Source organism: Drosophila bipectinata, chromosome 2L (genome assembly GCF_030179905.1).
Source record: "Drosophila bipectinata strain 14024-0381.07 chromosome 2L, DbipHiC1v2, whole genome shotgun sequence".
Taxonomy (NCBI): domain Eukaryota; kingdom Metazoa; phylum Arthropoda; class Insecta; order Diptera; family Drosophilidae; genus Drosophila; species Drosophila bipectinata.
This window is the reverse complement of record NC_091736.1, coordinates 706,932-1,135,899: the sequence shown is the minus strand read 5'-3', so window position 1 is coordinate 1,135,899 and position 428,968 is coordinate 706,932. Positions and strand designations below refer to the sequence as shown.

At 44.1% G+C, this 428,968-nt stretch overlaps 64 protein-coding genes and 3 long non-coding RNA genes across 130 annotated transcripts; 32 read left to right on the top strand and 35 right to left on the bottom strand.

Moving 5' to 3' along the window:
- The first annotated feature begins 9,516 nt into the window (after positions 1 to 9,516).
- Positions 9,517 to 11,329, top strand: LOC138925725 (trichohyalin-like). The gene is made up of 2 exons (XM_070276878.1): positions 9,517 to 11,124; positions 11,312 to 11,329. The coding sequence occupies exons 1-2, from the start codon at positions 9,517 to 9,519 to the stop codon at positions 11,327 to 11,329; spliced, it is 1,626 nt and encodes a 541-aa protein (XP_070132979.1).
- Positions 11,330 to 37,045: 25,716 nt separating this feature from the next.
- LOC108131143 (axoneme-associated protein mst101(3)) lies at positions 37,046 to 38,400 on the bottom strand. The gene has a single exon (XM_017249875.3). The coding sequence runs from the start codon at positions 38,312 to 38,314 to the stop codon at positions 37,283 to 37,285; it is 1,032 nt and encodes a 343-aa protein (XP_017105364.2). The 5' UTR covers positions 38,315 to 38,400; the 3' UTR covers positions 37,046 to 37,282.
- A 636-nt stretch (positions 38,401 to 39,036) lies between these two features.
- LOC108131179 (uncharacterized) lies at positions 39,037 to 39,693 on the bottom strand. The gene is made up of 2 exons (XM_017249915.3): positions 39,539 to 39,693; positions 39,037 to 39,470 (listed from the first exon to the last, which is right to left on the bottom strand). The coding sequence occupies exon 2, from the start codon at positions 39,462 to 39,464 to the stop codon at positions 39,087 to 39,089; it is 378 nt and encodes a 125-aa protein (XP_017105404.2). The 5' UTR covers positions 39,465 to 39,470; positions 39,539 to 39,693; the 3' UTR covers positions 39,037 to 39,086.
- Positions 39,694 to 40,750: 1,057 nt separating this feature from the next.
- On the bottom strand, positions 40,751 to 42,612 carry Crys (Crystallin). The gene has a single exon (XM_017249908.3). It carries the CDS (start codon positions 42,610 to 42,612, stop codon positions 41,119 to 41,121), a length of 1,494 nt encoding a protein of 497 aa, XP_017105397.2. The 3' UTR covers positions 40,751 to 41,118.
- A 5,931-nt stretch (positions 42,613 to 48,543) lies between these two features.
- Or33c (Odorant receptor 33c) lies at positions 48,544 to 49,754 on the bottom strand. Its single transcript, XM_017249801.2, has 2 exons — positions 49,021 to 49,754; positions 48,544 to 48,973 (listed from the first exon to the last, which is right to left on the bottom strand). The coding sequence occupies exons 1-2, from the start codon at positions 49,752 to 49,754 to the stop codon at positions 48,544 to 48,546; spliced, it is 1,164 nt and encodes a 387-aa protein (XP_017105290.2).
- A 325-nt stretch (positions 49,755 to 50,079) lies between these two features.
- On the bottom strand, positions 50,080 to 51,284 carry LOC108131158 (Odorant receptor 33b). The gene is made up of 2 exons (XM_017249895.2): positions 50,560 to 51,284; positions 50,080 to 50,491 (listed from the first exon to the last, which is right to left on the bottom strand). Exons 1-2 carry the CDS (start codon positions 51,282 to 51,284, stop codon positions 50,080 to 50,082), a joined length of 1,137 nt encoding a protein of 378 aa, XP_017105384.2.
- Positions 51,285 to 51,596: 312 nt separating this feature from the next.
- On the bottom strand, positions 51,597 to 52,791 carry Or33a (Odorant receptor 33a). The gene is made up of 2 exons (XM_017249800.3): positions 52,067 to 52,791; positions 51,597 to 52,008 (listed from the first exon to the last, which is right to left on the bottom strand). The coding sequence occupies exons 1-2, from the start codon at positions 52,789 to 52,791 to the stop codon at positions 51,597 to 51,599; spliced, it is 1,137 nt and encodes a 378-aa protein (XP_017105289.3).
- Positions 52,792 to 63,120: 10,329 nt separating this feature from the next.
- Positions 63,121 to 171,594, top strand: Pde1c (Phosphodiesterase 1c). Of its 13 annotated transcripts, none has more exons than XM_017249944.3 (10): positions 63,121 to 63,257; positions 77,989 to 78,020; positions 150,419 to 150,691; positions 152,395 to 153,004; positions 153,116 to 153,229; positions 153,688 to 153,750; positions 155,302 to 155,868; positions 167,485 to 167,734; positions 169,006 to 170,131; positions 170,852 to 171,594. In XM_017249944.3, exons 4-10 carry the CDS (start codon positions 152,700 to 152,702, stop codon positions 171,034 to 171,036), a joined length of 2,610 nt encoding a protein of 869 aa, XP_017105433.2. In that variant the 5' UTR covers positions 63,121 to 63,257; positions 77,989 to 78,020; positions 150,419 to 150,691; positions 152,395 to 152,699; the 3' UTR covers positions 171,037 to 171,594. The 13 variants fall into 13 exon arrangements, with proteins under 13 accessions (XP_017105433.2, XP_017105427.2, XP_017105429.2 ...); XM_017249934.3 differs by lacking the exons at positions 63,121 to 63,257; positions 77,989 to 78,020 and adding exons at positions 113,587 to 113,803; positions 130,283 to 131,041 and having other exon boundaries at positions 155,305 to 155,868; XM_017249932.3 differs by lacking the exons at positions 63,121 to 63,257; positions 77,989 to 78,020 and adding exons at positions 113,587 to 113,803; positions 130,283 to 131,041.
- On the bottom strand, positions 135,944 to 136,946 carry LOC122321796 (uncharacterized). Its single transcript, XM_043212728.2, has 2 exons — positions 136,510 to 136,946; positions 135,944 to 136,426 (listed from the first exon to the last, which is right to left on the bottom strand). The coding sequence occupies exons 1-2, from the start codon at positions 136,512 to 136,514 to the stop codon at positions 136,300 to 136,302; spliced, it is 132 nt and encodes a 43-aa protein (XP_043068663.1). The 5' UTR covers positions 136,515 to 136,946; the 3' UTR covers positions 135,944 to 136,299.
- Positions 137,613 to 140,195, bottom strand: Mal-B2 (Maltase B2). Of its 2 annotated transcripts, none has more exons than XM_017249950.3 (6): positions 140,117 to 140,195; positions 138,552 to 139,722; positions 138,345 to 138,495; positions 138,093 to 138,288; positions 137,891 to 138,031; positions 137,613 to 137,798 (listed from the first exon to the last, which is right to left on the bottom strand). In XM_017249950.3, exons 2-6 carry the CDS (start codon positions 139,689 to 139,691, stop codon positions 137,732 to 137,734), a joined length of 1,695 nt encoding a protein of 564 aa, XP_017105439.3. In that variant the 5' UTR covers positions 139,692 to 139,722; positions 140,117 to 140,195; the 3' UTR covers positions 137,613 to 137,731. The 2 variants fall into 2 exon arrangements, with proteins under 2 accessions (XP_017105439.3, XP_070133420.1); XM_070277319.1 differs by lacking the exon at positions 140,117 to 140,195 and adding an exon at positions 139,797 to 139,996.
- Positions 140,714 to 143,081, bottom strand: Mal-B1 (Maltase B1). Its single transcript, XM_017249953.3, has 3 exons — positions 141,762 to 143,081; positions 141,360 to 141,706; positions 140,714 to 141,298 (listed from the first exon to the last, which is right to left on the bottom strand). Exons 1-3 carry the CDS (start codon positions 142,953 to 142,955, stop codon positions 141,082 to 141,084), a joined length of 1,758 nt encoding a protein of 585 aa, XP_017105442.3. The 5' UTR covers positions 142,956 to 143,081; the 3' UTR covers positions 140,714 to 141,081.
- LOC108131201 (uncharacterized) lies at positions 146,033 to 146,702 on the bottom strand. Its single transcript, XM_017249957.3, has one exon. The coding sequence runs from the start codon at positions 146,591 to 146,593 to the stop codon at positions 146,372 to 146,374; it is 222 nt and encodes a 73-aa protein (XP_017105446.1). The 5' UTR covers positions 146,594 to 146,702; the 3' UTR covers positions 146,033 to 146,371.
- LOC122321795 (uncharacterized) lies at positions 146,814 to 147,083 on the bottom strand. The gene has a single exon (XM_070277352.1). It carries the CDS (start codon positions 147,005 to 147,007, stop codon positions 146,843 to 146,845), a length of 165 nt encoding a protein of 54 aa, XP_070133453.1. The 5' UTR covers positions 147,008 to 147,083; the 3' UTR covers positions 146,814 to 146,842.
- Positions 147,487 to 148,165, top strand: LOC108131198 (trypsin inhibitor ClTI-1). The gene has a single exon (XM_017249955.3). It carries the CDS (start codon positions 147,586 to 147,588, stop codon positions 147,814 to 147,816), a length of 231 nt encoding a protein of 76 aa, XP_017105444.2. The 5' UTR covers positions 147,487 to 147,585; the 3' UTR covers positions 147,817 to 148,165.
- Positions 156,653 to 158,417, top strand: esc (extra sexcombs). The gene is made up of 4 exons (XM_017249954.3): positions 156,653 to 156,859; positions 156,946 to 157,085; positions 157,150 to 157,321; positions 157,379 to 158,417. Exons 1-4 carry the CDS (start codon positions 156,806 to 156,808, stop codon positions 158,288 to 158,290), a joined length of 1,278 nt encoding a protein of 425 aa, XP_017105443.1. The 5' UTR covers positions 156,653 to 156,805; the 3' UTR covers positions 158,291 to 158,417.
- A 2,165-nt stretch (positions 171,595 to 173,759) lies between the features above and the next one.
- Positions 173,760 to 177,283, top strand: CycY (cyclin Y). 2 transcript variants are annotated; one of them, XM_017250259.3, is made up of 3 exons: positions 173,760 to 173,856; positions 174,800 to 175,864; positions 175,928 to 177,283. In XM_017250259.3, exons 2-3 carry the CDS (start codon positions 175,039 to 175,041, stop codon positions 176,308 to 176,310), a joined length of 1,209 nt encoding a protein of 402 aa, XP_017105748.1. In that variant the 5' UTR covers positions 173,760 to 173,856; positions 174,800 to 175,038; the 3' UTR covers positions 176,311 to 177,283. The 2 variants fall into 2 exon arrangements, with proteins under 2 accessions (XP_017105748.1, XP_017105749.1); XM_017250260.3 differs by having other exon boundaries at positions 173,843 to 173,952.
- A 159-nt stretch (positions 177,284 to 177,442) lies between these two features.
- crol (crooked legs) lies at positions 177,443 to 191,739 on the top strand. Of its 12 annotated transcripts, none has more exons than XM_070276916.1 (8): positions 177,443 to 177,729; positions 181,164 to 181,286; positions 182,996 to 183,043; positions 183,152 to 184,528; positions 186,533 to 186,700; positions 187,164 to 187,904; positions 188,244 to 188,456; positions 188,532 to 191,739. In XM_070276916.1, the coding sequence occupies exons 4-8, from the start codon at positions 183,370 to 183,372 to the stop codon at positions 189,155 to 189,157; spliced, it is 2,907 nt and encodes a 968-aa protein (XP_070133017.1). In that variant the 5' UTR covers positions 177,443 to 177,729; positions 181,164 to 181,286; positions 182,996 to 183,043; positions 183,152 to 183,369; the 3' UTR covers positions 189,158 to 191,739. The 12 variants fall into 12 exon arrangements, with proteins under 12 accessions (XP_070133017.1, XP_070133018.1, XP_017105493.1 ...); XM_017250002.3 differs by lacking the exon at positions 177,443 to 177,729 and adding an exon at positions 179,119 to 179,267 and having other exon boundaries at positions 183,152 to 184,444; XM_017250001.3 differs by lacking the exon at positions 177,443 to 177,729 and adding an exon at positions 179,119 to 179,267 and having other exon boundaries at positions 187,167 to 187,904.
- Positions 191,740 to 192,751: 1,012 nt separating this feature from the next.
- On the top strand, positions 192,752 to 194,551 carry LOC108131229 (uncharacterized). The gene is made up of 2 exons (XM_017250012.3): positions 192,752 to 193,005; positions 193,068 to 194,551. Exons 1-2 carry the CDS (start codon positions 192,978 to 192,980, stop codon positions 194,375 to 194,377), a joined length of 1,338 nt encoding a protein of 445 aa, XP_017105501.2. The 5' UTR covers positions 192,752 to 192,977; the 3' UTR covers positions 194,378 to 194,551.
- An 859-nt stretch (positions 194,552 to 195,410) lies between these two features.
- Positions 195,411 to 201,674, top strand: LOC108131228 (protein peste). The gene is made up of 5 exons (XM_017250010.3): positions 195,411 to 195,767; positions 196,765 to 197,442; positions 200,530 to 200,827; positions 200,883 to 201,162; positions 201,222 to 201,674. The coding sequence occupies exons 2-5, from the start codon at positions 196,804 to 196,806 to the stop codon at positions 201,562 to 201,564; spliced, it is 1,560 nt and encodes a 519-aa protein (XP_017105499.2). The 5' UTR covers positions 195,411 to 195,767; positions 196,765 to 196,803; the 3' UTR covers positions 201,565 to 201,674.
- A 667-nt stretch (positions 201,675 to 202,341) lies between these two features.
- Positions 202,342 to 209,003, top strand: pes (peste). Of its 2 annotated transcripts, none has more exons than XM_017250155.3 (5): positions 202,342 to 202,744; positions 204,821 to 205,065; positions 206,683 to 206,991; positions 207,051 to 207,829; positions 207,888 to 209,003. In XM_017250155.3, exons 2-5 carry the CDS (start codon positions 204,943 to 204,945, stop codon positions 208,345 to 208,347), a joined length of 1,671 nt encoding a protein of 556 aa, XP_017105644.2. In that variant the 5' UTR covers positions 202,342 to 202,744; positions 204,821 to 204,942; the 3' UTR covers positions 208,348 to 209,003. The 2 variants fall into 2 exon arrangements, with proteins under 2 accessions (XP_017105644.2, XP_070133031.1); XM_070276930.1 differs by having other exon boundaries at positions 202,342 to 202,753.
- Positions 209,004 to 209,244: 241 nt separating this feature from the next.
- LOC108131323 (protein FAM151B) lies at positions 209,245 to 211,349 on the bottom strand. Of its 2 annotated transcripts, none has more exons than XM_017250157.3 (4): positions 211,215 to 211,349; positions 210,299 to 210,508; positions 209,987 to 210,228; positions 209,245 to 209,932 (listed from the first exon to the last, which is right to left on the bottom strand). In XM_017250157.3, exons 1-4 carry the CDS (start codon positions 211,270 to 211,272, stop codon positions 209,369 to 209,371), a joined length of 1,074 nt encoding a protein of 357 aa, XP_017105646.2. In that variant the 5' UTR covers positions 211,273 to 211,349; the 3' UTR covers positions 209,245 to 209,368. The 2 variants fall into 2 exon arrangements, with proteins under 2 accessions (XP_017105646.2, XP_070133037.1); XM_070276936.1 differs by lacking the exon at positions 211,215 to 211,349 and adding an exon at positions 210,641 to 210,831.
- A 307-nt stretch (positions 211,350 to 211,656) lies between these two features.
- msl-2 (male-specific lethal 2) lies at positions 211,657 to 215,164 on the top strand. Its single transcript, XM_070276923.1, has 3 exons — positions 211,657 to 211,701; positions 211,821 to 213,836; positions 213,896 to 215,164. The coding sequence occupies exons 2-3, from the start codon at positions 212,099 to 212,101 to the stop codon at positions 214,321 to 214,323; spliced, it is 2,166 nt and encodes a 721-aa protein (XP_070133024.1). The 5' UTR covers positions 211,657 to 211,701; positions 211,821 to 212,098; the 3' UTR covers positions 214,324 to 215,164.
- Positions 215,165 to 215,938: 774 nt separating this feature from the next.
- LOC108131351 (uncharacterized) lies at positions 215,939 to 217,613 on the top strand. Its single transcript, XM_017250200.3, has 3 exons — positions 215,939 to 216,139; positions 216,206 to 216,474; positions 216,536 to 217,613. The coding sequence occupies exons 1-3, from the start codon at positions 216,064 to 216,066 to the stop codon at positions 217,538 to 217,540; spliced, it is 1,350 nt and encodes a 449-aa protein (XP_017105689.3). The 5' UTR covers positions 215,939 to 216,063; the 3' UTR covers positions 217,541 to 217,613.
- On the bottom strand, positions 217,572 to 220,610 carry Sec5 (secretory 5). The gene is made up of 4 exons (XM_017250199.3): positions 220,423 to 220,610; positions 219,751 to 220,365; positions 217,873 to 219,697; positions 217,572 to 217,815 (listed from the first exon to the last, which is right to left on the bottom strand). The coding sequence occupies exons 1-4, from the start codon at positions 220,529 to 220,531 to the stop codon at positions 217,677 to 217,679; spliced, it is 2,688 nt and encodes an 895-aa protein (XP_017105688.1). The 5' UTR covers positions 220,532 to 220,610; the 3' UTR covers positions 217,572 to 217,676.
- A 108-nt stretch (positions 220,611 to 220,718) lies between these two features.
- Positions 220,719 to 224,230, top strand: Cog3 (conserved oligomeric Golgi complex subunit 3). Its single transcript, XM_017250236.3, has 8 exons — positions 220,719 to 221,091; positions 221,150 to 221,662; positions 221,717 to 222,204; positions 222,259 to 222,398; positions 222,459 to 222,619; positions 222,676 to 222,805; positions 222,863 to 223,608; positions 223,668 to 224,230. Exons 1-8 carry the CDS (start codon positions 220,927 to 220,929, stop codon positions 224,034 to 224,036), a joined length of 2,712 nt encoding a protein of 903 aa, XP_017105725.2. The 5' UTR covers positions 220,719 to 220,926; the 3' UTR covers positions 224,037 to 224,230.
- Positions 224,155 to 225,369, bottom strand: LOC108131375 (AN1-type zinc finger protein 2A). The gene is made up of 3 exons (XM_017250237.3): positions 225,169 to 225,369; positions 224,555 to 225,099; positions 224,155 to 224,500 (listed from the first exon to the last, which is right to left on the bottom strand). Exons 1-3 carry the CDS (start codon positions 225,221 to 225,223, stop codon positions 224,336 to 224,338), a joined length of 765 nt encoding a protein of 254 aa, XP_017105726.1. The 5' UTR covers positions 225,224 to 225,369; the 3' UTR covers positions 224,155 to 224,335.
- Positions 225,370 to 225,849: 480 nt separating this feature from the next.
- On the bottom strand, positions 225,850 to 228,338 carry Snx1 (sorting nexin 1). Its single transcript, XM_017249821.3, has 5 exons — positions 228,059 to 228,338; positions 227,721 to 227,824; positions 226,773 to 227,658; positions 226,560 to 226,712; positions 225,850 to 226,503 (listed from the first exon to the last, which is right to left on the bottom strand). Exons 1-5 carry the CDS (start codon positions 228,236 to 228,238, stop codon positions 226,453 to 226,455), a joined length of 1,374 nt encoding a protein of 457 aa, XP_017105310.1. The 5' UTR covers positions 228,239 to 228,338; the 3' UTR covers positions 225,850 to 226,452.
- A 284-nt stretch (positions 228,339 to 228,622) lies between these two features.
- On the top strand, positions 228,623 to 232,907 carry LOC108131069 (adenylyl cyclase X E-like). 2 transcript variants are annotated; one of them, XM_070276914.1, is made up of 12 exons: positions 228,623 to 228,836; positions 228,901 to 229,041; positions 229,103 to 229,262; positions 229,329 to 230,082; positions 230,136 to 230,236; positions 230,330 to 230,657; positions 230,729 to 231,167; positions 231,244 to 231,605; positions 231,670 to 231,764; positions 231,857 to 232,008; positions 232,068 to 232,200; positions 232,262 to 232,907. In XM_070276914.1, the coding sequence occupies exons 1-12, from the start codon at positions 228,735 to 228,737 to the stop codon at positions 232,825 to 232,827; spliced, it is 3,333 nt and encodes a 1,110-aa protein (XP_070133015.1). In that variant the 5' UTR covers positions 228,623 to 228,734; the 3' UTR covers positions 232,828 to 232,907. The 2 variants fall into 2 exon arrangements, with proteins under 2 accessions (XP_070133015.1, XP_043068694.2); XM_043212759.2 differs by having other exon boundaries at positions 228,624 to 228,836; positions 230,300 to 230,657; positions 232,262 to 232,905.
- Positions 232,908 to 232,982: 75 nt separating this feature from the next.
- LOC108131068 (adenylyl cyclase X E-like) lies at positions 232,983 to 237,468 on the top strand. Of its 2 annotated transcripts, none has more exons than XM_070276913.1 (12): positions 232,983 to 233,176; positions 233,228 to 233,368; positions 233,430 to 233,589; positions 233,659 to 234,433; positions 234,497 to 234,597; positions 234,662 to 235,007; positions 235,116 to 235,557; positions 235,609 to 235,970; positions 236,035 to 236,177; positions 236,443 to 236,594; positions 236,657 to 236,789; positions 236,847 to 237,468. In XM_070276913.1, the coding sequence occupies exons 1-12, from the start codon at positions 233,069 to 233,071 to the stop codon at positions 237,392 to 237,394; spliced, it is 3,411 nt and encodes a 1,136-aa protein (XP_070133014.1). In that variant the 5' UTR covers positions 232,983 to 233,068; the 3' UTR covers positions 237,395 to 237,468. The 2 variants fall into 2 exon arrangements, with proteins under 2 accessions (XP_070133014.1, XP_017105287.3); XM_017249798.3 differs by having other exon boundaries at positions 232,984 to 233,176; positions 236,035 to 236,129.
- Positions 237,469 to 237,637: 169 nt separating this feature from the next.
- Positions 237,638 to 238,470, bottom strand: LOC108131108 (trypsin delta-like). Its single transcript, XM_017249839.3, has one exon. It carries the CDS (start codon positions 238,464 to 238,466, stop codon positions 237,660 to 237,662), a length of 807 nt encoding a protein of 268 aa, XP_017105328.2. The 5' UTR covers positions 238,467 to 238,470; the 3' UTR covers positions 237,638 to 237,659.
- Positions 238,471 to 239,060: 590 nt separating this feature from the next.
- On the bottom strand, positions 239,061 to 240,105 carry Phae1 (Phaedra 1). Its single transcript, XM_017249856.3, has one exon. It carries the CDS (start codon positions 239,933 to 239,935, stop codon positions 239,108 to 239,110), a length of 828 nt encoding a protein of 275 aa, XP_017105345.2. The 5' UTR covers positions 239,936 to 240,105; the 3' UTR covers positions 239,061 to 239,107.
- A 203-nt stretch (positions 240,106 to 240,308) lies between these two features.
- On the top strand, positions 240,309 to 242,256 carry Rab6 (RAS oncogene family member Rab6). Its single transcript, XM_017250190.3, has one exon. It carries the CDS (start codon positions 240,690 to 240,692, stop codon positions 241,314 to 241,316), a length of 627 nt encoding a protein of 208 aa, XP_017105679.1. The 5' UTR covers positions 240,309 to 240,689; the 3' UTR covers positions 241,317 to 242,256.
- Positions 242,257 to 242,607: 351 nt separating this feature from the next.
- On the bottom strand, positions 242,608 to 245,871 carry ThrRS (threonine--tRNA ligase). 3 transcript variants are annotated; one of them, XM_070276921.1, is made up of 4 exons: positions 245,720 to 245,871; positions 244,892 to 244,948; positions 244,395 to 244,828; positions 242,608 to 244,335 (listed from the first exon to the last, which is right to left on the bottom strand). In XM_070276921.1, the coding sequence occupies exons 1-4, from the start codon at positions 245,775 to 245,777 to the stop codon at positions 242,749 to 242,751; spliced, it is 2,136 nt and encodes a 711-aa protein (XP_070133022.1). In that variant the 5' UTR covers positions 245,778 to 245,871; the 3' UTR covers positions 242,608 to 242,748. The 3 variants fall into 3 exon arrangements, with proteins under 3 accessions (XP_070133022.1, XP_070133021.1, XP_070133023.1); XM_070276920.1 differs by lacking the exon at positions 245,720 to 245,871 and adding an exon at positions 245,496 to 245,671 and having other exon boundaries at positions 244,892 to 244,952; XM_070276922.1 differs by lacking the exon at positions 245,720 to 245,871 and adding an exon at positions 245,014 to 245,155 and having other exon boundaries at positions 244,892 to 244,952.
- Positions 245,872 to 247,968: 2,097 nt separating this feature from the next.
- Patsas (palmitoyltransferase Patsas) lies at positions 247,969 to 250,002 on the top strand. The gene is made up of 2 exons (XM_017249797.3): positions 247,969 to 249,538; positions 249,595 to 250,002. The coding sequence occupies exons 1-2, from the start codon at positions 248,060 to 248,062 to the stop codon at positions 249,784 to 249,786; spliced, it is 1,671 nt and encodes a 556-aa protein (XP_017105286.2). The 5' UTR covers positions 247,969 to 248,059; the 3' UTR covers positions 249,787 to 250,002.
- A 125-nt stretch (positions 250,003 to 250,127) lies between these two features.
- Ced-12 (engulfment and cell motility Ced-12) lies at positions 250,128 to 253,084 on the bottom strand. The gene is made up of 4 exons (XM_017250145.3): positions 252,862 to 253,084; positions 251,560 to 252,573; positions 250,962 to 251,507; positions 250,128 to 250,897 (listed from the first exon to the last, which is right to left on the bottom strand). Exons 1-4 carry the CDS (start codon positions 252,971 to 252,973, stop codon positions 250,398 to 250,400), a joined length of 2,172 nt encoding a protein of 723 aa, XP_017105634.1. The 5' UTR covers positions 252,974 to 253,084; the 3' UTR covers positions 250,128 to 250,397.
- Positions 253,085 to 253,339: 255 nt separating this feature from the next.
- On the bottom strand, positions 253,340 to 254,540 carry Mt2 (methyltransferase 2). Of its 2 annotated transcripts, none has more exons than XM_017250147.3 (2): positions 254,348 to 254,540; positions 253,340 to 254,296 (listed from the first exon to the last, which is right to left on the bottom strand). In XM_017250147.3, exons 1-2 carry the CDS (start codon positions 254,406 to 254,408, stop codon positions 253,347 to 253,349), a joined length of 1,011 nt encoding a protein of 336 aa, XP_017105636.2. In that variant the 5' UTR covers positions 254,409 to 254,540; the 3' UTR covers positions 253,340 to 253,346. The 2 variants fall into 2 exon arrangements, with proteins under 2 accessions (XP_017105636.2, XP_070133038.1); XM_070276937.1 differs by having other exon boundaries at positions 253,340 to 254,282; positions 254,348 to 254,477.
- Positions 254,541 to 254,676: 136 nt separating this feature from the next.
- LOC108131315 (probable ribosome production factor 1) lies at positions 254,677 to 256,025 on the top strand. Its single transcript, XM_017250146.3, has one exon. It carries the CDS (start codon positions 254,758 to 254,760, stop codon positions 255,934 to 255,936), a length of 1,179 nt encoding a protein of 392 aa, XP_017105635.2. The 5' UTR covers positions 254,677 to 254,757; the 3' UTR covers positions 255,937 to 256,025.
- On the bottom strand, positions 255,937 to 257,416 carry Pex19 (peroxin 19). The gene is made up of 5 exons (XM_017250148.3): positions 257,262 to 257,416; positions 257,056 to 257,182; positions 256,678 to 256,981; positions 256,461 to 256,624; positions 255,937 to 256,400 (listed from the first exon to the last, which is right to left on the bottom strand). The coding sequence occupies exons 1-5, from the start codon at positions 257,308 to 257,310 to the stop codon at positions 256,157 to 256,159; spliced, it is 888 nt and encodes a 295-aa protein (XP_017105637.2). The 5' UTR covers positions 257,311 to 257,416; the 3' UTR covers positions 255,937 to 256,156.
- A 482-nt stretch (positions 257,417 to 257,898) lies between these two features.
- On the bottom strand, positions 257,899 to 264,296 carry LOC138925735 (uncharacterized). The gene is made up of 2 exons (XR_011441945.1): positions 261,314 to 264,296; positions 257,899 to 261,229 (listed from the first exon to the last, which is right to left on the bottom strand). It is a non-coding gene; the product is annotated as an uncharacterized lncRNA (long non-coding RNA).
- A 414-nt stretch (positions 264,297 to 264,710) lies between these two features.
- On the top strand, positions 264,711 to 267,808 carry prd (paired). Its single transcript, XM_017249822.3, has 2 exons — positions 264,711 to 265,321; positions 265,737 to 267,808. The coding sequence occupies exons 1-2, from the start codon at positions 265,255 to 265,257 to the stop codon at positions 267,506 to 267,508; spliced, it is 1,839 nt and encodes a 612-aa protein (XP_017105311.2). The 5' UTR covers positions 264,711 to 265,254; the 3' UTR covers positions 267,509 to 267,808.
- LOC138925737 (uncharacterized) lies at positions 267,615 to 268,099 on the bottom strand. The gene is made up of 2 exons (XR_011441948.1): positions 267,950 to 268,099; positions 267,615 to 267,876 (listed from the first exon to the last, which is right to left on the bottom strand). It is a non-coding gene; the product is annotated as an uncharacterized lncRNA (long non-coding RNA).
- Positions 268,100 to 274,091: 5,992 nt separating this feature from the next.
- On the bottom strand, positions 274,092 to 275,728 carry LOC108131153 (uncharacterized). Of its 2 annotated transcripts, none has more exons than XM_017249889.3 (2): positions 275,634 to 275,728; positions 274,092 to 275,078 (listed from the first exon to the last, which is right to left on the bottom strand). In XM_017249889.3, exon 2 carries the CDS (start codon positions 275,050 to 275,052, stop codon positions 274,216 to 274,218), a length of 837 nt encoding a protein of 278 aa, XP_017105378.2. In that variant the 5' UTR covers positions 275,053 to 275,078; positions 275,634 to 275,728; the 3' UTR covers positions 274,092 to 274,215. The 2 variants fall into 2 exon arrangements, with proteins under 2 accessions (XP_017105378.2, XP_070133039.1); XM_070276938.1 differs by lacking the exon at positions 275,634 to 275,728 and adding an exon at positions 275,151 to 275,169.
- A 1,146-nt stretch (positions 275,729 to 276,874) lies between these two features.
- On the bottom strand, positions 276,875 to 278,863 carry LOC138925736 (uncharacterized). 2 transcript variants are annotated; one of them, XR_011441946.1, is made up of 4 exons: positions 278,057 to 278,863; positions 277,417 to 277,577; positions 277,250 to 277,354; positions 276,875 to 277,188 (listed from the first exon to the last, which is right to left on the bottom strand). It is a non-coding gene; the product is annotated as an uncharacterized lncRNA (long non-coding RNA). The 2 variants fall into 2 exon arrangements; XR_011441947.1 differs by having other exon boundaries at positions 278,203 to 278,861.
- Positions 277,794 to 280,697, top strand: firl (firelighter). The gene is made up of 6 exons (XM_017249872.3): positions 277,794 to 277,900; positions 278,874 to 279,003; positions 279,523 to 279,676; positions 279,731 to 279,885; positions 279,945 to 280,305; positions 280,361 to 280,697. Exons 2-6 carry the CDS (start codon positions 278,981 to 278,983, stop codon positions 280,622 to 280,624), a joined length of 957 nt encoding a protein of 318 aa, XP_017105361.2. The 5' UTR covers positions 277,794 to 277,900; positions 278,874 to 278,980; the 3' UTR covers positions 280,625 to 280,697.
- A 486-nt stretch (positions 280,698 to 281,183) lies between these two features.
- On the top strand, positions 281,184 to 282,841 carry Or67a (Odorant receptor 67a). The gene is made up of 4 exons (XM_017249796.3): positions 281,184 to 282,055; positions 282,122 to 282,323; positions 282,380 to 282,535; positions 282,591 to 282,841. Exons 1-4 carry the CDS (start codon positions 281,184 to 281,186, stop codon positions 282,642 to 282,644), a joined length of 1,284 nt encoding a protein of 427 aa, XP_017105285.2. The 3' UTR covers positions 282,645 to 282,841.
- Positions 282,842 to 282,995: 154 nt separating this feature from the next.
- On the top strand, positions 282,996 to 287,916 carry Rab3-GAP (Rab3 GTPase activating protein). The gene is made up of 8 exons (XM_017250194.3): positions 282,996 to 283,110; positions 283,175 to 283,484; positions 283,537 to 285,330; positions 285,395 to 285,611; positions 285,674 to 285,801; positions 285,857 to 286,982; positions 287,172 to 287,369; positions 287,425 to 287,916. Exons 1-8 carry the CDS (start codon positions 283,035 to 283,037, stop codon positions 287,599 to 287,601), a joined length of 4,026 nt encoding a protein of 1,341 aa, XP_017105683.2. The 5' UTR covers positions 282,996 to 283,034; the 3' UTR covers positions 287,602 to 287,916.
- Positions 287,904 to 288,541, bottom strand: LOC108131347 (WD repeat-containing protein on Y chromosome). Its single transcript, XM_017250196.3, has one exon. The coding sequence runs from the start codon at positions 288,244 to 288,246 to the stop codon at positions 287,923 to 287,925; it is 324 nt and encodes a 107-aa protein (XP_017105685.2). The 5' UTR covers positions 288,247 to 288,541; the 3' UTR covers positions 287,904 to 287,922.
- Positions 288,542 to 288,643: 102 nt separating this feature from the next.
- RpL7-like (Ribosomal protein L7-like) lies at positions 288,644 to 289,820 on the bottom strand. Its single transcript, XM_017250195.3, has 3 exons — positions 289,677 to 289,820; positions 288,963 to 289,611; positions 288,644 to 288,900 (listed from the first exon to the last, which is right to left on the bottom strand). The coding sequence occupies exons 1-3, from the start codon at positions 289,685 to 289,687 to the stop codon at positions 288,787 to 288,789; spliced, it is 774 nt and encodes a 257-aa protein (XP_017105684.2). The 5' UTR covers positions 289,688 to 289,820; the 3' UTR covers positions 288,644 to 288,786.
- Positions 289,821 to 290,574: 754 nt separating this feature from the next.
- JhI-21 (Juvenile hormone Inducible-21) lies at positions 290,575 to 294,592 on the top strand. The gene is made up of 8 exons (XM_017250126.3): positions 290,575 to 290,714; positions 291,221 to 291,492; positions 291,976 to 292,171; positions 292,378 to 292,480; positions 292,547 to 292,814; positions 293,234 to 293,558; positions 293,619 to 293,743; positions 293,804 to 294,592. Exons 2-8 carry the CDS (start codon positions 291,269 to 291,271, stop codon positions 294,075 to 294,077), a joined length of 1,515 nt encoding a protein of 504 aa, XP_017105615.2. The 5' UTR covers positions 290,575 to 290,714; positions 291,221 to 291,268; the 3' UTR covers positions 294,078 to 294,592.
- PLCXD (Phosphatidylinositol-specific phospholipase C X domain containing) lies at positions 294,484 to 297,830 on the bottom strand. 2 transcript variants are annotated; one of them, XM_017250129.3, is made up of 4 exons: positions 297,689 to 297,830; positions 295,382 to 296,364; positions 295,033 to 295,306; positions 294,484 to 294,966 (listed from the first exon to the last, which is right to left on the bottom strand). In XM_017250129.3, the coding sequence occupies exons 2-4, from the start codon at positions 296,322 to 296,324 to the stop codon at positions 294,729 to 294,731; spliced, it is 1,455 nt and encodes a 484-aa protein (XP_017105618.2). In that variant the 5' UTR covers positions 296,325 to 296,364; positions 297,689 to 297,830; the 3' UTR covers positions 294,484 to 294,728. The 2 variants fall into 2 exon arrangements, with proteins under 2 accessions (XP_017105618.2, XP_043068667.1); XM_043212732.2 differs by lacking the exon at positions 297,689 to 297,830 and having other exon boundaries at positions 295,382 to 296,387.
- Plzf (Promyelocytic leukemia zinc finger) lies at positions 297,546 to 299,766 on the top strand. 3 transcript variants are annotated; one of them, XR_011441944.1, is made up of 3 exons: positions 297,546 to 298,117; positions 298,172 to 299,410; positions 299,472 to 299,766. XR_011441944.1 is itself a non-coding variant. In XM_017250130.3 (2 exons), the coding sequence occupies exons 1-2, from the start codon at positions 297,617 to 297,619 to the stop codon at positions 299,072 to 299,074; spliced, it is 1,404 nt and encodes a 467-aa protein (XP_017105619.2). In that variant the 5' UTR covers positions 297,546 to 297,616; the 3' UTR covers positions 299,075 to 299,766. The 3 variants fall into 3 exon arrangements, 1 of the variants encoding a protein (XP_017105619.2); XR_011441943.1 differs by having other exon boundaries at positions 298,172 to 299,419; XM_017250130.3 differs by having other exon boundaries at positions 298,172 to 299,766.
- A 361-nt stretch (positions 299,767 to 300,127) lies between these two features.
- LOC108131304 (nuclear protein 1) lies at positions 300,128 to 300,882 on the top strand. Its single transcript, XM_017250131.3, has one exon. The coding sequence runs from the start codon at positions 300,270 to 300,272 to the stop codon at positions 300,474 to 300,476; it is 207 nt and encodes a 68-aa protein (XP_017105620.1). The 5' UTR covers positions 300,128 to 300,269; the 3' UTR covers positions 300,477 to 300,882.
- Positions 300,883 to 301,024: 142 nt separating this feature from the next.
- Positions 301,025 to 305,288, top strand: LOC108131107 (uncharacterized). Its single transcript, XM_017249838.3, has 4 exons — positions 301,025 to 301,217; positions 302,681 to 303,963; positions 304,182 to 304,857; positions 304,925 to 305,288. Exons 2-4 carry the CDS (start codon positions 303,308 to 303,310, stop codon positions 305,249 to 305,251), a joined length of 1,659 nt encoding a protein of 552 aa, XP_017105327.2. The 5' UTR covers positions 301,025 to 301,217; positions 302,681 to 303,307; the 3' UTR covers positions 305,252 to 305,288.
- A 323-nt stretch (positions 305,289 to 305,611) lies between these two features.
- On the top strand, positions 305,612 to 307,533 carry LOC108131095 (endoplasmic reticulum lectin 1). Its single transcript, XM_017249825.3, has 4 exons — positions 305,612 to 305,873; positions 305,930 to 306,044; positions 306,098 to 306,915; positions 306,971 to 307,533. The coding sequence occupies exons 1-4, from the start codon at positions 305,730 to 305,732 to the stop codon at positions 307,469 to 307,471; spliced, it is 1,578 nt and encodes a 525-aa protein (XP_017105314.2). The 5' UTR covers positions 305,612 to 305,729; the 3' UTR covers positions 307,472 to 307,533.
- A 239-nt stretch (positions 307,534 to 307,772) lies between these two features.
- Positions 307,773 to 310,312, top strand: Tom70 (translocase of outer membrane 70). Its single transcript, XM_017250255.3, has 3 exons — positions 307,773 to 307,933; positions 308,126 to 309,164; positions 309,225 to 310,312. Exons 2-3 carry the CDS (start codon positions 308,165 to 308,167, stop codon positions 310,013 to 310,015), a joined length of 1,791 nt encoding a protein of 596 aa, XP_017105744.2. The 5' UTR covers positions 307,773 to 307,933; positions 308,126 to 308,164; the 3' UTR covers positions 310,016 to 310,312.
- On the bottom strand, positions 310,309 to 312,137 carry LOC108131065 (putative inorganic phosphate cotransporter). Its single transcript, XM_043212741.2, has 3 exons — positions 311,986 to 312,137; positions 311,151 to 311,929; positions 310,309 to 311,098 (listed from the first exon to the last, which is right to left on the bottom strand). Exons 1-3 carry the CDS (start codon positions 312,026 to 312,028, stop codon positions 310,322 to 310,324), a joined length of 1,599 nt encoding a protein of 532 aa, XP_043068676.1. The 5' UTR covers positions 312,029 to 312,137; the 3' UTR covers positions 310,309 to 310,321.
- Positions 312,138 to 312,316: 179 nt separating this feature from the next.
- dmGlut (Dietary and metabolic glutamate transporter) lies at positions 312,317 to 318,797 on the bottom strand. The gene is made up of 5 exons (XM_017250251.3): positions 318,393 to 318,797; positions 314,312 to 314,493; positions 313,807 to 314,253; positions 313,129 to 313,752; positions 312,317 to 313,067 (listed from the first exon to the last, which is right to left on the bottom strand). The coding sequence occupies exons 1-5, from the start codon at positions 318,430 to 318,432 to the stop codon at positions 312,864 to 312,866; spliced, it is 1,497 nt and encodes a 498-aa protein (XP_017105740.2). The 5' UTR covers positions 318,433 to 318,797; the 3' UTR covers positions 312,317 to 312,863.
- Positions 318,798 to 325,153: 6,356 nt separating this feature from the next.
- Positions 325,154 to 331,827, top strand: Wdr81 (WD repeat domain 81). The gene is made up of 4 exons (XM_017250201.3): positions 325,154 to 327,024; positions 327,097 to 329,474; positions 329,530 to 331,111; positions 331,176 to 331,827. Exons 1-4 carry the CDS (start codon positions 325,379 to 325,381, stop codon positions 331,408 to 331,410), a joined length of 5,841 nt encoding a protein of 1,946 aa, XP_017105690.2. The 5' UTR covers positions 325,154 to 325,378; the 3' UTR covers positions 331,411 to 331,827.
- A 10,396-nt stretch (positions 331,828 to 342,223) lies between these two features.
- Positions 342,224 to 345,926, bottom strand: galectin. Of its 5 annotated transcripts, none has more exons than XM_017250138.2 (3): positions 345,792 to 345,926; positions 343,494 to 343,609; positions 342,224 to 343,440 (listed from the first exon to the last, which is right to left on the bottom strand). In XM_017250138.2, exons 1-3 carry the CDS (start codon positions 345,858 to 345,860, stop codon positions 342,411 to 342,413), a joined length of 1,215 nt encoding a protein of 404 aa, XP_017105627.2. In that variant the 5' UTR covers positions 345,861 to 345,926; the 3' UTR covers positions 342,224 to 342,410. The 5 variants fall into 5 exon arrangements, with proteins under 5 accessions (XP_017105627.2, XP_017105624.2, XP_017105625.2 ...); XM_017250135.3 differs by lacking the exon at positions 345,792 to 345,926 and adding an exon at positions 344,823 to 345,411; XM_017250136.3 differs by lacking the exon at positions 345,792 to 345,926 and adding an exon at positions 344,847 to 345,269.
- A 297-nt stretch (positions 345,927 to 346,223) lies between these two features.
- dbr (debra) lies at positions 346,224 to 350,683 on the bottom strand. Of its 2 annotated transcripts, none has more exons than XM_017250134.3 (4): positions 349,873 to 350,683; positions 349,580 to 349,711; positions 347,084 to 349,518; positions 346,224 to 347,023 (listed from the first exon to the last, which is right to left on the bottom strand). In XM_017250134.3, exons 1-4 carry the CDS (start codon positions 350,008 to 350,010, stop codon positions 346,726 to 346,728), a joined length of 3,003 nt encoding a protein of 1,000 aa, XP_017105623.3. In that variant the 5' UTR covers positions 350,011 to 350,683; the 3' UTR covers positions 346,224 to 346,725. The 2 variants fall into 2 exon arrangements, with proteins under 2 accessions (XP_017105623.3, XP_017105622.3); XM_017250133.3 differs by having other exon boundaries at positions 347,084 to 349,524; positions 349,873 to 350,681.
- Positions 350,684 to 357,865: 7,182 nt separating this feature from the next.
- Positions 357,866 to 393,471, top strand: Cda5 (Chitin deacetylase-like 5). 11 transcript variants are annotated; one of them, XM_043212717.2, is made up of 15 exons: positions 357,866 to 357,957; positions 358,989 to 359,090; positions 378,371 to 378,921; positions 380,582 to 380,778; positions 381,048 to 383,549; positions 384,011 to 384,587; positions 384,655 to 384,701; positions 385,008 to 385,478; positions 386,100 to 388,952; positions 390,155 to 390,241; positions 390,299 to 390,492; positions 390,965 to 391,190; positions 391,405 to 391,842; positions 391,905 to 392,103; positions 392,162 to 393,471. In XM_043212717.2, the coding sequence occupies exons 2-15, from the start codon at positions 359,021 to 359,023 to the stop codon at positions 392,327 to 392,329; spliced, it is 8,580 nt and encodes a 2,859-aa protein (XP_043068652.2). In that variant the 5' UTR covers positions 357,866 to 357,957; positions 358,989 to 359,020; the 3' UTR covers positions 392,330 to 393,471. The 11 variants fall into 11 exon arrangements, with proteins under 11 accessions (XP_043068652.2, XP_070133004.1, XP_017105545.3 ...); XM_070276903.1 differs by having other exon boundaries at positions 357,897 to 359,090; positions 384,359 to 384,587; XM_017250056.3 differs by having other exon boundaries at positions 357,897 to 359,090.
- A 255-nt stretch (positions 393,472 to 393,726) lies between these two features.
- On the top strand, positions 393,727 to 396,443 carry Ir21a (Ionotropic receptor 21a). Its single transcript, XM_043212762.1, is given in 4 exon segments — positions 393,727 to 394,062; positions 394,110 to 395,322; positions 395,384 to 395,576; positions 395,630 to 396,443. Coding segments are annotated over 4 exon segments (2,556 nt in total).
- A 178-nt stretch (positions 396,444 to 396,621) lies between these two features.
- Creld (Cysteine rich with EGF like domains) lies at positions 396,622 to 398,253 on the top strand. 2 transcript variants are annotated; one of them, XM_017250221.3, is made up of 3 exons: positions 396,622 to 397,152; positions 397,203 to 397,631; positions 398,066 to 398,253. In XM_017250221.3, the coding sequence occupies exons 1-3, from the start codon at positions 396,714 to 396,716 to the stop codon at positions 398,110 to 398,112; spliced, it is 915 nt and encodes a 304-aa protein (XP_017105710.2). In that variant the 5' UTR covers positions 396,622 to 396,713; the 3' UTR covers positions 398,113 to 398,253. The 2 variants fall into 2 exon arrangements, with proteins under 2 accessions (XP_017105710.2, XP_017105708.2); XM_017250219.3 differs by having other exon boundaries at positions 396,625 to 397,152; positions 397,705 to 398,253.
- A 40-nt stretch (positions 398,254 to 398,293) lies between these two features.
- Nhe1 (Na[+]/H[+] hydrogen exchanger 1) lies at positions 398,294 to 400,913 on the bottom strand. The gene is made up of 5 exons (XM_017250218.2): positions 400,127 to 400,913; positions 399,670 to 400,073; positions 399,548 to 399,612; positions 399,160 to 399,491; positions 398,294 to 399,103 (listed from the first exon to the last, which is right to left on the bottom strand). The coding sequence occupies exons 1-5, from the start codon at positions 400,813 to 400,815 to the stop codon at positions 398,635 to 398,637; spliced, it is 1,959 nt and encodes a 652-aa protein (XP_017105707.2). The 5' UTR covers positions 400,816 to 400,913; the 3' UTR covers positions 398,294 to 398,634.
- Positions 400,914 to 402,064: 1,151 nt separating this feature from the next.
- Positions 402,065 to 408,638, top strand: Sam-S (S-adenosylmethionine Synthetase). Of its 6 annotated transcripts, none has more exons than XM_017250177.3 (7): positions 402,065 to 402,185; positions 402,974 to 403,217; positions 404,750 to 404,827; positions 405,140 to 405,262; positions 406,258 to 406,370; positions 407,024 to 407,703; positions 407,761 to 408,638. In XM_017250177.3, exons 2-7 carry the CDS (start codon positions 403,085 to 403,087, stop codon positions 407,864 to 407,866), a joined length of 1,233 nt encoding a protein of 410 aa, XP_017105666.1. In that variant the 5' UTR covers positions 402,065 to 402,185; positions 402,974 to 403,084; the 3' UTR covers positions 407,867 to 408,638. The 6 variants fall into 6 exon arrangements, with proteins under 6 accessions (XP_017105666.1, XP_017105664.1, XP_017105661.1 ...); XM_017250175.3 differs by lacking the exon at positions 402,065 to 402,185 and adding an exon at positions 402,225 to 402,304; XM_017250172.3 differs by lacking the exon at positions 402,065 to 402,185 and adding an exon at positions 402,418 to 402,576.
- Positions 408,639 to 415,616: 6,978 nt separating this feature from the next.
- LOC108131385 (ATP-binding cassette subfamily G member 4) lies at positions 415,617 to 420,615 on the bottom strand. Of its 6 annotated transcripts, none has more exons than XM_070276927.1 (9): positions 420,482 to 420,615; positions 418,192 to 418,442; positions 417,843 to 417,966; positions 417,692 to 417,779; positions 417,531 to 417,632; positions 417,331 to 417,476; positions 416,591 to 417,273; positions 416,275 to 416,531; positions 415,617 to 416,218 (listed from the first exon to the last, which is right to left on the bottom strand). In XM_070276927.1, the coding sequence occupies exons 2-9, from the start codon at positions 418,385 to 418,387 to the stop codon at positions 415,790 to 415,792; spliced, it is 2,025 nt and encodes a 674-aa protein (XP_070133028.1). In that variant the 5' UTR covers positions 418,388 to 418,442; positions 420,482 to 420,615; the 3' UTR covers positions 415,617 to 415,789. The 6 variants fall into 6 exon arrangements, with proteins under 6 accessions (XP_070133028.1, XP_070133027.1, XP_017105742.2 ...); XM_070276926.1 differs by lacking the exon at positions 420,482 to 420,615 and adding an exon at positions 419,753 to 419,883; XM_017250253.3 differs by lacking the exon at positions 420,482 to 420,615 and adding an exon at positions 419,006 to 419,149.
- An 817-nt stretch (positions 420,616 to 421,432) lies between these two features.
- LOC108131282 (ATP-binding cassette sub-family G member 1) lies at positions 421,433 to 428,587 on the bottom strand. Its single transcript, XM_017250098.3, has 7 exons — positions 428,095 to 428,587; positions 425,105 to 425,222; positions 423,999 to 424,188; positions 422,913 to 423,749; positions 422,688 to 422,856; positions 422,526 to 422,626; positions 421,433 to 422,466 (listed from the first exon to the last, which is right to left on the bottom strand). The coding sequence occupies exons 1-7, from the start codon at positions 428,279 to 428,281 to the stop codon at positions 421,966 to 421,968; spliced, it is 2,103 nt and encodes a 700-aa protein (XP_017105587.1). The 5' UTR covers positions 428,282 to 428,587; the 3' UTR covers positions 421,433 to 421,965.
- Positions 428,588 to 428,968: the final 381 nt, after the last annotated feature.

Below are 428,968 nucleotides of genomic sequence, written 5' to 3'. Positions count from 1 at the left end.
CTGACAAGACGTATTAATTGTACAACGTGATCTAACATAAATATTCCAAAAGTGTAACCTGATTTTAGCTGACAATTTTATCATATAGAAATTTTATCAATTTAATCAAATAGAAAAATCTATTTTTAAGACTAATAGATTGATAACTAAATAAAAATTAATTGGTACATGTATCTATGTCCTATGAATAATAAAAGAATATTTATTTATTCATTTATTTGTTTGTGTAGAAATAAAATTTTTAGTCTTAGCTTTACGAGTTTAATTAAAGAAAAAGGAGCTTTACTTTCAAGGTGATACATGTAGATTAAATTTCTCACCACTTTCTAATCGAAAGAAAATTATGAAATGTGTTTTGGGTTTTCTGAAATGCTACTTTGGGCCAGCCCTCGCTGCTACCCGCTGTGGCTTAAACATTTGCTCGCGTTTTAATTTTTTTTGGGCCCAGTGTTTTTCTGCCTAATTTGTGAGCAAGTGTGTGAGTGCTCTCCCCGAAAATGAAACGCGTGTGAAAATTATGTTTATTGTGCGGCCACCCAGCCATTGTGTTAAATACAATGTTGGGTAAGGAAGGGTACCATCAAGCGGCGAGCCGCATTAATACAGCCAGCCAACAATCATTTGCTTTCCCCCGGTGGCATGGTTTTATTTCATTTTTTGCTTTCTGGGTTTTTTTTTATTTAGGTAAACTTTTGGGTGTTTTCCAACTGTGAGTCGGGAGCTGCCTAATTGTTGTAATTTGCCCAGATATTATATTTATTGTTTGCCAGATAATTATGATGATTATCTATGAAACGGAGTGTTTAAAACGTTTTCCGTTGGCCTGGGAACCAAAAACCAAAAAAAAAAACGAATTACAAAAAAAGGAGTTAAGAGTTAACCCCAACAAACGTTGGCAACTCAATTATGAGCGAAGTGGCTTCTGGCTCATCTGCCTCAGCTGCTTCTTCATTATGCACCTGACCATTCGTGCAATTTCTAGCTGATAATTTGCATTATTTTGTGCGCCCAGGTGGCTGAAGCTGAAGCTACGAACCAGCTACCAGCCACTGCCCGAGAAGCCAGCTCCATGGGTATATGGTTATATTCATGGCTGATCTCACGCGCCGAGCTCTAGCTTTAATTACACTAGACTATAGGGATTATTTTGTGGTTCTAATAATGGTTTTATATTTAAAATCCCACGGTTGATCTGCTGGTTTGAAGGTGGTATTAATAATTTATATTTAATAACATTTACTCCTATTAATATTGTAGATATGAGTATTACTATATAAGAAGATAAGAAGCCTTTTAAAAAACCTTTATTTCTTTAAGTTTTTACCCATGAAGTATCGATAAATATAACTATTGAAAGAACTTTTATTTTCTCTAAAAATCATGATATATTAATAAGTGATTCTTGATATTTTCAATAGAAACAAAATAAAATTTCCATGATAAATATATAAAAATATATATAATCTATCTTTATAGGTATCTTTTCTATGAATAACTATATTAATAAGATCTGCAATATATTAAAGAACTTTTATAAAGTCCATAATTGCACTTTCCTACCCATATTTTGCAGCCTGGTGTTTTGTTTATTGCCGACTGTGCTCACCATGTGCAGTGTCTGTGACCTTTTCGCGGCTGCACTCCAATTCAATTACAAGCCGCACTCTGACGGAGGAATAGTGCGACAGAGAGGAGCTGAAATAAGTGAAAGAGACAGGACGAGAGAGGACTGCACTTGGTGTGCAAAGATAATTATCAGCATGAGGCGCAGGTTTCGGGGATTGATATGTAAATTTTTCAGTTGCTTCATTTGTAATGCGTAAGTCATCCACCAAAAAAAAGAAGAAAATTATAAAAAGGAGGATCTGGGTGCGACATGTGGCAACGCTTGGCTGGTTGGTTAATTAAGGCAGGTCAGGAGTCGCGGGATCGTGGGAAAGGTCTCTCTCAATCATCTCGAGGACATGGGGGACCAAGTGGCGTATACGCAATGCCTGCGCGGTTGGGGCCTAATTCCCTCCAACTCCCCGCCCTTCTGTTTTCCACTGAGGGGTTGGTTAAACATTTGCTGTAATTTTACAGCTGCTGGTTGAGTTAATGCCTAGACAGCCGCCAACCGTAACCGCAAGCCAAAAAGTATCTGCAGAATGTATCTTAGGATGGGACGCTTGGCTCGCGCGCTCACTCACCGTGATTAGGGTTTTGTGGAAAAACCGATTTCAATTATTACACCTGTTGTTGTTCGGTCACCGAAACCCCTCCCAAGATTTTCAACCTCTTGGATTTATATCTTTGCTAGCGATGTTGTTTTTTATGAATTTTCATAAGTTACTTGGAGCGTGCTTCCTGCTACGCAGCTTTATACTTGAAAAAAAGTTAAATAAATTGCCTAGCATTGAAAAGAAAGTAGGTAATTCGATTTTTTACAGAAAGAACTATAAAGTTAAAAAGTATATTTATTTGAGGCTTTTATATTTTATCTAAAATATTATTTTTTCCTTAAGGACTAACATTTTTCGAAGTGCAGCATCCATCAGCGGTTTTCTGTGGAGATGGAGTGGCGATAGAGTGAGAGGTACTGCCCCCTAGATGGCCAGGCGATAGTCCATTCAGATCCAGCCAGCAGCATCCATTGATGAGGATCTGGGGCCATCGGTTCATAAATATTTCTCGCTTCTTTCTCAGGTAATCACAGGCTCTCGAGTTACTCCGGCCTGTCTCCGTCGCCATTTAAGGTGTGATCGGGATGGGTTGTTGGGACATGGAACATGAATCGGCACTGACTTCGATCTTCGACTCCGACTCCGACTTCAACTTCAACCGGTAGCCCAGGTCCCCCAGCAAAGGCCCCCGAATGGGCCTCAACCTCAACACGTTTACGCATCACTGATGCGGCGGCCGGGCCGCGATTCTTTTTCAGTTTCTTTTGTGGAAATTGATTTCAGATTTTTATTGTTTTAGAGCTCTTCATATCTCACGTCATCGCGGCGAGTGGAAGACGTCGCTTATTGATACAGCCATTGGCCAATAATAGAGTTGTTATTGCACTTTAATTGAACTTATGTCCACGGCGCCATTGCCACTTTTTTTTTGCTTTACACCGGGCAGCATGTCTGGGAAAGTAAGAGGGTTATAGTGGAATTGGGGAATCAGGGGGATAATATTTGGAATTGGATCGTAAACTTCTCACTCTATCTTTGTGAATGGGTTTTTGGGGATTTAAAGACGAAAGGATTAGATGGGTATAAAGGTTCATAAAGTAGTACATTAAAGTTGGTTTTATTTTTTGAAATCTTTATTATACTTTCCAAACTTAACCTATAACTTATCGCCTTTCTATGTTGTCTAGTGTTGGCTAGCATTAGTCAAGAATGTGTTTTATATTTTGCGTTAACTGTACCAGCTCGGGCCACAGCCTGCGTGTTTAGCACATAATTTTTCCCCCAGTTTTCCATTTACAGCAGCGGAAAACAGTATGCATTTTGCAGTATAGTACTGTGTCGGACTCGGATCCGGACCATATTGCATGTTAGTTGGCTCTATAAAGAGATAACAGTCTAAATTATTATCATACTTGTGGAGTCGCTCACTGCATCTCTTTCGCGCCCGTCGGCCATCTCTCTTGCACCCTCTGCACTTTGGCAACCTGTTGATGGGTTCTGCCTTTTTGCACTTTTTTGATTTTCTGCTCCGTTGACTTTGATATGTTGCATGAAACATTCGGCTAGCACTCCGCTTGCATCCTCCGGCAAGCTCAACTGTACAGCCCCCAGGCTCAGTTAGTGGATCCCCACAAAATCGTGGAAAAATTATAACGATCCGAAGTACTTGAGGCGACACCCTGAAAGAAAACACGTGCGACACTCGCCCCGACCTGGAAATGGTCAAAAAGTATAGTCTCTTTTTGTATTTTTCGCTATCGTAGATCTGTCAAAGGCAGCCGTCCGTAACCAGAATATTATAAAAAAAAAATACATTGAAAAAAAAAAATATTAAGAAAGGGGTTTAGTTGTAAGTTACATATATTTTAATAAAAGAAAGAATAGAAACCAAGGGTTAAAGTTTGTGGCTGTATGATACCAGCTACTTATTCTGTAACCCAGAGTACCGGGTATAGTACTCGCTGAGTAAAACAATTAAGTCTATCTAAACTATTTTCTTTTGGTGTAAAATTACGAGAAAACCCTGAATCGTTATGAGTTAGTTATTCTAGTTGGCCATTCGAGTTTTCGGTTAGGTCGTAAAATAATTGCCGACCACGAGGGCTGCGATAGAGCGCGACACATATCATTGCCCTGATGAACGGACTTGGACCTGGGATCAGAAACAGAAGAAGTGCTCTGTAATTATGATGAGGCCAATACAAGAAACGACCCTAAACGCAGCATTTGTTGTTGTCTCCTCACCGGTTCTCCGCCCCCTTTTTGTATTTTTTTGTGGAGTAATTAAGAAATCCTCTTTTCGGTTCAGTCTCTCACCCGCTTTCTGTACTTTTATTCATTTTTCAGTTTTTTTTTTTTTGTATTTTTGGGTTTTATGTCCGGGGCAGTGGCAAAAGTTTCACAGAATTTGGTTCGTTTTGTCGCTGAAGCGGCCTGTTTTGATGACTTCACTTAAGTCAAATGGTCATACATACCGGTACATGTGGGTTATTATTATTATTTCTAGTATTTCGGGAAAATAAATGAAGGTTCTACATTTTGGTTGCCATGGAGTAGGCAAGTACCTAGCCAAAGATAAAGGGATCTTGGGGAATGCTTGAGGGGCAGGTGTCTTGGAAATTTTAAGAAAAGTATAAAATATTTCTTGTTTAATTTATATGAGGATTTGTGTGATCAGTCTTATACCCGAACTACCTAGTTCTTAATATTTCAAGCTTGAACTTTAGGGTATCAGTAGTGCGAGTTTTAGATAGAGATAACCCCTTGACTGCAGACTGGTACTGGTCACCTTAACTCGACTTCTGTTGCTTTTCAGTGCCATGTTGATCCGAAATTAGGCTTTAGGCCCTTTTTTTCGAGTTGACTGTTGACTGTTCTTGCTGGGCGGTCAATTGCTTTTGACCCAACTGAACCCCAGTTTCCTCACTTTGGACATCCGTTAGGTTCTGGAAATGATTTTTCCTGTTTTTGTAAATTTTCGGTGAAAGTTCATTAGACCGTTAATTGCGATGGCCAGAGAACTCCATTTGCAGGATTGACTGATTTGGTTCCATATGGTGAAAGTTTCCAGCATTACACCAGAAAGGCACTGCAGAGAGCTTTCCCAAATGCAATTTGCCAAATGTCTTGGCCAATAATTGCAACAAAGCAACAGCGAACGAAAGCCAACGCGAAAAACAATAACGAAATCAGAAAATTGCACAATTGGCCGAAAGCAATCGCCGGTGGCTCTGTTGACTCAATTCCATGGAAAAACTATATCATCCATGGATCAGACACCCCATATGCATCGACATCCGAATAAAATAGAAATGGGAAAAAAAATAGAACAATAATATCATAAGCGGAAATTTTGTTCTTTTTTCGAAACTAGAACTTCCGTATCTCCAGTTTCTATAGGGGTGTTCATGCACCTTATATATGGTATATTTGTTAGCAACATTTTGCGCCTCGTCATTTCCTTATCGAAAGGTGAAAAGAAAAATGTCACCAGAACCAGCAGAAATACTGCGGCATAATTAATTATCCCTTTTTTCGGGGGCTACTGTTCCGATACATTCCGGACTCTTTGTCATGCAGGCGCTCATATCCACGGCTGGCATCGGGATCGCTGTGGATCGCATCAGATCGGTCTGGTTCCGATGTGCACCCCTATATTTTTGTGTTTTTTTTTCACTAAATGCCCAACCGAGTACCGACGGCCATAAACATTATCGCATGTTCTACACTTAGATCATCAGCTTCTGCGGGGGTTAGACTCCGCCACAGGTATTCTATGCCTATATAGTATGTATCGTATATATAGGCATGGGACAGGTACAACAGTAATACCAGCACAGAGCACCCAGCAACGCATCGTCACGGTTCGATGACAATGTGGAAAATACAAAACTAAAATACAAAATAAAAAAAAAAGAGAATTTCAAATAAAACGAAACACATGAGCTGCAAATAGCTCGAGTTTGGTGGGCTGTTGTCTGCTGTCTGGCCAAAATGATAGTTACGTTTTTTTTCCATCATGCTAGCTGTCTCTTGATAGCTTTTCACATATATAATATGAGTTTCTAAAAATACAAATGTCTAGCTTTAGTGGAAGTTAAACAATTGTTTTGTATTAGTTGCGTTATGAATCATGCCAGCTTTGAAATTTAAGTATTTGAGAATAATAGGGAGTAGTCTTATGGGGAATAGAGGGGTCTAAAGGATGGTATTTCTAGTTTCGAAAGAATATCTATTAGAATAAATTAATAATAGTTTAATGGAAAAAGAGGCCAACACACATAAACCAATTTATTGTAAAATACGTAGAGACTTTTCCTAGAATCTAGCCACATTCTCATATAAATTTAAGATGCACTCGAGCTGGCTCCTTTGTGCCGGCTGGGAGGAATCACATCATTAGACGGATAAATGTGTTTCGCCAACTTCCTTTATTATATTTTGCCAGAGATCATTTGCAGAACGCTCGCATTTGGGCTGATGCTGCTGCTTAGCCAAATGGAAAGCTAAAAGCCGAGCTTCCACAGCCGTCCAAGTTGCAATTGCAGTTGCATCCTCGCCCCACAGAAACAGCAGCAACACCAGCGGCAGCAGCTGCAGTTTGTTGCTGCAACTAATTGCATTTGGCTGGGATCGGTGGCAACAGCTCTGCTCTTCAGCTATAGCTTTGGATCCAGCGTCTAACGGTTGCGACCGCTTCCGTTAAGCAGAATGAAAAACGACAAATGAAGTTTTTCTTTATTTCTCTGCAAGTTCTGTTGCTGTTGTTCTGTTATTTGCAACGAAATCAAAGCATACTGCACCCCATCGCAAAACCGCCAAGGAACTAACAGTAGCGCTGCCATTTCCACTTCAATGATTCCAATAGTCATGGTATTACTAAATGGTGATGTTTTATAGACGATTTTCTAGGTGTTTTACTGTTATTTTAAAAGAAAAGTATCTTTTAGTTGAGAATAAAAATGGTTACATTATTTCAAGAATAGTATCTTTAGGTTTTATGCACATTCGGGGGAATTATTGGTAACAGTTTCCACAATTTCCTTTGAATATCCATAGGAATATAGTATTTAATATTTTATAATTCTAACTTATTTCTCTCTAATTGCTTGGAATTTAAAAATTAAGTCTATAAATTCTAACAACAACTGCTTGTATTACCCTGGGCAACATTAACGGAAGTTCGGACTTATTAAAATGTAACCATAGTAGGAAAGACCTTCCATAAAACTAATAGGGATCGATTAAGGCTCGTGCTGAGACTTCCGATGCGCCCAAAGGAAGCAACATAGTTCCGCTGGGAATGGCGCATAATGATAAGGAGTGCGTACAGAGGCGGCTAAGAAGATTGCTCTAAACGGTCTGATAATGGCCAAACAAATTACGAGCCAGTGACCGGGCAGCGGCCAGCGGAAGTCTTGACCGGCGAAAATGTCAACGACAGAAGAACACAGAGAGAGAAAATAAAGAAAGGGCTTAAGATTTAATATTTAATATCTATCAAAACCCATTAAGTGCAAACTAAGATCTTAGTCTAGACCTCGCATAGGTCCAAAGGTAGTACCCATTTAGATCCAATTGAGAAAATTTTTGCTGTGTGCAGCACTTCCCAGGAAAATCGGAAGAGACCAACGACTTCGTTTCCAGGTGACTCAGGTGGTTAATGATCATTACGATCGAAGAGAGCCGCTCTCTTACCTTCCTGCTCGAGCCGAGAAAGAGTCTGAGCCGCAGAGAGCGAGTGCAAGCGAGATGGCTGTAGTTCGTCCAGCAGGTAATTACACCTGTGCTAATACGGTTCGCTGGTTTCGCTGGGCCAGAGCGAGATGGCTGGTGGGACGCAGGTTTGGAGAGTTCGGACCGCCGCGAGGTTACAAAAACCCCGTGCCATCGCCGTTTGCTGGCAAGTCGCAAAGTGGAACGCAAAGGCGAACGAGCTCAGTAACTCCAAACTGAACGCGGTGCTAACATAAAAAAATATCAAAAAAAAGAAACAACAAATATACCAAAAGACTTACACAAAAAAACCCTAACTCACACACCTGAGGACGGCAGCACTGGCACTTACCTGTCGTGTTGGCGATCCGATCAGTGCACCACCAGCCAGCGGAGCGCACACACCAGACACCAGCACCACCACCACTAGCACCCTGGACCTCTCTCCACCGAGCGCTATCAACCCGAGTGTTAGATAAACTGATAATACGACTACAGCAAACAGCGGAAACAAACGTGGCGTTAACAGCTATATATTAAAAACAAAAAAACCCTATATATACTATAGATATTCACATAACAACCGAAACGCAAGCGAAAAATACAGTAAAGACAATAACCGACGTAAAACAAACAAGAAAGGAAAGCTAACTTCGGGCGGAGCCGAAGTTTGTATACCCTTGCAGATTAGATTGTAGATTGTATACCCTTTATTCCTATACATCTTTTAAATTAGACATACATATCTACCCTTTTTCGTCTGGCCTTTTTAGAATGGTGGGAGTGACTGTTACAGTCATAAAAATTACAACAGAGTTTACATTCTTAAATTTGCAACCCTTTACTTTTTGATAACACTAAAGACATCCATGGGAAAGACATCCATGGGATTATCCCATTTTAACCTGGTTAACAGGTAAAATTTGGTAGACCGTCATTTGGTTTATTTTCAATGAACACGTGCAAGGGGTCAGAATTTTTTAAAAGACCTTAATTTCGCAACCCTCAACGCAGGTATGAGTGCAATTTATAGAGTGGCTTCTTACTGTACAATATCAGGTAATACTTTTTTGATTGGTCGAATCGGAAGAAAAGCGCTACAAATTAAGACTCAAATTATTGAAAAACACCTAAATTGCACAACAGGTAGCACAGGTACAAAAAAAGACAAATGCATTTTTATTGCCTTTTTTAAAAAGGGTAATCTAGGGAACCTTTAAAGGGTCAAAGGATAATTCTTTTTTGTTTGGATATTACCTAGCTTGGCTATATATTTAGAAATCCTTTAATCCCTAGATCAGTCAATGAAAAAAATTTACCGAGTGATGACGTTACTCTGTCAGTCAGTATTTTTACAAGTGCAAAAATTTTAAAGAGAGCGGAAGTATTTTTTAAAAGTGCCAAATTTAAAGTGTGTTAAAGTTATTTTTACCAGTGGAAAAAAATTAAAGTATTTTTACAAGTGATACAAAATTAATAGTACGTTAATATCGTGCTTAAAAACACAAACTTTGGTAAGTATATTAACTTTTTAATTCTTTAAAATCTTATACCCGTGGACGGCATTCCATGTCGGTGATTTTATATGCATTCCATAACATTCCATAACTTTCATTTTTTTCATACAGGACTATAAAAAATGCCACGCGTATCACGGTTATCCCAGGAACAACGCCGCCAAGCTGCTTTAAACCGCAGCAGAGCCCGCTATGAACGGAATGCGTCCCAAATAAGAGTTCGGAACTCCCAACATATCGCTAATGTTCGAGACAATAACCCTAACGTACGGGAGGAAAGTCGTGTTCAGGATTCCATTGCACGCGCGCAGCGGAGAAGAAGCGAAAGGGTTCGCAACCTTGAACGGATTCGGGACGCACAAGCGCATTCAACTCGTCGGGAGGACTCTGACGAGCGCCGACAAGAGCAGTTGCGAAACACTGCTGAGCATGCGTCTCGGAGGACTAATCCAGAAATCCGTTCTGTAGAGCGTATTCAGGATGCTGCAAGGCATTCAAATCGTCGACAGGACCAGGACTATCGTGTCTCAGAGCGGACTCGGGATATGGAGGCACGCGCAACCCGTCGACAGGACTCTGAGGAGCGAAGACAAGAGCAGTTGCGAAACACTGCTGAGCATGCGTCTCGGAGGACCAACCCAGTAATCCGTTCTGCGGAGCGTATTCAGGATGCTGCAAGGCATTCAAATCGTCGACAGGACCAGGACTATCGTGTCTCAGAGCGGACTCGGGATATGGAGGCACGCGCAACCCGTCGACAGGACTCTGAGGAGCGAAGACAAGAGCAGTTGCGAAACACTGCTCAACGCTCTACTCGGAGGACTATTCCGGAGTTTCGCATTCCTGAACGCATTCGGGACATGGATGCGCACGCGATCCGTCGAGAGGACCCCGAGGAGCGACGACGAGAGCAGTTGCGAAACACTGCTGAGCACTCTACTCGGAGGACTATTCCGGAGTTTCGCATTCCTGAACGCATTCGGGACATGGATGCACACGCGATCCGTCGAGAGGACCCCGAGGAGCGACGACGAGAGCAGTTGCGAAACACTGCTGAGCACTCTACTCGGAGGACTATTCCGGAGTTTCGCATTCCTGAACGCATTCGGGACATGGATGCACACGCGATCCGTCGAGAGGACCCCGAGGAGAGGCGACGAGAGCCGGTGCAAAATACTGCTGAACATGCCTCCCGGAGGACGAATCCGACATTTCGAATTTCAGAGCGGATTCGGGACGCAGCAGCGCGAGCTGCTCATCGCGAGGACTCAGAGGAACGAGCCAGAGAACAGGAAAGGAATACTGAAGAGCATCGACAGCGACGAAGGGATTCTGTGGAAAGACAGCGAGAACGGCAGAGGGACGCCAATAACCGGAGAGCAACCAGGAGAAATCCCATAGCAAGAACACAGGAGCAACGGATAAACACATCACAACGCCGGGAAACACGACAACAGCGGAGGATTCGGGAAGAACAAATTCGGCAAATGGCAGAGGATCGATTAGTAAACTTCAGGATGGACCCCCAAAATCGACTGGATGCCTCCCAAAGGCAGTCGCAACGCAATATGGACGCAAGAGCTCAACTTTCGGAGGACGAACTGGATCAGGAACGAGAACAACAGCGAAATAGGATTCGAGCAACAGCAAGGGATCTTTATCACAGGAACATAAAGGAAGGACCAACGGAAATTTGTATTTGCTGTGGAGGAACATGGTTCCGTTCGCAGGTAAGTGGATTATACATCCTGGCTATCTCCTCTAAATTTCCCCTCCTAAACGTTGGCAACGCTTTTTATTTGTCACGAAAATTTCCCAGTCCGTCCGGCAAATATAACTTTTGCCATACTTGTCGTCGTGCCATCTCTCTTGGCAAACTCCCGTCACTCTGCCTTTCCAATGGGTTCGACTTCCCAGAAATTCCTGAGTGCTTGAATGGACTCACCTGCCTCGAAGAACGCCTTATCTCACCGAGAATTCCTTTTATGAGGATTATTTCCCTCGGCTATGAAAGGCAATGCGGAATCAGAGGGGCAGTAGTGAACGTTCCAATTTCAGTTCCTGATATTGTGACTGCGCTTCCGCGCTCTTTCGACTCTACTCATGTCATCCAAGTCCATTTAAAAAGGAGACTAGAGTATGCTCACAATTTCATGACTGAAACTATTCGACCCGCTCGGGTCCTTGAAGCTGTACGGTACTTAGTGAATACCGAGCTCTACAGAAAGCACAACATTTCACTGAACGAATCATGGCTGGCAGGACTTCAAGGAATTAATGAAATTCCTTTTATTGCGGATGAATCTGATCGCGAAGCAGTAGAGCAACTTCTTCAGCAGCAACACCTATCCCAAAATGCTGCAGAGCTCGAAGAAAATTTAAATCCCGGAGGCCATGAAACATTATTGGAAAATAATGACACTGCAATTCAGCGCATTGCATTGGCACCGGGTGAAGGCCGTCGCCCAACAAGCTTAACGCTTGACGAAGACGCAGAGGAACTTTCCTTTCCAACTATTTCTTGCGGAGAAATATTTAAAGGAAAGACAACCTATGCAAAAAAAGCCAGATCTCAAATCCGATTTTACGACCGTCGATGCGCTGTAGTTCCTAAAGTTTTATACATGTATAAATTTTACGAAATGCAGCGCATTCAAAATTCTATTTCAATTGCTTTACGCAAAAAGTCAGGTGCAGTTACCGCTGGTAATCTGCGGGATGAGTCATTTGTTGACAGACTTGTTCAACATGATGATGGCTACCACATCCTTAAAGGCTTACGGTCGGCACCAGCTCATTGGGAGGCTGAAAAAAAAAAAGTTATTGCTATGATTCGACAATTTGGTTTGCCAACGTTTTTCATAACTCTTTCCGCTGCTGAAACTAAGTGGAATGAACTTTTAGTTATCCTTTCCCTTCTATTGGACAATAGGGCTATAAGCGAGGAAGAAGCGGCAGCTCTTTCCAGCTCCGAAAAGGCTCGGTTAATCCGATCCGATCCAGTGACGTGCTCTCGATACTTCGATTACAGGTTGCGACAATTAATAAAATTGTTCAAAACCGATATTTTTGGGGAATTCAATCTTTCCCATTTTTATTGGAGAATCGAATTCCAGCACAGAGGATCTCCGCACTCTCATGGCATGTACTGGCTTGCTGGTGCTCCTAAGCTCGAAGACGCCGAAAATACCGAGCAAGTAATAAACTTTATCGATAGGTTTATTACTACAAATGGAGACGATACTGAGCTACAAGAAGTAATTCAGTATCAACGCCACAAGCATAGTGCTTCCTGCCTAAGAGAGTTACGCGGACAGGAGTTCTGCCGATTCAATATGCCATATCCTCCTATGCCCGAAACGCTTATTTTGTATCCGATAGAAGAAAACGAAGTCAATGTTGAAGAACATAAAACTTTGTTCAAAAAAATTAAGGAAGCTTTAAGGACCATTTCTAATGAAGACGCAGCTTTATATAATAATTTTGATTATTTTCTGACCCACCTTGAAACTAATTTTGAAGCCTACAAATTAGCCTTACGTTCCAGCTTGAAAAAGCCACAAATTTTTCTTCGCAGACAATTCTCCGACCGATTGCTCAATGCTTATAATAGAGATATTCTAGGCTTACACAGAGCTAATATGGATATTCAATTTATCCTAGATGCTTACGCCTGTTGTAGTTATATTATTAACTACATAAACAAATCGAACAGAGGCGTATCGCAGTTGCTCCGTGAAGCCATGGCAGAAATAAGCCATGGGAATATTTCTATTAAAAGGAAATTACAGCACCTCGGCAATAAGTTTATTAACGCTACAGAAATATCGGCCCAAGAAGCAGCTTACAATATTTTGGGTCTGCATATGTCGGAGGCAAGTGAAGGTACTATTTTTATAAACACTTGCCATCCAGACAAACGAGTTAGATTGACTCGCTCAAATGAAGAATTAGAGCGACTACCAAACAACTCGGTGGATATTTTTGAGCGTAATATTCTTGACCGATATGTGCAAAGGCATGCGCAGTTGGAAGGAATTTGTTTAGCAGATTTCGCGGCTTGGTACAGATTTGTCAAGCGAAATGCACGATCTGCCGCTAATCATAGGGAAGACTATGATGAAGAAAATGATGTGGAGGTAGATGACGAAGATGAAGTTGCTGAGCAAAGCTATCCACTGATGGATGGGTCTGGTTGCGTTAAGAAACGCAGGCATCCCCTGATTCTAAGGTGGGTTCGCTTTAGTATTAACTCTTCACCTTCCGATTATTTCCGAGAGCATTTAATGCTCTTCTATCCTTGGCGAAATGAAGAAGCTGAACTTCTTTCCAACGACATTGAAAACACATTCCGAGCAAACCACGAAACCATTAAGACAAAAAAAAGGAACTATGATGTGTTTGATGATATGGAGTTAGAAAGAGTTCTGGAAGATTTGCAAGAGGATAGGGGGGATAATGCTCCTGTTGCGGAAGAACCTGCCTCCCAATTTTTAGACGAAGAGTTTAGAGCTTTGGCAGTACCAAATATAGAGCGGAACGTAAATATTCTTCAGGATGACAACGCGATAAATAACCCTGAAGAAGACGGCGAACTTCAAATAATTAGACTCCCCCCGTTAGTTTCCAATGATGACCTTTGTTTGCTAACTCGGTCCCTCAACTACAAGCAAAGACAATATTATGCACATGTGATGCATAATGTTGTTTGTAAAAATATTTTTTACGAATATGTTGGTGGAGGGGCCGGTGTAGGAAAAAGCAGACTGATTTCTACCATCTATCAGTCTGTGACTTGGCGAGCAAACAAACTTCCTGGTGCTACGGATTCGGCAAAGGTTTTATTATGTGCTCCAACTGGAAAAGCTGCTTTTGGTATTGGAGGACTGACACTGCATTCAGTGTTTTCTCTTCCAATAAATCAAGCTTCAGGTCCCTTAAGACCTTTAAGCAATGACAGTTTAAATACAATTCATTGCAAGTTGATCGATCTCCAATTAATTATAATTGATGAAATTTCTATGGTTGGTTCGAAAATGCTTTCATTTTTGGATCAAAGGCTTCGCCAAATTTTCCGAAGCCCTGACATAAGTTTTGGTGGAAAATCAATTATTGTTTTTGGAGATCTAAAGCAGCTTTCCCCAGTTGGAGACAGTTGGATATTTTCGGAAAGGACAATTAATCCTTATAGCGTTTTAGCAGGAAATAGCCTATGGAGCAACTTTATGTATTTTGAGCTCACAGAAATAATGCGCCAAAGAGGCGATCATGCATTTGCTCAAGCCCTGAATCATTTATCTGAGGCTTGCATGACAATTGCAGATATAGAGCTCCTAAAACAAAGAGTTGTTTCACCCAGCGAAGTTCCTGATGATGCCATTCATTTATTTTCTTCTAACGAAGAAGTTAACAATTACAATTCCATAAAACTAGCGCAAATTGGGACGGAAGAGTTGGTTTCCACTGCTGTTGATACAGTGAAAACTGCGAACATATCTGCACGAAACAGAGAAAACACGTTAAGATATGCTCAAAATATGAAAACCTCTGAAACACAAGGTTTACCATATAATCTTCATCTCAAAACAACCGCTAAATATATGGTAACCGTCAATATAGACACAAGTGACGGACTTGTAAATGGAGCAACTGGTCAGCTAATGCAAATTGACCATTGCTTAGTGAATGGCTCAAATTTAGTGACGCGAATTTGGATTAAATTTTTTGAACCCACGGTTGGCGCTATCGCCAGATCAAAAGTTCGGAACAGTCCCGATCCCGAATGGACTCCAATAGTAAAAGCCTCTCGAGTTTTTCAATGTGGAAGATCGGAGCATGCCTCTGTTGACCGAAAACAATTCCCAATTGTTCCTGCTGAGGCTATTACCATCCACAAAAGCCAAGGAGCAACATATAGCAAAGTCGCCGTGCATCTTAAAAGAGGCATCAAGCGAGCTTCGCTATATGTTGGATGCAGCAGGGCTACTAGCGCATCAGGACTTTTCCTTTTAGGCGACTTTGTTCCTCCAACAAGATTTGGAGCACCGAATGTCCAAGACGAACTTAAAAAGTTAAGAGAGGAAAAGTTCTTGACTACGCATTATGAAATTGTGGTCAGCAGTAATGAAGAAATCTCCCTATATTACCATAATGTTGAGTCTCTTCGAAGCCATCGCGAAGATATTTTCAACGACCCTATTATTTGTTCTGCAAATTTTCTTTGTTTTGTCGAAACTTGGACTCTTTCCAGCGAAGACTTTTCTTTACAAGGTTTCGACATTATAAGAAGAATTGATAGCAATCGATTGAATGGTATTGGCAAAAATGGAATTATGATTTATGCCAAGCAAAATATTGCCGAAAATGTAGTTTTCTTGTTTGAGACAAATAAGTCTTTAAGCTCAAGAACTACATACCAATCAATTGCCTTCAAATATCTCGATACATCCTTTATTGTTGTTTATAGGAACCCTGCTTTTCCTATAACACAATTTCGAAATGAAGTTATGGCGGATGTAGAAAGAATACGCAGCTTAGAAAATAATACAAAATTGGTAATATTAGGAGATTTTAATATATGCAGGTCTACAACCACTGATCGACTGGAGGTATCTTTAAATGAAGTTAACCTTATTCCAATCAATAATTGTGCAACTACAAAACATTTAACGCAAATTGATTGGATATTTGCTGAAAATGAGCTTAGGAATGCTGTGGCTCTTACATACAAAACGAGCTATAGTCATCATGACGGAATTTTTCTTAAATATAGCTGCTAAAATTTGTTCTTTAATTTAGTAACTTATTTATTTATTTGAACTGTATATATTTCATTAAATTAGTCATAGTAGTATAATTAAATTAGTATTGCTTAGTTGTTAAGTTATAAAGTGCAATATAAGTTAAGTTGTTACATTTTCCTTTCGTGGATTGAGACCTTGTCGTGGTGAGGGGGCTGAGTATATGAGGATTCATAATAAATATCACGGAAACGAGCATCAATCCTTTGTTTTAAATAGTTTTTTAAAAAATATTGATTTTTTTATGATACCTATGGTAGCCGTATTCTATGACTTACGGTTCTTAAGTTCTTATATGAACCAGTGCTCAGTAAAAATTGTAAATTAGGCTTAAAGTTATTTCTGAAGAAAACACCAAAGTTATCGCGTTTCTGAACGTTCAGTCCCATCTTTCTAACTTAAGAAACAACCATCGTATTTCCGATCAATCCATTATTTTGCAGAAATAGGATAAAGTCAGCTGATCCTTATAAAATTGGGTAAGTTGGATCAGTTGGCCAAAAATAAAACCCGTAGAAAATCCCAAGTCCCTAACTTTAAAAACACCAAAGTTATGGCATTTCCGATCTTTCAGTTGTATGGCAGCTATAGGATATAGTCAGTCGATCCTTATGAAATTTGTCAAGTCGTATTTTTTTGCCAAAAATAGAATCCACAGAAAATCCCAATCCCCTAACTTTAAAAACACCAAAGTTATGGGATTTCCGATCGTTCAGTTGTATGGCAGCTATAGGATATAGTCGGCCGATCCTTACGAAATTTAGCATGTCGTATTATTTTGTCAAAAATAGCGCTCATGTAAAATTTGAACTCTCTCACTCTAAAAACACCGAAGTTATACCATTTCCGATCAATCAGTTATATGGCAGCTATAGGATATAGTCGGCCGATCCGGGCCGTTCCGACTTATATACTGCGTGCAAAGGAAAGAAGGGTGTGTGCAAAGTTTCAAGACGATAGCTTTAAAACTGAGAGACTAGTTTGCGTAGAAACAGACAGACGGACAGACAGACGGACAGACAGACGGACAGACGGACAGACGGACAGACGGACATGCTTATATCAACTCAGGAGGTGATCCTGATCAAGAATATATATACTTTATAGGGTCGGAGATGTCTCCTTTACTGCGTTGCACACTTTTGACCAAAATTATAATACCCTCTGCAAGGGTATAAAAACGAGTCAGCAGCGGCAAAGTGTCAATAAAACTCTCGAATTCATTAACACAACTCAAAACGTTCTATTAGTAAGCACTTGCAAATTTCACAAAAAAGCATACATCTATATAATATATGGAGGAAATAGCTAATGAAAGAGACGGCTATAGAAAGATAGAAAGAGAGAGAGCTAGAGAGGATACTAGACACAAATTAGCGTGGCCAACAGTCAAAAGGTCTAATAGAAGCGCGTGTATACGAGTGTACGAGCCCCATAAGTACACCTCGCCGAGGCCCAGAGCCATGATCGTAAAAACTACATCAAAAAAATGTAAAATAATACTTAAAAAAAAAAAATACCCAGACGGGGGCCTGCTGCTGTCATGTCCTTGGCCTGTAAAAGGGCAGGTAAGTTCAACATTAACAGAAACATTTTTTTTTTATTGTATATCTAGGCGTATTATATTTGGTCTGTGGTTTTTTTTTCGACTCTGTTTTTACGATTATTGGGTGCATCATCATTAATCACAGCCTGAGACTCAGCCCTAGGCTGGAAAACCTAATGGATCTCGAGTCCAAGCGAAGGAAATCTATTGAAATCGATTGTTCGTCGAGAAAAAATTGAAAACTAATTGATCTGGGCATAGTAGAGTTCATTCAGTGGGTCTGGCCCAGATGAATGGTTTTTGAAAGGCACCTCTCGATTGGATAGATTAGGAGTAGATGGTCTGGAAATTTTCCATTTGAGCTTATATTTTTGCTTGGGATGTCCAAAAATAAAGAATCCATCGATATCCATCACAGACTCCCATCACTGGCCTTCTAAGGCAGCTTCATTACTTTCTTCTCACAATCAGACCATAGCTAACCGCTAGTAATTTTCTGGCCATAATTCCAGCTGTCAAAGCTCTGGCATCAGAACCAAAGTATCCCTCGGTTTTGTGCCCAATCATTTCACATAATTTGAGCATGGAAAACATTTAGCGGCGCTTTAAACAAGTCAATAAACGATTAAAATAATGATTTTTCAAAAGCCCCAAAGGGAATTCAAGATACCACGAAGAACAAAATAGAATAGAGATCCAAAAATGAATGCCCCCCCACACAAACACAAACCCAAAAGGTAACACGGCCCACAAAAATATATTACAAAAGCACTCGCAGAGTCTCTAAAAAAAAATTGTAAAGAAAAAAGGAACGAAAATGTTTATAACCAGCCACAAAAAAAAATGATATAATAAAAGGCAACCTCAGTAAGCTCAGTGCTCAGAGTGTGGCTTATAATTGCGAGCCGAGTTCAGGCCATCGGGAGTGACATCATTTTCGGTTAACTTTTATTTTGTTTCATATTATTTCGAGAGTGTCTGCGCGACCGGGTTTCGGGTTGTTTTTTTCCCCCTTTTCGTTTTCGGGCCAGAAATATTGCCAAACAAGTTGTTCGGTTGTACCGGGGGGAGTGAGTATATTTCCGAGAGCTTTAATTGCTATGACTTTATTAGGTTATCAGAGCCACAAAGCGACATAGCCACCGAGCCCAAGCCGATCTTGATGCCTTACACCTGAGTTATGTCTCATTAGCCACACGTGTGAGAGCCGTAGCTGTAGCTATAGCTGGAGCTGGAGTTGGAGCTGGAAGAATTGCCAATGAAAGAACCCACGATCACGGCTTCTTCTCCATCTCGTTCTCTATCCATGCTCTCTCTCTATCCCGCTCCCCAACGCATACAGTTGCAATATCAATTACAGCATGCCACAGGAGCAGTAAGCAGTGAACAGTAACTGGTTTCGGTTAGGGTGTATATCGATGGGGTATATGGGTTATATTGATTTTCAATTAAAACAGATACATTTTTTTTTGTAAATTACGATAGAAGATAGTTACTAGTAGATACTTTTCATGAAGATACTTTTGGATGTATGCCCTCAGATACATCCTGAGAAAGGGCACTGGCCAAGTCGTTGAGTTCGCCCTTTCAAGTCGACAGTTGGCTGCTGTTACCTTTTCTTGGGACACCTTCTGCTCCTTGTGCTCAAAGGTTTCATGTTGCATTCAGTCGCCTTGACTGCATCCTCTCAGAAAATGACCCAGAGCTATCGCCACCACTACCAGTGCACGAACCATTGCCATAAAGTTGCAGCAGGAAACCGGCAAGAGCGGCAGCGGCAGCAACAATTTGCAAACTCATGATGCAGCCTTAAAAGGCCGCCTCATCCGCTCGGGTTCGGGCAAATAAAAAGTGCGTGATTTGTGTGATGTGCCAAGCCACCAGAGAGCCCGGCCGAGACAGGGCGACAGGAAGACAGGAGAAAGAGAGAAAGAGTCTCTCAAGTCCCTGGCAATCCATCAGGGCAGTCAGGGCCGACAGTTTGCCGGAGGTCTGTTGACCCCTAAGTGCTCTCCCAGCAACTTGCTTGCAATCTGCACCCAGTACCCGGCAGCCTGGAAAACTGGCAACCTGGCAACCTGGCAAACCTTGCAACCTGGTGGCAGCTAGGCAACAGCAGTTGCGCATGTCTAATTGCAGTCAAGTCGGTAGTGAGAGATAGTGAGAGGCTCTCAGGGTTCACGGCCCGGGTTCCGTGAGAATTTGCCACCTGTCAGGCCGCGATAATTGCCAGCGGGTCAGACACAAGCAACCACATCAACAGGTAACTTGAAGACCTCAACAGCACTTGGCCGCTGTCTTGAACACACAAATCCGACACAGATTCTACTTATATGTAGCTTCTCAGGTGGTACAAAACAGAACATTCCAAGCCGCGAAACAGTCCTTCCAAGTTTTTCAAAAACCATATGACTACCCAAGGCCCCCCCGACAGCTGACAAATGGGATTTTTGTGTGAAAAGATTCGAGTTTTGATTTGATTGCCTCATTATTTTCAAGCTAATCGCAGAACTGTTTTTGGGAAGTGAACAAAACCAGAATACTCGTAGTGTCTGGCCGGGCCGGTGACTGTGGCCAGTGCGGCTTCCGCTTAAATCTCTCCCCAACCATTTGGACTCTTTATAAAAAGAGCCAAGAGTAGTTCCCAAACAGCAGCTACAACATTTTTATTAGGCTGACTGGCCAAAGGTTTCCCATTCAAGTGGCTTGTCACTTGTTCTGTTTCTGTTCTGCTGGGCACTCTTCTAAAAAAGTTGTTGGGTTTCCTGGAACGGCCCCAGCTCGCAGACCCTGTCTCTCCGGCCCTGTCTCCGTCTTATTTTATTTTATGTTATGTTTTTTTTTGTGTATGTGTTTCCTTCTTTTTTTTTTATATTCGAGTATATATTTTTTATACGTTTGTTTGTGCTGACGGTAGCTGACCTTTTTGCGGCCGGGGCTGCGGTTGCCACAGCGATGTTGGCTGCTCTTTTCGGGAGAAGTTGTAAAATGTTGTTCAAAGCGCCGCGGAAACCGTTGGCGTTAATGATCGCCGCTGGGCATGCGACGAGGATGCGGTGCCAAGCGTTTCCTAATAGCTCAGGCCAGGGTACGAAGGAGTCTCACTTGGACCAGACCCGACCCTCCTCAACCAGCCATCGCCCGAATGCTGAATGCTGAACGTTTTGGGCTACTGGTTGCGTTTTCACGCAACAAATGGCAACATTTAAAAGTCCATTTCGCTTGCTCATCTCCTTGCCATACGGCGGGGCTCACTTCCAGCCCAAGCCCGGCTCATCTTCATCCTCGACGTCTCGCCTCGACGTTAAGCACAGGTGCACAGCGGGCAGCAGTCACAACACAGCTCCGGCTCATATATCTTGGCTCTGAATGGGTCTTCTTCTTAAGCTTCCAAGGAGTATTTGGGCGAGAGGTCTTAGCTCTTGCGGTGTGGAGCTGGCTCAATTGATGCTGACAGCAAATGAAAGGCTCTGGCTGAGAGACTGCAACTGAGACCTCGGCTTGAATAGCAAATCCCAGGTACAGTGGTGACAGGACATGACAAGATCACAGCCAAAAATGCACATGGAGAGATGGTTGCTTTTTAATTGTAGATTAAAAAGAATAATATATCTTTCAGATATATTTCAGAGATACTATCTCCAGTAACTGGATAAGCCAGTTGATCTTCATTAAATATTCATCGTCTTTATTGACAAAGAACTTTTAATTAACTCTTCTGGAAGATCGATGTACTTTATTAAACGACTTTAAGTAGCAAAGTATCTCAATTTTCTTGGCTCATAAAATGTGGTTTAATGGCGTTAGAAGTGAACTTTTTAATAAACTCGATGTGTTGGCAAGTGCTCCAATGATTTTATGAGCCTTACACGGGACACTGTTCCTGGCTTAGCCTTTCTGCCGAGGGGCTTATAGTGGTACTTCCTCGCCAGATGGGTAAACCAGTTTTTTGGCTGCCCATTCGAATCGAATCGAGCAGAGTAACCGCAAACGAAGACGAAGGCTCCGACTCCCCACAAGATCAATTCTAGCAGATTTCACTTTTTTCCCTGGCCGGGCTCAAAGTTGGGATGTCAGTTTTTTAGCCTCTTTTTTTGTAAAGTTTAGGTGCAGCCTGAACGGTTGCAACTGTTGCTTGTGTTGCCTGTGTTTCTGGTAACTGGCTGGCTGGCTGGCTGGATGGTCGTGTGTGTTGCCTGGCTTGTCGTCGTTTTGTTGTTGCCAGCCTCCTCGGATTCCTGGATCGCTGTGGCACATTGCATTTTTATCTCAATGAGTCGGGCAAACATGCTGTTGTTGGCTGGTTGCATGCCACAAATGTGCGATTGGCATGTCAAAAGAATTATGTATTGATTTTTGATTTCTCCCTAAAAGCGGAAGTTTCTTCTAAGCCATGTTTTGGAAGAAACCTGGCCCGCCCCGAACATGAAAACTTATTAAAATAAAACAAATTAAATGGCCGAGCTTAGTGCCACCAGCTCATTGAACATCTATTGGGGATCGATGCTGGAAACTAGTTTCAATTTCCAAATGGGCGCCGCTTGGCCGCAAAATGAATGACACTAAACGCTCTTGACAGCAAACATTTGTCGGCAGCCCAGGTAGTTAATTAGTTTTGCACGAAATTATGTTAGTTAATTGATTAACTATCGAATATTAAAGAGATATCCGCTCTTGGCTCTGAGCTTTGGGCTCTGAGCTCCGAGCAGGAGGTGCAGGTTCAGGCCAAGATCGATCTGGCTGGATAGCTGGTTGCCTTGCTGGCCGGCTGGCTTTGCGGCCCTGCCTTAAAAATTCGAAACATAAATTGCTGTCTTCTCTCTCGCTGGTCCGTGTCCCGAGGAGTTGCGATCTCGGAGGCTGCTGCACCCACGCAGCCGAATCGAAGACCAAAAACTGAAAACCGCACAATCCAGGCTGGCCTTCTCTCTAAATATGGACATGGGCGGCCAGAAAGTACGAGGGGCCGAACATCGTGGAGGAGTAACCACGCAGACCAGTTCGGAGTCAGTGATCTGCACTAAGCACTGAGCAGAAGCAGATCTTCAGCCCCCTCTCTCTTGGCTTAAACAGTATTGGCTAGAAAGAGTTGGCCCGAGAAATTGGTTACTAATGATAGAGAAGGAAGCCCTATTCGGAATGTAGTATACTCTCTGATTTAGGTTTTGAATTTTTTGTAGAAGAGAAAACAAGGCTTTAGATAAGGAAAGTTTCTTAATAAACATTCAAAGCTTAAAGTCAAAAACTGAGCATCTATAAGACCTACAAGACCTTCGAATATTTCTTGAAACAAAGCCTCTGAAATACAAAAAAGAGAATGTTCCCAGCCCGAAGTCTCGACTTGAACTAAAGTGACGAGATACAGTGATCAAGAGAATGGCAAGATCCGATAGATAAAAATGCCTTAAACTATGAAAGTCATCAATGCCCACAAATGTTTTACGATTAGTCCGCAGATACGACTAGAACCTAGGTGAGTGGCGAGTTCCGTTTCTAGCCAAGATTCGAAACTGGCCAAGATCTGAAAAGAATCGTGCCTGCCAACACGTAATACTGAAACAATCGTTCTTTGTTTCGGGTCATATGAATATATACTATTTATATATCCCCGGCCATAAGCTGCTCATCAGCTTTGTTGTTGAGTTGCTAATGAAGATCGGAATGGCCCAAAAGTGGGATGACTGTTTGTGTGCGTTGGTAATTAATAAAAATTTCAACAAAATCCGACACGACACACTCGGCTCACAACACGGCTGGCACGGCCAGCAAGTATACAGGAAAATGGCATTGTGGGATGGGTATGAGAATACCAAAAAATTAGAGCCAGCCAGACAATGGTCTTGGCCGGGTCAAGCTGCTTTGCCAACGCATTGAAAATTGTGCGCATTGTTCGGATGACTATACGGAGCCCAGTCGATCGCCTCTCTGACTGTCAACTACTTGAAACCAGAATGGCTAAAAACAAAAAAAAAATACAACAAAAATTATAAAATAAACCACATAACAGAAGAAAAAAAAATCACATACACGACTTTTTCGTAACAGTCACGTTTTTTATTCCATTTTATTTACTTTGCTGACAAAACAAGAAAAGTACTGGCCAAAAAACGAACAAAATACAAAAATCGAGCTGAGCTCGCGCCCAAAGTTGACGCATCGTGCCAGCAAACAAATCATAAATACAAAAAAAAACGAAGAATCCATAAAAAGTGGTAGCTATGAGAAGGCATAAAATCAGAAATCCAACAAATCTGATTTGAAAAAAATAAGAGATGGTTAGATGCTTAGGAGGAGGAGTAGTAGGAAGTGGCTGATATTTTTGGGGAGGGATTATGATGTTGGAGTCGATTTAATGACAGCTTCAGGTTAGTTGCCGGGCCATGGCTGCAATTAGTTTTCTTCATGGCGTTGTCTCGGTCTCAGTCCCTGTCCCTGGTGGCGTATACGCAATCCGCTCGTATATCATTCCCACTAGCTGTTACAGTGTATGTGTGAATGATGAGTGTTGAGTTGCAGGTAATAATTGCTACTGGTCGTCAACGGGCTTGTCGTGAGCTCAGCGCAAACATATAATTAAGATTGAGCACCGGCTCAAGATGAAGTCTCCAAAAAGGTCACTCTCTCCGCGTCCGCATCCGCGTCCCTGTCTCTTTATCCGCTCGCTCTTAAAAGGCCATATATTTTAGCCAAAAAAAAAAAACTGCATAGCTTGGCACAATTATGAAATATTTTTGCAAAACTCAAAAAAAAAAAAAAACAGCAACCTCCAAACCGGTTTGGGCAGCGTAATGAAGGATAATGATGATGATGATGACGATGCGGGGTCCAGGCTGCAAGCTCCATCTCGCAGCCGCAATCTTCAGGCCTTAAACCTGGTCTAGAAGTGGAGAAAAGATTTATGCCTGTGCGGCCGTGGCAAGGAGCCGGACGTGGCAGCGAAAAGATGAAGATGCCACTTGCCACTTGCAACAAGCGGGCAGAGCTCGCCCGCAGGCCGCTTTATTTGTCAAGATTAATTACAAAAATTTGCGTTAAATCATAATTTTTAATGTTTTATGAGCCAAGACGCCCGCCTAGAATGGCGTTTGGAAAGAAAAAAAATACGAAACACCTTTCATTGATTTACGAGTCATTGTTGGTGGAGCTGGAGCTAGAGGAGTACTAGTCAAGTTGTTGACAAGCCCATGCTGGGAATGCCTTTGGCATTTTGCCTGGGAATGACATTTACCCGAACCCGAGACTTGATAAGATTCGTTGGCCAGTTGGCTATGAATCAGCATGAAATTTTCGTGGGTTAGGTATTTAAATGTTACGAAACATAATTTAATATTAAAGAAATTTTCTTATTTCTATAAAAACTTGTCCACTAATCACGGAAATATTCGTTTTCTTTACAGTGAAATGCCTGGCACTCCATAACAACATCATCAAAGGCTGCTGCCCGATTCCCAGGAGTCCTTTCAGCGAAACCGCTGCTAACCTGAACGATGTAAGAATTACATGAAGTACTCGAAGAGGTAACCCCTCTTTCTGAAAACCTGATGCTATTTATGGTTTTAATTAAACGGGGGCAACATTGGTGCGGCTCATTAGCGGCAATTTGTTGGGCATGCTGCCATCAAATCGAATTGGTAGCTCTTTTCACAGAAGCCACACGGTCCCCAGATAACCCGGTATCCACTACTCAGTACCCAATTCCGGATAAGCCGACACCCAGGCTCGCCTTCGAGCTCCAGTTCCCGCCACAAAAAACCTGCTAATTATGCATGTGTGCTGTGACGGGTTTGTCGGCGTGTCCGCGTGTCGGTGGGGTTTCTTCCACCAGAATGGTGGCCTTACTTCGTTTTTTTTTTTTACCTTATCTATCAAAGCGTTGCGGGGCATAAAATTCAAATTGACGCTCCGGCCAGTGAAAGCGTGTGAACTGAGCTTGAAACGTGGCAGAGACCTAGGCGGAGATAAAGATATGTAGACCAACAGAACGGCTATATAAATTAAACCAAAACCGCAAATAAACATGAGGTTTACAAATAGAGCAGAGTGGGGAAAACACTTAAGATAAGGTGCAACAAATACTGAAGATTGTGGAGCGAATATGCATGTAGTTTAATTTATTTTAAAACCAAAATTTGTGTACAAATTGGTGTTTTATTTTATAATACATAATTGGATAATGACTCACACGCAAGACAAGTGAGCCACTTATTTTTGCTTATATGCATATGCAAGCTGGCAAAGGCAACCAAAAGATACAGATACAAGAAAACAACAAAAACAGCTTCGACAACAATCACTCGGCTTAAGCCATAAATCTACACATGTTTACATTGGCTAAGCCACTCGAATTGGTGGCTGGCTGGCTGGCTGGTTGGACGGCCGGTGGTGCGCTTCCATATCAGTTGACAAATTTGTCAACTTGCCTGGCAGCTTGAATGACATTTTCCAAAGCAATTGGGCCTCCTTAGCTCTAAGTCCCCCATCGGAACTCCCATGGAAAACAATGGACAAACAACGGCCAGCCACTCGAGTCAGCTGCAGTTCTTTCAATTCATGAAATGGACAATTGTTGTCTCGCAGCGCTGATTCAATTGAAAACCGTCCCGAGAACAGGTAACAATATTGGCCAATAACAGCGAGAACGGTAGCAGACGACAACTGTAATTACTCCAACGGCGATAAGACCGGAGTTGCACAAGTCTGTCTTATCAGTCAATAAATTGCAAACCGATGAGTGTATTTGGATTGGAGAATAGTTTTCTAACAGAGCTTCCAACTTTTGGCTTCAAAATTAAGGAAAAGCTTACGCCTATAACCCTATAATCCCATATTTGGTAGACGATAAATTCTAGCCATATCCTTATCTTCTATCAGATATCTAATGCCTGCCTTGCAGCTGCTACTGGCCAGAAGTCGAAGATAAATGCGACCGCGAATACTTTGACAAGCGATTAACTTTACAATTTATCGCCCAGCAATTTGAATCGTCGTAAATCTTCGCGTGGCGAGTCCTGGACCAGCTCCGGCCAAAACACAAAACTGGTGCCCCGGCTCGTGTTGCGTCATTAATTTAACCAGTTGTTGCAACAAGCTTAGCCCCATTGGGTCAGGTTCGAGGCAGGCACTGGCTCTAAGAATCGCCCTGATTAAAACATCAGGGCCTGCCGAGTAAAGTTGTTCGACTGGCCCGGCCCGGCCCGCCCCTCGCTATCCAATGAGTGGATTTTATTTATGCATGTTTAAACATATTTAATGTCATTACGCGCACCTTGCCCATCGCCCATGCCACAAACACGCATTTAATTATCTCCCAGGCTCCACATGCCCCAGTGCGCATTAATTTAATGAACGCATGCATTTCACATTTTTATCATGTCCGATTGGAGTGGGGTTTTCGCCGAGAGGACGGGGATTACTGCCGATGGAGCCGATGTGCTGTGTGTAGCCCAGTAGCTGCCCGGCCTGTTCCAATATATTTATTGCATCTTCGCCTTGCTCCGGTTGCTGTTGCTCATGTCATTGTTGTCGTTGTTGTCGTCGTCGTCGCAGATACTTTAATCGCATTTAATATTTCATTTTATTAAGCCAATCGTTAAGTCCAGTTGGTGGTGCATCTGCAACATCCACACACTCTGAATCTGCATCTCCATCTGCATCTGCATCTGGTGATGTCTGCTGATCGTCTGGTGAGCAGCGAGCAATTTGCTTAATGCTGTCATAAGGCTGTCAGTTTATCATTTGCATTGCGGCGCCTTTGGCGACATGGAGATGACACTTAATAAGCCGCTAACTTACTGGCCACCAGTTGCCACTTGCCAGCTTCTTTCCAGCTGGGTGTTTAGAATTGGTATGATATGGCTGCCCAGATGGTGGATGGGAGAGCTGGACGCAATGCCAGGCATTTCATTTGTGGCAAGTCGAGTTTTGTGGCGCAGCTGCGAGTTGGACAACCCACTGCATTCCATTGAGTCAATCGAGCCGAGTGAAGTCGAGCAATTGTCAATTGCAGCACCCCAAGAGATGTACACTGAAAATAAGGTTTTAAGGTTTAAGTCCCTCTCTTTAATTTTGAAACCAAGCCCCTGACTGCCAAGGCAGCTTTTTGTAGCTTCTGCTTCCTGTCGTTATAGGAGCTGCTTGGCATAAGCGGATAGGAAACGAGGGGTGCTCTAAAAGTTAACAGAAACTAAAGCTAATACAACTTTAACTTAAAAAATCTGAGCTTTATAGAAAATATTAAAAGATAGTCTTGAGTTTGATAATATAATTTAAATTTTGTAATAAATACCTTAGTACTTAATCATCAACCCTCTTATGGAAACCATCGATACTTATGTCAATTACCATTCTCCATTCGCCTCTTTGCAGACCAATGCCTGGGACTCGGTTACCATTTGGTCTCGTCTTGTCAATCACTGGGCCCCGTGTGGGGGTCTAGAACTGGATATGGCCAAGGATGACCGGCAAACGCTTCCTGTTTGGGTAAGTTGATACTCGGACTAGGCTTAATTAGCCGCACGATCACAACAGAATACAGACTTCGACTTCGGTTTCGCCTCCGACCCCGACCCCGTGCTGACCTCTAACTTGTCGCTGGCCACTAATTTATCAAATTGGAAAGAAAAACTGAAATAACTTTGCGCATAATTAAATCGTACCAAGATGGATGCCTAAATGCGTTTTTAAACCGTTCAGATACGCCTCTTTCTAACAGTTTCTAACCTCCGAGAGGTTGCCTTTTTCGGGTTTTGTTTGAGTTTTTCTTTTGGTTAATTGCCGCTTATTAATCGTGGCTCGGTTAATGGTCTCCCAAAGCCAAAGCCTAGAAACCAAAACCAAATTCTAATTAATGAAATATTTTTTCGGCCTTTTGCTTGCATTGTTTGAGAATTTTTGGCTCTAAAGAGAAAAAGAAAACCATAATCAATCATAAAAGCGAATGCCTGAGATCCGAAATCATTGGAGTTCTGTTTGTGTTGACAAATTTGTGAGTTGCCAGGGCAGATTGACGGGAAAATTGAGTAATCAATCACGGGCTATCAAACGAAGCCGCCAAAAAGACGAATGGCCTTCTAGGGCCTATAAACTCAGCCCCCTAGAGTTCCCCTTTGATCCAGTGGAGCGTCTTATCAAACGACGATGCACGTCTGGGCCATTATTTAAATGCTAATGCTAATTCACGAAATCACGTTAGTCGAGAATGTTGACAAAATCTCAGCCTGACACTGGCACTCTCGGCTATGATTAAAGCCGGAGAGCTGAAACAAGTCGGAGGAGATTCAGGTTTGGCTTTATTTTTAGTCGTGTACGAGTATCTCGCATGCGATTGAAATGAAATATAAAATTACATTAAATTACCGGATGTAATTGCGGTGGTCGTGCCAGTCGTCTCGGTCTTGGTCTTGGTATCTCGCTCCCTCTCTTTTGGCCTGGTCAATGAATCACGGCCAGCGAAATGCGCACACGAAATGCGTCGAAAAAACAAAAGACTCAGGCAACGAACTCGAACTCGATTTCGATTTCAAGTCGAGGGCCCCCGGGTTTCGAGTACTCATGCCCATTTTAAGGGAAGCCATCAGCAACCCACACACAAAACCCAAACAAAACAAAGCCCACACACAACTGGACTCGCAAGTGGTATCTTATCAGGGCTAACGATTTTGTCAAATGACAATTTTCTCGTCCCCATTGAATGGCTCTTTTTTCACGCCATCCCCTGACTTTTGTATGGTCCATTTAGTTGTCAATTATTTTTGATAGGCCCGGCTGGGGCAGCTGATAAGAGCTTGTTTAACCAACGAACCGGGCCAAGATGCGGCCAACCAGGAGGCGGTCGCAGGAGGAAGGAAAAATCCGATCTTCGCTGCGGATCCAGCTACTGGCTGCCGTATTGGCCGTACATTTGCATATTGAACGGCAGTTTGTCTTGAGCCTGAGCTTTTAGTTATGGCCGGGCATTAAATTTAACTATTAAGCCATTTTTGGTGGCCATGCTAGAGTTTTGTGGGGCTCTGACTTTCCAACTCCTGACAACAGTGGGACCCTGTGAGAGTTTGGCGTTTTTTCTGTTTCTTGTTTTGTCGTCTTGTGGCTGAATTTATGAGACAACAAAGACACTGCCAGATGGACAGAATGATTAACAAGAATTGGAGAGGCTTGGGAACGCGGAATTGGTTAAGGCCAAGCATAAAAGGCCAAAAACATTCACTCAAAGCCAAAGTGAAATGTTTACCATTTTATGGACATGAAGTTGATCGAGAATCGTATTTTAAAGGAAGAGCTGAATAAATCTAGTCGAACTGGGCTAGGCCGACTAGCTGGCATATTGGGTATCTAATTTCCTCATAAAATGAATTTCTTGCAACTCAATCAAGTGGCATGCAACAGCCAGGCGGCAAGGCGGCTGACCTATATATGGCTAATAAGATCTGCGGAAATATGCCCATGCCGAACACATACTGATGCCCTCGTTGCATATTCCTCATATTGATATCTCCCGGCCTGCCCCTCTGATTGTGTTCGTGCAACAATTTTCGACGAAAACAATTTACAGACTGGCATGGTTGAGGAGGGGAGACCAGACCAGGCAGCCAGGGCACAAAGATCAACACACAATTTTTGCAGTGCATATGCCACGCACGTAGTGACCAAACCAAACGAAACAGTAACAATCAGACAATCATGCACATAATCATGCCATCAATATATGGCAATTATCAATGAAATTTATAACAATCCTCGAAATGTAACGAAAACTTAACCGACCAATAAAAATTTCATTTTTCAAAAAGGAGTCTTCTCGGCCTCGTGCTGGCCAGTTCATTATTCTCATTCTACAAGAGGCAACATCATGATCATGAGCAACAACGTTGCTGTTGCCAGTCGGCAGTGGCCAGTTGCCAGTGGCCAGTGGCCTGTTGCTTTTGTTGCCAGTTGCCTCATGGAGGAGATTCGTTCGCTTCGCCTTGTGATCTGCATCATAAAAACGTGCCAGATTGATGCGTGATTGAAATGCCAATTGGTTTCCAGTTCGACTCGACTGGCTGGTAATAACAACAACAATTGTTTCACATTTTTTTCTCTTCTCATTTTCTATATAAGCTTTTTTTTGAGGATTTCTTATAGAGTGTGCGTGCAGTTACCGTTATTGGTCCAATCTGCATTGTCATCTTGGACAATTAGAACAAGCTGGAGATCTTAAAGATACATTGTTTTTTTTTTGGGGGGGAACTAGATCCCACAGAAACTGTCTTCTTCAAAGTGGGAGGAAAAAGAAGATCTACGGATGAAGAGTAAAAATCAATCCGCTAGATAAACAGTTAGAGCCCCAGCAGCCATAAGGGGGATGTCCAGTGAGATTTCCGTTGACCGCTTACCGTTGGGAGAGGTTTTGTCGCCATGACCATGACTTGTTGCATGTGCTGCATGTGTGTCGCACACTTTGACGAGGGTTACTCCGCTCTCCACATGAGGTTGGTAACGGAAACGGGAGTCGCATTACCCACTTCAAGTCTATTGTGGTATTTTTGAGGCTTTTTGGGGATTACAAGTATTTATTGGAGGTAGGACAAGATATTAAGTCGGGATTCATATGCTTTCCTCTTGAAATCTTTATAGATTTTATATAGAGTATCTGAAAGTGACAACTATAGTGTAAGACCCACTATATACCCCCATAAATATGCATTTTGAGTGGACTTCTCGATGTTGCAGCTGGCTGATGAATGAAGTTGGCTGGCGCCACCAGGCAAGCAGAACTATCAGGCCCCTCCGGTTGTCGGGATGCTGGCCATTTAGGGCAACTTGATTGACTCGGCGTGGAAATATCAATGCCATAACATCGTCACAACAGCAGTAACACCACCGACACTGGCTAGAGTCCAGGCCGGGTCTGCAACTTCCTCGCTTATCGCTGCCAACAAATTGACCATTTCAATTAATGAAACGCACTTAAACATCCCAGAGTTGTGTAGTGACCACTGGCCGCTGGCCACTCAAGTGTTGGCGCTAATGAACATGGCAAATCGTAAAATTCAACATCGTCCTCTGTTTTTTTCTTTTGTTTGCTTGTCGGTCCTTGTGTCTTTTTGGCTTGTTGCTTGGCCAGAACCCCTGAGCCCGCGTCCCGCTCACATTTGCATATTTTGTTGTCGAGATTAAGCGCGTAAATTTGTCGTTAAAAATCATGTTTGAGATCGGTTGCAGAGACACACGCGATTACTAAAGAAAAAAATACAAAAAGGCAAATCCAAGCTCTTGATTTTTAACTGTTTCGGTTCGAGTTTGTTTTCTGTATTTTGATTGCGCGCCGCTCGATTTGATTGATGGCTGTCGCCTCACGGCGCATGCTCGGCATGTCTATGCCACTGACGTACTGATTTACCGTTGCCTGATAAGCCAACTAAAAAAAAGTAAAAAAAATAGAAGAAAAAATACAAACCGTGTAGCCAAAAAAACAAAATAAAACGAGTGGCAATTACCTCAAGTGGAGCAGCATTTGGCATTTGCATAAATTGGCTTGAAACAAAAAAAAACGGAGGGAAGAAAATTCCAAACGAAACGAGAGACTTGGGCAATGAAATCGGAGCTTTCTTCGTGACTGGCGACGTTTTCCCAGAGATCCGGGCCAAAGAGCCTCGGTAATGAGAGGTCCCAGGGGTCACCAGCCATGTCCAAAGCAATTGGATGTTACAATTTGTTTGGCCAACGACATGTCAATTGAGAGGTGCTTTGCCCCCAGCAGCCGAGTCTTCAAGGCCTCAATCAATCAGTCAATTCTATTTTTAACCTACTCTGAGAAAGGGGGGCCTAAACTATCTTACAACATGCATCTTGCAACAAGTTAATTAAATTAATATTTGCTTTCCAAGTAGAGCATGGAAATGCTCTTAATCTCCGCCGCTACCTAATTAGTTTATCCACCATTATAATTTTTAATTGGCTCTGCCCCGCCACAAACAAGAGGAAAATACTATCGTGGAAGAAGTGAAGAAATGTTCAATTGTAATTTTATGCAACACGCAGCCGCAAAATGATTTTCACAGCAAATTATGCGGCCAACCGCAGTCGGTGCTGTGGGGCTGTGGAACATGCAACATGGATTTCCCACGCATGCCCCCAATGAATGGAAATGGAAATGAAGAGAGGGAACTACAAAAAAGATACTGACTCTGTATAGAGACGTCTATAGCGCAGAAACAACTTCCGCGAGTGGCTTTGCGGCAAGAAAAAAATTTGCGTTTTTGATTAAATCGTGGGATAGAGATCAAACCCATCCTATAAGAGGTTGGCCAGACAGGTGAACAGGTCGAAAAAACACCTCTTTTATGGGTGTGCGGGTTAGGGCTTTATTTTTGTGGGAGAATTCTGATTGAGAAAGAAATTATGGCTCCCAGAAGGCGGAAGTGGTGACTGATTAAGGTCTCAGATTATGTTGCCCTATATTTATCATTTCCTATTTTATCAAATAATAATTATGTATGATTTTATTTATATTTCAGGAATGTATACAATAGTAAAAAAAAGTTTCTCCATCTCGGCACAGTTAATGGCACTGGAAGAATTCACGGGGTAATTTCTATACAACCCGTGATCTCTTAGTGGCATCTATGGTGCGGGATTAAAACATCAAAAGAGTGAATAAAAAAAAACCAATGAAAAGTGTTAATATTTCTACCGTGAACTGCATTAAATCGGTTGCCCAAAGTGAAACCCCCTTGATTTTTTTTTGGTTGGATGGATGAGGGTATATTAATTATTAGAGCGGACTCATTAGCACTTCCAGCCTCGAACTCAACCCGAAAAAAAACAATCTAATTCATAATTTTCGAATATTCGAGAGAGAAAAAAACTTTCGGAAATTTGGGGAAACAAGTGAGAGGAGGAGGAGGGCCGAAGCGGACATGAAGGTAGCCTTGAAAAATCACCTTTCACACCGCCTAGAGTTCCCGGTTCTCTTTCATTTAACTTTTTTTTTTTTTTTTTGCCCACAATTAACAGTTCAATGAACCATGCCCCCTCACCGGTCTCTTCTCAGCGAGACGGTACGGTACGGTTTCCCTTCAAGTTCCAGCCCAGCGGATGGAAGAAGAAACGAACACAGAAAGTACCAATCTCCCGAAGAATAGCACAAAACCCATGGATAATAGCCCATTGGAGCTGTTGGGCATGCCACTACAAAAAAGGCGGGAGAGCGGGACAGACAGCCAGTAGCGGGGAGGGAGGGGTGTAGGGGCAGGTAAAAAAGATAATTAACTTTTTTTTCTTTTAGCACTAAGTATGCCAAAGAGGAAGCACTAACAACAGCAACAGCAACAAATTACAACACATTACAATGGCCGGGGACTCCAAGTGTGAGAGAGTTCCCTTAAGAAAGGGTCCAACTATCCGTCCTTTTTCTTGCCAACTTCCCCCCATTCTTTCCATCTCTTTCACTTCAATATAAACGCTTCAATGATTTTGTCATGCATAAATTTAGCAAGTTTGCTAAAAATTCTGCAGTCTGCCAAAGTAAGAATCAAATAAATTCCTGCCCAGAGGTCTGAGTAGTTTTTCCCTGTTTCAAGTTCCGCTCGGAAGAGTTCTCAAAGGTAAAGGGGGTCTTTTTTTTCGCCTTTAATGATGAGGCTTCCTGTTTGTCAGCCCCACACATACCATATATTTATTTATGAGACACCTTGCGCGTTGATAAGTCTCAGGTACAATTGAAATTCGTGCTTAATTAAGTCGGGTAATCTTTGATCTTTGGCGGAGAAGAATCTTAAGAGGAGTAGCTGGAGTTAGTTTAAGCCAATTATTCACTAAGGTTGGTAAAATATTATTAAATACTCAAGGTCTGGTATCCAAACTTGGAAGACTCTTAATAAGGTTTACTTAAGTAAGTAGTCATTTTTAAGATCCTTACTATTTCCAGCTAATAAAGAACTACCCCTTCAAATTCCTAAAAAAAAGAGAAATATATTTCTTTGAGGTCCGATTTGCATTCCTGGGTTTCTCTTTAGATAACCACCAGATGGCGGGGAAAACCAATTGATTGGCGGCAAATGGTTAAAATTTTTGCATAATTCAATGCGCACGCGTTCTGGTTTTAGTTTCGGCAATTTTCCTTTTTTTCCCGCTGCCACAGCTGCCACAAATACGAAAGAAAAAAAATAAAATGGTCAAGAAAAATGCTGTGAAGGATGCAGGTTGGAAGGTTGAACGGGGAAGTGGTTGGGCCTGCTCCGATTTGAAATCATTAAATGGACGACAGGCGAAATCGAAATTGCAGTGCCAAAGTTGCCGCCTGCTGTTGCTCTTGTTGCTGTTGCAAGTTGGAAGTTGCAACAGTTGTTGGTTGGTTGTCGGGTTGCCTGGTTGTCGCAGGGTTGTTTGGAAAATTTGAAAATTACCTTTAATCAGAGCGAAAATGAGATGGCTAATTCGAGTATGCCGGAATGGGATAGCTGTGGAAATGGAAAATGCCGTGGGTACTGTGGGAAATTGCCGTTCTTGTCATTTTCGGTCAGTGGGAAAACTTTTTCGTGTGGCGTGGGTGGGCTGGCGGGCAGAGCAGCTGTGCGTTGGAATGTGCCTTGGCTTTTAAGGCGATGAGAACTGGACTTGGTTCACACAAAATAAAAGGAGCTGTTGGCCATGTTATGCAAAATTAAAAAACACAACATAATAGAGGATCTAGCTAGCTGTTTTATGGTAATTTTTGGATTAAAATAAAAGTCAAAATTAATATTGAATGTAAATAAATTAATAATTATTTCTTGTTAGATAAATCTCAATTTATTTTCCAGTGTAGCCCGAAAGAGATGCAGATAAGTGGCATCTCCTTCGCTGTGTTTTGATCTATGAGCTGCGATTACGAGGCGCAGCTAAAAGCTGCACAAATAAAGCGCGGCGATCTCCACAAGTTGATCTCCAAGTGAGGCAGCTGCTGCTAGTGCTGCTGTTGTGTTTTTTTTCTCTTTCTGATGCTGCCAGCAGTTGCAAATGATGATGAGGCAGCAACAGCAGCCACAGCAACAACAACAAAGCCCAGGCCAGGAGGCCATGACAAGCGACAAGTTGTCGTTAGGCCCAAAATTAGATGCATTTTGTATGCCAGGCACAGATCTCGGGCCAGAAAGCTACGAGAGCAGTACACTTGAAATAATTTATACCTAAAAAAATTAGCACTTATTGAAGTAGTTCCCCCAACTTAATATAAAGAAAAATGTTTTACAAATTCTATAAAATAAAAAAAGTCAAAGTTCAATGTATCTTTTCATAAATATTTTCTTCTGTGTTCCATTCACCTAGGCCAGAACGAGAGGTGCCATTTTGAGAGGGAGGGGAGGGAGGAGGTTGCCTTTATGGGTTTAGGGTAAACATTTGGCGACGCATCAATGCAGCTGGCCAAGAGCTGCAAAAACAGCAAAAAAAACATAAGCTGCGACTGCAGCCCGCAGCTCGCAACTCGGAGCTCGGAGCTCGGAGCTTGTGGAGTGTGCAAATATTTTGCCAGCAATTTTCAGCTTAAATGCCTGCAAAACGAGGCGCATCGTGTGCCCAACAGCTTTTGGCGGCTCTGATGTATTTATTCATATTACTTTTTTTTCCTAAAACATACTTACTAGTTATGTTGCTAGTAGAGTTCGTAGTACGATAATTGCATCAAGAATTTCCAAGAGTACATGACTTTTTAGAGACTACTTTGAAGAGACTTATTAAAAGTTCAACTACAAAACAATTTTAAATATTTCGCTATGGTATTTAACCAAAACTAAGCCAACACCTTTAAACAAAACTAATTTTTAAACTTAATGGTTTTTAAGACAAGGCCCTATTTGGAATCTATGACATAATCTATAAATATATCTTGTAAAGATTGGTGGGAAGAACACGCTAAACAGAAATTGTTTCATTACATGATAATTAAATAATATCTTTGATCGTGCACTGGACTCTTTGGCTTTATAATCGAAATGATAAACTAAAAACTACACATGCTGTGCTCTCTATACCTCTCTTCGGATCGGGGAATTTCCTAGCTTTGTAATTACTAAGCGGCGGACACGTGATGGCAATGAATCTTGATATCGGTTCATAGAGATCAATGCAAATTAAAACCCCTGTTCTCAGACCCCTAGAGCTCCCATGTGAAGTCATTGTACAGTTGACGACCTCGAGGCGGATCTTCCCTCCAAAAAAATAACACTTTCTTGAGGTTTTCGTTTGATTGTCGAGGGATTTGTCCCTGAATTTGTGCAGCAACCCCGCTCTCGTTTTGAACTTCCGTTGCCCACCCCCGATGTAAGAAATCGTTGCGTGTTGTTTCGGTTTTATGCCAATTCCATATACAACTGATTTATTAACAATTCAAATCGAAACCTCAAGGAGAAAAAGTAACAGACCCCAGTCCGCAGTTCAGTGGATGCAAAACTGTGTGGACTGGAACTTGGCTAGAGGTAAGACGGTTATTTTGTACAGCAACCATGGTGAGTTTGGCTAGTGGGTTGGTTTCTTGGGAGGCCCTAGACATTGGCTTTAAATATTTTGGGTTTTCCACTGATTCTACTTGTCTTTATCCTTTTTGTCCTCACATTTGTTCTTCGTAGCTTCCTCTTGGCATTTCTTCTTTAATGCCTCTTCCTCGCATTTTTTCTTCAAGGCCTCTTCTTCACATTTTTTCTTTAACTCCGCTTCCTCGCATTTCTTCTTAAGTTCTGCCTCCCCACAAGCTTTCTTCTCTGCCTCTGCGCATTTCTCTTTCTTTGCCTTCTCCTCCTTCTCCTGGCACTCTTTCTTCACCTGCTCTTCTACGCACTTTCTCTTCTGTTCTGCCTCCTCGCACATTTTCATCAAAGCTTCTTCCTTTTTCTTCAATTCCGCATTTAAATTCTTCTGCTCCTCCTTCTTTTTGATTTCCGCTTCCTTCTGCTTACACCATTCTGCAAGCTCCTCCGAGGACATGCTCTCCAAAGCCTTTCCCCCCTTCGATACTTCCACCTCTTTATCTTTCTTTTCTTTCTCCTTGATCAGGGCCTCCTTTTTCTGGCACCAAGCTTCCAGTTCCTCTTCGTTCATGTCCTCCAGAGGCTTCTCTTGAGCTTTCTTGCATTTTTCCTCCTGCTCCTTGGCCTGCTTTTGGAGAATCTGTTCGCATTCTTTCTCCAAATTCTTCATAGACTGAAGATCGTCGTCGACTTCTTGATCTTCGTCCACCTCCAGGGAGGCCTGAATTCCGGCGTCGGACTTGCGTTTGTCCCTTAATACCGTAGCCTGTTTAAGCAGCTCCATAAAGCTAAATCGATGATACCCAAAGTACTGGGCGTTCTTGTACGCCTGGTCTTTTCCCGCTCCTGGTCCCAGCTTTTCGTCCGGTCCACTGAACTGCCGGAAAGACGAGGGACTCACGAATTTGGGGACATCGAATCCCTCGTGGCCTACGCATTCCGGCTTGTAGGGAGGCTCATCTGGTGGATCCTTGGGAGGTCGCGGAGTATTCGAGGGCTTGTTTGAATTCTTCTTATTGCCATAAAGACGAGAGATTAGAGCCTGAGCCAGATAAGGGCGCTTAAAGCTTCTTGTCATTTTAAGGGACATTTCTTTAAAATGAAATCAACTTATGCGATAAATAGGTTACCAAAAATTTTTTGAAAATTTAAAAGATGGTTGCTTTGGTTGCGTAGAAATTGGATAATTATTGTGTGCCTTTCACCTTCTGGAACTTCTAAATGGTTTATAACTAATGTTAAAATCAAAGCAGGCTTAGCATATTTCGATTTATATGGTTGTTATAAGGTTTTTATTATACTGGTCTTATATTATTATGATACAATGTAGTCATACTTATAATTTGTGAGCTACGTCTAACATACAGTGCGTATGAGTAATTTTTAAAGTCGCTTCGTTAGAACTCTGCTTTTGGATCATTATAAATACTATTATAATATTTGTGTTTTATTTTTAAAAGTTAATTCAATTAAATGAGTTTAGAATCTAAGCTTTTGATTAACAATTTTATAGTTTTATTTAAAATGAATATTATAAGACGATTTTAACGAAATTAAAAGTGTAATTCAAGATTAATGGTCTTACAATTGATGATTAAACCTTTATTTTAATGCTGATATAAAATTATTCCTGATTGACAATTTTTTTTAGATTTTATTTTATTATGAGAATATAGTGTATAATTTAAGAAAGATATCAAGGATGCAAGGCAAAGGTCTAAGTAAAGTTTAAAAAATTAATGGCCCAATTTCCATTTATATTTTATTTTTAAACCCAGACATATTTCCTAAACTTTTAAAAACACTTGAATCTTTTTCAATAATTTAATGACTATAACAAATTAATTATCACAGTAGACAATTTAAAACTGTGGGGGAAAGGGCATTTTCAAAAGCATCTTCCTTTCCATCTCAATGCGATTTTTGGCGTATTTGGCGGATTCCTCTTTCGCCTCGAGGGCGGCCTCCATTAGGTCGTACATCGAAAAAGCATGATAGTCAAAGGTGAACCCCTTCCGTCCCGGCTGAACACTCGAATCTGATGAGTATTTCTTATTTTGAATGCACTTCGGGTCTATGAAGGGGGCGACTTTCATGGTAGATGGATACGGGGTTCGCTGAACTTCGGATTTGGGCTTAATTGGTTTTTCTTCCGGGATGGCGATGGCCACCTTTAAAGCTGCCAGTCCACGGACTTGTTTCGTCGAGCAATTAAGTAGTCGGCACTTCGTGGTCAACATGTTGTGCTGGGGAAGGGAAACGTTTAGAAAAACGTTTACGAGAGAAGAGCAGAAAGCCAAAAGAAATCGCTTACTAGCTTAGTTTGTTCAGATTGTTTTTTGCAGCTACTTTGGATTTGGGTTTTTCCGGGTGTGCTTGTTTGTGTCTCACGGAGTTGACATTCGGAGCGTAGGCCAACTGTTTTGTAGTTTTCCAGCTCTAGTTTTTCTTCTTTCCGGCTGTCTCTCTGCCACTGTCAGCCCATTGTCGGGTAGAATGGCTCAAGGGATCCGGCAGACAACAAGCAGCTGCACTTTTGATGAACTTTTAAGTGATTTTCTGGCAAAGGACTCCGGCACAACAGCTGCAAGTGGCCCGGCACGACTTTGGGCCTGTCCTTGGTGTCACTAGCTCTAAGAACTTATATTAAATTTAGGAAAATTCTTCAAGACCGGATGTTAAGCCTTTAGATTAGGTGTAAGTTAATGAATGGTAAGTAAACCTCTTAAACTAAATTAAATAACTCTATATTTTAGCCAAATAATTTCAACAAACCCTTGTACATTTTTTACAGGCTCTGAAAGCTAAACTCTGAAAACCAGACCTCGAGTTTCCAAGGAAAATGTCTTAATCGAATCTCCTGCCCCCTCCGGACTCTGTCCAGTTTTCATTACCTTTTTGCCAAGTTGGTATTGCCTTGGCGTCTTAACTACCTTGGTCAAACTCATCCGCCTTTCCCCCACGGATCTCCACTCGCCACTCAAGTGCAACTTTATTTTTAAGTGTACGACGAGACACAAACTTTGTGGAATGGAGAAGCAAACTTTTTCAAGCGTTTCACCCCCAAGTCCTCTGGCGAGTGTTTATTATTAAAAAATTTGTTGCCATTTGCTGCCCTAAAGAAACTTGGCTCCGGGGTTTATGGCCAAGTTGCGTGCACACGTGGACATGAAGGTTGAAGTGTGGAAAAAGGTGGAAACTTATATGGTAACATAGTCGGATATGTGTCTGCAGCATCCATGACCAAAGTGTCAGAGTCCATGAAAGGCGATTAGGGTCAACTGGCTTTGGTTAGTTGACCAGAAGGAGCTACAAAGTGGAGAAGTCAGAACGAGCCAGACCACCTGTTGTCATTTAGAAAATCTTTTGGGAAATCTTGTTTAATTGGGTTGTAATTTTTGATATACTTTTGAGGCTTCTCTGAGGTCTAATATTTAGATTTTAAATAAAAAAGTGTATAATTTTCATTTGCAAAAGGTCATGCAGGCTATTCTGTAGCTCTGCAGCCTCATCTTTTTATTCAGATTTATTTTTTTTTACGTTTTTACATTGATGCAGTTGACTAACTATTAAGTAACACAAAGACAATTAAACTTAGTGCTAAAGTTAGCTAGAAGAAAGGCATTAGAGCTCGGTTGGAAGTTCTTGGCAAGTTTGCTGTATGCGTTAGTTAGTAAGTTGGTTAGTTAAAGAGTTAAGCCGACAGAAAGGCAGAAAAGCGTAGCCAAAATCCCAAAAAAAAATATTATCTAGGCTTTGTTAACACACAAGATTGAAACTAGATATTACAGGCTAAGAAAAACATATTCGTGGTCCGGTTGGCAGGTCGCTGAGGTCCTTCGTTGAGTTTCCTTTGAGTTCAGTTGAAATTACTGGGCATTCTGACTTTTATAATTACCAGGTCTGGGAGCGACGCTCCTCGCTGTCCCGTCGGTTGTCATCCCGGCGGTTGTCGTCCCGGCGGTTCTCCTCCCGGCGGTTCTCGTCCCGCCGGTTGTCCTCCCGGCTGGTGTTCTCCCGGCTGTCCAGCTGCCAGAGATCGTTGTTAAGGATGCGGCGTCCATTGGTCCAGCTGAGAGCGGCTCCTGCCCTGGCGGCGTTGCCGTTCAGGCGAGTGCTGATTAGGCCATTCAGGTTGGCGGACTCCAGCAGCAGGGGAGAGCTGATCAGTTGAGCTTGGATCGATGCACTGGAGGGCTGGCTGAGGATCAAGGGCTGGGAGCTGCGGTCAATGGCAAGGCGGGCACTGGGCAGCTGGCGCCAGGCTTCGAGGTCGCGGTCACGGGTCAGCAGAGTGGTTGTGGAGGTCCTGGTGGTTGAGGACGGCAGCCGAGAGGCCAGCAGAGTCGGTGGGTGCGAGACAACGGTGGCCTGGATGCTGGGCAGGCTTTGGGTCAGGAGCAGGGTCTGGTCAAGGAGGCGCTGGTTCTGGTTCTGGCGACGTTCCAATTGCTGCTGGCGACGATCCTCGCGCTCACGCTGCTCCCGGTCCCGCTGCTCACGCTCCCTCAACTCACGATCCCGCTGCTCCCGTTCGCGCTGTTCCCGCTCACGCTGCTCACGTTCCCTCAGCTCACGGTCACGCAGCTCACGATCACGAAGCTCCCGCTCTCGCTGCTCCCGTTCACGTTGTTCCCGCTCCCGCTGTTCACGCTCCCTCAGCTCACGGTCCTCACGGTCACGCTGCTCCTGCAGACGCTGTAGTTCCCTCAGCTGCTGCTCCTGCTGCAGACGCTGTTGCTCCTGTTGCTGCACCTGCTGCTGGAACTGCTCCATCAGCTGCTGGGCCTGGGCACGTGCCTGGTTCTCCGATTCCCGTTGACTGGCCTGCTGGGCCTCCGCCAGAGACTGAGCTTCGGCAAGGGCCTGGGCGGTGAGTCGGGTCTGGAGCTCCTCCAGGCTGTTGAATCGCGACGAGGTCGATGCGGAGGCGGAGATCCTTTGCTGTTGCTGCTCATCCAGACGCTGCTTGGAGACGATGGCATTGAAGCCGCTCACATCATCGGCCGTGTACTCCACAATGCGACGGGTGCCATCGGGTTCAATCAGCGAGTACTGACCCTTGACCAGATCGCCATCGCGCTTCTCCTCCTGCCGCTTGTCGTCGCCGGTCAGAGTGTCCCTAACATCGTAGGCGAAGCTGTACTGGGGACGGCTGTCGTAGTCCTCGCTAGAGTTGGGCGCCAGGGTGGTGGAGTCATCGTCGTTGTTGCCATCGTCCCGGTTGAGTTCGACGCGCAGTTGCTGCTGTTGCTGGAGGCTGGAGGACTTGGCCAGTTGGCTCAGGTCGATGGGACGCAGGAAGGCCGAGTTGGCCACATTGCAAGTCAGCAGGCTCAAGCAGAGCAACAGGTAGGTCTGGAGCAGAACAGGATTCAAACAGGACATGAATTAAATGGCATTGCAGTAGCAGTCCCGTCCAATCAATCAATTTGTCATTTTATTCAAGCTTTTTGCTTTTCATTCGTTATTCGAAAAGGGCCATAAATTAAAAAGGACAACAAAAGTTTCATGTAAATGAATGAATGAATGAATAAAAAAAGTTGTAGGATTTATATTTCCATGTCTGGGTTTATGGACTGTCCAGAATACAAAAAGCAAAATCTCGTGCATTTAAAGAAATGCTTTAGAAAATCAAGACAAACATTGAAAATATATTTTAGGTTAATTTTTGGAAAATAAATTCTTGAAGATCACGATTTTTAGATCTTTTTTAAGACAATTTTTTAAGTCTGTAGAAGATAATCCAAAACTTTTTGTAACAAATCCTCATTTAGAATTCTTGGTGTTAATTTCATTCCAACTTTTCTGGTACTCCCCCCTTCGGAACTCAAACCACACTTTGTTGGTTTCCATTCGGTTTATGTCACGGCTCTGGGCATTTAAATTGGCCTAATACGCCCTGGCCTTTATCGTTTTGTATTTTTGATTATCCTGATTTATGGCCCTAACTTCCACTTAGCCGGATAGACATGGCAGGCGAACAACGGGCTGAGAAATTTATGGCCGGCAGCGGTTGACGGAAAACTTACCCGTTTCATGGCTACTGACGTTAAGTATTCGACTAGTTGGTTGCTGGTAATTTGTTTAGCTGGTGCTCCTTCTGTGGATGCTGCTGCTGCTGTTACTCTTGGAGGTGGTGGTGGCGAACTGATGCCTTCTCCATTGCCCACTGGCCATTTTATAAGGGGGGCTCGTAAAAAGGGCCATCGCCAACGGAAGAACCAGACCACACCTGATATGCCCGATGGCCAGCTTTCAAATTTGTTTAGTTAGGGTTACAAATGACCTTCCCCATAGCTGAGATACATATTCGCACACTGGAGCTAACTGGCTGCACTGCAGCATTCACTTTTCCAGTTTTGAAGCAAAAAACTCTGCAATATTGTCACCCACTACCCTGAAAACAATGACGGAAGGGGAAAAATGGATTGGGACGGTGCTCTTATGAAAATGGTCAGCCAACATTGCCTACGGAAATTGGAAATTGGCCGGCACCAGAGACTGTCATTGGTTGTTTGGCCAAACAATGCGCTTTGGTCTCATGAATTTGAAATTTTGTAATCCCTCATCCGCCCGAGATCCGATTGCCAAATGCCAGTAGAGGTGGAGACCAGCAGAGAAAAAAGGAGGAAATTTGATAGCCGACCATAAAGTAAGAGAGGCGCCAGGCTGGAACGGTTGCTTTAATGGACTTCCTCTGTAACCGGGCACACTTTATCGATTAGTCCGATTCATTATCCGACAGGTTTTTCATCATGCGTGCATGTTAGTTACCAGGGCTCTGGTTCATATGAATCCTCTCATTTTCCGGAGATAGAAATTAGTAGGAAATGCATAAGCTAGGCCATAGGATGTGGGTTTTGTGGGGTTCTGAGAAGTGGAAGAGAAAGGACATAGGTAATGCATTTAATCTCAGAAAACTGCAACCAAAGCATTTTTCAGATTATGGATTTTAATAATCTGGGTATTACTGTTTCAATTAGGATCTGTTTCAAAAAATCTGCTTTATTAGGGGTAGAATATTGTATATTGAACTTCTGGAAGGCTATGTACCTAGGTATTACTTATATATATATTTATACTTCTTTAAGAAATCCAAACCAACTCATAAATTTTCCACAAAAATAACTGCCTTTCAAGTTAAGAGTCCCAACCTTGAAGCATTTCCCTGGAAAACTCGTTGATACACACATTCCTAGGTTTTATTAATGGAGCCGCAGTTAACTTGGCTGAGGATGCGACACAGGCAGTAGCGAGGTGGCTAACTTTATCAGCTGTAAAAACACAGGCGACATCAACAAAAACTCGGCTAGAACATCTGTGTCAGTGCGTAAAAACAAAAAAAAAAGGAAAAACAAAAAAAAAATTAGTAACGTAAGCCAAACAAAGAAAAGCGGCAACAATAACAGGAGCCTAACGAAAAGCAAAAGCAAAACAGGCAACTGGATGGAAAAAATTGTCATGCATGACTGAAATACAAGATTGGAGGCAGATGTTGGGGAAAAAACTGTCAAAAAAAATAAACTAGATACATTTTTCTATTTAAGCCATTAAAAGTTTTATATCTTTTTCTATATAAAGTCATAATAACAGTCTTAAAATTATTTAAATAAACTTTAAGACTATTTTCCACAGCGTAATTGTAGCAAAAAAGCCCACGGTTTCAGCCGCTCTGTTATTCATGCCGTGGAGCATAGTTTTAGGCGCCGCCAGTTCGGTTGTCCGCCCAACACGCTAACATGTTGGACACTTCTTGCAACACATCCCCTTACCGCCTCACTACCCCTCGTTCCTGATCCCTGGGCCATCATCCTATGGCTCCACTGGCTTTGTTTGTCTTTGATGTGCGTTTTCCGCTTGTTTTTCGCATTGGGGTTGGGAAAATTGAATGCCCAGCAGCCGACAGTCGGGCCTTTTGTAATTGAGTTGGCCGAGCGGGCGGCATGGGGAAATAGTTCAGCCAATTCGGACATGAATTGCAATGCAGTCGAACATGGAAAATCCCTATCCCTATGGCCAGCCAAGAACAATTTGGCCCCAAGCTAATTAATCATTTTTCACTTTTTCAGTTACAACTTGCAACAGTTTCAAATGGGAAAAAAGTGCTCAGCAATTTCTCACAATTTGCAAACTGCCAAAAGCCAATTACAGTCGACACAATTACTGTATTAGCGTTCATTATGTAATCAATTTCAATTGCCAATGAAAATGCAATTGTAATTAAGATTCGTGTTTCCAAAAATTAAGGCCAATAAAGGAAACATTTGGCGTTTTATTTAAAGTTTAAAAAATATTAAGTTTATAGGGACTAGTTCCTATTAAAAAAATATTAAATCAATTGAGTGATAAGCTAGTAGGACTTTTCCTCTAATATTTTTGAAGTTACAGGGTATTTATCCTTCGGTTTCAAAAAAAACCTACTAAATTTTAGTAACTAGTTACACATTTAATTGCAATTAAAGGCGTATTGGCCCTTGTATTATAATTACGACGTATGAATGTATGTATATGGAATTCTGTTTGCAAATAAGCAACAATTAAAATACAAAGACTTACAAAGAAAAGAGCCATTAGTATTTGTTTCCATTCTTCCCAAAACCTTACAAATACCCAGCTTCAAAAACTAGTTTCCAGAATACCTAAGGACTTGTGTATATTTTTGGCCATTAAAAATGCAATACAGCATATATTACCACTGAGGCAAGAGGCATTTTGTTGACTTTTGTGGAATATGCAGCAAACATACACCAAATTGCAACGAAAATTTTGATTGCTTTAGTTTATCTTCTAAATTCTCTCTACTCTGTGTCCCTAAGGGCTTGACTATGAAACTGTGTTTTTTGGTCAAAAGTGGAAGCAATTCAATCTGCGGCAGGACCACTGACCAGATATCAAATCTAGTTGTCTTTCCAGGAGGCTCTCGTCGATGTCACCGATCCCATTCCAGCTACCGTGGATGGCTTGTTTTGAGTGGTGGGCGGTGGTCTCTTTGGGGGGCTTTTTAGACAGACAGGAGTATATGTGCGCTCTGTAGATAGACAGGCCCGGTTGAGTGTTTCAATTTATTTTTCATATTTTTGTTTAACCGCTTTTTGTTTTACTTTCCTATTTCAGCCATCCGAAATTCCCCCGGCTCGCGCACAAAATGCCAAAAGTTAAAATAAACAGTCAACGGGGCGGGGCAGGAGGAGGGCCAGGAGCAAGGAGCCAGGACAACACACAGGAAGGCAGGAAACACTTGAAAAAGTATGCCAACAATATTTTTGCCATCTCTCACAGTTCGGTTTGGTTTGGTTTGGTTTTGTTTTGCTCCTTTCCTGGTGTGTCTGCCTTGTCTGTGTGCTGTTGTGCTATTGAAAAGGAAATGAATGGCAGGCAGAAAAAGTTAAATCACCTCCAGCAATTGGGCCGGCTGTGGCTCATGGATCCCTGGAACTCTGGATCGGTTCGCAGGCAGGCGGCCATCGGGTGGGTATCGGAGGTGTTGCTCTGGGTATTTTTCCCTTGGGGGTAGGGGTGGTGGCGTATGCGCAATATTCGCGCATCGGGCTCTAAGCTGCGGCCTGAGCCCTGGAATTTGTCGCATTTTCTTCTTCGGTGTCTTCTGTTTGATTTTATTTCATTTTATTTTTCGCTTTCATTTCATGCTGGCTCTTTTTTTCTTGTAATTTTTTGTATTGTTTTTCGATTTTCTATTTGCTGTGGGAAATTGCTTTCAATAATGACGCAAAAGTGTTGCTGGGGGGACATTTTAATGGCTGCTTGGGTGTTCGACAGATAGGAGAGCGCCATCTGCAGGCGACAAATTGAACTGATACTGAACCCCTTATCGCTTTTTGCAAGGTGCACTGTAAAAAAATATCTTAAATTATGTAAATTAAAACTATATGCAAAGAAAGGTTTATTTTTTAAGGCTTTAAAAATTAATCTCATACTTTATAATTAAAATATTTTTTGTTTAAAGTATCATCGGGAATTCAGGTTAAGAATTATATAGACCTATTTGTTCAGTGCTTCCCCATCCCCACAAACACTTTAGGCAATTTGAACGCACTCATCGTTGCGTTGGCATCAATAAATTGCCACCGGTGCGGTGTGAATCCTCGCGTTGTGTCCTTGGTCATGCCTCACCTTTGCCAATCCAGTACCCCTGGCCATGTTCAGGTGTGTCCGGCTCCTCCTTCCTGGTTACCTTTGCAGTTCGCCGTGTCCGCATTGCACTCTTCCGGAATGCAACGCCAACGGCTCGACGTCATTTGCATTTCGAACGAACAGATCTGGGCCCGGGGAGTGGAATATATTAATATATTTGTGCGTTTCCACGGCAGCATGTCCTTGATTCAAAAGAGGTTTCATTTTCCGAGAAGTGTCCATATATAATCAATATTATATCCATATACTCTTATTTAATTTTACACTTGGCTGCACTACAAAGTAGTTTTATATTAAAAAAAATAATTAAGCTCAAGGTAAAAATGTATAAAATATATTCAATCAAGAAGAAGTACATTAATTTCATTACAAAGTCCAATTATTCGTTCTACCAAAGAGTTTTTAATTAAAAATCCTCCAGGAAAAGAACAAGAACGAGCTCAACCCTCTTGAAAATAATATTACCATCAATGCTTTTAAGCTTGATTACATTTTCTCTTTTAAAATATGTTTAAGCCTCGAAAAATGTGTAGGGATCACGTACGCACATTCGAATGCCCCAGGACAGCCCTTCAAAAATTGCCCGAATCGTGTCATAAGTCAATACCAAAAGTAAATGGCAAGAGAGTTACAGAAAAGGGACCCAAAGCTATGAATTTCTAAGGACTGAATAATAAATAGAATTCAAGGACACATCTTTGAGAAAAATACACTTGAACAGCACCCTAAATGCATTTTCTTTTCTTGTTAATTGGAAAAACAATTTTTATAATTATGTGCAACATTTTTTATTTTAATTACAAACCACAGAAAGCAGCCCGATTTGGTTGAGATTTATGCAAGAGATACAATAACAAAATACAAAAAACAGAAATCCGAAATCAGAATGGAAATTGTGTATATATACCCGTATTACGTAAACAATTCATTCACTTTAATGAGCCATTGTTCGAACGAAAAGCCGGAGAACAGAATACGGAACACGGAATCCACCGAATACGAAATTGTTTATTTGCGCATCGCGACGGGGCCTATTAATGAAATTTCGTTTGCAGTGCGTTGATTGCTCCACTTTTTGGCCAATTTCACGGTGCGGGATGGAAATCAATAACAATATGCCCTCCTCCCCAGGAGGGGGTCTCAATGTTTAATTAACAGGCTGCTCTATCGGCTCTTCACCCGCACCACCACGGCGAACAGGGAGTAGGCCATCTTCAGGGTGGCATAGAATGCGTTCAGATTCAGCTCCACGAGTCCGCCCGCCTTCATCACCCGGCCCCGTCCCGTGGTGCCCAGTGTCAGTTGGGTGAAGATGAGCAGATCCCGGCGGTGACGTCGCGATCGGGCATACCAGCGGCTGGAGAAGATCGCGTAGGGCAGACTCTGCACCTCCTCGGCCACCACGCTGGCGAAGTAGCAGCTGGGAAAGAGCTGGACGCAGACCACTCCGATAAACACCAGGTTGTAGATCAGGGATATCATGTCCGGGGCATAGAAGAGCACATAGGACACCACGAGGCACAGGGTGCCGCCACAGCCACCTAGCTGGAAAATTTGCACCTCACTGATGGTCTTCTGGGTCAGGTAGTGGAATCTACAAGTATCCAGGTTAACTTATAGCTTGGATTACTTTATACTCACCTCATTAACAACTTGTGCTGCTCTATGTACTCCAAGAACCTTCTGTACTGATTCATTTCACTTTCGTTTCCTTCAAATCCCAGCCTTGACATGCGCATGGCCCACAATCGGATGTGGCCCCCCAGGAGGCACAGGGTCAATGGAGAATATGTGTCATTGCTTAGGCCCTCTAGACCATCGATCAGAACGCCTAAAATCTGGTAGCTAATGGCCAGAGCATACAAACACTGATTCCTCTGCCAGTCAAAGGGGAAATACGCCGGGATAAGCAGTTCCCCGGTTTCAGTAGCGACCACGACCAAGAAGCCAAGCATGAAAATCGCGTATATAATTCCGAAACTGATATAAAGGCATTGCGTGAAGCGTTTGGCATTGGACTTTACGTTTTCGCGATAATATTGATGCTCGTCTTCGCTTTCAATAAACTTATCCAACTGGGTGATTAAAGAATCTATTTCTTGTATCTCCGGTAGGTGAACGAAGTGCGCCACATGTTTCAAGCTGCAGGCCGAGCAGGTGATTGTCATAATCAGGTTCTTGAAGAGATCCGCGGGCGCAGGATGTAGCAGGACATGTAGGAGTAGATGAAGGGGGAAACACAAGGTAATCAGGAACTCCAGAACCACCACATAAGCACGAAGAAGTCGCGTTGGTTGCCCGAAGAAAGTGGGGGCTAGTATTCTCATGCAAATCCAAAACGGACGATAAAACCGAACACTATCAATGCCCACCATTATGAGTCTAATGGATGTCCGCCGAATGAATTTCAGCTTATATTGCTGATACCTGTGGAAATGCACTGAGAATAATTATAGCTTAATTAAGATATGGTACAATAGTTAAAAAACTATAAAGGATTCTCTTCATAATTTTATTTGTTTTAAATTTATTTTGTATACAATTTTTGGACAAGTGTAGTATCCTCAGCTAAATGACATTTAAACGGCGCCAATGCAATTTTCATTAAGCCTCCGTTAATGGCCCCCCATTAGTGGTAATGAAAATTAAGCGAATATGCAAATTCAGGCGCCAAATGCACGGCAGCCTCTGGCCCACTCATTAGCGCAGCGACATGGCCAACGTGAAGAAGGAGTAGGCCAGCCGGACGGTGGCAAAGAATGCATTCATGCCAATGCCAATCGTACCACCTGCCTTGATCTGGACTTGCGTCAAGGTAAGCTGCATGAACATCAGCAGGGTGCGGCAGTATTTACGATCCATTCCCAGCCAATTACTTGAATATATGGCGTACGTAAGGCTGTTCATCTCAATGGATATCAAAGTTCCGTAATAGCAACACGGAAATAGCTCCAGCACCATAGATATGAAATACACGGCGTAGTAGGTTATGGAGAAGAGATTTTCCGCAAAGAACAATATATAAACAAGGGTTATGGATATGTTGATGCCGCTGGCCATAAACTGGCCGAGTTGTGATATGTTCATGGTGCTGCGCAGTAAGTCGATGATTCTGTAAATAACGGAAAAATGTTATATATTAAAATATTAAAAGAAAAATCTCATAAAGCTCTTAGTTACTTCATTAATTTCCTATGATCCTCAATGCCTTCTATTAGTTTCCTGGCCACTGACACTTGGGTTGCCCTTGTCTCCTGACCAATCCGTCTTAATCTCATGGCCAACAACCGCACATGTCCTGCCACCACACAGAACGTCATTGGTGGATAAGAATCATTGGCCAAATTTTGAAGAATAGCCAGGCTAACGCCAACTACTTGGTAGGCTACACTTAGCCAGTATCTGAGCTCCGTGGCCTGGACATCGTAGGGAAACCAGCCAGGATACAACAGCTGATGGTCCCCGAATAGGACCGAGGCTATGGCTGATATGTTTGACAAATTATAGGCCCCAAGGAAGCTTTTCCAAATAAAATTCGCCTCCTGGCGAGTGTTTTTATCGAAGTACTCACACTCCTCATCACTCACGGCCCGCTGATCAAGTTCCTTTAGCAAAGCTTCGATGGCTTTAATTTCTTTCAATTTCAAACGAAAACAAATAAATTTAAAACTGCAGAAAAAACAGGACGCTGTGATGGGAAGTCCTTTGCAGATATCACCCAAGGAACGTTCGGAAAATACTCCCACAATGAGATGAATGGGATACCAGATGGTGACGAAGAAAGTGATTATAATATCCAGGACTTTCCGCATTGGAAAGTCGGTTTCCAATCCCAACAAGCGCCAGTAAAACCAATACACTCTATAAATACTTTCACTTTTAATAACTGGCGGCTTAGTCTCCATTTTTTAGACAATATAGTCATTTGTTGGGCCTGCTTCCTTTTATACTTTTCGACACCTTTCGGAAATAATTATAGTTGTCTGAGTTACGCCCATCATTTAGGAATCTACTATAGACATATAATTTGTGGTAATCAGTTCACACCTTTCCATTTTGTAATATTTGTATTTTAAAGAGCTCTTTAGAGGTTTTTGTTTAATAAAAATATTCATAATTCAGTAACACATGGGATTTAATGAGTTTATTATATTTATCATCTTTATTATTATTTTTATAGAATATAATTCAAAAGTCAAAGAAGTAAAGTCTACTCATTATTTAAGTGACACACCGAGGGTGAAAAATGAGTATGCCATTCGAACAGTTGCAAAGAATGCATTCATTCCAATCACAACCATGCCTCCTGCCTTTATTTCCACCTGGGCTACCGTAAACTGCATCAATATAATCAAGGACCTGCAGTATCCTTTGTTCATTCCCAGCCAATTGCTCGAAAATATGGCATATGGTAATTGGTCGAATTTCTTTGACATTAAAGTGCCATAATAGCAGCTCGGAAACAGTTCAATCAGCATGGCCGCAAAAAATACAACATAGTATATGATGGCGAAATGATTTTCCGCAAAGAACAAAATATTGATAAGGGTTACGGAAATGTTGATGCCACTGGAGATGAACTGACCAAGTTGGGAAAGATACAAAGTGCTGCGCATCAGTCGAATAATTCTAGTTAAAATAAAAATAAATTAATAAAATCTTATGCATTTAAAACAATTCTTCTTACTGCATTAGTTTCCTGTGATCTTCAATGTTTTGGACCAGTTCTTTGGTGGCCTCTGCTTTTGAAATATTTTTATCATGTCCGATGCGACTTAATCGCCTGGCCAGTAGCTTTACGTGTCCTGCGACCACACAAAAGGTGATCGGAGGATAAGAGTCATTGGAGAGATTGTGAAGGATCGCTAGAGTACTTCCCACTACCTGGTAACTAAAACTAATCCAAAATATCGTTGGAGTAGCTTGTACGTTATAGGGAAACCAGGCCGGTTGCAATAACTTCCGTTCATTGCTGAACAATCCAGCTGCCGTGCCCGTGATTATAGCGCTAATGGCGGCCACTAAGTAACTCCTAGACAGCATTACTGCCACTCGTGCAGTATTCTGATCAAAGAACCTTCGGTCTTCCTCACTTTCAGCTCTTTTATCCAACTCAGTTAGCAGCTTTTGTATAGCCTTGATTTCATCAAGTTTCCATCGAAAGCAAAGAAACTTAAAGCTACAGAAGAAGCACTCCGATGTGAAATGCAGACTCCTGAATAGGTCCACAATGCCCTTGTTGAAAAGTCCAAGAATGAGATGCACTGGGTACCAAAATACGATAAAAACTGAGTTTAAAACATCTACTAAGAGGCGTTGTGGATATTTTCCTTCTACGCCCAGGAGCCAAAGATAAACCCAGTAAGTCCTGTAGAGATCTTCACTTTTAACTACCGGAGGAACCGTCTTCATTTTTCAAATAGTTTTCAAGCACTAATAGTCTTAAGCCTTTTTATACTTTTTTATAATTATAGTTTATCAGCGTAGGCGTAATTGAAAGCATATTAAATATTAATTATGGCTGAACGATTAACACCTGCCAAGTGATAATTAAACTTTGACGAATGGGGGGGCCTTTGACCTTGCTTTAAAAATGTATAAAACTAATGCACTAAGAAAAAATAATGAATTTCAATATTTAGTTCTAACCTTTTTCACTGAACCACTAAGTACAGTGTATAAGTTACAGCAAGTACTTTCAAATGAATGTAGTAAAAAATAGCTTTTCTTATAAATTTATTACTTTTTATACCCTTGCAGAGGGTATTATAATTTTGTCCAAAAGTGTGCAACGCAGTGAAGGAGACATCTCCGACCCTATAAAGTATATATATTCTTGATCAGGATCACCTCCTGAGTTGATATGAGCAAGTCCGTCTGTCCGTCTGTCTGTTTCTACGCAAACTAGTCTCTCAGTTTTAAAGCTATCGTCTTGAAACTTTGCACACACCCTTCTTTCCTTTGCACGCAGTATATAAGTCGGAACGGCCGGGATCGGCCGACTATATCCTATAGCTGCCATATAACTGATTGATCGGAAATGGTATAACTTTGGTGTTTTTAGAGTTAGAGAGTTCAAATTTGACATGAGAGCTATTTTTGGCAAAATAATACGACATGCCAAATTTCATAAGGATCGGCCGACTATATCCTATAGCTGCCATATAACTCAACGATCGGAAATGACCCAACTTTCGTGTTTTTGAAGATAGAAAGCTGGAATTTAGTACAGACTCTATTTTTGGTTAGTTGATCCAACCTACCAAATTTCATTAGGATCGGCCGACTATATCCTATAGCTGCCATATAACTGAACGATCGGAAATGACCCAACTTTTGTGTTTTTGAAGATAGAAAGCTGGAACTTGGTACAGATTATATTTTGATCCATCCTACCAAATTTCATAAGGATCGGCCAACTATATCCGATGTTTGCGATATATATCCGGTTTTAGCTGCAAGGGTATATAAACTTCGGCTCCGCCCGAAGTTAGCTTTCCTTTCTTGTTTTTCATAAAAGTGTCCTGAGAAATTTAAGTGGTCTGAGAAATTTTTGTGGCCGGAGAAAATAGCATTGGGTTATCCTTTTGGAGCCTTGGAAACTAGGATAACTACGTAACTGAAGGAATGTAACTAACTGAATGTTAAGTTCATACAGACATTAATAACAAAATCTAGATAACCCATGAAGTACTTTTAATTAAATAGCAATTCACCGAATACTTTCATGAAATTAGTGTCCAACATTTAAATTTATATTCAACGTTCAAAAATCGATTATGAATAAAATATTAGTCATTCTGTTTGTAATAAAGAACGGCTACATAATGGGCAATAAAAGATTCAGTTAAAAAGTTGAACTAAAGCTGTCTGATAATCTTAGTAATTTTTTTGGCCAAACTGTTGCAAGTGCACCGACAAAGTTGCCGTAATTTGACATTAAAATCTCCTAGTTGCAGCTGCTGGAAAATGAGCTTAAGAAACCAGGGGCAAAGTTTTAGTATTCCTGGGCAAGTTTCGTCCTTTTACTCGTTTTATGGCCAGTGCTTTGCATTGCATTTGTTTTATGGCCTTCGATGATTTCTGCTTCCAAAATTTACTAACAAAATACAGAGAACTAAGCTTACAATGTTCTGTGGAGACCTTTAAGAAAAAAAAGAAAACATAAATAGATATAAAAATTTTGTACGAATTTTTTCAATAACATCTTTTTGGGATTGCTTGGTAAAATATTTTATCACGAAAATATGGACAAAAATCGAATAAATATTTTGGCTCAGGATTTTGATGCAGAATGGTGGAGAATCGATCCAAAAATCGTTTAAGGTACTCCGCTAGTGAATCGGATAAGAATTGGTGAAGATATAGCCATCACTGTGGGCCATATAGGGGAAAACCTCATTTTCAAGGGGTCCCATCAGGAAAAATGGACAAAAAATCTAAAAAATATTTTTTCTCAGGATTTTAATGCAGAATGGTGAAGAATCGATCCAGAAATCGTTTAAGGTACTCCGATTGAGAATCGGATGAGAATTGGTGAAGATATAGCCATCCCTGTGGGCCATATAGGGGAAAACCCCATTTATAAGGGGTCGCATCAGGAAAAATGGACAAAAAATCAAAAAAATATTTTGTCTCGGGATTTTGATGCAGAATTGTGGAAAATCGCTTTAGAAATCGGTTAAGGTACTCCGCTTGAGAATCGGATAAGAATTGGTGAAGATATAGCCATCCCTGTGGGCCATATAGGAGAAAACCTCATTTTCAAGGGGTCCCATCAGGAAAAATGGACAAAAAATCTAAAAAATATTTTTTCTCAGGATTTTAATGCAGAATGGTGAAGAATCGCTCTAGAAATCGTTTAAGGTACTCCGCTTGAGAATCGGATGAGAATTGGTGAAGATATAGCCATCCCTGTGGGCCATATAGGGGAAAACCTCATTTTCAAGGGGTCCCATCAGGAAAAATGGACAAAAAATCCAAAAAATATTTTTCTCAGGATTTTAATGCAGAATTGTGGAAAATCGCTTTAGAAATCGGTTAAGGTACTCCGCTTGAGAATCGGATAAGAATTGGTGAAGATATAGCTATCACTGTGGGCCATATAGGGGAAAACCTCATTTTCAAGGGGTCCCATCAGGAAAAATGGACAAAAAATCTACAAAATATTTTTTCTCAGGATTTTAATGCAGAATTGTGGAAAATCGCTTTAGAAATCGTTTAAGGTACTCCGCTTGAGAATTGGATAAGAATTGGTGAAGATATAGCCATCCCTGTGGGCCATATAGGGGACTATATCCTTTAGCTGCCAAATAACTGAACTGAAGGATTGCCAACTTTATGCGATGGTTGCGATAAATATATAATCTTATCCGGATAAGATTCGATATCAACATCGGCTCCGCTCGAAGCGGAGCTTCCTTTCCTGTCTGTTACAATTAAATTAGCTCGTAATTAGTTTATTTTCTTTTCGTATAAATGTTTCTGTTACATTCTTTGAATCCTAGTTAATATACTCTTTTTACTGCAAAGTATAATTAAGAAGCAGCTGCAACTTTTTTTGTATTGCAAACTTTTTGTGTTTTTTGTTTGTGGTCTGTCCCCACTCCTTTAGGCAAAAAAAAGTTGTGAAACTTATTTGATTTCGAATTTTTTGGAAAAGTTTCTCTCTTCTATATGATTTTCAGGCTTCGACTGCCCTCCGAGTGTGTGTTTATGTGCACTAAATTAATGAAAATCACAACTGTGCGCAAAATGTAATTTAATCTTATTTTTTTCGGTTTTCTCCAGTTGGGCTCGAGGGCAACTGGCACGTGGCCTCCGATAAAGTTGCCGCAAAGTGAGAGTGGGAGTGAGCTGAGTTGTGAGTTGCGGAAGAATTCTTGTTTTATCAGGCGAAACTGACAGTTTTCAAATTTATCAAACACCCATAGGTTAAAGGCAAAGGATGAGGACTCATCTGGCCAGGCATTTCATTTCTGATGGGCAAGGTCACAGAGTCTTGAACATGTCCTATTGTTTGTCATGTAATTTATTAGATTCTGCCGCTTTGATTATCTCTGGACAATGTTTTCTGTTTAGCATCAAACGGCTAGTTTTTATTACCTTTTCAGAGCCAATTTTGCATATAGAAAGTAAACAGCCAAGAAATTAAGTAAACAATTTAATGTTCATTTTGGAATTGGTGCAAAGATTGAATTGAAAAGTTTAAAGCTCATAAAACACATTGCTTTTATTGCTGGATAAGCACGAAGCTGTGTGGTTACGCTTCTTAGATGCAGATTTGCAAAAAATCCAGAACTACTAAATTGGAATTCAGCCGCCGGAAAAATATAGCGAATATGAAAGCCATAAAATGCAGAATTCCATGTTTCTGCTTTGGATTGGGAGTCCGAAAAATGCGAATAAAAAATAATTTTAAGGAAGCCACAGTCCGCAGTGTCAGCCACCGAAAAATGTCAAAACGTTGCCTGGTCATAAAATTGGCCAAATAATCCTTTTTAGATGTACGATTCACATAAAATGGAAAAGTTAAAATAAGGAACTGTCTAATATAGATTCTAGTTTTGAAACAAAACTATCTGATATTTATGTTTATTCAGTTTTCTTGGGCATTGTGTCAAGTATTTATTGCTTTATCGCTGAATGCTACATATATCTGTGCAACTAATTTCAAACGATTTTTCACAGCGGATATACACAGCAGAACTGCGCAGAAACATAGTGTTTGTTTCTTTCGGTTTATGGTATTATTTTTTTGTGGGCTTTATTTTTTAGACCACTAAGAGTTCCATGAAATCGAGTGTCGGAACTTGCATGATTCGCCAGCTGTGTTTGCCTTTTGTTTACTTAGTCTAGTCGGGGTCTGTGGATGGACTTGGGTTATGGAGTATATACTTTGGCATGGGTAGGTGCTAAAGGGATTTAATAAAAGAGTAAAATTATTTTGCGGAAAATTTTATTACGAAGTCATATCTTCTTTTTTAAAGAAGCTTATCTTATGGGAGTAATTTTCAAAAACCCCTTTTTCTAGTACGCTCCTGTCTCATGTGTGTGTGTGGCTTTTGTTTGCTACTTTGTTTCCTTTGTCTGTGTGTCGGTACTTGCGGTCACGGCTAATCGTCTAATTTTATCATGTGGTTTTCCCCATTTAAGTGCCGCAAAGTGTTGAACGATTTGTGTAGTTCTCCCTAACCATCACTGCCGCCCACCACCTGTTTTATTTTTTCCCCTTTTTTCTAGTGTCCATCTATGGAATTTTCGGCATGGCTTTGTGTCAGTCTTTTTTGCTTATCATTAAGCTAAGTGCTTGCACTTTTGACCTTGCCACGCCTACTCATTAACCCGCGGGGAAAGGTCATTTTCTCATTTTCATTTTTGTCATTTTCTAGAGAAATGCAAATTAATAGGACTCACATTCTAAAGGCAAAAACTTGTAGTGTAAATGGTCTATGTTTGTTGAGTTCTCAAATTGCGTATACCGAGCAGACAACATTTCGCATACACGACGGCAATCAATCAAATGATAAAATTACACAGCCCACTCCTAATCCGGCCATGTCTGGCTGATTTTGGCCCGGTTTCGGGCTCTACCATGGCTGCGAACAGTGTTTCCGGTTACAATTTTGCATAAAACGCGCTTCGTTTGCCAAACAAAAGTTTTGCCCAGTCAGCCTTTGTTTGGCAATTGGGAAACTTTGCGCCATTCCCACCCAGGATTTAATAAGTAGTCCTAGCTTAAGATTGAAATTATGGGTTTATATTACAATAAAATAGTGGCTTTTAATATTAGTTTTCTGAAAATATACAATACCATTTTTTAAGTTATAAGAAATACCTTAAGACTATCTAAAAGTTTAGTGATTTCAACCAGACCATACTTAAAATTATTCCTCTCTATTATTGATTCTACTACCTGGATTATGGCTGATTCTGTATGTCTACATCAGCTGTTCAGGCGGCAAGTGCATTTCAATTTCGCACTGTCAAATTATGATCTCTGTTGCCGTCTCTCTCGCTTTACTCCTTTGCCATCTCACTCTCTGTCTGCCTGCTTAGCCTGGTTTATGGGCCAGTTTCATTTCAGCCAGCATCGCAGTTATTACACGCCCACAAATGCTGACATTTCAATTGTTCCGGCAAGCTTAGTTCTGCTGTCAGTGCCAAATATTGTTTTGGGTCAAGTATTGCGTTTTGGACATTAGTTGCCAGAGCTCTGTGGGTTAAGGGGGGAAGGGGAAGTGGATCCCATGGATTCCCGTCTCGAACTATAACCTTAATTCCTGCGTCTTTGGCTTCGACATCCGACAACCATCAACATCCTTGCCGACGAAGTAGTCGTCATCGCATCCGTAGCTCAGCCTATAAAATATGAAGCAATTGACGTGAAATTGATTGTACTGCTCCAAGCTGTGACCCCCTTTGCTGTGCTCTTGCTCTTTCCATTATTGTGTTGCCTTCTCTTTCTCCTTTGCTTCTGCCAGCCATCTTGTGGTTTTCCGTTGGCACTTTATTAACCATAAACTGCAGGCAAAGTCTCACACCTACTGGTTAGACTTTCCCATGCCAAAGATTTCTTTATTTTAAAAATATTAAGATAGGTATATGCCAAGGCCTTGCTTATCTTTCAATTAATAATTTTTAAGATCAAGATTATGCATACATATTTTCAGAATAAAGATTTTGAAAGGTAATTTTATTGGGTACTACTTTTTTAAGTTGCGTTTAATAGCTCGTGGTCTAATAGTTTAGCTTAATTATGTAATAAAATAAAATTAATCCAAGTATTTTCTCCAAGTGTACTTGACATTCTCCCACTCTGCCCCTCCACGCTTATCGCTCATTTTACACGCCGGCAGCTATGCGAGGCGTTGCCGCAAAATTCCTTACAGTTGGCATATTTTACGTGCCAGGCCAAGGGCTCAGAGCACGCCCGAGAATGAGCAAGGATTAGGAGTCATCTGGCAGCAGGATTCACACCCAGCCTTTATTGCTCTCCCAGTTCAATCGAACCGAACTATTCGCATTGTGTGAGCGGGGGATTCTGTGGCGTGCCTTTAATTAATGTGATGACTTGCGGTCAGACAAAAGGTCCAGAGCATCATCAATACATGACATTGGGCCCTAAAAGGGCCATCATTCATCTTGATTGAGTGCACCGAAAGGATGTCCATGATTGCAGGAGGCGTAAGTTATGGAGTCTAAAAGGAAAGGAATGTTTTTTGGCAGTTTAGTTAAAGTAGAAGCTTAAAGTATTTGATTTACAGGTGATTTATTTCCTTAAGAACACGACTAAATTTTTAAACTTTCTTTAAACTTCTTTTCTGTTATCATTGATATACCCCTGGCATCTAAAATCAAAGTCCATGGACCTGGACACGGACCATATGCCACACATTCCTCACCTGTCCGTGGCGCAACAACAATGGTCATTTATTTCATGTCGCTACTTACCTTTACACACACGCTTCATTTCCATTTGTAAGCAATTTTTCAAAGCCCCACCACCCCCCCACACACACTCCAAATATATAGACACCCACCGTCCGCACAGTTTGGATGAAATCCTCGCGCGGCATTACGTTTCCCGGCGAAAAACTTCTCCACCTAGATGGAGGCCTCGCCATTCGGCCATTTGTATGCGTGCTGCAGCATCGCGGGCTGGACCAGTGGGTGGGTGGGTCGCTTGTGGTGCCTAGTGGGTGGTGGGTGGTGGTCGGCAAACCTCTTCGGGCCTTGCAATCGGCTCGCTTCGAACCCAAAACACAACAATGAAAATGCCGCAACGAACATGTTCGAAGCACATGGCGCGAGCCGCAACTGTGAAATGTTTTTGTGAAAGCCTCGTCGGAAATACAGTTGTTTGGAAGCCATTGCAGCTAACGGTACTTTGGGGCGGATATCCCGATTACAGCTTCGGGCCCTCTTCATCGAGCCACTCAAGAAGCGTGTGAAAAACAAAAACAGCATCTTGACTGTGTGCCTGCCTGTGGGTGTGTGTTGTGTGTGTGATGTTTTGTGACAAAAGATCCTAAAATCCTCGAGAAATCTGGAGCGGGCCATAAAAGCTGTGAAAAAAGTGCAAGAATAATTAATGGAAAATGTAACCAGGAAAACAAATAAATACGAATTTAAACTTGAACAGTGAAAGTGAAGAGAAATGGATTTCATTTGGATTCCAATGCCACGGCACAGTAACGCTTTAACTTTTGTCTTCTTTGTGCCTCTATGTCTGCCCTGCAGCGGTGCGGTGACTGCCGCTTGTATGGCTTCAAAAATAACCATAATTTGTCCTTGACTAACGGGCGGCTATTTTAAGCGTATTGTTGTTGGCCACCCCTGGCAAAGGTTAGCGGGACAAACGGCAACGAGAGACGCAGTGAAAGTAAAAGCCAATTGCAGTGCGATATATATTTAATTTAATTGAAGAAACAATGCCGAGACTCTGAGCATTTTCTTCTCTAGCACAGATTGACAGGCGAGGAAATAGAATAAAAAGATATCTGTGCGGGAAAGTGGGGGAAACCCCACGACGGTGCCGCAAGTGTCCTGGACATCCTGATGGATGGCCCGTGTGATTTGTGTTTACTCTTGAAACAATTTTTGTTGTTTCCCTCTCTCTAGGTGTATTTTTGAAATTGTTTTTATTTTTTATGTCACAACAGTAGAATCAAAATAGGGGATGGGGAGAAAAAAAGCTAATTTAATGCGTCGCTTGTCAACGTCAGCGTATCTGACGATCCGTTGACGGATTTGTTTTTCATTAGACAGACGGTGTGGCCCACGGAGCGTATACGCAATTTACAATGAAATTTCCAGTGGTTAATAATTCATGTGTGAATTGGATTTTGAGTCTTCGAGTGTGCCTGTGCCCGGGGGAATAATTGTCCTGTAATTTATTTATGCCAGCTTACCCAACGACTAGCGAAGGTATTCGAAGGATAAATATCGATTTAGGCCCATCGAATGGGCCTTAGATTAAATAGGTTGTCTTTGGCGATTCTAGCGTAACCCTATAAATAGATCATAAACAATTCAGTCGAACCGTCAACAGAGTAACGCAATTTCTTTGGAAATTTTTTCCTCTGAAAATCCAATTCCAAAGGAAATGATAAATTACCTGACCAGGTCGAGCAATGCATTTTGGCTAATGGTTCGCTCTCTTGACACGGAAATTTAATTTCCAGATAAAAAGGAAATCCCACGACATGTGTGTGCTCAATGTGTGCGGCTAATTGCATATCCTTACACGCACACATTGTGAAACTGAGCCGGAGTCATTACGTATACGCCATGGGTGCTTCGGCCTTAGACCTCAATACAGCCTACAACACGGGGCACGTGCTTAATAATTTGATGTCGGGCCTTTAGCCTGCACGTACCCCGACTGTAATTAATTTATGCAATAATTTTTCATTGCTGACATAACTTGACAATTTTCCCCAGCGAAATTTTGGGAAAATGTTTTAATTTTAGAATGGGCTTGTGCCTTTGGTTTAAGTCGTAAACTAAAGTTGCCATCCAGACCTTCAGGACACTTATTGCCACTAAATTTTACGTTGGACAATTGAAAGAGTTTCTCCCCAAAACCCCGTCCGAAAGTTATGATAAATGACAAAAGACAAGGCACATAAAAGACTGGACGTGGTGACCAAAAGTTTCGAGCCATCACGAGAGGGAAGTGGCCATGAATGCCGGTCATTAGGTTAACTGACCGCCAGGAAGTTTCCTAGGACTTTCTAGGATTGTAGGACCACTATTTCCCTACCCTGCCTCTTGCCTCCTGCTGCCTAATCCTCTTCACTTCGTCATTGTGCTCGGCACTTTCTTTTTTGGACACTTCACTTTCGATGATTGGCGGGCGCCACTCGAAAAGAAAGCCCCCACACAACAGAATGTGGGCGGGGGTGAGCTGCGACAGCTGCGCTTTTCGTGCGACTGGGGAAACACTCAAGTAGCGGGGCAATCCTGGTCCCACACTTGACAATTGCCATCAAGGACGAGGAAGCGCCACGTTCCTTTTGTACTTTTATGTTCAGACACGCAATGCGATTGAAGTGGATTCGCCTGAGGGAGACTAATCGAAAAGGTTATTGACTAATCCATTGGAAATTTTACTAAAGAAGCCATAGACCTAAGGACCTAAGGAATTATGTGGCTAGCATAGGTCTCTAAGACAGTAAGAATAGGAGGATAAAATTTAATATTATATGTTTTATATATACAGCTTTAATTTCAATCAGCTTTTCCCGTATGTCATTGATTTTTTCCTGCTTTGACTTTTTATGAATTCAACACTTGTTCTCTCCCAACCGTTTTCCCAAAAAAATAAAAATGCCTACAACCACCCCTTTTCGAACTCCCTTTATTGTTTTCGGCAAGTTGCGGCACTAAATGTCAAGTGCACGTGCTGTACACAAGCAGCTTTTCCTGACCACTGTCAAGCGCTTTCCCCTCCTGTCCCCAGTCCCAGTCCACCCTGTAGGGTCCCAGCGGGCCGACAACGTGACGTAAGAGTGATACAGGCATATATTAACTGTGCCAGGGTGTGTGTTGCCGGGGCGCTTATTAAATATTGCGCATTCCCAGCATGTGTCAAAAGCAAAACTTTACGAGGCAATTGTCGAAAAATGGTTTCGCGATCCGGCAGCTGCCAGTGTTCATAACTAACAATAAACTAATAGCAATCAATCACAATCAAGTTCCGATTTTACAGTCGTAACCAACTCAGAAGCAATATAAATCGCAATAAATCTCGAATGCTTTAACACAACAAACGAAAGCAAGCCACTTTTCAACAAAAAAAGCACAGTCGGAGCAGCCAAAAATAATTACAATTTGAGCGAAACTCAAGGAGAGCCAACACGGAAAGAAGCTGAGTAAGTAGAACAAAAATATTGACCTTACCCTACGCTCCATTTCTCAATATGAGTTTCAAACCCAAAACCCACTGACCATAAAAAAAAACTGGAATAGAACAAAAAGCCAAACCATCGCAAAGTCATGCATAATGCAAATGCAAGTCAAGGATAGTTTTTGGCAGTTTCCTGGCTGGCTGGGGGGTCTGGGCGGGTCTGGCGGCGGGTCCTGAGGTTGAGCCTGGCGACGGCCGGGCTTCTTCCTTGAACAATGATATTTGGCACGATTTTAATAAAATAGAGCTTCAGAAAGATTTAAAATACTAAGAAATTGTAATGCTATTTATTCTTTAATTTTACTGCTAAAATGTGTCTGAAATGAATATTAAAAACTATTTAAAATATACTTGAATATCTTTTAAATATATAAAGTCTTTTTACTTAAAAATAATATACAACTTTTCAAATAAAAAAGTACTTATATTTTCTAAAGAGTATCCCTATTTTTCTTTAACTTTCCAAAAGCATATCAAAGTGTTTTTAATTTTCAATTTACAAACTTTGCCCCTTTCCGAGATATGCAAAATAGAAAAATCCAAACAAGAACAGCAAAAGCATTTCTTTACTCAATCTACCCTAGAAAATCCCAATACATAAAGGGAATATACGTATAATATCTATCAATTGTTTGGATTTAAAATATAAAAATCAATGCTCGCTCAATAAAAAATAAACAATTAAATGGTTTTTATTATAAATAGTAAATAAAGTATTTAAACAAAACCCAAAGAGCGTGGTATTTAATAGCCAATATGCTTGGCCAGAACTTTGTTTGCTCTTTTTGTGGCTCAATTGCTGTTTTTGTTTATTTTTGCGCAATGCTCCAATTAGGAATGTGCGCATCGCTGTAACTCACGCCCTGCACTCCGCCTTCCGTGGCTCACTACCTAATTATCAACAGAAATTTATTAGCAAAGGCTGAATCATTTTTCAAATCTGGACAAACAACAAATGAATGGATGCTTGGCTGCTCCCGGGCCCTTTGACCCTGTTAATCACCTGGAACCGGAGGCTGAAACTGAACCAGAATCTGAATATGGCTACGGGAGAGATAGCCGAGTTGCCTGCGCCTTCGTTAGGGCCCGGCCCTTTGAACTTTTGCACTCTTGAACAAAAGCGCAGAAAAGTTTTCACCTTCTCGCCGGGCCCCCGCAAAAATACTTTAAAATTTCCTTCAGTTATTTTCATTATGCATGTGAGTGGAGGCCTCCGTTTGATTTATTGTACGGCCTGCTCCTGGCTCCTGGATCCTGACGGAAAAACTTTTGATTCTTCCATTGTGATTATTTTATGATAGTTTAGGCCCAGACTCTGCAGTCCTTCGCGCTAACAATAAAGCTTGAAAACTTTTCGGTACAGATACAAAAACCCGCATCTGCAAAATGAAAAGTTGAATGCTTGGGCTCTGAATGGGAATGGGAATGCGAATGGCAGTGAGTGTGCCAAGCAAATGCATTGAAATTTGTAAAGCTGTCGATACAAGAACGAATATGTGCAAATATGTGGTGGCTGGTATGCGAATATAATATATGTTCGAACTCAATACCAGCTGAATGGGAGAGTTCTTAAAATGTTTTCATACACACATCTATATTTTTTGCCCAATTTCGGTTGATAAATCGTTTCCGTTTGCTACCAAAATTTGTTCATCATTCTTCCTTCCCTCCAATGTACTGCGAGCACTTCGATTCTTAAGAATATTATTTATCTAGGGAGCAACCATACAAATTGAATATACTATTGGAGATGCTTCAGCAGATGCCCCAACTAGCTGCATGAAAATATTACGTATACGCCGCGCTGTCATCGGTACACACAAAAAATTTGCTGACGCCGCTGACGGGGATGATAATGAGAGCACGTGGTTTCCCACATTCGCAATTACACATTTAAGCCGTGTGTCATGCATATTGAGAGGCTCATTAAAATATACATATATAGATGGTGGCCCGCAGGAAGTTAGACAAACTAAAAGGATGCTCAGGATTCCATCAAGGGGGCCATCTAGTTTCCGCTTTATGAATCTATTTATATTTGAACTAATGACTTTGACTCGAGAGTTGAAAATATAACTTTCTTCCGTTTGTGTGCCTTCGCAGGTGATTAAGTTGCCGCCTTGGGGCCCGGCATCGTTATTTCTCGTCCTTCAAGGACGCCGAGGAGCCAAGCCCTCGACAACGAGATCAACAACAATGGGGCGTTGCATACATTTCAGGGCATATTTCATGAGCTGTTAATTTCGCAAGGAAAAGTCATGTGTGAATGCGGGGAAAGCGCTTTTAATTGAAAATTCACACGGCCAAAGGGGGTATGGCACGGGGGCGGGGGGTCTCGGCCGGAAAGCAGGAAGGAATGAAAGGAACGGTGCGAATGCGGCGCTTAAATATTTTGTTTTCATTCTTCCGTTTTAGTAAAGCGGCCAACAATGGAGGCGCCGCTTAAGTGGGCGTAGATTGTCCATGTAAATGCTAAAGGCAAAAGTAACAAAGAGTGACAGAGAGAGCTGCAACTGAAAAGAAAGAGAGAGTGCGAGTGCAGAGCCAGAAAAGGAGGTTAACAAGTTGAAGCTGCTTGCTGACGTCCCGACTCGCTTGGCCTGGAAATTATGTGCGAAAAATATTTTTCACAGCACTGAAAATTCTTTATCAACACATGCCAGAGTTTTACAGTTTTGTTTTTGTTTTGGGAAAATTTCAAAAAATTATAACAAATAATTCAGATTCATTAAAAACTATTTTAATGCAGGGACATGCATTAATTATTAACTTATTATGAGTCGTAGCATTTTCTAAATATATAAGGTATAACACGATTAGATAACTAAATATTTAAGTATATTAAAACTGTGAAAGAATTTAAAATAATATGAGTTATGAGTTATGTTAGAGACCCAACTACAGGCTGGATGCCCGGTGATGTCCCCTCATCAAGTGGACATAAGTAGGCTTGTCGTGCCCGTTGCCGTCGCACTCAAGGATCCAGCCAGGCAGACCGAAATTAGACGAGTTACCAGAGCTTCTCGCACATCTGCACAAGGTAAACATATCTCCTGAGTGGAAACTGTTTCCACATTCTGTTTTCCTGAGCCTTTCCTGGCTGTTGAGCCCCTTTCTGGCTCGTGAAAGGGCATATAGGCCAAATGGCCCACTTGCACGGCCTGCAACCAAAATGCGCATGATAGCCTTAAGGCTTTCGAGAAACTTTCCAGCCCCACATACCTAGAAGCCTTGTAAAAGTCCTGCTTGTGATATAACCCGTAGCTTTGTTGATACAAAAAGAAGCCCTTAATTAGGAAAATTCAATAACCAAAACCAAAATAGTTGGCCCAGTGGAAATCACTTTACTTATGCGTATTTCATGGCATTGGTTGAGCATTTATTGTTTTAATTATTTATGGAAAAACCATAAACTGAAATTGAAAAGCCATTCGAATTGAATAAATTTCCATGGGCACTTTTATTTGGTTTCAAAATACGTTAATTGAATTCTGTGGAGCCAATTCGTTGGTATTCTAATTTATTTGATATTTTGAGTGCCTTTTTAACACCTTGCTGATGGGCATTTAGTTGGCTTTCAATTTTAGATACAATTTTGGTGAAAAGTGACTTTATTATGTCCAGTTTCTAATTTCATTGGGAAGCCAATAGACCATTTTATCTCTGATTAATTTCTCCTTTTACACATCTACTTTGATATTTCCAAAAATGGGTCAATAAAATATAATTTATTTTCAAGTCTAGATTTTTAACTACTAAAGACATTTAAACTTTAATAGATTCACATTTTTTATGGTGCACTTATTTGTTAGTAAAACTCCCCAGTCCCCGGCTTCTTTTCAATAAAAAGTTTAGAAATGTAAACACATCACGTATTTTACTCGACCAGCGCTGGCTTTCCACAACCTTTTTACTATTTTCTCCACCTTCCTCCTTTGGAATCAAATGTCAGTGTGGCGCGGGGATTTTCCGGCTCAGGAAATGGATATGGTGGGGGTTGAAGGTCGGAGGTGGCTGTTGCTGTCGTCAGACACCTCAGAGCCGTGGCTGGGAGCTTTCGCTTTTGGCCTCGGGCTTGGGTCTTGGATGTGTCATTAATTGCCTGGCCGCCATTTTGGCTGTCAGGCAATCCGCTGCTGCCGGTTACTCGTAACCCGTAACCTAGTATCCCCGTAGCACCATAACCCGTAACCGTGGCCATAACCGTAGCCGTAGCCGTGTCGCCTGCAGGCCAGACTCTAGTTAAACAAATCAACGCTTTCATGGCCACTAATGCAATCAGGCCGCAATAATTTTAACGTTCAACGTACTAGCAATTTGTCATTTTCCAATCCGACCTAGAGAGTGGAATGGGCGGATAGTGGCTAGAGCTTGGGAGCAGGATGTGGTGGATGTGGGTGTGGCGGCAGTCAGCCAGCAGCTTTGGCATTTTCATTTCCATTTTTATGCGCTTGTCATCGTTGGGATGGAAAGGAATGGAATGGAATGGCCTGGCCGGGCCTGGGAGGGTATGGAATGGGGTGGGTGGGCTTAAGTGCTGCCATTTGCAGCTAGAAGCGCCTTAGTTGCCTTAGTCTCATTTGAGATACGCACACACAACCACCAAGACACACTCGTACTGGTATGGAAGCACACACGGATGCTCAGGTTTAGGTCTGTTACATACAATAAATAAGAATATGGTTGTGGCCACTGAGAGAAAAGGTTGAAGTTCATAACAAGGTGTTATTCAAACGAAGGCATTTTTTACCCCTTTAGTTTTTATTTAAATCTTTATAAGTTGTCATATTTAATTTGAAAATATTCTATAAATATGAAGCCTTTTTCCAAGTGTCCTTGTGCGGACACACGTCGAGATGCTTTCTAGTTGATGGGATTGCTTTAGTTTCTCCTTCGCTTGGCCCTGCCTTCGTTCTCAGCACTTAAATTTGCCCAGTAGGTTGTAGATTTCAGCTTACAAGTAAATTGTCAAGGCACATTTTTCTCTCTCCATCAAAAGCAAATTTAAAAAAATAGAAAAAATATAGAATACTGCCCACCAAGTCAATTGGCATACAATTATGTAGAAAACCAATGAAACACAGAAAATCAATTTAATTTCCCCACAAGCAATAAAATGGCAAAGCAAAGCCAAGTCATAGTCCTTTCCCGTCCTATCAGTCTTTTTTTTTGCGGTCAGCCAAGCGTTATATAGATAACACACTGGCACATACATAGGACACATCACAGACACCATCAAATACCGCTCTCACACACACTCACTTAACATCCATTAAACACTTCATAAAATGGTCATTTCTTGTTCCATCGGGTCCAACGCTTCTGTCTTGTCGCTGTCCTTTTTGTTTCGTTTATTTTGTCATTTTATTGCGGCATACTTTTGGGGTTTTCGGAGGGTTTCCTTTTTTGGGGTTGTATGTGAAATCCGGCTGTGGCCCAACTCTATCTTGTGCTTGTTTTTTGGTAGTTACCACTGACTAAAACGCTAAACATCAGTCAATAAATCGATTTCTATGCATTATTTATAATGAATGTGGCAAAGAGCAGGCGGCGGGGACAAAGCCACACTAAGTTAGTTAGCAGCCAAGAAAGCAACCAAAAACCCCATTGGAATTTCCACCCCGGGACCCCCAAAAACCATATAGCCCCCTCTAGCCCTGGTGGTATGGCCATGGGTCCTTGCTTGTCGATGTTCGTTAATTGTTTTGGGTGAGTGATTACTTTTATTGATTCCGATTGATACCACAAAATCACAAAAAAGGGAAACGCAATGGAAAATCTACGCAGTTGGTTTGCGGTTAATGTGGAAAAAGGAATAAATTAAGAAATCAATTTAATTTAGGCCACAAAACCGCAATAATAGCCAAACGAAAACTTTCATAATAAATCTGAATTTTATTTCCTTTTTTATTTTAATTGGTTTTTCTGCAGAATAGCTGCTAATTGAAAGATGGAATACAGTAAACACTTCTTTTGATTTTTATTAACAATAAAAATGAATAAATAATTCGTTGAAGGAAAAAAAGCAATAAACAAGATGTTAAGACTATAGTAGTGAAGTGAAGACTATACGTTACTCGTTATTCTTCTTTTGCAAAAATCTTATAGCTCTAAGAGATTGAGTTTCAGATTTAATAGTTTATATAGTTAGATGGAATCGGCTTTGATGCCGATTAAGAATATACGTATACATAAGTCTTTACTCATAAGTCTTTACTTTACTGTAAGAAGCCAAAGCCGGAACCAGTCTTAAATTTAAGTCTTAAATTTTAAGAAAATAATTTAATAAATTCATTCATCTTTAGCTAAAAACACTGCCTTAATACATTTTGGCAATTGGCTTCCAGTCACTTCTTTTAATAACTTTGCAAATTTATTCAATATTTCTCTTAACCACACACATCGCTCTGTTTATATTCACCTTTGCCAAAACATCTGCTCGGAAAATTGTATTTTGTTTTATCTGTAAACATGCGTCCAAGGAAAACACTCACAGTCACACATAGGATTGTTTTTCAACCATTTTAAATCGTTTCAACTCGGCCGAAACTCAATTAGAGTTTGTTGTGATTCCATTTGGAAGTCAGGCCGCAAAAAAAAGACAGAAATTGTTTGGCTATAACGAAAATTGTAGTCTTACTTTTCGGGTCGCTTGGATGGCCTTTGGGTGCTGGCTTTTCGATTTCAAGGCTCTTGGCTCTCGCTTTGTGAAGCACTTTGCCAGTTTTGTTTGGGTAATGGGAAAAGTTTCGCATTTCTTTTTGGATGCGGCCTGCCCTCATAAGTTTAGTTTTCGGGCGTGTGAAATTTTGGTAATTGGCTAAGCGTAGGATTGAGCTGCAATATTGCGAACCTGTTGTCGATTATTCCCGGGCCATTGAGTGAGCGTTGAATCGCTTTTTCAGTGGATCCTGGACTCGCACCGCACCATACCCACCCCTCTGCGATCTGAAAGACTAGATCCCTTCTGCGGTCGAGCGAGTCATACATTATGTATGACATGATTGGCGTATTTGTGGCGGCATCAAATGGGATTACGGCCTTGAACTTTCTCATCATGTGTGGGTGGATACATCCAGCCGCCTTCTAGGGCCTTCACTGTTCTTGTCATTGATTTATTGGCTTTCAGTCCCCGCTCCCCGGGTCTCAGTCGACCCCCCAAGTGGCAGTGTGTGTCTGAGAGAAATTTCATTTAAACTTGTTCTACTACGTATATTACTTTTATCTAACAGCTCCCACTTCGCACATTGTTTTAAGAGCCCGAGACAAGTTGTCGTCTTTTCAGGCCGCAAAACACCACCTACTTTTGCATAATTAAGCAAAAGGTAAGACAGGTGCCACAATAAAAAAAAAAGGCAAAGGAAAAAGTTTTTGCCCTGACACAGTTTTTGTTGCGCCACTAAGCGCCTTTTGGCCTTTTAATTATGCAGTTGACAGGCGGCCACCTGCCTCACAGACCCCCTCCTACTCCTACGATTCCTGTCCCATAGTCCCCCCATTAATGCCCAACAAATTGCCAGCGATTGACATAATTTATGTCAAACACAAATCGGATGCGGAGTGTGTCCTTGTCCGGACAGGATCCCGTGGGATCAATAAAAATGCCCGACAGGGATGAAATACTCCTACAATCCTCCTCCAATCACTGACAGCCAAATGGACAAGGCCAAAATCCCTTTTCCTCCACCAAGAAGGGTCCAGGGTGATAACAAATCCAAAAAAACAAAAGGATTTTCGTTGTCCCCACGCACTGTCCAATCATCTATGTAAAGTTGGCCAAAATGCATGGCCCACAATACTGGTCAAGAGATTAGGTAGCCGTGCCCTTGGGACTCGTTCGTTTAACATTGATCGATCTGCTGTGAAAAAGGGAGAATAAATATAACAAAAAATGTATATTCTGCTTGTGTCAAGTGCTGACAATCAATTTTACTTTGATTCCACCAAACCAGACGAATGGGTTTGTTCATCAATTTGGTTTGATTTAAGCGAACATAATAGAAAAGTCAATGCTTTGAATTTGATGGAGTATCCATACAAATTGCTTTGATATTTCGCCAAAATGTCACAAACCCAAAAAAAAACATTTTTATTTGATTATTTAGTAAAGGTTAGAAATAATTGGAAACCTTCCAATAAATGTCACAACAAAACACTTTCGCTTTCATGTATCTGACTTAAAATGTTATCCAGTTTCATTCGGATAAATACTTGAAAGTCTGTAAAGCGAAAAACAATGAACAAATTCAGATAAGATCGCATTTCAGAAAAACACAATCCATTGTCCTTGGCGGGCTCAGGTCCTGGTCCTGGCGGACAGTTACCGTATTTCATGCACTGTGACACAAAATGAAATGAATGAAGAAGGTTCGGCTCAGTCGGGCCGACGTCATCGTCCATCACCCATCAGCGTCCATTCCATCACAGCGCCATCAAATCCCCCCCTGGCATATCCTTGCACCCCTCCACTCCCACAGTGCTCGAGTTCGCAGTGATGTCCTCCGCCCTGTCGCTTAAAGCAATGAACTTTAAGTAATTTGCTTTTACTGCCTGACAAGTGACGAGTAAAACAAAATGTGGCGTTTACTTTCCTATTTTTTATTTCAGCGGCAGGACCTCCAACTAGTGGGCTGGAGGGGTGTGGGGGGATGTTATCAAAATCAATTTGCGGGGTCCAAAAATAAAAGCGGTAAAGCGGGGAAAAAGATTGATCAGATGGTTCAGTTCGGTTCAGTTTGTCGCCTATTTTGGTGCTCTATTTTTGAGTTAGCAACTTGTTCTTGGCCCTGTCCCTGGTCATGGTCCTACTCCTGCTGTGCCATTTTATTGTGCAATGTTCCGGAAGGCTGCTTTGTTTCAGCAAAATGCGCTATAAACAAGAGCAGCGTATAAAAGTGTTTCTACCATTTTCCCAGATACATATCTCGGCAAACGCCAACTCTCCTCCGCCAACAACATACAATGTTTGTCAGATGATTGAGTTGGCCCAGCTGCAATTTATGCTCCAGCTGGTGAGCAGATTGCCGGGACGGGGTATTTTTCTTACTTTTCGAGCTTTGTTGCTTGTAAGTGCTAGATTAGCTTGGGATCTGTTGAGAAATATACGGGTTTTCAGCAAAAATAAATGGTCAAAAGGACGCCATCCCTACAGCTAAGCCATGGCCCTGATTGCTCTGGATTTAACAAAAAATTGTGGTAGTGCCCTACTATGTTAACTGTGCAAATCATTATAAGCTAAGCTTCTTCCATGAATAAATTTAGTTTTTAGAAGCTCTGAATAAAAAGTTCATTCACGGACCTTCACGACAAATTTATTTCCAGTCCATAAGCCTTAAATAACGATTGCTTTTCCTTTGTGATGCTTTGGCCTCTTGCAGCTCTATATTTACCTGATTAAATGGCCGCAAAAAATGAAATCTTATCAAGAAATTTCCCCATCACTCTGCCAGCCCCTGGCTTTTCATTCTTCCAATTTAAGCCAACTGTCAGGTGGAAACGCGACAGAAGCAGAGACTCGCATTAGAGATTGTTTTTTGTAAGCTGCTTATTACAGCTCAAAAAATTCCCATGGCCTGCAATCTCTGGGTCTTGAAAAGTCGCAAAATTGTCAAATATTTTTAGACGACAAAATAAATGAAATAGAGTCCTGGCCCGACCCTTTGTAGTTTGTTGTTGTGGTGCCCCAGAATTCCCAATAGAATTACACCCACATGGGGTCCGAGGTGAGCTCGTAACATTGTTTCAAAAATGGCAAACGCCTTTTCTATTTGGGTCGAAAGCACTCAGAGTGGGGCAGGAAAAGTAGGATGAATCCAAACGAGGAGAGTGCCCTCTTCAGCGGCAAGGAATTCCACACGTCCACATGTGGCAGAAAGGAGTGCAAGTGTGTAAGTGTGTAAGTGTTAGCCAGGTGACAGAGTAAGCGCCTTTAGCTGCCTGAAAGGACACACACACACACGCTGCAAGATATCCTTGAGAAGCAGAGCAGTTGTTAAGTGGAAGGGGATAAAGATTTCTAGTAATATTATAAGTATGACAGAGGTGGGTCAAAATCTGCGCAAGGGATAATATTTATTTTAAAGTAATAGAAGGAATTGTATTATCAGTTAAATATTTTTAAAATTTACTAAGAATTATTCAATAATGTCGATATTTTTCCCCTATCTGGTACAGCTTTTTTCTTAAGTGCTGCTCAAGAATCTCCCCTCTTGTATCGTATTCTAGTTTCCCTCGATTTGTGTCCATCCTTGTGCCTCTTGGCATCCTTGGGCTGGCAACCTAAATTTAAAACTTTCACCCATACCATATATGAGGGCAAAAACTTTCCACTAAATTGAATTTTCTGTGGGCTCAGTATGAGACTGCTCTTCCCCAGCATCTGTAGTTAATTTCCACTTTCTGGGCAGATTGTCTGGCAAATTGAGTAATTTAAATAAAGCGCAGCACAAATACGCCTGACAGCATTTCGCTGTATTCTTCACTGCTGGGATTCCCCTAACAATGTGCTGGTAGTGTTAGGGACAAGCCGGCACATACCAACATAGATACATAGATACTCAGATACATTCCACAGGATAGCAGTTACAACTATCTGCCCGTTGCACTTGTGCTGACGTTTGGTTATTTGATACAATTTGCCATTCCGGACGTTGTTCAATTTTCGGGGCAGTCAACTGTGCAACGTGTCGTTGGCAAGCCGCAACGCCAGAGCGAGAAAGAAACAATCTAACAGATGCATATCTGTTCCTGCAACTGTGTATCTGCATTTGAAAGAGTCATTTGCGGCCGCTTCTACGGAAACCAGCAACAAAATTTGCATATTCCTTGGCTTACGATCTGGCCCCCAGTCTTCGAGAGAAACTCGAGACAACTCGAACAACGTGTACGGCAACTTGGCCAAATTGAAACAAACAAATTGTTTTAAAACGAAAATAGCTAAATAATAAAAAAGCCAGCGAGGACAAGTATATTTTCGCCGCGTTGCCTCCTTGGGGGCTCATCAAAATTTCATGCGTGGGTACGAGAGAGTGCCTGTGCCCCCGCATACAAAAATTCCCCATTTTGCATTTTTACGTTTGTTTATTGCCTTGCCGTGTCCGTTTATGCGCATAATTTATGCATAAATTTCAATTACCTTGCGCTCCAAAGTATGCCAAAGCAAATTTACGCAGCTTTTGGCTCGCAGCTCGCTTTAATTTACTTCCACTCTACACTCCCACAGCCAAAAAACATTGTCATAGTCCTGCTGGTAGCAGTCCCCCTGCATGACTAGGACCCTCTGCCAATATAGATTTGATTTATAATCTGTTGTGCAGGAAAAAACATTTTATAAAGTGGGGATCGAAAAGGTACTCAGAGGTTCGAAGCTCCCAAAAATATTAAAATAAATTATGCTACTTGATATAAGTATTCGGGTTTTATTTATAGGCAAATAGAAACTATATTTTGTCATTTATCTTATATTAAATTCATAGAGAAAACTGGAAACAATAAAATATTAAACAAGAATTAAAATCTTACTTCAGGCGGCTGAAACAAAATATTTCTTCGTGATGGGATCCCTTGAAATGGGGTTTTCCTCTATATGGGCCACTGTGATGGCCATATCTTTCCCAATTCTCATCCGATTCTCAAGTGGAGTACCTTAAACGATTTCTGGATCGATTCTCCACCATTCTGCATCAAAATCCTGAGACAAAATATTTTTTTAATTTTTTGTCCATTTTTCGTGATGGGATCCCTGGAAAATGGAGTTTTCCCCTATATGGGCCACTGGGATGGCCATATCTTTTCCAAACCTGATCCGATTCTCAAGCGGTTAAACGATTTCTGGATCGATTCTGCACCGTTCTGCATCAAAAGCCTGAGACAAAATATTTTTTTGATTTTTTGTCCATTTTTCCTGATGGTATCCCTTAAAAATGGGGTTTTCCCCTATATGGCCCACAGTGATGGCTATATCTTCACCAATTCTTATCCGATTCTGAAGCGGAGTACCTTAAACGATTTCTAGATCGATTCTCCACCATTCTGCGTCAAAATCCTAAGACAAAATATTTTTTGAATTTTTTTGTCCATTTTTCGTGATGGGATCCCTGGAAAATGGAGTTTTCCCCTATATGGGCCACTGTGATGGCCGTATCTTTTCCAAACCTGATCCGATTCTCAAGCGGAGTACCTTAAACGATTTCTGGATCGATTCTGCACCATTCTGCATTAAAATCCTGAGACAAAAATTTTTTTGAATTTGTCCATTTTTTGGGATGGGATCCCTTGAAAATGGGGTTTTCCCCTATATGGGCCACTGTGATGGCCATATCTTTCCCAATTCTCATCCGATTCTCAAGTGGAGTACCTTAAACGATTTCTGGATCGATTCTCCACCATTCTGCGTCAAAATCCTGAGACAAAATATTTTTTGAATTTTTTGTCCATTTTTCGGGATGGGATCCCTTGAAAATGGGGGTTTCCCCTATAGAGGCCACAGTGACGGCTATGTCTTCCCCAATTCTCATTGGGTTCGCAAAGGTATACAAATGAATTCAAATGCCAAACCTTTTTACATTTAAATCGCATTTTCAGAAGATCACCCAGCTTGTGCCATTTAATTTCAATTATCTGGGCTTTCAATAATAATTTTGAGTACTGTGATGCCGTTATCAGGTGATCCATTAACTTTATGCAGCCTCATAACGCTGTCAAATATACATACCCCTATATAGCAACCCGCCACGTCGAGTCATATTTAGATCACGTTGGAGCATCGCATATTTGCATGGCCCCTCTGGCTGCCACCCCGAGCCCTGGTGGTGACCCAGAAGCACCAGTCATGTCCATATTTTTGGTGGGAAAAACAAAATGAAGAAAAAATTGAATGAAATTTGAAATTCAAAGCACGTAAAATGTGCCACGCGTCGACGGTGGCACACAGATACGCGTATGTCTGTAATTTATATGGGCAAATATTTGCGTGCCCCAAAGAGCAGAAGTCCAGGGGCGGCAGCCATCATCACCCATCACCCAGGAGCAGTCACAAAGCTGCAGTTTGTCAGGACATAGGGCATATAGTACACAGGACCCGCAAGCACGTCCCACCCTTCGCCAAACCCTTGACTCATTACAACTTCATTAAAATGTTGGGTCCTGCCCATCCACCAGAGCAAAATGTTGCACACGCGGCACAATTTTGGTCCCTCGGGCAAAAAGGACATAGGGTGTAGGACCTCCTCCCTCACACACACACTCGCTCGTAAGGACTTAATCGAATTGCAGGACCAGCCGGACCAGTGTGGGTGGGTGTCCGAGGACGGCAGCTGCAGCTTAACGCAATCATTAAATTTTTATTGATGGCCAGGATTTTCGGGATGACAAAGTTAATGGAAATCGAACCGAAAAGCGACGGCAAACTGGCGTGAAAAATATGCAAAGTGACACAAAGAAAGCAAAATCCGCCACTAATTCTGAGGGATAATTAATTTTGTTTGGTTGTGCACTGAAAACAATAAACAAGGGCTTTAAATTTGTATAAAAATAGGGGCTTTTCAGAAGTTTTTAAAAGGAAAATTATAACTTTAAATATTGTCCACAGAAGTCCTTGAATATTTTTTAATAAATTCATAGTCTTAGATAATATATTTCAGTGGCAATGCCCATCTCAATTTAGCATTAATGAATTTTCACAGCCCCATAATTGGATTGTGCTAAAAGGAAAATGGCCAAGAAAACAGGATCTAAGAAAATGGGGAAGGGAGCCTGCTAAAAATAAGAATTCTCACACAAATAGATGCGAAAACGTTGTCTGGTGGAGTCAGGGTCTGACTGGAATTATGCAAACGTTGCAAAAGCCAAGACGATTAGCAAGCCGAGGCAGCTGTGGGGGGTGTTGAAAGGAAAAGGACTAAGGGGAGCAGCAGGACCCAGAGCTGCGTTAATGAGTGTCATTACCACGCCGGCCGGCAACAACTTTTGGCCCGAACCATCGCCATGGGTGGGCGATGTCGCCTCTCATTAGCCAACTCAGCTTGTTTCGGGTCAAGTTTTTGGGGGATATCTCTGTTCGAGTTGGTCAAGAACCATTGGGGACACGACTTGGCCGACAGATTCAAATACCGCATATGTATGGGCTGTCATAAATCCCGGACCAGACACAGCCCAGCGAAAGGACATCAATCCATCAGTGGGCACTCGAGTCACACTTCATCTATAAATCAACTCGCCACCCAGGATGCTAATGACTAATGGGTGACAATCAGAGTCAAGTTGTTGGAGGAAGTTGAGGTCCTTTGGCCATAAGCTTATTGAGCCGTAACATAATATTTATAAGCTGCAAATTTTATGGCAAAATATGCAAGTCAAGTGTGGGCGAGCCGTAGAGAATGTTGGCCACTCGAGATGTCGAGATGGCCGGGACCTGCCCAGTGGCCAAGGAATCGGCTTAAATGGCCAGGCAGCATCTGGTGGGGATGTGTGGTCGGGGTGCTGGTGCTGTCGTAAATACATACAAACAGATTCAATACTTGAGTGAAAGTGCCATCCTCAGAGGCTCAATCTTGGTCTCTGTTTGTATTCCGGGGTCTAAGCTTTTAGTTCTCCATAATTTGATATTCATGCGTGTCGTGTGTCATCAATGGGAATCTTGTTTATGATGCGTTTAAATCTCTACTAAATCGAGTTATTTTCTCTACTCTTTTTTGCAGGCCAAGGAGCCAAGCCGAGACACACAAAAAAGGTAAGTCCTGGCCATTTGATGTCCATTGTAATCGGTAAAAAAAAAGGACTTTCATCGGGGTCGTAAAGCCGTTGGCCTTTCAGATGGCCAGCCAGGCAAGGCAGACAAACAATTTGCATATTTATCATGCCTGACGAATATATTTCACTTTTTTCTCACAACCCGATGGAATCATTTTTCAATGTCAATCTGCATTTGGCATATGACGCTGGGAGCGGTCTATAGAAAATTATTTTTATTTTTCCCATTAAAGTTAATTGTTTTTAGTCCTTCTGGCTTTAATAAACCCATATGTCTAGCTTGTGGTTGGGCCTGTTTACCGTTGATAATTAAAAAATAAGCCACACATTAACATTGTGTGATTAATTGTACCCAGCAGTGTCAATATTTATTAAGACCTCCCACTGGCCGGACGCCAATTATGATTTATGAGCCGTGGCAGGTGATGAGGTTCGCCCACCTGGCCGCCCAAAAGCGATTTCCCGTTTCAGCAAACAATCGTCGGTAAATGGAGGCTGAAATCATAATTAACTGAGATTTTGTGCCTGATCAAACAAAAGTGCAACAATGGCTGTCAGTTGATTATTTGCACACTCACTTCCCTTTAAAAGTCCATCAGGGATGGAATGGCTTAATGAAGGGCCAGGTCCAGTCGTGATTCTTTTGTTTTCATTTAATCTCATTCATGGAACTTCCTGCCAGTTCAGCCATATCAATTGTTTAAGGATAAATCTTGGCATTTCTGATAATTCGCCAAACAAACCAATTAATGTATTAATAAATATTTTAAAATGATTTCCTAGAAATGTTTATTCGACTAATTGGGCTTAAAAGTCAATGAAAATATTTTATAAATATTTAAAAGTTATTTTTCCAGCATATTAATCAAGAGACTGCAATGTCAGCCACTTTGCTTTCCTTAAAAAAATTTATTTTTTAAGCCAAATGATTAAAGCTGACACATTAAATGAAATAATTATTTGTGCATTAACCTCCAGAGGCTGAGACTTTAACGACGCAATTCTCAGTTTAAAGCTGGCATTAAAAAAGTCAGCCCGGAAAGAAGGCGAAAGCCACTTGGCTGGGCGTGGCCATAAAATGAAACCGACACAAAATGAGGGTTAAGGATGTGCCGGAAGGGGGGACGAGATGAAGGTGTCGACTTCTGGTTTTCCGGGAGCATCCGGAAAATTCCCATCCCCCGCGTTGACTGTGTGTTAATTTTGTGCGCGGCACCAGCGGATCGCAAAAGCTAAATAAGTTATGTCATTTTGGGGCGCATTTCATTTTACTCGGTTGCCATAGAAATTTAATAAAGCAGCGTCGAAAATTATTAGCATATTTAAGGGGCGAAATGCTCAGCATAAACATGAAAGTCGGTATTAAAGTGCCAGAGCCAGGGCCAAGGATCAGGCTCCAACTCGAGCTCTAGCCCGACTGCAACCTCATGTATGAGGCAGCTGAAGGAGCAGTTAATAAAATGAGGCGACCGAGGATTGTCTTAAATTATGCACGCCCCTTCCCTGCCACTGCCGTCTTGAAACCCAGGCGATTCCTTCTGACCTGGCCAACACCATGATACCAACGCTGGTAGGTAATTCCCAGCCACTTGCATAGTGGAACGGATTAGCAATGGAAATGCGCACAAATTGAATTGATGAATGGGAAGTGCCATCACTCACTGGGGGAAGTGGCTAACTTTGTTTTAATAAACCATTTCATCTTTTTTTTGCAGCTATAAGCTGTTTTTACGTTCTAGAGTGGCGAGAGCTATTTTGGATTGCAGTGTACTTTTAATCTCCTTTAAGTAGAGCTTTATATTCTCTGCTTTTAATGTAAAAATACTTATATTGCAATGATTTTTAAATCTCACCTAGTCCTTCCCACTGCCAATTACCCTAGACAGCCAATCAATTCCAATTACCTGCCGGCAGCAATCAAACAAATATTAATTGCCACAATTGTAAACGGATTTCCCATTTAACCTTCTGCGTAAGCAATCCAATTTCCAAGGAGAGGTCAAGGGAGTGGTGCGTTATCCTCAACGAAACAGCTTACAGCAGCAGGAGCTGGCAAGGCATATTTGGTTTATACCAAATCCGATATCCATTATCCCATGCCGATTATTTATGGTTTCCAATGTATGTGAACTCTATAAATAGAAACTATGCCCGTTGCCGAAAGCAACTTCCAAACGCAAAATAGGTCTTCGGGATAGTTGCGGTCCTGGCTCAGATAACAGACAACAGATGTTAATGCCTCAGTAGGCAAAGTGCGTTTTGCTGTTGGCCTTCTGTGTTCTATTTGGCCAAGATTCCCCTCTCAGACCGCCGGCCTCAGTGCGGTCAGTATGGTCAGTATGGGCATTGGCTGTTGGCAACGCAATGTGGCCGCAAAATTGTTCGGTTTGACGGGTTTTTATGATGGGGCATGCAGGAGGAGAGCCTCGTGTGCCGCTAAGGGCATTATATCGAATTATGTTATAAATATGAAATATATTTGGACATTCCCGGCAGTACGTGTGGGCATGTTCTGGCTCAGAACATCATTCTCCGCTCCCCTCTCTCTTGTGGTCTTGGACCCATGAAAAGTGCTGTCAATGGCATTTGCCGGGGCTTTTATGGTATTTTATGTGATGTTCATGGCACGGAAAAAGGGAATCCTTGTTGCATAATTAAGGCATTATCATTGCGCTCCCTTGTCATATCCTGTCCTGTCGTGTCCTGCCCTGTCCTGCTGCCGACACTCATTTAAACGTCGGGCTCGACCATGAATATTGAAAATTTGTGAGGCTGGAGAATTTGGCCATTGAATGGGTACACGTTTTCATTTTCATAACATTTTTATAGAGTTTTAGTGAAATATTATAGAGATAAGATAAATTTATATTTTAAGAAGATTAAATAAGATTAAAATAAATATATTTTGGTCTTAAATTAGGGCCTATTTTACCTAGGCCTATCTAAAATATCTATTAACTATTAATATCTAATATCTATTATCTATTAAATATCTATTAACTATGTATGTTGGTATACATTTTTGGCTAAATAAGCTCTCAAAAATTTACCAATTTATAAAGCTAGGCTGCCTAATAAATTCAGTTAATTAAAATTATTTTTTTAATGACACAATTTGCAGTGGCAAGGTTTCAACGATAAACCTTTTAGACCTGATCGAAATTAATTCCTTGTTATCCTCTTACGCCCAATAAATCCTCTTAAAAATGTAAATTAGTTTTCGTGGAAATTTTTGCAATGAAAGTCAACCAATAGGGTGGGTTTATAGTTCCGGGAAATATTGAACAATTTGCGGTTGCGTTCAAATTGCAGAAATGACGGCAATAATAAAAGCCCATCAGCCGCAGGTACGGTGGCAAGAAAATCTATAAAACCAATCGACTTGCCAATGGGCCAACATTATCGTTGCATAATTTCCGCTAATTTGTGCGTCCAATAACGGAAAACAGCGACAAATGTGGGCCAAAACGAATGCAGTCAACTCATGACCTTGTATCGTGGGTGGTGGGGCTGTGACTGGGGCAACGTTAAGTCAATGCCACCAGCTGTGCGGGTCATTTGCTGGTTAATGTTGACCCTATCGCTCGTCTCTCGACCCTTGGACCTCGGACCTGACATAATGAGCGCACAATAAGTGACTCATAAATGTTGTATTAATTTTCTCCCACAATGGCCACCGAATGCCCGGATTGCGGAAGAATCCGACCGGGAATACAGAACACATCCGGAGCCGGGTGACTTGTTATTTGTCGTTTGTCGCATTAATCAGACCGAATAATAATGATTCCAACAATTACTGCAAATCAATATTTGGTTTGCATTGTATTACATCGAAATCCGCACAATACAAGGCTGGCCAAGGTGGGACGTGAACTTGGAAGGTGCCTGACAGGGGGTGGTTGCCTCCCAGACTCTGGTGGCGGCACTCTACCAAGCCTCGAGGTTGACAAAAGTGGACACTCGAGAAACGAGACCGAGAGCAAGAGCAAGAGTTTTTCATGGCTGCCTCGCCAACATTTTATGCCTGACCATGCCTTTAGTTTTATTGATTTATGTCCTGCCTTGTCCTACCTCGTCCTGCCCGGCTTCAAATACACATTACAAGTGCCTGTTGCGGTCCACTTTTTCCTATTTCGGGGAAACTATTTTGATGTACTAGCTGCTGGGTGAAAGGAAATGCCAAGGAAAAGTAGAAGCATCTCTGCACTTGGTTGAAAATAGGGTTTCCCATAAAAAAAAGTTTTCTTTTTCGGTTTTCATAACTCATTAAGTTCTAGTGGTTCTTTTGGAAAAAACTGGCATTAAAAAAATTATAAGAACCAATTAAAATAAATCTAGTATAAATTTATTTGAGGGTTGGTTTAATTTTGTTTATTTGCTTTGAAAAATGGAATTATCAGTAGAACAGATTAATAAAACTAGTAATTCCTTTTCTTCTAGTTATTGTCTATATTTATACCATTTTAGAATGGAACATTTTTATTTGAGCTTTTTAAACTTTTAGTTAAATTCTAAGCATCATCCTCCATGAAACCTTTTTTTTTCTATCCCTACGATTGTGCAACATTCTGTCGCCACTTGCTATGTTGCATGTTGTCTTTTGGCATTATTTTTGGACCGGCCAAGCTGGCTTGGCAATTTGTCTTGCACATTTTTCGTGTGTTTTCAGTTTCGTTGTTACGTCACAGCTTTTTTCACTCATTTTTTGGGATTGTTTTGTTTTCGGTGGCAGAGCTCTAATTGCTGCGGCTGTCGCTGTTGGGCTGCTGCTCTCGTCCCCATTGTGGCAAATTATAAAAACACGACAACAAGCAGCAGGCAGTGGCAGTAACTAAAGCCAGTAGCAACCAGGAGGAGGCAACAATTGTGTTGTCGTCCTTGGCTGACCTTGCGCTTTGCGGGACCTGCGTGAAATGCTCATTATGCGATGCTCTTGTAGCGAGAAGTTAGGAGGGGGGAGTGGTGCAGGGGCAGGGGCAGGGGCACTGGCAGCGGAAACCACCAACTTTTGTAAGCTTGCATTTTAATGGTTGCAATCAAAATTTCAATGCATTGTTATGAGAAGCTCGCTGGCAAGCCAACAAAAAAAAATGGAAATAAATTTTCCGGAAAAAAGAAAAACATGGTTCAAGGCGGGACAGAAGCTGTAATAATAACAAGCAGCTGAAAAACTTAATTCGGTGTCGGTGGGAAAAAAATGCTGCCGACATAGGCCAGTCTGAGTGCGGCTTACGCTGCGTATACTTAACCTTCTAATTGGAAAGTTTACCGAAAATTATGGCGGCCCTAAAAAAGAATTGTTGCAAGCTTCACTTTTACGGCAGCAACAATGAAAAAGTTCTGCCAAGCTGTAATTAGACCACGCCCACTGGGGAATGAAAAAAAAAAAATAATGGTCGGTACTCCATGTCCCAGACCGAGGCCCATGCCCATTCCCATTCCACATCCGCCCCGTGGGCGTGAGCGAAATGATGAGACAAATGAATGAGAATATAATAGTAAAGGCAAATAAAAGCTGAGCAACTCAAGTCAAGGACTAAGGACGAAGGACGCACGACGACACAGGACCAAGAGCAGCATCGAGAGCAGCAGTTTAATTTCATCAGAAGATGATGCTCCTTTTGTTGAAAAGAAGTGCGCGCGGCAGGATGTGTAGGGACATCAGCAAATGCCTGATGATAAAATAAAATGCCAAATGTGCTCACATTATTCAAATGTCATGATAGTCTAGTGGAATACACAAGCAGTGGAGAGCTCTGGTAAAAGCCATATTGAGGGCACACAGCTTGAGACCGAGAAGTCGCCACTCCACTTGAATCGACTTGACTTGCGGACAAAATCCAGGACTTGATATCCTCCAGGATATATAGCCCGAGTCAGCCACAATGTTTAACACAAATGGAGGGGAAGGCAGGCTACTGAAATTTCAACTATTGTTTAATTTACTGTGAAACTTGCAATTTTAAGTGTCTGAGGCAGAAATAAATTTATTCAGTATGTAATAAAAAAATGTAATAAACGGAAGAAGACTTACTGAATTTGTATTTATGTCTTAAATCTAAATGTTAAACGTATACGAAGAGCAAATAAATAAACCACAATTAGTATTCCCTGTTTAACTTGCATTACAAACTGTATCCTCAGAATCCAAAAGACAAACTTAAACTACTGCAAAGGCACTTATCTGGCCAAAGACCTCCCTAACAACTTTTTCAATTAGTGTTGTAGAGTTGTGTGGTCTCATTATGTTCCTTTAAAAAAAATCTGTAAACAAATGTATACCATAAACATACAATCACTTAGTGGTGAACAGATGTTCGAATATATTTTATACAACCACAAAATAAATGTTAAGAGCATTTTATTATCTTCAGGTTTAAAGTTGAAGAATGCGACAGAATGGTGAATGTGAAATGGGAAATCTGGTAAGGCGTATTGGGTCAAATCCTTTATGGCTAAAAGCCTCTACCCACTGATGCCAATGATGTCTGCGGCACTCAGCACGAAGCATTTGTTTTGTCTTTTACATGCGGAGTGCAGACTACGTGTGACAAGGCATAAATAACTAAACACCTGCAGAATGTTGGGGCGACAGCGACTCCTAAACTTGTTCTTGGCTTTGGCCTTTTCTTTTTTTTGGTAGATGTTCTATATATGGTTTTAGCCTGGCCCGGCTGTCTTCGGTCGTTTGTCGTGTCTGCATTGGCGTTATAAATTACCCAGGACTCGTCTGCCCTTACACCAAGCATTTGTCAATAAATCCTAGGGGTGTGAGTTACAAAAATGCCATGCGTTCAGATTTTTATACATCAAATTTTTTTTATTCCTTCCTAACCTGGGTGCCTTTGGCGCGCCATCTTGCGTTTGGTAGTGCAAGCTTTCCGAAGAGAGTTACTGAGCTTTGTGGTGGAAAGCTTGAGAAGATAAGAGACCTGAAGGCCACTTCCTTTGTCCTTTGAATCAGCTGTTGTCGGAGATAAGCCAAATCAGACAGACTAACGTTAATCAATAGGAAAACAAACTGCCAAGGCCAATAAAAGAGAGGTGTTGAAAGATAATGGTTAATCGAGAGCATAATAGATAGGGAGTTGTTTGATAAAAATCTATAAGATACAGATATATATTGTTATTCGGAAGTATTTATAAAGTAAGGGATAGGATAAAAGATAAACTTTATAAACATAAAATCATATTAAAACATAAACATAAGCACTGAATAAGGTTTCTTTTCATTAGACATTGCTTATAAGGTATATCATTTTAGATTCTTCTTGTATATATTTTTATAAATTTTTCTTTTGTAATAAATACACCTTTAAATCTTAAAACATCTACTATAATAAGTTTATAATTTATAAATACTTTCCATTTTTCTGTCCATTCACTGATAAACTATTCAAGCCTCTGGCAATCTCTTCTTTTCTGGCAATTTCCTCTCTTTTGGCCAACTGAGAGCTTTTATCGGCGGAGCTTCCGCTCTTAAAGTGCCTGTTAGTTGCCTTCAAATCGCAGCCAGCTGAAGGCAAGGACATGATTTGCTGCTCGTCAGTTGATTGGCAACACGTTTGCCGGAAGGTAATACAACCAGCGCAACAGGAAGCGCCTGGAATCGCGGCTCGTCCTTCCGCTCCTTTCTAAATACTCGATTCGTGTTCGTAGTTTCCGTCCGAGTCGAGGACTTCGTGTGTATGCATAGTGCTTGGCCACAGCCAGTGAAGTTGTTTCAGCCAGAGTGCTGCAAAAAAAAAGTGATCTGAGTGGCAATTTTAATTACTCAGGAAAATTCTAAAAAAAAACATAAGCCAACATACTAGAGTACAAATATGCCAGTGGAGCGTTGGGGAAAATGGCAAAGGAAGTGGATTGGTTGGCCAAGTCAACTTGTTGCTCGGAGTCCGGGCCAAACCTGTTGCCCCATTGGGTGGCAGGGAAATAGAAGCCACAACAAATCGCTGGCTGCCAACAAATATTTGCTCAGCAATTTGCTGGCTCTGTCCCGATGTCCTGTTGGCCCAATCAACCTTCTCGATAAATTAAAAGCTTAATGCGAGGACCCAGCAATTAGCAGCTCGAGGCCAGCCCCGGCCAGGACATCTGGCCAGGACTAACTAAATTTGCATTAAACACACTTTAAATTAACAATTATGTAACCCGAAATAAAATAAAACAAGGACAATGAAAACCAGAGAGAAAACTGTAACACCTCGCTGCCAAAGAGACCGGGACACCTGATCCTCTTTCGTCCTTCGGGCTAACTCCTGCTGTGTGCCAAACAATAACAAAAGCGGATTAACACTTAACTCGACGGCGATGATATGACCCACCAGCTAAAACAGAACCCTCTTCTCTCTCCTCCAGTCCCCTGGCCCTTCCATGTTTTCGTCCTTTTGGCCCCGCCTCTGGCGCTGCTCTGACCCGACCCTTTTGCTCAGTCAATCTAACTGGGGCCGGGAACCCTTTTCAGGTGTTTTTCGGGGGTGGCTGGTTCTTCTGGAAATAAAAACTCCAAAATTACACTAAGCAACAAGAAATAGACGCGGGGGCGACCATAAATAAAAACAAAAAACAGGAAACTAAACCAATTTGCATAGGGCTTTGATCGTATTTAGGGAAAAGCAAGCCGCATAACATTTTTGATTAATTTTCATTAGAAGTTCAAAAGTTGTTGGCCGCTCGACTGACTGGCTTTTGTTGCCCAGTGCGCTTGGCTCACTCTCCTTCGAACTTGGCCAAGTGAGCAGCGGCCAATTGTTGTCCTTAAGCCGCAAAATTTACCCAAACTTTATATTTGCTGGCCCTTTATTTTTATTTATGTCCGCATACTCGATGTTTTTTTTTCAAGCATTTCTGGATCCGACCAGGCCTCAACAATTTGCCTTTGTCCATTGCTGGTTGGATTTTCAGTGGGTGTCCCTTTTTTCACTTCTCACTGGGTCGTCTATCTGCTCTTCCTGGCCGTTTCCTTATTCATGGGCTTTCGTTTCGTTTCGTTTTCAGTTTCAGCGCGAAAATGTTTCCAACTGAGTGGATTATACCCGGCGCAAATCAAAGGCAACCGCTCCATCGCCCTACCGACCCACCAAGCCACCAGCCCACCGCTTGTATCCCTATATCCTTGCCTTGTATCCTTAAATTTTCAACATTCTCTTCGTGTTTGGCTCACTGTAGTTTCATCTGACTCTGGCTTCGAGTTTTTTGCGAGTCCTTTGTTCGATATTGTATATATATAGTCTTTTATCTCCCTCATGCCGTGACCTTGTAAGAGGGGTGCTTGGGCTTCCGCGGGGTCTGGGGCATGTGTGTCCACGGGGGGGTGGTAGAGGGTGTGGGAGCTCGAAGGTTGGATATTTGCGACCTAAATATTTCAGAATTAATTTACCAAATTAAAGCCGGTCTGCTTATCCAAGCCACTGAGCATCGCAATTTATCTGCAAACATGGCCGCACACACCCACAGACAGACACACAGGACTCACACACACACACTGATGTAGACACGCACACCTATTCATTACAAACGCCCAAAGGTATTAATTAGTATGGCCCAGCTAACAAAAAAATGAGGAAAAAAATATCCAGAGGACACACTATTAGAACTTGTTATAATGCAATAAAGCATAAAACATACGGCATGAAAAAATCCATAATCCCAGACCCAGTCCCAGATTTCCCTTATTCTTTTCGCCCCGAAATCCTGACATTGAGTCCTTTTGCCCGGCTACTGTTACCGGGAGTTTCAGGGGAGCTAGGACTACCAGGAGCGCCAGGAGTAAGGTGTTGACATGAAATAAACACGGAATGAGAAACGAACCAGCCAACAGATAATAAAACCTTGGCTTGAATATTTCCGTCAGTCCTTTTCTTTTTCCTGGTTTTTGTTTTATATTTAGAAGGTAAAAGTATGATAGGTATGAGAGTATGAGAACCGTGAATGCTAATGTAATGAAAGTAGAATAAAGCCATAAAAGCTAGACAGCGAGTCGAGTGGTTTTTTATTTGAGGATTATGATCTGTAAGCGACTGAAAGTTGGTGCTTTTGACAAAGGATTAAACTCGTTTGAAAAGGACTCTTTATCTGCCACTACCGAGTGGTTACTATTCAGTGAAGAAAACAGAACCACTGGCCACAGAAAAGCGTTAATCGCAGCTTGAATTTTATGGTTAGTTGGCCACAATTATGCTCAGAAATAAAGCTTAAAATCGGTTACTTTTGATAATTTATTACCGCATTAAGATTTTGCGCCTCAATAATTTTGTCTTTGAAATTGCTAACTTTATTTATTTGATTAAAGTTCATAGTAGTTAGACATCAAAAAAGAAGTTAACTTTATATCTATAATTCTATTTTATTTTTCACCACAAAATACTTCCCATTCCGTGGGAAATGAACCATCAACCGATGTTGCTCCAAAGCCAAAGTAGATTTTATTTTCATTGTTATTGTTTGTTTTTATTTAGAATATATATATACATTTTTTTTGGTATTTGATGTGGCAATTCCCGGCGCCTTTCCGCAGTGCGATAAGCGGGAAAATGGTAGAAAAATATAAACGGAACCAAAAACCTCTAATGTATACATTTGAATGCCATTATCACCAAAACGCTGGCTGATAGGCCGAGCGGGCAGGAACCGGCGGCAATTTAGCCACAGAAAGCCAGCCGCCACTCATTGTCTGGCGGTTATACCTCCCGAGTATCCAAGTACCCGAGTAGCCAAGTATCTATGTATCTGCGTATCTGCGTGTGCTTTGTGGGGTGTATCTGTGTGCTTTGTATGTGATTATTTCCAAGCAATTTACTTTAATTCGTCGCATTTTAGAAAGCCAGAAATGTGCCAGAGACAGACACAGAAACAGAAACACAAACCGGCAAGAGCCGGAAAAGTCATCAACTGACTGCTGAAGTACTGACTGCTCCTGGCTCCTAACCCCTCGATCCCTTTTTTTTGGATTAACCCCTCGTCTGCATCCATTTAACCTGTGTATGCCATTCGGCAGAAATGTCGGTTCAGCCCGGGTAATTCAGTTTTTATTGACTGCAATCATCGTCCTTATCGTCATTATCATCACCATCGCCATTATCATCATTGCCCCAGAGCCGTAAAGCTTTGCTTTTTCGGTGGCATTCGACATATGTTTGTATTTGGACACTAATTTTCCAGGACTTTCCTTCCACTCTCTATCCTCCAACCTCTCCCCCATGGAGCCCGCACAGTTGAAATTGCAATTTTGTTGAAAATTTTTGGGGAAAATACAAATTGAAACCAAGGGCGGTTCATTTAGATAAACTGTTGTTAAGGGACACCCACATGTACCCATAAATAGAGATTCCCGAAATTGCCAAATTCTGGTTTCAGAATAAAAATAATTCTGGCAATTTAAATTAACTTTGATAATGGCCCATATTTTATGCTTCAATTAAACGGTTTTAATTGAAATTTGGATAACGTTAGCGATAGCATTTTGTGAATGGATGGCCCAGAAAATGGGAAAGTTTTAGCCAAATTTCATTTGTCAACTCTAATTGCCACAAATCTACCAAGTCTGCTGCTAATCTCTCTCTTCCAAAAAACCATTAAAGGATGTGCAGGGTCTTTAATTGTTAAAATGACCTTTGTCCGGTGTTTAAAATGAAAATGAGTGTCAACAAGTGACTTGCAAAAGTTAAAATAAAATAAAATAAAAGAGAAAAATCGTAAAGAGCAAATTGCCAAGGGCGAAAGCAAGAGGCAAGTGTGAAAAATGTCCAATGCGAATCTGTCGAATGCCCCACGTCGCCTGGCCCCTGGGGCAGCCACACCTGTGACCGTCCGAAGTCCGGTTCCGGGCGGACCAGGAGGGTCAGCCAGTCCTGGGACCGTGGTGCCCGCGGTGCTGACAGCCCGGCTGACCGCCGCAAACACTGTAACGAGTGGTGTGGCGCCTGCAGTGCAGTTGGAGCAGATGCATCAGGACCTGCTGCCCGAGCGGCATCCGCCCACATCCTGTCCGGACTCACCCATCCGCCGGGTCTCTTCCAGCTTGAAAAATTCAGCATTGGATTTTGCATCGCGCTTCTTCAACAAATGCAAAGCAGCCACGTTTACCGTGGACGGAGCCACATATACAATAGGTGAGTAAACGAAGTGAAAGTAAGCACAGGTCCTGGCCACAAAACACAAAAAAGCTGACAGAGCAGGAAGGAAATCCTTAGCATTTTTTTATAAAAATCTCCAGACATAAGAAGCTTTGAATGAAAGTAAAAAATATAAAACATTTTCAGAGCAAGAGCTTGAGAAGAAACATTTTTGGTTTCTGAAATTTTAGTTCGTTGTTATGGTATATCGTTTAAACTTAACTAGAATTTAAAATATTAAAGTTCTTACAAAACGAGCCAAAAAGAACACCAATAAAAGGGCCAACAAGTGTCTGCTATTTTTTTTGGCATTTCTAAGCTTTGTCTTCTAACCTATGACCCCACCCCAATAAGACCCCACCTCTGGCCCCTCGCTGCACATATGACATTGTTTGCAAGGTCATCGATTGACATTGGCCAGGTGCTTCTTTTGGCCTCGTTTCGTTTTTGTTTTCGCTTTCCTTATCGATTGGCCAGGGCCATGGCAGTAAAATTGGTAAATGTGAACTCAGGAACGAGGCTTCTTCGTCTTCCACGTCGTGTTGTTTGCTAGAGGAGATTGATTGCAATTTAATAAGCTGTTTATAGTTGCTGGCTTGACAGGCTGCCTTTGAGAGTCTATACTATAGACGTGACATAAAAAACATCCATTAGCTTATTGGAACTTTCACAATTTAAATATTCAGCTTAATGAATCAAAGCTAATGGAAATTGAAAGCCAAACACTATTTTATTGAAAAAGGATTAGAATATAGAGCTTAATAATTTCCAGCAAATAGATTTCAATTTTCTGCCTGATTAAAGCCAAATATATTTAAAGGCCTGGGAGTGTAGTGGAAATTCGATGCCTATTCCAGAAACACTTGATGGCAAATATTGATTGAGCGAATGCTTCCGTAGACATTTCTTATTCAATTAAATTCGAGGCTTTACCTGGGCAGACGTGTGTTGGCATAGCAATTGTCGCCGAAATTGGAAACTCACGTGCCGAGGCGTTAAGTGTGTCTTACTGGGCCACCCTAAGCCATCCCCTCTCGTTTGGGCCAAGTGATATGCCGAAAAAGATAACTCTGATATGGCACGCAACTGTGAATCCTGCCTGCTCCCAGGAGGCTCCCAGGAGGTGTAAACAGATTTTTGCTGACTGAAGAGGATTTCTCTAGATTTTGTTGTTGTTTTGTGTGGCATGTTTGCCTTGGTATGTGGCACAGATTCTGTTTCGAAAATCTGCGTGAAATCGTCGGATATATGCAAATCATTTGATATCGAACTGAAACTTTTTGATGCCAAGTGGAATTCAAATTGCGACCAGACACAAAATGTTTTTTTAATTAATGCAGCATCTGTGGCACGTTAATGAGATGTATCTGCCGCTGACGTCGGATGTATCAGAATCTGCTTATCTATTTGTGGCACACGATCCACTTAACATTTTATAATGATGTCGTGAGAGGACTCCCCTAGGAAATAACCCGATCTCTGGGTGGTCCCGGCATCAGCTGTGTCATCTCATTAAAACTTGAGTGAAAGGACATCCTTGGCAATTTCCACATGGGCGTAATGCAATTAAAATTGCCACCACCAGGCCAAGTGGCAAAGAAAATGGAAGTAATTCCAAAGTCCAGGAACGGCCGGGAACGGACGAGTTGCAACACATGTGCGTCACTTTCCAGAGACCCTTTTATTAATATGCCTGCCTGCGGCCCCAACTTTGTGTCTGTGGCGTTTTAATCTTTAATTGTTGATTATGTATGCACAAGTGGCAGCGACAGGAAGCCCTGTGCAGTCGCACAGGAAACATGGCCCAACTTCGTCGCCCCGCCTTTGAGGCTTCGAGCCGCGTGCACTTTCCATCACTTCGACCAGTCCTCCTCCCGGAGTTCTATTTCACTCCATCCTTGGCATCGTCCTCGACAGCGTCCTGTGTGCTGTTGGCGGAAATTGCATTGTCAACGCTGCCAGTTGGGCGCTGCCGAGGCAGGTCCTGCCGCCACACCAAGCTCTGGCCAATGGACTTTCTAGGTCCTGACTGATGTCATAGATGCGCAAATTAAAAATAATGACACGTAGATGGCATCTAGAATGAAACCAGTCATTTTGGTAGCACCTGATTTAGCTTCTGATTTAATTATATGTCTAAATACGTTGATTTCGAAACTAATAGACAGTATTTAATTTTTTTTAATGAATATTAATATCTCTGAAAGGATTATTATTTGTGTTTTAATTATAAATCATTAGAATTATAAATCATAAATCATCAACTGAATTTAATTTATGGAAAGTGATGTGAAATCATTAAATAAATACTAGAATATTAAAATAAATAATCCCTTTTTTGTCGTTTTAATTTTCAAGGTTCAGTAATCATAAAATCTATTAAGGATAGAGTCTAAAATATTTTTTCTAAGAATTTCCTTTTGAAACCAAAAACTAGAAAAGCAAAGGCAATATTTGTAATATATTATCAATTAATATGATTATAAAATTTAAGCATTTAAAATCTGTTTTACTGATAAATAGTTTATTAATCTTTGATCTTAACTCTTTCATAAAAACCAATTTGAAACAAAAATATTTTCAATCAATGAAATAAGCAAACACCATCATTTGGTTGAAACTATATTTTTTTAAATAAACTTTTTTCCCATTCTTCTGGCTTGTTTACCCCATTATTGTCCATATTTTCCCAACACCTGAATACCCACAAAAAAATGCATATAATTCCCTTAAAGCCTTTAAGAGTATTCGACAATCAACGAAAACATTGGAATAATTGAAGCATGGACGCTTTGCACCTTGATTGCTGGTAGAAAAAAAGCGAAAATTCAATCCCAATCACATTGCGCCTTTTTTCGCCATTCACCATTTGCCGATCCATTCCGCAGAAGGACATTAATCAGGGCAGTAAACGACGGCAATGCCATTTGGCATGGGATCCGGCATGACCAGCGCCCATTACCATGACATAGTCGTTGATTTACTTGCCTTGCCACCAGCCACCGGCCACTTTCCACCTTTCTACCTGTTGCAATTGAGGATTTATCGATTGCCGCCGGAGGGGCAGGAAAACAAGCGAGTAGGACGATTGGGACGACTGGGAGAAAAATGAAAATCGATTTCACGCTCAAATTGATTTGGTTTTTATTGCTTTGGCCATTTAATTTATGTTGCCGCACAAAGGCTGGCTGCTACATAAAGGATAAGGGATAACAATGCAAAAGAGCCGAGTCAACGGAAGGACCCCGAGTAGAAATCTTTGTTGCGTTACGCTTTGACAATATTAGCGCTTATAAATTTAAATCGCTTGTCCCCCGGAAAGCTGAGACTACGGGCCGGGAGTAGGGATACTAAGGATACTGGGTAGAGGACACATGGTGTAGGAAAAACAAGGAAACAGTCGGCTTGTGGGCGGAAAACATTCCTTAGGCAGCGAGGTGACGGCCCTGACAAGATGTCGCTGTTCCTGGTGCTCCATCCGCCACTTGCGCTCTTTTCAGGTCCTGTTGCTCCTTCGGCTCTGGTTGTTCCTGCCAATTCTGGGCTGTGTTGTTGGTGGCAACATTGATTTTCTGCTTTGCCACCGAATGCCAACAGCAGACTATAACCTCCTGAACCTCCTAACCCTAAACCCACGCATCCCCCAGCCCCTCTCACACATTATTTTGTTGTGAATGTTGGTTTTCGTTCTTTTTTTAGCCATTCTGGGCTTTTTTTGTTTGTTGGCTGGTGGAAAGCGAACAAGTGGATTTTCCCACTAACTCAGCCACCCATCCACCGCCCTGGTGACTACAAATTCTGTTGAGGTTTGCGGGCATATTTTGGCAAAAATGTTTCAGCATCAGGCCAAACCAAAAGCATTTAGGGTATATACGGCTCTGGCCGACATATTCCCTCAGATCCTGTAGCTCCCACAGACGAATGTGAAATTTGCAGAGGACATTTTAATAATTAATCAGAGAGTGGCCATATCAAAAGTATATACTATTTGTTTAATATTTAATAGCTAAGTTTGGGAGCTTGGAAACCTTATTAAATAAATCCTTTGATTCCTAAACTTTGCTAGAATTGTACAGAATAAAGCACACACCCCTCCGGTAGCCCATCAATCCCCATTGATTAGTTTCCCTATAGAGCAAGCGACTCGACGTCAGACATCCTGTTGGCATCCTTTACTTCCTGTCCCCGTCGTGCTGGCTGCCGTTGTCACTTTCAACACTGTGCCAGCGCCTTTTGCAATTTGTTTCGAATTTGGCATTAATTTTTCACACGAAACGAGGGAAATTGAAATGTTGCCATAACGGAAGGTCGTTACGAAAAGATGGCGATGGCGATGGGCTCGATGGAAGTACCTGATGGGAGCCCAATGTTACTATGATAAGGATGGAGTAAATTTTACAGGCTCTCTACCTAGAGACATGATTTTAGAATTCAATTAAAAGTTTATTAGTCAAGGCAGAGCCAAGACCAAGTTAACTCTGTGGCTAAAACTGTGTTAATCGAATGAAACTACTTAGGCGAAAACTTTTCGGTCTTAACATTTTCTGAAGGCTTTCGGCTTCTCGTGCGATGGCTCATAAAACGCTCCCAACCAGACAGGATAAATACTTTGAAAGTATCCCAAGAATAAATAACCATTAGCATCAGCGAACTACTGTTTGTTTTCCACTCACGCTCCTTGTTTTCCACCCGTTTAGCTCTCGCTTTCCACCAATTCTCCATCATTTTCCCCATTTCACCGCTTTTTCTCATCTTTAATGGCGTTGGCATTCAATTTAATTGCCATCGTTTCCGTAGCTGATTGCTCTCAATTTCCAGCCGGCGACTAGGCCAAGTTACCTACAAGCTGCAAGCCCCAGACCACTCCCAGGCCCTTCTGTAGCTTTTGGTTTTGGCCAGGTCCGCTATGGCCAGGTGTTTGGCAAGTCATTTGGCAACTTCAATCAACGGAAATTGAAACGCAAACGTCGAGCATCCATTTCCATCCCCATTTCCAACCCCACAACAGGTGAAACGTGCGAATGATGAAAGCGAAAGCTCAGTCTCAACTCGATGGACTCCCTTTACGCCAGACTATCCTATGTAGTATACTCTACAATATTGTACAATCCCATACACAAATTCTCTATGGCCATATCTATTCCGACTGTTATTGTTTGCCCAATCTATCGCTGGCTTCATATTTATTTTATGGCCAGAATAGCGAATGAAAGCCGAACTCACCAACCGAATTGCCATTGAGGATAACGAACTTTTTGTTTATTTTTTTTTTTCTCATAGAAGAGAACGAGAAACGCAAAAATTTAATTTAAAAAACAAGCAGCTCGATTGGCGTGCCAACCGAGAGTGGCAAAAAATAGAGAAAGAAACGTGAATAAAGTAAAATTGTTTACATTTCATGGGCCATAGCCAGACGCAGGGCCAGTAGCCTCCCACCTCATTGCGGGTGACAGCATTTCACTAAAAAGACAAAAAAAAAAAACGGAAAAGCGGAAACACTATTTTAAATAACAGGGATTGTCTACGGTTCGGGGTTAAGCCCCTGAAAGGGCCGAAAAAAAGGCGTAGGCTTGTTTTAATTTGTTGGAGGTAATCAAGGGAAAAAACGGCCTGAATAAAACAAGAGCTGTACTTTATTTAAAGGAATTCGAGTTCCAAAGCATGGCATGCGTTTGATAAATGAATTCCCAGACCTCCTGCTTATGTGTCCATAAAAAAAGATACATCCTTTCAAATTTTTTCCAATTCATTTACATCTCAAATGCCCAACCATATATAACCCAACGTCAATGAGTAAATAAAAAAAAGTATACCGCGTCAGTGTGTGTATTGGGAGTTCATCTTTCCATCAGACGGACCGCAACCTAATTGAAATTGTAGTCGCATCATCAATCATAGCCATACAACGTATATAACGTATACGCAGCGTATGCGCACTCGATGCCCGACCCTATGCCTGGCATACGGAATATTCTTATCAATTTACCAAAACACTCTACACCACCTTTCCACGAGGCTCGGCTCGATATAAATTATTATGGCAATCATCGGTGACTTTTATTCAGCATCAGGACCAGCATCAGGGCCAGGAGCAGGACCTGCACACCAGCCAGCTGGAGGCAAAAACAAACCTTAAGAACAGCAAAAAAATGCGCAAAGAACTGAAAAACAATAACACAGCAGGTGATATTTTTTATGGGCAGTACTCCCAGTTTGCCAGCCTGAGTCTCAGCCTCAAAGTTGTATTCTTTCGCCTCTTTTTGGGGTATTTTTATGGCTTTCTCTTGTGGCGCCTCGAACCTGAATGAAACGTGCCAAAGAAGTGGCGGTCGTTGTTATTATTTTCCTTTCTGCTGTTCTGGTCGGGCATTCATTAAGCATCCGCTTCCTTTTTGGCCGCCTTAACCGAAGGGAGGGCCCGTGTCCTGCGTATAAATTTAATTTAAAGTACACTCTCCTGCGCAAATGCAATGCGAGCGAAATCTCACAGCTGCAGCGAAACTTTTCACAATGGAGGCGTGACCTCCACGGCACTTAGCGAAAGTGCTTATTGAATTTACCACCTGGACCTGAACCTGAACCAGGATCAGGACCAGGAACCAGGACCAGCATAACCCCAACCTTCACCCGCAACAAGCAGTTTCCTTATACATTGTAAGTACTACTAACTATATATATAAAGAGAGGGGGAGCACATTGCTTATCACGTGGTTCTGACGGGGAGCTGGCACTTTGCATAATTTGTAGCCCCGAGGCAACTTTTGACTGCTCCATCTCATCCTGAATGTCCTTATCGGAAGAGTTTAGATTATAATGCTCATAGACAGTATTCCTACAATTTATCTGAAATCCTAAGCGACAAAGAAAAAACTTTCTCCGTTGGAACTCTTTACTTTTCTGTACAAATATATAGACAGATTTCTTTTTCAATTTTTAGTTAACCAACTTGTTGGTGGCCTAAACTACAAAAACGGGGGGACCAGATCCTGGGGCCATGGGCTGGGCTGACTGGGCTGGCTGGGCGGTCTGGGTGTGTCGCCCTATGGAGAACGTCATTGCCATCGCACACGCTAGGGAATTGTGTTAAAGGCGTGCCAGCCAAGTTAGTGCGCCTGGGCTGCTTGGGCTTTAGTTTGTTTATTGCCCAGCCCACAGTTCTGTGCTACTTTTTGTTGTTCTCCTCTTCTTCGGGGCTTGATAAAAATCTACTAAACTTGCCGCCGCCGCGTAATTGAAAGGCCCATTGGATGGAGATGCAGAGCAACTTTCAGTGGTTTTTGCTTTTTGGAAAATGTTGGGAATGTCTGCCAATATGCTGATTAGAGGAGAGTTTATTTATAGTTTATTCAGGATTTGTTTAATAAATCCAGTCGGATTAAATGTGATTAATATTTAGCTATATAGTTGGTAAATTTAAGCACATATTCTAAAGCATCTTTAAAGTCTGAGGACCAGCAACAAAACAAAATTCTCAAGTTGATTTATGTGACTTTACGACCAAAGCAATTTCACGCTTCCTCGCCAACTAAAGAATTAATTAAGGAATGCAAGTAAGAAGCATAAAATCCATAAAAATCTAAACAACATGTCCAGCCAGGCACACCCTCGTTTAATATCTCTCGCCCCATCCCCATCCCCCGCCTCAAAATCAATCTTCATTTCGTTGTCACACGCTGCGTATACGTAACTTTTTTGTTATTTTCGCTGTTTTTTTTATGGAACACAAATCAAATTTATGCGCTGGTCAACGATTTTGATGGCTCTCAGTCCCCCTGCTCTGTCCCATGAAAGTGGCTACGTGGTTGGAAAACTGATTTCGCAAAAAGGCAACTGAGGCTGCAACTGGTGCTGCCGTTGCCGTTGCTGTTATTATTATTACTATTTGTACGATATTTGTATAGATGTGTTTTTGGAAAAAAAAAAGAAAAACGATACGAAAACCTATTGATTTATATACATATGACCTCTGCGATGTTTCCTATTCCCATTTCCGTTGGCTGGATCCAGGATGCACACTTACTCACACATGCAGACGAGTTGTTGTTTCGGGAAAATTGAAATTGAATTGCGAACTTTAAAAAAGTTTATGGCCAAAACGAGTATGGCGCACAGTACACTTAGCCGGGTCGAAAGGAGAGGTAAAAGAGTGGCTTAGAGGGATTTCTCGACGTTAGCCAGCTTGTCTGCTTCTTTTCGCTTTTTCGCCTCAGGACTTACGACTCGCAGGACTCTCAGTGGCTTTGGCCAAGGCTCTAGCCATCTATATATATAGTATACGTATCCTGTACGGCACATACTATACATCTAGATTTGTTGGTGTTTCCTCTGTAATCAGACATACTACACGACTAAGCAAGCAAATAAACAAACATACAAAAATTCATTTTTATTGTTCACTGCACTCAATTACTTATTTATTTATTTTTCTCTCTAACTCTGTTTCTTTTCCCCACCAACTGAACTGGTCAAATGTTCGGACTATGATTTTGATTTGATTTGTTTCCAAACTCATTTAGCTCAAAAAAGAAACGGATGATGGGTCAAGGGTTATCTTGCGGTTCAGTCTCTGCCATCCAGTTGAGCTCCTTTAATAATATGAAGGTTGTTAGGCGGACAGGCTCTGACCAATGAAGCGATTAGGGAAAAACTTGCTATCAAAAGGATTCAGTATTTGCGTTTCAATAGATGCTGGTTACAGGGTTGTCCATTCAACAGAGTAAATACGAATTACAGGATCATATCACAACCCAGCTAAAACTCTTTACTTGTGAGTCATACTACGCGTATACTTAATATTTTTAAAACGATATTTTATAACATGTTCTAGTGATAATAAGGACACCCTGTTTTGGACAGTAAACCAAAAGCTTGGACAGTAAATCATGCATGAAGAGAAACGCACTCACTCATTGGTTTTTGCCTCGTCCAGCCTACTGGGTACATATGCCGACCAAAGGCTCGCAAAGGATCCGGCAGGAAGTCGGAGGAAGGATATTTACCCTCGCCACCCCACACCCCTTCACTTCTTTATCCGCTCCGTGTCTCTGCCATTGATTTCTGGGCTCTGGCAAGTGCATGGCAATGTTGTTTGCTTTTTAAGCAGGCAGCTAACCAATGCCAGGACTTGGTCAGGACTCGCCTCAACGATTCCATGATTACATCTGGGCCTTCGATTCGGTCCTTACAGGAGCTGTCCATACACAAACATACATTCACCGACACAGCCGACGATGAATCGTTCGAATAAATAATCACAAGGATTCGCTCAACTCTCGCTTCGAGTCAATAATTTAATGCTGAATGGCAACCGTATCAATTTTCATTTGAAATTAATTCATACTATATACTCATATGCATATATATTTTGTGATTAATTTACTCCATGGCTGTTGTGCCGAAAATGCACTTAACATGACCATAAAAAAGTCAACGCATTTCATATGCACAAAATATGTGAAGAGCCAGCATGAAAATGAAAACTTTTTCCAGCCTCGTTAATATTTAATATGTATTTTATAACAAGAAACGCTGGATGAAATTTATATCCTTTAGTGTGTGCGTATGTATGAGGATGTGAGTGTGAGTGTGGATGTGTAGGTAGTGGTGGTGGGGGCACTTGAGGCAAACTAATTAGGAGTAAAAATAAAGGACTCTCGAGCTTGTTACAGTTGCTGTTGAATGTTTACTTGCTGGCGGCAGCAGTGGCTGTTGCTGGTTTTTTGCAGAGAAAACAAATTCATTTAGCCAACAAAAAATATATACAAGTGGCTAAATAAAAAGAGCAAAGGCTTTTTAGTGGTTTGAGGTTTTTAGAGATATTTAATTTCTACTTGTAGAATAAAGAGCCCCTGAAACCTTAACCGTGTATCATATACTCTCATTCTCCTTAGTTCCTTGAACATTTATTTCAGTGCACTTCCGGGTCCCCAGCTGGCAAACGTGGTCGCTTTAGAATTAACCCAATAAAGCTTAAAGTAGAATCACGTGTATATGTAAGGCATTCCCCCAGCGCTGTCAGGTGAATTGCTGCTGGCTGAAGTACCTGCCAGCTCTTTAACACACTCTTACTGCTCTTGCTCGTGCCCAGGACTTTTAAGTGCATTAATACATAAAGTTGCCAGACTGGTGACTCCTCCAGTAACCCGCCCCCATCCTCGTAAAGTCAAGTGGGACAGGCTGTGATTTAAGAGATGAGTGGAGCGGAGATTCTGCATTTCTCACGTACCATCAGCTGGGCACAAGCCGTCACATTCCAGTCGACTGTGACCCGGACTGTGGACTATGGACTGTAAGGAGTCAAAATAACACTCCGATTGCAGCTGGCAGCTTTACAGGCCAGGGTCCTTAATAAAACTTTTATATTGCATGCCAATTCAGCAAAAGCGAGCCGAAAGAAAATGAGGAAAAAATACAACATTAAAATATGGGTTTTGATCGAACAAGTGATACTCTTTTTTTAATTAAAGAGGGTATGGTACAGAGGTAATCCCCACAATTAAAGCTCTATACAATTTTAATTAAATTATTTTATAAATAGCCATTCATACCTCCTTTTATTTAATTTTCTTCCACAACCAATTTTGAGAGTGCCCTTCTCGAAGACTACACTTTTTTTGGCTTCTTTTAAAAATCTTTCAATGAAATTACTTCCAAATTCAAATTCTTTGACACACAAAAGTTATTTTACTTGAAACGAACATCGATTGAAAGTTTCTGTGTGAATGTGAAACGAAAGATATCCCTTTGAATATCAACATCCCGTGCCGGCAATTCAATTTAAGCAATTTTCATACTAGGCTTCCTGATTGAAAGTGCAGCAAAGTGGCAAAGTGTTGGCCAATTGCCTTTAAATATTCCCCTCGGCAAATATTGATTTATGTGCTGTGAGTCCTGCGGAGTCGTGTGTCCTTCCATGAAATCGAAATATGAAATTCGAAATCCTGAACGGAATCCGCTCACCTTTTGCAAACTGACGTCGCTCGATTCCCTTGGCTGGTTATCCTGCAGCGAGACTAACATTTCTGATTGCAAAGGAGGTTGAGGGGGAAACTGGCAATCGGATAAAGCCTTCCCAGGATTTTGCCAACCTCCTGTCGCCTTTCCTTTCTTATCCGAAGCTCACAAACGAGGCCATACAATTGGCCAGCAATTGTTGCGGCTAAGTCCTGTCATTCAGGCCATTGTTGTTGTTTCTGGCTGTTGGCTGTTGCACATTTCCAATCGAAGTGGTGTCCTGCCACATCCCCACCCATCCTGTGGTTGCGCCTTCGCAAAATTTCCACCGACTTGCGGTGACATTTTCAGCCATCAATCGAAATAGTCGCCTAATTGGTTTGCTTTGTGGAGTTGGCCTGGCCCCGAGTCCAAATCCTGGCCCCGAAAACATAACCTACTTACAGGCCACTCTCGCTCCGGTTTCCCAGCGTTGACCTCATCGCACGTCTGGCTGCAGTACCTGCACCCCTGCACCTGATTTATGTCCTTGGATAAGCATGCAAATGACCCGACTTTGGCGCAAATTGCGGCTTTATTTTTTTAATTATTAAACAACGTCGCGGTCTGTCAAGTTAAGGAGTGAGTCAATGAACTTGCTCATTAGCCAAGGCAATCAAAACTTTTCCTTTATTTCGGCCTTCTTTTTTTTGTTGGCCCTCTGTCGTTGGCCAAAACTTTGACGCCGTCAATTACTGTACTTTTGATAATACTCGGCCTCCAGCTAGATGGCTGCTTTAGTTGTCACTGACTTTTACTCTTTAACTGTCAGTCGTCCGGCAACTTTATTCCCCCTGGGGGCCAGAACATCTCATTAATGGAAGAGCTGGGCAAAGCCTTAAGCCGGTGGAATCCTCCCCGGTATTTGTGTCCTTGACATAATTTACAATTTCAATAACACTGCTGTGTCGGGGATGTGTTTGTCACTTAGTCTGTGGGGGCGAGTGGGAGTGTGGCGTAGGGGCATGGGGGCGTTCCAGCATCTAAGCTAGGAAAATGTCAAGCAATTTATTTAAGCATTATCCTTTTGGCACAACTCCTTTGTCGTAAGTCGCAATCATCATTGTCGTCATGATGAGGAGGGCTCCTGTTTAGGAGCCTGGGTGGCAATGGCGCATTTGTCATCATTAAGAATGGTTTGCCGAGCTAAAAATTAGTCTGCAGATGCCGGCGTTCGTCCTGGTCCAGGATACGATTTATGCGTGTGCAATTGTCCTTTTCTCCTCAAGAGTCACGCCTCGGCAATTGCTGTTGCCGCTCATTATGGCTTAAAAAATGTTGAGCACGTCGACGCTTGTTTGCATGGAAATCGTCCAACGTCCCCAGTCGTTTGTTCTCTGTCTTCCGTCTTCCGAGTGTCCGCTGCCCTCTAACCTCTGTCCTGTCCTGTGCGCCGAGTCCTCGCTCTCATTCTCGTCCTAGCCTGGACAGCACTTGAAACAGGTCGCTTGGGTCCAACCAGAAACACCACCACCCGCCACACTGCAGCCACTTGATAGTCAACGCTGACATCTCATTATGGTTGTCCGCCCGTCACCAGTGCGTATGCGTGATGTCCTCTTCCATGCCCTGCCTGCCTGGTTTCATTTCATTTTTTTTTTGGGAGTCCTCATGTGCTACCAAAATGTCTACAACGCGAATTATTTTTATGTGCCATTGAGGACCAATTTCTTCGGAGCACACATATATATTTTCACATATATTTTCTCTGGGAAAATTGAAATCTCTATATATTTTGCCGGCTTGTGACAGGGGAAAATGAAAATGAAAATGCGAAAGTGAAAGTGAAAAGGGTTTGTCCTTGAAGAGCTATATTTTTCAAGTTTCTAGCTGGCTGCTTGAGAAAATATTTTCGTATTCAAAAGACGATTATTTCCCCCCAAAAAATGTAAAAGAAAAATCAATAAAATGTGTACATTTAGAATGCACTTCTGACGCAAGTGTGGGATCACCACTTACTGGAAATGTTTTCCTAAGCCATTTGTTACCTTTTGGTATTTTATTCCTGCAATTGTTTACTTTGTTAAGCAAACTTGGCAATCAAGTTTATTGTTCAGCCAATTTCAATATTCATAACTTACTGGCCTTGGAATTTTAGAGATTAAATAAAGGGAAATGAAAATTTATTTATTTTTAAAGGTAAAAAAGATACAACAGAATATTTTTGTTTTCTTACTCTTATAAATAGTATCATATCAATAGATATCCTTTTTTTAAAAGTCTGATGACCCAAGAATGCCCGTTGTTACTGTTAAAATCTTTAAACTTAATTTATTATTACAAGTACCTAAAATAAGATACTTACACCCTCATCATCCTATGGCTTTGTACAGAATTTTCATTTGAAATTCCCGGAATTCACGGCGCCCAGTACCATATCTCTTTCGTTTGACTTCTACTGCAGGCCAAGTCAATCATGGCCCACTTGACCACAGGCACTAAATCACTTTGAATGAGCCCGAAACCCCAAGCCCGAAACCCAGGGCCCCACATCTCATTCTCTGGGCCAGGCCCGAGCTACTTATCAGATGTTTATCTTGGCAGGGAGTACTCAAGGATTGGATTGCTTGGGGAGGCGGGTAGGAAGGGCAGGCAGGGTTGGGAGGACCACGTTCAAGTATGTCAGTCCTGTACAATCTCTACTCTGCATGTTGACAGCGACATTTACATAGCGGGCGAGCCCCATCGATGTGGGCGTGGCAAAATCAATTGCATTGTTGCCTTGCCCCAAAAGGAGGAGAGGAGGCAGAGGAGGCAACGTCGGCGAAGCCATTGACAGCACATTAACCCGCAGACAGACAAAATACACAAAGACGCATGCATTATTTATTAGCATTTTCCGCTCGAAAGACAAAGCAAAAACGCCCGAACAATGGCGGCAAGGATCTCAAGGATCTGCCGAAAAAGTGCTCAATCAGCAGGTCGAATGAATCGCTGACTGACTTCGTTCGTACGCACGAATTGACACTTGAGATGGATTAGCATGACGCCTCAATGGGCCTTGTCCCGAATTCCCGAATCCCGAGTCCTGCGTCCTGCCTTCTGAATCCCTGCAACCGAGGCAGACAAAGAAAATGCGAAACGAATGGATGTGGGAAAGCCCAAGGAGGAGAGACAATAAATCAAAGCGATTGGAAATTTACAAGCCGGGTATGGGAAAAATTTTAATTCTCTTTAACGCACACATCGAGATTATTTATGGAAAAGATAAACTTAAGCCAAGGATTTATTCGCCACACACGTAATAGGTGTACAAAAATAATTTATTAAACTGAGTTATGGTTTGAGTTCCCCAGACTTTCGCATATTTTTTTTTGGGGTAATATTTTGGAGGCATTTTAACGAAATAGCACTTCTAATATAGCTAGAAATATATGCCATTTATAGTTTTCCATAACCGATAACTTTCAATTCAATTTATTTCAAGAATTTCATTTCCAACTATTTTCCACACCACACGTGTCTCCCTGCATCTAGTTTATATTTATTTCATTTAATTTCAAATATCTAAAACGTTTAATTTTGAATAGAGCACCAAAAGATGCTTTTCCACAACTATAAACAATTCGTTCCCTAGAGCCTTTGTTATCCTTGAATACCATGGAGGCGTTTACTGGAATACAAGTAACAATTACATGGAAATTCTGCAAAAATTCTTGTGTCTTGCGGTGCCAGTTGGGACTTAAAATTGGAACAGCTGCTCCAAGTCGTCTTTGACTCATTTAGTCCGGAGTTGTGGCTCTGAAAACTAACCACTTTTGTTGTCTTTTTCAAGTCCCGGTCCCCCACTGCCTCTGTCAGCTGGCATTGCCGTCACGCTATTTCCCGTTTCCGGCAGTTCCGCTTGTGCCTTCTGATATCCACAGCCATGGCAGAAACAACAATTACGCAGCATTTTCCCCATTATTCCGTAAATTATGAATTAGCTGTGAGAAGGATCCTTTCGACGCTGTCGCATCCGCATCCGTATCCGTATTTGTATCCGCAACCTCGTCCGCAGGCCCTTTCTTTCCAACTTTCCCTCGATTCCGGCCATTCAATGCCAAATCCTAAGTGGGTTTTCCGCCAGCTCCTGTATAATTCATTTAACAAGAATCCCTGTCAACGTTGATTTAAAATTAACGAAAATCTTAAGCATAAGTGTAAGATACACGGGGAGAAAAAAGATAACCATATTACAGAGCTAATATTAATTCACTCCCCATACTATATTATTTAATTTTTTTAGAAAAATTCGTATATAGGTATTTTATTTGTTTAATCCCATTTTAGTCACCAAATTTTCTCTATGTTTCTACCTGATATATTTCATGAAGTGCCTCCAGTCCTGTCTACTCTCCTGGCTCGTCCTTCATTCTGAATCCTGTGCGTTGGCGTACCACTCGGGCCTATGTTAAATGCTTTGTCGTACATCAAAATTATGTCGGCATTTATTAATGAACTGTAAATGTGATTGATGCGAGTGGCTGTGTCCTTGCTCCTGCCCCTGCTCATCACTTGTAGGTACACATCTGCATTTGTGCGCCACTCGACATTCATGTACAGGACGCTTAAAATTATATTGCATGCAATTTATTTAATTCAGCATGAAGCGAAACGAAATGAATCCGAATAGAATACAGGACGAGTGTCTGGGCTGTGCCTATTTGTCTGTCGGAGGCAGGACTCGCACATTTTTGCATTTTCCTTCATAATGCTATGAATGGAGAGGTCCTGGAAATGAGTTGGTGTCTGCAAGGAACAGGTAAAAAGTTAGGAATGATAAACTTTGCATTGAAGTTACAAAGTCACTTTTAATGAATGTCCTACAAATTATTAAGTTATTTTTAGTAAAGTACTTACTTACCAAGCCATAGCCGTAGCCTTTCATCGCAAAAGTGAAAACCATTTATCATGTGCCATGTCCTGGCAATTATTTTGCGCTTAGCCAGGCATGGCATTCGCTCCTTTGAATTAATATTTATGTAATTTTTAATTTCCATGGACACATGCCTCATTTATATTATTTTTTAGAGTCTTAAATTTAAAGAAGGTATGCTTGTTGAAAAGGATATACCACTGGGTATTGGAGTAGCCATAACTTCCTCTCCATTACTACCTCTGCTTACATTTTCAATTTCTTTTATTCTCTGCTTTTTCTTCTGGTCTTGATTTGGTATTTCTCTGGCAGTTGCAAGGAAAGGAATAAATAACAAGCCCCGCACAGCTTCTACAAAATGACAGAATCAAAATGCAGCGCAACACGAGTCACCAGTTCTGTTGCAACAACTGTTGCAATACGCCATTGAAATCAACAGTGCCACCAGCACTGCCAATACTTCAGACAATGCAGCTCATTTGGCTTAAAGACTCCGTCCTCCAAACCCTCGGAAAATCCTATTTTCCTGGCTCGCTTTCCGTTGTAATTACACGTACTCAATTAGGCAACTCATTAGAACCCGATCCGCAGAGCTTAGACAATAGGATACCCACAGCTATGTAGATGGTAAAATCCTAAACAAAGATTAAAAGCCATCCAGTGTCCTGGCCAAAAACTTTCATTAACCTGTGTGCAAGAAAAGCTCTTTAAGGGTTATGGAAGGGGAAGCGATTTGGCCGGATTTTGGGGTCTGGTGCATTAAAAATGCATTAAAAAACAACCGGGCGGAGAAAAACAGACAACAAAATAAGTAGAACAGATTGCAGCTGGAGCCACGGCAGGTCCTTGCTGCTCCCCCTTGTCTCGCAGGCACTATTTAAATTAATTAAGTTAGCAGGAGTGGAATGAGGAGAATAATAAGACATTGTATGCCAGAGATGGCAGTTTGGCTTTTATTATTCAGTTAGCTTTTAAATTCAAACACACATTTTCAGGATTCTTACTTTACCTTTACAAAGCAGAATATTTAAGAAACAACATTCAGTTAATAAATCTTTGTTACAACCTTCGTCAGCACTGATATAAGCTACTTTAAATGCAGCCCATGTATTCATTAAGCATACGCACCGTGGGCCGACAATGTGTTTATCTTGGGTCGGCGGTCGGGCTGCGGTGTAACCAGCGATAATGGCATTTTTAGCACCTGACATAATTAAACAATCAAGCACCCCGGCCCCTCGAAAGGATTAGGTGTCGGCTTCGTAATGCCAGCGCTTGACCTTCGCCAAAGGAGCGTGAAGTGAATCCAAGAAACCGGCAAGATGGAAGCGCACACATGGCGGGTGTTGTGTGCAAGGATCTGGCAAACAAGAACAGGGATACTCAAACACACACATACACATGAGCAGGAACAGGGACAGGGACACACATGTGGAGGGCACTAAAATGCGCTTATGAGTTTTTTGCGGCAGCCTCGTACAAAACCAGCAACAACAACACCAGCGCAACAACTTAAATATGCAAATATTTGCACAATGGCAATGCAAAGACGAGATAGGAAATACAACAAGGGGGTGGCAGGTGGCATGTGGCACGGGGCACGGGGCTAGGGCCAGGGCGCGGATGATGATGCCACACGGCCACAAACTCGTCGTCATGTGGCTCAGACGCTTGGCACTTGGCAGCGTCAAAAGCCCGAACCATCCAACCGTTTATGATTTACTATATATACTTACTATCCGTCCTTCCACCCAGCGACTCTATCCTTATCCACTAGCTTTTGTGTCTTAATACACGTTTAGTCCCCAAAAAAAATTGAAGCATTTTATGTACATTAGAATATCAATTTTGGCCAGCACTGGCATAATGACTGCAATTAAGACGGGTTAGATGATGAGATTTTGTTGTTCATGGCAGGATTATAATATGTTTGGGAGGTGGGCTAGGGGAAGCCTTATCCTTATCAAATTAAGTGGCCAGAGGGGCTCTCTTTTTCCTGAAAAAAGAGAGTTGACTCTTGGGGAAAGTTCTCTCTTGACGCTTTTCACTTTTCCGTCAAGTAGCTCTCTTAATCTTGGTAACAAAAGCTTTTCACCACCCGATATGCTTAACTGAAAGCTAAATGGTTGTTTTTTTGGTTGCTTGCAGCCTACTTTTAAGGCCAATAGATGGCGCTAACTAACTGATAAAAGCTTGGTCAGAATTAAAATAAGACGTTTTAAGCTTCTAAGGAAGAAAAGTATGTCCTTAAAGTTATATTAAAAATTTTCTTACCCATTTTTGGATAAATATTGTCCAGTTTTTTTTTTAAATGGTTTAATTTTTTACATAAAATAAAATATTTCAAAATATACTTTGAAAATGGATCGAAAAAAAAGTCATTTACTTTATATTATTTTAAGATTAATGCCTATTCTTAATCTTATGCCTAATTTAAATCATGATGAGTTATCTGTTTATAAGTGATCTTTATTTGCCATTAAACTAAACTATGATTTTAAGACTTAATAATCATCCAAAAAAACATCCATTTTAAGGAATGCCCTTCATTTTTCTTAGCTAAATTAATGATGTACATATATACATATGTGTATTGAATAAGCCTTTATAATTCGTTTGGCTTTTGCTAAAGTTTTCATTTTCCCATTTAAGATTATAGTTACCACACATTACTGACCAGACAGCACACCCACTGCCATTAACTGGGAATGGGCGCACCTATTTGAACGGTATTTAACCCGCCATCGACTCTATCGAGGCCTATAAAAACCGTTAACCTGCTGTCAAGTGCTGTCAAAAGATCGGTCGATGGCCAGATTTGCGATATGGCAACGCCACAGCGTCACAGCGGTCGCCGGGTGTCAGGTGACTGGGATACAGATTTTAAAACCGTACCGTTTACCGCTTACTGCTAGCCACGTACCGCCGCATACTCATTAGGCAAAACATCGAAAGTTGCAGCGATCCACAATTTGTATCGCCCGCTGATCAGTTGGGTTATTGAATTAAATTTAATTGGCGCCCGAGTAAACAGTCACTCAGTCAGTCAGTCAAGCGGTCGGCGGTCAGCTTTGGCTTCTCTGCCCCTCTGCCAAAAACACGCGCTGCATGGCCATATAAACGACGATTTCAGATCAATCCATTCCTCGCACCCCACCTCCCCCCTATTTGACCAAAAGAAAGAGAGAAAAAACAGCTCCAACTGCCGCCGAATGCCCCCCACACTTGCCGCATGGTTCTGCGCATGCGTGGCGCGCATATTTCATGGCAAGGCGATAATTAATGCAACCAAAAACTGAAATACAAAGTGTCTCTTGTTGTTGCTTGTTCGTTGTTGCCGCTGTCCAAACTTGCAAATATAATTTTTATTAAATTTGTTCGTTTATGGATACGCTACATAAAGTTGGCTGCTATGGCAGCTTAGTAACGGCCCGGAATTTTAGATATTTAGCAATAACATTTTATTTGGGTGGATTTTTGTTTTTGTAGGTAAATCAAAGAGTGAAAACCGTATAATTTAGCAGGTATAATTTAGCAGGATTATTTATTATGTTATATATAAGTTTCAGTTTCAGTTTCTAAAAACAGTTTCAACGTTGCAATTTTAATAATCATAGCCTCTTTAAGATTATTTTTCCCGTGATTTCGACTTTATAGTCGGGTAGCGCTTATAAACAATATCATTATGTCCTTTATTAAAAATGTATTTAATAAAATTTAATAAAAGTTACATTAGCTCCTCAACTAAAACAAAAAATTAATTTGATTGGAAGCAAGACTATTTTAACCACTTAGACTTATTTTAATGGTGTTTCATTTTAATCCAAAAATTTTTGAAATACCAATTCAAAAACTACAACTTTTGAAAAGTTTAGAATGAACCTCAAATATTTTGTCCCGGAAGTTAATCCTTGCAAAAGCCCTTTTTAATTTCAATTAGCAACTGAATGAGTAGATTCCCCACAAGACCGTAGGGCAGTCAACAAATCGGTCGATTGCAACCAGAAATCGCTTTCATGTCTGTCAACAGGTTTTTGACGTTTAACTCACTAGCTTGGGGGTGAGCGGTTGAAGGGGAAAATAAATATCCAGACTCGAAAATCTGCGCATGATGATTTATTGCCGGTGGCCCGCTTTTGGCATTTGACGCATTTGTGCAACATGCGTTTTGACATTTAAAGCTGATTTGTGTGAAATTTGAACGCACCAAAGAGCAAGGGGAGGGAATTTTGTGTTTATTTTTTGCACCTAGCATTTGCCGCTTGTTGAGTTCTAATTTTAATTAGAATGCGTTATTGATGTAGTTATTGATTTATTAATATCGGTGATTAAGTGCTTGGCTCCAAACTGTGGCGCCCGCAGCTTATTTGCCTTTGCACGCAAGCGCCAAGATCGGATCGGCTACGATCCGATCCAGGCCGAGAGTCTGTCCAGTTTTGGGCAAGACTCAAACCAGCTCTGGTCAACATGCACCACTGGCAACATGCATCACATGCACCACTAGCACCACTCGCACCGCATGCACCACACGAGGCTGGGGGCAGCTGCAGAAGTCTGGCGACGCTTAAGCTGAACACAAGGCTCCGATCTCGTCTCGGATCTAAGCTAAAAAAATATCGATAAAGTTGATCAAACCAGAATTAGATAAAACAATTAATCAGGAAAACATAATAAGCCTATGTCGAGGTTAATTGATAATATCCAAAAGGTGAGTTTTTGATTAAAGTCACGTGGATGCTTAGTCTCTTTTTAAATTCAATTCTTAAGGTTGAATTTTCAACTACGCATTTAAATCAAAAAGTGCCCTTAAGAAAAGTAATTAATCAAAGAAACTCAGGTAGGAAAAGTTTCCCTTTGCCTTACTTGGTTGTTGGCTTATCAGAGTCGGTTTCCTGGCCACACATAACTTTGGCCAAGTTGGCCCTGTTCCTGGCATTTGGCAATTAGCATTCGGATAATTGTTCCTAACCAAGCTCACTGTGCTTCTGTGTCTGGTGTGTTTCTGGCTAATAGCCTCCTCTGCCTAATTGTTAGTGCACTGGACATTGCAGAAACCCGAATAGCATCTGAAATTGCAATGGCATTCCAAACGCCCAACGTTGCGTATGAGCAATATTTACATTTGTACAGCTGTAAATTGCATTTCCCTCAGCTTGGAGCTCGGCACATATCCGAAATTTAATTACGTTTAGTTGTGCCGAGCAAAAGTCATAAACATTGAGTTTGGCAAGTATGTTCGTACAGCACCCATAGCCAAAATATTTAATGGATGAAATCATGAACTTAAATTCAATTTGGCCAAATGCCGTCACACACGGCAACACACATTCAAATGCAATGACTGGAAAATGAAATTTCTGGGCCAAAGATGCCAAAGAATTTTGACAGCGTCCGTTGATGTGTGTAAAGCAATTTGTCATGCACTTGATCAGTTACGGAAATGCATATGGATTACAATATTTTTGAAGATTTATGACCAAGTCGTAATAAAAAGTCATACAAATTTTAGAAAATGTCATACAATGGCGTAGAAAATGTCTAAGAAATACAACCAAGGCTGAATGAATTTGTATGCCAAATAGGTTTTCTGGTCATTATTTCCTTAAAAAGATCGAGTAATTTTTGTTTTTTTGCAATTTGTGTGATGTTAAGCAAGTGAATAAGATTAAGAAAACATACTTTTATGGAAAAAATCCTTCTAAGATACTTATTCTAATTCAAAGCTCTTTAATTCCAACAAAGACCTACATACGTCAAGACTCCCATAATCTTTCATTTGTGGCATTTCATGTTAAATCTGAATGTAACAATGCTGCTTTAATTATAAGATGTATTCACGCGATTCCCCTCCCCAACGCCCCCCTCCAGCTCTTCAGCTTACCTTTCCTTCGGGCCGTCTCATGTTTTCTTCAATTAATGCTGATAGCCTGACCGCTGATGCCAGCGGATAGGATACCACATCACATCATCTTGTCTTGCTAATGAGCAGGAGGCCCCTCCCCCAAGCAAATATAGCATTTCAAATTCAAGATAACATGGCTCTAGCCATAATTATGTACTACTCGCATTATAACTGTTTTGCTAACTGATTTTCAACTGTTTCGTTTCAGGTAAGTCGCTGCTATACCTTCTGCTACTTAAAGTCTTCCTCGGCATCCTTTGTTTATTATTGATGCCTGGTAAGTCAGCCCCAAAAAGCAAATAATATGCTAAACAAAGGCGGTCGAAAGTAAAAGGATAATGGGTAGGAGGCATCGGAAGGAAGTTGGAAACACTTGTACAACTTAAGGGAAACAAGAAATTTTCATGGGAAATATTTTTTTTTATTCCGGTGGCACCCCAAAAAAAGGGAGCCCCTTCAAAGTCTCCAGCGTGAGTGTGTGCTTCTGGGGTTCATTTTGCAGAAGTATCTGTACGATTATGTATGTATGAGTGTGCGTCTATATGTGAGTGTCCTGGCCCTTAGGGTCGTCCTGTTCAAAATGCTTTTCATTTTGTTTTGACTCCCGGGCAGCACTCCCACTGTGTGGCACTACGAACAAAAACAACACAAACCACAACACTTGGGGTGGCAACCTGTTGAAGGCTTTGCCCACCTCAGCAAACAACAACAAGAATATAAGCAAAAGAAACGTTCTCCGAGAGAAAAGCCTTTGGGAGAAGAGAGTCTTTCGTACTGAGAGGGAAAAACAATGGGAAATTCCGTTGATTATTTCTAGGTGTTAGTCCAGTCCAGTTTCCAGGTCCAGGTCCAGGTGTTAGTCTTCAAAATATCTTCAATATTTTGAAGATAGAATTTTATCTCTTGGATTTCGGTTTATGTTTTCTGAGTGGATAAAATAATATATTAAAGACCATATTAATATAATAAGAATATTGAAAGAAAAAAGGGAATAGTTTAAAGTAACAGAAATTTTTATCAAGAGATTAAACATATATTATTAAGGTATGAACTAAATGAAAACTTCTTTGGATCCAAAATTTCTTATAATTATGATAGAAAAGAAATCAACTCCAGAAAACATAAATTCTAAAACTATCAGTTCCAATCAATAAAAGAAAATCTTCCTAATAATTCAGAAAATGTTAAAATGAAACTTTTATTTAACTAACAACTTTTATCCTTTATTTTTATACTTTTATGTTCTGAATCCACACAAATATAAACAAAATCTAAAATTTAAAAATCCTGTTACCTTATATTTCAAGCTTTTATACACTTTATAATAGCTTTTGGCCATCTACAAGCTTCCTGGCCTAGTCAAGCTTTTGCGAATTTTCCTGTAAGATAATAGCGGGAAATTCATGGAAAGCTCTTGCCCCAAACTGGCTCCCATGCTCTCTCTCGTTTTTGGCAAATTTTCATGCGCAGATTTCTTCGTGGGGCCTTAAAGCTTTTCCCCAGTGTTGTTGCTGTTGCTGCTGTTGGACGGGTTAGACACAAACAAACACACACAGGCATACACGAAAGTATCTATGTGAGGGGTGAGGGTGTGTGCGTGGTGTCTCTGTTTTGGATCTCGGTGTCTCTGTGATTCTCGCTGCTGCTATCAACTTCGAAAAATCCAGTTCCAGTTTATCCCCAGCAGGCAGCATGTGCGGACGTTGTTGCTGCTTCCGCAGACTTTTCTTATCGCGTTCGATTTCGGTTTCGGATTCGCAATTGCGTATTTTCCACCTGATCACCGACCATCGTTTCAGTTTTCCGGCTTATCGCGTACGATAATAGAAAAATCGGAAAAATCCGAAATTTCCCACACGAATTTAACTTTTGTGCAGAGTGTATACAGTATATAAATTGTAATAATTAATTATTCATAAATAAATATGAAATCAGTTCGAGTGCATAACAAAAACAAGTGTCTTTACGCTCAATGGTTCCAATTTTTTTTGTTTATGAATTAGTTTTTTGTGGAACTTTTCGTTTATCATTATCAAAAGCTAACACGCCCTTGTCTATATATTTTTTTTTTGCTATTTATGCAATTGACTTTTTGTTTTATCTCGGTTTATTACACCTTCACACACCCACCCAAAAATGAGACAACAAATCAGATAATCAGATAAATATATACCCCGGTTTCTGTTTCTGTTATTTCACCTGATTTATGTTCAATGCAATCAGACAAATGCAATTATTCAAACAAACAAACACCCGAAAGGACAACAACAAATTGAATATTGCAGACGGAATTAATGTACCAAATCAAGTGTGAAAAATGGCACAAAAAAATATTGTCGCTAATTTAATTTATAATTTTTTTTTCAAGTAATGTGCTACTGAACTCGGGCGTCTGCGATTTGTGGAGGCTGAAGGCATTAAAAGCTGTCATATTTGACGTCATTATATTAGCATAAATAAATACAACAAATCCGTGGTAGTCCATTAAAAAACACTTAAAAGAAATAAATAAATTTATACAAATGATTAACGCGTATCGAACTCTACACGCGAATATGCTACTCGGCCTCGTTTATGATATCATAAAAATCTAGTAAATACAATAATCTATCACACACACGCACTCCCCCCGATCCGAGTGCCTCGGATTTATGTATTTTTTTATCGAATAATTTGTACGTCGACAGAATCGGAAACTTTACTTCCTTTCGCGGGGACCCATAAAATCTGTGGCTCAAACATTATTATGAAAGCAATAAGCCAGCATTAAAATGGCAATAAAAGCGAAGCGTTTGATAGAATTTTAAATTGGAAATTGATGATAAAGCCTCGTGTAAAGGGTAACATCATTTTCGAATATCGCAATCGGAGATCGGAGACTGCAGATTATCAAAAATGAAACGTTAATGTTGCAAAATGCGCCATCCAAGCTCCAACGCAAATTGTTTATACAAATCTCAGAAATAGTGGCCACATCATGTTTGTGGCTGCGGCCGCCGTTACTAGATATATACATCTGTGTACATATGTACTTCAATGCAAACAAAGTTGAAAAACTTTATTTTCGCCGCCACCACCCCCTCTCTGGCCGCTTTTGGCCACTTGGCCATAATATTTGATCAAAGCCAACTGCGCACCGGACGCACGCGTCGACGCTGACGTCGTCGTTCACGTCGAAGTCGGCGTCCAAAATAGTTGTCCGAAAATTCACATCGTTTGCATTCAGCCACACACACCTAACGGATGCAATATCAACAACAAACAGACACAACAACCACCAGACATCGCCAGCATACGCATGCCGCTTTGCCGATACTGAGATACAAAAGTATCTAGCACGTTTTCAGCATTTTGCCTACGTCACGCCGCCAAAACTAGACAAATAAAATAAATGAATAAGAAATATCGTATATAGATATTGTTAATTGCCCGCAGCAGTGGCACAGTGGTCGAGGAAACTATTGTACCAAGTCATCATTATAATGATATATAGAATATTCTAAGAAACTAAACATAGCCTTATTCGAATCTTTAATCATTTCAAGAAAATGACTTTTCGCTGAAAATAAAATATATGAGCATCTACCACATTCCTAGGGGCGCAATTACGGCCATTGCATTTGCAAAAATTTGCAATGAGAGAACGCTTTCTGAATAACGCTTCTGTCGTTGCTTCAGATACGACTACGTTGTTGTTCGCTGTCTCTGTTTCTAATTTGGACTATTGTTGGACATGGTCAAGATGCCGGTCCAGTCTACGAGATGCGACAGACAGACAAACGCGTCAAGCTTTGAGAGTGTCTTGAAGTGCCTCCAAGTGGACAACTGGTCGAGTGTTTGCTTTGGGCCAGCTTGCCAGTCGGCCGGCTAATTGCGCCCATGCCCAGGGGATCAATTAAAGCCACAGCCAGGTAGTGCACTCGCAATTCGTCTAGGCCTAGATCAGTCGTCTAGGCCTAATTGCGAAAAAAATAAAACACGAAAATAATCGGAATGCAATTCGAACAACGCGTGTACATTGCCCGGTTTCGGTTACCCTTTTAAGCTTCGACAGGCACTCGAGAAATGCCAAAAATGTTTGACCTACATTCAAAAATAAAAAAGATCGAACAAAATTAATATAAAAAAAATATGATTCAAAAAGTGCGGTTCGCAAAAAAAGGGCAAGACAAAAATCTCATTAAATTTCGCGCAGCTTCAGATACAAAGATACAAAACGTTACAAGACTGAGCCGAAGTTATTGAAGCGGCCCATCAATTTTCACTGCCCATCTCGAACTCGTTTCGGGCCAACACGCAACGTTGCCAAAAAAAAAGAAAGAATACATATGGCAGAAGCCAGAGGAGAAGGAGGTCCATTCGGGCCATTCAGGACAGCGAGACAGGCAATTTAATTAAAGGCATTTATGTTTTTTACTGCCAGCTGTGGTTGACTCTTCAATTTCTGTATTCTTTAATGGAAAGTGTGTGTGCAACGAGGTTGATAGCTTCTTTGATTTTAATACTTATTGAAATCTATAAAAAATAAAAAATAAACAAGGACTTTCTTATTAACTTTCCTATGTTTATTCTAGAGTGGCTAACAAAACAAAGCCATTTTTTAAATATTTATAAACAGTGTTTGATTGTTTACAAAAATATTAAAAGTATATGCAGTCCTTTTGGTTGCGTAGCAAAATACAAAAACAAACTCATAAACATTATTTTAATATTTAAAAACTAGACTCATATTAATCAATTTTATTATTAAAGGGTATTCCATTGCCCATGTCTGCTCTTGATTTCCCTTTTTTTCTGACCAAGTTCCTTGTGTCATCGTTGCAGCATCTTCACATTCCTCTCAAGATGATCACAAGTGTAGGGCTTTGGGCCAAAAACGAGTTTAAATCGTTAAGGGGGGAAATTGTAAGGGGAAGAAGACCACTCACTGTGCGCCTTTCGGGATGCTGTCTGTCTTAAATGATGTTAACGATGCCCTTTGGGTGTTAATTACGAATTACGAATACGATTTAATCTGGACAATCGAGTGTCATTAACTATGGCGCAAATGATCCGCAGATAGTGCTAATTAAACTGACAGACCTTGACCAGACCAGACCACAGACCCCACCGGAATAAACGGAAATTTTAATCATTCAAAAATTGAAAACAAAAATCGCGTATACGCATTTGGCTAAAGACGTGTAAATTGTTCAGATTCATTCAATTAGCCCGTCACAGTGTTTTCGTTTTCAAACGAACCAAACCACATCCAAATATACATAATGAAGCAAAATAAAAACAAACAAACCGATTTGTTGCTCTTGTTTATAGATAAATTTAGATGTCAGCAAGTGACCTTAGAAAATTAAAAAAAACATGCTGAAAAATGGGGAAGAGCTCACCGAAAGTTTGGTCCAAAAAATCTTCAAGGGGTTATAGCACTAAAGAAGCTTAAAATAAAGCGCTTTCGAGAAAAACTAATCAGTATATCTATATTGCAATTTTATACGTCCTGAACTTTAAACATTCATATGTTTTCCTCGCATATTTTTATACATTTTTTCCACACGAGTCAAAGATATATGCTTGAAGAAAGATACATGCAATAATATAGATTTTTTTCTAAAATTCTACAGTGATGGTAACTCTTAATGCACGGGGCTTTTCATTCTGTCGCTTTTCCTCCGCTTGCTTCGGTTTTCAGCTTTTCTTTTTGTATTTTCAGTGTTTAGTGTTTTGCTTGGCGGCGTGGAAATGCCGAGTCTTTTGTTTTCTGTTTTTCTCCCACATTGTTTGGTATTGTTTTTGGCGCTTTTGTTTTGGTTTTTTTTTACATTTTTGGTTTAGTGATAAGTGAGGCGGAAAAGCGTCTGCTATAAAAATTAAACGCCATTTTGGAGCCTTTTGATTGACTGACAGAAAGTTTGAAATTGTTGGGCAGGTGTCAGCCGAATCAGACATCGCATAAAAATCATTTATGCTGCCTGACATTGACGGTATCTTATTGTAGAGCGGTTTTTAAAAGAAAACTTTGACAAAGGGGACTCTTTTTACTTGCTTCATAAATAAAGAAAAAATGATTTGAATTTAAAATAAAATCAACTACTAACTTAAATATGCTTAGCTAATCATGAATGTCTACTCCCTGGCTCAATAAATAGGGCACTGGCATTGTCTAATTCTCACCCACTCCCCCGACTTATCGGTTAGATAAAAGCCAGTAACACAGTCGCTCCCATTGGCCAAGTTAAGTGACTTAAGTGCCGTCAAGTTTGCTTCTTTTTTTATTTAAGCTTTTACGACGGCGGCTTTACGCTTCTTTTGTTTTTTTCCCTCGACATCTATTTTTCTTTTTTTTTGTTACTGGTTGTGGGTTGGTTTGTGTGTGTTCTTATCTAATCAATAATCGCAAGAAATGTCCGAATAGCAAACGTGCAAAATCTTTGGGGACAACGACAAGGCAAGGACGTGCTTGGCCAGAGAGAACAAAAAGCCAGAAAAAAACGAACAAAATCAAAAGCCAACGAGCAGACAGCGTTTGTGTGAAAAACTTTTAAGCAAACAATTGCTGGGCGGCCTAATAAAATCAACCCACACACCGCCACACTTGCCCCCGCGTGTGTGTTGCGAAAACATCCCACTTGGTCTGAACGATAATGGAATATTGACGGAATTGATGAAGTTATTCCGTTGGCATTGCTGCCATCGTAGCATACTTCGCAGCGCGGTCTTGCACTGAAATTCGATCCGCAGAGGCGTTGGCTTAATGGTCCTGGCGACGCTGAGCACACAAGGACACGTGCCAATCGCCGCCTGCCAGCGCCTAGCCGTATGCAACGATTTTTCGATCCATCAGGACACCGCTCACCGCTGCGGCCGTTTGATGGCTTGCACTTAATGGTCTAATGAATTTATGCCCGGACAGCCTAATTATGCCAGTGAAGAGGAGTAGGTGACAGGAACCAAGCCTCGTTAAGTGTGAGAGCTCTTTAAACAAAAAGAACAAAGAAAGGAAGCTTCCATTTTCAAAACGTTGCTCGAAAGCTTTAGGAATTCAAGACAAACCTTTAACAATAACTTTGGCATAAAATTAATATTTCCTCACTCAGATAACTATCATTCATTTTGAGGACAAACATGTCGCATGAATAATCTCTGAGGAACTCTCCTCATTTGCATGCATCGCCAATTAGCCGTAAGACCACACGGCGTATGCTTAATTTATGATGAATATACATCAAAAGGCCACAAGATGACTTTGCCGACAAAACCCAAAACATTTTGGATAACTTTAGTTTGGCAATCAGTGGCAGTCAGGCAGTAAGGATAACAAGTATAAACAAAATAAAGGAATCAGAAACCACTGGCTCTGCTACACAACCGAAAATCACAACTTTAAAATGGGAAACAAATGAGAGCTGATGTTGGATACTCTGCGAACACTGAATTTGAAAAGTTTTTGCTTTCTGCTGACAATTTGGTACATTTTGTGTGGTTTGAGGCACACATTCGCATTCATGGCCTTTCCCTTTGTTGTTCGTGTTGTTTGTGTATATATATATTTGGAATGGAAGCCAAAAGAAATGGTTTCACATTTCAGCGCGCCTAGAACTATGCCCCATTGTGTGTCGGTGTGAGTTCGCCGGGTGTGCGAGTGTGCGTGAGTTGGTTGCCTGCCAGCCGCAGGAGCCGCAGAACACAACGCAGACACTTTGTACCGGAAAAACCAGAAAAAAAGGGGGCCTGCAAAATGTCCTTTTTTTCTCATTTTTTTTTCGGGTAAATATATTTAAATTTTGGTTTGGCCTGACAGTTGCGCGGGTTTCTACTGTCTCTTTGTTGTTTCTTCATTGACAATTTTCTGACATTTTTTTTTTTGGCAAAGTATTTTTCATTTTTTTCCGGCGACTTTCATTTGCGGTTTATTTGGAAAGCCACTTTAATTAGGAAAACTTCGGTTGCTTTGGTTGCTCGGGCCATCTGTTGTCCTGGGAATAACGGCAGGTGGAAATCGGCAGGAAGACGTCTTTTTATATTAGAATTGCTAATCAAGTTGTTGATTCATGAAATGTGACGCCAAACTCTCGGATAAAAGCGAGCCCTAAGAAGTTTTTAATGATGCTGCAGCCAAAAGTTATTTTCTCTCTTTTCAGTCGCGAAGAAAAAACAAAAAACAAGTGTAATTTGCTTTTAATTAATGCTGACAAAGCATTTGAAAGTGGCTGGGGCTGAGGAAGCGAAGAAGAAAGTTGGGGCCCAGCTTTTGTTGGCCCACGGCCAATTGGGCCATTTCAACTGGGCTCGGGCTCGGGGTCGGATCGAGACTCGAGCGATGCGATAAACATGCCAAAAGCGTCAAAAGCAAACTGCCCCGGAGGCCGGAAGTTGTGGGGTTCGAATAAAGGGTTTAAATCTGGGTTGAGCTACCAAATTGTTTGTGCTCGTAGTTTGTAGTTTCTGGCATTTGGAAGTTGCTTTTGCGCTGTTCCCTTGCACATTCTCGAAAGCCAAAAAGCTGTGCGAAAATGTTGCATACTTTCCAGGGCTTAGGAAAAGTTTGTTGCAAGAATTTACCAAAAAGAAGGCACCGAAGACAAATGGAATTTCTACTGGGATATACATAATTATTATTACAATAGTGTATTCTGTCTGTCTGCTAAGGAGAGATAGAAGCATTTTCGGGTTCTTTGCTTTGGAAAATCCTCTTATTTTTTGAATTTTCAGAAATGACAGCTTTAATTGCTGCTTATCTTGTGTATCCTGCTGTACTCAGGTGGCATTTCTTTAACTTTTTGTTTTCTTTGCCAACTCATTCTAGCGTTTCTCAAGTATTTCATTTATATTTCCCATATCCCTGATATTGCATCATCCGAATATACACAAATTTATGACAGCACTTGAGTATGCATTTGATGATGTCACTAATGTTTGTTCAGTCACCCAGCTCTCCCCAAAATTGTATAGCATACGACCTCATAAATCGCATTTAATTGCTTGAATACCTTAACAAATGAATAGACGTTTTTCTAACAATCTCCCCGGCAATTTCGGGTGGGAGGGGGGTGGTTCGCTAATAAACTTGATAAATGACAATGGCCAAAAGGCCAAAACCTCCGGGCGCCATTTTGAATTTCACACCATTACATGTGAGAATATTGTTGTTGCTGTTTTTGGGGCCAAAAAGATTTGAGAAATGGCGCATCATTTCGAAAAAGGAGCAGGCCTCCTCCAGAGTGGAGCAGAGCTCTCCAAAGTGATTCGCCAAATCATTCGCAGAGTGTCGGCCGAACTGGATGGGCATGTGGCAAGTGGATGGGCTTGTTTATTTGCCCAAAAAGTCACAACTTTGTGTGCTGTGTGTGTGGCAAATACAAATAAGCAAACATCAAAACGAAAATTGCACAAATACACACAAGTGCTTAGGAGGCGAAAGAAGGGGCAAGTGGCAGGAGGCTTCTAGAGGCAGAAGGCAGGTGGATGAAGGCACGAGGCCAGGGGGTAAAAGGAGTGTAGGCTTCCTGCCATATATGACTTTTTGGGGGATATGATGTAAGACAATTTTAGTGCCACTTCTAAACAGTTCAAAAACAGATCTTTTGAAGTCTCAAAAAATAATATTTATTTGACTTTCTAGGAATTTTTTAAATCTTATCCAACTTGCCAACTTGAAAGCCAATTTTCGTAATAACCGGTCAGGCATAAAATCCAACTTGATGTTCGCAAATCCACAAAAATCCATTCCAATTCCAGCTCTTACCATTTCCCGCTTGAGTGCTACAAATTTCCCATACAAGTAACTTTTGGCCAAGAATTCGAGGCACTCAACTATATAGAGAGACGGAACAAGTTTTACGGCCAAAGCAGTTAACTGACTTTGTTGGTGGGTCCTGGTCCGAGTCCTGGCCAAAGTTGGTTCCCCATTCTGGCACTAATCGAAAGCTCCCGCTTACCCCATCTTTTCGGATGGCCAAATGAAGTGTTTGCATTTAACGGCCCAGGCAACAATTGTGGCCAACAGAGGAACGGAGGCGAGGCATTATGCAAAGCTGTTGCAAAAACTTTTCACTCCAACAGAGGACGTGCAACAATGACGCCGCCGCCTTGATTTGTTTTTGTGCCCCAACTACCCCCAACCGCCCACCACCCACTCGAATTCAATGAGTTGCACAAGAACCGAACACAAAACTTCCAGACAATCAACGCTGGCTGGGTGGCAAGAGTGGCAGTGTGGCAGCGAGGCAGTACAACCACCGTCACAGCAACAGCTGCAAATGTAAACAGAATGAGGTCAGTTCTAGTGTTGCATGTTGCTCGGGCATTAGGGTAAACTGTTGATAGACGTTGGACGACGACTAATCACCAACTGCAGCGTGGCAGATACTGCAACGATAGGTTAGAGACGGAGGGTGCGGTGGACGGGGCAGGAACCATATGCAAATGAAGCCACATTAATGATTTTAAAAGCTGGCCGATGGACTGGTGTTAGATAGTATAATACGTTGCATCACACAGAGAGCTTTCTTTTTAAATTATTATAAATTTAATTTAATTTTCAAGGAAGGTTTTTAAGGTTATACTCCTTAGTGGGTAATATCTCTTAACTTCTTACAAAAAGCAGGAGAAATTTATGAAAGAATATGTAAAATTTATTGCACCTTAAACTTTTACCCCACGGACTCAGACAATCCCTCGGCAAACAGTACAACCCTTTTGTCCTTGAAGATCTCTAGGCCCCTCGGTCTGCACTGCGTATGTCATAAATAATAAATACACGGCATATTGCCACCCCAGGATAACTTTGTGCATTGCGTTCTGAGGTTCCTTTGTGGCTTTCTCGTTCCTCAGGCCCGAGGGCAGGCACTTCCCAACCTTCCATTTAATTGACAATTGTCTGCAGCCAAACAGGAATAAAACCATAAAACATTGACAAAGTCAACACAGTGTGAAAAAGTATCCAAGACACCCAAAAAAAGAAAAGGAAAACTCTCCGAAGTGAAGAGGAGAAAACAGGGCCTCCAGAAATAAGTTTTTTGTGTACCCGAGAAGAATTCTATTTGTCGCCCTGTCGAGTACATAAAGCAAAGCCAAAATGTAAGCACAATAAACGCATCTGAAAGTTGCTCCTCTTTCTCGAAGTCTTTTCCGCCTTTCAGCACTCAGTTTCCTTGGGCCGTCCCGCCTTCCGACTCACATATTTTTTGACAATTTATTTATGCGTTTAATAACGACATCATCAGCATGTAAGCGAGCACACGCATACCAGACCCACACACAGGCACACCATACACACCACATATACTGCTGAAATTTCCATACATGATGTGCGAGGGAGGTCCTTACTCACCGACTCTGGGTAGCAATAAAAATGTCGCTGATTTGACAATGTTCTTTATGTTCAAAAAGTTGCCCGAAGTGCTTTCCACACAGACAAGGTGCCCCCAACTCATTATACATTAATTTAAGAGGCGCAGAGCCCAGAGTTGAGCTTTAAAGGGTTGCTTAAGATATGTCCTGACACTCCGCATTAATTATTCAGAAAAGTTCTCTAGTAATTTAATCAGATCCTGGTAGTAGTTCGCACGAAACTTTCAGAGCAAGGCATCAATATCCCATCGCTTATTAAACTTTAATGGCTCTTGAATAACCGATTCCATGTCCAGGCTCTGGGCCAACTGTTGCATGAATTTTAGCCTGGTTGATTGGCAATCTGTGGCAATTATTTTATCCCGAACTGCCAACTCCCCTATTATCGTTTTCGCATTGTTTATACGTCAGTGGGGCCCAACGAGTAAACAAACATGGCTATAAATAAGCAGCTAATAAGGATAATTGCCTGCTTTACAAATTGTCGCAAGGCCAAGAAAGGGGGTCCTTTCTCTCCTACCCCTTGAGGAGGACGGCTTAAGCCGCAGATACAAACAAACAGGAAAACACACACTGGCCCACAAGCATCTACAAGTCAAAATAGTAATAAATTGCTAAGGAAAATTGCGTAGAGTGCCGGCAGAAAAACCGAGCCGCAAAACCGGAACATATGGACAAGGATGCGGCGGAGGTCCTTTGAATTTTATATATGTGCAAAAAGCGCGAGAAGCAGAGCTAGAGGGAAGGAGTACGAACCGAAGACAGACATCCTTATTTATGGTCGTGCGGTGCGGCAAATTAATAATGCGACTTTTCTCATTTGTTTGCCTCGTCTCTGGCACTCGTCGTCCTTCTATGTAAATGGGGACTTTGTGGCAGGAACTGCATTTAACCCACAGCTGGGAGTCCTGTGTATAAATAACGAAAAAAGCAGAAACAATTTGCAATGGAAATGCTAATGATGATGATGTGGTTTTCCCAAGCTAATCATGATGATGATGGGGCGATGGACAAAGTCAAGTCAGCCAGTCTGGCTTCCTATTTCTTTTTCGTGTCTCGGGCCTCGGGCTTCGAGCCTCATATGGCCGCGAGGTCCTCCGTTTTGACCCAGAATGCTAATGAGCCGACTCGAGGAATCCGACCCTGTCATTCGCTGCCACCAGTACCACTACGAAGTGTCGTCTTTTTCCCGGCAGTTGGCAAAATTTATTGCACACTTCCTCTTGACGTTCCACAGTTTGTTTTTGGAGGCTCCCCTCCAATTACATGCAATTCCTTCTGCTTTTTTATTGCAACCCGCATCGATCCGGCCCGGAATGTGGTGTGTGATTAACGGGTGCACGTCCCCACTTGTCCGTCCTGTCAGCCCGGTCGACATCCTTTTTTCCTCGTTCGTCCTGCGAACTATCGCTCTTTAATTCATCTTTTATTTACCCGAGACTCGAGACGTACCCGCAACGGCGTCACACTGGCGCCTCCACAATAACAACAAGGAACATTACACCAACCGGGTAACATCAACGGGTCATGTCAAGAGTCTGCTACAGCCACAACAACAACTCCAAATTACAACAATTAAAATGGGGGGGGAAACCGTAAAGATGGCTGCTCGGTGTTAGGGGGATACACTAAGTATATAGGAAGGGAAAAGGCGACAATGCAGCTGAGTTTAATATAATTACACATGGAGAAAATGAAGTCAAATATTTTTAATAGAGTTTTTAAAATTGTATCCATTATTTATAGAGAAAACACGAAACACATCACAATATACGAGTGGTGTTTATTAATTATTAAAACTTTCATAGTCTAATCAAAGAGATCTATAAATGGGAAACCTAGAATCTAAGAAATTGTTCTCAGATAGAGCAACCATTCAACCAATAAACTACGTGGCATTTATTCATATATTTAACTGATATATATTCTATAAGTCTTCTTCATCATTGAGCCATATCTATGACTGAAATTTAATACGAATATTAAATCTTTATTTTATATCTGACTTTGACTTGCGTTTCTCTACTCAACCTATGTATTCGTTTTTCCGGAAAACCACTTGTGTATGCGCTTTTAATTATATGCCTGTGTGATGAGGATGTCACTTCACTTTTATTATTCTCCTGTTGTTTGCCGAAGTTCCCGACCCTCAGACCCCAGATCGGAGACCCCTAGATCCCAAACCATCAAACATTGCCCTCGTGTGTGGTGACAAGGCTTCAACGCCCACATTAACAGCTACATTGAGCAGTGGCAAGTGACAGCTTTTAATTAAATAATTGACTTTCCTCGGAGTATCTGTCCGGGTTGATGTGTTTGAGCCTCGTCTTGCTTTCATCTGTCAGATCAATGAGACCAAGAGACGGGATAACAGCAAGGAATTGGCCGCGTTTATGATGCTGGCCAACAACAGTCTGACTGACTAACTGACTGAAGAGTTCATTGAAACTTTTCGACGGTTTTGTGACTTTTGTAAGCAGATATACTGATAAATGGCGATAGTCAGGCGAAAACCACAAAAGGCGACTATAATAAGCAGCATTATTTATGCGGGTCGGTAAACTTTTCGCCCAAAAAACCAATAACATATGTGGGCTGGGTGGCCATAGATAAATGACCGCAGAATCGTCTCCCATGGATACGACCCCCCACAACGTTCGATGCATACAAATTTTTTTAAAATTTATGTCATAAAAGGAGTTCCCTGAACTCTCTTTATACGGCCGAGGGTTATCTACCCGCTCTGACCGCAAAGATATGGACAATTTGGCGATTTATGATGCCACAAACGCAAAATGGTCCCTACCCCGTCATAATCTATATGAATATGTGTTGCTTTTGGCCGAATTGCGGCATTGATTTCATCCAAATATCTTTCGTTAATTGAGTCGTAAAGGCGGCGTTATTGATACCTCATTAGGCAGGCTGATAAACACGGCGTATGCGCAATATTCCATTTCAGAGCCCGAAATGGGCTCCACGAACTTAAAGCCTCAAAAGCAAAAGCCTGGGAGATTATATAAGCTTTGTCAGCTGCTTCTGACATTTTCCTCTCGATTTTGCGCCACTCGACGGTAATATCATCGAGTGGACAACCCAGAGGAAGACAAAAAACAATAACCCTGGCCACAAAACGCACAACAACGAAGGGCAAAGGGCATCAAGTATTATGTACCATACATATATAGAGTATGTACATAAAAGCTTAATTAAAATTTTATGATTATCATTTGGAATTCATCTGTTTACCTCTTCTGGGTTAAAGTTGAATAAGAGAAAACAATCTCCCGGTTTGGTTTTGCGATTTTTGCTTTGTTTGTTTAAGGTATGCTTTAATATACCCATGCAGAAGGTATTACAATTATGGTCGAAATATCCCATAATTATGGTCGAATATAAGGGAACCCTTATTTTCAAGGGATCCCATCACGAAAAATGAACAAAAAATCTAAAAAATGTTTTGTCTCGGGGTTTTGATGCAGAATGGTGGAGAATCGATCCAGAAATCGTTTAAGGTACTCCGCTTGAGAATCGGGTGAGAATTGAAGAAGATATCCCCATCACTGTGGGCCATATAGGGGAAAACCCCTTCAAGGGACCCCTCACGAAAAATGGACAAAAAATCTAAAAAATATTTTGTCTCGGGATTTTGATGCAGAATGGTGGAGAATCGATCCAGAAATCGTTTAAGGTACTCCGCTTGAGGATCGGATGAGAATTGAAGAAGATATCCCCATCACTGTGGGCCATATAGGGGAAAACCCCATTTTCAAGGGACCCCTCACGAAAAATGGACAAAAAATCTAAAAAATATTTTGTCTCGGGGTTTTGATGCAGAATGGTGGAGAATCGATCCAGAAATCGTTTAAGGTACTCCGCTTGAGAATCGGGTGAGAATTGGAGAAGATATCGCCATCACTGTGGGCCATATAGGGAAAAACCCCATTTTCAAGGGACCCCTCACGAAAAATGGACAAAAAATCTAAAAAATATTTTGTCTCGGGGTTTTGATGCAGAATGGTGGAGAATCGATCCAGAAATCGTTTAAGGTACTCCGCTTGAGAATCGGATGAGAATTGGAGAAGATATCGCCATCACTGTGGGCCATATAGGGGAAAACCCCATTTTCAAGGGACCCCTCACGAAAAATGGACAAAAAATCTAAAAAATATTTTGTCTCGGGATTTTGATGCAGAATGGTGGAGAATCAATCCAGAAATCGTTTAAGGTGCTCCGCTTGAGGATCGGATGAGAATTGAAGAAGATATCGCCATTACTGTGGGCCATATAGTAAAAACCCCATTTTCAAGAGACCCCTCACGAAAAATGGACAAAAAATCTAAAAAATATTTTGTCTCGGGATTTTGATGCAGGATGGTGGAGAATCGATCCAGAAATCGTTTAAGGTACTCCGCTTGAGGATCGGATGAGAATTGAAGAATATATCGCCATTACTGTGGGCCATATAGTAAAAACCCCATTTTCAAGGGACCCCTCACGAAAAATGGACAAAAAATCTAAAAAATATTTTGTCTCGGGGTTTTGATGCAGAATGGTGGAGAATCGATCCAGAAATCGTTTAAGGTACTCCGCTTGAAGATCGGATGAGAATTAGAGAAGATATCCCCATCACTGTGGGCCATATAGGGGAAAACCCCATTTTCAAAGCACCCCTCACGAAAAATGGACAAAAAATCTAAAAAATATTTTGTCTCGGGATTTTGATGCAGAATGGTGGAGAATCGATCCAGAAATCGTTTAAGGTACTCCGCTTGAGGATCGGATGAGAATTGAAGAAGATATCGCCATCACTGTGGGCCATATGGGGGAAAACCCCATTTTCAAGGGACCCCTCACGAAAAATGGACAAAAAATCTAAAAAATATTTTGTCTCGGGATTTTGATGCAGAATGGTGGAGAATCAATCCAGAAATCGTTTAAGGTGCTCCGCTTGAGGATCGGATGAGAATTGAAGAAGATATCGCCATTACTGTGGGCCATATAGTAAAAACCCCATTTTCAAGAGACCCCTCACGAAAAATGGACAAAAAATCTAAAAAATATTTTGTCTCGGGATTTTGATGCAGGATGGTGGAGAATCGATCCAGAAATCGTTTAAGGTACTCCGCTTGAGGATCGGATGAGAATTGAAGAATATATCGCCATTACTGTGGGCCATATAGTAAAAACCCCATTTTCAAGAGACCCCTCACGAAAAATGGACAAAAAATCTAAAAAATATTTTGTCTCGGGATTTTGATGCAGGATGGTGGAGAATCGATCCAGAAATCGTTTAAGGTACTCCGCTTGAGGATCGGATGAGAATTGGAGAAGATATCGCCATTACTGTGGGCCATATAGTAAAAACCCCATTTTCAAGGGACCCCTCACGAAAAATGGACAAAAAATCTAAAAAATATTTTGTCTCGGGGTTTTGATGCAGAATGGTGGAGAATCGATCCAGAAATCGTTTAAGGTACTCCGCTTGAAGATCGGATGAGAATTAGAGAAGATATCCCCATCACTGTGGGCCATATAGGGGAAAACCCCATTTTCAAGGGACCCCTCACGAAAAATGGACAAAAAATCTAAAAAATATTTTGTCTCGGGATTTTGATGCAGGATGGTGGAGAATCGATACAGAAATCGTTTAAGGTATTCCGCTTGAGGATCGGATGTGAATTGGAGAAGATATCGCCATTATTGTGGGCCATATAGTGAAAACGCCATTTTCAAGGGACCCCCACGAAAAATGGACAAAAAATCTAAAAAATATTTTGTCTCGGGATTTTGATGCAGAATGGTGGAGAATCGATCCAGAAATCGTTTAAGGTACTCCGATTGAGGATCGGATGAGAATTGGAGAAGATATCGCCAACAACTTAAAAAAAAAATGTTATAATTTTTTATAAATATCCAATCTTAACCGCAAGGGTATATGAACTTCGGCTCTCCCGAACTTAGTATTCCTTTCTGGTTTTTTTAATGAGTCTGCACAATAATGCAATGCTCGCAGACGGATACTATTTTAATGAAAGCCAGACAACATAATGGCAATATAAAACAGCCATAATTCACAACAGGCACTCTGGTATATATTATGGCCAACTCTGCATATTTCGGCGCTTTCATTAAATTAAAGAAGCTCCCAAAAGCGCTGTTTGTTTGCTTTCTAATTAGGTGGCTAAGGATGATTAAAGCTCCTTTCCCGCATTGAACAAATAATCCTTTCGCCGAGTAGCAGAGTAGAGAACCCTTCCCCAGGAGGTGGAACACGTATCGCCCAACTTTGGGACCACGTGCCAAAAAATGGCGAATCCCCGGCGAGGCATGACGCCTTAAAAGTGTCGCTATTCAGCTTTATTCGTTGAACGTGACAATCCAAAGTCAGGGATATATTTTGAAATTTGTATAAACATATATATATTTATAAATACACATTCAGATAGACCACACACGGTGGGCTATAAAAACTGAACAAAACTTCAGGCGTTGACATTGGTAATGCTATAAAACAAATCGTTTCACGAGCTATATGTTTCTATTTGTACAAACAACAATCGTAATAAAGGGGAGTACAGGGAAAGCCATTTGGCATTGACGGATTTCTGATGAATGGCCGAGCGTTATGACATATATGCAAAAATGAAAAAGAAATCCCGGGCTGGTATCCGTGCCAGTGGCGATAAAAATCGGAATCAAATGACGGCAAACAATGTCAGTCAGAATGAGCTGGAGCAGAGTGGACAGGCAATAGACAGGGAACCAAATAATTGACAGCAGAATGAACAAAAAATGCAATTAAAGCCACGTCCATATACACTAGACATATGGAATTTGCATTACAAAAATATTTTGCATATTAAAGAGGCCTTCAGAAAGCCATAAACCAGTAGAATGTCATCAAAAATATCCATCCGATTGTGATAAAAATTTATAAAAACATAAACCGATTTATTTTTATTTAAATATATATATGATTTTTTGGAAGAACTGTGACATTCAATCTCACTTTCATTTGTTTTTTAAAGTCTTTTTTGTTTGAACGCAAAAGACATCGTAAAAATCCATTTATTGAAAGTGAATTTCCATTGTGAATAAAAATGCATAGAAATATATAATAAAATATCAATTAAAATACAAATTCATCTGGCGTACTTCGACATCAAGGCAAACGAGTTTCCCACGGTTTCGTAAAATGCATTTCGAGATATAAATAAAATACCGCCGATTTATAACGAGCGTGCCGATCCAAATCGCAATTCGCTGAAAAAAAAACACAATAATGGGCGACACTTTGGACGAGACTCCGCCCACGCGCCGCGACAAACCGCAAACGTTGAAAATTGGCCACGACGAGGAAGAGCAGCCGGGTAGGGGTACCGCTTCCACTCCCAGCTCCGCCCCGGCATCTTCTCCCGCCTCCTCTATAGCCATTCCCGCGGCGAGATGTCCCCGGAATCGGTTGCGTCACGCGGAACGCGATCAGAAGCGCGATCATTCCAGCGACGGTCTGGTCTCGTCTGAGAACCGGCGGGAGGAGTTCGGAGTCGGTCTCGAGCCACAGCCGCGTCGCGAAAGTCTCAATAACTGCGAGGCCGGCAGTCCGGTGGCATTCTCCAGCAGCTTTGGCAAGACGGCAGCACGTCTATCCGGCTCCAGGTACCCGTCCGGCGCGGCTGGCACTGGCAGCGGCGGCATCGGCGTCAGCGTCCTGGGCACCGGCGGTCTGGGGGGCACCACCACCCGCAAGTGCGTCCTGACGCTGGACGGGTACTCCTATGTTATAGGTAAGTGGTAAAGGGCTTGGAACTTTTTCAGACAAAATGGTGAGATTGATATAATGCTAGGGTAAACAAGTTTTAAGGAAAAACATTAATAAGCTATACTGTTAAGACCCTAATTAAAATTAAAACAATAAGACCCCCCAAAGTCACCTTGAGAGCTAGTGGCTTTTGTTACCAGCTTTTGCCTGGTCCTGGACAGCTTATTTGAACGTCCCTGGGAACTGAAAACTCTTCCACTTTCCCCGGTCACATTTTAATTTCGAGCAACTCATTCTTGTCAGCACAACGCATAAAATAATACCTGTATATTTGTGTAACTTTGTTTCTCTATCATTTCATTTCAGGTAAGTCAATTCAAATGGCAACAAAAAAATATAAAAAGGGCGCCACATAAAGAAGCGGATTGAGGGCAATTCTCTTTAGAGCAGGTACGTTCGTGGCTCGTTGCAGCATTAAATTGAAAATGAAATTGAATTTCCAACGAGTTGGGCTATTATAAAAGTTAAGACCTCTCCCGTGCCCCCGCTGGCGACCTTTTGCTCATCACTCCTGCTCTTCGAATGCTACCCATCCGGGTAGCAACAATTCATTTAGGATTGCTGTTGGCCTGGCCAACCGGTCCTCTCTACCGGGGTTTGAGGTAAAAAATTTATGAGAAACTTTTTATGATTCTTGCATATGCCACGCAGATTTCCGGGCCAACTCCCCCCCTCCCGGCCAACAACAATGCTTAGATTCCCAGCAAATTGCGTATACGCCAGGGGTACACATATTTTACAGGAAACGATGGATGGCTACAAATGGGAAAATTTCCAAGTCTATGGCCAGGTGAATAAAGTTCGGTTTTGGTCGAATGTGAGTGGCAGCCCTTCTGGCCAAGCTTGATAGCCGCCTTCTGTTGGCCAACCACTGGTGTATGTGAGTGTGTTTAGAAGAATATTCATGATGGCTTTACTGTTTTCCCTCCATAGAGAGAAAAAGAGGTTTTGTATTTTGTTTAGATGCCCCTCCGAAGCTTCCTTCTGCTTTTAACTGAGTTTACCGAGCTACTCTACTGGTCAGTCTACTGGTTTTTGGCCAATAAGCTGCCCGGCGTAGTCCTTGTAAGCCAAATGTGAATGGGCTCCGTCCATTTGAGACTAAAATTCATGAATTGTATTTGGCAGACAAATGAATTGGCCAAATTCTGATGGAGTACTCTGGGAAATTCACAAAATTCAAAAATGGATTGTCTATGAATATTGGACCACGTATGCTTTGGATTGCTTTTCTAGATTCTAGTTCTCCTGGGAAACGGACTAAGAATGTGGTATTGTTTCGATTACAAAAGCCTTGAAATCCTTAAAGTTATTCTACTTAATTCCATTCTCATATCAAGTTTAAATGCTTTCTGCCACAAACATTTAATTTTCAAAACTTTTTCTAAGAATTTTGTTCCGCAAATCCTTTGTTAACTTTCTACTTATTTATGCCTTTTACATAAATAGCAAAAATTAAACATTTCCCTCCGAATATATACCTATTCCTTTAGCCCAAGGTCAGGATGGGCCTTCGAATGTCCGGGCCATGTCCTGGCCATGTCCTGGGGTGGGTCGTTTGCCCCGGTCACGTAGCGGCCACAAATCGTGCGGCGATTTTGAGACAAAGCCGGGCCAAGTCGAGTTTGAACCCCACAGTCCCAAAAGCCACGCCCCCCGATTGGGGCAATCTTAGCCTTTTTTTTTGTGTGTGCTTATGCCTTGTGCCTTTTTAGCCAAGTCGCTGTGCGGCCGTCTGTCCTTTTGGCTTTCAATTTATGGGCGCTGCAATATTTTTGCAAATATCCGTGGAATATCCTGCGGCGACAACACAGACAGAAATGCAATAAATAGTCAAGTGTTTGCGGGTATCACTGTGTGTGTATGTTTGGGGTGAAGTGTCCTTCAATTGACATATTACACTTGTTGTTGTCCTGGTCGCGGCTGTTTTGTCTTTCGCCCTTTTACCGGTTATGGCCCTCAATTTGTTTTGTCCGTTTTCTGGGGCGGGATGACTGGCTTGTTTGGCAGATGGATGGATGGGTGGACAGATGGGTGTGTATCCGAATCTGAGGGTTGAGGCCTTCTGAATCAAGTCCTTTTCTTGTCTGGCTGGAAGCATCGCTTGGCCGATCAAGCGTACCGCCGACAAGTTGAACGCCACATCGACAACTTCGACCCATAGGCGGCTAATTGATGTCCTGGCAGACAGCAGATGGTCCCGCTCCTTTTTCCTTTCTGGGAGGAAAATAAGCGAAAAAGGGTTAAGTGGCTCATTTAGTTTGTGGCTGAATGGGTTTTCGTTTTGGGGCATTGGCTAATTTTGTGAAATGAGTTTTAAGTAATTAAATTAAAACAAAAGCGAGGGAGGCGTAAAAAATGACTCATTAATGAATATCGATTGAAAAAAGCCAAGAAAGGGTGGGGGTCTCTTTTAAATTATAACAAATAATAGAAAAAACTCTTTGTCTTGAGGAAATATAATTTAGAAAGGATGAACAACAAATGGGGTTTTCTGCTTGAAGTCCTCTCCAAACAAGTCAAACGTCTTCCAAAGAATAAAAAAACTTTAACCATAATTTAACCCAAATTAACGCCCAAACTTTGCAGGAACTTTCAATCCTGAATTACCAGAATCCGTGGCATATTCTCAGGCCTAGCAATAAGCGACCGCATCGCTGAAATGCCTTGACCTGCCACCGTATAGAGTTCAGAGGCTTTCTCGGCAAGGATAGGACGACAGGACGACAGGGAAATTTCATCAAATTTGCATAAATTCCGCTCGAACACAAAACGCTCAAAAATTCTTCGAATGCTAAGGAATGCGACAAAGGACGAGACAGGAGCAGAAAACGGAAAGCCATCACACAGTCGCATACACACACTCGCATACAAACATTAACTTTTATGGGCATGTGGGTGGGATTCATTGAATTTTAGCATGGCCAGTGCCAGTGGCAGTGCCTTCAGCCTTAAAGGATAATATATGCATCCTTTCAGTGTCCTCTTTTTGTGGCCCTTGTGTTTTCCTTTTATGGCAATGGCCTCTCAATTGGCAATCAATTTGCCTTGGTCGCCGAGGGACAACTTTTTCTTTCAAGTGTCAGCGACAGCCATAATAATAAAAGAAAGAAAAGGCTTAAAATCAATTTTCGTTAAACCCTTCGTAGCACACGCACACATGCAGACATAAAACTGATTACCAATGGCCCGAAAGCTGGAAATTTTTTAATTAAAAACAGTTAAAAGTGGCGCCAACCGACTGTCTGCGAAATTTATGTAGCCGAGGCCGAACAAAAAGTGAAAACTGGAAACAGAAAAAAAATCCATAAAATATAGGAAAAGCCCAAAATGGCGGCGGCTGCCAGAAACAGAAGCACACGCGCCGAAAGGATGCTGAACATTTTGTGGAAAGGATGCCCGCAAGGATGCCACTTTGGGCCTCTCTGTTCTCTACAGAGAGGCCCAAGGTGCACGTCGTCCGTCGCCCATTCTGTCGCAGATTTTCGTAGAACATGCTGTTTGCCGCTACAATTTGGCTAACTAGCACAAAGGCTTAAACACACATACGCCCCGTTGTACGCCGGTGTCTGGGTGTGTGCTTGTTCGTCCTGTTTGCCAACTGCTCAACTCAAATGTCAGGGAGCAAAGGACAGAGGACACGGCGAACAAAAAACCAGCCAGACAGTGCGACGTCGTTGTACTGGCAGTCCTGGCGAGGTGTCCTTGCCATAATTTGCAACTCAATTTCCCCAGAATCTCGAGACACTTGCCAGCAAGATGATCAGAACTTGCGTTTTCGCAAATGTTTTGACTAAGTAAACTTAAACGTAATTTAAACTTTTTAAGGACTTGGTAACATTTCACAAATAAAAGTCTTTTATTAAAGTTGAGGGCTTACAATTGGCAGGTCTACTAAGTGAGAGAAACCTTCTCTTTAAAAGCTAGTTACTGTTTCCTTTAACCTAAACTAAACACAGCCCTAACATGGTCTTGAAAATACATTTCCTGTTTGCTTTTAGCCTTGAAGCTCAAACAGAACTTGGAACAAGCTCCCTGAGTGCATATCATGTATCTGTGAAAGAGACTTCCGAGAGAGAAGCTGAGACGCAGTTCCCAAGTAAATCATTGACTTGCCGAGAGATCCTTGTTGTCTTTGCCTGTTTCGCGCTCGGGTTAATTTGCAGGCACTTGGCCGTAATTTTATTGGCATATCCGGTTGCAGTTGCCATGGCTGTAAGCCTTCAGCTCTTGGAGACCCTACTACGTAGCTGGTATTTCTTCTGTTCGGAGGCATCAATGCGTTAAGCTTGTCCTCCTAAATCGCACAACTATTTGAATGCGGCTACAAATTGAATAAGAACGACGGTTGACACTTCCCCCTCTTCGTGGGCTGTCGGGCGGACATAATTTATCAAGTTTGTTAGTTTCAAGTGCAGCTGGCAGAGAAGACCTCTCCGCCGGATCAGAGACGGATTTGTAAAGCGCTGAGTAAAAACACTGGCAGGATAACACTTACATTTATTTGCTTTTTGCCATGGCAGTGTGTCAAACGCTGAGCTGGTGGAAAAGTGTTTTTACAGTCATGGCAACGCGGAAAATCTCAGTCATTTAAATGGGTATAGAAAGAGGATTATAAGAAGCTTATTTGAAGTTTTATATATTACAAAAATTAAAACAGAATAAATAGATTCGATTTAACAAGAAAAGCTATCCTTGGGGGGGTGCAAACTTTATATACCCTTGGAGCTAAAAACCGCCCTTAGTTAAGGTTCTACACAGGTAGAACTATAGTTTATCGAGCATCTGATATTTAAATATAATATTATTCCCATGGTTTTAACCATTTATATTATACCATTAATATTTATTAAGTTCCTTCGAAGATATGCCATCCGTAATGACAATTAATTATTCACAACCTTCATCACCATTTTCCTTTTAATAAATTCTCGTATAATTAACGTATTTATGCTTTAAAAAATAATTATATTAATATAAACAATACTCGCTTAATCGGAAACACTCTACCGAACACCGAATACCAGTGGCAGAAAAATCAATCTATCACTCGACAGACTCCCCGGTGGAGGAAATTAAATTTGCAAATCCCGTCGGCCACATTCAGGAGTCGTTAGTCCCCGCCAACTGTTAATGACATTTAAGCTGATGTACGTTTTATTAATTAATTAATCAATCAATCAATCAGCAAGCAGGGCCCAGCACAGAACGGGCTAAAATCAATCAAAATCGTTGCTGATTGAAGTTCACTTTGGTCCATTTGTGGCGCCACAAATTGTAGACCAGCAAAGCAACCAAAACCACATTTCCAGACTTGACGAGCTGCTTAATCAGAGTGCGTCTCCGTTCGCTGAAAGAAGGAACAATAATTATAATAATTATAATTATAAGAGCTTAATGACTCGGGCAAAGAGTTGTCGGCTCCGGACTCACCTCATTATCCTGCCGCTCCGCTCGCTCAGCACAATTCCCCCGCGGGGAGCCAGATTAAGTCGGCCGCCGCCGCCGTCTCCCAGAATGATGTCGCTAAATTATTCAAATAGTTTATATTTAATACTTCACTCTGCACCAGGGGAAATGAAAGGAAAACCTCGCCCCAAACGAAACGAAATGAAACGAAACGCAGCGGGGCATATAGACAGCAATATATACTTTTAATCCGATGGAAGCCTACCACCTCTGCCCCCTGCCTCCTGCTTTCTACCGACTACCACCTGCCCCAAATCCCATGCCCAACCTGCCGCATTGGCAATGAAATATTTAAACTTGTGTGAATCGGTTAAGCCTCGAGAACTTTTAAATTACCGGACGTTGAAATGTGAATGGGAATTTTTAAAAATGTAATTTTTCAGAGTATTAAGATTAAATATATTATGCGTTTTATAGCTATTATTTGAGGTACATAATTATTTGAATTTAAATGAAAAATAAAATTAATGTTAGTTTTTTTGAACATTTCTTAGACGAACTTTTACTCATGTAAAGAAAACCCATTAAAATATTTATGCACATTCTATGACAATTACTATATAAAGTTTACATTGTAAACTATTACACTCTTATCCAAACTAACTGCCACTTCAGTGCATATTGGGCAATCAAAACTTTCCAACAAACTATCAAGCACTCACTCACAAACTTATCGCAAACATTTAATTCAGTTATTAAACGACATTTTAAAACTTTTACATGCAATTTCATATATTCCCTCCGACATTTCCGAATTTCAGGAGAAATCTGCCTCAGCTCCATAAATCTTTTCCTTTTTTTTCGTCGGCCCGTGGGTGTTCTCTGTCCACATCCCATACATCCTATACATGAAAAATTACATTTGCCAGGCCGGGAATGAAATACAAACATCAGCCAGTGGCCGAGTTCTGGGCAAGTTGCCAGGCACAGGCGACGTTGTGGCCAGTTTTTCCGGTCAGGACCCAAAGACCGGCCCCTGTGCACCTCCCTTCTTTCCTTCATTAACACTGTTCTGGGTTCAATTCAATCTATGGTCGCAGAAACACAAAAAAAAAAGCAAACTGAACTGAAGAGTCATTAATTTTCGCCCATTTTGTATTCAATCGCGTGACATTTTGAACTGGAAATGCAATTAAAGAGGAAAGTTTGCCGCCATCAGCTGGTAATTCCTCTAATCCAATTCTGGCTAGACGAGCCTGCAGACGAGTCCTTCGCGGGCGGCCAGGAGCAATGCACTAGCGGCCAGGGATTGGCTGCAGCAGGACACCGAAAGAAAGGGATTTGAAAGCGGGAAATGGCTTGAATATGAATGTATTCAAAACTAAAACTATTTGAAAACACCCACCCATATTTGTACTTGGAGTCCACTCCACATATTTCCACAACCAATTTCTTGGCCTGGCTGAGGAACTCTGAGAGATCCACCAGCTGCTCCTCGTCACTTACATTTATAATGGTTATTATCGATTCAAAATTAGGATATTCTCTGAAACAGAAATAGGTTTCCAAGAAGGTAAGTGGATTAGGAATTCAATTCAGACACTTACCGCTTGAAAGCAAACACCCAACGTGATAGGGGCTCGATGTTAAATCGTCCCAGTCGCATAATTGCCGACTTCCTCAGTTCAATTAAATCAGTGTATACCTTATAATGGCTTTTGTTGGCCGACTTCTGGGCCTCCAAGTTGAGTTCCAGGTAGTTGGGATGAACTGGCAGCCAGGTTTTTGGCGAATCGGAAAACCCTAAAAGGAAATATTCAATTTTTTTGAAAATCTTCTAGAGAGAAAAGCAAACTCACCTGCATTTTTTTGGCTACTCCACTGAAACGGCGTTCGTTCCGGATCCCTGGAGACCTCCTGGTATAGCTCTTCTCCAACATTTTTGGCCGGTGGATCCACAGTATCCTGCCAGCTAATTTCACGGTAGTCTTCCATGCCCAGCTCCTCGCCCTGGAAAGAGGCAGGGATTAGATGGATAACCAAATCACGCCCGACCAGCAGCCCACGTTATAGGTGACAGCCACGCCGGGCAGGGTGAGGAGCAGCATGTTTATGGCGTCCACGCTGGCGGGACCAAAGCGGGAGGCCACGCGGGGATTGTCGTGGTTGCCCATGACCCAGTTGGCCGCATGCCCGCGCGGCATGTAGATCAGCCACTTCTCCACATTGTAAACATAGTCACGCGCATCCGAGTCCCCTTTGACATCCGTGATGAAATGGAAGTTGAAGGGCAGATGGGAGCCCTTCGTCCCGTTTGCGTCCTCATAGTAGTCCGCCAGCTGGGTGAGTCCGGCGTAGGCCTCCGTCATCATGATGCGAGTGGGCCCCTCCGGGTGTTTGGCACTAAAGTCATCCAACAGCTTCCGCCAGTGCTGCACCATTTGCAGCACCTCGGGAAGATCCTTGGTGTAAATGTGTCGGGTGTAGTCGTACGACAATGGATCCTGGGTCTTGGCACTGAGTGGCTCGTCCTGCAGCGACTCGTCCTCGAACAAGTGATTCACGGCGTCAATGCGGAAGCCAGCCACCCCCTTGTTGAGCCAGAAGAGCATCACGTTGTCCATTGCCTGGACCACTTTTGGGTTCCGAAAGTTCAGGTCGGGCTGCTCTTTGGTAAACTGATGTAAGTAGTACTGTTGCCGCCCCTCGTGCCACTCCCAGGCGGATCCGTAGAACACGGACTGCCAGTTGTTTGGCGGCGATCGAGTCCCGTTGTCCTCCAGGACTCCGTCGTGCCACACATAGAAGTCCTCGAAGCCCGGCTCCTTGGCAGCGGACTTTAGGAACCACTCGTGCTTATCCGAGCTGTGGTTTGGGACAAAGTCCAGCACAACCTTGATGCCCAAATTGTAGGCGGTGTCGATGAGCTCCTCAAAGTCCTGCATGGTACCATACTCCGGTTGGATAGCCTTGTAGTCCGAAATGTCGTAACCAAAGTCGACCATGGGCGACTGAAAAATGGGACTCAGCCAGGTGGCGGAAATGCCAGTATCGGCCAGATACTGCAGCTGGGAGGTAATCCCACGCAGATCGCCAATGCCATCGCCGTTGCTGTCCTTGAAGGACCTCGGGTAGATCTGATAGAAGACCGTGTGCTGCCACCAGTCGATAAAGTCCTCCGAATCACTCTTAACCAAGCCGGACATGACGCTTCCGGTTTCCCGTTGCAGCAGCAGACTAAAAAGAAGGATTCGGATGAGTGGAGCGATCGTCATTTTGGCCAAGTTTTCGGTTCGTGGCGTTCTACCCACTTTGCTGTTGGACTGGTCGGTTTTAAGGCCGATTCTAGCCGTATAATTAAAATAATTTTTGCACTAGCCTTTGTCTAATTATCGGCGGTCGCATTAAGTCTATAATTGGGTGTGCGAGATGCTTATCAGCTGGAATCCAAACAATTTGCACAATCACTAGCTGTCGCTCTAAATTAAACGAGTAAACAAATTTGTTTTCTGCCAATTTTACGGCACGATGCACTTGTCAAGCGAATATGTATATTATAAATTATTTTGTGGGTGGAAAACTGATTTGTTTTTTATTGAAAATTGTCAGCTGTGGAAGTACCTTTGCTCACCTGGGAAGATGAGAATACAAATCAAAACTAAACTTTATTTGAGGCACTTTTGGCAGCCGCCGGCGATCATCTAAAAGCTTTTGTTTATATTAATATCAGCTGTTGTGGAAGCTTTCGATCCACAAGCTAGAGGAGCTCCAAAAGCTAGAGGGTGGCACAAAATCGGATTATGATTGTTGGCTATATTAGCCTGTTTTATCCTTACATTTAAAACATTGAAAAAATAGTAAAAAAAAAAAAAGCAACTGATGCTGCTAATTTGTAATTAATAAAACAGAAATCTTAACTTCTGGTAGAACACATAATATATAAATAAACAGATTAATTAAATTATTATTCCGTTCCAAGCTTTGGGGATTTTTTTGATAGTATAATGCCTGACACATTAAATGGATAAACTTTCAGCTCCATTTTCATCCCATTTATGATTTCAAAACCTTCAAATTTTCTCTTCAGAAAGAACCCCTCTTTAAATCACATTTCATTTTGGTTTACAAAAGTTTATTAGGAAAATAAATGAAACATTATTAAATAAAAGAAATAAAAGATCAAAATAAATAAAGGAAATCACAACAAAGCAGTGGCCCGTTAGCAACCGCATTTATTTGTGTTCTCTCAGAATTTAATGAAATACAACGACCATTTATCAGCTACCCATCCCCCAGACCCAAAAAAACCCAAGACCTGATGACAATTATGAATTACGAGTTTGAATTTTAAGAGAAAGTGCGACTGAAGGCCATGGAACTCGGGTCGCGGGTCGGACCGGACAGCAAGTGCTCTCAATTCAATTAAAATGTTTGCGAGGCTTTAATGTAAAATGGAAATGTGTTTTGCTGTCAAATGAAATGGAAACTCGAATTAGATTGTCCGCCGAGATACATTTTAAATCAGAAATAGAAAAGTCCGTTCGTTCCATCCACTAGCGCAATGGAAAGTTTCTCGAATACCTAATTTTATGCTAATTATTTTCGCTTGTTCAGCTGAATGACGAGGCCCTCGAAGGGGGCCAGCGCTATTGATTCGGCCTTGAGGCGATCTCCCACCCGATGTTGGGACTCGACACCCACCACAAGGACACTCAGGCGGTTGGGTTGATCGATGAAGTCAGTGAGGTCCACCAGTTCGGTGCGATTCTTTACGTTCAGGAGGGTCAGTAAAGAGTGTTCGCCTTTCAATTCCCTAGAAAGATATTCCATTTAATTATATTCTTCTTACACTAACATTTTCTTGAAAAACTCACCTTTTAAAAGCAAATACTCTGCTATTAACCACCTCTGGAACGAAGGAACCATTCTTCAGGACTGGCAACTGTCGAAGCTTTAGAAGAGACTGATAGACCTTGTAGTGACTCTGTCTAGCCTGTTGCTGATTACGAAGATTCAAGTCCCTATAGTTGGGGTTTACAGGCAGCCAAGTGTGATTCGAAGTGGAGAACCCAGCATTCTGTTCATCACTCCACTGCATGGGAGTACGTTCTGGATCCCTGGAAATCGCCTTGTAGTTGTCCCTTCCCGCCTCGCAGGCAGGCTGATCTACAGTGTCCTCCCAGCTGATGTCCCGATAGTCCGTCATTCCCAGCTCCTCGCCCTAAAAATGGAAAGCGAATTAATAAAAGTTACCTGTTGAGAGTTTCAAGACCAACATTATAGGTAATGGCTATTCCTGGCAGCGTCATCAGCAACATATTCATGCCATCCACTGATTTCACCCCAAAGCGGGAGGCCACTCGGGGATTATCGTGATTCCCCATCACCCAGTTGGCCACATGACCGTGTGGCATGTAGATGAGCCACCTCTGGATGTAGAACACAAAGTCGGCAGCTGTGGAGTTCTCATTGACTTCCGTGATGAAATCAAAGTTGAACGGAAACTCTGGCCCCTGAACCCCATTGGCATCCTCGTAGTACTTCATTAATTGGGCCACAGTGGCATACCCCTCGGTCATCATTATCCTTCGAGGTCCTCCCTGACTGGCTGTGTAATTGTCCAAGAGCTGTCTCCAATGCTGCAGCAAAAGATAGTCCTCGGGCTGGTTTCTTGTATAGATGTGATTCAGATAGCTCTCCACGTTGGGGTCGTCGGTGGAGCCACTCAGGGGCTCATCCCTCAGCAAGGCATCCTCGTAGATGTAAATAACGGCATCGATGCGGAATCCTGCGATTCCCTTGTTGAGCCAGAATAACATCACATCGTCCATGGCCTGGATAACGGCCGGATTGCGGTAGTTCAAGTCGGGTTGTCCGAAAGTAAACTGCCGCAGATAGAACTGCTGCCTCTCATCGTTCCACTCCCAGGCAGAGCCAGAAAACACCGACAACCAATTGTTGGGTGGCACCCGGGTTCCATTCTCCAGCTGAGTGCCATTCTGCCACACATAGAAGTCCTCATAGCCCGGTTCCCTGGCCACGGACTTCAGGAACCAGGGATGTTGGTTGGAACTGTGATTCGGCACAAAGTCCAGGATCACCTTAATCCCCAGCTCATTGGCTTTGGCTATCAGGGCATCAAAGTCCTCCAAGGTGCCGTACTCCGGCTGTATATTCGTGTAGTTGGATATATCGTAGCCAAAATCCACCATGGGGGACTCGTAGATGGGGCTTAACCAGACAGCCGTAATGCCAGTGTCCTTGAAGTACTGCAGCCTTGAGGTAATTCCCGGCAGGTCACCAATGCCATCACCGTTACTGTCCTGAAAGGATCTCGGATAGATCTGATAGAAGACCTCGTGCTGCCACCAATTGTTTCTAGCATCCTGATCCTTGGTTTGATGGTTATGAGCCAGGATTTCGGCCAGGCCCACACTCAGCAGAATGACCAACACTTTCGTCACACCCATCTCCGTTGAGGTTCAAACTTGTTTTCCGTTATCATTTGCTGCTTTGCCGGGCTTTTATACCGTTGCCGGGGTTTCAGTTCCGGTTTTTGTGTTTTTTTGCTTTTATTTTTCGACGCCTCGATAGCTCCATTAATTGACCAACTGTTACAACACTTTGTAGAGCAAATTGAACGGAATTACTCCACTGGGCAGTTGGCTTTGAACTTGTTTGAATATTCAAGCCTTCTAAGCTGACCAGTTGGTCAAACAATCGAACAAACAAATCATCTTCAAGGGGAAGCCACCTTGGACGTAAAAAGGATTCCAAATAAATATTGAGCTTATTATGATAGATTCAATTTGTATGTTTAGTGACCAACAAACTAATGGGAATCGTTATAATCGGGCACTTCTTTTAATCTAGTTTCTATAATTATAAAATAATCACCTTTGATTGAAAAAAAGGGGAAAAGGCTTGCGTGGTGCCTTTTGAAACATAATTTTAAAGCCAAAAAATTAATAACATAATTTTGATAATAAAACCTTATTTCATATAATAATTTATTTTTTTATTAAAAATATTTATAACATATTTATAAACGACAAAGTTTCTTGGGATGGCAACTTTCAGATTTTCGAGTATCATCCCGAGGACTAACTCCCCATGTCTAATATTTATTATCCTGCAATTCAGCATTCTAACCGCCAACTTCCGCTGTATGACCCAAGTGGCCCAATGGAACTTGGCTCGAAGGAAACCCCCTTCCAGCCCCTGGGAGCTGGCTCTGGCAGCTTAATTAAACATTTCGCCGCAATGCAAAAAACAGCAACCGACAAGACAAAAGGGCTTTCTCAGACGCTGCGAGGCAAGCTCCTGGCTCCTGGCTCCTGATTATATTGAAAATTTCAGCGTAAATTTGTGTAGAAATCTTTACTTGAAGCTCTGGTGAAATCGGCATAATTTCCACAGACATGAAAAGGGTTTGACACAGGGCGTGGCTGGGCTGTTGTTGTTCGCATTGAGATTCCAAATTCCAGTCCTTTGCCATTTACCAAAAATCAAAGCGAAGAAAATTTGCCGTAATTTGGAGACCGCACCTCCTGGTTGGCCTCCCACTCCGTCCCCCTGGGGAAGAGAAAGTGAAAAGTTAAAGCGAAAACTCGAACTAATCCCACTCACCTGTCCTGCGCCTGTCTCGCCTGTCTGTGGGTTCCTCGCTCCGATGACGACAGGACAACAGGGTTTACCTTTCATGTCGCGGCGCTGATTGAATTGCCTTTTAAAAAAATTCCAAAGGATGGGAGCTCCCAAAAATAAAAAAAAAACGAGCCTTTTGTATCAGAGGAGCTGCAGTTGTGAAGCACTTTTCAATTTTCATCACACCGACATCCCCCTTGGCGCGAATAAATAAGTAAATACACACAGCCTACATTTTTTATTATGTAAATATTTAATCATATCACAAAAATGTTCAGTGGCAGCCTGCCTTAGTATATTAAAAATCAGTTCCTGCTAATCCGGTAGGTAGCCCCAGATATTTACGAATTTGGAACACGCGCCCAAACATATGCCACGAATTTTCCATCGCTCGTATTTTTCCTCATTTTTCCAAAGTCCCTTCGTAGGTTTCTGTTTTCTTTTTTTGACAACCCTTAAGCATCAATAAATTCGAATTGGGCGGGTTTACTTTTAGCATTTTTTTTTTACTTTTCTGGTTTGGGATGCTTTGCTATTTGATGTTGTCAATACGTTTACGCTTATCAAATACTTGTTATCACAAATCGATTACAACAACTCCGGCAGCCGTATCTGTAGGTTCGTGTTGTCATTTGTCGAGATTGCCGTTGTCATATATGTATTCTATATGTATTGGGGTTCCTCATGTAAATTTCCCAACAAATTTCGCCTGTTTTTCCGACCTTTGGCATCGCAAAGCTTTTATTGTTATGCCTGCTGGCGAGGCAATCCTCTTTCGGCAGAATATTATAATATTATCTGCTTAGAGTCCGTCAGATAAGCCGACATCCAAGTCACTGACTGATATTAATATTAACGTAAATACATAGTACAGATATTGGTGTTTACTCAAATTGGCCAATAAGCCGATTGTTTCTGAAAATAACTTTCAACGCATTTAGAGAAATTTTAGGGCAATGTCAGGCTTAGAGAAATATTATTGCAAAGTATAACATTTGTTAAGTATTCAAAGTTATGTTGGTTTTATTATTAAACCCTTAGGATAAAGCCTTTTCAAAGTCACCCCTTTCTAATGGATTTTCTTTCGGATAAGATACAGATACTAGCTTGGGACTATTTTCAAAATTCATTCTATACCTAATTGGTCGAATACTTTAATTCCTTTAATTCCTTCTTCCTTACCGATTCCTAATAATCTTAATTCTTCTATAATTTTTAAAGAAATATATGTTTGTTTATAAAGTGGAAATATGACAATGTTATCACTCATACTTCCGTAGTATTGCCTGTTTTGAAAGCCCGGTTAGGTGCCCGGAATAGTATACTCAGTATCCAATTTTTATGACACGTCTTGTTTATCTTTTGTTGTGATGAAAGTTCTAATTTGGATAACTTCGCTCATTGCCCCGCCCCTGAGATAAAACCCTTTTAGTGTCATGATTCCACTCGTCCATTATTATCTTTTTAATAACATTCTGGAAAAAGCGAATTCCGGGCAGCTGACAGCTTCCTGTCATAAAGTAAACGGTAGTCGCCTAAGCCTCATAAAATTGGCCCATTACACTTGCTCTCCGAGACTTGTGATTAGTCGGTTTTTTATTATTGTATTTTTTTTTTTTGGCTGATTTTTGTGGGTGGCTTGTGTTTGCACCCAATTCTGATGTTTGTGTCGCACGTATTGAAATTCAATTAGTCAAGCCTCCGTGTCGAGTTAATAAATCACAGCCCAAGTCATCAGGAATCGGCAGTCCCAGGGGATAGACTTCTGGGCTGGCGGACGATTAATTATGCATAAATTTGATTGATGTGCGTGAGGCGACTGTGTGAGCGACTTGGAGTGCCACTGGAAACGAGCTCCCTCAATTGATTAACCGAGGTGATGACGCACTGGAAACACAGCTTTTAATTAGCATTGAATGGCGTTTTATTTGCATACTTATATAATTCGATTCAGTTGAATGCGCTTTGCACAGATACTGATTTTGGAAATAAAATTGGGCACTTGGGGGACAGAAATGATTCACATAATTGATTTTATAATAAAATCTTGAGCTTCTCCATGATGACCTCATGGTGATGGCTTCCCCCCAAGTTTAAATAACTCTTTGCTATTATGTTTTATTAGATTCCATTTATTCAAACAATAGTTTCTAAATATTTTAAAGCACAGTGACTATTTATCATATTTGGAATATTTTTTATATTTTTAATATAATATTTTAAATAAAGAGCTTCCGTTTTAGTCCGTGTTGCATCTTCCCAATTTTCTGAGGTTTAGAGCTCTTCCCAGTTTCCGGTACTCGCGTTGAGTGCACTCGAACTCGCAGCGATTCTTGTAGGTAACTCCATTGCTGCCACAAATTTCGCCCTTCTGGGACAGGTCACAAGGGCAGTAGCTGGCCTCCGAAAAGGCCACAAATAGGCAGGCCAATACAACCAGAACCAAAGAAAGGCACTTCATTGTCGCTCCTCTGAGATTTCTTCCAATATTGAATAAGAATGCTGGGAAGTCGGGGTCTTCGTCTTATCGCCGCGAATGCTCAACTGAAACTGAGCTTCCGAATCTCTGTTTGTTTCCAAGTTTCACATTATATACCTCCAAAAGTTTGTAATAGCACAAGTGTGCGTAGGTTTTGCTAATTAACCAAACAAGCTGTTTATAATTGCTAGCTGCTCTCTGGATCGCATCTTCCACTAGCTTTTGCCAATACTATTTGGGCTGAGGGGCCTGGGTGTCGTTGGCGTGCGCCTTTCGGGCCTCCAGTAGTTTACACGGCTGACAATTGAGGGCCCGGGCCACCACGATGGCAAAAACCAAGAGCATTAAAACCAGAAACAGACCTCTCATGTCGATAGATATGCGATAACTGAACATTACTTAGCTGAATTTCCCCCGGGGGCTGAGCCACTAAATTAATTGAAATTGAACCACAATTGTGTAAATTGCCTGACAAAAGTCTGGCGTTCCATATTAATTATTGAAGAGGCTCGTAAAAAGGTGGGGAAATGTGGGGAGGCACGTTTTTTAAGAGCGGGAAATTTCCTAAACTACCTTGTGCCACCTGATCGCTGATAAGGAAGCCGAGAGAGCGTAAGAGAACAGAAAGCTCTTTAAGAGAAAGAGCTTTTTCTAGCGTCATTTAACTAAACGATAATAATGAAAATATAAATAAACCACCTTGCTCCGTTTCGGGCCATAAATTATGCAAATGATTTACACTTCAGGTACCAAAGACGGCAACTTGACAAAGCTTTAGCCACCTAATTGAGCAATTATTCCAGCTTTAGTCAGAAAAGCAAAGCAAGCCAATAAAAATCCCCCACAACTTCAAAGCCCAATGGGAAATGATAAGATAAAAAGTCAAATCGAACCCCGCCAAAGCTCTATTAGGCCCACAAAAGAGTCAAACAGCCATAGCTAGTCAGTATTGAACGTGGATTAACTTCGACGACATGAAATTGCTAAGCATTCTATTGGCCCTGTGCCTTGTTCTGGCCCTGGCCATTTCACCCAGCCGTGCCGAGGAGGAGGAAAAGGCAATCTGCCCCTGTCCCCGGAATTTCGACCCTGTGTGCGGCTCCAACCTGAAAACGTATCCCAACCGATGCGAATTCGAGTGCAAGCGTCGCCAGGAGGCACGCAAAGGACGCAGCATGGGCATCCTGAGGAGTGGCAACTGCTAAATACCAAAAATCAACCCCCCACCTGATCAACTGGAAACGGAATTACCCAAGAATTTAATATCAGTGCTCTTGTATTAATCATCAGTGTGAAATATATAGAAATAGGCTTATCATCACAAACAGACGACATTGCAATTGATAGCGTTTCAAGTTCTTATCAGAAAATACGAATCGTAAATAATGCGACACTGAGAGAAAACAATAACCTAGAAATAGATCACTGTGATTGGCGAATTTAACACATGAGGCCCCAGGGGTTGCCTGTCAAAGATTAAATCAATAAAAGATAATAAATTATAACTAATGCTGTATAACTTTAAAAAACAATAAATCTTCAGGAAACAATAAAGGTCTTTTAATGGGCTGGTGTATGATTCGTTATTGGTTTCTATATTTTTCAGGCCAGTAAGTCATTTGCTGTCAGTATTATTAGTTAAATAATTACACAACTTAATTAATTATAGTACCAATAATTGAAAAATATAATAAACCGGTTCAAAGTTCAGAACGAGTGAGTTTATGGACAAAATTTATTACCATTTGTTAGTCAAGGGTTAAGTGATTATAGCCAATTGAATTTCAAGGTAATAATCAAAACGCATTTATTATTTTAAGGTTAATAACACAAACCTTTTTTTATTTAAATATTTATTAAATTCAAAATTACTTCAAAGACTCTTTGGGGATCTTCCTTATAAACAGCCCAAGTTCGTTTAAATAAAGAACAATCGAGAATACAAATATTCAATGACATAGTATTTTTCGAGTATTATCTTTTATTTATTTCAGTTTTTGCAAAGCTATGCCAACATTTGTGTCAACAAAATCATTTGGGTCAATAGAACCTAGTAGAAAGGGGTCTATAGAGTTTGTTATTGAATTAGATTTTATAAACATATTTAATTTAGACAGTTCTTTTCCTCATCTTTGTTAGATTGTATTGATTTTTTTCTTAAAAATATTGGAGTTTATTCAGCAACGTCCTTTCTTTGCCACGCGAATGGTCTTTCTTTGACGCGTAGCCGCACAACTCAAGTCGCAGGCATTGCTGTAGGTCCTGCCATCCGTACCACAAACTGGATTATGTATGCGAGCACATGCACAAGTGGCTTCCGCTTTCAGGGCATTGACGGTTTGGTTTGCCTCAGTCAGGGCCAAAAGGGCCAAAAGCGGCAGGACAATGAGGATCAGGAAACGCATGTTCACAAAGAATGGAAAGGAGATACTCGACAAGACTAATAATTTCACAGCCAGTTTAATTCAATTTATAGAAAAATATGGAGGGGACTGCGTATACATAGCCTCTCTAAGTGAAGACAAATATTTAAGCCTGTTTTATTGTTAATTTGGTAAGAAAAGCACCTAGGCAAATATATGAGTAAATGTTCTCTTAAAAAAAATAAAATTTATGAACTCTGTTCTATTATGCGACTAAAAATTTGCTTTTTTTTAGAGTTTCAAGCATTGGTCGATTATTTGGATGTTATTATCTAAGAACAGTAACGATTTAAAGTTTATTTTAAAGTATGATCTAAAAACTGACAGCTGGAAAATAGCTATTCATTTTTGCAAAAACACTAAAACTAATAAATCACGGAAATTAGTAATTTCTTTGCTCTAACAGGGACTTCCCAGGTTCTAAGACACGTCTTGAATAAACAATTTACTAAAACAAAAATATAGTCAACTCGTGATCTTTTTGTAAATATATTAACATTTATTGTTTTCCCCACTTTGGCAATAAGGCGCGCAGCTGTTGGCCTTGGCAACTTGCACCCAACAACAGAAAATAATAAGAAACAAGCGTATTAACTTGGCCTAATAAAATCCTTTCAACGCACCAAAAGCAATTTCAATCTAATCTTGTAGTGGCAAAGGAGACGGATAAGCCAGGCCAAATCAAAGGAAAACCAGAAACAAGATGAAGCGGAAGAAAAGGATAAAGCCCCGAGAAAATTTTTATTCGCGGAAGTTGGTGAAAGGCATTGTTGATGGAAAAATACTCTTAAAATAATAAACTTTAGAAAATAAAAAAATTAAAGTACTTACCTTTTTTACTACTTTGCCTTAAAGTATGCTTTAGGCAGAAATTCTAGCAAAACCAAAACCTCTCTTGAAGCTACAATCGTTTATTTTGAGGTAAAAGTTGCCATTTCGAATCAGGAAAAGCCCTAAGAATATGTTTCGTATCCTTTCGGCCAAGAAACAAACAAAATACACAACACAAATACACTTTGGCTAAGCCCGAGAGCATTAGAAATGGGGATTTCCAGAAAGTGAAAGACAACAAAAGGATTTAGGGCTCACGTAGATGGGAATACAACCGGGGATACTATAGTTTGAATACTGATTGCCATTGCCACTCACAGGGACCTGTTGGAACTGGCACGCATATATTCATCTGAATAGATACACTAAAAAAAATCTACATTTTAAAGAGTTTTATTCGGATTTATTAAAATGAAATTAGAACCATTATATAAAGTCCTTTATAGTTTTACAATTTGTGTAAAAACTTGATTTAAATTTCTTCTGGTTCTTCTTTAAAAAGTATCTGTGAAAAACCTTAAACTAAACTATAATTTTTGCATCCCATTTTCAGTTGCCAGCACGCCGGAGAGTTTGCCCAGCAAGCGGGACGAGAGCAGCGTTGGGTCGGGCACCGCCGGCGGAAGCGGAAGCGGTAGCGGCAGTAGTGGTGCCATATCTGGCAGTGGTGCAGCGAGTGGGTCGACTGGAAACGGACCTGGTGCTGGTTCTGGTACCGCTGCGGCAGTTGGTGGAGCTACTACGCCCGGACAAGAGGCAGCCAGTCCCACGGTCACCGAGTTTGCGGGCATCGGCTCAAATGCGACAATAAATGGTCAAGTGGCAAGTAAGTACAGAGAGCAGGTTCTGGCCATGTTTGTGGTCCTTTTTTGCATATTTCATCATCTGATCCGAGCAGGGACAATGGGCGGTTAGAAAACTGGGAGGTTGGCATTATAATTTTCATTTTATGCCACCGCAACGCTTGTACTTCACTTTCATAATCCAGCATCCGGGTATCCTGCACCAGCTGCGGTGGAGATTTCGGTGGCTAAGTCAGCCCGACATGGCTCGGAAATTGCGGGAATTCAGCTAGAGTGCTTTGGGGGGCAGTGCCAGGATTAGAGATGCATTGTCTAATTACAAATGCATCTCAGCATGTTTTTCCTAATTAGTTGGGAAAATTTGTTTTTCATTGCAGGGTTGAGGAATGTAAAGAACTCTATAAATAATATGATAGTCTGTTTTAAATACTAATTTTATAAAATTCTTGGGCTACATTGGACTCTTTTTTGAGAAAATAATCTACTTAATTATAATAGCCCTCAGTTTCTTTGCCAACTCCATCTGACAGCTCCACTATCTAAAGCATTTCCGGCCAAGATTGATGGGCGTACATCGATCATGTTACCAGTCGCGAAACGCACTTTATATGGCCATAAGACCCATTTAATTGCCAACAATTTCCACTTGGCCGTTAGCCGAACCCAGGTGATATGGGGTCAGCCAGCTCAGCAATTTTACCCGCCGACTAAGAAAAACATTGTGGGGGCAAATGGAGCGTTGAGCGTCATTAAGGACGTGAAGAGTTGCCAGTAAAAGGAGCATAAAACATTTCATCCCAAAAACTCGAGACTCCGAGTCGATAAAGACTGCCGGCGTATCTAGCAGTTAAGCGAAGGAATCTCGGGTGTAACATAAATATAAGTGCAGCATAAAGCGGGTTTTATGACTGCTACCGTCACCTTTCTCCTCCTGAGGTGCTCCCAACTTGCACTGTCAAAATAAATGGAATGCAGTTAAGATTCCCCGCCCCCCCAGCCGAGCCAGCTCCGCCAAGGAGGATGCTGGGGAGTTTGCAGATAGATTGCCGCAGGACTTTCTGCGCTCTGCGTCCTGCTTCGGCACTTGACAAACACTACCAGATAAATCCTTTGCACTTTTTTCGACACACCCGGCAAGGCAGCTTAGAGCCAACTTAGGATGAGGCCACTCAGCCATCGGCCAAGAGGGGATACGAGAAGGCTAAGATGGGGCTAAGGGAGAGTGGGTGGCTTAAGGGCATGGCTTTTCCAAAAGGAACTTCTTCAAGGGTTTTTACTTCGCTGCTCGTTAAGCTTTTGCCCTTCACTTCTGGGGTTAAACTAAATAAAGAATTGTATGCTACAATGGCCTTAAATGATGGGAATAAATTATTGATTTCTTTTCGATACTTTCCAATGATTTTTTTTATAGCCAAAGAAGAGGGTACAGTGGTACTATAAACTAAATATTATATTTCAGAAAAAATATGGTACAAACAAGAAAAAATTAATATTAATATCTCGGTTATTTTACCAGTTTTCAAAACAAGTCTTGACTTATAAAGTTTAAGCCCCATATTTGTTTTTTTGATCCACTGTCCCCTTTTTTTGAACCCTTTGCAAGCTTCATTAGATCCCAGTAGTATCGTAATCAATGTGTCAATAGTGAGAGTGAAAAGTAACTAAAAAAAACAGCCCTTAACTAAATGAAATTCTTCTTTTTGTGTTCCCATCGGACCTTTTGCAGGACACGGCTCACTGACGATTATACGCCGCACAAATAGCCGTAACTTTACGCAAATCGACTCCCAGCAGACCACCCAGCAGCAGCTAGCATCTCCCTCAGCCACCGTTTCCAGCAGCAGCACCACCGCCACCACTGGGGCACCACTTCACGGCCAGACGCCGATCAGCGAACCACTTGCGGATCGATTGGGCTTCCGATCTGGTAGCAACGGATCATCAGCGTCTGCCGGCCATCAGGTGTCCTTCTCCGGATCAGGACCGGGAGCATCCGCCAGTGCCAGTGCCATCGCCTTCGCCGCCGCCAAAATGCAACCATCGTCGCCGAATGCCACCAACTATATGCCCGACAATATTGGCGCCTCGTCAGCCACTTTGTCGCAAACGGAAATGAAATCGTGTCGCGAATCGACTGACGGTACCAATAATACCCATCCATCGATCAATGTCGGTGGCGCTTGCTCCTTCATTCGGAAGGAGTCGGCCGAGCCCCAAGGCGAGTCACTCGGTCAGTCGGAGTCGCCCTCGAATCTCTCGTTCAGTGCCGGAATATGGGAAACCGAAAGTTTGCCGGCCGTCGATACGCCAGACGCCCTTAACAAAGCGGCCGGGAGGTAAGTTCAAAATTTTAATTAAAAAAATTACGACAAAAATATGCTTGAATATAAATTTAATTTTACAAATATTAAATCTTAAAACTAATAAAATTTTTATGAAATCCTTAGAATACGCAGTCTTCTCCGCCGCATGGATCACGAGACCGTGGCCTACGAGGACATGCAGCGCAATCTGCATTATGCGGCTCGAGTTCTCGAAGCGGTCTTCATTGACGAATCAAGGTAGGTGAAAGTAAAAACCCCTTTCTAATGAAACCATCTCCCAAAAACAAAACTTTCCAAGCAACTTGGGATAACGAATCGATCGTAGGACAACTTTGCTTCAGCTTGGGCTTCTTTCGGGGCTCCCAACGAATTGGTTTAGGCTTTTTAACGTATCTTGTATAGGTTTCATTTTGAAAAAAGCTGCGTAGTTTCAAAATTTTGGATTTTCACTCAAAGGCAAGCTTTCCGCCATAATTATTAATTAAAATAAAAGCGACCATTTTACATCTAAAATCATATAATTCTGCAATCGGATACCAAAAAAAAATAATCCCTTTTTACCTTAAGATTTGATTTTCATCCTTGTGGCCTTTTAATTATATATTATATCTATGTAAACATATATCTGAATATTTTTCTTTTTATATCCGTTTCTGTTACTGTTACTGTGTGTGTGTATCTGTGTTAATGAGCAGAAGCCCCACATCAGGTAAAACAAAGTTGGGGCAGATTGCGTCCTCATCCGTTGAGAGCGAAGAGTAAGTTTTCCCATCGAGTCTAACTTGCGCTTTGGTTTTGTCGTTAACTCTGTTGATTTTTAAGTCTAACATCTCTCTTCTAAATGATAAAAGTATTTAAATCCATATCCGAAGCGCGCCCACATCAATATCCAAGAAATACCAATCCACCCAACCAAACGTACTACTACTTTTCACCTATCTCACCTATTTTCTTCTTCCAACTTTCTAACTACTTCTATATCATACTTTGTAGTGCTCTCTTCAGTTCAAGTATTTCAAAAATCAAGATCTATACATTGCCTTGCTAAAAAAAATACAAATAAACTCTAGTTCATCATCATCAACTATTTTATCTACTCTTTCTGTCTTCTATTTTCTATCTTTCATCAAAATCCATCATCATCATTTTAAAGTTTGCAGAGATCGCGTAATTCTTAGCCTAGCTATCGTAAAGTAACGTATAAACTGTGTACTTATCTACTTCGGTATCTGAGAATTAACTAAGTTATGGTCAAGACCCCAGAACAGCGTCCTCTAACCAGTTCGCAGCACCGTAATTACTTAACTATTGAAGTACTGTTCCTAACTCATTTCACCTGTCTCTCTGTCTTCAAATCTTGGTGTCTCACTTGTTTGTGCTCGCCATTTCTCTCCGTGTATCTGCATATCTACTTCTACTTGGTTCGATAATTAACTCGCCAGATGAAATTCTCTGTGTATTTTTCAAAAACCTAAAATGTACTTCTACTACTTCAGCTATAACTTTTCGCTATCAGTTTTCAAAGGTTAATTTCTTGAAAATGCAAAGTAATTTCAAAATAGAGTTTGGAAAAACAGCTCTTTTTTGAATTTTTTTGATAGTTTTTTTTTTATTTTTCGAAAGCTTTGCATTTCTCAAATCCGGAATTCAGGTTTCCTTCTCAGCCACAGAGGGAAATCCGCCACAATACAAGCCCCATGCATCAGAGATTTTTATTATTTACCACACATTCAATTAAAACCCTTTAAGCCCCTCTTTCCCTCGGGTGTCCCATGAATTATTTAAGTTCTTCAACCGAAAACACACGCATTTTACACGAATCTTCGATTTACATAGCCAAGTGAGGTTGGATTGCAGTTTCCCATTTGTTTTTTTGCCAGCAACATGCGAAGTTTTTGGTTAACTTTGCTTAAAAATTAAGGATAACAATTATAAAATTTCCTGCTGATTTTGTAATTTGGGGCATCTTATATGGCTTTCTTCGCGGGAAGTGGACCTTAACCCTACCCTTACTAAACCTTAAAGCTTTACCACAATCTCTCAACTGATGTTCTATTTATATATTTTTTTCTTTCTATTGCCAAAACTATTTTCTAAAAACAAAAAAAATCATAAAACTTAATAAAAACTCTCATCCAAAAAACACAAAAACAACAATCAAAATGAATGCAATGCAACAACAACGTGTCTCGTAACTAAAAATTGTCATTTGCACTGGTTCGCTGATATTCACTGACAACTGCTGGGCGGCGAAACACTTGACCGTCGTCCTTTGGACTCGATATCCTTCTGTTGGGAAAACTGTCCAGCAGAGAGGGCTGCAATGGCAATTGCAAGAACCTGAATTGCAGTCGCCATAGCCACGGGCGGGATGATCAGCAGCAGGATAACAATAATTCCAACAGCAGCTGCAGTCTGCAGAAGCCGGAGGAAAAGTCCGGGGAAGAGGTGGCAGCTGGAGGTGGAGCGCCGCCTGAGCCGGGAGACAATCAGGAGGAGGGTGGAGGTCAAATAGAGAGTCGCACCAAGGGCGTTTCGCTGGCACCACAAACCCACGGCGGACCTACTGGCCCGCCGCCTCAGGATGCCACAACACCTACCCAAAGCTCCACCACCACCTCAACCCCCACCAGCAAATTACAGCCAGCCCTGGAGACTGTAAGGGAATCGGTAATGGAAGAGAGCTCGGCCAAAGATGCGACTTTGAAACCTGCAACCACACCATCATCCACACCCACAGCCACAGCCCCAGCGACATCCACAGCGGCGGCGGGAAGTGTTGTTGCCAGCAGTTGTAGCAGTAATCCAGCAACCGTGCACCGGCAGCGCCGCCTGAGGACTCCCACCTGGGCCAGGTCCATGTCGACGAACAAAACGTACTTGAAAAATGATTTCTTTCTAATATAACAACTGTTATTTTCCGTTTTCCGTTCGTTCGATTTGCGTTTTTGATTTGACGTTTGCGTTAACAACCAACCAACACAGCTCCAGAATTAAATACTCTACATAACTCTCTGTCTATCTCTATCTCCTATATATTTCTATCTCTATCTGTCTGCTGACCTGTGTCTGCGATTTCCACTGCTGTAATCTTCTGTCTAGCCTCTGTCCCTTTCCGAAAATTTAAACTTGCTCGCAACTTTTGTAAATATCTATGTTTTCTATAGCAAAAATAAAAAAAAATATATAATTGAAACACTTGTTTTGTTCCCCACCCGCGCTCTCTGCGTAATTGTAAATGTTCCTCGAAGTGAATTTTGTCTAAATTTTGACTGTTACATAATAAAATGCCAAAAAGAAGGAAATTTAATATGGAAGAAGTCTTTCAAAATTAAAGACATTTAATAATGATTTTTAAATTTCCTACTTGACCGGCATGAAAAAAATCGCTTATTTTGTTCTCCAATGTTATTATGTACATAAATGTTAACATTTTCTTACCACATACGAAACCATGGCATGTTCTTTGTCCTAAATTTATTTTTAATCGTTCCTCTTAATATATTATCTTGATTAAGCATGTGTTTTGACATTTCTGGATTTCAAACTTTCAAATTCTTTGCGCTTCTTTCAAATTAATCGAAATATCGATTGGTGATCGTAACCATGTGGCCACTCTGTGCCCTGGTATGACCGTCCGCCGGGTAGGTATTTATCGTGATCGAAAACGACGGTCAGACTATTGCCGCCAAAAGTGATTAAAAACATTTTAGCATTGTTTAAAGATTCTTTCGTGTGGAAACTAAAAGTTTTTTGGCATCGAGTGCTTAATTGGCAGCTCTGATACAAGCTGAAGCGTGCGCGGCATACGAAATGAGCAGTGATAAAGTGAAAAACGGCAACGATGACTCCGACGACTCATGTGGCGTAAGTAGCCAACCTAAAAACAAAACGGAAAAAAAACAAATGATAAATGGATGTGAAAAATGATAATTAATGATGCCTTTGGACAGGATGAGTCGGCCAGTTATACGACCAATAGCACCACATCGCGCAGCAAGTCGCCATCCGCCTCCAGCACACGGAGCAAACGGCGTGGACGCCGGAGCACCAAATCCTCAAAGCCAAAGAACCGGGCGGCCTACAAATACGAGTAAGTTGCGTCCAAACAAGCCGGAATCACTATTTTTCATTCGTATGTGCGTATATACTTGAAGCACACACGTAAAGGAGAACCACGGAGCCAACATTTTCGGCGTGGCCTTCAATACTTTACTGGGCAAGGAGGAGCCCCAAGTATTTGCCACTGCCGGCAGCAATCGGGTGACTGTCTACGAGTGTCCGCGCCAGGGAGGAATGCAGCTGCTTCACTGCTATGCCGATCCAGATGTGAGTTTTTTTAGACAAAGCTACCAAAGAGAAGTACGAATACTTTGCCATTTCCAGCCGGATGAAGTTTTCTACACCTGTGCTTGGTCCTACGACCTGAAATCCTCAGCGCCGCTCTTAGCTGCGGCTGGATACCGCGGTGTGATCCGTGTCATCGACGTTGAACAGAACGAAGCGGTAGGAAACTACATCGGACATGGACAAGCCATCAACGAGCTCAAATTCCATCCACACAAGCTACAGTTGCTTCTTTCGGGCAGCAAAGATCATGCTATTAGGTTGTGGAATATCCAGACCCACGTCTGCATCGCCATTTTAGGTGGAGTCGAGGGACATCGCGACGAGGTGCTATCCATAGACTTTAATATGCGCGGTGATCGAATCGTGTCCAGCGGTATGGATCATTCGTTGAAGCTGTGGTGCCTGAATACCCCCGAGTTTCAGCACAAGATCGAGCTGTCCAACACGTTTAGCCAAGAGAAATCCACTTTGCCGTTTCCCACTGTCACAAAGCATTTCCCAGACTTTTCCACGAGGGATATACACCGGAACTATGTGGACTGTGTTCAATGGTTCGGCAACTTTGTGCTGTCCAAGTCCTGTGAGAATGCCATTGTCTGCTGGAAGCCGGGACAACTGCACCAGAGCTTCGAGCAGGTGAAGCCGAGCGATTCATCCTGCACCATTATTGCAGAGTTCGAATACGATGAGTGTGAAATATGGTTCGTTAGATTTGGTTTTAATCCCTGGCAGAAGGTGATTGCTCTTGGAAACCAGCAGGGCAATGTATACGTTTGGGAGCTGGATCCCAGTGATCCGGAGGGCGCCCACATGACCACACTGCAGAACCTGCGCAGTGTCTCAACAGTACGTCAGATCGCCTTCTCACGAGATGCCAGTGTCCTTGTTTACGTGTGCGATGATGCTACGGTCTGGCGATGGAATCGCAGACAAGCAACCGCTCTCTAATGAACACATTCTAAGTAACCACGCACACCAAATCTCATGTGGCCAAAACTTACTACATTTCCCCCAAACTAGTTCCTAAGAAATACAACTAAGAACTTTTGCAGTTCAAAGTTTCCAAAAAAGAAAATCAATTTGTTGTTTTAAAAATGGAATATTCTTAAGAGCTATGTCTAAAAAGAACCTTTGGTTTAGACAGGGATTTACAATCTTTCTTTGTTTATTTTTTCGATCTTAAATCTTGCAAATGTCTGCAGTTAAAGCCATGCAAACGTCTTTATGTTGGACGACTGTCCCCAGTTGGCCATTTCTAATTGTGGAACAAAGAAGAGCTTCGCATAACAAATGGCTTCCAATTGCTACGTCATTTATATGCATTGGTGCACTGGCGACGACGAGCTCCAATCTGCTGTCGGACAGCTGAATGTGTGGAAATTGAAACTGCCAACGGGAGTTCGGGACCCAGCGGCGGTGGCGGTGGCGGAGAGCAATCCCTGACAGCAGCCATAACAGCTCCCAGCAGACTGATTAAGCGAGCAAAGTCCCACAATGATTTGCGCCATACCCTCGCGCTGAATTGTTATTGAACGCGTTGGCCTGATGAAAGTGCAGCCAAGTTGGATTGGCCATTTCTCTGTTTCTATCATGGCATTCGGTGGTATAGGTAATGGAAATTTATGAAAATGGTGCTCTGAAAATGTTCCCTTGTGATGGAAATGGCCCAAACGCTGATGGGTCTCAATTTCTAGGATGATATTCTGGAACATTTCGGGCGTAGCAGGCATAAACTTAAATTTATGAAAAAGGTTTATTTACCTTATGCAGATGATGTATTTATTTTTATGGCCTTTTTCTAATGAAAGTGTGGTCTTCAGCTTAATATTTAAGGGCATGACTTGTAACAGTAAGGGTGTTTAGCTTATCAAAAAAATAAATAATCCTAAAAAAGACTTGTTTTAAAGGGTATTTCCAATATCTGTACTATAGGTCCCTTTTTTATTCCCAACTTTTATGCTTGAATGGATTCAGCATCTTCTTTGTTTGCTGTTCATTGACCGAACTCCTTTTATCTCCGATTCCCAAACTCCTTTTTTTCTGAGCTCCTCTGAGTAATTAGCTTAAATTGGTTTGGAACGAAAGCAAACGACTTGCCATCGGCATTAAGTTGTCGAAGGGCTATTCCAAGAATTGGTGTTGGGCTTTAGCCTTGACACGCAAAGTCAGAGATAATCCCGAACCATTGTTCTAGTTTTGTTTGGCACGCCGTCTCACCGTGGCACCCATAAATTAAATTCAATATTGAAGGCACTTTGTGGGGGGCGAGTAATATGGTACTCCTCGTTCCAGCAGCTGTATTGTACTTGTATATGTCTGTCTGTCTGTCCAGATGCATCTCGGCCCCCTCCTCGTCCTCCAGCTCCACCCACGTCCTCAGCTACGCCCGTCGCCACAGTCACATCCACGACGACGACTACAGCAATAAGCGACGAATCATCCGCTTGCGGTTTGTCTAACCATCATCCTTCCAAGCCTCCAATGTGTCTGCTTTTGGTGTCCATGCACATGCACTGAAAAAAGAAAGCAATTTTAAGAGAAATTATATATTTTTTTAAATTAAATAGAAGAAATATAATCTAGATTCTAGAAAAAGAACCTAGAACCTCCTTTACTTGGAGTCATCTACTAACCTATTTAAAAATAATTTAAAATTTTTTATAAATTTATCCTAAAATAAAATCCTAAAAATATGAATTTGTATCTTTTTCAAGTGCATCTCTGTATGTGATTAGTTGTGCTGTCTTTTTGTGGTTGCTCACTTGCAAAATACGCAATTACCCGCACCCTGCACTCCAGTATCTCCCAATACCACCCAGCACCGCAATGCCCACATACCATACCATACCATAGATGATGATTTGTGCCTCCCGCCTTGTCGGTCCAAAAATTAATCAAGCCAAGCACCGGGAAGCTGGGTAGGAAGAATCAGAATAAGCCAAGAGGCTGTCACTTTAATTCGGTTTTACATGTGCCGGCGACGACAACGAAATTAGTTTAGGCCGTCAGTTGCGACGTCAAAGCCCGGAGTCACAAGTCACCCGGCACCCGGGCAACTACCGAATCAGTGAAAGACAGGGGGACACTAAAAGCCCCTCAAATCGGGCCAAGTAAATCCCAGGCTTTCATTTTAGGCTCTTAAAAGGGGGGACGTGGCCTTACGCCCACTTCCGAATTATGAAGACAAATCGTCAAAGGAGGCCGAAGCTTACCACAGGTTAAAAAAAATAAACATGAAATAGACAAGAAAATAACTTAGATACAGTGACAATGTTTGAATATATTAAGTTTATTTAAAATATATATTAAGTAAATTTTATTTAAAGGGCTACCTACCAAAATAGAAACCTAATCTTGTATACGTTTTTGTTATGTTATTTTTAAGTTAATAACTAATTTTTAAGTGTTTATTCATTGGTAATACAATTTACAATGTAATATTCTTTGGCTTACACTATCGCCCCTTAAAAATTATTCAAAAAAAATCTACAAAAGTTTTCTTATCAATACCGCCGTCACTGACGCATTTTTGGCTTTGTTTAATTATGATAAAAACCACAAAAAAAAGAGAAAAAAAAACAAATAATAATAAAAGTTCACAAAATATATAAACGACAAGGAAATCACAGTTTTTGTAAAACTTGAGGTATATATGAAAGATATAGAAATCATAGATAGATATATGCTTGTCACTGGTGTGCGTCGATGTGAGGTGTCGTAATCATCGGGGCAGATATCTATTGTTGAAAATTAACAAATTAAATGCCATTTGCGGCTTCATTCATGCCGATAAAGTTGAAAATAAAATTTAAAGTGTCTCTTTCGGGTTCGGACTCTGAACAGACGCCCGCGGCGGCAATCGCGGTTGAAAATTATGTGAAAAGTTGGCGAAAAAAACCACCTGAATAAATACGAATAATTCGAATTAATCACAATTTAACGGGATATTTTTGCAATTATGCTGCAGAATCGGCAGAAACCAAGCAAGTAATTGGAAAATGTATCATTAATAGTCATTAACACTGATTGGACAAGTGGCGGAATGTCAGGTTCCCTAGCTAAGTGATGTATGTGGAATATAATTAATGCGTTGGCAGCAGTGGCAGTACCTAGTACCTGCAGCAAAAACCAATTAAAATTGCTAACCATATTCAAATGAGTCAGAGGATAGTGGGAGGTTGTCCGCGGCCACCACCCCCATTGGCCCATTGGCCGGACGGAAATTGGGTCAACAGTCCACACCGAACCCATCCTACTGCCACCAAGTTGAAGGTTACTACTCAGAGTGCTCGACTGACTGGCTCGCTCATCAATCATCTTTTGGCGAGTACAATGGGAGTGACCCAAAAACAGGGAGCAAATAACCCCAGGACGACCAGGACACCAGCCAGCAGCTGATATTCCGATATTACCCAATGCGAAAATCAATAACAAATGATGTTAACTGCCAATTTTTGCCACATCGGCAACTTACACTCCTGAGTAATGGCTATCTATGGGGAGTACGGTAGGGGAGGGGATTACGAGGGCTCTTAGGAAATGTATCCAAAATAGTCGCATCAAATGAAACGACCTTGGGACCTTGACGCTGTTGTTGGACTATTAGGTCCTGTTTCCTGTGTTCTGTGTCCTGTCTTCCGCTTTGCTGGTAATACAATGCGAATACGCAGTTTAATCGTACAAAGTCGTGGGCGTACGTTGATAAGCGAGGGTTGATTGAAAAGTTAGAGAGTAGCATTATTATTTTTTTTGTTAAAAAGACTTTAAACAAGCGGTAACTAGGGGATGTATAAGAAGTCGTTTATAAAATTCAGTTTAATTCAAATATTTTTCAGAACTTTTCAAATGATATTTCATTATTGTTTAATAAACACTCGAATATAATGGAACTTTTCCGTTTTTGATTGAAAATTCCATCCGCCCTCGCCCAGTTGCCATTGATCCTTGCTCTTGGCTTTTGTACTATATTACGCACATGTCCTTGCGCCATACCACCACCTATAAGCCCACCCACTGAATCTATAACTACAGGGATCGGGACGGATGAGGGTAATGGGACATGTGAGCCGATTTTCTGGGCGAATTTTCAAAAAGCCAACGCCGATGCCGACTACACAGAATCATTGGAACAAAACAAAGCTGTCAATTTGCCAGCAATTTCCCGTGTTCCGTCAATGGCGGTGATGACAACCAAGAATGCCACAAACAACAAAAGCAACAACAACCTGGCCAAAGACAACAACGACAAAACGCTTGAGGCATAAGCACAGGAAATTGCACGCATAACTATTAAGTAGCATGCTTCCCGAGGAAATGGGTGAAAACACGTCAGAAGAGGGGTGGCTGAGGGGGGGAGAATATTTTGGGAAGAGCACCATTATCATTGGCCCTTTATGGGATAATAGTGGCATCATTTTTGGCCCGAACCCAGCCAGCAAATGACCCTTAAAACCAAGCCGCACTCTTAAAACATCAAAGGAGAAACTTACGAAACTTTTAAGGTTTTTTCCTGAATTTTACTGAAAAAAGTTAAAGAATTCGAAAGCTTTAATGTGCTACTTAACTGGTTATATATTTTATTATGTCCACAACTATTTAAAAACCATTTTGCAACTGTTGCAACCTGTTGCCAACTTTAAGGACTTTAAGCCAGATTATAGCTTGCGTGCTCACCAACTGCATATCATCAAGGAAGGCAGGCGGGAAGGAAAGTCCAAGGAATACTCATAGAGAAATCATGCAAATGTGCCAATAACTGATGCAATTTATTTCAGCAAACTCCGCAACACGCAATTTGCCGCACGCTTGCCACCGGCCCAAAGAAATGAAAATTGAATCAAAAGAAAATAAGGAAAAGCGCTCACGAAATTAAATGCAATTGGAATTGAAGGAAAATTTTACCCCCCAGAGAGAGAGAGTGGATATTGTGCTGGTTTTGGGCCAAGTTTTTATGGGCCAAGCTTACCGCCCGAATAGCAAACCACCTTGAACCCTTCTTACCTACTCTGGCAAGTCATTAAGCAAAAGGCAAACGCCAAGGACCCAAAAGGAAGTTACTTTCAGATACAGATACTTTTGCTAGTATCTGGACTCTAGATACTTGGAATGAATTCGTGACGTTGTCGTGTTTATCAGGCTCCAGTTATTCCTTTTACTTCGTCGGGTTATTACAGCCAAAGCTGTTCCTCTTCATGTTGGCTAGTACTCGTATTGTTTGGTGAGATGCCTTTTAGCATTTGGTCTAATTGTTTTGTAGGAAATAGTAAATATCTTGGTATATAAACGAGTCCTAGTGGACGCTATCCAGCTTAGGGAATACATTTCAAGAAAAAATAGGGATTTCAATAAAGATACATAATTGGTGAATGTACATAAGATATTTAAACTTTTCTCAAGTATTCGTTCAAGCTGAATATCCTTTTATCTTACTTAAAGCATTATTATTTTTAATTGAGAAGTTAAAATGGTATCATTTTTGGTATTCCAATGATGGTTATTTGATCTTCTTTTAAAAAAATGTAGTTTGGGAAGAAGTAGTTCCAAAGACCTTAGTTTTCTAAATGAAATAAGAAAGATTTAGGTTTTTTAGACGTCTTATACTCAAGTACAAAATATTTTATATAAAAATATGTACAATTTTCACATTTTTGATAAATTTTCAAGCTAAAGCTTATCAAGTTCTTAAAAGAACTCAATCGAGTACCAGTACCAACTAATAGCAACCATTTTTTTTTAATACCACAAATATTAAAAAAGAATGTCGCAACTTTTCGCAGTGCCTGGGAATTCCTGATACATAATAGTTCTGTGGTGGGCTTGGCATGACTTGGCGATGTCTTACCGCTGACATAATTGATATGGGCCACCTAGTACAGTAGGAAAACTTCTCCAAGTTTTCCATTTTGCCCCAACCCACCTCCCTCCGGCAACCAGCCTGGGTAATTCTTTCGTACTCCCTCCTGCTGATGGCGTGTGCGGAGCTATGTACACGCAATCCAGCTGGGCCAGGACTCTCCGGCAGGTTTGTGGGCTCCGTCCGTGGTCCTTGCTCCAAGCTCCAGGCCCGTGGTCACACGCAAACGGAGCCCGAATGGCTCCTGGCTGGCGAAATTTCGCCAACCATTTGCGCGTTCTTTTTCTCCGGGCACTCTCCGGACCAGCGGAGCCATTCAGTTTAAATTTAACTCGCGTCGGGCCAAGTACACAAAAGTCGAACAACGAGCTGCGGTAAACTAAGAAAAAAGAATTCTGCCGACAAAATAGCAAAAGAAAAAAAAATTGGAAAACAAAGTGCTGCACAAATATTGGTTGTTGTCCCGTCATTAAAAGCGCATTTTGCCAGCTAATTACGAAAGTGAAGTGTGGCTGGGGGGGAAACGAAATTCGTAACCCCTCTCCGGGTCAAAAGAGTTATTAAGGTGTGTCCCCCAAAAAAACAAAAAATACAAAAATGATGTATTAATTTCAAGTGACAAAAAGCGGGCACGACATTGCCACAAAGTCAACTTCCACTTGGATTCCATGTTGACCGCGATACCGGGCGGCACTAGTGAGGTGGACAGCGAGGTAGTATTGGGATCAGCAGGAGTAACTGAGGAGCCATCGGGCAGCCGCTTCAGCCGGCTGACCGTCATTACCATCGTGGTCGTCGTCGCCACTCGCGCCATGAGTCGTCTGAGGCGTGAAAGTAGCCGACAAAGCGTCATCACCGTCGAGCTGATACAGTTCATAATTCAGTATCGCGCCAAGGAGACGCAGGAGAAGAAGAAAAGGTGCTACCTCAACTATCAAGTGTCTCTTAAATAAATCTCAAATTGAAAATCAAAAGCCAAACAAATCAGAAACTTAAAAAATTATTTTAAAAAAACATTTTCCACTATGTTTTGTGTGTCTGAAATGGAGCATGCCATGCTATCCGAATGGTATTAAATACAAAATAAATATACAACAAAATAAAAGCATCCTAAAGTATAAACCAAAAGTAGAAGAAACAAAGCTCGGTGAATTATCCTGCTGCAAAATAATAATATAAACATACCAACCGCAACACTGTATTCTGGCACTTGGTAGGAACTGCACAGAAAATAAATTCACATGACAAATGCTGGCCACAGTTTATGGGGAGAGTGTTATGTAAGAATGATGATACTCGCACTGGAGAATGGCATGGCCAGACCCCCATTTTCAGAGTATTATTCCAGTGGGAAATGGTGGTCGGACGGAAGAATATAAAATCGTAAAAATATCACACAGCGAAAGGGTGAATATTCATAAATTGTGGCAACATATCTGTTTCCACTTGCAGCCACTCAAGTAGAATTATTTTATTTCATTCAGAGGTTGCAATTTTACAATTAAATTTAAAGGGTTATAAGGATATAAAGAGATATATAAACTCAAACCTTTTCAAAGAAATTTTCTATCTTACTCCAATCTTATCCTTCTCGTAAACCAAAAGTAGAGCAAAGTCCTGTCATTGCCCTACTTGAACCCGCCGCAAATTCTGTGGTTCAGCATTAATGATGTGGCTGGCATACATGACCCGCCAGGAGAGTGAGGAGGTGGCATCACCTCAAGTCAAGCCACTAATCCGAAAGCGTCGTCTCAAGAATCTTCACCCGGAATCTTGAGCAAACACCATAGTGCTTGTTTGTTTGTGTTAAGTTTCTCTAATTAACCATAATTCAATCTTTCGCTAATTTGCTAAAGTCAAAGGAATTTCAGACAGTAAGGATTCCTTATGATTACTTTCCTTTTCCCCGAAGCCGTGTATAAAAGGAAAATCGAAAATAATAAGAAGAATTTTCCGAGAATCATTTAACTTTCGTTTGAAATTGTAATAGTAGTGGAATATGTACTTGCTTTTTGAAAAGCTTTTGTTGTTGAGGGGGAAAAGTGGAAAAACTTTGGCATTTTCTTTTTAAGAGTATTAGTTGGTATTACTAAAAATGTAAGACCTAAAATATTGTGCAAAAAAATATACTAAAGTGTTTAATATAGTAAACCATTAGAAAAATGAATATTATTTGAAACAAAGACATTTGCTAGTCGATAACCAAATAACTACAGAACATTTCCCAATCTAGAAAGAGTATATTTCAATTGTTGCCATCAATTGCAACTAGGCTAGGCCATTCATCGTATTTGTAAGAATTGTGAGATGGGTCAAGCAAGACGTCGTTGCTGGGGAAACGCATTGATTGGGTCGCCGGGAAAAAGAAGGACACTGCGCCTAATAGACCAATTAGTGAGATTTTCACTGCGTGCGCCTGTGTGTGGGTATTGTGTAACAGGGGGTGTGTGATTGTCTGTGTATGAGCCAATTAGGAACTCTCAAAAGGAGCGACTATCAAGTTCCATTCCTGTGCTGATTGCAAGCTTTCTCGGAAAAGTTATTTTGATGCCTTCTGGCTTTCTTAGAGTTGTCTCTTCTATGTTGGCACGATATCTTGTTTTTGATGTTCTCGTTTTAGATGTTGCACCTGATAAGCACTGGATCTTGGCATGCAATTAACTAAATCCACTCCCATTAAACACAGACACACAAAACGCCAACATGCCTCACGAAGCATGCTGCACACTGCCTGCTTTTGTTAGCTTCTTGCCAAGTAGCCAACTTTTTTGAAACACATCCAATTCACATGAAAGACTCCTCCAACACAACCCCCTCTAACTCTCCTAGCTGTTAACTAGCTAATGCAAATATATATACTCGTGTCTATATCTATAGCTATGTAAATACCTGTTAACTTTAACCAAAACAACCTATTCTCCCCGCTCACTAATTAAACTTTTTCTATTCACAAAAACTAAACTTTGTTTTCCAACCTGACAAAAGAAAAACTTTCCTATTTTCCGTGCAAAATTTCTAACCCACACAAAAACTTATCGTTATATTTTTAGTTCCTTTCTATTTTACATTATTGTTTTAAATTTGGCTTTCATTTGACTTGAATTGTAACTTTAGCTTATCGAACTCGAGAGCAGATAACCAATTAAAAATTCGGTTTTATTTTGTACATTTCTATTGAGTATTGTTTTGGTAATTGATTAACCCGAAAAAAAGGAATATTTATGCAAATGAACTAACGTGATTCTTCTCTTCCACCCCCTAACCCGACCACCCACCTATCACCTACCAGGCGCCTGGCGGACGAGGACGATGAGCTGTCGGAGGTGCAGCCGGATGCTGTGCCGCCGGAGGTGCGCGAGTGGCTGGCCTCGACCTTCACCCGCCAGATGGCCACCAGCCGGCGCAAGAGCGACGAGAAGCCCAAGTTCCGTTCGGTGGCCCACGCGATCCGGGCGGGCATCTTTGTGGACCGCATGTACCGCCGGGTCTCCAGCTCGGCCCTTACGGCCTTCCCGCCCGATGTGGTCAGGTTGCTCAAGGTAAGCCTATTTTGAAACATTGATCACATTGCTAAAGATATTAAAATATTCTGCATCAAAACCCTGAGACAAAATATTTTTTAGATTTTTTGTCCATTTTTCCTGATGGGATCCCTTGAAAATGGGGTTTTCCCCTATATGGCCCACAGTGATGACCATATCTTGGCCAATCCTGATCCGATTCTCAAGCGGAGTACCTTAAAAGATTTCTAGATCGATTCTGCACCATTCTGCATCAAAACCCTGAGACAAAATATTTTTTAGATTTTTTGTCCATTTTTCCTGATGGGATCCCTTGAAAATAGGGTTTTCCCCTATACGGGCAACTGTGATGGCCATATCTTTCCCAATCCTGATCCGATTCTCAAGCGGAGTACCTTAAACGATTTCTAGATCGATTCTGCACCATTCTGCATCAAAATCCTGAGACAAAATATTTTTTAGATTTTTTGTCCATTTTTCCTGATGGGATCCCTTGAAAATGGGGTTTTCCCCTATATGGCTCACAGTGATAGCAATATCTGCGCCAATCCTGATCCGATTCTCAAGCGGAGTACCTTAAACGATTTCTAGATCGATTCTGCACCATTCTGCATCAAAATCCTGAGACAAAATATTTTTTAGATTTTTTCTCCATTTTTGCTGATGGGATCCCTTGAAAATGGGGTTTTCCCCTATATGGCCCACAGTGATGACCATATCTTGGCCAATCCTGATCCGATTCTCAAGCGGAGTACCCTAAACGATTGCTAGATCGATTCTGCACCATTCTGCATCAAAACCCTGAGACAAAATATTTTTTAGATTTTTTGTCCATTTTTCCTGATGGGATCCCTAGAAAATGGGGTTTTCCCCTATATGGCCAACAGTGATAGCGATATCTGCGCCAATCCTGATCCGATTCTCAAGCGGAGTACCTTAAACGATTTCTAGATCGATTCTGCACCATTCTGCATCAAAATCCTGAGACAAAATATTTTTTCAATTTTTTGTCCATTTTTGCTGTGGGATCCCTTGAAAATGGGGTTTTCCCCTATACGGGAAACTGTGATGGCCATATCTTTCCCAATCCTGATCCAATTCTCAAGCGGAGTACCTTAAACGATTTTTAGGGTATAAAAGGTGCAAAATTATCGTATTCATTCGTACATAATTTTAAATTTAGTTGGATTAAAAATACATTAATAAATACCATTTTTATTGGAACATTTTTTACGAGCTATACTGAAAAAACTAAAAGATCCTTTTTGATTCCAAACCATTTAATTTAGAATTTGGACGACTGGACATTCGATGTGTTCGCACTAACTGAGGCGGCCAGTGGCCAGGTGGTTAAATATGTGGCCTATGAGCTATTCAATCGCTACGGATCAATCCATAAGTTCAAGATAGCGCCCGGAACCCTAGAGGCGTTTCTCTACCGCGTAGAGGAGGGCTACTGCCGGTACAGGAATCCGTACCACAACAATCTCCATGCCGTGGACGTGATGCAGACGATCCACTATTGCCTGTGCAACACCGGCCTGATGAACTGGCTGACGGACCTCGAGATCTTTGCCTCGCTGCTGGCCGCTCTGCTCCACGACTACGAGCACACGGGCACCACCAACAACTTCCATGTGATGTCCGGCTCGGAGACGGCACTCTTGTACAACGACCGAGCTGTTTTGGAGAACCACCATGCCAGCGCCAGTTTCCGGCTCCTGCGCGAAGACGAATACAACATCCTTTCACACTTGTCGCGCGAGGAGTTCCGCGAACTGCGAGGCCTCATCATTGAGATGGTTCTGGGCACCGACATGACCAATCACTTCCAGCAGATGAAGGCCATGCGCCAGCTGCTCACGATCCAGGAGGCGTCCATAGACAAGCAGAAGGCACTCTCCCTGGTCCTCCACTGCTGCGACATCTCGCACCCGGCCAAGCAATGGGGAGTCCACCACCGCTGGACGATGCTCCTGCTGGAGGAGTTCTTCCGCCAGGGCGATCTCGAAAAGGAACTGGGCCTGCCCTTCAGCCCGCTGTGCGATCGCAACAACACCCTGGTGGCCGAGTCACAGATCTGCTTTATAGACTTTATTGTGGAGCCGAGCATGGGCGTACTGTCCGATATGCTCGAGTACATCCTGGCGCCGATAGCCCCCATGTCTAAAGGCAAGCCGGGTACCGTCATAGAACACGAGGTCGTCGGACCGGCCGGCGCCTCCTTCATCTCGTCTAGCGCCTCTAAATCAAGTGATCGGAGGGAAGATAAGTCCACCGCCGAATGCTCCACTACTGCGAGCATGGCCCGGAAGAGCCTTACCAGCAGCACCGCCAGCAAGTTCAGCATCCCGAAGCCCTGGCTCGCTTGCCTCGCCGAAAACAAAAAGATCTGGAAGGAGCAGTCCGTTAAAGGTAAAATTGATTGATTGTTTTTCAAATACATTTGTAGTCAATTGATTATAGAGTTTATTTAAAAAAATTATCGGAAACAAGCCTGAAATTCAGTTCCATTCTGGTTTAAAATTCAATTAGTGTAAAATCAGAATATATATATAAAAATACAAAGTTAAAATCCCAATTATACTCCGCACAAAGGCATCTACAATTATTCAGATTTAATTAGTTCTTAATTTTATTTAAATGAAGGTCCTTTTTTTTTTTTTGGTACTTAAAGTGTAGGACTATTTTCATTATCATATTAATTGGCTGAGGCCTTGTGCCCGCCATTCCGGTATTCTTTGTGCCAATTACACTACTAATTGAGTTTGGGCTGTCCATTCCTTTGATCTCCAGACTGAATCCATAAATTATTATTCATGAGTTTACCTTCTTACGCAGAGCTTATGGATCGGCGCAGAAAGAGCGGCCATTAGGAGAAATCAAGAGTTCAAGAATCCAAGGCCAAAAATAATAAAAAAAAACTGATTGGTCAAAAAAGAAATACAATGAATTTTGTTAAAATTTGTATTTACATTTTTGTTTAAAATAAAAATTATGTTGGTCTCAATTTTTACAATTTTTAAGAAATATTCCCCGTAAGTTTATTAAGCAAAAAAGCGTAATATATCTCTTAGACTTGAAAATTATGGAAAATTGAGCTTCAGAATTATAAATCAAATTATCGTATTGCAGATGCCGAGGCGAGGGCCCTGGCCACCGCAGCAGAGGAAGCTGCAGCCGCAGCTGCTGCGGCGGAAGAGGAGGAGAGCAAGCCGGCCGCGGCGGAAACGGAAACGGCTGCTGACGGCAATGGCGGCAATGGCGACGGCGGTCAAGGTGAGGAGGCGGCCGCAGAGCCTGCAGATGGCGCCACCTAAATTGCACACCTAAAATCCAAAAGTCGAAAAAAACAAAATCACAGAAGAAGGAGACTTCGGAACGAAAAAGGATTAGCACAGTGAAGGCCACTGAAGGAGGATTTCCGAACGGATAATATTTACTAAGCTTAGAAGCAGCATAGATTATGATTAGAAAATCGCTTCAGATGCGCTCTCTATGTGAATTGTGGTAGAATTATACTTACGTACATCATCTATTTAGGCTTAGTTGTGGATCGGCAAGCGGGTCGTCATTAATATCTATATATATATATATGTATAAATACTGTATACTTTGTTGTTGCAAGCAAAAACTAAGGCCAAGCACAAAAACAAACGAGTAATGTTCCAGTTTTCGTAGATGTATGTAAATAGCGAAGGAGTTCAACTGAAATCTGTTGTGAATTTGTTGGTTCGTTTCGAGCATTTATACTTAGACTTGAATTGTACTTGTCTCTTATTTTTATTAGTTATAGTCAAATGTGGAATTTATTATATTGTTTTCAATAAGTTCGATGTATCCAGTTTCGTTCTAATTAAACGCATATCCTTTTGTAACAGTTGCTATTTATTATTTCACTTGTGTTTTTGTCGCATTTATGGTAATAAGCATTCAAATTGCTCAAATGAAAGAGTTGTTATTTAATCGATTGGAGGACAGCCTCATCCATAGCTGTCTAGATATTAAGAGTACCTTACTAATAATTGAAACTAAAAGAAAGAAAACGAAACCAAAAATTACCTGACAACCTAGCTGTACGACTTGTATATACTCTCTGTCTCTCTAACTCTATCTCCACTAACCACTAACAGACTTTCCTTCAAACCAAGACGAAAGCCAAGGATTTCAAACAATTTTTTCGCTCTACGAAATGCACATAGCTACCTACATATACAGAAAGAATATTTAATACGTATTGTTAAGGATATAATAGTCACGGCGTTTCTACAAAACATATATTTATTTTTATACAAACGTGAGCGTGATTCGATGGATGATGGATGATGAACTATGGGGATGATAAGGAGGAGTGCTTGTTGGAACGCAGAACATTTTTGTTTATCTTTCGTTTCGGTTTTCCTTTTCTTTAACCAACTTGAAATGTTTTCAAACGTTTTTCAAAATGTCTGATAGCGGGACCATTCTTTTAAGATTTACCACTGCTCTTTACTGAACAGGAGCTTCCGAATAGGGATGGGAAGGATAGTGGAGAAAATGAAAAATGGAACACCCTCAAGATGGCGTCAAAGGGCAGTGGTAAAAGTGCTTAGCAGTAAGGTACCAAATTATCAGCTGAAATTGGGATCATAGCTTTATTAAGGTAGTCGATAAATATACGAACACGTGGTAACCGAACATATGCCGAAGTGTATAGCGGAAGGGATGTCTACTAGTAGCCACAATTAAACAAATAAAAATAGAAACCGAGATGACACTGCAAAATAATCTATAGTACTCCTAACCACAATATCTATGTGAAAGTAAATATAAGTCTATGAATATGTATGTTAATGTATATCAAACTTGAACGCTCAAAGCGATACGCATATATAATATATAATATATATGTATGGTATAAAAAAAAATACAATATATCGTAACCTCTCTCATAACTATGTACAAAGTCTTGGATAACCTAGGAGTTAGTTGCTGTAACACTGGCTTGCCACTAGCCGAAATTCAGCAAAAACCAACCAAAAAATTGTTATTTATCTTTGTTGAACAAAATGATGCAAACTACAGGCAAACTAATCGAACATATATTCATATATATGGGGTTAACGATTCAATGTTATTAGCGAAATGTAGTCTAGTAGTAACATGTACACATGCATAAAGACATATATATATAATTCCAGCCAATGCAACAACTTTCCTAGCAACTTTCCGCTCAAACTTTGGGCCCCAACTTCTGACCTTGCCCTTAGCTGATGGAACAATACGGAAAAAACACACAAAAATGCATGAATAAAGTAAATAAGTTGAAAGCAATCATTACATTTAAACATATTAACTACCCTTTAATAAAAAGAAAAAAAAATAAACATTTTGTGTAAATAAAAGTTGCACAGGATGCAAAAAAGATGTAGATTATTAGAAAAGCGCACCCTGACTTAAATTATTAAATAGCTAACACAAACCCATCCCAACCAGAACCGAAATCCTTGCATATTACTGAGATCTGTAAATATCTTTGTTTCATCTATTCACTTTTTTGACCAGTTACTTATTAAATTATCGATTAAGCATAACTTATTGTGTACTTTACTAGATTTCGCCAAACAATGGCTAACAATACTAATGAAGCGTTTTTTAATTTTCCTACTATGTTTAACTCAACATTTAATATGCATTAATTAACGGGCTGGTCAACAGAAAATAATACAAACAAATATTTGAGAATAAAGGGAATATGGCTGAGATGTATGCTTATTACGAAATACTTTCAAGTATATTATAATAACACCATATGACTTTTAATATACTAATAAAAATTATTAAACCTAATTAAAGACGTGTTTATAATTATTCTGGGTGATGGATAATCTTAAATATCTAGAGTTTGAGGGAAACTTTTGAAATTTTAAATATTTAACTATCGCGGCTGCCGATTATTAACTGTCGGCGGATAGTAATATCGATTGTTAGAGTATAATCGGTAATCGGAACCAGTCTAAAAGAACTAGCAATGGTGTGACCAGCTCTTCTATGCCACCTAGTTACATTATTGTCCACTAGGGGCGCTGCGATCTGGACTGTTATCGATGCTTTTGTACCACCTCTAGTGGTTTTCCATCACTAACTCCAAAACCGAGCAGGTAATTAAACAAAAAATTGAGAAAAACAATTAAGATGTGTGGAAAAGTGCCGATTTAATTGAGATCAATGCTGCCAAATCAAAGTCAATCACAGTGGTAAATGACGTTTGGCTCGAGGCCAAATAGTGGAAGCTGGGAAACAATCGTGGGTGTTGCTCCAGACGTAGGCAGCGCTGCCAACGTCAACGCCAGCTGCGAAGCCTGCGCTACCCATTCATTCATTTTGCCGTGATTAATTTGCCGCTGTCGGCTGTGGGACGGGGGACGCCGAAAACCGTTTGACAATATGATACCCTAATCTACAAACTGGGCCATCAGTCTCCGGTTTCTGGTTCTGATTTTCTGTGATTTTCCCCCGCAATAAACAAAGTCACAAGTTTCGCGACTCGCCTGCCCCGCCCCTCCCAAAAGTGTTGAAGAAAAAAAAAAAAGGGGAGCAGAAAGCCAAAACGACAAAGGCCCGGCCAAATTAGGCAACTTGCAGCCCACTGTCGTGCTTGGGGTTAATTAATTTTTGCACAACAATCTGGCCTGGCCCTGGCCGGCCTCAAAGCCAAAATGAATACGAATCCGCCTATAAACAGTGCAAATAAAAGGAGTTACTCGGCGGCACAGCCTAGATAGTAAAAAAATATGGAAAAGTAAAACCGAATTGAGTAGTTCCCTAGCCTTAGAATTATTCTATTTATGTCTTGTAATAAAATGTTTAGTTTAGTTTTTTACGAACGTATAAAAGTTATGCCTTTTTCAAGACAAACTTAAATGCCAATTTATTTAAAACCCTCTGTTTATAAATCATTGCAAACCCCTCAAAAATAGCTTCATACCCGATTCAACCTATCTCAAAATTAATAATAATGGGCCATGGGATGAGTAGAGATTTCCCAGATAAGATCCAAATAGAAACCGACGCTAATCGTTATCTGTATCTGTTCTTTTGCAGTTAAGCAAAACGCTCGCTCGGCAGCAGCAGCAGCAGCAGTGGCAATTGGGGAGCGTTACAGAAGCGCCAGCGCCATGCTCATAGACATAGATCCACGACGACCAAGTGCCAAAAGCGAGAACAGAGCGTGAGAAACATCCAAGCAGGATTAGGAGTCGAACCGCTAGTCAGGAAAGCGAGAGCCAAACGAAAGTTGCATTTAGTTGAAACTGAACCGGGCTTAAACTGAATCACCAAAAATGGGCAACAAGAACTCGTGCTGTGCCTATTCGAGCCCGCAGTCGGACCGCAAGTCCAAGGACATGCCGCCCGTGTTCGAGGAGCGCCACCAGCTGAGCCATCCCCCGCACACGTCACAGCATCAGCTTGACGGTCACCACGGTTCCACGGCGGCGGTGCACTTGCATCACCATCACGGCCAGCACCAGAACCAACAGAGCGGCGATAACTTCGAAAACCAGCAGAATCTGCAGCACATCTCCGAGCGTGAAGCCCTGGAGGGCGAGGAGGATCCCTCGGTTGATCCCACGGCGGCCACCATGTTCTTGGAACGGTCCAAAGTTGAGAATGGCGGCATGACACGAAAGCGTTCCCAACAGCAGATTGCCCTGCAGCAGGCTGGAAGCGGAGGCATTGGTACAGGCGGCGGTGGTGGAGGTGGGAGCACGCCCGGAGGCACAAGTTGCGGCGGCGGTGGGGGCATGAAGAAGAGCTCTTCCTGCTCAACCATCTATTTGGACGACAGCACCGTGTCTCAGCCGAATCTGAAGAACACCGTCAAGTGCGTCTCCCTGGCTATTTATTATCACATCAAGAACCGGCAGTCGGACCGACGGCTGGACATCTTCGACGAGAAGCTCCATCCGCTGACTCATGACCCAGTGCCGGATAACTATGATACGCACAATCCAGAGCACCGTCAGATCTACAAGTTTGTACGAACACTCTTCAATGCCGCTCAGCTGACGGCCGAGTGTGCGATCATCACGCTAGTCTACCTGGAGCGGCTGCTCACCTACGCAGAGCTGGACGTGGGTCCATGCAACTGGAAGCGCATGGTGTTGGGTAAGATGGATGGGGTTTCTATAGGACGATAGAAATACTTAATTCTTTTCTCTTAAAAAATAGGAGCCATTCTCCTAGCCTCTAAAGTGTGGGACGATCAAGCCGTATGGAACGTGGACTACTGCCAGATACTCAAAGACATCACCGTGGAGGACATGAACGAGCTGGAGCGCCAGTTCCTCGAGCTGCTGCAGTTCAACATAAATGTACCATCCTCGGTGTATGCCAAATACTATTTTGACCTGCGAACGCTCGCCGAAGCCAACGAGCTCAACTTCCCCACGGAGCCGCTGTCGAAGGAGCGCGCCCAGAAGCTGGAGGCCATGTCGCGGGTAATGCAGGACAAGGTGACCGCCGAGGCGCTCAAGAACGGGATCAAGAAGTGGTCCTCAATGGACAACATCAGTCAGGGCGGTCCGCGACGAAGCGTGGCCATACTATCGTGATTTATATTAGCTTACTAAAACAACCAACCAGATTTATCGGGGAAACTACTTACAGCAATGAGTCAAAGAAATCTGTATTCAGCATAGTCCGTAGTGTGTCCGATCGATCCGAACTTGTAACTTGAGAGCAGCTCTACTCTGATTCATTTCCGTTTGAACCAAACTTAGCATGAAAGATTTTAGCCAGCGCACCGAAGAGAGGAAAAGCAGATAGGAAAACACCCACGCCGAAAACCGAATCACACTTATATATACACAGAAAGCGTTTTAACTACACGTCGTCGTCTCGAATTAAGGACCACTTTTTAAATATACATGCGAGGAATGTATATTCTTGTAAGCGAAACTACCGATGCAGTCAAGGATTTGGATGATTTTAACAGAGATACTACAGAGCAGCGCGTAACCAATTGCCAAAACAAATTCAGAAATAGTAGAAAATTGTTTGTAAAAACTAAAAAACAAAACAGAAGCTTAAATATTTGCAAATATTTGCGTCTCAGCCACACAATGCTGGCGTCTAATCCAATTTAATCTCAACGATTGGCCTCGGCTGAGAAATTCTTATTTACTTAGCGTTCGCGCCCAGAACACTTCCCTGTATAATTGTTACGAATTTAATTTGTTTTTTTATTCTCCTTTCTTTTTTTTCGTAAAATTATTTCGTGTGATTCTTATAGTTTCCATTTAGATTTATTATTAATTATGAGCGATGTTCAGCTTCCCCGCTTGAGGCACAATTAGGGGCGCGGCCAGCGGCAAACTGATTTGTTTTTGTTCGGTTGATAGCCTTAGAAGTCAACAAATAATGAATTATGATAAAGAGTAAGAAAGAGCACAGCGCAATATTAACCCAAAAGATTTGTGAGTAAATTAATGTACTAGACATATAAGGATACGAATTATATGCAAAATGTATTTTATTTTGTAATTTATTTTACGATAAAGCTAAATAAAAGCAAATCAAAAGATATTTTCAATTAATTGGTTTTTAAATATCTTATTTTAACGAAACTTTAAGATATTTTTCGAAAATAAATTTGAGAACGGTAACTAGTTCAAATTTCGAACTAGTTCCCCTATGCAACTTCGATTTGGAAATTCTGCTAGTTCTATATCTGGTAACACTACAAACCTCAGCGAGTATTTGTAAGAACCATAAAATAAGTGCTCAGTGCTAAATTTCACGAAAATATGGCCAATAAAGTGCCTAAATAATAAACAAAATACATATGTGCCGTGTGTGCTCTTTAATTGGTGCCCAATATCGTAGGGTGAATGAAATCTTCAAATTACTTCGGGCCTCTGCGTAATTCGGATTCGGGAAAGGCGTCTCATGAGGACGCTACTGAAACCAGAAAAAAGGAGTGGTAGTTGGTAGCTTGTGGATAAAAAGCAACCAAACACCCAAACTTCCTGGTAAGTACAATTGGAAACACCGAACCCACACCCTAATTGGCCAGTTGGAACCGGCAACTTTTGTATTAGAAAATTTTGCCGCCTTTTTATGAGAAAAAGCAGAGCGAGTATCTACATATATCTGTATCTGCATGTTGCATTTGTATCTGTATCTTTTTGTGTTCTCGTTTTATTATATTTTCGTTTTGGTTTTTTTTTATCGCCAAAAATAAAGGGGCCGTTTAAATCCAGTGGGTAGCTTTAATATTTTAGAAAATGGGAGAATTTTATTATTTTTCTTTTTTATGATGAAATATAAAGAGAGAAAAAAGAATAAAAAGAAAACAGACAGACAGGCAGTGAATTACACTTGCTATAAGAGCACATGGCCGGTCTGAAAATCTTCTTAAATTGGCCATAGTGAATTGATTGATTTCTGACTTTTAGCTCATATTATCATAATAGAAAGAAATAAAGAATTCTAAGTAAAACTTCTAAGTACTATTACAATTAAAGAAAAATTGGTTTTTCTATGAAATTATTAATTAGATCCTCTTCTTCTCATGAGCAAGTGCAACCTGACATGGTATAAGATTAATAAGACTAATATATATGTATATTCCCGCTCTCGTGGGCAATTAGATCTCTGAAGATCTGTAGGCTGCCGGCTGGCGGTTTTGAACCTGTGATTTAGGTTCATTTTTGTTTATTTCTGGCAACTCTGACCACCAAAAAAACCGATAACATTTTCGGAGAGCAAGAATCTTATCGAATTTAGTCTTCCCCTTCTCTTTCATTATCTCACTCGCTCTCTCCTTTCCTTAAAAATGTTTAATAGGAATTTTAATTTTAAAAAGGTATTTTTAAAGGTATTTACAGGGGGAGCTTTATCTAGCGTAGTGCAAACTACAATTGTTGTGGATATTTTTACAATTATTTGTAGATAAACTTATAAACAAATGGGTTAAAGTTAAGTCTTTTGGCGCTCTAGTTAAGCTTTCAGCATTATAATCTATTTTTGCACTGATTCCAAAATAAAAATACAAATTATAAGACAGAATTGAAAATGCCTAGACTGGTTAGTGGCTAATTGGTTGTTGGCTGCGAATAAGTGTTTGTAATTCCAATCTTGGCAAAGCAAAACTCCTACACGTCTTGTTTAATGCAGGTGTGTAGTCAAGAAGCAATTTTTTCAGCCATATACCGTGGATTAGCACCTAAATTGTCACTTTATTTCTATTGTGTTTTTAAAAACCATCATCAGCTGACTTCCTGCTCGTTCTCCACTCGACCTCTCTCGGCTGGCCGAACAGTGTTGGAAAGTATCATTTTGGCTTTATCGTTGCCAGACTGCAAAAAACAGCTAGAATTCTGGCTACTTTTTTTGTATTTTGCGTCTTGCCTCCTCCGTTTTTCAGTTTGCTTTGCTCTCTCCACCGTTCACCACCGCCTCTCACCCGCGCGGCGTTTCGATTCTGATTTTATACTGCTGTTGCCCACACCGAACCTGACTCACACACACAGGCGGCGGAGACCACCACCACCATCTCGGCAATCAAGTAAATTTTCATATACTGGCGTCATAAGAACCATACTTTTAGCGCTTATAGAAACTGCAGTGCGCGATGTGCGGGGGCGAGGACCAAGTGCTGGTGCGGGGGCGGGGGCCTTTTGGCCTATTGGAAACAATTGTGTTTATTTGTGAAATTCGCATGGAAAAAGAATAAGAAAAATATCAATCAAATGACTTTGCGGTCGACTTTTCTGTCGGAGTGTTGGTGCGAGAATGAGTGTGTGTGTGTGCGTACGTGTGAGTGCTGCGCACATCCACAGCCACAGAGTTCCCATTAACGTCATCATCGTGTCATTTTGTTTGCCTGGTGGAGGCAGGGAGGCGCAGGGTTGCATTTCGTAAAAAGTTATTAACAAAAGCGTATAGCACCGCTGTAAACATAGCTCGGATCCGCGAATTCTTTTCGCCGATTCGCCGCTGCACATACACCATATGCTAGAACCAAAAGTGCCGGATTGGACTTTCCACTCTGGTCTCCTTAGACTTTTCTTATTGTACTCGCTGCCGTGTGTTTTGTTAAACAATTATGAAATGCACACTAATTGGCTGTAATGAAAATGTGCCTCTCTTTCGGTCCATCTCCACTACCCTCCTCTCGGCTCGGTGACCGCTCTCTTGCCCGAAGTTTGAGCGACAACCAAACAAAATTAAAAATAAAAGCAAACCGCCAGCAGCGGTGGCAATAATTATAACTATAACTCGGGTTTCGGATCTCGGCATATAGAATGTGAGATGTGAGCCAAAAAGCAAAACTTGCTTGTATCGACGCGTCGTACCGCCTGTACTCGCTTCGTGCCACTCCCGCTCTTTTGCTCTCTCTCTCTCCCTCTCTCTGTCTGTCGTTCGCTCATCCGCTTGCTGCTTTCATTTTTTGTCTCGCTCCGCTTTATTTTGTACTTACGCTTTGCGATTCAATTCGTTTTTATTGGTTTTCCGCTTTAGGCGGTTGGGAATGGTACGTAGCGTCGTTCGTGCAAAACGGGTAGGATGGGGAAGGGGGTGGATCGGGATGGGGCACGGCGTTGTCGTTCAATGAATAATGAGAGACAATGTAAGGCGAAAAGAGCGCGAGAGAGCGAAACGAGAACAACAAAATAAAGCAAAAAGCGTACAAAAGTCCACGAAAAGCTGTGGGCAAGGGGATGAGAAGAGGAGGAGGAGGTGGCCCGCAAGCCGCAGAGTGGGAAAGCAAGAAAGATACAACTTTTTTTTGTTCCCTGCTGGCAGCCAAAAGCAAAACGTGTAGAGAGAGAGAGCGGCAGGGGAGCCCAATGGGGAAGAGCGGAAGAGCCCCCCGTCTAGAATGTAGAAGACAAGACGAGCAGACCGACCAGGCCAGGCCAGAGAAGAGAAGAAAAGACAGGCGAACGAGCGTTGCACGCACATACAGCTCTTCTAGATATAGATACAATTAATTTGATTTGTTAGCACCGGATCGACTGGGGAATAGTTGGAAATGTAAAATTTGCAAACCGTCCCAGTTCGAACCCCAGCCCCCCTACTACTATTCTTATTATACCCATTCCAATTAGAGTTAGAATATTTCGTCTTCTTCCATTTTTGCTCTGCATTCGACGCAGACGCAGCTTTCAATTATTTGCAAGTGTGTGTGTGTGTGTGTGTGACTTTTGCATATATTGGCTGCAAATAAATTTTCGCTTGATTTGCTTTCGCCCCCTGTCCGCTGTCCGAAGCTCGTTGCCCGCTGCCCGTTCTATCCCTGTGGCAGTGTTCGTGTGGAAGTCGATGCAAAGGGAAAAGGGGAAGACTGTACCGCGGGCCGTTTGAATATTTCGCGTAAACATAAACACCGCAAACAAACTGTTGCTCACTGGATATATTGGTTATATTATTGTTGGCATGTCTCCGTTTCTGCTTGCAGGTGGCCCACAGGAACCTCTATATCTGGCTGCTAATGTATATAAATATATTTTAAAGTCCGCTCCTGGCGAGCCCCAGAATAAAAGCCCCAGCAGCAGTCGGGCCAAAACGAAGACTACATGAGGTAAGTGATTTCAATTGCTCTTACATCACTTACAGGGTGACTTTACTGACAAAGCAAAAAGGGTTATTCAACCCCATTTGAATTCAATATTTTAATGCGCCATATGGTGCATTGTTTGTCGCTTTAGGAACGACTGTATTATCGTAGTTTTAATCCTTTATAGAAATATTTAAAAGAACCTATGGGAGACTAATCCTTTAAAAGGTTAGTAGTAGGAATATTCTTTAACTAACATCTGCAGAAAAAAATACAAATAGGTGTTAGTCCTTGAAGAATTAAAAGCTTTCTTAAACTAATTTATTTTTCTCAGTGTATTCTAGTGTAACTAGCTTGTTTTATTTGGTAACCCTACTAGTGTTACAGTTAGATTTGAGGAGGGTTCTGGGGTCACCCTGTTTGTAGATTGGGCCATTTGTCTTGCTTTTTGCGCTTGGCTTCATCGGCATTTTACATGTCCAAACACGCCCACTTTTATTTTTTGTTGTATTTAGTTGTCCGGGCTAGGAAATCCAAGTTGGTCGCGTTGGGGCCACTCACACATGAACCAGTATGCGTAAAAAGATAAAAGATATGTGTGTTTGTATTCGGTATATTCCTACCTCACCACATTAAAAGTGGCGCCCTTTTCAGTGTCCTTTTCTGCCGCTCTGCTCTCATCTCTGTTTGCTGAATTATTTGCTCCAAAAAGAAAACAGGCAAGATGAGAGGAGAGAACAAAAGGGGAGCTCACACCCATCCCTGTTACTCACTTGGCCGCTTAGCCCGTAAGCTGTAACTGTAAAGCGCTTAGCAAAGGGACAAAACCAGGACCTATACAAACACTCCTCTTCTCTACTCTCCTCTCGCGCTCATGCGCGCGCCCTTCCTGGTGCTCTTTCCTTATTTGCTCCCCTTTCCCTTTCGCGCCCTTACCCTGCCCTACCCCCCTCTCTCTGATCCATCTTTAATTCGCAGCTCAGTTTTTCTTGCACGCACACACACTTATGCGATGCCTTTAATCGATTTGTACTTCTTGATATTTACATCACCTCCCACCACCCCCCGAGCCACTGCCACTCCTACTCTGCTCCACTCCACCTCTCCTTGCTGTTACTATTTGTGTGTGTGTTCTCTCTCTCTCGGCATTTGTATCAAACGCCTGCATACTCTGATTGGATATCTAAATCCTGGATCCTATCCCTCCCTCTCCTCAGCCCTGAGCCCAGCCTCAAATCCAGCTCCACTCCCTTTCTGTCCCTTTTCGTTCGTTTTCCTGCTGCCTCTTGCCATTTACAATTTATATAAAGTTATTTCATTGTGCTTCCTCTGTTTCATACTTCTTCCGCTTCTCCTGCTGATGAAGACATAGCAATGTTGGTGTGGGTGTGAGTCTGTGGAGGTGTGTGTGTGTGTGCTGGAGGAGGTGTGGATGAGGAATGGTTAAGAATGGAGCTTGCGGCTCGCTAATGGCCAATTTATATCACTTTTAATGCCCAGAAGCAAAATCAATAAAATGCTGCTGGGCAGCCCCCCCCCCCAGCCCAACGTCTTTTTACATAAATTAGTCTTGGGTGATGATTGTTCAAGTGTGTGTGTGTGTGTAAAAGCTCAACTGTACTTGCATAATTTAGTATATACACATATGCATGGTGTAAGGTTCTTCTCGCTGGCCATCTAGATTCTAGACCTTTAAATATCATCATTTATTTAATATTCTTTTCTTCTTGCAGGTAATCTACAGAACCCCTAGGAGCAGCAGTGGAAGCAGCTACTTTACGGTAAATGTCCCCCACCAGCGACCATCTATGACCAAGAATTAATCCGAGCAGCCAGTGATTAAGTGACACCTCCAACACCTTCCTCTTGCCTTTTTTTGTTTGTTGTAGCCACGTTCAGCGAAAGCAGTCGACAACAGCAACAACAGCAATATGTAGGCGCCCCAACACAACAACATCAAATACAAGCAACAACAACTACAGCAGCAACAGCCCCCAACAACAACAAACACAACAACAAAAAAAAAAAATAGAAAACACGACAAGCTTAGGATATCTAGAGACCAGGGACCGAGAAACGGCGTAACGATCCGGATCCTGAGACAAGAATGCAACACGTGAGCGCTGCCAGCTCGGTGCCATCGGTAGTAGCCCCCGTAGTGACCACTGGTGGTACGACGATCACCTTGGGCGGACCCCCACATACGCTCCCCAAATCGGAGCACAAAGACGATGGCAAGCCGCCGCACGGCTTGGAGATGTACAAGGTTAATATCGAGGACATCTCACAGCTCTTCACCTACCACGAAGTCTTTGGCAAGATACACGGCGATGTGGTGAATCACCAATTGGCGGCGGCCCACGGAGGCCAGCTACCGCCCCCGCCGCCACTCCCGCCGCAGGCCACCAGTCATGCGGCGAGTGCGGCGGCCGCAGCAGCGGCAGCATCCACAAATAATGCCGCCGTGGCGGCAGTAATGGCCTCCGCCAATGCAGCGGCGGCGGCAGCAGCAGCCGCTTCGGCAGCGGGAGCCGGCGGGGGACTACCGCCAGCTACCAGCGGCAATGGTGGCCAAGTGACTGTGACGACGACGAGCAGCTCGACGGCCGGTAGCAGCGGCGGCGCTGGGAGCACTACCAGCGGCACTACGACCACGGCGGGTGAGTTGCTAATGCCTAAAATGGAGGGCGGCATACATAACGTGGACGGCAGCGGCGGCGGGCAGTCGAACGTGGCGCTGGCGCCGGACGGTACGCCGATTGCGACGGGGACGCACGTCTGCGACATCTGCGGCAAGATGTTCCAGTTCCGTTACCAGCTGATCGTGCACCGGCGCTACCACAGCGAACGGAAGCCGTTTATGTGCCAGGTGTGCGGCCAGGGGTTCACCACGTCCCAGGATTTGACCCGCCACGGCAAGATTCACATTGGCGGTCCGATGTTCACCTGTATTGTGTGCTTTAATGTTTTCGCGAACAACACGAGCCTGGAGCGGCACATGAAGCGGCACTCGACGGACAAACCGTTCGCCTGCACCATTTGCCAAAAGACATTTGCCCGCAAAGAGCATCTGGACAATCACTTTCGGTCGCACACGGGCGAAACGCCCTTCCGTTGCCAGTACTGCGCCAAGACGTTCACGCGCAAGGAGCACATGGTCAACCATGTGCGCAAACACACGGGTGAGACGCCACATCGTTGCGATATTTGTAAGAAGTCCTTTACGCGCAAGGAACACTATGTTAACCACTACATGTGGCACACTGGTGAGTGTGATTGATTGGTGGGGGCGGACAATGCGAGCGGCGAGCGCCAAAACCTTAAAAAAAAAACAATTTATATATAAAAAAAAAACAGAAACCAAAAAAACCATAAAAGACAGATCAGAATCTCTCAAATCTCAAATCTCAAGACCAAATACCAGACCAAACTACAACAGCCATCACCACATCACACCAACCAACCAACCAAGAACCAATCAAAAGTCAACCAAAACCAACCAAACCAATCAACCAAAAAAAAAAAAATTGACAAAAAAGCACCGAAAAAAAAATTAATATTTTTAAACTTCATCGTGCGTCCTACGTCTTCTACCCCCCACTCTCTCATTCACTTCTATCTTGCTCACATCGCTTACAATTCTTCCCGCCAACTCCCCCCAGCCCCCGCCCACAGAGAGAAAAAATTTCACCAAAATTGGTCAAGAATTAGTTTCTTAAAAAAATAGAAGATTAAAAAAATTTAAGATCTAAATAGAAGATTAAAAAATATCAATGGTTGTAGATTATAAAATTCATTTGCATAAAATCACTAAATTAATGGCTTGTTTCAGAAATGTCTTATATATTTAAATTCATATTTTCTGAATGTTTCTCAACATTTTTTTTTTCTCTGTGCCAACTAACGCTTTAAGCGGAGCTCATCTCCAAAGCTCATCTGTGGAAGATGCCAAGCCCGCAATCCCGCTACAAAATAAACCAAAAAAAAAAAAAAAAATATTAAGAACACGCTCACTCGCTCATACCGCTCCATTTCCCCCCAACCATGATCTCTGCATCACACATCCTCACATCACCAAAAAATACAAATCTCATGCACCACCACTTCCAAAACATCATCCAGTGCTCTCGCTCCACTCCACCAATGTCCAATTCCAATCCTTCATTCCTGATTCGAATTATATAATGCCTGTGTAACTTTGTCTACGCTCTCTCTGCTGTAAAAAAAAAAGAAAAGAAAATTAATTAATTAATTAAAAAACAGGGTGCCCAAAGCAAAGAAAAGAAAAGAAAAGAAATGTTAAGTTCGTTGTTGCTGCTTGTCGATTGCCAACGTCTCTGTGTAACTGCGACATTACCATCCACAAACACACACACACAAAGCAATTGGAACTCACACACAACACGAAACACACGCACACACTCTGGATAACATCCTGACTTTGTCTCAAGCTCTTTGGCCAAAAAATCCCACTTCCGGAACGGATAGTTCCAAGCGACAAAATTCTATTTAGCATCCTGACGACGATCAGCATTGAGTAGAAGCAGAGTTGACAGGCACACAAAAAAAAAACATAACACCCACAACACATCTCCATACATCCAACGAACATCCACATACAATCCACACCATACACCATATAACACATACCACATCTGACACCACGCCCACGTCCATATGCCCGAGCCAGCAGCCTCCGTTCGCTTCGTTCGTTCGAAACCACAACGCAAGCCACGGCCAGTTTCACACCAAAAACAGAAAATTTAATTAAACGATGAGGAAGAACCATACCATACCATACCACACCACCCACCCAGCCACCCACCCGAGCAGCCACCCACCACAACCACCACCACCACCAAACACTGAGCGGTGCGCTGGGATGCGGGGATGGGTCGGGGGTGTGTCAAAATTTTGTTTTTTCTTTGATTTGCCATCCAATGGATTGATTCTAGGACAAGGTTTTGTGAATATATTAAGTCGCTTCAAGGTCGTTTCACCTTTGCTTTTGTAATTGAAATCTATAATCTAAAATTTGTAAAATCGATTTGATATATTTTAGAAACCGTCCTTATTTTATTGGTTATTAATTGGGTTAATCGTAAAAATCAAATCGAGGAAAAAAGAAAATGCTTGCGCTTACGATAACGATAACGAATGCGGTTTTGTCTTGTCGACCGAGATCGAGAAACGCAATTCCCTCTATACAACAACTCCTTTCTGTTCTGCTCTGCTACCCTCTCCCTAAAACAAAAAAAAAAAATATCCAGGTCAAACCCCCCACCAGTGCGATGTCTGCGGCAAGAAATACACGCGCAAGGAGCACCTAGCCAACCATATGCGCTCCCACACCAACGAGACGCCGTTCCGTTGCGAGATCTGCGGCAAGAGCTTTAGCCGCAAGGAGCACTTCACCAACCACATACTCTGGCATACAGGTAAAGAGACAAAACGAATCGTACTCCCGAATCAGAACCAGTTCCCAGCCAGCCTCCAAAATCCGATCCTGCACAGGAACTCCCAGCAACACACACATCGTACCACCAACAAGAAATATAATCCGTTTACACAATAGACACTTGGCAGTGGCATGGGGGCTCAGGCAGCGATAACGAACTCTTCTTAGGATAACCTGTCCTCCAGGAATCACTAGAAGCTAGTTACTAACTTTAGTCAGGGTTTATTTAGCTAATATAATACCAAATTCTTATAATTCTATCGATACTACATTGGAGAATAGTAACTATCACCTACAAGCGATGCAATCGAGCTCCATGACATGCCACGTGCCTACTGCCCATTCCAGCTATTATCCCCCCCACAATTACAGACCATACACACTGTGGCGATGATTACTAATCTCTAAACATTTTCTTGCTCTCGAATCATTTGCCACGCAAGCAGGCGAGACGCCGCACCGGTGCGACTTCTGCTCCAAGACGTTTACGCGCAAGGAACACTTGCTCAACCACGTGCGCCAGCACACGGGAGAGTCGCCGCACCGCTGCTCCTACTGCATGAAGACGTTCACGCGCAAGGAGCACCTGGTCAACCACATCCGGCAGCACACGGGTGAGACACCGTTCAAGTGCACCTACTGCACGAAAGCGTTTACGCGCAAAGATCACATGGTTAATCATGTACGGCAACATACAGGCGAGTCGCCGCACAAGTGCACGTACTGCACCAAGACGTTCACGCGCAAGGAGCATTTGACGAACCATGTGCGCCAGCATACGGGCGACTCCCCGCATCGCTGCTCCTACTGCAAGAAGACGTTCACGCGCAAGGAGCACTTGACGAATCATGTGCGCCTGCACACGGGCGACTCGCCGCACAAGTGCGAGTACTGCCAGAAGACGTTCACGCGGAAGGAGCACCTCAACAACCATATGCGCCAGCACTCCAGCGACAATCCGCACTGCTGCAATGTCTGCAACAAGCCATTCACGCGCAAGGAACACCTGATCAACCACATGTCCCGATGCCACACCGGCGACCGGCCCTTCACCTGCGACACCTGCGGCAAGTCGTTCCCCCTGAAGGGTAATCTGCTCTTCCACCAGCGCAGCCATACCAAGGGCCAGGAGATGGAGCGCCCCTTTGCCTGTGAGAAGTGCCCCAAGAACTTTATCTGCAAGGGTGAGTACGCTAATAAATGCATGTTGGTCGCTCTGCTGTGCGTTGCACGAGTGGAGGCACGCGTGTCGTGGCGTCAGCATAGTGTTCCCAGACCCAATCCACTTCCAATTCCAGGACCCCGCCCCCCGAACCTTTCCTATATTTCAGCTACTACTTACGGGGATCGCTCTCATGGCATAAATCATTTAATTTATTTATATTTAACATTTAATGAACTTTATAGGATAACGAGTGTACCTGAGAGCGACCCCCGAAAATTAACCCGAGAAGTTTTCGAAATTTTAAGTCCCCCACATCCGAGATCAGATCTTCATGTCGCTTCCATTGTCCGTTTCGCAGGTCACTTGGTCTCGCATATGCGCTCCCATTCGGGCGAGAAACCGCACGCGTGCACTCTGTGCAGCAAGGCGTTCGTCGAGCGCGGCAATTTGAAGCGCCACATGAAGATGAATCACCCGGATGCTATGATGCCGCCACCACCCGTGCATCCGCATCCACAAATACCGGCTGGTGTGCTGACGCAAGTCAAGCAGGAGGTGAAACCGATCATAAGTGAGTCGGCGACACATTCCCAACTCTCGAACAAATCGTCTAACTCATCAGGCACCACTCTACCTACCGTTTCAGTTCCCCACCATTCGGCGGCGACGACCACGATGCACACCATTCAGCAGATAACGGCGGGAGCCGCCACGCAGTTGACACCGGGTCTCGTGCCGCTGGTCACCTCGACGCTCATCTCGCATAACCCACAATCGCAAAAGCAACAAGCGGCCGCCGCAGCGGTTGCCCAGCAACAGGCGGCTGCTGCTGCTGCCGCCCAACAGCAGGCTGCCCAGCAACAGGCAGCAGCGGCCCATCAGCAGCACCAGCAGCAAGTGGCCGCTGCCCACCAGCAGCAACAGCAAGCGGCTGCTGTCCAGGCAGCTCACCAACAACAGCAGCAACAGCTCCAACAGCAGCATCAGTTGCTGCAGCTGTCCATTCAACAGGCGGCGCACCATCAGCAGCAGGAGCAGCATCGCCAACAGCAGCAACAACAGCAGCAGCAACAACAGCAGCAGCACCAACAGCAGCAGCAGCACCATCAGCAACAGCAAGGCCATCCACAGGCACCACCGCCGCAGCAGCAACAGCAGCCACCTCCCCAGGTTCCGATTGCATTGATAAGCGATCCAAGCGCTCTCGCACGTGCCGCCATGCAGCTGCAACACTTGCCGGCGAATGTGGAACAGCACCCGGTCGTTTACTAACAGTAGCCTCTCCTGCACGGCTACACGCCCACCACAGCCCACGTGAGCAGCACCACCAGCACCGCCCCAGCGGCCACAGCGGCCTGGTGAGATGGACCAGTGAGCAGTGAGCTTCAGAGTGCTAGTGAGCCGGGCTGAATCGATATCTCTATGTAGGACCCATAACAAGCACACCCCATTTAAGCAGATAGTGTATGTACAATAGTTTTAGCAACGCGCTGGTTACGCTGATCTGTCGCCCCAATAGAAACTGAGCATTCAGGGGGAACTATGGTGGATCGAGGTTCGAAGTTGAGGGGATGGCAAGTAACAAGTAATCTGTCAAGGATTCTCAGTAATTTTTTCTTGGAAACATTTTTATATTTTTTAATATTACTTAAATAACTAATTGGGTTTACATTTTTAAAGTATTTTTTATTTGTTTTTGAAAAACCGTCACTTTTAAACAACTTTTTGAAGATTCAAACTTTATGCAGGTCTAGTAGCTAAGGGAAAATTACCCAGAATCACTTGATTACTTCTGGGATTTGTAATCCCTTCTCGGCCACCCAAAATCAACACCCACTAGAAGTGTTTCTGCAGAGTCCGCTCTGCATTCTCCCCAGTGCAATACATTCTTCCTCACCTCCAACACTCTTCTACTAGTCTGCCGCCAGCTTTAACGTGCAATACGAATCATCTCATAGTTTTTCTCACTATATTGGTATCTCTTCTTGTGTATTCTTATTGCTTTTTGGACGCTTAGCGTACCATTTTAATCACGTGTTTTTAACATTTCTGAAATGTGTGCCAGGCGGTGCGTCTAGGTCTGTGGACGGGCTTTTAATTAGCTGTGCTAAGTGCTCAACCTACAGAGGCGTTTATCGACTCTAAATATATACCGAATCTTCGCGCTAGACATTTCAACGTAGGGGGTTATGTGGTCGTAACCAGCAGTAGCGTATCATCTTGTATTTTAATTGTGTTTCGACTAAGTTATACTTATGATTATATCCATACCGAGCGACATTCATAGAAAACATCCTCATCATCAACATAAACATATGCAACTGTGCATAGACATACGATTATATATAAACATACAATATAGTTTGTAAATAATACGCAACAAGACCCTTGGAAATCTATCGAAAATCTATCACAATTGTATTATTTTTGCATTTTCCAAGGCGGCTAATCATTGATGGATAAAATGGATTAAAAAAACCCCTATTGGCCAGATGTGGCCCCTAACCCAGTTTAGAAACATCATTCTAATGATGATTATGAGAAATGCGTATCGACATGCAGATATATATTATACGACAGCGGAAAGCTAAAAACATAACAGAAACTTACTAACAAGATAAATAAGAAGGGATTATTACAACACAAACAGAAGAAAAAAAAAACAAAATTATTATATTTAATGTTAGTTGAACTACTAAAAGATAGTAATTGCGCAAGCAAGTCGAGATGGATTAGAAGAAGGGAGCGCCTTAAGGCGGCTGAGAGTAGTTTTAGTTGGGCCCGTACCGCCCAATAATTATGATTACACTTACGATTAAAATTACGATTATGATATATGAAATACTAAACCTATAACAACAAGTTATTACCCCACTATTAAAGTTAACAAACAAACAACAACCCATACATATACATAAATATATATATATTACGACTAGGCACAACTCTAAAATTAATATAACCCTTAACTGTGCTTATGTTGAAAACAACAACCAACAAGAACAAGTTACAGCCGTAATGAAAATAATTCAAGAAAGCGAATCGATTTATGAAAACGCCCCAAGCGCCACAAGCAACAACATATCTGCTTTAAATTTTACAAAAAAAAAAAACAAAAAATGAAAACTAAAAAAAAAAAAGTACCAACATATGAAAGATGAGTCAGAGTTTTTAATTTAATAAAAAATATAAAAAAAAAACAACACGTACACAGACAGACAGACACTCACACAAACAAACACTTTATGCTTCCTTTAAATGCAACATTTTATACATTTAATTTTGAACGATTAAATGCTTAAAAACACTTTTAATTTAATTTAAAAAATGTAATTTTACACGAATAAACGAAAAATGTAAAACTGTTCGTTTGACCATTTAAAGACACGACTTGGGTTTATTTTAATTTGATTTCATTTGATTTATTAATTAATTCACGTACGTATTGGCAGCTAAGTGGAAAAGTTTTAAATACACTAAGAATGCAGGGAACAATTGAAAATTGTAATAAATAACAAAACTCTTTTAAGAACGATTCAATATTCAAGTGAAACAATTATGCTTTCGTCACTAAGAGAAGAGATAATTTTGGAAAAATAACGACACTAACACCACACACACGCGTCTATAATTATGTAGTTGTTTAATCCGTGTTAGTTTTCGGTGTTTTTGGATTTTTGGTGATGTGTATAGAGCGCAGTATGTAGAATTCAAATAGAGATATATATTGTACGATTATTAACTAATATATAACGGATATGTATGTGTAGAATGCGAAGGCAATTTTAAGTACCGATTCGAAGTAATTCAATTGTGTTGCAATATATTAAAGAAATGAAAAACCACAAGACGAAGCTCCAAATCGTTTATTTGTAAGATGCGCAGTGCATGGAGTGAGAATATGAATAATTTTCACAAAAACACCCACACCACACATTATTATCAGAAACGCAAAAAAAAAAAAACATTAATTAACATTAAAAACAGCAGGCTGGGACAGCGCTGAAAATGTATCCTAACGCAGCGTTAACAAGGATTAATTAACTGGAGAGAAGTGCAGGCAAACGCTTGGAATGCCCCCATTAACATATACATTGCAACAAACAAACAGTAACAATACTAAATAGAAACAATAATGTACTATAAAGCAGATACAATACAACACTATATATACCTACAATATATGCCTATACGACAGAAATTGGACAACAAATGAAAAGCATATAAATATATATATATATATTATATATAGTCTATATTGTACAAGTTACGAGTAAAATGTAATTAAAATTGATGACGTAGTAAGCACTAAACAAAACAAATAAATGAGCAGCAAACAACGCGCAGCATAAGCATGAAAAATGAAGTCGAAAGACATTTTTTTAAAATAATTTTCAGCTTTTATTTAATTTTAAAGATTAGATACAGATATTCGAGACACTAGATACAGAATTTAGATACTAAATATCTTATTTTTATTGCAAAATGATACTTGATTCCTTCAAGAAAAGGTTACTCATTACCTACAGATGTTCATCCTATTATTATTTTTCAATCAATAGTTTCTTTTGTTAAATATTTAAAAATTACCCTTTTTTTAAGATTCATTGAAAATTAGGTTTTTAAAAATATTGTAGCACAGATTAGATACAGATATTCGAGATACTAGATACAGAATCTAGATACTAAATATCTTATTTTTATTGCAAAATGGTACTTTTATTCTTCGAGAAAAGGTTAATCTTTACCTACAGACTCTAAAATAGTTCATCCTAACTATTATTATTTTTTAAACCACTAGTTTCTTTTGTTAAATATTTAAAAATGCCTCTTATTTTTTAGATTCATTGAAAATTAGGTTTTTAAAAATATTGTAGCACAGTTTTTAGCTGACAGTTGCTGACCGATTCGTCCTTCAAAAAACTATCGCTTAGGTTGATCCATCTCTAGATGGATTTCGGACTTAGGTAGCGCGAATTTCGCCCGTTTTGCCTGGAAAACCACCCCTTAGTGACCTTCATTCTAGGTAGCGATCATCTGACCATGGCAACAGCGTAATTTTCGTCAGTATTACAACTTCAACGTGAGAGAAATGACGTCAACAACAGATAGAGATACAGGTAAACCGTGTAAATAAACACATCTGTGAGTGGCCTTGAAAACAGACGTCCCCCTTTTGCAGCTCCCACTGTGACTTCGCTCCTGCAGCTGAACGATGATGTCCTGGCACTGATCATCCGCCAGCTAAATGTATTCCAGCAGTATGAGATCGGCAGGTTGAATCGACGGCTGGAGAGCATTGTCCAAACCATCTGGAGGACACGAGTGCGCAGTGTTGTCCTCCAGGATGAGATGTTCCGGAGGTCATCGGCTACCAATGCACGATTCTTAGCGTTCATCCTAGCATTGGCTCCTTACATGCAGCGCCTGTGCTGCAAGGATCTGGACGTAAGGAAACTGCGACTTCTGAGTAATCAAAACCTCGAGAGGATCACGCACTTGGAGTGGCTGGGCGAGAGTAATCGTCGGGGACGCGTGCGTTTCGTGGACGAGGATGTGCGGCTTCTGAGCCGAGTGTTTCCAAAACTAAGACGGCTTAAACTGAGAAACTGCCAAATTACTGGAAAATATTTGTGCGACTTGGAGGAGCTTAACGAGCTGTGCCTGGACGACTGTCAGTTCCTGGAGTCACACCACTTCAGGGATCTCTTCCGGCAGCTGCGCCTGCGCAAATTCGACATAATGGAGGACTGCGACGAGGTCAACTGCTGTGACCTGGTCGATCTACACTTGTGCCCCACATTGGAGCACATCAAGATAGCCGACTACCACCTGTGCATGGAGTCGGATATTACGCAGCAGCTCCTCCGGTTACCACGTCTCCAGAAGCTGTCGATTTACTCCAAAAATTTTGTATTTGATGTCCTGGCGCGCATAGCCCGCCCAGTCAATGCGCCGGCCAGAGCAGCTTCGTTGATTGAGGGTTTTCGCTTCAGCGGTGTACTCCACGATTATGGACGATTTTTTCAGGAACTGGCCAACCTGGCCAACCTGAAACGACTGGAGCTCCATAGTCAATCGGAGGATGAGGGCGATGGGCAGGGACTGCAGGTCCTGGGGGATCAGATCTTAAGCCAGCTGGCAAGTCAACTAACCGGGCTCACCGAGCTCCGTTTGTGTGGATACCAACTAGAGAGTCCTGCGGGTGTGCTGGAATTCGTGACCAAGTGCCGTCAGCTGAAGATCCTGGACATGACCCGCTCTCGTTGTCATGGCGAGTTGTTTGTCTGGCGTTGTCTGGGCATTCTGTCCAAGCAAAGGGGGCGGACCGAGCCTCTGGAGCTGTGGATTCGCCAGACCGACATCAAGCCAGAAATAGTTCACAGTCCGCGATGCCTGGACAACGCGAGGATGCTCAGAATCGACGCCAAACAGATCGGACCTAGTCTAGACTGCATGTCCGGGGTGTTAAAGTTCATCTTCGTTCGGTGATGCATCGTCCAGATAGTGAATGGGGTAATCCACTGCCCATTGATGAGCCCTGCGGCCTGATAACACCCGATTTTTAATTCAAGACTGAATACCCGAATACCCTTCATCAAAGACACCGCTGATATAGAAGTTCTAAACAATAATTAAGTTCAGATATTTTTAAAAATTAACCAATAGGTGCCAAAATGATTACAAATGTATGTGTTTCTTTACCTCAAAGTTGAGTCACTTTTAATGAAGAAAATTGTAAAGAAAAGGTATTTTTTACTTAATTAAAATAAATAAATAATATGTATTATAGATCAAAGGTGTTTGGTGGATTTAAGGGTCGCAATCTTCGATGATCTTGAAACACTACATTAAATTTTCCATGAACCAGCATTCCTTTTGAGCTGTCATAATAGAAACTGATTAAAGTCATAGATCGGATTAATAAAAAAAAAGCTACGTCAGTTTCACTGACGAAATGCATTTTTTTTAAGACCGCCTTGCGACGATACTTATCACCTCGAGGCATCAAGAATTGGGGCAGGAGATTAGAAATTGGGGTACTAACAGTATCACAGCCTGATAAGTCCAAGTCCGGGGAACCGAAATCGAAGTTGTGGAAAATCATAAGGGAACGGCGAAAGTTAAACATTTAATATATTAAGTGGAAAGTGTCGTATCAAATCCACTCACGATGTCGTAAAATGATAACCCCATAATATGGAGCTATTGAACTGTATGTGGAGTTCATTTAAACCGTGCGAGATTTATAACTATAAAGTAAAGACTTCAACTGCACTGACAACAAAAGATACAAAAGAAATAATTAAATTTATTGGTAAGTAAAAATTAGTGTTATTTATTCATATTAACTAAGATATTCCCAAAAAATTGTGGGAAGTTTTAAAGTAAAATTAATTACTTTTTATAAACTAGTTTTTTCAGTGCATCATTTAAGGTTTTTTGGCTCTGTTTTATTTTATTCTGACAATTATGTTTATTTTTCATGGCACTACATATAGGAGTCTTCCTATATGGAAAAGTATATTTCCCAACGGATCGGCTCAGTCGTTATCAAGTCGGCACTGGAAGCAGTTCAATTGCACCTACAAACCTAAGAGATGCACTCACGGCGTGGGTAATCTGTAATCCGTCCGCTTAGCTAGTCAGGATAGTACTTGGATCGGATCAGAAATAGTAATATCGCAAGAAGTAGTACCCTTCTGAGTATTCGCCAATCGCATTGCATTATCACAGTGGGCAGATAACCTCCACCCTGAAGCTCGGACTTGGACTCGGATCAGATCAGACCACATAAGGAAGTTGAAGTGATCAGACGGCAAGAATCTTAAACCTTTGCGATCGGAGAGCAAAAAGCCAAACAAAGATCTTGTTTTTTTAGGTAAGGACTTCAAAAATCAGAAACTTAGTTTTTGGATAGGGACTTGTAATTTGTAACTCTGAAAATCACTGTGATTTAGTAAAGTAAAGCTTGAAAGTGTAACGAACTTCACGAATGTACGACTTTCAGGGAATGACTAGGAAGCCAGACAACGATGACATTTTTGTTTCTTCTCCAAGATAGACTTCGTTTTATAGGCCAATTTAAGAATTATGGCCATCATTAAGAGAGTGTAAACTTCAATATATTCTAAGTGCTTTATAACGACTACGTTTTATAACTTTGAAGCGTGGACCTATCTTAATCTTTCTGGAGAAAATATTCTGGTCAGTAGCAGTGTAAATATCGAATCATATGGAGCAGACTTAATCTTGTGAAAGATCTTTTACATAAAAACGATTAGCAACCATTTAATAAACATATGTAATTTGCATGTGCAATTAATACGGTCTACATAGGAAGTCAACCAGTTTAAGAGGCGATTTTGTTAATTAAAGTATGCTTCTAACAGAATTTATGGTCTTGTTCTCGAGGATTGCGTAGCAAAAATTGTTCAAGAAATTATTTAAATGTGCATATCTGATAAAGAACAACACTTGTTTTAACAAGCCCTTAAATATTAATATAACTCACAAGCTCATGTTCTGTTTATTTTGCATATTATGCCAATGCAATTGCTAAAATAATTTTGTTCCAAGAGTATAAATATTCTTTGTTTAAAAAGTGACTTCATCTGGGGTGGTTTTTTATTTTAGCAAGCAAACTCAAAGAGTTTAAATATTATTTATGCCTGTACTTTTTTTATACTCTTATCTTAATATTTATGGAAATTTGTTATTGGTATTTGTAAGAGTATCTAAACATTAGCTTAGTCAGATACATTATGTATTACAATGTATTGATTGTATAAGCACTGGCATGCATATCGGGTTGGGGAAAACAAGTTAGGCCCAGTGCGGTAGAATATATCTTAGCTTAACTTGGTGCGTCCGATCAGTTACCATTTCAGATCACAAACGATATCGGTCACGCTGCCATGATCGGGAAAGAGCGCATCTTACGAACGAGTGTGGCAGGACTTATGCTTGCCACCTGCAGCCTCTTCTCGCTCATATACATGCAACGCATCGAGAAGTGGGTCCTCGAGTGGTTCATGGTCCTGCGGCCGGGATCCTTCATCTATGACCTGTGGCAGTCGCCCACCATCCAGACCGATATGGACCTCTATATCTTCAATTGGACAAATTCGGAGGATGTATCGAATACCTCAATAAAGCCGAGGTTTGAGGAACTAGGACCCTATCATTTTACGGAAAAGATGCAAAAACTCAACGTTCAGTGGCACGATGAAAATTCTACGGTATCGTATATGAGAAAGAGTCGATTCGATTTTGTTCCGGAAAAGAGTGCCGGCTTGCCAACAGATCCTGTGGTGGCCCCCAACTTAATCATAGTTGGTCTTTACCAGAAAATGCTACGCTTGAATCCCTTTTTCCGCTCCGTTATTGTAATGGCCCTAAACGTATACGGCAAGGAAACCACAATAGTCCAAACTGCCGGAGAATGGATGTTTGACGGTTTCGATACACCACTCATCAAGATGGGAAAAGCTCTACCACCCGGACTTGTTCCAGAAATGGATTTTGCCTACGATAAAGTTGGATACGCATATCCGGTAAGTTGTCATGAATGATATAGCCATCACTATGATCATCACTTCCCTATGATATATAGGGAAAAACCCCATTTTCTAGGGATCCCTCACGAAACATGGACAAAAAATCTAAAAAATATTTTGTCTCAGGATTTTGATGCAGAATGGTGGAGAATCGATCTAGAAATCGTTTAAGGTACTCCGCTTGAGAATCGGATCAGGATTGGGGAGGATATAGCCATCACAGTGCACCCTATAGGGGAAAACCCCATTTTCAAGGGAACCCACAACGAAAAATAGACAAAAAATCTAAAAAATATTTTGTCTCAGGATTTTGATGCAGAATGGTGGAGAATCGATCTAGAAATCGTTTAAGGTACTCCGCTTGAGAATCGGATCAGGATTGGGGAAGTTATAGCCATCACAGTGGCCCATATAGGGGAAAACCCCATTTTCAAGGGAACCCACAACGAAAAATAGACAAAAAATCTAAAAAATATTTTGTCTCAGGATTTTGATGCAGAATGGTGGAGAATCGATCTAGAAATCGTTTAAGGTACTCCGCTTGAGAATCGGATCAGGATTGGGGAAGTTATAGCCATCACAGTGGCCCATATAGGGGAAAACCTCATTTTCATGGGATCCCTCACGAAAAATGGACAAAAAATCTAAAAAATATTTTGTCTCAGGATTTTGATGCAGAATGGTGGAGAATCGATCCAGAAATCGTTTAAGGTACTCCGCTTGAGAATCGGATGAGAATTGGGGAAGATATAGTCATCGCAGTGCCCCATATAGGGGAAAACCTCATTTTCATGGGATCCCTCACGAAAAATGGACAAAAAATCTAAAAAATATTTTGTCTCAGGATTTTGATGCAGAATGGTGGGGAATCGATCTAGAAATCGTTTAAGGTACTCCGCTTGAGAATCGGATCAGGATTGGGGAAGATATAGCCATCACAGTGCACCCTATAGGGGAAAACCCCATTTTCAAGGGAACCCACAACGAAAAATAGACAAAAAATCTAAAAAATATTTTGTCTCAGGATTTTGATGCAGAATGGTGGAGAATCGATCTAGAAATCGTTTAAGGTACTCCGCTTGAGAATCGGATCAGGATTGGGGAAGTTATAGCCATCACAGTGGCCCATATAGGGGAAAACCTCATTTTCATGGGATCCCTCACGAAAAATGGACAAAAAATCTAAAAAATATTTTGTCTCAGGATTTTGATGCAGAATGGTGGAGAATCGATCTAGAAATCGTTTAAGGTACTCCGCTTGAGAATCGGATCAGGATTGGGGAAGTTATAGCCATTTCAAACCTCATTTTCATGGGATCCCTCACGAAAAATGGACAAAAAATCTAAAAAATATTTTGTCTCAGGATTTTGATGCAGAATGGTGGAGAATCGATCCAGAAATCGTTTAAGGTACTCCGCTTGAGAATCGGATGATAATTGGGGAAGATATAGTCATCGCAGTGGCCCATATAGGGGAAAACCTCATTTTCATGGGATCCCTCACGAAAAATGGACAAAAAATCTAAAAAATATTTTGTCTCAGGATTTTGATGCAGAATGGTGGAGAATCGATCTAGAAATCGTTTAAGGTACTCCGCTTGAGAATCGGATCAGGATTGGGGAAGATATAGCCATCACAGTGCACCCTATAGGGGAAAACCCCATTTTCAAGGGAACCCACAACGAAAAATAGACAAAAAATCTAAAAAATATTTTGTCTCAGGATTTTGATGCAGAATGGTGGAGAATCGATCTAGAAATCGTTTAAGGTACTCCGCTTGAGAATCGGATCAGGATTGGGGAAGTTATAGCCATCACAGTGGCCCATATAGGGGAAAACCTCATTTTCATGGGATCCCTCACGAAAAATGGACAAAAAATCTAAAAAATATTTTGTCTCAGGATTTTGATGCAGAATGGTGGAGAATCGATCTAGAAATCGTTTAAGGTACTCCGCTTGAGAATCGGATCAGGATTGGGGAAGTTATAGCCATCACAGTGGCCCATATAGGGGAAAACCTCATTTTCATGGGATCCCTCACAAAAAATGGACAAAAAATCTAAAAAATATTTTGTCTCAGGATTTTGATGCAGAATGGTGGAGAATCGATCTAGAAATCGTTTAAGGTACTCCGCTTGAGAATCGGATTAGGATTGGGGAAGTTATAGCCATCACAGTGGCCCATATAGGGGAAAACCTCATTTTCATGGGATCCCTCACGAAAAATGGACAAAAAATCTAAAAAATATTTTGTCTCAGGATTTTGATGCAGAATGGTGGAGAATCGATCTAGAAATCGTTTAAGGTACTCCGCTTGAGAATCGGATCAGGATTGGGGAAGTTATAGCCATCACAGTGGCCCATATAGGGGAAAACCTCATTTTCATGGGATCCCTCACGAAAAATGAACAAAAAATCTAAAAAATATTTTGTCTCAGGATTTTGATGCAGAATGGTGGAGAATCGATCTAGAAATCGTTTAAGGTACTCCGCTTGAGAATCGGATGAGAATTGGGGAAGATACAGCCATCCCAGTGGCCCATATAGGGGAAAACCTCATTTTCATGGGATCCCTCATGAAAAATGGGAGAAAAATCTAAAAAATATTTTGTCTCAGGATTTTGATGCAGAATGGTGGAGAATCGATCTAGAAATCGTTTAAGGTACTCCGCTTGAGAATCGGATTAGAATTGGGGAAGATATACCCAGCACTGTGGCCATATAGGGGACTTAATCCTACTTCTTGGTTTCGAAGATAGAAAGTTGGATTGGATTGGATTAGTTGGACGTTCTAATGAGGATAATAAGGATTACTATATGCGATATTTGATATAAATATCCAATCTTAACCGCAAGATTTTGTAAGAGGATTATCCATTAAAATTTATAGTTGCCTTTTTGTAAATCTATTTTTATGAGTCATAGTACCTGGATTATGGACACTGACTAATGTATTTTCTTTATTCTGCTCTGATAAGGCAGCAAAACTTTGTAGCACAAAGTCTAAACCTTATAATGACACTTGTTTTAAGAATTTAAGATTTCATTATCAAAATTTTTAATCATTTTATGTTTGATTTTAGCGCAATGGAAGCACGGAGATCTATGGCCACCACAATGTGTATACGGGACGAGATAACTTCGAGAAGCTGGGTCAAATAGCGAGATGGCGCTACAATAACGTCTCAGAAGCCAGTCCAAGATGCAAGCTGAAGGGCAGCACCGGAGAGTTTCACCCGACTCCCCTGGTGAAAGGCAAGCCCATCTCATACTTCCTGCCGGACTTGTGTCGCGAATTCCAGATCGATTACTTCGGCACCACAACATTCAGAGGCGTCGATGCATTTGTCTACAAGGGCAGTGCCCGAAACATGGCTAATGGTGAGACATTGTCGTCCAAAATTCCAGTTAAAATTTTAATATAATAACTTTTCAGGGACTGACAATCCTGACAACAGTTGCTACTGCCAGGATAACTGCCAGGAGGTTAGGTCCGGACTTCTGAATATATCCTCCTGCTTGTACGGAGCACCTGTCTTTGCCTCGTATCCGCACTTCTACCTAGCGGATCCTTACTACGTGGAACAGGTGGAGGGAATGAAGCCTGACAAGGATCGTCATGAAATGGTCGTAATCCTGGAGCCCAAAACAGGAATGTTGCTGGAGATGAAGGCCCGTCTGATGGCTGCGTTATTGGTGGAACCAAAAACTCAACCGTGCGTTAATTCTAAAACAAATTATAGTAACATTGTTTACAATTATTTAATTATTTCAGATTATATCGTAATGCGAGGAAAACCTTCTTTCCGCTCATCTGGGCGGACTATCGTGTCCAGATCACAGATGACCTTCTGTTCTATTTGAAGCTTATTCCCATCGCTGAGTGGGCGGGAAAAGTATGTGGAGTTCTGGGCGTGGTTCTGGGTGTTGTCATGTTGTTTTATTATCCATACCAATGGATCTGGAAAAAGCGTTATATGCAGAGGATAGAGATCAACACCCTGGATGTGACGAGAACACCAGAGTCCACAAAGTCCTCCGGAGGAGTAGAGGAGTCTTCCTTGCTAATGGGACTGACATATACGGGGGCGAAGGAGGACGTTCGGTATCCTTGTTGAGGATATTCTGAAAATACTTGAGATTATTAGTTAAGAGTCAGTTTTAAGTTAAGGTCGCAGGATTATTTCTTGCCTAGTCTACAGATTAAGAAAATAAATGGTAAACGGAACGATACTCTGTAGTTTGTTTAATCTAAGAGCTTAATTATGTTTGGGGTATTCCTATGAAAAGATCGCCTTAGTCTAAAATTCAAAAACTTTCCTGAAACACCGACTTTATAGGGGGAAAATACCCGGATTGTGGTTGTTGAGAAACACATATTATGTTGCATTGATATGCAGGCCGGTTTCGACCAATGCAATATTTATGTATGTATGTTTGTCCACTGAACCGTTTCAGAACCGATTCAAAATGCACGACGCCAAACAGATAACCGGTTTTTAAGCCAAAAGAGTCGGAGAATGGCAGAGAAATGAAGAGAGCATGCGAGAGCAGGCCTATTTTCCTTATGCTCTGTCCGCTCATTTGCGCCGCTATATGATTATACCCTGAAAATTATGGAGTACTTTAGTCAGAAGAACTAATTTTAAAATTAAAAGATTATCCTTTTCAAGGAGACTCTTTTTATAGTCATATGAGACTCATCTGATCTAAATTTTAGACATGGTTTTCAGACGAGGTCCTTTGTGTATATTTGTGGCTTCATTCCTCTGGCAACATCTGGTAACACTGTCATTCTGTAAGGTAAGAGTATTCGCTGGGCGACCTATCCCACGGAGTACGGCATTTAATCAAAAATAAATAATTGCTGTTGGCTGTGACTCTCGAGAAATACTTAATTTTAGTCGAAGAGAAGGCCCAGCGATGTACACACGTTCGTTCGTGTTCGGGGCGCGTTAGTTCAAGATCAATAGCCGACTTAACGGTGCGTCGGGCCGTCGCGACGGAGTGCGAGTGCAAACGAGACGGCAAACATCAAGAAATAGACGCGCTGCTGAAACAACAATAATAAAAACAAAAGACAATACAGCCAATGAAACGTATTTAGACATTGGCGTCGTCGCTGTTTCTCGATTTGTTCAATATTTACAGCGCTGCAATTAGAAATTCCTATCAATTGGAAAAACTTATTCGGAAAAACCCTTTTTCGCGCAGCACGCGCTTGTGGCATGGAATTTGCAACCCAAAGAAGGTGCAAAAAGTGTTAGACAAGCAAACCAGATTAATAAACAAGAAAACGTAAGAAATGTATGGAAATTGTACATAATTCCAGACGCAGGAAGAGAGAAACCAGAGCGGGCAGAGAGAGCGCCCCCCAAGAAGAGAGTTAAACGTGTCGCGTTTCTTTTATTTGAATTATTACTCTGCTTCTTTTCAAGATAATTTTTTAAACAAACACCGCTCACATAATGCTGTTCTTTTATGGAGTTTAATTACAACATTCCAGAACAGTGACGCATAGCCGTGATGTTTCCAAAGCGTAGTGCTCGTCGTATGCAAATCGCCCCCACGGAAGGAGAATACAGTATGGCCTGTCATTTTTTGGCACATTGCACTGTGTTTTGGGGTCTATTTTTAGGCCACGAGCAGAGCAAACAGACCAGCCCCATAGAACAGCATACACATTGTCAACAGGTTGCGGAAGTGACGCCGAACGAAGGTTCAAGGATATGCGAATTCTCAAAGAGGCGTAGAGAATCGCAATCCAACGAAATACTCATGATTAGTGTTTGAATTGCCGTACTCGGAAATGTTAATAATCTTTTTGGAGTAGAGCGCTAAATAATCAGAGCGCACGAGCGGGTGGAATGGGAGTGGGTGTGTGGGAGGGGAAGGGCGTGGTGCCGCCGCCGACGTTGTTGTAGATAAATCGCCAAGTGCGGTGGGGGGACTGGGAAAAACGAGTTTTTTATTTTCTTAACCTCGCTACGTGTGCATTAATAACAAAACAAATCGGCTCCAGCTACGTGAGTGTTGGTGCATTCAAAATCGTTAAATTATCACCCAATAATACCTTGTAATGGCCGTAACTAAGGCCTCGGATCCATCCAGCTAGTCATCCAGCGGTTGCTAACCAGGCCCAAGAAATGTAAACATCACTGCCACTTGCGCATTACGCGTTTATGGTTGGGACAGGGTATGGTGAAGAGGTGAACGTGTTTCTTGATCCAGTCGCCACTCCATCAGCGAATCAAAACAACCCATGGAATTATAATAATAAGTCAAGGAATGTTTTCGAGTGAATCACACACCGACTTCCCACACATTCGAGTCAGACATACATACATAGTCAGAGTGAAACATCAATAATGTACTACAAGTGAACGAAAGCCTCGTTTCAATGGAGGCAGTACGAAGTACACGGCTTTCCCTTTTTTTCCTACAAAGGTGTAGGCTCTATTTGGTCAATACTTGGTGGAAATTAGCCAAGTCGTCGGAAATAGCAACCAGTTTTTAGTGCAAGTTTGGTTTTTATTAAACTTGGTCCATCATAGTCTATAAACCTATATTTTTGGCTAATGTTTAACCATTATTGGTGTAACAGGGTCATGTGGGGCTCAGTGGCTTAGTAACGTGGTGTGACTTCACAAATATCGTCAGAACTTGTGACTAAGTGTGGCTTATCGACGTTCTATTTTTTCATAAATAAATTGGCTTTTGTTTTACAACTCGAGTATAGACAGCTATGTATAATAATTCATGCTCTGGTGGCTGCCGTTACCGGTGTAGTTACCGAAAGCAATTAATACTTATTTTTAACGGCCCTTACTGTCGGTTTTAAACTCCAAAGCCACCCCCAAAAATTAGTAATTATATTTTAAAGTACAGCACGAACTTCCTGTAATTCCACCCTGTCTGAAAGACACATGTCCTTTGCTGTTATTACCAAAAATATATGTCCCACCTGTGTGTGCGTGTGTGAAAACCAATAGAGGGTCGGGGGGAAAAGTCCAAGGACTTGCAACTTGTGCCGTAACTCTAGACACCTTTAGTAGCTACAGCAGTTGTAGGTATTCACTTCAGTGTGATAAACCTTCAGTAGTATATTCAGGCTTGGATATGCAATCTCGAGTATTTTTTATGCGGTTTGGCGAGTGGCTGGTGAAACTTTTATTACAATTAGACAGCAAGATATTTACGTATTAGGTGACTCTCTGCCCCTCCGGAACTCTCTCCGCATTCCTGGGCCTATCGCTTTAGGGATCTCACAGCAGTGATAAGGCTGCGAAGAATTCCCCTACCCGCGATAAGCCCGCATATACTAGACCAGCTCTCTTCATACATATATATATTGTTTCTCTTTTTTCCATGTAGACGCTAATAACGCAACAGTATACGAGCTCAGTGCGAAGCAAGAGATCGGGCGAAGAAGACGCCCCTTTTATATAAAACATTGATACTACCCATCACCCTACCCATCACACAAATCCACAAAGATGACATCACGAGTGCGTCACTGTGCCCGTCTGGTCATTGTTTTCCTGGGGATATGCTGCATCACCAGCGGAGTCTACCTCTTCCGCAACTGGATCGAGATGTTTACACGCATGCGCGGCAAGGTAAGCACTTCCCACCCACCACTATCAGTAACTGTAATCTCTACCATCCATATCTTATCGGGTGTAGCTGCCATTCGATTCCCAGACCCTCCATTACAGTCGAGTTTCGCAACCCGGCAAATTGGCGAAGCGCCCAAAGGTCAACTGGCTGGCTCATTTGCATTCAATTTGGTTCAATTTCGATTGAGAGCAATTGACCTGCGCCGAAGGAATCGAAAGTAGAGTCTGTCCAAGCTATCGTTAGATAAGATTTGGTAGAATTCCTCACCTTGGGAGAGGGTCTTACAAAGCTCTCGATAATGAAAACATTCTATAACCTCCTTTAAAGCACTTACACTGCATATAAGCTTTTAATTAGCATGTTAATGCTATCGTTTAGTAGATACTTTATAGCCAGAGTGCTTAGTCATGGGACTGAAGTTTTTATTATATGCATTAAATTGTTTCTACTAAACAGTAGGTTATTGAACTAAAATTTTAATCAAAACTGCCTTTATTCTTAATATTGATATTTATTGAGGTTTTTCAGCAAGGTAAACTTCTATTCATAGACAATCATCAATCATTCACTATCTTATTGATGATTTTTTTCATAAATGGTATTGGGTGATTCACGAAAAGGTAGATTATAACTCCAGATTGATTTTTTTCGGGTGCTTAATCATTTTTTGGCCACTCCACTAAGAATAGTATGTGATTTACTCACTTTATCTTGCCAAAAGGGCAACACCTGTTTTCGTGAATCAATGCTACCTAGGAATATAATCCCAACTCTGTTTCTGTTTCCATTAATTTTGCTTTTCGGAATTACCAACCTTTTCAGTTCGAGGCTGACAACGATATTGCAATGGTGGTGCTATCTTATCTGGCATAAAGCCCCGAAAAAATAACCCATTTCGCGATAGCCATGTGTTCGATTAGACAACACAATTTTAAATTCAGTGGGCGGCGAAACAATCATAAATGGCCTTAACCACACAGCCCCGACATGTAACCCGCACCTGGCTAGGTGCTGAGCCGAACACCTGCTCCACCAGACCAGACACTAAAAGTATTAGACAGACCATTTGAATGTAATGGTTTCCATCACAAGCACTAAAATAGCCGAGAACCCTTTTGCGAAATTAGTTTTATCAGCTTAGTCGTTTCCTGTGGGCCACAGTTCCAATTATAGAGATTACAGGGTTCTGGAAAGAACAAAATGGTGGCCTATTGGACTGCCAGCCAGACGATCGTTAATTCTGGCGTTTTGGCTTACAATGATTGATGACTGATAAGGCGATGTAATCAGGCGCCCTGCACCTGAGTTCCTCCGAAAGTGATAGGCGCTGGACTACACAAAGTTGCTATAAAAAAGCATTTTTAATGCATTCTTTGAAAGGATAGACTTCAAGGTTAAATATGATTCTAAAAGAAAGGGTTTACCCTACCTCTATAAATCTCTATCGACCTTTGATCCAGTCTATATTTATATATATTCGATAGCTAGACGAGTTCAGCCACCAGTTATCCTCAATTATAGCAAAACAATTATGTAAATCGCCAGTCATTGGCGAGCATCAATTGAGTCAAGTTTATCCACAATCATAATTAATTAATTGTCGCATTTTATTGCAGGAAATGGCATTGAGTCCCACGTCGCGATCTTTTGAAGGCTGGAAAGTTTCACCTTTGCCCTTGAATTTCGATGTCTATCTCTTCAACTGGACCAACCCGGAGGACTTTTACGTGGGTTCGGGCAAGAAGCCTCGATTCGAGCAACTGGGTCCCTACCGGTTCCGGGAGAGTCCCGACAAAGTGGACATCGATTGGCACAACCACAACTACTCCGTGTCCTTCCATAAGAAGTCGTGGTTCTATTTCGATGCAGAAGCCAGCAACGGCAGTCTTTCGGATGAGGTGAACACTGTAAACAGCGTGGTCCATGTAAGTACTACCAGATGAGGTGATCTTCGAGATAATTAAACATCTTTCTTCGCTTACAGTCTGCGGCCTTGCGGGCAGCTGGCACCTGGGGAGGATCCGTTGTGAACTTTTTCTCGAATGTGTACAGTCAGAAGGCTTTCGTCACCAAAACTGCCGAGGAGCTGCTCTTCAAGGGCTACCAGCACCCATTTGTTACACTGGGAAAGTTTTTCCGGCCCGAGGATGTGCCCTATCACCGCATTGGGTTTCAGTATCCGCGCAACGGCAGTGCCGGCTTCGATGGCGATATAAACATGTTCACGGGAGTCGACGATATTGCGAAAATGGGTCAAATACATACGTGGAATAATCTGACGCACACCGCCTTCGAGGGCAGCTGCGGCGACGTGCACGGCTCCATGGGCGAGTTTTTCCCCCCCAACCTTGGCACCAACGACACCGTCTACATGTACATGCCCAAAATGTGCCGGGCCATTCCGCTGGACTACACCGAGACGGTGACCGTGCACGGGGTAACGGCCTACAAGTACAGCGGCACCGAGCACGCTGTGGACAATGGCACCCTCTACCCGGAGACAAGCTGTTACTGCGTCAATGGCAAATGCTCGCCAATTGGGGTGATCAATATTGGTCCGTGCGCCTTCAACTCCTCCGTCTACATGTCCTTCCCGCACTTCTACAAAGGCGATCCCAGCTACCTTGAGGCCATCGAGGGCCTGCAGCCGGAGAGAGAGAAGCACGAGTTCTTCATGACCCTGGAACCGAACGCTGGCGTGCCCATGGATGTGGGCGGCGGCTTCCAGGCCAACTATTTTATGGAGCCCGTACCAGGAAATCCGTAGGTTTTCAATGAAGTTTTTCTTTAGAAGATTGTTAATACATTTTATTTTTTACAGAATCTTTGAAAATGTGCCGACGGTGATGATGCCCATGATGTGGTGCGAGGAACGTGTTCGGGTCTCGGAGGAGATCGCCAACGACATTGCACTGGTACCCCTAATCGTGCTCCTGGGCCAGATAGTCACTGGTATTCTGCTCGCTGGCGGCCTCATATGCACTTGCTGGTATCCCACGCGGCAAGTGACGCACTTCTGCCAGAGTGATCCAAAGGCTAAGGCCAGTGTCCTGCGACCACTGACCACATTTGGTGTCAGTTCGCCGGCATCCACCGCTCCGCCGCTATCGCAGTTGTTCCGAACCAACCAGAGCGAAACCGGCAATGAGCGGGTGGGAGTGAGACTTCTGGACTACAGACGCGATTCCGGAGTGAGGGAGGAGATGGGAGCCGTGGAAGGATCGCCCAGGGAACGATTGATCGGCATGGAGTCGTCCGATGTGATAGCCATTACCAGATAATACATGAACTGGCAGCGCGCATTTTTGGCAGTGCCGCCCACGTTCGTCTGCCTGAGACTCATTTACGTCGCCGTAGCTTAGGATTGCATATTGTGATGAAGCCATAATGCCTTAGCCACTTGCTCACATTCATTTCCACACATTGCCGCTTTTTGGAGGTTTCCCAAGCTCTGCAAGCTCTGCGCCAGCGAGAGAGATTAATAAGATTATTTATTTTAGTGCCAAAAAGAAAACGATGCAGAGACCCCAACCCCAAGCAAAAGTCATTAACTAGTTAGTAGGCTAATCTACGATTAAAGTGTAAATAGATAAAGTCATTAAGTGCTCCATTATCCTATATCACTTCTCATTTCCCAATATGGTTGAAATGAAACTGCGCACGCCCAAAGTATTTATATATATTCATACGATAATGCCTAACATTTGTGAATCGTAGAGCGATCAAGAAGAACTATTTAAAACTAAATATCCTTTGCTCACCTTTTAAAGTCTAAAGTGCAAAGATTTCGCATATCCTATGTAAATATATCAGTCATTGTAAGACCTAAGATAGTAAAGCACAGCTGTGAAACCCGGATATACTTCCACAAAAAAATTCCTTAAGATATATACTTTGAATTAAAGATTACGAATAAAAAAAAGATGCTTATTCGAAATTGTATTTTTTCTGAAAACATAAAGCCTAATGTCTAATTCCTAAACATATCCTGACATGTGTTCTAATGTTGAATTTTAATGGAGAATTGTTACGAAAATTATCAAAAGTTAAATATTGAATTAAGAAAAGAAAACCAATAACGTAATCTATGTTGGATTATAACATGAAAGTATAATTTTTTATAATAGCTAGGCTGTTTTAATAACTCTGTTTTGAAAATAATGAAAAGAACCTTATAATAAATTTCACATTTCGTATTTATTCCAACCAAAATAATGAACATGTTGCGTAATTATTTAAAACCCCTGAAAACTGGCAACAAGTTATACAAAATTGTATCAAAATCGAATCAAGAACTCCACTTTAGAATCGCTTCAGCCAGCTGGAGACCGCCCAGAAGCACAGACTGACGAATCCGAAACCAAACAGGGATTTGTAAGTACTGGCGCCGTTTCGGGTGTTTCCCAGGTCCAGTTCCGCTGACAGTTCCTCCGGCACATCAAGATACACCCGCGACACTCCAAAGCCCAGGATCAGCTTCCGCAGCTTGTCCACATCCACGTAGTCGCCGGCCGATGACCAGACAGTCAAGGTGCTCTCATTTGTTCCATTCACTGACGCTACCAGTTTGTGGAGTTGCTCCTCACTATTGGCGGCGATACCCGCTCTGACGGGGAAGGTGATGCTTTGGCCGGTGAACAAGACATTGTTTTGGGTCAGAGTGTCGAGCATGGCCTGGCAGTGATCCTCCGTGTACTCCCCCTCCACAAAGTCGGCGCCCCAGTTAGTGGTCCAGCCGATGGAGAGCACCGCCTGCTTGTAGCGATTGCAGCCGGCGAAGAACCGATCCGGGTCTACCGGAACAGTTTTGTTTTGGTCTACAGGTCCACTCAGTATATCAGCGTTTATCCAAATTGGATAGTCCATCTACAACAAGGACATAAGGAATCATTTCGTTAAAAGGGCCGAGTTCTATCATACGTTTGGAATGTTGGCGTCCAGAATATCCAGGGAGCCCTCGAAGACTTCGATGGATTTAAAGTCCAGCTTGATGCCTTTCTCATGGCCCTCGTGCTCCCGGTTGAACTCCATGATTTGATTGAGGAACTCGGCCAGTGTGAGATCGGATATGTTGGCCGGCGGATGGGCCATCACCGGCAGGTCATCGCCTTCTCCGTTCAGTTTTCCCAGAGATATGTCCGCCTCGATGAAGTCAATGTCGCCTTTTGGATAAATTAATTGAAAAATAGAATTCTAAGCTTGTGGAAGAGTGGACAATCTGGGCAATCTCACCTGAAAGGGCCTCGTCCAGCAGTTGTTGGTTGTTGACCGCATGGGCCCAGGTAATGGCCGTGAGGTTGGTGCCCCAGGCTCGGAACATGGTCTGGTCTTTGAGTATAATGTCCACGATCTGGAGATCCGGAGCTGGTGTTCCACGCTCCGCCAGTTGGTACTGATAGTTGCTGGCGTTCAAAGCAGCGCCATTGATTTTGACCACGAGCACTGCGAATGGTAGAGATATACCCACATGTGTACATATGTACAACGAATGCCATTAATATTCCATAATTGAACAATGGGACGCATAGAGGGCACTGTATGATAGATAGATAAGCCAATTGACTTCCTTCTTACCTTTTTTCAACACATTTTTCAAGCAATCTCGCTCGGGAAAACAATCACAATGTGTTTACTTTTCAATGGAAGTGTTTGTTTGAGTGTTCGAGTGAAATTAATGGATATTTTATTATTATTAATAATAATATGTAAATGGGATGCGCTGCGCTGGGAACTTGATGCACTTTCACCGAATGCTGCAATTGGACTGCACATAACAATAAAACTTTGCAGCAATCTGTCAGAGTACACCGGAAAAAAAGAATTTCATCACCACATGAATTTTTTATAGAATATGGAATTAAATTAAAAAATCTTAAAATTAATAATATTTTAAAAGCTTTACAATTAAGGTTTATTGATTTTTGGCTTATACATCGCCTGGAAACGCTATAAGTTACTTTTAATAACAATAATAACAATTTTTAATAGCGGTAAGTTATTTTTTAGTTTAAATTTTAGATTCTATTAATTTTACATATTTTTTCACGTGCCTTTAAGACGCAGACGCAGGTAAGCGAAAATGAGAAAAATAAACAACGGGAAAAATATGGCGCGCATGGAAAGAAATTCAAATTTTTAATGACTTTACCTAGTAGTACTGTTATCAATTGAATCTGCAAGGCAGAATCTGCAAAATTATATTTCATCCTAGTACCGGGTCTTTTTTTACCAATGCCTATAGCGACTTTCTGCTAAGAACTAATTCCTCGATAAGAAGCTTAAGTTCTTGATTTTAGTTATAAACTTATCTGGGGGCTAAGATTAGTTGGCAAAAACCTGATTACAAATCAATCATGATAATTATTCCACCTATTCCATCATAAAATCGAATTTTCTCCTAGAATGGTGTAGTATTTAAGTTCATTCAAGAATTTTTACAATTTTTATAATGTTTAAAGGTCTCTGTATTTTTTTTAAACAATGTTTTAGTAATGTAAAGAACAATGTAAAAATAATATTATACGATATGTTAATCGATATACGATATATTAATCGATACAAAAAAACGATATAGTTATATTTTGGTTGGAAAAAACTCACATCACTAACTCGCAGCACTGCGTGATGTTGCTTGGGTAAATTTTTTTTTTACTTTTTTTTTTAAGTTGATAATATTGAAGTGATTATTTTAACCATGAGTTGAAACCTAAACATAAACCCCTATTTTTTTTTTTTTTTTGCACGTGAAACATAGTTATAATCCAGCAATCCTGTGAAGCTGCAGAATACCAGCTTTTGTGAGAAAATTCGATTTTGGTGCGAAACGAGAAATAAAGTGAAAATATGCAAGTGTAGCTAAAGTCCGAAAGAAAGGAATTGCTGGTCAATTGTGGCAGTAGCCAGGTCGCCAGGAGCAGGCATTGGCGTTGCTGCGGAGCAGCCCCTACTGCTGGAAATCCAGTCTGGCCCGAGGAGTCTCACGTAAACAAACACCGGCGTGTGTACAGTACCACTCATCAGTGTATAGCCACGATGTCGGCCATGTCGGTCTACCTGAAGGTGACTCGTTTGTCCCTTCGGTCTGCTTCGAATCTCTCAAAGCGGCGGGTCGACGAGCTCAACTCTGGGATTGGCGAATTGCGTCGCCTGTTGTCCTGCGTGGTATGCTGCCAGTTGCTCATGGATCCGTACGCCCCCAAGGGGAAGCGATGTCAGCACAATGTCTGTCGGCTGTGCCTGCGCGGCCGAAAGAGACTGTTTCCCACGTGTCCTCAGTGCGAAGATTGCTCGGACTTCAAGACCTACGAGGAGAACAGGGCGATGGGCATTCAACTTCTTTGTTACAAGACTCTTTGCGTCCACCTGCTGCAGTCATCGTTGTTTGCTCAACTAGCCGGCTTGCGACCGGAGGCTCGGCAGGGAGATCCGTTCCTGCAGCATACACCGCGCCTCAAACTGCCTCCCAGCAGCACCCAGGACTTCATTCGCGAGGGTGCCAACTACGATGACATGAGGGACACTTTCCTCCCACAGCCAGATCTTCCGTTCCTCAAGGGCATCCCCACGTCCCTACCGGCAGAAACACCACCGACTACGGCGGCCACCACTCCGGAACTGCCTTTCGAACAGCATCTGCCGGAGGAGCATCAGCTCTCCCTCAGCGACATCGAGTTGGAGGCGGCAGCCACTGGCGAACAGTTCTCCCCGCTCCAGCTAATGCCCACGGCTCAGATCATACTGACCAGCGCTGCCGAGCATGTTTGGACAGAACAAGTGGATCTCTCGCAAGCTGTTTCGATGGGCAGTTTCCCCAGCAGCACCAGCAGCAACTTTGCCGTGTCCTATGTGATGCCCACGGGGGCATCCACTCCCTTTGAGGCGCAGGACCTGCACATAGGTCAGGTGGTTCAAATACCGCAGATGCAGACGGAGGATGTGCAGGACTTGGAGCCGGAGGCGGTGGAGTTTTCAGAGTCGGTGGAGGTGACTAGCTACAAAAGGACGTATTCTCAGATGGAGGAGGATGATAGATCGCAGCCAGAATTGGAGGATAAGAGCCAGGAGGACGTACAAACTGACCCAATTGTGGAAACTACAGAAAACCTCATAATGCCCAGTGTCCAGGAGGAGGTTCAGAAAGATCAGGAAACGGTTCGGGAGTCAAAGCAAGTCAGGGATGAAGTCAAGTCAGAAATAAAGGATAAACACAAGGAAGAGGCCAATGTCGAAGTGCCCGTCACAAGGAAGAGAGCCCGCAGCCCAGCTCCGCCGCCACCGGTCCAAGTTGCCAAGCCTGTGGAGGAGCCAGCCCCTGTTCCGCCGGTCACCCTTCCTGAAGCGAAAACTGAACGTCGCAAGGGTCGCGGAGACGGTCGCAAGGAAGAGAAGAGTGTGTGCCGCTGCGGCATATCCAAGTCGAAGAACCCTCTGATGACGTGTCGCAACAACCGCTGCCCGTGCTACAAGGCAGGGAACTCCTGCTCCAACTGCAACTGCGTGGCCTGCAAGAATCCGCACAAGGTCGACTTCATTGACAGCGACGATGGGGAGGACGAGGTGCTTGTAGCTGAACAGGAGACGAAGCAGAAGCCAGGGGAAGATCTTCGAAAGGCAGAGTCCGAGCCAGAAGCACTGGCGAAGTCCAAGGAAGAAGGTGGAGGAGCAGCGTCGGGTGGGTCTAATGAAAGCTTAACCTTTGTGCCTCTCAGCAATCTCCAGCAGTCGCAGCATCCTTTGGTGCTGGTCCAAAACAAAACGGGTGAATTTCAGGGTAAGTTCCAGCCATCCTTGCTTGTTGAAGGACTTCTAATAAAGCATATTCCTTTGCAGGATTCAACATTCTCAGAGACAACGTTCCTGTGCATCCCGCCACCCTGGGCTGGCCGTGTATTCAGCTGCAAAACAACGACGGCAACAGTTCTATTCCTCAATTCGCGTACTTGTACCCAGCTCCCCCCGAACCAGAACCGGAACCATCCCAACCCTCGCCACCACCTCCACCAGCTCCTGCTCCTGCTCCACCAGTGGCACCTGCCCCCGAGGCCAAGAGAGAGGTCGCGGAGCCGCCGGCCAAGAAATTCCGGACCACCGCCAGAACGAGACGGGGCAGAGCCAACTTTGGAGCCCTCGAAACAGTCGACGAGCTTGTCAGTGGCGGATCGATAAAGAACCCTGCCGCCGGCGACAGGCTCCTCTCGGTCACTGACAACGCCCACTCGCTGTTCGAGGAAATCATGTCTGGCTCGGACGACTTGTAAGCAAGGCGACTCCTCCATTCAAGTCCTTTCTCATCTTTATTTCTTCCAGTTTTTTTTTTTAGCGTGTGTGTTTTTTTTTTTAACAAAATTTTAATTTGTGATTTGTGGGGTACCCCTTTAGGGGTATCCTTGGCGTTTTGTTTTTTATAGTAGGGCTCGAATGCAGCCTCATATTTTTCCAAAGTAGTATCGCTTTTGATATTGTCCCTTTTTTTTATTGTATGTTTGTCCTGTAAATTATTTTATTTTGAGTTTTTAGACTCATTGTTTCAAACATTTTAATTAGCAAAATTTATTCAATTCAATTCAATTAATTCAAACAATTTTTTAGCAAAATTTATAAAAATCAATTATACACTTCCCCATGTCTTTTAGGAGCATTCTACACCCTGACGATTTCCCAGACTTTTTTTGAGCTCCTCGCAAACGAAACGCTTTGCGAAACAAAAAATTATTATATTTATTTAAACAATATTAAATCCTTATTAGGCTGCCGATTAATTAAAATTAATGGCCAGGCAATAGTCATATTTTAAAATTTAAATATTCTTTTTCGTTTAACGAACATCGAAACGTAAAATGCTAAAATGCTTTGCTAAATATGCGGTTGCTGTGAGCCTAAAAAACCTTTTTTTTTTTAGACTATAACTCTTTTTTTTTTAATAGGCTAAGAAACATTTTTTTTAATAGATTAAGAAACTTTTTTTGAGCATGAATTTTTTTTGAGCACGTGAAACTTTTTAATAAAAATATTAAAAAAAAAAGAAACCCCAAGCCATACGATAAATAATGTATATTAAAAAAATATATAAACAAACATTAAAAAATCTAAATAAAAATATATCCGAGTTTTTTTTTTAAAGGGAAGTAAGGAAAGGGGTGTTCTACTTAGCAAGAAGAGAAAGCACGGGGACATGGGGCTCAAGGGGTCTCTATTGGGGGACTTCTTTGAAACTCCTCATTTACGAAGCCATCATACGTCCAATGTGGAAGCATGGAACTCAGCTTTGGGGCACTGCCAGTAAGACCTCCAGAGTCCTCCGTATAGCCACTAGAGCCCATGACTTTCACGACAACGCTACCATCCACTAGGTACTGAATTTCCCAAGGGTGAGGGACGAGATTCAGAGAAGCAGCAGCAGATACATATATGACAGAGGCTGGAAAACCACCCGAACCAGTGGCCATCTCTTCTAGATAACAGCGACCAGACGAGAAGGCTGTGCAGGATCCACCCACAAGATCTATCAAGGATTAATCCCCAATCACTCGTATATGATACCTATCTCTAACATTAATTTATCTATAAGCGACGATCCATATAACCCCCTTTACACTAAAAAAAATACCAAAAGTTACAAGAATTCCACTCAAAGATTCGGATTTCTTCATGAGGGAACTGTTCCCTGTTGTGGCGATTAAAATGAGACCACCTTTTGAGAACTCAAGACACTCATTCACGACGAACTCACCCCGAGCTCAGACTCAATTCCGTATTTAATCGACGGCTCCGGGAGAAGAGGCGCCCTTAGATAAGGCCCGGCTCCCCGCTGGAGTGTCGGATCGTCGCCTGCTGGCGCTGGCTAGCTGGCTGCCTAGCTGGCTGGCTCATCATTATCTCTTGATTAGCGCGACAGTCGTCAGTGCGTGTTTGTTCCGCCAAGTCGAGTGGTGACCGGAGGCTGGCGCATTTCCCTGCCTTTTCAAAACAGATAAGCTCCGGTTCTAGCTAATCCCAGAATGATGAAGCCACTGATAATAATCGCGTGGCTGTTGGCCGCCAGTTGTTACTTAGTTAGCTCCCAGGAGCCAGAAGGTTAGTAGAAGGGATCGCGACCGTAATCCGAATAACAAAATACCCGCATTCTTGACCTTTGAGCAGCCGTCGAGCAGGAAGTGGAGAAATCAAACGATGAGCACAACCTAGAGGTGGGTCAGAATCGTCTAGCTGCCGAGGTGGAGGCCCTGCTGGACCACTTCAAGCAGGAGGACCCCAAGGGCCTGCCTGGCGCTGCCATTGCCGATCCGATTGAGGTCCCCGATGTGAAGAAGAATCTCGGTATGGCCACCCTGGACATGAGGCATGTGAAGGCCTATGGTTCCTCCCAGTTCCGCATAGACAAGCTGAGTGCGGACTTTAAGGACATGAAGGTGACTACCGTCTTAAGATCCTATGTATATTGAAAGCTAATGAATCCATTTTCCTGATCAGATCAACGGTGGCCTGCAACTCGATCAAATGACGGTCAAGGGAGACTACCAGCTTGGATCGTTCTTCTCCAAGGCCAACGGACCCTTCACCGTCCTCCTTAAGAATGTGTATGGCGAGGCAACGGCCCTGTTGGCAGTGGACCGCGAAGGACACCTGGCCACGGATCGGATCAAGATCGACATCACCTTTTCGTCCATGACCATGGACTTTCAGAACCTCGGCTTCCTAGGATCGGTGTTTCAGGGCGTGGTAAACTCGGCTCCAAACCTGGTGTTCGATGCCATGAAGCCGTTCATGCTGCAAGAGGCCGACAAGCAGCTCCGCAGTGAGATGGACAAGTTCATCCAGCAGTCGATGGGTGACAGAAAGCTGCCCAACTCCATTACCCCGCTGGACAGCGCCATCGCCACCGCTCGTAAGATGGTGCGGGAGAAGGGTTACGACCCGTACAAGTTGGCCGACATGAACCGCACAATGGGCGTGTTCAGTGTCCAACTGTCCAACACCTGGATTAGCGGCCTCTCCAGCTTCTATCGCGTGGGCAACGTCACGGTGGCCATGGCCAACAAAACCGTGGCCCTGAAGCTGCACCTGGGCACCCAGAAGCTGACTGGCGCTGGCCAGTGGGAGGTGGGACTGGGCCTGATGACGCGCGTCGGCCATGTCCAGTTCACAGTCCAACATCTGCGCGCCCTTGTCGGCGTCAGCCAGTCGCTGGACACAACCAAGAGGCCCCAGATCACCGACCTACAGTTCGACATGGGCAACATCCAGGTGAGATGTGACGGAGCCGGGACCCTCGACTACATAATGGAGTTCGTGGTGAACGTGCTGCCCAATCTGTTGCGCTACCAAATCATGGATGCCATCGAGAACCCCGTTAAGCAGCGCATTCAGGAGCAGTTCAACAACATCGACGTGGAGCAGGCCATCAAGACCATGGCCCAGAACTATGAGGCCGACGGCAAAAACTTCAACTTTGACTTCAAAACGCTGGGAATCTAAGGCGGTTGTTAGATTTAAGAAGAACCACTTCGGTCTTATCTCGAATAAAGGTTTATCCCTTTTCCAGTAATTGTTGGGAATCACACAAGCTATTTATAAATGGGATAGTAAGGCTACAGGCATCTCTGGAATGTGCTCAAGGATCCTTGACTCCGAAGCAAAGCAGCTGCAGTCGCATGTTGCCCTTCACCCGCTCCAGAATCTCGTCGGCCTTGCGCTTCTGCTCGGCACTCAAAGGTGGATTTATGGCCTCCAGGGCCTCCATGAAGTAGTTTCTATAAAAGAAGGGGATTTCATGAATGGAATATTAGGGAAAATCTAGATCCACCTACTTGGCTGTTTCGTTCACGTAGCCCTCGAGCGCATCCCTCAGCAGCCGGATGTCCACATGTGCCTGGATAGCTCCTGTAAAGCTGAAGCGCTGGACGCAACTCATTAGGCGGGCCAGTTCCTCGGATATCGTCTGCACAATGGATTCGAGGATGGGACGCAACAGTGCCGGGGAGATGCTGTAGATCTCGGAGTATACTCCAACCAGGTTGTCGCAGCACTCGTGGGCATACGGTCGTAGTTGGCCGATTTCCATTTCGTGATCCCATTGGAAACGGCCGAGGTACATCGATGGCTCAATCGTGCCCACTAAAGGATCGCCCTTGTGCTCCACGTATTCCTCCAGGAGATTGGTAAACAACTGATTCACCGTGTACCTGGCAGTTTCGATGGCCAACGTGGGCAGGGGGTAGCCATACCGCACAAAGATGTCTCCTATCTTCGGGAAGAAGCTCTTGTTGCAGTAGGCATAGTTGGCCAAACAGCAAAGCATGCGCTGCTCCCACGTGACTGTGGCTCCCGCTCCCCCGGCCACCGAATCCGGCTGCTGGGCATTCGGAAATCCCAGCAATTGCGATACATTGTGGGTGGGCGTTTCCTCGTCGTGTGAGTGGAAGGCCAGTTCCTCGATCACGCCACTAAAAGCGGAGAGAAATTCCTGCAGGCGCGTTGACACCTCGCGCTGTCCATCTGACTGGGGCTCCAGGAGATTTCCCTCCCGGGACTCTGGCTGCATGCACACCGACTGCACTTCGTCCAAAGTTTCAACGAGAAGGGCTTCGAGTGCCGCCGGCAGCAGAGTGGCACCCGGGTAGTCCTCCACACCCATTTCCCACGTCTCCTGGCTCCCTAGTTTCTTGCACCGATCTGTGGCCCGCTTGAAGATTATTGAAAAGCAGAAGAGACGCACTTCGTCAATGAGCTTTTGGATGATATCCAGAGCTTCCGAGGGCAGATCCAATGTTATCAGTGTGGCATAAGCTATCCGCGTGTACCGCAGGCACTGCGGAATCCAGGGCAGAAACTGATGGGTGGCCGACGCGGATCCAATGGGCCACGCCAGGCCGCTGGACTGACGGAGGGCCCGTTGGTCGGCGGCTATGAGAATCGCTAGGCGCAAGTACACACAGTACTTCTCAATCGCATTGAGAATCATCCGTTTGAAGTCCCCTGGCTTAGGATCGTGAGGTCCGCGCAACTCGCCAGTGAAATAAAGCTGACCCAGCCGCCACAGATCCGGCAGTTGGGACGCGGCAATGTCGCACAGTTCCTCGCAGAAGTTGACTCGGCTGGGGGCCTGGCTTGAATCTCGATCTCTGTTTTTCGATTTCTCCTGCCCACCCGGGTCCTTGTTGGCATGCTGCTCAAACGTCTGCCGGAAGGTGGCCTCCAGGTACTTGGCTCGCGCCTCGATGGCATCCCAAGCTGGATCAATATTTCTCAGCTTATCGCCTATGGGTGTGCCGCTTTGTTGCAGCTCCAGACTGGTCAGCGCCTTGATTAGCTTCTTTTGCTGCTCCACGCTCTGCGGCATCTTCACCACCTTCTCGTGCAGTTGCTTCCGTATGGAGAGAATCCTCTGGTCCACTTCTTCGAGAACTTTTCGGAAGATGGGAATTTCCGTTTTTCCAAAGAGATTCTTGGCGCGGGAGTAGTCGTTGACCACAATGTCGTACTCGCCTGCCTTGGCCCGTCGGTCCACCGAGTTCGGCAGGCAGAAGAGAAACTTGTGCCGGGACAAGGCAAACAAAACTGACCGCGTGGAGTCAGCTTTCTCCTTGCGAACCAGCACATCGGTGAATATCTTCTGCGACTCAGTAATGGAATCTGGAAACAAAATATTTATTAAACCAAAGTTTGAGAGTTTAACTCGAACATACTTTCTATGGACGCCTCCAGAATATTCAAAGGCTCATTCCCATGCAACTTAACGTCCTCCTGGAGCTTATCCCGGATGTTCATCAACGTGTCCAGTTGGTCGATCACAGACCCAGCATTAGACTTCAGAAAGGACAGCTGTCCCTCCTTCTGGCTCTCCACTTTTCGCTTCAAGTAGGCCAAGCCCGCCTTGAGGTCCTCGAAAGAGGTGGCCAGGTGGTTCTCCAGCAAGAACCACGATGGCGAAAAGTTCTCCTGCGACAGATCACCACAGGCGTCCGGAAAGAGATCCCGCAGATCCTCGGGTATCTTTTGTTCGTTGCCTTCAATAGACAGGCCAAGAGGGTCCTCCTGAGTGAGCCCCGACTGTGCCAGAGTGCGTCGACCCCAGGCGAAGTTCTGTGATGGGGACTCCTCGATCCATACTGCTGACTCCTTGAGGGGACCGATGGTTTCGTGATAAGCACGGAACTGCACTGTGGAAGTCCCCACTCCGCCACTCAAAGTGGTCACTATGATGTCGCCCTTTCCCTTGGCTGGGCCCGTGCGGGCGATTATTTTGTTGGGAGATTTCCACTCAGCAGACAGTAAGCAATCGGATCCGCAGATCTTCAGGCCTTAAATGTATCGAAAAATGAGTAAACATCCAAACGATTCTTGGGGACTCCGCCTACCAATTAAATCTTGAACCCGGGTGCCTAGGAACTCGCCGCGAATGATGACGCGGGTACCGGGAGGACCCTCTTTTGGGGACAGGCCCGTTACCACCGGCTGAGGGGCCATTTATTGACAATTATTGGCTAAAGACAACTCAAGAAATGGAAAACAATAAAGTTTTATTGTTTTTGTGTTGTCAAGTGTTGTCAAGTGTAAGATTTTTCTGCGCAACAGTTACCAACCATAGATGGCGCTTGTGCTCTAGTGCGACCAGACTTGTGCATTGGGTTTTATAATGTGGCCAGATTTCTTGTCTGGCCAGAAGAGAGAATTGATTCTCCTAGTAGCAGGAACCACAATAAGATTCATTTAATAACAGAAAGCGCAGCGGAAGAAGCATATCCCGATTCACAGGGACAACAAAGTGATCCTTTATCCCAGCGAGGTGGCTTAACGTGGAGCGGCATCTGATTGGCACACAATAATTGGTAACTGCAGGCCCCAGAATCCGGCACAGAAAAATGGATGACGTCGCCACCGCGCACAGCGAGAACGAGAACTTGCGGAAGATCCGAAACCGCCTGATGCAATGGGAGTCTAAGACGGATCCTCTGGCGGAGCTGAGTATCCAGCAGGAAGAGCACTTGGATGTCCTCACCAATCTCTGGCGCGGTAGTGGGTCAACTGTAAGAGAGGAACTATCTTGATAAGCTATCAATTTTTAAAGGAAACACATTATTACAGCCACCGTCTCCGACCACACTGACGCAGCCTGAAGGGTCCTTGGGCTTGGGTGGTACTTCCTCGGAAACCGTGAAGGACATTGAGTTGCCCGAGGATGGGCTGCGAAACACAAATGACTTCCTGCTGTGGTTTGCGGACGTCAGCGCGGAAATCGAACAACGTGGCGACGCCGACTACCATAGATACCTACAGCAGCTGGAGCAGCGGCGGGAGGAGTGCGGGCACATGCTGGAGCAGATCGCTGTGGCCATGGAGCGCCTGGGAGCCCTTTGCGACGAGTATGACTTTGTATCGCAAAAGACGAGCGCCCTAAACAAGGCCAGCGAGCAGCTGATTGAGGAACAGGAGAAGCTCCAGGAGCTGAGCAACGAAATTCAACGACGACTGCACTACTTTAGCCAGGTGGAGCTTCTTAACCAGCGCCTTCAGAGTCCAACTCTGTCTGTGGCTAGCGAAGCTTTTCGGGAATGTCTTAATAAGATTGACGACTGCCTGAACTACATCGAAGCCAACGTAAGCACAATAGGATTACGTGGCTGGAAAATAACTAATTTTTTGCTTTTGCAGCCCAAATTTAAAGATGCAGCCTCCTACAGTGTAAAATACAAACAATGCCTTGCCAAAGCTTCGGGCCTAGTCAGGAACTATGTGACCAGCGTGATAAACCAGGCGACAGAGGCCACACTACACCCCAAGAACAACATACGAGATGCCTCCACTGCCTTGCAGGCCCCAGATGCGGCGTTTGCATTGTATTACGGAAAGTATCAAACGGCTGCGGCGAAGGTGAAGCGGGTGGCGCATCTTATAGAGGCGCGAGTGGAGAACAGCCACGAATATGGTCAACTTATGGCGGACTTGCAACAGCATTACTTGGCGCAGCGGGCTAGCGTCATGTCCCCAGCCGTAAATCTATCCATTCAGAACGTCAAGGAACTTCACAAGGGAGACCACTGTTCTCTGACACGTAGTGCCTGTGCCTTCCTGGTACATGTTTGTCAGGATGAGCAACGCTTGTACTACCAGTTCTTTAGCACTGGTGCTCCTCATCTCACGTGAGCTGCTCCATATATGTTTTAATAGCATTATTAACACTTAAACTTTTATAGGGTTTACCTTGAAGGATTGTGTACTATACTGTACGATACAATGCGTCCATTTATAATACACATAAACCACTTGGAAACCCTGGCGGAGATCTGCTCAATTCTTCGCATAGAGATGTTGGAAGAACATGTTCAGCAGAATCGTAAGTGTATTGATTTAATTTATAAAAGAAATTAAAGTTTAAATGAATGGTTATCTATAGCTGCAGCGTTGGAGGCCTTTGCTACTATTGCCCATCAACTACTGCAGGATGTGCAGGAGCGTTTGGTGTTTCGAGCCCATTTGTATCTACAGTCAGATATACAGAACTTTAATCCTTCTGCTGGGGACTTGGCATATCCCGAGAAGCTAGAAATGATGGAGGTAAGAGGATATTCATCGAGGCACTAGCACTTAATTCATTTTGTTTATAAATATAGAGCATAGCCCTGTCATTGCAAGAGCCAGCACCACTACGTCGTTCTGACTCGCGGGCCTCCATGATATCCAGTGTGTCGAGTGTTGTGGAGACGGAAAGTGTCGACACCGCCTACAGGGTGAAGCAAATGAGTAGGTTTTCAGAGGAAATTGATTGAAATGCCTTATTTATCTAATGATTCTCCACAGATTCCCCAGCAGATCTGCATGGTATGTGGTATCCCACAGTGCGCCGCACCTTGGTTTGTCTTTCGAGGCTCTACCGCTGCGTAGATCGACCCATATTCCAGGGACTTTCCCAGGAGGCGCTCAAGCTCTGCATTCAGAGCGTTTCCCATGCAGGAGGAAAAATATCTGCCACGAAGACGCCCATTGATGGGGAACTGTTCGAGATCAAGCACTTGCTCATACTGCGGGAACAAATAGCCCCATTTAGAGTCGACTTTACGGTGAAGGAAACTTCTCTGGACTTTAGTAAAGTCAAGACGGCCGCCTTTGGATTGCTCCAAAAGCGAAAGCAGCTTTTCTCAATGGGCAGCAATAATGCCTTGTTGGAATTTTTGCTAGAGGGAACGCCGCAGATTAAGGAACACTTGCTAGATTCGCGTAAAGAAGTGGATCGCCAGCTGAAGACAGTGTGCGAAAAGTACATCAAGGACGCTGTCACCATGCTGGCAGGACCGCTGGTCACTTTTCTGGAGAAAGCCCAGGGCCTGCTAGCTCAATCCACGCAAGCCACAACGCCTCCATCATCCGAGCCCACCAAGGGCAGCTATGTTTTGAGGCAGAGTCCCTGGGCGAGTCCCCAGCAGATAAGTAGCATTATCCAGGAGACTCAGCGCCTGATCAAGGCCAAGTTATCGGTGCTCCAACGGGCTATGCAACTCTATTTAAGCAATCGTGATACGGAATTTATTATATTCCGACCTATTCGCGTAAGTTTGGAACTTTAAGTGGTTTAATATCCACATACTAAGATTGTTTCTTCTTTCAGAACAATATCATTCAATCGTTTGTTAAGCTTGAGCAACTTCTCACCACGAATGGCTATTCTACTGATGATATGATCATCACAAGCTGCCCGTCAGCCGAGCAGGTCTCAATCTTACTCTCAAGCGCCAGTATTCTCGCAGCCGAGGGAGTGGCTAGCTTTGCAGCAGCTGCCCGGAAAATTAGTACATCGTCCTCAGTAGAAGGCAGAAAACTAAGTTCACAAGTTTCCCACAAATCGGACTTGGTGGAGGAACCAAAGGTGGTGGAACCGGAGGGCCAAGTAGAAGTAGTGCCAGCCGAAGGTCCCCCGCCAAAAAAGATTGAAGAGATACCCGAAGTAGAGAACCCCCCGCAGGCCAATTCCGACTAATATGCAATGTATCCAATATAAGTTATCTATTTACCTTGTACCATATTTATGTCTAGAGTTATGCATCGGTTTCCTCGATTAGATCCAACTCTATCCTTTCCAAAAAAAGAAACCTATGTATAGTTAACATTGATTTATTTTTGCTAAACCACTTAGAATGTGACGAAGTCGAAGTAAATTACCAACAAATTTTACGATAACAGTTTGCAGGTTGGGGAATTAACATAAATTAGTTTGGCAGATTCTTAGCTGCTGGTCAAGTGATGGATATGTTTGAAAGAGCAGTATCCTATAAGGGACTAGGACAACAGGCACTTGTCCTTGGCAGTGCCCTGCTGGCTGTCGCCGCCGCCCACTGTTACTTGCTGGGAGTTGGCAGCTCCTGGCTGTCGATTAAGACCTGCTGCTTCATCCTGCTCCATAATCGATAAAGCAAGAGCTCGTGCTAGAGCCTCGTCTTCGCTCTGAAAAGTGGCTTCGATTAGTTGAAATAAATATTATTGGATTGAGCAACTCACCATATTGCCCTGAATGTTTTGTACTTGTGCGGCCTGCACAGGTCGCGGTCTGGGATTCGAGTTGCTGGAATTGTTGGTTGATTTGGTCTGCCTGCGCCTTTCCGCCGCTTGAGCAGCCATGGAACGTGTGTCCGATCCGGAGGACTTAAATATGGACTGCCAAGCTCCACTTAGAGATGTAGTAGCTGGTGCCTGCTGGCTGACAGGCTGGCAGTCGTGGTCGCTGGTGTGGCGATGTCGTAGGCAGAAGTTGAGGTGGCACTGCGAGCACTTGACCGGAACCAGTTCCTTGCGCTTGCATCCTTTAGCATGGCATCGATTGGTGTAGATTTTTTTGCTTTCCGACTTGCACTGCTGGTCGATGTGCTGGCCCACTGTAACGTCGGGCTCCACGCCCGGAGGGGTCGGAACGGGTTCACGGCAAAGTGGGCAGATGGGCACCTGCACATTCTTCCTGTGGGCTCCTGGGCAGCTGTGCCGCTCGTAATTATAGTGCGAGGCGCAAAAGACCTTATCACATGAATCACACTTAACAGGTAAAAAATCTAAGCAAGACACGAAATTAATTCAATTAGTTGGCTGGCTATTGCTTCCTGTTTTTTTTTGCGACTCACCTAATCGGTTGCATGTTGACTCGCTGCAGTGCTGTCCCAAATGGGGAAACTCCATGTTTGACTACTTTTCGAAACTGTTCAGGAGAGTCAGAATATTGAATCTTATATAGTAGCTTTAACCTTTTTTTTTGGAAAACTCCAGAAACAAAATGACGAAAATGACTAAACACTTCTTCTTTCTATTGGCTGTTTGGATTAGTGATGGACAAAAGCCCTGTGCTTAGAGATGGACAAAAGTCGTGTTTTTTTCGTGACACCCTGTGTTTTTGAACACCCGCGTGATTTGAAATTCTTAATTTCAATCAAACGTAAGTTTCAATAAATGAATTAATAAATAAATTAAACATATCTATACATCTATGTATGTATTTTTAAAATGGAATCTAAATGTAACGAAGTAAAAAAAAAGTTTAAGACCGTAAAAATTAAAAGTTTTTGTTAATTGTTTTTAATGGCCTTGTGTATTTATCTCAATGACCTTGGAAATTCCAATTGGAATCCAAAAAGCACCACCCTGCTTTGCTTTTAATCTTAAATTTAAGATGAATGGTTTCCAAATTGGATACTTCCGCTGTATATTACAAATAAATAGAATCCAGAAACAATAATTTACTGGGTTGGTATTTACATGGAGATAAGGAGACATCCGGGGTTGTTGCTTTAAGGAAAAGATCATTACTATTTACATCTATACATATTTACAAATTTATTCTTGAAAATGCACTCATTGTCATGATACAAAATGTTTAATAGAAATATATATATATATGTATTAATACATAACTATACCAACAATAAACAAGAAAACGAGTTTTCCCCATTTATAATGGCATAACTTCAATTTGGAAATGGCCAATGAGTCTTCTTTGATTTCATAAGTATAACAATAAGATCCACATTGCCTTTTGTTTTTTATAATACCGAATACGTTTGAAGAATGAGAAACTTTTAGACATTCGTCTTCTTCAACTTTTCCTAGAATGTATAAAAGTCATGATAATATGTACTGTAAACAAATAAAGAGATATAAGCTTGGTAGAATGCATCGATAAAGTTCAACTTTTTCATGCTTTGAGGAATTGAAACCAATTTCATTGAAATGCGAACAGCTGTGCCAAATGATGAGATAATTATTGCTGACTGCGAATTAAAAGCTCCAGATTTTTTTTTAGATCAAAAAGGAATTTTGGTCCCGCTGAATAAGTATTCATGGCGCGCATAGCTGTTAGATTTTCAAAACTTTTGGAAATGCATTAAGAGAAGAATGTAGTAATACAGTTTAATTTAAACGATTTCACGGGCAAACGGCGCAAATGCCTCCCAATAGCTGACGATCTAAAATACAAACAAGCTCAATTATTGGTAAAGATTTGATTGTATTTTATGCCTACCTGCTGCTGATGCGCCATTTGGTCTTCTATGTACTTGATAATATTAGCTTTAAAGTCTTTAACTCTGGTCAACTCAAAACGTTCCATTTCGCGCTTTATTTCTGCTGAAATATCGTCGAATTGCTGCTGACATCTTTGCACTTTTCCCTGCCACTAAGATAGAAAAATATAATCAATATTAGGTTAATAAATTGTATAAGATGGAGCACTCACTTCGTCGACTTCTTGCTGGGCTTGGTCTAGCTTGTCTGTCCGATTGGCGAGCTCAAACCGTCCACGGTTCTCGCGGCGCTTCGACAACTGCATTTGTGCATACTGCCAATTTTGAAAAGCCTTTACGCGCTCGTGAAAAATGCACTTTATAGCTCCGAACAGGCCCAGGTAATCCTTAATAAACTCAGCAAGGATGAAGAAGTCAGAGTTGCCTTGCTCAGAGCGTAACAGCTCTATCTTCTCCTCCACATCGGCCAGGTTAGATAAAGCCCGCGAAAGTCCTGTGTGCTCCTCGCATGTGCTCAACATAGCGGCCGATTTGGCCACCAGGCCTGTTAGTGCCGACAGTTCTCGACGCGAAGTGACCAGCGATTTCATAGCATTGTGCAGTTTTTGTAAGTGGGCGTCTAGACTCTCCACTTCAGTGATTTTATCATCAAACCAAGGGTCATTCTCGTCCATTTTGTACGTAATCTTGTTCACCGTTTCACCTACTTTGTTGAATAGTCTAATAACTCCGGCTCCACTCAGAGCCGAAGTGTTGACGGCGCGTGGCAGTTCCTGGTCGCTCTCCAGGAAATTCATAAAGTCCAAATCAACGCGAAGAATGGGATGCTGGGCGGTCCGGTGAACAAACCTTTCCAGAGCCGCTCGCCTTATTTCGACCCACTCCTGGTTCATTGGTGTGCCCGGTTCGCTTTGTTGCGGGCTAATTTTCACCTTGGTGCTGCCGATGATGTTCTTGGACGGAGCCGGCGGAATGATACGACCCTGTCGCATGTACTTTCCCACCAGAAGGTCGTGGATGCCCAAGAAGTCGCTAAAGCGCCGAAGGGTGCTGAACTCGGAGCGTTTGAATTTTGGAATGTTTGTCTTGGTCGTCACCCTAGATAAGTGGATCGTATTTTGCTATCATGCATTGCACCGAGATAAGGAAAATTGACTCACTTGTATGCTAAATAGGAGCCCATCCCATCACCTATTTTCTGCGGGTCCGACACCACAATGCTAATGAAATAGTCCCCATCATCGGTAAGGACCTCTTGCAGCGGCTGGAAGAGAGTAAGTTATTCTTCGATTTAATCTAGCAGCTAATGAACCCAGAGTATACGCATTGTTCAGTACTCTCCACTGTGAGCAACAGTGGGCGGTACTCATGACGTCGCCGATGCAAACAAAGCAAAAGCAACAGTCGTTAGTGATAATAAAGAAAACAGATGAAGCGAGCGCCGCCTCGAAATTTGAGCCAATTGATGGGTACATCCTGATGGGTGGCTCGCACTTACATGTTCCATACTGCTGGGGCTCATGGCCGACACGAAAAGATCGGTGTCGTTCCCTGCCAAAGTTATGCTACCGGGTGCAGGCACTTCCTCCTCCTCGTCGGAGGATTCCACTCCGTTGTCCCCATTGTTTATATCCACCTCAGCGAACTCGCGGGTGTGCTCGGGGCTTTCCACTTCCATGTTGAATTTCTTAAATTTTGATAGTCTTCTGCTAATTGCAATTATTGGAATTCGTTCTCTTTTTCGCCCGTCGCAGTCGTATATCGTAATCGTATCAGAATATGAAGACAATATATCGAACTATCGATGGACTCTAAATGGGGTGCTCATCGGATAAAAGCTCATCACCATCGATAGTTTTTTTTCAGACAGACCATATTGAAAAATATGTTTTTAAAAACCGTTACAACTTAAAACATGTTAGGCTTAAGCTTGGTTTATAAGCTAGCTCTTGTCCATTTTAATAATATGACTTTTAATAAAATCGTAATCCCCTCAACATAAAAACTGAATAAAAGCTTTACTGCTCGATTTTTAAAAACTGAATTTTTATGGTCAATCTACATATATGTATATATATGGCTGGAGTAGGCACATGGTTTTACGTTTCCAATTAAAACGGTTAGATTTTCGAAATCAGAAGCCAAACTGATAAGTTGTTTAAAAAATAAAAAAAATGCATACCTCAAGAAACCGTTCCACCTTAATGTTTGGGTTAGAGAAAAGGTGCAATCTTAATTATGCCAGGGAACACATGTGGGATCCGTTTTATCTCAAGGTAATATACGATTTTATAAAAATTTAACAACTTAAACTTTAACTTAACAAACTGTCATCTGCAGCAAAAAGTCCAAGAACTTGGATTAACTAAAGAGTTTAACTTGTATCAAATACGCCTGTGGAGAAGTTACTTGAACATCTTCTTTGTGGTTCATATTTTGGTCACTGCGATCCATTGCACTTTATTACTTGTGTGTTCCGAAGTTAGCAACATTATTTATAATCTTTATACATAAAAAGGCTTAAATTATTTTAATTTTCTAGGTAAAGAAAATGGTCTACGTTGATGTCTGTGTTTATTTAGGATGTGCGGTATTGCTGTTGTCTATTCTGAGTGTTAATTTCTGTGAAAAGTTTGTGGCGCGACACAATTGGGTAATTTTATTTACCTCGGTATTAGCCGCTATAATTTTGCTTTCTGCGGGTATGTTTCTTGCTTTATAATGCTTTAATTTTAATAATACATTTTAAACATTGCAACTGGCTTCAGACAAAATTCCTGCAGCCTTTCATTATAATCAGTTCCCGGAATTGGTAGTAGGCTCATACTTTGACGTATACGTTGTCCTTGTGATTTACATGTACCTGCCGATACCTTCTGATTGGCCGGCCATAGTGCTTGGAACGGTGACATCCTTCGTATACACGGTATACTATTTACTATTCATGACTCCCAGGTTAGAGAGCGTAAATGTGTTCATAGATGCCGCCCACTACGTATGCCTCAACATGGTAGGCATTTTCTACCGCATAACTACCAATATGATGGTCCAATCATCCTTCCTGGACCGCCATCAGTATGTAAAGGAGGAACTGTGGCTACGGAATGCTAGGTGGCAGGAAAAGGCTCTTGTCCAGAGCATAATGCCTCCTCAGATTTCAAAATCTCTTCAGTCGGAAATTAGAAAGAGGATCACTATGGTTCAACACGGGAACAGGGCAGCAATCACCTCCATGCAACGCTTTATGGCAGTTCAGATCCACCCAGAAGTCAGCATTCTCTATGCTGATGTCGTCAACTACACCCACCTTACCACCACCCTTGAGGTAGAGACTCTGATGAATATTCTTCACGATCTCTATGGGAGATTCGACAAGGCGGCCGTCGTGTTCCGCGTTCAGCGGATTAAGTTTTTGGGAGACTGTTATTACTGTGTTGCGGGGATTACTGAAGCAGATCCTGATCACGCGAAAAATTGTGTAGACCTTGGATTCGCCATGATCTCCCATATCCAGGAAATTCGGTGAGTTTTATAGATAATTTTTAAATCAAAATTAATTTTTGTGTATTTTTTAGAAATATATATAATGTGGATATTGATATGCGTATTGGTGTTCATTCTGGATCGATATTAGCAGGTGTGCTTGGTGAGGCTAAGCTGCAGTTTGACATTTGGGGTGAGATTTAAGAGACTTTTATTGTTTTGTTTTATTTATCCATTGGTGCCTGATTTTTGTTAGGCACTGATGTAACTATTGCCAATGTTTTAGAATCCACTGGGCTGCCTGGTTGCATTCACATCAGTAGCCACACATTAAATCACCTTGATGCGAAGGCATATGACATTGAGCCAGGTCCATCTTGGGCGGCGGAACATCCCTTATTAATGAAGAACAGAGTGGAAACCTATATACTCAGATGGAATAATACGCGTTTCAATGAATCCGAAATACTTGATGGCGGTACTAGCGTGTTCTCTTTTGTAAAGATTAGGCCACTAATGGATACAGATTCCGAAATTAAAGACGAAGCTTTAGAAGCTTTGTTTCAGGAAGAGCTTCACGAAGAATTTAAAAAAATGCCCGTATTTCGATGGGAGTAAGGTTTTTTTTTTAAAGAAACTTAATTTGTTATTTGATTAAAAATCTAAAACGCACCTTGTTGAATAGGTATATCCGTCGCCAGCCTGAACCGGAATCTAATGACCCAAATTTAACCAATCTGTGTCTGACCTACAAAGACAAGGATATGGAGAAATTGTATAAAAATCAAAGGGACTACATGTTTAAATACAGTATGTTGGTAGCCTGTGCGATTGGATGTTTGCTGTTAGTTCTTGAAGTTAATCCAGATACCAGTCAGTGCCTTGTCTGCACTGTGGTAAACACCATTTTAATTATTATGTTCGTTGCTTTGACCTTTATTGCCTGGTACAAGAAAATGTGCTGGGCCCGAAATCAAATGGATCCCAAAGATACCTCAACTTATAATAGGTTCAGTTGTTTCATATTCTACCTGCTAAACAAAATTCAAAGCTCCCTCAAGATTCGCATTGGACTTTACTTATTTGTTATATTGTCGCATGGAACCATCATTACTTTAATTTTGGTAGGTGAAAAAATTTATGGAAGAAGTATTGATACTAATCCTTAGAGTCTGGTATGGATTGTCTGTTGTTTTTCAGCTTTTATGTGATCAAGACAGTTTTAATCTGAGTGAAATAGAGCACAAGATATTCCACTATGAGGCGCCGGATGATCCATGTTTTCATCCATGGGTTTTCACCGATATGATGTCCATATTAATATGCATGGCCTTTACTTTCACCAATATTCCCTTGGCCGTAAAGTCAATCATTGCCGCTATATTGTCCTCCGGATACCTAATACTGGTCAACCTTCACCTGCAGTACGTCTTCCACCACAGCTTCTCCTCAAGTCCTTCCCTACCTGCGCAATATGCCCACACCTTGCAGATTCTTGTAACCGTATTAACTGTCTACCAGAAAGAGCGAATGACCACCTTCTCCAGCAAAGTGAACTTTAAGTATGTTTTGGACTCATCTCGAATTAACTTCAAATTAAATCGGCACAATCTTTACAATTTTTAGAGTGCGAAAGGACCTTGAGAAGAAACAAAGCGATGCAGCTTTAACAAACCAATCGATCACCATTCTTCTTCATAACATTTTGCCTGCGCATGTCAGTAAGTTATTTTTAAACAGGATTAATATTTATTTAATTAATTGCTATCTAGTTTTAAATATTAATAAACAATACCCTTTATTCCTTCTGCAGTAAACGTCTATCTAAATTCATTAGCTAAACACGAGTTGTACTATGAAAATTACCAAATGGTTTCAGTCATGTTTGCTATGTTAATGAATTTTCAAATGGACTTGAAAAACCTGCGAATACTTAACGATATTATTAGCGAATTCGATATATTGGTAAGATGGAAAATCATATTAAATATAACAATATTATTTTTAAATTATGATTATTATAGCTACTTTACTACAAGCAATACTACGTTGTTGAGAAGATTAAGGTTGTTGGATGCACATACATGGCCGCTTGCGGGCTGGACCTTAACTTTGCGGAATCGGTCAACATTAAGACCCGGATGTCGAACCTAAATGGTACGCTTGTCCGTGTAGTATGAAATTAAATTTAAAAAAAATTAAATGCTTGTAATTTTAGCGTCTTCAAGCAGAGGAAAGTTGTTGAGCCTACCCGTGGGTGATTCGGGTGATGATTCGGAGGATGACATGGACGAGGTGGTATTTGTCCTGGCCTCATTTGCGCTTGACATGATGCGGACACTGTCCAAATGCAAACAAAGTCACCACCAACTCAACGACAACATAAGCGTGTGCAGCGGATCGATCACCATTGGCTTGTCCAGTGGCGAGGTGATGGCCGGCATTGTGGGTGCCTCGCAGCCACACTACGACATCTGGGGCAACGCTGTGAACATGGCCTCGCGAATGCAGACCACCGGCCTGCCGGACAACATCCAGGTCACCGAGGAGTCGGCAAATATTCTCCAGGACTTTGGCATCCAATGCAATTTTCGTGGCTTAACCTTCGTGAAGGGGCGTGGGAATATACCGACCTACCTTGTGGGCATTGACGAAAATAATTGTTTCCAGGATGCGAAACACGATCGAAATCCAAGTCACATGCTTCGTAGTACGAATATTTCCCTCTCATCCGCATATACCAAATCGCACGACAGACTCACAAAATACGATAGCGATATGTAGCGGCCTCCACAGGGCAGTTTGAAGCTTTTTGTTTCTTTTTTTATAAAATAATTTCAATGTTATTGAATTGTGAAAATACTCTACCTAAATAGAAAAAGCTGAACCAAAGTTTGTTTTGATTTGAAGTAGTAGGCATTTGGTTTTACGTTTGTTCTTTTCAGTTCAGTCCAAACGTTTAGAAAGTTTTCAATCCAGAAACTTCTTCAAGGTTTTCAGGAACTATAAACTATTATATATAAAAATGCATTCCCAAATCAGGTCGTCAAGTGCATTGAACATTGCGTTGGATGCATCAAGGTGCACTCTAAATTATGCCAGGGAACACATGTGGGATCCTCTTTATCTCAAGGTAATATTCGATTTAAGCCCCAACTGAAAGTTCAAAATTTGTCACCTGCAGCAAAGAGTGGAAGAACTGGGATTGACTAAAGAATTTGATTCGTATCAAATCCGCCTGTGGAGAAGTTACCTGAGCATCTTCTTTGTGCTTCACATTTTGGTTACTGTAGGCCATTGTGCTTTACTACTCGTATTTGCCGAAGTTAGCAACATTATTTATAATCTTTATACATAAAAAGGCTTTAATTAATCTAATTTTCTAGGTAAAGCAAATGGTCTACCTTGATATCTGTGTTTATTCAGGATGTGCGATATTGCTGTTGTCTATTCTAAGTATTAACTTCTGTGAAAAGTTTGTGGCGCGACACAATTGGGTAATGTCATTCACATCAGTACTAGCAGCTTTAATTTTGCTTGCTGCGGGTATGTACACCTTTTTAGTGTAATTTTGTAAACTTTTAAAGGTACATAATATATGTCACCCCCCTTCAGACATAATCACCGCAATATATCACTACTATGCAAACACAGACTTGGTAGTGGCCTCCTTCTATGACGTATACATTGTCTTTGTGATCTACATGTACCTGCCGATACTTTCTGTTCGGCGCGTCCTGGTGCTGGGAACGGTAGCATCCCTTGTGTACATGGTCCACTTTGTAGTGTTCATGACTCCGGTACTCCAGCAAAAAGTGTCCAGCATTACAACGAATGGAAGTTACATAATAAATGCCACCCACTATGTGTGCCTTAATCTGATGGGCATTTTCTACCGCATAACTACCAATATGATGGTCCGGTCATCATTCCTAGACCGCCACCAATATGTAACGGAGGAACTTATGCTTCGGAATGCCAGACGGCACGAAAAGGTTCTCGTCGACAGCATATTGCCTCCATTGATCTCAAAGTCTCTTCAGTCGGAAATTCGAAACAAAATCACTCTGGTCCAACAGGGCACCAAGACGGTCACCAGCCTGCAACGCTCCATGGCAGTCCAGATCCATCCTGAGGTCAGTATTCTCTATGCCGATGTCGTCAACTACACGCAACTTACCACCACGATCAATGTGGAGACTCTGGTAATTATCCTTCATGATCTTTACGGGCGATTCGATATGGCTGCCGCCACGTTCCGAGCGGAGCGTATCAAGTTTTTAGGGGACTGTTATTATTGCGTTGCGGGAATCACCGAAGTAGATCCCGATCACGCGCAAAACTGTGTGGACCTTGGCTTCGCCATGATTTCCAATATCCAGGAAGTTCGGTAATACTCCTAGATTACTCTCTTTAAATCGTAATTTTTAAATCTATATAATGCATTTTTAAGGGGTATATATGATTTGGATATAAGTATGAGGATTGGTGTCCACTCTGGATTGATATTCTCAGGTGTGCTTGGTGAGGCTAAGCTGCAGTTTGACATTTGGGGTGAGATTTATGACTAGGCTATGATTATGTTACGTTCTCCATTGGGGCTTTGATTTTTTTTCAGGAACTGATGCCAACATCGCCAATGTTTTAGAATCCACTGGACTACCTGGATGTGTTCATATCAGTAACCGCACCTTAAGTTACATTGAGGAGGAGCCATATGAAATTGAGCCAGGTCCATCTTGGGCGGCGGAGCATCCCTTATTAGTGAAACACAAAGTGGAAACCTATATACTCAGAATGAAAAATTTGAGTAGTACCGATTTCAAAAATGGGCACAATGTTAGAATGTTCTCTTTGGTCAGGTTTAAGTCCCCAATCAATGCAACTCGGGACGAATCTTCTGAACTTGTTTTTCAGGAAGAGCTTCGCCAAGAATATAAAAAAATGCCTGTATTTCGTTGGAAGTACGTTTTTGTTTGAGCATCAACTAAACAGTTCAATTACTATTATACCAATGAAATTATTCTAATTTCAATGACAATTACTGATTATTTTTATAAACCTTTCCACAGCTTCGGCTCCCTGCGCCGGGGCTGCCAGCCATCTGATATGCCAAATCTATCCAACCTGTGTCTGACCTATAAAGACAAGGAAATGGAGAAATTGTATATAAACCAAAGGGACTACATATTCAAGTACAGTATGTTGCTGGCCTATTTGATTGGATGCCTGTTGGTCATTCTTCAATTTGATAGTAACACCTCCAGGTGCATTCTCTGCACTATAGTAAATTACTTGATTATTATTTTCTTCGGTATTCTGACCTTTATTGCCTGGTACAAGAAGATGTGCTGGACCCGAAATCAAATAAAACCCAAAAGGAACCGAGTTTACAATAGGTTCAGTTGTTTCTTATTCTACTTGATCAACAAAATTCAAGAGAACCTTGAGATTCGCGTTGGACTCTACATATTTATCACATTATCGCATGGTACCATCATTGCTTTGATTTTGGTAAGTAGAAAAATCTACTTATACTAGTCCTAACGAGGGCATTTTTTTTAGATTTTATGTGATCAAAACAGGTTTATTTTGGATGAAATAGAGCACAAAATATTTCACTATGAGGCACCAAACGATGCGTGTTTTCATCCATGGGTTATCACCAATATGATGTCCATATTTATATGCATGGTCTTCACCTTCACGCGCATTCCTTTGAAACTTAAGACTCTGGTTGCCTTTCTATTGTCCGGCGCTTACCTATTATTGGTTAACCTTCACCTCAGGATTGTCTTCCACCACAGCTTTACCTCAACTCCTTCCCTTCCTGCGGAGTATGCCCACACCATGCAGATTCTGGTCACCATATTAACTGTGTACCAGAAAGAGCGAATGACCACCTTTGCCAGCAAAGTGAACTTTAAGTAAGTCAATGACTTTACTTGAATTAACTTTTAATTAATACTGTTAAATCTGAACAATTTTCAGATGGCGGCAGGAGCTTAAAAGGAAACAAAGCGATGCTGTTTTAACTAACCAATCGATTACCATTATTCTTCATAACATTTTGCCAGCCCACGTCAGTAAGTTATTCCTAATTGGATTTAAATATATTCATAAAATAAACGTATGTAAGTTTCAATGTTTTTTTTTTTTTTAAACAAAAGTTAAGCTAGGGAATTTTTTTAAGCATATATATCCTTGTTTTCTAACAACCATTCCTGGTAGTATCCTAAAGTTATTCAAAATCCATTTCCTAGAGATAATTCACAGAAGATTTCTTTCGGATCAGACAGTTTATAAAAGTACTCTATTTTGAATAGGATTAAACTCAGAGTTAGCATTTCTTTCCCGTTTTGTGATAATTTAATACTAATTATATTTGTTTTTCTACAGTAAACGTCTATCTGACTTCATTAGCTAAACACGAGTTGTACTATGAAAATTACCAAATGGTTTCAGTCATGTTTGCTATGTTAATGAATTTTCAAATGGACTTAAGAAACTTGCGATTACTGAACGACATTATTACCGAATTTGATATTTTGGTAAGATGATACTTTATACCTGTATCGTATATCAATTGTTGTATTTATAAATATTGGAACAGCTACTTTACTACAAGGAATTCTACGTGGTTGAGAAAATCAAGGTGGTTGGATGCACATACATGGCTGCTTGCGGGCTGGACCTTAACTTTGCGGGAGCGGTCAGCATCAAGTCTCGATCTTCGAACGTCCATGGTATCCTCTATTCATCCGTATGCTTTGTAATTGAAATAAATCTCATATAAATTTTAGCGTCTCCACACCTGGCAAAGCTTTTGGCCTTGCCGCTAGCAAGGAACCATGATGGTTCCGACAGCGATGAGTTGGACGAGGTGGTATTCGTCCTAGCTTCCTTTGCGCTTGACATGATGCGCACACTGTCCAAATGCTTGGAAAGCCAAGGCCAAGAGCACGGATCGATCACCATTGGCCTGTCCAGTGGCGAGGTGATGGCCGGCATTGTGGGTGCCTCGCAGCCACACTACGACATCTGGGGCAATGCTGTGAACATGGCCTCGCGAATGCAGACCACCGGCCTGCCGGACAACATCCAGGTCACCGAGGAGTCGGCACATATTCTCCAGGACTACGGCATCAAATGCAATTTTCGTGGCTTAACCTTCGTGAAGGGGCGTGGCGAAATACCGACCTACCTTGTGGGCATTGACCCACACTACTGTTTCATTGACAAGGAGGCCAGCAGGAATCCAAGTCACGTGCTTCGAAGCACGCAAATATCTTACGGATCCGCGTACAGCAAACCGGAAGATACGATAGGGACCGATAGCGATCAACTATAGCGACCCAGGCACCACAACTTAAATATTTCTTTATGATTATTGTTCTTTGTTGACGCTTTTTGCTTAATATATCCATTGTTTTTCCTGTTAATCAACGACTTTGCATTGGTTGGGCTATAGGTTTCAATGGAGGAGTTAGGTTCAAGGTTAGTGCATAAAATCTAAACCAATCTAGCCAAATCTAAAACTTTCATATTTGCAATTTATGTTCCCTTTGGTTCATTTTATTATTTTTGTTATGTATGATGGTATACTTTTTTGGGTTTTATCGGATCACTTGGTTTTTGGATATCCAAGAGATGAATGACGAGACTTGTACATAGACAGATGGCGAGTTGGCAGAGCCACATGGTATCTTTCCCCAGGAGACTATTCCGATAAGGACGTTATTTTGCACGAGTGGGCCGCCAGAGTCCGCGGAACAAATGCTGATTCCTCCGTCAAGAGGACCCGTGCACAGGTTGGTTGAATGAACATCCCTGCCCTTGGTGCCCAAAGCTTTTGCACAGGCATCCAGTTTAATGATGGGTATGTTCTTGGCTACCTGGAGCGTCTTGGGGAAAGACGGTGTCTGGCCTTTGCTGGTGCTGCCCCAACCGTAAAGATTGGCAGATCCGGTTGGCACTTGGCCGGCAGATGGTAGTTTCACGGCAGCCACTGCTGCCGACCAAACGAAGGCGGTAGGTGTGTAGATCAATCCGATGTCATAGGGCACGGCTCCGCCAGTGTACAAGTCATTAATCACAAAGTATGAGATGGGACGCTTCTGGGTGGTGCTTGCAGTGCCCGCCACCTCGATGCTGCCGGCCACCAAGGTGCTTGCCAGGACCTGGGCTTGATTGGAAAGGCAGTGAGCGGCAGTTACCAGCCAGTGGGCATTCAGGATGCTGGCCGCGCAGTAGTGGGTGCCCTTGTACTGAATGGACACTATGTAGGGAGCACTATTCACCGCCGCCGCCGTCCCACCCACAACTCGTCCTTCAGGACTGGTTTGGGCTTGGACTTCCCCAGAGAAATGGCAGAATCCTAGGAGCAGGACTGCAATATATAAAAGAGAGCGATTTTTCCACATTTCTGGTCGGCAGCTTTTTCGAAACTACTTACAAAGGTTCTATCGAAGCCTTTTTAAATCAAATAATGATACCAATTCCACTAGCGCCGGCAGAACGCTTGATAAGAAATTTCATTTAGGGCTTATCATAAAAAACCCCTTCAACAATTTTAGATTAGGCTTCGTCTGAGATTTTTTTGCTTAAATATCATAAACAAAAGCGTGGTACTCAGACTGCGGTTTGTCAAAAAGCTTGAGAGCTCTAATAATTATATTAAATAATATATTTCCTGAAAATTAGTAAATTCTGAGAGTCTGAGAGTAGATTCTTGAACTCATACAATGTCCTTTCGCAACTGCATCAAGATGACATTCGTGATAAGATTTACCGAAGAAATACGTCATATCCCCTTATCTTGGGGGAATTTACGATTAGTGTAATACTCATAAAGTAAGAAATGAAACGGTTATCAATAAATATATCATTTAATAAGTTAAGCAATTGCTGTTCTACGAAAAACTACCAAAATTTACTACTCATTTGGATTTTAAGAAAGCTTTAAGATTTAAATTTACAACACTTTACAAAAGCCCCCTATTATTTTAAAAATAAAATACACTTTGCTGCTTTTATTGATAATAAAAAATTAAATTCGTGTTATTTATGGAGCCACTTGGTTGCTCGAAATCCACGAAATAAAGGATGATACTTGTACATAAACCGACGGAGAGTTGGCTTGTCCGCACGGAAGTTTACCCCAGGACACTATGCCGATAAGGACGTTATTCTGCACCAGAGGACCTCCAGAGTCGGATGTGCAGATGCTGACGCCTCCGGTTAGGGGACCCGTGCATAAATTAGTCGAGTGGACGTCACTACCCTTGGTGCCCAAAGCTGCCTCACAGGAAGTCAAACTGATAATGGGCAGGTTGGAGGCCACCTGAAGGGTCGCGGGATAGGAGGCGGTATTTGTTGTGCTGGTGCTTCCCCATCCATATAGAGTGGCTGTTCCAGTCGGCACCACACCTGAAGACGGCAGCGTCACGGGGGCCACAGCCGCAGTCCAAACGAAGGCGGTGGGAGTGTAGACGAGACCGATGTCGTACGGCACGGTTCCACCAGTGTACAAATCGTTGACCACAAAGTAGGTGATGCTCCGGGTCTGCGTGGTACTGGCAGTTCCCGCCACTGCAATGCTGCCGGCCACCAGGGTACTTCCCAGGACCTGAGCGCTGTTCATCAGACAGTGGGCAGCCGTTACCACCCAGTTGGCATTCAGGATGCTGCCGGCACAGTAGTGAGTTGCTTCATACTGCATGGAGACCGCATAGGGAGCACTGTTGGCAGCGGCTGCCGTTCCACCCACCACTCTTCCATTCGGCTGCGCGATACCTACTCCGGCAGTGGCCTGGCAAAGACCCAGGACCAGAAGCACGACACTGGCCAACGGGCGATGGTTCGACTTTGTTTGCTGTCCGTTCGCAATCATAGTTTTCTGAGAACTGCTTACATTGACCGTTATTTGGTGGCCGTTTAAATTAATTCGCGATACCAAATTCGCTAGAAGATAAGGACTTCCAATTAACGCCCGTGTTCTTCAGATAAGCGCTTATTATAATTTTAGATTAAGCTCGCGAGCGGAGATACCCAAAGGAACTGCTAGGGAGGGAGCACTTGCCCACAGATAGACTGTGTCAATAAACATTCTAGATATCTCAAGTTTGTTGACTTGTTTTCGCAAGCTTTGGAATTGATGATATTTGAAAGTCACTGTTTCCAGTCACCGTTTGTCTATTCACGGTTTTATTCTTCAGGAGCTGGTATTTTTTGTGCGGTATTTTCCGAAGAGCGGTCACACAGCAACTGACTCAGAAGTGAAGAAGAAGAGGAGACGATTTGCTGGCCTGCAATTTTTTCACGACGAACAAGTAATTTATACAGCCATTATAACCGCAAACCGGAATTGCCGCTGGCCGGAATCGTAAGCAACTCCGTCGGTATACCAGGATCAGGCTGATCAAAGCAAACGCAGTGCTAAAAGCTGAGGATTAAACGGAAAAATCGTAGCCCAGCCCATATCAACAGAGCGGAGAGAGGGAGAGGGACATACAGCTTTGGGTGAGAGGAACGGAAGAGCGGAGAGAGGTCAGCCAACCCGCAATTAAGAAAAAGTAGACACGTACGAGAGTTGCACGGCCAAAAGTGCGAAGCAAATCTAGAAGAAAGTAGAAGAAGAAGGCGACATGTCATCCGGCGACTTCGGTAATCCGCTGCGGAAGTTCAAGCTTGTCTTCCTGGGGGAGCAGAGCGTGGGAAAGACCTCGCTGATTACGCGTTTCATGTACGACAGCTTCGACAACACGTACCAGGCGACGATCGGCATTGACTTCCTATCGAAGACCATGTACCTGGAGGACCGCACCGTCCGCCTGCAGTTGTGGGACACGGCGGGCCAGGAGCGCTTTCGGTCGCTGATCCCCTCCTACATTCGCGACTCTACCGTCGCCGTGGTCGTGTACGACATCACCAACACGAACTCGTTTCACCAAACCTCCAAATGGATAGACGACGTACGCACGGAACGAGGTAGCGACGTAATCATCATGCTGGTGGGAAACAAGACGGATCTGTCGGACAAGCGACAAGTCTCCACGGAGGAGGGCGAGCGCAAGGCCAAGGAACTGAATGTGATGTTCATCGAGACGAGCGCCAAGGCCGGTTACAATGTGAAGCAGCTATTCCGACGAGTGGCGGCGGCTCTGCCCGGCATGGACTCGACTGAGAACAAACCCTCCGAGGACATGCAGGAGGTGGTGCTGAAGGACTCGCCCAACGAGACGAAGGACCCCGAGGGCGGATGCGCCTGCTAGAAGTAGCTAACCCGATCCAATCCAATCCAACCCAATCCCGAACCAACCTCCCTCAAAGCTGAAGCTGAAGCAGAAGCAGTTCAACCAACAAGAGCATTTCACACGCGCTGGCAACGGGTGTACACAGGTGTAGGTGTATGTGGCTGGATCAGCGGTGGATTCCAACAAACAACACTGGACGAGCAAGCCCCCAACATCTTCTATATACACACACATACACAACTTTATGTTTAAGTTTATTTATAAAGTAAAAAATGATAGCAAAAGCAAATAGACTAAACAACAATTAACGAAATCGGCTAACTAATTAATTAGCTAATCCCTAAAGTAGGCGAAGCTAACTTATTGACACGAGATCAGGGATCAAGATCAGAGAGATATTTGCGAGCTAAGCCCCCAGAATATAGTGTTGTGCATTTCCGTAACTCCCTTGAAACAAAAAAAAAAGAAAAATCCAAGCAGCTTCATGTACTTATGTCGAAGGTCCGAATCCTGCAACATTCCAATTTTTGGCCATCTCCCGTAGCAGCAAGAGCAGCAGCTAACCAAACAATCGTAGATACCACGCAGCCAGCCTGTGTTCAGTGCAATAGATTCCATTTTTAGCCTCGTTCTGTTTAGCGGCTTTTGTTTCGCCCATTTGGCCCGTTTTCGGTTTTTTTAGCACAGCGAACGACTGCAACTGGAACTTTGGATGGCATAGGACTTGGCCACGTGCATCTTATGAATAAATATACACAGATATATAATATGTATTTTTATGACAAACCTAAAACAGACGGAAAATAGACAGCAGGCAGGCATGCAGCACGAGCTGATAAACACTTAACAATATTATTAACGATTTTTGCTTCGATTAGCGAGAGAACTTTGTGCATTTTTTACGCGAAAAGCATAAGCTTACAAAATTGATACTTGAATAAAAACATAAAACTATGAATGCAATTTTTAATAAATCAAATTATGAAAATGAAAATATACACAATATTAGCAATAAATTAAAAACTAAAAAAAACCTGCATGAGTCATCCTATTTGCACCCATATCTCGCCCTATTTTTTACCAAAATGGGGTGCCCTATCTTATCGGCATTTATAAAATTTTTTAATGGAAACTTAATGGTTGGAGTACTCTTCGTCACGACCACTTCCTCATCCGATACCCCAATAAAAATCACATATTTGGGAACAGTTACGGAAGTAATTTTCCGTTTTACAGTAAAATATTTCATATCATTTCAAAAATTATCAAAGTAATCAGAAATAATGGTACCACCATCGAGCAAACAATCTTCTGTCGTTTTGGTTGTGATTTTATTTGTGAATTCCGGTTTCATAAGCGTAAATATATCGAAAGAACAAAAAATGCGGCTTGCTTTGCAATGCAAATATTAAGTATACGTTAGATAAATAGAGAAAGCATTTGCTATTTTCTAAAAGTTGTCTTCGTTGGCGATGAACTCGTCCCGGATCTTCTGCAGCTTGGTGATGAGCTCGGCTACAGATACCTCGCCGTGCACCTTGTTGTCCCGGGTGCGCACGTTAACCGTGTTCGAGGATCGCTCCTTGTCACCCACAACCAGGATGAAGTTGAACTGCGCCAGCTGAGCATTACGAATCTTCTTGTTCATGGTGTCCCCGGCATCACAATCGGCTTCGCTCATAAATCCGGCATCGTGAAGCTGATCTCGGACAGACTGGGCGTACTGGTCGTAGGCAGGGCCAACTGGGACCACCATAACCTGGCGCGGCGAAAGCCAGAAGGGCCACTTGCCAGCAAAGTTCTCCGTGAGAATTGCAATCATTCGCTCCACGGAGCCAAGGATGGCTCGGTGGATGATCACCGGCCGCTTCTTCTCACCATCGTCGGCGATGTAGTTAAGATTGAAGCGAATGGGCAACTGGAAGTCCAGCTGGATGGTAGCGCACTGGTGAGCGCGTTTTAGAGCATCCATAATAGTAATATCAATCTTGGGTCCGTAGAAGGCGCCATCTCCTGGGTTCTCCTTCCATGGCATTCCGAACTCGTTCAGAGATTCAGCCAGCGCTTTCTCAGCATCGTTCCACTGCTCCAGTTCGCCCAAATACTTTTCGGGGCGAGTGGACAGCACAAGCTGGAAGGAAAAGCCGAAAATGGTGTACACATGCTTCAGGAACTCCAGGCAACCCTTCATCTCGCTCTTGATCTGCTCGGGCGCGCAAAAGATGTGAGCATCGTCTTGCTGGAAGCGACGCACACGGGTCAATCCTGTCAAGGCACCGGAGAGTTCGTTACGATGCAGCACCCCAAAGTCAGCCATGCGGAGAGGAAGCTCACGCCACGATCGGTTGCGGTTGTCGAAGATGAGACAATGGCCCGGACAGTTCATGGGCTTGAGTGCGAACTTCTCCTTTTCTACCTCGAAAGAGAACATGTTTTCGGCATAGTGCTGCCAGTGACCAGAAGTCATCCACAGCTTGGCGTTGTAGATGTTCGGGGAGATGACTTCCTGGAAGCCACGCTTCCTATACTCCGACTTGATAAAGTTCATTAGAGTGTTGTAGATGTGTGCTCCACGCGGCTGGAAGAAGCACGAGCCGGGTGAAAGCTCGTGGAAGAAGAAAAGTTCCTGTTCCCGACCGATCTTGCGGTGATCTCGCTTGGCCGCCTCCTCCTGCAGTTTTTCCCATTCCTTGAGTTGCTTGGGATCGGGGAACGAAATACCATAGACACGTTGCAGGGTCTCAGCATCGGCCTTGCCTTCCCAGTAGGTGGAGGAGTTTTTGGTGATCTTCAGAGCCTTAACCTTGCCAGTGTGGCGGACATGAGGTCCGCGGCAGAGATCGATCAATGAACCACATTTGTAAACGGTGGTGCGATCGCTGGTCACCTTCTCGTTGAGAATGCGGACCTTGAACTCGTTATACTTGAACATCTCCAGGAGGTCAGACTTTTTCATTTCCAGACGCTCAAAGTTCTGCTTCTCCTTAACTATCTGCTTGACCAGCGACTCCATGGTACCATAGTCGTTGGTAGAAATCTAAAACCAAGGATGTTGAGTCAAAGATTAAGGTGTGAGAGTTAAAAGTGATTGCTTACGCCTTCTCCCTCCAGATGCATATCGTAGTAGAAGCCGTTTTCAATTGGCGGTCCGTAACACAGATGTCCGCCGTAGATGCGTTCCATGGCTTCTCCCATGATGTGGGCGGAGCTGTGCCAGAAGACGGCCTGCGCCTCTGGGTCGTCGAACTTGAGTAGCTGCAGGGTGCAGTTGCCTTCGAGAACACGGTCCAGATCCCACACCTCACCGTTCACCTTTGAGATGACAGTGTTGTCGGCCAGTCCTTGACTAATGCCGCGAGCCACCTCGTATGGGGTGGTCTCCCAGGAAGTGGCATCCACCTGCTTGCCATCGGGCAGCGTTACTTTAATGGCCTCGCGTGGCTTGGCCGCCAGTTCGGCCAGGTACTCTGCCTTGCACTTGTCCCAAAAGACGTTGCGCTCCTCGATGTACTTCGGCAGGGGATTCAGTTCTGTTATGGTGCGTATATGGAAGTTAGAGCTGTGTTGTTTGTGGAAGTTTTAGAAACGCTTACCCTTGCGACTGTCACCTGCACCGGCCGGTTTTTCCTTTTTCTCCTTCTTCATCTTGGCTGCCTGAAAATCGATGTGAAAAAATCAATAATATTTGAATTTCGAATGGGGGAATTTCTGCTACGTATGCAAGTCGAGTGGCAATCAGTCAAATGATTTTTCGGTATCTGGTTTCGTTGACTGTTTCTTGCTATTTGAACAATTGGATAGAAAGCAGTGGGCACTTTCGGGAGAAGACTTTTTATCTGTCCCTGTTTTGGAGCGCGTATCTCCAGGTTTTTTAGCTGATGTAATGATTGGTAAGTTTTTAGTCAGAAAAAGAGAGTTGAATGAGTGTTAGAGACGTCACAGTAGCCGGCACTGATTCATTGCTGACCAGGGGCGGCGTAAGGAGGGGATCGGAAGTGCAACTTGGTACTTCCCAAAATAGCCAGAGTCAGTGGCTCTTTATTGAACTCTACTGTGCGAGTAGAGTCTGTATCCCCTTTTATATCTGACACCCCGCCACTGTTTGAAAAGAACACACACACATGGAACAATTAAAAGCGAACATGTGCGAGGCTGGGGATACTTTTTGCAGGTAACAAATATTCTTTAGACACCAACCAAGGTAGCGTAGCACCGCTGGCTTCTGGGCCAGCTATGTTGCAGGTTCTGATTTGTTTGTTGACGGTTTGGCGCTGGAAGCTGGGCCAAATAACTCCGCGCCGCCCGGTGGCCAATGCGGTAAAAGGTTCTACAATATTTGCCGCTTGGCGACACTAGCTTCAGCATATCTCGGTTATCTATCACTTGTCTTACACTCGAAAGCCGTTTATCAAGGGTTTAACATGCCTTTTGCTTATTCAGATCCAAATTATTTAGTTCCGTCACCACGTTGTCACTCATTTTTACGAAACAAATTCACAGATGGTTGTTGTTGTTGCGAGTAATTCTTCGAGTGCCCCATCAGAACGCATCCCGGTGGTATTTTCCCCAAAAGCTCAAGACGGCCTCACTTATTTTGAGAGCTGGTATTTTATTATAAAAATACCAAAAGCCTGCTTCAGGGCGCCTTCTCCATTCTCTATTTACGACTTTCACCCGTGTATTTTAAAAATCGGGGGTTTATTAGTAACGTTATGTATTCCTTAAAAATTTTTTTGTGGAGTATTATATATTATGTGGAAATATTTCGTCTATTTTTCGTGATTCGTCCCTTGAAAATGGGGTTTTCCCCTACAGTGATATCTATATCTTTCTCAATTCTCATCCGATTCTCAAGCGGAGTACCTTAAACGATTTCAAGATCGATTCTCCACCAAACTGCATCAAAATCGTGAGACAAAACATTTTTTAGATTTTTTGTCCATTTTTCGTGATGGGTTCCCTTAAAAATGGGGTTTTCCCCTATAGGGTGCACTGTGATGGCTATATCTTCCCCAATTCGCATCCGATTCTCAAGCGAAATACCTTAATCGATTTCTAGATCGATTCTCCACCATTCTGCATCAAAATCCTGAGACAAAATATTTTTGACATTTTTTGTCCATTTTTCCTGATGGGCTCCCTTGAAAATGGGGTTTCCCCTATAGGGCGCACTGTGATGGCTATATCTTCACCAATTCTCATCCGATTCTCAAGTGGAATACCTTAATCGATTTCTAGATCGATTCTCCACCATTCTGCATCAAAATCCTGAGACAAAATATTTTTGACATTTTTTGTCCATTTTTCCTGATGGGCTCCCTTGAAAATGGGGTTTTCCCCTATAGGGCGCACTGTGATGGCTATATCTTTTCCAATTCTCATCCGATTCTCAAGCGGAATACCTTAATCGATTTCTAGATCGATTCTCCACCATTCTGCATCAAAATCCTGAGACAAAATATTTTTGACATTTTTTGTCCATTTTTCCTGATGGGCTCCCTTGAAAATGGGGTTTCCCCTATAGGGCGCACTGTGATGGCTATATCTTCACCAATTCTCATCCGATTCTCAAGTGGAATACCTTAATCGATTTCTAGATCGATTCTCCACCATTCTGCATCAAAATCCTGAGACAAAATATTTTTGACATTTTTTGTCCATTTTTCCTGATGGGCTCCCTTGAAAATGGGGTTTTCCCCTATAAGGCGCACTGTGATGGCTATATCTTTCCCAATTCTCATCCGATTCTCAAGTGGAATACCTTAATCGATTTCTAGATCGATTCTCCACCATTCTGCATCAAAACCCTGAGACAAAATATTTTTTAGATTTTTTGTCCATTTTTCGTGATGGGTTCCCTTGAAAATGGGGTTTTCCCCTATAGGGTGCACTGTGATGACTATATCTTCCCCAATTCTCATCCGATTCTCAAGTGGAATACCTTAATCGATTTCTAGATCGATTCTCCACCATTCTGCATCAAAATCCTGAGACAAAATATTTTTTAGATTTTTTGTCCATTTTTCGTGATGGGTTCCCTTGAAAATGGGGTTTTCCCCTATAGGGTGCACTGTGATGACTATATCTTCCCCAATTCTCACCCGATTCTCAAGCGGAATACCTTAAACGATTTCTAGATCGATTCTCCACCATTTATTAGACATTTTCTCCATTTTTCGATCCCTTGAAAATGGAGTTTTAATAAAGTTTATTGTACTCAAAAATCGGTGGCTTACGAGTGATTTTTCGCCCAAAAATCGAAAGATTACAGGAAAAGTTATACCCCTAACCGAAAGTTACATTTTTTATTTCATTTATGATATATTTCTAAGTATTTCATACATAAAACTTTTCGCGAAGTTTTCCTTATGTGCAACAAACATCATACAACGGTCAGCTGTTAATGGTTTGGCGCCAAATCGAATTCGAAGTTGGCCCCCTTCCGAGTCCTTTCGAACTCACTATTGATTTTCTCACTGCGCTGACATAATTTCCTTGCCTTCTGGTGCAGTCGTGTTTACCTTGCGTGCTCTCCTCGAAACCTTTTAAAAAGGCTGGATATTTCGCTTTCCAAGAGTCGAATAAAAGCCAACAAGATTGCACACCTACTGGAAAACCCCCTGCATCACGGCAACGGTGGAACGGCGGATCGGCTTGGCGTAGACTTCGAGTTCTACAACGTGGCCTCCAAGGTGCACCCGAGTCCGGGGGCAGCGCGCAGTGTATGGGCGCTGCCCCTGACAGCCTCCTCCTCATGCAACATGGTAGTCGCAGAGGAGGATGGCCACGCCCACGCGGATGAGATTCATCTAGACCATCGGCCGCACTCGCCACCTTTAACGGGCCGTGGAGCTGGTGCTGCAGGCGGAGGTGCTGACGACCACGACAACGTGCTCCTTTTCGAGGGGCTAGATGGAACCACCACCGTAAATTTGGATGACATTTTCGACATCATAAAGAATGGTGAGGTCAGCGAGGTGGAGAATCTAGTGGACAAGTTCGGCATGGAGTGCCTGTCCGCGCGGGATCGCCATGGTTACACACCCGCCCACTGGATAGCTCTCAATGGGAACGTTCAGCTGATGAGGTACCTTATTGAGCGGACAGCTCCTATCGATTTGCCCTGCCTGGGCACCCAGGGTCCGCGACCCATTCATTGGGCATGCAGAAAGGGTCATGCCTCCGTAGTCCAGGTGCTGCTCCAAGCGGGCGTGGCTGTCAATGCAGCTGACTTTAAGGGATTGACGCCACTTCACCTGGCCTGCATGTACGGCAGAACAGCCACCGCTGCCTATCTCCTGGGAATGGGAGCCCTTAACAACCTGACGGATATCAACGGAGACACGGCTCTGCACTGGGCTGCCTATAAGGGACATGCGGACTTGATGCGGCTGCTCATGTACTCGGGAGTGGAACTCCAGAAGACGGACAACTTTGGGTCCACACCCCTGCACCTGGCTTGTCTGTCCGGCAACATGACCTGTGTTCGTCTGTTGTGCGAGAAATCTCAGCTGGATCTGGAGCCGCGGGACAAGAATGGAAAGACTCCTATTATGCTGGCGCAGGCGCATCAGCACCAGGATGTGGTGCGCCTTCTTTACGGCGAGGTGAAGAAGAAGTCCCGATGGATACCCTCGGTTTCGGAGAGCTGGGGCTGGCTTTTCGGAGGTGCCGGCGATTCCAAGGGTCCCCTCTTCCTTTTTCTATTCTCGGTGCTCCTCTGGGGCTATCCGATGTACATGATTCGGGCGATTCCCATTACCTGGAACATATTGAGGCGCTCCCACTACTGCTTTATATACTGGAACGCCGTTATGTGGATCAGTTGGGCTATTGCCAACCGGCGGGATCCCGGATACATACCCCTCAGCTCAGACGCCTACTACCGGGCCATAAAGCAGATTCCGTACTTCGACAAGCTGAAAAAGAGGAACGTTATGTTGACGAGGTTGTGTCATAGTTGTCGATGTCTTCGGCCACTCCGGGCCAAGCACTGTCGCGTGTGCAATCGGTGCGTCTCGTACTTTGACCACCACTGCCCCTTCATCTACAACTGTGTGGGTCTGCGTAACCGGATGTGGTTCTTCCTGTTTGTTCTCTCGGTGGCCGTGAACTGCTCATTTACCATCTACTTTGCCTGCTACTGCGTCATGATCGAGGGCTTTACGCTGCTATACGTCCTGGGATTGATAGAGGCAGTGGTTTTCTGTGGGCTTGGATGGATCCTTACATGCACTTCGGTAAGTTTCTCCTATAATTTGTTTTATTTTTTTTGAAACTATTTATATCTATGCAGATCCTCCATGCCTGTATGAACCTTACCACGAACGAGATGTTCAATTACAAGAGATATTACTATCTGCGAGATAAGCGAGGTCGCTACCAGAATCCCTTCTCGCGAGGACCTATTCTCAATCTTCTGGAGTTCTTTGTATGCTTGCCGGATCGAGGTGATGACAACGATCTGCTGCTGGAGGATAACATTTGATTAAGGATCTAGGATCGAGCCCCTGCTCGCCGGCGAAAGGTGCCCGTGCGTGGATAATGATGTGAGGAGGCAGCCGGAGACCCACTCGGGTAGGCTGCCCGTTTTGTTTTGCTCCCAAAGCTTTCTGCTTACGCGAATGCTTCGAACTGAAGGTCAGCAAGTGCGTTTTTTATCATCTACAATTGCAATCATGATACTAATGCGGAAGAAAAATATCCTTAACATGTGAACCATAAATCAAAACCATTTCCTCCGCACTAGTGTTCAAGTATCGGGTAACCGATCTTATAGCTTTTCCAATTCATTACCCTCTAGCCTTAAATAAGAATACGCTTCTCTCGTTAGTTTTTGTACAAAATTGTTATGTATAAAATGTGTTATTTAATGATCTCTATATTATATACCTAATATAATAATAAATGGTGTAAATGTTCACTAAATGGCTAGGCGAGTGCCCGCTCCAGATTGTTCACTTTGTATGTTTCGGGAATTGCACAAGTAATACTAGCAGAAGATCAGATCGGAGAATATATGTATGTAGTGGGTACACTTTGGCATGTATCTTGGGTGATGGGAGTCTAGAGTGAATCAATGTATAAATTGTTGAATGCTTAGCTCTCAAAGCAGAAGTCATAGTTCTCGGGATCCTCGGGAATGGGTGGTGGATCCTTGCTGATGTCCACACCTTCAGTGTCCAACAAGCGCAGTTTAATTTCCATAGACAAAAGGGTATCAAAGTCTTCGTTCTTTTGTTTGCTGACCATCGGCTGACCTAGTAGGGCATTTATCCCGTCAGTCCAGTAGTTAAAGATACTCTCATCCGGCGCAACAAAGTCCAATGTAGAGTGCTCCATGTTCTCAAAAGTTATGGAAAAGGCCAGATTTACGGCAGACTTTCGTATGCGGGTCTCCTTCATGTGAGGACACTCCTTGCCCTCGAGCAGCTGCTTAATTTCGCTGATGGGCAACTTTTTGGGTAAATCCTCCAAGGTGGGTATGTTCTTCTCGTCACATTCACCATAGTGGATAACCTTGTGGTTGGGAGAAAGACGTGCATACCAAAATTTGTCCTTCGTTCGGGTTCCACGAGAATACTTGGCGAAACGGGTCCCTAAAACACAAAAATGTTAGATGTGAGCATCAGAAACACAGGGATTTTATGTGAATCGGATTACCTTCCACTAAAAACGACAAACGCTGTTGTTTAATCAAATCCAGAATATGGGGCGAAATTTTCTCTTTAAGCCTGACAATTGCTGAGGCTGTGGAGTCGCACTCCTCCTTGGATGTGCGTTCCTGCTGACGGAGTGCCGTAATCTGCTGGTACGTAAGCAAACTTATTTTATTCCGGAAGTCCTCAAGACTCTCTGGCCTGCATTTGAGGGTGCGCTGGATCTGCTCTCGCACCACGCTGAATGTAGTGGAAAAATCTTCGGCAGTGGCACGCATATCGGACCAAGTGCGATTCAGAGTGATTACGCAAATGCAGAAGAACTCCTCAAAGGGGTGGTCACGAGTGAAAAACATGGGCTGGAAGTCACCGGACTGTTCAGCAGGTGGTTCGCCGATGCGCAAGATGTCACACAGCACCTTCACCAACTCGATGGAGGTCCGACCAAACGGACACTCGTGCTCATCGGCGCGATTGTCCCGAAATATCTTCATGTATTGCGGCGTGTAATTGCGAGCAAAATAAACCATACAATCCAAAGCCAGAACGCCTAAAATATAGTCGTTTAAACTAAATGCAGTATAAAGCATTGATTTTCTTACCTGGAGGCGTTTCCATAAAGTCCTGTGCCGGATTGATGTCACATTTAAAGCCGAGCTTCTTGTAATGCTGCGAAAAGTTGACGTTGCCAGCTCCAGAGCCGCCGCCACGTCGAACATGTTCGTCGTTGGGGTTTTGGGAATTAGTCTCGTCAAAAGCGATGCGCCGCAACTCCTTGATCTTCTCGTGGGCATCCTGGTCCTGGGCATTCATTTTAGTACGCATTCGCTTCTCCAGTAAGCCAAGTGTCAGAGTCTGCAAAACGTAAAGCTGGTGGGTCATTTCGGTACCCAAACCATTCCCAGAATGGTTGAGAGCGTGACGGAACTGCTTGGCACTAATGGTGTGCGCAATCGTCCTGCGTCGCGATTCGTCAGCTTTCAAAAAGAGCGCATTCAACAGGGCAATAGCGTTCTGGCGCATCACGGGCGAATTGACCTCTTGCAGAAGACGCAGGATGTCTTGAAGTTTAATGTCCTCTGCTACCAGGACATGCTTGCTGCTACACTGGACTATGTTTTCCAGGTTGGATAGGGCGCTCTCTCCACAGCTGGTTGGATACTTCTGGAAATTGCGAACTATTTCGATGTTTCTGGCCACAAAAGAGTTTTCAGGCACCTCCCAGGATACAGTGCCGTGTTCCATTAGCTCTACAAAGCTTGACAGGCTGTACTTGAGTATCTCCTCATTGGTTTGGTTCACGTCCTCGATCATTTTGATAAGAGTGTCCAGGCCCTTTTCCTTTATAAACTCCAACGCGAAGGTGTGGTCCATGCTCAGCGGGGTGAGCTCTTTGAGAACCTGAACTTTGTCCTGGGGGCTGCCATTCAAAAGTGTTTCCATCGTGTCGCTGGCGGTCTTTGAAGGAGAATACTGCAGGCGGAGAACGGAGCCATTCTTGATCTCATTCCGGTTCTTTTCGGTTACGTACTTCTGGTTGTTGGACTCGCAGAACTGCAGGGCGTAGTTTTGGTGATCGCTAATTCCCCAGCCACTACAGATATCCTGGATTTTACCTATAACAGAAACAAAGATAAGTAGGCAATAAAAATCGACTTCCTGCCGACATGAGCGTGCTGCATTCTAATGAGTGTGTCGGCTCTACGCTGACATCACGATGAAACAAAGGGCGTTGGTTTTAAGGCCCCCATGTTTCGTTATGAAATTTAAGAATACCCTTATGAATCAGTTTTTACACCCTGTTTGGAGTAACTAGAGTCTCCATTCAATTGGTTTTTCATTGTTTATAAGAGGTATTCTTCGAAATATGTAACTATTTTGGTTTCTTGTGTTTGTTTACTTACTTGCTAAAGGATGCCTTTGATCCAAGTTTATCAACTGCGCCATGTGGTTCTCCCGCTCCACGGCTATCTTCACAATGTGTGAATCCTTCACCGTTGTCTTTTTGGGAATCATTTTGGCACCTTTTCACCGCCGAACACTAGGAATATTATTGTTTTTATTTTCTCGTAAACTAATAGAGGTGCCGAGACGTCGATGGAAACATCGATGCATCGATGAGTCGATACCGCAGCGCCATCGGTGGGACAAATTGGAAGCTGAAGATAGGCAAATTGTGAATGGTCACACCACTACCGTTCTACCTCCAGAAATTGTCTAACAAAGTTAGACTTTTCCTTAAGAAAACTATAATAAAAGCTATCTTTAATTTAAATTATAATCTTACCTTTAAACTAACAATTATAAAACAAGTAACGGCCCCTTGGAAGTATAACTTCCTTCCCCCAATGGCGCCAAAATATTTTGCATTTGAAATTAACGAAAAATTTTATTTTAAAATGGTGGTTAACAATTTTATTAATTCACCTACTACTTTAACATTAATGCTGTTCCCAAGCAGGCGATACTTCTGCCGATTCGTTGTCTCGTCCGGAAAAGTGAATTCCTCAGGAAAACTCATCAGCCTTGCAACCTCCCGCGGCGTAAAATACCGTAATTTTATTTGGTGAAGCAAATCCAATCGGACTTCCAAATCTTCCGTTTCCTCCAGCAATTTAAATATTCTATGCGATTCCTCTTCCGAAAGTGGAGTGTATGCCGACCCTGTACCTTCAGTGTAATGGGTGTAACCCTTTGTAAAGCACATTGATCTGCTTTGTGTGGGGTGAATTATATCCATGACCAGAACTCTTTTAGTTAAAACATCATTTGGGACGAGGAACTCCGACCCTACATGAGGTTCTATTATTTCTCCGATTTTCGTAGAAGCTTGCCCATCTTCATTAAACCCAGGGAAATCTTCCCAGATTTTTCCACCAGGAAATAAAAAATCTTGGTGCTTGCGAGCGATGCAGTAGTACCGGTGTCGGGTATTGGGGACGTTAAATTGGGTGGGTGTTAATATGAACTCTCTCCAATAGAACTCCGCCTTTTCCAAGGCTTCCACAAACTGATTTCTTGCCTGGGAGCACTCGAATCCCTTGACATTCTCCATGAGAATGTACTGTAGGGATTTGCACTCCGGAATAAGCCCACAAAGGTGAGTGAGTGCGTCAGACCGCCTGTCCTCAGTGTCCTTTTGCAATCCCTGACGCGTGTGTGGTTGGCACGGTGGCGACATTAAAATCATATTGGCGTTTAGTTTCGTGACTTCCTTTTCGCTGAGGCTTTGAATATTTCGCGTTTTAACGGTCTTAAGACCAAAATTGTGCGCATAGACGGCATTGGCCACCGTGTTTACATCCATGGCGCCTACAACTTCGCCCTGAAGTTGTGCATCTGCCAAATAATGCATTTTATTATTATTAAGATTGTAAGGTTTTCACTTACATTTGAACGCATAATGCATTCCACCGATACCGCTGAATAACTCCAGAACGCGAAGACCCATCTCGCATGCGTTTGTTTACATATGATTATTGTTTACCACGAGTTCGGTAAGACCATGGAGGGACTACTCAGAAATACCGGGTTATTTTCAAATTCGTCTTTGTATTATTAAGGATTTTAGAACACATTGACCCTAGAAACTGTGTTGAATTGTAATGTAAATTATACTTTAGAAATATTAATTGAAACCTTAAATGAATAGGAACTTTATTTTCGAAATTTAAATGTATTTCTTTTCCAACACTAGTCGTTGAGCAGGTGTCTGCGCGCCCGGCGACTGTCAAGTAGTAGAAGAAGAATATCAACACGTGCCGCTTAAGCAAACCATTTTCCTTCTGATCTTTATAAAAATGGTTAAAAATAAGCGAAAACAAGCAGCCCAGCCTGTGGAGGAGGATTCTGACAGCGACTCCAGCTTCGCCGAGGATGAGCCCGAGGACGTGGCAATTCCAAGCGATGATTCAGACAGCGATAATGAAGTTGAGGCAGACTCGTCCAAGAAGAAGTTGCCGAAGAAGTCTGAAGATGCTGGTGCACATGACGAAGAAGACGAGGATGAGGATGGAGACGAGGACGACGAGGAGGAGGATGACGAGGACGATGAAGATGATAAGGAGCCCCGCATACCGGTGCTTAATCCCCTTAGTTTGATGCGCAACAAGGAGCAGCGCATGGCGCTCTTCAAAAAAATGAAGAAGGAGAAGCACAAGAAAAAGATGCAGGAGCGGCGAGCCAGACGAAAGGCGGGTGTTCCGGCCAACCCTGGTCACACAATCGAAAGTCTGCGCGAGAAAGATCAAACGGAGGTGTCAAATCTCAACGACTCAGACAACGAAGAGTTGCAAAAAGAGCTGGAACTGGACGACTTTAGCTCTTATTTTGAGCGTTCCTACGAGCCCAAGGTTTTGATAACCTTTGCAGACAATCCAGTTACTAAGACGCGAAAATTTGGCTTGGAACTCTCGCGCATATTCCCCAACGCCCTGGTTAAAATCAGAAACAAGTCGTCTGTAAAGAAGATTTGCAAGAGCGCCGAACGTGAGCAGTTCACCGATGTGGTGATCATAAACGAAGATCGCAGAAAGCCTAACGGACTGCTGGTCATCCACTTGCCCAGTGGCCCGACTGCCCATTTTAAGGTTTCCAATGTAACGCTGACATCTGATATTAAGCGTGATCACAAGGAGATTACCAAGCACAGGCCAGAGGTGATACTAACAAACTTTACAACCCGCCTGGGTCTCACCGTGGGGCGAATGCTGGGCGCCTTATTCCACCATGATCCAGAGTTTCGCGGACGCAGGGCGGTTACGTTCCACAACCAGCGTGATTACATATTCTTCCGGCACCATCGCTATGAATTTTCCAAAGAAGGCAAGCGCGTAAAGCTGCGCGAACTAGGCCCCAGATTCACGCTCAAGCTGCGTTCCCTGCAAGAGGGTACCTTCGACAGTAAGACGGGAGACTACGCCTGGATCATCTCTAATAAGCGCCACTCGATGGAGTCGCGTCGACGATTCTTCTTGTAGTTCTATTTCGCTGTCGATTCTTTGTATTTAGTTATAGAAAAATAAAATAAACCAACTGATAATACAATTTTTTGGTTAAAGAGACGTAACCCTTAACGACCGCCACATTGTTTTGTCGGGGATTAAAGTAAAATAAAAATTCCTTATCCTAAATGTGCAACACTCAACAGTTAACCAATTGGCACACCACGAGACGACTGTGTTCCGCCAGCGACAACGACTACATGGTGGGGCATTGCGGATTCGGACCGGCAGCCAAGCCGCCGGCAGTGGGGTCCCCGAACGGCAGGTCGCCGCCCGTCTCAGCCAGAATTTCTGGTGGCGGCTGGCCGTAATCCTGCAGTTTGCGCATGTCGTCCAGCACAACGCGGAACTTCTCCCTCTTGGTGGCCGCTGAATCTTCGGGCTTTTCGCTCTGTAAATGCCCCTCAATCACCTTGTAGAGTTCTAATTGCTTCTGGTATCTGTAAAGATTAAATATTTAAGTCGTAATATTTAACTGCGTAAGTCGTGTTTCAATGTACCTCTCCTTGTCCTCGGCCGACAGCTTGGCGTCATTTTCTTCTAGGTACTTGGGGTACTTTTCCAGCAGTTCCTTGATGCTTGGCAACAGGATTTCAGCGGAGAGTAGGCTTTGCATCATTCCCTCCATGAAGGGAAGGAACATGTTACCATCGGCCTCACCAGTCTGTGGGAAAAACATGAATCAGGGCTACTAAGAAGCTCAAACTGGACACTTACGCCGTCTAGATTCAGCGAGCCGAACATGCTGGCTATGTCGTTTTCGGAAGCCGGTGCCGACAGGTTCTCGGAACCTTCCTGCAGACCCTTGAGTGCCTGCGAAATGCTGTCGGAGTACTTGGACACGTCCTCATCGTTGGCTGAGTTCTCGCCACTAAGAGTAAGGGCGGCCGCCTCAGCCATTTTCTTGAATCCAGCCATAATCTGGTCTGGATCTTGAGGCAGTGGAGGAATATCCCCGGTGGGTGTGTTCGGCCCACCAAACAACGTGTTCATACGATCGGCCAGTACCTTGGCCTGCTCACTGCAAAGCAAATGGGCGAGATCGGAATACAAAGTTCAATTGGTGAAAATATGGGCCCATTTACTATGACTCACACGAAAAATGCATCTGGATCTTCTGAACCGTCGGCACCATCTTCAGCAGCCGCATCTGTGGCCTTGGATTTGTCCTTGTCCCCCTTGTCACCACCGCCACCGGATTTGTCGAAATCCTGCAGAGCACCTGTAAAGGGTTGCAAGGAATTTGGGTATTATGTTGCCTTGGTAGTAATTTCATTAAAGATAGTTCTGCTTGTACTCACTGTCTAGCAGGTCGTTTAATTCATCTCCATTTTGCTTTTCCTCAGACATTGTGTAATTGCGGGGACCCTTTTCTGATTTGCACCTTATTGTGCAGTGTTGCCAGATGGCCGATTCTGATATCCGCCCTCTCAGCCCGAAAACCCACTAAAAAATCCTACAAATAATAAATAACAGGCCAGAACTTATAAAAAGATTTTTGGCGACTTTTTTTTATTTATATTTATTGGAATTTCAATGCTCATGGTCATAGAAACTAGTTAAAAAATTATTGTTTTCAGATATTCCCTACTAACGGTCACATTAGGCCATTTTGTCGACAGTGTTGTCAAATGCGATAAAATGCAGTTACTAACGGATATTTAAATTTTTAAAGAAAACTTTTAAGATTATATATATTTTTTTAATTTGTGAGTGTTTGGGAGATTTTTTTAAATGCTTTATTTAAAAATTCAAAAACATAAAATTTTTGTAACACATTATCTCTGACTACGTTTTTAAAAACGGTTTACTTCAAGACCATTTGAATTCGTTTGACTAAGTACGGTCTAAACGGTCTAAAACAACAAAGAACAGAAAAAAATAAAGTTTTAAAATCTTAGATTTAAGCTAGCAAACAGTTGTTATAAATTGTCAAAATTGTTTAATAATTAAAAAAACTTTATCCGTTTTATTGTTGATTAATATTACTATGCTACTTTATTATTACACCAAAGAATAAATATTTTATTTAAAATAGCCAAATTACATTTAGCACTCAAAATATTCCGCTAAGGCGACAAAGAGAAACAATCCAAGGACATTATCCGAAGATTATCTAAAATAATCACCCAAAATATTTACGGTTCTTCTGCGAAACACACAGAGTCCTCGGTGTTGACCGTGCACCTTGCTGTGCGTGGACGGAGATCGGCGACCAAACTGCGACCAGAACCCAAACCGCATATAGTGAGTAGGAACTGGTGAGGGGTCCGGATCGCAAATCTGCCAAGGTCGCGGCGCGACGCTGATGCGCGACCAATTCGGAAACCAAAACGTCACACCCATGCCCAGGACATATGGATTTTGCAGTAGGGAGTCCAATATTCTCAACCATTCCTCAAGGTCATCTACTCGGAGGAACCCCGCTTAGTTTTTCGATTCCTCTCATATGGTCAATTGGCTGTTGGGTTGGCTGTTTTTCAACTTTAACCGCACGGTTTACCAAAAGAGCAAGACGAATCTTCAATTTGGTACGCCCACGCAGTGAAGTATTGTGGTAAATTTGTGTGTTTTCTCTTCCATTCTCTTCTTTCTGCCCCATTTGGGGCGGAGTTTTTGAGGAGTCTTAGTGCTGCGGGTTCCGTTCCCTGAATGTGCCCAGCATGGGCGGAGCTTAGTCTGAAATAATGCATAATTTTGTGTTTTATTTGCGGCTTAGGGTGGGACAAACCATTGGAAACTTCTGCCATTGTTAAGTATGGATATTACAGTTTTTATGGGGTGTAATCCATTTTTCTGAAACAATTTCTGTTAAATTATCTTCTATTTTTTTTTTTTCTTGTTTAAACTATAAAATATTTACCTTTTATTTTATGGCCCTTTCGTGTGGGAAATTATGCATTCCTAAAGAAGGCTTTCTTCTTTCATAGAACCTAACCCATTTCCTGACAAATGTAGAACAGTTTTTGCTGAAATTGCAAGTTTCTGAGAACCTAAAGGATTCAAAAAGTCAAAACGGCCAAGTCAAGTCAACCGAGAAGTCAAAACAAAAGTCGAAAAAGTAAAAACCCTCTTGCTGGCCAAAACAATGACTTTGGTCCACACTCACACCCGATCCCAATAAACCAAGTCCCGCTCTTTTTTGACATAATTTTTAATGCCCAAACTATTTGTCATAAAGTGTTTTATTCGGGAATAATCGGTTGTCGGTGCTCGAGGCTTACCTGAACCTACAGCCCACGCACGCTACTCTTCCTTGGAAGGAACTCAGGATCTGAGCTGTCATAAAATAACCATCAGTATCCTATTTCCTCTTTGCGCACACACATTTTTTTTTTGGGAATATTGTGCATATCCCACCCATATATTGGCTGCGATTTCACGGTCGCTGATCGCGGTGTTTTATTTTTTCGATTTTCAACATCCTTACCGGGAAGGAGGCGCGATTTTATGATCCACTGATCGTCAGATAATGGACTTGGCGATTGTTTATTTATGGCAATGATTGCGGTTTTATATATGAGTCTTTCCCAAGTCATAGGCTTGGAAATATAACTACACTGGACATATCCAGGACCCATAGGTCATACTGCGAGATGGTCAATTTATAATACTGATCATAAAATATGTATATTAATTGTAATCGGCATTAATTTTATTTTACAGCAAATACAAAACTACAATTTCTTAAAGCCAGTCTGGTCAGGATCGTGTAATGTTAACCGCTGTCTTTTGATATTCGTGCCGTGATAATTGCGATTACAGAGCCCGCTGTTTTTCCAGGAAAACTCTCTGCTTTCCTTTGAAATATAAAAGCCAACATCTTTCAGCTTTCCACCAGATACGACACCCACTTCCATCCAACATTGCGCAATGGAGCGAGATCTTCATGCTCTGACACCCATCGCCCTCCATCAAAGTGCTCATGCAAATGAGCCCTTGCGTCTGTCATACATTTTCTTCGGAGGCAGGAGGGGCTGGTGGCAGGGTCGTCTGCTCCAGATGATGTGGGCGGGGGCTGGTGGTGGCTGCCCCTGGTCGCTGTTATGTTTGATTAAGCGGAAATTAAGTGTGCGTTTCGGTTGCAGCCTCCCATGCTTGATTTTTTTTTATCATGCCCCACTGCTGCACTTATTTTTTATGTTTCGAAATCAACTTCTGTTCATTTTTATTGGGAGTGTTTTTTTACTTAAATAGTAATAAAAAAAATATAGTTTAAGATCACTTTTTTTAGAGGTAATCAAAGGAAACTTCCAAGCCCATCACCGCTTTCCCTTTGGCTTCCCAGCCTAATGTATAAATAATAACAGACTCTGGAAATTAGTTTCCATTTGCAATGCATTTTCTAAAACAAATCAAGGAAAACGCAGTCTGGGCTCAGTGATTAATGAAACAATTGAATAATTTTATTTAAATTCGCATATATCCGATGCGATCCGTGGCTAATTCACAAACGCCGCCGAAGATCCCCAAACGCAGAATCCAACAAAGCAATCGAGACCCGGGAGATGTGAGAAAAACGCCACCTACTTTGTGGACTTAACCATTTACGAATCTATGTATATGTATTTCCCATAAAACTAATGATGTGCGATCCACGATCGATGCTGATCGGCTACAAAGCAGAGCAATTACAAATCGGAGAACTGGAGAACAGGTTGTTGGCTGATGGATGGAGGCGGAGTGAAATGTGTTCCGTGGAGGGACAAGGAGCTGGAGCTGGAACCCAAGCAGAAGCTGGAAGCTGTAGATGGCAGCAGCGCACCAGAGCACCGACCGAGTCGGACTGGAAAACATATTAATCTTGTTGACGTCGCGGCCTCGTCACTTTCTTCGCAGGTTGAGGGCTATGGTCTGAGGGCTCTGGGGTATGGGCCCTGGGCCCAGGTGTTTGATCTCGACCTGATGCTGTTGATCTGGTGAATCTGTTGGACAACGATGGGTTGCGCCTACCTCTGCGCCTTCTGTTTAAATGATCAATTTGTTGGCCTCTGTCTCAGATGTGTGCCGACAGCGTTTAGCAGTCGATTGGATTGTATTGGATTGGATGGGATTGTTTTGTGATGTTTTGTTTTGTTGTGGCCCGGGCTAATGAGTTTCTCGAAAGTGGGTGTATGTGGCAGGGGATCCCCTTTAGCCCTCAGGACTTGTTCCTCCTTGGCCCTGCAGCCAAAGCCCTAAGTAGTTGCTGAAAACAGTTTCCGACCAGACCAGACGACGTCTATGACTATTTTCCAGGTTATTTCTTAAGGTTATAATATTTTGAAATCTATAAATATATTATGTTTAATATTCAACCTCATTTCAAGTCAAGAAAAACTATTTTTTATCCAGAGTTTTCCACATGCAGTACCTTTCCTCAGAGCATAACGAATGTCATGTGGTCGGGGTGCCAAAACCAACGGATTGTAGGCAGAGGTCTCTGGCAGGAGGCCGGAGGAGTGTCCCAAGATCGCATCGACCCACATGAAAGATGCTAATTTGCAGACAAAGACAGTTCCGCAGAAGCCCAGCCACCTCGCGACCCACAAACAACTAATGCCTTCAATTAGCCCGTCTAAACTGCTACCAACTTGCACTGCTCTTGGCCGGGGCAAGGGTTAATCGCATTCGCCGTGGTGCTGATCGCCGCCCGAAGTACGGGAAAGGCCCTTTCAGCTTTCCGCCCCCTTTTACGGTGGGCGTGGGCTGTGTTAAGCCGCAGTATATTTCTTCATATTTTTTGTTGCAGTGCTACCTGGGATTTCTTGGCACATCCCATCCAGCGGCCATGGAAAATCGTTTACAAATGTTGATCAATAAAACGTTCGACTGTAATGCGATTATCCGCTATAATCGTGCGATCAACACTCGAGAATTTTTCCAAAATATTTGAAAAAGTCAACTGTCGATCGCCGGGATCCAGGACCGGCAGGATGGTCGGATCGACAGAATCCTGGCGGATCGGTTCCTTAAGCTGGTGCGACTTTCTCTCTAATCTCGCATTTTGCCGCTGTTTGTTTGCATGCTTTAGCGGGGATTTCATTTTACGATCACTCCGGAGTCCGTAGAATACTCGCCTTGAGTATTCCAGGTTGGGCTGGGCCGTGACCAGGGGGCAGCTCCAGACCATACTGGAAGTCGTATTTACCCAAAGTTACTGCGGATTAACCAGAAAGTCAATCGCCGCCTGCTTGTCTGGTTCGGGAGTGGAAATATTTGGGGATTAGCAAACAAGTAGGGGATTAACCGAATGCTTTAAAATTGTATTTTAATTGTTGGCTTAACTTAAAAGAAAAAGTAAACTATATTTTTGTATACATATACAATACATGTTTTTAATTTAAACCTCAGACCCCATTTACCTAAAAAATTACCAATTTTCTTCTAAATTAAGCTGAAAAGGTAAAACACCACAAGTTATGATACTTTTAGGCATGCTTGGCCATGGTATGTTAGAGGATCCTTTCTGTTTTTCCTAATTTCTAGAAATCATGCCCCTAAATAGTTCATTATCTAAGCATCCCCGTGGAGAGTTCTGGGTGCGATCAGCCTTCTGTGGGCTGTCGACATGGAAATTCGTTGCACAGCCACAGCATCTCCCACACATCCACACAACGGGGCAAAGGCAATAGAAACAGCCACCTCACGGGACTGATAAAGACATTAGTTGCAGGGAACGTGAAACAATCAAGGCCGTTCCAATGTGTGACAACAGACCACATTACGTCCGGCCAGAGCGAATCGATTGCCAAACAGCAGTGAAAAGTGCTTTTCAGCAGTGAAAAGTGGAAAAAATACAGTTGGAATGCAGATCGAGAGTATGCTCGACTAGGACATACCTACTAGGTATTACCTAGTAGCAGGATATTATAGGCTTTAAGGCAGGGAATGGGTAGATTGGTCATAGAGGCCATCTTCTTGGAAGAAATAGATTATAGATTATAGATTATTAGAAATAGAATATTATCAGTAGAACCTCAAGAACAGAATATGACTATGGTAAACAAAATCTATTTAAAGGACTCTTCGATTATATATTAATTTTTCTCAACTTATAGCACCTTTAGTTTCTATAATGCTTTACATCAGCTCCGATCCAAGTGCTTTCGCAGGTACCAAGTATCCAGGATACGCTGGCGAAAGTTGACGATCACGAGGATGATTTTCATTCATAGCACCCTGGGTGGCATCATAAAAAGTCTCTTAGCATCCTTATTCATTGCACGGATGTGTCTTCTTTTCCCGCTGGTCGATTCGTGGAAATGCGATCGAAGCTGACTCGAAGTGTTTATGGCACATCCTGCCACCTACTGTTTCCTGCATTTTAGCCAGTTCCTTTCTCTTCCCTCCAAGACAGGACATTTTCGAGCGTTGATAGCGCGAAATTAGCGTTATATGAGTTGCCTTTTCAGAGGGCATTGTTTCGCTAAATTGAGAAATCAATGAGGATCGATTTGTGTGAAAAATCCAATCCAATCGAAGAGGCGCCTTGCTCTTAAAATGGATACGCAATCTCAAAATATTTGTCAATATAGTGTCCAGTTATATCGTTTCGTAAATCAAGGTTATAGCTTCAAGGTCATCGTGCTGATGTTTGCTATCCTGCCAGGCGCAAATGGCTGGACTCCTCACTGGGCGCTCACTGGTAATCCCTAGTAGAACTTCCCCCGTTGGGTTTGCTTAACCCAAAATTCACCGAGCAGTAGAAACCCAAGACCTTTGTTGGTTTGCGGCCTCCGTTGTCCTTGATATGGATCGGGGATCTAAGCCAGAGGATGCGCATTGGTCACGTCTCTCTGGGCCAATTTCCGCGCTGGCGTTTCCACCGGAGACCATCATTAATTTAACCATCTTGGCGCTCTCTATTGTTCCCCGGGTTTTCTGGTTCTCCCGCTCAACGCTTTCTTTTCCAGCGGCTTTATTTAACTTCTTTTTTATTTTTTTTTTTGGTATTTTGGTGAGTTTCTGTTGCGTGAAATTCCATAATTAATCAACCTCATGCGGAGCCCGAAGAATAGGGCCATCACCTCGAGTACCGAAGCATAATGGTTACGACAAAGCGTGACAAGGATATGGTTATGGTTAGGATGTGTCAAGCCCTAACTATTAAATTTTTATACTTTTGCTTCTATACCACATTTTGAAAACTATTTTTTAAAATATTCAAAGAAGTTATATAGGAAAATCGTGTTTTTTAAAAGTGCTTTTGAAGGTACTATCAAGGAATATCTTTCAGGGCTTTTCAATACATTATATCATATATCTTTCAATATCTTTTTATTAAAATGAGTCGTTAAATGTTCCTCCTTATAAACTTCTAGATATATCATGTCTTAAATTTCGATCACAAATTTTTAAAAGACTTACAAACTTTGGCGATGACTTCCAATTCCAATTTAAAACTGTTGGAAATTGGACTGCCCTCGTTCGTTTATAAATTAAGAGCCATAATGAGGTATCAATAAAGGATATATTACGCTTGTAAAGTGTTAAATGCGTACTCGATTGCATTATGCCTACCACTTAGTTTATAATTTCATTTCCGGACGCAAGTGGAACCCCCAAAAGTCTTCTGGAATGTAGGATCCGTAAATTTTTTTAAGACTTACGACTTTAATTAGGTTACAATTAAAGGATAATATAATTAACATTATTACTGCCCTTAAAACCCTAAAGGTAACCCGGTTCCGGAAACTCCAGGACTGGCATTGCATGTCAAGGACCCTCTGGAGCACTCCCCCTCTTTCTTTCTGGCTGTACCCCACTTCCATTTCTCCCACTCTAGCACTCTCATTCTACAGCCGAGACGCCCCCCGGTGAAGAGCGAGACGGGTGCTGAGTATGGCGCAAGATCTGCCGACGAGCGCGAGCGAGAGGCAGTCGCTCGGAGCTCTGGGATTGGTCCGCGTGGAGGTTACCTGCCAAGTGGCCAAGGTGGCAGTGGGATATGGCCGACGTCTGGGCCGCGGCTTCACAGAAAGGCAACGATCTTGGCCCGTACTTGTTTGGTGAAGTCAGTCAGGCACAGACAGCGCAACGAGCCACACCGCATCTCGTCTTCGTCTTCGCCTCTTTGCCTTTTTCAAGATTCGTGTCTTTCGATTCCGAGATACTTAAAAATATATATCACAAATAATTAAAAAAATTCAGTTTAGCCACACCTTGCTAACGTCTATTTATGACTTTGATAAAGTGCCCGATACTTGGTTTATTTTAAAGTGACAAAAAGTGAAATTCATAACCAAAAGCACCATTGAGTCGCCGCCGGTTTCGAACCGGGTCCTCACTACCGATCTTGGAGCTCCAGAAACTATGACCGTCACCGCTTTTGCTGCAGCCATGCACAGACCCTTCTTCAATGGATATTCCACAATGCAAGGTGAGTTCCAAACCCAAAAAACTGATCCCACCAGACATTACTATAAAAACTACTTGATTTCTTAATATTCTCAAATCAATAAAATGTCCAAAGTTTTTTGAAATCATCCTTACTTTTCTGAGTCCCTGTTACCTCTTACTCTCCTTAAAGATCTTATTCAGTAAACAAAATCCTTGAAATCTTTCCCATACTATTCCCTATATCTCTGAAACACCTCAGTCTAAGGTACAAGGTCGTCGGCGACTCTCTAATGGCCATTAGCTGCTCGACGGGAGAGTCGCGCGCCTCTGACCTTCGACATCTTCCCGGGAAGTCAACAGCAGAGGTGTCGTAAATCAAGTGACACGCGCTTCCCGCTACCTAGCAAATTGGAAAAGCCTCTAAACATTCCTTTTCCCATTTTTCCATTTTCCAGACATGAACAGCGGCCAGGGACGCGTCAATCAACTGGGTGGAGTTTTCATCAACGGTCGTCCACTTCCCAACAACATCCGCCTGAAGATCGTCGAGATGGCCGCCGACGGCATCCGGCCCTGCGTCATCTCCCGCCAGCTGCGCGTCTCCCACGGATGCGTCTCCAAGATCCTGAACCGCTACCAGGAAACCGGATCCATTCGTCCAGGTGTGATTGGTGGCTCCAAGCCGAGAATCGCCACACCAGAGATCGAGAATAGAATCGAAGACTACAAGCGCACCAACCCGGGCATGTTTTCCTGGGAGATCCGTGAGAAGCTTATCCGCGAGGGTGTCTGCGATCGGAGCACAGCTCCCTCTGTCTCCGCCATTTCACGCCTGGTGCGTGGTCGTGATGCTCCTCTGGAAAATGAGCAGTCCTCCGGATCGGGATCCCCATCAGGACCTACTAAGACTTCTGCCAGCTCTTGCGGCTCGGATGCCTCCGGCGGCGGTCATCACAACAACAAACCCTCTGACGAGGACATCTCCGATTGCGAAAGTGAGCCAGGAATCGCCCTGAAGAGGAAGCAACGCCGCTGCAGGACCACCTTCTCTGCCGCCCAACTGGATGAGCTGGAGCGGGCCTTTGAGCGGACCCAGTACCCGGACATCTACACTCGCGAAGAGCTGGCCCAGCGCACCAATCTCACCGAGGCACGCATCCAGGTGTGGTTCAGCAACCGTCGGGCTCGTCTCCGTAAGCAGAACACTTCGGTCTCGGCTCCTGGCAGCCATGTTTCCACCTCCAGCGCCTTGCCGAGCGTTGTGTCCAGTGTGTCGAGCATGGCGCCACTCGCCATGATGCCTGCTCTGGACGCCGCCAGTGTCTATCAACAGCAGTACGACTTCTACGGCAGTGCCGCTACCGTCTCCGTTGCCGCTCCTCCAGCAGCTCCTATGGCCAGCAGCAGCAGCAATCTCTCGCCGGAACTGGCCACCACACCGCCGCACCACCATCAGTTCTACACTCCCAACGGAGGCAGCAGCGCCGGCTACATAATTCCCGGAGAGACGGGCAACACCACTCCCACCGGCAACATTATCGTGTCCAGCTACGAAACCCAATTGGGATCCGTCTACGGCACCGAATCGGAAGTCCACCAGTCAATGCCTCGCAACGAGAGCCCCAACGAGTCGGTGTCCTCCGGATTCGGCCAGCTGCCGCCCACACCCAACAGTCTGTCAGCCGTCGGTGGAGGCCTGTCCTCCTCTGGGGCGGGAGCTGCTGATCCCTCGCAGTCGTTGGCCAACGCCAGTGCTGGCAGTGAAGAGCTCTCGGCTGCCCTGAAAGTGGAGACCGCCGATTTGGTGGCCAATCAGTCGCAGCTCTACGGCGGCTGGAGTTCCATGCAGCCCCTCAGGCCCAATGCTCCCCTGTCGCCGGAGGATTCGCTGAACTCCACCAGCTCCACCAACCAGGCCCTGGAGATGGCCACAGCCCACCAGATGTTCCATCCCTACCAGCACACGCCGCAATATGCAACTTATCCGTCGGCTCCCAGCCATGCCCATTCGCACCCCCATCACGGACATCCGCATCCACATGCCCCGCATCCGCACGCCCATCCGCATGCTCATCCCCAGTACGCCGGTGCTCATCCCCACTATCCACCGCCCACTTCGTCAACCCACTTCATGCCCCAGAACTTCAATGCTGCCGCCTTTTCGTCGCCCTCGAAGGTCAACTACACAGCGATGCCGCCGCAGCCGTTCTACCACTCCTGGTACTGAGGAGGGATCCCCCGCCTCCACCTACTCCGCAGCAGGAGCAGGTGTCACCATATCCTAGAGAGACAAGTCGCCAAAGATGTAAATAGCAGGGGATACAACAGAGAGGGAAGAGACATGAAAATACAATTTATTCACGGGGCAGTATGGACGTTTTCCAAATGGAAAACCTCTAATACACTCGCCTCCCCAAATAGTTCCAATTCGTAGTCATAAGTCTTACTTTATGCTGTTTAGATTTAAGATGTACATCCTAAGTAGCAAGTGCCTTGAAAATAAAGATCTATGCTAATTTATACCGTATTTCAACGTCTTTTGCTTTTGACATCCTGATCCCGCCAGCCTGGCCATTCAGCAGCCTTGACACGCTTCTGTTCGCAGCAGGAATCGGAAAATCCTCGGTGCCATTAGAGCCTTTAAGTAGCTGCTGTGCTTTCCACTAACCTGGCTGGAGATTTCAACAGTCACTGCAGGGGACATTTCCGAGGACTGAGCATCCGTCTCCTCCAGGAACACTCGCTGTGCGGACCAGTTTCCGGAAAAAAAGAAGAGAAACTCTCCTACCCGAAATGGAAACTAACTTATCAGAACTAAGGTCCAACTCCAACCAAGGTGTTAATTGCCCCCTCGATTCCCTCGAACCCGAGTAATTGCTCTCGTTCGGCTTTCGGAATTCAGACTTACCTCAAATTCACACCTCATCCTTGGATCCACCTACGTGTCCGGGCCATGGCAATTAATAAAGTCATTACCCGAACAAGAGGAGGAGAAAATCCATCCTTGAAACCTCACCTCCAGACACAAGTGGCTCAGACAGGGCCAAGGATCTGGCTCTATTATTTTAATCTAGAAAAAACTGCTAATCGGCACTTGGTTTTGGCCAAAGAGAAAAGTAAATATTGACTTTTCAATCGACTTAGGATTTGGCAGGGATTTTCCAGGTAGAGTCGAAGATTTTCGCAAAGAAAATTGCACAAAATCCATTTAGATCTAGTTGAGATAATATGTTCCAGATAAAAACCGGATTCCGAAGATGGTTATCCGGCCGGTTCCAGCCAAAAGTCTAATGCCAATTTAATAGGGCCCGAATATGGCCAACTGGGTTAATAAACCAATTACAATTTTAATTCGCTACCCACTGGGCAGCGGCGAGGAAATTCTACCGTGGACTGCTACTGGAGCCAAAGAAAGCTTCGATCGGAAAACGATTAAAATCAGAAATATTACGCATTAATTTTCGGTAGCGATCAAAAATTACCCAGCTTCCAGAGCTGCTAGAGGAAAAGCTCACCGATGGATGTAACAGCCTTCACGCGATGTGAAGGCTGCTGTGCACAGTTAATGGAGTTGGAGCTGTCCCGAGATCATGGCCGGACGGATCCCTCTTCCCGGGCCGAGGAGGCCCTCCCCTAAGCCGTGATTAATGAGCTGACAAAGTGTTGAACATCAAAGGCAGGGAAAACAGTAATTTACAACGACGCGACTCGAGATGAAATTTAATTTAATTTTTTTTATTAATTGTTGTCGGTCGATCGGTCAGTCGGGGGATCTGGGGCAGATCGCAATCGAAGGGATCGGATCGGATCGGATCTACCTGCCGATCCGATGATGAACCAATAAACCCAGGCGTTGCCTGAGACATAAGCAGCGCAAAACCTCAAAATATTTACCCGACATCTAGGCGGACTAACCCAGGAGAGGGATTTGCGAGTTTGCGAATCGGGAACTGCAAGTTGCCGATGAATTCCAGGAGAGCGGCCTAAGGTTGCGAAAGGATTTGCAGTATCCCGTTCCCATTCGAGGATTAGGCCGTTTCCGAAATAATCCTTTTTGCTGCAGAATGCAGGAAGAATGCAGTAAACGGCGCACAGCCCTTCCAGGCCAGGTCAACTCGTTTTCGGGTCGTTTACGACTGGGCCATAAACTTTTATTTGCTGTCATTCTTCGTCCTCGTGCGCGGTGCTCAGTGCTCAGTGCTCATCCGGGACACGAACCCCTTTCCTCGCACAAGGAGCACAAAAGGCAGTCCTTTCGCAGGCAAGAGTTAAGCCAAGAAAGTAGGAAAGGCTTAGCTTTCAGCCAGTCAGTCAGTCACTCCGTCGAAAGGAGTCAAAGTCAGGTAGATGGGTGTTAGGTAGAGTCCCCGAGTTCCTCGAGACTCGAGCTACAGCGATAATCCTTGCTAATGAGGTGTCCTGTGCCAAGGAGTACGATTGAGTGTTCGAGTTGAGAGTTGGACGAAAGTCTGTAAGTCAAGGATAATAAGGGATTATAGGAAATTAGATGAAAAGATGACATCAAAATGATTGAATTTTTGAATCTAAATATAATTTTGAAGTATTTATAAAGATGCATTTTTAAAGTATAATTATTTACATTGATTCTAAGACAATTCTAACCCTTACACTGACGCCATTGGGATTTAAATAACTAAAAACTAATAAGCTAAATTAATTTGTAACATATTTTATCCTTTGCTAAATGAGAGCATATCCCTGTCCCTGAATCTCATTTATCAAAAACTATCCTTGCACACCATGATCTATCCAAACAGATTCCCAACCGTATTGGCAAACATTTCGGTTTGGTCTGTTTGGCCAACTACTCGTACTGTGATCCCCGTCATCGAGGATATACGTTTGTAGGCCAAACGGCAGAGCGAGGAAGGGGGCGAAAGAGATGTCAGATTTGTGTCCTCGTCTTCGTCCTTCGCCGAGTTATCCCACTCACTCGGAACAGAGCCGGTCGGAGTCGAGTCGAGTCGAGCGCATGCTGTTAGCGCACAAATTGATTTGTCAAATCGGGGCGCACAAGGACATTGCCATCATTAACGATGATTGCCCGAGGAGGACCCTGTGCGAGCGAAGGTCGTTGCGCAGTCGGTGCCAACGACTTGGACTTAGCCATCGTCCTGGGCCATTGTCAACACTTTGCGTACCACCAACTGTTTCTGTTGCTGTTTTCCTTTCCCTGGCTGGTTTTTGAAGCGAAATAGTTGGAGTTTTATTAATAAACACCTTGCCAGAACGAGGCAGACTATCTAGGTGCAGTGTATTCCCTACTCCCTCTTTGATCTTTCCAAAATATATAGTCGTAATCGATTTGGAATGCTTGGCGGGATCTCCGGCCGCTCCTTGTCAGCTTCCTGTTGGCATCTGCTCGCAGCAAGTGTCTTCTGTCCCCGTCGGCTGCTGAGCGGTTCCAACTCACTCGGAGATTCGGCCTTCCAAAGTCTTAACTTGGCCGGAACGGTTACGCTACTTTCCATCAATTAAGCGGAGCTGGAAGCCCTCTCTCTGGGTTGGGCAGGTTGGCCAAATTTAAGTTGTATTCGGAACTGGGTAGGCAAGAAATGGCAGGTTAATAAGGTGTGGAACTATGTCAAAAGGTGGCGACAATGGGTCTACTTAGAAAGCAGTTAACATCGAATAAAATTTATTAAATTTTTAGTTTTATGATATTTAAACGGTTATACAATCTCAAAGCTTAGGCTCAGTTTTGTTGCATTTACTTGTCCAAGTCGACAGGTGAAGTTCTTAAGTTTCCCCCTCAAACTTCCAAAATAAAATAGTGGCTCATACAAAGCCAACTTCATGTATAATACAAACCGTCTAAGCCAATTGAGCATTTTGGCCAAATGGTAATGCCTTCGCCTCCATTTCAGACATTATAATTAATGATAAGCCCAAGCTCAGAGGCAAAAGTGGAAAACAATAAAGAATACTGGAGTATACACTGAGAAGAAACAATGCGTTTACAGATATATTATAAACTAAATAATACAAGAAAGGTAAGCTAACTTTGGGCGGAGCCCCAATTCTCATCCGATCCTGAAGCGGAGTAACTGAGACAAAATATTTTTTAGATTTTTTGTCCATTTTTTTATGATGTCCTTAAAAATGTGGTTTTCCCCTATATCAAGGGGAAATTCTCATCCGATTCTCAAGGGGAGTACCTTAAACGATTTCTAGAGCGATTCTCCACCATTCTGCATCAAAACCCTGAGACAAAATATTTTTTCGATTTTTTGTCCATTTTTCATGATGGATCCCTTAAAAATGTGATTTCCCCTATATGGCCCAGTGGCCTTCCTCTATATGGCCCATATATCTTCCTCAATTCTCCTCCGATTCTCAAGCGGAGTACCTTAAACGATTTCTAGATCGATTTTCCACCATTCTGCATCAAAACCCTGAGACAAAATATTTTTTCGATTTTTTGTCCATTTTTCATGATGGATCCCTTAAAAATGTGGTTTTCCCCTATATGGCCCAGTGGGATGGCTATATCTTCCTCAATTCTCATCCGATTCTCAAGCGGAGTACCTTAAACGATTTCTAGATCGATTCTCCACCATTCTGCATCAAAACCCTGAGACAAAATATTTTTTCGATTTTTTGTCCATTTTTCATGATGGATCCCTTAAAAATGTGGTTTTCCCCTATATGGCCCAGTGGGATGGCTATATCTTTCTCAATTCTCATCCGATTCTCAAGCGGAGTACCTTAAACGATTTCTAGATCGATTCTCCACCATATTGCATCAAAACCCTGAGACAAAATATTTTTTCGATTTTTTGTCCATTTTTCATGGGATCCCTTAAAAATGTGATTTCCCCTATATGGCCCAGTGGGATGGCTATATCTTCCTCAATTCTCATCCGATTCTCAAGCGGAGTACCTTAAACGATTTCTAGAGCGATTCTCCACCATTCTGCATCAAAACCCTGAGACAAAATATTTTTTCGATTTTTTGTCCATTTTTCATGATGGATCCCTTAAAAATGTGGTTTTCCCCTATATGGCTCAGTGGGATGACTATATCTTCCTCAATTCTCATCCGATTCTCAAGCGGAGTACCTTAAACGATTTCTAGAGCGATTCTCCACCATTCTGCATCAAAACCCTGAGACAAAATATTTTTTCGATTTTTTGTCCATTTTTCATGATGGGATCCCTTAAAAATGTGGTTTTCCCCTATATGGCCCAGTGGGATGGCTATATCTTCCTCAATTCTCATCCGATTCTCAAGCGGAGTACCTTAAACGATTTTTCTTCAGATCGATTCTCCACCATATTGCATCACAAAATATTTGTGATTGGAGACAAAATATTTTTTCGATTTTTTGTCCATTTTTCATGTTGGTATGAAAAATGTATTTTTTCTTAAAAAATACTTAAAAATGTATTTTTCTCCTATATTGGCCAGTGGGATGGCTGTATCTTCCCCAATTCTCAACTGATTCTCAAGCGGAGTACCTTAAACGATTTCTAGATCGATTCTTCACCATTCTGCATCCTGAGACAAAATATTTTTTTGATTTTTTGTCCATTTTTCGTGATGGGATCCCTTAAAAATAGCGGTTTTCCCCTATAGGGCCCACATAGATGGCCATATCTTCTCCAATTCTAATCCGATTCTCAATTTTAATTCTAATAATAAAAAAAAACAATATTTTTTATCAGTGCATTTGGTGGTTTGGTTCGATTTCGGCATTCAATGTTAGAAAAATGCTGTTCTTATCGCCTCTGTTATTTTTTGGGGGAACTCGCATATTAATGGTTCATTACGACGCGGTGACCTGCTGGCCCGATCCGCGCTCTCGACCTGCCACGACCGGGTGCAGACCCTCCAGCTTCAGTGGCAGCTCCTTGTGGGCTCGAGGCCCCCGAGGGCTTTGTTTTGTGCCGCGATTGCCATGGCCGGACTTCCACCGCGCTGACGCCTGGCGTGACGGTTTTAATTTTATTTTATTATTATGTATGCGGTGGCGCAGGGTGCTAGACTAGCTGGTCTATGCCAGCTACTTGCCTCCTCCAGCCGCCCCAAAACTCCCCACTTCCCGCCAGTTGGGCATTTTATCATGAACTTGTTTTTATGGTGGGCTCCCTCGTAATTAGTTGAGGAACTCCAGCTGCAGCGCCACCTACCCGTGGCGGGAGTAACGAACGACATTGCCCGACATTTTCAGGACCCAAAGCTAATGAAGCAACAGCCCAGTCCCTCCCATGTCCCCTCCATCCCACTGGGCTTCACGGACGCGTGCAAATTCCATTGAAGAGAAAAAAAAAAGAGTTAAAACTACTATTTCTCCTCGGCCGCTTGACTTTATCTGCATTGGCCCAGCAATTTAAGTAGTTTGCATTTTGTTTCTTGGTTTCTTTGTATTATTTTGCAGTTCCATTGGGGAGGGCTTTGGGATTTGGGGAAGGGTCCTTCACACACACACTCTAGCCAAGGCAAGTTCGGCCAGCATGGCAGACACTAATTTTGTATGCGGAAATTGGAGTTTGACATGTGCCCATGAGGAAAGGAGTTCAGATAGTGGCAAGGACTATTAAATTCTTTACAAAATGCTTAAGTTCTTAAAGTTTAATACTTTGCATGGATTTTAGACACATTCTTAATTTTGTTATGATTTAAATTTAAGTGATCACATCACAATTAAACTATAAAAAACTGCAGAGCTTTAGAAGTAAAGTAATAATTATGCATAGTACGTTTCTACTATTACAAATATTTGATAACGATTTTGAAAATGTATCTTTAAGTCGGATTTTTGTGTAAAAGTTAAACTCTATAAATATTTTTTAATTAAATCGCATTTATTATTAAGAAATACTTTGAAACCATTATTATCCTACGATATGGACCCTTATATTACTTTGCGTAGAAAATATATACAAGAAATGATGTACTTCCAGGATAGTTCAAAAAACAGCCGATCGACATCGTCGTAGTTTAAATTTTCTTTCTTCCGTCCTGTCCACTCCGAATCCTGGCCAGAGCGTATCCGGAGGCTTGGTCCAGCGGACAAAGTAGGTCTTGTGGACGGCGGCCAGTGGGGGTTTGGTTTCGCGCCGGCGAAAGGGCCAGAGGAACCAGTGGAGCGGTCCCCGGCTGATGGGAACAACCTGGAGGGCACCTTCAGGGGCTGTCGATTGAATAGCCTCCAGCTGGAGTGTAGGATGCGGCTGCTCAACTATCACGGAAGCGGGCTGGTCCACTGGGTTGGTCCCACTTGTCAGTCTGGTGCTAGAATCGAATTCCTCAATCTCCTCCTGGTCGCGGGAAGACCAGGGTTGCAGGCAGCCAGACTTTTGTGGACTGGTCGCATCATCCTCCACTTCCTCCTGAACGGGCGAAACCCGGCTGCCGCGGTTGCACTTGAAGCATCGGGGGATCTTTGACTTCGGAGGAGGAGGCGTCGGTTCAGGGGGAGGCATCTTCACCAAAATAAAGTGATCATTGAGGAGGCAAACATCGGAGACCTTTTCGTATTTGGGTTCCTCGCCAAAAAACGCATCCAGATCGATATTCTGCTGGTAAATGCGGTAGTCCTCTCCAAAAGGGTTCAGCTGCTCCCGCTGCAGGTCGACCAGGCTTGGTTTCTGAAGTGTGGTTTCGACTACACGGGGCAGCCGCCAGGCCAGGGGCGAGGTCCCGACTCTTGGCTGGGTCATAAGGCACCGGCGCAGCGAGATAATCCTAGAGAAGATTGGTACATGGAGGCGATGGCATTGCTGTCGAGGCTGCGTCACAAACATCCTTATAATGTTTTATATATTTAGTCCTGTTCATAGAAAAGAGAAAGTATGACATTTTAGGGATTTTTTGGCAAAGAAAGCAGAGGATGACAGATTACTTGAAACCGTAGCATAGTTTTGGGCTTCGCAGAAAACTGTGATCTATTCATCTTAAAATTATTCAAACCGAGTCGGTTACTTGAACCTTTTTCAATGCCGTGTCCTTTGGTTAAACATCAGCTTAGTCGAGTTGTTATTTAAGTTCAGTTGATTTTTTTGAGGAATTTCTATTTTAGACATTTTTCTTGTCAGACAAGCACATTATCCTTCGCTTGACTTTTGACACTGCACTTGGGCAAAGGCCGAGGGCGATGGCGGGGAGCGGAAGGATCTGGCAGACAGGCGGCGAGAGTCCTTCGCCGGCTTGTTTCTCGCTGCTTTCGCTACCAATGCCAACACCAACAGCAACAACTGGCTGTATTTTATGCCCCACGAAAACAAAAGTTATATTTATTATTTTGACAGGTAAACAAATCACTAGTTCACCGCACAAACACCAGCCCATCGGGGTAACAGCAATATGCAGGCAAGGAGATACTCACATTTTGGACCCCCACCCCACTCTGGGCTATGGTTTCACCGGTTTCCGCTTCTTCCAGCCAGTTTCCGCTTCCCGTCCACAGCTATCCGAGCCGGCGTTGTTGGCCGCTTGACTCCCCAACGGCAACTGCCGAACTGAAGCCGTCTTTCAGGCGGCTAACTGCAGAACAGCCACATGCGTGGCCAATAAAATACTCTACCTTTTATTAAAGCTTTACCGCTTTTTCTGATGGCTTTACTAAACATGATAAAAGGTTAATACAGATCAGTTTAATATTTATGTTATAGGTTATTTGATATCATATCATCCCTCGCTATTTGTTCAATATTTATATACTTTACATATAATTTATAAAACTTAGAAACCTTCTAAAAAAGAAAGGGAAGCTTGTTCTCCAAATTTATTACCCCCAAGGGTACTTATTATTCGACATTTTATACAAACTTTCACTTTTGTTTTGCATGTTAATGGAAGGACGAGCAGACGGATTGATGGTTGACAATTAGCAAAACATACTGAGTGCAATGTTTATAAATATTCCAATAAAATAGCAGTTACCTTAATGGAACATCTGCTAATATGTATATATGTATTATTTAAATGAAATTCAATGTCAAGATTAGAGAGAGCTTCAATGTCAAAAGAATAGGTTTCACAATAACTTCAAATTTCCATTTAATTACCGACTAAAACTAAAATAAATCTGATCCAGAACTCACATTACAATGGTGGATATGGCGCATTAGTGACTATTTTTGACATGATCGGATTAGATATGAACTATACCCATGTAGGTATACGTTGTATGTTTCTCCCTAAGTTATTCATGTGCCTGACATGTCATATTGATTGTTAATGCACGCCACATCGATAAGTCAAATGAAGGCAGTCTAGAGACCCAGGCAGCGGAACAACATAGCCCCCAGCCAGAAGGGTGGTGGCCAGGAACTACAAAGCCCAAACGTTAAGCAACAAGCTGGCTGCCAGCTAATAGCCCCCGACTATTAACCGCACAGGGATGGCGGTGGGTGGCGGAGGACAGCCTACATAATAGGCTGAAAGTTTGTTTACTTTGATTTGGGCCCGGTTTGATGATTGTTTAAGTGGCGGTTTGGCGTTAAAGCTGCGTACGCTTCCAATTCCACCTTAATAGTTGGCTGTCGTACGTCATTTATTTTAGTCGCAATTCCAGAAAATTTGGTTTATTTATATTGATTTTTTTGTTTATTCATGGTGCATAAATTGATAAAAATTAAATAATTACAAATAAGTTATATGGAAATTACAAATAAAAAAAATCTGAGGAAAGTCTCTAATCTAAAAACCCTTAGCCAGAAGTCAGTTAGTACTTTTGATACCCTGTTTAATAACTCTCTGCAAAGTGCAGTGGTAGTTAATAAATTATTTTTTTTTTATTTCGTATATATATGGCTATTATTGCTTTTGTTGTTGTTGTTGTCGCACTCAAAATTGACACCAATTATGCGACTGGGTCGTCGAACGTTCGAAATTGAACGGCAAGTGCGGGGTGAGCCCTTCAATGACCTTCCACAGAGCTGATAAAAAATCAGATATAAACCAAAAAAACAAAGGGAATATAAAGCAAAGTAAAAGTACATTTTTGCGAATGAATAATACTGGTTATCGCCACCAAGGCCAGACCGGATGAGAGATGCATCCAGATCCCCTTTCCATTTCACTCTTTCCTTGCTTGTATGATTTCTTAAACGAAAAAAATAATAATATACATATGAACTTGAACTTGGTCGCGAACTTTTGCTTACTCATTTCACAAAGGAGAAACAGCGATGCTGCGAAACGGTAAATCATGCTTAGCCATGTTGCTTTAAGCCAAGTTTCAGCTTCCCGGTCTTTTGTTTTGGCCGGGACTCGGATGAAGGTCAGGTGTGGTTTGGGAAGACAGAGGAAACAAAACCAGAGCACACTGGAAAGAATATTTTATCTTTCAATTATGAAAATATTTATAATGTGACCTAACAATATATTAGTTATCTAACTACAACTATTTTATAAAGCAAAGACATGATCATTTCAAAAGGATCGTATTCTCATTTTTTTTACAATTTCCTCTCTTAATATTTCTCTTTTAAGCTCGGCTCTCCCCTAAAATTAACTTAGGCTTCATCGTTTTGCGAAGCCAGAAATCGGAATCATTTGGCGGCCAACTGCGAGTCTTATCGGTTGTTTCAGTCCCGACTTTGGGACTTGGATCTTCCTCATTAAAGTGCTATATCTACAAAGATTTGTGTAAATATTACAAAAAAGTTCTTAAAATAACCAAGTGAAGTAAAGAGTGAAGTTGAAAGTCGAAATTACTCTAGTAACAAACAAATATTAATAGTTTACTAACAAGTAACAAGCAAATAAAACAATTGCTTGTCCATCAAACAAAAATGGACGCACCTGCTAGCTATATAACGATACTATAATTAGGGAATTGCCAAACCAAATCTACAACTTCCAAATTATTAAGAATAATGACGCTTTAAAACGTGCCTTTTAATTAGTATATTTTAGTTATTTTAAGAAATATTTATTAGAACCATTACTTAGCTAATAATATCCAATTCCAATCCATTAGATTCGCGTTCATTATAAAGCCTATATGTAACACTAGCTAAAGTTTAGTAGCAGCCCTCGTGGCATTTTATGGTTATGGCTTTTTGGTTGTTGCAACAAACACTTGGCTTCCCCATTGCAGCAGCGGCAAGCCATGTAGCTGCCACTAGCGCCTGCCCGAGCCCCTGCCTCGGTTCCTGGTTACTTGCCACCGGGACGAAAAGAGCCAACAGCCAAGAGCCACCACAGCTGGCCAAGTTAGACATGCAAAGCCGAAAAGAGAACTGGCCAAGAGCGAAAGAGACTTTGCGTTCCGTGCACTTTTTGGCATCGCATAATGTAATCCATACAAACGTGCATGTTTGCGGACTGGTGTCTCTTTCTGTGTGCCACATTGGAGTGCACGTAATTTTTCATTTAGTGGCAAACTAAACGAAAACGAAAGTGGAAATGTTGCATTGCACTGCGTCGCCGCTCCACACTCTCCGCGCTCGCCCACGCTACTCGCTCTCGGCCAGCCGGTTGTAAAATAAAAACTACAAAAAAAAATTATGTAAAAAAAAACTGAAACGCCAAAAAATTGTGAAAAGGAAACCACAATAGCCCGGAAGAGCGCCAACCAAACTAGCCGTGACTCAAAACCATTACCTTTTCATTACAGGCTTTAAGGCCGTGTGGGTTCTGCTTGATTTGGCCAAAAGGGTTACCCCGGAACTCAAGAAACAAAACAACAAAAACACAAGCCACCAACCACATCCTTCAGCGGCCATGATAGAGCGTGAAATTATCCAGTAAGTACTTATACTGACAAATATTTAAGTGCTACAAGAGACAGTTATTAAAACTAAATTTTTGTATCCAAAACTGAAGACTTCACAATCACTTACAAGTTATAATATTATTATAATGGAATCAAGGTTTATTTCAGGAAATATTTTCTTTTTTTCCACCTAATTTCGTCCCTTCAAGGGAGCATTTACTGTACTTGAACGCTAGCAGCTCCCTCGAGTATCCGAAAAGGGGGCCAAGACCCAGTGTCAATACTCGAGCCAGTCTCAACATTCTCCATTATCTTATGTTGTACTAGGCGTATTATGGAGCTTGGCAAAGTCCGGCGATCGCCAATCGTCTGACCTTTGGGCGCTTGAACATTGCACATGCAGCGGGTGCATACAAATAGATCAATTAAGACATTTCGGGGCTGGCCAAGCCTCAAGTTTGGTCAAATGTTTGCCAACTCGTAGTTCCAGCTATCTTAAGATGTTGAAAACATTGAATTTTTTAAATACATTTTCATTCTTTCATTGCAGCACTACAACCGCTTCAAAGCGCATTTTCGATGTCCTACAGGATATACTCCAGTTTTTTGTTCTGTTCGTGCGCATTCTTTTGGAATTATTTGTTAAACTAGTGCAGGTTTTCCTGCCAAAACATCTGAAGGATGTCAGCGGGGAAGTCATATTGGTAAGTTTTTTTTTTTATTGGCTTATGAAATATTTTGTGATAAAATTCATTCAGATCACTGGAACTGGACATGGCATTGGCCGGGAACTGGCCCTGCATTACGCCTCCTTGGGCAGCACTGTGATTTGTGTGGACATTGATGAGAAGAACAATCTTCAGACAGTCCAGAAAGCCAAACGTTTGAATATCGGTGATGTGTACAGTTTCAGGTATTTTGTAATAAATACATATCAAGGAGGTCAATATTTCGATGTCTTATGTTTCATAGATGCGATGTTTCCAAGCGGGCAGAGGTAATGGCACTAGCGGATCGGGTGAAAGCCGAGATAGGACCCATTTCTGTTTTGGTCAATAATGTCGGCATCATGCCCACTCACCCCATCCTCCAACAATCGGCCGAGGAAATCCAGCGCGTTTTCGATGTGAATGTCTTCTCCCAGTTCTGGACTATACAGGCCTTCCTCTCCCACATGCAGCAGAAGAATCGAGGTCACATTATTTGCCTCTCCTCGATAGCGGGCTTGGTGGGAATCTCCAACTTGGTTCCTTATTGCGCCACCAAGTTTGCAGTGCGAGGACTGATGGAGTCACTTCATGCAGAGCTAAGAGAAGGTCCTTACAGGGATCTGGTAAAAGAAGAGTCCTTCCTAATTCTCCAGAAACTAATCAGAACTTTTACAACAGATAAAAACCACCACAATTTTCCCGTACATGACCAACACGGGCCTGTGCAAGCATCCGAAAGTCAAGTTCCCCTCCATCCTGGGTCTATTGGATCCCAAGCAGGTGGCCAGATGGATTGTGGAGGCGCACCGCTCCGATGTGATGGAGGCCACCATTCCCAGCTGTCTGTTGCATATCAACAACTGGACAAGACTACTCCCAGATCACTGTGGATTAATGCTCAAGGACTACATTGACAGCGGTGTGGAGTCGGACTTAATTTAGTTTCATTAAGTTACCTTATTTGATAGGTTTTGTTACAAACATGTTCAAGTAAAATAAAATTAAAGTGGAGTATGTAATAATAATATTAAAAGTATAGTTTTCTTCAACATGAAGTGGTTTTACGGGGCGTTATAGTTCATTTGTTCATTAAATTAAATTAAAGTTTAAACAAATATTCAATTAAAAATGCTTTGTTTATGCAGTTTGCTTCCTCAAAGGCACACATGGCTAACCGCAACAACTTTTCCTGGGAAATGCCTAGTTGCGTCGGTAGTCCTGAGGAGAAAATATCTGACTTACCATTTACAAAATATATTTAAACTTAAAAGCAATTTTTTTAAAACTTATTCACAATAAAACATATGTGTGTTAAAATATGAATATTAAAAAAATTATCTTGGAAGAAATAATTTAAAATATGAAACAGAAAACGTTTCCTTGCAGTGTAAGCCCTTGATTATTGGCCCAGGAATTTTCTGCGGTTTCTTCTTTATAATCCAGTATAAAAGCCCATCCAACGTGGCTAAAAAATCAATTGTCAAGTTGACGGAAACCCGAAATGGCTTTTGAATCTCTTAAAAAGTTGGTGATCAAGAAAGAGCATGTGGCCGAAAAACCGAAGGATTCGTTTCCTTTAATCGAAGAATTTTTTCGGTTGCCAAAGATATATTATAGGACGATTGGACTGAATCCCTACGAGTCGTCGAAGGCTGAGAAAAATGATCCAGACATTCTTTCCCGCATCCAATCCGTTGTTTTCATCCTTAATCTGGTCTTTGTTGTGGTTATGGAGGTTGTATACATTGTAATTTCGTTCCGGAACGGCGACAATTTTTTAGAATCCTGCATGGTTATGTCTTACATTGGCTTCTCCTTCGTTGGATTCTCAAAAATTATTGTTGTGATAGTTCAAAAGGAGAAGATGACTAGTTTGTTTCGGACTTTGGAATCCATCTTTCCAAAGCCCCTTTCAGCGGAGGAGGATCCCTACGATACTCGCCAATATTTGAGACGGTGCCTCCGATTCACCAAGGGATTCGGAGGTCTCTACACCTTCCTGGTGTTTATCTATAACTTCTATCCGATCACTCAATATAAAGTGCTGGAGCTGATGGGCTCCCCGAACGCCAATCCAGTGCTACCTTACTCCATCACAGCTCCGTGGGATTACCGGCATGGATGGGATTATTATCTGAACTACTTTTCAGAGGCCGTGGCCGGTTACACTGCCACCTGCGGTCACATATCCGCCGACTTGATGATCTTCTCCGTGACCACACAGGTTATTATGCATTTCAGTCGTGTTATCAAGGCTTTCCGGGAGTTCGATGTGGGAGACCCCTCAAACGATAGCGGAGAAAAGGTTAAAGGAGCGGATGAAGCGCTGCAGGAGCTTCGTTCCCTAGTCGCTTATCACCATCATATTCTAAGGTGCATTTTAAAATATTTCCATTTAATAGTATACTCTAAAACATCGGATTTTATATTAATTTTTAGAATAACCGATGATGTGAACGATGTTTTTGGAATTCCACTGTTGATCAACTTTGCAGCATCTTCGTTGCTGGTTTGTTTCGTGGGATTTCAGATGACCTTTGGTGTAAGTCCCCAGCACTTTGCCAAGTTAATGCTCATGTTGTCATCAGCTCTGGTTGAAATTTATCTAATTTGCTCCTTCAGTCAGAGGCTTATACAAGCAGTATGTAAAACTTAACAAAATTACTTCAATCACCCCACTCAATTGAACCTTTTTAGAGTGAAAATGTGTCGTCTGCTGTCTACGAAATGAATTGGACAGGTGCAGATGTTCGATTCCGAAGGATGCTTATTTATATTGCCCATCGATCACAAAAGCCTGTCTGTTTAAAAGCCACCGTATTTGTGGATATTTCTATTGAAACAATGAGTATTGTAAGTAACCTATTAAGTATTATAATACTGATAAATTACCACCAATGTTTTATAGTTTCTACGAATGTCGTATAAGTTCTTTTGCGCCATTCGAACGATGTATCAGTAGATTGTATAACCCCAAGGAGGAAAGTCAAACAAAGAACTCAACACCAGCAAAAATAAAACTTATTTTTCTGACACTATTAGATTGCACGACTTTAATTAAATGCCGTTTTAATAGAACACTGGTAGTTCAGTAGCTGTGGTGCAAATTTTGAATTTTGGCGCTTTGTCTCTATTGTGACCTTAAATAAAATCGATAGTAGTCAGTTATCGAACATTTTAGTTGTTATTAATAAAACTTAATTTATTAAAGATTTGATTCTCTAGTGAAATTTTAAATACTTCTTGACATGCAGAAGGGTGTTTTATTTTTTTGGGGTTTTATTTAACTTTTTTAAAGTGATGTTAGCTTTGTTATTGTTATATTGCACGAAAGGTGGCAACTCTGTACACAATGGCCTGCGAAGTAAAACAAAGCGGAGAAATTCGCGATTTTAGGAAAGTTCAAGAATATTTTGGCTTAGGACACGGTGAGCTATTGGTTTCCACTTCAACCATTAGGATGGATAGTTACTTTTGTTTTTCTGCGAGCAGACGACAATTGGCTAAATGCTATAAACCAGGCTGTGTCCCCCACTGGGGAGTTGATTGCTCTGGCCCAAGGGGAGAAGCTGGCCTTTCTTTCCACCTGCTGGAGCAGTCATGGGAGTGGGAACTCATATGTCCTCAGCTGGTGTGGAGAACTGGAGGACCCCAACCAAATTGTGACCAGCCTGACTTGTTTGCCCATGACCCAGAGCAAGAGCTCGGATGGAACCATCGAATGGACCTGCGTGGCAGTGGGCTTGGTCTCCGGAATGGTTTTGTTCTACACAGACACAGGCGTAAAGCTTTTCTCCCAATGGTTAGTAGATAAATGGAAGCTGAATACTTTACTAACTCGCTACATTTTGCAGTTGTCAAGAGGATCCAGTAATAGCAGTCAAGCTGCACTCGCCTCCAAGGCATTCAGAGGCAGACGCCTTGCTATACATCGTATATTCCCGTTGTCTGTGTTTCATACAAGGACAGGACATCCTGCCCACACTTACCAACTGCCGGCATAACGTCCAGAGAGGAGCCCTGGAACGCGGTTCCTATCCCACAGCGGACGTGGTCCCCTTCCAGAAGTTCCAGTTTAAGCAAGAGCGTCAGGCTCTTATCAACGATGCGGCCATTTCGAGCACTCAGCGACCTCCAACCTATGATTATATTGTGCAGCAAAGCATCGGTCACGGCTACTTCGCCAAAGTTCACGCAACGCCACCGCGAAGCTCGCAAGTCCTGGCCGCTGGAGCAGAGCCCTATTTGGGCTTCTTTCAAGCAGAAGAGGGCTATAAGACGATGAGCATACGGGAGGTAGCCAAGGATGTGATTGGAATCGCTTACAAGAACCTGTTGGGCGGAATTTTTCGTCGAGCTCCGGAACCTTTGCCTTCGCCCGAGGAATCGCCTATGCCTGTGCCGACAAAAGACGCTCCCATGAGGATACATTGTCGCTTGTACGATGGGAAACGAGACGGCCTCACTCTAGCAGTGGCTCCAGGGGGCCGCTTAGCTGTGGTTACAGATAATCTAGACCGAGTGATGTTGGTGGATACACAACAAGCTATTATTCTCCGTGTATGGAAGGGCTATCGTGATGCGCAGTGTGCTTTTGTCCCAGTCAAGGAGCGATCTGTCCGCGGAATCAAAACACACAAGCGAAAAGCTCTCTTTCTGGTCATCTATGCGCCTCGGCTGGGCGTTTTGGACATATGGGCTCTGCAAAATGGACCAAAAGTGGCCGCATTTAATGTTTCAAAGAGCGGGCAGTTGATCTACAACAATCACAGCCCTTTGGGAACTGCCGGAGGGTCAGGATCAGGAGGTGGCAGTAGTCAGGCACGAAAAGCACAAACTATAAATTATTGTTTGTTTTTGGATCCCAGCGATGGCAGCCTGAAAGAAGTTCATATACCATTCCACTACGCCCTTAGTGAGACTAGTTCGCAGACATCTCGAGACATTCACATGCTGCGCCGTCTGAGAAATCAGTTGAGGTCCCTAAGCCTCGGCGACACTGGCGAAGCAAAGCTTCTAGAGATTGCTGAGCTGGCGGGTGAACTTCAGACCCTTGAAGTGCGTCAACAGTGCTTGGAGATGCTGCTGAAGAGCAAGAAACTCCAGCCACGGGTGTTCCAGTGCATAATTGATGCTTTTATAGAAAAACCCCTTCCGAAAGAAACTCCTTCCGAGGACTTCGAGCACCAAATAGAAAACTACAAACGACTGACCGATCTATACTTGACTCTCAGTCAAGCCAATAGGCGAGAAAAGGATGAGCCACCTGTTGATCATATAGAACTGTCTGACGCAGATCTCGTCACCATCAACAAGTTGGTTTTGCTGCTCGATGACGGAAGTGAAAAGGATAAACCCACATCTACAAGGGAAGTCAGCTTTAAGTTGCAAGGGGAACATAAGTCTGAGGAGTTTGTGGACTATCTGAGTATCTTCAATATCGATAGCCCAGATGGAATCAGCTTGTTGCCGGAAAAGATCGAAAAGTTTGGAATTGTCAGCATTGACCTATTCAGTCAGTTCTTTTCGCAAGGCTTGTGTTTCGGCCAGTTCAAGCAATGGATCCACAAGGCATGTTTACCTAGCAGGGATCTTCTTACCCTGGTCATTTGGTTCTGGCTGGAAAAACCGTTCAAGTACAATAACTGGTAAGGAAATAAATTCTAAGAATATGCGTGGTTAAAACTTAATAATAATATTGTCCCTCGTCAGTGATGAAGTCGTGGAAGATATGTCGAGGATAGCTGCTATGGTGCAAACCATTTGCGAGCTTGCCGGAGACCACATTCACGACTATGCCTACAATAAGATCTCGCCCTGGTGGCAGGAGGTGCGCGAGTTGCTCTTGGAAAGCAAACAGTTTTCAGGACTGCTGGTGGCCATTGTTTGCAAAACAGTGGCTAGCAATCTTTGGCGTAGCAGAAGAGAGGTAACGTTTTGGAGGCATTATTTTTCTAGATCGCTAATTGTGATGCCTTTTTTTTACCTCAGGGCTCTTGCGATGAATCCTCCCAGACTGAGGAGGAAGAACGCTGGGAACGAATTTCTCACGACGAAGCCCAATGGGGGTTGCTTACCGGAAAACTGGAAGATGTTGCTGTCCTGGGGGCTATCTTAGGGTAAGTTAAGATACGTACAGCTTCTCAGTTGTTTATTCTGGTCCTCTAATCTTAGAAAACCTCTTACGTGTCGGAATCCTGTGGGTCCACAGATGCCATACGAACCACCCGATTGCAGCTTAAAAAGCATTGTGAGCAGTGGCAAAGGAATTGTAACTGAGCTGGCTGCCAAGTGGTTAATCAGTGCACAGCTACATCCCAGCAAGGTGCTTGAGATTACTGCTCCTGAGAATGAGTCGGACGAGGATAGTAAAATAAAAAAGAAGGACATTCCGGAAGAGGAACAGCCTAGCGAGGAAACTGAGTCAGATCCGGAGCTGGAGATGGGTAGAGAAGTTCAGGATCCAAGCAAAGATCCCTCTGAACCTATACTCGAACGCTTGGCTCTGCTGCGAGCCCACTTTCCCTTCAGTTTGGAGTCGGGCGTGTTGTTGAGTCTTATGTCCTGGCAATACATGGTACAGTGGAGCAAGCAACTTTCCTCCCTGGACCATTTGCGAGCGGCTCTGCTCTGCCTCAACCAATTTAGGAAACCAGATTGGGCATTGAAACACGGAATCTGCTGCATGCTGTGGAATGCCACGCTTAAGTTTCCGCTGCAGGCAACAGCTAAGCTGATGCAGAAAGTGGGCCGCCTTCCTGTGGACAAGATGTGCCAGCAGGATCTTGATATGTCAGCGGGAAAAGTTCCAGAGTTCCTGGAGCTCAGTCTGGATTTTCTGCAGCACTTTACCACTTCCCTGGAGCACGACAAGCGAGAACTGCAGTTTGAACAGTCATTGAGCGAGGGTGCCCTGCCCCTCCAGTTTCTGGCTCTCCAGCAACATCATGCCATGCCGCAGTTGCTTCGTCTACAGACTGAGCTGTGCAGTGTGCTCCACTTTATCGCCTTTTTCCAATTGCGCGTTTCCAAGCCCTTAACAGTACTCTTTGACGGAATGAGTAACAAGGCCCTTCTTGCGGAGATCAACAAAGAGTTGCCCTACGTTCTGCCCTCGCCAGATCTTGTCCTACAACAGCAACGATCTGACTTCCTTTGCCGTGTGGTGTCCGCCACAATGGACCTGATAAGGGAGGATTTGGAGCAATTATATATCCTCGATCACGTCTTCTATATGGCCAAGATTTGCGCTCTTGCCGACAGCTGGGAGGTGGATAAACTGCCCATCCTCAGGCGACAGGTATATTGTTTAGGTTTAAAATATTGTTACATCCCAGTAGGCATGCTTCTAATATAAAACATAGAAGGCCTTGACATTTGAAACCTACTTTTGGAAAGACAGCCTTAACTCTGAGCTCATTCTGTGCTGCTAAGCTCAACAAGCAACACATAAAATAATATATATTTTATTTATTTTGGCCTCCTCAAGGTGGTGGAACTGTACGCGTTTGGTTACGATGCCGAAGCTCAAGTCCTGCTCCATGAGATCAGCGACGATGAGGAGCTGGGCCGATTGCTTCTGGAAATAGCGGGCCGGCGACTCAATTTGTACGCCGAGAGCTCTCAGTCAACGTTCCTGAAGATTGCCTCTGTAGGCCATCAGCTACTGGCCTACCTAGACAACCTGGTAAGTGGTGTTTGCGTTAATCACACGCATTACTCATCCGCTTACTACTTTCCAGAGGGAACCGCTAACCGAGAACAGTATTCAGATAGCAGCTACCAAACCTGATGAAATCGACGTGGCTGCCCTGGACAAACTATTGTCCCATGTCTACAAATGTCTCTGTCGGCGCGAGTCCAAACAGCTGCCCATCATTGCCCAGATGTACAACGCCGTTCGCATCCTGCAGAACTGAAACTGACCTGAAGAGAGCAAGGACCAAAGGAACACTTTTTTTTGATGTTTATACAAGCAAAGCAAATGATAAATGTTTAATTTTTTTTTTGTCACAATATACTAATGTAAAACACAAAAAGCAAGATCGATGTAAGCTGCAAAGCAATAGCGAAGACACATAAGAAGCTAGAACGAAGACCAACATTAATCCTAACCGAGAACCAAGCGATATCATGACTTAAACTATGTATACTGGAGATTGACATGATTTGTTCCCTTGTATTCAATTTTAATTACGAAAATATGAAAATAAATTGAAATATATTTATGTAAATACACCCTATATTTTGAGGCCTAGTTCAGCACGTAATTTGGCGTTACGGATGGGTCTACTTTCGTTGGCTTTGCCCTTGCCCTCCACATTCTCCGGACGATGCTTTACAATCGCTTCCGGCGTAGACAATCGCTCAGGCATTCCCGTAGCATGAACCTTCAGATGTGTGTAAACGGCGATGTAACTCTGGCTGGTGTCCAGCTCGATGGTCTGGCTGTGGTCCGTGCGACCGGGCTGTGAAAAATGCTGGCCCAGAATGGGCTCTTTCAGGGACCTCGCCACCAGCTTATGTAAACTGCTCTTGTTTAGATCTTTATCCAAAGTCATCATCGTAGTTTTCTTTCCTTATCCCACGAAAGCCTTAACGTTTGAAGCCTACGATGTCTTGTATTGCACTAGGTTAGTGGCACTGTTTTCTACTAATAGGAAAACAACTTTTCTCTTTCATGGCAACAAGTAGCTTCCCGTGGCATTCCTTTTTTCCCCTTTCTCCTTCAAACCTCCTCTGGTTATGATTTATTTATTATTCCTAGCAAAAAGTTGATTCTTTGGTTTGTTCAATTTGGGAATTTGGCTGAGACACGCAAGGCCACAATGCAGGAAACTTGTTTTGTGGGTGGAGCTGATAAACATGTAGAATAATGAGGAACGTCGTTAGAGACAGTTTCATGTGGTTTCTTAATGGTCTGACTATTGCTTTTATGGGGAGCACAGCAAAAAAGGAAAGGATGTTCGAAAAAGTATTTTCATGCTATATCCAAAAATATAGATTATAATTTCTTTCTTTTTTTTTATATTTGTATTGGGCTTAGCTACAAGTTAGGGTATTTAGGTCGAACAATCACTTAAAGGTCTACTAGCTTAGGATTTCTACAGGCAGCGGGCTATTAGTTCATTGACTGCACTTCCCCTATCGCCGTATTCGCCTCCACGCTTGAATGAGACCGATACCTTTTTCTGCCAACCGTTTCGGGGGCTCGACAACTGCATAAAATAAAAATGTTAATAAAATAAAGTTTTTTTTTTAAAAAGCTTCAAAAACGTACCATAAAAGTGCACAGAAATTGATTAACCGCTGCGAAGTTGGGTCCAACAGTGCAGATTTCGTGTATGATGTCTTCCAAGCAAATAATGCCCTTCTCGCCTAGCTGCTCCTCCACCATTGTGTTGGACTGGATCGCGACCTTCTTGCCATTAACACGGGCGAAGCCCTTTTTGAAGATCAGTTCGCGAATGGTGCTCAAAGATGGATTTCCGTAAATCACATACGGTTCGATGACTCGCAAGAGCAATTGGTTCTCTTTTGTGTTCTCGAGGAAGACGGCATTGTGACGGTAGGGCATCCGCAGGGTTTTGAATATTTCTGTTGTGGTCTTATCGAAAATTTTCTTGCCCGCATGCCGCATCACGAAGAGCAGTTTTGGATTTCCTTCCTTGGCAGCTGCGGCACTTTCTGTGGTAACATTTGTGCGCAAAATTGTTTGTTTGATGCGTTTTGCCGTCTTCTCAGCTTTAAGGTAACCCATTACAAAGGACTCTGCACGTCGGAATTTGTGGTGTTTCTTGGCTGCCACACGCTTTTTGATACGTTCATTTGTTCTTTGTGTGACAACCGCCTCATCCTGGATAATCCTCCGTTTGCGGTGCTTCAGCACAGAGACTGTTTTTCCAGGTAATTTGTTGGGTACTGCATATCTATGTGAACAAACGAATAGCTTAAGGTAAAAATATCCAATAGATAGTGTCTTTTTTCTGCTTACTTGTCCGACATAGCTGAATTGTCACTTTTAAAACACAATCTTTAAAAACACGTGCAACGCAATCAAAACAATGTTAAGAAGAACTAGAGATGAGCGTTTTTTTAAATATCATACGGTTTGTTATCGATAGTTTTGTGAATCAACAGCTGCTTGCGTTTCGCGGTGACTGGCTTAATCAAAAATTAGGCGGTGAATTACCTTTTTCTTAAAACCTATTGAATTTTTAAAAACCTATTTTTTAATATAATTAAATATTTTGTATGACTTTCTTTGATCAAATATAAAGTGTGAAACCTGTATATTAAAAAGATGATAAATCACCAGAGGAATGCATTAAGAAAATAAAATATCATTCAAAGTTAGTAAATTATTCTCATTTAATTAAAAAGTAAATTGGCTTATTAATTTAATTATTTAATTTGTTAATTTCACTTAAGATTTAAATTTTAACAAATCAATATATTTTTTTCTGTACATATTAAGAATTGATTTCTCTCTCGATGGCTCTCCTAAGGCATACTAAAGGTATATTAGGCATTTTATTATTTTTGCAATAAAATAATGATTTCTAACATAGTGTTATTTTATTTATCTATTTATAAAACAAAGTGTGATTTTATCAAAACCAGAAACTTTTTTGTAGGATTGTAACTAAAAAGAATATTGAAAAGGATCAATGATCAATATTTTAACAATAATATAAATCGATAATAATTTGAATCACATTCCGTTTTATTTTATATCTGGTCATTAATATTAGTTTTGGGGTCTTGAGAAAGAAACTTAAAAAACTACAAGCAGTTTGTTGATTTTATTTAAACAAGTCACTAATAGTTTAATGGGTATCTTCTAGTCGTGACAATAAACTGAGGGTGCCTTTTTAACTCTCTCTGACTTTGGGGTGGAAATGCGTTAAATTTAGTATGAAAATGCCGGTTGCGACTCGCGATGCCAACAAATCGTACTCAACTCGAGACCGAATAAGTCGATTAGTCGTGCTGGCTCTGAGGTTGAAGTTGTTTTGTGAACGCGCTTGAGGTAAATCGTGTTTCTCAGACAAGATAACAGAAATAAACAACAACACAGCATTCCAAAAGTTACGAATAAAAAATGAAAAGTGCACAACTGCAATAGCTAGTTTTTCAGTGCCACGCGTTGCATGTGTTTACGCGAAAATGGTGACGAAATCGTGAAAATTAGCACGAGGTGTTGCTCTGTCGTCATACGTCGCCCTGCCCACACGCACCCCAGCCCCAGAACCGACGACTTCCATTTAAACCCCTAACACTTTAAAGCTTCAAGTTGTGAAGATAGTGAAACTATGCCAAAAATCATAATTAAACTTTGTGTCTGACAAAAAATGATTAGTTCGTTGCCACCGCGGCAAAGATAGAATCCCCAAACGACAGCAAAATTAAAAGCTCCAGCCACAACCTGGGATTGTTTACTAAGCGCTCAGCACGTGTGATTTCGCTCTCACTGCCAGCAAAAGTTATTTATTTTATAGTTTAGTTTTAAGTATTTACTTCCCCTTTCCCTTTCAGTGGCAATGTAAGATTCTCGGTGATTGAAATAAATCCATAACTGACAAAATGACTGATCGATATGCCAACGGAGTGACCACTAGCTTGGTGGAACCTGAAAATGGTCGCACTGCATCCGCTAATGCTAATGCCAGTAGGGAGCCCTCTCTGGGTGAGGACAAAATGGTTCTTAAACGGAAACTAACCCTCATCAATGGAGTGGCCATTATTGTTGGAACGATAATTGGATCGGGCATCTTTATAGCGCCCACCGGAGTCTTTCGCTACACAGAGTGAGTGGAATATACAAATGTAATTCCCAGCACTACAAATACATATTATCATCCTTAATTTAATTTATTCACAAAAAGGTCAATTTAACTGTTCATTAATAAATTGTCACAAACATTCCTTTCGCATCAATTAAGCCAAATTTATTACTTCCCGATTTTTGCTTAAGAAATTCTCATCAAATATTGCGTCAGCATTTGGTTTATTTAAGATTTGGGTTCAGTTACAAGAAGGCGTGTCACGTTTCCAAATATTGATAAAGAATTTATTTCCCCAATGCTGTAAATTATCATGTTATGAATACATATATACGAGTAAATATTATGATTCAAATATGCATATATATATCTGAAATAAGAACCCTAATATAACTATAAAAATTAAACTTTTTTCATACATTTCTAAGGGGAATTTTCGTTACTCACATAGCTTACAAATATTTGTCCTATTTTTTATTTATTTTTCACACATTGGTTTTATTTCAGATCCGTGGGAAGCTCCCTCTTGATATGGTCAGCATGCGGAATACTGTCCACCATTGGAGCTCTTTGCTACGCAGAACTGGGCACGAGCATCACACGATCTGGCGGAGATTATGCCTACCTACTGGTATCCTTTGGACCACTTGTTGGATTCCTGCGCCTCTGGATAGCGCTGCTTATCATCCGACCGACTACGCAGGTCAGTGCCTGAGGCCCATCAATTGAATTACGGAATGTTTATTCCCGTTGATTGATGGGCAGCGCTTTAAATTGGTTGTTGATGCAAATAAATAGAAATTTATTAAGTGACGGTTACCTTCGACCGGAATTGAACTCAATTATGTAGAAGACTGTGGCGAAAACAACTTTCTCTACTAAAATATAAATTGTATACATTGTTTTCAGACCATTGTGGCGCTAACATTTGCCCATTATGCCGTAAAACCCTTCTTCGAGGACTGCGATCCTCCGCCGAATGCAGTGAAACTCCTGGCTGCCGTGTGTCTAAGTGAGTTACGAAACTAATTCTCTCAGGAGCTTAAATATTAATTTTAATGAAAATCCTCCATTTTAGCTCTTCTCACCGCCATCAACTGTCTTTCCGTAAAGGTTTCGATGAAGGTTCAGGATGTATTCACAATCGGAAAACTGCTTGCCCTCATCATGATTATTCTGGCAGGACTCTTTTACATAGTTACGGGTCGACTGGAGAACTTTAGTAATCCGTGGGAGGGCACTTACAGTGCCCGCAACATTGGCTACGCCTTCTATTCCGGTCTGTTTGCCTTTGGCGGATGGAACTACTTGAACTTTGTGACTGAGGAGCTCCAGGACCCCTACAAGTGAGTGATAAATGGCCCGCAAAGTGGAACGAGGCCAGGATTCTTTGTCGCAGTCATCATTCCTTTTGCGTCATGCGCATACAGCAACAAGTTGGAAAACTTGTTGAGCGTCCTTGGCGCCAGGAGTGTTTGACTGGATGTGGGTGGCTGTGCAGTGGGTGTCTATGGATGGGTGGCATAGGGATGCTTTTCCCTAACGAATTAAATTTGCTCTCAAAGCGTGCAATCAATTTAAGTGCTCCCACCGCCTCCTTACCAAGTGGCTTTCTGATTAAAAGGCACGTTCACTGTTACACAGAAATAAAATACTCTCGAATCTATAACGCTATTTATAATATGAATAATATATTTGGAAAAACCTATGTATCATCAAATATTTCTTAGATATTTTTAAAACAAATTATCGTTCCGTTTTGCAGAAATCTTCCTCGTGCCATTTGGATAGCCATGCCCCTGGTCACGGGCATCTATGTGCTGGTCAACTTGGCCTATTTCACCGTGGTCAGCAAACCGGACATGCTCAGTTCGTTGGCCGTGGCGGTGACCTTTGGCAACAGTGTATTTGGACCCCTGGCCTTCATGGTGCCCATTTTCGTGGCTCTCAGCACCTTCGGCGGGGTCAATGGAGTGTTGTTCACTTCAGCGCGCTTGTTCGCCACAGGTGCCCAGGAGGGACATCTGCCCAAGTTCTTCCAGTTGTTCCACGTAAAGCAAGAAACCCCGATACCCTCGCTTATATTCACTGTAAGTTTGGACTGGCATTAGCAATGCTTTCTCGACAATTTATTCATATTATCCCTCTAGTGCCTGATGTCGTTGCTAATGCTGCTTACTGATAATGTCTACCAGTTGATAAATTACTTCAGTTCGGTGCTCTGGCTCTCGGTAGTGGCCAGTATAGCTGGGATGTTGTGGCTGAGGCATAAGAGGCAAGTGAACAAACATACATATGTGTTCCATATCATTTACTCCACTTTTATACCCTACAGACCCGATATGCCGCGACCCATCAAGGTGCACCTTGCCCTGCCCATTATTTTCATGGTGAGCTGTGTGACGTTGGTGCTTCTTCCGAACTATGAGGAACCTCGTGACCTACTCATCGGCATTGCCATCACCTTGGCAGGCATTCCCTTCTACTACGTCTTCATCGCCAGGAAGAAGAAACACAAGTGCTATGGGCGACTATCCAACTCCCTGGTTGAACTTTGCCGGGCCATCTTTAATACCACCGTTGTTGAATCTAATGAGGCGTTGAAGTAGAGTCATTAAGTTCTGAATCCCACCCGAAAAGATATTCGTTTAAATTTTAAACTGAAATATTGTTAGGCTCACAGGGAACATGTGCTGTTCCCCGTGAGATTTTTAAAAGCTTTTAGCTATACAATGTATGATATTTTCGCATTTGCGATTGGCATTCCTCACAAAAAATCGAAATTGATTAGAATTTAGTTTTAAACTATTTATTTGAGAGTAAACTCCTCAGTTAACAGGTTTTACGCGAAAAAATACTACCCAAGGCCTTTTATGTATTACTTCTCACTAATGTTTACATTATCGTTTATGGTAATGCGATATAATCCTTATTCCATTTCAAACACAAAAACCGGGAAGTACTCTATGCGCTTCCCATTTCGATGGGAACAAAGCTGATACAAAAACAAAAATGTGACATGTTTAGGGAAGCTAAAAAAAAATAGCATTATATTAAGCAACACATACATATATGGATATTTAACGTAACCGCGTAGAAAATTAAATGTAATTGCAACCTAAAAGGCGTTTCTTTCAATGATGGAAGCTCTTTGTATGGCCCTAAAGGTTTTTGGTTTAATAGTACTTCAATATATGATTTTGTTTCTATACACAAGTCTGACAAAATACGACTCTTCATAACCCTCGGATAGATTCTATTTAGGCGTAAATCTTCCTGCGATTGTATTGTATGGCAGTGTCCACCAGTGTGGTGCCTCGGATGAAGTCTGCTGCCACGATATTGGCGTTCACGCCGAGCTCGTCCCGATACAGGTGCGAGACACGCCAGTTGATGTTATCGGCCATCTTTCGCAGTCCGCCGTGCTTGTCCAGAATGACGTCCCATGTCTCAGGGGTTAGCTCTGCCATATCGGCCACCGGACGACTCGTAAACCGCCTTAAAAAAAGGTTATAAAATAGACTGCCTTTTCTGTAGCTTATCAACAAATTTAAGTAAACTCACGACACATCTAAGTCATTTATGTTCCGTAAATACTGCTCTAAACGGGGCCAAGTCTGTACGTTGCCCCAACGCTGCTCCACGGATCCGTACAGCAGTTGAGGATACTCGTCCACAATGGTTTGGCGGTCGTAGGCCAGGAATATATTCTGCTTCCTGGTCCAAATGTCACGCAAGGTCGCGCGCCAGGTTAACGAAGGATGGGCTATCAGACCCTCGAATTGTTCGCGCAAATAGCTGACCAGCAGGTGATGTACATGTAAGCCTTTTCCAAAGCCTTTAAAATATAACAAAATTTAAAGATTCAAAACAAATTATATAATTATTTAATTAACTTTTGAACCAAACTCACCCACTGGAAACTCCTTAAGTCCGAAGATGATTATCTCATTTGTCTCCAAAACAAAATCTTTGACCTGGTCAACTACTTCCTGCAGTGGTCGTTGCTTCGTTATTCCGTGATAAATGAAAAACTTTTCCTCAGAGTTCTGGTAGTAACCCACGCGAATGTCCAGGTACCTCACCCCATGCATCAGCTGTCCCCGGATGTCATCGTCCTGGCACAAGGCATACTTGGTTACCAAGCTCTCCTTGAGCAGAGGATCGAAATCGGGTCGATAAGAGCCGGAGTCATGGGTGCCCGGAATGAAAAGATCTCGCAGACGCATCTCGCCAATCAAGGATTTCTGCTCGTTCATCCAGCGGGGATAAGCTCTAAGGCAGGTCTTGGCCAGGATGCGCCCCTCTCCATCGATGTAGCTAGCCCAAAAGCCATAGCAGGAAGTGTCCATCGTGACATTTTGGGAAAGAGCGTAGTCAAAGGGCACACCCGTGGTGAACCATTGCGAAGAAAGACCTTCGCTGGGCTGGATGGCGGCCACAATCTGGATGGTTCCTCCATTGGCTGACCAGAACTTCCGGGCAGTTGTCTTCTGTCCAGGACTCGTTGTGTCCGGTTTGCCAGTGACTCCATGATCGGGAATATAATCCACAGACGCTTCGCCGAACCCGCTAGCCTCCTCGTTGTTGAACGAGGCCAAGGGAGTACCCGTGGGCACGATGAGTTTCTCGAAACTGGTGGGATCCTGCTTCGTCAACAAAACATAATCACCTCTATGCGCTGGAGCGTTTTTCCATGAAACCTCCAGGAAGCGCCGACGTGCACTGATCGTCAACCAGAGTTTCAGTTTATGGGAGTCCTCCGGATAGGGGTTAGGTTCCTCCGAAGAAGAGGAGCCCTCTATGTGGATCACCAGGAGCATCAGCAGTGCCAGTAGGAATAATTTGCCCGCCATATCTCTGATTGAATTAATGCTGATTCTTTTTAATCAGCGTCTGTGAACCAGAAGATCAGTCAACTATACTTCGTATATAGTATCTGGCAGGCGACCGCAAAAGTTCAACCGCTCGCGCCGCGAGCTCCAGACTTAATGAGCTGAGACCCCGAATGCCGGTGCCCAGGTGGATCTTTATCAGCGCATTTGCCGCCCAAGGGGTGTTGAACAATAAACAATTGGAACGCGACACGAGAGAGCTTTCCGCGTAAATTAAAGCCGAGATGTTTATATTGCTGCCCCTAACCCGCCTCCTTTGTGTTGCTGTTTCAATTAAATCTCGGTTTACCGTGGGATTCCCGGCAATTGGGCGCTACGTTAACCACTCGCATAAGGACACCAGTAAATAGCTTGGCTCCAAAGCTTATGTAAATGAGCCTACAATTGCAATTTCAATGACTGCGTAAATAGAACAATTGGTCGCGATCAGATTTGTTTCAGAACAATGGGCCATAAAACTCACAAGACTCTATCAGAACGCATTTATTCGCACTTGATTTTAATTGGCAGTTTGTACTCCTATTAATCAAAACGTACGGTTATATGTATATTTTCACTTCCCCTAGGAAGTAGACTAAACAATGGGCAGCGTTATTATTGTTATTGGATTCAACTCCGCGGCGAGTAAATAAATGAATATTTAAATGGACCACCGGTACCGACGCGATCCGTACGGCTGGTTCCAGGTCCAGATTTGTCTCTCAACTGAAGCTCAAATGCGGCAAGCAACCGAGAGCTGCTCATGGGATCGGTTCTTTTATTGGTCACCTTTCCCACTGACATGTAAATGGTGAACTTTTCGTTGCGGTCGAGATTTGTGTGTCAAGTGCTGAATAAACATTTAGTTCGGCATTGTCGCCATTAATAATAATAGGTATTTTCGTTATACATGAGCTTTCAAAATGTTTTGAGTTTATTGGGCTTTATGGAAACATTTTAAAGTTAAAAGTAAACTTAAGAGGATAAATGGATAACCATTATTGTAGAAACATTATATTATTATCTATATGATTATTTGTAGCATATTTTTTATTTCAATTACACGAAATCTGGTGTAAAATATACTTTCATTATAATTTATAAACAGAAACTAAGCTAAAGATTTTAAAAAGTAACGTTCGGAAAGGTAAAAAGAAACTTTTGCCGTATTTATTACATTACGAAAGCTGGTCACACTATTGAACAGCTGATGTAGCGTCCAAAACAATAAGTTTGTTTTTAATGTGATTTTTTGCAGTATACCGGCCAATAAAATGTTACAAACTGAAACAATGCAATCCCTACCCACTTTACATCAACCTCTGCACTCCAAGGTGTCTAATTACCTGAACAATCAGCGGAGAACCGGGCAGTTCTGCGATCTTCTCCTGGAATTGGACTCGGATGATGCACTCAGCTTGAGCGTTCACTTCTGCGTCCTGGCTGCTCAGAGTCAGTTAATAAATACCAACCAGAAGCAGCAACAGTTCTCCATCCACAATCCGCTCAAGATCACCATCCGGAATTTTAACTGCACCCAGTGCTTTCACACGATTGTGGATTTCTTCTACGAGGACATTGTGTCCGTTTCCAAGGAGCATGAGTCTCACTTCCGAGAACTGGCCCAGATACTGGCTGTAACAGAGCTGATGAATCTATACCAAATGCCCTTGAAGGAAACATCAGAGATTACTACTTCCGGAGAAGCAGAACTCAATCTGGAGGCAGAAAAGAAATCCGAAGATGTCTTTGAGAGTCAGCAAAGTTATTTTAAGGTATTATGTTTACCCAGTCCCATTTAAAAGTTAATAATATATTTTTCTTCTTAGTTAAAAAACCCAAAGGCAGTCAAGTCCAGTAGCAAGGTTAACTATTGCATTGGTTGCGATTTTAAATGCTATCAAGTGCAAAAGATGATCGAGCACATGAGCAGCTGTGAACCATCCCACCTAACTTGCTCTTTGTGTGAAGTGGGTTTCCTCGATTGGCGGGAGTACGATACACATCTTCGTCGTCACTCCAGCGATCTGCGCAAGCCATTTTTTTGTCTCCAGTGCGGAATAAGGTTCACCACCCGGGCCGCTTTGTTGGTTCATCAGCCCAAGCATTCTACAGAAACACCGCACATTTGTCCCCATTGTGGAAAGGGTTTTAAATGGAAGCAAGGACTAAGCAACCACATCTTGGTCCATAATCCCCAAAAGCAGATGCTCTGCGATGTCTGCGGCTACAGTACCACCCACATGAAGGCCCTTAAATCTCACAAGCTGCTCCACACTGGGGAGTTTTTTGCCTGCACAGTGGCAGGATGCAAACACCGGGCCAATAGAAAAGAAAACCTGAAGCTGCACATCGAGACCCATAAACAGGGTCGTGATTTCATTTGCGAGGTCTGCGGCTGCAAATTCAGCCAGAGCAAGAACCTCAAGCGTCACGCCTTAAAGCACACCGAGACCGGTCCGAATCGTTACAAATGCCAGCTGTGCGGTTTCAGCAGCCATCGGTCCGACAAGATGAAAGAGCACGTGCAGCGTATTCATACGGAGAAGGCCGTGCAGCTGGAGCTCTCAGAGACTGTAGACAGTTCCTTCCCCGATGACTTTGATCTGCCAGTTATTGAAACGGTGACGGCTCCAAAAAAGAAGCCCAAGACCCCGAAATGCAAACAGAAGAACGAAACTAATCCTGAAAAACGACTAAAAACCTTGCTGCCAAAGGGGACCGTTAAATAGGAACTAGTCAACAAAGCCCTGGAAGAACCTAATCTGTGTTCTAATTTATGATGGAGACCAAGACCAGAATATTCCATTGGCAATCATGATTTCAAAAATATGTCGATATAAGTCATTGTGTTCGACCTGATATGAAGAACAATCATGGGTTAATTGTCACAAAATAATGGTAAACAATTTTGGTATATTGGGCAAGGTTCTTGAAACAACAATGTTATGGCAGCTCTTGTCTTATCTGGGAATGCCACTGCGAATTACTGCGTCGTTTCCAGAACGAATACCTCGCAATGACTAAGTGATGCGATAGTTGGAACCTTATCACCTTGTGGGAGCTACGTAACAAATGTTTTTATAAAAACAATTAGAACAAATTAACCTAAAGCTTTTTTTTTTTTAGAAATAAACAAAAGAGCGGGAGGAAAGTGTGTACATATCTAGGTCATCCTATATATCAGGATCTAACGCACCTATGCTTAGGAGAGACGTGCCTCCCTTCACGTTGCCCACCGATAAATATCTGATGTTATATACTATTATAATATATGTATTTATTGCTGGGTTAATGCACTTTGGAGGTTTTCTCTGAGGGTCGAGATGGGTGGGCGGAATCGGATATTATATAACTTTAGCTCTGAACGTGTTGGTTATGAAAAATTCTGAAATAATTATAATAAATGGACAAGGCAAGAATATGTTTGGCGCTGTATTTTTTGTTTACCGCGCACTTTGTAAACACAACAAAAAATTTAATTGCGCAGCAAAAATTGTTAAAAGCTTGCGGTTCTCATTTCAGAGAGAGGAGCAGAGTTGTCAGGGTAATGTATAAAGTTTATCCGACTTCCTTGAGCAAGAAAACAATAACCAAAGATTCTGGATCTGTAAGATTTTTTCATAATATATCCGTTAAAATTAAGTTTGATTAATAATTCTCACTAATCAGTGGCCAATCCTAACAAATAACCTTTTACTTTGACGATCTGGCAACTCTCGCAGAGAGCAGTGTCGCTGGGGCTCTGACGGGTATATAAAGGTGCTTCCCAACCGAAAAAAACTTAATTTTTCTTTCGCCTCTCAGCGGAAAGTAGAAAAAATCGTCCATCAGCGAAAAACATAAAAAGTCTGCAACTTTGCAGGAAAATAACCAGGAAAACTATTTAATTGCAATTTGAAAACCAAAACTAAAGAAAAAAGCATCATGTCCGAGGCCCATTTCGATGAGTACGAGCACTACAACTTCGACCATGACAAGCACATCTTCTCCGGTCACAGCGGCAAGCAGAGGAGCAAGAAGGAGGCCAATGAGCACACCAACCACTTTGACCCCTCTGGTCATTCCCGCAAGATCCTAACCAAGCTTATGAACACCAACAACAACAACAAGAAGGCAGCCTGCAAGAACTGATGCAGGTCATCAGTGGAGGAGCGGCAGCGAGAAGGCAAGAAGTAACCGAACCGAGGGAGTGCGAAAAAGAAATCTTCGAATTTAAGCTACAAAAGGAATCGAGAAAAGGTTGAAATCAAAAAAAAAAGAAGAAAGAAGGAAAGAGAGCCACCTGGGAATACAATATTGCATTAGTATTTGCATTGTATTTTCATGCGGCGCAAAAGCTTGTGAACTTTATAATAATTTTATTTTCTTTATAATTTCACAAACAAAAAAAAAACTAAAATCTTACTCTTAGCTTCTAACAAAAAATTCCTAAACTAATTCAGACTTACACGTTTTAGTTGCTAAGCTTTAGTGAGTTTCAAATTATGAAGTTTGATTTAGATATTACTTATAAAATAAAGAGAAAACCAAAACTGAACACCTTGTTTTACTTTTTTACATATTTTCACCTTCATTATGCACCCAATTTGAGTGCTTTCCAACGCCGCCAGTGCCTTTCTGCTTATTTTTAGCCTTTTAGTTGAACTCATTTGCACTCAACACTCGCCTCGATCCCCGATTACTGCTATCGCCGCTGCAATTTGCTCGACAGCGTATTTTCTTTGTTTCAAGACTCTGCGATCGATGCAATTTTACAACAAAATAAAGCATTCAGGTGTGATGTAGCCTGACATTTAGAAATCAGTTGCTGTAATTTCCCGCAAAACGGAAACATTCCCGCAACCTTCCATTGAAAGTTTACAATTTACACAGGTAAATAAACTACCTACCCATACATGCGAAGTGCATCTTTCGGTTTTGGTTAGCATGTGTGGGTGGGAAAGTGGATGTATGCAAACGCATGAATGCATATTGATTACATTTTTTTAAACCCTATTTTTACATATTGTGTGGAAAATTACAAAGCTATGTTTTTTTCCACTCACATTCACCCTGAGACACAAACATACAAACAAACTTACACGCCAAACATAAATAGATCGAATAAACTTTTCGAGAAAGGTCCACTCTAGAAAAACATTCTCTCCCTATCGCTCTCTCCACCATTTGCCGGCTTTTTAAATTGCGTTGTTGATATTTGGTAAACAAAAAACAGACTCTGATCAGGTGGTTTTTCTTAATACAGAGATACTCTGCATTTACCGAATATTAATCACCTTTAAAATGACAAATATTCGATTCATGAATTTCATGTAGCGCTTATCTATTTCAAAATATATTATTGTGAATCACACCATTGAAAATACATTTTTTTTCAATGAAATTAAAACTTAAATTTCAATTTTTATAGCTACTGATCGAATTTAATCAGTAGTTGAAAAAGTACACTATTGCCACTCCAAACAAAACAACAATCATAGATATAGTGTTTACGATCGGAGCTTTTTTAGAGGCGAACAAGTGTAAACAATTTTGGGGGTAACGAAACTAGTTTGTCGCGGTGCGTTTTTTAGACAAACAAATGACGCATCAGAAATTCAGTAAAATGTAGATTCTAGAAGTTTACAGAAGTTTCTTTCCACTAAGAGTGAAAGCTTTTGAAAACAACAAATACATGTTTTTAGTTTTTAATGAAAATATGATCTGTCTGATTTAAATTAAATATTCCTTAGATTTAATATAAAGAAGCTTTCAGTTTTGTTTTAAATATAAATAATATCTGCTTTTAGGTGTATTTTAAATGACCGATATTATTAAATCACCATGGGCAAAATATTATAATATGTATGTATATTTGAGAATCCATAAACTACTTTGTTTTTACTTTATAAAATCTTTAAAATTCATAAATTCAGCTTTATATTATCATATATCATAGTGATGATTTAGCTGATGATGATGGTTAACCAAACATTTTACCTTACTTTGAGAATTGAATTTGTTAAAGTTTTAGTAATTTTGTAATACAATAAAAAAAAGGGTTTCTAAAAAAAAGATATATACTCTTTGAATTAATTAAATTTTTGGCTTCAAAGAAGCTAAACTCTTTTGAAAGAAATTTGGAGGATTTAAAATGGCCACTACTTTAAGACTATTTGATAATTAACATAACGTAATGAAAGTAAAGAGTTTCTAAATTATACTCCCCTAATTCTGGGAATTTTTCAATTTATTTTATGCTTTTATGTATTGCCTTTTTTTTAAAAAAATTATCAAAGACATCACCTGTCTCTTATCGCCCCTAAGTTGTTAAAAAAAATATATCTCAATTTTAGGAATGGGTTTCTTTTTTGGACCATAATGAAGACCACACGCCCGTGCCGATCTACGAAAACGTATATATTGCATTCGTAAATATGTAAGATGTGTCTAGGTCGTGAGGTACGCGTGGCACACGACCACGGGTGACCACGATGGCGGCCACTCCTTAGATACCTATTCCCAAATACCGATACAATTACGACTTCCGAAGTTCCTCTCAGAAGAGAACCATATTGCACACTTTCACCGCGAAAAAAAAACGAATCTGTGGTAAACAACAAAATGGGGAGTTGTATGCATAAATGAATGGAGATGGATCGGTAGTCCGGTCCAAGTACTGGCAGTATGGGTGGTGCTAATTGCCGGGGCATTCGGCGTATGATGAACCGTTAAATTGAAACTAGAGCAGTGGCCCAATAATGATGCACGCGGCCCATGGATTAGCACCTTTCCAAGAGCCTCTGCTGCTACGACGATGTTCTAGATACCCAACATTAGCACCATCTTCAGACAAGGTTTTTCTGGACCAGCACCGGGAACTCTGCGCTTAGTTGACGGTTTGACTTCGACCCGAAAGGCCGAACGGTCTTCACAATAGAAAGGATTAAAGTTATAAGAAAACGGGATTACAAAAGCGGATAATGTTGGCCTATAAGGAAATGTCAGCCAAGACGCCACGACGTCTGTCTCCCATCTGGTTTCTGGTTCTTTCACTGCTTCTGTTTGTGACCACCCTAACGGCTGTGGCCCTGATCGAAGCTGGACGAGAACAAAGCCATTCCAGCGGGGAAAGTGACCTTGTGATTCTAAGACGCATGTGGAGTCACTTCAGTGGAGGAGCTGAGAATGAAACGGAAGTGGCCACCGTGGAACGTATTGCCAGGGAGGCCAACAACACAAGTACTTCCGCTCGCGAGGGAAGGGGTTACTACGAGGAGCAACAGGCTGTGGTGGTGAATGAGGAGCGAATGGACACTCCCATGAGCCAACGACAGAACGCTTTCGGTCCGCCTCAAAGCAGGGAGGACTCATACGAACAGGATCCCTATTACGATGCAGCAGATGATTACGGTCCTGGGCAATACCCCTATCCGGAGTCCCGCCAACAGTCAGCGGAGGAGGAGCAGTTCTACGATAAGGACGATTCCTCTGCGGGAGCTGAGCAGGGAAGAGCGTCTCATGGGCGCCCGTATGACTCCTATTATGCCCCTTGGTCGCGACCCCAAAACCCAGCTCCGGTGGCCACACATCCCACTGCTGAGGGAAACAACAGGAAGCTGCAAGCTTCCCCCAACAGGTACTATCAAGGATCATTAGTATACTTCTTATCACGAAAAAACCGCCTTATAATTAATGTCGTAAATACTCAATATTTTCAAGATTATAAGTGGGTCATTTTATATAAATTTACAGATTATTTTGAAATACTAAAGCTTAAAACAAAGAATTCATTTTTAACGTTTAAATTGTTAATTTACACAATAATCCGTAATGTATGATTTTTTGTCCTAACAGATCACCATATCCGGCTTACGATGATGTTTACGACTACCCCATGGGCTTCCAGCCACGCCCACACGTTGGACCTTCAATGGCCAAGCAGGCCGAACCCGTAACTGAAAATTCAGTGTCCACAGTTCAGACTGAATCCACCCTGGTTACCGTATTGAAGAGCCTAAAACAAATATGGGATCTGTACCAGGCCTTGATGAGTGCCTGGAATGCAGTTAGTGAGCGACACCAGCAGAGCACCGAAAAGTTCCGAAAAGAACAGGCGGAGAAGCAGGCCGAGAAGGATCGACTGCGTCAACAGCAACAGAAGAAGACGAGGATCAACTCAAAGAAACCGCCACGAATGGAAGGCGACAAGAAGAACCAAAACAAAAAGCCTACCACGACGACAACCAAGTCCACAACCACTTCCACGACCACAGCTTCTCCGGAGAGCTCTGAGGAGGAGACGGAAGAGAAAGTGGAGAAGGTGACGCCATCTACAAGTATAGCGGTGCGAAAGGGGGACAAGGGCAGTGTTAGATCTGTGCGGGGGCTGCGCCAGAGACGTGACGCTGAGGCCGAGGAAAAAGCTGACACGGATGTGGGCGAAGGCCGCTACATCAAGGGTGATCCTCTCAAGGGATACTACGATTTCGTCATCACAGAGGGTTCCTACAAGTTCTGGGCTGTCTTTCAGGTATGAAAATATTAGAAAATTTATAGGAAATTAAATTAATTATTTTTCCTTGTTGAAAAATCCACAGGTGGGCACCGCTCTTCTGATTATCTACTCGACATTCGCTGCCATTTACTACTCCAAGGTAAACCCGTTGACCAGTGATTACGATTATACGGATTACTTGGGAGGAGTGCGTTCCCTGTCCGGTGGCGATGCCGATTTTGTCGATGATGGTGATGCGGTAGAACCACCAGTGTCCACAACCTCCCGCATAATGGAATGGATTCCAAAGACGACGCAGTCGATCAAGTTCATCCTAGACGCGATTGACAAAATGCCACTGGATCAAGACAAGGACAAAGAGCCGGGATGGTCTGCGGGGAAAACGGAGGCGGAAACGGCAATGAGATAAGGGACTGTTTACAATTTGTTAATAAAAAATTGAAAAATAATAGAAATAATAGAATAATTGGAGTAATTTTATTTTTGGGTAAATTTGGAAAACTTAAAAAAACTTGGAAAACTTTAAAGACTGTTAGTAACAAATCTGTTAATGGTAGAGACTGTTCGTGTTTAAAAATTTTTATATATTATATTTATGTTTAATTATATCAGCTAGAAATTATGCTAAATATCTATTTAATTATGCAAGGTTTAAATGTGTATTTTTTGACCGTTACAATTTAAAATTTAAAAGTATCCGCTTTTTTTTCATTCACAATAGCAAAGTATCTTCTTCTTTCCTTTAGTAATTCGCAGTGCGACGGCCACACCTAACATATGTTCACTATTTTTAGAAGAAAACAACACGTAGCTCATGATTTTAATTTATTTTGCTTGATTGTCATGAAAATAATCGAGTAAAGAGTTTGTAATAAAGATCAAGGAAAATGAGGAGCTTCAATGTAGGAGTACCAGAAGTTACGCTTCTGTTGGCTATAATAGCAGCAGCGGGGTCCCATGAGGCCAAGGATTTTGACGACTCGATTTTGTACAAGATTGATTTTGAAGTGCCGGAGCTGATTGGACAACCAGTGAGTAAAGAATTCAGCTTAAACTTTTGCACATACAACACTGTCTTATCATTTAGGATCTGGGAAACCAGCTGAGGACTTTTTACACTTCAGATAAGGAGAAGTATGAATGCTTGATCCCAAGCTTGGAGCGCCCGAAGGAGGAGTCGAAGTCCGACAAGCCGGAATTGTGTAAGTGCGCAAGTATTTCACATTCAAAGACGTTCTTATCCCTGGTTTTGTAGCTCCCCTTAGCCTGCTGCAGCCCATTTTCTCAGCTCTAACCTGCTCGTATCGCATTGAAGCCTACTGGTCCTACGAGATTTGCCATGGACATCATGTGCGCCAGTACCATGAGGAACGCGAGGGCAAGAACGTTAAGTTCCAAGAGTACTACTTAGGAAAGTGGGGTGAGGAGAAGACAGAACAACTAACCAAGGCTTTGGAGGCAAATGTTAAAGAAGGAATCAAGCCCAAGTACAAGACCCTAAGAATCGACAATACCCGATATCCTTACTTCGAGATGGAGTTCAGCGACGGAACAATGTGTGATATTATTGATGCTCCTCGTACAACAATGGTACGCTATGTGTGCTATCCCCACGGCAAGGACGATATCTACTCCTTCAAGGAGATTTCATCGTGCAACTACGAGGCCATTATTCTTACTTCTGCACTTTGTGCCATTCCCGGCTTCCATGCCGAGGAGTCAAAGGAACTATCCATAAAATGTTTCAACTCTGAAACAGAACCACATAAGCCACTAAGCTTATTGCGCGCTGAGTTGAGCGAGTGGGCCGAGTCCGAATCGGATCTCTTGGTCTCCAAAGAAAAGGACAGTAAACCCTCCCAGAAACTGTGGCCACAAGAACAAGTTACCGTTAAATATAGTGGCGACGTAGATAAAATAATACTGGACCTGATGAGTAACGGCGAAATTGAGGTAGACAGTGATTTGCACCAGTTCCTGTTGTCCCGTGCCGCCACTGGAGCAATTCCCACGCCTCTAAATGATTTGACGCCCATTCAGGAATTCATCTCGGGCAAGAATTGCTTAACCGGGGTAAGGTTACAGCCATCAAACCATTTAACTTTTGCTCTAATGTAATATTTTTTAGGGAAACGGTTGGTGGAAGTACGAGTTCTGCTACGGGAGACACGTTCGTCAGTTTCACAAAGAAAAAACAAGCGAAGTGGAGATGTTCTTAGGCTATTTCTCTGAAGATGATCACCGCGAGTGGGCCGCTTCAAATCCCGAAAAAGGAGCACGACGACCGGGCTTCTCCTCCTCCATCTGGCATCATTACGGAAAGGGCACCCACTGCGATCGCACTGGATTGCCCCGGGAAGTAGATGTGAAGTTAACCTGCACACCAGTCACAACGAGTGGCACGGCAGTTTCCATGTATCTGCTGGAGCCAAAAACTTGTCAGTACATCCTGGTGGTGGAGTCGCCGACTATCTGTGATCTCATGCATTACGCTGATTCCCACGGTCTGGTCAAACCCGAGAACCTAAATAAGGTCCCCGTCAGTGGTAATGAATCGCCAGCCACTCCGGCTCCGACACTGCCCACCAAAGGACGTACGGCCAGTTTGGAGGAGGAGATTCGTTCCTAGACACTCTCGTATTCCAATTGTAGTGAATTAATTCTAAAAATAAATGTAATTTTTAAAATATAGCTGATTTTTTCCTTCATATTTTATTTGTATAAATTGGTTGAGGCTTTAAAATGTTAAAAATTATGTGATAATAGAGTTAAAGTTTATTTTTGTATTTTTTTAATAACGAAAATAAGAAAGTGAAAGGAAAATATTCAGATACATTTCCCTACTAGGAGTTTATATTTGTTTGGCACTATTTTCTTGAGCCCTCCTGTAGAAAGCTCCCATTTGTCGGTACACAGTCACATTATTCCCTTCGTTGCCAGACCTTTTCGGTCGGATGTGCTGCCAGACCTTTTGAGAAAACACTATCAGCAGGCCGTCAATAGAATATTAGTTTTCGAAGTTTTAACTGAAAATAGGCCAAACAACGTTTCATATTTGCTAAATTCACAGCAGTGTTCAGAAAAAAATAGTGTAAGTTATGGCCGCCGAAAGGGATGGGCTGCTTCCCACTTGGAGGGGGTGTGAAAAATCAATGGGAATGTGGGGTTAGGTGCCCCCCGCCCGGTGTTTAGCAGCTCCAAAGGCACCGTGCGATAAGCTAGCGGAGTATTACACAATTTATGATGAACCAGCTTATAGTGACCCACTCTTCTCTCCTTGCAGTCCACACCACATAGAAGTCGAGTACACCGGCACGGCACTATGGCGATGACCCTCAACATTGGCTCTCTCAAACTGAACAAATGGCAGTTGGCGCTCATCGTTGGCACTCCCCTGGCCATTGGACTCGGAACGTACGCGGTGAAGAGGTGGACATCGGCACCGGGCGGAAAAGAAACCGACAGATCCAAAACACAAAGCGAACAAAATCGGGGGAAGGGAAAGATCGAGAAACAGGCTTTGTCGATCGATGGCACTGCGCCGGACAGTGAGTTGGAGAAGAGTAAGAAATCAGCGGAGCTGGGCGAGCCGCTGACACCTCTCAAGGAGGCAAACAACTACAAGATAGAAGGCAACAACTGCTACAGAAATGGAAAGTATGACGAGGCAATCAAATTCTATGACAAGGCCATCGAAAAATGCCCCAAGGAGCACAACACGGACATGGCCATCTTCTACCAGAACCGTGCCGCAGCCTACGAAGTTCTCAAGAAATGGTCTAACGTGAAAGAAGACTGTACGGCGGCCCTGGAATACAATCCGCGCTATGCGAAGGCCTACTATCGTCGTGCTCGCGCCCACGATGCCACGAAGAATATGCTTGAGTGCTTGGACGATGTTACCGCCACCTGCATCCTGGAGATGTTCCAAAACAATAACACCATCATGTTTGCCGATCGCGTGCTGAAGGAAACAGGTCGCGTTGCCGCCGAGAAGGGTATGCGCACCAGGGTACCCGTGGTGCCTTCGGCCTGCTTTGTTAACACATATATGCGTTCATTCATCGCGGATCCGCTGCAGAGCATCCCACTTCCGTCCAAATCGGAGTCCGATGCGCCTCTGAAGGGATTCCTTCGGGCTCGTCAATGTTTCATCAACGAGCAATTCGATGACATTATTCCTGCCTGCACTGAAGAGATCGAGTCCTCCGAGGCGGAGGCGCAATACAAGGTGGAGGCCCTGCTCATGCGTGGCACGTTCCACCTGCTGTGCGGCTCCTACACGGAGAGCAAGCAGGACTTGGATGCAATTCTCGGCAATGGTAAGGATTTGTTTATTAGCTTGTTTATGTAAATTATAAATAAATCGGTATTCCTTGCAGGTGATGCTGATCCAACACTGCGAGCTTATGCGTATATAAAGCGGGCTGCCCTGTTCATCCAACTGGACGAGCGCGAAAAGGGACTGGCCGACTTCGAAGAGGCCGAGCGACTGAAGCCAGACAACCCCGACATTTTCCATCAGCGGGCCCAAATTTTGTTGCTGCTCGAGCAGATCGAGCCAGCGCTGGTCGAGTTCAGCAAGGCGGTTCGTCTCGCGCCCAACCACGCCATCGCGCTCGTCCAGCAGTGCTACGCCGAGTACCGACTATCCCTGTTGGTCGGCGATCAGCGGCGGTTGGAGGCTGTGATGCGCTCCTTCGAACAGGCCATTGAAAAGTTCCCCGACTGTGTCGAATGCTACAGCCTAATGGCCCAAGTGCTAGCCGATCAGCAACAGTTCCCACAGGCCCAGCAATACTACGAGAAGGCCATGAAGTTGGCGCCAAACAATCCGGCATTGATTGTCCACCAGGCGATTATGATGCTGCAGTGGCGAGGAGACATTGAAAAGGCCGTTGAGCTTCTCAACAAGGCTATTGAAGTGGATCCAAAGTGCGAGTTGGCTTACGAAACCCTAGGAACGGTGGAGGTGCAGCGGGCGAACCTAAAGAAGGCAGTGGAGCTGTTTGAGAAGGCTCTGCTCTATGCAAAGAGCCAGGCGGAGCTAATACATGTCTATTCCCTTCACAATGCGGCCGTTGCGCAGATCAACGTTACCAAGAAGCTGGGTATCGATATGAGCTCCGTTTCGGCGATGGTCCACTCCGGTGCAATGCCCCAGGGCATGTAGAGTGTGGGATGAATGGGATCAGGATCGAAATTGGGAGCATTTAAATACACAGAGACAAACACTACCAGAACCACACCACACCCACGACAACCAACACCGGCTAACCTGACCCAACTATGCTAATACGACCATCATACCTGTTATTTATATATACATATATATAAAGCTTGTTTTTGTTTATGCTCCTAGGACATAGCATAGAAATCGCAATGTATTATGATACATATGTAAACTAGAATCTGTTGCCTAAGAAAACCTCTAGCTTATGTTTAAGTGTAAGATTAAACTAAGACCAAAGCCATGTTCTTATCGCTGTTGCGGTTCGGGTTGGTTAAAGTCCTGCACATCGCCGGAGATGTAGCTGGCGCCGATAATCCAGAGGGCAGCTTTCACGCTGCCCACGACGGGGTGATTTGCTTCCAGCTGTTGAAAATAGGGCATTAACAGGTCGGGAAGAGCGGCTAGCCCTCCGGATATTCCCATCACTGTGCCGGCGAAGTTCGGACTCATGTCCAAGGGCAGTAGCTTTATTCCCGCGTAATAAGCGGCCATGGCCAGAACGCTCCAAATCTGTGATCCGTTTATCTGGTCCTGCAGCATGTTCATGGAGCCGCAGACAAAGACCAGCCAGGACATGAGGCGACGAGTTTGGGTGCGACTTAGGATGCCCTGGGAGATCAGGAAGTCGCTAAGGCGACCACTGCTTAGAGAAGCTACCCAGGTACCGATATGCGGGGCGGCAACTGCAATGGTAGCTGAAAGTTCGCTCCACACGTCACTGCCATGGCGTTTTACCTCATCGAGGGCCTGCTGCAGCTCCTGGGGTAGCTCCTGATTGTTCCAGTCATGCTGCAAGGAGGCGGAGACAAGCGCCCATAACGGTCCACTCGTCAGAATACTGCGCCAAGGCGCAGCAGGATCAGCGTCGCCATTGCCGGCAGGTTCCAAGGGTCTGTCTTCTTCGTTTGGTGCTTCTCTGTTGGCTGTCACTAGCAGGTCGGCACTTGTATGGGATCTGATGTATTCCCGTTCATCGTCCTGGATAAAGGGACACGCGTCTGGCTTACTGTAGCAGACAAGAGCCTGTTTGTGGAATAATGGGATTAAACTATTGAAACTAGTGTGGTTCACTTACGAAGCCCAGAAACCAAAGAATCGCCCCGCTTCCAACTAGATAGAAAGCTATCGGCCAGTCCTGCTCGGCCAGAACCAGTCCGCTGACCAACTGCACCACGGTTATGCCAATCTCTCCACCGCTGAGGACACAAGTGGCCAGCAATCCGCGCTCCTGCTCGGGTACCCACTGAGCCAGGAGGGCGCACACCGCCGGAAAACAGGGGCCCTCGCAAAGCCCAACACAAAGACGGACACATAGCAGGATATAGGGGCCACCCCGACGCACTGCAGCCGGTGTAAGAAGAGTCAGCACCGCCGAAGTGAGGATGGCCACTCCTAGGACCCACTTTCCTCCATATTGTTCCGCCAATCGTCCTCCCGGGACATGGGTTATTATATAACCGACGTAGAAAGCCACCACGACCAGCGATTGAGTTTGCCGGGACCACATTTCCGCACAGGTAACCTTATCTGGGGAGAGCTCTGATGCAGGCTTGCTGGAGACTTTTTCCACTCCTCCCCTCGTCCTCCTGCGGACACGTTTTCTTGGTTCCTGCCCAGCTTCCAGTCGATTCTTGACATTGAACTCAGTTTGCTTGGTCCTCATAGCCAGTTCCACTCGCCAGTTAGGCAGGCTCTTTGGCGCAATAATTTGAGCACCCTGATCCATCCGGACACCACCGCATTCCAGGACAATTCGGTTGAGGGCAAAGTCCAGGCACAGTCGCATCGTATAGGCATTAATGATGGCCAGAAGGGTAAAGCAGACGAGCACCACGCGCTGCTTCACCTCGAGATCTGGGATAATAGCTTAAGAACCTGATGGTTATATCCTGATTCGATGGATAACTTACAAAGGAATATATCACTCAATTTTTGCTGAACAGCGGGTAGCATTTTGGTCACTCGGATGTCGATGAATTTTCACTAATCTCAGCAAGCTTTTTACCTTTCCTATTTAAGTTTTTATTTGACAGCTAAGGGATGCGGCATTTTAAAACTATTTCCTAACACTTAAAGATGAAAAAAATAAAATACTAATAAGTATTTAGAATCGGGACTTTATAGACCTAAAATCTATAAGGTTTTCCATCTTGCTTTGGTCACCTATACAATATAGCATTATGTAGTATGATTTTTGTTTCCTCCCCCCTATTATTACCTCCTAGAATTAATTAATAACAATTATGTTTATATATTTGTTAACTTGCTTTATACACTTTATTTGACTAACGTCATAAAAACAGTAATGTCTTAACGGGACAGTTAAAAAAACATTTCACTTTACACATTGATCAACAATCTAAAATGTACAAATTATCTCATCATGGGACTTACGATGCGGCAATACGAGCTCCATGTAGACTAAATCTTAAACGTGAAATCGCTTCATTTAAATACTAAATAATAATTAAGAGAGTACCTTGCGTGCTTGGCGATGGGGGATATTGGGGAAGAGGGGCTTAGAAGGGATTCGTTATCCTAGCTAGTAGCTATTAACATGAATACACACTGAAGGACACGGCGCACGCTCGGGGAGTGTAAGTAAATTCGCTTATATTAGTTAGTTGGCGTCTCTGCCAGACGCCCGATTGATCGACCAGATCGGGAATACTATAAAACTAGCAATCTGAACAGCAGCCATGGCGTATACCATATATACGGTCTTCCGGACTACGACGGCATTTTAACTAGGGTACAGTTGTTATGGCACTTTCGTTGGCGATCCCCCTTAAGAGCTCTGCTCCAGAGCAGACCTGTCTTTCTCGCCGTGAGGCTTGCGCTCCTGCGCCTCAAAGTCCACGGTGCGCGGCTGGATGGGGGCGTTGTTGAAGGGCTGGACCTCGCCGGAAGCCCAGATTGAGTAGATGACGGCGGTGACGAAGAGCACGCCAAAGGCCACCCAGAACACGGTGCGCCACTGCAGCAGTGAGGCCTATAGGATTTAAATTAATTGATTATATTCGAAAGAAGAGATGGTTTCTAGTAGGACTTACATCTGGTGTCATCACTCCCACCAGATACGGCGTTATCACTCCCGTAATTGCACCAATACCGTTGGTGATGGCCATCAGAGTGCCCGCGTAGTTGGGACTCATGTCCAGAGGACTCAGTTTCATGCCGGCATAGAAGGCACCCATGAGACCCATGCAGATGGTGAAGAGAACGACGACAAGGACGCGGTCGCAGCCGGCATAGGAGGCGCCCACCATGAAAATGGCCGGACCGAAGGCAGCAATACCCGTCATCACCTTGCGGGTGTTGGTCGTGTTCATGATGTTGCGACGGATCATCCAGTCAGCCACGAAGCCACTGCCCACGGACACGATCCACATCATCACGTACGGCAGGGAAGAGTACAGGCCGTTGGCCTTGATCGAGAACTGCAGGACATCGGACATGTACTTGGGCAGATCCGTAACCATGATGTAGAAGCCCCAATCGTGGCCAATCTGGGCGCAGACCAGCGCGATCATGGGCAGGTTTGTGAGGATGGCCTTCCAGGGGGTGGGGGGCAAGTCCTTGTTGCGGCTAATGGGTCCGATCTCCTTGATGAGATACTCGCGCTCGCTTGGCTTGATGAAGGGATGGGTCGTGGGCTCACTGTAGCACAGGAAGGCCTGCAAGATAAAGGGTTACGCCCGGTATCCCTAAATGCCTTGAGAAATACTTACGAAGATCACGAACCAGACGACTCCAAGGCCTCCGAAGAAGTAGAACACAAAGTGCCAGCTGTAGGCATCAATCAGCACGCCGGACAGCAGGTTACCCATGATGGTGCCCACCTGACCACCACCCAGCACCAAAGCGCCCAGTTTACCGCGCTCGTTGGCCGGCACCCAGGCGGCCAGAAGGACACTGAGGGCGGGGAAGGTGGTACCTTCACCCAGGCCCATAAGGACACGAGTCACGATCAGCCAGTCGGAGCCTCCCAGGTCGATGGCCAGGGGTGTCAGCATGGTGAACACAGCGGTGGAGAGGATGCCGATGGCCAGGGTCCATTTGCCGCCGAACTTCTCGGCCAGGATGCCGCCGGGAATATGCGTGACGATGTAACCAATGTAGAAGGAAGACAGAATCAGGCCCTGCAACTCCTCGGACCAGTCGAATTCGCCTCCTTCCTATAAGATTATTTGTTGGTAAGTCTACGGATACGGATCATTAATGAACATCTCTTACGCTCGTGCCGCTGTCCAGGTCGTCGGGCTCACAGATGGCATGGTCCTCTTCGTCGTCCGTGGAGTTCTTCTTGATGACCATCACCGTGATGGCCTGCGAGAGGCAGACGCGCATCGTGTAGGCATTCAGGATGGCCAGGAAGCCCATTATGGACAGTATCACTCGCTGCGGGAGTATGAAATCTGCAAAGGAGAAGATCGAGAGCAGGTGTGACGTAAGTGGGGGTGTCTGTCTGTGGGTCTTCAGAAGCACTAATTAACTCGTCGAGCAACATTTGTCAACAGTCAACTGCGTCAAGCGGTTTTAATAGCCGGAATGGATTTGCGTCTCACAAACTGTTTTTAAGCAATTTACTTATTTAATTTGGTTAGCGTGCGAATAAATAGTTTGACGGTTGGCGGTTGGCAGTTGGCTCTTCATGTCGGTCAATTGGGTACGAATCAATTTGCGCTGATAAACTTCAAATTGTGGTTGATTGCCCTGGCACTATATCAATTAGAGGACTCACTGAAGTGAATTCCATCTAAAAATTCCCCTTTAATAGCTCTATTTTCGAAGAAGATATATTGAGTCCTTTTTCCAAAAATGATTATAATTTGTCACCATCTTTTCTGAGAATACTTTCGATCTGGATTTCTGATGACACATGAGTATTTTTAGGGACTGATTCAGTTCCAAACCCGTTTCCATTTCAAATATTTTAAAATCATTTATAGGGCCATTGATGTAAATCAGTCGAAGAACCTATTAATATTTATTAGTTTCAAAAGAACTCATAGAAACTCGGTTACCATGGTCCATGTCCTATTCTAAACAATTTATAGGAACCCCCCTTACTTTCTAATCAAAACTTACTCTTAAGTGCAGATAATTTACAATCAACGAGTTAATTATAAATCTTTAAATGGAATGGCACCTAATATATTTAATCGAAATTTATTTCTCCTCCATTCATGATCTTTAATTATAAATTATTTTATTGTTTACGAAGTTTTTCAATGGCATCTGAAGAATTCTGATGATTAGGGCACCGCACTCGTGCCAACTTCCTGTGAAAATTTTGTGGGTTTATGGCCCGTGGTTGAGTTGGGTTCGAGCACCCTACACCGCATGATTAGTGACTATATTAGCGGCGCTATACACTTGTCGTCACATGGGAGCCCGCTATCAATCACCAGGCACCCCCGCCCTGCCCACGGCGGATCGGCTGAGGCAGCTTATATGATGGTCATATCGCCATTAAATTGTTAAGCGGAATTGCGTCAAGATAACCCAGAAGTGTGGTAGATCTGCGATAAACACTTGGATTGCAGTTCACGCAATCTCAAGTACTTGGAGCGGAAAAACGGGGTCCGCAGCCCCATAAACCTGTGCCGTGAGGTGGGCGGGTCGATTGAGTTGTCCTCGGTCCAAAGTCTGTCTGTAGGGCTCATCAATTGATCAAGGCCTCAAGTAGGGCTTATTGGGATCGAAGGCTGAATCGATCAAGTTTCCGGACACGCGCTGGATTAACATTGACCCATTTCATCCAAAAGTGTTCTAACCGAATCGGCAAGCAAACAAGTTTTGCTAATAATCCGAGGCAAATAGCTCGGGTTCTTGGGTAAATACACAATCAGATTCCAATTCATGACAATATTATTAGATCACCACCACCCGCTCCCCACCATTTGCCAGTTGTTATTGTTGACATTTAGCCACGAGTCCACCTACGTCAAGTTCAAATCCACATCCAAGCACTCGACTCCAATAGACGCCGAATTAAAAAACCCCATGTTTGTCTTTTTAATGGATCGAGAAACTCCTCAGGTTTCGCAAAAGGCCCATCGGCCTACGTCACCGGCTGCCAAGTTTATTTAACCACAAATTAACATTGAAATTAGCATAAATATTTGCCAGTTGTTGGCTGAAATTTGCAGAAAGCCAGCAGCCGAAGCTGATAAAATTAACAATATGTCAATATTTGACAAGTTATTCAACTGAGGGAGAATTTATTCGATCCGCTATGAGAGTATCAAATAAAAGTCACCTAATATGATTGCAAAGTGATAAGTTGATAAGCCCATAATCCGACCACATCAAGAGGGAGCTCTCTATATGTAAATGGGTGCTAATCATATCGTCGACCGGCCAAGTGAGGCAATATATCACTCGACCAATCACGTTTAGTGGCGTTAATATACGATCGCACTCCAGTTAAGATCCATCATTCGATAAGCCGGTTAAGATTTAATCAAAATATGGTAACACGGCCCTTATCTAGACGTAGCCGAAAGCTTCAAGAGGCAGGAAAAATGTATTTCCAAAAAAGCATAATCGCTTTTAGCGCCAATTCGTCATAATCAGATGTCAGTAAAAGAAAAAAACGTGTTAAAAACTAAGAATATTGATAATAAATTAAAAACAATTGTGACTTTGAATTTTCGTTAATTACAATTGTGGTGTTAAACAAGTTACCTCATAAAACAGGCAATAGAAAAACTAAATAGAATGGTTAGCCGTTTGATAGAAACTTAGCAACTGGGTTCCAGGCCATTAATTGTTTTACACAACAGACAATTGACGGAAGCTCTGTTTAATTATCGCTTAAATATTTTTTGTTTAGATAACACATTCTTCTGGCCACTCCTTATCTCTTCAAAAATAAACGATGATTAAATGATGTTTGTAATATCATTTTAATTTCCCCCCTTCCCATAAATTATTCATATCCGCGACAATAATGAGAAAATGAAAACAATTTCTTCTGTCTGTTCGATGACATATCTGGGTCCGATGTGGCTCTTTGTCCGGCAATCTCTGGCCAGTGTCCAGGGCCCTGCTCGGCGATAGCTCGCCACAAATAAACACCATTTCTTCTGCTTGCTTGCATTTCCGCGCTCTTGCGAAAATTATGTCAACGGTTGGGGTTCGGAGGGGTCGGGCCTCAAGTGTAATGTCTGATTGAGGAATACGAGATAGGCATACTACTTACATAGGCCTACAAGCGTGTAAAGGCCCCTTTCTATATGATAATGAGTTTTTGAGCAACTGGGGCGCCGGGCATGAAGAACCATTAGGCGATTATACGAACTAATGAACTATTTACCTCCCGTGATTTATGGCAATACTTTTTTTTAGACATTTTTTAACAAATCGCACTTCAAGATAATCTCCAAGTAAAGAAAAAACATTATAAATTAAATCATTTTGAAAGCTACAGAAATTAATATGTTTCTTAATTAGTTATTAACCAAATCGAGAGTTTTTATTCGACACTTTAGCAGGTTGCATTGAAAAACGAACTCATGCCCCGCTTATGGAGGTCCATAAATATACTTCAAGATTGTATTTTTGTTTTTTGTACTCTCTTACAAAAGAAATGCTTGTTGCCCAATCCAAAAAAAATAAAAATAAAAATAAAAAAGAAGCGGTCGGAATTCTTTATTGCATTGACCTTGCCCAAAAAAGAACAGAGCGAGATGGGGCGAGGAAACGGGCGGAGCCATAAACGGGCGGATGGCCGGGCCAGTCCATAATAACTGTTAACGCTTTTTAACGATCGTAATCGCTCGATCGGTCGATACCCTGCAGATGATACCCTATCCACGCGGCACATCTGGCCGACATGCAAATCGTATGCAAAATATTTATCAATTATGCCTCGCACATGCCGGGAATATTGAGAATGCGGTCCAAAACTAAAGAGATGAGCCGCAAGCTAAACAAACCCCCGAAAAACGCGACAAACTTAAAATGCGAGACACAAAACTCGAAAAAGCCAAACACTCGAAAAACTCGAAAAAAAGCATAACTGAATCGGAAGTGGCGAAAACGTTTTGTCATTGTTTTCATTAATGCATTATACAGCAGACACCTACGTATTTCGGATTTAGTATACTAGCTGTCGGTCAATGTCGGTCAGGTTAACCAATAGAATAAATATGGTCTAAACGTCTCAAGAATCGAGACCCCCACTGACGCCCGATCGACAAGTTCAACGATCGGCACGAGCACGGACTTCCTCGTGGGACACCACCACCTGGCGAGGATTATGATACTCTTTGGGCTTATCTCCCTTATTTTCTCGTTGATCACTTACACTTGGAGAAGCTTATGCCCCATTGTGGTTGTTGAGTCATCGTGGGATTGTTATTCTGTTGGGTTAACAAATTGGCCAGTTCTTTCGCCACGGTTACGGGTTAAAGGACAACGGCGGATCCTTTAAATCTTCGATCTATAGATCGCGCACTCTTGTTTTTTTTTTTAAGTTCGATGGATGTCGATTTGTAATTATTTTGCACTTGGAGCACGCGGAGACGAGAAGAGTTTTGGATCACTGGGGTTTCGCTGGGGCTTAACTCTGCACTCTGTTTTTACCCACTAGAACAACTGTAAAGCAAATAATGATCGCCCGATCCCGATCTCTGTTCTGTCCGATCTGTTCAGTTCAGCTGAGTTCTGTTCTGCTCCGATCCGATCCGCGCACGCCGCCTGCCAAATTACAAATGAGAAATTATTCCCGCCGACTTTAGTTTATATGAGAGCAGCCGCCGATAAGCGCCGCTCGGCTGCTCCGGCGCTGCTTTTGCTGGAGTTTTATTAGCCCGCCTGCGCCGGGACGGGACGGGCCGGACCGGGCCGTCCATCGGGTTCGGTCAGTCAACGATCGTGTATATCGACAAGGAATCGATCGTTACACTTGTCTGAATGTGCGGACCGCAATAGAGCAGCACAGCGAGAAAATCTCAAGAGAGCTTTTCAGATAGATAATTATATTGTAATTAGTTGGGTTACTTAGTGAGTCAACTTTATTTTAGATAGTAAGACTTCTAATTAGTGTTTAGAATACTCTAAAACATTGGGAACTAGTACTTCTTAGCAATCATTAATTATTTATTTTATTTCCCCCAATCTAAGCCCTAATCTAGATTGTACTAATATAAAACTAACATTATAATACACCTATATTTTCTCTAACTGCACTGATGGATGTGTGTTCGTAGCACCTCATAAAAACAGTCGCTATCTTGGCCGATCGGCCATCGAGTCCCCGCATGCGTGGAGCATTCCATTTAACAATACTCGTACAACAATACCTTCTGACCCAAGGAACTTTGTTTTATTTGCCCATTTCAGGCCCGATTTCGATTTCAGTTGGTATCACTATCCAAGTTTTAATCGATTCTGTGCTGAATACTTAACGGTTTTCCGCTCAATCGTCGCAGTCTCCTCATGCACGCGCTCACTTTATGGCTAAAACCAAAAACAACAAAAAATAGAGAAAAAAAGTCTAACTACCAGACTGACTATGTGCCAAACTATGTGGAATACAATGCACCCTGCTCCAAATTAGAACTAGCGAAACCTGAACGTGCCAAAGTTGGTCCAACCAGATGGAAACTCCATTCACCGTTGCACCCAGAGAAAAATCGGCCAATATCATGGCCTAAACGAGACGACACTTTTCGAAAATGAAAGTTAGGAAGTTGAGTTATGGACGGCGAACATGCTTTTGCCTTTATTGGCAAAGGAACTACCTGGTATCAGCAGTAATTTATGAAAGATGCAGACAAATTAAATGTTAGATTGTTCCCCAATAAAAGCCTTATCACTGCCATAAATAACGATAAGAACTGTATAATTTTCAACAACCTATTTTAATAATATATATGATATTGTTATTATATATGTTCTTGTATAGAATACATATAGCATCTAGATGAAAGTGGTTCAAGATACGATCTTATAGAAGCAATAAGATACTCAAGTAAATCCTCAAAAAACTTTGATGTGTATACATATTTTAAAAATACCTCAAATTTCAAGAACATTTACATTTTTATACGCACGCGAATATGTTTTTTATTCTGATATATATATTGTTGAAACTAAATATATACTTTAATACACTTAAGTTGGCCGGATTATATCAAAGACCTCGTTAAAGAACAAATATATTTGTTTACCCTTCCGTGGAAGATGTAGGAAAGAGTGGACTTTGAGTGACTACGGCACGTTGACACAGATATTGGCGGCACTCCGATCGCATATACCCTGCGGGGAGTTGTGTAGGGTGTTCGGAATAGTAGTTGCACATAGTTAGTCAGCGGCGTTTACCGGTTAGAGGCGGGTTTCGACTTTATGCAATGTAAATCAACTAAAAAAACAGAAGGCGAAATCGAGCGATAAAAGGGGACACGGGGCGGGGTGGTACCAGGTGGGTGGGGTGGCAGATGGGAGGCGGGAAGCTGGCGGCGCGCGACTAGGGAGTGCTTATCGATTAAGTCGGGTGAACCACCTCGAACCGCCCTGACACTTCTATTGTACGATCAGTATTCATACCAGACCACTCGAATGTCATTTCAGATTCAGTTTCGATTTCAGTTTCAGCCTTAATTTGCGCAAATTTGTGCTTTTTTTTCTGAAAATATACATTACTTGGTTGTCTGAATTAACCAGTTACAGATGCGGTTCAATGCAGCTTAGTTGCGGCTTCAATATACATTCCATAATTGCGTATATTTTTAAATACAACCCCATATTCATTTGCTTAACGAGAGCTTTTAATGGCCGGTCATTGTCACTCGGTTTTTGGGAAATACTATATCAATAGAGGGCTTCAAAGTTGCAACAGTTCCACAAGTGTCCAGACAGGGGATTTCGGCACATCCGTTTCCAAGGGGAGTATTGCAATAGAGACAACCATTATCTCTGGAAATCTAATCCATTACCAAGAGCCCTCGATGTGAAATCCCTGAAAGGTATTGTCGCCATTATCAGTCCACACGTTTCATTCTTATCGATGGCACACTTTGTCCAGGCTGGAGATCATCACGGGGAAAGTGCTTATAAGTAATGGTTAGATAATTCAGTTATTTGAAATATTCCACAAGCAAACGGACAAACAGGGAGTCGTCCATCTCTTGGTTAATGAAAAGCGACAATCTTCAATTAATGTGTGCACCCCCATCAATTATCCGCACGCACATATGCCCGCCATACCATTTCCAGACATAGGACCCCCCCCATATATGCGAAACTAACCGATCCGGATGATCTTCAAACCCGTTTTTCGCTTTGTCATCCCGATATGAGCTTACCAAGTCAGCGAACCATGCAACAAGTCTGCAATTGAAACGTTTACCCAAATAAATATGTGAAAATTCTGAATATATCAACTGAAATGTAAATATATGTTATGTCTAAATCTAGCTAAAACTGGCTCCAACGTCCATGACCAAAAAACTTTACCAGCTTGAACTGGTAAGTGGACAGCATGGGGAGTCGGACGGACGAGGGTATACGGGGCGGAGACTCAATATTTAACTCGCATACCGAAATATTCTGCGTTTTATATGAATACTATGCGGCAAATTAATTGAAGCGGCCTGAAAGTCTTTTATATTTGATGTCCATTAATGGGATGCGGCGGGCGCCAAAAATATTTATATCAAAATAAATACTCTATTAAAGGGTGAGTTTACAAGGTAAAATCGTAAGAAATTCAATAGTATTTTAACTTTTACTTTCATGAACATATTAAATTTAAGATTACACAAAATACATTCCCAAAGAAAGCAACGCTTTAATCATGATTCGTTTGACATATGAGGAATATATTATTGCTCATTTGTAACAATCATATAGAAAAGACTTTAATATTTTAATCTAACTCAAGTGCATTGCTAATTCGTCTTTTTCAAGTATTTGATTTTTGAGTCAAATAACTGCAAAGACCTTTAATTCCATGGGCGCTCAGCATATTAAAAAGAACCCAAGAGCCGTAGTGTCTCGACCAATTAATGACACAAAGTCAAGTGGCTCTGGATTCAATGACAGTTTCTAAAAAAAGGACAAAAGTCTTTAAAAGTCACTGCATCAAATCAAATAATAAAACTTTTATAATTGAAAAAGACGTAATACATTATAAACTTTTAGAGTAAGATTGTTTTTAAGAAAAAGTAGGATAGAGATTATTATCAGATGCAATCTTTACGATACGATCATATAAGCTAAAAATATTTTGAGGTATAATGACAGGCTATATCTGTCAAGATAAGATATCGCGTTTTGAGATGATCTATAAATGCCAAAGATGAATAGTCACATACGGATTCGAGGCAAGAGCTAATTGTTTTCAAAGGAAGCCGTTTGCGATGTGGCGGCGTTTTTGGGGAGAAACTATTGTTAACCGCGTACGATTTTAGACACATGACTCTAACGAGTTTTGCTCAATTTAAGCCACAATAAATCAATCAGGCAAAATCTTAACAGGTTAACAGGCGAGAATATGTTGGTCTGAGTTAAATAGTTAAATGCAGTAAGCAAACACTTAAGTAATTAAAATAGTTTCACAAATAAACCCCTCGAGAGGGGGAAATAGCCGGACCAATTGACTTTTCGAGGGTCATCGAAGATGACAGGAAAATACTCGAGCATGGCATAAAAATAATCACGAGACTCGCAGTACTTGGCTGGATTAATTGGCGTGGATTGGATTGGTTAATTTTGGTGGGATGTGGACGGCGGGTTAACTGATCCAAGGTCGACCAACTTTGGGTCACGGGGTAATGTGGGCTTTGGGTTTTTTTCTGGCGGCTTGGAGCAATATTGCCATATTCGAGGCGGCAGGTCATAAAAATAAATAAACTGCGGAACGGAATTCGTAAAGTTAGCTATCTAAAATATGCCTTTTACAATGCTACTAACCATAATATCGGTTCTAATCTTTATAGCCGGCTTGGTCTTTATAAGCGACTTTTGTACCAAGGTTCCGGCTGATATGATAAGATTGTCCCGGGGAGGACAGGCGGGAATCTCCGCTCCGACTACGAACAAACAGGGCTGTCAAATCTGAGGCATGTGATTTGCTGTTTTCTTTTTCAAAAATCCCGCCTATATTGCACATTTGCGAACATATACATATAAATATCTTGGCAAGCGAGTCCCATTGATACTGATTTATGGGAGGCGGGAGTCCGACCAACTGGGGTTCGTTTTTAGGGTGCGTCATCACCAAGGTGTTTAATAACTTAATTGGCCATAATGGCAGGCTCTCCGAACTCCAAGCGGTCGTGTGCGCCGCTTTATGGACACCATTCGATAATCAAGGCGGCGAGGGTGGCGGTGTTCAGATGTGGGGTATTTTGGGAGTAATTTGAAAAATTCCACAATTCCATTCTACTGCCAATACTGAGTTCCAGTTTAATTCACATGTAATAATTGAGTTTGCGTTTTATTTGTGTGCTCAGCTCATCGGATGTGTGAAAAGAGGTAAGAACTTTTAGCGGGTAACTAAGTAACTGCCTCCCAGCCCCTTCCATTATTAAAAAACATTTACTGTCGAGTGGCACTTTGCAAATAATAACTTCGGGAGAATTTCCTAATAACATCTGGCGAACGACAGCCTGGTGGACAAGTGAACCTGGAAACCGGAGACAAGCCTTTGACACGTGATTTTGTTATTTATACACAATGTTTAAGCCCGCTAATTTGTGCAAAACGGAAGTGAAGCCAAGTGTCTCGAGTTGCGAAAGGTTCGTCGTTTAGGACACATGAAACCAGTTTTTCACAAGACTGCTACTGTTTCTCATCTGCGAGTTGAAGCGTTTAAACTGTAATAAATTTCGGGCCTCAACAATCACAGATATGGGAAAAAATAAGAAAACGTTGCGACAATGGCATTACCTTGACCTCCCGACCGTGGCAACAAGTGCCTCTGCTCGGATGCTGTTTCTAGTTTCTTTCAAATGCCGACCGCAAACATTAAAAAAGGTAGAGAAGCAGGCGGCATATTACAAACCTGGCTACCTCGTTGATAAGATTAGGATTTCGGACGGGCTTAGATATGAAACAGGGAAAGAGGAGCGTGGGAATTTCCATGATGACAGTATACACGGAATGAGAAAAAATAAAGAACAAAAATGTAACACATTTTTTTTATTTGTCCAAAGTATTTAAAAACTTGATCGTGTTGAATAGTGATGTTTTAATGGATAAATAACTATAAATAAATAATTTTTTAAAAGAAAAAAACAACACTTTTTATCTATAAAATTTATTTAAAAAAGCTTAAGGCTTAATATTGCTGTGTTTGCTTCAAAGAAGACTGGTGTAGACTTAATGAGAATGTACATTGTACATATTTTCTTGCAGATTTGGATTGTCTGATTACCCGAATTCTCAAAATATGTACGTGCATATGTATGTATGTTTATTAAAATCGAGATTATTATCGGTCAAGTGTATCTCACATGAGTCGCATGCCATTGGTTTATGGCCTGCCGGGAAGGTGTTGACATCGGTTGAAAGTGTTTGCTCAGCAGTGGCAAATACAAATAGAACTTTTGTATGCCTTTAACTTTCTGTGGAAATGAAAATTATTAAAATTATTTTTAATAACAAACATTTAACATAAAAAAATAAATATTAAATATGGAAGTGAATTATACATACGCACTACATATTTATCGATATTTTCATTTGCTTTTGTATGTTTTAATATTTTCTTGAAGTATATAAAAAATATATCATAATTTTAACATTTTATTTTGATAGTGGTTATATGGCGCCATCTATTGCTTGTTGACATGACTATCGGTTTTAAGTCTATGTATATTACATGCTAGAGATGGCAAGTTAAACCTATAAACTACCGTTAAACTAAATAAATAGATTTTTAAGCTTATGCTGAAACATTTAAAACATGCATAAAGAATAACTATACCTGCGATTAATTTAATAAAATTAATTATACAGTAAATAATAAAAAAAAGCTATTAAGTTTTTCTTCATAGCTCTTTCGATTACAGCCAAGAAAAGGCTAATCTAGTAGCACCATCTTGTTATCGATAAGAAACAGCTGATTTGCGAAAAAACTCGCAGTGTTATTTGATAAGATAACATAAAACTCTTAAAAGTGCTTATTAATCGGGTAGATTTAAACAAAGCTCTTATGACAGAGACACATCGAGGCACGCCCAATTATAAAATGTGAACGGCACTGGGAGAGCACGATAGCGCGAAGCAGAAAACAGCTTCATCAAGTTTCCAGTGGACAACCCTTTTCTGAGGGGCAGACGAAAAATGGGCGAAAGCGAGCTGATTTGGCCAGAGATTGGAGTGGATCCGCAGCATGTGTGCGAAACTGGCGTCGAGGGACGCTACCAGCTGGTCTGTGACAAGTCCTGGCTGCAGTCGCTCGAGAAGCATCGGAAGCTGACTCATTTCACAAGCTGGCCTTTTCTCGACCGCAGGGCACACCCCACTGGCCAACTAGAGCATCCGTGGACACGCATCCTAGTGCAAACGTACCGCAAGCAGCCACAGAGCAAGGTGTACCCGTTGCCCAAGGTCAATGGGGATGGATCCTCTACAGAACTTCCCCTCTCCTACTCGCAGGCCGTGTCGTTTGTTGCAAACAATAACTTCAAGCAGCTGTGGGAGGAGGCCTACAGGAAATACAGCGGGGCCCATATAAAGCTGTGCAGAGGAACTCTATCTGCGAGCGCCACAAAGCCAACTCCTGGCCATGGACAGCTGCAGCCCCATGATGCGGTCTTAAAAGAGCTTATCCAACGCGTCTACCATTGTCCAGTGCTTCATTGTCAAGTGGACCGAGAGCGGGTTGGCGATGGGAACTCGCCAATGTCCGACGTTACGATGTCCGAGTGTCATGCCAACATCTTGCCGGCTCTAGTGGCCATCGAGACCTCCACGCACTTCAGTGTATTCTTCTATCCCCCGGCCCTCGAGTGCAGCCTCTACGACTGCATCACTTTCAGCCCAGCGTTGTTGGGAAAGGGTTACAACAAGACGCTCTTCGTTATCTACCAAATCCTGCAGTTGACAAAGCACCTGCAGGCACAGGGGCTCTTCCTTGGCGATCTCAGGCTGCAACACATCGTCCTTCGCGAGAATCTCTGGCTGCAGGTCTTACCTCGCCTGCAGTGCAACCTTTTGGAGGAGGATCCCGCTGTGGACGACATTTCACCAATGACGCCACTAGCCAGCGAGGAGTTAGGGGATCAGGTTGACCACCAGACCCACAGGCTGCCCTCCAGCAGTACCATTTTCGACTTGCGCCTCGCCTACGACCCCGCCCACTTCAATCTCCGGGAATATTCCGAAATGTGGTGCAACGGCCAGCTGTCCAACTTCGATTACCTAACCATCCTGAACAACGCATGCGGACGGAGTCTCACCAATGCGGCCCACCACCACATTATGCCCTGGGTCACCGACTTCAGTGGACGCAATGGGGCCAACTGGCGGGACTTGACCAAGAGCAAGTACCGTTTAAACAAGGGCGATGTTCATCTGGATCTTATGTACGCCCAAGCGAGTCAGCACGGCACTGGAGATGCTAATTATCCACCAATTGGCGATCAAGCGCCTCACCATGTTTCGGACTTTCTCTCCGAGATCACCTACTTTGTGTACATGGCCAGGAGAACACCACAGGCCATTTTGTGCGCCCATGTACGTCCCATCTGGGTCCCAGCGGAGTATCCCGTCTCCATACAGCGCTTGCAGGAGTGGACGCCGGATGAGTGCATTCCAGAGTTCTACTCGGATCCTATGATCTTTAAAAGTATCCACGAGGACTTGCCGGACTTGGAGCTGCCTGCCTGGGCCACCTGTCCCGAGGATTTTATCTGCAAGCACCGCGAGGCTCTCGAATCCCAATACGTCAGTGAACGACTGCATCATTGGATTGATCTCAATTTTGGGTAAGATCTTGAACCGACAAGATCCTGTGTATGTTTTAGTTACTTATTTTAACACACCCTTTCCTGTCTCAGGTACAAACTAAGCGGAAAGGCGGCAGTAAAGTCTAAGAATGTCTGTCTCACCCTGGTGGATCAGCATAGGAATCTCACCCAGCGGGGCATCGTCCAGCTATTCGCTCAGGCGCATCCCCCGCGACGATACACCACTCCCTGGTTCAATAAGACCGCCCCCCGACTAAGCCAGGTGTACGCCAGTCCCACGAAGCGTCTGGCCAAGAGCACGGAAAACCTGCACACGGACATCGCCTCCGGCTCTCCCCGCCTCTCGTTGCGACCCGCCGACGATGGATCAAGCAGTTCAGCATCGGCCTCCAACTTCTATGCGATTACCAACTTTATTGAACTTCCCGAAAACTATAGCCCGACGTTGCTTTTGCAAAATCTGGAAACTCTGGAGTCGTTCTATGCGCGGACCTTTCCACAACAGAGCGCATCGGCCAACCCCGAGGAGAAGATGATCAGCAGCGATCTCATGTTCGAGCAAAACTCGGCGGACCACTCGTTTACAAACCAGCTATTCGCCAGCGGTGCAGATATCCCTACCAAGTCGAAGAACCTACTGAGGGAGAGAAAGAGCTGCCTGCAGCATCTGCTGACCGCCAGGAGAGAGCGAGACTTGCAGGTGCTCGGGTGCCTCATGGTAGAGCTCTTCGCCATACAGCGATTACGACCCCTGCTGATGGGAAATGGCTTGACGGCTTCGTTTGAGGCTCGCCTTGCCGCCTGTCGTACTGTGGCCCAAGTGCACCGTCAAGAGTTGCCAAAACCAGTACGTCGGGTGGTGCGACTGCTGCTGCATCTGGAGGATGCCGCCAAAGACGACCAGGGCTTGCCACATCCACCGAGCCCGGCGCAGCTGGTGGAACCTATGTTTGCCAACAATTTTCTGCCGTTCCCTAGCCACTACATGGCAGTGTACGCGCTGGTGAGATCCCTGCACGCCTTCGAGGCTAACTCCGTGCTTCTGGAGCTACACACCCACTTCAGCTGCAAGGGCGGAAAGGAGTGCGCCCAGTACACGGAGATGGATCGTCAGAGAGTGCTGTTCGAGCGGAAAATCGCCGAGTGCAAGGTCATGTCCTGCTGTGCCCATGTGAAGCGACTCCTGGAGCCAGTGGCCTTTGCCTATGAGCAGTTTACACCAGTGGAACTCCTGCTGCCCCATGTCATCGACCTGCTGCGCGACGAACGCACCTCAATCCTGACCGCATGGAATCTTTTCGACCCCATTGCTCAGGCCTTAGGAGTGGCCCAAACCCAACAGCATTTGCTCCAGCCGCTGCTCAAGCTGTACGATGTGGAGGGTGTTACTTCCTCGGAAGATGCAGGCTCCAACAACAACAGTGGCGGCCACCTGCGCTTTTCCGCCAGCAGTTCGTTCAAGTCCCGGAAATCCGTGAAGCTCTACCACCATAGTTTTCTGCTCCGACTGATTGTGAGATTCGGGCTTCGCTGTTTCCTCCAGCACTTTATAGCTCCGCTCATCGAAGCCGTCGGTGGCTACAAGGAGCCCGAGCAGGGCAATGGCTATCACTATCACAGCGGTGGGAGCCGGAGAACCAGCAAAAATCTCAATCTGGCAGCTGGAGAGGAAATCCACCCGTCAGCCGAACCAGAGACCAAGCCCGACATTGAAGAGCTCTTCACGTTCGAGGAAGACCAGGATAGAGTGTCCAGTCAGGAGAGCAAGTCAGTGGACTCCTTTGACATGCGACCGAATACGAGTGCTGCCAGTGCAGAGGAAGCGAGGGAGTCGGACGGATCGCCCGACAAACAAGTTATCAACGAACTTATTTATGGGGCCAGGATCTCGCCGGACAAGCTTTCGCTTCGAGATGGCGAAACACCGCCCGCTTTTGCCGCACCGCCTATTGGACCCCGTTCACCCACCATCGAGATTCCAGTGCACCCCAGTGCCGGTGGCATCCGGCGCAGTTTCCAGCTGAGCGCCATCGACTGCGATATTGGCTCCCGCAAGAGCGTTGACAGCTTCGAGCTAATAAGCCAGGCGGTGGAGCAGTTGCCTCCACCTGCGGCGGTGGAGACCGAGGCGGAGGCCATGGACTCTCTGCAGGCCTCGGTCATCTCACGATTATCGGAGGCCAAGGCTGTACAGAACAATCGCATCAGCGAAATGAGCGCGGAGAGTCTGGTGTGGCTCTCGCATCGACTAGGACCGGTGCTCACCTCGCGATACATAACTAGGAATCTTCTGAAACTCCTTTCGCTATGCTACGTGGGCCAGGAGAACCTGCTACCCGAGGTGGATGACGGTGGTGCCAGCTCCTCCCCTGAGGCGGCGAATCTGAACTACTTCACCATTGCCAATGCCAGGGTAGTGGGCGACCGCAGTGCGGCTCGAGTACTGGAATGTCTCATGTCCATCGCGGGTAAGTGATTCCCTGATGTTCTAAGAATTGGTTCTAACTTTCTCCTCACCTACAGCTCTCTACGGTGAAAACTTTCTCCTACTACAGTATTTCCCGCATATTAGCGAATTGATTGCCCTTTGCTCCAAGCGGATCACCGGCAGTCTGGAGGGCGCCATCATTAGCTCCCTTCAACTGCTCAAGTACATGATTCCATGTCTGACCGACTCCAGTCTCATGGATAACCTTCATCACATTCTGCTCGACGCCATCCTCCTGCCCATCTTGCGCCTGCTAAGCTCCACGAATCTGCTCATGCCCAGTGGCTACCTGGGACGCTCGCTGCTGGCTCGCAAGTTCCTGGACGCTATCTATGCGCTCAGCGTGCGCCTGGGATCGGATATGACCCGCGAGCATCTGTGCCAGTCGATTATATGCCCGTTTTTCCTGATTTTCAACAAAGCCTTCGGCCTGCCGAACGACTTTGCCTGTGATCTGGCCAATCTTTCGCTGACGGGCGGAGTAAGCCAAAAGGAACGCGCCCTGGAGGAGCTTAGAGACGTGTTTGGACCGGAGCTGGCGCACACTGCCTATCTGACCTTTTTGCGTTTCTTGGACGAGGCCATCATGAAGAGGACGCTGAGTAACTTGGAATTTGTGCTGACCCTGTGCCACGAGCACGAGCAACCCAGTGGCAGTGTCCCCAAGAAAGTCCAGCTGGCCACGAGCATAAGTTCCGGCCAAGATGAGGACTCTGTGGACGCCTCTTGCCAGCTGGCTGCTAACAGTTTTGGCACCCAGATCGTGGGCAACCGATTACAAGTGGTCCGGGGCAATGTGGAGTTGCTAGATATGGTGGCGTACAAGTTGGACCAGATGCCTAGTACGCGACATCTTGAGGGGAACTGGCTGGCCTACTGGCGGCATGAGACAACACGAAGCGAAAAGGATAACCAGGCCCTGAATCTGAAGCAGATTCGGCTTCAATCCTTCGTAGGTCACACCAACTCTGTGCGAGCTATCTACGCCCTGGACAACGAAAACAGCTTCGTGTCAGCCTCCAAGGACAAAACCGTGAAGCTGTGGTCCCTTCGCAGCGAAGGAGATGGGCGCAAGTCGACACCCTGCCAGTTTACCTACACGGCACACAAGAAATCCATCAACTCCCTGGGCTTCCTTGAGTCGTTGCGCTACGTGGTGTCCTGCGATTCGGGTGTGCATTTGTGGGATCCGTTTATAGGCAGACCTCTTGGCATACTGGATGGGCCACGACACAGTGCCGTGACAGTGGTCAAGTGTCTGCCCTCACACTCGCCACTGGTGATTGCCGGCACGGCTGAATCCAGCGTCAAGATGATCGATGCTCGCAGCATGGAGTACGTGAACGAGTGGCGGGTGTGCAATGCTACACTGCCCAATGCCACGGTGCGCTGCTTGGCGGTGGCTCCTTCCGGAAACTGGCTGGCGGCCGGACTCTCCTCCGGCTGCATTGTCCAGCTGGACACGCGCACCGGCATGGTGATCAACTCCTGGCGACCCATGGAGTGTGACCTGTTGCAGTTGGCCGCGCCGAGTGATCAGTTCCTGGTGAGCTCCGCACTAGATCATTCCCTGGCCGTCTGGCACGCCCTGGATGGCATTATGCACTACCAACTAAAGTGAGTCAATGATGTTTTTATCATTTATGGTTTTTAAAGTTAAAAATATTGTTATTCTTAATAGGCCTCCCCCAGAGCCGGCCCACTTCCTGCAGAGTGTGGGCTCCTCGCTGGTCTACGCCACCACTGGCAACCGTGTGGGCGTCCATGCGGATGTGGCCCACTCGCATGGCTTCAACTCCATCACCAAGCTGCGCTCGGAGACATTCCGCGGCGTGCTCACCTCCCTGGCGGTGTTGCCCCTAAATCGAGCTTTTCTGGCCGGTAACGAAAGTGGAAACATTGCCCTGCTTTGTTAGAAGAGTTGGCTGATGATATTGTATTTTACATTGTATTCCTTAGTTAATTGAAATGGCACCAAATATTTATTTTAAACGAGCTGACGCAGGTTGGGCATTGCCGGCAACTTTTCGCCTTTTTGAAACCATGAATTTATGCCCATTAAGTTGGAAGATAACACCTTTGATTCGCACAATTTGCACAGATGTTTGGTGAAAGTTTTCGGCAATATCCTTCACACGATACAAGGAAATTATTCATATACTCGAAATAATATTAACTCAAGATAATGTAAACATTCCAGATCCAGGGTGTATGTATAGATCTATTATAGAGGGAGTACAAAAGAAACCAATTTGTATTTACAAAATAAGCTGGAAAGAGGTAAAAATATTTATATAAATACACCTAAATGCAATAAACTTTAATTAATTGTATCAGTCAGAATTATGAGAGGTGAGGTCTCTTTCCCCATGGAGCTACTTACCATTATTTGTGAATCAGAATTATTTGCCAGTTAATTTTCTCACTGTGTGGCTCTTTCTTGAATTCCTTTTGCACATCGCTCGCCTTGCCTTGAGCCGGGCCAATGAACTTGCTGGGAGCAACAGCAACGGCAGCAGCAGAAGCGACGGACGTTTCATCCGACTGGTTGGGGTCTCGATCTCCCAAGAGCAGGGCAGGCAGAAGCAGAGGGGGCAAGGGAGCGATGGAGGCATGAGTGCGAGTATATGGGAGATCGTCCGTTCGGAGGCGTTGCATTTATTTTTGGGCGATGCCAGCTAAGTGGAGATGGGGATTTTGTCGTCTCTTTATGGCAACTTTTTTGCATTGGCTGTTGTCGCTGCACTTTCCGAACTCTGGAGTCAGGGCGACGTGTGCGTAAGGCAATGATTCTGGGCGCTTGTTACAATGAGGATTTACAGAGGACAATAGTGCGTCTAACTATGGAATCTGCTCCAGCCCCCCAACACCACCCACTCTTCGGTTTCGGTTTTTGAGTCCACCTGGCCTTTTACATCACCTTGAGTTTAAGGAGCCGCTAGAGTGCGTATGCTCTGGGCTTCAGTGCTTCAAGGGATCAATGAGGTAATCGGGGGGTCTGGATCTTTTTTCAGCCCCCTTCTCCTCCACCTTGATTGAAAACAAGTTGGACCCTTCGACATTGTAGTTGGCGTGCCTTGGATCGAATATTACTCATGGTTTTTGTTAAATAAAAATGGGATTGCCCCGATTAACTTTTAATTAGACCTCACATAACATCGGTATTTTTATATTTGGAGAGTTGGGATTTAGTTTTATGGATACAGAATCCATCTTGGCATATGACCAACTTTAAATGACATACCACCAATAACTTTTATAGGGTTCATAAGGAAAAACCCTCAAGAGATCCCATCACAAAATATGGACAAAAAAACTACAAAAAAAAATGTTTTGTATCCGGATTTTGATGCAGAATGGTGGAGAATCGATCTAGAAATCGTTTAAGGTACTCCGCTTATGAATCGGATGCGAATTGGTGAAGATATAGCCATCCCACTGGGCCATTTAGGGGAAAACCACATTTTCAAGGGATCCCATCATGAAAATTTGACAAAAAATCTAAAATAATATTTTGTCTCAGGGTTTTGATGCAGAATGGTGGAGAATCGCTCTAGAAATCGTTTAAGGTACTCCGCTTGAGAATCGGATGAGAATTGGGAAAGATATAGCCATCCCACTGGGCCATATAGGGGAAAACCACATTTGCAAGGGATCCCATCATGAAAAATGGACAAAAAATCTAAAAAATATTTTGTCTCAGGATTTTGATGCAGAATGGTGGAGAATCGATCTAGAAATCGTTTAAGGTACTCCGCTTGAGAATAGGATGAGAATTGGGAAATATATAGCCATCCCACTGGGCCATATAGGGGAAAATCACATTTGCAAGGGATCCCATCATGAAAATTTGACAAAAAATGTAAAAAATATTTTGTCTCAGGGTTTTGATGCAGAATGGTGGAGAATCGATCTAGAAATCGTTTAAGGTACTCCGCTTGAGAATCGGATTGGAAGATATAGCCATCCCTGTGGACCCAATAGGGGAAAACCCCATTTTCAAGGGATCTCTTCACGAAAAATGGACAAAAAATGTAAAAAATATTTTGTCTCAAAATTTTGATGCAGAATGGTGGAGAATCGATTCAGAAATCATTTGAGGTCTTCCGTTTGAGAATCGGATGCAAATTGGGGAAGATATAGCCATCCCTGTGGACCCTATAGGGGAAAACCCCATTTTCAAGGGATCCCATCACGAAAAATGGACAAAAAATGTAAAAAATATTTTGTCTCGGGATTTTGATGCAGAATGGTGGAGAATTGATTCAGAAATCATTTGAGGTCTTCCGCTTGAGAATCGGATAAGAATTGAGGAAGATATAGCCATCCCTGTGGACCCTATAGGGGAAAACCCCATTTTCAAGGGATCCCTTCACGAAAAATGGACAAAAAATGTAAAAAATATTTTGTCTCAAGATTTTGATGCAGAATGGTGGAGAATCGATCTAGAATTCGTTTAAGGTACTCCGCTTGAGAATCGGATTGGAAGATATAGCCATCCCTGTGGACCCAATAGGGGAAAACCCCATTTTCAAGGGATCTCTTCACGAAAAATGGACAAAAAATGTAAAAAATATTTTGTCTCAAAATTTTGATGCAGAATGGTGGAGAATCGATTCAGAAATCATTTGAGGTCTTCCGTTTGAGAATCGGATGCAAATTGGGGAAGATATAGCCATCCCTGTGGACCCTATAGGGGAAAACCCCATTTTCAAGGGATCCCATCACGAAAAATGGACAAAAAATGTAAAAAATATTTTGTCTCGGGATTTTGATGCAGAATGGTGGAGAATTGATTCAGAAATCATTTGAGGTCTTCCGCTTGAGAATCGGATAAGAATTGAGGAAGATATAGCCATCCCTGTGGACCCTATAGGGGAAAACCCCATTTTCAAGGGATCCCTTCACGAAAAATGGACAAAAAATGTAAAAAATATTTTGTCTCAAGATTTTGATGCAGAATGGTGGAGAATCGATCTAGAATTCGTTTAAGGTACTCCGCTTGAGAATCGGATAAGAATTGAGGAAGATATAGCCATCCCTGTGGACCCAATAGGGGAAAACCCCATTTTCAAGGGATCCCATCACGAAAAATGGACAAAAAATCTAAAAAATATTTTGTCTCGGGATTTTGATGCAGAATGGTGGAGAATCGATTCAGAAATCATTTGAGGTCTTCCGTTTGAGAATCGGATGCAAATTGGGGAAGATATAGCCATCCCTGTGGACCCTATAGGGGAAAACCCCATTTTCAAGGGATCCCATCACGAAAAATGGACAAAAAATGTAAAAAATATTTTGTCTCGGGATTTTGATGCAGAATGGTGGAGAATCGATTCAGAAATCATTTGAGGTCTTCCGTTTGAGAATCGGATGCAAATTGGGGAAGATATAGCCATCCCTGTAAACCCTATAGGGGAAAACCCCATTTTCAAGGGATCCCATCACGAAAAATGGACAAAAAATCTAAAAAATATTTTGTCTCAAGATTTTGATGCAGAATGGTGGAGAATCGATCTAGAATTCGTTTAAGGTACTCCGCTTGAGAATCGGATAAGAATTGAGGAAGATATAGCCATCCCTGTGGACCCAATAGGGGAAAACCCCATTTTCAAGGGATCTCTTCACGAAAAATGGACAAAAAATGTAAAAAATATTTTGTCTCGGGATTTTGATGCAGAATGGTGGAGAATCGATTCAGAAATCATTTGAGGTCTTCCGTTTGAGAATCGGATGCAAATTGGGGAAGATATAGCCATCCCTGTGGACCCTATAGGGGAAAACCCCATTTTCAAGGGATCCCATCACGAAAAATGGACAAAAAATGTAAAAAATATTTTGTCTCGGGATTTTGATGCAGAATGGTGGAGAATCGATTCAGAAATCATTTGAGGTCTTCCGTTTGAGAATCGGATGCAAATTGGGGAAGATATAGCCATCCCTGTGGACCCTATAGGGGAAAACCCCATTTTCAAGGGATCCCATCACGAAAAATGGACAAAAAATGTAAAAAATATTTTGTCTCGGGATTTTGATGCAGAATGGTGGAGAATCGATCAAGAATTCGTTTAAGGTACTCCGCTTGAGAATCGGATGAGAATTGGTGAAGATATAGCCATCCCTGTGGATCCAATAGGGGAAAACCCCATTTTCAAGGGATCCCATCACGAAAAATGGACAAAAAATCTAAAAAATATTTTGTCTCGGGATTTTGATGCAGAATGGTGGAGAATCGATTCAGAAATCATTTGAGGTCTTCCGTTTGAGAATCGGATGCAAATTGGGGAAGATATAGCCATCCCTGTGGACCCAATAGGGGAAAACCCCATTTTCAAGGGATCCCTTCACGAAAAATGGACAAAAAATGTAAAAAATATTTTGTCTCAAGATTTTGATGCAGAATGGTGGAGAATCGATTCAGAAATCATTTGAGGTCTTCCGTTTGAGAATCGGATGCAAATTGGGGAAGATATAGCCATCCCTGTGGACCCTATAGGGGAAAACCCCATTTTCAAGGGATCCCATCACGAAAAATGGACAAAAAATGTAAAAAATATTTTGTCTCGGGATTTTGATGCAGAATGGTGGAGAATTGATTCAGAAATCATTTGAGGTCTTCCGTTTGAGAATCGGATGCAAATTGGGGAAGATATAGCCATCCCTGTGGACCCTATAGGGGAAAACCCCATTTTCAAGGGATCCCATCACGAAAAATGGACAAAAAATGTAAAAAATATTTTGTCTCGGGATTTTGATGCAGAATGGTGGAGAATCGATCAAGAATTCGTTTAAGGTACTCCGCTTGAGAATCGGATGAGAATTGGTGAAGATATAGCCATCCCTGTGGATCCAATAGGGGAAAACCCCATTTTCAAGGGATCCCATCACGAAAAATGGACAAAAAATCTAAAAAATATTTTGTCTCGGGATTTTGATGCAGAATGGTGGAGAATCGATTCAGAAATCATTTGAGGTCTTCCGTTTGAGAATCGGATGCAAATTGGGGAAGATATAGCCATCCCTGTGGACCCAATAGGGGAAAACCCCATTTTCAAGGGATCCCTTCACGAAAAATGGACAAAAAATGTAAAAAATATTTTGTCTCAAGATTTTGATGCAGAATGGTGGAGAATCGATTCAGAAATCATTTGAGGTCTTCCGTTTGAGAATCGGATGCAAATTGGGGAAGATATAGCCATCCCTGTGGACCCTATAGGGGAAAACCCCATTTTCAAGGGATCCCATCACGAAAAATGGACAAAAAATGTAAAAAATATTTTGTCTCGGGATTTTGATGCAGAATGGTGGAGAATTGATTCAGAAATCATTTGAGGTCTTCCGTTTGAGAATCGGATGCAAATTGGGGAAGATATAGCCATCCCTGTGGACCCTATAGGGGAAAACCCCATTTTCAAGGGATCCCATCACGAAAAATGGACAAAAAATGTAAAAAATATTTTGTCTCGGGATTTTGATGCAGAATGGTGGAGAATCGATCAAGAATTCGTTTAAGGTACTCCGCTTGAGAATCGGATGAGAATTGGTGAAGATATAGCCATCCCTGTGGATCCAATAGGAGAAAACCCCATTTTCAAGGGATCCCTTCACGAAAAATGGACAAAAAATGTAAAAAATATTTTGTCGCAAGATTTTGATGCAGAATGGTGGAGAATCGATTCAGAAATCATTTGAGGTCTTCCGTTTGAGAATCGGATGCAAATTGGGGAAGATATAGCCATCCCTGTAAACCCTATAGGGGAAAACCCCATTTTCAAGGGATCCCATCACGAAAAATGGACAAAAAATCTAAAAAATATTTTGTCTCAAGATTTTGATGCAGAATGGTGGAGAATCGATCTAGAATTCGTTTAAGGTACTCCGCTTGAGAATCGGATAAGAATTGAGGAAGATATAGCCATCCCTGTGGACCCAATAGGGGAAAACCCCATTTTCAAGGGATCTCTTCACGAAAAATGGACAAAAAATGTAAAAAATATTTTGTCTCAAAATTTTGATGCAGAATGGTGGAGAATCGATTCAGAAATCATTTGAGGTCTTCCGTTTGAGAATCGGATGCAAATTGGGGAAGATATAGCCATCCCTGTGGACCCTATAGGGGAAAACCCCATTTTCAAGGGATCCCATCACGAAAAATGGACAAAAAATGTAAAAAATATTTTGTCTCGGGATTTTGATGCAGAATGGTGGAGAATCGATCAAGAATTCGTTTAAGGTACTCCGCTTGAGAATCGGATGAGAATTGGTGAAGATATAGCCATCCCTGTGGATCCAATAGGGGAAAACCCCATTTTCAAGGGATCCCATCACGAAAAATGGACAAAAAATCTAAAAAATATTTTGTCTCGGGATTTTGATGCAGAATGGTGGAGAATCGATTCAGAAATCATTTGAGGTCTTCCGTTTGAGAATCGGATGCAAATTGGGGAAGATATAGCCATCCCTGTGGACCCAATAGGGGAAAACCCCATTTTCAAGGGATCCCTTCACGAAAAATGGACAAAAAATGTAAAAAATATTTTGTCTCAAGATTTTGATGCAGAATGGTGGAGAATCGATTCAGAAATCATTTGAGGTCTTCCGTTTGAGAATCGGATGCAAATTGGGGAAGATATAGCCATCCCTGTGGACCCTATAGGGGAAAACCCCATTTTCAAGGGATCCCATCACGAAAAATGGACAAAAAATGTAAAAAATATTTTGTCTCGGGATTTTGATGCAGAATGGTGGAGAATTGATTCAGAAATCATTTGAGGTCTTCCGTTTGAGAATCGGATGCAAATTGGGGAAGATATAGCCATCCCTGTGGACCCTATAGGGGAAAACCCCATTTTCAAGGGATCCCATCACGAAAAATGGACAAAAAATGTAAAAAATATTTTGTCTCGGGATTTTGATGCAGAATGGTGGAGAATCGATCAAGAATTCGTTTAAGGTACTCCGCTTGAGAATCGGATGAGAATTGGTGAAGATATAGCCATCCCTGTGGATCCAATAGGAGAAAACCCCATTTTCAAGGGATCCCTTCACGAAAAATGGACAAAAAATGTAAAAAATATTTTGTCGCAAGATTTTGATGCAGAATGGTGGAGAATCGATCTAGAATTCGTTTAAGGTACTCCGCTTGAGAATCGGATGAGAATTGGGGAAGATATAGCCATCCCTGTGGACCCTATAGGGGAAAACCCCATTTTCAAGGGATCCCTTCACGAAAAATGGACAAAAAATGTAAAAAATATTTTGTCGCAAGATTTTGATGCAGAATGGTGGAGAATCGATCTAGAATTCGTTTAAGGTACTCCGCTTGAGAATCGGATGAGAATTGGGGAAGATACAGCCATCCCGGTGGACCCTATAGGGGAAAACCCCATTTTCAAGGGATCTCATCAAATGAAAAATGAACAAAAAATCTAAAAAATATTTTGTCTCAAGATTTTGATGCAGAATGGTGGAGAATGTATCTAGAATTCGTTTAAGGTAATCCACTTGAGAATCGGATGAGAATTGGTGAAGATATAGCCATCCCAGTGGACCCTATAGGGGAAAACCTCATTTTCAAGGGATCCCAACACGAAAAATGGACAAAAAATGTAAAAAATATTTTGTCTCGGGATTTTGATGCATAATGGTGGAGAATTGATCTAGAATTCGTTTAAGGTACTCCGCTTGTGAGTCGGATGGGGATTGGGGAAGATATAGTCATCCCTGTGGACCCTATAGGGGACTATGTATATCCTATACCTGACATATAACCGAACTATCAGAAATGACCCTACTTTTTGTTTTTGGAGACAGAAGCTTGGGACTTTATTTTTTTTTTTTAAGTTTTTTGTTCTAATAAATTTGTTTTAGAATAAAATTTTAAAAATATATATAAATCTGTTTTATATAAAAACAGGGATTGCCCTACTATATGCAATATTTGCGCTGTATATCCGATCTAAACTACAAGGGTATATCAACTTCGGATTCGTCCGTAAGTAATAAGCTTTCCTGTTTTGTTGTAATATAAAAATAATTAGTTTAGTTTAGATTTACTTGTGTTAATTGTAAAGGATGGACCAACGGCTTTTAATCGCGGTGTATCACCTAGTATAACGAATCGCGCATTTTCAGCAAATGCAGACTTTTGTTTGTTTTGCATTGAGCCAGCTAACAATTTCTTTTCTATTGTGGCTCCAGAATTTTAAATATAAATTGTTTATTCTGTAAATTTAAAAGGTGTCTTTTTATGTAGTAAAGTAAATTGAAATGTCGATATAAAAACAAAAAAAAAAAGCGTTTATAAAGCAGATAATATATCAGATATCAGCAGATCATATATCCCCAAAAGTCTCAAGACCCAGATAATTAATTTTGAATGAAAATAAACTATTTATTAAATAAATCGTGAGGACTGTGAAGAAACCTATGAATTTACAGGCCCGAAACAAGGAATTATTTTAATGCATAAAATTAAAAAAAGAAAATAAAAGCAAAAAATAAAAATAAAATTAAAGAAAAAAGGGAAAGAATCAAAGAAGTTGGGGAAACGCCACCAGTTTGTAAGAACTCAACTATAAAATTATTAAAAATAATATAAATATAATCCAGAAGGGGAGAACTGGACAGCACGAGAGACCAAGGGTCTGTATTAACGTAAATATTAAACTTTTTTTTTAATCCAATATTAAAATAAAAACGAAAATAATAAAAATCAACTGTAAAATTATTAAAAATAATATAAATATAATCAGAAGAGAACTGGACAGGACGAGAGACCACGGGTCTGTATTAACGGAAATATTAAACTTTTTATTCAATCCAATAATAAAATAAAAACGAAAATAAAAAATTTCAACTGTAAAATTATTAAAAAGAATATAAATATAATCCAGAAGGGGAGAACTGGACATCACGAGAGACCACGGGTCTGTATTAACGGAAATATTAGACTTTTTATTCAATCCAATATTATATAAATAAAATAAAAACGAAAATAAAAAAATTCAACTGTAAAATTATTAAAAATAATATAAATATAATCAAGAAGAGAACTGGACAGGACGAGAGACCACGGGGTTTGTATTAAGTGAAATATTTAACTTTTTATTCAATCCAATAATAAAATAAAAACGAAAATAATAAAAATCAACTGTAAAATTATTAAAAATAATATAAATTTAATCCAGAAGGGGAGAACTGGACATCACGAGAGACCACGGGTCTGTATTAACGGAAATATTAAACTTTTTATTCAAACCAATATTAAAATAAAAACGAAAATAAAAAAAATCAACTGTAAAATTATTAAAAATAATATAAATATAATCCAGAAGGGGAGAACTGGACAGGACGAGAGACCACGGGTCTGTATTAACGGAAATATTAAACTTTTTATTCAATCCCATATTAAAATAAAAACGAAAATAAAAAAATTCAGCTGTAAAATTATTAAAAATAATATAAATATAATCCAGAGGAAGAGAACTGGACATCACGAGAGACCACGGGTCTGTATTAACGGAAATATTAAACATTTTATTCAATCCAATATTAAAATAAAAACGAAAATAAAAAAATTCAACTGTAAAATTATTAAAAATAATATAAAAATAATCCAGAGGGGGAGAACTGGACATCACGAGAGACCACGGGTCTGTATTAACGCAAATATTAAACTTTTTATTCAATCCAATATTAAAATAAAAACGAAAATAAAAAAATTCAGCTGTAAAATTATTAAAAATAATATAAATATAATCCAGAGGAAGAGAACTGGACATCACGAGAGACCACGGGTCTGTATTAACGGAAATATTAAACATTTTATTCAATCCAATATTAAAATAAAAACGAAAATAAAAAAATTCAGCTGTAAAATTATTAAAAATAATATAAATATAATCCAGAGGGGGAGAACTGGACATCACGAGAGACCACGGGTCTGTATTAACAGAAATATTAAATTTTTTATTCAATCCAGTATTAAAATAAAAATGAAAATAAAAAAATTCAACTCTAAAATTATTAAAAATAATATAAATATAATCCACAAAGGGAGAACTGGACAGGACGAGAGACCACGGGTCTGTATTAACGGAAATATTGAACTTTTTATTCAAACCAATATTAAAATAAAAACGAAAATAAAAATAAAGAAAAAGAAGCGGTGAGTTTATTAGAGAACCTCCTACTGGAAGCCTCTAAGGAAACTGAATAGGGATGTGGAAATGCTTGTCTTTTATAGAAAGCGGAACAGAACAGAAGTCATGGCCTACTGGATTAATTAGGTTTTAATACCAAATTAGTATTTTGTCGATAAATGCCAATGATAGGATAAACACAGCTACACTTAAATGTACAAAGGACGGTTATTATTTTTTTTTAAATTCAGTTTTAAAGCTATTCACTTGACACTCCTCTTTCCTTTGTCGAAACGGCCGGGATCTGCCAAATATATACTATTGCTGCCAAATAACTAATTTATCGGAAATACCAAAGCTTCGTTATTTTTACAAGGATCCTATAGAAGAAAACCAAAACAAAAATCTACAAAAATATTTTGTCTTAGGATTTTGATGCAGAATTTTGGAGAATCGGTCCGGAAATCGTTGAAGGACTTCCGCTTGAGAAACGGATGAGAACTGGGGAAGGTATAGCCATCACTGTGGACCCTATAGGGGAAAACCCCACTTTCAAGGTAAGGGGAGAAATAAGATAGTCCTAAAATGAAGAATATGGAGCCCGGGAAAGTTCCCATCGCATTTTATTTTAACAAGAATCGTTATGTATATTCAGTAAAATATATGATTTTGTATCAACAATAATAAAAGCAAGGCTATAAGTTTATTATTGTCGCTTAATTATAAGAAAACAGGTGTAAAAATAAAACAGTTCAGATCTTTAATGTGTTCCCTTAGTATTCCTCAGAGTAGACGGGATTGTGGTAGATGCGGACATTCTTTCCCCTAATCATGGGATTCTGCTCAACCGTCACATTCCACAGCTTGACGTCGCCTTGGATGTAGACGGTGTTGACCCGCTCCGGGCTGACTTTGTACTTGAACTCCGTGAGGTACTGGCGATTGACGTACACCTCGAAGGAGTCCTTCGTGCAGACGATCGCCAGGCTGAATGTGCGTCCCGGACGGAAATTTGTGTCGAGCTCGGAGCGCTCCTCCACGCCCCACTGGCCGTTAACCCAGGCATTACGGCACACCACCGCCTTGCCGATGGCACCGCCACCAGACCTTGAGAAGCGCGGATTCAAGTGGAATGCAATGACCGGATGCGGCCAGATGTCCTGGCCCTCCTGCAGGTTGATGTAGAACGAGTGGGGAAGCAGGCGCACACGTCCCTCGATCTTCAGACACCGTCCCTCGCACAGAGAGTTCGGGGGCAGAGCTCCGTAGTAGGGCAGGGTCAGCCCGAGGTCACTGGCACTGTGGCTGCTCTTCGGAGAGGCTTCATCTGTGGTGTGTTTGGAGGGTGCTCCGATGAGGCACCACTCCTGCGGTATGTTGACAGCCTCCTCGACGCTGGCGTCTATTTCGTCGACTCCTTCCTCCAGACGGAGCTCAATGTTCTTTGCCTCGGAGGCGGGCGTGCGCTGCGGGTAGCTGAGCACCAGCGACTGCTGCATTTCCACGTTGTCCACGTCGCCCTTGACCTCCAGGACTCGGACATCCTGGTAGGGAATGCGGTGTGCGTACTCGGTGAAGTGCTGGCCGTTCACGGAAATCATGTAGCAGGCTTCTGTGACGAGCACCTGGATGGAGAAGCGGTCGCCGCGGTGCAGGACGAACGGCAGGGCCGAAGCAACCTCCTCCCGGCCCCATACATCCTGGACCTTTGTGTTCCGGACAATGTAGTTCTGGGGCAGACGTGGATTTATGTGCAGGGCCACATCCTTCTTTTCGTTGCTGAGAGCCAAGTTGATGGAGAATCTGCAAAGCAAGTGGGCTTAGCATCCGATAGGACCCTCTATCCAATCACTTACCTCTCGCAGGTCAGGGCCAGCCTGCCGGTGACGGTGAAACTGACCCCTTCGCGCAACTGGCCCAGTTGATTGTTGTGGTACTTTGGCAGAATATCGGTATACTCGTAGAACGTGGCCTGCAATTCGAAATTGATAAGGAAGTGGAATTATGGAATATGAAAACTTTACAATCCAAGCCTGACGATTCTCCCACTCACTGCTCGAGTCGAAAAGAGATAACATTTTTCCCAAGCCCAATCAGCGCGGTTCTGAATGTAATAGTAGCTGGAAAGGCCACTATCGACCTCAAAAACGCTGTTCGGATCGAATATTTTTGTTTCGAAAAGCCAACTAGACTTTAATTCGGGGGATTCAGTCACCGCACGTACGGGTGTGCCATTTAAGTAGACTTGAAGCGCCTTCAAATGATTGAAATTCCCAATTGATTGCTAACTCGTTAGCTGGCATGCTTCCTACCCTGTATCCTTCTCTTCTGCCGTGGAGTGCTTACCTCATTCAAGCCGCCCTTTTTCGCCTGGTGGCAGCAGCAGAACAACTTCCTGCAGAACGCCCTGAGACACATGGTTGGTCCTTAGAGTGGGGGTTGGGGTGAGGAACAGTGGACTGTGCGAGTTCAAATGGAGGGCATTGCGAGATGCACATCCACGCAGCGAGTAATCTATCTTATTGTGACGGAAGAAGATGATTCAACATTGTCCTTGTTCACTGCAGTCTCATAGCTCACAACACCAGGAAGGTTACCAGTCACCCCCAAAACTACGCGAGTTTACGAGGCACAACTGTGTGTTTTTATGGTCTGGCGGATGGCTGCTGGCCGGGGGCTGTTTCCACAGGCCAATATTAAAATAAAAATATTATTTCACGACTCTAGTCTGGACAGCTGGCAACCACTGACCGTTGTTATTATTTGTTCGATTGCCTCGCGATTCGCGAATGACTCGGCCGGAGAGAACGGAATACTGAAAAGCTCCCGACTCACTGGGGCGGTTTTGGGGCTGTGCCCTCTGGGGGCGTAGGTGACATGAACTCACTTTCAGTGAGTAAGCCTCGGAAGCGGCTTGCAAAGGCCAGCTTATCGCCAGACACCTACGGCAAACACTTGTTTTCGGGCATAATCGCTGCTTTTGCAGGGGGGGCTTCCGATTGGGACGCGACTGTAGACAACAGCTGGGGAGAGCTTTTCCCCCCTGCGGGGTCCAACGATGCGAACCAGTGGAAACTCGACGAGAGAGCGATAAACGACAAGGTAAATGCGCAGTATGAGAGAACTGGGCCTAATCTCGCCTCTAATTGGAAAAACACACGGCTGGATCTGGGGACAGGGTCTACCTTTCGATTACGGCGATTACGTACATCAAACTGCTTCCCGTCGATGACTTCGATGTCCTCAAAGGCGCCCGCCAGCGGCTCCGCTTCCTGGCGCTCCGCCTCGAGGAACCTCTGGTGCACCGCCCTCGCCTGGCCGCCATAGAAGCTGCTCTCCGCATCGGCCTCATCGCCGAAATCTATCAGGTCCGCCCCGCGGATCATGGCCTGACGCAACCAGAGCTCCCGGCAATGAAACTGGAACAGCTGCAGGCGTCGTTTGTTGCGGTAGTAGGCGAGGCTCCGGGCTATGTCAAACGCGTTGTGCCACAGTGCATCCGACAGATCCAGGAGTTCGCGGACTGAATGGCACGCCAGCACAATTATCGCCGTCATATGTACTAACGCGAATCGAACGGGTTCTCGACACGATGCAGATGCGGACGACCGGCGCTCTCCTCTCCGACGATGCCACAGAGGCTTTCTCTCGACACTCTCACTCCTCTCTCGACGTGTAGCTGATGAACGAGATGTTCCGTATCGCACTTGGGGTGCTCCCGGTTCGAGTTTTGCTTTTCTGCGCGGTGGAGGAGGTCACCTATCACCTATCGCCCATCACCACTAGCCAGAAGACTAAAACCCAATATCGACATGGAATTTGTCAAGCTCTTTCGGCTCTGATAACGTTCTATGTTTACGCACACGGGTGCCCATTCGATATATCATCATGTACATGTGTATATCTGCCTCACATGGACACGAGCTGCGTGGGAGCATTGTTTTTGACCAATCCAATCAAACTGTTGGGAATTTATAAACAATTTCTAGGAAAACCATACCCTCCAGTGGTACTATTCTGATCCCCGCAGGTGTAACTACTCTATCTTCGGGCCTCGACAGCTCACCTTCATATCTGGCAGAAGTCTATATAATAAACAATGATAACCCAGGGCAGTGCGCGGATTTCCGATTGAGGGGACCTTGGATACTTACCCTCTCATCTCCAAACCGCTCGTAGTCTTCATGATCTCTGCGCTTTCTTTTTGGACAACAGCAACTCATCCTGGTGTTCAATAGCTCATCCGCTTTCTAGATAACACGGTAGCACTTTTCAGATAACTATGCAGATATGGGGTTACGCGAGCTACACTCCGGGGACTAAATATGATAACAAATATGGATATTAGAGAACGCTTTTAACATAAAGATCGGACGCTGGGAGGGGTCAGGTCTATTAATAAGTAGCCTTGCCCGGTTCGAACAACCACCGTCTGTCGCGAAACTTTTTCAACTGATGGTTGTTGGCACATTTTCGTGAACTGACTCAGACCCCGCCGTTCGGCGATATTATCGTGAATATGTTTATTGTATGACAGAAGACTTCTAATTGCCGTCGCCTTAGGCGCCCCAAAGATAAAGCAAAGCTTCTTTGTAATTGTTCCAACATTTTAAACTAGTGGTGTATTTCCTCCATATACAGGACAAGAAAATGTATGTTCAGTTTACAGACTTACGAGATACTCTTCTATCCTAAGATGGTGTGTAATATTCAAGGCATAAAACTAAATAATAAACTTCAAGTGAACATAAGAGTTAATAATGAAGAACTTCAGAAAAGGAAAACTAAATTGCGATTCCTCCGCATTTAAGGTATACATAGCTCCAAGGCTTCTCTTATAATAAACATGATTTTCTGTACATGTACATGATCCTCCGGGTCTAGGACTGCCTGACTTCTCCAACAGTTGAACTATTTTCCGTCAGCACAGCACCGACTTCAGTCCTTAAACGCGTAGATACTTAAGGCTTAGATTCGCGTGTACATTGTACACAGACTGCTCGAAATCCTTATGCTACAAATGGCTAATTGTCCAAAAATAGTTTCACATATTTCATATGGGAAATAAATCCTCAGGGCAGGTGGCTCTCAGCGCTGGCGTGTCGAGCGCGTTCCCATGGAGTGCTGCGACTTGAGGGACGGTCCCTTGTAATACTTGGACTGGGTCTTGCTCGCTCGGGTGGGCCGGTTGCTGTTGCTGCTGCTGCTCCGCTCCTCAGGACCCTTCTCGCCGTCCGCCTTCAGCGGCAGCTCGTCGTCATCGTCCCAGCGCTCGCTCTTCTTCTCCTCGTCCCCAGAATCCTCCCCAGCTCCATCCGTCTTCGATTTGCGGTTCCGGCGGTTCCGCGAGGAGGATGAGCTCACATCGGTCCGCTCTGATTTCTCACTGGAATGTACGGAAAAGGTTATAGAAGTGAAACATACTCCATTGGGGGTTTGTACTTACTCTTTAGGGACGGGCTTGGGATTCTCTGCCGCTTTCCGCTTCAGCAGCGCCAGTTCCCGCTCTGCAATCGCCTTCTTCCGCTCGTCCGCCGACTCTGCGGCACTTGGCTTGGTAGTGGAATCGGCCAGTTGCTTCACCGGCTCCTCGTGCTTGGTGCGCTTCATCTGCTGCTGCTGCTCCTGAGCCTGCTTCAGGGAGCGCTTCAGGGCACTGCGCAGGCTGTCGCGTGAGCTCTCCGGCGCCACATCCTTACCCAGCTGCGGCAGGCCAATCGCCTCAAGAAGCTTCTGGCCGAGCACAGCCTTCACCTCCGACTTGCGACTGCCAGGCCCGCCCTTGTTATTGCCTTCGGTGTCCGCGTTATCTGAGGCCACCTCCGACGCAGCCTCGAGCTGTTCCTCTGCGACATCAATATCATTATTGGTGGCTTCCGGAACGGTGCTTGACGGGGCCTGGGACGGTTCAACGGCTTGCTCCTCCTCGCTATGCACCTCCACCTCGGGGGCGTTCTTTTCCGGTTCCTGGGCGTCCGTGGGGTCCACTTGCTTTGACGTGTTCTTAGCCATCTTAGGCGCCTCTCCATTATTGGGTGTTGGGGTGTCCGACGGTTTCAAAGACTGAATCACAGTTTTGCGCCTCTTCACGATGGGCCTGGTTACTGGGGTTGGTTGGGTGGAAGCTGGAGGTGCAGCTCGACGACTTAAGGCCGTGGCCTCCGGACGCACGACAGTCGATGGAGTTGGCTCCAGATCCAAGGGTGGCTGTGGTTCCACCAACACAATGTCCTCCAGGTTCACCACGGTGTTGGAAGCACTGCGACGGCGACGCGAGCTGCGCTGCTCCTTGGCTTCCTGCTGCTGCTTCAGCATTGCGAGAAGCGCCTCGTTGAGGGCGTCGGCTGGGTTTGATTCGAATTGCGAGAGGAGCGTGGAGTTCAGGTTCAACAGTTCGTTGGTGACGTGCGCCGCATTCGAGGTTCGCGGCACAGAGGGACCTCTGGTGGGAGTCTCCCGGACACGCCCCTTGCGCTGAGGACGCTTGGCCGACTGGACGAGTTTTGTGAGATGCAAGGGAGGTGGTTCCTGCTCCGTGGGACTCGATGGCACGAGCTGAACCGAAGTCTCTGGCGGAAGCTTGTAGGGCATCGCTCTCGACAGGTCGGTCATGTTGAGTACATCCATCGGGCCATGCCCAGAGCTGCTCGAGCCAGAGAAAGAGGACGCTACGAGTGGCGGCGGCGACTGCTTTTCCTGCTGCTGGGTAACCGCTAGCATGGGAGCCAAGTAGGGCCCCAGCAGCTGCGTGAGATCTGTGTCCTGCAAGAGGTTGTTGTCCGACATGATGACCGCGAACTTTGAGTTCTTCAAACGATTCATCTGATTCTCGCAGTTCCCGGCCGAAACCGGCCACTTCAGAGCCTTCAGGATGAGCTTCAACAGGTCGGGGTCCCGGATGACGCTGCCCAGCGAAATGGCCTCTGTGAGACTCTTAACATGGCTCGACGCGTTCGAGGGACCTGCAGCTTGGTGAGCAGCCGACGTCGGCTTGCTTGGAATTGGCATGATTTTCGCTAGTTTCGGGGGCCCGCTCTGCAGAATCACATCGTCATCGTCCCTCTTCTTCTTGGGCGCGGCAAATATCATGTGCTCCGGCAGCACCTCCTCCACCGAAGGCTCACATCCGAACAGGGCCTGCTTGGGCACCAGAGTGGTGGTCACATAGGGTCTTGTTTCCTCCGCTGGCCCTCGAACCTGCGCCGACTTCAGCAGCGAGACCTGTCCGCTCTGGATGGCTTTGATGTTGTTCACGGTGTACTTAAGATTCCTACGCTTCTGCTGGAGGACGTTGCTGGGTAGCTTGTTGCCAGGCAGTCCAGGGTTGCTCACCTTCGCCAGGGCGGGAACAGGAGGTGGCTGCTGGGTTGGGGCCTCCTGGCTGGTCCCGGCCACATTGCCCGTGATGCGTCCGTGAGTCTGAATAAAGTTGATCACGCCTGCGGGCGTGGGCCTCTTCTCCGGACTTATTTTAGGCGCACTGGTGATGGATATTTCGGAGTGGAGCGGCACCAGTGAGGGCGGATTCTTCATGGATCGCTGTGCGATCGACATCGGGGTAGATTTGTATCGAACGTCAGAAAAGACGCTGTTGCGTCGTGCTGGCACCTCCTTGTCCTGCGGAGGTCCGCTATTGTCAATGTTTAACGACAAAATGTCCCGAGAGACCTCTCTGCTTTTGTCGGCAAGCTCGTTCCGTGGCGGATTTGGCGCCGCAGTCTTGGCCACCGTGATGGTGGTTTTATCCGGGATCCGGGTCAGTACAATCGGCCGAAATTCATCGGATGCCGGTGGCTTATCTTCCGTGCGTGCAATTGGCAGGGGAATCTGGGTGGGAGGTGGCGGAGCAGTGAGATGAGCGGCGGCTGCTTCGCGGGCATTCTTGGGCTTCAAAAGTGAGTATCATTAATGATGAGCGGACAAGGGAGTTGGAAGATCTTACCAGCGTGCTGAGCAGAAAGTCGCGGAATACAACCTGTGTGTGCTTGGCGATGTTTGAGAGGGAGGCAGTGGCTTCTACCTGCCGGTAGCAGGCTTTGCAGAGCACCTTCGGCAGGGGGTCGTCCTCGGCCACCTGAAAAACATTGAAGTTAGAGCCGGAAGATATAATCCCAGTTTCTGGGCAGGCGCGCCCTACGAATTTTTAACGAGCAACCAGCCACTGACCGCCAGGGCTGGAACGTCGCCTTTGGTATTTTTTTTGCATACCAAAATACCGCAGTTCTTCCCACTTACGTTCAGGTAGAGGTGCCGCGAAATCTTGTCCCTCAGGCCCTGGGTCTTGAAGATGAAGACGCTCTCCACCACGGAGTTGGTCTTGCTCTTGGTGTTGGCCGCGCATATGCGGCACAGGTGCTCGAACTCGTTCTCCATGTCGCGGTTCCAGCAGCACAGGTAGGTCCTTATGCTATCCTTATCGCCGGGCTCAGATCTGCGAGCTCAGCATCCTGCTCGACGCAGGCAGTGGGAGTGTGTTTCACGAGGGGGTCGGAAGGCGGCCTGGATCACCTTCAGTCCACAGATTCGGACTACTTTTTGCCCACACTGATTCGTAAATGATCGCGCGCCGCGCACAATGAAACGGGAGAGCGTGCGAAACAAATAATAACAAACTGAAGGAGAGAGAGAGCGCGATCCCCAATCTCACATTTGCTTTCTTCTTTGACGCTGTCCGCACTCGTTATGCTACGTTTTTGGAGGAAACCGAGAAATCGTGTTTTCCACCTGGAATTCCTGGCCGGGGGGCTGGGGACACCGACTCCGCCGTATGTGAGGCTCCGGTAGTGGCTTTTCGGGCTCTATCCCCGCCAAATCGACCCGTTTAACGTGGTTTTCAAAACGGACCGAAAGACACTTTTTTTCACTTGCGTCGCGACGAACACTCAAAATATAAATGAGCGAACAAACGCTGCTGGTTGCTGTTGCTGTTGCTGCTGCTGCTGCCATTACACACCCATACCATTGCAGCCTCTCGCACGCACACACTCTCGCATTGTACATTACTGTACTCTCTCCCTGACCTCGCCACGCCCCTCCGCCCCTCGCCCAACCCGCCTACGTTGTTTTTATGCGCTCGTTGCTGTTTCTGTTTCGATGTCGGTTCTGAGAAGGTATGCGTGCGTCGCTGTCGCCGCACTGTGGGATTTTTCAGCCCATTTGTTGGCCAAAACTAACTCTCTGAATGTCGGAAAATAATGCAATTTTTGTTCCATGACACTCATATGTGTATATATGTATCAGTCTTCAGTGTAACGATTCAGAATTTTCAATAGATGGCACCATTTTGAAAATATTGGCTGACAAAGCACCTGTTTCGTTAGCAAAACATGTACAATTTAACCAAAATAAATTTAACTTCCTAAAGAGAGACTTAAAGTTGTTATTGCAGGATCCAGCCTTGTATCCAATAAACTATGTTAAAGATGTGGATAAAAAAAACATCCGCAAAACTTAAATATGTTCCTTTTGTCACCATTTCAGCTGATATAAGCTGCCAGACTATTTTTTACAAAACTGCGTAATAACCGACCAATACCCTTGGTTGCCCTTGACCGCAACAGTAAACTCTAATTCTTTAAATACTGTTTTTCTTCGTATCCCGAAAAATTAAAAAAAGAGAGTCCAAATTGTATGTATAAAAATGGATGGTTTATGATTTTTAGTTGTTTTGAAGCTGCTGCCGGTGCCTTAAATATAATTTATTTAGACTATATGTATGAACTCAAATCTAAGCACAGAACTTAAATACTTGCTACGTTTTTGAGTTACTAAGTTTGACCACGAAAAGAGGCGAAGGTCCCATGGTGCGGCTGAGTTCTGCGCCTGTGTGTGTGTAATCATGGCAGCCAGTTTTCCTCTCTTTCCGTGACCGTGTCCGTGTGGCCCCAATGCCGGCGCCTGTGTGTGTGCGTTTTTCTTTCTGCCAGTTTAGAGCGGCGAGTGGCTATATGTAGCCGGGTACATCGGATCTGCGAATAATGTCGCCTGCCGAGCTCTATTTTTCCATTTTGTACAGGGTTTGAGGTTATGTTTGATGTAATGTGTTTGATTTTGTACGGAATCGGAAGCACAAGCTAATCCCCCTTATCGGATGATCACTATTAGCTGTCAAGTGCCAGCAATGGGTACTTGTTAGTCGACTGCCTTATCCCCGCCGCCGAAAACTAGTTTCCCCTGTGGTGGTGTGCGTGAGTGGTTGGCACAAAAGATCTCGAAAACAATCGCATACATAACTTTTTCGATTCAGGGATCAAGACACCCATTTTGAAATGCGTCTTGCCCCTTGTCTGGCCCAAAACAAATAAGTAGGCAAAAGATTTGATTTTTATTCGCCGTTCCTTAGCCCTAAGGTATGCAACAAAGAAGAGCTACTGAAACATGGCGAACATGGCCGTGGAGTTTGTCCTATTAATCGTTTCCTAGATCATAGTGCAGCTCTTTCTCTATACTAGAGGACTATGTATGTATGTATGTGCTTTCGGGCAACTTGCCACATAGCTTCATTTTCATAGAAACAAAAATAAAACGCGCCCCTTGTGTGTATGCACGGAAGTGTTGTCATTCGAGGGGTGGGGTGGGGCAGAGTCGCTGCACGAGTGTGGGTGCGTTCTTTATTCTTTTATTTTTTCCGTGAGTCGGTGGTAGCAGACATTAGTATGCGTGCTTCCTCCACTTTAGTCAATGTTTGTGCAAGTTTTGGGCGTGTGTGTGTGTTTATTGTGTTGCTTTCGAGTATGGCTTGCCTCCCCCTCCTACTCCTCCTCCTCCGGCGCTCTCTATGTGTATCACTCACGCATATGTGACTTGGCCAAAAAGCGAATGCTGAATATTTCGCAAAACGACAGCTTTCTACAGCATACAACTAGGCTGCTTGCACCGTTACAAAATTGCATCGAAACACTTGCATTTTTACATGAAGACCTTCTCCTCAGTGTTGCATAGTTTTAGGCTCCGCATCTGACCGAGTGTCTTGTTATTCACTCCAATCTGCTATAGCTGTTTTGGCCAAAATGCCTTCATATTTTGACTTTTAGCCTTCGAGTAGGAAAGCCACGTTCTCGTTGCCGCTGACAACCACTCGCGTCGGCCTGGGTGCGACGTGCTGGGTGGAACATACTTTGCATAGGCCCCCGAGACCCGACATGGGTCCGCCTCGGAGGTACGAAGGGAGGCGAGAATGCAAGTGGCCGGGCACAGGCCGCACCTCGGTGTATCAAAGTTGGTCCGTCATAATGCATCATCAATTGAATCACAAACCCCGAACAATTGCACTCCATTTGATAGGATCAGAGATCCAAAATTTGGCACATGGAGCACACTTTGCATCGAAGTCTGCCAGCTGGGTGGGGCTGGGGATGGGTGGAATGTGCCTCATTTACGACAAACAGTCATCAAAGAACACACCTCTTTCGTCGTTACAAGCTCTTTGCGATTTGGCGGGCAAATGCCAATTATAAAATCAAAAGTATGTTAATGAAATTCCATAAAGAAACCCTTTAAAAGTTATTACGACTGACCCTCTTTAATGGGAAGAAAGAAGGGCGTCCTAATATACTTAACGTTAAGTAAAGATCAATGTTCTACTGAAACTGACTTTTTAATATACCTATTAGGTTAAAATTATAATAAGAGAAATAGACACTAAAATAGATACATTTATGGTTTCTCGCCCAAAATACCATCTTGCTCTGGGAGCCTATCGACCTGGCCCACAGGCTGCTAACCAGATCTTGCCTTCGTGGATTGGGGATCGTGCACAGCCTTTCGCGCCCGTTGTCGCCGTCTTCACGAATTTGGCTCAAAAGCAGTCCAGCGCGTTGGGGGGTGGCTCTGGTCTTGGACAGCTTGGCGGGGCGGAGCACTGGCGAATATTATGTAAATAAATTTGGACACTCATGAATGAGAAAGGCGAACATTGTCTGCAGCCCAAGTGGGGGATTACATGGAATGCGCAGTAATATCCAAATTAATTGGGTCTCGCAGACCGTGTTCTGCCAATCGGGTTCCCCAGTAACCCACATACCTGAACAGTCTCCGGGTCACCGATTACGAAGTACTGCGAGGGAAAGGAGAGCAATGGACTTTATGACACCGCGACCTCACAAACTGCTCCCGGTTAAATCAAAGCAATTGGTATTACCTCACACAGAGCGCAGCCATGGAGTGCTCCACCAATTTGATTTACAATTTGTTACAGTTACAGTTACAGCTGTAGTTGGAGCTGAAGGTACAGAGATGGAGTGACCCAACCCGGCAGGCGGGACGGAATGAAAGTAAGAGTTGTGTCACTTATTTGGCCAGAATTCCAGCTTTGTGGGATGGCCAAAGCAACAGACTGCCTGGCTAATGCATTAGACTCGCCGTCTTTCAATTTTGTAATCCAATGACAGCCGAGGCAGCCCTCGCATTGTATGCATTTCGAAAGCAAGCCCAATCGGAGGCAGACAAAGCCCTGCCCGGGATGACTTTCCTATTTGGCCCCCAATTAGGCTGAACTTGGGGCCGGATCACGCACTTGAACTTGCAGCCCTGGGACTGGAGCGGGCCTGGAGCGGAAGGCTACGTGCCCTTGCCTGCGGCGCGATTTCGAGGAAGTAGCTGGCAGAACCAGAAACGAAGTCTCTTCCGCATGCCGGGCCCTGGCGGAACTGGATCCTGACTGGGTGGAGGCTCCAGTCGGTAGAACGGCAGAAACAGCTAGTTTCCAGGCTGGCGGCAGCGCTACAACGGGTAAGACGGCCTTGAAGCAATACACTTTTGCTGAAATTGAAATGGCCGAGAGGTGGAGTCGAGTACTGCTACAGTTTGTCGTTCAGATCCGGTTTATTCAACCTACGGTGCTGCTATGCAGTTGTTTCTCAACTCCGAGTGGCAAAAGTGTGACAATCTTGCCAAAGCCATAGGTAACAGGGTGGCCGTACTAAAGTACAGGAAAGATTAAGAAAAGCGGCATTACTCGATCCACGTAATGCTGTAAGATAGTGTAGAAATTGGACCAGCTGCCCGGCAACAAAAACTATAATTTCCGAGACTCCACATGCAAAACGGGTTGATAATCTGTATCGGACCATAGCCTGGGACTGGCCACTAATAAGAATTTAGAACATGTGGGAAATTAACATTTTACTTCGGCCCCTTCATGAGTGATTGGCGTCAAGCCTTTGTTTCGATCAATTATTTAGATTTTTGAAAGTGCAGAACCATTTGCTTAATTTATTTGATCACCTCTGCCTCATGTTTGCCAGTCTGGCAGAAAATTAAAAGTCGATCATGTCGAAAACAAAGCTCTCACGAAACTACCATCGCTCGGCTCATGGCTGCGGAGTAAGGCGTGGCCGGGTCCGGCTAATAGTAGTTTGGCGCTTGTTCTAGACCGTTTCCACTGGCCACTCGATCTGTATTATCCATTCGCTCTGGCTGTGGCTGCAGTGCCCCCTCCGCCGACGCCGTCACGCCAAGCTGTGGAGAACGGGAAGGTCAGCGAGTTACTTTCAGCTGCCTTTGTTCCAGCACTGCACTCGCGGAGGGGCAGAGTCTGTTGCACAAATCAGAACTTTGTATTCGGCCTGCGACTTGACAATTTTAGGCATTTTTCAAGCACTCTCTAAGAGGTATCCCATAAGTTCTGGCTTGCTTTTACTTCCGTGACTCAAGAGCTTAATATGCGGCCTGTTTCGACCGTCTGTGGTTATGCCTGTTGTCTTGTAGTTGAAGTCACAAAAAACGGATTTCATTAATTTAATTTTCATTAGAAAGGCAAGCTACATGCGTGCCCAAAGCCGAGCCATTTAACCGAAAATTACTTTCAAAATGCTCGACAAAAGCCAAAGTACATGCTTGTACGATTATGTGAAGGAATTTCATGGCATTCGAGCGGATTTTCGATTTTGATTCGATTTTGCGTATCACTGGCGGGCTAACGCGGCTGCAATAAATTGGAACACAAGTAGCTCCCCAAAGGTGAATTGTATTGACAAGGGCAAGTCAATTAACGTACTCTAGCATGTGCCAAGCACCCGATTCACTGCCATCCAGTCGGCCAACCACCTGAATGGCGATCAGGTGGTAATCCGTGGAGTTTTCGGCTGCGAAGGCAAGTCAGGTTATTCTAACAAGTGATCATCAATACCTCTCTATGCCTGTGTCTCTGCAGGACCTTGTATTGTCATCCGATTTTATGAGTCGCCACAAACAGCATCGTCATGACTGTGATTTGTCACTAAAACCAAATGTCTTTCTTGGCTCGACGCATTACGCATTGCCGCTCACAAATACGGACTTTAATTAAGCTTTTACCCGACTGTTCCACAATGATTTTTTCAATTAACGGACCCATTATTACCAATTTTTCTGAAGTGCAGCACTCCCATTTATTAATAGAGCACAATGGAGCGCTCGGAGTGGGTAGGCTTAGGGGCCTAAGCTCTTTATGGCCAGAAGTAATAGGGAAGTTTTCAAGGCCGCCCAATTTAGCGGACATTTAACGGTCCGATCTGCGCACATACCGAATCAATTTGCTGGCCAAGGTGTCGGCCTGAGCCCCACACTCGCCACCCCCTGACGGATTCCACATGACACCGTCGGGCCATCAATAGAGCCCGCCATAGTTGGAAACGGAAACGGGATTATTACGCCGATACACGTTGATAAATTCGCACCGCCTATTTACAAAGTGAGTGGCGAATTGCAAAAGCAATTGGTCCAAGTCCGAGTCCGAGTCCGGCAGAAACGACTAATTGTAGGACATTTGTAAGCGCTCGTAAAGATTTCGGCCGTCCGAGTGCTGGTTCACCTTTTGTAATTAAGACATTAGCCAGCATTATCATAATTCGTTTGTGAAATTGTCCATTAAACCTAATAACTACCTGCCAAACCGCGACAACTTGGCGGGCCAGCCCAGTGACTGGTGGATGGCCTGTTGAAATGGGCACCGATCGTTATTAATATTGCGCATACGCCGCATGGGCCACGGCGGAGTGGCACCTGAAGGCCAAGCCTCGTGTGTTCTCGATCATTAATCAGTAGAGTCAAACATCCTAATAACTGAGGGCCTGTAACCAAATCTTTCAATTAGTATGGTCTTCCAGAAAGAACACGCTGTCTCTGATCATGAAGGCCCTTCCCTGACCTCATGGCGGCTCAACTGTGAAAATTATACAACTTCCGAAACAAAGCAAAAATACGAATATGAGATATACAAGAAGCCCCCGCCCTCTGCTGCCAGCAGGCAGAATAAATCGTGTGAAACACAATCCAGCAATAAATAAATTAAATCAGAATTATATAAATGCTGGCCTGCGCAGCTCGGCCGTTCACCAATGGAGCGCCTTTTACCAACTTGGCTCTGGCTCTGGTTTTGGCTCTGACTTGGCGGCTCTGCTTGGCTGCTTTGACCCAGTTCTTGGCCAGTCCGTTGCCATGCTTCCACCGTCAGCGGTTTCACTTTCAATTCTCCGGCTCGAAATCGCCTGCATTGGCCACAAAAGCTGGCGTTAAGCTATGTGGTCTAGAGCCAATCGAATCCGCCAAGGGCACCCGAGCCTGGGCTGGAAACGATTGGCCCAAGCCTGGCCCAAGTCCAGCTCCCTTTGCTGAGATGGGCCGGGCTGGTCCCCTCGGAAGCTGAAACTGGCTAAAAAGTTTGCCCATTTAGGTGTCTGAATTGTAACAATATTTCACAACTCCCATAGAAAATGCTGGCAAATAGTTGCTCTGGATGTGGCTTCAGAGGGAGTAGGGGGCCTAGACCAGGTCCAGGTTACTACACTTAAAAAAATGTCTTACGAGATCGCGAATATAAGTAAGAGGGAAGCTTAAGGATGGATCTAATCTAAATAGGGTCTGCTAAGTTAGAACTTCAATCACTCTAGTTCGGATTAATTAGACTTTTCTTTGTGTGTGGTGCAGGTTTCTGGTGGAACTCAAGAAATCAACCAAGAAATCGCCTTGTTGAGCCCCGGTATCTGGTTTGCTATGGGTGTCTGGCCACCGTGGGCCGCCACTATTCCAGCCAGGTGCTCGAATTCAGCCAGAGAGCGCAGCAAGCGGTGCAAGATAATTAGACAAGCCACTGGGTGTTCAGAACGATCTGCGGAATGGAGCTCCGCCAGCAATGGCACAAGCCACACTCTTACTTTCAAAAGCTTAAGAGCTCGGCCAAGAGTCTCTGCGAGCCGAGTTAACAGAGCCAGGTTAACAGCAGCTTGGCTGAAGCCCAACTTGGCCAGATTGCTGGCTTGCCGAGTGCCTCGAGACACTTGCTCGGCACAGTCGCGTTGTGCAGTTGATTCGAATAGGACGTGTGGCACGCTCAAGCGCACGGTAAGACGACGACGAGGCGCCTCCGCTCCGAGGGTAACATTTCGGAGTTTTCAAAGTCGAACCCCAGCCGGATTAGACCTCCGCGAGAACGGCCCCGACCATATCCGATTTCCGATTCATTCAAAATTTGGCTCGAAATTCAAATTCAGATCAAAATTCAGCTGCGAATATTGCACTCGGCCAAGAAAACGTGCATAGAAAGCAGGCTCAACTGCATTTTGTGGTTCGTTCGTGTGTGTCGGCCGACTCGCTTTGCGTCGAAAAGAAAGTTTTCGCTAAATATACTACAAACAACAAACAAAATAAAAGAAAAGAAAACAAAACAGCCCGCAGTTTGTTTTATTTTGCTTTGCAATTTCTTCGCCCGCCGCCCAGACACAGTTTTCCGAAATGGTAGTGCCCGCGAATGCCGAGTGGGAAATCTAAATCAGCCGTTTATCTGCGAGATACTCTCGCATCTTTACCTTTCCTTGGCAACAGCCAGCGGTCATTGCAGTTCAGGCTAAAAAAACTAAAAACTGAGAAACTGAAAAACTGAAAAAAGCAAATCAAAAAACCGAAAAGTCCAAGATAAAAACAAAAGTGTTGTAATCTGTGAACGTGAACGTGTGTGTGAACTAAAAGCCACAAACGAAAGCTCAAATAATAGGGGCAAGACTGAGCTGCGACTGCAACTGCAACGGCTACGGCAACGGCATCAACTTGCAACAATACAAACACGTCCAAACAAACTGCAAGCCCACAGCCAAGAAAATTGTAACACAAGGCTCGCTCGAACCAAAAACAAAAAGAAAAAATCTAAATTGAAAGATTGCGACACAGCCTTCTTAGTTATTTAGCAATTGTATGCACCGCACCGGGCAACTGCGGAGCTTTTCTCAGCGGCAACTGTTGTTGCCACGGCGCTCTACTGGTGGCGGATCTACTGGCACTGACGGAGGCAGTGCTGCCCCCGATCCGGTGGTATTTTAAATTCTGTGAACCAACCTCAAAAAACGCAACTGCACCAACCACATCAAGAAAATTTACAGTTACAGTTACGACGACGCGCAATACCTGCAACATGGGGCACTCAACAGGTCGGCTAAGCATTCTGTGGCTGCTGGGATTATGTCTGTTGCTATTCAAAGCAGGTGAGTTTGAGTCTAAGTCGTTGTCTAAGTCATTGGGGAGAACTCTGGGAAAGGGTCAAAAAGAGCTGATTCATCTGGGAAGGCAGGAAGGGTTCTGCCTCTAAAGAGGGGGACCTCCCAGGAGGAGGAGGAAAAAGCACTCCAAATGGAAACTATGTATTTCCCGCTAGCATCCCAGCCACCTGGAAATGGCCAAGTCAACGAACTCTGCCTCGTCTAATGTCTAATTGCTTAAAAATTTATATCTTAGCCTGGTATTTGCTCACAGGCCTGCTCACAGATCAGCTGGAAAAAGCCTTAAAAGTGAAAAGTGGCTCTATTACCTCACTCTGGGCCTTTCGCTCGAAAGTAAGAGTCGGGGAGAACAGACTCCAAAGAGGCTTGGGTTTCTCTGTATCCCAAATAATGGCCATTCCGGCTGGCAGATGAGCCTCGGCTTCAAACTTATTCGGTACTTTGTTATGGAAATAGCTTGTTCCGCACAAGAATTGAGAAGCCAAACTTGTTTCTGGCTGACAAGTCGCGCTAACAAAAAATCTGATGTCAATTTTTATAATCTTGGAAGAAGTCTGGCCACAAATAACTGGCACGAGACACTGCTAGTCTTTGTGATTTGGGTATTTTTAGACATTCCTGATCGGAGGAATGGGCTGCATTAGGAGGGTATGCCTGGCTAATTATGAGGCAGTGGAGAATCCGATCACCTGCTCTATTTACGATGCGAAACAATAACATAATCGAGCAGTTGGAGCATAACAAGCGTAACAAGCATGGCCAATATAACAAATGTAACAACAAACGATGTCAGGTCAGTCGGCCCGGATTGGCTGTCCACTCGACTGCTCGAACTGCTGGGTAATGGTAATGGTAATGGAGTTATGTAAGTTATGCCAATCAGCCAGCAGCCCCAGTCCCAGCCAGCAGCTAGCTGCTAGCAGCCAAGCAGCTTATGGCACCGATATTAATTGCAGACAACAGACAACAGACTGTCGAGCTGAATGGCTCGAATATTGGTTGAATAATTTTTCGGGCAAGTGAGTGTGTCGGTGTAACCGAGCAAATTGCGGTTATAATAACTGTTAATAATCCGCAAACAGTTTGCTTAATTGTTTGTCTATATTTAAATAAGCAAGCCAGTGCCAAAAAATAGGGGGTAATCAGTTACGAACTTGATATCGGTTGGGATGGAGTAGGGCAGCCTGCCCTGGGCAGGTTGACTGGCACTACCCAGAACCCCCGGCAGTCTGTCCGGATTCCATTGAAAGTGAAAGGGAAAGCCACCCACCCCCCTTAAATAGAAAAGCCAACAAGTAACGACCCTCCGTGCGCATACTTAATATTTAGTACATGAACTTGGCCAGTTCCAAGTCTGGACTGTTGCCTAATTCGCTTTCACTTTCAGGTCTGCTTTTCAGGTGGCTGAATAATTCGCTAATAACTCGTGTGTTAATTGCTTTATCTGAAGCGATTAGCTCTATCACTCGTACTATTACCTTTCGACGCTTTAATGACAGATCGGGTCCACCGTCCACGGTAATATTTACATTTCCACTGTGAAAGCGAGAGACCTCCTAATTGATTGTTTCCCCAACGAGACGTAACATCCCAATGAAATAGTTGTCGTCACGGCTCCCCCCCTGACCAGAGCCGGAGCGTGTGAATTAAATGAACTACGGATCAAGTGGCTGGGTATGCGGAGAGGCAATTGCCCCAGAAACTTATCACCGGAGTCGTGATACGGCAAGAAAGTGAAATAAACGGACAGACACGGGCCTTGTCAGTGCCACTGATGACACAATAAAACAGAAACAAATGCGTGTACAACAAAGCATTATAAAATAAATAAAATGCAAAAGAAAGCCATCAAAAACAGACGGCTGACGGACTGCTGGAAAGGTAACAGCGACAATACTTTCCATTTCGTTGAACTATAACAAAATTTGGATGTCATTTCTCTAATTTAAAAGCTGAAGAAAGGTCGCCACCACGCCAGGCTGGGTAGACCATTGTGGTGTTTCACCGCAAAATGCATGTTTTCATGTGTTATGGCTGGAAACTTTACGGCGAAAATGTGAAAACATTAAGACTTGGCCTGTTGTTGTTGATGGAAGGGCCTCTAACAGGGGAAATGGAGGTGGGGTAACGCCCTTAGGCCGCTAAGAAAGTGCTATAATAAGCTAGGCCCTAGCCAGTATGAAGTGGTCTATAGATCAGGAATAGAAGGCTTCTGTTCTAGCCCACTTATGATGTCCCATTCTCGAGTCCCAATTTCAATAAACAATGCCTACGCCCCGATCTCCACCGTATTTGGAATCATAAGTGTCATTGCCAATTCAGCCATTACCCACAGGCCGACCACGCCTTCCTCTTCGCCCCATCTGGGCCCCAGTCTCCCCTGAGACTCCTCCGCCCTCGGGCTCCGGCGATTGCTGGTATTACCGCAGGCGGTGTCAATGCTTGCCGTGCGAAAGTGTCGGCGCACGCGGAAGATCGTCATTAAATTACCCGGCTGGGGCTGCGAGGTAATCTGAACGCTTTACACGAGCGTGTTCGAGCTTCGGCATGTTGCAACTTTGGCAGCAACCAGGTCTGCTTTGCATGCAGTTGCCACCACCGTGGTGCACTTTCGCTTTTGCAGGCAGCAGTACTCTGGCTGAGGCAAGCTCAAGTAATTTGCACACCGCCGCGGTAATCCCTCGGTTTCGAAAGGCTCCAGTTAATTTGCGTTAAACTGGGAGCTGAAATATGCTGTCAGTGGGCTCCAATAGACTGACGGACCACCAAAGAGCAAACAGCTCAGGTTCCCCCGTGTTTAACGATCGCCCTGCAAAGCGCCGAGCTAGCACTTAATGGTGCTACTCACCTTGAAATGCACATGTTACCAGATTATTGTGGCTGCAAATTATTTTCGCTGCGCAATGAGCAATCTATTAAGCCATTGCCTCAGCCCGACAACATCCATAACCGATGTGAATAGAGCCCCCTCTCATACCCGACCGCATGGTAGTGGAATTTCTCGGCCGCTGCTCCACTTAACACTCTCACACCTGCCTCAGCTCTAGCTCTAGCTCCAGCTCCAGCTAGAGCTCCAGCCAGTGCCCCTGCCCCTGCCACGGCCGGATAGCTCTCCATCTTTCACCGCAACAATGCTAAGCCGAGTGTGTGTGGATTGCGTAAAGACTTTTCATTTTATGATTATTTTATGCGTATTTCACATTTACGGCAGGTTGCATTCAGCGGAGCGGCACCTGCGTCTCAAAGTAATTGATTAGACAGGCTGTGGATCATCACCGGACATTCTATGCGGTCTTTCTGCTCCACATACTGTGCGGCAAGAGAGCTCCGATTACCCAACAAAGGCTCGGGTGCCAGTGCCAGTGTGATGTAAACTGAACTAGCCTACAACCAGCTGACATTTGCCAACGGCCATCATCTCCTAATTTGAAGGTATCTGACAATGTGCTGGGTTTTTTGCCCTCCCCCGAGTCTGAATTCATAATTGAATTCGTCGAATCAGCGACTCGGGAGGCGAAAAGGTGTCAAAGCAATGGATCGTCTGCCGCGGACAGACGCCGGTGTGTCTGACTGGTTCACCTGCTTGTTCAGCCACGATCTCAGAGTGTCTGTAAAATGCATAATGCGGCTGTGGTGACATGGATTCGGTCTCGAAAACACGTATTCGTGATTGATGTGGCTGGCTTGGGCTATATGTTTTCAAACAAACTAATATATTCCTCGGATTCCACTCGTACGCCGCATTATACCATGGATATGTTGTCATTGGAGACTGACGGATCTTGGAGGCTCGGAACGGAGCTTGTTCTTCTTGGGGTTAAAGGAGCTCAAGGTTGTGGGGCTTTTAAGCCGTTTAGAAAGGCCAGCTCGTAATAATTTCATCGTTTCGTAACTGGAAGTGGGACTCATAATTTGGGGAAAAAAAACACGATGCATGGGCCATAAATTGCTATGTTGGAAGAGTCTTATTAATGGAACTTCGGCGGCCGGAGCCAGAATGAAAGTAAGATCAGAGTCCCCTCGCCACAGCTTGCCCTCCGGCTGCTTTGTTGTCTCCTTTGTGGGCAGGTAACTGAATAAACTGGATTTGGCAGATGCCTGATACAACGACCTTGGGGCCGAGAGTGCAGCTTGCAGTCAAGGCTCAAGGTTCCAGAGGGCAGGAATGCGGCTAGCCGCAGCTGGCCTTCCTGGTCGCTCTCCTCCGCAGACGTTAATTTCTCAAACATCTTGCAGCCTCGCACCGCTCACCTTTCACTTTCACCTGGCTGCGGTGCGTCGGGTATTAGTGAGCCTGCTTAAATGAACGATGACGGCCCACAGTGACAATATGTGGCCAGTGCGGACAGCCGGACAGCCGGACGGACAGGCGGACAGCGTGAATGTGCGAGAGCTTATCGATTAGTGGTTGCGTAAGCGGCGCACTCATCTGCGTCGTTAGGAGCTTCATTAAGTGCTCCGGTGTCAAAAGTAATGGGTTGTTGGTACAGGACAGCTGGGCCGATTACGCGGCTTTCGACATCCAGAGCTGCACGCTGCCCGCTGCTCTGCTCCATTAATCATTGGCCAAGATCTAATGTTGCAAGCCGTTGCAAGTGCGTGGAGTGCATTTGAATCCGTCCAGGCCCCCTGAAAGACAAGTGCGAGCAAACAACTCGCTTTCAACAGCCTGGCGACGTGGATGCAGTTTCGCCAAGTATCGCTATTCCTGTTACTGCCACCGTTTAAGCCAATTTCTCCGACGCTTTCATGGCATCCCGATATCGGTTTCGATGTTTTCAATGTCACCCAGGCCGCCCAACAGGTTCCACCTCGGTTTAATGACATTTCTCCAAACGGGTGTGCTTCTTGGCTCCGCGAGTGCGTTATTGAATCATCCCAGTGGCGGCGGCTAGTCCAGGCTATTGACTGCAAAGCTCGAAAAAGTGGCAAAAAGCTGCGGTCCGATCGGGAAGGAGTCGTCTCGAGACTACCCGATCGAGTCATCGAACCGATATTAGGTGTTTTTATTTGCCAAGCTATTATAAATAACATGCCGGTTTAGAAGCTCGACGACTGTGGTCTTTGCATTTTATTTATTTATCAACTTGTTCATTATTTATCACAATGCTGGGCGACGGTTGAGTCTCAATTAACGGATCTTCGATGTTTGTTTCCCCAACTGGTTTCCCCGAAGGTTCGGCTTTGATTATACGCCGTACTTATGAGCCAACATACTAATTGTGGAGCTGCAACCTCTGCTACCTCAGTGGGGGCAAGCTCCAATTGTGCCGCAGAGAGCTGACATTTAGGCGGCCATTGGGTAATTTGCATGGTCACGCCGCCTCGCCGCCGTCACCCATGAGCAGCTGCACCGCTCCGGAGCAGGGTGTGGTCCGGCGTGGGAAACGGTCGTGTTTTACGATTTTATTACTAAACACTACAAAGCGCGAGCAACCAGTTCAATGTCGTCTATGACGGGCTGGGCGTGATGATTTGATGGTTTTATTTCTCAGTCGTCCTCTGCGAAATTAACAATATCTCCTTTGGCTCAAAGTCTCTAAAAAAAGGCCCAACAAGATATTCCAGACCATGCCACTGTCAAAAACATTACGATGTCAATGTGAAACTATTTGAATCCCTATCTGTCCAAGACCCAGTCGAATAAATATTCCAATTGTTCACTCAGAACGCGAAACGCCATAAATTAATTGTGACCCTGCCCGAGGGCGTCGCATAAGTCTCCGAAGACATCGCGTAGGACTCGCTAACAATGTACCTCACTTACCTCGGCAAACACAACTCTTTGGCAAAGGATTTCGCAATGCCAGAGCCCGCCTTCTTGTACTTTACGAGATGCCTTTTGCCTGATTGCATGCCAGCCATAATTCTGCCGAGTACGCAGCTCCCGCCTCCAGGTCCTGGAGGGCACCTCGCGCGAGAGCCTCGCGCCGCATAATTCATAGATGTGACACCGATAAGTGACGCGAACACGCTGCCTATACTTGATATCTTATGACACTGACATGCATAAGCCGATGTAGGCTATATATTTCAATTCAGAAGGCAGTCCGTGGCGTAGGAAATCCATTTTCGTTGGGCAAACAGAAAGAATTTGTCCGTAGCCGGCGGGCTGATTCGAGCTGGGGTTTTGAAAGACGGATGGCTTGAGCTAGCCTTGAGTTCCTATAGAAAATTCGTCTTACAAGGCAGTATTGGCAGAAGGGGAAACAGAAACAACACTAATACGCATATTTTATCTAAAGTCTTCGGTCTCCAATCAAGCAAACCGGATAGTAATCCAAGCGAACAAATGATATCCGCTTATGCCCGGGCCGATTAGTCACCGCAATATTAAAAGATTCGGCGAAATGAGCCAGCAAAACCCCAAACCAACGACGAGCCAAAATTCCCAACATAGACAGGTAGGTACACAGGGAAGTAAACGATCGCGATCCGTTAAGCGTTAAGCGCTAAGCGCTCCAAGATGCGTGATCCACTACTAAATACGAATACTTGACGTCTCGGTCACGAGAAGAGCTCCACACAGGTCTGGGCCTCCAAGTTCACAGCCCAAATGTAGCCCACTTCTGCCTGCCCGTCCTTGACTTTGGCTTTTCACACGACTCGGCGCGTATAAGGCGTCTTGCAATCAATTTGCTTTGTTACTTAGAGCCAGTGCTTAGTGCAAGTGGTATGATAGATCGTCGGGCCAAAAATCATTAGTTTCTGAGCTGCCTGCACATCGTTTTCGCTCCAACATTTTATTCGCTTTGATTGGCTGCGGTCTGGCTTGCCTTCTGCTTAATAATCGCTGCCTTCGCAGTGTTTGAGTTGCCAATTAGACATCTTGATTAAAAGCTGTTAATGAAGCTTTGTCGTATCTCGAGAGCAGCGATCGCACACGCAGACCTAACGCGGCTCCACACACGCAGCCCCGCAAAGGCTATTTATTAGGTTAATGTCTTCGGAGCGGCGTCCGGAGCTGTTCCACCAATTCGCCAGTGAGGAATGCAGGGCCCATCGGAGCACATAAATTACACCCCACTGCCCTGGATGATCCTCTTCTGTGCAGATCCCCCAGGGAAGAGCCATTCCGCTAAAAGCTTTTTCGGATATCCCCAAGAAACTGTGCAATTAAGATCACAAAAGACAGCCTCGCAGCTCCGGCGTTTTCGCTTTTCAATATTCGCCTGTTTTCCGACGCTTTCCTGACTAGCCCCGCCACTAGTTGCATTTCCCGCCGAACGTGCCCCATCGGTTCAAGTTCAACGACAGAGCGGACCAGGTTTTACAGGCCGACACTACCCGTTGTGGCCAAAGACGGGGAAATAGCTGGCCGAAAGTGGCTGGAAAATATAATCATTATTAGCAGGGGATTCCCCCCGAGCGGGGTCCCCTCGTGTTCGGACGTCTGCCAAAACAAGCATCACTTTGGTATTTGGTTTCATGTAAATGATCCGCGTCTGTTTTCGTTTTCATGTTTGCTCTCTTGGCTCTTAGGCAGCAGAGGTGATGAGGAAAAGGTGAAGGTCACCCGGAGCCGCTGGCCCGGCCATTTGGCTGACTATCTGACTTGCAACTATTCCAGGCCCGCCGCTTAAGTCATCGCGACTTTGCATCAGATGTCCATGTTTGGCAGGTTGACGGCGCTGCTTTTTGGTCTGATTACCTTTTGGTCCCAAGAAGAAGCTCGAGATCGAGCTCGAGTTGGTGCAAGACATTTAATTACGACTTGGAAGCAGTTCACACCCAGCAGAATGAGCAGAAACAGCAGCGGCTGAAGCTGCCCTGCCAAGTGCTCTCCACATTACCATATTCAGCATTTGAATTGCAGGCCCAACCTTGGCATCGATTCGCCGCACAAAGCGACTAAAGTCTCAGGCAGAGACACAAACGAAACGATACGGCCGAAAACAATCTAGAAAACCCGTAAAGAATACATGCTCGGAAATTAGAACTCTGCAATCACGATCTGCTGTGCCAACCCGCACCGCATGTTATTAGTTTGACGCGGACCTAGGGGTGCGTGCGCTGAAACATAGCGAGTTCGTTGCTTAAGTCTTTTGTTTTTCGTGGGGAAACTTCTAGCCACTGCAGCTGGCTGACTGCTGACTGGGCTTGTGAGCAAACGACATTGCGGGGACCTGGTTTTAATTGGTTCACATTATTTATAAGCCAGCAGCCGATCTAATGGATTCCGCAGACACTCCCTCGAGCTAGGGACCGGGCCTGGGAACCGGCAACAAAAACCGAGACTAAGACTGACCGACTAGAGCCAATCGGGCATCGCAGGCCGCCACACTTAATTCAACAAATTAGTTGGCCAAAATGGAATTGAAATGGCCCAAAGGCGGCGGCTTTCAGTTACACAATGCCAGGCTGCTGCGCTGCCAAGCCAGACCCCGTGGGCGTCGCTGGCTTTCAAAATTCTTGGGGAGCACAGGACCGGCCGTAAATGAAATAATTATCGAAATCCACTTTCCGCAATAGGCAGCACACGGCAACCTTTCGGTTTCGTTTAACCGCTGGGCTTGGCTCCAGTTTTTGGCGCCTTAGTGGGAACTAGCATGACTCATGGCCGATTGCAATCACTTTTGACTGCCTCATGAAATATTACTTTGTGCGCATTCTGGGCAACTAACACATTATTCTGGAGGGAGTACCATTAAGAACTGGTTCGTTCGGGGCGTAGAGATATTATCTTGGCATTGGAAAGAGCCAAGAATGGGCCCCAACACTTACATACAGTTAGTTTTGAGAAAACATAATCAGGTTTCAACGACCTTTATGAGATATGAATATGAATCTGAATGTTTATAACTCAAAAAGCAAATATTAGTTGAAAATATGAATATATCTGAAAAACGCTCTCGGGTTGAATTAATTAATTGTAAGCTGATTGTCATACAATGAAGCTTTGAATTAAACCCGGTGTGAGACTCCAATTTGTTAAAGACACAATCCAATCATAAAAGTCGAGGGCAGCCCGACAAACCCAGAGGCAAGGTAGAGATATACGACAACATAAGGCCAGTTAGATTCAGCCCCATTTGCTTTTATTGGCCTGCTATAATTGTTTTCGCCATTGTCGTTATAATTCTTTGGGTTGTCCAATAAGCGCTTTGTTCAGCTCAGCTCGGATCTCAGATCCGCCGCCGACGCAGCCCGACTTAAAAACCACAATGGCAATGGCTTCTTAGCTGCATATTCCATTTCATTGCGCAACAGCCGCCTTTTATGGACCGAGCTGGGGCGTTGAGTGACCCTGAATTGGTTTCGGCTTTGGAGCGGAATTCTGAAAGCAGCAGCCACAAAAAGTATCTCAATCATTACACTCTGCCAGTCGCAATTAAAATGTCATTTATGAGTCTAGAATGCAGAGTCGGTCTTGTGCCGGACAGGACTTGAGGTGTTAGGGAACTGGGACAGGGACTATTAAGATACTGTATCAGAAACATGCAAGTCAGTCGGATTACAGCACAAGTCAGCCCGTACTTTGCATACAGCCCGTACCGTTTCGCCAGCTTTTCGGGCACACCCAAAACCAGAAATGTGCCATGGACCCAACCGGAGCCAGCCCGCTCACTTTTCGAGCGCGGATTCTAATGCCAAGTCACGAGATTACGAGTACTGAGCTGCCTTTTGTGTTCGGTCTGGTCTGGGCCCAGTTAATGTCGTTAGCAGGCGCCCACAATTACATTTTCCACGGCGAGGCGGTGTGGGCTGTTGCTCCATATTTAATTCCGCATAAATGTCACAGTGAATGAAACAGAACCGAAAACCAAAATTGCCTGTGACCACTGCGGGCCAAAATCAATCAGTACTTGTACGAGAAACAGCGCAAGTACATGGCTTTAGTCGAGAGTGGTAGTCTTTCGTGATCCCAGGCCCAAATCCAATCCGTGAGTGACTTTGTAAGTAATTTGGCTGCCCACACGTGGATAAAATATAATTGGCGCTTTACAAAACGTTTGTAGCGATTGCTTTTCGTCTGGCGGAGCCTTGGGTTGCAGTTAGTGGCTTGGGCTGGGCTGGACTGGGTTAGACTGGGTTGGACTGGGTTGGATTGGGTCGGACTAGGTTGGACTAGACTGGGCTGGGTGGATTCGTTTGTTTTTTGATTCAGCCCCCAGCCGGAGGCATTACTAGGTGGCCTTTGCTTTACTTTTGGCATTTGGCGAGGAGGAGGGGACTGGCTTCCAAGTCCAACAATCTCTTGAGTAGAATCTTTATCGATGTGGCCTAATAATGCATTTCCCGTCCATTGACAGAACTACCAAGCTTTCACTTTAGTCTCAAGTGGGGGGTTTACATTTTCAGACAGAGTACCAGCCTTATTAAAATCAAAATCACAAAATGTTGAAAAGGTTTTGACTCCATCAAGTGGAGGCTCCCCACACATGAGGCTACAGCCGGAAAGTGAAGGCGACTTGCTAACTTGGCTCTCATGGGAAAGCCTCCAAGTCGAACAATGCGAGCGGTCTGTAGTCTTTTTGCCTCATACGCCCTAGACCTGGCCTGGCTCCCTGGCTGCCGTGCGAAAATTCAAAATTCAAATGCATCCCGCCGATTGCACACACTCTGGCAGGGCAACTGCAACATCGACTGCCGCTCTGGGGAATGTTAATTACAAACTGCGTTTTAATATCGTGCAGTAGGTGTAGCAGCGAGTGGCAAGCGGCTGGCCCCTGCCGCGTTATGATACTTTTCGCTTACGTCAGAGGCACCATCGCCACGCAGCCATCGATTTGTGTCCCGACTGCATTTATATTGTAATGCGAAAGTGCTGCAAGCTTTTGCCAAACTCCGCGTTTGAATGCTCTCCGCTGGCCAAGCCGGCGTTGCTAGGCTTACCCACGCACCCGTCCCGACCGTCAAGTGCTCCGCGGCAGCAGTCACGACCGAGTCTCCCAGTGGGTCGCAGCAGCTCACTCATGTGCCTTCGATAGCCCAATTTCCACAATTCATCTGGCAGTTCCAAAGTCGAGCCGGCGAATCGGTGTAGTGAGAGAAAATAGCGCGTATCGATCGGGCAAAGATATAGTATTCACAACTATTGGCCAACTTTTCATCTCCGTGGAGCTGTGCTTCCCAGCAGATGAGCGCCCGCGCCGCAGTTTATTATTTATTGCGACTGCGACTGCGACAATTGAACGCAATTTCTTCCCAATGCGGAAGATTTCAATTTCGAGTCCATGCCGACATGATTATTTTCTTTATTCACAAATTACGCATACGTAATCGTGCCGAGTACCTTTCCCGATGGCTTCGAAATCGATCTCACGCGAAGTGGAGGTGGAGGTGGCACATGGGATGCCTGAGAAAGTGGGTCGGTGGGGCCGGCAGGGGAAGTGGAAATGGTCGGTGAAAGACGGGCATACTCGAGATCTGGATTATGTCAGCAGCCCAGACCGCGAGGTGAACGCACCATTCATCACCGACGGTCCCGTTTAAAAAGTAAAGACGTCCAGCCCAGCCTCATCGGGAGGCATTAATCAAGCGGCGGCCTAATGGCCACTCACTCGGCCCAATGCAGGCCTCCAGTGGCCGGAATGGAAAGAGCGATCGGGTGCCAAAACTATCAAGTCAACGGCTGCATGACAGGCCATAAAAACTGCCTCCGAATGGCACTCTGCGAGTGGCATGTCAAAACCACAAAACTGCGACTGCCGACTCACAATTGGAAGTGCAGGGGCGTCGTCCTCGTGCCGTTGGCGAGAAATGCATATTGGCTAATTATTTCGGGCAATTCGCCAAATCGTGAAAAGCGGAAGCTTCAATTGGTAGCCGAACAATGAGCGGAAATCGAGGCCCAGGTTCGAAAGTTGAACGATCGAGTTAAGAAGCTCTCGGAAGGCGCCGGATGATAACACATTCGCAGACCCCAGACCTCAGACCTCAGACCCCAGACAATGCCCCCCAACCCTCCGTTGGGGAGATAATTGTGGCACTCGCTCGTGCCTCCATTCTCCGCGAGCATTGTGTGGAAAATTCGAAAGGAGTTACCGCCGAGTTGGCTAAAATAATTGATCGTAAAACATTAACGATACCCATGGCAAATTTCAATAAAACAACTCTCGCAGTTTGGACACCAATCTGTATTGTTTAAGAGATCATTTTATTACGCAGCAGTGAGCCCCATTATGCCTGCAGTTTATTGGAAAACAATGTTTACAGTTTGTGTTGTATGGCTGAGTTTAGAAACAAATAGATGGCCATAAAAATATAGTATTATATTTCCAAAAAGAACCACTTAAGCTGCAAAGTCTTAAATCTTTAATGACAGTTTGATGCTTTTCTAAGGTTACTATTCAGCTTTAAAGTTTCAATTATTGCTCTGTTAGACGTTAAAGAAATAATAGTCCGGCGAGCTGCCTTGCCACTTCCAGCTAGTGTTGCAAGTACTAAGATTTTCGGGCACACGTCTAGTGCCGCAACAAGTACGGGAATGTAAAGCAGTAGCCCCGCAAATGTGAACAGATTTCCGGCACTATCAACTTGTGTCTTGTTGCATGCTCGTTGGACTGGTCATTGTTGCAGTTGCAGCCTCGCTTGCCGCAGTTGCCGCTGAGCCTGCCCCTGCTCCGGTGCTTATCAAATTCATTTAAATGAAAAGTGAAAGGAAAATGGCTATTGCCACTAAGCTCTTATGACTGCCGCGCCGAGTGTGTCAGCCTCAAATTTGTCGCAACCACTAGACTGTACTCGATCATCTGGGCAATCCAACCTTTGCTGTCAGGGTTTCTTATGGCGATGCGACGCACTTCCGCACACCTGTGTGGCAGAAGAACCCCAGTACCAAAGACAGTTTCGACTAATCTTCCAAAGAAACTTCCTCGCGATGGGTCTTGGCTCAGTACTTGGATCAGCAGTTTTCGTAGCGACTGGCGTGTCTAATAGATTCGGGTACCTTGACCCGCGGGAGTCTGTGTCAAAAGCAGCTCCACCACCAGTCGAACGGTAAACTGTGCGGCAAGCCCCGCGATGAGCCGCGATCCACTGATGCAGAAACAACTAACTGTATGTAAATTTTGGCTCTCGGCTATCGGCTATCCACACGCTGTAAGTGCTTCCTTCGATTTTGATGATGTTTCGTGAAATTTATGGTTTGTTGCCTTTGCAATTTGTTACCGCCGACCACTAACCACCGCCCACCGTTTTGTTTTCGCTTGTTTTCTTCGTGGATGAGGGATAGGCCGTGACCTTCGCAGGCACAAGAAGGCACCAGAGGAGGCGGGCCCGTCTTCAGTCTTCGGTCTAGTCGGCGGGCTGGTCTCCGCCGCGGTCAAGGCAAGCAGCAACCTGGTGTTCCGATGGATACACGCTTGATTATTCGGCGGGGGTTTTCGTCCGAAGTCGTGTCCTAAGCAGTGTTGCAATTCTGGTCACATGAACATGATCCATGATCCATTGATCTGTAGCTCTGAGGGACTTCATGTAGTAAACAGCTAAAGACAAAGCAATCGCAGCAGATCGCCCTCCCAGCCACTTGCAACATCGAAATCAGTCTCTCATTTGTGGAGCAAATCACGCGTCACACTCGGGCGGCTTCCATTCCCATTCCTAGCCCAAGTCCGATTCCTATTCCCATTCCCATTCCCAGTACTGTGGTCTCATTGCAAATGCGACACACGACCAGTACAGCGCATAAATCGAACGACTATTGCCAGTTGCAAGCGAAAGTGATCGATTTTGAAGTGGGCGTGGCTGGAGCGGGCCTTGCGCCACCACAACGTTGTCGCCGTGGTTTCGCTTTAGACTAGTTAGTCTGGTCTAGTTGCTGCCACTAGCAAAAAGATCTGAGATACCAGCACACGAGCAGGCTGTCTGTCTGTCTGTCTGTCTGCTGGCTGGCGGTTATGCAACATTCTCGGTTTGACCCACTTTCCCGGCTGTGTTTCTGTGCTTTTTGTCGCCACTGCTGGGCAGCGGCAGCATTCACTTTTGGGCCACCCAAATGCAAATGTGGTTTATGGCTGACGGCAAGGAATGTCATTGGGAGGGAGGGTCTTGGAGTCCCTAGAACAGCCAGAAAACTGCAAAAGCCCAAGGATTGAGGGCATTCCAGACCCGGACCAGAAACGACTGCCATACTTCGACCGAATTTGAAAGTTGGCTGCCAATTAACATTTTGAAAAGCTGCCCAGTGGATAAAATCGTGTGCCACAAGTGTCATATTGCCAGTCATAACGAGAGTGGTTTGGCGCTGCGTGCCTCGCAAGCCAACTTGGCGAGGACAGGTGGCTTGGACGACCATATGGCCCACTCCACCAGCACATTCTGGGGCGCACCACTTTCGAATTGGTTCACAGGATCACGTAGAGCCGGGCCGATGGCTGGAGCCGACCGAATAATCGACTTTGGCGAGCCAGAGATCATTAGGAGGTGATAAACCAAAGTCGAATGGGGCACACAAAAACCCAAAAACCCCTCGGCCTAGCGGCTCGCAAGTGGGCAAAGAAAGTACGAGCTGCAATTGGAGCATTCTCCCCCAAAAACAGTCGAAAGGAAAAGCGGTCGATTGTTGGCAACACAAAGCCAGCAAGTCCACTAAGCCAGTCGATAGGCACGTTGCATAATAGCCGAAAAGCGCTTTAGGCCGCAGCTCTACTTAGTCTTTGAATGTGGGCCCCAGCCACGACGAAAGGAAAGCAATGAGGCAAGAGCCAGAGCCAGAGCCTGAGTAAGTGCTGCATATTTCCTGTTTTGTGGTACACTCGAAATGGTTCACTACGCCATCGCTGCTCATGGCGATTATTTCATTTTTACTTTGTATGCCATCTCCGAATGCGACTGCCAAGCCGGGACCAAGTCCAAGTCCCCTAAATCTGTCATGCCGCCGAACGCTGAAATCGAAATGGAAAATTGGTTCATTTTGATGACACGGCCAGATGTTGTCTTCTCCGCTTGCTAAGTGATGCTTTCATCGCTTTCTGATGGATAGGCTGCCTCCAGGCTCATCGCAGCAGCTCATCAGCTTCCTCAGAAGACAAATTGTGTTGTAAGTCGCTTTGATAACCTTTTGAGGTCCAGTAGGTCCTTCAGTAGCATTAATCGGGGACCTATTATATTTATTGATCGAGATTATAGGCTCTAACTTTTTAATGTAGGCGATGTGTCTTTAACACAACTTATAATGCCCCCTGAATATATACAAACTTAAACCTTATGGGAGTTAAAGTTTCCTAATCGAAATTGTATATTTGCATTTATTACCTCCCAAAGAATACTGTCTTGTTTTACTTTCTAAAGCGACAGTCACACACGGCATTTCGTAATACCCCGAGACGGCTCAATCTCTTTTCTGCTCGACCCAACTCGTGGCTAATTGTTTGTGGCTTGTTGGAGTAAAAATTTACGACCCGCTGGTAGCAACAGTTTAGAAACGCACTGCTTTAACAGTTGGAGCACGTGCCGGCGGAAGACTGGACGGCGGGGCTATTTCCCCATCCCACAGCTCGTCGCCGGAAAGTGCAGCTGGGGTCGCAGACTTTTCCTTTAAAAAGAAACTGAAACCACAACCGATGCTCCTGCTAGTTAGTTTCCTTCGCGTGTGAAATTGTGAATGGAATCAGCAGGGAACCTGGCTGGACTCGCAGTCGTGGTCAGCTGAGCCGGGTTTCGTAATAAAAAGAAAACTTAACGAACGAATGCAACAATTGGGGCGGCTGTCTTTGCCGCCCCTTCGAGGCTTGGCGCCACGCCCCCTCCCTTTCATTGATTTGGGCAGTCGATTGAAAACGAAAACAAACGAAAGTGCGCCCCAGAGCCGTGAGCCGGGCCGTGATTTATATTTCCGTCTAGCGGGCTGGCGTGCGTTTAATTGCGGACCGCACCCAGCGAATCGAAAGACTGAGGCAACAAACTTGCCGCGGTCAGTCGCGCTTAATTAAAAGTTCAATCGCGAGGCACGCGAAATCGAAATTGAGCCATCCACTGAACATGCCAAAAGAAATTTGCTTTCCGACCACTTAATTAAAGCCAAAGGGCCCCCAAGAAGGGGCAAGCGAGCGAGTGCCATGGTGTCGAAACTGGCCGAGAGACCCTATTCTTTTTGGCCGCTTTTGTGCAGAAACCCGATGTGGTAAAGTGGCTCATTACGGTGGACATAAATCAGATCCATGCGGCTGCCAAACGAGGTGGCAATTAGTGCAATGTTTCGCGCCATTTGTCTAAATTTGGCCATGCTATTGGCGGTTGCCAATTTTATGGCCTCAAATAAGTCGGAGGCAGTGTTGAAATGCCGCCTGGGCTGGCCAGGTCGGGCTGACGCATCGCCGGAGTAGCTCGGTCCGAGGCCCGGGAACGCCTCATCAACACGTCGTTAAGAGTTAGTTTTAAGGCTCAAGACGTTAGAGCAGAGCCGCTTTGCATAAATTAGCGCCTTGCGATCGGAAGCGGTTAATCAATGCCACCACTCTGGTGACACACGGCCTAATCTCTTGGCGAGTCACCGCTAGAAATCACAGCTCGGACATCCCAGCCGTGAAGGGTCACTTATAAATATTCAGCGCTTAGCGATACGACACTTTTATTGACTTTAAATGCCCAGCACCACTCGATAGCCATTCAATAAATTGATAATAAAATGCCCCACGCTGATCTTCGGCGAGTTGTCCAAACACGATGCTCGTTTATCCGAGTGCCGTGTTTTATGGTCGCTTCCGACTGGCATGAAAGTCAAGTTGCTCATCAAGCCACGTTTTATGGCCGAGAAGTTGTTGGTCGAGTGCACTTTGGGCACATCGTCGGTGGAAAGGCCAACGGCTGGGAAGCCAAGAGGTCGTAAAGCTCTCGGCACGCTTCCGAATTTACATCTCTTGGGGGGCTGGCTCTGCAGCTTCTTTGGGCCATGGAAGTGCTCCATTGAGTGGTGCTCCTCGGAGGCCTGAGAGCGCGGCAGAATGACATTCTTTTCCTTCAACATGAGCCCCAACAAGTGGGGCTAACTGCGAAAAAAGCCAATCCAAACAACCAAAAAGCGCCAAAGAAAACCAATCAGGCTTATGGTCGAATTACTACGGATTGCATAACTGCAGTCGAGCCCCAGCTTGGCTTTGCACTGCAAAAAGTGATTCCGAGTGCTTTTAATAGGTTTCGAGTAAGAAAAGCTGGCTTGTATTCACACAGTGCTCCAGTGTACCCTCCTAGCTGTGGCTTTTTAGCTCCGCTTGTAACTTAGTGGAGCAGAAAGTACGATTGCATAGCTCCCGCGGCGGCGACACAAACGCAATAACAAGCGGCCAACACAACTCCAGCACAATGGCCAACAACAAAGGCTGCAAATGCAAACAGCCGAGTGCGGGGGCCGTCCGGCCAGTGGCTAATACAAATGTCATCCGTACGGATGGCAGGCCCGGCCACTCCGGCATGGCCAATTGCCGCTGGCACGTGATTTGCTTGCGTTGCCAGCCAGCAGCACGTCGTATATCAGTCGCAGTCTCAGTCTCAGTCTCAGTCGGTCAATGTAGCTCTGGAGGCTCGGAAAGTCTGCGACGTTTTTGCGCGTTAATTACACAATTTGTGGAGCGTGCCGGCTGCACTGCATGCCAAGTGCGAGGGGCAGGGGGCTGGCCGGGGGAGGGACGCCCTCCCGGAGCCTTGACACTGTTTCTGCTCAACTACGTGAAAGTCTTAGGAATTCAGTCCTATGATTACTTCAGTCGACTCCTTTCTCCCCCACTGTTGTCGGCAAATACTGGAGCACAGTGGGGCGACGTGTACCTTGAATTAGCGATTCATCTACGCCCAATCACAAAAGCTAGCAGATTTTGGCTGCTTTATTGCAAAAGTGAATGGAACCAGCGGGCTCATCAGAGAGGCTCAGGCAACGTGCCCCACGAATAGCACGAGTCGGGTCAAAAGTGCCACATAACGGCCTATTATTGCAAGGGATGTCATCGGGAGAACATACTCTAGAGAAGGGAATCTGTTATTATATTTATTTCATAAATATTTAAAATTCTCCTTTCAAGGGTCATAGACTCAGACGCCAAAACCGAGACCCGAAAGCATTCTAAAGCGAGTTCCAGCCCACCAAATATGAATGCTCGGCCCAACCCAGCTCTTATGCAACTTAAACGCTGCACTCGACCGGGGGCTGGGACTAGTTAATTTATTGGGTATCGTCATGTAATAAAACAGATAGGCAGCCAGCAACGAATTATTGCAATCCGCCATCCGGAGTACAGAGTACGGAGTACGGAGTCGCCTTGGAACCGCCGTACTTGGCGTTGTTTGCGCAGCATTTAGCTGCAATAACTTTGATTGCAAAGAATTGATTTCAATTGAATTCAAATTGAGCCCCAATTGTTCGGAGTAATCAGTTTTTGGTATTTGTGTTTAGTGGGGCTTTGTTGCCTCGAATTTGGGCTCGCTGCCGACTTCCCCGACCACACTATACTATATTGGTTGGAGCCGAGCTCGTTCTGCTTTGAGGTCAGCTCTTATTTGGGTGCAGTTACCTTTCCGAAGCATAAACCGGGCTTATAACGGCACGTTTTTATAATTAAAAACTTTTTTATCCGCAAATTGTCGCCACTTGATGGCTGATTCAGCGAAAACTCGGTGCTTTGGCTCTTTTGGATGCTGGCGAGGTATATTATGGCCATAAACTTTGGGTCTTATGCAACCACCACACATGGGCCGTTCTTTCTCCTTTCCGTGGGCCGTTGCTCAATTAACATTCCGGACCCGTGCGGCACAAATAACCCACTCGAGGGGAATAAACTCCAAACGATTATTAAACTTTAAGTGCCAAAAAAGGAACACATCGTCTTAAATGACATAACAGTACTCAAAAGCTTAATAATTTGGATCAAGAATCAAGATCCTTCTGTCCCTTTAGGTAAGATCTTTCCGCCATCTCTGTAGGCCGTTAAGCTATTAATATTTTTCGTTACGGAGCGTTTACGGCCACTTTTATGAAGCCAGCCAGTTTTATGGCCGGTGGCATTTAGCCTGAGAAGCTCGAGAAGGTCAAGCGGAGTAATAACAATTGGCAAAAAGTCTGCGGCTCGACTGCTCGCTTCTTTGTGTGAGGGAAATCTATTAAAAGAGCAAACAAAACCGTGACAGCTGCTGCACCTTGTGCCCCCATCCACAAGCTCTGTGCAGCATCCAATCAAGATGTTGCAACCACAACCGCCAGACAGGTGCAACTTGCAAAGGGCAAACATGTTTACGTTTAAGTTTAACCCGAAACAGTCCAAGTTCAAGTTTATAAATCCTAAATACCTCCAGATGGCTTCAAATAGTTAACCCTTTTCAATTCTCTCTTTCAGGATACACAGAGGCCCAGGGAAAGCGATCCTCCCGTGTCACCAGCTCCCGCGGCTTCGGCACCAACGTGAAATCCTCCAGCTCCAATGGCCTTAGCTTCGACTGCCCCGAGGAGTTCGGCTACTACCCCCATCCCACGGACTGCACCCAGTACTACGTGTGCGTCTTCGGCGGAGCCCTGCTGGAGAGCTGCACCGGCGGACTGATGTACTCGCACGAGCTGCAAACCTGCGACTGGCCCCGTAACGTGGGCTGCGAGCTGGTGGACACTTCCTCCTCTGCGGAGCGTGTTCCGTCCCGCAGCCAGGCCCAGACCCAGACGCAGCACGTCCCCAGTCGAGTCCGCTTCGGCTCAGCCTTCAGCAGCCCTGGCGCCGGTGCATCGAAGGCGCCCACTGTGGCCCCGCAGTACCACAGATCTCCGCCGCAGGTGATCCAGGCCCAGGTTCAGCACATCCCGCCGCCCCCGGAGCTGCGTGTGCCGCCGAATCCGGTGGTCACGTCCCGCGGTCAGCCGAAGCCTCTGCTCGACTCCCAGGAGGACATAGCGAAGGTGAGTGTTTTTTGGAAGACTATCCTCGCTAGATCGATCGGAGCAAGTGATCAAGTGGTTTGTGCTCATCGAAAACCAGTCTTTACCCTGAAGAAATATTTATGAGATAAGATCATGAATAATTTTCTAATGTTCAATACAAAGAATCACATTTCTGGTTTTTCACATATTATTTTAAATTATCTTGACACCATTGAGCCCTTAATTAAAATGAAATCGAACAACAATGGCATGATTATAATACCAAACTGGTTCTGCACAGAACGCATGACAAATGTCTTTAATCATTTTTAGGCTTAAACATAAAAACGGTTCGTCGACGAAGCCGACGAACGTATACTTTTCAGGTTAAACATTTTATCTTTCTTATGAAATTTTCGGATTTTTTGTTACTTTTTCCATCGAGACTCCCATGAAAACTGGGCAATGTATGGGGAGTACCCCTATGGCCCACAGCGATGTCCATATCTTTGCCAGTTTTTGTCCGATCCTTAAGCGGAATACCTTAAACGATTTCTAGATCGATTCTCCACCAATCTGCATCAAAACCCCAAGGCAAAAATATTTTCAGATTTTTTGTTACTTTTTCCATGGAGACTCCCATGAAAACTGGGCAATGTATGGGGAGTATCCCTATGGCTCACAGCGATGTCCATAACTTTTCCAGTTTTTGTCCAATCCTTAAGCGGAATACCTTAAACGATTTCTAGATCGATTCTCCACCAATCTGCGTCAAAACCCCAAGGCAAAAATATTTTCAGATTTTTTGTCAATTTTTCCATGGAGACTCCTATGAAAACTGGGGAGTGTATGGGGAGTACCCCTATGGGCCAGTGCGATGTCCATATCTTTGCCAGTTTTCGTCCGATCCTTGAGCGGAATACCTTAAACGATTTCTAGATCGATTCTCCACCAATCTGCATCAAAACCCCGAGGCCATAAAATTTTCAGATTTTTTGTCAGTTTTTCCATGGCGACACCCATGAAAACTGGGCAATGTATGGGGAGTACCCCTATGACCCACAGCGATGTCCATATCTTTGCCAGTTTTTGTCCGATCCTTAAGCGGAATACCTTAAACGATTTCTAGATCGATTCTCCACCAATCTGCATCAAAACCCCAAGGCAAAAATATTTTCAGATTTTTTGTCAATTTTTCCATGGAGACTCCTATGAAAACTGGGGAGTGTATGGGGAGTACCCCTATGGGCCAGTGCGATGTCCATATCTTTGCCAGTTTTCGTCCGATCCTTGAGCGGAATACCTTAAACGATTTCTAGATCGATTCTCCACCAATCTGCATCAAAACCCCGAGGCCATAAAATTTTCAGATTTTTTGTCAGTTTTTCCATGGCGACACCCATGAAAACTGGGCAATGTATGGGGAGTACCCTTATACCCACAGCGATCTCTATATCTTTGCCAGTTTTTGTCCGCTCCTTGAGCGGAATACCTCAAACGATTTTTAGAACGAAATGGCCTACAGCGATGTCTATTTCTCTGCCAGTTTTCATGCGATCCTTCACCAGGATACTTCAAAAGATTTCCACATCGAATCTCTGCTTTTCCTTGAAAATTTTTCCTCATTTAATAATTTCCTCCAATTAGAAGTTACAAAATAATTGGTAATATAATAATTATGATACCCGCGTTTGTGTAGCTGTACGCCGAAGCCCAAGAAACCTTGCCGCCCGTCGAAGAGGAGGAGTCTGATCGACAGCAGCGCGTGTACCGCGGACAGCCCAGTACCGTCAGTCAGGTGCAGCGAGACCGCGATGGAATCATTCACCAGGCAAGCATCAATGCCATCCCCCAGGCCGGGAAAATCGGATCGTACGCCTTCGGAACGGCCTACAGGTAAGCCAGCAGGACATCAACCCGCTTCTAGCTCTTGCTCGTAGAACTCATCCTTCGTGCTTCTCAATTGATGCCACTACTCTCTTTACTGATCTCCAAATTTTACGCCACTCTCATCGTATTACATGCTCTCTTCTCTCATACAATGCATACTGCACTATCTTTAAATCTTGCTCCAAATCGACACCGACACCTCGAACACTGAACTCTAAACTACGACCCCGAACTCCGGACTATCCGACTGCTCCGCCAAACCTGTACGAAAACAGCGAAAGCTTGGACGAAGACAGGACACTCGAAGACGAACTGGCACACAACCGACTCGATGGTGCAGACCAGGGTCGCCTGCGCAAGCGCCGCGATCTGGGCGACCAAGTCACCGAGAGTGTGACGCCCGAAACCAAAAATCACAGCGACTCCAACACATCCAGCGAAGTCGTAGAACCCGAAGACCCTACCACGCCACCGATCAGTGGGGAAACCTCCAACAGCTCCAACAACTCTCAGGAACACTTTGACGAGGCGGCTCCAGCCGTGACGAAGCCCATGAAGTATTCCTCGAAGATCAGCCAGCCCAAGAACCTGGCTTCTATGGAGTTCGACTACCAGCAGGTCACCGATGACGAGATGGAGCTGGAGGAGGAGGACACAGAGACTGGGGAGGACGTGGCGACCGGCGAGTCCAAGCGACGACCCCGCCAGCTGCGACCCGTGGGGCAGCGCTCCTCCAAGTGGCCGGGGCAGAACTACCGTGCCATTGACGCTCCCCCGCCAGCCCAGAACTTTCAGCAGCAACAGTCGGGATTCGCGTTTGGAAACTACAACCCCTACCTGACGCCGCCGAATCCCGCTAGCGCCCACACACACACCCAGGCACCCTTTGTGAACCACAACTACAACCAGCTCAGCCCAGGCTATCAGGCGTATCTCCACCAGGCACAGCAAGTAGCCCCCGCCGGACCGCTGCCCCAGCAGAAGGCAAAGGTCGTCTACACGGGCTACAACCTCTCACTTCCCCCGCCGCCGGTGGAGGATGACTTCCGGCCCATTGCCGGAAGCTACTATGGATCGGGCACCTCGTCAGGACCAGGGCCTGCTTCCAACACTCCCCGGCCGCAGCACTCGGGTCCAGGTGACCTGCTTCCCTACCTCATCCAGCAGCTGAAGGATTTGAAGGAGAGGCGCAAGCAGTTGCAAGCGGAGAACTTCTCCTACTTCCACCTGGATAATCAGCCGGTTACCCAGTCATCCTCCACGGCTCTTCCGGCTGCTCCCTCCACGGCGCAAGCTCCGTTTTCGTACTACTCCCAGGTGGATCCTTTGAAGCCGTCCCAGCAGCAGGTCACTCCCAACGGCCAGTACAGCACAATGGGCGGGTTCTACAACAACCAACAGGTCTCGAGCTATCCGGGAAAGCTGGTCTCTCAGTACAGCATAGGAACAGACACCGAGGCGCAGAGGAGCACGACGGAGAGCAGCTACTTCCAGTACAACATCGTGGCAAACCAGAAGATGAAGGGCGTCTTTAGCTCGGAGCGTCCCAACCAAATAGGGCATTCGGCCGTCAAGCTGCGGCCGCCCGTGACCCCCGTGCACGTAGTCTCCGCCCCAAATCTCGCCTTCAACAGGCACAACAGCCTGCAGCAGGTGCCCTTCCGGGACTTCTCGCACCTGCCGGTGGGTATTAGCTACGCCAGCAACAGTACCATGCCGGAATCCTACCAGACATTCACCAAGTCGATCAGCACCACGGAGCCGCCCAGCACTACTGCCAAGTCTAAGCTCACCAACTTCCAGTTCAACGTGCACGAGTTCATGGCCAATCTCAAAAACAGCGACCTGGCCAGCGTCAATCCGGCGCTGAATCCCCTCATTAAGTACTTCAAACAGGTCAGCAGTGATGGCCCTGCAAGTGGAAACGGAAGTCTGCGCAACACCCTAGTCCAGGGCCCCAGCTCCACCAGTCAGGTTCCTCCGACGACGGCCAGTTCGCCGCCCACGCAAAAGCCTCGGATAAGGACCAAACCGACCTCGCCCACTGCGACTCCTCCGACAACCACGACGAGGGCCCTCAAGGGCTACGAGAGCTTCATCAAGGGCATTCAAAAGCAGCTCAGCAAGCAGACCAGCTCCACCCAGACTTCTGCTCCGACCCCGCCGCCGACTACTCCGCGAGTGACGTCCACAACGACCCTCGAGAGCGTGGACTACTACGATGAAGACTACGAGGAGGACGAGGAGGACATTTTGCCGCCCTCGCAAATGCCGCCATACATGCCCATGTCGGAGACCATGGCCCCGCCACGGCCTCAAATGGTCACAGAGTCGCCGGGCAAGCTGCGCCCTCCCAACTTTCAAACAGGCTTCCTGGAAGCCACCACCACTCGTCGTCCATTCCCAAACTTCTCGCAACTGAACCAGCCAAACGTGGAGACCGGAGTGCCCTCTTTCATCAGCTTCCCCAGCGACATATTCCAGGAGCTGAAGCAGCGGCTACCCCAGCTCACAGAGACTAGTCTGCGGGTCACAACCACCGCTCCACGCATCACGCGTCCCACGCCCACTACTCTCATCTCAACCACTCCAAGCAGCACCACTCGAGGGCGGTTCACCACACGGCCCCGCTCCAGAGGGCAACAGAAGTGGATGACGTCGGCGCCGGAGATCCCCGGCAGCAACAAGACTGAAATCGAATCGAACAGCAAACACAGCAGCCTAGGCGGCCTGCAGCTGAACTCCATCCACACCGCAGCCGGTGGGGAGCGACACAGGTAGATATGAGAGACACGGGAGGTGGCTCGCTGCTGGATGAAACTTTGTGCCGCTACACAAGATACAGATACACGAGATACAGCCGATAAATGTACATATACCATATACGACCCGTTACTAAGCGATCACCCGCGGATCGAACCTGTACAGTTGACTAAACAAAATGTTCTGGACTGGGCTACTCTAACTCTAACCTAACTCCTAACCAAATATAACCCGATCTCTAACTCATCATCTAACTTCTGCTCCCGCCTGTCTATGCCCATCTGACCTCTGGTATATCTAACTCCTCGTTTTAATGAACTGTGTTCTGATCTCGTTTACCCATTTCTCTCCCCTGTTGCCAACATATCTCCATTATCTCCCATTATCTAATTGCTGTAAATAATCTGCGCCACTCACTCGACAACATCTCATCATCACTCCCAAAATCCAATCCAACCACGTGTGTGTTGTACAGAGTCGAGTCATCCTCACCGTCATCGCTGGGGGCGCCGCCACCACCCGCTAACATCTTTGTACAGCCCACGCCTCAGGCACAGCCACAGCCACAAGAACTCAGTCGTAACTACTACAATGCATCCATATTTAACCATGGGAGCGGGAGCGGGGGTGGCTACCAGCAGCATCAGCAGCAGCAGGTTCCGCAGCATCAACAACAGCTACAACCGACACCATTCCAACAAGCTCAAGTGCAACAAGCGCCACAACAGCAGCCACCACATCAGCAGCAGCAGGCGCAAGCCCCATCACATCCCTATGACTCATCCTATTATTCTATTTACGACGACGATATCGATTTATACAGGGACATAGAGTACCAGCAGCAGCAGCAGCAGGATCAGCGGGATCAGCAGCAACAGCAGCAGCCTCCGCCTGCCGCGCAGTACCAGCCGGTCGTGCGCCAGCAGCAGACTCAGTCCACCTACCGACCAATCGAGCTGTCTGCCACGCCCACCCCACCCCAGAAGGCATCTTACGGTAACCAGCCCACCCTGGTTTACAGCACGGACTACGATGAGGACGTCAATGCTCAGGTAAGTAGCGACAGGAAATCCAGAAGTGCCACCAACTAAACTTTCCTCTTATGCCTCCTTTGGCCAGATCGAGCAGGATAACGTTTACGATCAACCGACCCGATCGCCTCCGAGGTAAGTAACCATAGATAACAAGCTCACCGCGTCATTACTCAAGTTCGGGGCATCTTGATCTTGAAACTCATCCATCGACGGAGGTATCACCCACACAGAAACAGTCAGCCTAGCAGAGCAATCTAACCCCAAACCGCACCGAAGAATACCCTTCCGTGTTAGACCCCTAGAACCCGGTCGGGTTAGCCATATAGACCCCAGATAGAGTCCTGTCGAACACTAGCTGCACACAATCCACACACACACATCAAAATTCACACACTTCTGCCAAAGACCCACCATACATACAATACATTTATCTACCAGGCCGGAGCAAGTGGCTATCCAACGGCTTGCCACGCCCTCGAGCGCCCCCTCCTCGACCACTCCAGCTGCCCGCCCGGATATCCGGACCTACTATGACACGCTGACCACCCCAGATGGCTCTGGCTTGAGTCAGCCCGACTACAGCTACTCCAGTTCGGCGGAGTACGCCTACGGCTCGCCGGAGGACTATGACCAGAGCGAGGCCACTCTGACGCGAACGAAGCCCCGCTCCGAGGCGGACGACTACGACCTCTCCGCCAATGTGGTTGGCCCAACCGGAAAGAGTGCCACTGCCGCCCCGACTCGGGCCAAGAACTCGAAGTCCACTCCTGCCATCGACAGGAGCCCCACGAAGAGTTCCTCCTTTCCCACGACACAAGCCGTAAAGGTTACAAAGCCCACAACCACCACCACCACCACAACAACTACAAGTACAACCACACCACCACCATCAACGACAACTCCAAAAAGGTATAGGTATTTTGAGAGACCCATTGCCAAAAAGAGAAATTCTCGCAGATAGCTGACCTTAGGCGCCTTAGTTCGTAAGATCTCATTAGATCACACCACCACAAAATACAGTACATACTAAGGTCGGAGCCATAGACATCATGGCCATCCGACAAGTTGTGGACCTCATCCATCTATCTATTATAAGCCAGGACTTTCCAACTCCAACAAACACAAATACACCCGCTTAGTTAGATAGTTCTCTCAAGCAGCTTTGCCGAAATCGCTTCGGGTTAGGATCTAGATTCTAGACCATTCTTATAAGCAACGCATCACGCCATCGATCTGAAACTCTGCTGACTGTTAGACCCTATCTCTGTCTCTCGAATCCCTGTACTGTGATTAAGAAATCTCTCCATTGCATGTCTACTCATAAGATAACTGATAGGTGTCGCGCAATATATGTATGTACTCTACGCATGAGCATGTACCGCCATCTCGAACGATAACCCGCTCCCCAACCCACTCAAATTCCGAAATCTGAGAACCAAAAGGCTAGTCAGGAAAAGGCCCACCGAACACAGCTAGGATAAGCTACTAACCATATGTGATTACTGATCTAAATACACGTCTCTTCAACAGCTCGAAAGCGCATGCAAATAAACCCCACAAGCCACACGTTCCCCAAAAGTCAAAGACCAAGTCCACCACACCCACACCCGCCACCACCACAGCCCCACAGGCTCCCCGAAAGCCGTCCACCACGACAACACCCCCCAAACTCAATCCCTCCACTTACAGCTCCAACCCCTTTCTCAAGTCAAAGCTTCAGAGCCTGGCCCAGTCGCTGGTCAGCCTAGTTTCCCCCAGTCAGTCGTCTCCACAAAAACCGACCCGATCCCCTCTCCCAGCCACCCATCCTTCACCTTCCTCGACCACCCAATGGCCCCTAGGGACCGATAGCGCGGGCAGCAGCCAAGTGGAGCAGGTCGAGACCGTCTTTGACGAGAGTCAGAACGTCCAGGTCCACACAGCCGAGGCGCCCAGCAGCCGCTCCTTCGAAACGAGCACTGCGCCGAGGTTCCTGGACTTTATCAATGCCGCCGCCTACGGCACCAGCCCGCGGGGCAATCTGTTGCATTCGGTGTCGGAGAAGCCCGTTAAGCCAGCCCCTAGGGAAGCTCTCTACCGGCCCCTCGAAGGACATCCCTCTCCGACAACGGACCAGCCGCAACAGCGAAAGCGCATTCAAACCTATATTTTGTCCGATGTAGAGCCTCAGAGCTTCAGGATTCCCGGAAACGAGAGAAAAGCGCCTTCTCAGGAGGAACTCATGGAGAGCTCCAGTACGTCTCGACCTAATAAGCATCCCATCCAGTACAGCCTGCAGAGTGGATCGCACGGATTCAGTTTGTTTGTGGAGCAGGCTGAGAATAAAACCACAACCTCAACTACTACAACAACCACAACCACGACAACGACTACTACAACCACGCCCGCCACCACACCTCAAGCAGATACCTCCGATGATTACGTGGAAATAGTACCCACCACATATGCCCCTCCTCTCCGCATTTGGCGCAACGGAAGACCCACTATTCAACAGGGATTCTACAGGCCGACCACTTCGAGTCCAATAACCACGTCTGATGCAAGGACGCCACCTCCAGCACCATTCGTCTCGAACACCCCGGACAGCGTGGAGTCCAGCAGCACCCTGAGGTCAACAACAGTGCCCAGGGCTCAGATTACCCCCAGCACCGAGAAGATCGTTGGCATGATTCCCAGCTTCACAGCCCGCGCCAACTTCCTGAAGGACAGTCTCAACAAAGTGACTCCCAACCCGGCAACGCGTTTCGTTTCGCCGTACAAGAGCCTGGAGAACCTGCTCCAGGAGGAGCGCCAGCACCAGCACAACCTGCGAACAACCTCGAGGCCCAGATACACGAACGCCCCCGCCTCGCCACCCTTCCTGCAGACGACGCCGAAGCCACCGAAGAGTCTGTTCCTCACCCCGACGTCGAGAAACACCAGCCAGGATGTCCTGGCCACCATGGCTTCTGGCAATGCCCGAAACTTCAGTGTCAGCGACGCCATTCTTAGCACGTTTAGCCCGCAAAGACCGGCACCCACCATGCTCCGGACAACGAGTACCACCACCACGAGCACTACCACCACGGAGCCTCCTCCGCCAACGGTGCCAACAACCACGACCCCAACCACCGTTTCCTCTGTTGTTGCTTCTTCGCCCCTTCGCGTCTCTCAGTTGCCAGGACGGCCCCGCGGCCGCTCCCGATACACAGTGCCCACTTCGAACAGCCTCGGCGATGTGGCGGACGAACCCACGACCTACGCCCCCAAGTTGAGGCTGCCCAACGGCTATGAGCCGAGCCCTTACGTAAAACGAAAGCCACATCGCATCCGAGTGTTCCGAGAGCCCACAGCTAAGCCGCAGGAGAAGTACGAGGTCTACAAGGCTGCCCTCCAGGCCACGGACTCCGGCTACGACCAACTTCCGTCAAAGTCGCTGAAGCGTAAACCCATCGAGAACGAGGCCAGCCTGCCGGACGAGCCACGGGCCGAGGCCCTGATCAGCCACCCGCTGGAAGCCAGGCAGCAGAACAGCCTTGAAGAAACGGTCAGCTCCACGGAGCACGTGGTGGCCATAACGGAGCGGCCGACGGTAAAGTTTCTCTACTCGAACAAGTACCGCCAGCAGACCGCGGAGCGCACGCTGGCGGAGAGTCTGCAAAATGCAGGATACATTTCCAGGGCACAGAAGTTCCGATCGGCCAATGTGCTGGAGCAACTGAAGCAGTTCCTGGCCGGCAGCGACAGCTCCAGCACCAGCGACGAGAGCGGCACGTCCCACTTCGTGGACGAGTACGCGGTGCCGGAAACAAACGCTGCCGTGGATGAGATCAAGAACCTGTATCTGACCACGGAGCAGTCGCTGCGCTCCACCACCCTGCCCGTCGCGCCCCCTCGATCCACCGCCGTCACAAGCTCGCCAAAAAGCTACTCCTTCCAGTCCTCCACCGCTCCCACCTCCACCAGCACTGTACGAACCACGACAGCCATCCCTGAACTTAGTACGCCCAGAACACCTCCGATAGCCCCTCCAGCTCAGCCAGCTCCCCCGAATCCGCCCACCCCCGCCTCAGCCACCACCACCGTCACTGCCACACCCCCCGCCACGTTTGCACTGCCCACTGCCCGCGCTTCGAGGGTGAACAATGTCATTAAGTCGTCGATCGCCGCGGTCCAATCCGGCGCGAGCGCTAGCCCCCCCTCCCCGGCGGGCTTCCAGCCGCAGCAGGGGCTGGCGGCGGGTAAAGGGAAGGTGCCCAAGTTCCAATTTGGCTTCGACCCCAGCATTGGCAAGCACTCGTCGAGCAGCATCAGCAATCCTGCCGCAGCCGCAGCCGCAACCTCCGCCTCAGTGAAGTGCTCAGATAGCACACTGAACGCCAAGTGCAACGAGATCCCGTCAAGGTACAGCCCAACACCCACCCACGCCCAGATCAGTAGATCGCTCTGTCTCCGTCTGTATTATCCTTCTATTAGAATCACCGTAATTCGTTCGAACACACCCAACAACCATATAGCCTCCCACTCAACACCGTATCGTACTGAAAGTACTGTTCTCCAGCTTCTCTAGTTCCTACTCTCTAGTCTCATCCACCCTCATTCCACCCACCTCTAATACCCGTACTTACGACACCCATACTGGTGATGTGGGCTCTAGTGGCTTCCACCGTAGAGACAGGCCAGAGTCCTGTCCTCGCCGCCCAGGAGTGAGACATGCTAGTCGCTACTAAATTCAAGCTGCTGTGTAAAATGTTGCAATAATCGTAGATAGTCCTAGATGCTAGAAGGTGTACGCATTAAAATTCCGATATCTGATCACGTAATCGTACCGGTGGTGGCCAGTTCAAGTTCACAAGTAGTGATTTATTCCCCACTGATCTTTTTCGTTTCTTAATTCTTATTTCTATTACTATTATTTGTATCGTCTTCATTTGCCGTAATTGGAAAGAATCGTGAGAACTAAGAGGTCTGGTACAAGTTCTTTAAATCAAAAGAGCCCCTCAATCGAAATTGTGTATTAGCCTTAAGACTACTGACTGACTGACCTTCGACCTGCAATCGTAGTATTATTATTCGCACATTTTACAGAGAGTAAGTTTAGTAGTTCCTAGAGTGTCACCCAAACCACTTCCTCGAAGAACTCGAAGCAACACTGTATCTATGACCTGAACGCGTCAGTTTCGTCACGAATATAAACTATTTCCTTCCTCTTCCCAGTGACCCCGCGCTCTCTACTCAACTCTATACACTTTTGTCTCTTCTCAGCCTAAATAAACGAAACACTCCCACACGTGACACATAAGTATGCTACAAACTTTTTGGTTCTCACTGTTGAAAATATTTACGAAAATTGGCCGATAAAATTCGTTTGTTCTGCGTATGCTGGTGGCGGTTAACTTGGTTAAGGATAGCGATAAGAAACTCATCTGTTCCTCGAACTATAATCGTGGTGTTGGGGGTGAAGGACTCATTCCGCATCTGTATCTTTGTTTGTAGCACAAACTAGCAATCCGCGCAACCCGTATTGTGTCGCCTACCTGACACCCCAGAGAATAATTGCTTAATATCTAGATAACTAAACCCCTTATCCCCCAAAATGTATCCAGAAACAACAATAGAAACCGGGGCAGTGCCATTTACACCAACCAGGACCGGGATGTCGTCTCGACCCCGAACCGTGGCACTCATCCGCCGTGAGTATTCCGATCTGTGGTTGAGTATGTGAATCCTAACTGAAGCCCTCCATGTAGACGCACCCGGCCCACGTTGAAGCCCTCTGGAACCATCGTCTCAAAGGCCCAGGAGTTCGTGGACATCTACCGCAACCCGCCCTCCCGACCGGACCCCATCTACCCGCAGCCCACACCCGACAAGACGGCGGCCAAGTGCCGCAAGGATGTGTGCCTGCTGCCCGACTGCTACTGCGGTGGCAAGGACATTCCAGGTGAGTACTCGTCCGGCAATCCGGTTAGGCAGGTTCAGATTTAGGCAGGCTACACAGTAAACACAAAACCAACAACATACGTAGGCGGCTTGAGTGTCACAGAGACGCCGCAGATCGTACTGATGACGTTCGATGATGCGATCAACGCCATCAACATCGATCTCTACGAGGAGCTCTTCAACAACAAGACCCGCAGCAACCCCAACGGCTGCCCCTGGCGGGCGACCTTCTACTTGTCGCACGAGTGGACGGACTACGGGATGGTTCAAGACATGTACGCGGACGGCCACGAAATGGCCTCCCACACCGTTTCGTAAGTTGCGTTGGTCTCCGTTTTGCATCAGCCAGGGTCACATTCCCTTCAAGAATCGTCTCTCAGATCTGCCTCGCTTTCCTCTGGTTACAAGCTTCTCTGTCGAATCCTCTACATTTTCCGCTTACTCTTCCACATTCACTCCATCCGCATTGCTAGGCGAACTGCCCGTTGAAAGCATCCCCCAAATCGTCCTCCTGACCTTCGACGACTCCGTGAACGATCTGAACAAGCAGTTGTACACGGATCTGTTCGAGAAGGGCCGCGTCAACCCCAACGGCTGTCCGATCACGGCCACCTTCTACGTGTCCCACGAGTGGACCGACTACAGCCAGGTGCAGAACCTCTACGCCGATGGACACGAGATGGCCTCCCACACAGTTTCGTAAGTAGCTGCCACTGGATCCTGGATCTCCAGATAACACAAACACAGCAAAGACAACCCAGTAGCTGAAGTACCCGAAACACAGTAGTAAAGAAAGCATCTTCCCTCAGCACCAAACATCCATTCCTAAGACTAAAACCCCATCTCTAATTAACAATTGACTTGCCATTCGTACAAGGTCCAAATTCTAATCCTTATTTTGCCAAAATCACAGTCACAGCTTCGGAGAGCAGTTCTCCCAGAAGAAATGGACTCGGGAAATCGCCGGACAGCGGGAGATCCTGGCTGCCTACGGCGGGGTGAAGCTGTCGGATGTGCGCGGTATGCGAGCGCCCTTCCTCTCGGTGGGCGGTAACAAGATGTACAAGATGCTGTACGACTCCAACTTCACCTACGACTCCTCCATGCCGGTCTACGAGAATCGGCCGCCCTCTTGGCCCTACACCCTGGACTATAAGATCTTCCACGACTGCATGATTCCGCCCTGCCCAACCCGATCATACCCAGGGGTCTGGCAGGTTCCAATGGTCATGTGGCAGGACCTCAACGGAGGCCGCTGTTCTATGGGCGACGCCTGCTCGAACCCCAGCGATGCGGAGGGCGTGACCAAAATGATCATGAAGAACTTTGAACGGCACTACACCACCAACAGGTGGGTCTCAGGTGTTATCCCTTTTGTACAAAAAGTTATAATACGTTTTCTCAATTCCACAGGGCACCCTTCGGGCTTTTCTACCACGCTGCCTGGTTCACGCAGCCGCACCACAAGGAGGGCTTCATCAAGTTCCTCGACGCCATCAACGCCATGCCAGACGTGTGGATCGTGACCAACTGGCAGGCCTTGCAGTGGGTGCGCGATCCCACGCCCATCTCGCGCATCAACTCCTTCCAGCCCTTCCAATGCGACTACTCGGTGAGCCGAGACCGAGTCTAATTATATCCCAGTCTAATCAAATCCCTTCCCAATCCAGGACCGGCCCAAGCGCTGCAACAACCCGAAGGTGTGCAACCTGTGGCACAAGTCCGGCGTCCGCTACATGAAGACGTGTCAGCCCTGCCCCGACATCTACCCCTGGACCGGCAAATCAGGCATCCGGTCGTCGCGCATCGACAACGAGGTGGAGGAGCCCGCTCCGTAGACTGCAAGGCGTCAGTTCCCACCAGTCTCGCATTGACCGTGGATCTGGAGCTCGGGCAGTCGGGAACACGCTGCCATCTCTGAGATGCCGAAGGATAGGGCCCTTTTCATCTGAGCTCAAAATACGGAATTCACTCGATAAACGTTTTCATCTACTCTTAGTACTCTAATTTAGTAGCTAATTTCTCGAAAAGGACATCGACAACAACGATCATAGTTAATTTTTTTTGGAGCATGATACTAAAAATTATTTATTCCTTCGTACACATCATACTCGATACCTATGTACCTATATATCTATATGCCTATATATCTGTATATTCCTATAGATTGCCACTTGTACGGATTTCCTGTAGTTGTTGCGCACGCAATCCCCACAGAGTCCTTGTACACGTAGAGCAATTAGGCGTAAGGCACTAGACTAATAAGCACTAAGAATAATAAATGCAGTCCTTCGATATCGTAGTAGAATGCTCGACAGGATTGGAGGCGACGGGCGCATTAGAGATAGGCTAACATATATATTTTCGATTAATTTGTGATAAAGAGTTGCAGCAGAATTTACGTACTATTAGACGTGCACAGGTCATTCAAAAAATCCAACTAACCCGTTTCCACATGTATAGTTCTTTCACAACAGCCGTCCCAAGAGTTTCCCTGATTCCCCACTGGGTGCATGGAATAGTTTAGTTTCTGGGCTCGTCCCCAAACTCCCGATACAACCTTTATTAAACGACTTAAAGCTACCCTTTGCCCAGTTCTTAGTCCCTACCGATGGACATCCGAAAAAAGTCAATGAGCGCGGATCAGAAGCGACATAATTAGAGGAATCGATTGCCAATACTTAGCCGTTCTTCAGAAACAAGAGCCGATAGTTCAGTTCATTGAGACAAATGTAGGTTAGCACTTAAGGTATCAGTAGGCGAAAGTATTAAGGGGATCCACATGCAATATAATTAGACATATCTGCATCTACTATAAGGACATACGAAGTAGGAGCTTTGCTTTCAACAGCTGGGCGCACTGTAAGGACCTTCTGACAAAACGAGTGAATTAAGTATTTTGTGCTAACGATTGTAAAAAGCAACACCTATGTGTATGAATGTACGTATGTTTGTAATAAAATTTGACTATTTAAGCGTTTGATTCGACTCTTCAGGGGGTATATCCTATTCAGAACGATTTTCTGGTAGGCGGAACAGAGTATAGAACTATATTTCAGCAGGTGTTGCAATTACGACGATTTTGGGCCCTGTAATTTGATAAGGTGATGACCCTAGCGTGCAGGTTTCCCCGACTGAGATGGTATAAAAGGACCTGCTGCTCGCAGCCGAGCACATATCCCCAGTCGCAATGTGGGAAGCGTGGATAGTTTTAGCTCTATTCTCCAGCCACTGGATGGCTGGCAACTGCCTGGAGAGGCAGGACTTTCCCGAGAACTGTGTGAGCAGGCGACTCATAAATCGGTACCAGCTAAACGAGGATCTCTATGGCAGCTGCCCTCCGCGTCAGAAGCGGCGGGTGGACCCCACCTTCCACGGTAATCCAAAGCCCCGGGCGGACCTACTGGCCGCGAAATTCCATGTGAACGCCTACAACTTCGATCAGACCAACTCCCTAGTCGGGTTAGTCAACAAGATAGCCGAGGAGTACCTGAAAAAGTGCCCTCCAGTCATATACTACGATAGCTTTGTGGAAAAGTCCGATGGACTCATTCTGGAGAACTTGTTTAAGGTAAGAGTCCGCGTCAGCAAGGCTTAGAATTAACTGAGGAATTCCAGACCCTTCCCATTACGTTCTACCACGGCGAAATAAACTCCCGCTACGAGGCCAAGAACACCCACTTCACGGGCCACATAGACAGCAGCTGCAAGAGCTACATTCTGTTCCTTTCCGACCCCCTGATGACTCGGAAGATCCTGGGCCCCCAAACGGAGAGCCGCGTAGTGCTCGTTTCAAGGTCCACCCAGTGGAAGCTTCGAGACTTTTTGGCCTCAGAGCTCTCCTCAAATATCGTGAACTTGCTGGTCATTGGAGAGTCCTTGATGTCGGACCCCCTTCGAGTAAGTATGGCAAGGTAATAAATATTGAAACCCGACTCATCTGCGCTGCAGGAGCGTCCTTATGTTCTGTACACGCACAAGTTGTACGCCGACGGCCTGGGCTCCAACACTCCGGTGGTGCTCACCAGCTGGATTAAAGGCGCCCTCTCCCGGCCTCACATAAATCTTTTTCCGCCCAAGTTCCAAAACGGCTTTGCAGGCCACCGCTTCCAGGTGTCTGCCGCCAACCAGCCGCCCTTCATCTTCCGCATTCGCACGCTTGACTCCTCAGGCATCGGGCAGTTGCGCTGGGACGGAGTGGAGTTCCGCCTGCTGAACATGATCTCCAAGCGGCTCAACTTCTCGGTGGACATCACCGAGACGCCAACGAGAGCGTACTCTCGCGGTGTGGTGGACAACATCCAGACGCAGATTGCCCAGAGGGCTGTTGACATCGGGATGTCGGGGATATACCTCACCGAGGAGCGACTGCGCGACACGGATATGTCCGTGGGCCACTCTCGTGACTGTGCCGCCTTCATCACGCTGGCCTCCAAGGCCCTGCCAAAGTACCGTGCCATTATGGGTCCGTTCCAGTGGCCGGTGTGGGTGGCCCTCATCTGTGTCTACCTTGGGGGCATCTTTCCGATAGTATTCACCGACCGCCTGACTCTCAGCCATCTGCTGGGCAACTGGGGCGAGGTGGAAAACATGTTCTGGTACGTCTTCGGGATGTTCACCAACGCCTTCACCTTTACCGGCAAGTACTCCTGGAGCAACACCCAGAAGATTTCCACGCGCCTGCTAATAGGAGCATACTGGCTCTTTACGATCATCATCACGTCCTGCTACACGGGCAGCATTATCGCCTTCGTGACGCTTCCTGCGTTTCCAGACACCGTCGACTCCGTGATGGACCTGCTGGGGTTGTTTTTCCGCGTTGGCACTCTGGGTAAGGTAACCAAATATTGTATTAATTTTAATGGCATGGTTTTGTGGGACTTACTTCATAGACAATGGTGGTTGGGAGAGCTGGTTTCAGAACTCCACGCACATCCCGACCTCCAGGCTGTACAAGAAGATGGAGTTCGTCGGGACGCTCGAGGAAGGTATTGGAAACGTGACGCAGAGCTTCTTCTGGAACTATGCCTTCCTGGGTTCCAAGGCCCAGCTGGAGTACCTGGTGCAGTCGAATTTTTCTGATGAGTAACTAACTATCCTTGTTTGTTCATCAGAACATTAACTTGACTATCCTCCAGGAACATATCGCGACGCTCGGCCCTCCATCTGAGCGAGGAGTGTTTCGCCCTTTTCCAGATCGGGTTCCTCTTCCCCCGGGAATCGGTCTACAAGCGGAAGATCGATTCGATGATCCTGCTGGCCCAGCAGAGTGGCCTAATAAGTAAGATCAACAAGGAGGTAAGCTGGGCTATGCAACGCTCGGCTTCGGGTCGTCTGTTGCAGGCCAGCTCATCGACCTCGCTGCGCGAAATCATCCAGGAGGAGCGCCAGCTGACGACGGCCGACACGGAGGGCATGTTCCTGCTGATGGCGTTGGGCTACTTCCTGGGAGCCACGGCTCTGGTGTCCGAGATAGTGGGCGGTATCACAAACAAGTGCCGTCAGATCATCAACCGCAACCGCAAGTCGGCCTCTAGCTCCTGGTCCTCCCGCCACAGCTCGGCAAACGGGGGAGTACAACGCACGGCGGATGAGCAATTGGCCCACGATGAACGGAAGGCTGCACGACGCGAGGCCGCCGAGGATGCCCAGAAAATGAGCTTCGGGATGCGCGAATTCAACCTTACCCGGACGACACTACGCGAGCTGTACGGCAGCTATAACCGATCTGATCCGACCTCCAGCCAGCAGGCCGAAGAGCATGTCCTGGCACACATACACCCGCACACCTATTTGGAAGACAAAGAGTCCCGTGAAGCTTTGGAGTCCTTGGAGCGGTTGGACGAATATATGGCTCAGATGGACACTGAGGAGGAGGAGTCGCCTCCTTTAGCATCCGTTGTTGACGAAGTTTTTGGTCCCAATACAAACGACAACCCTAATGAAATGTAAACAGATTTAGGTATATAAATAAAGATATTGTTTACAATAATGTTTAATTTAAATGATTTAAGTAAACTTAATTTGACCGCCTATATTATCGATAACCCGGATGTCTGTGTTTTCCAACACGTTCTCACGAACCGGTTAAAGTTGTCCTCGACTTTCTGGCAACACTGCAACCAACTTAAATAATGAAACAGTGTTTTCAAACACTTTTATACATTCTAATTACACGTAAACTTAAGAACTCGCCGGGAATACCAAGGAATTTATAGAACTATGAGAGTCAGAGACTTATTAGCGGTATTGATGGTCCTGATAGTGACCAGGGCGTCGGCCGACAAGCTATCTCCACCGCCATGCAGGGCCTGCAGCCAGCTTGCGGGGTCCTTTAAGGCAGGACTTGAGCGCACCAAACGAGGACATGGGGGTGGGGACACGGCCTGGGAGGAGGAGAAACTACGCTCCTACAAGAACAGCGAGGTGCGACTCGTGGAGATCCAAGAGAAGCTCTGCTCCGACGCCTCGGTCACTAACAAGGATCACTGCCACAACCTCGCCAACGAACATGAGACTCTCATCGAGGACTGGTTCACCCACAAGCAGGGGGAGCAGCCGGACATTCATGTCTGGCTTTGCGTGGAGCAGCTGCGAGTGTGCTGTCCGCCAGACACCTACGGCCCCAATTGTGAACCCTGTGCAGACTGCAACGGGAACGGTTGGTGCTTGTTTGAAGATATTGGAATTTTATTAACCCCCCATTTTCAGGAAAATGCAAGGGAGCCGGGACGCGGAAGGGCAACGGCAAGTGCCTGTGCGACGCTGGATATACAGGGACCAACTGCAACGAGTGCGGCCCGCAGCACTTTGAGTCTTTCCGCGACGAAAAGAAGCTTCTGTGCACGCAATGCCACGCGGCATGCGGCGAGGGCGGCTGCACCGGGGCTGGTCCCAAAAGCTGCCGCAAGTGCAAGGACGGCTGGCGGATGGACACAGAGTCCGGTTGTGTGGATATTAACGAGTGTCTGGAACAGCAGCGGCCAAACGCCTGCCGCGAGCAGCAGTTTTGCGTAAACAACGAGGGTTCCTTCACTTGCCTCGAGTGCGACCGATCCTGCAACGGCTGCGACGGTGACGGCCCGGACATGTGCAAGAAATGCGCCGACGGGTACCAGCTTAAGGACGGAAAGTGCCACGGTGAGTGTTCCAGCGAGAGTTGAAGCGGTTGAACGATGTCTAATCAACCCTGTTTACATGTCTGCGCGTAAAGACCTTTCCTCGGAGCAGCGCGATTCGTATGTGAGCATGACGCGCCTGCTCACATACCTCGGCATGTGCGTGGCCACCTGCGTCATCTTCAATAGCTCCGCCCACATCGCCTGGGGCTGCATTGTAGGCGCGGCTGTGGCCGTGTACATCGCCACCTCCGAGTACTGGCTCAACACGGCGCCGGAGGGTGGGCGCCAGCCGGAGATCGACACGAAACAGTTGGAGGAGCTGATCATGAAGTCGTTATAAGGTCCGCAAGATCGGGACGCAGTGTGTTGGGCAGCATCAGTATTTTTGATTAAGCACAAGCGAAAAATGGCGCACAAGCATTCCTAAAACGATCTTCTGTATTTTGTTTGCAGTCGGCAACGAGGAGGCGGCTTCCACGTCCCCGAACGAGGAGCTCTAGCGAGGTTGCTGCGGCACGAACAGCCACGCCCGGGTCACCTTTTGTAGTCAATTTTAGTTTAATTAGGCACTAATATTACCAATTTGTAAAAGTTTATAATTTGCCAAATGCATGTAAAAATTTTGTTATGTAAAAAGGAAACCACTCGGCTTTCATCTAGTTTCAAGTGCAACTTAAACAGTCCTGGTTGGATATCACATTCAGATATTTATTATATTTTTGGTTCAAAATCTTACAAAATCACAAATACAGCCACGAAAATACTTTTCTACAAGTTGCTAGTTTTTACGTAGGTGTTGTGAGGCAAATACTGCTTCAAGCCGGTGAATAACAGACTAAAGTACACAAATGAAACTAAGGAACAGGACTATATAACACAAGGATAACAAAAGCAACCGCCACCGGTACATTGAACTAAGCTACACTTGGGCCGCAACTACGACCCGTTCCCTTTGGCCACACACATGTGCATCGACACAGCCTCGGACTTCTCCCGGCGCATAGGCCAGCCCTGCTCGGGACCTAGGATCGCGTCAGATGGCTCTGACTAGTACTCGCCGCCAGTCCTATCTCCTCGTCGGACTCGTCCGAGTCCAGGGGGCTCACCCGGATCGCCTGGTACCACTTGTTCGTCAGGTCCGCCATTTGCGACTTGCACTCGTGCAGCTCCTGGCTGTTGAAGCGGCGCGTGAAGAACGGAATGAAGTACTTGCGGTCCAGCCGGCCGAAGCGGTCGCGGGCCTGGGTGAAGGTCACGTCCTCCTCCTCGGTGAGCTCGGACAGGTGCTCGGAGTCGATGGCCTGTCCCCACTCGCGGGTCTTGGACAGGGAAATCGATTTGGAACGCTTCCGGCTGCCGCTGCGGCGACCGCCCTCCTCCGTAGAGCGTGCGAAGCCACGTGTCCGACGTTTCTTCCCGGGCTTGAGGTACTTGAGCAGTGGCATTGTCGAGCCGCCCAGCACCAGCGTGGTAAAAAGCACGATTATCAGTCTGGAAGTTTCAAATCAAAGCTAACTGAACTGTGTCGGGGTCAAGTAGTCACTTACGTGGTCGTTATGATAACGTGTCGCTTTTCCTGGCTATCGAGGTTCAAGTGGAGCGAAAGGGCGTAGGAAATGGCGCCACGCAGTCCGGAGAACCACATGATGAACTGCATCTTGTTGTTGATCTTGTGCTCGCGGAACTTGTTGACCAAAAAGGCGAGGGGAAAGATGTTGCAGGCTCGTCCAATTAGGCAGAGGACAATGGCCCAGATGACGAACGACAGCTCCACCTGGTGCTTGAAGGAAAATATAGCCAGGCCCAGGTAGGCAAAGACGCAGGTTTCCGCAATAAAGGCCAGAGTACGCATTGTCTGCTGCATGGTGATTTGGGTGACCTGCAGATGAAGAGCTAAGTGAGGCTGGAAACGTTGGAGCAACGTAAGAATCTTACCGTGGACAGGTTGAAGTGAGTGTAGTGGGACATGACAATGCCACAGAACAGTATCGCCATAATACCTGCAAGGATGGATTCAATGAGTAAACAAGTTCTGCGAAGCGGAGGCTTCCCGTTACCGCTCAAGTGTATTCCCTCGGCCAGGACGTATGGGGCGTAGGTGAACATCAGCATCATGGCGAACTCCAGCGAAGGGTGCTTCCTCAAGTCGATGTGCTTGAGCAGCAGGGCCGAGATCAGGGCAAAGATGACGCCAATGCCCGCGGAGGCAAAGAACATGGCGCAGAAGGTCTTGAGGGCGCCCACCATGGCCTCGCCCGTGCTGGCCTCTGCGTTGGCGTTAGCCGACTGGGTAATGGATGCAGTCAGCACAATCGAGATGGCATCGTTCAAAATGCTCTCGCCGAAAACCAACATGTTTAGGATAGGGTCCACGTCCAAGGCGTGGAATATGGCTACAGTGGCTACGGGGTCCACGGCGGATATGAGCGATCCGAAGGCGAAGGACTCCGAGAAGCTGAGCCTGCAAAAGCACCAAAGATTAGCAGAATGCCGGACAAGGTATAGGTCACTTACCGGAAGGCCACCTCGGCCAGTCCCAGTAGGTAGATCCCAGCTCCGATGACCAAGGCCGAGATGGTCGTGCCGAATATAGCGAAGACCAGGATAGAGCCTATGTTCTGGAAGAAGTTACCCTTGTGCAGATTGTATCCCGACTCAAAAATGATTGGCGGTAAGAGCACTAGAAAGAATCCCATAGGGGAGAACACCTCCTCCCGTTTCCAGCTCCCATTCTGACCGGACATCACGTTCAGGGACAGTCCAATGAAGGCGCCCAGGAACACCACCACAATGCTCTCCGGCAGGTACTGGAAGCCTGTCTGAAGCATGAGGTGGATCAGGAGAATACCCAGCATAATCACGCAGATGACAAAGAACAGAGAGAGGGACGAGTTGTGCTCCTGCTCCACCGCATGAGAGTCGATCAGGGGCGGCTCCGTGGCCACCGAGGAGGCATTGCCTTTCTTTGTAGTGCTGGTAGTTCCGTTGCGCGGAGCTATTGTGGTTGATGTGGATGAGGCATTAGCCGCCGGACTGGCAATAGCTGACGCGTCAGGGTGTGGATTCGTTGAAATGCTGGTACTTTCCAATAAGGTCGAGTTTTTTGGTGAGATGTCATCTTTTTGGAGGTCCTCCGTCGCCGCGAGCGCGACGATGCAGGATAAAGCCACACTCCAGAACAGGCCCAGGCGCCGCAGGTTCATGATGAGTTTCGAAGCATTTAATAAAATTTCAAAATTTGTTTTCCTTCAAGTTTATCAGCTGTTTGGGGGAGTCGGTTCTCGTTTATCGTACAGAGTTGCCACATAATCACGATGTAACTGCTGGGTTGGCGCGTGTTTGCCCAAATTCAAACGGAAATTGTGCCTGTAATAGCGTTTAATTGATTCAAAGCGAACTAGCGCAAAAACAAGATTATTAATCATCAGTTTGCCAGGCGTCACTTGGCGTTTCGGCAAGTCACGCTTTGCTGGGTCAGAGGCCTTTGTTGATAGCTCTCCTCCTGTGCAGAGATTAAGTAACTTTGTTTCCCAACGGGATGAACAGAGCCAGAGGTTCTTCAATGAAGGTGGACCCCTAAGAGGTTGATTGTGATTCCAAAACAGGTTTAAGAGAAAGAGTCATTTCTTTTTGGCTATTATTTGAAGCCAACAACACTGAAAACCCCTACTAAGGAAGTAAAATCCAAGAACCATTTAAAACTTTGGACATCTACAGAATACTTTGTAGTTCCAGTATAAAACCTTAATACGCTAAAAACAGGAAGTTTCCGGTTTCTAATACCCTTTTAAGTTGGATTCGGAAATTTTCTTAAAAGTTTATCTTAGTTAGGATATCAGAAAAACACTTTCAATGCAAGCTTTGCTTTTTCGAAACTTACAATAGAGATTTCGAAAGCGATTTGCATACCGGCACAGAACGTACGTACATGAACATCTGTCCATTTTGTTATTGAGACCCACGCGATCCTCGGGAGACCCCGGGGGGTCACATCGTTTGGAAGATAATGGGGCCGGGTCTGGAGGTCCTACTGGGCTAGCGAGCTTTGTTGTTCTCGGTCTCTTCGTTGGAAATTAGAAATTTCACCCGAGATGATATGGCCGGAGCTGATTACCAAGCGCCTTGATCTTGGCAGACCTTGTTTGTCTTGGACATAGCATGACGTGGGCATTTTTTCGAGGTAGATTGTCGCGTATGGAAACCCCGAATTCCGCGAGTGTCGGGTGATCTCTCCCAGGCGGTCGATCACTTCCAGCTAGGATTTCAGTAGGAATTAGTCCCAGTCATCGATTTCGCGTTTCGCCAAGCTATATATAAATCGGCGGCAGAGAGAGTAATTACAGATCTCGAAAGGTTAGCCGCTATATAGCCTCGAATAGTAGCACATAGTTTTGATTCTGATAAGCTCTGATTTCGCCGACTCATCTTTCCGAGCGCCGTGCGGCCAGTCGAAATTATATTAATTAGCATTCGCTGAAATCGACAGCAGTCGAAGCCAGTCCGAGCAAGAAGCAGGTTGATTAGTCCTTCCTTTGGAGTCCTTCGGAGTTCCAACGTTCAAATCTAGAATCCGGTAAGTGGAAAGGACCCAGATCCGCACAGTTAGCAGAGCAAAACAGGGTGGCAAGGCTGCGGCCCAGCTGATTGCCCGAAAAACGTGGAGATGCTGACTAAGTTGACCACCAAGGAACGGTAGGTTCTGTGGGGAAGAGCGCCCCAGCAATCCCCAAAAATACGACGAAGGGAGTCGCCCCCGACCCTGCTCCCCCGCCAGCTCCCCAGGCTGCTCTGGCCGCGGCGCTCTTTGCAACCGGAGCAGCGCGAGGTATAAATGCGGAGAGTCGCGGCAAGTGTGCGCTCTTTTCCTACAAAACCGTCGTCAAGATAGGACGTGTGCTGCTGCTGGTTGCGCTGATTTGGTTGCCGAAGCCGTCGTCGAAACACAACACAACAGTTGAGAATCAGTGTGTATAAATTATCGAACAAATAGCTAATATAATTCCGCGCTAGCAGAACTAGAACTGGCCCTGGCCCCGACTCGTTTCGGTTTTCTCCCCCTCGTTCCGACAGAAAGAACCAATCGCTGGGAACGTGCGTGTCGTGCGTGTATGGTCTGTGCTAGCCCCGTGGTCTAGCCCACCCCCAGCTCCCCTGATGCGGTAAACAGCGCACAACGGGTGAAATACGCTCGCGATTATATAAAAAATAGAACCGTACGCTGCGGACATAGTGCGAAAACCGGAAAATCCCGCAGCAACATCAGCGGACGCGGCACTTGCGAAAATAGTGTGTTTTGCGAGAGTTAGGAAAATCAATTTCGTCAAGCTATAACGAATTCTCTCTTGTTATCTCGCCCCGCAGCTCCACCAACCACTGACCCGACTGGAAGCAAGTGATTTCCGTGTGCCGAAAGCCGAATCCCCTGCAGAAGACTACTACCAGACACCCCAGAGAAGCATCATCAGCCTCAGAATGCCGCAGCAGAAGACAAACGGACACAGCGGAGCCTCCAACGGCTGCAACGGCAGCAACGGCAACTCCTACGACATGGAGGATGGCCAGACATTCCTCTTCACCTCCGAGTCCGTCGGCGAGGGACATCCAGGTAAGCCCCATTCAGAGCGGGCCGCCAGCCGCAATCGATTGCATCACAGCCCGATGAGCGTGCATGCGGAGTGCACGAGACAGGGGCTGCAGCCGTGGCAGATACGGATGCGGGCAGTACGGCTGCGTCGCCTGTTCCTAACCTAACCAAATTGTTTCTCCAGGGACTGTGGCCGGGCCACAGCTGAGATCTAACAAAATGGCGTCGGAGTAGCGCTTTTGTCAGTCGTCTGCTTCCAATTTGTGAGCGGTGGTGGGAGGGGGCCAGCAACTCGTGCTTGTTTACTAAGCTGGCCGCCAAGAGCCGCCTTCTAGGCTGGCCAACTAGAAGGTGGTCAAAGAAGAGGTCTGTTAGCGGCAGCCGGCGGCCTGAAACTCCTCCGAATAGCCAGGAAAACAGCTGGCAGTGGCCTGTGTGCCAAAACCCCCCCGCACAGCTCCGGCGACGCAATTTATAGACTGGTTCTTTATCGCTACCTCTCTCACAGGCCCGCGGAATTTGCGTCATGCGCACCATGTGCTTCTGCTTCTGCTTCTGGGGAAGAGTGGCCGGCTCGTATCGCACTCAGACGAACCGCTCTCTTCGTCATGCTGCTGGTGCCTCACTTCGGAGACGGCGATCAAAACAAGGGCCAAACTAAAACAAACCCACGTTGCTAGCCCGTCTTCCCAGCGATTTTGCCAACCACGTGTTTCGCTCAAGCCCTAGCCGGAGCAGCCCGTTTTGTTTATATGTATCAGCGCTGGCTGTGGATTTTCGAGGCGATGTGACTGGCTGTGGCCACGGCAACATATGCGCGACTCCTGATAAGGGAGAAGCGACCTTTTCTACTACGCATTGATTGCTTTTACCCGCACCGTCGAAGTTTATAACGCTAATTAAGTTCCAGTCAGCTCCGCTCCGATAATCGTGGACGCTTTCTGGGAGTGGGCATTGTTTCCGGAAGGGCCAGCCCTAATTTCACCTGTCCTGCGGTGACGAATGAGTGACGGGCCGGCCAGCAAACATCTCCGGCCCTGCCCGGCCAGAGTCCCGACTCACTTCCCATAGGCCACCTATCAGATTCACAGCCGAATCTGAGACGCAGAACACTCGAGCTTACGCCAAATCACTCGCCCCACAGGCCCCACATGTCTGACGCAATAATCGAGTTCAATAACGCTGTTTCCAATGAAAAACCTGCCAAAAAACGAAGGGCTCCGGTTTCGGGGCAGCGCGACTGGTGTCAAGTGTGACGACGCCGACGATCCCTGCGCAGGCTTTCCGTCTTGTTTGTTCTTTACAACCCGAGGCTCGTGTTCCGAGTTATAGACACACAATGGCATTGAATTTCGCTGTCAATCGCAGACTGAAAAGTTAAAATAAACTGCACTGCCCGGCAATTTTCGCCGCCTAGGCGGCGACTGAAGAGCCACCAACACCGCCACCGCCGCCGGGCCAGGGGCAGGGGCAGAGATTGGGGAGCTAGCACATCTGCGAGCAACTATTTGGCACACCCACTAACAGCCGTCGCCTCTCTTCTTGCTTTTCAGACAAAATGTGCGACCAGATCAGCGACGCTATTTTGGACGCCCACCTGAAGCAGGATCCCAACGCCAAGGTGGCGTGTGGTGAGTGTCCTGCCCCAACGCATCCGTCCATCCTCCCGTCCAGCCAGCGGCTCAGGCTGCCGGCCAGGCTAGTGACCTCTGCGGAGCTCCGAAATCGTTTTTTGATAGTGTGTCCCCGAGCTGAAAGGCGCCCATAGAGACAGCAGGCGACAGACCATCAGAAAATAAACTTGCCCGCAAAGTAAACACTGGCGTGTGCACCCGCCCGAAGCGATGTCAGCACAAATAAACAAAGCTCGCTGGATGGATGGATGGATGGATGGAAAGGTTCCGCTTTCCTTGGGCGACTAACCCATTTATTTTCTCACACAGAAACCGTGGCGAAGACGGGCATGATTCTGCTCTGCGGCGAGATCACATCCAAAGCCGTGATCGACTACCAGAAGGTGGTGCGCGAGACAGTCCAGCACATCGGCTACGACGACTCCTCTAAGGGTAAGTGTTTACTTAGCATAGAAGAGATCCTTTTGCGGGCGGGACTTTCAGGACTAGATAGGTCTTCCAAAGCCAGTACTCATTTAAACCGTAACACAATTAAAAAGGTTTCGATTGGAAGACCCTTAACCTGCTCGTCGCCATCGAGCAACAGTCGCCCAACATTGCCAGCGGCGTGCACATCAATCGCGAGGAAGAGGACGTCGGCGCTGGTGACCAGGTACTGCAAGATTATCCCTACTCCTAGTCCTAATCCGATGCGGAAGAGTGTGTGTGCGTTCGTTCGTTCGTTCTTCGTTCGTTGCGTTTCATTCTGTTCAGTGTTTCCCCATCAAGCCTCCTCGCCCGCGACCTTGCGGGCAGGAGACCCTCATCCCCATACCGTCCGGCCAGATCCACCCAAGAACAAGAATGCTTTTCAGTGGTAGAGGAGGATCCGAACCATTCTCTGAATCACAAAGTCAATGAATTATTCAAAAACTTCCAAGAATCCTCCCCATTATATACAATTTTTTTTTAAATCAAATAAAAAATGTCATTAAACATTGGAATTAAACTGACGCTGAGCAAGATTATTGCCTCACAGGTGTACACATCCACATGGCCCCAAAAGGGGCTCTAACCACACCACTTGCATCTTACTAAACCCATGGTGAACCCTAAAAACCCCATAAAGCGACTCAATAGCTAACGAACCCAGGAATCCAGCGAATTGCATGCGGCTCTTCCTAACCAACCCGACCCCAGTGCGGCAGATCCATCAGGCGAGGCTCCGGCAGAGCGGCATTACTATTTATAATCTAGCTAGTAGTTGGGTGATCGAATCATATTGTGTAAACATTACTTACAGACATATATTTCCTGTGTGCGTGCACCACCGGCGTGTGCTGTGCCCTTTCTTTTATCTTTCTCTCTCGTTTCATATGTAACCACCAAAAACACAACACAAACCAAACCATCTCTCACTTTCCGAACTCGAAATCCGCCTCGAAAAGGTTTCGATTTCAAAACGTGCAACGTGCTCCTGGCATTGGACCAACAATCGCCCGAAATCGCGGCCGGAGTGCATGTGAACCGCGCCGAGGAAGAGATCGGTGCCGGAGACCAGGTGTGAACTACCACAACTTCTAGAAGCCGTGCAGCCCGGCAGGGGACAGCCGGTCCCTCCGAAGAGCCGGGCTTCCCGGTCGGTGGCGGGTATCCGTGGTGGCCGGGCTCCTCCGGAGGGGCTTCCCCGCCAGCGCTCGCACGATTTGTGTTTTATGATTTAACCTTTTCGTAACTAATCGAAGGAGTGTGTCAGAGAACTCCGCTGCATCGCTCTATTTATAAATTTGTAGTTCTATCTATACTTTGGCATTGTACCACATTAATGTAGTAACGCGGCACACAGACACCGACACCGACACCGACACGACACACCGCGCCTCTGCCCCGATTTGCCATTCGAAGCTGCGAACGGCTAGCTCCCTGGTATCTGATTGGGCTTATTTACCCAGTCGGTGCCCCAGTCCTATGTCAGCAGCACGCTTCGAATGACAAATGCGCAAAACCAGGCAGACTCCCGCTCCACATAACATAGAAACCATATTTTGCTTCGTAGCCTCCACTGTCATCCCCCATCCCATGTGCTTGAGTCACCTAACACAAGTGTATTTATCCGCTAACACCACTGATTAGTTTGGTTTGGTTCGCTTCCGTTTGCTTGGTAACCTGTGAACCCTCTAGAAACACTGCTAACCATAAACACCCACTTTGCAGGGCATCATGTTCGGCTATGCCACCGACGAGACCGAGGAGTGCATGCCCCTCACCGTCGTCCTGGCCCATAAACTGAACGAGAAGATCGCCGAGCTGCGCCGCTCAGACGTTTTCTGGTGGGCCCGTCCCGACTCCAAGACACAGGTCACCTGCGAGTACCTCTTCAACCAGGGATCGGCGGTGCCCAAGCGCGTCCACACCATTGTGGTGTCCATGCAGCACTCTGAGAAGATTTCCTTGGAGACCCTGCGCTCGGAGGTCATGGAGAAAGTTGTGAAAGTCGTCATTCCCGCCAAATACATTGATGCCAACACCATCGTGCACATCAATCCCTGCGGCCTGTTCGTCATCGGAGGCCCCATGGGCGACGCCGGCCTCACCGGCCGCAAGATCATCGTCGACACCTACGGTGGTTGGGGCGCCCACGGCGGCGGCGCCTTCTCCGGCAAGGACTTCACAAAGGTCGACCGATCGGCGGCCTACGCCGCTCGCTGGGTGGCCAAGTCCTTGGTCAAGGCCGGCCTCTGCAAGCGCTGCCTCGTCCAGGTCTCGTACGCTATCGGTCTTGCCGAGCCGCTGTCCATCACCGTTTTCGACTACGGCACGTCCCACAAGTCGCAGAAGGAGCTTCTGGACATCATCAAGCGCAACTTTGACCTCAGGCCCGGCAAGATTGTCAAGTGAGTTGGAAACACGGCTCTTGAGTTGGCCATTTTCTATATTTCTGCTCTTCACAGGGACCTGAACCTGCGCCAGCCCATTTACCAGCGCACCAGCACATATGGTCACTTCGGACGCACCGGATTCCCGTGGGAGGAGGCCAAGCATTTGGAGATCAACTGACTAGAACAGGACGCGACCCCTCTCCCGCTATCACCACGTGCTAAGAGGTCGAGGCCCTCACCAACGCCATCGGCATCGGCTATGTCATCATCGTCAACACCAGCATCCGCAGATACCGCAACAGCAACGTAATTTTTAGTTTCGTTCTTTTTAAAGATACCCCAAGTCGGCGAAGCTAGCTGCCACTCCTACTGGGCTTTCGATTCCGCCTCCACCCGGTCCCAATCCCCGGCGCACTTCGCCGTTTAATTTAAACCCGGCTGCCTCGGGCAGCACTAGATGTAGTCTTCATACTACCCGCATATATATACTTAATAGAGAGCTCCGCCACAATTCGACGAGCTTTAGTTATACATTTAAATAGTATAGAATCGTCGCTCAGTTCTGTTATCACAAAACTAAACAAAACACAAAACTAAACAAGACAGAAACAGAAATATGAAAACGAAAACATGTAATTAGCCTGCCCCACACCTTCCGCGCATTGTAAGTCCCTCTGGAATTGTAAAAACTTAGATGTCCTTTGCTTAGAAATTACGCACCACTTCTCATGTTTTAAAATTGTAAACATATATTTTTGTATCTTTTACCATTTCTGGTTTGTGTTGTCGATTGTGCGTTGTGTAAGTGTTTAGCCAAAACGTTTTTAAACTCGATTGTATATTACATGCTGTCTTTGTATTTTCTGTAACCAATCAACCATTTAAGATAATGTATTTTCCTTTACAAAAATATATTACAAATACAGATAAAAAGTTTGTAATGCATAAAAGACCCAAGTCTATCAGTTGGTTTGTTTCTATAAGTCTATTGGTTTGCAAAAAAGTAAGGTAATTTAAGCCCGATACAATTGTAAATGCGTGTAAGTCCGAAAGAGGCATACATGTACTTTCTCATGACAAGATCCATGAAATAAACCTAATCAGAAGTTTCAATTAATAACCCTGATCTACTCGATTATTTACTTTATTCTAGATGGAGACACGTTTTGAATAAAAATAAATAAGTACGAATCTAACTCATCTAAAAGTTTACCCGTTTCGATTCAAACTTTAGCCCGCCAAATTCGATAGTTATCGATAGTAGGATCGGCACACATGCACCGCAGACGCCATTTTGAACCAAAGCTAGCAGATTATCTCTTGTAAAAATGATGATTTTTGTATTTGGCGGGATTATAGCTGTGAAATTTGAATATATTCTGATATTTGATAAGAATTAAAGCGGATGAGAATTGGGGAAGATATAGCCATCGCATTGAGCCCTATAGGGAAAAACCCCATTTCCAGGGATCCCATCAGGAAAAATGGACAAAAAATTGAAAAAATATTTTGTCTCAGGATTTTGATGCAGAATGCTGGAGAATCGATCTAGAAATCGTTTAAAACAATCCCCTTGAGAATCGGATGAGAATTGGGGAAAGTATAGTCATTGCAGTGAGCCCTATAGGCAAAAACCCCATTTTCAAGTGGTCCCATCAGAAAAAAATGGACAGAAAATTGAAAATATATTTTGTCTCAGGATTTTGATGCAGAATGCTGGAGCATCGATCTAGAAATCGTTTAAAACAATCCCCTTGAGAATCGCATGAGAATTCGGGAAGATATAGCCATCGCAGTGAGCCCTATAGGGAAAAACCCCATTTCCAGGGATCCCATCAGGAAAAATGGACAAAAAATTGAAAAAATATTTTGTCTCAGGATTTTGATGCAGAATGCTGGAGAATCGATCTAGAAATCGTTTAAAACAATCCCCTTGAGAATCGGATGAGAATTCGGGAAGATATAGCCATCGCAGTGAGCCCTATAGGGAAAAACCCCATTTCAAGGGATCCCATCAGGAAAAATGGACAAAAAATTGAAAAAATATTTTGTCTCAGGATTTTGATGCAGAATGCTGGAGAATCGATCTAGAAATCGTTTAAAACAATCCCCTTGAGAATCGGATGAGAATTCGGGAAGATATAGCCATCGCAGTGAGCCCTATAGGGAAAAACCCCATTTCCAGGGATCCCATCAGGAAAAATGGACAAAAAATTGAAAAAATATTTTGTCTCAGGATTTTGATGCAGAATGCTGGAGAATCGATCTAGAAATCGTTTAAAACAATCCCCTTGAGAATCGGATGAGAATTCGGGAAGATATAGCCATCGCAGTGAGCCCTATAGGGAAAAACTCCATTTCCAGGGATCCCATCAGGAAAAATGGACAAAAAATTGGAAAAATATTTTGGAGAATCGATCTAGAAATCGTTTAAAACAATCCCCTTGAGAATCGGATGAGAATTCGGGAAGATATAGCCATCGCAGTGAGCCCTATAGGGAAAAACCCCATTTCAAGGGATCCCATCAGGAAAAATGGACAAAAAATTGAAAAAATATTTTGTCTCAGGATTTTGATGCAGAATGCTGGAGAATCGATCTAGAAATCGTTTAAAACAATCCCCTTGAGAATCGGATGAGAATTCGGGAAGATATAGCCATCGCAGTGAGCCCTATAGGGAAAAACCCCATTTCAAGGGATCCCATCAGGAAAAATGGACAAAAAATTGAAAAAATATTTTGTCTCAGGATTTTGATGCAGAATGCTGGAGAATCGATCTAGAAATCGTTTAAAACAATCCCCTTGAGAATCGGATGAGAATTCGGGAAGATATAGCCATCGCAGTGAGCCCTATAGGGAAAAACCCCATTTCCAGGGATCCCATCAGGAAAAATGGACAAAAAATTGAAAAAATATTTTGTCTCAGGATTTTGATGCAGAATGCTGGAGAATCGATCTAGAAATCGTTTAAAACAATCCCCTTGAGAATCGGATGAGAATTCGGGAAGATATAGCCATCGCAGTGAGCCCTATAGGGAAAAACACCATTTCCAGGGATCCCATCAGGAAAAATGGACAAAAAATTGAAAAAATATTTTGTCTCAGGATTTTGATGCAGAATGCTGGAGAATCGATCTAGAAATCGTTTAAAACAATCCCCTTGAGAATCGGATGAGAATTCGGGAAGATATAGCCATCGCAGTGAGCCCTATAGGGAAAAACCCCATTTCCAGGGATCCCATCAGGAAAAATGGACAAAAAATTGAAAAAATATTTTGTCTCAGGATTTTGATGCAGAATGCTGGAGAATCGATCTAGAAATCGTTTAAAACAATCCCCTTGAGAATCGGATGAGAATTCGGGAAGATATAGCCATCGCAGTGAGCCCTATAGGGAAAAACCCCATTTCCAGGGATCCCATCAGGAAAAATGGACAAAAAATTGAAAAAATATTTTGTCTCAGGATTTTGATGCAGAATGGTGGAGAATCTAGAATCTCGATCGATCTAGAAATCGTTTAAAACAATCCCCTTGAGAATCGCATGAGAATTGGGGAAGATATAGCCATCGCAGTGAGCCCTATAGGGAAAAACCCCATTTTCAAGGGATCCCATCAGGAAAAATGGACACAAAATTGAAAAAATATTTTGTCTCAGGATTTTGATGCAGAATGCTGGAGAATCGATCTAGAAATCGTTTAAAACAATCCCCTTGAGAATCGGATGAGAATTGGGGAAGATATAGCCATCGCAGTGAGCCCTATAGGGAAAAACCCCATTTCCAGGGATCCCATCAGGAAAAATGGACAAAAAATTGAAAAAATATTTTGTCTCAGGATTTTGATGCAGAATGCTGGAGAATCGATCTAGAAATCGTTTAAAACAATCCCCTTGAGAATCGGATGAGAATTGGGGAAAGTATAGTCATTGCAGTGAGCCCTATAGGCAAAAACCCCATTTTCAAGTGGTCCCATCAGAAAAAAATGGACAGAAAATTGAAAATATATTTTGTCTCAGGATTTTGATGCAGAATGCTGGAGCATCGATCTAGAAATCGTTTAAAACAATCCCCTTGAGAATCGCATGAGAATTCGGGAAGATATAGCCATCGCAGTGAGCCCTATAGGGAAAAACCCCATTTCCAGGGATCCCATCAGGAAAAATGGACAAAAAATTGAAAAAATATTTTGTCTCAGGATTTTGATGCAGAATGCTGGAGAATCGATCTAGAAATCGTTTAAAACAATCCCCTTGAGAATCGGATGAGAATTCGGGAAGATATAGCCATCGCAGTGAGCCCTATAGGGAAAAACCCCATTTCAAGGGATCCCATCAGGAAAAATGGACAAAAAATTGAAAAAATATTTTGTCTCAGGATTTTGATGCAGAATGCTGGAGAATCGATCTAGAAATCGTTTAAAACAATCCCCTTGAGAATCGGATGAGAATTCGGGAAGATATAGCCATCGCAGTGAGCCCTATAGGGAAAAACCCCATTTCCAGGGATCCCATCAGGAAAAATGGACAAAAAATTGAAAAAATATTTTGTCTCAGGATTTTGATGCAGAATGCTGGAGAATCGATCTAGAAATCGTTTAAAACAATCCCCTTGAGAATCGGATGAGAATTCGGGAAGATATAGCCATCGCAGTGAGCCCTATAGGGAAAAACTCCATTTCCAGGGATCCCATCAGGAAAAATGGACAAAAAATTGGAAAAATATTTTGGAGAATCGATCTAGAAATCGTTTAAAACAATCCCCTTGAGAATCGGATGAGAATTCGGGAAGATATAGCCATCGCAGTGAGCCCTATAGGGAAAAACCCCATTTCAAGGGATCCCATCAGGAAAAATGGACAAAAAATTGAAAAAATATTTTGTCTCAGGATTTTGATGCAGAATGCTGGAGAATCGATCTAGAAATCGTTTAAAACAATCCCCTTGAGAATCGGATGAGAATTCGGGAAGATATAGCCATCGCAGTGAGCCCTATAGGGAAAAACCCCATTTCAAGGGATCCCATCAGGAAAAATGGACAAAAAATTGAAAAAATATTTTGTCTCAGGATTTTGATGCAGAATGCTGGAGAATCGATCTAGAAATCGTTTAAAACAATCCCCTTGAGAATCGGATGAGAATTCGGGAAGATATAGCCATCGCAGTGAGCCCTATAGGGAAAAACCCCATTTCCAGGGATCCCATCAGGAAAAATGGACAAAAAATTGAAAAAATATTTTGTCTCAGGATTTTGATGCAGAATGCTGGAGAATCGATCTAGAAATCGTTTAAAACAATCCCCTTGAGAATCGGATGAGAATTCGGGAAGATATAGCCATCGCAGTGAGCCCTATAGGGAAAAACACCATTTCCAGGGATCCCATCAGGAAAAATGGACAAAAAATTGAAAAAATATTTTGTCTCAGGATTTTGATGCAGAATGCTGGAGAATCGATCTAGAAATCGTTTAAAACAATCCCCTTGAGAATCGGATGAGAATTCGGGAAGATATAGCCATCGCAGTGAGCCCTATAGGGAAAAACCCCATTTCCAGGGATCCCATCAGGAAAAATGGACAAAAAATTGAAAAAATATTTTGTCTCAGGATTTTGATGCAGAATGCTGGAGAATCGATCTAGAAATCGTTTAAAACAATCCCCTTGAGAATCGGATGAGAATTCGGGAAGATATAGCCATCGCAGTGAGCCCTATAGGGAAAAACCCCATTTCCAGGGATCCCATCAGGAAAAATGGACAAAAAATTGAAAAAATATTTTGTCTCAGGATTTTGATGCAGAATGGTGGAGAATCTAGAATCTCGATCGATCTAGAAATCGTTTAAAACAATCCCCTTGAGAATCGCATGAGAATTGGGGAAGATATAGCCATCGCAGTGAGCCCTATAGGGAAAAACCCCATTTTCAAGGGATCCCATCAGGAAAAATGGACACAAAATTGAAAAAATATTTTGTCTCAGGATTTTGATGCAGAATGCTGGAGAATCGATCTAGAAATCGTTTAAAACAATCCCCTTGAGAATCGGATGAGAATTGGGGAAGATATAGCCATCGCAGTGAGCCCTATAGGGAAAAACCCCATTTCCAGGGATCCCATCAGGAAAAATGGACAAAAAATTGAAAAAATATTTTGTCTCAGGATTTTGATGCAGAATGCTGGAGAATCGATCTAGAAATCGTTTAAAACAATCCCCTTGAGAATCGGATGAGAATTCGGGAAGATATAGCCATCGCAGTGAGCCCTATAGGGAAAAACCCCATTTCCAGGGATCCCATCAGGAAAAATGGACAAAAAATTGAAAAAATATTTTGTCTCAGGATTTTGATGCAGAATGCTGGAGAATCGATCTAGAAATCGTTTAAAACAATCCCCTTGAGAATCGGATGAGAATTCGGGAAGATATAGCCATCGCAGTGAGCCCTATAGGGAAAAACACCATTTCCAGGGATCCCATCAGGAAAAATGGACAAAAAATTGAAAAAATATTTTGTCTCAGGATTTTGATGCAGAATGCTGGAGAATCGATCTAGAAATCGTTTAAAACAATCCCCTTGAGAATCGGATGAGAATTCGGGAAGATATAGCCATCGCAGTGAGCCCTATAGGGAAAAACCCCATTTCCAGGGATCCCATCAGGAAAAATGGACAAAAAATTGAAAAAATATTTTGTCTCAGGATTTTGATGCAGAATGCTGGAGAATCGATCTAGAAATCGTTTAAAACAATCCCCTTGAGAATCGGATGAGAATTCGGGAAGATATAGCCATCGCAGTGAGCCCTATAGGGAAAAACCCCATTTCCAGGGATCCCATCAGGAAAAATGGACAAAAAATTGAAAAAATATTTTGTCTCAGGATTTTGATGCAGAATGGTGGAGAATCTAGAATCTCGATCGATCTAGAAATCGTTTAAAACAATCCCCTTGAGAATCGCATGAGAATTGGGGAAGATATAGCCATCGCAGTGAGCCCTATAGGGAAAAACCCCATTTTCAAGGGATCCCATCAGGAAAAATGGACACAAAATTGAAAAAATATTTTGTCTCAGGATTTTGATGCAGAATGCTGGAGAATCGATCTAGAAATCGTTTAAAACAATCCCCTTGAGAATCGGATGAGAATTGGGGAAGATATAGCCATCGCAGTGAGCCCTATAGGGAAAAACCCCATTTCCAGGGATCCCATCAGGAAAAATGGACAAAAAATTGAAAAAATATTTTGTCTCAGGATTTTGATGCAGAATGCTGGAGAATCGATCTAGAAATCGTTTAAAACAATCCCCTTGAAAATCGGATGAGAATTCGGGAAGATATAGCCATCGCAGTGAGCCCTATAGGGAAAAACCCCATTTCCAGGGATCCCATCAGGAAAAATGGACAAAAAATTGAAAAAATATTTTGTCTCAGGATTTTGATGCAGAATGCTGGAGAATCGATCTAGAAATCGTTTAAGGTACTCCCCTTGAGAATCGGATGAGAATTGGGGAAGATATAGCCATCGCAGTGGGCCATATAGGGGAAAAACCCATTTTCAAGGGATCCCTCACGAAAAACGGACAAAAATCTAAAAAATATTGTAGAAAAGCGTAACATGAAAATTGAGAATAAATGTATTAGAATTTGTCAAACGGCAAAGAATATACCAGAAAACAGTGCGAAATGGCGGGTTTGTTCAAAATTAGCCCAATACAGTCATTATTTATTGAAATATTTTACATAATTATTTAATATTAACATTTAAATGGGTGGCGATTTAAAGGCCGTTTCGTGTTTAGTAGGTTGAGCTCTTATTCGCTACTTTAAAGTTTTTTTTTTTTCAAAAATATTAGTCTGCTTTTGGGCAAATAATGGTATTCCATGAAGCACTCTACCAGGCGCATTAATGTTGATCCCTCACCTGGAAATTGAAAGTCCTATTTTTGTATTTAAATAAAGTTTATTTGGATCTCTCCGTATATCACTCAGTTTCCCCTAAAGACGGTCTTACCGTAAATACATTTCTGAATCTTATTCTAGGTCATATGGCTTATTCGGGTTTAAAACTAGCTTAAGGCACCAACACCGGCTCTTCGTCCTCGTCCTGGTTTCTCTAGTAATTGTACGACGTAAAGTTAAAGTACTTGGTAAGCAACTGCAAGGCGTAGGCCACAATAGGGTTGGCTGCTGATCGCTTCAGCCGTTGGCGGATCATCACGTAGGCCGCCAAGGTGAAGAGAACGTAGAACCCGAGCAGGCAGAAGAGCGACCAGGCGTAGTGCATCTGCTCGAAGCCCAGGAAGGCGAGCAGGACTTTTGACTTCTGGAAGCTGCAAAAGATCTCCGTCTCCTCGCAGATCGTGTCGCCGCGGCCGTAATCGTACAGGGCGGCGACGAGGCCCTCCATGCCGTGGCGCAGGAAGCTCAGGTGCATCAGAAAGCGCATCAGAGGCGATATGTAGCTTCCCCGGCCGTATCCGATGCCGTAGATGGACAGCAGGATCAGGGGCACAGCCAGCACGGGGCCCATGAACATGGCGTTCTGAAACGGAAGCGGGTGAGCGATTAAACGAATCTAGTGAAGGTCCTTCCCCTTACCACTAAGCTAAGCCTGCTGGAGATGAGCAGCCCGAAACTGTCGGAGGTCAGGGCCGTGACGAAGGCTATGGAGAAGAGCATGGCGAAGCGGAACCACTCCAGAGGCTGGCTGGACATTAAGTACACGATGGAAAGGTAGATCACGGCCAGGACGAACATGGAGGGCAGCTTGGAGGAGACCATGGCGGCGTAGTACGCGCTCAAGCGGTACCATTGGTTGTTGTACTCCCTCTTTAGGAGGTTTATCTCCGAGGGAACTGCAATAGTGGACATAAAATATCATTAAACGGAAACACAAAGGGATCGCATCACGTACAGTATAGGAGCACCGGCATCATGGGCAGGTACAGGTAGGCAATTACAATGGTGAACATGAACCCGAAGTTGAACAGCGCCTTGGAGGCCGAGGTGCCCATCCCAAAGTACAACGAACCCACGAGCAGGGCCAGCACGATGTTCATGTAGAACTTGAGCTTGATGTAGGACTTGTCCCGCCACATCTGGAGCAGCATCCGGGCCAGCAGCAGCTTGTACTGCATCCACCAGGTGCACTTGGCCCGCAGAAGCTTCGGACTGAGCTCCAGGTCGAACTGCTCCATCTCGTAGAAGGACGAGGCTCCCGAGGTGGTGTCCGTCTTGGTGGGCGTGGCCTTTCCGTCCTCCCCCGGAGGAGCCCATCGTGAAACCTTTCCGTTCAGGACAGCCTTCACCATCGGTTCGTGGTAGGAGTCGCCGTATTCCCGACAAGCCACTTCGATGATGAAGTCCGCGGGGTTGTAAGTGATCGGGCAGCTCAGACCCAGGTGCTCCATGTAAGGCACAATGCTGGCCCCGCCGCCCTGGTAGATGCACTCGCCCTCGGCGAGCACGTACACGGCGTCGAGCATCTCGAATATCTTGGCGGAGGGCGTGTGGATGGAGCAGATCACAGTGCGGCCGCCGGCGGCCAGCGACTTCAGCAGGGCGATGCACTGCGAGCTGGATAAGTCGTCTAGGCCGCTGTTGGTAGGTGGCGGTTAGTATTATTCTCGACTGGCGGTTATCCGGAGTACTCACGTGGTGGGCTCGTCTAGGAAGATAACGGGCGGGTTGTTGACCAGCTCGAGGGCAATGCACAAGCGCTTGCGCTCTCCTCCGGACAGCTTGGGGGTCATTGTGTGCTCGGATCCCTTCAGGCGAAGCATTTCCAGGATTTCATCGATCTGTTTAGGTTTACGATGAGTTGGCTTCCACATTGGAGAGAAAGTATTACTCACCACCTCTAGCTTTTGCTTGAGATCCAGTTCGTTGCCAAGCTTAAGGTGAGCGGAGAGGAGCATCATTTCGTGCACCGAGAACTGGGGGTCCAGCACATCTGTCTGCTCAAGAAACAGATCATATTCCATCAAAAGTCAATAAAATGAATTAGAACTCGTACCTGCATTATGTATCGGGACATTTTGCGGAAGACACGCATGTCGCGCGGGCTGCCATTGACGAGTATCTCCCCGGAGTCGCCCACGGCGCTGTATTGTCAAAGATTAGCACATTAGTACTCAGTGATTAGAAGGCTTATCTGCCGGTCCTACCCAAATCCGGCCAGCAGGTTCAGCAACGTGGTTTTCCCAGCTCCCGAGGGCCCCATGATGGCGGTGAGCTCGTGGGAGCGGAACTCCCCGTGGACGCCCCGCAGAATCTGTTTCGTCTGGCCAGCTGTCAGGAAAGGTGTTGGTCAGAAAAGTCGAAAGGTCAGAAACAATATGCAACCAGCACTTATCGGCATGGAATGGCCGGGATAATTGCCTTTTAAATTTGCAATTTAGAATCGCAGCACAGGGGAGTCGCGGGTCCAACCCGGCGATTACTTTCGGAATTATGAGCAATTATCGGTGCTAATGGGCTGCCATCGAACACGACAGATTCAGCGCAACTACTCACCGTTTGCCTGATCGGGTACCTCGCAGCTGAGGTCCGCAAACTGCAGGTTGACCGCCGGCCAGGCTGGCAGGTACTTCAGGCCGGTGAGCGACTGGAGGTCCTCCGAGTGCTCCGGCTGCTCGATACTGATGGCGTTGATGTCGCTGCTGTACTGCAGCGAGCTGGTGTGCGAGATTGTACTGGTGGTGGCTTCCATTTCGGACGCTTCTTAGCTTGGGCTTAGGACGCTTACTCCCTCGAAGTCATTGCTCCTGGAAAGGCATCGGCGTGATAAGCTATGTAGTAACACTGAACAGTTCAGCACAGCAAGCCGCCGGCGAAAGCTGTGTTCGGCAAAGGTTTTTCGCGGGTGATAACCCCTCGGTGGAGCACTCTTCTCAAATATTAAAGGCGCAGATTCGATCGAACAACAAGCCTTAACCCGTTAAGGGTTTCAAAAATGGCACTTGCAACTTCAATATCAAGGGGGTAATTTCGAATCAGGGCTTCTCACGCACGATGGGCCAACGACCACTTAATAAATGGGATTGGACTATATTACTTGGACTACACCGCGGCACTGGCATGCCTAATTCTCGAATTAAACGTTCGCCTCCGAGAGGGTAGGGGGTTAACTAATTGCCAGCATCGTCCACACAAAAGAATCTAATAATCATCGAGTGTTCGGGTATTAAACCAGTTTGCCGAATTTGTCTTAGTCCCAGTCTGATTGCTGGCTACTTCGCCCCGCGGGGTGACATTCTTGTTTAATTACACGCGGTACTGCAGAGGGTATTTGCATTTCTTGGAACAACTGCGGGCACTGAGCAAGAACCTTTAAGTGAATTCGTTCCTCGACCGGAGCGGGAATTCTACGAGCGAGCGCTGTCTTCAATTGACTGACAGCCTGCTCGACTTGTGTCGGAATGAGTGGCCGGCACTTCTGTCCGGGCTTCTGGCTCTCCACTCCGGACGCGCGGGGCGAACGAGTGCTGCGGGCTGAGTAATCTCCAGTAGGGCCGACCGATTCCCCTATCGTCACGATGCGCCGTCGCAACTGCACTTGGCGAGAACTGATATTCTTATCAGCGGGCTCGGAAGCCCATGGCGGAAGCTTTATGCTCTCCGATAGCCGGCGGCCCACACTGCGAATGCGCAATGCACGCTCCCGGTCAGCTCTCACTGATTGCGTGCTCCACATAGTGCCCGATCGCGGCACATAAATATTTGTATTTACGTCTGTATCTGTGGCTGTGGAAAACATTTATTTTCATCGCCAGCCATGAAAACAGTCCACTACTACGAATCGGGTGCGTGACCATTGGCCTCCCCTACGGGCCACTCGGTACCCAGCAGAGAAATGGCGCGCTGGGCTACTCAGTGAAGGGGGTCATAGCTACGTTCTAGGGTATTCAACGGGCGAATCGGAGGAGCTTTCAACTTGATTTCATTTTTGGACGTTGCTGCGTGAGTAATAGCGCATGCAAATGCACTGGAGCGGCGAGTGTTGAACTTTGCAGTAGCTTTGTGTTGTTCGCGATTAACGATTCCCCATTGTGGGCCGCAAAATACAAATATGTACCTTTCAGTGTCTGCCTATGAAGCATCAGTTCATTTCGCAAGTAATTACTCATTCGTCAGAATTCTCACACATTATCGGGGGAGTAGACCGCACAAGGCTCGCAGGTAATACTTATTCTGGATTTTCCCGGCATTGTTCGACTGTGAAGGAGACCGGTGGAGTATTTGCCCAGCCATGTTAAGTAGTCTCCCAAACAAACCTTAGAGTGTAGTACTTTGTATCTTATAGGAGCTGCCAAGACCTATTTTATGTTCCATTCCCAATCGATTATTTAAGCTCCCACCGGAACTGTTCGTTGACACTCTGTTTTCCTAACAAAACTAATCACTTTCGTATCACCACCAGGGCATGTGCACCGAATTCGAGAACGCAGCGCCCATCTGGAACAGCAATCTTTTAGGTCAGTCACTAGAGGGCCCCCTTTCGGAGCCCGGGCTGATAATGAACTCCCTCTACTGACCCAGCAACCGATTAATAAATGGAAATAGGCACAAGTCGCAGGGCCAGCGGTCGCAGTCCACAAACAGTGTAGTTTCTATCGCATTCAAGCCCTGCCACTCGCGCATTCTGCAGTTGTTTTCCCGACTTTCGGGTTCAACGACCTCGCCTCGGTCGGATACTGTTTACTATGCTGGGTAAGTGCGCCACTCACCGCCGCTGGCACGGCCCTGGGCACTGGCATTGGAAGCCGGAGGGTGGCGGGTGGCTTCCATGCAGCTATGCACTTACTCCACTTTCTACGCGGCGCTGCTGGCTTTCCACTCTCTTTCTCATGGCTGCGGGCGAGGCGGAGCTGCAACCAGACAGCGAGGAGGCGTCCCGACGACTTGTTGCACCGACGACGGCCGAAAACGAACTGAGCGCCCGTTCACCGCAGGAAGAACGCCACTGCCAGGCTGCTAGGTGGCTCCCCCAGACAAAGAAAGGCGGCGGAACAGTTCTGCCCTTGGGAGGCCCGATCGGATCAAACCAGTTTGGGAACAGGATGCGGCCGGGCTATTTATAGGGCGAACGAATGGCCACTTGGCAGGGGCTGGGGCCTCTGACCTGCCTTAATGCCAATCTTGTTGGACGTGTGGAAGAACTGGCGGGGAACGCGCTCGCACAGCTTTCTGGGGTATGAAATTGAAAAATCAGCAAGAGGTTGCAAAACGATTGTTATTACTGGGAGCGATACGCGCACCGCCATTACAGGCAGTTTTTAGCATATCCGAGGCGAAATTGCCAACTCATTGCAACAGCCGGCTGGAGCCAGAACGCGCGCCGCAAGTGGCTGCCACATGAATGTGGCACAGATACCTCGCTAGACGGAGTCTGGCTCTGGCTATGCCGCATAATTTGACAGCCCAATTCGTTTTGTATCCGCTGTTCCCGGCGTCGTTCCAAGCCGCAATCTGGCTGAGCTTTCGCCTAATTGCCACTCTGAGGAGACCCGCCATGTCGCTTGAATTCGCGGAGCAGTAACGGTCGTTGATAACGCGATCTCGCCACTCGGTAGATGGCGCTGCCCAGAGCTTTTTCCAGCCATAGAGGTCTCTCGATCTTAGCTTGTGAAGTGAGGGCTGACTTTACTTTCAATGATTGCTCTTAATTGGCTCTCCATTGACTTTTAGGTGTATGTCTAGGTCTTCAAGGAAAAGATCTACTATCCCCATCCAGAACCATCAGAAAAACAGTGTCTCAGTTTTATTTTTATTGTTTTATTTCCTCCACGATTGCACTATGCATAAATACAAATGTGATTACAAAATATGTATATCTCGAAGACACTTAAATACCATTTATCGTAAACCTGTATTCAAAAATTGGTACAAAATATCACTAGGCGCGGGCCTAGAGTATATCGAATGCAAGTTGGGGTGCTCCGTAGGTTACATTACAAAGGGTGATTAGTAGAGTTAGGGCTGTATTAAAAGGCTTTATTCACAGACATTCAAAGCATCGATGAATACATGCAGACATGTATGGTTTTTTGGCAAAATTTGGGTGAATGGGTTAATAACTTACTGAGCTATCTATTCTTTTACATCGAAGATGGTTCTGAAATGTTTGGTTCATCAATTCTTTCAATTCAGAGGCGGTTGGAGCCTTCTGTGCGCTGTATCACTTAGACTAAAAACTAGGCAAAAATAACATGTACAAAGAATAGTGGATAGACCCCAAGACGCTTCCTTCAAACTAAATAAACGTAGGTACGTGGAACAACAAGTAGTCTAGCGCACGGTCTTCAGCTTCCAGCGCAAGAACAGGTACGCCGAGATGCGCAGCACCACGAAGATCACAATCAGGGCCACAATGTCCAGGGTGAAGTTGGCGTTCAGCATGTCCAGTTCCTCCAGCGTCGTCACCGGCGACTTGAAGTGGCAGTACGTCTGGAAGCAGCGCAGCTTCTCGCGTCCGTAGCCGTAGGTGGCCAGGGCGGTGCCCTCGAATCCGTAGCGGATGTAGGACAGGTACGTGATCCACCGGAGGTACACCGGTATGGCGTCGAAGGAGACGAAGAAGCCGGAGAAGAGCAGGAACGGCACGGACATGACCGGGGCCAAGAAGACGCCGTTCTGGACGTTCATGGCGGCGCCCACCACCAAGCCCACGGACTGGGCCACGAACGAGATGAGCAGGCAGGCCGACAAAAACATGGAGAAGCGGAATATCTCCCAGGGCTGTGAGGTGAAGTAGTACACGATGGACACATAGATGACGCAGAAGATTGCCTGTAGGAGGAGACGAGTGTTACTAGGACTGCCGTGGGGGACTCTACGGAGGAACCTACTTGGAACGGAATATCAGCCACTGATATAGCCAGGTAGTATGACTTCAGCGAGTACCACCGATTAAAGTTCTCCTTTAACAGCACGGGCATCTCGAGCGGGACTGGAATGGATGAAATGGAGTTATCATACAGGAGGATCAGCCTGAATCTAACACCGCTTACATGAGAGAATCGTTATGGTCATGGACGTGTACATCAGGAAAAGCATGTTGAAGAACAGGAATCCCAAGTTGCTCAGCACCTTGGCGCCGTCGTTGCCGATGTCGTAGTAGAGGGCGCCGATGAGGAATCCGACCAGCAGATGGGCAAACAGTCGCAGGTACATGAGCGTCTGGAGGAGAGAGGACATTATAGGACTGGTCATAAGGAGAGCCTGCAAGGACTCACCCAATCGCGGTAACTGAAGAGCAGAGTTCGCTTTAAGACAACCCAGAACTGGTGGAACTGGGAGGTCGGATAGCGCTCCGGCGAAGTGATCTCCTCCGTGAGCAGGGCCGTGGTGCAGTTGTCCGTCTTCTCCACGTCGATCATGGCGTCGCCCTTCTCGTTGGTGGTCACCACGGCGGAGCTGGCGTTGCCGTCCTTCACGATGTCGTTCACCATCCCGTTGAGGGACAGGCCGTTGTTGAGGGTCAGGTTGTCCTCGTACTTGCTGCCGCTCACGTTGGAGGCGTCGTTCTTGTCCAGAATGGCCTTCAGGTTCTGCACCTTCACCAGGTCGTTGCGGGCCTTCAGCCCGGCGTAGTCCGCCGCCGAGCGGATGTCCCGCTTGCCGTTGTCGATCGCCTCCACAAGCTTGCGCGTGTGGTCGCCGTGCTCCCCGCAGGAGACCTCGATCACATAGCTGGCCGGGTTGTGGTAGCTGGGGCACTCCAGGCTCAGGGTGGACAGGAAGGGCACCAGCTGCTTGGTGCTGCCCTGGTAGACGCACTGGCCGTCGGCCAGCGTGTACAGCTGGTCGAACATCTCGAAGAGACGGGCCGAGGGCTGGTGGATGGTGCAGATCACCGTTCGGCCGCCGGCGGCCAGCATCTTCAGCAGGTGGATGCACTGGAAGCACGTGGAGCTGTCCAGGCCGGAGGTCGGCTCGTCGAAGAACATGATGGGCGGGTTGCTGACCAGCTCCAGGGCGATCGACAGGCGCTTCTTCTGGCCGCCGGACAGGTTCCGGGTCATCGTGTAGCGGTGCTCGCTCAGACTGAGCGTCAGCAGAATGTCGTCGATCTGGGGGTGATTGGAAGGGGATTAGAGGCTGAATCTGTGGGGGAAGTGATTTTCTATTTTCGTCCGACGACAGTGACTTGCTACTTTGGCTGCAGGCTGGCCACCACGGCTGATTAGAACTGGTTCCCGCGCCCAGCTAAAAATACTTTGCCGAGACTGGGAGGCAGCTTTGATCAACCTTGTCCAATTGCCAGACTGATTGTTGCGCCGTCCCAGCTGCCGTCTGACTAAGCCCCATTATCCGCTTACCATGGAGTTCTTCTCCGGCTTGGTGAACTTCTTGCTCAGCTTCAGATTAGTGGCCACCGTCATGGCTTCCTGCACCGTGAGGTTGCCGTGCAGCTGGTTGTCCTGCATGATGTAGGCGGACAGCTTCCGGAAGGCGCTCAGATTGCGCTCGGCCCCGTTCATGGTGACGCTGCCCTCGATGCTCGACGTTCTGGGGGAGGAGAGATGTGTATTATTTTCAAGGAATCACACTTCTAGTATCTGCTATCAGGCACCAGTTCCGCCACTCAACAAGCTTGCTGACCTCCATCCGAAATGGGTTTCTGCTCATTCCTGAATTCCATTTCTTTCCGCACTGGTCCCAAGGAAGGATTCAACTTACCATGTTGTTGGGGAATGCCAGCACTATCTCTAGCTAACTGCAAGTAATCGGTGTACTTTTGTTGTCCCTATCTATGTATGTTGCCTAGGTGTGTTTGATACACGAAAGTATTAGCGATTGGGAGCTGCTGCTCGAGTCCGAAGTTCGGCCAACCGGTGGCGCATTCCCACTCGAGTATTCCAAACTAATAAAACAGGGGCAAGCCGGGGTATGGGTATGGAAATGGCTGATTACAGTCGATACGACGATATAGCATGACAAAAATCGGTTTCCGCTCGCGGCTTGTCTCAACCAGCTGACCAACCACCTCCTGGTAACAAGTGGCGGCCAGCGGGGCTGGGCTGGGCCGGCTGGTTAGCTGAAATGTTTATGATTATTACGCGGTACAGCGAAAATTTAGCGTTTTCATAAACGAATAAAGATAGGCCCTGGGCTTCGTATCGTATGGAATCGAATCGTATCGGATCGGATCAGTGTGCGTTGCGCATAAATTATATAATTCAAGAAAATGAGAGAGAGAGGCACTGGCGACCGTGAAAGGGTCGTTAGTTCAAGCTTATCAAGGCGCAATTATTTTTGTTGATAATACAGGGCTTGCTAATAACATTCCGCCGTACTCCCGGTGCGGAGAGTGCTGGCTGGCACTGACAAGGTCAGGTGCGTTCATCGAATTCGGATTCAGATTCGGACTCGCTTCTGAGTGGCTCCTACATGGTGTGAATGCAAATGACAAGACTCTACTCACTTGTAGCCGGACAAAATGTTGAGCAGCGTGCTCTTGCCAGCGCCGGATGGTCCCATGATGGCGGTCAGCTCTCCGGAGCGGAGGCGGCCGCTGACGCCCTTCAGAATGGTTTTGGCATCTGTAACGAAACGAAGCACAAAATTAATAACTAAAAATAGTCTCCGCTGGCCTGTGATGGGGCTTCTGACGTCGTTGAACCCAAGAGGGGCCACTCGAAAACCGAAACTATCGGGGGACGTGGAGGTGGAAGTGGAGGTGGAAGTGGGTGCATAGGTGGAAAGTCGATAGGTAAACAAAATCGCAAACTCTGACAATCAAAAGGCATAACCCGGTCGTTGGCCCCGCCGTGATTTCGGTGCTTATTGTTGCCAGTGTTTGTATTTCTCTGGCTTGAAAGCCGCATTCCAGATCCTCTGGGATCTCGTGATTGTTCCTCAGGGATCGAACAATTGCAGTGGCTACTCCCCCGTTGCCGGTTCGGGAGCACAAGAAGCACGTCCCAGGCCCCAAAAAAGAAACAATGGCTTGCCAGAAAGCCTCCCATTTATTCAGAGTGAGTGGCGTATTGTTCTCCGAGATGATCGCTGCCAGTAGCACCGATTTTCGTGTTTTCTAAATGGAATTCTGTATGCGGAAGTGACTTGCTCCGCCGCGGAACCCATATTCATGGAGGTTCGCAAGCCACGGCAGATGCTGTTCGGAAAATGCTAATAAACCAGTTGGCTAGAGGCACGCGCACGCTGGGCCGGCTATCAGTCTTTGCCGAAGATGGCAGATGGAAGATGGAGATCAGAGATCTCTCATCAGATCGCAGAAGCAGGGGCATTCGGGCTAATGCAGGCAGGAGTTATGGACGAGTTAATAGAGGCGTTTAAGCTGTTCAATTAAACAAAAATATTAAGTCTCGGGCGTGTCGTAACTCCGAGTAGCAGAGCCAAGTGCCGTGACCCGCTCAGAAGAGAAACCTGGCTTTTATTAGACTCGTTCGTGCGGGGCTGTAATCGTTTTATTATTGCCATTTGCGGCTCAGCTTAGCTAGTTGCTTGCCCAATAAGCCTTCGTAAGCTGGCAGTGAACCTTAGCAGCTGTCAGCCTGCGACTAGCTAGTCGTAACCACTAGCTACGCAACGCGAATGCCCGGCTCTTGTCAGTCGGCTGTAACAGCGCAAAAGTGGGTCTCCATCTGAGGCCGAGCCAGAGCTTTGATTTTACTTCGTGATGCGGTCACAAGTGCCTCCACTCAGCTTGTCCAAAGACGGCCAAGGGCAGGAGGGCCTTTTTGAATTCTACCCTGCCCTGGGATTCCAATCTATGGCCCAAAGTCTAGGCTCCAACTCACTCTCATGAGTGCTAATTGTCAAGACAACAGAATACCTTCCATAGTATTGGAATCCAATAGTATTCCCTCCTTTCTTCTATAATTGCCCGATGATGAGAACAAAGCACTTCCCGGACCTGCAAAGGCCAACTCATTTTTACAAGTGTTTCGAATCGCCGTCAGGGCCACTTGCTGGCCGAAATATAATGGGCCTGGTCAGTGCAGCAGTCCCAAGGCGAGGCCAGCAAGCATCTGAGAATCGCTTTTTGGCCAATTGCTCACCGCTCACCGCAAAAAAAAACAAATCGCAAATGGCATAGTTAGCATGCCGGAGCCAGCGCAAAAGTACTTTATTATTTGGCCCATTGTTTGTGTTGGCCGCGAAACTTAGCACGTCTCGGACGGCAGATGCCCAGTACTGCCCAGTGGCCGTCTTCTGCCGGAGCGGAGGTATACACACCGCTCCAGGGGAGCAGCCATCGCACATTCTGACTCAATTAAGATTGAGATACCCGACCTTTGAGTGCGGCGCGCAGTTAGTGGCCGAGCAAAGTTCAAGTCGCCTCCAATTACAGTTGCACTGGCTGAGAACTGTCGGAACCGGCTCTAACGGGACGCACCGACCCGTCGCAGTGGTTGTCCTTGCTCCTTTCAGTGCGTGTATCTGTATCCAGTGGGGGCCTTTGTATCCAGTGCATCTTTGTATCTGTTGCTGAGCTTTTATTGATTGACGGACGGCTGAGAACAAAGCAGCTGCGCTCGCACGAATGCCCATCGTTTCGAATTCAAAATGGCCTCGATCGGCCGTCCAGTGGGGTCTCCCGGGGGGGAGTTGGGAGCCGGCCCAGCCCCACTGCCTTTCTGGTTGCGACTTGGCCCTAATCGCCCCGCCAACCCGGCCAGCACATGCCACAGCCCACATCCCACCAGCAGCGAGCAAACTCTCGAGCAAAACAGCGCTGGCATTAGAATGTTTTGCTCATTAACGGCGCCGGATCCCCTCCAGCTCCGCCCGTGTCCACCAGGGTGGGGAATACACACGAACAGACTCTCGCACATGCCGAGAGAAGCATTCCTGATGTGAGCATCGCCCGAATCAACTGGTTGCCCTCCCCCTGGCGCGGGCTGTGGAGGCGGCGATATCGGGGTATTGGGCACGGCTTATCGCCGGAACCCACTGAACTTTGTCCCGCCAGCCCGTCCGGGCAGCTCGTGTAAGTCTAGGCCGGGCTTACTCAGCCCTCCGTCCAAAGTCCTCCCCCGCCAGCCTCAGTGTGGCAACGCCGCAGCTGATACTAGAAGAACAAAGAAACCAGAAACCAGTACGACGCGGAGCGCAGCTAAAGCAAACAAGTCAAACCGCTGAGGCCCAGACCCCAGTCCGGGGCAGGGGCGGGCGGAGGGGAGGCGGCTGGGAAGTGCGTAATAGCTAGAAGCGCCCGGGCTCCGGAGATGGAGCTCACAATGGCGCATAACGAGGGGGAAGCTCCGCAGAACAGTCGTTAATCGCAAAAACAAAGAGAATCAAATCACTGAGAGCTATAACCGGAAAGGTGAGAGGTGAGACAGGTTGGAGTGAGCAGGCGCGTGCAGTTCACGTTCCCGTTCCCAATCCCATTCCCCTTTCTCCTCCCATATATGTATGTAGTTTGTATGAAAAGTATGTACTTACTGCTGCGGTTTCCTTCCTTGACGCGGTACGTCAGGTTGTGGAACGCCAGGTCCACGGCCGGGCGCTTGGGGAGGTGCTGGAGCGTCTTCGGCTGGGCGGGCACTATCTGGGCCTTCGGCTGCCCGGCTCCGCCCACGGTTCCCAGCCTGTTGTCGTTCAACAGATTAGCATTATCGTTCTTAGTCATCTTGTCGGTCAATCAGTTCGATTTGTGGCGTTGTTGTGTCGAAAAGCGGAGTGCAACCACTTTCTGGAGTGTCTGTGTGTATTCGTGAACTTTGGCACTGACGGCAATACTGCAGCGGGTTACTCTTGTGGCCCCAGCTGCCCCTTTCGCGTTCGCGTTCGGTTCACGTTCCCGTTCTCGTTTCAACCACCACCGCCGTGTGGTCCGATGAGAGAAATTTTCCACCCGTCTGCTCGGAAACAGTTGTCGAGCTTCCCGAATTTGATGACTTGACTCGCTCGCGTCGCGATCGCAACTGAACTGGGCAGCGGAACAAAGCCCGAAGTAAGGCGGCCGCCGCTGGCGGAGAGCGGCGTCGCCACTCGCACACGGCCAGTTCTGGCTCGGATTCTAGCGAGAGCTACGCGGGCTGTGTCTGTGTGCGTGGCTGAGAGTGTGGCGAAGAGAGCCCTGCCGCGGAGAACGACTGTGGAGCAGGTTGGAGCTCTCTTGAGTCTTCGGAAGAATCCCACTCGCACATCGCGGGAAATGCTCTAATCTCGGGCTAATCTCAGCCGACCTGGGTAATTTAGCAACTACTTCCTATATGTGGGAACATATCAAGTACAACGTTCTCCCTCCTATCGGCCAGCCTGTTTTGAGGTGTTTATTACGGAGTCTTGCGATAATCCCATCGGCACTATCAGC

What these genes read in the sequence shown, in the direction of transcription:
- LOC138925725 (XM_070276878.1), top strand. Translation starts at nt 9,517, where the DNA reads ATGCCACGCGTATCACGGTTATCCCAGGAACAACGCCGCCAAGCTGCT.
- LOC108131143 (XM_017249875.3), bottom strand. Translation starts at nt 38,314, where the DNA reads ATGTCCCTTAAAATGACAAGAAGCTTTAAGCGCCCTTATCTGGCTCAG.
- LOC108131179 (XM_017249915.3), bottom strand. Translation starts at nt 39,464, where the DNA reads ATGTTGACCACGAAGTGCCGACTACTTAATTGCTCGACGAAACAAGTC.
- Crys (XM_017249908.3), bottom strand. Translation starts at nt 42,612, where the DNA reads ATGTCCTGTTTGAATCCTGTTCTGCTCCAGACCTACCTGTTGCTCTGC.
- Or33c (XM_017249801.2), bottom strand. Translation starts at nt 49,754, where the DNA reads ATGGTGGGCATTGATAGTGTTCGGTTTTATCGTCCGTTTTGGATTTGC. An exon ending in CAGCACAAGTTGTTAATGAG is followed by an intron (nt 48,974 to 49,020) that starts GTGAGTATAAAG and finishes GGATACTTGTAG; the next exon opens with ATTCCACTACCTGACCCAGA.
- LOC108131158 (XM_017249895.2), bottom strand. Translation starts at nt 51,284, where the DNA reads ATGGAGACTAAGCCGCCAGTTATTAAAAGTGAAAGTATTTATAGAGTG. An exon ending in GATCATAGGAAATTAATGAA is followed by an intron (nt 50,492 to 50,559) that starts GTAACTAAGAGC and finishes CGTTATTTACAG; the next exon opens with AATCATCGACTTACTGCGCA.
- Or33a (XM_017249800.3), bottom strand. Translation starts at nt 52,791, where the DNA reads ATGAAGACGGTTCCTCCGGTAGTTAAAAGTGAAGATCTCTACAGGACT. An exon ending in GATCACAGGAAACTAATGCA is followed by an intron (nt 52,009 to 52,066) that starts GTAAGAAGAATT and finishes TATTTTAACTAG; the next exon opens with AATTATTCGACTGATGCGCA.
- Pde1c (XM_017249932.3), top strand. Translation starts at nt 130,537, where the DNA reads ATGGGCGACACTTTGGACGAGACTCCGCCCACGCGCCGCGACAAACCG. An exon ending in GTCTTCATTGACGAATCAAG is followed by an intron (nt 153,230 to 153,687) that starts GTAGGTGAAAGT and finishes GTTAATGAGCAG; the next exon opens with AAGCCCCACATCAGGTAAAA. An exon ending in TCCATGTCGACGAACAAAAC is followed by an intron (nt 155,869 to 167,484) that starts GTACTTGAAAAA and finishes ATCACCTACCAG; the next exon opens with GCGCCTGGCGGACGAGGACG.
- Mal-B2 (XM_017249950.3), bottom strand. Translation starts at nt 139,691, where the DNA reads ATGTCCGGCTTGGTTAAGAGTGATTCGGAGGACTTTATCGACTGGTGG. An exon ending in GAGTAGCCAAAAAAATGCAG is followed by an intron (nt 138,289 to 138,344) that starts GTGAGTTTGCTT and finishes ATTTCCTTTTAG; the next exon opens with GGTTTTCCGATTCGCCAAAA. An exon ending in TGGGTGTTTGCTTTCAAGCG is followed by an intron (nt 138,032 to 138,092) that starts GTAAGTGTCTGA and finishes TTTCTGTTTCAG; the next exon opens with AGAATATCCTAATTTTGAAT.
- Mal-B1 (XM_017249953.3), bottom strand. Translation starts at nt 142,955, where the DNA reads ATGGGTGTGACGAAAGTGTTGGTCATTCTGCTGAGTGTGGGCCTGGCC. An exon ending in GAATAGCCATTACCTATAAT is followed by an intron (nt 141,707 to 141,761) that starts GTTGGTCTTGAA and finishes TTCCATTTTTAG; the next exon opens with GGCGAGGAGCTGGGAATGAC. An exon ending in AGAGTATTTGCTTTTAAAAG is followed by an intron (nt 141,299 to 141,359) that starts GTGAGTTTTTCA and finishes ATATCTTTCTAG; the next exon opens with GGAATTGAAAGGCGAACACT.
- LOC108131201 (XM_017249957.3), bottom strand. Translation starts at nt 146,593, where the DNA reads ATGAAGTGCCTTTCTTTGGTTCTGGTTGTATTGGCCTGCCTATTTGTG.
- LOC122321795 (XM_070277352.1), bottom strand. Translation starts at nt 147,007, where the DNA reads ATGTTCAGTTATCGCATATCTATCGACATGAGAGGTCTGTTTCTGGTT.
- LOC108131198 (XM_017249955.3), top strand. Translation starts at nt 147,586, where the DNA reads ATGAAATTGCTAAGCATTCTATTGGCCCTGTGCCTTGTTCTGGCCCTG.
- esc (XM_017249954.3), top strand. Translation starts at nt 156,806, where the DNA reads ATGAGCAGTGATAAAGTGAAAAACGGCAACGATGACTCCGACGACTCA. An exon ending in ACTCCGACGACTCATGTGGC is followed by an intron (nt 156,860 to 156,945) that starts GTAAGTAGCCAA and finishes GCCTTTGGACAG; the next exon opens with GATGAGTCGGCCAGTTATAC. An exon ending in ACTGCTATGCCGATCCAGAT is followed by an intron (nt 157,322 to 157,378) that starts GTGAGTTTTTTT and finishes TGCCATTTCCAG; the next exon opens with CCGGATGAAGTTTTCTACAC.
- CycY (XM_017250259.3), top strand. Translation starts at nt 175,039, where the DNA reads ATGGGCAACAAGAACTCGTGCTGTGCCTATTCGAGCCCGCAGTCGGAC. An exon ending in CTGGAAGCGCATGGTGTTGG is followed by an intron (nt 175,865 to 175,927) that starts GTAAGATGGATG and finishes CTTAAAAAATAG; the next exon opens with GAGCCATTCTCCTAGCCTCT.
- crol (XM_070276917.1), top strand. Translation starts at nt 183,370, where the DNA reads ATGCAACACGTGAGCGCTGCCAGCTCGGTGCCATCGGTAGTAGCCCCC. An exon ending in CAAGAACTTTATCTGCAAGG is followed by an intron (nt 187,905 to 188,243) that starts GTGAGTACGCTA and finishes TCCGTTTCGCAG; the next exon opens with GTCACTTGGTCTCGCATATG. An exon ending in GGAGGTGAAACCGATCATAA is followed by an intron (nt 188,457 to 188,531) that starts GTGAGTCGGCGA and finishes CTACCGTTTCAG; the next exon opens with TTCCCCACCATTCGGCGGCG.
- LOC108131229 (XM_017250012.3), top strand. Translation starts at nt 192,978, where the DNA reads ATGACGTCAACAACAGATAGAGATACAG. An exon ending in AACAACAGATAGAGATACAG is followed by an intron (nt 193,006 to 193,067) that starts GTAAACCGTGTA and finishes CCCCTTTTGCAG; the next exon opens with CTCCCACTGTGACTTCGCTC.
- LOC108131228 (XM_017250010.3), top strand. Translation starts at nt 196,804, where the DNA reads ATGATCGGGAAAGAGCGCATCTTACGAACGAGTGTGGCAGGACTTATG. An exon ending in AAGTTGGATACGCATATCCG is followed by an intron (nt 197,443 to 200,529) that starts GTAAGTTGTCAT and finishes GTTTGATTTTAG; the next exon opens with CGCAATGGAAGCACGGAGAT. An exon ending in GTGGAACCAAAAACTCAACC is followed by an intron (nt 201,163 to 201,221) that starts GTGCGTTAATTC and finishes TAATTATTTCAG; the next exon opens with ATTATATCGTAATGCGAGGA.
- pes (XM_017250155.3), top strand. Translation starts at nt 204,943, where the DNA reads ATGACATCACGAGTGCGTCACTGTGCCCGTCTGGTCATTGTTTTCCTG. An exon ending in TTACACGCATGCGCGGCAAG is followed by an intron (nt 205,066 to 206,682) that starts GTAAGCACTTCC and finishes ATTTTATTGCAG; the next exon opens with GAAATGGCATTGAGTCCCAC. An exon ending in GAGCCCGTACCAGGAAATCC is followed by an intron (nt 207,830 to 207,887) that starts GTAGGTTTTCAA and finishes TATTTTTTACAG; the next exon opens with AATCTTTGAAAATGTGCCGA.
- LOC108131323 (XM_017250157.3), bottom strand. Translation starts at nt 211,272, where the DNA reads ATGAAATATAATTTTGCAGATTCTGCCTTGCAGATTCAATTGATAACA. An exon ending in ATTGATAACAGTACTACTAG is followed by an intron (nt 210,509 to 211,214) that starts GTAAAGTCATTA and finishes TACCATTCGCAG; the next exon opens with TGCTCGTGGTCAAAATCAAT. An exon ending in GCTGGACGAGGCCCTTTCAG is followed by an intron (nt 210,229 to 210,298) that starts GTGAGATTGCCC and finishes TTTATCCAAAAG; the next exon opens with GCGACATTGACTTCATCGAG.
- msl-2 (XM_070276923.1), top strand. Translation starts at nt 212,099, where the DNA reads ATGTCGGCCATGTCGGTCTACCTGAAGGTGACTCGTTTGTCCCTTCGG. An exon ending in CAAAACGGGTGAATTTCAGG is followed by an intron (nt 213,837 to 213,895) that starts GTAAGTTCCAGC and finishes ATTCCTTTGCAG; the next exon opens with GATTCAACATTCTCAGAGAC.
- LOC108131351 (XM_017250200.3), top strand. Translation starts at nt 216,064, where the DNA reads ATGATGAAGCCACTGATAATAATCGCGTGGCTGTTGGCCGCCAGTTGT. An exon ending in TAGCTCCCAGGAGCCAGAAG is followed by an intron (nt 216,140 to 216,205) that starts GTTAGTAGAAGG and finishes ACCTTTGAGCAG; the next exon opens with CCGTCGAGCAGGAAGTGGAG. An exon ending in CGGACTTTAAGGACATGAAG is followed by an intron (nt 216,475 to 216,535) that starts GTGACTACCGTC and finishes TTTCCTGATCAG; the next exon opens with ATCAACGGTGGCCTGCAACT.
- Sec5 (XM_017250199.3), bottom strand. Translation starts at nt 220,531, where the DNA reads ATGGCCCCTCAGCCGGTGGTAACGGGCCTGTCCCCAAAAGAGGGTCCT. An exon ending in TCTGGAGGCGTCCATAGAAA is followed by an intron (nt 219,698 to 219,750) that starts GTATGTTCGAGT and finishes TTTTGTTTCCAG; the next exon opens with ATTCCATTACTGAGTCGCAG. An exon ending in TACGTGAACGAAACAGCCAA is followed by an intron (nt 217,816 to 217,872) that starts GTAGGTGGATCT and finishes CTTCTTTTATAG; the next exon opens with AAACTACTTCATGGAGGCCC.
- Cog3 (XM_017250236.3), top strand. Translation starts at nt 220,927, where the DNA reads ATGGATGACGTCGCCACCGCGCACAGCGAGAACGAGAACTTGCGGAAG. An exon ending in TGAACTACATCGAAGCCAAC is followed by an intron (nt 221,663 to 221,716) that starts GTAAGCACAATA and finishes TTGCTTTTGCAG; the next exon opens with CCCAAATTTAAAGATGCAGC. An exon ending in CTACAGGGTGAAGCAAATGA is followed by an intron (nt 222,806 to 222,862) that starts GTAGGTTTTCAG and finishes GATTCTCCACAG; the next exon opens with ATTCCCCAGCAGATCTGCAT.
- LOC108131375 (XM_017250237.3), bottom strand. Translation starts at nt 225,223, where the DNA reads ATGGAGTTTCCCCATTTGGGACAGCACTGCAGCGAGTCAACATGCAAC. An exon ending in GTCAACATGCAACCGATTAG is followed by an intron (nt 225,100 to 225,168) that starts GTGAGTCGCAAA and finishes TGTCTTGCTTAG; the next exon opens with ATTTTTTACCTGTTAAGTGT. An exon ending in AAAACATTCAGGGCAATATG is followed by an intron (nt 224,501 to 224,554) that starts GTGAGTTGCTCA and finishes GCCACTTTTCAG; the next exon opens with AGCGAAGACGAGGCTCTAGC.
- Snx1 (XM_017249821.3), bottom strand. Translation starts at nt 228,238, where the DNA reads ATGGAAGTGGAAAGCCCCGAGCACACCCGCGAGTTCGCTGAGGTGGAT. An exon ending in GCCCCAGCAGTATGGAACAT is followed by an intron (nt 227,825 to 228,058) that starts GTAAGTGCGAGC and finishes ACTCTCTTCCAG; the next exon opens with CCGCTGCAAGAGGTCCTTAC. An exon ending in CCCAGCAAGAAGTCGACGAA is followed by an intron (nt 226,713 to 226,772) that starts GTGAGTGCTCCA and finishes TTTCTATCTTAG; the next exon opens with TGGCAGGGAAAAGTGCAAAG.
- LOC108131069 (XM_043212759.2), top strand. Translation starts at nt 228,735, where the DNA reads ATGCATACCTCAAGAAACCGTTCCACCTTAATGTTTGGGTTAGAGAAA. An exon ending in ATGCCCGTATTTCGATGGGA is followed by an intron (nt 230,658 to 230,728) that starts GTAAGGTTTTTT and finishes CTTGTTGAATAG; the next exon opens with GTATATCCGTCGCCAGCCTG. An exon ending in CCGGATGTCGAACCTAAATG is followed by an intron (nt 232,201 to 232,261) that starts GTACGCTTGTCC and finishes TTGTAATTTTAG; the next exon opens with CGTCTTCAAGCAGAGGAAAG.
- LOC108131068 (XM_070276913.1), top strand. Translation starts at nt 233,069, where the DNA reads ATGCATTCCCAAATCAGGTCGTCAAGTGCATTGAACATTGCGTTGGAT. An exon ending in TTTAATTTTGCTTGCTGCGG is followed by an intron (nt 233,590 to 233,658) that starts GTATGTACACCT and finishes ACCCCCCTTCAG; the next exon opens with ACATAATCACCGCAATATAT. An exon ending in TTACCGAATTTGATATTTTG is followed by an intron (nt 236,595 to 236,656) that starts GTAAGATGATAC and finishes ATATTGGAACAG; the next exon opens with CTACTTTACTACAAGGAATT.
- LOC108131108 (XM_017249839.3), bottom strand. Translation starts at nt 238,466, where the DNA reads ATGTGGAAAAATCGCTCTCTTTTATATATTGCAGTCCTGCTCCTAGGA.
- Phae1 (XM_017249856.3), bottom strand. Translation starts at nt 239,935, where the DNA reads ATGATTGCGAACGGACAGCAAACAAAGTCGAACCATCGCCCGTTGGCC.
- Rab6 (XM_017250190.3), top strand. Translation starts at nt 240,690, where the DNA reads ATGTCATCCGGCGACTTCGGTAATCCGCTGCGGAAGTTCAAGCTTGTC.
- ThrRS (XM_070276920.1), bottom strand. Translation starts at nt 245,663, where the DNA reads ATGCTGAAGCTAGTGTCGCCAAGCGGCAAATATTGTAGAACCTTTTAC. An exon ending in AGCGGTGCTACGCTACCTTG is followed by an intron (nt 244,953 to 245,495) that starts GTTGGTGTCTAA and finishes ATCGATTTTCAG; the next exon opens with GCAGCCAAGATGAAGAAGGA. An exon ending in TGCAGGTGACAGTCGCAAGG is followed by an intron (nt 244,829 to 244,891) that starts GTAAGCGTTTCT and finishes GCACCATAACAG; the next exon opens with AACTGAATCCCCTGCCGAAG.
- Patsas (XM_017249797.3), top strand. Translation starts at nt 248,060, where the DNA reads ATGGTAGTCGCAGAGGAGGATGGCCACGCCCACGCGGATGAGATTCAT. An exon ending in GGATCCTTACATGCACTTCG is followed by an intron (nt 249,539 to 249,594) that starts GTAAGTTTCTCC and finishes ATATCTATGCAG; the next exon opens with ATCCTCCATGCCTGTATGAA.
- Ced-12 (XM_017250145.3), bottom strand. Translation starts at nt 252,973, where the DNA reads ATGATTCCCAAAAAGACAACGGTGAAGGATTCACACATTGTGAAGATA. An exon ending in CTTTATGGAAACGCCTCCAG is followed by an intron (nt 251,508 to 251,559) that starts GTAAGAAAATCA and finishes ACTATATTTTAG; the next exon opens with GCGTTCTGGCTTTGGATTGT. An exon ending in TTTGTCGTTTTTAGTGGAAG is followed by an intron (nt 250,898 to 250,961) that starts GTAATCCGATTC and finishes TTTGTGTTTTAG; the next exon opens with GGACCCGTTTCGCCAAGTAT.
- Mt2 (XM_017250147.3), bottom strand. Translation starts at nt 254,408, where the DNA reads ATGGGTCTTCGCGTTCTGGAGTTATTCAGCGGTATCGGTGGAATGCAT. An exon ending in AATGCATTATGCGTTCAAAT is followed by an intron (nt 254,297 to 254,347) that starts GTAAGTGAAAAC and finishes ATTATTTGGCAG; the next exon opens with ATGCACAACTTCAGGGCGAA.
- LOC108131315 (XM_017250146.3), top strand. Translation starts at nt 254,758, where the DNA reads ATGGTTAAAAATAAGCGAAAACAAGCAGCCCAGCCTGTGGAGGAGGAT.
- Pex19 (XM_017250148.3), bottom strand. Translation starts at nt 257,310, where the DNA reads ATGTCTGAGGAAAAGCAAAATGGAGATGAATTAAACGACCTGCTAGAC. An exon ending in ATTAAACGACCTGCTAGACA is followed by an intron (nt 257,183 to 257,261) that starts GTGAGTACAAGC and finishes AACCCTTTACAG; the next exon opens with GTGCTCTGCAGGATTTCGAC. An exon ending in GATCCAGATGCATTTTTCGT is followed by an intron (nt 256,982 to 257,055) that starts GTGAGTCATAGT and finishes TTTGCTTTGCAG; the next exon opens with TGAGCAGGCCAAGGTACTGG.
- prd (XM_017249822.3), top strand. Translation starts at nt 265,255, where the DNA reads ATGACCGTCACCGCTTTTGCTGCAGCCATGCACAGACCCTTCTTCAAT. An exon ending in TGGATATTCCACAATGCAAG is followed by an intron (nt 265,322 to 265,736) that starts GTGAGTTCCAAA and finishes TCCATTTTCCAG; the next exon opens with ACATGAACAGCGGCCAGGGA.
- LOC108131153 (XM_017249889.3), bottom strand. Translation starts at nt 275,052, where the DNA reads ATGTTTGTGACGCAGCCTCGACAGCAATGCCATCGCCTCCATGTACCA.
- firl (XM_017249872.3), top strand. Translation starts at nt 278,981, where the DNA reads ATGATAGAGCGTGAAATTATCCA. An exon ending in ATAGAGCGTGAAATTATCCA is followed by an intron (nt 279,004 to 279,522) that starts GTAAGTACTTAT and finishes CTTTCATTGCAG; the next exon opens with CACTACAACCGCTTCAAAGC. An exon ending in AAGGTCCTTACAGGGATCTG is followed by an intron (nt 280,306 to 280,360) that starts GTAAAAGAAGAG and finishes CTTTTACAACAG; the next exon opens with ATAAAAACCACCACAATTTT.
- Or67a (XM_017249796.3), top strand. Translation starts at nt 281,184, where the DNA reads ATGGCTTTTGAATCTCTTAAAAAGTTGGTGATCAAGAAAGAGCATGTG. An exon ending in GTCAGAGGCTTATACAAGCA is followed by an intron (nt 282,324 to 282,379) that starts GTATGTAAAACT and finishes GAACCTTTTTAG; the next exon opens with AGTGAAAATGTGTCGTCTGC. An exon ending in CTATTGAAACAATGAGTATT is followed by an intron (nt 282,536 to 282,590) that starts GTAAGTAACCTA and finishes AATGTTTTATAG; the next exon opens with TTTCTACGAATGTCGTATAA.
- Rab3-GAP (XM_017250194.3), top strand. Translation starts at nt 283,035, where the DNA reads ATGGCCTGCGAAGTAAAACAAAGCGGAGAAATTCGCGATTTTAGGAAA. An exon ending in CCGTTCAAGTACAATAACTG is followed by an intron (nt 285,331 to 285,394) that starts GTAAGGAAATAA and finishes GTCCCTCGTCAG; the next exon opens with TGATGAAGTCGTGGAAGATA. An exon ending in TTTGGCGTAGCAGAAGAGAG is followed by an intron (nt 285,612 to 285,673) that starts GTAACGTTTTGG and finishes TTTTTACCTCAG; the next exon opens with GGCTCTTGCGATGAATCCTC.
- LOC108131347 (XM_017250196.3), bottom strand. Translation starts at nt 288,246, where the DNA reads ATGATGACTTTGGATAAAGATCTAAACAAGAGCAGTTTACATAAGCTG.
- RpL7-like (XM_017250195.3), bottom strand. An exon ending in AATTTCTGTGCACTTTTATG is followed by an intron (nt 288,901 to 288,962) that starts GTACGTTTTTGA and finishes TATTTTATGCAG; the next exon opens with TTGTCGAGCCCCCGAAACGG.
- JhI-21 (XM_017250126.3), top strand. Translation starts at nt 291,269, where the DNA reads ATGACTGATCGATATGCCAACGGAGTGACCACTAGCTTGGTGGAACCT. An exon ending in TACCCTCGCTTATATTCACT is followed by an intron (nt 293,559 to 293,618) that starts GTAAGTTTGGAC and finishes TTATCCCTCTAG; the next exon opens with TGCCTGATGTCGTTGCTAAT. An exon ending in TTGTGGCTGAGGCATAAGAG is followed by an intron (nt 293,744 to 293,803) that starts GCAAGTGAACAA and finishes TATACCCTACAG; the next exon opens with ACCCGATATGCCGCGACCCA.
- PLCXD (XM_017250129.3), bottom strand. Translation starts at nt 296,324, where the DNA reads ATGGCGGGCAAATTATTCCTACTGGCACTGCTGATGCTCCTGGTGATC. An exon ending in ACTTAAGGAGTTTCCAGTGG is followed by an intron (nt 295,307 to 295,381) that starts GTGAGTTTGGTT and finishes TATATTTTAAAG; the next exon opens with GCTTTGGAAAAGGCTTACAT. An exon ending in ATAAATGACTTAGATGTGTC is followed by an intron (nt 294,967 to 295,032) that starts GTGAGTTTACTT and finishes CCTTTTTTTAAG; the next exon opens with GCGGTTTACGAGTCGTCCGG.
- Plzf (XM_017250130.3), top strand. Translation starts at nt 297,617, where the DNA reads ATGTTACAAACTGAAACAATGCAATCCCTACCCACTTTACATCAACCT. An exon ending in GTCAGCAAAGTTATTTTAAG is followed by an intron (nt 298,118 to 298,171) that starts GTATTATGTTTA and finishes TTTTCTTCTTAG; the next exon opens with TTAAAAAACCCAAAGGCAGT.
- LOC108131304 (XM_017250131.3), top strand. Translation starts at nt 300,270, where the DNA reads ATGTCCGAGGCCCATTTCGATGAGTACGAGCACTACAACTTCGACCAT.
- LOC108131107 (XM_017249838.3), top strand. Translation starts at nt 303,308, where the DNA reads ATGTTGGCCTATAAGGAAATGTCAGCCAAGACGCCACGACGTCTGTCT. An exon ending in CTGCAAGCTTCCCCCAACAG is followed by an intron (nt 303,964 to 304,181) that starts GTACTATCAAGG and finishes TTGTCCTAACAG; the next exon opens with ATCACCATATCCGGCTTACG. An exon ending in AGTTCTGGGCTGTCTTTCAG is followed by an intron (nt 304,858 to 304,924) that starts GTATGAAAATAT and finishes AAAAATCCACAG; the next exon opens with GTGGGCACCGCTCTTCTGAT.
- LOC108131095 (XM_017249825.3), top strand. Translation starts at nt 305,730, where the DNA reads ATGAGGAGCTTCAATGTAGGAGTACCAGAAGTTACGCTTCTGTTGGCT. An exon ending in GTCCGACAAGCCGGAATTGT is followed by an intron (nt 306,045 to 306,097) that starts GTAAGTGCGCAA and finishes CTGGTTTTGTAG; the next exon opens with CTCCCCTTAGCCTGCTGCAG. An exon ending in GCAAGAATTGCTTAACCGGG is followed by an intron (nt 306,916 to 306,970) that starts GTAAGGTTACAG and finishes AATATTTTTTAG; the next exon opens with GGAAACGGTTGGTGGAAGTA.
- Tom70 (XM_017250255.3), top strand. Translation starts at nt 308,165, where the DNA reads ATGGCGATGACCCTCAACATTGGCTCTCTCAAACTGAACAAATGGCAG. An exon ending in GGATGCAATTCTCGGCAATG is followed by an intron (nt 309,165 to 309,224) that starts GTAAGGATTTGT and finishes TATTCCTTGCAG; the next exon opens with GTGATGCTGATCCAACACTG.
- LOC108131065 (XM_043212741.2), bottom strand. Translation starts at nt 312,028, where the DNA reads ATGCTACCCGCTGTTCAGCAAAAATTGAGTGATATATTCCTTT. An exon ending in ATTGAGTGATATATTCCTTT is followed by an intron (nt 311,930 to 311,985) that starts GTAAGTTATCCA and finishes CTATTATCCCAG; the next exon opens with ATCTCGAGGTGAAGCAGCGC. An exon ending in TTCTTTGGTTTCTGGGCTTC is followed by an intron (nt 311,099 to 311,150) that starts GTAAGTGAACCA and finishes TTCCACAAACAG; the next exon opens with GCTCTTGTCTGCTACAGTAA.
- dmGlut (XM_017250251.3), bottom strand. Translation starts at nt 318,432, where the DNA reads ATGACTCAACAACCACAATGGGGCATAAGCTTCTCCAAGT. An exon ending in GGGCATAAGCTTCTCCAAGT is followed by an intron (nt 314,494 to 318,392) that starts GTAAGTGATCAA and finishes TCTCCTTTGCAG; the next exon opens with ATTTCATACTCCCGCAGCGA. An exon ending in ACCTGGACAGCGGCACGAGC is followed by an intron (nt 314,254 to 314,311) that starts GTAAGAGATGTT and finishes ATAATCTTATAG; the next exon opens with GAAGGAGGCGAATTCGACTG.
- Wdr81 (XM_017250201.3), top strand. Translation starts at nt 325,379, where the DNA reads ATGGGCGAAAGCGAGCTGATTTGGCCAGAGATTGGAGTGGATCCGCAG. An exon ending in TGGATTGATCTCAATTTTGG is followed by an intron (nt 327,025 to 327,096) that starts GTAAGATCTTGA and finishes TTCCTGTCTCAG; the next exon opens with GTACAAACTAAGCGGAAAGG. An exon ending in ATTATGCACTACCAACTAAA is followed by an intron (nt 331,112 to 331,175) that starts GTGAGTCAATGA and finishes TATTCTTAATAG; the next exon opens with GCCTCCCCCAGAGCCGGCCC.
- galectin (XM_017250135.3), bottom strand. Translation starts at nt 345,194, where the DNA reads ATGACGGCGATAATTGTGCTGGCGTGCCATTCAGTCCGCGAACTCCTG. An exon ending in GTAATCGCCGTAATCGAAAG is followed by an intron (nt 343,610 to 344,822) that starts GTAGACCCTGTC and finishes TTCGAATTGCAG; the next exon opens with GCCACGTTCTACGAGTATAC. An exon ending in CTGGCCCTGACCTGCGAGAG is followed by an intron (nt 343,441 to 343,493) that starts GTAAGTGATTGG and finishes CTTGCTTTGCAG; the next exon opens with ATTCTCCATCAACTTGGCTC.
- dbr (XM_017250133.3), bottom strand. Translation starts at nt 350,010, where the DNA reads ATGGAGAACGAGTTCGAGCACCTGTGCCGCATATGCGCGGCCAACACC. An exon ending in CGCGGCACCTCTACCTGAAC is followed by an intron (nt 349,712 to 349,872) that starts GTAAGTGGGAAG and finishes AATGTTTTTCAG; the next exon opens with GTGGCCGAGGACGACCCCCT. An exon ending in ACTTTCTGCTCAGCACGCTG is followed by an intron (nt 349,525 to 349,579) that starts GTAAGATCTTCC and finishes TCACTTTTGAAG; the next exon opens with CCCAAGAATGCCCGCGAAGC.
- Cda5 (XM_043212717.2), top strand. Translation starts at nt 359,021, where the DNA reads ATGGGGCACTCAACAGGTCGGCTAAGCATTCTGTGGCTGCTGGGATTA. An exon ending in GCCGGTGGGGAGCGACACAG is followed by an intron (nt 383,550 to 384,010) that starts GTAGATATGAGA and finishes TGTGTTGTACAG; the next exon opens with AGTCGAGTCATCCTCACCGT. An exon ending in CGGTGGCAAGGACATTCCAG is followed by an intron (nt 390,493 to 390,964) that starts GTGAGTACTCGT and finishes CCGCATTGCTAG; the next exon opens with GCGAACTGCCCGTTGAAAGC.
- Creld (XM_017250219.3), top strand. Translation starts at nt 396,714, where the DNA reads ATGAGAGTCAGAGACTTATTAGCGGTATTGATGGTCCTGATAGTGACC. An exon ending in TGCAGACTGCAACGGGAACG is followed by an intron (nt 397,153 to 397,202) that starts GTTGGTGCTTGT and finishes CCCCATTTTCAG; the next exon opens with GAAAATGCAAGGGAGCCGGG. An exon ending in TAAGGACGGAAAGTGCCACG is followed by an intron (nt 397,632 to 397,704) that starts GTGAGTGTTCCA and finishes CTGCGCGTAAAG; the next exon opens with ACCTTTCCTCGGAGCAGCGC.
- Nhe1 (XM_017250218.2), bottom strand. Translation starts at nt 400,815, where the DNA reads ATGAACCTGCGGCGCCTGGGCCTGTTCTGGAGTGTGGCTTTATCCTGC. An exon ending in CGAGGGAATACACTTGAGCG is followed by an intron (nt 399,613 to 399,669) that starts GTAACGGGAAGC and finishes CCATCCTTGCAG; the next exon opens with GTATTATGGCGATACTGTTC. An exon ending in CACGTTATCATAACGACCAC is followed by an intron (nt 399,104 to 399,159) that starts GTAAGTGACTAC and finishes TGAAACTTCCAG; the next exon opens with ACTGATAATCGTGCTTTTTA.
- Sam-S (XM_017250177.3), top strand. Translation starts at nt 403,085, where the DNA reads ATGCCGCAGCAGAAGACAAACGGACACAGCGGAGCCTCCAACGGCTGC. An exon ending in CGTCGGCGAGGGACATCCAG is followed by an intron (nt 403,218 to 404,749) that starts GTAAGCCCCATT and finishes CTTGCTTTTCAG; the next exon opens with ACAAAATGTGCGACCAGATC. An exon ending in AGGCCCGGCAAGATTGTCAA is followed by an intron (nt 407,704 to 407,760) that starts GTGAGTTGGAAA and finishes TGCTCTTCACAG; the next exon opens with GGACCTGAACCTGCGCCAGC.
- LOC108131385 (XM_070276927.1), bottom strand. Translation starts at nt 418,387, where the DNA reads ATGGAAGCCACCACCAGTACAATCTCGCACACCAGCTCGCTGCAGTAC. An exon ending in TGTCCCGATACATAATGCAG is followed by an intron (nt 417,633 to 417,691) that starts GTACGAGTTCTA and finishes TTTCTTGAGCAG; the next exon opens with ACAGATGTGCTGGACCCCCA. An exon ending in TCAAGCAAAAGCTAGAGGTG is followed by an intron (nt 417,477 to 417,530) that starts GTGAGTAATACT and finishes AAACCTAAACAG; the next exon opens with ATCGATGAAATCCTGGAAAT.
- LOC108131282 (XM_017250098.3), bottom strand. Translation starts at nt 428,281, where the DNA reads ATGACTAAGAACGATAATGCTAATCTGTTGAACGACAACAGGCTGGGA. An exon ending in CAAGGAAGGAAACCGCAGCA is followed by an intron (nt 425,223 to 428,094) that starts GTAAGTACATAC and finishes GTTTCGTTACAG; the next exon opens with ATGCCAAAACCATTCTGAAG. An exon ending in TCTTCAGTTACCGCGATTGG is followed by an intron (nt 422,857 to 422,912) that starts GTGAGTCCTTGC and finishes TCTCTCCTCCAG; the next exon opens with ACGCTCATGTACCTGCGACT.